This window comes from Asterias amurensis, chromosome 1 (assembly GCF_032118995.1).
Source record: "Asterias amurensis chromosome 1, ASM3211899v1".
Lineage (NCBI taxonomy): Eukaryota > Metazoa > Echinodermata > Asteroidea > Forcipulatida > Asteriidae > Asterias > Asterias amurensis.
Genome location: NC_092648.1, coordinates 35,286,129 through 35,839,688, shown reverse-complemented (window position 1 = coordinate 35,839,688; position 553,560 = coordinate 35,286,129). Strand labels below are relative to the sequence as shown.

At 38.8% G+C, this 553,560-nt stretch overlaps 20 protein-coding genes and 1 long non-coding RNA gene across 31 annotated transcripts in view; 13 read left to right on the top strand and 8 right to left on the bottom strand.

Annotated features, from left to right (window-relative positions):
• Positions 1–28,361, top strand: part of LOC139938391 (lysosomal proton-coupled steroid conjugate and bile acid symporter SLC46A3-like) — a 33,366-nt gene extending 5,005 nt beyond the window's left edge. Inside the window, exons 1-9 of one of the 2 annotated variants that reach the window (XM_071933872.1) lie at positions 9,152–9,459; positions 11,472–12,308; positions 13,087–13,260; positions 19,815–19,951; positions 21,375–21,492; positions 22,007–22,090; positions 22,837–22,993; positions 23,592–23,647; positions 24,457–28,361. In XM_071933872.1, coding sequence (XP_071789973.1) covers positions 11,486–12,308; positions 13,087–13,260; positions 19,815–19,951; positions 21,375–21,492; positions 22,007–22,090; positions 22,837–22,993; positions 23,592–23,647; positions 24,457–24,509 — 1,602 coding nt within the window. In that variant the 5' untranslated portion in view covers positions 9,152–9,459; positions 11,472–11,485 and the 3' untranslated portion in view covers positions 24,510–28,361. Of the gene's footprint in view, positions 1–9,151; positions 9,460–11,471; positions 12,309–13,086; positions 13,261–19,814; positions 19,952–21,374; positions 21,493–22,006; positions 22,091–22,836; positions 22,994–23,591; positions 23,648–24,456 lie in introns of those variants that run through there. The other variant, XM_071933883.1, reaches the window with a different exon arrangement.
• Positions 28,362–28,468: 107 nt separating this feature from the next.
• Positions 28,469–42,583, bottom strand: LOC139938382 (DNA replication licensing factor mcm5-like). Its single transcript, XM_071933858.1, has 16 exons — positions 42,302–42,583; positions 41,362–41,488; positions 40,726–40,854; positions 40,012–40,184; positions 38,994–39,149; positions 37,966–38,050; positions 37,473–37,680; positions 36,926–37,086; positions 36,127–36,195; positions 35,069–35,302; positions 34,268–34,351; positions 32,542–32,663; positions 31,444–31,572; positions 30,370–30,512; positions 29,583–29,710; positions 28,469–28,748 (listed from the first exon to the last, which is right to left on the bottom strand). The coding sequence occupies exons 1-16, from the start codon at positions 42,451–42,453 to the stop codon at positions 28,647–28,649; spliced, it is 2,202 nt and encodes a 733-aa protein (XP_071789959.1). The 5' UTR covers positions 42,454–42,583; the 3' UTR covers positions 28,469–28,646.
• Positions 42,584–42,746: 163 nt separating this feature from the next.
• LOC139938374 (glia maturation factor beta-like) lies at positions 42,747–51,930 on the top strand. The gene is made up of 6 exons (XM_071933845.1): positions 42,747–42,905; positions 44,474–44,570; positions 45,874–45,917; positions 46,307–46,439; positions 47,868–47,941; positions 49,666–51,930. The coding sequence occupies exons 1-6, from the start codon at positions 42,903–42,905 to the stop codon at positions 49,735–49,737; spliced, it is 423 nt and encodes a 140-aa protein (XP_071789946.1). The 5' UTR covers positions 42,747–42,902; the 3' UTR covers positions 49,738–51,930.
• A 497-nt stretch (positions 51,931–52,427) lies between these two features.
• On the bottom strand, positions 52,428–70,008 carry LOC139938353 (uncharacterized). 3 transcript variants are annotated; one of them, XM_071933834.1, is made up of 3 exons: positions 68,781–70,008; positions 59,680–60,060; positions 52,428–59,295 (listed from the first exon to the last, which is right to left on the bottom strand). In XM_071933834.1, the coding sequence occupies exons 2-3, from the start codon at positions 59,996–59,998 to the stop codon at positions 58,034–58,036; spliced, it is 1,581 nt and encodes a 526-aa protein (XP_071789935.1). In that variant the 5' UTR covers positions 59,999–60,060; positions 68,781–70,008; the 3' UTR covers positions 52,428–58,033. The 3 variants fall into 3 exon arrangements, with proteins under 3 accessions (XP_071789935.1, XP_071789919.1, XP_071789926.1); XM_071933818.1 differs by lacking the exon at positions 68,781–70,008 and adding an exon at positions 66,242–66,313; XM_071933825.1 differs by lacking the exon at positions 68,781–70,008 and adding an exon at positions 66,178–66,218.
• Positions 70,009–112,492: 42,484 nt separating this feature from the next.
• Positions 112,493–133,801, top strand: LOC139938321 (E3 ubiquitin-protein ligase MIB1-like). The gene is made up of 15 exons (XM_071933760.1): positions 112,493–112,612; positions 117,190–117,288; positions 117,963–118,134; positions 118,647–118,753; positions 118,958–119,155; positions 119,674–119,795; positions 120,266–120,419; positions 121,331–121,494; positions 122,489–122,640; positions 123,376–123,538; positions 123,962–124,116; positions 125,377–125,503; positions 126,308–126,514; positions 128,514–128,710; positions 129,319–133,801. The coding sequence occupies exons 1-15, from the start codon at positions 112,507–112,509 to the stop codon at positions 129,365–129,367; spliced, it is 2,172 nt and encodes a 723-aa protein (XP_071789861.1). The 5' UTR covers positions 112,493–112,506; the 3' UTR covers positions 129,368–133,801.
• Positions 132,304–170,282, bottom strand: LOC139938332 (uncharacterized). The gene is made up of 2 exons (XR_011786122.1): positions 169,556–170,282; positions 132,304–133,824 (listed from the first exon to the last, which is right to left on the bottom strand). It is a non-coding gene; the product is annotated as an uncharacterized lncRNA (long non-coding RNA).
• LOC139938326 (E3 ubiquitin-protein ligase MIB2-like) lies at positions 147,557–169,562 on the top strand. Its single transcript, XM_071933774.1, has 16 exons — positions 147,557–147,659; positions 151,125–151,243; positions 154,146–154,244; positions 154,953–155,124; positions 155,658–155,764; positions 156,044–156,235; positions 156,661–156,782; positions 157,260–157,413; positions 158,345–158,508; positions 159,087–159,238; positions 159,974–160,136; positions 160,641–160,795; positions 162,085–162,211; positions 163,011–163,217; positions 164,559–164,755; positions 165,364–169,562. Exons 2-16 carry the CDS (start codon positions 151,138–151,140, stop codon positions 165,410–165,412), a joined length of 2,166 nt encoding a protein of 721 aa, XP_071789875.1. The 5' UTR covers positions 147,557–147,659; positions 151,125–151,137; the 3' UTR covers positions 165,413–169,562.
• Positions 170,283–175,433: 5,151 nt separating the features above from the next.
• On the top strand, positions 175,434–196,268 carry LOC139944716 (ankyrin repeat domain-containing protein 55-like). Its single transcript, XM_071941820.1, has 11 exons — positions 175,434–175,470; positions 175,639–175,739; positions 181,677–181,828; positions 182,126–182,288; positions 183,208–183,359; positions 183,583–183,745; positions 187,601–187,755; positions 188,483–188,609; positions 190,261–190,446; positions 193,300–193,442; positions 195,783–196,268. The coding sequence occupies exons 1-11, from the start codon at positions 175,434–175,436 to the stop codon at positions 195,802–195,804; spliced, it is 1,401 nt and encodes a 466-aa protein (XP_071797921.1). The 3' UTR covers positions 195,805–196,268.
• A 7,492-nt stretch (positions 196,269–203,760) lies between these two features.
• LOC139938315 (spermatogenesis-associated protein 7-like) lies at positions 203,761–217,125 on the top strand. The gene is made up of 10 exons (XM_071933753.1): positions 203,761–204,330; positions 205,246–205,317; positions 206,600–206,689; positions 207,123–207,170; positions 207,814–207,959; positions 209,270–209,724; positions 211,047–211,226; positions 212,897–212,953; positions 213,111–213,246; positions 213,789–217,125. The coding sequence occupies exons 1-10, from the start codon at positions 204,306–204,308 to the stop codon at positions 213,900–213,902; spliced, it is 1,323 nt and encodes a 440-aa protein (XP_071789854.1). The 5' UTR covers positions 203,761–204,305; the 3' UTR covers positions 213,903–217,125.
• Positions 217,126–221,046: 3,921 nt separating this feature from the next.
• Positions 221,047–243,163, top strand: LOC139938301 (amino acid transporter heavy chain SLC3A1-like). The gene is made up of 11 exons (XM_071933727.1): positions 221,047–221,385; positions 228,808–229,038; positions 231,837–232,016; positions 232,840–232,967; positions 234,071–234,196; positions 235,087–235,224; positions 235,949–236,067; positions 237,091–237,325; positions 238,427–238,609; positions 239,473–239,616; positions 240,954–243,163. The coding sequence occupies exons 1-11, from the start codon at positions 221,208–221,210 to the stop codon at positions 241,353–241,355; spliced, it is 2,064 nt and encodes a 687-aa protein (XP_071789828.1). The 5' UTR covers positions 221,047–221,207; the 3' UTR covers positions 241,356–243,163.
• A 1,227-nt stretch (positions 243,164–244,390) lies between these two features.
• On the top strand, positions 244,391–248,227 carry LOC139938306 (probable maltase). The gene has a single exon (XM_071933741.1). It carries the CDS (start codon positions 244,545–244,547, stop codon positions 246,417–246,419), a length of 1,875 nt encoding a protein of 624 aa, XP_071789842.1. The 5' UTR covers positions 244,391–244,544; the 3' UTR covers positions 246,420–248,227.
• A 135-nt stretch (positions 248,228–248,362) lies between these two features.
• Positions 248,363–286,932, bottom strand: LOC139938293 (apoptosis-resistant E3 ubiquitin protein ligase 1-like). Its single transcript, XM_071933714.1, has 19 exons — positions 286,811–286,932; positions 284,283–284,441; positions 271,379–271,592; positions 270,301–270,515; positions 268,937–269,157; positions 267,063–267,291; positions 266,096–266,283; positions 264,767–264,941; positions 263,576–263,784; positions 261,032–261,173; positions 259,618–259,739; positions 258,864–258,939; positions 258,591–258,700; positions 257,685–257,867; positions 256,855–256,980; positions 255,713–255,842; positions 254,800–254,945; positions 253,811–253,986; positions 248,363–252,397 (listed from the first exon to the last, which is right to left on the bottom strand). Exons 2-19 carry the CDS (start codon positions 284,437–284,439, stop codon positions 252,295–252,297), a joined length of 2,922 nt encoding a protein of 973 aa, XP_071789815.1. The 5' UTR covers positions 284,440–284,441; positions 286,811–286,932; the 3' UTR covers positions 248,363–252,294.
• Positions 286,933–287,197: 265 nt separating this feature from the next.
• On the top strand, positions 287,198–295,611 carry LOC139938283 (rRNA-processing protein FCF1 homolog). The gene is made up of 6 exons (XM_071933702.1): positions 287,198–287,270; positions 287,380–287,447; positions 288,724–288,953; positions 290,093–290,253; positions 291,794–291,888; positions 293,700–295,611. Exons 1-6 carry the CDS (start codon positions 287,268–287,270, stop codon positions 293,746–293,748), a joined length of 606 nt encoding a protein of 201 aa, XP_071789803.1. The 5' UTR covers positions 287,198–287,267; the 3' UTR covers positions 293,749–295,611.
• Positions 295,612–295,827: 216 nt separating this feature from the next.
• On the bottom strand, positions 295,828–306,818 carry LOC139938257 (uncharacterized). 2 transcript variants are annotated; one of them, XM_071933680.1, is made up of 7 exons: positions 306,747–306,818; positions 304,950–305,490; positions 303,511–303,824; positions 302,605–302,781; positions 300,154–300,360; positions 299,698–299,799; positions 295,828–298,759 (listed from the first exon to the last, which is right to left on the bottom strand). In XM_071933680.1, exons 2-7 carry the CDS (start codon positions 305,488–305,490, stop codon positions 298,610–298,612), a joined length of 1,491 nt encoding a protein of 496 aa, XP_071789781.1. In that variant the 5' UTR covers positions 306,747–306,818; the 3' UTR covers positions 295,828–298,609. The 2 variants fall into 2 exon arrangements, with proteins under 2 accessions (XP_071789781.1, XP_071789774.1); XM_071933673.1 differs by lacking the exon at positions 306,747–306,818 and adding an exon at positions 306,334–306,450.
• A 21-nt stretch (positions 306,819–306,839) lies between these two features.
• Positions 306,840–315,398, top strand: LOC139938274 (uncharacterized). Its single transcript, XM_071933690.1, has 5 exons — positions 306,840–306,978; positions 307,786–307,995; positions 309,604–309,852; positions 310,636–310,822; positions 312,740–315,398. Exons 1-5 carry the CDS (start codon positions 306,940–306,942, stop codon positions 313,129–313,131), a joined length of 1,077 nt encoding a protein of 358 aa, XP_071789791.1. The 5' UTR covers positions 306,840–306,939; the 3' UTR covers positions 313,132–315,398.
• A 1,236-nt stretch (positions 315,399–316,634) lies between these two features.
• LOC139938219 (uncharacterized) lies at positions 316,635–342,812 on the bottom strand. Of its 2 annotated transcripts, none has more exons than XM_071933629.1 (3): positions 342,666–342,812; positions 333,840–334,017; positions 316,635–331,941 (listed from the first exon to the last, which is right to left on the bottom strand). In XM_071933629.1, exons 1-3 carry the CDS (start codon positions 342,699–342,701, stop codon positions 330,260–330,262), a joined length of 1,896 nt encoding a protein of 631 aa, XP_071789730.1. In that variant the 5' UTR covers positions 342,702–342,812; the 3' UTR covers positions 316,635–330,259. The 2 variants fall into 2 exon arrangements, with proteins under 2 accessions (XP_071789730.1, XP_071789738.1); XM_071933637.1 differs by lacking the exon at positions 342,666–342,812 and adding an exon at positions 342,507–342,587.
• A 2,832-nt stretch (positions 342,813–345,644) lies between these two features.
• Positions 345,645–368,917, bottom strand: LOC139941215 (uncharacterized). Of its 4 annotated transcripts, none has more exons than XM_071937678.1 (12): positions 368,704–368,917; positions 354,889–355,470; positions 354,399–354,627; positions 353,669–353,796; positions 352,734–352,841; positions 352,249–352,477; positions 351,450–351,688; positions 350,565–350,793; positions 350,004–350,131; positions 348,291–348,440; positions 347,253–347,481; positions 345,645–346,449 (listed from the first exon to the last, which is right to left on the bottom strand). In XM_071937678.1, exons 2-12 carry the CDS (start codon positions 355,461–355,463, stop codon positions 346,318–346,320), a joined length of 2,376 nt encoding a protein of 791 aa, XP_071793779.1. In that variant the 5' UTR covers positions 355,464–355,470; positions 368,704–368,917; the 3' UTR covers positions 345,645–346,317. The 4 variants fall into 4 exon arrangements, with proteins under 4 accessions (XP_071793779.1, XP_071793787.1, XP_071793796.1 ...); XM_071937686.1 differs by lacking the exon at positions 368,704–368,917 and adding an exon at positions 368,464–368,557; XM_071937695.1 differs by lacking the exon at positions 368,704–368,917 and adding an exon at positions 367,468–367,527.
• A 7,470-nt stretch (positions 368,918–376,387) lies between these two features.
• LOC139944627 (uncharacterized) lies at positions 376,388–389,669 on the bottom strand. Its single transcript, XM_071941719.1, has 8 exons — positions 389,582–389,669; positions 386,711–387,061; positions 385,617–385,982; positions 384,650–385,000; positions 383,841–384,218; positions 382,723–383,058; positions 379,968–382,144; positions 376,388–376,664 (listed from the first exon to the last, which is right to left on the bottom strand). Exons 1-8 carry the CDS (start codon positions 389,667–389,669, stop codon positions 376,398–376,400), a joined length of 4,314 nt encoding a protein of 1,437 aa, XP_071797820.1. The 3' UTR covers positions 376,388–376,397.
• Positions 389,670–404,928: 15,259 nt separating this feature from the next.
• Positions 404,929–421,591, top strand: LOC139944535 (uncharacterized). Its single transcript, XM_071941614.1, has 9 exons — positions 404,929–404,974; positions 411,765–412,115; positions 412,908–413,276; positions 413,836–413,976; positions 414,521–414,910; positions 416,882–417,217; positions 418,333–419,561; positions 420,018–420,485; positions 420,640–421,591. Exons 1-9 carry the CDS (start codon positions 404,929–404,931, stop codon positions 420,901–420,903), a joined length of 3,594 nt encoding a protein of 1,197 aa, XP_071797715.1. The 3' UTR covers positions 420,904–421,591.
• Positions 421,592–429,723: 8,132 nt separating this feature from the next.
• LOC139938236 (E3 ubiquitin-protein ligase UBR2-like) lies at positions 429,724–481,154 on the top strand. Of its 3 annotated transcripts, none has more exons than XM_071933662.1 (48): positions 429,724–429,834; positions 431,039–431,304; positions 432,500–432,578; positions 436,388–436,495; positions 437,007–437,137; positions 439,038–439,098; positions 439,716–439,793; positions 440,448–440,634; positions 441,395–441,499; positions 441,815–441,903; positions 443,161–443,259; positions 444,167–444,248; positions 445,100–445,178; positions 445,760–445,859; positions 447,375–447,503; positions 448,481–448,565; positions 449,366–449,452; positions 449,780–449,841; positions 450,626–450,736; positions 451,420–451,485; positions 452,044–452,151; positions 452,863–453,057; positions 454,302–454,354; positions 455,675–455,780; positions 456,682–456,730; positions 457,902–458,056; positions 459,197–459,287; positions 460,219–460,307; positions 461,009–461,271; positions 462,216–462,392; positions 462,956–463,002; positions 463,639–463,732; positions 464,320–464,490; positions 465,232–465,443; positions 466,903–467,041; positions 467,318–467,378; positions 467,637–467,724; positions 469,268–469,323; positions 469,503–469,599; positions 470,584–470,648; positions 471,489–471,651; positions 472,215–472,308; positions 473,542–473,675; positions 474,688–474,859; positions 475,828–475,905; positions 476,836–477,012; positions 477,949–478,050; positions 478,376–481,154. In XM_071933662.1, exons 1-48 carry the CDS (start codon positions 429,739–429,741, stop codon positions 478,515–478,517), a joined length of 5,478 nt encoding a protein of 1,825 aa, XP_071789763.1. In that variant the 5' UTR covers positions 429,724–429,738; the 3' UTR covers positions 478,518–481,154. The 3 variants fall into 3 exon arrangements, with proteins under 3 accessions (XP_071789763.1, XP_071789755.1, XP_071789748.1); XM_071933654.1 differs by having other exon boundaries at positions 436,388–436,501; positions 457,905–458,056; XM_071933647.1 differs by having other exon boundaries at positions 436,388–436,501.
• A 4,116-nt stretch (positions 481,155–485,270) lies between these two features.
• Positions 485,271–491,149, top strand: LOC139944457 (uncharacterized). The gene is made up of 2 exons (XM_071941513.1): positions 485,271–485,356; positions 490,547–491,149. Exon 2 carries the CDS (start codon positions 490,580–490,582, stop codon positions 491,147–491,149), a length of 570 nt encoding a protein of 189 aa, XP_071797614.1. The 5' UTR covers positions 485,271–485,356; positions 490,547–490,579.
• Positions 491,150–553,560: the final 62,411 nt, after the last annotated feature.

Below are 553,560 nucleotides of genomic sequence, written 5' to 3'. Positions count from 1 at the left end.
TAGTGGAATTTGAATTACGCGCGCCTTCAACGGAGTCTGCATGTGTATACACAACCCGTAATGCCCACAGCCACGCAGTGCTGTTTTGTCGTAGAGCATGGATACAATGTAGGCCTACATGAACTACACGCACACACACCCACACACCCACAATACAATAGTAGCATTCACATACATGAATGGCGATACTATCTGGTTTCTACGCGTAATGAATGGAGGTCAACACAAACGCGCGCTTTTACGACCAGAAGGCAAAATTCAACTGGCATTATGTTTGTGCAAAAGTTTGAGCAGGATAACTGATCTTCAAACTGATATTCAAATTTTGCGAATATGATATATAGTTCTTGAGATATGAGCTTTTGAAAATTTGAACTTCCTGTTTCAACCGGAAGTAAAAGTCACATGAGGTCACGTTGTGCACGACTTTTGTAGGTAATTACAAGACCTTTTATATGCACCAAATATCTTGTGTGTGGCATTTGTAGTTCTCAAGATATGAACTCTCCAATTTTTAGCGTTTTTTTGAACGTAATGACGTCATCAATGACGTCATCATTCCAAAAATGTTGCTGTTTCGTCTACTCATTAAGATCAATATATATGGTAAGTTTCAGGTTCATACAAGCTTAGTTTTTGCGAAAATCGCGCGAGAACGTTCGAGGAGAAGAACACGCAGAAAAAAAAAAAAAAAAAAAAAAAACAGAACAATAACAATAGTTGTTCGGCTGGTGGCCGAACACCTAACTAGAAATTGAGAGTTTGTGTACAAACTCAGGGTGTTCGGGTGAATGGTCAAATGAGGTCACGTTGTGTACAACATTTGTAGAACATTACAAGAGGTTTCATGTAGTGAAAGAATCTTGTACGTAGCGTTTGTGGTTCTCAAGATATGAATTTTTCAATTATTTACCGTTTATTTAACGTAATGACGTCATCAATGACGTCATCATTCCAAAAAAGTTGCGGGTTCATCTACTCATGAAGGTTCATGTTTATGATAAGTTTCAAGTTCATAGTAGTTTAACATTTTGTTCAAAATCGCACGAAGAAAGATGAGGCGAATCCCAGCGTAGTGGAATTTGAATTACGCGCGCCTTCAACGGAGTCTGCATGTGTATACACAACCCGTAATGCCCACAGCCACGCAGTGCTGTTTTGTCGTAGAGCATGGATACAATGTAGGCCTACATGAACTACACGCACACACACCCACACACCCACAATACAATAGTAGCATTCACATACATGAATGGCGATACTATCTGGTTTCTACGCGTAATGAATGGAGGTCAACACAAACGCGCGCTTTTACGACCAGAAGGCAAAATTCAACTGGCATTATGTTTGTGCAAAAGTTGGAGCAGGATAACTGATCTTCAAACTGATATTCAAATTTTGCGAATATGATATATAGTTCTTGAGATATGAACTTTTGAAATTTTGAACTTCCGGTTTCAACCGGAAGTAAAAGTCACATGAGGTCACGTTGTGCACGACTTTTGTAGCTAATTACAAGACCTTTTATATGCACCAAATATCTTGTGTGTGGCATTTGTAGTTCTCAAGATATGAACTCTCCAATTTTTAGCGTTTTTTTGAACGTAATGACGTCATCAATGACGTCATCATTCCAAAAATGTTGCTGTTTCGTCTACTCATTAAGATCAATATATGTGGTAAGTTTCAGGTTCATACAAGCTTTAGTTTTTGCGAAAATCGCGCGAGAACGTTCGAGGAGAAGAACACGCAGAAACTAGAAATTGAGAGTTTGTGTACAAACTCAGGGTGTTCGGGTGAATGGTCAAATGAGGTCACGTTGTGTACAACATTTGTAGAACATTACAAGAGGTTTCATGTAGTGAAAGAATCTTGTACGTAGCGTTTGTGGTTCTCAAGATATGAATTTTTCAATTATTTACCGTTTATTTAACGTAATGACGTCATCAATGACGTCATCATTCCAAAAAAGTTGCGGGTTCATCTACTCATGAAGGTTCATGTTTATGATAAGTTTCAAGTTCATAGTAGTTTAACATTTTGTTCAAAATCGCACGAAGAAAGATGAGGCGAATCCCAGCGTAGTGGAATTTGAATTACGCGCGCCTTCAACGGAGTCTGCATGTGTATACACAACCCGTAATGCCCACAGCCACGCAGTGCTGTTTTGTCGTAGAGCATGGATACAATGTAGGCCTACATGAACTACACGCACACACACCCACACACCCACAATACAATAGTAGCATTCACATACATGAATGGCGATACTATCTGGTTTCTACGCGTAATGAATGGAGGTCAACACAAACGCGCGCTTTTACGACCAGAAGGCAAAATTCAACTGGCATTATGTTTGTGCAAAAGTTTGAGCAGGATAACTGATCTTCAAACTGATATTCAAATTTTGCGAATATGATATATAGTTCTTGAGATATGAACTTTTGAAATTTTGAACTTCCTGTTTCAACCGGAAGTAAAAGTCACATGAGGTCACGTTGTGCACGACTTTTGTAGCTAATTACAAGACCTTTTATATGCACCAAATATCTTGTGTGTGGCATTTGTAGTTCTCAAGATATGAACTCTCCAATTTTTAGCGTTTTTTTGAACGTAATGACGTCATCAATGACGTCATCATTCCAAAAATGTTGCTGTTTCGTCTACTCATTTAGATCAATATATATGGTAAGTTTCAGGTTCATACAAGCTTTAGTTTTTGCGAAAATCGCGCGAGAACGTTCGAGGAGAAGAACACGCAGAAAAAAAAAAAAAAAAAAAAAAAAAAAAAAAAAAAAAAAAAACAGAACAATAACAATAGTTGTTCGGCTGGTGGCCGAACACCTAAAAAAAAAAAAACTAGAACTTGAGAGTTTGTGTACAAACTCAGGGTGTTCGGGTGAATGGTCAAATGAGGTCACGTTGTGTACAACATTTGTAGAACATTACAAGAGGTTTCATGTAGTGAAAGAATCTTGTACGTAGCGTTTGTGGTTCTCAAGATATGAATTTTTCAATTATTTACCGTTTATTTAACGTAATGACGTCATCAATGACGTCATCATTCCAAAAAAGTTGCGGGTTCATCTACTCATGAAGGTTCATGTTTATGATAAGTTTCAAGTTCATAGTAGTTTAACATTTTGTTCAAAATCGCACGAAGAAAGATGAGGCGAATCCCAGCGTAGTGGAATTTGAATTACGCGCGCCTTCAACGGAGTCTGCATGTGTATACACAACCCGTAATGCCCACAGCCACGCAGTGCTGTTTTGTCGTAGAGCATGGATACAATGTAGGCCTACATGAACTACACGCACACACACCCACACACCCACAATACAATAGTAGCATTCACATAAATGAATGGCGATACTATCTGGTTTCTACGCGTAATGAATGGAGGTCAACACAAACGCGCGCTTTTACGACCAGAAGGCAAAATTCAACTGGCATTATGTTTGTGCAAAAGTTTGAGCAGGATAACTGATCTTCAAACTGATATTCAAATTTTGCGAATATGATATATAGTTCTTGAGATATGAACTTTTGAAATTTTGAACTTCCGGTTTCAACCGGAAGTAAAAGTCACATGAGGTCACGTTGTGCACGACTTTTGTAGCTAATTACAAGACCTTTTATATGCACCAAATATCTTGTGTGTGGCATCTGTAGTTCTCAAGATATGAACTCTCCAATTTTTAGCGTTTTTTTGAACGTAATGACGTCATCAATGACGTCATCATTCCAAAAATGTTGCTGTTTCGTCTACTCATTAAGATCAATATATATGGTAAGTTTCAGGTTCATACAAGCTTTAGTTTTTGCGAAAATCGCGCGAGAACGTTCGAGGAGAAGAACACGCAGAAAAAAAAAAAAAAAAAAAAAAAAAAAAAACAGAACAATAACAATAGTTGTTCGGCTGGTGGCCGAACACCTAAAAAAAAAAAACAGAACAATAACAATAGTTGTTCGGCTGGTGGCCGAACACCTAATAACAAACCTGTGAAAATTTGAGCTCAATCGATGAAAGAAAAAAAAACACCCTTGTCACATGAAGTTGTGTGCTATCTGATGCTTGATTTCGAGACCTCAAATTCTAAACTTGAGGTCTCGAAGTCAAACTCGTAGAAAATTACTTTTTTTCTCGAAAACTACGTCACTTCAGAGAGAGCTGTTTCTCACAATGTTTTATACCATCAACCTCTCCCCTTTACTCGTAATCAAGAAAGGTTTTATGATGATAATTATTTTGAGTAATTACCAATAGTGTCCACTGCCTTTACCTACTACCATGGGCGGAAGGTAGAAAATCCGCCTAGACTACTACTTTTTAACGTATAGGATCATTATTAACTGCACTGCCACGGAGTGAGTTCTTAAGAGTCAGTTCAGGTATATATAATTGACATACTTGCTCACGGTCAAAAAATGATTTTTTTTTTTTACTTTGTAGGTGGAAGGGCCTTGGGGTGCAAGTAAACAAAATTGCATTTTCAATTCCATATATAGCCCGTTGCCATGGTTACGGCTCATTTTGTTTTTTGCCATTTTAGGTTGATTTTGGGGTCTGAAAAACTGGTTTATAGCTCATTTTTACAACTCCACCCCACCAAAATGCAAAATTATTTCAAAAAACCTTTATATCACTGCAAAGTATCATCCTTGGCCTTTCTTCAGAAAAAAAATTATTACTTTAAATATCACCTTTGTGCTATATTTGCATCGTTTATTACAGTATGTTTTTAGAACTAGCAAAATCGCCATTTTTACCCTATTTTTGGACTCCAAAATGTCAACTTGCCAGGGGTCTCAGAAAATTTTCCTTTCCGTGTGGTTAGGGCAAACATTGGTCTTTATATACCTGGTGAGAAAAATTTGGGCAATTGTATCCTGTTGTGACAGTACTGCCTCAAGACTAGACTTTTTTCACCAAAACGTGAACAAATGCTTTTTAAGGGTCTTTTCAAACAATATTGACATACGTGTCCACGGTGAAACAAAAGGAATATTTTTCTTATACTTTGTGGATGGTAGGGACTTGGGTTCCAAATAAACAAAATTTACATTTCAAATCATTATACAATACGTTGCCATGGTAACAGTTCATTTGTTTTTAGGCCACTTTAGGCCGATTTGGGAGTCTGAAAAACTGTTTTTTAGTTAATATTTACAACTCCACCCCACCAAAAAAAAAAAATATTTCATAAAACCTTTTACATCACTACAAAGTATCATCCTTGAATTTACTTGAGTCAAAAAATGATTGCTATAAATTTCACCCTTGTGCTATTTTCAGAACGTGCATTAGAGTATGTTTTTCGAACTTGCAAAATCAACTTTTTTACCATATTTTTTGCCCTCAAAATTTCATTTTTTCAGGGGTCTCAGAATATTTTCCTTTCGGTTTTGATTAGGGCCAAAATTGATCTTTTTATTTCTGGTAAGAAAAACTTGGGCAAATGTATCCTGATGTAACAGTACTCAAAAATATACTTTTTTTCTCAAAACAGAAAAATGCATTTTGAATTGTTTTTTCTGCATATTGAATTTATAACATTAAAAAGTAATAATTCTATCAATCTTGCAGCTCTTCCTAAGCACTCTGTAGGCTTAGTGGATTACCCAACATTGATCAGGAACTATTGATGACATAAAATTTAGAATTTGGCGGCCCAGCCCCAATCATATTTCTTGACATTCCATAAAACAATGTTTTGTGAATAGCGCCTCTTTTTTGAAAGTGTTCCCTTTCGGTTATTATTGGGGCGATTATTGGTGTTTTCATGTCTTCTGGGGAGAAACACTTGGGTTTATTGTATCCTGTTGTGACACTACCTGCCTCAAGTATAGTAATTTTTTTTTAAAAACAATGCATGCTTGTAAAAATCTGGCACTGTTTCCATGCCCTTTGAGTATTGAGCACAAAGTTTTTATTTAAACATAATGGTATCCAACCAAGCCATAACCAATGCTTTGCCACTGAGAGTTCTTGATTTGGCTACTTTACCTATTGTACAGGTATGATTCCCATTGCAAGCAGAGTGCGATGAGCATTCTTTACAACAGGGCCTACTCTCCTTGGTCCCTGCCTGCTACCAAATGTAAAACTTTTCATAGAGATAGAGATCATGAACAATATAGTTTCTGTGCTGCAGATGGTTTGGAGCATCCAATCATGTCCAACACAAATGTGGGAAATTAAAAAGCCTTCGCTTAAAAGTGTTGGAAAAGGTTTGCCAAGATCTTATTAAAAACAATGATACTAATGATTTGCAAGATGAACGTAAGAGATCATTTAAAAGGAACACGTGGCCTGGGATCGGTCAAGTTGGTCTTTGAAATGCGTTTGTAACCGTTTGTTATAAAATGCATACGTTAGAAAGATGTTTTTGGGTGACACTTGTGTGGATCATTGTTTTCTACTTTTAAAATATCTTTCTAATCATATGCATTTTGTAATAAATGGTTACAAACGCTTTTCAAAGACCAACTCGACCGATCCAAGGCAACGTGTTCCTTTAATGAAACAACATTGAAAGAAGTTGTAAATACTTGCACCTGCTCAACCTAAATTAGTAAGATGCAATTGCAGTAACAAAAGTTTATTCATCCTAGTTTGATTATTTTTTCCATTCGCTATCTTACTATTTCATATTTGGTATATATCTCTGAGAACGATCAACAAAAAACATTGTCAAACATTACCTGCTGAATTGTTTATCATGTAACCAACTCTGCTATTGCTTGCAACAGTACAATTGAAAGGAACCCCGCCATGGGTGAGGGAACTGCTTACAGAAGGCTTAAGCAGGTGAATGGCCATTTAGATACTTTGGAGACAGTATTTCCCCCTGCGCACTTTTAGAGCTTCTTTGTTCTGATGGGGATGAAAATGTTTAGTGTGGTAGCAGGCAGGGGACCAAGGAGACTGTTATAAGGCCATGTATAGACAACTTGTAAAGAATGCTCATCGCACTACTTCTCTTCTTGCAATGTGAATCATACCTGGGCCCAATTTCATGGCTCTGCTTACCGCCGAATTCTGCGCTTACAATTGCGATTCCCCGCTTGCGTGCAAGCGCCAAATTTCTGCGCTAGCCTTGTAAGCGTAAAATGCCTAGTAACTTGAAGTATGCACGCGCAGAAGGCAAAATTCGCCGCTAACCCGTGAAATACGTTTGCCGTAAGCACATGCTTACGGTAAGCAGAGCCATAAAATTGGGCCCTGGACAACTAGGTAAAGAAGTCATAACGAAACAAGAACTCTCAGTGGCAAAGCATGGTTGTGGCTAAAAAAAAAACACGTTGTACTTGTTACTTTAAAGAGCATGGAAACAGGGTTTAACGATCATGCACGTTTTTGTGTTTTATCAATTCAAACTAAGTGATATCTTCAAAATGCATTTTTCTTGTTTTCGGAAAAATTACCAAGTTTGATGCAGAAGTGTCACAACACCAAAGTGTTTTGCCTCAGCAGACATGCAAACCATAACGATAGCCCAATCACAACCAAAAGGGAAATATTCTGAGAACCAATAAAAATTAAGACAGCACAAACTTTCTTGATGTGCAAGGGGATTTAAAAAATAAGACTTTCTAAAAAGAGGCGCTGTTCACAAAACTTTGTTTTATGCAATGTCAAGAAATATGATTGGGGCAGGGCCAATGTGGGGCAAATTCTAAGATTTAGGTCATCAACAAGTCCTGATCAATGTTGGGTAATGCACTAAGCCTACAGAGTGCTTATATGAAAAGCCGCCACCAGATTGATGGAATTATTACTTCTTTCTGTTATAAATTCAAAATGAAGCAAATATTTCAAAATGCATTTCTCCATGTTTTTGGGGAAAAGGGTCTACTTTTGAGACAGCACTGTTACATCAGGATACAGTTGCCCAAGTTTTTCTTACCAGAAATAAAAAGACAAATTTTGGCCCTATTCAAAACCGAAAGGAAAATATTCTCCTGAAAAAAAATGAAATTTTGAGGGCAAAAAATATGGTAAAAATGTTGATTTTGCAAGTTCTAAAAACATACGCTAATGCACCTTCTAAAAATAGCACAAAGGTGAAATTTATAGCAATCATTTGTCTCAAGTAAAGCCAAGGATGATAATTTGTAGTGATGGCAAAGGTTTTATGAAATGTTTTTGTTTTTTGGTGGGGTGGAGTTGTAAATATTAACAAAAAAAACCCAGTTTTTCAGACCCCCAAATCGGCCTAAAGTGGCCTAAACACAAAGGAAAATTTTCTGAGACCCCTGGCAAGTTGACATTTTGGGGTCCAAAAATAGGGTAAAAATGGCGATTTTGCAAGTTCTAAAAACATACTGTAATAAACGATGCAAAAATGGCACAAGGGTGATATTTAAAGCAATAATTTTTTTTCTCAAGGAAGATACTTTGTAGTGACATACAAGGTTTTTTGAAATAATTTTGCATTTTGTTGGGGTGGACTTGTAAGTATGAGCTAAAATCCAGTTTTTCAGACCCCACAATCGGCCTAAAATGGCCAAAAAACTAAATGAGCCGTACCCATGGCAACGGGCTATATATGGAATTGAAAATGCAATTTTGTTTACTTGCACCCCAAGGCCCTTCCACCCACAAAGTATAAAAAAAAAAAATCATTTTTTGACCGTGAGCAAATATGTCAACTATTCACCTGAACTGACTCTTAAGTGTCGACTATAGCCTGCTCTCTGGTCATCGTCACGAGACTGATAACGTACTTTTTAATTATATGCATCTTGTGCACAACATGCTATTGGGTGCAGCAATATAACGTTATCATGGTGAGACCCTCTTTACTTTTTCTCCATTTACCCCAAAATCGTTGTATCCAAACCGAGGATGGAAATGAAAACATAATAGTCTGGTTTCTTTCTTGTGCAGCGAGTGTTAGCATTTATTGATGCTATTGGATGCAGGGAACAAAACCAAGATGGTGAAAGATTCGCTTTTTTTGTGTGTAGAGGATGGATCAACAACCTTCGTGGTTGAATACACACCTGAGAAGGTATGCCCATTATGAAGGCCTTCTTTATCGTGTAAAAGACCCACATTGATGGTCTTAGAGTAGAGCGTCCAGATTTTATTATTAAGCCTCAAAAGCTATTGGAATAACAAAAGGGTAACACGGGTCTCCAGCCCGTCCCGACTCGACAGTGACATGTTCTGCTCTCTGGCCTCGGTACATGTATAACGATACACACTGTAAACTTGTCATCTTTAATGCTATAGCAAAGATCGTATAGCACAGCAAGGTGTAGTGTAGACAACTGGCGACCACCGACCCAACGTTGCATCAAAAGAGTTGCTGACTGAACGGTAGTGTGCGGTGAATAATTCCACATTTCAGGCGGAGTTGATTGACTGTGTTTTCTGACTGCACCCACGATCTCAGGCTGCTTGGTCGTCTGCTATTCCGATATTTATTTGCTGGTCTTTTGCAAACTCGGTAGAATATCTTTGATTTATCTTGAATGTGTTTGTTATAAAGTTATCAATGACCAAACGAGTACGGTAAGATGTTTTTGGTTGGTTTTAAAGACAGTGGACACTATTGGTAATTGTCAAAGACTAGTCTTCTTACTTGCTGTACCTCAACATATACATGAGATAACAAACCTGTGAAAATTTCGGCTCAATCGGTCATCGAAGTTGCGAGATAATAATGAACGAAAAAACACCCTTGTCACACGAAGTTGTATGCTTTCCGATGCTTGACTTCGAGACCTCAAGTTCTAAATCTGAGGTCTCGAAATCAAATTCGTGGAAAATTACTTCTTTCTCGAAATTTACATTACTTCAGAAAAAGCCGTTTCTCACAATGTTTTCTACTATCAATCTCTCCCCATTACGTTATCAAGTAAGTTTTTATGCAAACAAATATTTTGAGTAATTACCAATAGTGTCCATGCCTTTAATGAGCTGTTCAATCACTACATCAACGTCAATAGCTCAACAAAGAGAGACATTGATCAAAGAGAGATACTTTGTTTTTAATTGTTATGAGACTGATTTATGTAGCACCATGGGTTAAAGGTGCTGCGGCACACTCAGAAGCCAATATCAGACACTTCCGGCAACCCCCCTGTACTTATTGATAAGGGTGACTGCTCTGAATTCCGACACCCCTATGTGCCGACACCCCTATGTTCAGACAACTCAACCTATATTCCGACACCCCTATGTTCCAACACCCCTATATTCTGACACACCTATGTTCCGACACCACTATGTTCCGACAACCCAAACACCCCTATGTTCCGACACCTCTGTATTCCGACACCCCTCTGTTCCGACAACCTGCACCAACATTTTGTGTGTTTTGTTGCCAGCTTACTCGGGGAGCCATACCTGAATTTTGAAACCATACAACAAATGAAACACATGCAACAAATTCATGTGTGATTCGATTAACTACTATGTGATTACTTCACTTAAAAAAAATAGTACAAATTCGACTCATGAATGTCCAAACTTAGGCCTATTCCCCGCCGAAATTTGCCGGGAAACCTGTAACACTAGTTGTGTTTTTGTTATTGTTCAACATAGTAATATTGTGCGAAAATAACTTATGCGAAATTAACTTGTCGGAACATAGGGGTGTCGGGACATAGGGGTGTCGGAATATAGGGGTGTCGGAACATAGGGGTGTCGGAATATAGGTTCAGTTGTCGGAACATAGCCTATTAGGGGGTGTCGGAACATAGGGGTGTCGGAATATAGGTTCAGTTGTCGGAACATAGGGGTGTCGGTACATAGGGGTGTCGGAACATAGGGGTGTCGGAACATAGCGGTGTCGGAACATAGGGGTGTCAGAACATAGGGGTGTCGGAAGGTTTTCGGCTGCATTGCAAGATGTTCTGAACCAACGGCTTTACGTCGCTTTCGAAGGACGCAGCAATAATGGTTAAAGGAACACGTTGCCTTGGATCGGACGAGTTGGTCAAAACAAAAGCGTTTGTAACCGTTTTTTATAAAATGCATATGGTTGGAAAGATGTTTTGAAAGTAGAATACAATGATCCACACAAGTTTGCCTCGAAATTGCGTGGTGTTCCTTCTACTGTGCGAACTAACATGGTCGGCCATTTATGGGAGTCAAAATTTTGACCCCCATAAATGGCCGACGTGTTAGTCGACGAAGTAAAAGGAAAACCACGCAATTTCGAGGCATGTTTGTGTGGATCATTGTATTCTACTTTTACAACATCTTTCTACCCATATGCATTTTATAAAAAACGGTTACAAACGCTTTTCAAAGACCAACTCGACCGATCCAAGGCAACGTGTTCCTTTAAGTGTGTTGCTTAGAACCCACATTCTGCTGATCAGAAACACATGAGCTGGAGTCCGATGATCTTAACCGCTCAGCTACGACACGCAGATATCGGTGCGATGAGTGTGTATTAATCATAACTGTACATTATTTTGTATCTCTCTTTTTGGCTCATCTTTTCCTCAGATTTTCAACCAACCATGAAATTCACGGACTCTATGAAGACTCTCTACGAGATTCTGAGGCATGTGAGTGTCGAACCAATAATGTTCATCATCTCGATGACGACGTTCATGCGGCAGCCAACCAACCAACTCCTCGTCTTACACAAAGTATGTCTCCTCAATTACAACGCCACGACATGCAATCACAATATGACTGTCGACGTTGAGAATGATATCCAAGCCGACACAGCTTACTGGAACTTCTACTTGAAGATGGCACTCTTAATACCCGGGGCGGTTGTGTCCTCCCTTTACGGCCCGCTCAGTGACAAACTCGGGCGTCGAGTATTCTTAATCATCCCGTCCGTTGGAAACATCTTCGGGGCGGTTGCGTTAATAATCCAGTCAGAGATAACCCTGATGCCTCTGGAGTATCTACTTGCGACTGAACTTATTGTTGGACTATCGGGAAATGTCGTGACAACGTATGTGGTAGCCAAGAGCTACCTGTGCGACATAACCGACCGAACCAACCGGACTAAGCGACTGGGAGTGATCAAGTCCATGTCATATTTCGGCGGGCCTGTGGGTGCTTTCTTGTCTGGTATTCTGATTGATAGAGAAGGCTTCGCTTCTGTTTATTATATCATAGCTGGTATCCATGTTTTCATTGTTATCTATGTAGCTGTCTGGCTTCAAGAGAGTCAAGGTGAGGATCACCACGAGAAAGGGGGTGATTTAGAGTTAGAGGACGGGGTGGGGGAACACAGCGAGCAGGAAGACCACCACAAGGATGGGGCAGAAAAGGAGGGAGACGAAACGACGGATGACGCATCAACACGGAAGGAAAACAAGACAGGTAAAATGTCAATGAATTCAGTTCATTTTTTGTTCAATTCAAACTCACATTTATTTCCATACTTTCTTGAAGAAAACAAACTTGAACAATGCAAATGCAAGAAATTGATATAAACAATAACAAATTGTCGTAAGTGTGAAAGATAGCAGACAACAAAGGATGGAGGCATCTTGTAGAAGTCGAGGCTCGTAGTGAGGTGCCTTACAATGACAAACAAAACAAGCAACAAACTCTATAGTAAACGGACAGACATGTTTGAAAAACACAAGCAAACGACCATATTAAATGACAAAAAAAAAATACCCAACACATTGTTCAGAAACAGTTTGAGAATAAGCTATGTTAAATATTGTGAGAAAGCAGCTCTTTTATATGCGCCTTTAAAGGCACTGGACACTATTGGTAATTGTCAAAGATCAGTCTTCTCTCTAAGTGTATCTCAACATATGCACAAAATAACAAACCTGTGAAAATTTGAGCTCAATTGGTCGTCGAAGTTGCGAGATAATAATGAAAGAAAAAACACCCTTGTCACACGAAGTTGTGTGCTTTCCAATGCTTGATTTCGAGACCTCAAATTCTAAATCTGAGGTCTCGAAATCAAATTCGTGGAAAATTACTTCTTTCTCGAAAACGACATCACTTCAGAGGGAAACGTTTCTCACAATGTTTTATTTCATCAACCTCTTACCACTACTCGTTACCAAGTAAGGTTTTATGCTAATAATTATTTTGAGTAATTATCAATAGTGTCCAGTGCCTTTAAATCGACCAACAGATGAAGATAACGCCATGTGTAGACTCTGTGGCGGCACTCGTCAGGGTCTTACTGAAGTGTTCAAGGGGATAGAGAACATGCTGTTCGTGTGCTTCCGAGAGAGAGTCGGCTTCAGACGGAAACACCTTGTCATTGTCCAGCTCATCGGTATTATTCATAATATTGGATCCACAGGTAGGTTATAAAACTTCATAAAATAGTTTCTCAATTTTGCATTCAATTCAGTGAAACAGTTATTTCTTTCCGTGCTCACAGTAAGAAAATACAGTAAAATTAGGCCACCATTAATAAACGTACAATACAAAGCAAAGAGTAAACGTGACCAAGATACTGACAAAATGTAACAATGTAAGAAGTGACTAATAATAGAAACCGACAAAATGTAACAAGGTAAGAAGTGACTAATAATAGAAACTGACAAAATGTAACAATGTAAGAAGTGACTAATAAAAGAAACTGACGAAATGTAACAATGTAAGAAGTGACTAATAATACAAACTGACAAAATGTAACAATGTAAGAAGTGACTAATAATAGAAACCGACAAAATGTAACAAGGTAAGAAGTGACTAATAATAGAAACTGACAAAATGTAACAATGTAAGAAGTGACTAATAAAAGAAACTGACGAAATGTAACAATGTAAGAAGTGACTAATAATACAAACTGACAAAGTGTAACAATGTAAAAAGTGACTAAGAAATTGAAATAGTTTTGTTTTAATGGACGACTCTACAGAATGTTTCTGTTTTTTACTTAATGGCAAAATTGTCAAAGTGTAATATGATAGATAGCTTGGTGTTTTAATAAAGATGACAACAAAGGAAATGAGCAGGTAACCATTGAAAGAGGCATTTGCCTTCAGATTGTGCACTTTGGGCTATAGAAAGTGTGCACGTTGGGCCTTAAAAAGCGCTGTTATGTAAAGAATATTGGTAGGAAAGAAATGTTAAAGGTATGTACTGATTCACATAAATATACCACAAAATTGTGTTTTGTGTGTAATTTCATGACAGAACACAGTCCGCTATTTTGTAGAACCAAATTTTGGACTCCACAAAAACCACGTTATGTGTCTCTGCTGGTTGTTTCTCCAGAGTCAAATTATGGGTAAAAAAATAAAATAATTATTTTTTTTTATCTCTGAAGCAAAGTAAACATCTAGTATATAAATAAATATAGTAAACTCGCGGGTACAACCTTGTGTAAATCTCTTGTGTGTCAGTGTTGGCTCTAAAAGAGCCGGTGTGGTCCCTGCAAAATGTTTTCTCGAAGATTTGGAACTTATTTCAGAGACAGAAAATAAGCCCAGAATCCGATTGCACGACATGGGATGTGGGACATGGGATATTTATGTGCTAAGTGCTTGGGTGCAACTCTGCCCCTCAAAAATAAAAGATAAAACACCATCGTTGAGACCTGACCTTGGATATATGGATTGGCTCAGTTTAGGACATCAATGAATATGACTCCCCAGGTCTTAACATTAAATGGAGAAATTTAATCATTATCTTGAGGTGTCGGGGTTGGTTATAACTTTGAAAGTGGGGGCCGGTTAACTTCACACAAGTCATTTGATAAGTTGAGTAAAATACAGTTGTTTGTGCATTATGTTATTTCTTTTTAGCGTGCAGTGCTGAGAAATGATTTTAAAACATAAACATAGGCCTAATCTATGATTTGAAGCATTGCATGGTCAGGTATCCATTTAAGGTCCAAATGGCATAAGCCAATTTTCAGGCATGTGGCAACTATCCGTGAAAAAAAAGAGGAAAAGTGAAACCAAGCAAGAAATAAAAAAGAGAAAAAGATCATATTCATATACTTTTGTCCACAGAAAGTGAAGAAAAAAAGAGGAAAATCAAAACAAACTAGATATAGTGTTTGTAGAAACAAACACTAGGTGTTCGGCTATCGTTGGGTCAGTGTTTGAATCAATGAAAAAAGTGTTGTTAATAGCTCGTCAAATTGCAAAGAAATCAAAACAAAACAGTTTTCTCGATATGTAATCATTTTATGGTAAAGCATCAAAAAGTGTACATTTCAACCTTAAAGCCTTTAAATAATGCCTTTCCAAAGCATTTTACAGGCACTTCCGGTTTAAAAGGTCAAAAGGTCAAGAGAAGGTCACCAACATACCCATGTTTGTGAAGTACGTGAGGCCCTTTCACATGATGTATAGATAAAATAAAATTGAAGAGGATGCCTGAATTGACTAATACAATCGGAGTTGGACGAGGTGTAGACTTGATTCAAGTCTTAGATTGTGGTTATTCTTCTGATCCCAGGCACAAAAAACGCCCCCACATTATTAGCGATCACGTGGGCCCTAACTCGCAATCTCAATTTGCAACGTGTGCATACGAGCTCCAGGAGTGCCATCCGACATATCGAGTTACCGACATACGTTATCTCATCAATCCGACTTATTTCGTGGAATCAGTTACTTACCGACATATTATTTTGCTAAGTCGACTTATTCAAAACAATCAGTTGACTTAACAACATAATTTGTATCACCAAGTCGACTTAGATAAAGTGGTAAGTCGACTTACTGACATAATTTATCTCACCAAGTCGACTAACAGTAACTAATTAAGAAGTTTAATTATACACAACCTGCACACGTTGCAACGTGTGTGTATTGAGATTGCGAGTTAGGGCCCACGTGATCGCTAATAATGTGGGGGCGTTTTTCGTGCCTGGGATGCAGAAGAATAACCACAATCTAAGACTTGAATCAAGTCTACACCTCGTCCAACGCCGATTGCATTAGTCAATCCGGGCATCCTCTTCAATTTTATTTTATGTAACAAGCAAAATTATTAATTTACTGATTTTATTTAAAAAAGATTAATGGCTGTTAGCAAACTGCGTCCAACTAACATTACATGGTGTACATGTACTTGCAAAATAGTGTTACTGGCCTCCCGTTTTGACCCTACTAAATAGCTACGTGAGAAGAATGAGACAATAAATCATGAATTCAGTTCAAAAAGATAAAAGTTTGTTTTCGTCATATTATTCATCAAACTATAAGCTTTTACATAGTTAAAATCTTCACAACAAAATGTATGTATGGAAGGTACCAGACAGCACGTCACGGACCCGAGTTGAAAAGTGACAATACCAAAGTGCAACCATCAGCCGTGAAGTTACATTATATATGATGGTTATTGTCAAAAGGATAAAAGTTTGTTTTCGTCATATTATTCATCAAACTATAAGCCTTTACTTAATTAAAATCTTCACAACAAAATGTATGTATGGAAGGTACCAGACAGCACGTCACGGAGCCGAGTTGAAAAGTGACAATACCAAAAGTGCAACCATCAGCCGTGAAGTTACATTATATATGCTGGTTATTGTCAAAAGGATAAAAAGGTTGTTGTCGCCACAACCAACCCCCTTATATTCAACGAACCATGTGAATCTATTCAAACAAGCGAAACCTTCTAAAGAATATCCATGCATAGATTTGTCAGGTGCATAAAATTATGTCCAGCCAACACTGTGATTTATGTGTGTGTACTAGTTTCCTCACTCCCCAACCAAAGTGACTACAATACGTCTCTATTGAATAACAATGGTATATTTCGACATGGTTTTTATTTTCAGCTTTTCCATAGATCCTGTTTTTTATGACTCCCAAAAATGGCCGACCGTGTTAGTTCGCAAAGTAAAAGGAAAACCACACAATTTCCAGGCAAATTTGTGTGGATCATTTTACAACATCTTTCCAACCATTATGTATTTTATAACAAACGGTTACAGACGCTTTTTATAGACCAACTCGTCCGATCAAAGGCAACGTGTTCCTTTAACGCATATAATGTTATTTACATAAAATAAGAAAATACTGGAACCCAAAACCGGGCTAAGCATATACTAATTATGTATCTTTTGGAACCTCCGTAACATCTCCTGCCCTAGTGGTGCCAGATCCAAGGCGTCAAACATGACTTAAAGCCATTGGACCCTTTCGGTTAACAGTATTGCCCAAGGCCCACACTTCGTGTATCACAACTTCTATAACAAACCTGTGAAAATTTAGGCTCAATCGGTCATCGGAGTCGGGAGAAAATAACGGGAAAACCCAACCTCGTATCCGCGCGTTTCGCCGTGTCATGACATGTGTTTAAAATAAATCCGTAATTCTTTTGACCCAGAGGTGCTCGGTCCAAGTTGTCAAACATAATGATAATGAAGTAAATTTAATCACAAAAATGGAACCCCCACACCGGGGCGAAATCCTTCTCTTTTCGATAAGTACACTGGGTTTATTTTATATGCGTTTATAACACATGGGACCAACGGCTTTACGTCCCATCCGAAGGACTAAGCAATGGTTAAGTGACATCATCTTTTGACCCAGAGATGCTCGGTCCAAGTTGTCAAACATAATGATAATAAAGTAAATTTAATCACAAACAAAGGAACCCCCATGAGCGGGCTAAGCACGGGCTAATCATACTAATATTTTGTAACCGTTGGAACCTACTTTATATCTTTGCCTGGTCAAACATCATTTAAAGGGGCATTACAGTATTACATTTAGTTTTAGCCCGCAAACGTAAAGTTAAAAAGCAATACAAAGACTAGGAAATAGAGTGCTCTCATAGTGGTGCACAAGGTTTGATACACACACATCTCAACGCATGTTCAGGCTGTTAAGTCAACTTCTTAGTTTCTGTAAGTCGACTTGGTGAGATAAATTATGTCAGTTAGTTGACTGATCATTTTATCTAAGTCGACTTGGTGAGAAACCGAACAAAATCAAAGAGTTGTTCGGGCTGTTGCCCGAACACCTAAAAAAAAAAAAACCGAACAAAATCAAAGAGTTGTTCGGGCTGTTGCCCGAACACCTACAAAAAAAACAGAAAACGAACAAAATCAAAGAGTTGTTCGGGCTGTTGCCCGAACACCTAAAAAAAAAAGAACAAAATCAAAGAGTTGTTCGGGCTGTTGCCCGAACACCTAAAAAAAAAACCCGAACAAAATCAAAGAGTTGTTCGGGCTATTGCCCGAACACCTTAAAAACCGAACAAAATCAAAGAGTTGTATTGTTTGTGTGTATTACGTAAGCTTGTTCACTCCAGTGAACACCACTGGTGGTGGGTGAACAATGGACGAAGACCAACATTTAGGAAACAATGCTCGTTCCTTCGATAGCGGCATCATAGGTCGGGAGCGAAAGTGGCAGCAGATAAGTGACTGTTTCTTGACTTTAAGTAAATTTATACAAGTTAGTGATAGAAACAGACTATCAGATGATGTTGTAGCCGACTTTCTCGGTCTACAAAAAAACACCAAAGGTGAAGATGAAGTGACCTACCCGCGTACAAGCCTGTAGTTTCAGATTTGCTTTTAATAAACAAATTTAAGCTACCTTTATGATCAACAATTTCAGTTTAATATCCTGTTATTTTATGATGATATTGGAAAAAGTATCTTTGCAATCTTAAATTTTAGGGACTTTACTCACTTACCATGTTTGTGTATGACAAATTAAGCATTTTGAATTAAAAAAAAAAAACCAAAAAACAAAAATACTGGTTAAAATGAAATTGATTTATCTGACTTTAAGACCTGCTTAAATTACTGTTGTAGTTCTATAATTATTTTTTAACATCTCAGCTAAATAATAGTTTAATAATGTAGCTGTTCACTTGTGGAAAGTGTTAACGATCATTTTGCAATACATGTGTAGCTCTATTAACCTGTGTTAAAAACCATTAAAAACAAAATAATATGGTCCATGGCGTCATTGACTTCATTTACTTTATTCCCTAACTCTTTTATGCACAATGGGTGAATAGATGTACCCATCGCGCCATTCGTGCAAAATAATGGAGCGATTTAACAATAGCATGACGTCACAGGTGTGGGTTAAATCAATATAAACCACAAGGGAAACTGACTGGGACAATTTTGGGGGTTGAACAAAGAATTGAATAGAGTCGGATTCGAACCAACGACCTCCGGATTAACAGGTTGTATTTTAATATCGCACACTTATCTGGGCCCAATTTCATAGAGCTGGTTAAACAGCATATCAGTTGTCTGGTAAGCATAATATTTGTTTTTTTTCTTTTCTTTTTTCTATTTCTTTGTACGCAAGTCGCCAGACACACAAGGCCTGTAGAAGGCCACTTCAAGGTGTGATGGGCTACAATCAAAAAATTTGTTCAGGGGCAGTTGCCACCTAAGTTGGTGCTGACAGTTGGTTACCCCTTTTTCAGTCTATATGAATTTAGGCTTGGGTTTATCCATCGGAAGCCTAGACTTGTTATGCTTAAAGGAACACGTTGCCATGGATCGGACGAGTTGGTCGATTAAAAGCGTTTGAAACCGTTGATACTTTGGTGAGAAAGATGTTTTAAAAGTAAAATATAATGATCCACACAAGTATCACTCAAAATTGCACGGTTTCCTTTTACGTCGCGAGCTATCAGGGTCGGACATTTATGGGAATAAATAGCCGACCGTGTTAGTCGACGAGGTAAATGGATAACCTTTTCGAGACATATTTGTGTAGATCATTATATTTTACTTTTAAACCATCTTTCTAACCATATGCATTTCACAACAAACGGTTACAGAATGCTTTTCAAAGACCAACTCGTCCGATCCAAAGCAACGTGTTCCTTTAAGCAGCTCTATGAAAATGTGCCCTGGAGGTCAACTCTTCTTGACCCCGATATCATTTATTTCTTCGTTAATCACAGCCGAGAGCGATTTGACTGTACTTTACACCAAGCATTCACCGTTGAATTGGTCAGCCACAACAATAGGATTCTTCTTCACGCTGAGAACTGTTCTGAAGGCGTTGACCCTCTCCCTTGGACTGCCCTTATTCTTTAAGGTAAACGGTTTGTGTGACCCATTCCGTCTATTGCATTTACAAGGTCATGTACCTCAGCCCAACGATGCCAAACGATGGAATCGTTTTCATTACTAGGCTCTATTCCATAGAGCTACTAAAGCACAAAAAGCTAGCTAGGCACATCAAAACTATGCTAACTAGAATAAATAAACCAGCCAAAAAGCCATCTCGCATGTACAATTTGTGATTGATACTCTGTTCAGTTGAGCAGGAAATTGTTAAGCAATATTTTCTGCTTAAAGGAACACGTTGCCTGGGATCGGACGAGTTGGTCCATGAAAAGCGTTTGAAACCGTTTGTTATGAAATGCATATGGTTAGAAAGATGTTTTAAAAGTAGAATATAATGATCCACACAAGTATCACTCAAAATTGCACGGTTTTCATTTTACGTCGCGAACAAACACGGTCGGCCATTTATGGGAGTCAAAGTTTTGACTCCCATAAATGGCCGACCGTGTTTGTCGACGAGGTAAAACGAAAACCACGCAATTTCGATGCATATTTGTGTAGACCATTGTATTCTACTTTTACAACATCTTTCTAACCATAACGATTTTATAACAAACGGTTTAAAAGACCAACTCGACCGATCCAAGGCAACGTGTTCCTTTAAGCAGCTCTATGGAATTGGCCCCTGGGCATATCCACAATCCAAAAATTGTTCTTCGTCGTAGTGTTTCAGAATATTCCACTTCATCCCAAATCATCTGTCCCATGTTACCTCAGTGCACTAAAACAATGTGTATCACTGTGAGACTTTTAAGAACTTCTGTACAACTACTAACTTTTCAAAGGCAGTGGAAACTATTTGTAATTACTCAAAAATAATTATTAGCATAAAACCTCACTTGGTGACGAATAATGGGGAGAGGTTGGTATAAAACATTTTGAGAAACAGCTCTCTCTGAAGTGCCATAGTTTTCGAGAAAGAAGTAATTTCCCACAAATCTGATTTCGAGACCTCAGATCAAGAACTTGAGATCTCGAAATCAAGCATTGTTTAAAGCACACAACTTCGTGTGACAATGGAATTTTTTCCTTTCATTTTTAACTCGCAACTTTGACAACCAATTTGAGCTCAGATTTCCACAGGTTTGTTATTTTATGCATAGATACACCAACTTTGAAGGCTAGTCTCTAGCAATTACCAATGGTGTCCAGTGTCTTTAAATATTCTACACCGATGCAATGGCAGGCCTACATCAATGTGCCGTTTTTGCGGTAGGTCTGCCCATATGGTATCTCTTTAACGGGCCTGCCTATCAGAGATTAGGGTATCTGCTATAATTCGGGTTCAAATCCATCCGAGTATACATTCTTTTGCAGGACTATATAGAAAACCACTGATTGTACAGCTTATCACGACAAGTATCACAATATAGTTTTTCATATTTTCACAGCTTACCAAGCATCATTCACTGCGGATGGATCTGAGCCTGGCCTCCTTTGGAATAATATCAACAACCTCGGCTCTGGTCATGATATCATTTGCAGAGACTACTACAGTTATGATGATAGGTATGTAGGAAGAATGGAAAACACCTCAGCCGATCAGCTTTAGGTGGAACCCACTCCCTTGTTTTGAAAACCCACGAAGAAGTTTTTCCAAAAACAAACTTCTCTAACTATTCCGTTGGGAAATGTAGATACACAGTCAAAATAATCTGTGAAACGTTTATTTCAAAAGTTGGTTGCGGTTTTTTCCAAGCAGAGGAAATAATCCATCATTGGAATACACACAGCAGAAACGTTTCTCAGTTTAACATTATTTTGATAACCCTCGCTCTTAAACCACTTTTCTTTGAAGGGTTTTGTTTCTCAAAATGGTATACATTATCAACAGCAGTGCATCTTATCAAGAAGTTGTTATGGTCATTAATTTCTTGAAGTAATTACCAAAGGTTTACCCCAAATTTAATTCATATTTCTTAGTGTAATTGCATCCTTAGCCATTAATAATGACCGTTCGAAACCTATTATTCACGCAAGTTGTTGTGTGATTTACGATTGATTTTCTCCTTTTTCCCATCAGCGCCTTTTGTCGGCATGTTTGTTGGCTTTCCAAGCCTCATTCTAAATGCTATAAAATCAAAGCTTGTCGAGCCTTACGAATACGGTAAGTATTTCAGTTTTACCTCACATTTTGAAAAGTAACGGTGATCTTTGACAGCGCTTTAGGCATCACATACAAATTATAGTGGTTCCGAGAACGTGACAACCCGGCGTCTCTTATACTACAAGTGCTTAATGATGAATAAGGGTACAGACTATTATCAATTTCAGCCTCGGTTTTAGTATTACATTAGGTTGCGCCCCCTCAGAACTTTTAAATTTTGGGGATTGAAGAAATATTTTAAGCCTCTTTGTACACCTTGCTTTGCCCCGGACAAGCTTGTATTCTGGATGCTAGTGGTGCATTCTTAGGCCAATTAGAGGCATAATTGATAGACGAAACAGAACATTGAGCAGTAGAATTTGGGCCTTTTGAATTCCAGCATCATCAAGGGAGGATCTTAGACAACACTTTTAGGGGGGTCAATCTGTCAAAGATGGAGCAACCGCCCCTCCCTGTTTACGGGCCTGCTTACTTCGTGGATGAATAGCCTTGAAGTCATTCCAGGGGCTCACCCGGGTCAGCCCCAAGTGCCCTGCTTGTGGAACGGGTCACTTGGGGCTGGCCCGAGGTGCATGGCGTCGTTCGTTCGTTTAGCTCTTGTCAGGGGCTCACCGGAATGAGCCCCGCGGGGTCGACTCAGGGAAGCTAATCGAACGCACCCATTACTGAGTAGAGATCAGTGGCTAGTACCCGTCTTTTTTTACTGGAATGATAAAAATAATATCTTGCCTCCGATTTATCAACAGGAGCTCTGTTCGCGTTCACCGCTCTTATACAAACACTGACCTCAACGGCAGGATCGGCCATGTTTAGCAGTATCTACGCAGCCTCGCTAGCAACCTGGCCGGGACTTGCCTTCATGGTTACAGCTTTAATTTACGTGGTGTCGCTCGGCTTAATTTCGTGAGTGGAAATAATGGTTTATTGACCTGCAAGTTTCCTTCTGGGTGAACATCATCAATTATTCTGAATTCTAAATCTGAGGTCTCGAAATCAAATCCGTGGAAAATTACTTCTTTCTCGAAAACTATGTCACTTCAGAGGGAGCCGTTTCTCACAATGTTTTATGCCATCAACCTCTCCCTATTACTCGTTACCAAGTAAGGTTTTATGCTAATAATTATTTTGAGTATTTACCAATAGTGTCCACTGCCTTTAAGCCAGGAGAAAAAAAATACACTTTATGATACTGCAGGGGGAGCTCACTAAGAAGCAAAGCTTATAAGCGTGAGTCCCAAGCATTTTGAGTGCTTATTAAACAAACCAAAATATGACTGCATTGTCATAGTTGTTTTGGAACAGCGACTGCATTCAATCCACTTAACTTTAATTGTGTCACTATCAGTCCTAACAGCCTCACACATTGGTTTTCGGAAGACAACGTTTACCGACGCAATTTTCATGACATTTATGTTAATTAAACTACCTGTGAACAATTAGGTAACAGAAAACAGCAGTTTGAATGTTTGATTTTAACATCGCTCTTTTATTTTTTTAAAAGATACCTCTGGTTCGATATGAAGAAAGCAGCAGAGGATGACCAGAGATATCAAAGTGGTAGGTTTCATTATTTAAAATTAAACAATAACAAAAAAACATTTGCTTTAATGTACCCAGAGGTTCTTAAGGCGATGACACAGAATTGAAATAAAACACTTTAACAATGTATTGACTTTGTAATTCTAGTAGTGATTTACATTCTAGTAGAAAATGGGAATTTGCTCGTGGTCTTCTCCTCAACTCTTTACTCACTCCAGTGGTACCGCTGCCACCACATCCCGTATTTCCATTACTGCTGCTTTGAGTTCGGTGGTATCAATTTGTCAGATGTTGTCTACTCAGCGCATCTTCGGTCTAAAAAACCTTTTAGAGATAACTCAATGGTAAACACAATAACCATTGCAAGGAGATTCTTCCATAAGTGGGACGTGTTACCAAAATCTTCTTTACCGTAATTCTTACATAATGCTAGCAGGACATCTCAACCAGGGTAATCTTCCGATAATGATAATTATGTGCCTCTCACAAGTAAGACCACAGCTGGGAGCTACTCTAGGTCGACCAAAAAAATAAACTTTGGTTTCAAACAGCCGAACTTAGCATAGCATTTACATTGGCTCGGCTCATGACAAGATCGACGTCTGAAACTAAGACGCTCCAGAGGCGTTCCGAACGACTGGAATAGTTGGTCTTTCGAATTCCAGCGCGCCCAGTCGCACCTGTTTCAGGCGTCGAACTTAAGATTTCAAGTATCTAATTCAGAATTTGGTTCGGTGCAACTGTCTGAAACGGGTGGTGCCCAACGCATGGCATGTTCTCAATACAATGTTTCAAACCCCACTTCTCTTTTCTTTTGTTTATCACAGATGATGGAAGCGGGTATGAGAAAGTAGACACTACAGACGAGGAGTCCGATTGAGAAACTGGACAACTTATTCCTCCGTGGCGAAGCCAACCCTCCGAAAACATCCACATTGCCGTCTGGTAACTTTTATCACAACGGATTGCTCTTCCTGATTGCTTACAGCTCTGTAACAAATATTAGCCAAACTTCTTCACACGTTTTTCATGTCCTTGCCTTTCAGGTCCAGAGCGCAGCACTTTTCCAACAAACGGAAGTAAAGAATGAGCTTGAGCTTGACGAATGTGAACATTCCTAAAAACAAAATGGCTTGCCGGTGTCAGATGCAATTGTGTCCGCCATGCAATACTGTCCGCTTCGGACACTTTTGCACATGCAATCGTGTCCGGGGTTATGCAAAAACCGTCTGGCGGACATGTACATGTATGTGCACGCGTAAAGCGAGCGTGCATGCGCTGAACCTGATGCAGTATGAATATTCACGTATTTTATTACAGCGAATGCCCAACGGCCGAACATTTCCCATGTCATTCATGACATCTTTTTATAGCTCCATGATGACGCGCAATTGTAAACAAAATGGCGAACGTGTTCCGTCGATCAAGGGCGTTTAATTTACTGCAAGGACGGTTTTGCACGGGGCGGACACAACTGCATATGCAAATGTGTCCGGTCGGAAACAACTGCATTGTGCAGCAGCGTCCAGGCGGACACAATTGCATATGCAAAACCGTCCGGCGGACACTATTGCATATGCAATAATGTCCTCCGGAAAGTATTGCATAGAGGACATAATTGCATGCGACACCGGTCCGGGTTCCCCCTTATTCTTGATCCGAAACATCTCAGTGTCAGAAACTTACTATGCGCACCACCAAAACTACCCAAGTACAAGTTTTTGACAAAGAGTGGGCTAATTCCTTCTCCATTTTGGAGTTGCTAATATATACTTTCCATGTAAATTTGAGAAGTCCCGAGAAACCACATGCCTGGTATACCAGTAAATTGATTGTTTATTTATACTCTTTAACAGGTAAAAAAGTCAGTTTAATTCACTAATTTGTTCACTAAAAGTAGGACGGGTCAGCACTTACGCAAGCACTGTCCAATTATGTTGTTCTGTATCGGTCAATAGGCCTACATGTTTATAAATGAAAATATGTTAATTTCGATGGTTGGAGATTATTTTTGGTTTGTTTATTGTAGTGAGGTTAATTTTACATCCAGCAGTTTGTGTCTACATTGTTAATCTCGGATGCCCGTGAAACGAAAACAAAATGGGTCAACACATACGATTTTGTGAAAGTTATGTTTTGTAGTTTATACGAGACGGCCACTCGTTCGTTCTTGCTTGATTAAATTGTTTAAAGCCATTGGACACTTTCTGAACAGAACACAAATTTAAAGTTCACAGATTTACAAATAACTTACAGGGTTTACAGCAGGTAATGGTGAAAGACTTCCCTTTAAATATTGATAAAACATTTAAAAACAACTATCAATTCTCGATAATTATCGAGAATAACGGATTTATTTTAAACACATGTCATGACACGGCGAAACGTGCACAAGGGTGGGTTTTCCCGTTATTCTCTCCCGACTCCGATAACCGATTGAGCATAAATTTTCACAGGTTTGTTATTGTATATATAAGTTGTGATACACGAAGTCTGGGCCTTTGGACAATACTGTGTACTGAAGTTATGCGATGATTTAACACACAGAAAGCTCAGAGAAAAAGGGTTCAAACTTTGTAACATTTTCTTTCTTTTATTTCAATCAGTACATTTTACAAAACACTGATTTATGACACAGTAAGTATGCTGCAGTTATGAATACAACTTACAGCTTCAAAACAAACAAGATTAATCCCGTTTTATAGCAAACACAAATAAATATTTATATCTCTTAATATTTTCTTGTTCTTTCATTCAATTTCATTTAAAGGCAGTGGACACTATTGGTAATTACTCAAAATAATTGTGAGCATAAAAACTAACTAGGTAATGAGCAATAGAGAGCTGTTAATAGTACAACACAATGTGAGAAACGCCTCCCTCTGAAGTAACGTAGTTATAGAGAAAGAAGTAATTTTCCACGAATTTAATTTCGAGACATCATAATTAGATTTTGAGGTCCCGAAATCAATCATCTGAAAGCACACAACTTCGTGTGACAAGGGTGCTTTTTTATCCATTATTATCTCGCAACTTCGCTGACCAATTGAGTTAAACTTTTCACAGGTTTATTTTGTGTATCTGTTGAGATACACCAAGTGAGAAGACTGGTCTTTGACAATTACCAAAAGCGTCCATCAATGTATTTAATTACTCTGTATCTTTTACAAAATGCGTTTGAAATAAAGTCCCAGTTCAAAGGTCAAAAAACATGCTGAATTTGTTCACTTTGTCTTTCATGGATTTCAAACAGAGGTGGTCTTTATTGTTAATAATATTTACAAAAACAAAATGGAATTCGTCAATAAAGCAAGACTGACAATTCAATTGTATACTTTAATAAGACACTAGGTGACAACAGACTTAAAACCGGGTAAACAACATATAGTCTTGGAAGAGCCCGATTGCTCAGTGTGATGTAAACAGTATAAGTTATCACACGAGCGACAGTGGAAAACGAAAATATATAACGCTTCTGCGTCGTCCCTTATCCAACAAAGAAGATAACATATTTATCTTCAAGCAAACTTGGCGCAAGACATAACACACAAGACGCAGGTAGTGATATGCAATATAGGTTTGTATCACCATTCCATTCTGCAAATCTGACTTGAGGATTAGCGCAAACTTGAAGATAATGGAAAATGACTGGCTATTTCTCAACCTCTCACAATGTCACCCATTGGTCGGAAGTTACTGCAGGATACTTTAATAAAACCATTATCTTCAAGCAACTTTGAATCCTCAATTCTGATTGGTACTGTCAAGCACTGATATTGATCTGCACATTGTGCACAAAAACTCCTTTTTTCTGTCTTTTATTTGCTGTTTGTTCCCAAATTCAAAAACAACTCAAGTCCAGCACAAATTAAGAATATTCAAATCTTAACTTTTAAATTTTAATTCTCATATTTTTAGATTCTCAACACCACTACAAAATGTAAAATCTTGTAAAATTTAAAATTCTTCTCTTTTTGGCCAATTCCAGTCTTTCAAGAAGTTTGGAAGACAAGTTTCCTGATGTTTGGAAAATCCAGACATGCCTGACGAATTTGAAGCAAGAGGGGCTGTATAGAATATTCTCAGATGATGTCACTGTTTTATCACTTGCCATGCTGGATGTTTAGGCATGTTTGTCAAGTTTGGTTAACATTGTTAAGGACTTTAACAAACTACGCCTGAACATATGCCAGAACACCCGAAGTCACACTTTGAAGCTTGTGAATTATGCCAAATACCAGCCTTGATGCGGATGTTCGGATCCGTACAAATGTATACCTTTGACCTCGCATCCATTTGACATGAAGATTCGCAGTCAAATCCTACATACTTGTATACATATAAAACACAGTCATTGAAAACTTACATCACTGCAAGTTTATCTAATGAAATCATTGCCACCAAGAAATCATTGGGCTCAGAAGACCAGTGCTCCTTAGTATACTGAACATGTGCTACAAAACATACCAATGGATGGCACACTACAGTCATATCGTGCATGTGTTAAAGGAACACGTTGCCTTGGATCGGTCGAGTTGGTCTTTGAAAAGCGTTTGTAACTGTTTTGTATAAATTACATATGGGTAGAAAGATGTTGTAAAAGTAGAATACAATGACCCACACAAACATGCCTCGAAATTGCACGGTTTTCCTTTTACCTCGTCGACTAACACGGTCGGCCATTTATGGGAGTCAAATTTTTGACTCCCATAAATGGCCGACCGTGTTAGTTCGCGCAGTAAAAGGAAAACCACGCAATTTCGAGGCAAACTTGTGTGAATAATTGTATTCTACTTTTAAAACATCTTTCCAACCATATGCATTTTATAAAAAACGGTTATAAACGCTCAGTTATAGACCAACTCGTCCGATCCAAGGCAACGTGTTCCTTTAAGTTCTGTAGCACCGCAGACCTCCCTGCAATGCTAAAGAAACGTGACGTCAGTGAGAATGTTCTTTAGTGACTAGTACAAGTCTAGGCGTGGTGACTTTCTAACATGATGGAAGATGAAAATCTTTACTTGAGTCGGTAAAGCATCTTGCGTTGCATACGGTACTGGATCTCGCCTCTGCGCATCATCATATTAAGTACCTTGTGGATTGCACGCTCAGGGTATTTCTGCATTGGAAACAAAAAGATAATCAGTTTTAGTGTATAAATCTGGTCATGTTCCCTATGTATGCTAGTACTCGGGAATAATAATTCAAATTATTCCAAAAGGGGAACAGATCATATTCTCATTCAAATATTTAAATAGCGGAGTAAAAATAAAATAGCCCCATGCTCAATTTACCATATAAATATTTGGATTTCCTTGTTGCTTACTTTAGTTATTGTTGTAAACTCTAGACAGTTTGGCCTATAGTTATTTGTAATAAAATACTTATCACTTGAAAATGTTACAACACCTGTTTGAGCCCTTGCATAATGCGTAGTGCACTTATCCTTTGGCTACACTGTCCCCCTTTTGGGTGTCAAAAATCATTGCGGTACCCGCTGCCATCACATAGGGTTTGAACTGCCACCTGTAACCTGGCTAGCTCGAAAGTCTAGTGGCAAGACATCTGCTCTAGCAGTGCAAAGGTCATGGGTTCCAATCCTACCCGAGTGAGTTTTCAATGATTATAGACGATGTTACCTCTGTTTACATTCAAACCGGCCTCTAGTGACAAAACACTGTCCAAGTCATGTTTGCCGGGCAAAAACACGCGTAGTCATGGTAAGATTAGGTGTACTTTCTAGCTAGCTGCTAAAACACAAAGGTTTTGCCCGGCGACATGCGCGTAATTCATGTATGGTTTTCGAGAGACGTCAGAGGTCACATCGTCTTTATCCATGACAGGGTAAAACCAAATTATAGTCTTCTTCATTACATTGTGCAGGAGCCGGATATGTCTAAGTCAAGATAAGTTTGGTCACATCGATTGTTACAGCTTTCTATTGAACACTAACCTGGCGTAAGAAGTCCTGGATAATGCAATGTTCCGAGACCTGTGATCCAATGGCAAAGCGTCGTTTCATCTGCTTATCAATTCGGTTGAGTTCTTCTTGATCTTCCTGGGTTGCAAAGCCTTCCACCCCTACAAAGAAATCCATGAGGTATTTCAATTAACCACAGAACATCAATCAGTCCCATACTACAATAAGGTCAATATTTGCTGATAAAAGAAAAACAGGGCGTCCATATTGTAAGCACAACTGCTATTAAGACATAACAAAATTCTGTTCATATTTAAAGAACCTGCACCCGATTTTCACAAAATGCTAGGATGGGTTCAATGCGTCCTAATGTCTCGGGATACGGAACTTATCTCGTTATAAGTCCTAAGATTAATTAATTAATCGACGACTGGTCTATCTTAAGTTTCAATCTTATAATCACAGACCTTTCAGATTAAAGATGAACATTTTTGGTACCACCAATCCAGTACTTCATCTTAAAGTCGTAGTAAATCATGGGCGATATGTCATTTTCCCATGCTGGACCCACACTGGAATGATTTACTTCTTCAAATCTGCAACATTTCTAGTCTCGATACTTTCAAGATCAAGTTAAAAACCACATTGTTTAATGTCGCCTAGATGTGTAATTGGTCTACTTGTCTTATTTTCCTTGCTGTGTGTGGTTTCCGCTCTTGTGCGCCTTGAGCACCTCATTTTGGTGGATTTTGGCGCCCTATAAATATTCTTTGTTATTATTATTATTTATGAAGTCCAAGATTACATGAAGGGTTCCTACCTGACAGACCGCCTGTTTTTGCCGCATCCAGAGTGGACACCTGAAAGAGACGCAAGGCTTCATCAACGTGACCCTCCGTAGCAAACGGTTTCAACTGCATCTTAGCAAGAGACTCTGTGATACGGATGATGGCCTCAAGTTGCCTACAGGAGAATATTTTTAAGCATTAAAAACACTGGACAACTTTAGAAATTGTCAAAGACCAGTCTTCTCGCTTGATGTACCTCAACATATGCACAAAATAACAAACCTGTGAAAATTTAAACCCAATTGGTTGTCGAAGTTGCAAAATAATAATGGAACAAAAAACACCCTTGTGACACAAAGTTGTGCGCCTTCAGACGCTTGATTTCAGAATCAAAATCTAATTCTGATTGATTAAATTCTGAGATCTCACAAGTCAAATTCGTGGAAAATTGCTTCTTTCTCAAAAACTACGTTACTTCAGAGGGAGTCGTTTCTCACAATGTTTTATATTATCAACAGCTCTCCATTGCTTGTTACCAAGTAAGTAATTACCAATAGTGTCCTGTGCCTTTAACACATAATAATTTTGATAACAATATGGTTTATTTGACATCGTCACTGTGGTCAAGTGGTTCGACTGTATGACTTGCAAACACAAGGTTTTGGGTTCAAAGCCTATCAAGCTTACCACTGATTTCACAGTGACTATAATAAGTATTGCCGTCTAGTAAACAAATCACAATATCTTGATTTGTGAAATTCATAATTAAAGACATTAAACCAATGTTTGTACAAGAGAGATCTGCTTTAGCCATCTTGGTGTATATCCCCCTTGACGAGCAGATTATCTAAACAACAACAATAAGGAAGGAACCAATTTCACAAAGCTTGTAAGCAGAAGTTTCAGTATTTTGCTTTTATCAAATACCTACTGCTTACCCTCAAGAAAGCAAAAGCCACATTCAGTACCCAGAAGTAAAACAGCGTCGGAACAATGAAAATACATTGTAAATGTGTGCACCACTGTCGTATCGTCTTGATTATTTTACAAAATACACTTAAAAGTTTATGAGACTATTGCCCTAGACCATATGAAAAGATGGTTACCTGACTGTGATGGGAATACTGGTTTTCCTGTCGGTCTCCCTCTCGTGTTCTCTTGCTCCGCTGCGCATCAACACGTACCGATTCTTCAGCTTCTCTGCAGATGCCTCCGAGATGCGAGGCCCACACTTACTGCAAGGTAAACAATGGGAAAAACTTAGGAAAATTGTATCAATATTTATTAAAACCATGTGCGTTTAAAACTAGCAGGGTCAAGGTAGTGCGATAAATTGTCAAGCCAAAGGTGAGGTCAGTTAATACTTAACTACAGACCTGCAGGCATTTAAAAACCTTAATACCTTGTAAAAGCTTTAAACCTACCCAATTACATTGGTTTTAAATTTGCGCACTCCACGCAAATATCTGATACCACTCTCTTCTGACACATGGTCACCAGTCTATGTTGAGACATATTACATAAACATGGCCATGTGACCTCCTATTGGCCAATCAGAACGGATAAACTGTCCCTGGTGTTTATTAATGGCTGTTCAAATGAGCTTTACCCCAAAAAAACAATTGATAATGTAACCACTAATCAAAAAAAAAAAAAAAAAATTAAAATAGTGCTCGTTAGCCTTTTTTCCCACTGGTTAACCCCCACATATATTATGCACACTCTTCAGTTAAAGACACTGGACCTGGACACTATTGGTAATTGTCAAAGGCCAGTCTCTTCACTTGGTGTATCTCAATATATGCATGAAAAACAAACCTGTGAAAATTGGAGTTCAATTGATCGTTGCGAGATAATAATGAAAGAAAAAACCACCCTTGTGACACAAAGTTATGTGCTTTCAGATGCTTGATTTTGACACCTCAAAATTTAATTCTGAGGTCTCGAAATCTAAGTCTCGAAAACTACATTACTTCACCAGTGTCTCACAATATGTTGTACTATGAACAGCTCCCCATTGCTTGCTATCCAAGTAAGGTTTTATGCCAATAATTATTTTGAGTAATTACCAATAGTTTCCACTGCCTTTAAGCATGCCCACTCGTCATTACCAGAAATAAATAATAATGATAATAATAATTGTTAAAGAGTTTCTATGATTCGCTTCCTTGTTGGACTTTGACATTGCCCAACTGGTTTCTTACTTTCTGGCGTAGGAAATGAACTTTTTGATGAAGTTGAGGGAGAGTTCGCCCTCTTGTGTTGGGCCTTGCTGGTTCATTCCTTGAGCCATCATGTGAACGTTCATCACATGCTTAGCAAGCCTCTGTGAAAGAAAAGGAATTTCATTAAGAATGCTTTTAAAATAATGGCGTCATATTAACACCTTGTATAACACGCAGCGCTCTCACATTATGCGCCAATCCAGTCTGCCTATTTGAGAATTAAAAAAAAACATAGGAATCAACTTCCAAAATGGCCGAAATGTTAGATATATATGCATTGTGCGAAGGTGCGTTCTGCGTAGTGTTTTGCGCAATGGTCAAGCTAAGATTTGGAAACAAATTGAAACAAGGCTGCACATCTCGTTCGCTAGAACATTTGTTTTGCATTGTGTAAGGGATCAATAGGTAAATCATGCATATCAAAACCTAACCACAAGTGGATTTATTTTAGAGTTAACAAATAACAGTCTGATTGGAGAAATTACTCTACACCTTTAGGTCAATAACCACATTGGATTAAACTTTCCTTTCAAAGTCGAGCCGTGAATAATAAAATGTCAATAATAATTTACTTAATTACATGGCACATATTCCATAAAATATTCAAGACCTCATAACAAAATAATAAGCAATAACAGCAAAAAAGACAAATTTTTGGGGGGCCAAATTATTAAAACAAACAAACAAACAAACAAACAAACAAACAAACAAACAAACAAACAAACAAACAAACAAACAAACAAACAAACAAACAAACAAACAAACAAACAAACAAACAAACAAACAAACAAACAAACAAACAAACAAACAAACAAACAAACAAACAAACAAACAAACAAACAAACAAACAAACAAACAAACAAACAAACAAACAAACAAACAAACAAACAAACAAACAAACAAACAAACAAACAAACAAACAAACAAACAAACAAACAAACAAACAAACAAACAAACAAACAAACAAACAAACAAACAAACAAACAAACAAACAAACAAACAAACAAACAAACAAACAAACAAACAAACAAACAAACAAACAAACAAACAAACAAACAAACAAACAAACAAACAAACAAACAAACAAACAAACAAACAAACAAACAAACAAACAAACAAACAAACAAACAAACAAACAAACAAACAAACAAACAAACAAACAAACAAACAAACAAACAAACAAACAAACAAAGTAAGCACAAATAAATGGTAAAAAAAGATAGAAAATACCATACAATTCATAAATTGATAACACAAGTAAAAAAATTAACTAGACAGTACAAACCATTAATAAAATGTAGGAGAGTAAAAATAATAGCAAAAAACATAGTTAGAAAAAGCATGTTAAAACGATAAGTCTTCAGAACCGATTTAAAAAACTTCAAGACTATCAGCGTACCTAATGTTAAAGTAAAACGTTGCCTTGGATCGGACGAGTTGGTCTATTAAAAGCGTATGAAACCATTGTTTATGAAATGCATATGGTTAGAAAGATGTTTTAAAAGTAGAATATAATGATCCACACAAGTATCACCCGAAATTGCACGGTTTTCCTTTTACGTCGCGAACTATCATGGTCGGCCATTTATGGGAGTCAAAATTTGGTAAAAGTATGTTCCAGAATTGCGGTTCACTATTCTGAAAGGCTAAATCCCAATTGCCAAAGAATATGGATTCTGCAAGACTCCATTGATAATTTTCTTACCATATCTTTAGCTTCATCATGTTCATCTTTGACGATGAAGATCATATCAAAACGAGACAGGATGGTTGGCATGAAGTCAATATTCTGAAAGGATGATCAGAAAAAAGGTTTACAGAAATTAAAAACTCATTCAAGAGAAAGAACTCATTATACATATATTTTTTTTAAATGCAGAGTTTAAAATCATTGCTAAATCGATTATCCAAACTTAATGTATGTTGAAATCATATTATTCAAACTTTTGGTTTTTCTTGGCACACTCCAGTCTCAAGCCTGGAAACAAAGATCAAGAATTCTCTATTCTCTATAAGATACTAAGCAGACATAATATGTTAACTCCTTATACTCCGGATAATTGTTATTTTTCGAACAGTTTAAAATAACTCAGTGAAACACAAAACAGTTTTACTGAAATTTAAAGACACTGGACACCTTTAGTAATTGTCAAAGACCAGTCTTCTCACTTGGTGTATCTCAACATATGCATAAAATAACAAACCTGTGAAAACTTGAACTCAATTGGTCGTCATAGTTGCGAGATAATAATGGAAGAAAAAACACCCTTGTCAAAGGAAGTTGTGTGCTTTCAGATGATAAATTTTGGGACCACAAAATCTAATTCTGAGGTCTCCAAATCAAACTCAAACATAGTGGAAAATTTAGTGGATAATTACTTCTTTCTCAAAAACTACATTACTTTACCAAGTAAGTTTTTATGCTAACAATTATTTTGAATAATTACCAATAGTGTCCAAGGCCTTTAATCAGCTTTTTACAGAAAGACACAAACACAAAACTCACATCATCTCCCTTGGTATCGTCCCATCGTCCAAACACGGAGTTAGCGGCTGCAAGGACCGACGCTCGCGAGTTGAGCGTTGTCGTAATTCCAGCCTTAGCGATAGAAATGGTCTGCTGCTCCATGGCTTCGTGGATAGCGACTCGATCATCCTCTCGCATTTTATCAAATTCATCGATGCAAACCACTCCACCGTCAGCCAGAACCATAGCGCCACCCTCCATCACAAAGCTCCGCTGTAAATGAGAATTGGAGTAAATAGTTCAGTTATCTGTTTATTTGGTTTAAGTAACAATTTTCTTTGCATAACATAACCAACTTATATATTGCGTTAAATAATAACAATGATACACATCATTTATCAGACACTTAATAGAATATTTCTAAGTGCATATTCAGTTTTTGCCTGCAAAGTTCGTGGGACTTCATGTTGACAATTTACCTGCCATTTTCATACCTTTTTTAAAATGAAATTTGAGATGATTAACTTGGTTTTTACCCAGACGCCAATGTGTGCGAAGCACTGTATACTCAGTTCCCCCCCCCCCCCCCCAGTTTTGTGAAAAAATCCACAAACATTATTACTCGGGGGGGAATAGAGCCTTCTCGAACAGATGTCTGACCAAGCCACCAAGATTCCCCGATAGCAAGAGACAATTCGATTCCTTCATTTTAGCAGCGGGTGTAAGCCTGCAATTCCGTTCACATGTTGGAACATATGGGTGCTTTCAGGTACCTACAAAAAACTAGAACCATTGCAAGAATTCCTAACAAGACACTTTATTGTGTTTCCTGACATAAACTTTTCACGCTGTAGTGTAGTCCTTTTAAGTCGCGTGCCACTTTAAGCTTTGCGCATGGGCTGTTGAGTTGTTGTAACCAGTTGTTGAGTTCAGTTGCGAGTAAGAGTTAGTTCTAGCCATGGAGCAATGAAGTTGACAACAAATATTAGAAACGTACATCAATACTTGTGTCAGTCATTTTAGAGGTTAGGACATAACACACACACAAAAACTCATTCTGCAAAAATACACATTGGTCTAGACCAATGAACACTTACAGTGGCTGGGTCTTTGATGACTGAGGCCGTCAGACCTGCCGCACTGCTCCCTTTTCCAGAAGTATAAACCTAACAAAAAAAGACAAACAACACTTATAAAATTGAAACCGTTCCAGTACCTTCAAGAATTATTTTGTCATTTTCAGTCACTGTGGTTAAGTTGAGGTGACTTTTAGCTACCAGCAAAATGCCTTATGATAATTGTTTCTTGTGACCGTACCCTGATGATTTTTGCTGAACGGCACTAGACACTATTGGTACTTACTCAAATTAATTGTTTAAATAAAAACTTACTTAGGAACGAGCAATGGAGAGCAGTTAGTATAAAACATTGTGAGAAATGGCTCCCTCTGAAGTAACCTAGTTTTTGAGAAAGAGGTAGTTTCTCACTCAAATAATAAAAGACTACAGCTGAAGCCTTTTATTGTGCATTGGAAAGCACACAAAGATAAGCAACAAGTGTGTTTTTTCTTTCATTACTCTCTTGCAAATGCGACGACCAACTGATCCCAAATTTTCAATTTTTTTATTTTATTTTACATGTTGGGATTCTCAAAGTGAAGATACTGGCCGCGATAATTACCAAACGTGTCCAGGGGTGGATTTCACAAAGAGTTAAGACTAGTCTTATCATGAGTTAAGACGAGTTACTCATTCTAACTTAGGACTAGCCATACGTTTTTTATATCTCCTAGTTACATGTAGGACTAGTCCCAACTCTTTGAGGAAATCGACCCCAGGGCCTCTAAGCCATTCCATTTACTGTAGAACTAATCACTTCAAGGAATTCCAAACTTACCCCGATCGGGGAAACCTTCTCGACAAACTTGAGAAGTTGACTCTTAGCTGTACCAGGATCACCAAGAAGAAGCAGATTGATGTCTCCACGACGAGTCAGACCATCTGGAAGACGCTTACGTGACCCACCAATAAGAAGACACGCTATGGCTTTCTTAATGTCTGGTAAAAAACAAAAGCATATTTTGCAATAATAACCAAGAAAAGGAAAGAGTATTAGGCTCGATTCATACTTCCTGCGAATGCAATACAAATTTTGACGTCACAAATTCTCAACAAACAACTCGCATAAGTTGAAATGTGCTCAACTCCTGCGAAACATTCGCTGCCAAAACAGCCATGTGGTGTTAAAATTCGCTTTGCATTCGCAACAAGTTTGAACCGGGCTTAACTCTTTATTATTCAGGGGAAGAAATCTGAAGAAGAGGCAAGTTCGAAAAAAGGACATTTGATCAATGCTTGTCCTTAAAGCCTTAGCAATAGTGAAAGTCTTAACGTTACTTAAATACCTAGTTTTTATTATTATTATCAGTTACGCATAAACTCACCAATGCTGCCATAGATAGAGGGCGCTATACTCTTGGCCAGCATTTCATAGACGTTTGGATTGGCCGCAAGACGGCGGAGTTCTTCTTCCTCAGATTGTGTGATGGGTACCCCAGAGCTGCGGCCGGGACCCTCAGTGTCTATCTCAAATCCCACCACTCTGATGTAAGGATTACGGATTCCAACTGCAACTTTGTCTGAACGAGATTTCTGCAAAAAGGAAAATGTTAAAATTAAAAATAACAAATACAGTAGGCCTATTTGTTGTTTAATTTTTTATTTTTTTTTACAAACATTAGATAAACTGACAGTCTAAATTTCTTATGTCATAAACATTACCGTTGGCTGATTTGCTATTAAGTGGTTTTTGGGGTGGCATCACATCCCAGCATGGGCAATTTTTTTTAGTTTGGTTTCAGCTGGGAATACTTTTTCCAATAGCCTCTAAAAACAACAAGAAAATATTGCATGTCCAGGAGAAGACGAAAAGTTTACCTTTCCGAGTGGTGCCATTTTCTTAATTGCATAAACACCAATGATGGTTACACGGTTACCAGGGACAACACGCTCACATAGGTATCTGCAGAAGACCAAGACATTAAAAATTAGTACTAGTAAGTTCCTAGTAGTAGCATAAGAAATCCTTAAAATACACAGTAAACCTCAACAAACTTGAAGCCTAAACAAACTCTAGCCTGGAATTCAATTTTTCATAAGAAAAAAGTACACATTGAACACCCCAGATAGAGCTGAACTTTGGTGAAGAGAATAAAGTTGGAAAGGTGATTATTAAAGGAACATTACAGAATTGGTAAGAAACAAAAATCGTGCAGATCACAGATTTACATAAAACTTACATGGTCGACAAATGATGATGATTTCATCCCTTGAAATGTCTGTCTGAAATGTTATATTTGATGAGAAATAAATAATCTAACTTCGCGTTAGGAGTTTATCGCTCAGTGAGCGTTTGCAAATTAAAAATGGCCTTGCCCTCTACTAAAGACAAAATTCCAGGATTGGCGAATCTATTTTTTCCACTGTAAAATGGATGAAAGTGTGGGTTCTGAACAGAGTTGTCAACCTTAGCCCGCTGGTTCTTTTTAGAACACTACTCCAATGAGATTTACACATGGTGCTTGCGCAAACCTCATCTGGTTATGAACCTTGTTTCCAAGAGGTGTGTCCATGTACATTCTTTGAATATTCTGGCAGGCAAGATACTACACTGGTCCTTTGGGAAAGTTGACATTTTGTGTCATAAATTCCACATAAAACCGAGAGAGATGAAAGTAAAAGCTGGACAAGTTTTGAGATGTGCCCCCCTTTCATCATATAAATAGTTGATATGAATTAGACAGTGCAATCTCCATAAAGTATAAGATTTTATGTTTTCTTCCATTGAGCTGTGTATAAATCATGCCTGCAGGAGGTCCAGGCTCTGCGGCTCTTTTGTAAACATGTGATGTCACAGGTCACATTGTCTATACTATGCAACGTTTTTAATCTTACTGATATTTTACCTGTCACAGTATATCTGCATATGTCTAGGTAGCTCTCCGTTAGGAACATCTTCAGGGCATTCCTGTAGCTTTAATGTCTGGTAATCGACACATCTACACTTGTCTGGCACAATAAAGTACGGATCCAGAGGGCATGATGGACGGCCAGCCTGGTCGCTGCAAAAAAAAACATAAACATAAATTTATAAGGTAAACCTTTTAACAATATCAAATCTTATCTTCAAGTACGTGCTAATCCACCAATCAGAATTGCAGAATAGAGTGGTGATAAAAACCTATTGCACGGCTAATATCACTACCTACGTCATGTGTGTTCTATGTTACGCACCAAGTTCGCTCGTGGAAATATGGAAAATATAGCATGTCTGCGTCCCAGAAGCGCTATAATTTTCCATATTCCACTTGCGCTTGTGTTATAACTTATAATAATATGGTCACTGTGGGATCATGGTTTTTGTTTCCAGGGAGAGCACAAAGTAGCATTGTTTAGGGCGAGGTGGAAGAGGTGTAGGGGTTGTTAGCAAAGATTATGGAGTGCCGAAGGTATGTGGCATGTACACTAGACGCCATTTCAGCAAGCAATTCTTTTGATGAAACAATAGATCATGGGCATGATATGTATCAAAACATTTGCTAGCAGAAATGGCGCCTTCAACTTGTCTATGGTTGCTAGAAGTATCTGAACATGTATCTGAACATGAAGGTAGTGGTGGGAAAATTCTCTCTAGGGGCTAAGATAAAAAATACCAAAATGTATGTATCCTTTTGGTAGGTGGTAGTCATTGGGGATGTTGAAGTATTTGAAAACCGGTAATCTCCTTTTAGTTATGCAGGCTAAATACCAGAGGACCCAGTCAACATTTTTCATTACTAATAAACACAACTACATTTAAACCAAAGGCTGCACTAGATTTTTCCTGGCTTCAAATATAAAACTCTGACAATTTTGGAAGGAAACAACTAAAACCAAAACCTGAAAACCCCCCAGTCAATTAGTAACTCTATACCACAGACTTACGTGTTGCATTTGCGGGGCATGGTGTAACCCTCAAGACCTGGCTTGACGGACAGGTTGGGCACGTAGTTTCGACAGCCTCGACACTGGATGGTGATCTTTGTCGCCTTTGCTCGGATGGCCGAAGCCGCGATGACAATACCAGGTATCTTTATCAGCTTAGATACCTGGTCGGACTGCTCAGAGGTATTAGAAAGATAGACAATCATTTATTATATTATTGATACAAGTGTTCCTAAACCAATCACAATTCCAGTAAGCAGTTTATAACTACTTCACACACACAGCATAGATGATTCTTCATCGAGCCCCCCCCCCCCAAAAAAAAAAACAAACCAAAAACCAAATTGTCAAAAAAAAAAAGATGAACGGGCTCATTTGATTTTTCAGTTTTCAAAAGCGCAGAACAAAAACCAAAATGGGAAAGATCAGCTGAAAAGTTACACACCCACATAATGCAGATTTGTATGCCAATCACAGGCATGAAATTACCCTCCCATTGACTTTAAGATTTTGCGAAATGAAAATGGCCTTCCCCTCTTACAGATAAAATTTTAGGCCTGCAATCAACCGAGTACATTAGGCAGATATAAAGTTTAGCATGTCAATCCAGAATTGTTTTCAATTTGGCAAGTCTTTTTTTAATTTTGAACAACTGCACACAGATTGCTACGAGGATGTCTGTCCTGAAAGCTGACTGTTGAACTTCATTCTTACCTTTAAATGACGAATGGATATTGGATTTGCCTCCGAGTTGAGCATGATCTGAATGTCTTCAAGATCTTCTTCACCCTCTGGGCGTGGTCTGGTCACCTCATCGGCCATCTCCTTCGCTGCATCTTCAAACTAGAGGGAATAAAGAACAAGACTGCAAGTTCACAACAGACTGCTTGTTTAGGTCAAAGTAACAAAAGCATGATGGAGCTTCTCAAAACGGAAGGAATGCTCTTACTATCTCGCTCGAGGAAACAAATGGCACATCTGTGATTCACACCCTGCTGATCAGAAAACAACAGAGCTGTGTTACTTCAGAGTCAGAGGGAGCCGTTTCTCACAATGCTACATACTATGGATGAATGTTTTTAAAGAAATTTTACTCCTGTTGTTAAAATTCCATATTTTCCTATTTTTAATTAGTTCATATTTCCATGTTCAGCGCCCTAGAGCATGCCTACATGATACGGGTGCTATATAAGTTTTGGTATTATTATTATTATCATCAACAGCTCTCTTTTGCTCGATACCAAGCAAGTTTTTATGCTTACAATTATTTTGAGTTAAATTTACTCGAAATAATTGTACCAATAGTGTGGATTAATGTTGAGACAGGCAGGTGTTAATTCACCAACTTACAAAGGGGAGGAACTCCGCAGGTTGTTTCTTTAGCTTATCTGCAAGGTCTTCATCAAAGCTTGCCAGATCATCTAAGCAGACATCCAACCAGTACTGTCCAAGATTGTAATGACGTTTAAGCTCATCCCTTCAAGAAAACAAGACCAAAATTAATAGTGAGCCCATGTGAATTTTTAAGGACAACAGAAAATTTAGTTCGAGCTAGGCAATTTTAGCACATAGGTGCTATTACTAATTAAACCAAATACAAACATACAAACATGCAACTTTATTACAATTTTTTTTCTTCACATTTTCTGCTGCACAATTAAAAAACAAAAAGAGACCAGTTCCATTTACTCAAAGACAGTTGTTTTAAACTCAAACAAACATGACAAAGCAAACTGCAAGCTTTTATTTTTTGTTTGCTGAAAAATTTCTTAGGAAAAGCCCTAGAATTTGGATAAAGTTAATGTCAGTTTTTAAAGTTTTAAGTAAAACCGTATGACGTATCCTCTTATTCATAATCCTGCCACCACTTTTTCACTCATTCTGACAAAAAGGAATATCTCGTTTAGTTAAGTTAGCTTAGTTAAATACTATTAAATATATCATAACGAATGAAAAAGTGGTGGCAGGATACGGAAACCTTTCCATAATAAATTAAGAAATTTTAAATAAAAATATAGATTTTTTTTTGTTAATTTATATTTATAAATATAATTATAATTTAATTAATCAAAAAGAAAAAGCACAGATTAAAAATAGGGGAATAGAAACAAGAAGCACCCATTCTTAATCAATGCTTTATGATCATGTGGCATGGTAAAGTTTTGTTTTCTGACTGAGTGATAAAACCTAGCCCAGATTAAAATAGCGCTTAAAAAAAAATCATATCTCGCCTTTGTTCAGCACAACACAAAGTCAATACACAAGTTACACGCGACGCTCGAAACCATACCTGTATTTGTATGTAAAGTTTGCATCGTGATATTTCCTCAGAAAATCCTTGAATCTGCGCTGGACGGCAGCACGATTGACTCCATCGCCTTGTGGATCTTCAGACCCAAAATTATCCGAGAAAAAGATTCCTTGGCTGTCGAAACCTGACATTTTGGAGAGATGGTTTTGGTACTTCAATTTTTAAATACCTTACTGTCCGTGTTTAAAGACCACTTTAGCACTGTGTTATGATTGCGGGTATTTTCCCGGGAAAACTCTTCACGTGTCAAAATCAGCGCGAAAATGGAGAAAGCGCGCCCTCTCTGTCCGGTGTCACTTCTTGGCAGGCAGTGCTCCTAGTTAATGCAGTCAATATTGGGTACTATTTACGCCTGGGTGTAAGACTTGTTCTATAAATAGACCAAAACAACAAACATCACTTCCGGTTTTGTGACATGCCTGCAAGTCAAAGGAAGGAAAGGTCAAACGTCTAATGGAAACGCCTCCAGCAGTGTTAGGTTTCCGTATTGAAGAATTCAGTTCAGATAAAACGTCAACTGAACCGTGTAAATCTCTACGGGTCGTGACTTTCAAAATCAAGGGTACATTAATCTGAAGAAATGGTAAGTAAAGAAAGTGAGAAGCGAGCTGTCGTTCACACAATCGCAGTTTTTGAGTTTTTAATTCCAATTATGCATGATGAGGAGGGATCAGGGATGGAAGAAACAAGTTGTAAAAATTGTATCCTTCCTCTATCTATATTTTTATATGGCTATGCTCAAGTTAAACATGGGTTGGAATTTTGTGAGGCATAGATGTTTAAGTTAAACTTTAACAATGATGTTTGTTTGTGTTTTGTTAGTTGCGATAACGTAACCCTCCTGCCGACTGTGGAGCCGGAGGCTACGCCATCGGCAGGAGGGTTACGTTATCGCAACTAGTGTTTTTTCATTTCATACAAACGTTGTGCACTAGATTTACAGTTCAATACAAAATACAATTAGTAAAAACAATCCACGATCATATTCTTATTTGCAATAACGTAACCCTCCTCCAAACGGCGGGAGAGGGGAACGTAACCCTCATCCCGATGGCGGGAGGGGGGTTACGTTATTGCAATAATGATCATCTGAGTAAATTCAGAGGATATATATTGTTTTTTATGAATGACAAAGTGTTTTATAAGAATAAGATAGTGCCCGTATACAGTGGATAACTAGCCCAGGGGATAACTTTCCGCATGGCGCCACCACTTTTTCACTAATTTTTAGAAAAAGGGATATATCAATCAGGTAAATAAGTTCCTATATTATTTCATATCAAATGAAAAAGTGGTGGCGCCATACAGAAACTTTTCCAGCCCAGGTTGGACTCCTCTGCGTTGCATCAGTGCAGTGGCTATGGACCTTTTCGCAAATACCCATTGTGCGAGTGCTTACTTGATGAGGTGCATGCTGGTCTAGCTAGCGATCATCAAACTTGAACGCTAAAAAATAGCTAAACCAGCATGCACCTCATTCCACTAAGTGTACGAAGTTTTGCAATAAGGTATAGGCCTAATGGTGGCACTGACGTCCTACCAGGGCTAATGGAGTAATGCCGGTGGAAAGCCGCACTGGCTAAGTTTGATTTAAGCAGGTGTCCTTCTTGATATACTAAAGTACATGCTTCAGTGGCCGCATAAATAACCAATATTTTCAATCGTTGTTTTAAGGGAAATCAAATCAAAAATTAATTAATGGTGCAAGTCTCACAAAACAGTCACTGTGTAAATGTCTAATCAGTGCCGGTGGCACAATACACTGCCTGACTTACCTTTGCTTTAGTATGAATTCAAGAGAATTGTGCGAATCATTTTATAGAAGCTAAAACTCTCTTCTAGTAGAGTTAAGGTAGAGAGTTTTATTTCTCATAAAATGGTTTACACATTTCCCTTAGCAGGGCTACAGTACTTCTGGTATGGGGGCAAGGCAGAAAAGTTTAGCCAGGGTTCCATTTCACAAAGACAGTCCTTACACTAATTCTAAAGAGTTACTAAAAACTTGAGGCTAGTCCTTACTGAACTCAAGATAAGATTAGTCCTAACTCTTTGTGAAATCCATCCCAGGTTACCTCCACTTCTTGCCAAGAGAGGAGTGGTCGATCATTAACATTAATACAATGAAATGTTTTGATTTTTATTTACTTTCAGGCTCAGGCAATCCAGGTGTGTGAGATAGATGAAGAGCTGAAGGCTCAACTGAAGAAGTTCAGATTCAGAAAAGACAAGAATATCTCAGCAATTGTCTGTAAGTCACATTGTTTGGCCTAAGTATTTAAATTTGTGGTTTTACCCATATACACCGATGTGTGTTAGCACTGTGTACACAGTACTTTCCTGAGCTCTGTGAAAAAAACCCACAGGCATATTACTAGGAACAGCAAAACAAAATAGAGCAGATTTGATATTGCTACAGTGGCTCATGAAGGGGCACCCTGCACCCAAATTCACGCTAGGATTAGTCCTATCTCGAGTTAGGACGAGTAACCCATCCTAAGTTTGGATTAATCTTAACCTTTACATGTTATAGTGCAAGGCTGTGACTCTTCCTAAGTCTTAATATTAATCCTATAAGTTGGGAGTAACCCATCCTAAGTTTGGATTAATCTTAACCTTTACATGTTATAGTGCAAGGCTGTGACTCTTCCTAAGTCTTAATATTAATCCTATAAGTTGGGAAGAGGTTGGTGAAATCGACGGCTGGACTTGGATGTTGGAATCAACTTAATGTTGAATTGTACAGATTTGCTCATAATGTAGAAATATCAGGCCTTGCCCTCTGCCCGCAGATTTGGATAATTGTCAAATAGATCAGTTTCTCACTTGTTGGTGTATTCCAACATCATTGGGCTCAATTGGTCGTCAAACTTGAAACAAAATAATGAAAGAAAGAAAACACCCCTGTTGCATAGAATTGGGCATTTTCAGATGCTTGAGAGGCTTTACCCCTGAAGCCTTTCTCAGATTCAAACTTTGTTTTGAAAAATTTAAAAGGGTGTCGCTTCTAACAATGTTTTATAATATCAACAGCTCTTCATGGTTTTTACCAAGTGAATTTTTAAAGGCAGTGGACACTATTGGTAATTACTCAAATTAATTGTTAGCATAAAAACTTACTTGGTAACAAGCAATGGAGAGCTGTTGATAGTATGAAACATTGTGAGAAACGGCTCCCTCTGAAGTAGCGTAGTTATCGAGAAAGAAGTAATTTTCCACTAAAATATTTGAATTTGATTTCGAGACCTCAGAATTAGACTTTGAGGTCCTGAAAGCACACAACTTCGTGTGACAACGGTGTTTGTTATTCGATTAGGCTACTGTCTCGCAACTTTGACGACCAATTGAGTTTTCACAGGTTTGTTATTTTGTGCATATGTCGAGATACACCAAGTGATAAGACTGGTCTATGACAATTACCAAAGGTGTCCAGTGTCTTTGAGGTCATTCATTTTTGAAAAATTTATAAAAGTTACCCTCCCTTAAACAACAGGCAACACCTCTATTGTGATGTAGTTGATTTACGTTTGGCTTCTGGTTTGTTTTATTTGCAGGTAAAATTAAAGAGACAACGGTAATAATTGATGAGCAATATGAAGTAAGTATTATTAATATTATTATAAAGTGGCTTTCGTAAAGCTACCTACATTTATTTTTTAGAAATTGCTTTTGATTTAAAATTTTCTATTTGGTTTTCTCCTGAAAATTTTAACTTTTTGCACTGTGAAGTTTGAGACAGTAATCAACAGAGCGTTTTCTTGCACCTTTAAATGTAGCAAGACCTCACAATTTGCATTTGTTGACGGAATCATTTTGAACTGATGTTATTTAATTTATGTTTTTTTCCCATATGTTGGAGGTGACCAAACCACTGCAGTCAGCGTTTTCTTATGATGCTTGAGAGTGGAAGCTGTTTAGTCGTTTCCATTTAATGCGTAGGATCTATAACATTTTGGCTATTTTTGATTTTTTGTTTTCCTCTGTAAGGATATTTCCCTTGAGGATCTCCAGGAAGAGGTTCCGTCCACTCAGGCTCGATTTATCTTCTTAAGTTACTGTTTAAACCACAGCGATGGTAGAATTTCATATCCACTGTGCTTCATCTACTTACATCCTAGAGGTAATTACAGTCAATTCGTTCTTTTCATTTGGGAGGACTGTTTTTTCTGAAAGAATCTGTGAAGTAGGTTGTCATTGTCAGGCCAGATGTTTCTTGGTCTCAAAGATTTGTGGTTAAAAAGTACAACAGTCTGGAACTGCTGGATATCTCAAAATTTTAGACCTATTTATATATCCGATTTTGCCTAATATAAAAACAAAGATTTTAATTTAAAGTGGTGCTGATTTTTTGTCACTCAGAGAGCTCTTTAAAGCCATTGGACACTTTCGGTACAGAATTTTTTTTAAAGTTCACAGATTTACAAATAACTTAGGGTTTACAGAAGGTAATGGTGAAAGACTTCTCTTGAAATATTATTCCATGAAATGCTTTACTTTTTGAGAAAACATTAAAACAATATCAATTCTCGATAACGAGAATTACGGATTTATTTTAAACACATGTCATGACACGGTGAAACGTGCGGAGGAAACAAGGGTGGGTTTTCCCGTTATTTTCTCCCGACTCCGATGACCGATTGAGCCTAAATTTTCACAGGTTTGTTATTTTATATAGAAGTTGTGATACACGAAGTGTGAGCCTTGGACCATACTGTGTACCGAAAGTGTCCAATGGTTTTAAAGGCAGTGGACACTATTGGTAAATGTCAACCTTCACAGTTGGTGTATCTCAACATATGCATAAAATAACTAACCTGTGAAAATTTGAGCTCAATAGGTCATCAAAGTTGCGAGATAATAATGAAAGAAGAATACACCCTTTTCACACAAAGTTGTGTGCGTGTAGATGGTTGATTCGAGACCTCAAGTTCTAAATATGAGGTCTCGAAATCAAATTCGTGGAAAATTACTTCTTTCTCGAAAACTATGGCACTTCAGAGGGAGCTGATTATCACAATGTTTTATACCATCAACCTCTCCCCATTACTCGTCACCAAGAAAGGTTTTATGCTCAAATTATTTTGAGTAATTACCAATAGTGTCCACTGTCTTTATGCTTAGATAGTCGGAAGTGGATTGTCATAAACATTAAAAGTGGTATAAGTTCACTAAACCTAAACTCTGGTGTTGTCAGCAGCAGACTTTGGTATGGGTGTGAATAATCCCAGTCATGACAGTTGTGCCCTTGAGCAAGGCTCTTAATTGTTTCGTAAAAAAGTTGGGAAGGTAGTGCATTCTGCTCTACCAGGCAGGCTCCAAGTGGATGATACCCAAGCCTACATCCTTAGGAACTGTGAAGGGGGTAACCCTGTTTCAGCATGCCAGTGCTGGCAGTTGATTTGGGTCGATGGCCCAAATCAGTTAAGTGTGTCCTCACCTTGAAATGGCAATCCAGCCTTGTTATGTAAACAGATCCCTCATTTAAAACAAAATACTTTGGTAGATTTTGATGCTTCAACAAATGAATGTTTTTTTTTTTTTAATTTAGGCACCAAACCTGAACAGGGTATGAAATACTCTGGAACGAAACTTCATCTTCAAAAGGAGTCTGGTGTCACAAAGGTAAGTACACATTGAAGAATAACAATAACAAATCAGATGTGCAAAAGATTGGATACGCATAATACATTTTAGAATGCATACAATAGAAGATGTGGAATGCTAGACTGTCGTACTTAGGTTGTATATACATTTAACGACCGATAACAAAAGAGGACAACAGGGTTCTTGGTTTGGTAAAGGTCCCAAGTTGGAATGTGGTATACATAACCAATGCGAGCTATTCCCAAAAAGTTAAAAGAGGGGCAATAGAAGGTTCCAGATTGCAGGTGTTAACACTTGAGCATGTCTACTCGTTGAAACTGAGGATTTAAAGGCACTATTGGTAATTACTCAAAATAATTATCATCATAAAACCTTTCTTGATTACGAGTAACGGGGAGAGGTTGATAGTATAAAACATTGTGAGAAACAGCTCCCTCTGAAGTGACGTAGTTTTCGAGAAAGAAGTAATTTTCCGCGAATTTGATTTTGAGACCTCAAGTTTACAATTTGAGGTCTCGAAATCAAGCGTCAGAAAGCACAAAACTTTGTGTGAATGGGTGTTTTTTTCTGTCATTTATATCGCACAACTTCGACGACCGATTGAGCTCAAATTTTCACAGGTTTTTTATTTTATGCATGAAGACTAGTCTTTGACAATTACCAACAGTCTGATAGTGTCCACTGGCTTTTAACAAAAGGGATCCGGGTGTTTGACAGAGAGTGGACTTCCTCGCATTACTTTTGTGTACAAAACCAATGGGGAGATCACTAAAAACAAACAAACAAACAAACAGTGGGTGAATAAAGAGAAGTCCTCATTAGCAGGATTCACAAACCTGTGTGTCTGTATGAGCTTCAGTAGTTTTGGCTGGGTTTCTAGGTTTCTTCCTATGTTTCCAGTTATTTTCCAAAAGTAATATTTTATTCCATTCTCACCTAAAGCATGATTGATTTCAGATATTATCGATTGCAGCCCTGCCTGGAAGAGTAGTCTTTCTGCCCCTAGGTTTGGAACAGTCATCAGTGGAAATGCAAAGTTAACATTTTTCTTGAGTTGAGGCTTGCTGTAGCTTTGTGTGAAAATCTTGTTTGAGTAGTCACTGGTAGTGTTGGTTCTGAAATCAACCGGTGGCAACTCAACATTTCAATCAGTATGCTTCGATCATCTTCAGGAGATGTGCTCATCAGAGCATACTGTTTAAAATGTTGAGTTAGAACCCACACTACTTAAAGATGCCAGGTCAGATTTTTGGCCCCAAACATTAAAAAGTATATTTTTTGCCCCAAACATTAAAAAATATTTTTTTTTGAGTGAATGGTATTTCAAAGAGTTTCACCCGCTCTAACGAAAACAAGTTTAACTTTTACTTTTAATGGACAGGAACCATGAACAAAATGTAAAACGTTTCTTATAAAACACATAAGAATTGGTCACGTGATATATTGTCGGGATCCCGACAAAAACTAATTTTGAGCACTTTATTTCACTGCTACTAATGATTGGCGGACTTTTTCAAGCAATGGCTCAAATGAAAGCTTGTAACTTTCTCGACCCAAATCAAAATACCTATTGAGTTTTAAATCCAAGTTTTTGGGTCAAATCGGCCAAAAATCTGACATAGCATCTTTAAAAGAGATTTTGACTTGGTGCTACCGCAAACCTCACCTTATTCTACTCCTACCATGCAAAGTTTGAAATCCTACGTAACGTTTTACATTTGTCTTTTTTATTTGATTTGCAGTGCTTTGATCTGACAAACGTGGAAGACTTAACGAAGGAGTGGCTTGAAGGGAAACTCAGTTTCTTCGGTTAGCTGACTACCTTGACTTACCGGGTTGCTCTTCAGTGCCAAGGGTTATAATGTAAGCCTTCACTGCCTCAAACCAGTTTGTACTTATGAGACGATTTGGGGTAGTAGTAAGATTGGGCCTAAGTTGGTGCTGTTTATCACAGCGTTCTGTGCTTCTGATCACTGTTTCGCTCTTAAGGTTAGTGCTGGATTTCTAGCTGTGTAAAGCTAGAACAACTACCTTAGTGCACTACTCATAATAAATCTGTTATTACGCCAAGCAGTGTCATGTAAATGGGTTAGATTCAGTTTGAAAACTTCAGTATTTGGAGTACCAGTGATAGAAGCATTGCTGCTGTACCCATTTTTGGTTGGTATCCAGGTCATACATAACCAGGCAGTTACAAATCATCCGATAACTATGATGGGTGTGCTTTTCACATTATTTTTTATTGTTTCACAATTGCTAGCTAGTAATGTACAATGTACATTAACACAAGGAAAGAGCCCAGGACTGAAATAAAGACTCTTGCTCAAGTGAATATGGATAAGGAACTATGTTACAGTGTGGGGTGGGGGGGGGGGAGTGACTCTGAAAGAAGAGGTTGGGGGGGTTCAGGGTGAAACTTGTAACAAAGTGTGCAGGATTTATTTAGCTCAGACATTCTACGTAGCTCATGGAGCTGCTTAAGAAAACAATCTTGCTTGACATTTCTGTGCTAAGCAAAAGTTAGCAGGATACCAGTAAAAGATCACCCTTTGATATGTTAGTTTGGCTGGTAACCCTTAGTCTGGTAAGCATAATTTTGTTGTGCTTAGCTTACTTTCTGTGCGTAAGCAGCTCTTTTGAATTGGGCCCTGGTTTCTATCTCATGATGCTATGCTAATTTTAAAGATGCTATGTCAGATTTTTGGCCCCAAACATTAAAAAATTGATTTTTTTTTGAGTGAATGGTATTTCAAAGAGTATCACCCGCTCTCTAACAAAAAAAATTTAACTTTTACTTTTAATGGTCAGGAACCATGACAAAAATTTAAAACGTTTCTTTTAAAACACATAAGAATTGGTCATCTAAAAGATTGTCGCACTTAATTTCACTGCTACTAATAATTGGCTGACTTTTTCGAGCAATGGCTCAAATGAAAGCTTGTAACTTTCTCGACCCCCATCAAAATACCTATCGAATTTTAAATCAAAATTTTGGGGTCAAATCGGCCAAAAATCTGACATAGCATCTTTAAGCATTGTTAATCAGAGACTCACATGCTCAACCCTTGCTTGGGTTTGGTTGACGCTCCGTCATTTAGGCTATTTGGAAAACGTGCGCTTTCAATACAAGGCTTCAAACATGTGGATTGAGCTCAAGCAAGAGCCCAAACTAAAGCCAAAGTCTAAGCCCAAAGTCTAAGCCCAAAGTCTAAGTCCAAAGTCTAAGCCCAAGCTTATTCAAAGGTGTCAAAAAAGGGCTTAAGAAAATAGGGGGTACAAATTGCAAACCATCATACTCATAGGGCAGTTTAATTGAATCGGCACAAAATAATAGGCGTCAACTTTTTTTTCTCTCGCAGAAGAACTTAGCTGATATTTCTTCCATTTCATAATTATTTAATTTTTATCTTTCAATTTATATTTGATATATTTCATTTTAAAATATATTTAAAATACTTTGCAAGTTTCTAACGTAGTATTAATCAAAATTGTCAAATTTATGATGAATTTTTAAAGATTGGGGATGATTATTTTGGAAAAACTGTGTCAAAGCGTCTGAATATATTTTAAACATTAGTAAAAAAGGACCCCCTTTGAAGTAACCTATTGAGTTAAAAAGAAAAAATTCACAGGCTCGTCATTTTATGCATATGTTGGGATACACCAAGCGAGGATTCTGGTTTTTGACAATTACCAAAAGTATCCAGGGGTCGATTTCACAAAGAGTTAGAACTAGTCCTTACTCGAGATAAGACTAGTCGTCTTTGTGAAATCCACCCCATGCCTTTAAAGGAATACCACATGAATTAAAGTCAGTATAACATGAATGATACATGTGGGGAAGGGAAGTTTGCTCTTATTAATACCAATGGTAAATGTTGTTTTGTCAGCATTTCATAATAATGCCATTTTTAGTAAATGTAACATTTTTTCAAGGCTAAAATAAGTAATAAAATTTTGTATTGGAAATATAGAGAATAGCATTCTTTGATGGTTTGTGTGAATTTCATGTTCTTTGTTAAAGGAACACGTTGCCTTGGGTCGGACGAGTTGGTCTATAAAAAGTGTTTGTAACCGTTTGTTTTAAAATGCATATTATTGGAAAGATGTTTTAAAAGTAGAATACAATGATCCACACAAATTTGCCTCGAAATTGTGTGGTTTTCCTTTTACTTTGCGAGTCAAAAATATGACTCCCATAAATGGCCGACCGTGTTAGTCGACGAGGTAAAAGGAAAACCGTGCAATTTCGAGGCACGTTTGTGTCGAGCATTGTATTCTACTTTTACAACATCTTTCTAACCATGTATTTTATAACGATACAAACGTTTTCAAAGACCAACTCGACCAATCCAAGGCAACGTCTCCTTTTAAGTATCAAGAAGTTTATCGACAACTCATGCTTTTAGATCTCTTTACAAATATGGTAACTTTTGTTCAAGGAGACAGTGAAATCCATGACACTTCTTATGACATCACACCCGAGGACATCTCAAGGCAATTGTTTTTCGTTGTGTAGAAGACCCATTTGTTCGCATAGCACCACAGATGCTGTGGCACAATCTGCAGTTAGAGCTATAGCTCCATGGTTAACCATACCAGAAAACACCTTCTCCGAGTGTAGGCTTCTTTTACATGCATCAACACACAAGACATCCGGCTTAACGTCCCATCCGAAGGACAAAGCAATAATGTTTAAGTATCTTGCTTAAATACAAAAGTATCAAGACGTGACTCGAATCAACGATCAGAAACACGATCATTACAAACTACTCATTATAAACAGCACATACACAGGTTTTGAGTTGTGGGTACAGATAGGTCAAGAAAAGAATACTTTATTGAACAACATTGATAGAAGTTTCACATTTTGTTATTTCTTTATTAATAGTAATTTACAGTGAGGCGGTGGTGTTAGCAAAAATGAGTGAGGCAATTACTAAGTAGCCATCTTGCATATAAACAGCGTTGTGGAATAACACACAGCCAAAACATAACTACAAACATGACAAAGGGTATGCATACAACTGTATGCCTGATTAATATACACTTGGTAGAAAGTTCACTTATGGGTGAAGGTGGTGAGACCGTGCACCCTGTCTTTACAATGAAGTGTGTTCATAACTTCTACATGGTATCACATACATGTAAGTAGGATTTGAAACTTTGCAAGCTTGGAATAAACCTAAATACTATTGTTTGTGGTAACATCATGTCACCTTGTTCAAGTGGTTAGACTGCAGGACTTGCAATTACATAGTTGTAGGTTCGAATCCGACCAATCTAACCGATGATTTAACAATTGACTAGAACAAGTCTAGTCACTGGATTACAGTTTAATTTTGCAATTCCTGATCTTAGACATTAAATCAATGTTTGTATCAGAAAGATTGGCTGTTGCTAGCTGGGTGTTAATAAACCCCATGTGGGAGTTTGCCGAGTTCCTTTGATGGGAAAATCATCCAAAGAAACAAAGGACACCCCTAAACACCCCAACCACCAAACAAGTTGGAATAACCCCTCCAATGAATTGTGGTTTGAGTACCTGCTAAGCTGATGAGCATGCTCAGATTGTCATCAAGGCTCAAAATACTGCGTAGCAAATTTCATAGCAAAGATTGAGTTGGGCACCAGTTGCAACAATGTAAACTTAATAGAATTGCTGCTGGTAACTAGTTTCTGTTTTTTTTCTGTGCTGAGAATTTGTTTTCGATGGAGTTTGGTGCTGCATACTGCTCACATTCTTTGGGAGCATCTGCTCACTGAAGCATTACGGCGGGAAACAAGAACACAATCGCAAACACTCCACAAAGCTGAATTCAAAGAGTTGTGCCCGATACAGAGTTCTCTAGTACCACATCAGATAACCCCTTAGGGTTTACACCCGTGCTAAAACATATTTCACCAATATTTGTACATGTGCGATTATTTTTAAAAATCAATACAAGTTTAGCAGGCAGTGGTTTGGATACATAAAAGTGACCAGGTGACAGATGATAAATGTACATATTTTAAAAATTATATAATAAAAAAATTATATAATTTTAAAAATTATAGATATATTTTGGTGTTTATAAAAATTATAAATTACTACAAATTGACTTATTTACATAATTGTTAAGGAATGCTGTTATTAACTGGCATGTGTTTTTGTTTGTTAATAATGTTTATTATTTACAATTAATATAAGAGTATACAATGGTGCTACATTTGGCATATACATGTAGCCGGGTTCTACATTTGGCATATTAATTATACATTTAATTGGCGTAACTTTTAAGCCCATAAAATATAATTTAAGCAGTATTAGTTTGGACACATTGGTTTGTTTCAACCAAATCTAAAGGTTGGTTTTTCATACAAAGCTTTACATGTTGGTAAAATTACTTGCCAAAAGTACCCTATCAATGCCAATACATATCACATTGAATAAATTCACATATCTTCTGCTGTGCAGGAAGTACAGCGTTTTTTAAAGTAAAAATTGTCAGTGCCATTTACATTAACCATTTCATATAGCGTCAGTTTTTACAAGCTCAACCATGCAGTTTGGGAAAAGTCAATGGGACACTCTTGTCTCGTTGGGCCATATCTCGTTGGGCCCCCATGCCCCTTTTCAATGTTGCCTCTCATTGCATGCAGGGGCGTCAATCCGTCCTGAAAGGGTGTCTTCTGCGTTCCAGTCAACATTGAGCAGGGAGACGGGGGAGAGAATGTTTATTGTCGGGGGAAGTGGACAGGGAATGGTTATTGTAATGTTTCAAATGGGTGGCCCAAGCATTTTGGCCGGGATTGTTTGTCCAGTTTCATAGCCAAGAAATTTGATGCTTGCGGTGCCCCGAGTGTAAAGCACACTGCTGCGGGCCATAAGCACAGAATTCTGCAGTAAGAAGAGCCATGAAATAGAACCCTGGTTTTTGTGCGATAGGGTTGTACCTCAAACCATTTTTCTAAATGCTCCCACCCAATCTACCCTCCAAGCTTTACTGTTAGTTGCAATAATACGTGTGATCCCTGGCTACCAGCAGTTTAACAGTTGTATGGCTTCTGACTGGCACCCTGAACAAAGATATTGTCAAAATAGGGACACCACCAACATAGGGCTAGATAGCTCACTTGGTAGAGTGCCGGCACGTTAATCCGGAGGTCGTTGTTCGAATCCCACTCTAGTCAATTCTTTGTTCCACCCTAAAAATCATTTGAAAATTTACCCAGTCAGTTTTCCCCTATGGTTTATTTTGATACTTTAAAAAATTGTGAACTCTGAGATAAAATTACTCTGGTCCCATTGTTAGATGGAAATACAAACCAATTACCACATCATATTTATCATACTATTATACAGTGTTATATAAAACAAAATGCTTTTGGTGTGGCGTTTTTTTTTTTCACAATTTGCAAGTGTTCTCCACACTCCATAAAATTAGAGTAAAAAGCAAAACTTATTGCAGAGCATTTTTAAAAGATTATATAAAAACATTGCATAATTATTTGTTTTATCAGACACAATTTTTTTTAACGTCTGTTTCAGCTTGAAAGATAGGTGCATTGATGCAGTTTTTACAAATTATTGACATTTTTAAAACCATGACTTTACATATATCCACATGAATAAAGTCGCATATGCACACTTGGCCAAGTTTGACATTCATTCTGATAATACCCACTTGGGCCCAATTTCAGAGTTGCTTAAAGGCAGTGGACACTATTGGTAATTACTCAAAATAATTATTAGCATAAACCTTTTCTTCTTGGTGACGAGTAATGGGGAGAGGTTGATAGTATAAAACACTGTGAGAAACAGCTCCCTCTGAAGTGCCATAGTTTTCGAGAAAGAAGTAATTTTCCACGAATTTGATTTCGAGACCTCATGTTTAGAACTTGAGGTCTCGAAATCAACCATCTACAACGCACACAACTTTGTGTGACAAGGGTGTTTTTTTTCTTTCATTATTATCTCGCAAATTCGATGACCGAATTCATTCAAATTTTCACAGGTTTGTTATGTTATGCATATTTTGAGATACACCAACTGTGAAGGCCAGTCTTTGACAATTACCAATAGTGTCCACTGCCTTTAAAACATACAGTTTTACCTTAAATTGTTCTGCTACATGTTAAGCAAAAATGTGCAGAATACTGCTCAAAGATTGCAACAGTACATGTTACATACATGATACTTAAACTGGTAACTGTTTTCTGGTGAGCATGTGTTTTGCTTAGCTTCTTTGTGTGCTTAAGCAGCTCTATGAAATTGGGCCCTGGCATTTTTTTACTTTACTGAATCTAAATGTATTAACCAGTACATATTGTGTAACATACACTTTGTGTATACATGTAGGCCTAAATAACATGGAACGATACAGTCCAGCAGTTTTGTATAGCAAATTATTGAACAAGTTTTGAACACACTGAATGATAATTAACGAGTAACAATATTGATATATTTTGTGCAGGATTTGCTATGCAATACAAAAGTAAATTTTGCATCTCAAAATTTGTCTCACTCAAAGTCTTGATAGAATTTGTGAATGTATCTTCAAGGATTGATGCGATGAACTTTGGATTTTTAATGGCAGAGTAAACTCACTAATAATTGATTTGCCGTTCATTTCCAGCATATATTGATAATTCATCCATTTTTACTTTGCACTGAAAGACATTGAAGTAGATTATAATGTTACTTTTAATAAGCTCGAGGTGCTGATGGATTTTGAATGTCAAAATTAGAAAAAGTATTTTCGAAACAAAAATCAATACTACTTTGTTGTGAATTTAAATACCATCAGCCCAAACCTATTAAAAATTAAAAATTAATAAACCTGAATGAAAGGAATATCTCACTGTGCATTTTCAAATGCCAAAATACAAAATAGAATTACAAAAATATTAATTTTACAAATTTGCTTTCATACAAAATTACAAATTTGCTTGCATTTAGGTTTGTGCATATAATTATTCATCAGTGATTGTCAAAACAAAATTAACTGTGTGTATTTTTGGCAATTCAAATTGATACAAAAACAATTTGGCTTCCAATTCTTTTGGAGATCGTTTTTTGCATTTTTTGTTTTAGTTTTAGTAAAATGTCACCACTGTACACAAGCATTAGGACAGTTTGTAAAAGTCTTGTTCATTATGTACATGTAAATATATTACATTTTTTTCACCAAATCAAGTTAGAATTTTAATTTTATAAGAATTTTTGTTTTTATTATTGAAGACAGTTTATGAGATGTTTAGTAATTAAGCGCCTTTTCTAAATATATCTACACCTTCAATTCTGCGTACCTGTTACTGTGTATAGTTTAAAATATTTGGAAAATATCATTTCATGTACCATTTGTGACTGGCATCCTGCTCACTTTTGCTTAGCAGGAATAGCTAAGCAACATTCTCTGCTTAAGCAGACTCTATGAAATCTATGAAATGCTTATGGGGCATAACATTAAGCGCCTTTAAAGGGCGTGGTAAGCGCAGAATTCCAAATTTAAATAGTACCCATACTATTGATCAAAGAAGTACTCTCCTCAAGTAATACTCATCATTCTGTTCAAGATGCACTCAATTTCAACTACATTGTATAATGCTGAACTGTAAATGCCAATCTCAATTTTGAAAATTTGTCTCCACACCTTGTCTTCTTTTAGCCACTCTCATTTCTCACACTCCTCCATATCCATACTCTGTATTGAAATACATAACTCAATAATTGATTCTACTCACCTTCAATGTTCAAAAAGTACTACATGTATTCTTCAATCAAAGAAAAGTACTACGTACAGTACTCATCCTGGAACTCACAAGAAACACTTGTGAAACACTTTAAATACTCATTACAATTAATTTTCACCACACAAATGAGTTGTAAGATGAGTTGTGAATCGAGTTCTGATTCTATTAGTTTAAAATACTGTGACCCTCTTAGTCTGATTTCATGATACAGAGCTGTAGGGTTAGGAAACTCATTTGACTTTACCACCATGTCTGAACTACACTATACACCCCAACAGATGCTATGACGATCTCAACATGTACAGACCACATACAGCCACAACATTTTAGACTGTGCCCCGAATGTCCATGATCAGACAGGCCTAACAAATGTCCTCACACGGTACTCTCCATGTCAATGGTACTCTGAGAAGAGGCGGCATGTATTCCGGAATCTTCGGCAGTAAAACTGCTGGAGGCGCTGATCAGTGGTCTCTTGGGCGGTGTGCTCTTGGGGGAACTCGCTGCCTTGGAATCGGCAAAGTAATCCCTCTGTAAAGGTGAATCACATTTCAGAGAATTCATCTCGGGTTTAGCATCTTCGATACTTGGGCTCGAGTTCGGTTGGTGATCATGTCCTCGCCGGGTGAGTGGGAGACTCAAGCTCCTTGAGTGTCTGGTGTTCTGCATGTTGCGACGAGACCGTGGACCCGATTCGACAGCTCCATCTGAATCCGGGGTGAGGGTTGCGTTGTGTCGAGCGATAACACTCTGGAATATGAATGGAACTTCTTCTTCATCGTCAGGGTCTAAGAAGTCACCCGATGGTGAGATGACCATACTCCGAGAAGCTGTCACATTGCTGTCATCATCTAGCCACTGGTCCATGAAAGACTCTTCTTCATGTTCGTCAGAATCAATGTCATTCCCGTCGCTTTCATCATCCCCCGATACACCACAAGAATCTGACTGCAGTGCATCATCCAGTGGAAGCTTCACCATCCCTTGGCCTGTCTCTCGCTGTATCCCAGTGGCAATTGCAGCTGCTGCTACTGCCGATGAGACAACCACCGTCTCGAGAGGATCCCCGCCTCCATTAAGCATCTCAGCTTGCTCCTCCATCATCTGCAACCAAGGTTTCCGCCTCCTCCTCAACATCTTTACAAACGTCTTGCTCACGCTGTAGCGTTTCCTCTTTGTCTGCAGCCCCTGGAACACAATAGCCATGATGCCAAGCCCGAGGATCAAGTACATGGACGTCCCGATCTTGTAGACCCATACCAGGACCTTACTTTCAAAGTTTTTCTGTGTCGCGACGTAATCACCAAACCCAATGGTGCTTAAAGAAATAAAACAGTAATAATGTGACGTGCTGAAATCCCATCCCTCCAAATATGAGAACACACCGGCTGGTAACAGGATGACTAAGAAATAGGCAGGTACGATCAGAAGGATGATGATTACTGCTTTACGGACTTTGTCTTGGTGGATGACGTTCAGGAGGTTGGAGTTAATACGGATCCCAACGTTCGTCAGATGCTTCTTCCATTTAGAGCTGATCTCTGAGAGTAGAACAGCAATGAGGGGAATGCCAAGGTAGGCGTACACGATGCAGAAATTCTGGCCGGAGGGAGTGGCTGGAGATAGATGCCCGTAACCTGAATAAAGGAAATATAAGGTTTAACGTACAGTTTGGATGCATTGTGATAAACATGTCAGATACTACGGAGTTGTCCGCCACCAGTTCCATTCAGAATGAACCCTACATGTGTACTTAAAAGAATGTACACACGGTGCTACGCCAAACCTCACCTGACAGATACACAATGTCGCTCTTTACTTTTTGGGTGAACTATTTTCTCAAAGAAAACAGTATTGTACCCTTGCACAAACGTCACACAAGGATGCTGTTTGCCGTGATGGGATTTTGGGAGCCAACTAGTAAATGTATAAATGCTGTGTGGCCCAAATTGTGCATTACACTGTATAACAAAAGGTGAAATTGAAGCAAAAAATGATTTATCATACAGCATAACACTTACCAATGGTAGTTATAATTGTTGTTGAGAAGAAGAATGCATTGGCCAGATCCCAACGAGTGGTTGGAGCAGAGTTGTTGTCCGGCTTTTTGGTTGGATCCACTCCGATGGAAGCCGCATACCAAACCTCCTCCAGGACAGCGTTGAACTCAGACACATTCAACGATGGGTTGCTTTCCACGAACGTCGCGAGATGGTTGTAAAGATCCAACTTGATTTTTGTTTCGTGAGCGGACTCTATGGCCGAGAAGATCAATGCTCCGAGGAAGAGGTAAAGGAAAGTAAAGACGAACAGAATGATGACTCTCCGACCAGAACCCATGATTGACCGGACATCATGTTGCTGCTACATCGCCCTCCAAACATAGGGGAGTGCCTTTAAACCTGCAGATTGGTGTGGAAAGTAAATACAGTTAAGCTGCGTGTACATGTTGCTCATCCATTATTGGTAATATTGGCAAAAGATCTTCTAAGTTTGTGGCTACCATACTGCTTAATACACAGCCATCCAAAACCAAACCATCTACATGGTATCAACAGCTGTACTTGACTGCCAAATAAAGGAAGTGGTAGATGGGCATTTTGTGGAGGTGTGTTTGCATTGTGCAGATGATCAGTACCTATACACACCATAGAGCAAGCACACACATAGCACAATCCAAATAATTTCATGACCAGTATTTGTGCAAATATCAGAAAGTCCAACTTCTGCAATGTCAAAGATTGGAGGAGACACTTGTACGCGTGTACATGTGCTACATGAACAATAATTGTTTTGTATTGTTTTATGTTTTATTCCAAACTGGAACATAATAGTTTCATTCAATAAGTACATAAAAACACAATGTACTTTGGACAAGTTGGAAGATACACGTACACCAACTGGTACACACATCATCTTGACTGCAAGGTTTAACCTCTTGGTAATTTCCACAGACCTGTGACATTGCATTTAAAGGCAGTGGACACTATTGGTAATTACTCAAAATAATTATTAGCATAAAACCTTACTTTGTAACAAGTAATGGGGAGAGGTTGATGGTAAAAAACATTCTGAGAAACGACTCCCTCTGAAGGGGAGTAGTTTTCGAGAAAGTAATTTTCCATGAATTTGATTTCGAGACCTCAGATTTAGAACTTGAGGTCTCGAAATCAACCATCTAAACGCACACAACTTCGTGTGACAAGGGTGTTTTTTTTCTTTCATTATTATCTCGCAAGTTCCATGACCGATTGAGCTAAAATTTTCACAGGTTTATTATTTTATGCATATGTTGAGATACACCAAGTGAGAAGACTGGTCTTTGACAATTACCAATAGTGTCCACTGCCTTTAATCACTACCACGACTACTACTATTACTGAATATTATTAAAAGTGGGTTAACTTTTGGAACTGATTATATTTCAACACATCATTTGATAAGTAGGGATCTGGGTCTGGATTCTGGTATAGACATGATGGTGGCACGGAGGCTTAAGTGGAAATTGATTGGAACAGTGTGTTTGCTTGATACAGTGAGTTTTACAGGAACACAGTTGAGTTACATTTGATGCTGCAGCAAACAGGCATGTACATGTACCATATTGATTTATACTTTGATCTGAGTTGAACACAGTATGAAATGTATTGAATAAATGAATGCACTAAACATTGACAAATTATCCAATATTTATCATTATTGTTTATATCAGGCTTCCAGCATGTCCAGAGGCAAAAATATATCAGCGTATTGAATGCTTTCGTATAAAAAGTACCCGGATTACAGCAATATTGTGTCAGTAAAAGTTCCTGGATAAAGCATTGCTTCATCCGGGGATTCTGACAAGTTTCGCTGGATCCCCTATAGTCAAGAGCGTGCGCTCGGTTTCCGATGAGGATTTTGAAGAACTTTTGAAGAACAAAAACGCAGAAAACACCTTGAAGGCTACAAAACAAGCGGTACACATTCTGAGAGCTTACCTGACGGAAAAAAAAGTCTTCCAACGAATTTTGAAACTTGGATGTTGTATCAGAAAAAACATAATAAAAATGAATTTGAAAATCTCAGGTGAGCCAAAATAGTGTTGCTTTGATCAAGTCCTCAGCCTGATATAAATAATAATAATATTAAATATTGCACTCGTCTTCGACTTGTGCAATATTGTCATTGCTCGCGCAATATATTCTTGTATCTCCCTCAAAGCCATCCAATATTACATAATTGTTATCATTGTTATCAAATCAAGTCAAATCAAGTCAAATCAAGTCAAGTCAATTCAAGCCAATTCAAGAACAAGTATCAAATAGAGAAAATCAGTATAGGCCCTCATGTACCAATCGACAAAATTAAAAGATAGAATTTGATGACACTTTCAGAGCACCATCATTTAAGTTTCTCATTCCAAGACACTTAGCGAAGTAAACAAATTAAAACAATGGAGTTCATTTTTTTTTTTACCAGGAATAGACAAGAGACACTAACCCTATGCAATAAATATTTTAAATCCGTTTTGTATAAACTGTATTTGTCGTGCCTGTTATTTAGGGTACACATAGGCAGGTGTACAATTTATTCATGAAATGTTTGCCACACTACCAGACTACTTAATGATTTTCCAGACAAATCCACGCAAAACCCGCTGAGTTGTGACAAATTAGCTCAAGCTAAATTGCTAAATGGAAGATGTATGCCTATAATGACCTTCATCATGTCATTGCCAAGTACACCATCTTTGCATGTCATCAGACAGCAGCAATAGTGAACACTCAATCTCTTTGCAAATCCTACCCACTCAGAATCTTCCACGAAATCAACTGCCTGTTTTTTCTTCTTCACGATTTGATGGATTTGGCAATGTGCCCTAAAACATGTAAAATAGCATGCAACCGTCTCTTTTTGCAAAGAGAAGTAGGTTTGTGGCATTGAGTTATATACAAGTAATATTTATTTATAATAATAATAATATTTATTAGTACTAGAAGGCACACTGGCCTACATAATACGCTGCCCGACATGCGCACATGTGGCCATTTTGTAAGTTGCGAAACAGCATCGCATAGCTTGTGTATACGCGGTCCGGTGTGCGGCCATTTTGTGAGTTGACAAAACAGCATCGCATTATCAACACACACTCCAACGTGTACTTCATGTTCAACGCGCGTACACAGATTTTACAAAATGGTGTGCGTGTCTCCTTGTGGTCCCGTTGCTTGTGTACTAGCAGCATCACTAGTGCACTTCACACTCTAGGGTTTGTGGTGATGTACAATCTTGTTGGTGATTTGGTGTGGCTCTCAGAGCTCAAAATTAACACTGGGACTGCACGCTCAGGGGGTACCGGTCAACTCGGTCCGAGGTCAACTCAGTCCGAAGCCAACTCGGCCTTGTTTTGTTCCAGGCTGAAAAATTAATTTTATATATTTTTCAGACAGTCATAAAGTCAAAGACTTGTCTGCCTCAATATTTTACACATATCGATCAATTTTCGGTAGAAAGTTGAGGACAGGACTCAAACCTTTGTGTATTTCATAAAGTGGTGGATTAGAACATAGAGTAAGGACAGAGGTTTACTCTATGATTACATGGATTAGAACAAGCCCTGTAACTGCACATGTAGGGTCCTGTCCCGCCCCTCCCCTAACATACATGTAATAAACAGTGTGCCTTGAAATAAAGAGGGGGGGGGGACAACAACAACTGACAAATCTTTGTTTTCTAGAATCAATAGAACCAAGAACATCCTTTTCACTCATAATGAGTGCCTCTTGTTTGCTTGTAATTGTAATAAATGACTAAAAACAAGGTCAGGCCTGATACTTCACAGAGGCATTGAGAAGGCGATTGCCTCCATGCCCCCTGGTCATTGCCTTGGTGCCCTTGAAATGCTCTGCAGTACATGTAGAAATGTATAATTTCCTGTAAGGTGCCCTTTACCAAAGAGAGCCCTGATGCCCCTGCCCTTTCAAAAATGAAGCATACAGGCCTATTAGGTACCATGCCTGGAATTACACAGAGGCAACAGAGGCAATATCCGCTGTTGCCCTGGTCTTGGCCTTGGTGCTCCTTCAAAAGTCACACATAGACTTGTAGCAATGATGATTTAGTAATGGAAGTGCAGTGCCAAAAGTTGCAATTAGTAAAAAAAGGCCTCAAGCCAGTACAGAGAATAAATTCCATGCCCGGGGTAGGGCCTACAAGCAACCTACTACATGTATGGAGTGAAATAGTTGGCATGACCTTATCAATCAATTGTGACTTCCTTTACTTATCAAGGAAATGTTCCGGTTGGTGCAACTATTTACCATGTTTACATGGAAATACATAGCATTGGCTTAGTGTGTGACGCAGTACAATTTGATTTTTTTCCTGTTCTATTGCAAGCCAATACTCTCATTGATCAATAATAAAATTCTCTTTAATTCTATAAAAGTGTCTTGGGTTGGAGTGGATGTAAACTTCCTTTCTTGTGTGAATGCTGTTACGGGTGTGACCGGCCTTCCTTCCTACGTCTTGAATTATCAAAAAAATAGTTTAAAGGCAGTGGACACTATTGGTAATTTACTCAAATTAATTATTATCTTCAAGTACGCGCTAATCCTCCAATCAGATTGGCAGAATGGAGTGGTGATAAAAACCTATATTGCACGGCTAATATCACTACCATGCTCCCTTCGGCCTCGTTGGATATGGGACGCAGAAGCGCTATATTTTTCCGTATTCCACTCGCGCTTGTGTGATAACTTATATTGTCATAAAACCTCACTTGGTAACGAGTAATGGGGAGAGGTAAGCTTGGGCAATATTGATTTATTTTATTCACGATATATCGCCGACAATATACCGCGATCGATATAATCGCGATTAATGAAATTTGACATCATCAGTCTTCAAACTCCAAGTGAAAGTTGTAGAAGAGACAGTCATAGCATAAGAGAGGTGTTCTAATGACCTATTCTTCTGGTTTTACTCCAAACCTATGGGGTGCAAGCTAGCAAATACATCGCAATATTTAATCGATATTGCAATATATCGATTAAAACCAAATCCATCCGATATCGAAATCGTTTCCAAATTAATATCGCGATATTCGATAATATCGCCCAAGCTTAGGGAGAGGTTGATAGTATAAAACATTGTGAGAAACAGCTCCCTCTGAAGTGACGTAATTTTCAAGAAAGCAGTAATTTTCCACAAATTTCATTTTGAATTTGAGGTATCGAAATCAAGCATTTAAAAGCACACATCTTCATGTGACAAGGGTGTTTTTTTCTTTCATAGTTATCTCACAACTCCCACACCCAATCAAGCTCAAATTTTCACAGGTTTGTTATTTTATGCATGTACGTATAATATGTTGAGATACACCAAGTGAGAAGACCAGTATTCCAGTAAGCACTTTCTGTACCTTATACTTATAGCATTTTTAATTTGGCTAGACAAGAGTAGTGTGGGCTACATACAACCATGGAGCCATAAAAAGGACTTTTTATAGCTCAATTAATAATATGCATTCATAAATACCCCAGATAGTTTCTCTACTCCTATTGGTGGAGAGGACATCACTTGGGGGTGTTTAAAAAAATTTAAACGGACGACAAGACCAACTGGAGCTGTTTATAACTGGCTCTGGCTTCTGCGTGTCGGGCACGAACGTACGCCAATTTATCACACCCAACGCCCAATTCATAGCTATTTTAAGTAACAGCGCGTAATCTATTTCTAAGCATGCGCGCGTACACACAACTTACACACATCAAACAGATTCTTCACAAAGTTTTAAAAAAAATACTACAATTGTCAAAGACTAAGTGTTGATAATAAAATAAAAAAAATTAATTACGTTTTTAAACAAAAGGGCATTTATGAATGGGAATAAAAGAGTAGTGACTCGTTCTTTTTAAACGTCCTTTTAAAACCTTGCTTTTTTGCAGGATCGTTGCCGTTTGAAAAAGACCCTCGCCACGGCAACAACCCTGCCGGTTTTAACCGGCCGTTAAAGAACTCGTCGCTTCCCTTTAATTCCCTTAGTACAACTACCACCATAGGCTGGGGAAAAAAATGGAGCCGACTAAATTAAAAATCACGACCACCTGTCCACACAGAGAACAGATGGTTATTCAATAGATCGTTGGCAGTTCGTTGGACGTTGTAGACATCTATCACTTCAGTCAGACAGAGCCGGTTATTTTTGCTCAGAGTCAGACTCAGACAGACAAATCCAGTGACATGTATTGTGTAGACTAGACTAGTGTTATTATTATTGTTATTATTTATTCGGCCAGTGTCAAAAACAAATACATACAAGTAAAACAAAGGATAATAAGACTTCAAAAAAGGTAACTTAAATACAGGGTAACTAGAGTAGAGGAGCGGGATTAGAGTTAGACTCCTATTTAGACAACAATCCATTCTCAGACGGCCAGGATAAACAAAAGCGTACTACTACTACGACTGTAGGACTGTAGGGAAGGAAAGGACAAAAGCAAATACCTCACCTCAAGCCGAATAAATTGACTTACCATAGATTATATAAAGTGAAAAGTGGACTTGACATTCACAGATTTATACCAGTTTGACACTTACCGATTCGATGTGGTCATTTTTATCAGCTGATGAAGCTGTGAATGTGACTATGTTGGGCGCGATCGGTCAATCTGCGCGATCAACCGATCGCGCAGCGCTATTGAAAGATCAACGCGATCGGTCAATCTGCGCGATCAACCGATCGCGCTGCGCTATCGACCGATCACGCTGCGCTATTGAAATATCTATTGGTCGCGCAGCAAACGGTCGATCGCGCAACAATCGGTCGATCGCGCAGCAATCGGCCGATCGCGCAACAATCGGCCGATCGCGCAACATTCGGCAACGAGCATGCGCGATCAACCGATCGTGCTGGAATGGCTCGGCGCGATCGGCCGATTGTGCAGGAATGGTTTTGCGCGATCGACCGATTGTGCAGGAATTGTTTGGCGCAATCGGCCGATTGTGCAGGAATTGTTAGGCGCGATGTTCAGGGGCCGAATTCACAAAGATGTAAGATTGATTGTAACTGCAAATCAATCGTAGTTGCTAACTAAAGTGTGACGTTACAATATAAATCACTATGGTGATACTGGAAATTTGTCTTGCAATGAATTGTATTGCTTTGAGAAATCGCCTCCAGGAATGGTTTACCATTGAAGGGCGGTTTACCTGCACGATCGGTCGATCGCGCAAAACTTTTCCAGCACGATAGGTAGATCGCGCAAAGCCTTTCCTGCGCGATCGGCTGATAACGGGAAAAAATACTCGTAGCGCGATCGTTCAATCGCGCAAAGATGTTCATTGCGCGATCGACCGATTGATGCGCGATCGACCGATTGCTGCGCGACTTAATTGATTTTTCAATAGCGCTGCGCGATCGGTTGATCGCGCAGATTGACCGATCGCGCCCAACAACTGTTCAGTACAGGTAGGTAGACCGTAGAGGTAGGTTAGTAGTAGGTATACAGGTGGTAGGCTTGGTTGCACGTTGCACACGCTCCCACACTTCACGAGCGCCAGACTGTATAGCGCCCTCAACATTGACATTGGTGGTAATTATTACTCAAGAGGAGCATAAAACCTTACTTTGTAAAGAGTAATGGGGAGAGGTTAATAATAGTATACAAATATTGTGAAAAACGGTTCCCTCTGAAGTGACGTAGTTTTCGAGAAAAAAGTATTTTTCCGCGAACTTGATTTCGAGACCTCAGATTTAAATTTGGAGGTCTCGAAATCAAGCAAAGCACACTTCGTGTGACCAAGATGCAACAAGGGTGTTTAATTCTTTCACTCGCAACTTTGATGACCGATTGAGCTCAAGTTTTCACAGGTTTGTTATTTTATGCATATGTTGAGATACAGCAAGTGAGAAGGCTGGTCTTGGACATATTACCAATAGTGTCCAGAGTCTTAAAGAAAAAAGAAAAAAAAATGATTAGATGAGAACACTGGAGGTCACATTTTGTGTTGTATGTGACATTCGGCTTTCTTTAAAGTTTTTTCTTCTTCTAACGGTGCATGGGAACACATTGTGTGTCCATATTTCGAACAACAAACCACTGATTCCCTGTTTTTTTTAAACTATACATCATGAAAGAATCAATTTGCAACCACTGGAAACCAACGATGAAAAGAGTGCCCAGCTTATTGAAAACAAGATCTGCAAAGAATGACTCAATCAGCATTTGTGTGTTGTTACTGTTGTTCATTAAAGTCAAGGGGAAATAGATTTGTTTTTTCTTTCAAACATAAATAAGAGTAACATGCTTACGAACAATAAAACAATTTTTATAGGTTTGTCACGATTTATATGTTTAAAAAATATATAAAGTTGTTTGGGGGGGCTGACTCCGCCTACCCCTTTTGTGACGTCAATCAAGGCAGACTTTGCCTGCAATGCGTAAGTAAACACACGTGCAAAGTAAATGTACGTCCAAGTCGTGAGTTGGTACATTTCAAAAAGTGTTTTTCTGCATTCAGCAGCAATACACCTGGTCGGCATTGCCGGAAACCAAAAAAACTTTTTTTTTTGAAACGTACAAACTCACGACTTGGTCCGTACATGTACTTTGCAATTGTGTTTACTCTACGCATTACATGCAAAGTCTGCCTCGATTGACGTCTCGAACAGCGCCCTCTCGGGTCGGGGTCTACTCTTAAATTTTTTAATAACATAAGAACTGATTTTTTAAAACGTTAGGGTTTTAACATTCCACTCATCAAAACACATAATCATATTAGTAACAACTGTCACATGCACGGTACAAATTGGAGACGGCGGAGACCTTTAGATGAGCTTTCCCCATTTATTTTCACTCAGTGTATAACATTACACAGGTGAAACTATAAATTAATAACAAATACATAATAGCTAATAAATGACACAAAATTGCACATTATTAAACAAAGGGAAGGGAGACAAAGGCGAACCATATCAGTCTAATAAAACAACTTTAAATGCAGAACGAGATACAGCAATAGAACAAGCAACGACCGAGGGCTGATATTAAAGTGAAACTTGAATATAAGACACTACAAAGACGAATCCGGCGTTAAATTACAAGGGTGAAATAACTAATACATTTAATAAACTTACATCATTGCCGGGAGAAACTCAGAAACTAGGTCCGTGCACATGGTAAATGTTCTGCAGTATTTTTGGGCGTTCACTGGCATTCTGGTATAAAAATTACATAAACCGGCAATAAATATACAGGAAACAACGGGGGCATTCAGGGGTAATCTGACTGATACAAACGTTACGTAAACCAACAATAAACATCGGGGGATTTATAGGAAATAATTCCAAGCAATATAATAAATACAGGCTGAAGCAGCAGGAAAATGAATTATACGCCAAATTAACTCAAGAGACTATAGATAAGCCGTAAAAAAGGGGGACCGATTGAGTTGGCTCAAACGGCGATAAATAATTAATAAGGGAAATGAGAAAACGGCAACTTGCTGAATATGCCGAACAGGAAAATGCTTACGTAAGGGAAGTTTAGACTGCGAAGGTTAAAATAAGGGTATTTATACATAAGGGAAATAAATGCTAGAAATAACAGTTGTAAACAGAATAAGTTTACTTACGGGAGATGGCTACGGAAAATTACATGTCTGAGAAGAACTGAAACAAACTCGAACAGAACACAACGGAATCAGGAACAGAAATGACTTGGAAATACAGGCACCCAGGTGTATACAAAAATAGGGGCTGCCACACCTTAAACGAAATTCCTTAGACGAAATTCCTTGGATGCCCGCAGGCGATTGGCCGTGGTTACTGAACTTTGACTTTATGCAAACGAGGATAAACTGATAAACGTAGGAGAAACGTATAAATTACAAACAACAATATAAACACATCGCCGGTGGAAGATGATAACAACAGCTTTATTTTGAAAAAATGCCACTTCCAGGTGATTTTAGTTTAAGCTGTGTCTTTGTAACAACAAGTGTCTAGGCCTACTATTGTGGCAGTGCGTCTGACCACTTTGGCGATCGTCACGATTCACTTGATGTGATTCGTATTTATTTTTATTTTACTTGTACACCAACATGTCCATTGTCGTAGTTCCAATAGGATTTGTTTGTCCTTCTTAGATCGAGTATAAAAGGAAATCCATAAGAAAATTATCAGGAAATTTTTCGAGGATTGCAATTTCGATGGTACCTACTGGTCGTACTATAATACGCACTGGACACCTCTGGTAATTCTCACTTGGTATCACAAACCTTTATGCACAAAATAACATACCTGTGAAATTTGAACTCAATATTGGTTGTCGAAGTTGCGAGATAATAATGGAAGAAAAACACCCTTGTCACACGAAGTTTTGTGTGCTTCCAGATCTCAATAGGTCTGAAATCGAATACAAAAAAAGAATCCTTTAGAAATCAAATAGTCTTAATAGGAGTCGTTTCACAATGTTCTATTGAACAGCTCTTCATTGCTTGCATAGCCCGAAATGCTCACAATTATTTTGAGTAACTACCAATAGAGTCCAGTGACATTTAATTCAAAGCACGACGCAGTGTTAGAGTGACTGCAAAATTAAAGGAAAGTCTGTTCTGTTTAAACCAACATGTGAGTCTTCCCTTGTCTGTTGATTGAGCTGTTCTATTTCTTCATTAATCAACCTGTCATTATTAAGGGTTTCGGTTGAGCGGTCCGTATGCTTTATGCTTTGGGCCAATTATACGAACATGCCCTCTGGCCGAACAATAACGAAATGGCAAAAAGTAATAACATATTACTTTGCGCAATTAAGTTTCAGTGCACAATATTGATCATTTTGATTAACGTCCACTTATCCTTGGTGACTTTACGGACAATTTAAGTAATGACGGGAATTATAGAGGGATGGAAAGACAAAATAAATATTGACTACCCTCAGAAAAGAACACACTGTCAAGTTTTCTGGCCCGTTGTTGCGATGATTGACTATCGAGTTACCGCTGCGGCTGATGGGCTGATTTGGGAGACAACAAGTCGATGGCTATTATACCTTTTATCACATTTCACGCAATATTATTAAGAGCACGTTTATTTTGAAACCTCAAAGAAAAGTGACGCCTTAAGCACAAGCCTTGTTGCAACCAGTTTAAACGACGTCACTGCAACCAACAACTGGTGGAGTTTGAAATATTGCCACACATAGATGTTGTCGAAATTTTGACTATCTCACCGCGTGGGACCAAACGACTTGTCCACAAGTCTAAGGAAAATCATATTCTTCAAAACTGACGAAAACCATTCGTAGACGTTAAAACCCTGCACTATGTCGACCTGTTCTCATGTCCACATATTTTCGTGTTTAATGTTCTTAAAGGAACACGTTGCCTTGGATCGGTCGAGTTGGTCTTTGAAAAGCGTTTGTAACCGTTTTTACAAAATAAATATGGGTAGAAAGATGTTGTAAAAGTAAAATACAATGATCCACACAAACATGCCTCGAAATTGCGTGGTTTTCCAAAATTCTTCCTTTTACCTCGTCGACTAACACGTCGGCCATTTATGGGGGTCAAAATTTTGACCCCCATAAATGGCCGACCATGTTAGTTCGCACAGTAGAAGGAAAACCACGCAATTCCGAGCCAAACTTGTGTGGATCATTGTATTCTACTTTTAAAACATCTTTCCAACCATATGCATTTTATAAAAAACGGTTACAAACGCTTTTGTTTTGACCAACTCGTCCGATCCAAGGCAACGTGTTCCTTTAACCTATTACATTAGTGTCGCTTTAGCACCCACCCAGTGTCTCCATTGCTTATATATAATGTGAAATCACAAGGTTTCTCCTGGAAGACGATCCTGATCGAAACGTCGAGTTGAAACCAACGGTTTATTTCAGAACCACCCAACTCATTTAGAGATAGTCATTTACCGCAAACCATTATCGTATTTCCATTATGCAAAGTTTCAAATTCTACTTTGGTGTCAACCTTGAAGCGATTTATGATATACAACCCCACCTGGTGAAAACTAACGATAACTCTTTCAAAATCTTGAAAAAAATTCTGCAATGTCGTTTGTACGGATCCACTGCAAAATCGGGGTAATAATATTTTTTTCTTTCTCTTCTACCATGTTGATTTTGAAACTTTGCATTGTGGAAGTATAAGCCGTGGGGTTCTCAGTAAGACCCGGTGGATATGTATTTTTTTTTTCATTTTTTTTTTTAGTACTGAGGTGTGTTGAAAAGAACCGGTGGTACATGTTGCAACATCAACTCATTTCACTTAGATACCAAGAGAGTCAAATAAGCACCACCCCCAACCCCGTTTTTGAGGTTGACGTTCCAAAAGGAAAAAAAGACAGGGTAGAACCATGGAGGGAGGAATTTTAACAAAGCATCAGCGAAACTGTTGGATGGGTCTACGACTGATTCATGTATCAAGTTTTGCTTTGTGTATTACACAGTAATCTTGCTGGTTCACCGATTGGGTAGTAATTTTATGAAGAAACTTCAAAGAGCAATCGGCAACGATAATTTTATAGCCAATCACTCCACAATAACAAACATGAGCGTAGACTTGTGGACAAGTCGTTAACGGTCTGTTGCGATGACCAGTCGAGTCGTGGTTGTTCAGGTTTCTGCGATCGAATACTAGTCTCGCGAGATCTGCTCTCGCCGCGAAGCTGCCAGCACAGCGCGAGAGTAGTTTGAAATCTCGCGGGGGCAGCAGTTTCGTGAGAATAGCGCTAGTGCTAGGGGAATCGCAAGAAGAGGGAGTCAGAACGCTATTCCTGCGACAGACATTAATTAACAACTTGTGCACAAGTCTAACATGATCAGCGCAGTCAGCACTGCCCTCCGAGGAATTTTACAGAGTATTCTCGTCGTTATAAACGACTGTCATTCGGTTTCCTTCAGTTATAACCATTCTTGCAGAGGAGTGGTAGAAACTAACAACTGTTCAATATGCTGTGCATTGGCGTCTTGGTTACGCTGATAGCAGTAAGCGGTAAGTTTGTACATAAAATGGCAGTTTCAAATTAAATATGTAGTGTTTTCTGCGGTAGACAAAATGGGGTGGTTTTGGATAGGGCTAATTGTATCTGATTGGGGGTGAAGGTTTATATAGTTGGGTAAAGATGTGACACCTCAAAAAGTGGTTCGGGCGTAAACAAGAGGGACTACGTTTCCATGTCATTCCGTATTAACCATGATTGTATGTAGTCACATCGCCTCAACTAGTTCTTCATTGATTAAAGAGGGGCGGTTTTTTTTTAAACAATAAATAAAAAGTACTTTCAAATCTCGACCCAGTTTAATACTGTGCGCTATAATTTTTTATTACTTTTTTTCCCGAAAATTTCCATCGGTCGTTAGCCGAGAATGACAATTTCGGATAGAGGGAGTGCAGCGTGCAAGTAACTGGGTCTAGTCCAAATCGGTTTGTTTTAGGTTGCGGTTATAGCAATTAAAAGTAACGGTGATTTTGGGTTTTCAAAATGATGTTTTGTTTGATTTGGATATAGGATTGTCCGACCTAGAAAAAAAACCCTTGCTATAAAATGTTGTTCATGTTTTAAAACTTACAATCAGATGAGTGACACCAAGCCAAACATGTTAACTTAAATCACACAAACTTTTAAATCGCCGATGTTCTTCTACCATCTCTCGTATGCCACGCCCCCATTCTGGGTCCGTGGACTAAACCGGTTTTTACCCTCAACATTATCTTATTTTGTTACGATGAAGCTATTGGTTCTAATGCTATCGTAAATGTGAACTGAAGAACTTCTTGTATTCATTGTTAGAGTATCTTAGATAGCTCGGTGTGGATTTTACTGGCACTGGAAACTGTTGGTAATTGCTCAAAATATTTTTAGTATAACAACTTACTTGCCTATGCGCAAAGGTGAGCTGTAGATATTTTAAAACATTGTGAGAAATGGCTCCCACTGAATTAACGAAGTTTTTGAGAAAGAGATAACTTCTTTCTAAAATTTTAAACTTTAGGCCAGAAGCCTTTTTAGGCATCTGAAAGCAAACATTGTGCATTGGAGAATTATTATGCTATAGCGAATGTGCTTGCGAACGGAAATGTATAACGATCGCTCAAACTTCGCAACATTCGCCTGGCTCCACTGACTTGGATCCACACTCTAAATATCGGACCGGGTGACACCTCGACTCACACGGTACCCGGCGGACAACCCACAATTCCGACGGACAACCCACAACTCCGACGGACAACCCACAACTCCGACGGCCCTATTCTCACAAGTCAGACGGAGGCTGTCCTCTATGGAATATCATACACACGGCGAATAAGGCTAGCGAACATGTTATCAAAAGGAAACACTTGACATTCGCTCAAACTTCGCAACATTTCCCGTGTCTTCGTAAACGTTGGTAACAAATTCGGATCGTTCACAATATATTCCCCCACCTCCTTACGAAGATCGCTCAATTTATGCGACTACACTTTAGCGAATAATTATGAATATTTGAAATTCTTGGGAATATGAATATTTGAAATTCGCGATGAATTCACCCAAAAGTTGCGATTTGATGGTGAATGTTCCAGGTCGTCCTTAAACCCCTCCCTGCCAATATCGCACGCATAATAGGCACGCTTTACCAATAGTACCAATGGCTTACCAATGCTTACGAAAATCGGTGGCGAATAACCTGCATACATTGCAGTTGGTTGCATCCATGTAAATAATATTGACATGCATTGACATGCAATTTTATTGCCTCGTGTGACAAGGCCCTAAGGTTTAAATTTCGACGGTCACGGTATTGTCAAAAAAGACTAGTTTTAAAAGTTTGACTTTTAGTAAACTATAGACGATGTGACTTCTGACGTCACTCGAAAACCATAACATGATTCGCGCGCATACTGCCGGGAAAAACCTTTGTGTTTTGGAAGCCAGCTAGTTAACATGACTACGCGTCTTTTTGCCCGTCAAAACATGACGTTTACAGTGTTTTGTTAAAGCCTTTGGACACTTTCGGTAAACAGGATTGTCCAAGACCCACACTTCGTGTATCACAACATATATATAAAACAACAAACCTGTGAAAATTTAGGCTCAATTGGTCATCGGAGTCGGGAGAAAATAACGGGAAAACCACCCTTGTTTCCGCACGTTTCGCCGTGTCATGACATGTAAATTCGTAATTCTCGATATAGAGAATTGATAATAGTTTTTAAGTTTTCTCAAAAAGTAAAGCATTTCATGGAATAATATTTCAAGAGAAGTCTTTCACCATTACCTTCTGTAAACCCTGTAAGTTATTTGTAAATCTGTGAGCTTTTAATTTTGTTTCTGTTCCGAAAGTGTCCAATGGCTTTAACAGGGTGCGGTTTGAATGTAGACATAGGTCACATCGTCTATACAAAGGGAGACCTTTGTAAATGCAGTTAATATTTTTACGAAGTATAGACGGAATTTTCCCCAGTTCTGAAACAGGTCGACAAATGGCTATAGACGTTTATCGTGGTGCGGCTATCTTGATGTTCCTCCCATTAAACCCAAACCGAGGCTGGAAGAAGAATTAGTCCGGTTCCTTTTTGTGCAATGAATATTAGCATCCATTACTGTCGTTGTATGGTATTTCTAGTTCTATTTGGATACCATGACGCCCTAAACGGATTTGTTTGCCAACTCTGCATTTCAAAACATTCATTTTTCTCTTGAGAATAGGTTGCCCTATTTTCTTTGCGCATTAATTACCATTTCCCACGTGCCATCAGGGTTGCTGTTCTTTTCTGTTGCAAAAAGACCCAGAGTAAAAACTTTTTTAACGCACACGGTTACCCGTCCAAATCAGTCACTATTATTAAAAGCACCATTAACCAAACCTTCCCGTAACCTATGATCGAACTTTAAAAAAAAACCACTTTTAAAAATTAGGAATTAATTAATGAAGCCCATTTCCCGCAAAATACCATATAAACACTAGGGCAGTTTGTATTATACCATAATTGTATCAACTTGAAGCCTGCCTATCCCCATAAAGGTCTTCAACATTTCACATCACACAAACTAAATTAAATTCTAGAACTGAGTCAGTTTGGTTAAATCGTTGTTTAATGTTAGCCTATGTTTGTTCCACAAAATAGTTTTTGGTTTGCTTTTTGCGCACATCCTTAATCATAGGTAGACTTTTTATTACACAGACTAAAACTATAACAACAAATAAATGTTGAGTTAATCTTTTGCAGACCTGTATTTGACAAATTCAAGCACTTTTTGATTGACACGGTGATTGTTTATTAATACATAAACAACAATGAGACAACTCAACTGCTATATCAGTGTTTTCAAACTGTTTTTTCTTTCTTTATTAAATGGACACGGGCAAATTTAGTGAAGGCCTTTAGCCATGGTGATCGTGGCTGTTCCCATGAGTCGTTTATAGGTAATTACATTTAATGTCCAAATGCATTTCAAGTCTAAATGCATTATGTTGAGATACACCAACTGAGAAGGCTAGTCTTTGACAATTACCAATAGTGTCCAGTGTCTTTAAATCCCACTTCTAAGATAATACGACTGCAAGCATAATTTTAAGGAATTTTAAGGAACACGTTGCCTTGGATCGGTCGAGTTGGTCTTTGAAAAGAGTTTGTAACCGATTGTTATAGAATGCATATGATTAGAAAGATATGTTAAAAGTAGAATATAATGATCCACACAAGTATCACTCGAAATTGCGTGGTTTTCCTTTTACCTCGTCGACAAACACGTCGGCCATTTATGGGAGTCAAATTTTTGACTCCCGTAAATGGCCGACCGTATTAGTTCGCAAAGTAAAAAGAAAACCACGAAATTTCGAGACAAATTTGTGTGGATCATTGTACTCTACTTTTACAACATCTTTCTAACCATATGCATTTTGTAACAAACGGTTACGAACGCTTTTCAAAGACCAACTCGACCGATCCAAGGTAACGTGTTCCTTTAAAGTTGTTGGAGACTAGTGCAAGGTCGTGCACCCGCTGGATTTTTTGTTTCACTACATAGACTGGTCCGCTGTGTTAAAGGGAATTCAAAATTTGTTGTGGTATTCGACAGACTCAAGCATTTTTTATCCATCATTGACACAGCGATTGTTAGTGAAAGATAATAACTGTTACACCAGTTGTTTTCAAACTGTTGTTCATAAAATGGACAGGAAAAACGTGTGCCTATCCGTACAAGTTGTGGCTGCACTTTGGGACATCGGATGAATGGTACAAGCTGGTAATATGTTTCTAATCTTCAATACCCGACATACTTCAAGCAACACTTTAAAGAAAACACTTTATTTTGACTGAGTAAGCTGTGTCTGGGTAACCAGTGCATTACAACGGAATGCTAGCAATTAACTAACACAATAAGTACCATCATGTCAGTCAGGCATTGCTCATGTTTGTCATTATTGCAATTTGTCTGGTTTCATCTGTAAATAGCTCTCGTATACACAAATTGTCCCAATACTGAGTCGGATCAATGTCGTTTGATCAACGTCACGACTTCTTTGCTGTTCAATTACTGTCACGACTTTTAGGGCGCTTCATGGCTATAATTATCGTCCATTGTGACCTTAAAGGAACATCGAATAGTGCAATTTAATGTGAAATATTTTATCACGAATGCAATATCGTGATATTAATCGCAAATGAGCTCAGACCGATATGCGAATATATTTGAGATTGTGACTTTTATTGCCTATACTTTGTCGCATACCTTTAAACACAATATTGTTCATGATCTGGGATGTTTTTGGCGTGTTAAACATCCCCAAAATGTACATTGACTAATTTGTCGTAGAATTATGCCATTAGATGTTTTGGATGTTGTTTAACCGATCGACATTGTGATTCCATTGAGCGAATGCATGCTCTACGTAATATTTTGTCGAAACCGACAATCCACGTTTCTCTGTGGCCACGCCAGACAGCAAAAAATGTTAAGTGGTGGTTATGATAATTGCCTTTACATCGAATGCAATACTTAAAGCCATTGGACCCTTTCGGTACAGAAAAAAAAAATAAAAGTTCACAGATTTACAAATAACTTACAGGGTTTACAGAAGGTAGTGGTGAAATACTTCTCTTGAAATATTATTCCATGAAATGCTTTACTTTTTGAGAAAACAGTAAAACAAAATCAATTCTCGTTAACGAGAATTACGGATTTATTTTAAACACATGTCATGACACGGCGAAACGCGCGGATACAAGGGTGGGTTTTCCCGTTATTTTCTCCCGACTCCGATGACCGATTGAGCCTAAATTTTCACAGGTTTGTTATTTGATATAGAAGTTGTGATACACGAAGTGTGGGCCTTGGACAATACTGTTTACCGAAAGGGTCCAATGGCTTTAAATCAATATCTAATCAAGCTCCAACTTATCTTTGTAACCTAATCCACACCATCATAATCAGTCTTTGGATAGTTTTATAACATCGAAAAAGGGTGACAAATGAACATCAAAGAAGGATGATAAATTACCTTTTGACTTTGCCTTCTCCATTTTACCACAGATATTTCCCAATTTCAGTCAAGTTGAGTGTGTCCCTTTCACCACTTTGTAATTTAAAGCCATTGTCCAAAGGCCCACACTTCGAGTATCACAACTTATATGTAAAATAACAAACTTGTGAAAATTGAGGCTAAATCGGTCTTTGGAGTCGGGAGAAAATAACGGGAAAACTCACCCTTGTTTCCGCACGTTTCGCCGTGTCATGACATGTAAATCCGTAATTCTCGATATCGATAATTGATAATTGTTTGAATGTTTTCTCAATAAAGTAAAGCGGTTCATGGAATAATTTTTCAAGAGAAGTCTTTCACCATTACCTTCTGTAAACCCTGTAAGTTATATGTAAATCTGTGAACTTTTTGGGTTTTTTTCTGTTCCGAAAGTGTCCAATGGCTTTAAAGGATTTGGGTACCTTTTGTAACACAAAACACAATGTCCACAGATTTACATTAAACTTACACCGGTTGAAGATAATAACATATGTGACCCTTGGAATAAGTACGGGCATGCAACGGCAAGTCTGATCATATAGTGGCTCTTTAGTTTTATTGAGATCTGTAAACGGTGAATCTGTTGGGTGAAGACACGCAAAGACGTCAGTTAAGGTCTTCGGCCCAAAACAGAATGCTCTTACAAAATATACAATAATAATTACATAAACTAAACTTTAAAAGAATAAACAATGAAACGATAAAACAATACTCGCGGTTCGCGCCAAAATTAAGGACGCGACCGCCATCTTGGATTTAAGGCAAATTAACGGTGAAATGCAATATAAACAGGTTATTTCCAATCCCAGAAGCAATGATAAAATAAACTAAAGGATCTCCAAAATGTTACATTCAGTAACACTGCTAAGATTATTAGGAAAGGCTCTAGAGGTAATAAATATATCTAAACACCGCAAATCAATAAATAGCTAGCGTGATGTTGCAAAAGCAACCAGATATCCACTAAAGTCAACAACATTCTATAAACAAATTGAGACTTGAGGATAGTGCTTATTACACACTATTTAATCTAAGTAGTAATTAGGAAAACATTTAAATGCAAAATATAACAAGATCTTTACCTGTTGGGTGAAGACACGCAAAGACGTCAGTTAAGGTCTTCGGCCCAAAACAGAATGATCTTGAACCGGAAAGCAGCCCGCAGAGGGCGCTAGCCATGCAAGTAAAGCAAATGATTACGTAACATAAAAATAAACGTGGGGGGGGGGGGTCGCATCGCACCCGTGACATTATTCCCCCTGGAGAAAAATGTCGTCCTCGGCATGCAACTAACATAACTTATGTTACATATTTACACAATGGAAATATTACAACTTATGAAAACAAAATGGTGGCAAATGTCTTCCATACCATCCAACCTTTAAACAAAACTCTGGTGTTCCAAGCATTTATTTAGAACAACAAAAAGGTAAGTATTCTATAACTAAGGAGCAGAACACCAGTAATTTAAATACATCTCTAAATGGTTCCTTCAAAAAAGACTCTGTCATTTTGGTAGACAAAACTTAATGCAGAAGTTAATTACATTACAACTTCAATATCTTGACACATTGAAAGTAACAATTATAACGAAATGAACATAACTCAAAGAGATTTTTTGTTTCTTTCTCTCTATAACAGTATTATTTAAATAATACTTCGTTATCTTCATTGAGTTACAATCAATAATAATACAGTGTATATACAATTTGGGGGGGTTATTAGATGGAACTGTGTTCTTGCAGAAGGAGACGCAGACAAGCTTTTCTTCTTGTCTTAGCCATAGTAGGCTCTTTCCACTTGTCGAACAGTCGTCGTCCATTGCATATCTTTTCTTGGCGTGATGTATCTCGTGCTTGCAGTTGTTTGGTTTGACCTATGAAGTCATAGGTAAACCTTGTGGGCGGCTGTCTGTTTCTGATAGGTCTAGGGCTCGGTGGCGAAAGATATACCGTACTTTCAGTGTCGTTCGACTCATCTGTAACATCAATAGTTTGGGTTTCCAGTAACTCAGGGGTAAGTTGCGGTGGTGCGACAGGAGGGGAAACTTCAACGACATTGCTTGGCTCAAGATCTATGATTGGTGTGAGGACAGGAGGTGATAGTGACGGAGATAGTGAAGGAGACATTGACGAAGATTCAGTTTCTACTGGGATGAAGTCTATGTCTATCTCTTCGTCGCTAGTTTCACTATGATCCATGATAGTTGGAACTTTCTCACTCTCCTGATGTTCGTCTGACTCTAACTGGGTTTCCTGATGTGGTTCATCGGCTGTTGTGTTGTTCTCTTCTAGTGGGAGAAACATGCATGGAGTCAGCATGTTTCTGTGCACAGTTCTTTCTCTACCGTCACCGAGGGAGCGGAGGCTGTACACAGGTAGATCTTTGTGCTTTGAAATCACAATATAGGGCTGTGATTCCCATCTATCGGCTAATTTGCATGTGCCAATGAGGTTCTTGTTTTGGATGAGGACTCTGTCACCTAGACGTAGAGGAGCGATGGAGGAACCTCTGTCATACAGGCGTTTCTGTTTCGACTGCGCTTGTTTGACGTAGTCGCTGGCCCTTGTGTATGATTTCTGTAGTCTTTCTCTCAGCTGCTCTACATAGTCCGCATAGTTTGAAGTAGACTCTCTCTGAGTGGAATTGAGTCCAAACATCAAGTCGACTGGTAGATTTGGGTGTCTACCAAACATCAGGTAGAACGGAGCATAACCGGTGGAGTCGTGACGTGTGGAGTTGTATGCGTGTGTCATTATTTCGACGTATTGCTTCCAGTCTTTCTTCTGATTTTCTTCTAATGTCCCAAGCATGTTAAGGAGCGTATGGTTAAAACGCTCTGTGACGCCATTTCCTTGAGGGTGATACGGGGTAGTTCGGCTCTTTTTGATGCCACAGATCTTGCATAATTCTCGGATGAGGTGGCTTTCAAAGTTGCGACCCTGATCAGCATGTAGTCGTACAGGAAATCCGTAGTGCTGTATTATCTTTTCCCAGAGTGTCTTAGCAACTGTGCCTGCCTTCTGATCGCGAGATGGAAACGCCTGGGCATACTTGGTGAAATGATCTGTGATTACCAAAATGTTTTCATAGCCACCTTTGCTTCTTTCCAGCTTGAGGTAATCGATGCAGAGTAATTCCATAGGCTCAGTTGTGGTGATGCTGACCAAAGGTACACGCGTTTTTGTAGACGGAGTTTTTCTTAGGCAGCATCGCTTGCATTGTTCACACCAAGTTTTGATGTCACTTGCCATCTTGGACCAAAAGAAGCGGGTTCTTGCGATGTCGAGCGTTCTTTCGTAGCCCAAGTGACCGAAATCATTGTGGAGTGATGTCATTACTGTGTGTCGAAATTGTTCAGGGAGAACAAGCTGTTCGGCTGTTGATCCGTCATGGGTCTTTCTGAGACGATAGAGTACGCCGTTTTTCATGTGAAGCTTTTCCCATTGTCTTAGGTACATGAGGCATCCGAGCTTTTCACAACTCCTCTCTGCTCTGGTTGGTTTTCTTCCTTTCTCTAGATAGTGTATGACTCTGGATATGTCCGTGTCACTTCTCTGAGCGGATATGATGTCTTTCTCTTGTAGTCTCGGCAACTCATTTGATGGGAGTGACGTGTGACTCTGTGTCATGACATCGCATCTTGCAATTGGAGGTTCGATGAAGGGAGTTGTTTCGGGTGGGTGACTGTTGCAGATAGCTTGCACGATGTGGGGAGGAATTGTGATTGCATCCTTTTGGAATGACAAGAGACTTCTTGAAGTATCAGCTTGCGATTTGCGAGAGGGTGCATCAGCCGCTCCGTTGTTCTTTCCGGGCTTGTATTTAACAGTGAAATTGAACTGAGATAGTGCCGCAATCCATCTTTGGCCTGTCGCATCTAGTTTGGCAGATGTAGTGACATAAAGGAGAGGATTGTTGTCTGTCAGCACGGTACATTGGTTGCCCAGAAGATAGTCTCGTAGCTTGTCAGTAATCGCCCACTTCATGGCTAGGAATTCTAACTTATGTGCTGCGTAGCGAGATTCGGCGGGGTTGAGTCCTCTGCTTGCGTAAGCGATGACTCTCTCTGTTCCATTTTGGACTTGGCTGAGGACAGCTCCGAGCCCTACTCCTGATGCATCGGTCTGGAGTATAAACGGGAGTGAATAGTCGGCGTAGGCGAGGATCGGTGGAGATGTCAAGTACTGCTTTAACATGTCCATCGCGTTCTGACACTCTTCTGTCCAGATGAAAGGTGGGGTTACAGATGGAGAGGTGTTTTTGGTATTCTTCTTCTTTCGTCTTGGGTCACCAGCAGTGAGCTTGTAGAGAGGTGAGACAACGTGTGAGTATCCTTTAATAAATCTTCTATAGTAGCCAGTGAAGCCGAGGAAGCGTTGTAGTTCCTTGCGATTAGTGGGGGTTGGCCAGTGCTCTACTTGTTGCGTCTTCTCTGGATCAGTACTAATGCCTTTGTTCGAAACGATGTGTCCGAGGTATCTAACTTCTTCTTGGAGGAGGTTACACTTGGACGGCTTCAGTTTCAGACCGTGTTGCCTCAAACAGGAGAACACTTTAGAGAGGCGGTCGAGATGGTCTTCGAAGTTGGCAGAGAATATGATGATGTCATCGAGGTAGAGGAGACATGTGACGTAGTTTTGCTCTCCGAGACAAGTCATCATCAGACGTTGGAATGTAGCTGGGGCATTTGCTAAGCCGAAGGGCATCCGATTACATTCAAATAGTCCCATGGGGGTAGTGAACGCTGTCTTAGGTATGTCTTCGTCTTCCATTTGAACCTGCCAGTAGCCTGATGTGAGATCTAGAGTGGTGAAGAGTTGAGCATTTCCAAGAGCGTCCAGTGCTTCATCGATGCGAGGGAGAGGATATGCATCACGTACAGTTTTGCTGTTCAGGCGACGATAGTCAATACATATCCGCAGTGAACCATCCTTCTTATGGGCTATCACTATCGGTGAGGCGAATGGACTGTTACTTCTGCGGATGACACCTGCTTCTTCCATGGCCTTGAGATGATCTTTGACAGCTTGGTATTGTGAAGGAGGAATTCGGCGGTGAGGAAGTCGAAAGGGTTGATTGTCTATGAGTGGGATGGAGTGCTTCATCGTCGACGTACATCCAAAGTCCAGGGGACTGGATGAGAATACGTCAGAGTAATTCTGAAGGAGACTCTCTAGCTGCTGCTTTTGTGACTCGCTGTCTAACTTCGCTTTGGATAGGTCAACAAGTGGTGTATGTTTAACATCTCCTGGACTTTCATGGACTTGGCTCAGCTGATAAGAAGGAGAAACATCTTCGTCTTCCTGTCTAGCTTGTAACGTTTCGTAGTCTTCATTGAGTGGTAGATCATCAATGCGCTGGATGTATGCTAGCTGTGCGAGTTTGCAGTTGCGTTTGATGGTTGTGGGCTTGGCGGAGATGTTGCAAAGTCTCACGGGTACTTGGCAGTTAGATTCAACATCTGTGACCAGGTTGCTAACTTTTAAAGATGAAGAGCTTCGAGGAAAGTTTTCAACTACTGCAGTGTACGGACCTTTGCCAGGGGGTGCCTGACAAATGATGTCTACTTCTTGGCCTGCTGGTATCACTCGGGGGTATCGGCCGATGTACCTAGCGTAGCCGATGGTACCGTCGCTGTGGCTACCAGGTTCTGAAGCAGAAATACTGTTGAAGGCTGCATACCATGCAGAGCTCTTCGGAGGCAGGAACTTATTACTCTTTGTCACTTGATGGTCTCTCTTCACTGCTCTGATGACATTAGTACCAATGAGGACTGGAACGTTTCTACGGTAACTGTCTGCTTGTACAACAAATGTAGGAACATCCTTGTAGACGACGTCCATTATAGTGATGGTTAAAGGGATGACACCTCGGTGAGGAACGCTGTGCCCACTAGCACTTTCGATGGAGACTTCTGAAGGAGAAATTTCCATGTTCTGGAGCTCAGGGTTTTGCCTCAAGATGTCTTCCGTTATCGACGTGATCTGGGAGCCAGAGTCTATTAGGGCAGTGTAGTTCAAACCATTAACGTTGACGACGTCTTCGTTTGTTGGACCAATCAATTGCTGGTGATGGAGAGGTATGTTACCACCGTGGCATATTGAAGACAGACGTGGTGCAGTGTTTGAAGGAGAACTTACTACTGGGCTCGCTGATTCCCGGCCTCTGACGGCTTGCCCATTGGCCGTGGGCCGTTGGAGTTTAAAGGGGCACTTCTGCATCCTTTGGCAATATGACCTTCATTGCCGCATCTGTGGCAGTAGAACACTCGTTGACCAGAGGCATGTTGGTCTGTTCTTGGTTGCTGAGGTCCACGTGGAGTTTGATGAGAGATATGATCTACCCTCAGAGCTAGTTGATGGACAGTGGCGAGAAGTTCTTGTAACACATCATGATCGGTAGTTGGTTTGGGGCTCTTGACATCTGGCACTTTCGGTGAGGATTGCTGATATGGAGGACGAATCTGCTGCAATTGTTGAGCTTGAAGCTTGGTTCCTGTCTTTGCAGCTGCTGCAATCCTAGACTCTCGTTCCAGTTGACGAAGTTCAATTTGAAGTTCCCGAAACGTCATATCTCTGGGCTTCATCGGTGCGAGTCTCTGTGTAACTTTCTCGTCTTTGACGCCTCTCATAAATTGTTGCGTCAGCATACTGTTTCTATTAGGAAAAGGGCGACTTAGGGTTGACTTTTCCTCTATGGTTCTCAGCGTTGCCTCTAGTTCGACGGCGTAGATGCTCGGTAGTTCGGTGGGATGTTTCACACGCTCATAGAAGCTGGCTAATGGATCACCAGTCAGGAATACATCTCCGAACTGTGCTTTGAGTTCTGCAAAGGCGTGGCTTGGGGTCTGATGTGTTGGATGGAGATTGAGTACAAGTTTTCTTGCAGCGCCACCAAGATACCTCACGATGGTAGAAAACTGGATTTCTTCAGGCATCGAAGTAGTTTCGATGAGATAATTCACGTCTCGGACCCAATCTTCAATGGCGATTGTTGCACCTTGGTCACGCCCTGTAAACATAGGTACACTTTTCACTTGATGTGATGGAAGTAAACGGTGATGAGATGAAAGCGTAGTGGAGTTGCGGTCAGGTAGGTGGTGATTCTGAGGTGTGAGAACTGGATAGTCGGTTGAAGAAGAACCTTGTCTCGGCACTTGGCTAGACCTCAAGGGATAGTCATTTGAAGAAGACCCTTGCCTCGGTAATGTGGTAGACATCATCGGGGTTGACCGTTGTGCATGAGTACCTGGAACTGATTGATGCAGTGAGCCTCGGGATAGTCTTCGCTCGATGTTTCCCAGTTGCGAAAGCATGCGATCGGTTGTTTGCTGGATGTCGCCTAGTTCTTCTTGGAAGGGAGAGGTATGTTGAGGTCTGTTCGGAAGAGTTCGACGAGATGATCTGTGACCAAATGCTGCTGTGGACGATGGGAATTCTTCCTCGTCAGACATGCTTCCAAGAACACAGTCCAAAGATAAAATACAGAGTGACAAAGTATGCAAAAGAACACAATTCAAAAGTATCAAAAATGGTCATCAATGCAATACCTTCACAAAATGTAAAATGGCTGTCAGAAAAAATGATAATATCAATCCAACTGAAGCAATCATGAAATGCAATCAATGTAACCAATGCAAAAACAAATCAGCAATAGCAAAATATAATCTTTGAATGCAAATTGGAACACATCAATATTCAGAAGAAGAAAAAATTCTGTACACAATTGAAGTACCAGAAACAATGGAATTTTCGTGCGACAATTCTGAAGGAAATGACTTCAATTATCTCTACCCAATTGAGGTAATAAAGAGAAACTTTCACACAGCTGGACAATCAAAATGTCAGAATTTAGCATCGCCAAAGGCAAACAACAATGTATGGATTAAAGTTCTTTTCAGCTGAATGAGAACTTTAAGTACCTACTCCCATTAAGTGGACACCTGTCTAAATGCCAGACAAGATTAATGACTCCTAACAATACCAACAATACCAAATCCGAATCCAAAATACAATTGAGACTTGATTCAATCAAATTCCAATAATGTCAATGTTCATAATGGGAATTGTTCATCAGCTGCTTGTCTGGTGGTAACAACCGAACGCACTCTTAATCGGCACAGTGGAAGAGTACAAAGGAGGTCTTTAGTCCGTGTGACAATGCTATTGTGTTTATTGTCCTGATGATGGTGCTTTCCCGATCGTATGAGTTTAAACAACTATGAGTTTGTCCAAAATGGAGGCGATCGAATTCTTTACGAGAGTTCGTGAAATCTGCAAATATTGGCAAAATGTTCAAGAAGACCGCGATAAACTTGTTCTTGATGTTGGCGAAAATGTTCAACAGTTCCGATCGTGAAGAAAAAACATCCGGCACTCAGGGGCGTTGACGAGGCTGGATAAGGTTGCTCAATCACGGGTGATCCAAGTCCGATGGTAAGGGAACGGCGGTCCGAAATTCTTCACGTCTGGAGTGTTGAGGGTCTCTCCGATCCGCGGGGCAGGGTTCAGTGGGGAAGGCCGCTCTGCCCGCTGGAACCCGGCTGTCCTGGCTGGGGATGCCTTCAACGTCTTGATGGGGTAATCTGTACCGGTCACAAGACTGACGGGTATAAAAAAATGTACTCTGACGATCAAGTGATGCTTGATGCCGTCGTCGATATGCCCGTACCCGGATTCTCCACCAAATGTGACCCTTGGAATAAGTACGGGCATGCAACGGCAAGTCTGATCATATAGTGGCTCTTTAGTTTTATTGAGATCTGTAAACGGTGAATCTGTTGGGTGAAGACACGCAAAGACGTCAGTTAAGGTCTTCGGCCCAAAACAGAATGCTCTTACAAAATATACAATAATAATTACATAAACTAAACTTTAAAAGAATAAACAATGAAACGATAAAACAATACTCGCGGTTCGCGCCAAAATTAAGGACGCGACCGCCATCTTGGATTTAAGGCAAATTAACGGTGAAATGCAATATAAACAGGTTATTTCCAATCCCAGAAGCAATGATAAAATAAACTAAAGGATCTCCAAAATGTTACATTCAGTAACACTGCTAAGATTATTAGGAAAGGCTCTAGAGGTAATAAATATATCTAAACACCGCAAATCAATAAATAGCTAGCGTGATGTTGCAAAAGCAACCAGATATCCACTAAAGTCAACAACATTCTATAAACAAATTGAGACTTGAGGATAGTGCTTATTACACACTATTTAATCTAAGTAGTAATTAGGAAAACATTTAAATGCAAAATATAACAAGATCTTTACCTGTTGGGTGAAGACACGCAAAGACGTCAGTTAAGGTCTTCGGCCCAAAACAGAATGATCTTGAACCGGAAAGCAGCCCGCAGAGGGCGCTAGCCATGCAAGTAAAGCAAATGATTACGTAACATAAAAATAAACGTGGGGGGGGGGGTCGCATCGCACCCGTGACACATATAAAGCGTACCTTAAAAAATTATTTGCTGAGGTGCTGTAGTTTTTGAGAAATGAGTGAAACAATGTAATGAAAAAACGTTTTTACGTGCTAAAATAATTTTCGTCTAATGATCACCGAGACGAAAATTATTTTCATGACATGGATTTACTCATTTCTCAAAAACTACAGCACCTCAGCAAGTTATGTTTTCAGGGAAGCTTTCTATACTATCATTATCTTCAAACTCTGTGGTGTAAATTTGTGGACAATGTGTTTTTTGTCCTACACCAAGTACATAGCCCCTTTAAGCACGACGGTCCTTCCATCAAAGAAAATTAATACCCAACATTTACTTTCGCCCATGCAGCTTACGACATTGACTGGGATGTGAGATTAGAAGGTGGACCAAGTACGAACGAGGGGAGGCTAGAGATCCGCCCACCGGGAAGGGAGTGGGGCACCGTATGCCAGGCACCCGGCAACAGCACGGACTCTCCTGCTTATTCGCCCTGTAATCTCCCTGAGTTCCTCGACCCCTGCTACCGACTGGGTTACGTGGGTACATACTCCTTTGGACCGGCAGGAGAGCGATACGGGAAGGTGAATGGTCCCATTTGGTCTAAGGGGATACAATGTCCGAATAGCACGATGAACTCTACACAGTGTTGGATGAGTGAATGGTCACTACAACAGAAAAGTTGCGATCATAGCTCCGACTTGGCTGTACTTTGCATTACAGGTGAGGAACAATAGATTACACGATGCAAACTTCTTGTCACGATCTCGAGGACTTCTAAAAATGCAACAATGAATGAAGATTCCAATTACTTCAATTACATTGCGTGTCATACATTTTGACTTAACAGCAGGTGACCTACTAGCCTGACACCCCCAGATGTCACGCACGAAAAGAACAAAAAACAGCGAGCGGCAAAGCTTCGCGGCATCGCTGCTCATGCTGGTCTTGTTTCGTGCGTGATCTGGGGTCATGCTACATCTGGGGTGCCACGTGCGCCTTTTTTTGGGCGCATTCGATTAGCTTCATCACGTGAGCCTTCTCGTCGTGACGTCAGTGCACCTCGGGTCAGCCCCAAGTGACCCTATCCACAAGCATGGCACTCGGGCTGGCCCGAGATGCACTGACGTCACCACGAGAAGGCTCACGTGATGATGCGTCTGTTTTTTTGCCAGGTGGGGCGTGGGTAAACATCTGCACACGTTCGTACTGGAAAACAAAATAGGCGACTTTTCCAGGACGAACGTTGGGTAATTATGTGTCCACGTTCGTCCTGGAAAAAATAAAATACGCCACATCGGGGTCGACCCAGGGAAGCTAATCTAGTGACCGACAAACCTCATTGAACGTCAACTGCATGCTGTGTGAAGCCTAAGTATGCCAAAATGTAATTGAAGTTTGGGATCTTCATCCAGTGCATGTGTCTGTTTTATTTTCCCGTCTTTGCAGAAAGCGTTCGACTGTCAGGAGGCTGCACTGCTCGGGAAGGAAGGGTGGAGGTGAGCCTCGGTGCCGCCGGATGGGCAATACTAACAAATCAATGCCCCGGACATATCTCAAGAGCCGGGGCGGATTTGGTTTGTAAACATCTGGGATATCCTATGGCTATAGGGACTGGAAACCCGTGTAAGATCAACGAGCCAGACGACGAGCTCCCTGAAGTGAAGGCTAGTCATGATTGTTCATCTAAGGACAACATTACGCTCCTGGAGTATCTCCGAAGTACCTTACGTTGCGAGAATCAGGTTAATGAGATTAGCTCTGAAAGTGAGCGGGACTGGGAGTTGGTCTGTGCCCTCGGTACGTTTTGTTTTTGTTTTTGAGAAAAAAACTTCAAAATGGGGTTAATCATCAAGTTACAGAACGATCCACGCTTTATTAGCTATAATAAGCACACGCTTACATTGTGCTTGTCGGAGTACATCCGACAACGTACTTCGCATCCGCGGAAAATGGTGCGATTCAAAATATAGGGCGCCACCAAGAGTTTTCGTAGGAGAAGTAACTTTTTGATTACAGTCGTCAAAATTGTTTTGGGTGAAAGTTCAGGTATAGGTCAAACTATAAATGGTTGCCTCGAAAGACTACGTTTTGTTATAAAGATTATAAGCCATTGATATGTGTTTTTCATTCTTTTGTATCATTTGAAAGAGTTGACATGTCGTGTACCTAAAGAAGAACCTATATTTTCAAAACCGGGAAAAGGGCGTAGACAATCTGTAACTTTAAGTTTCAAGACAATTGGGCGCAAAAGTCTGGTCGGTTTACTGCCATTCATCGGTCATAACAGGACGATTAAATGCAGAAAAACAGCTGCAATGCCATATTTTTTTCGTCATGACCCATTCTATCGTATGGCTTTTTGATGCTACTGACACAAAGTATGCGTGGGCGAAGAAGGCTATTGAACGTTACGCTCTGCTTCCGGGAACATGACAAACTGTCACGATGGACAGATTCTAAAAAGCATTGAATATCTACTAAACAAACCTTGGTTTTGCATTATTTTATTTCCAGATAATGATGTCATTGCTACCAATGTGAAGATAACTGATTTGTTTGATTTTCGTCTTATCAACGGCTCTTCGCATTTAGTCGGTATTCTGGAACTAAGACACAACGAGTCGAGCTGGGCACCAGCCTGCTTCTATGATAAAAGTAGCGTTAGAGTTGGAGATATACCGGAAATCATCTGCCATGATCTTGGACACAATTGCGCTTATAAATGGCAACTAGTTCACCCGAAGGAAAGCCAGGGTCTTGAGTATGTCTTCCGCGAAGGAACTGATGGATGGCTTGGGGTGGAGAATCGCTGTCTCAGGCATGGTGGATTTAACCTTCACATCAAATGCAGTATAGGTAAGAAACAAACGTAATTATCAAGAGATCAGTGTATGAACGATATGCTCTAACAGTTTCGGCTTAACCAAAGACGTGGTCGTAGAGACGGAGACTGGCACCTGAACCAGAGACCAGACTACCCTCAGGAGGAGGTTCATACTGCGACTAGTTTTTAAAGGCAGTGGACACTATTGGTAATTACTCAAAATAATTATTAGCATAAAACTTTACTTAGTAATGAGTAATGGGGAGAGGTTGGTGGTATAAAACATTGTGAGAAACGGCTCCCTCTGAAGTGACGTAGTTTTCTAGAAAGAAGTATTTTTCCCACGAATTTGATTTCGAGACCTCAAGTTTAGAGTTTGAGGTCTCGAAATCAACCGTCTAAAAGCACACAACTTCGTGTGACAAGGGTGTTTTTCTTTCATTATTATCTCGCAACTTCGACGACCGATTGAGCTCAAATTTTCACAGGTTGGTTATTTTATGTATATGTTGAGATACACAAAGTGAGAAGACTGGTCTTTGACAATTACCAATAGTGTCCAGTGTCTTTAACCATGAAACGTCTTTTGAAACAATGCAATTTTTACTGACTTGCGTTCAAGTGAGTGAGATTTGTGTCAAATCAGATTTGCAAGCTCATGGTTTGTTTTTGCTTGGGAATCTTGTTTGGCAATTATTTTATTTAAAAGATGTTTACTTTTCATTGGGTATACAAAGAGTATTATTAATTTGAGTTTTTTTACGCCGATGAGTGTAAAGCACGACATCTGCTTACCAGCAGATGTCTTGACTCCGTGGCACGTCGGATAAAAACTAATTGGAAATAGTAATTACATTTAGATGCAAACAATTATTTTTAATTAATTTGTCTGTGTTTTTTTGGCAGATATAACACTGAATAATGTAACAGTACACATCCTACCGGATCAGACTTGCCAAGGCCGTTGTGGCGACCTACCAACTCACAAACAATGCGGTTGTGATTTCATGTGCCACATCTTCAAGGATTGTTGCTTTGACATTGACATCTGCGTATTCCCAACAGCACCCGAATTGGAATCTCACCCATTTCCGAATGAATACTACGAGTGTTTATCGGTGGATTCTCAACTCGGTAACAATGAGTTGGTGAGTATCTGTCCTGATAGCTGGTCCAATGACACGATGAGGAACCAATGCGAATCTCCACCTTATTCACAACCAGTTCTGTATCTACCGCTGGATATACCCTTCAAGAACATCATGTGTGCCTACTGTCATGGGGTCGAACAGTTCTCAAAGATATCACCCAAAGAAGACCAGGGTTTCAACGCTACCACTACTCTTCAGCCTTATTATGAAACCATGTTGATCCCTTTAGGAAGTCAAGGAACCCGACCATGTGTCAATGACCTCATAAATACATGTCTGAATAAAACACACGACTTGCAACAATCCTGTCAAGGCTATAAAGCAAAGTATTCTCGATATAAAAACCCACATTGCGCACTGTGTAATGGCGTCGACTTAGACAGCATTAATGTATGTCTTGATTTGGGGGCTGGTAACGTAATTCCGCCGTATGGTGAGTCGAGTTCAGATCAATACACCTCAATAAGCCAAACTCTGATCGCTGGAGTTTCTGATGAAATTACACGTGAGTATCACACCATAAGCCTAGATGATGAGATAAACTGTTGGAGAAGGCGATCCGTTTTAGAAGTTACAATGTTGAACTCGAAATATGAGAGCGAGAATGATCTTTCTGTTTCGGATTCCATAAAGTGTCTTATTTATGCAGTCGCTTATTCAAATCTGAACCTAGCTCTGCACTTTTCGTCTTCACTGCGGTCGTTGCTGGATTCAGAACCTCAAGTTAAGAGGTCAGGGGTCACGGCTTCCATTTCAAGCCCGACGCTTTCAGAGATAGGCGACTTTGCCGGGACGCTAGATAATGTTTTACGCGTTAAAGGTGACATCACACAAACCGACTGGGGATTCCAATGCGGCCTCGCAAAGGTATCACTCATCCATGAATGTTTACAACAACCAACCAATGATAACACGAGCAACACCAAGAAAGAATGTATCGATACCGAAGAAGGAGCCTCGATAACAATGAATATTAGTGGAGAGCTATTTGTCTACGTCATTGATGACGACACACTCTTAACCCCTGTTAACATTACCACGACCATAGCATACGATGTTCACGCAGACAATGTTCGGAAAAGAAAGTTCATGCGGTTTTGTGGTGAGCGAAATATTACCGTAACTTGCAAAACCTTGACAGATTTCAAGAGCATGTATCGGTACTCTACATATATCGAGAGCCCAGAAACAAACGCCACATTACCCAATGGGGAGACGATAGTTTGTTTTTCAAAGGCCGAGTTGGATCTTTTCTCCAGCCCCGAACAGATAGTGAACCTCGTGTGTTTCAGTCTCTCCTTAGCCGGGCTCTCAGCAACTTTGATCACATATTCTGTATTCTCTATTTTGAGAAACGCTCAAGGCTTGGCTGTCATGAGTCTGTCTTTTGCCATCTTGATTGCCCAATTATCCTCAATTCTTTCCCAGGTTGTCGCCAACCTTTCGATTCGAGGTCTTTGTACGGCTGTTGCTCTCATAACGCATTATTTCTGGTTGTCGGCATTTGCGTGGATGGCGGCCATATCGTGGGATTTCATGCGCACTTTCTCGAGAATGTCGTCAGCCAAGACGACCAGCCTCCGGAAGTTCCGTCGCCTGTCTTTGGTTGCCTGGTGCTCACCGCTGCTGGTGATCATTCCTCATCTTATCTTGCATTTCTGCGAGTGCACTGGGCTTAATTTCAGCTACGGCAGTGAGGTTTCCTGCTGGATTGCAAGCAGGGAGGCGATCTTCATCATGTTCTGTGCACCAGTCATACTCTGTGTTTGCTTCAATGTAGTTTGTTTTGGCTGGACCGTCAGGTGTATCCGATCGTCACAGAGAACCTCTGCTCTGGTGAAGAAAAATGCCTCAAGCGTCAAAGAAGCTAGGCTTGAGCTTGTGATTTATGTCAAGGTATGTATAAATACTAGGCCATCCAACTTATTTTCACCTATTTAGGAAAGGGAGGTGGGAAATTTTCTGGTAGAAAAACCAATTGAACCCTAAAAATGTCCATGCCTTAAACTCTGCATGCCTGATTTTGTCATGTGGAGACGAGAAGGGGTTTGATACGCCAAGAAAACACAGAGTTGGGAACCCAAGGGTTATAAAATGACACAAAAACTGATTCGAGGTAGGGTTCGAACCAGGGTAAAGCAAAATGTAGGAAAAGATGATGTAGCCTCATGTTAAGCAATGATTTGTTGATCATCTATGCTCTGAAATTATGCTCACCACATGACTTAAAATAAACTTAAATGCTGACCACGGTGTGGCAAATGGCAAGAAGGATGTGGTATTATGCAACAGCATTTGTAAGACCATGGGACGCAGTGGTGACGAATCATGGTTATGGTGTGTTCAACTATAACAAGATAAACACAGACAAATTTGTACGGATTTTGTGTCATAATGATTTATAACAACAGACTGTCTCATAAATTTACCAAGATGAATTTTTGAAAGAATGGACTTCCAGTTCTTCACATTCTACTTTATTTTATTACAGATTTCAAGCTTGATGGGGTTTGCCTGGATCATTGGTTTCGTTGCTATGGCTACCAATTTCGTCGTCATTTGGTACCTCTTTACGATCTGCAGTTCATTCCAGGGCGTCTTTATCTTCTTGTCGTTCGCTTTCACTGGCCGAGTGAGGGCGCTGTGGTCAGCACTGTGGCAAAAGAAACAAAAAGTTCATCTCCCTATCCAGAAGTCCTCTACTGAAGAAAGCCGACTTAAGTACTCACAAACAAAAATATAGATAAACAAAAAGTCACCTACGCACACACGGCACATAGTGGACAGGGATCTGGACTGGGTTTTTCGGTCAATTATTAATTTTTTTTTTTTTAAAGTGTTGAAATAATTATGGCCTTTTCAGGAAAAATAGAGTGGAATAGTCGTTCCTTGCCTTTTTAAGGTAATTGTCATGGATCAATAGGTTGTCGAAATATGAAACAAAAAATCGACATAATGTATGCCATCAGAGCCTATACTCCTACCTCTAACTACCCATTATGTGATTCAAAGAACTGATGTGTTATCTAGTAAATATACCGAAAAGCAACCAAGAAGAATTCAAGAAGAATGACAACCTTGTGGATGAGGAATAATGGTAAACCAAACATAATGTGGGAGTCTTTCCCCAACCCCTGTGTACATATTAGGTCTCAATCACGGTGTTTCGACCCTTTATAAATGTAAAGAGAGACGGAAAGGTGAGAGACGGTCCTCTACTTAAAGCCATTGGACCCTTTCGGTAAACAGTATTGTCCAAGGCCCACACTTCGTGTATCACAACTTCTATATCAAATAACAAACCTGTGAAAATTTGGGCTTAATCGGTCATCAGAGTCGGGAGAAAATAACGGGAAAACCCACCCTTGTATCCGCGCGTTTCGCCGTGTCATGACATGTGTTTAAAATAAATCCGTAATTCTCGTTAACGAGAATCGATATTGTTTTACTGTTTTCTCAAAAAGTAAAGCATTTCATGGAATAATATTTCAAGAGAAGTATTTCACCACTACCTTCTGTAAACCCTGTAAGTAATTTGTAAATCTGTGAACTTTTTTTTTTTTTTTTCTGTACCGAAAGGGTCCAATGGCTTTAAAGGCAGTGGACACTATTGGTAATTACTCAAAATAATTATTGGCATAAAACCTTTCTTGGTGAAGAGTAATGGGGAGAGGTTGATGGTATAAAACATTGTGAGAAACGGCTCCCTCTGAAGTGCCATAGTTTTCGAGAAAGAAGTAATTTTCAACGAATTTGATTTCGAGACCTCAGATTTAGAACTTGAGGTCTCGAAATCAACCATCTAAACGCACACAACTTCGTGTGACAATAGTGTTTTTTTCTTTCATTATTATCTCGCAAGTTTGACGACCGATTGAGCTTAAATTTTCACAGGTTTCTTATTTTATGCATATGTTGAGATACATCAACTGGGAAGGCTAGACTTTGACAATTACCAATAGTGTCCAGGGCCTTTAATAAAGGACGAGCATTCGCCAAAATACATTTCAATAATAATACAGTCAATAAGCCAATGACGTTTATATGAAAATCTCTTCTATATAGGTTTTAATACTTCCAACCCATAGAAAACATACAAAAAGTTATAACACTACAGTATACACTACATGTAGCCTACACAATACAGTGCACGAAGTTCACAAAAAGGTCAGCACACAGAGGCTAACGGACGCACGTGTGTGACAGTGCTGCCTGGCATACACACATGGTTTTACAAATAAAACGATCCAAATAGAGAGCTACAAAATCACAATAATTTGGGCATTAATGAGGGTAAAAACACAAAATAATACTCACAAATATCTCTACAACTCTATTGATCCCATATAAATAGTTTTTTGGAGCATGGCCAGTGCCATGCTCCCTATAAAAATAGAGAGAATCACAGACCGAACAAATTAGTTGCTCTTCCAAGTCGGAGCTATAGAAAAAGAGGGTGATTGTCACGTGACAAAATCAAAAGTTAACTTTGAACAAGTCCAACAATGAGGGCGCACTTTGGATTCCTACATAAATATAATTAATTTTGAGGTTTCGTCACACAAAAAAACCCCCCAAAAACAGAGTATTTCAGTACACATTTCGACAACAAGCATGAACAACACCATCAAAAGAAAAACAAACAACAACGGCGGTAGCTCGGTTCACATAAAGCTAGAAACGTTTCCTTCACCCATTCAATTAATCACTTTTGACGTCCTATAGACCCTATCATGCTGCCTCCATCTTAGTCATGTTCCTCTTATCGAATAACACTAATGCATGCTTATAATCATTATGAAAAATAGGAGCCAGACTATTTAATTCTTCCAGCCTCGGTTTTGTAACATTGATATAAATCGGAGAAATTCAAGATGGCCGCACCGTGATCAAGTTCTGTAGCCGTCTTTCAAGACTGTATTCTCTTTACCCCCATTCGAGTACCCAATCTCTGACCTGCCTAATAATAATGTTGATTGTCTCTGGTCCCCGAGTGACACTCCCTTCTCACCTTTCGCACAGACCCACCCACAGTTCAACCACATAAAACAAAGCCAGGGGACGATTTCACAAAGAGATAGGACTAGTCCTAACTTAGGAATAGTCTTAGGGGATACGAAAAACGTACAGCTAGTCCTAAGTTAGGACTAGTAACGCGTCCTAACTAGAGACTTAAGACTTTAACTAACATAAGACTAGTCTTAACTCTTTCCTATAAGTGGTTCTATGTTGCAGTACCCGATCTTTTGGACTAGTCGATTTACCCGGTACCAAGTCATTCGCCATGCTGTATTTTTATACAAGTAATTTGCTTAAATCTTTTCATATTTTAATCTTCTTTCCATTTCATTTCAGTTTTTAGGTAGTTATTTGTTGTTTTTAAGTGATGTGATACATTAAGCAAGATCAATATAATGCATGGATCATGAATAGGATAGTTGTTAAATCATAACTATTGTAAACATATACATGGTTAATAGCATGCATTCAGCACAAATTGGTATTTGGTGTGTACGTCAATGGTAAGAATCAGATTTGCACATAACTTAGGCCTAGGTCTACATGGTATAAAGATCGTCAAAGTGGAAAGCTTCCATCGATTAATAGTTTTGATTGAAATGCCATAGTTTAAGGAAATGAATCAAACAACTAACTGTCTTTATCCTGCACGATTAAATTCGAGGTTTGATTTTTTGTTTTTAACACATAAGGGGTTTCTCGCTGCTTTCTCATGACTCTGACAACCGCTGTAGCCAAAACTTTCAGAAGTTTGTTATTTACAGTATGTTGGGTCACATCAAGTGTGAATACTAGTCTTTGACAATAATACTTACCAATGATGAACACACCTTTTAAGTGGCTCCCGATTATTAGATATCAACAAAAGTGTATGTCGACAAATGTGAATCGCAAAAGATTATCTTGAGGTAGCTTTGGAAATTCAAATTTCCATTGTGTCCGTTTGTTTCATTTGTGATCGATGCGACCTGCCAGCAGAGATGCGGTTTCCAACTGCTGTCTCCTAACTTAAACAGACGGAGTTGAGGTTCTTAGTGATGGAAATCCTGTGACTGTTTCTCTGCTGTTTTCTCAACAAGTAGCATTCGGCGAGTTGGTTTGTTAAAAAAACGTTTGAAACCGTTTGTTATAAAATTCATATGGATAGACAGATGTTTTAAAAGTAGAAAATACACCCAAGTAGGCCCTGAAATAGCAACGTTTTTCTTTTACTATGTGAACTGACACTGTCAGCCCTTTTGTGGAGTAAAAAAATCGACTTCACAAGTTTGCGCTTTTGTCAGACCAACTCGCCTTTAACTGCGATATTTGGCGCTAAATCAGTACGTTCAAATGTTTTAAATCTATTCATGGGTATAAGAAAGGTACTGTATAAGCACGCCTACCCATCCAGTTAGCACATTGCACATGTAAATTATCCTCTTTTTTTTATTAAAATTGCTTGAACAAAAAAGCGGTTAACGTTTAGGACAAGTTGATCCTATTTATGTGCATTTCGATCATATGAAGTCTCAAAATTCCTTTCCAAGTGAACCATTATTGTACATTTTCGATCTAAGTATTTTTAGAAAAACCTAAGGCAGAAGGATAAATCAACCCTTTCGATGTATTGGGTTTTCCAATTGGAATGAGTTTAATAACTTTGAAAAGGTAGTATAGGCCTACCAGGTGTGGAGCGACCGTAAAGAGGCTGGTAACTGTTGGGTTATTCTTTGTTTTTGCCAAAATCGCGATCATGACACCTATTTACTCGATTTTCTGTAGTCCTAAAAACAAATTAGTGCACATAAAAAAATAAAGTTAGATCCTTTGACAAATTTAAGCCTACAATGCATTATCATTTAAATTAATAATGGTTAATTTTTTTTATTATTGTTCTAGTATGGAGCCTTTATAAAGTTTTCCTCGTCTGCTTATGGTGTGAAACCAATTTCAATAAAAATACGAGTTGACGCAAATCATAAATGATGGCAAAGACAGGATTGAGTCTCTTTCAATTAAGCTTACAAAAATATTCTTACATTCCTTTATTTTGTTCTCAACTGACTGCCAGCCAATCAGGTTCAACCTTGCCCAGGTCAAAGGTCACGACGATGACGTAGGAACCAAGACTAACGTCACAACGCTCAATCATTCTTTGTCATCCTCCAGAATATATCAAGATTTATGACTTGTCCTTGTAAAATAATACGAACAAACTTAAACATTCCCTATTGACAATTGCACTGACACTAGGGGCACGATAACGATCCCACTTGTATCTTCTATAAACCGTGATTCTAACTCTCCCGCGTTTTTCCCCACACTCCCCAGTCCAAAAAAAAAAAAAAAAAAAAAAAAAAACCTTGGGGGTAACGTGAACTTCCTGATGGGTGGCAGGAGATTCTGTCCCCCGGATAGTCGGTCCTTGCCAATAATGGCAGACTGTGTACAAACTTCTCCTGATGGCGCCCTCTTTTGACATTTTCCTCCAGCCCATGTTAATTTCCCATTTGGGGGACCAAATCTCCGGCGGACAGAAGTCCCTGGACACCAACAGTTCAACGGCAATATGGTCTGGCTCCCTGCCTTCGCTTCAAGAAACCATTTCAACTTCCATGAAAAGCGGATATTTTGTGTCACATGCTGGTACCACAATGGACATTAATTTGCTGCTGTGAGATACTTTTGGGAGGATTCGCTCGGCCCCAGCGGCCAGTCTATCCAGGACCGCTGGGATGGGCTAATCGCTTGATCAGATTCTTGTTCAGGAAGTACGTCATGTATACAGTGCATAGAAATACAGCATGGGTGTGACTGTGATGCATGATGGGACTGCGCATTATTAAAACGAGCGTGCATGATGCGTTTGCCCATCCCAGCGCCTTTGGTTAAAGCAAGGCGCTGGGGACGAGCGAATTGGGAGGAGGGCTACCTACGAAAACGATGGCCCTCTACTGGTGAGAATTAAACGTGCCCTATTTTATGGGCTAGCAATTTTGGCGTAATCCCCCCATACAACAGTTTCGTTCTGTTTGCAGTGCACCAGAAACTTGGCAAAAATGCATTTAACATTAAATTACGCAAAATCTTAAAGGACATCAGTTGTTAAAGGCACTGGGCACTATTGGAAATTACTCAAAACAATGCATCTGAAAGCACACAAAGTTGTGCAACAGGGGTGTTTTTTCTTTCATTATGACCAACTGAGCCCAGTTTTCACAGGTTTGTTGTGTGCATTTATTGGGATACACCAAGAGAATACTGGTCTTTGACAATTACCAAAGGTGTCCAGCGCATTTAAAGGCTGTGGACACTATTGGTAATTGTCAAAGACCAGTCTTTTCACTTGGCGTACCTCAATATATGCATAAAATAACAAACCTGTGACAATTTGAACTCAATCAGTCGTCGAAGTTGCGAGATAATAATGAAAGAAAAAAACACCCTTGTCACACAAAGTTGTGTGCTTTCAGATGCTTGATTTTGAGACCTCAAATTCTAAACCTGAGGTCTCGAAATCAAACTCGTGGAAAATAACTTCTTTCTCGAAAACTACTCCACTTCAGAGGGAGCCGTTTCTCACAACGATTAATACTACCAAGTAAAGGTTTTGTGCTAATAAATATTTTAAGTAATTACCAATAGTGTCCACTGCCTTTAAGGACTTCTAAAGATAACCTATTATAAGGGTGCACGTGTACACAGATTGGAACACAACTTACACGGTAAAGTTGTTCATGGTGGAAAACCTCCCATAATATGCCCACTTTTTTTTGTCTCTTCAGATGACCAATTAAGCTTTAACTTTCACAGGTTGGTTATTTTATGTGTGTTGGGTCACATCAAGTGTGGTCTTTGACAATAATTATTTATCAATGTGACACATGTGCTTCAATATAAAACATATAAGGTGGGGAAATTAAATTATTTAACAGAATGAACAAAGAATGAATCTTGTCCGTTGTCATAATATAGACCATGTGACCTTTGTTACATTAAGTGTGACCTTGCACATTCTTTGGCTAGTCTGGCAGGCAAGGAACTGCACTGGTCATATGGGGAAGTCGACATTTTGTGGCATAATTTCCACATAAATCCAAGAGTTATGAAAATATAAAAGCTGGACAATTTTGAGATGTGCCCCCTTTCATCATATCAACAGTTGATAAGAATTGGTCAGTGCAATCTCTATAAAATATAAGATTTTATGTTTTCTCCCATTAGGCTGTGTACAAATCGTGCCTACAGGAAATCCAGGCTTGGTGGCTCTTTTGTAAACATGTGATGTCACAGGTCACATCGACTATAAAGAGACTCATCATAATAGTTGTTCAGCAAAGATTTTTACTTTGTTTACATTTTGGTCTCGTCGGCGTTCGGACTTTGTAACGACATCAATACATTATCACTACCACAATCACATCTCGTTCGGCTACAAACACCAAATATTCAAGAAATTTAACAAATTCTAAAAATGAATTTCGGGAAAGGTACAAATTGATAACATTGGTAAGAGAATATGTTAACAACATTTGTCAGTAAAGGTTTAGCCAAACACTAAACTGAGAAAATATCATGAATGTAATCACATTGAGTAAACATACATTTTAAAGCCATTGGACACTTTCGGTAAACAGTATTGTCCAAAGGCCCACACTTCGTGTATCACAACTTATATTAAAAATAACAAACCTGTGAAAATTTAGGCTCAATCGGTCATCGGAGTCGGGAGAAAATAACGGGAAAACCCACTCTTTTTTTCCGCACGTTTCGCCGTGTCATGACATGTTTTTAAAACAAATCCGTAATTCTCGCTATCGAAATTGATAATTGTTTCAATGTTTTCTCAAAAGGTAAAGCATTTCACGGAATAATATTTCAAGAGAAGTCTTGAAGTCCTATAAACCCTGTAAGGTTTTTTGTAAATCCTGCGAATATTTTGTTCTGTTCCGAAAGTGTATAATGGCTTTAAAGCAAGTATAGAAGGTCATGACACATATAGTAAATTTTTAGCGGTATGCGGTATGAGGAAACCTCGCTAGCTTGTGTTTGTAGAAAAAAAGGAACATCAAAAGAAAAATCGATAGTCATTAGTAGGTCTACGCATTTGTTATCCATCTAGATGTTTATAGATCATTATTAATTCTCCTTTCACAGTTGACTTGTCGAAGCTAATGAGGATGAAATAATTTAGCTCTTACCCAACAAACGCTTAAAGTAAACACAAAGGAAACTGTATTAAATTCATCATTCACGATGATATTGTCGACAACTAACGCTTTCGCATTAATCATTATGAGCATTGAGCCAGATAAAAGCCTTGAAAAGCTAGCGTGTCCATTTTATCCTACATATTAAAATTACCGTAACCGTTTAACGAGAGGCATATTTTGTTGTTCACATGAGAACTTGTACTTTTATAGCAATAATATTACCGAAAGGGTAAAATTGCGCATAAATATTAAGCCATGGCTATCTTTGAAAATTTGAACTACGATTCCAGTAATTTACTGCAATAATCTTGAAAAATTGGTTTTCAGCAAACTCGTGCGGTGCAGGGACTAGAGGTTTATCAGTTAACTTTGGGGAAAAAAGGGAAATTTCCCTTCGCAATCCCGACACATTATGTATATAGTGCTAATAGCTACTCTGGCAAACAGTGCGATTTTGAACTTTGTGGCACATCACGTACGTGATTGTATTTTCAGCTTGGCTGCAGATGTTCAATTTACATCGGGGATAAAGAATATTAATTTTGGTTTGTCCAATACACCGAACTGTTAGCACTGTATTTACTCAGTACCTTCCCGATACTCCTGTGAAGAAAAAAATATCACAGGCATATTACTCGGGTGGGATTCGAACCCACGACCCTTGATTTTCTAGAGCAGTGTCTTTACCAACTATAGAGCACCGAGATTGCCCGCAGCTGGAGCCGGTTCGAACCCTTTGTTTTGGCAGCGATATATAATAGATGTTAAATTTGCATCGGGGATAAAGAATAAAGAAAAATATCACAGGCATTATTATTACTCACACATTACAGACTTGTTTACAAACTGCCTCTAGCTACCTGGCAATCTTGGTAGTCTAGTTGGTTAAACCAAATTTAAAATTGACTGCAGAGTTATAACGGTTGTTCCCGAGGATTGTGCTTATTTGAGAAGGGTTGCAAAGGGGGTTGGGGGGGGGGGGGAGATTTTTGCTTCTCATTGTTAGAGCTGTGGCACTAGTATGGGTCAATACTGTCATTTTAATATCTTACCCTATTTGTGTCAATTCTGTGTTTCATGCTTTTATAATTTAATTAACGATAATATTTATTTTTTTTTGCTTTCATTTTCTCTGTTTATAAACAGTCAGCGGGGTCTGGGATGACACTTTGCTTTGATTTTTGTTTCTGCCTTACTCTGGACGGCCCCACCCAACAAAGAATTTTGTCAGAAAATTTAAAAAATAAATTGTGTATTTATTCTAATCTAATAACTTAAAGGAACACGTTGCCTTGGATCGGACGAGTTGGTCTATAAAAAAGCGTTTGTAACCGTTTGTTATTAAATGTATATGGTTGGAAAGATGTGTTAAAAGTAGAATACAATGATCCACACAAGTTTGCCTCGAAATTGCGTGGTTTTCCTTTTACTGTGCGAACTAACACGATCGGCCATTTATGGGAGTCAAAAATTTGACTCCCATAAATGGCCGACTGTGTTAGTCGACGAGGTAAAAGGAAAACCGTGCATTTTCGAGGCATGTTTGTGTGGATCATTGTATTCTACTTTTACAGCATCTTTTTACACATATGCATTTTATAACAAACGCTTTTCAAAGACCAAAAGATCCAAGGCAACGTGTTCCTTTAAGTGCACTACTAAGTATCTTAGCACACTGAACACACTGACAATCAAAAGCTAAACGTTAAAAAGATGATAACCAAGCCTACATCCGTATGGACTGCAAAGGGGGTATAAACCCTGTTTGAGCCCCAGGTGTAGGTGGCAACGGTCCCTGGAAAAAGTTGACTTGTAGCCCACACCTTGAAGTGGCCTTCAGGCCTTGTGTGTGTGTGTCAACTTGCATAAACAACATTTTAAAAATAATGCATCAAAATGGACTTTGGAGGACACTCACGCACTAGGTTCTACGAATCACACAGTTGTTTAAATTGGTCCCTCTAGGTTTGGTGTGAATCTGTGGACATTTAAAAAAAGTACCTTGTGTATATCGTTTGTGTAATTGCTTTTTACTTGCCATCGTTTGTTTAAATTTGTACTGCAATTTTAGAGTGTTTAATGTATAGTATATAAATGTGTACTTTTTATGAGCTAGGTCTGGGAGGGCACATCTTTTTTGATGACAGTTTTTTTTTACTTATGCCCCTTCCCTGGACGGCCTGGGCTTGTATTACTGTTGTTGGTTTTTTGTCTGAAGAATTAAAATAAATGATAAATAAATAAGTAAATGAACTCAGATAACAAGGTCATCTGGTGTCCCCAACTAAGTCCTGTGTTCGGCCGCACAACTTTGTGACGTACTGCATGACAATTCAAATCAAAACATCAGATTTTTATAGCTTGATCCACAAGGATTTGATTGGCTTTTACCCTGTGATGTTTCATTGGTAAGACCGGTTTTTTTCTATATCATTTTTATCTAATTATACTTTTTTAATACTGGCACTAGAACGCAAAATGAGTCGAAATCAAAAGCTCACACCTTCGAGTACTTGGCAATAGTTAAAAGTAGGGTCATATATTGTTTTGTGCAAACGTAACGCTGATTTGTGTGCCAAATTATCAATAAAGACTTTAAGGTCACTTTTGAAATTCAGCTGAATTCCTTTACAATCAACTTGTTGAGAAAACAGGAAGAAACTGTCACTGTATTTTCATCAAGAATGTACCCAAATCCATCCCGTTGTGTAACAACGTTGATATCATCTGCACCTCTCTGCCCGCATTATTTGTAAACGGATGCGGAATTTGTGGAGGCTCCAAAAGTCGCCTTTATGCCATCTTTGAAAATCCAAACCTTTCGACATAATTTGTACTGATTTCTAACCCAATAGGGCATTTCGGAAGGTATAAAGGCCTATCTATAACAAGTGGGATTCGGATAAACGATTTATGTTGGGGTCCTTTACCAAAGTATAACCCTATCTTTAGAGTGTAACTTATCACTGTTGGAATTATGTATTCGGTATTGATTTATGTGCTGAGGCATGCGTGTGTGTGATTGGTGGTAGTGGGGGGGGGGGGGGGGGGGCGTAGAGATTGAATTTGGAAGTTTTGATGCTGAATGGACTTCCTTTATTCCTTTACAATTCATGGTTACGGTTTGCAAAGCATCTGAGAGAAACTGTGACTGTGTGATTGGTAATCATTAGCTATACAATTTGAAGCAGTTTTGAAGTCCCTGAAAGTTGGCATTATCCACAATTCCCCTCAAAGGCACTGGGCACTTTTAGTACAAATATTAGCATAATATACGGACTTACTTACAAGCAACGGAGAGCTGTTGGTATTATACAATAATAAAATATTGTGCGAAACGACTCCCTCTGAACTAACTTAATGGTTTTTGAGAAAGAGGTATTAATTTTTCACTCATTGTTTTTCATAAGAATAAGACTTCAGCCTGAAGTATTTTTCATGCATCTGAAAGCAAACACATTAATGTGCATCAGGGGAGTTTGTCTGTCACTATTTTCTTGTATTGACAAAATGATTTTGCAGATATGTTATTTGCATAATGTTTTAGATACACATAGTGAGAATACTGGTATTTGACAAGTATCAAACATGTCCAGTGCCTTTAAACGTTAAGACCTATTGTCATACCCACAATCATGTTTACCACCCACATTGCACAATTCACTGTGAAAAAAAAGATGGAAATCCCCGCAAAAGCCAGTTGACTAAAAAACCATTGTAAGCCTGTCCTATTTTTGGCTAACAGGTTTTGAACTTTGTATTGTATACGTGATCAACATAGTTTGGCATTCACGTTCAAAACGTGGGAATTCGTTTTCATCGCATTTGACATAATATACTTCCCCAGTGCATAGGAAAATCGTGTCTTACAAAAAGTACAAAACAGAAACCAATTCAAAATAAATAATATAATCAGCAGACTGATTGGAGACAAGCTTTTGCCTAATAATCTGTCATTAATTTGCAAACACGTTTACATGTTTTCCCAATTTGAGTAGACAAACTTCTCGGAATTGTCCTCTTCCAGCAAACAACTTGAAACGTTACCGTTCCATTCATATAGATAACCCCCTCATTTATCGCAGATATTGAAGATAACCCATCGTAACAAACACGTAATTTGGGTGCTATATTTGACTTGACATTGATTTCAAAACATCATAGGCTTATTGTTTCCAACATCATTCGGGCATCATAATCTCATATCCAAAATATTAGCTGAGTGCTGCTGAACAAACTGCAACTGAATGTTGTTTACACCACGGTTTGGTAATGAGGATCCTTCCCTTTGTAGTCTCATTCAGAATATTCCGCCTTCAACGTAATAAATATACAACACACAGCAGATTCAGAAAGTCATGCCCTCTGATTCACTTTTATCCTCCTGAAAGAACTGCACTTGCTCCCGGTTTGACAAATAACTGTTTTTAAACTTAGGCTAACTGTTCACAATTCTTTACAAACGGTTGCTCCAATTTATATTTCTGATAATGTATGCCAATCTAATATAAATTTTAAAAAGTTATTTAAAAAACAAATCCGGATGATGATGCATTTGACCGTAGTGCAACTCACTGGTGTATCCCGTCAACGACAACTATCAACCTAGAACTTTTCTTTAAACTCATCTTAAACCTAGCTTACAACTCATCTTAAAAACTCTTCTTAACACTTAAATTTCCTTCTTAAAACTTATCTTAAAACTGATTTTAAAACTCATCTTGAAACTTATCTTAAAACTCATTTTAAAACTCATCTTAAAATTTATCTTAAACCCAGCCCTTAAAACTCACATGAAAACTCATTTTAAAACTCATCTCAAAACTATTTCTTATATCAAGTGTCTGTTAAGATGCTGTGTACATTTTGTTATTCCATTGTTTATTTGTAGTTTCATCGAAATGTATTTGTTGTTAAGTTGCTTGTATCCAAGTTTATCATTAGTCTTCTAATGTAGGGTAGATATTATGTGCGCTTTCCACAAATTTCTATAATTAACAATAACGATTTGTGAAAATTCCATTTTCATTTATCAATTCAGTGGTATTGTGCAATCGCGGGTTCTACTTTTTAGAAAGGTGAAAACCGTTTAAAAAACCCAGAAAAAAACATGTCCATTGATCACGTTGAAATGTTCTCTTTTTCAGTATAGGTTTTACGAATACTTGCAATTTTGATCAATTTGGTTTGTTAAAAAAAAATACCCTGGCCCTGGCATTTAATCACTGTCATTGCAAATAATAGTCCTGCTATTTCATGTTAGGATTAGAAATACAAAATGCAGGCATATGGCTGTCTTCACGCGTTGCTATAAACAAACATGATTGTGTCGCGACGTAAGCAACACCTGACCAATAGCAGAAGCCATTGTTAATTATTGGTAACCTCTCCTTTTTAATAAATTAATGACGCAGCATAATAAGTAGTGCAAGGTGCCGTGACTTATCAATACAAAAAGCCGTTGTTAATTGTTGTTTGTTAACTCCCCTTTTGAATAAATTAATGACGCAGTATATAAGGTGCCATGACATCAGCACCAACTGTCCAATAGTAAAATCCGTTGTTAAAATAGTTTGGGTACTTCCCTACGTGAATAAATTATCAACGCAGCATAATATTTAAGCCGGGTGCAATTTGGGGCGCACCTTGGTGTTTCCGTCGCGGAGTTCTGGACCACAGCTTGTTTATGGGAGCTGAGTTCCTAAATATATTCTGCTTGGCGAATCTGGTACTGTATTTGGTAAGCAAATATTTGTATATATTAAATACAGACAGAGAGAGTAGATCAAAATAAACTTTTTTTAATAATAAACGTTTAGCTATCAAAGAAGTAAAGGCAGTGGACACCATTGGTTATTACTCAAAAAAAGTATCAGCTCAAAACCTTACTTGGTATTCGAGTAATGGGGAGAAGTTGGTAGTAAAAAACATTGTGCGAAACGGCTCCCTCTGAAGTGGCGTAGTTTCCGAGAAAGAAGTAAATTTCCACGAATTGATTTCGAGACCTCAGATTTAGAGCTTGAGGTCTCGAAGTCAAGCAGCTGAAAGCACACAACTCCGTGTGACAAGGGTGTTTTTTCTTTCATTGTTATCTCCCAGCTTCGACGACCAATTGAGCTCAAATTTTCACAGGTTTGTTATTTATGCATATGTTGTGATACAGCAAGTGGGAGGACTGGTCTTTGACAATTACCAGTAGTGTCCACTGTCTTTAATAAACCAGCCTTGTCTCAAATCGTCATAGAACTTGTATCACATTCATTAGATATTTTGCTATGAAAAATTACCTTTTTTTCTCTCACGATGCCGTGAAACCCAATGTAATTGCTTTAGTGAGGTGGATTAAGGAAAAAATCGTGACACGGCGGACAAAAGCACCATTTTTTCACCAAAGTATCAGTTTGACCCACAGATTTCAAAAAAGTCATGCTCCAAAAAATCTGAGAATGGCATCACCTTGAATTACGTCATTATGACGTCATAACCTCTTTTTATGTAATAAAGCATAGGAAAATGCCATGCAATGGGATTTCTACTTGCCAAAATTATGTTTCTAAAGGTCAAGGAATTCAATTAGGGTGATATTAGTTTGTAAAAAATAATATCCTTTATGGTAAGTATAATGATGTAATCATGACGTCATCATCATCAACACTACACAAATAACACAAAATTTGAAAACAAAATAAATGCCGTGTGGTTTCGCTAAAATGCTAATCTTTTTGTATTCATATGGTATAATTACCGTGGCACTGATCTATAAGATACCGTGATGTCATTATGTTACCATAAACAATACTATCCACCAACCAAAACAAAACACAATGAAACACAATGATTCTGACCGAATATAGGTTATAGGGGAGATTCATTATGTTGAATAGCGCATATGGGGGAACTACACAGGAAAGGTTGCAAAAAAGTCTCACGGAGGGTCAAAAATGAAACTGTTTGTATTAATAGTAGTAGGCATCCGTCAATCCTTGAGAACCACGGAGTTGTGCCGTTGGGTGTCGGCTAGGGAATAGCGTATGGTGTGGCTGTAGAGTCCAATGCGGGAATGAAAGTCTCTACCGCAGTAACTGCAGGTGAAATATGAAGCTGTTCTAACTGCTTGAGGCTGGGCCTTCCTCGGGAGTCGTCCCTCATCTGCTCGTTGCGACAGGTCTTCCTCGAACTTGAATATACCTCTCTGCACCTCCTCCTTCCGGGCGCATCGGTCTGCAGTGGCTGCTTCCCAGGTGGTTGTATTGGTGGCAAGTGACTTGAGGTCTTTGTAGCTCAGCTTTGGTCTTCCGAACGCCTCTTCCCTGATGCCAACTCTCCATACAGGAGGTCTTTTGGGATACGTCCGTCCTCCACATGGTGACATGACCCAACGAAGCTATGCGTCTCTACTTGAGGATGGTAAACATGGAGACTTGCCGCTCTATCAAGCAATGTGTTATTGGCATGTGGTCTCTCAAGGAGATGCAGAGGATGCGTCTCAGGCGTTGCATGTGGAAGGCGTACGGGGCTCACTGCCGTAGAGGAGCGTTTTCACCAAACAAGCCTTGTAGGTCTGGACTTTGTTATGCTCTGAAAGCTTTTTGTTGCATCATACTCTCTTTGTAAGCGTGGAGAGTGTTGTGGCAGCCTTTCCTTTACAGCTGTTGAGTTCTACTTCAAGCGAGAGATTGTCGGAGATGGTTGAGACATGATACACAAACTCATCGACAGCCTCAAGCTCATGGTTGGCGATGCTGGTAGACAGTGGTTCATCAACATCCTGGTCCCTTACCTGCGTTTTTTATGGTAAGTCCAAAGTCTTTGCAAGCTGCAGAACATCGATCCATAAACTGCTGCAGGTCATCTGGTGTGTGTGTGTAGTGATGGCTGTGTCACCTACAAACAGGAAATCTCTAAGGCATCTCGTTCGGACTCTGGTCTTTGCTCCGAGTCTTGGAAGGTCGAAGGGGATTCCATCCTAGTTCATACGAAGGTAGATGCCCACTGTGGCTGACCCAAGAGCATGCTTGGGTAGAACTGAGAAGAAAATGCCAAAAATTATTGGAGCCAGACACAGCCCTGCTGTACACTGTTGCAGAGGTCGAAGGGTTCAGATGTTGAGCCACTGAAACTATGGACCCCTTAAAGTTCTCTTGAAAGGACTTATCGATGCGAAGCAGGGCAGGAGGGCAACCAATCTTGGCCAATATCTAAATAAGGCTGTCTCTGCTCACGAGGTCAAAGTCCTTGGTGAGGTCTATAGGGCGATGTAGGGTGGCTTTCCCTACTCCCTACACTTTTCTTGCAAGTCTGATGGAGAATATCATGTCAATGGTCGACAGTTTGGCTTGAAACCACACTGAGACTCTAGGTAGACTCTTTCAACAATAATTCAATGTCTCTTTAGGATAACTCAAGCAAAGAGATTCCCAACAATGCTAAAAAAGAGATGGTGCGATAGTTGTTGCAATCGCTCCTGTCACCTTTGTTTTTGTAGATAGTGGCAATGTTGGCGTCTCTCATGTCTGGTGGCACTGTACCTTATGTGCAGCACTGGCAAACTATCTCATGCAAATCCTTGATGAGGATTCCTTTTACGCACTTGAGGACTTCGGGGATGCCATCTTTTCCTGAAGCTTTTCCCGGGGGGAGTGTATCTATGGCTTTGCCAAATTCTTCTAGTTTTGGTTCACTATGTCCAGTTCGTCCATGATACACAGACAATCTTTGTTGTTCAGAACTTCTGTGTTGACAACGTTCTCTCTGCGTACAGCTCTGAGTAGTGCTCCACCAATCGATCCATCTACTTCACAGGGTCCTTAGGACTTTACTGATAACTGACTTCAGACGAGCGGTCATCTTCAGGTGGCCTTCTTTATTCCCTCGTACATACCTCTTACATTTTTTGTGGCAGCAGAGGTCTGGATCTGAGAGCAAAGTTGGGCCCAGTAGTCAATTAGCGCATCGCCTTGCGGTTTGCTGGACTCGGTTTCACGTGGTCCGTGGTGCCTGCAAGTTTCTCACAGAAGGTGAGTGTTTGTATGCTGAGAGAGCGCGTCTCTTATTTTCTATGAGAGTTGGTATCTCCTCAGCATGAGCCTCGAACCAATCGGGTGACTTGATTAGCCTCTTGCCGAACTAGTGGCATTTTAGACAGCATCCCTGAGGTGTTCACATCTTCCGCTGACATCGAAATTGGGTACTCTTGGCAAGACTTTGAAAATCTTTTTGGACCTGGACAAACGCTTCCACCATCTCTGGGTTGTGAGTCTTGTTCGTGTCAATGCGAGGCTGCCCTGCTTTCTTGGATCTGTGAACTCTCCTTGGTTGAAGCTTTACTTTGCTACACACAATGGAGTGGTCTGTATCACAGTCTGCGCTTTGGTAGCTGCGGGTTATCTTGACGCTGCCCAGGTCCCTACGTCTCGTGAGCACGAGGTCAAGTTGGTGCCAAAACTTTGATCTATAGGGTGTCTCCAGGACACCTTGTATTTGGGGCTTTGTGTTGAAGAAAGTGTTAGGGATGCAGAGATTGTTGTGCAGCAGAACTCAAGAAGACGCTGATCGTTGACATTAATAACTTTCCGATGCGAAACTGTCCCATACAGGAAGACAAGGATTTTTGATCGGCACCAACTCTGGCGTTCAGATCCCCGAGGATGAAGATTGGATCTTGTTCTTGGACTTCGCTGATAGTGGAGCTTAGATCGTTGTACAATTTGTCTTCAGCTTCCGACCAGTTAGCTAGAACATGTTCCGGTTTCAGTGAGTGATAGAAATCTGGATACCATTCGTTTAATCTAACAATAGCAGTCAAGACATTATTGGCACCACCAGACGCAATCCAGATGCATGGTATTTATACTTGTGTTTTTTGATCTCCAAAACTATCAGTGGTTTGGTCATCGTGGGACATTTTTGACACCAGATACCCCCCAAAACAGTTTACAAAGTTGTATGTGGCGATTGCATTGTCTCAAACTGAAACAAAACCATTTCAATCCAAAATCAAGTTTTAATTTCAAATGTTACTAACATTGGTTTGCTAGCCATCAGAACCATGAGCTGGAAAACAAACATATTAAAATATTTTAATACAAACCACTGATTTGTCCTTAGTGATGATGACGTATTTTATACTATTAGATGCTAAAGAAATAAAAATTTAAAACAAAAATCATAAAACTGTTTGTTTCAGCGAAACAAGAACATTGCCATTCGATTCCTTGGCCTCTGCTACATATAATTCGCAACTAAAATCACTTGCATCGGCATTACATAACTAAAGTTACGCTGTTTTAAGGAAATGGCTGCCATTTTTAATATATTACGTCATAATTAGGTCAAGGTCATTGCAATTTTTTTGAGCATCAACATAGTCACCATAAAGGATATTAATTTGTTACAAACTAATACCACCCTCATTAAATTCCTTGGCCTCAGGAACATAATTTTGGCATTTAGAAATCCAACCATGGTATTTGCGTTTGTTTTATTACATTAAAAGACGTAATGACGTCATAATGACGTAATTCAAGGTCATCCCATGCTCAGATTTTTTGGAGCATGACTTTTTTGAAATCTACGGGTCAAACTGATGCTTTGGTGAAAATTTGGTGCTTTTGTCCGCCGTGTCACGATCTTCGTGTTTTTTGTCCTTAATCCACCTCACTACTTGCGAAACTGTTCAGCGAAGACTGAGAGATGTTGAAGGGGTTGCGAGTTGTTCGAGGCCCGGACTGGCAATGGGACGACCAGGACGGAGGCAGAGGTTGCGTGGGCACAGTCATCCCAACACCTGAGAAAAAAAGTGAGTACTAGACGTAAATATTATAATCAATTCAGAAACAAGGATTTTATTTTATATTTTACCTTGTACCTGATGTGCTATTAGTGAAAACATTGAAATTATTCCGTAGCATATTATAATTGTTAATTTTACCAGTTAAAGTATTCATATTTGTATTTATTTACACACAATTCTTTCTATTTGGGCCGTGTATAAATTATTACCACTAGGCCTATACATGCACAAATTCACATTTACAAATTAAAAAATTCCCGACCAAGGGTGTAACTCTGTTCTACACTGTGTTGCCACACATTGGACGCCAATGGGACAAACAAAAATCACAAAAAATGGTCCCTCTTAAACCCGGAAGTAAAGGTCAACACAAGTCATGGTCAACCAAGGGTAATTAAGGGTGAAGTTTAAAATCAGTTTTATAGTCGGTATCCAAATGAAGATCAGCAGTTGCTATATGTTTTAGGCCACTTCAAGTCAAAATAAGGGCACATCAAAGGTGAAAGATTGACTAAAGGTATGCAGTGATTAATTAACTCAGAACAACACGGAAGATCTTTAATTATTATAGTGTTCAAAAACACATAACTATGCCTAATATTTAATTTAGTATGCAGCCAAGCTGCTTTCACGTTGCAATTCGGCTTGATTAAAAATTAGTTCTAGCATTGTTGCAGTCAAGTCTGCACCCTGTATATCGCCACTATTAAAATTATCACGTTGCCAACACGTTGTATTTTGGTATTGTAATCACTGTAGTATTCAAGTTGTTACAGCTATAGTTATCTCAACGTTTTAACTACAACATAATATTAGGTAAATATAATAATAATAAGACTTTTAATGCGCACATATCCACCCTGCTGGGTGTTCAAGGCGCAGTAAACTAAAACAAAACAAAACAAAAACACAACACAAAGAAAAACAGACACAACAAATTAGTCATTGAAAACCTGTGACATAAAATAAGTTTTGAGAAGAGACTTGAATTTTGCGGTACAAAGACAAGATCGAAGATTAAGTGGTAGAGAGTTCCAGATGCGTGGCGCGGCTACAGAAAAAGACCTGTCACCCCATGAGTGTCGAGACATGGGTTCAATGAGGAGAAGCATGGAACTTGATCGAAGATTCCTTGATGGAGTGTAAACTTGAAGCAGTTCAGAAATATAGTGGGGAGCCTTGCCATTTAGAGCTTTGTGGACAATGAGCATCAGCTTGAAGATGATTCGTTGAGAGATAGGGAGCCAGTGTAGTTGTTTCAGAATGGGGGTGATAGAACAGGATTTTCTAGACAGTGTCACAATGCGGGACGCAGTATTTTGGAGCCGTTGAAGTCGGGAAATCTGGTTGTTAGGAAGACTGTAGAGAAGAGCATTGCCGTTGTCAAGACGAGAAGTAACAAATGCGTGAATGACCTTTACAGTGGCACTTTTGTCCAAGTACTTGCGAATCTTACCTATATTCCTGATGTGATATGATGATAAACGAACAATGTTGTTGATGTGTGGCTGAAGTGTCATCGATGAATCAAAAATAACCCCTAAGTTCCGAGCTTTCAGCGAGGGAGCTATCCGAGCATCACCGATGGAGATGTATGGCACTGAAACCTTAGTTAACTGTTGACGTGACCCAAATAAAAGGAACTCTGTCTTATCATCATTTAACTTCAGGAAGTTTTGTTGTGTCCAACGTCGAATCTCTTGGATGCATTTCTCAAGTCTTGCAATAGATGCATTGGCGTTTTCTTGAGAAGATTTAAACGTGATGTATAGCTGAGTGTCGTCTGCGTACACATGGTAACTCAGATTAAATTTGAGGATGATGTCACGAATCGGTAAAGTGTACAGCGTAAACCACTGTGGGCCGAGTACCGACCCCTGTGGCACAGAGTAGTTCAAAACAACAGGGTCGGATATTGCAGTGCCAATACATACATGCTGAGTTCTGTTGTGGAGATACGATTTGCACCATGCTAGGGCTGTGTCCTCTATGCCAAGGTGATTCTGGAGCCGAGAGAGAAGGATGTTATGATCAACAGTGTCAAAAGCAGCACTCAAGTCTAGCAGGACTAGTGCTGTAAGGTTACCATTGTCCATAGAAGAGAGAATATCGTTGCTCACACGGACTAGTGCAGCCTCGGTACCATGGAAAGGCTTGTATGCCGACTGGAACACGTCGGACAGGTTGAAAGTATGAATGTGATCAGAAATACGTGATGACACTACTCGTTCGATGACTTTTCCAAGATATTTTAAGTTTGCAACCGGTCTGTAGTTTTTGAATATCTCCTTGTCCAGGTTTGGTTTCTTGATGAGCGGCCTGATGTAGGAAACTTTGAGGCTATCGGGGAAACAACCGGAACTGAGAGATTCGTTTACAAGCTTAGTGATGTAGGGTACAAATATATCAATGTTTTGCTTTATCATGGATGTTGATACTGGATCCAGCTCACAGGATTTTGAAGGAGATTTCATAATAACCCTTTGAATCTCAGCAACAGTGGTAGGCTCAAACACAGATAGTCTACACTCTGGTTGAAGATGTGGCAATGTCTGCGGCACGTTGTAAGGGACTGATGAAAATGATGAGCGGATGTCTGAAATCTTGGTGACAAAGAATTTCTGGAACTCATTTGCTAGTGACTACGTTGTTCATTATTTTGAAGTTTTTTTCTCCAGAGTCTTTGTTTTAACATTCAAGTTGTGAAAAGGTATTTTACTTTGACTATGTTTTCACCATCACATTGAATAGTTCAAGTAGCTTGTTAGGACGGATTCTATTAAGGGAATCAATGTGTGGTGAAGAGGTTTTAAACTAGTGGTTTAAACCCGCCGAGGCCTGGTTCTTGATAATTTTACCGATACGAATTATCAAGAACCAGGCCTCGGCGGGTTTTATTTTACTGATACGAATTATCAAGAACCAGGCCTCGGCGGGTTTAAACCACTAGTTTAAAAGTGATTCAAAATACCTTTACCTTCATAAGGCAAAAAAAAAAACATGTACATTTAAGAAAGAAATTCTGCTAGCTTTGCCCCTCGCCGATCGTGCACGATTTATGCGTTATTTTCTATCCATGTTTACGGGCCAATTTAAAGTGGAACTAACATCTTGTTTCTGCCTCTCATAACGGCTAATCGCGCGCGACTATGTTGGGAACCAGACTAAAATAATTCTGCCGCAGACGACATTTACTCACTGATCTCCGTGCATTCACTCAACTTTTCGGGCTCTTTCATTATGAATAAGTTTATTGTTTTGTTCAGAAACGATCGATTTAAATAAAAATTTGTTTACAATTCGTCTCAAATATAACCCTAACCATTACACACTACCCTAAATTTCACCAAGCTTCAGAAACTTCCAACTTTCGGGGATAAATGCAGCTTGCTTGGTTAAAATACAAAGGTTGTAACGTCGGAAATCCAAATTGTATACTCATTGTGCTGATTCAGGGGCCACACATATGCCAACTGTGTTTAAACACTTCTGGCTGTGGTTATATCAGCCGAAACATCCCCACGTGCTGTCCTCTCAACCAATCAAAATGAAGAAACTGTCCCAGGTATTTATGAGTGTCATTTATTAGCATTTAACAGCTTGAATTATTGGTATATTTGTTGTTGTAATCACAGACTCACAATTTTATTATCTATATCGGTTTTCATCAATACAAAAGAAACCATCGAGGAACGTAACATTTTGCCATCACATGGACAATGTGTGCAATATTAATATGAAAAGTACTATTCAATACTTGCATGTTGTGTCCAACAGCAGTGCAAGGTGTGATGCGAGCAGATTTAAACGGAAAATTATTAAGATCTTTGTTACAAAAAACAAAAAAAAAAATTCTGAATCACTTCGCCTAAAGTCTTATAATGTTCAATCTTGCAGCTTATGGCACATCAACATTTTATTAGAAAACATGACCCCAATTTGAACTTTCTTCCGGTCCAAAGAGGAAATTCAATTTAGAAAAAGGGGGAAAAGATATTTTTTTTTGAAACAGTTTTGTTTGGGTGCTGGTAAGAGTTAGGTTCCTATACATGACCCCAATTTGAACTTTCTTCCGGTCCAAAGAGGAAATTCAATTTAGCAAAAAAGGGGGAAAAGATACAATTTTTAAAACAGTTTTTTAGGGTGCTGGTAAGAGTTAGGTTCCTATACATGACCCCAATTTGAACTTTTTTCCGGTCCAAAGAGAAAATTGAACTAATAAAAAGGGGGAAAAAGATACAATTTTTGAAACAGTTTTTTGGGGTGCTGGTAAGAGTTAGGTTCCTATATATGACCCCAATTTGAACTTTCTTCCGGTCCAAAGAGAAAATTGAATTTGGAAATAAGGGGAAAAAATTTAAAAAAATATTTTATTTTTTAATTTTTTTGGGGGGGGGTGCTGGTAAGAATTAGGTTCCAACACGAAATGATTTATTTTAAATAATGGTCAAAGTCAAGGTTAGATTCAGGATTAGGGTACCAGTTTTTTCAACATTTTTCCAATTACTAAATGGTGCATACGAGACGAAAATACATGACACTTGCAAGAATAACATTTTGGTACTGATTTTGAACGTTTTCAGGTAGTAATGCGGTAGTGTGCTGGGATTCGGGTGTTAAGGCTACATATCGTGTTTCTGATGGAAGTTTTGATCTACGGATCTACGACAATGGACCACTGGGTAAAGTCACGCTTCTTCTTTTTTTGAAACCGTAACATGCCAGCAGTGACACGGAGCCTGGGTACAGCCCTGCTTTCGTTTTTTACCGTAAAATGCGAGAGTACGGAGCAACAAAATTCACTCGAAATATTAATTCACTCCCTCGAAATATTACTTCAAAGGAATGAAGTATTTCATCTTTTTGGCATACATTTTCATTTTTTTTATATTTTTTTATATTATATTAATTGTCCCTTTAGGTGCTCCGTACCAGTGAACACTGAAACGTGAAACTCTAGTTGCGGAATAAAATTATTAAGATTCGAAAAAAAAAACTTTCTTGAAAAAGTGACCTACCATTACGTAAAAACTCGACACTTTAAGCTTTGCAAAACTTCTTGTCACTAGACACTAAGCCCGGTTCATACTTCCCTCAAATGCGATAAGAATGTCGACGTCACAACTTCAATTCAATTCAAACTCACATTTCAAATAACGAATAATTCGCACTAGTTGAAAATTGTGCTTAACTCCCAAGAGACATTCTCAGCGAAAACAGTCCGGTTACGTCAACATTTTGTGTGGCATTTGCCATCGCAGGCAGGAAGTATGAACCTGGCTTATGCCGTTCGCCATTTTTCAAAAGGAACTTTCCAGCAGTTTTATGAAACCATTCTTGGTAATCCTTAAAACAGGTGTGAAGCACTCTAATGTAACCTGCGATTGTTGTGGCCTAGATGGTATACTCGGGATCCGCTGGAAATGCCGCCAGTGTGGCGATTACGACTTGTGCCATAGCTGTTACCATGGTGATAAACACAACTTACAGCATCCATTCTCCAGGATCGACACCGAGAATACAACGGGGTAAAGGTTTATAAACAAATGAGGGCACCCTTTAAAAAGAGTTGAGTCATCGCCGGGTGTTGAAAAACGTTTTGGCAATCTATCCGGTGTCGTTGTATTGGTCCTGTCCGTGTCACAAGGGATGTTGTCCCCCAAATTGCGGGTGCGTTCGTTTAGCTTCCCTGGGTCTACCCGGCGGTGCTCACTCGGGTGAGCCCCTGACAAGAGCTAAACGAACGACCACTCACCGCTCTCGTAGTGACGTCGTTTACCTGGTGCCAGCCCCCAAGTGACCCACTCCACAAGCAGGGCACTGGGGGCTGATTTGGGTAAGCCCCTGGAATGACGTCAAAAGCTATTCGAACGCACCTGGGCATGACCCAGGAAAGCTAAACGAACGCACCCTGTGTATAGACGTAAAGTTTGACAGCGCCCTCTTTTGATTCAACTTCCTACAGAAACTGTATGTGATGGGGGAAACATATAGGCCTACCCCAAACTTGAAAACTATATTAATTTATGTTTTCATTTAGCGTTGATGTTCCCTGTCGAGCAGGGGCTACGAAGTGGAGAGCTTTGGGTCTTTTCCCTGGAGCCCGAGCGATCAGAGGACCCGATTGGACATGGGGTAATCAAGACGGTAAGAAATTACATACAGATTTCTTACTTTTTACTCTCACAAAATGTTCGTGTTGTTTTTACAGAAATATTGTTCTTAAAAGATTATTATTTTGTGCATGTCTGTAATGTTTTATTTTAAATATTGTGTTTGTTTTGCTTATTAAATTGTTTGTTTTTGTTCTTTTCGTTGAAACTGAAATTTATAAATAATTGTTTTTTTCAGGAGGGGCGGGGTCTGTCGGTAAGGTCACTGACTTCCACTGTACTGCCGCCGGCGGCTCATATCGTTCTTGGGTCAAAGTCACATGGCCCAACGGTAAGAAAGACGTCTACCGATGTGGCGACGCCGGCAAGATGGAGTTGAAGTACAAAGAGAAAGAGACGAATGGAGACTTCTACAAAGATCACCTTCCAGTCTTTGGTAAATACATAGGCACTCAAACCAAACACTGCAATACTATAGCGTCCTTCAAACCTCAAAACAGGCTTATGGAGTCTCACCATCAACAGATCAAGCGTTATTGGTAATGCAAACAAAAACAAAACTCAATTTTCCTCGAAACTTTGAGCTGCCTTTTGAAAAATAAAATGTTAAAGATTGTCAATGTTATTTTCTCTGCGGGCGAAATGAACCATTTGAATATTGCCCTCTCCTTGGCAAACTCTTATACCCCAAAACATCCGGCAAGTATAATATTAAAACCTACTAATGGATATTGTTTCTTATATTACAAGTGAATGACATTGCAGTGAAATGAAAACGACTGTGTAACCTGTCACGTGCAAGGGAAACTAACAAATACAATTTCTTTTTGATTCGAATAAAAAATGCACACAGAATAATGTAGTTTTACAAGTGATTATTTTACCTATACCAGTTTGAATTTTCTAAGAAGAACATGAGGTAAGAATTATTTACTTTTAACCCCCTCAAAATAGACGGCACTAAAATACGCCCGTATGTGAATTCTGGCGACAAGGTCCGTTTGGTTAACATGGAAACTTCAAAATTGAAGGAACTACAACTCACGAGATGTGGATGGGACGACGATATAATAAAAGTACGTTTCTTTCTAAAAAACACTTCTTAGAAAATTTATATTTATTATGATAGTCTAGTGGTTAGACTGATGAGGACTTGCAATCACACGTTTATTGGCTCGAATCCTACCAAGCTTACTGCTGGTTTCAGAATGACTACAAAATAAGTATTGTTGTCTTGTTACTGAATCACAATTTTCTGGATTTTGTTGGTGCAATTCATAATCATAAACGTTAAACCAATGTTTGTATGAGAGAGAGTGGCTATTTCCAGCTTGGTGTTTATGTCCCCTTGTAAAGGTTTGCCGAGATGGGAAGGTGTTTGCATAAACAAACAAACTAAACAAATAATGCAGTGAAAAACAAAACCGATTCGTCGATCCCATGACATCAGAAAGTGTAGGTCTCCAACTAGTTTCCCGTTGATTTTTTTGCGTGTGTTTTATAAGCAGGAGAATTAACAATTGCCGCGTACTATCACTGTTTTAAGGTCAAAGGTGAGGTCGGTGAGGTCATTATGGTTGACCACGATGGTGACGTCAAAGTCAAATTTGATAACTCTACTTTCTTCGTGAATCCTCTGTGTTTGATGTTGGAGAAGAAGAGTGCATCTGTTGAAGGGGTTTCTTTACACGAGCTTGGAGGTTAGATTATAACTTTTTTCAAAAACAGGCAATCAATGAGAAACTTTATAACGCTGGGTGGCGCCAGACTTAGACCTGGTAGGTCTACTGCAACCAAGTGTCACTAAAATTGTCTCAGTCATGTATGGGAGATGAACTCGAACACTTTCAAAAGGGGAAAAGGAAATTGCAGAAACTAGGTTTCGGGCTGGGGTGAGGGGACTTTTGGTCCTACATAGGTGAGGGTAGGAGGGGCAGACACAATGGTTAGTCTGAGCCGAGATAATGTCTGAAAATAACAGAGACGTGGTTTCCACACAAATATACCTCTGCTCACTGATGAACCTTGGTCCAATTAAGTGATTTTATTTAAAGGCCCTTGAGATGTCGCAATGTTGTTGTTGTAATTAGTTCCATTCTTCTTTAATTTGCCTTACCTGTTGTTATTTGAAGGCACGGGACACCTTTACTGTCAAAGACCAGTATGCTCACTTGGTGTATCCCAACATAATTATGCATGAAAAAAAAATTGGGCTCAATCGGTCATCGAAGTTGCGAGAAAATAATGAAAGAAAAAACACACGTGTTTCACAAATTTGTGTGCTTTTAGATACATAAAAAATTGCTTCAGCTGAAGTATTTTATTATTTGGATGAGAAGTTACCTCTTTCTAAAAAACAATGTTACCCCATGAGGGAGCTGTACTCACAATTGTTACTATACTATCATCAGCTCCCAATTTGTTCGTTTTTATGCTAACAATTGTTTCAAGTAATTACCAATAGTACGGCCAGTGCCCTTAACCTTAACAAGACAGTGGGTCTATTCTGCTCTGGAAAGGGTACATCGTGGGGTTGCCGATGTTCAAAGTATTTAAAATTACCCTTTTGGGAGCTTACCTCTCATACAAAAATCTCTGGTTTCTGTTTAAGGTCTAGGAGATTTGATGGCTTTGATGCTCAAAAGTCAACTTTCGTCGGCTCTGCATGGATTGATGGAAGGTCAAAGTTCACCAAGGGGTATGTCCCTCTTCAACGCGGCAGTAGAGGGCGATGTCGGAAAAGTGCGGGAAATCATCAACGACAACGCCGCTGCGGTACTCGTTTTTAATTTTATCTCTTTATGGGTTTTAAAATGTTGTATAGACTTCGGTAAAATCGACCCAGTTATGTATTTGACTGGTCCCATGTCTTTGTCCGTTCAACAAAGACGGGAACTGGTTTAAAGGCAGTGGACACTATTGGTAATTACTCAAAATAATTATCATCATAAGACCTTTGTTGATTAAGAGTAATGTGGAGAGGTTGATGGTATAAAACATTGTGAGAAACAGCTCCCTCTGAAGTGACGTAGTTTTCGAGAAAGAAGTAATTTTCCACGAATTTGAATTCGAGACCTCAAGTTAAGAATTTGAGGTCTAGAAATCAAGCATCAGAAAGCACACAACTTCGTGTGACAAGGGTGTTTTTTCTTTTAGTTCATTATTATCTCGCAAATTCGACGACCGATTGAGCTCAAATTTTCACAGGTTTGTAATTTTATGCATAATGTTGAGATACACCAAGTAAGAAGACTGGTCTTTGACAATTACCAATATTGTCCAATGTCTTTAACATACCCCAATGATTTCATCAGATACAGTGATTTCATTGGATAATGTGCAGTGACGTAAGCTTTCTATGTATTTTGATTGGTCAGCGTGATGTTTGTCTGCTGCACTTTCGGTCGTCTGCTTGCATGCTAGCGTGCATAGCATCTGTACATCAGTTTTGCCAAAAGGAGGTTGGAAAACTATATATGGAAAGCCATCAATGAAAACAGATGGCCACAGTTTGTTGCAATGTCACACAGCTGTCCAAAACAAGTGTTGAATTTGCTGAAGACAAAGCAACCAATCATGGGAGATATTTTGTTGAATTGAAAGTTTGCCAAATTTGTCATTTCGTCCAGAACTTCTGTTCACACGATTGGATGATTTGCTACAAACATTCGGCGGCCATGCAAATACAGGGTTGGCAACTACACAGAAATGTCGACATATTTTGTCGGAACCTAAAACATCCTCAAATGGTGGAGTTTCTTGCTTTCAGGTAAAGTTCAAGAATGACAAGGGACAGACCCCATTAATGGCGGCTGCTAACAAGGGACACCTCGATGTCGTCAGAGCCTTGGTGCAGCACAATGCTCCACTTGATGTAAAGGACGACGAGGGCGACGCGGCACTCACTTTTGCGGTGATTGGGTGAGACACTATTATAAATATTCTCCTCATAATGTACTGAACATACTTCACGCATTCCAGTAAGGTTTTATTTACAACTAGAAACCACGACAGAGATATAAGTATTAACAAAATATCCATTGATTAAACAAATTAAAAACATATTTTTACTGATAACATACGGACGACTTTGGCTTTGGATTCGGTTTCAGGCTCAATTCTCAGGTCTAAACCCCTGAGCGCATACGCAAAGCACGCGCAATTCCCAAAACAACTGCGAGCGCCAAGCTAGCTTGAGCCGAATCAGGGCCTAATTTCATAACGCTGCTTAGCGGCCGAATTTGTGCTTACTGTACGATTTCCATTTCATAGCGCTGCTAACCGTAAGCACACGAAAAGGCATGCTAACCTTCCGGTGCCTACCGCACGAAAAGATATGACGTCACGATGCAAATCTACGGCAAATGCGCAATATGGCCGCCCAATACTTCTGCTAACCTGTGAAATACGCTTGCACCTTTGAAAATTTTTGTGCTACAGTAAGCACGGAAATTTGCTTACCGTTAATTGTAAGCAGCGCTATGAAATTGGGCCGTGTAGCCGAATCCGTGGTTTCGTAAAGAGAGTCCCTTACAAGATGACGCCCACATCAAGTGGCAGCCTGGTTCAAATGGTTTTTGCTTGAATCCTTCAAAAAATAGCAATAAATAGAAATACAAATTAGGTATGACAATTTTAAGTATTCTGTACTAACAGAGACAACCCGAGCATTGTGGAGTTTCTTTTGGATCAAGGCAGCAACATCAACACATCAAATAAGAAAGGGGTGACTCCTCTCCACGTGGCAACAGGCAGAGGTTACTCGTCATGCGCAGAAAAGATTCTGACGCACAAGTCGGGATGTAACGTCAACTGCAAAGTAAGTCATGCATTTACAAAATGTATTGTATCCATTGGAGCGCAGCCTTTAGAGTACTGTTTTATTGTGGCCAATGCAAGAATGGTGTGTCGTAACTCAACATGAGCCTTTATTTTTCTCCGACTGCATGATCATCTAGGTCATGCAGTTACATCGAACCTGTTGAAGTCAATAGGTTTTTCCACTCATAGATGGTGTAATTACATTGAACCACTGAACACCCATCCATAAGATGACATGCTATTACATTGACTACATTGAAGCCACCAGATGACATATATTTCCACTCACTTGATAGATTCTCATGCTCACAATGAACTTGTTGAAGCCTGGCCACATGGTTGCCTGGTGACATGTTTACACTCGTTGGATGTGTTGAAGCACTGGGTGACATGTTTCCATTCTCCAATCATTTCTTTGCAGACAGAAGAAGGCCACACCCCAGTGTTCTTTGCCATTGAAAAGAACGAGTCTCGCAACATTCAACTTATGGTTCAACATGCACGTGTCGATCTCAAAATGGCGGATGCTAAAGGTTTCAACAGTTTGCATTTCGCAGCCATGAAAAACAGCAGATAGTAAGTTTTATCGAGCCTCAAAAATGAATCACTAGCCAAATTGCATTTTATATTCTACCTCTGCATCTGCCCGCATCATTTTTTCTTCTTCATATTAAAACAACCATAATGTTATTTGACAGCACGGTATTCTCGGGTGCAATCCACGTCCCAGCAACACTGGGGAAATCTGTCCCCGGAGATTATGTCCCCCAACCCGCGGGAAGTTATTAGGTCGACCCCTGTCTGCCCTGGTGCGTTCAATAGCTTTGACAGGGCTCACCCGGGTCAGCCCCCAGTGTCCTGCTTGTGGAGTGGGTCACTTGGGGTGACCTGAGGTGCATGCCGTCTCCACGAGAGGGCGAGTGTGATCGTTCTATTAGCTCGTGTCAGGGGCTCACCCGAGTGAGCACCGCGGGGTCGACCAAGGGAAGCTAAATGAATACACCCAATGTGTGCTGAAGGAGGATGATTCAACAGAGGGCGCTATCAGAAGAAGTTTGAACATAGTTTGCTTAAATAATGACGTCTTCTACAGCGCCGGTATCCACAAAAAGTGCTCATGGTGCTTGCTTCAATAAAAAAAGTTCCCTATCGGTTGTCCTCCAGCGGTGCAAAGATCAAGATCTGGGGGGGGGGGGGGGCACAGAATCTCCTGGACACCGGCAACCCATCATGGCTTGTGTACCGTTAAAACTCTGGTGTTTCTGATCAGGGCTCGAATCCCCAGCTGTGACACTTGTGTCCTTAAGCAAGACACCTAACCATTGCTTCGTCCTTCGGATGGGAAGTAAAGCCGTTGGTCCCATGTGTTGTGTAACGCATGTAAAAGAACCCAGTGCACTTATCAAAAAGAGAAGGGGTTCGCCCGGTGTTCCTGGCTGTGGCTGCTGTATGCGCCGTAGCACCTTGTAAACCCTTAGGAGGTGATTCTCAGTTGGATTTAGAATTCATCACTGCAATAATCTTTCTGAAAGTTTGTATATACATTTACAATGTACTGAGCGCCTTGAGTACCTTGTTTCGTAGACACGTGCACTATATAAGACTTCGATATTATTATTAAATTATCACTGATTTCGAGGCAATGTGTTACACAACTATGAATTTGTAAACTACAGCAAGCGTCCATATCTAGGCAGCTTGATTTATTTGTTATGACTTCACTCGGTTTCCCAAGATGCACTGTGGTATATTTTCAACATGGCGCCTATATATGGCCATTTCAACCTCAGAATTGGTCGTTTAAATTACACATGTTTCACTATTTTACTATTCCAGTGCCGTTGAGAGGATTTTGCAGAAAGCACCAGATATGATCAACATGCAGAAATCTGATGGCTTCACTGCACTGCACCTCGCTGCTTTGAACGACCACCCAGAAATTGTGTTAAGCCTTGTTAAACGGGTGAGGGCGCCGTCTCTGAATATTAATGTTATTTGGATACGCGGCTTTTTTTTTTTTAAGTGGTAACAAGTGGTAAAAATTGCCACTTTTGTCGTGATTTTCAAAGGGGAAATATTTGTATACATTAATCTATTAAAAAAGGGAATCCGCGAAAACAACAAATTAATCAGGAGTTTTGTTGAGGATGGCAATTTGTTACTGCAGAACAAAACAATTCCGGGGGGGGGGGGGGGGGGACACATGACGCTACTCCAAAAGGCGCCCCTTTTTTGAATTCCAATCGCCACATTTTGTGTATACCAAAACCGTTTGCCGCAATAGTTTCTTTGCCCATTTTAGAATCGTTTTCCCCCAAATTACTTTCAACTCTGAGTTTTTGGTTGCCGTAGTGAAAATTTTCTGCCAGGAGATGTAGAATATTATGATGAGTATTATTTAATATAAAGACACTGGACACTTTTGGTAGTTGTCAAAGACCAGTCTTCTCACTTGGTGTATCTCAACATTATGCACAAAATAACAAACCTGTGAACATTTGAGCTCAATTGGTCGTCGAAGTTGCGAGATGATGATGCAAGAAAAAAACACCCTTGTCCCGCGATATTGTGTGCTTTCAGATGCTTGATTTCGTGAGGTCTCGAAATCAAATTCAAATATTTTAGTGGAAAATTACTTCTTTCTCGAAAACTACATTACTTCAGAGGGAGCCGTTTCTCACGTAATTTTTTATGCTTACAATTATTTTGAGTAATTACCAATAGTATCCAGTGCTTTTAAGCTGTTACTCATTATTATTTGTTCAAGGTAAACTGCCAGAAAGATCTCAAAAACGTGTCTGGGTGCACGGCACTGCATCTAGCAAGTGCAGAATGTCACAACAAATGCATTGAAGCTCTGGTGAATAATGGCGCTAATGTGAACGCAAAGGACAAAGATGGCGATACCAGCCTCCATATTGTCATGATAAAAGCCTCCATGAAAGACATCCTTGGAGTTACTCCAATGGGAAAGGTAATTTATTTATCAAAATCTAAATTAATGTCTTTTTATACAACCAGGTTGTTTACATTCGTTCGTTGGCCAAATTGTGTAAACCCCTCAAGCATGAGCGAGTCAGATGTCAAATCAAATCACGGATCTGACCCCCACTTAGATAATGTGGAATGGTCTTTTATAGGATATCAATGATTTTAAGCCTCCACAGTGCAAGGCACTGTGGAGAAATTAATGACATGTGACAATATCAAGGGGCTCTTTCCCTACCAGAGGGTTATCGTAGACACTGTCACACTCTGGTGGTGATGGGTAAGCATAACATAGGAAGTGTGGCCTTAAAGGTCCACAAAGCTAAACAACTTTTGGAACTGCACCCCCCATCTTATCCAGTCTAAGGACGTCCAACTCGACTCAAGCAGGGAAAACAACAAAATACAATAAAAAACGACCACTCCTAACTAAACGGCTGGTTTGAAACAAGATAATCAAATTATAGAAGTTTTTCAGCTCCATAAGTTATTAGTGTGTCACAAACGGGTACGAAACCTTAAACTAACATTCATGTAGGCCTACTGAACACAATAGGTTCCTCGCTGCTATAGAAACATTAATAGTTTGGGAGGCTAGTCATCCTAAAGGCTTTATCGCAGCTAAGAGCTGAGTTGCGAAGGACGCGGCTACAATGTGTTTGAGAAGCAGGCATGCAAGTTCGCCTTTGGCAGCCAGCCACATCAACCCATTATGACCACGGAGCACAGCCAAGATCGAAAGTGTTTGATTTTTCCTGAGGGAGGAAAACCGGATGGTCTGGGAAATCCTTGTGGCACAGCAGAGAACAAACTAGCCTTGCTCAAGGCAGTCGAATTATTCACTCCGAAAAAAGACCGCCGCTGTATAAAAACCCACCCGTATTCACTGTGCGTAACATCGCACGACACGATGCCCCCGTACACTATCCGCATGCGGAGGCCGTCAGGCCGACAGCCTTGTAGGGTCTGTGTTGAAGCCACTGACCTCATTACTATAATAAGCGAACAGTTCCCACACTCTAAAAACTAAAGAGTTGAATCCAACACTTGCATTAGTTCGGTGAGTGACTATACTTTGAAAGTGTTGGATCCAGCGTTTTGTATGTTAAATCTAGCATTTTAAATGTTTGATCCAACGCAAAAAGGGTTAATTCAACAATTTAAGTGTTACTTCAACCTTTTTCCTTTGAATTGTTGGATCAGGTTGACGTAACACTTAAATTGTTGAATTAACCCTTTTTGCGTTGGATCAAAAATTTAAAATGCTAGATTTAACATACAAAACGCTGGATCCAACACTTTCAAAGTGTAGTCACTCACCGAACTAATGCAAGTGTTGGATTGAACTCTTTAGTTTTTAGAGTGCACGGTCAGCTCATTACCATAATGCCCGCGAAAGACGAGACATGATAGGGTCCAAAGGTCGTGATAAGGGAAGTGCGTGATTGGACGTCAAATGAATAATTCATTTGCCTCACATCCTGTGTTCATGGCTGCATACTAGCATATCCGAGAGCCCCCCAATTTTTTCCACTAGTGGAATTTTTTCAATACAACACTTAAACCCGGAAGATACAGACCCGACAAGGCTGTCGGCCTGACGGCCTCCGCATGCGGTTAGTGGTACGGGTGCGATGACTTGTGTGAACAGTATTCGTACGACGTGACAGTGTGTATACGGGTGGTTCATGCGGTATGATTGCACACACCACGAACAGGGTATACGGGTGGGTTTACAGCGGCGTCTTTTCGGAGCGAATAATGCGACTGCCTTGAGCAAGGCTAAGAACAAACGCACAACTCTGCTCCAATATGGTCCTAGCCGGGTATTGAGCCAGGATGAACTTAATATGAGAGGCGAGCGCTGTACGCACAAGCCAAATATGCCAACCAAACATTGTACAAAGAAGAAATAGAAAGCTTAACCAAATAGAGCAATAAGAAATATAGTTACTGATATATTTAATGACTCGTTTTCTTCTCAGTTGATGGAACTTATCAATGCAGCTCAAAGTGGAGGCGATCCGAATGATGAAAAGGTAAACCTCGTTGCCATCGCTGTTTATTTCATCAAAAATGACGCAGACATCTACATCAAGAACAACAAGGGACAGAATGTACTTGACGTCGTTGTTAATCCCTCCATTGAGAAACTCCTGAAGGAGACTTTCCAGAAGAAAAGGTGAGCCCTCCGACGTGTAGGAGATAGTGAGACACTACACTGCTGTATAGCAGCGATAGCCTTTTAGAAGTAAGGTGGACACTGTAATACTGCACTGTTTGGATTGGTTGTGTACAGACAAACTTTACCCAAAACCAACTAGTGCATCAGCGATGTGTCCACTTAGCCCGGTGTCGCATGCAATTATGTCATGTATTATATGCAATACTATTCGGAGGACATTATTGCATTTTGCAAAAGTGTCCGGAGCGGACAGTATTGCATGGCGGACACAATTGCATCTGACAGCGGTATCTGGCGTTCTACATGATCCTCGAAAGCGAACATACTGATTATTTTACTTAGTCTGCTGCCACATTGATTATTGCATCATCTAGACTGGTGCAATACAGATGAATACAATCTTAGTCACTGTATTGGACCGACCAATGTATTCCGGTTCAAACAAACTTTACATTCGTGCACGCCTGATATGCTAACTGTTATATCGACATTGCCGAGCTTACCCGACCCCATTTAGCTATAGTTCAAAATTATTTCACTATTAAGTTAAATCTGTAAAGCGAAACACTGCCAACTGACAACTGTTTTTATTTCTGTTATTCCAGAGCGGCAAGGCCAACTTCCGGAAAAAATGTCAGCTGTAAGGTCAGCTAGACTTGGTTCAAGACGGTGCATCATCTGATTCGCGTCACTTATAGTCAGCGTGAGCCCAATAATGAACATCATAAAAATTGACTTTGTTTTGCATGTGTTATAGGCCCTACTAAGTTTTGAAAGATTCTTTATTGGTTGAAATTTCCAGGTTGGTTTTGTACTAGGTGTACTTGTTTGATAAAGACACATTGCTGCCTTAGATTGGGCGCTTTGGGATATAAAACGCCTTTTAATTATGGTTGGAAAGACGTTTTATAAGTACAATTACGATCCACACAAAAAGCTCGAAATTGTGTGGTTTTCCTTTTACTTCGTACACTCACAGAATCCCAAACTAGTCGATGTGTCCCTTTAATCCTCTGTCAGCTATAACTTCTTCGGAAGTATTCCTTTTCTGACGTCCAGTAGAGGAACAAATAAAAGTATTTTAGCAGCCAACAAATAAGTGGTTTGATTGGGTTATATATGTAGCTGACAAGGGTGTGACAAACAATACATGCTTTAGTATGTGCTCTGGGAAACCAAAATGATTTTATGGAAACTATTAAGTCACAAACAGTCTACCCGCAGGTCACTAATCTCCTTTGTGATTTATCTGCAGAATATGCATCGTTTTATCGTGCGTGACCTCTATGTGAATAATTATTAATCGTTATGTGGCAGCAAGCTGTTTTTCGTTGGTATGGTAAAAGCGCCTGTGAGCTGAATGAGGATCAGGGGTGGATTTCACAAAGAGTTAGGACTAGTCTTATCTCGAGTTAGGACCAGTTACTCGTCCTAACTTAGGACTATCCATGCAATTTGTATGTCTCGTAGGACTAGTCGAACCCTGCTCATTCATCCCATGGTATAGACGGGCTCTTTTGTTATTTACTAACGCTGCCTTTGTGGTCGGGGCACCATACCAACGAAAAACAGCATGCTGCCATATTAGTCGATGATGTCATCGTCAGCTAATCACCGTGCAGGAAAACCATTCTGTCTAATAGTTGACTTTTTCGTAATGTGAGATTTGGATTAACGGTGGAAATCGCTGTATCCTGACTGGACTAGGTACGATCTGGTCTCGCTTTTAACATTTTCGGGAAGAATATGAAATAATCTATCCATATATACTAATTGGGAACTGTTGCTGATATTTATAACGGGAAAATTCGCCGTGTTTTTGTGACTTGTTTTCTTCCTTTTTGAAGCCATTTTTTACGTACAAATTTCTCTTTTTAACATTTGAGTTGCAACAATTTTTTTTCAGACAAAACGACAGACATGCTCTTCATTTCAATGTACTTCTACATTATTTCTGTCAATACTTGTCAGTAAAGGCCGAAAAAGACTGAATTTCAGAAGCCCTTTGGACTAATTATATATTCATACCGAGGTCACGCATGAAAAATCACGCCAACTCATGCAGATAAATCACAAAGGAAACTTATTATATCGAGCGACCTGCGGGTAGACTGCAAATTGGGTATAATAAATTATAACTTTAAGAAGAATGATATGTCGTGTGGCATTGCGGTTAATACTTAGTTACGATATTGAGAAGTCTTGGTGCAAAATGCCTACAACGTTGTAGTGCATTTATAAAGGAGTTTAAAATTTTGAAATAAAATTATTTGTATATATAAAAAAAATTGCTCACAAAAAGCAAATTTGTTAGAAGGACGATTGACCTATATAGTATGCAAAAAATATTGCTAAAATGTTGTTTATGACAATACTTTGACGTTGTGTGAGCGGAGTTTGCTTTGTTGCAACAAAGCGTCTATACAAATTGGAGCTCACACGTATGCCGTGAAATGAGTGATGACGTAACGGAGCTTTTCGTAAATCTTTCAGAAATGCACCGCATAAGGGTATTCGAGTTGAATGATTTTGGAAACAAATAAAATCTATTATACTCATATGATTCGTTTTCCTTGTTGATTGAAAATATTTTCAATGAAAGCAAGCAAAGATCACGACTTGCCATTTCCGTTCAAGTAGGTATCTAGCATGAAACGCTACCTAAGCGAACACATAACTTATAATATGACGTATAAAGTAAGCTGCTCTGAAGTTGCCTTGGTAAAGTAACTGGCCCTAAACTCCCATTCGGTGGCTCTGATGAATGACAGACGATCTGCCCAGTGCACATTGCATGCATTGTCCGCTTTACACCGTCGATTGCGCAATTACAATGTTTGGTATTATTCTAATAAAGGGCAAACTAGGCCCCATAATGCGGGCTTTTTTTAATTATTTAACATGTGGTTAACCTACACGTTAGGAGCAATTAGAGAAAATGGCTGAGAGGAGTACATCGCAGGGGTTGTGCCATGACTAAAGAAAAAAAAATCATTTACTTCTGACTTATCACTTTTGTGATTTGAAAATACATTTTGAAAAAATGCAGTCGATTTATGCAGATTTTTTGTATTATTACCAGCCAAGTAATAATTATGACAGGAAATTACAAACCCATAATTCGTTTGATGATATTATTATCAAGGGATGTTTATACCTTGCCAGGGAAGTGGATGTAAACTGTTATTACATTTGCTTATTCAATTTCATTTATTTTTGACTGCAGTTTTTTTTATATTTGTTTGTGCTAACAAAACAGTTGGTGGCAGTGTAAGCACTTTATGTAAAAAAAACACAAAAAAAACCATAAAAACCTGTGTAGAAGTTTGAGATCGATCGGTCATCTGGGTCACGAAAAAAGAGTGAAAAGCCGATGTCAACATGTTTGTTTTAAGTTCCATACTTTCCTGATGTCCTTCCAATCTGGAATTGACACATTGGTTCTCATAAAGTTCTATGTTTCATGCAGAGGGGAGCAGGTATCACAAACGTGACATTCTCCCATTCTTTTTCTCCAAACATTTTCCCAAAATTGACTTTACAATGTAAATATTTCTTGAAAAATCTATGTCACACCATCTATACTCTAATCTAACATTAGAGTATAGTTTCTGAACAATAAAATAATTTGTTGAGTAATTGTTTTTAACGATTTGTATGTTTCAGAACAATAAATAAAGTTGTGTGGGGGTGATTCCGCCTACCCCTTTTGTGACGTCAATCAAGGCAGACTTTGCCTCGATCGAACATCGAACACACGTACGTGCAAGTACATTCAAGTCCTAGTCGTGAGTTTGTAAGTTTCGAAAAAGTTTTTTTCTTGCATTTTTCCCGGCAATGTGGATGCAGCAAAACAACTAAAGATGGGGGTCAGTTTGCAAGTCTTTTCCAGCGCTGTGCAGCAAACACTTCGAGCCGTCGCGCTTCGAGAATCCGGAATACACTACACATTTTGACATGAAGAGAAAAGTTCTTTTCTAAAACATGACGGCATCCCAACAATTTTTCCAGCTAGTGGGGAAGTCGAAAAAGGTACCTGAAAGACGTAACGAACCTAAAGGAGCATTTGCCTAACGTGAAAAAAATCAGGTATTGTTTCAACTTTTGGGGGAATGTTTTTAGCTTGCGCCAAGCGTCACTATCTTGTGTTGGCACTGCATGCGATTCATCGCGCCTCGATTGACGTCACGAACAGCGCCCTCTCGGGTCGGGCTTATTTTCAAATTATTTTGTAAATAACATGGAAACTAATTTTTTTATTCCACTCATCAAACACATATTTTAGTGACAAAAGCTTTATTTTGACAAAATACCACTTCCAGGTGACTTTAAATAATTGTCATACTTTTTGGTCTTTTGTTACGAAACTATTGCTTTTATAGACAAATCCAGGCGTGCACCGGGCGCACAGGTGTTGAGCACCGCTCGCCATTTGCTGCCGTGTCTTCAGTGCATAGTTGTGTTATTTTTTTCATCAGAGGGCGCTACCAATTTTGTTTCGTCGGATTGGTCTATATAAGCAAACACTATGACCACATTACTGAACAATTCAAGCAAGAAAAACATTTTCTTCAAAGGCTAAGTTTGAAAGATTTTATCACTTTCAAGTTTGGTTTCACAGTTAACCAACTTTAAATCACTTTTGTTTCTACATATACCTAAAATGCCAATGAATGCCAGTTGAAGTTACATTCTGGCTAATTGTCACGTGGACAATGTGCGCCGGGCAGATTGCAAGTTCCCAGCGTCCTAATCTGATAGCCATTGAAAAGGAGTTTATGGCTGGTCACTACTCGACAACGTCAGTGCAACTTACGTTATACGTCATATTATAGGTCATCATTACGGTCGCTTAGGTAACGCCAGTATTTATACGTCATATTATAAGTCAAATAACGTTCCTAGGTAACGCCAGTGTTTAGTCAAGCGGACTATGCATGCAATGTGGCGGGGCAGATCGTTTGTCAATCGTCTTATAATCCCAGGACCAGTGATGAATGGGAGTTTGGGCTGGTTACTTATCAAGGCAATTTCAGTGCAACTTTTTTACGTTATACGTCATAATTATTATAAGTCATACGTTCGCTTAGGTAGCGTTTCATGCTAGATACCTAGTATGTCTTAAGGTGTATACATCTCTAACAATAGATTTTTTTTTTTAACAAGAACACAAACCCCGTTTGTATGCAATATCTTTAATAGATAATTGATAACAATAAATCAACATAAAATTTCGTAATGATAAAGACAGGAAGCGAACCTCTCAACGCTATAAGAAGGGTATGAATTGTTGGTAAACGTTTTAAATATAGCTTTAGATGGATGTCTGATGTAACGAGTTTGATATTCTGCATTATTTGTGTTACACTATGTATGACTGTATTGTCATTTTAGTCTATGAGAGTGGAATTAAAAAAAATATTTTCTGATATTTTGTTAGGGTGTGGGGAACCAATTAAGAAAAAGGCAAGACAAAGGTCTACATATTAGTTTAAAATGTATTACAAATGTTGTTAGTGAACTAATGACCAATTGTTGCATGCATTTTCTCATACTCTATACTCAGCTCTTGGCAGAATTTATTTGGTAATTTGTATCATTAATGTTATTTTGTTCGGGGCACCACACAAAAGAGTGCACCGGGTTTGGTTTTCAATTTGCACTTCCATAACTAAAACCGTAGTTTCCGTTTGCATTTCTCTTTTATACAAGCCCCTTTTCAGTGCTTTTCTTCCCGCCTTTTTTTTCTGCATGTATAAAGATATCATCTAACGTAAACATGTGAACAAATACATTTTCTGTGTATAATGGTAAAATGGTTAAACAAAATAAATAATAAAAGTTATCGAATTAAAGTTTATGGAATTGAACATTTTATTCTGGTAATGTCCAGATTGCAAATAGGGTGTGTGTGTGTGGGTAGGTATCACATTCAAACCGGGAACCTACGGTTGCTAACACAAAGGAATACAATGGGACCACGGTTGCTAACACAAAGGAATACAATGGGGTCCACGGTTGCTATCACAAAGATTCCATACAATTACAGGTGTTTACCAGTTGCTCATAAAATTATTCGGTACCTTCTGGGGACCAATGAAAAAACAAAAAAGGGAAAATAAAAGGACTTCATAGTGAAATTCTAAAGACCGGGGTGCTCCACAAGAAATGTTGTGTACAAAGCCTACGGGAAAATCAGAAGATGTCTCCACAGGGATGCATTTGAGAATGTGAGTGTGTGTGTGTGTGTGTGGGGGTGTCTCCTATTGGAAATCGAATAAAACATCATCGACAAAGTAGAATGTTAGGGATTGTCTTTTTTTAACAAAACAAGGTGACTGTTTGAGTGAGAAGAAGGCTTTCTGCTTCTTCTCAACACCAAATAGTAGTTTACTCGTTCAGATGTGTTTTCATTGTGGGGCAGATATAAACCTATCGGTCTACATGGAAGGTGGCAACCAGTCGGCGTATTTCATGAGAAAAACATCTGGGCTTAACAAGAACATTTGAAGATTTTCAAAATGGCTGCCATTGCATATGATTTCAAAAGACAAAATACGCAACAGTGTGCTTGTAAGGATGTATTGTTTAAGTAAAGCGTTTGTATCAACATGTTATGGTGTTCTATAAAGGACACTTTGCTCACACGTACGAGGGGTTGCTCACACGTACGAGGGACCTCTCCACAGGCACGAGAAAACAGAAAAGTGTCCTTTATAGAACACCATAACATGTACACATTGTGACAATATGTATTTTTGTCATGAGTGTGTGTTTGTAATAATAAATCCGTAGCAAGATGCAACGAAGCATATCAAATGGTACACTGGGAGGAGTTTGTTAGACTTCAAACCATCCAATCCGACTGGAACAACCCACTCAAGTTTGTTGCACTTTGCCGATGAGCTTTAATTATGTGGGTGTCTTTCTCTGAAGAAAAAAATCAGTATACCGTTGCATTCAATAGCAATATATTTACATTGGATTTAATGTTTCAAGTTAAAAAATGACTCGTTCACTTGTTTAAAATTACAAACGAAAGTGTGAAAAAGATGTACATTTGAAGATTAACTTGATCAGTTGATCTGTTGTATAGTTTGAGTGACTAGGGTCTACTGGATCTGACATCAACACTCATTTCCATATATGCAAAATAATGTAACAAAACTCTTTGTAACAAAAATTTGTGGGATTGTTTTACTTAATTGTTTAATTATGTAAAATAGGCTAATTAGCATAATGTTACATTGCATCCTTTATTACACAGTCACTCCGTTTACTCATATTGTATTGTTACCAATATAATTAAATCAATGAAACAATTCTGAGGCTGGAAGCAAACTGTGGTCTCCTGAACTTTTTAAGGGTTTGGGGGACTGACGAAACATTATTTTATAGTTCAGGGAAATTTACCAACAAAAACAAGTGCGAAGTTTTAAAAAAGATGTTCACAAAAAACTATCACAAACTCTGAACACTATTTTTATCGAATAAGAAAAATAATTCGCCACCTCAATAATACCGTATGAAGTATTTTTTGATTGGCAGTTATGAAATATAATACATCTCCCCTGTGATGGGATGGCGCTGTTTTCTCATGTCTGCATGCCAAGTACATATGTTGGTTAAATCAAGCAATGTAGATGGTTGCCATGCAGGGCTACCTGTGAAGGGACATCACGAATCACAACAATGTTAAATCACGACAAATCGTAAAACATCGCAACTAATAATTATTATTTTGTCATGTTCCTTCATGGCTACCATAACTCATAGTTTGTAACTATTGAACAGGCAAACCGTCTAATAATTTTAATAAAGATTCTGACCAGACGATATATGTACGCACAATTGCGGGGAGAGATTTCCGCCTGAAATAAATCCGTGTGGTAGACAATTATCATTATACTAAGTTCTTATTTTATTCATCAAAATCAAAATATGAAATATGATAACACTGACACTCATTGACATTGGACTCAGATACTTGAAATCGAAGCCATGATTACAGCGTTCATATTAAAACTAAATGATATACACCTACTCTAAAATAACACAATAGTAGGCCTATAATAGCAATTCAGCTATATGGGTTTCAGTGCAAAATGTACTATTATTTATTTATCGGTATATGTAATTACAATTTAGCTTTGAGTTTCAGTGTACAATTTATTTATGTATTTGTTTATTTATTTATCTGTTTCGTGTATTTATAACTTCTCACTCCTACTCATTCCTATTTCCGAACCCCTCCCAAACATGTCCTCTGCCGAACCAAACCTCATCCGCCAACCCTCATCCGCCAACCCTCATCCGCCAACCCCCTGCCAACCCCCTACCAAACCCCCCTCTGCCCAACCTCTCCATCCTTGAACTTCTTTTTTGAGTTGGTTTTTTCCCTTCTCAGTACCAAGTTCAGTTTATTTGTTGTGGCATCGTGTGGGTGTTCGTGTTGATTGCCAGTGTTACAATATTTTGTGTTACTTTATTGTAAGTTAATGTATTTTGGTGGGTATTTCTTTCCAACTTTTATTTGTATTACTATGCCTGTCCTTGGTGGTTTTCCGCTGCTGGTGATGATGAAATAATATCAAGAAGTTTTGCAAAATGCATATCATGGATGAACAATAATTTTGCCCGCAAGCTATTTTTAAATGAGAAGGGACAACCTTCGGCGAGAGTTGTTCGTTCAAGACTCATATTGAACTTCTTTATGAGAAGGGGAATATACAGTAACATTATGATGTCGTTGTCAGGCTCTACGTACCAACAATGGCAAATCTAATGATCATCTTCATTACATGGGATTAGACTATTTCAACTTAAACCCGCGCTTTGGATACCGACTAACTTATAGAAAAACAATATGGTTGAGGGTTCACCAAGAAAACATATAAGTAAGGGAAATTTGAAGGTTCCCATCTGATTTACTAATCATGAACTCAGCTAAACCCATGGAGTAGGAGGCTATTTATTATACTGGTATACTATGCTGTTTATTCAATCGACTTGATGGTTAGGTTATCCTCATCTAAAAGCACGCATCCAGATGTGACCATGACACCAACTCTTATATGCTTTGTGATCTTACTTGGTTATAATTTGGAGCGGTAACATAATGAAAATCTTGTTGGGTTTTGAAACTACAGTATTAACCCATTACTTCCTTTATGCGTCGAATAAATCTCCTTTTGGAAAAGTGTTTGAATCTGAGAAGTATCAAACAGATGTGCTCGTATATTACGGTGCTCTATAAGTGTCACCCAACTAACAGGTTTGGGATAAGTTACTGCAGGATTATGACATCATCATAAGATGACGACATATTTCCGAAGACACTTTATTTGTGGATGTCTACATCATGTCATCTTCTCAAGATAATTTCTCTCACATGCCTAGAGGGGGCCACTGGGCTTCTCGGGAAGATGCCATCCTACTTTGAGGGTGCCATCCCCCGATATTATATCTGGAAGAGTGAATACGCTATCTTTCTTTCGGGATGTCGTTTTGCTGAGTGAGAAGACGAGATTCTGCTTCCAACATCTTAACATCCCCACTCGGAAGACGACATCCTATTTAAAGGATGACGACATACTGAGAACGCTTTTACTGGGAAGACAACATCCAAGTATCAGGATTTCATTTTAAAACGTTTCTGGTATATCAGGATCTCAACGAGTCGAATGCTTGCCCAAGCAACATATACACCTCGACAAGAAAAAGTTACCAACTCGACAATCCTTCTTTCAAACCAACTCGACTACACTGCTTACCAACTCGACATAACTACTAACCAACTCGACATTACTATACAACCAACTCGACAACACTCTAATAAACGCGACAACACTCTAACCAACTCGACAGCACTACAAACAAACTCGACTAATACCAACTCGACAAACTCTAAATCCCTGACTGTGATTTCGAAACTCCTGCAAAAGGCATGGCCTTGAACCCAAAGTACACAAAGTATTGGTTTTTTGAGGTGTTCACGTTCACAAGCCTATAAGACAAGAATGAAGCATCACAATGCCTGGTTGTGGGCGACTTAATGACCCGTGGTTGCTATAGAGATGTTCTTGGTTGTATATTTGTGGTTAAAAAAAAATCAACAATAATTCCTTTTGAATAGAGGGATAAAAACTATACAGAAAACTCTGGAGCGTAACTTACAGGTACCAAAGGGTTGGCCTATTCATGCTGCACCCAGTATACAGGCAAGGCAAAATGGTGCCGTGATTTGTGTAATACGCTTTTGGAGGACAACTCGACTTTCAGAGACCACGAAGGTCATAAATTTACTTGTCTGTTATTCCCACACGATTCTGTAATTAAATTTGGACCAGATTTTACTCAAGAGTTTAAATACACAAAAATTATACCTTTAGAACACTTATGAAAGTTTTTCCTAATATTTTGAAGCATTTTTTAATGATCAACGGGCGAGTAAAAAAAACCGAAGAACATGCTTGCTTGAAACTTGACCAACAATTTTGCACCTTGTGTGAAAGGACAATGTTTGGACTGTGAGGTCCCTTTTAAAATCTTCTCAAACATTGATAAATTGTGTTGGAGGTTTTGACTAAGGACGTGCGTGAAATCATCGTGTGAAGACAAAAACCTAGTTAAAGCCACGTGGGCCATGTTTTAATTGTTGGGCAGATAGGGGAAACTTTTAGGGGAAGTATGTCTATGCACAGCTATGATTTGCAAATATATTTCTGCAAAAATGAATTGTATTCAAATACACGCATGTTTCCCAAATCCCTACTAATGTTTTGTTTATTAGTTGTCTGATAGCATTCATCCATAATGTTATTTTTAGTACACAGGTGTTATAGCTGATCCAATCATTCTTGGGGAAAAAGGGAAATTTCCCTTCGCAATCCCGACTTATTATTTATATAGTGTCAATAGCTACTCTGGCAAACAGTGCGATTTTGGCACACGTACTAACTGGCTGATTGTATTTTCAGCTTGGCTGCAGATGTTCAATTTACATCGGGGATAAAGAAAATTAATTTTGGTTTGTCCAATACACCGATGTGTGTTAGCACTGTATTTACTCGGTACCTTCCCGATTCCTGTGAAGAAAAAAAAATATCACAGGCATATTACTCGGGTGGGATTCGAACCCACGACCCTTGATTTTCTAGAGCAGTGTTTTTACCAACTATAGAGCACCGAGATTGCCCGCAGCTGGAGCCGGTTCGAACCCTTTGTTTTGGCAGCGATATATAATAGATGTTAAATTTGCATCGGGGATAAAGAATAAAGAAAAATATCACAGGCATAACTATTACTCACACATTACAGGCTTGTTTACAAACTGTCTCTAGCTACCTGGCAATCTCGGTAGTCTAGTTGGTTAAACCAAATTTAAAATTGACTGCAGAGTTATAACGGTTGTTCCCGAGGATTGTGCTTACTTGAGAAGGGTTGCAAAGGGGTTTAGGAGGGGACATTTTTGCTTCTCATTGTTAGAGCTGTGGCACTAGTATGGGTCAATACTGTCATTTTAATATCTTACCCTATTTGTGTCAATTCTGTGTTTCATGCTTTTATAATTTAATGAACGATAATATTTATTTTTTTTGCTTTCATTTTCTCTGTTTATAAACAGTCAGCGGGGTCTGGGATGACACTTTGCTTTGATTTTTGTTTCTGCCTTACTCTGGACGGCCCCACCCAACAAAGAATTTTGTCAGAAAATTTAAAAAATAAATTGTGTATTTATTCTAATCTAATAACTTAAGTGCACTACTAAGTATCTTAGCACACTGAACACACTGACAATCAAAAGCTAAACGTTAAAAAGATGATAACCAAGCCTACGTCCGTATGGACTGCAAAGGTGGTATTAACCCTGTTTGAGCCCCAGGTGTAGGTGGCAACGGTCCCTGGAAAAAGTTGACTTGTAGCCCACACCTTGAAGTGGCCTTCAGGCCTTGTGTGTGTGTGTGTCAACTTGCATAAACAACATTTTAAAAATAATGCATCAAAATGGACTTTGGAGGACACTCACGCACTAGGTTCTACGAATCACACAGTTGTTTAAATTGGTCCCTCTAGGTTTGGTGTGAATCTGTGGACATTTAAAAAAAGTACCTTGTGTATATCGTTTGTGTAATTGCTTTTTACTTGCCATCGTTTGTTTAAATTTTTACTGCAATTTTAGAGTGTTTAATGTATAGTATATAAATGTGTACTTTTTATGAGCTAGGTCTGGGAGGGCACATCTTTTTTGATGACAGTTTTTTTTACTTATGCCCCTTCCCTGGACGGCCTGTGCTTGTTTTACTGTTGCTGGTTTTTTGTCTGAAGAATTAAAATAAATGATAAATAAATAAGTAAATGAACTCAGATAACAAGGTCATCTGGTGTCCCCAACTAAGTCCTGTGTTCGGCTGCACAACTTTGTGACGTACTGCATGAAAATTCAAATCAAAACATCAGATTTTTATAGCTTGATCCACAAGGATTTGATTGGCTTTTACCCTGTGATGTTTCATTGGTAAGACCGGTTTTTTTCTATATCATTTTTATCGAATCATACTTTTTTAATACTGGCACTAGAACGCAAAATGAGTCGAAATCAAAAGCTCACACCTTCGAGTACTTGGCAATAGTTAAAAGTAGGGTCATATATTGTTTGGTCATATATTGTTTTGTGCAAACGTAACGCTGATTTGTGTGCCAAATTATCAATAAAGATACAGAAAAGGTCACTTTTGAAATTCAGCTGAATTCCTTTACAATCAACTTGTTGAGAAAACAGGAAGAAACTGTCACTGTATTTTCATCAAGAATGTACCCAAATCCATCCCGTTGTGTAACAACGTTGATATCATCTGCACCTCTCTGCCCGCATTATTTGTAAACGGATGCGGAATTTGTGGAGGCTCCAAAAGTCGCCTTTATGCCATCTTTGAAAATTCAAACCTTTTGACATAATTTGTACTGATTTCTAACCCAATAGGGCATTTCGGAAGGTATAAAGGCCTATCTATAACAAGTGGGATTCGGATAAACGATTCATGTTGGGGTCCTTTACCAAAGTATAACCCTATCTTTAGAGTGTAACTTATCACTGTTGGAATTATGTATTCGGTATTGACTTATGTGGTGAGGCATGCGTGTGTGTGGATGGTGGTAGTGGGTGGGGGGGGGGGGGGGGGGCGTAGAGATTGAATTTGGAAGTTTTGATGCTGAATGGACTTCCTTTATTCCTTTACAATTCATGGTTACGGTTTGCAAAGCATCTGAGAGAAACTGTGACTGTGTGATTGGTAATTATTAGCTATACAATTTGAAGCAGTTTTGAAGTCCCTGAAAGTTGGCATTATCCACAATTCCCCTCAAAGGCACTGGGCACTTTTAGTACAAATATTAGCATAATATACGGACTTACTTACAAGCAACGGAGAGCTGTTGGTATTATACAATAATAAAATATTGTGCGAAACGTCTCCCTCGGAACTAACTTAATGGTTTTTGAGAAAGAGGTATTAATTTTTCACTCATTGTTTTTCATAAGAATAAGACTTCAGCCTGAAGTATTTTTCATGCATCTGAAAGCGAACACATTAATGTGCATCGGGGAGTATTTCTGTCACTATTTTCTTGTAACTTTGACAAAATGATTTTGCAGATGTGTTGTTTGCATAATGTTTTAGATACACATAGTGAGAATACTGGTATTTGACAATTACCAAACATGTCCATGCCTTTAAACGTTAAGACATATTGTCATACCCACAATCAGGTTTACCACCCACATTGCACAATTCACTGTGAACAAAAAGACGGAAATCCCCGCAAAAGCCAATTGACTAAAAAAACATTGTAAGCCTGTCCTATTTTTGGCTAACAGGTTTTGAACTTTGTATTGTATACGTGATCAACATAGTTTGGCATTCACGTTCAAAACGTGGGAATTCGTTTTCATCGCATTTGACATAATATACTTCCCCAGTGCATAGGAAAATCGTGTCTTACAAAAAGTACAAAACAGAAACCAATTCAAAATAAATAATATAATCAGCAGACTGACTGGAGACAAGCTTTTGCCTAATAATCTGTCGTTAATTTGCAAACACGTTTACATGTTTTCCCAATTTGAGTAGACAAACTTCTCGGAATTGTCCTCTTCCAGCAAACAACTTGAAACGTTACCGTTCCATTCATATAGATAACCCCCTCATTTATCGCAGATATTGAAGATAACCCATCGTAACAAACACGTAATTTGGGTGCTATTATTTGACTTGACATTGATTTCAAAGCATCATAGGCTTATTGTTTCCAACATCATTCGGACATCATAATCTCATATCCAAAATATTAGCTGAGTGCTGCTGAACAAACTGCACCATATGTTGTTCACACCACGGTTTGGTAATGAGGATCCTTCCCTTTGTAGTCTCATTCAGAATATTCCGCCTTCAACGTAATAAATATACAACACACAGCAGCTTCAGAAAGTCATGCCCTCTGATTCACTTTTATCCTCCTGAAAGAACTGCACTGCTCCCGGTTTGACAAATAACTGTTTTTAAACTTAGGCTAACTGTTCACAATTCTTTACAAACGGTTGCTCCAATTTATATTTCTGATAATGTATGCCAATCTAATACAAATTTTAAAAAGTTATTTAAAAAACAAATCCGGATGATGATGCATTTGACCGTAGTGCAACTCACTGGTGTATCCCGTCAACGACAACTATCAACCTAGAACTTTTCTTTAAACTCATCTTAAACCTAGCTTACAACTCATCTTAAAAACTCTTCTTAACACTTAAATTTCCTTCTTAAAACTTATCTTAAAACTGATTTTAAAACTCATCTTGAAACTTATCTTAAAACTCATTTTAAAACTCATCTTAAAATTTATCTTAAACCTCAGCCCTAAACTCACATGAAAACTCATTTTAAAACTCATCTCAAAACTATTTCTTAATTCCATTTTCATTTATCAATTCTAATTGACATCAGGTTTTTCCCGGCTTGGGGTGGGGAGTGGTATTGTGCAATCGCGGGTTCTACTTTTTAGAAAGGTAAAAACCGTTTAAAAAAAAACCAGAAAAAACATGTCCATTGATAACGTTGAAATGTTCTCTTTTTCAGTATAGGTTTTACGAATACTTGCAATTTTGATCAATTTGGTTTGTTAAAAAAAAAATACCCTGGCCCTGGCATTTAATCATTGTCATTGCAAATAATAGTCCTGCTATTTCATGTTAGGATTAGAAATACAAAATGCAGGCATATGGCTGTCTTCACGCGTTGCTATAAACAAACATGATTGTGTCGCGACATAAGCAACACCTGACCAATAGCAGAAGCCGTTGTTAATTATTGGTAACCTCCCCTTTTTAATAAATTAATGACGCAGCATAAGTAGTGCAAGGTGCCGTGACGTATCAATACCAAAAGCCGTTGTTAATTGTTGTTTGTTAACTCCCCTTTTGAATAAATTAATGACGCAGTATATAAGGTGCCATGACATCAGCACCAACTGTCCAATAGTAAAATCCGTTGTTAAAATAGTTTGGGTACTTAAGTCCCCACGTGAATAAATTATCAACGCAGCATAATATTTAAGCCGGGTGCAGTTTGGGGCGCACCTTGATGTTTCCGTCGCGGAGTTCTGGACCACAGCTTGTTTATGGGAGCTGAGTTCCTAAATATATTCTGCTTGGCGAATCTGGTACTGTATTTGGTAAGCAAATATTTGTAGATATTAAATACAGACAGAGAGAGTAGATCAAATTAAACGTTTTTAATAATAAACGTTTAGCTATCAAATAAGTAAAGGCAGTGGACACCATTGGTTATTACTCAACAAAAGTATCAGCACAAAACCTTATGGTAACGAGTAATGGGTAGAAGCTGGTAGTATAAAACATTGTGCGAAACGGCTCCCTCTGAAGTGGCGTAGTTTCCGAGAAAGAAGTAAATTTCCACGAATTGATTTCGAGACCTCAGATTTAGAGCTTGAGGTTTCGAAGTCAAGCATCTGAAAGCACACAGCTCCGTGTGACAAGGGTGTTTTTTCTTTCATTATTATCTCCCAACTTCGACGACCAATTGTGCTCAAATTTTTACAGATTTAAACCTCAGCCCTAAACTCACATGAAAACCTATTTGAAAACTCATCTCAAAGCTATTTCTGATATCATCAAGTGTCTGTTAAAGCCATTGGACCCTTTCGGTACAGAAAATAATAATAATAATAATACTACTACTACTACTACTACTACTACTACTACTACTACTACTACTACTAATAATAATAATAATAATAATAATAATAATAATAATAATAATAATAATAATAATAATAATAATAATAATAATAATAATAATAATAATAATAATAATAATAATAATAATAATAATAATAATAATAATAATAATAATAATAATAATAATAATAATAATAATAATAATAATAATAATAATAATAATAATAATAATAATAATAATAATAATAATAATAATAATAATAATAATAATAATAATCATAATCATAATCATAATCATAATCATAATAATAATAATAATAATAATAATAATAATAATAATAATAATAATAATAATAATAATAATAATAATAATAATAATAATAATAATAATAATAATAATAATAATAATAATAATAATAATAATAATAATAATAATAATAATAATAATAATAATAATAATAATAATAATAATAATAATAATAATAATAATAATAATAATAATAATAATAATAATAATAATAATAATAATAATAATAATAATAATAATAATAATAATAATAATAATAATAATAATAATAATCATAATCATAATCATAATCATAATCATAATAATAATCATAATAATAATAATAATAATAATAATAATAATAATAATCATAATAATAATAATAATAATAATAATAATAATAATAATAATAATAATAATAATAATAATAATAATAATAATAATAATAATAATAATAATAATAATAATAATAATAATAATAATAATAATAATAATAATAATAATAATAATAATAATAATAATAATAATAATAATAATAATAATAATAATAATAATAATAATAATAATAATAATAATAATAATAATAATAATAATAATAATAATAATAATAATAATAATAATAATAATAATAATAATAATAATAATAATAATAATAATAATAATAATAATAATAATAATAATAATAATAATAATAGTAATAGTAATAGTAATAGTAATAGTAATAGTAATAGTAATAGTAATAGTAATAGTAATAGTAATAGTAATAGTAATAGTAATAGTAATAGTAATAGTAATAGTAATAGTAATAGTAATAGTAATAGTAATAGTAATAGTAATAGTAATAGTAATAGTAATAGTAATAGTAATAGTAATAGTAATAGTAATAGTAATAGTAATAGTAATAGTAATAGTAATAGTAATAGTAATAGTAATAGTAATAGTAATAGTAATAGTAATAGTAATAGTAATAGTAATAGTAATAATAATAATAATAATAATAATAATAATAATAATAATAATAATAATAATAATAATAATAATAATAACTTTCGATTTATATAGCGCCTAATAATTAACACTTAATTCTCTAAGCCCTTTACAAAGAAGTACACTTTTATTATTTTTTCTCTATTTCAGAAAAAAAAAGTTCACAGATTTACAAATAATTTACAGGGTTTACAGAAGGTAATGGTTAAAGACTTCTCTTTAAATATTGGTTCATGAAATGCTTTACTTTTTGAGAAAACGGTAAAACAATATAAATTCTCGTGAGCGAGAATTACGGATTTGTTATAAACACATGTCATGTACGGCGAAACGCGCGAAAACTGGAGTAGGTTTTCCCGTCATTTTCTCCCTACAATACTCCGATGATCGATTGAGCCTAAATTTCCATTTTTTTATATAATTTGTGATACACGAAGTGTGGGACTTGGACAATACTGTTTACCGAAATTGTATAATGGCTTTAAGATGCTGTTTACATTTTGTTATTCCATTGTTTATTTGTAGTTTCATCGAAATGTATTTGTTGTTAAGTTGCTTGTATCCAATTTTATCATTAGTCTTCTAATTTAGGGTAGATATTATGTGCGCTTTCCACAAATTTCTATAATTAACAGTAAAGATTTGTGAAAATTCCACTTTCATATGTCAATTCTAATTGACATCAGGTTTTTCCCGGCTTGGGGTGGGGAGTGGTATTGTGCAATCGCGGGTTCTACTTTTTTAGAAAGGTAAAAACCGTTTAAAAAAAAAAAAAAAAAAAACCAAAACATGTCCATTGATAACGTTGAAATGTTCTCTTTTTCAGTATAGGTTTTATTACTACTTGCAATTTGGATCAATTTGGTTTGTTAAAAAAAAAATACCCTGGCCCTGGGGTATAATCATTGTCATTGCAAATAATAGTCCTGCTATTTCATGTTAGGATGAGAAATACAAAATGCAGGCATATGGCTGTCTTCACGCGTTGCTATAAACAAACATGATTGTGTCGCGACGTAAGCAACACCTGACCAATAGCAGAAGCCGTTGTTAATTATTGGTAACCTCCCCTTTTTAATAAATTAATGACGCAGCATAAGTAGTGCAAGGTGCCGTGACGTATCAATACCAAAAGCCGTTGTTAATTGTTGTTTGTTAACTCCCCTTTTGAATAAATTAATGACGCAGTATATAAGGTGCCATGACATCAGCACCAACTGTCCAATAGTAAAATCCGTTGTTAAAATAGTTTGGGTACTTAAGTCCCCACGTGAATAAATTATCAACGCAGCATAATATTTAAGCCGGGTGCAGTTTGGGGCGCACCTTGATGTTTCCGTCGCGGAGTTCTGGACCACAGCTTGTTTATGGGAGCTGAGTTCCTAAATATATTCTGCTTGGCGAATCTGGTACTGTATTTGGTAAGCAAATATTTGTAGATATTAAATACAGACAGAGAGAGTAGATCAAATTAAACGTTTTTAATAATAAACGTTTAGCTATCAAATAAGTAAAGGCAGTGGACACCATTGGTTATTACTCAACAAAAGTATCAGCACAAAACCTTATGGTAACGAGTAATGGGTAGAAGCTGGTAGTATAAAACATTGTGCGAAACGGCTCCCTCTGAAGTGGCGTAGTTTCCGAGAAAGAAGTAAATTTCCACGAATTGATTTCGAGACCTCAGATTTAGAGCTTGAGGTTTCGAAGTCAAGCATCTGAAAGCACACAACTCCGTGTGACAAGGGTGTTTTTTCTTTCATTATTATCTCCCAACTTCGACGACCAATTGAGCTCAAATTTTTACAGATTTAAACCTCAGCCCTAAACTCACATGAAAACCCATTTGAAAACTCATCTCAAAGCTATTTCTGATATCATCAAGTGTCTGTTAAAGCCATTGGACCCTTTCGGTACAGAAAATAATAATAATAATAATAATAATAATAATAATAATAATAATAATAATAATAATAATAATAATAATAATAATAATAATAATAATAATAATAATAATAATAATAATAATAATAATAATAATAATAATAATAATAATAATAATAATAATAATAATAATAATAATAATAATAATAATAATAATAATAATAATAATAATAATAATAATAATAATAATAATAATAATAATAATAATAATAATAATAATAATAATAATAATAATAATAATAATAATAATAATAATAATAATAATAATAATAATAATAATAATAATAATAATAATAATAATAATAATAATAATAATAATAATAATAATAATAATAATAATAATAATAATAATAATAATAATAATAATAATAATAATAATAATAATAATAATAATAATAATAATAATAATAATAATAATAATAATAATAATAATAATAATAATAATAATAATAATAATAATAATAATAATAATAATAATAATAATAATAATAATAACTTTCGATTTATATAGCGCCTAATAATTAACGATTAATTCTCTAAGCCCTTTACAAAGAAGTACACTGTTATTATTTTTTCACTATTTCAGGAAAAAAAAGTTCACAGATTTACAAATAATTTACAGGGTTTACAGAAGGTAATGGTGAAAGACTTCTCTTTAAATATTGGTCCATGAAATGCTTTACTTTTTGAGAAAACGGTAAAACAATATAAATTCTCGTGAGCGAGAATTACGGATTTGTTATAAACACATGTCATGTACGGCGAAACGCGCGAAAACTGGAGTAGGTTTTCCCGTCATTTTCTCCCTATAATACTCCGATGATCGATTGAGCCTAAATTTCCATTTTTTTATATAAGTTGTGATACACGAAGTGTGGGACTTGGACAATACTGTTTACCGAAATTGTATAATGGCTTTAAGATGCTGTTTACATTTTGTTATTCCATTGTTTATTTGTAGTTTCATCGAAATGTATTTGTTGTTAAGTTGCTTGTATCCAATTTTATCATTAGTCTTCTAATTTAGGGTAGATATTATGTGCGCTTTCCACAAATTTCTATAATTAACAGTAAAGATTTGTGAAAATTCCACTTTCATATGTCAATTCTAATTGACATCAGGTTTTTCCCGGCTTGGGGTGGGGAGTGGTATTGTGCAATCGCGGGTTCTACTTTTTTAGAAAGGTGAAAACCGTTTAAAAAAAAACAGAAAAAAAAAACCAAAACATGTCCATTGATCACGTTGAAATGTTCTCTTTTTCAGTATAGGTTTTATTACTACTTGCAATTTGGATCAATTTGGTTTGTTAAAAAAAAAATACCCTGGCCCTGGGGTATAATCATTGTCATTGCAAATAATAGTCCTGCTATTTCATGTTAGGCAGAGAAATACAAAATGCAGGCATATGGCTGTCTTCACGCGTTGCTATAAACAAACATGATTGTGTCGCGACGTACGCAACACCTGACCAATAGCAGAAGCCGTTGTTAATTATTGGTAACCTCCCCTTTTAAATAAATTAATGACGCAGCATAATAAGTAGCGCAAGGTGCCGTGACTTATCAATACAAAAAGCCGTTGTTGATTGTTGTTTGTTAACTCCCCTTTTGAATGACGCAGTGTATAAGGTGCCATGACATCAGCACCAACTGTCCAATAGTAAAATCCGTTGTTAAAATAGTTTGGGTACGTCCCACGTGAATAAATTATCAACGCAGTATAATATTTAAGCCGGTGTGGCGGTTTCAACTTTCCGCTGTGTTCAGTTTTCCGAATTACCAAATACGGTAGCATTTCGTCATGCAATGCCTGCACACAGCAAGCGAAAGTAGTCCATTTTTAGTGCCGTATTGAGTTATCCGTTACCCTCCAGTAGCTGTCATGGCGGCGTCCGCGAGTCGAGTGCAACTAGCGGCAAACGCGTGGATCGTATGAGTTGTTTTTTATGCAAGCAGAGTGTGACCTGCCCTAAGTTGTACCCATGAAAACATGTAAAGATGGGGCGAGATTATGTGACTACACAGAAAAGAATCGGAATATAAACAATTTGGGGTCACTGCTGAGAGAACTACAGTACTCGCCAGGGTACTCGCGGCGGTATCTGACAGGTCACCCGGAAAACTGAACACGCCGGAAAGCTAAAACCGTTCAAACAACGTGATGATATGTCCGACTACGTCACCCGGAACACTGAACACGGCGGAAGACTGAAACCGCCACACCGGGTGCAATTTGGGGTGCACCTTGGTGTTTCCGTCGCGGAGTTCTGGACCACAGCTTGTTAATGGGAGCTGAGCTCCTAAATATATTCTGCTTGGCGAATCTGGTACTGTATTAACTAGCAAATTTTGGTAAGCAAATATTTGTAGATATTAAATACAGACAGAGAGAGTAGATCAAAATAAACGTTTTAATAATAAACGTTTAGCTATCAAAGAAGTAAAGGCAGTGGACACCATTGGTTATTACTCAAAAAAAGTATCAGCACAAAACCTTACTTGGTATTCGAGTAATGGGGGAGAAGTTGGTAGTATAAAACATTGTGTGAAACGGCTCCCTCGAAAGTGGCGTAGTTTCCGAGAAAGAAGTAAATTTCCACGAATTGATTTCGAGACCTCAGATTTAGAGCTTGAGGTCTCGAAGTCAAGCAGCTCCGTGTGACAAGGGTGTTTTTCTTTCATTATTATCTCCCAACTTTGACGAACAATTGAGCTCAAATGTTCACAGGTTTGTTATTTATGCATATGTTGTGATACAGCAAGTGGGAGGACTGGTCTTTGACAATTACGAATAGTGTCCACTGTCTTTAATAAACCAGCCTTGTCTCAAATCGTCATTGAACTTGTATTACATTCATTAGATATTTTGCTATGAAAAATTACCCTTTTTTTCTCTCACGATGCCGTAAAATCCAATGTTACTTGCTTGCGAAACTGTTCAGCAAAGACTGAGAGATGTTGAAGGGGTTGCGAGTTGTTCGAGGCCCGGACTGGAAATGGGACGACCAGGACGGAGGCAGAGGTTGCGTGGGCACAGTCATCCCAACACCTGAGAAAAAAAGTGAGTACTAGACGTAAATATTATAATCAATTCAGAAACAAGGATTTTATTTTATACTTTACCTTGTACCTGATGTGCTATTAGTGAAAACATTGAAATTATTTCGTAGCATATTTTATTGTAAATTTTTTCTAGTTAAAGTATTCATATTTGTATTTATTTACACATAATTCTTTCTATTTGGGCCGTGTATAAATTACTACCACTAGGCCTACATGCAAAAATTCATATTTACAGCATAACAAATTCCCGACCAAGGGTGTAACTCTGTTCTACTGTGTTGCCAAACATTGGACGCCAATGGGGCAAAACAAAATGCACACAAAATATTGGTCCCTCTTTGACCCGGAAGTAAAGGTCAACACAAGTCATGGTCAACCAAGGGTAAAAAATTACTTCAAAAGCCACTTCAAGTCAAAATAAGGGCACATCAAAGGTGAAAGGTTGACTAAAGGTATGCAGTGATTAATTAACTCAGAACAACACGGAAGAGCTTTAATTATTATAGTGTTCAAAAACACATAACTATGCCTAATATTTAATTTAGTATGCAGCCAAGCTGCTTTCACGTTGCAATTCGGCTTGATTAAAAATTAGTTCTAGCATTGTTGCAGTCAAGTCTGCACCCTGTATATCGCCACTATTAAAATTATCACGTTGCCAACACGTTGTATTTTGGTATTGTAATCACTGTAGTATTCAAGTTGTTACAGCTATAGTTATCTCAACATAATGTTAGCTACAACATAATATTATGTAGTGACTACGTTGTTCATTATTTTGAAGTTTTTGTCCCCAGAGTCTTTGTTTTAACGTTCAAGTTGTGAAAAGGTATTTTAGTTTGACTATGTTTTCACCATCCCATTAAATAGTTCAAGTAGCTTATTAGGACGGAATCTATTAAGGGAATCAATGTGTGGTGAAGAGGTTTTAAACTAGTGGTTTAAACCCGCCGAGGCCAGGGGTGGATTTCACAAAGGTAGTCCTAACTTAGGACTAGTCCTAGGCAATGCGAAGAGATAGGACCAGTCCTAAGCTAGGACCAGTGACTCATCCTAACTTAGGACTGGTCCTATCTCTTAGCATTGCCTAGCACTAGTCCTAGGTTAGGACTACCTTTGTGAAATCCACCACTGGTTCTTGATAATTTTACCGATACGAATTATCAAGAACCAGGTCTCGGCGGGTTTAATTTTACTGATACGAATTTTATCAAGAACCAGGCCTCGGCGGGTTAAAACCACTAGTTTAAAACTGAAAACACTTCGATTCCCATTCATAAATACCTTTACCTTCATAAGGAAAAAAAACATGTAAATTTAAGAACGAAATTCTGCTAGCTTTGCCCCTCGCCGATCGTGCACGATTCATGCGTTATTTTCCAATTTAAAGTGGAACTAACATCTTTATTCTGCCTCTCATAACGGCTAATCGCGCGCTACTATGTTGGGAACCAGACTAAATGATTCTGCCGCAGACGACATTTTGGCCGTGTCCGAAACGGCGACTTCGGCTACAGCTACGGCTAGATCGCGCGCGTCTGCTATTCTTCAACACTGGTAGACGCGCTGATCTAGACGTAGCTGTAGCCGAAGTCGTCGTTTCGGACACGGCCTCACTCACTGATCTCCGTGCATTCACTCAACTTTGCGGGCTCTTTCACTATGAATAAGTTTATTGTTTTGTTCAAGAACGATTTTAAATAAAAAATTGTTTACAAATCGTCTCAAATATAACCATAACCATAACACACTACCCTAAATTTCGCAAAGCTTCAGAACCCTCAAACTTTCGAGGATAAATTCAGCTTACTTTGTTAAAATACAAGGAGATGAACAAGGTTATAACGTCAGAAATCCAAATTGTATACTCCTTAATGCTGATTCAGGGGCCACACATATGCTAGCTGTGTTTTAACACTTCTGGCTGTGGTTATATCACCCGAAACACCCCCTCGTGCTGTCCTCTCAACCAATCAAATGAAGAAACTATCCCAGGTATTTATGAATGTCATTTATTAGCATTTAACAGCTTGAATTATTGATATACTTGTTGTTGTAATCACAGACTCCGCACAATTTTATTATCTATATCGGTTTTCATCAATACAAAAGAAACCATCGATGAACGTTGCCATCACATGGATAATGTGTGCAATATTAATATGAAAAGTACTATTGAATAATTGCATGTTGTGTCCAACAGCAGTGCAAGGTGTGATGCGAGCAGATTTAAACGGAAAATTATTAAGACCTTTGTTACAAAAAAAAAAAAATAATAATAATTCTGAACCACTTCGCCTAAAGTCTTATAATGTTCAATCTTGCAGCTTATGGCACATCAACATTTTATTAGAAAACATGACCCCAATTTGAACTTTCTTCCGGTCCAAAGAGGAAATTCAATTTAGAAAAAAGGGGGAAAAATACAATTTTTGAAACAGTTATTTAGGGTGCTGGTAAGAGTTAGGTTCATACATGACCCCAATTTGAACTTTCTTTCGGTCCTAAGAGGAAATTCAATTTAATAAAAAAAGGGGAAAAATACAATTTTTGAAACAGTTATTTGGGGGTGCTGGTAAGAGTAAGGTTCCTACATGACCCCAATTTGAACTTTCTTTCGGTCCTAAGAGGAAATTCAATTTAATAAAAAAAGGGGAAAAAATTCAATTTTTGAAACAGTCTTTTTTGGGGGTGCTGGTAAGAATTAGGTTCCAACACGACATGATTCATTTTAAATAATGGTCAAAGTCAAGGTTAGATTCAGGATTTAATCCTGAATCTAACCCTAATAGGTACCAGTTTTTTTCAACATTTTTCCAATTACTAAATGGTGCATACGAGACGAAAATACATGACACTTGCAAGAATAACATTTTGGGACCGATTTTGAACGTTTTCAGGTAGTAATGCGGTAGTGTGCTGGGATTCGGGTTTTAAGGCTACATATCGTGTTTCTGATGGAAGTTTTGATCTACGGATCTACGACAATGGACCAATGGGTAAAGTCACGCTTCTTTTTTTTGAAACCGTAACATGCCAGCAGTGACACGGAGCCTGGGTACAGCCATGCTTTTGTTTTTTACCGTAAAATGCTAGAGTACGGAGCAACTTAAGGGGCAGGTAATCAAAAATACTGAAAAGGTAAAAAAAATTCACTCGAAATATTAATTCACTCCCTCGAAATATTACTTCAAAGGAATGAAGTATTTCATCTTTTTGGCATACATTTTCATTTTTTTATTTTTTTTTTAATTATATTAATTGTCCCTTTAGGTGCTCCGTACCAGTGAACACTGAAACGTGAAACCTCTAGTTGCGGAATAAAATTATTAAGATTTGAAAAAAAAAAATCTTTCTTGAAAAAGTGACCTACCATTACGTAAAAACTCGACACTTTAAGCTTTGCAAAACTTATTGTCACTAGACACTAAGCCCGGTTCATACTTCCCTCACATGCGATAAGAATGTCGACGTCACAACTTCAATTAATTTCAATCTCACATTTCAAATAACGAATAATTCGCACTAGTTGAAAATTGTGCTCAACTCCCGAGAGACATTCTCAGCGAAAACAGTCCGGTTACGTCAACATTTTGTGTGGCATTTGCCATCGCAGGAAGTATGAACCTGGCTTATGCCGTTCGCCATTTTTCAAAAGGAACTTTCCAGCAGTTTTATGAAACCATTCTTGGTAATCCTTAAAACAGGTGTGAAGCACTCTAATGTAACCTGCGATTGTTGTGGCCAAGATGGTATACTCGGGATCCGCTGGAAATGCCGCCAGTGTGGCGATTACGACTTGTGCCATAGCTGTTACCATGGTGATAAACACAACTTACAGCATCCATTCTCCAGGATCGACACCGAGAATACAACGGGGTAAAGGTTTATAAACAAATGAGGGCACCCTTTAAAAAGAGTTGAGTCATCGCCGGGTGTTGAAAAACGTTTTGGCAATCTATCCGGTGTCGTTGTATTGGTCCTGTCTGTGTCACAAGGGATGTTGTCCCCCAGTGATGCTGTCCTCAATACCACAAATTGTGGGTGCGTTCGTTTAGCTTCCCTGGGTCTACCCGGCGGTGCTCACTCGGGTGAGCCCCTGACAAGAGCTAAACGAACGACCACTCACCGCTCTCGTAGTGACGTCGTTTACCTGGTGCCAGCCCCCAAGTGACCCACTCCACAAGCAGGGCACTGGGGGCTGATTTGGGTAAGCCCCTGGAATGACGTCAAAAGCTATTCGAACGCACCGGGGCATGACCCAGGGAAGCTAAACGAACGCACCCTGTGTATAGACGTAAAGTTTGACAGCGCCCTCTTGATTCAACTTCCTACAGAAACTGTATGTGATGGGGGAAACATATAGGCCTACCCCAAACTTGACAACTATATTAATTTATGTTTTCATTTAGCGTTGATGTTCCCTGTCGAGCAGGGGCTACGAAGTGGAGAGCTTTGGGTCTTTTCCCTGGAGCCCGAGTGATCAGAGGACCCGATTGGACATGGGGTGATCAAGACGGTAAAATATTACATACAGATTTCTTACTTTTTACTCTCACAAAATGTTCGTGTTGTTTTTACAGAAATGTTGTTCTTTTAAAGATTATTATTTTGTGCATGTCTGTGATGTTTTATTTCAAATATTGTGTTTGTTTTGCTTATTAGACTGTTTGTTTTTGTTATTTTCGTTGAAACTGAAATTTATAATTAATTGTTTTTATTTGTTGTTTATTTTATTGAACGGTCGTTTGTGTTGTTAAAATTGACTTTTTTGAAGTTTATTCATTTATTTTTTCAGGAGGGGCGGGGTCTGTCGGTAAGGTCACAGACTTTGATTCTACTGACGGCTCGTATCGTTCTTGGGTCAAGGTCACATGGCCCAACGGTAAGAATAACGTCTACCGATGTGGCGACGCCGGCAAGATGGAGTTGAAGTACAAAGAGAAAGAGACGAATGGAGACTTCTACAAAGATCACCTTCCAGTCTTTGGTAAATACATAGGCACTCAAATCAAACACTGCAATACTATAGCGTCCTTCAAACCTCAAAACAGAATGATGGAGTCTCACCATCAACAGATCAAGCGCTATTGGTAATGTAAACAAAACCTTTGAGCTGACTTTTGAAAAATAAAATGTTATTTTTTCTGCGGGCGAAATGAACCATTTGAATATTGCCCTCTCCTTGGCAAAGTTTTATACCCCAAAACATCCGGCAAGTATAATATTAAAACCTATTAATGGGTATTATTTCTTACATTACAAGTGAATGACATTGCAGTGAAATGAAAACAGTGTGTGTAACCTGTCACGTGCAAGGGAAACTAACAAATACAATTTCTTTTTAATTCGAATAAAAAATGCACACAGAATAATGTAGTTTTACAAGTGATTATTTTAACCCCCTCAAAATAGACGGCACTAAAATACGCCCCTATGTGGATTCTGGCGACAAGGTCCGTTTGGTTAACATGGAAACTTCAAAATTGAAGGAACTACAACTCACGAGATGTGGATGGGACGACGATATAATAAAAGTACGTTTCTTTCTAAAAACACTTTTTAGAAAATTTATATTTATTATGATAGTCTAGTGGTTAGACTGATGAGGACTTGCAATCACACGTGTATTGGCTCGAATCCTACCAAGCTTACTGCTGGTTTCACAATGACTACAAAATAAGTATTGTTGTCTTGTTACTGAATCACAATTTTCTGGATTTTGTTGATGCAATTCATAATCATAAACGTTAAACCAATGTTTGTATGAGAGAGAGTGGCTATTTCCAGCTTGGTGTTTATGTCCCCTTGTAAAGGTTTGCCGAGTTCCCTTGATGGGAAGGTGTTTGCATAAACAAACAAACTAAACAAATAATGCAGTGAAAAACAAAACCGATTCGTCGATCCCATGACATCAGAAAGTGAAGGTCTCCAACTAGTTTCCCGTTGATTTTTTTGCGTGTGTTTTATAAGCAGGAGAATTAACAATTGCCGCGTACTATCACTGTTTTAAGGTCAAAGGTGAGGTCGGTGAGGTCATTATGGTTGACCACGATGGTGACGTCAAAGTCAAATTTGATAACTCTACTTTCTTCGTGAATCCTCTGTGTTTGATGCTGGAGGAGAAGAATGCATCTGATGAAGGGGTTTCTTTACACGAGCTTGGAGGTTAGGTTTGAACTTTTTTCAAAAACAGGCAATCAACGGGAAACTTTATAACGCTGGGTGGCGCCAGACTTACCGAACAAATTTCCATTGTTTACGTAGTTCTGATCGTGCGTAAAAGTTCGACCAATTGTCACTAAAAGTGTCTCAGTCATGTAAAGGCATATGGGAGATGACCTTGAACACTTCCAAAAGGGGAAAAGGAAATTGCAGAAACTAGGTTTCGGGCTGGGGTGAGGGGACTTTTGGTCCTCCATAGGTGAGGGTAGGAGGGGCAGACACAATGGTTAGTCTGAGCCGAGATAATGTCTGAAAATAACAGAGACGTGGTTTCCACTCAAAAATACCTCTGCTCACTGAACCTTGGTCCAATTAAGTGATTTTATTTAAAGGCCCTTGAGATGTCGCAATGTTGTTGTTGTAATTAGTTCCATTCTTCTTTAATTTGCCTTACCTGGTGTTATTTGAAGGCACGGGACACCTTTACTGTCAAAGACCAGTATGCTCACTTGGTGTATCCCAACATAATTATGCATGAAAAACAAACCTGTGGAATATTGGGCTCAATAAGTGATTTTAAAAACACGTGTTTCACAAATTTGTGTGCTTTTAGATACATAAAAAATTGCTTCAGCTGAAGTATTTTTTATTTAGGTGAGAAATTACCTCTTTCTAAAAAAAAAATGTTACCCCAGAGGGAGCTGTACTCACAATTGTTACTATACTATCATCAGCTTCCAATTTATCGTTTTTATGCTAACAATTGTTTCAAGTAATTAACCAATAGTACGGCCAGTGCCCTAAACCTCAACAAGACAGTGGGTCTATTCTGCTCTGGAAACGGTATACCGTGGGGTTGCCGATGTTCAAAGTATTTAAAATTACCCTTTTGAGAGCATACCTCTCATACAAAAATCTCTGGTTTCTGTTTAAGGTCTAGGAGATTTGATGGCTTTGATGCTCAAAAGTCAACTTTCGTCGGCTCTGCATGGATTGATGGAAGGTCAAAGTTCACCAAGGGGCATGTCCCTCTTCAGCGCGGCAGTAGAGGGCGATGTCGGAAAAGTGCGGGAAATCATCAACGACAACGCCGCTGCGGTACTCGTTTTTAATTTTAACTCTTTATGGGTTTTAAAATGTTGTGTAGACTTGGGTAAAGTCGACTCAGTTATGTCCGTTCAACAAACACAGGCACTGGTTTGACATACCCCAATGATTTCATCAGTTACAGTGATTTCATTGGATAATGTGCAGTGACGTAAGCTTTCTATGTGTTTTGATTGGTCAGCGTGATGTTTGTCTGCTGCACTTTCGGTCGTCTGCTTGCATGCTAGCGTGCATAACGTCTGTACATCAGTTTTGACAAAAGGAGGTTGGAAAACTTTTATGGAAAGCCATCAATGAAAACAGATGGCCACAGTTTGTTGCAATGTCACACAACTGTCCAAAACAAGCGTTGAATTTGTTTAAGACAAAGCAACCAATCATGGGAGATATTGTGTTGAACTGAAAGTTTGCAAATAATGTCATTTCGTTCCGAACTTCTGTTCACACAATTGGATGATTTGCTATAAACATTCGGCGGCCATGCAAATACAGAGTTGGCAACTACACAGAAATATCGACATTTGTCGGAACCTCAAACATCCTCAAATGGTGGAGTTTCTTGCTTTCAGGTAAAGTTCAAGAATGACAAGGGACAGACCCCATTAATGGCGGCTGCTAACAAGGGACACCTCGATGTCGTCAGAGCCTTGGTGCAGCACAATGCTCCACTTGATGTAAAGGACGACGAGGGTGACACGGCACTCACTTTCGCGGTGATTGGGTGAGACACTATTATAAATATTCTCCTCATAATGTACTGAACATACTTCACGCATTCCAGTAAGGTTTTCTTTACAACTAGAAACCACGACAGAGATATAAGTATTAACAAAATATCCATTGATTAAACAAATTAAAAACATATTTTTACTGATAACACACGGACGACTTTGGCTTCGGATTCGGTTTCAGGCTCAATTCTCAGGTCTGAACCCCTGAGCGCATACGCAAAGCACGCGCAATTCCCAAAACAACTGCGAGCGCCAAGCTAGCTTGAGCCGAATCAAGACCTAATTTCATAGCGCTGCTAAGCGGCCGATTTTGTGCTTACTGTACGATTTCCATTTCATAGCGCTGCTAACCGTAAGCACACGAAAAGGCATGCTAACCTTCCGGTGCCTACCGCACGAAAAGATATGACGTCACGATGCAAATCCACGGCAAACGCGCAATATGACCGCCCAATACTTCTGCTAACCTGTGAAATACGCTTGCACCTTTGCAAATTGTTGTGCTACAGTAAGCACGGAAATTTGCTTATCGTTAATTATAAGCAGCGCTATGAAATTGGGCCGTGTAGCCGAATCCGTGGTTTCGTAAAGAGAGTCCCTTACAAGATGACGCCCACATCAAATGGCAGCCTGGTTCAAATGGTTTTTGCTTGAATTCTTAAAAAAAAAGTAATAAATAGAAATACAAATTAGGTATGACAATTTTAATTATTCTGTACTAACAGAGACAACCCGAGCATTGTGGAGTTTCTTTTGGATCAAGGCAGCAACATCAACACATCAGATAAGAAAGGGGTGACTCCTCTCCACGCGGCAACAGGCAGAAGTTACTCGTCATGCGCAGAAAAGATTCTGACGCACAAGTCGGGATGTAACGTCAACTGCAGAGTAAGTCATGCATTTACAATGTATGTATCGATTGGAGCGCAGCCTTTATGGTACTGCTTTATTGTGGCCAATGGAAGAATGGTATAAATATGTCGCAACTCAAAATGAGCCTTTATTTTTCTCCGATTGCATGATCATCTAGGTCACGCAGCAGCAGTTTTACATCGAACTTGTCGAAGTCACTTGGTTTTTCTACTCATAGATGGTCATGCAGTTAAATTGAACACATATTGCAACTACAAGATGGCATGTTTTCTCTCACTTGATAGACTGTCATGCTCGAACTTGTTGAAGCCTGGCCACCAGGTGACATGTTTCCACACAAAGATGATCGTTCTATATTACAATGAAGTCACACATATTTTCACTCACTTGATACAAGCTCACATAGGACTTGTTGAATCCGGGTTTCATGTTTCCACTCATTGGAACAATAATGCAATAACATGCTTTGTTGGAGTACTGGGCGACAATTGTTTCCATTCACCAATCCTTTCTTTGCAGACAGAAGAAGGCCACACCCCATTGTTCTTTGCCATTGAAAAGAACGAGTCTCGCAACATTCAACTTATGGTTCAACATCCACGTGTCGATCTCAAAATGGCGGATGCTAAAGGTTTCAACAGTTTGCATTTCGCAGCCATGAAAAACAGCAGATAGTAAGTTTTATCGAGCCTCATAAATGAATCACTAGCCAAATTGCATTTTATATTCTACCTCTGCATCTGCCCGCATCATTTGTTCTTCTTCATATTAAAACAACCATAATGTTATTTGACAGCACGGTATTCTCTGGGTGCAATCCGCGTCCCAGCTGGGGAAATCTGTCCCCGGAGAGTGTCCCCCAACCCGCGGGAAGTTATTGGGTGCGTTTTCGTTTAGCTTCCCTGGGTCGACCCCGGTCTGCCCCGGTACGTTCGAATAGCTTTGACGGGGCTCACCCGGGTCAGCCCCCAGTGTCCTGCTTGTGGATTGGGTCACTTGGGGGTGACCTGAGGTGCATGCCGTCTCCACGAGAGGGCGAGTGTGATCGTTCTATTAGCTCGTGTCAGGGGCTCACCCGAGTGAGCACCGCGGGGTCGACCAAGGGAAGCTAAATGAATACACCCAGTGTGTGCTGAAGGAGGATGATTCAACAGAGGGCGCTATCAGAAGAAGTTTGAACATAGTTTGCCTTAATAATGACGTATACTATAGCGCCGGTATCCACAAAAAGTGCTCATGGTGCTTGCTTCAATAAAAAAAGTTCCCTATCGGTTGTCCTCCAGCGGTGCAAAGATCAAGATCTGGGGGGGGGGGGGGGAGGGGGCACAGAATCTCCTGGACACCGGCAACCCATCATGGCTTGTGTACCGTTAAAACTCTGGTGTTTCTGATCAGTGGGCTCGAATCCCCAGCCGTGACACTTATGTCCTTAAGCAAGACACCTAACCATTGCTTCGTCCTTCGGATGGGAAGTAAAGCCGTTGGTCCCATGTGTTGTGTAACGCATGTAAAAGAACCCAGTGCACTTATCAAAAAGAGAAGGGGTTCGCCCGGTGTTCCTGGCTGTGGCTGCTGTATGCGCCGTAGCACCTTGTAAACCCTTATGAGGTGATTCATAGTTGGATTTAGAATTCATCACTGCAATAATCTTTCTGAAAGTTTGTATATACATTTACAATGTACTGAGCGCCTTGAGTACCTTGTTTCGTAGACACGTGCACTATATAAGACTTCGATATTATTATTAAATTATCACTGATTTCGAGGCAATGTGTTACACAACTATGAATTTGTAAACTACAGCAAGCGTCCATATCTAGGCAGCTTGATTTATTTGTTATGACTTCACTCGGTTTCCCAAGATGCACTGTGGTATATTTTCAACATGGCGCCTATATATGGCCATTTCAACCTCAGAATCGGTCGTTTAAATTACACATGTTTCACTATTTTACTATTCCAGTGCCGTTGAGAGGATTTTGCAGAAAGCACCAGATATGATCAACATGCAGAAATCTGATGGCTTCACTGCACTGCACCTCGCTGCTTTGAACGACCACCCAGAAATTGTGTTAAGCCTTGTTAAACGGGTGAGGGCGCCGTCTCTGAATATTAATGTTATTTGGATACGCGGCTTTTTTAAAAAGTGGTAACAAGTGGTAAAAATTTCCACTTTTGTCGTGATTTTCAAAGGGGAAATATTTTTATACATTAATTTTTTTAAAAAGGGAATCCTCGAAAACAACAAATTAATCAGGAGTTTTGTTGAGGATGGCAATTTGTTACTGCAGAACGAAACAATTCCGGGGGGGGGGGGGGGGACACATGACGCTACTCCAAAAGGCGCCCCTTTTTTGAATTCCAATCGCCACATTTTGTGTATACCAAAACCGTTTGCCGCAATAGTTTCTTTGCCCATTTTAGAATCGTTTTCCCCCAAATTATTTTCAACTCTGAGTTTTTGGTTGCCGTAGTGAAAATTTTCTGCCAGGAGATGTAGAATATTATGATGAGTATTATTTAATATAAAGACACTGGACACTTTTGGTAGTTGTCAAAGACCAGTCTTCTCACTTGGTGTATCTCAACATTATGCACAAAATAACAAACCTGTGAACATTTGAGCTCAATTGGTCGTCGAAGTTGCGAGATGATGATGGAAGAAAAAAACACCCTTGTCCCGCGATATTGTGTGCTTTCAGATGCTTGATTTCGTGAGGTCTCGAAATCAAATTCAAATATTTTAGTGGAAAATTACTTCTTTCTCGAAAACTACATTACTTCAGAGGGAGCCGTTTCTCACGTAATTGTTTATGCTTACAGTTATTTTGAGTAATTACCAATAGTATCCAGTGCCTTTAAGCCGTTACTCATTATTATTTTTTCAAGGTAAACTGCCAGAAAGATCTCAAAAACGTGTCTGGGTGCACGGCACTGCATCTAGCAACTGCAAAATGTCACAACAAATGCATTGAAGCTCTGGTGAATAATGGCGCTAATGTGAACGCAAAGGACAGCGATGGCGATACCAGCCTCCATATTGTCATGATAAAAGCCTCCATGAAAGACATTCTTGGAGTTACTCCAATGGGAAAGGTAATTTATTTATCAAAATCTAAATTAATGTCTTTTTATACAACCAGGTTATTTACATTCGTTCGTTGGCCAAATTGTGTAAACCCATCAAGCATGAGCGAGTCAGATTTCAAATCAAATCACGGATCTGACCCCCACTTAGATAATGTGGAATGGTCTTTTATAGGATATCAATGATTTTAAGCCTCCACAGTGCAAGGCACTGTGGAGAAATTAATGACATGTGACAATATCAAGGGGCTCTTTCCCTACCAGAGGGTTATCGTAGACACTGTCACACTCTGGTGGTGGTGGGTAAGCATAACATAGGAAGTGTGGCCTTAAAGGTCCACAAAGCTAAACAACTTTTGGAACTGCACCCCCATCTTATCCAGTCTAAGGACGTCCAACTCGACTCAAGCAGGGAAAACAACAAAATACAATAAAAAACGACCACTCCTAACTAAACGGCTGGTTTGAAACAAGATTATAGAAGTTTTTATAATTATAGAAGTTTTTCAGCTCCATAAGTTATTAGTGTGTCACTTCAACCTTTTTCCTTTGAATTGTTGGATCAGGTTGACGTAACACTTAAATTGTTGAATTAACCCTTTTTGCGTTGGATCAAAAATTTAAAATGCTAGATTTAACATACAAAACGCTGGATCAAACACTTTCAAAGTGTAGTCACTCACCGAACTAATGCAAGTGTTGGATTGAACTCTTTAGTTTTTAGAGTGCACGGTCAGCTCATTACCATAATGCCCGCGAAAGACGAGACATGATAGGGTCCAAAGGTCGTGATAAGGGAAGTGCGTGATTGGACGTCAAAATGAATAATTCATTTGCCTCACATCCTGTGTTCATGGCTGCCTACTAGCATATCCGAGAGCCCCCCCAATTTTTTCCACTAGTGGAATTTTTTCAATACAACACTTAAACCCGGAAGATACAGACCCGACAAGGCTGTCGGCCTGACGGCCTCCGCATGCGGTTAGTGGTACGGGTGCGATGACTTGTGTGAACAGTATTCGTACGACGTGACAGTGTGTATACGGGTGGGTCATGCGGTATGATTGCACACACCACGAACAGGGTATACGGGTGGGTTTACAGCGGCGTCTTTTCGGAGCGAATAATGCGACTGCCTTGAGCAAGGCTAAGAACAAACGCACAACTCTGTTCCAATATGGTCCTAGCCGGGTATTGAGCCAGGATGAACTTAATATGAGAGGCGAGCGCTGTACGCACAAGCCAAATATGCCAACCAAACATTGTACAAAGAAGAAATAGAAAGCTTAACCAAATAGAGCAATAAGAAATATAGTTACTGATATATTTAATGACTCGTTTTCTTCTCAGTTGATGGAACTTATCAATGCAGCTCAAAGTGGAGGCGATCCGAATGATGAAAAGGTAAACCTCGTTGCCATCGCTGTTTATTTCATCAAAAATGACGCAGACATCTACATCAAGAACAACAAGGGACAGAATGTACTTGACGTCGTTGTTAATCCCTCCATTGAGAAACTCCTGAAGGAGACTTTCCAGAAGAAAAGGTGAGCCCTCCGACGTGTAGGAGATAGTGAGACACTACACTGCTGTATAGCAGCGATAGCCTTTTAGAAGTAAGGTGGACACTGTAATACTGCACTGTTTGGATTGGTTGTGTACAGACAAACTTTACCCAAAACCAACTAGTGCATCAGCGATGTGTCCACTTAGCCCGGTGTCGCATGCAATTATGTCATGTATTATACGCAATACTATTCGGAGGACATTATTGCATTTTGCAAAAGTGTCCGGAGCGGACAGTATTGCATGGCGGACACAATTGCATCTGACAGCGGTATCTGGCGTTCTACATGATCCTCGAAAGCGAACATACTGATTATTTTACTTAGTCTGCTGCCACATTGATTATTGCATCATCTAGACTGGTGCAATACAGATGAATACAATCTTAGTCACTGTAATGGACCGACCAATGTATTCCGGTTCAAACAAACTTTACATTCGTGCACGCCTGATATGCTAACTGTTATATCGACATTGCCGAGCTTACCCGACCCCATTTAGCTATAGTTCAAAATTATTTCACTATTAAGTTAAATCTGTAAAGCGAAACACTGCCAACTGACAACTGTTTTTATTTCTGTTATTCCAGAGCGGCAAGGCCAACTTCCGGAAAAAATGTCAGCTGTAAGGTCAGCTAGACTTGGTTCAAGACGGTGCATCATCTGATTCGCGTCACTTATAGTCAGCGTGAGCCCAATAATGAACATCATAAAAATTGACTTTGTTTTGCATGTGTTATAGGCCCTACTGAATTTTGAAAGATTCTTATTGGTTGAAATTTCCAGGTTGGTTTTGTACTAGGTGTACTTGTTTGATAAAGACACATTGCTGCCTTAGATTGGGCGCTTTGGGATATAAAACGCCTTTTAATTATGGTTGGAAAGACGTTTTATAAGTACAATTACGATCCACACAAAAAGCTCGAAATTGTGTGGTTTTCCTTTTACTTCGTACACTCACAGAATCCCAAACTAGTCGATGTGTCCCTTTAATCCTCTGTCAGCTATAACTTCTTCGGAAGTATTCCTTTTCTGACGTCCAGTAGAGGAACAAATAAAAGTATTTTAGCAGCCAACAAATAAGTGGTTTGATTGGGTTATATATGTAGCTGACAAGGGTATGACAAACAATACATGCTTTAGTATGTGCTCTGGGAAACCAAAATGATTTTATGGAAACTATTAAGTCACAAACAGTCTACCCGCAGGTCACTAATCTCCTTTGTGATTTATCTGCAGAATATGCATCGTTTTATCGTGCGTGACCTCTATGTGAATAATTATTAATCGTTATGTGGCAGCAAGCTGTTTTTCGTTGGTATGGTAAAAGCGCCTGTGAGCTGGATGAGGATCAGGGGTGGATTTCACAAAGAGTTAGGACTAGTCTTATCTCGAGTTAGGACCAGTTACTCGTCCTAACTTAGGACTATCCATGCAATTTGTATATCTCGTAGGACTAGTCGACCCCTGCTCATTCATCCCATGGTATAGACGGGCTCTTTTGTTATTTACTAACGCTGCCTTTGTGGTCGGGATACCATACCAACGAAAAACAGCATGCTGCCATATTAGTCGATGATGTCATCGTCAGCCAATCACCGTGCAGGAAAACCATTCTGTCTAATAGTTGACTTTTTCGTAATGTGGGATTTGGATAAACGGTGGAAATCGCTGTATCCTGACTGGACTAGGTACGATCTGGTCTCGCTTTTAATATTTTCGGGAAGAATATGAAATAATCTATCCATATATACTAATTGGGAACCGTTGCTGATATTTATTACGGGAAAATTCGCCGTGTTTTTGTGACTTGTTTTCTTCCTTTTTGAAGAAATTTATTTACGTACAAATTTCTCTTTTTAAAATTTGAGTTGCAACAATTTTTTTTCAGACAAAACGACAGACATGCTCTTCATTTCAATGTACTTCTACATTGTTTTTGTCAATACTTTTCAGATAAGGTCGAAAAAGACTGAATTTCAGAAGCCCTTTGGACTAATTATATATTCATACCGAGGTCACGCATGAAAAATCACGCCAACTCGTGCAGAAAAATCAAAAAGGAAACTTATTATATCGAGTGACCTGCGGGTAGACTGCAAATTGGGTATAATAAATTATAACTTTAAGAAGAATGATAAGTCGCGTGGCATTGTGGTTAATACTGAGTTACCATATTGAGAAGTCTTGGTGCAAAATGCCTACAACGTTGTAGTGCATTTATAAAGGAGTTTAAAATTTTGAAAAAAAATTATTTGTATATATAAAAAGAATTGCTCACAAAAAGCAAATTTGTTAAAAGGACGATCGACCTATATAGTATGCAAAAAATATTGCTAAAATGTTGTTTTTGACAATACTTTGACGTTGTGTGAGCGGAGTTTGCTTTGTTGCAACAAAGCGTCTACACAAATTGGAGCGCACACGTATGACGTGAAATGAGTGATGACGTAACGGAGCTTTTCGTAAATCTTTCAGAAATGCACCGCATAAGGGTATTCGAGTTGAATGATTTTGGAAACAAATAAAATCTATTATACTCATATGACTCGATTTCCTTGTTGATTGAAAATATTTTCAATGAAAGCAAGCAAAGATCACGACTTGCCATTTCCGTTCAAGTAGGTATCTAGCATGAAACGCTACCTAAGCGAACACATAACTTATAATATGACGTATAAAGTAAGCTGCTCTGAAGTTGCCTTGGTAAAGTAACTGGCCACAAACTCCCATTCAGTGGCTCTGATAAATGACAGACGATCATGCATTGTCCGCTTTACACCGGCGATTACACAATTACAATGTTTGGTATTATTCTACTAAAGGGCAAACTAGGCCCCATGATGCGGGCTTTTTTTTTTAATTATTTAACATGTGGTTAACCTAAACGTTAGGAGCAATTAGAGAAAATGGCTGAGAGGAGTACATCGCAGGGGTTGTGCCATGACTAAAGAAAACAAAATCATTTACTTCATCTGACTAATCACTTTTGTGATTTGAAAATACATTTTGAAAAAATGCAGTCGATTTATGCAGATTTTTTGTATTATTACCAGCCAAGTAATAATTATGACAGGAAATTACAAACCCATAATTCGTTTGATGATATTATTATCAAGGGATGTTTATACCTTGCCAGGGAAGTGGATGTAAACTGTTATTACATTTGCTTATTCAATTTCATTTATTTTTGACTGCAGTTTTTTTTTATATTTGTTTGTGCTAACAAAACAGTTGGTGGCAGTGTAAGCACTTTATGTAAAAAAACAAACAAAAAAAACCATAAAAACCTGTGTAGAAGTTTGAGATCGATCGGTCATCTGGGTCACGAGAAAAGAGTGAAAAGCCGATGTCAACATGTTTGTTTTAAGTTCCATACTTTCCTGATGTCCTTCCAATCTGGAATTGACACATTGGTTCTCATAAAGTTCTATGTTTCATGCAGAGGGGAGCAGGTATCACAAACGTGACATTCTCCCATTTTTTTTCTCCAAACATTTTCCCAAAATTGACTTTACAATGTAAATATTTCTTGAAAAATCTATGTCACACCATCTAAGAGTAAAATGAAACTTCAAACTGAAGTGAAATTACATGAACAAAATATGTTGTTGTAATCTAAAGCTTTATTGTTCAGTGTTAAAGTCACCTGGATTTTTTTTTTCTTTTTTTTTTTTTCAAACATTAGAGTATAGTTTCTGAACAATAAAATAATTTGTTGAGTAATTGTTTTTAACGATTTGTATGTTTCAGAACAATAAATAAAGTTGTGTGGGGGTGATTCCGCCTACCCCTTTTGTGACGTCAATCAAGGCAGACTTTGCCTCGATCGAACATCGAACACACGTACGTGCAAGTACATTCAAGTCCTAGTCGTGAGTTTGTAAGTTTCGAAAAAGTTTTTTTCTTGCATTTTTCCGACAATGTGGATGCAGCAAAACAACTAAAGATGGGGGTCAGTTGCATGCGATTCATCGCGCCTCGATTGACGTCACGAACAGCGCCCTCTCGGGTCGGGTTTATTTTCAAATTATTTTGTAAATAACATGGAAACAAATTTTTTTATTCCACTCATCAAACACATATTTTAGTGACAAAAGCTTTATTTTGACAAAATACCACTTCCAGGTGACTTTAAATAATTGTCAGAGTTTTTGGTCTTTGTTACGAAACTATTGCTTCTATAGACAAATCCAGGCGCGCACCGGGCGCACAGGTGTTGAGCACCGCTCGCCATTTGCTGCCGTGTCTTCAGTGCATTGTTGTGTTATTTTTTTCATCAGAGGGCGCTACCAATTTTGTTTCGTCGGATTGGTCTATAAGCAAACACTATGACCACTACTGAACAATTCAAGCAAGAAAAACATTTTCTTCAAAGGCTAAGTTTGAAAGATTTTACCACTTTCAAGTTTGGTTTCACAGTTAACCATTTTTAACTTACTTTTGTTTCTACATATACCTAAATGCCAATGAATGCCAGTTGAAGTTACATTCTGGCTAATTGTCAAGTGGACAATGTGCGCCGGGCAGATTGCAAGTTCCCAGCGTCCTTATCTGATAGCCATTGAAAAGGAGTTTATGGCTGGTCACTACTCGACAACGTCAGTGCAACTTACGTTATACGTCATATTACAGGCCATCATAACGGTCGCTTGGGTAACGCCAGTATTTATACGTCATATTATAAGTCAAATAACGTTCCTAGGTAACGCCAGTGTTTAGTCAAGCGGACTATGCATGCAATGTCTAACGTTCGCTTAGGTAGCGTTTCATGCTAGATACCTAGTATGTCTTTAAGGTGTATACATCTCTAACAATAAGATTTTTTTTTTTACAAGAACACAAACCCCGTATGTATGCAATATCTTTAATAGTCAGTTGATAACAATAAATCAACATAAAATTTCTTAATGATATAAAGACAGGAAAGCGACCCTCTCAATGCTATAAGAAGGGTATGAATTGTTGGTAAACGTTTTAAATATAGCTTTACATGGATGTCTGATGTAACGAGTTTGATATTCTGCATTATTTTTGTTACACTATGTATGACTGTACTGTCATTTTAGTCTATGAGAGTGGAATTAAAAAAAATATTTTCTGATATTTTGTTAGGGTGTGGGGAACCAATTAAGAAAAAGGGAAGACAAAGGTCTACATATTACTTTAAAATGTATTACAAATGTTGTTAGTAAACTAATTGACCAATTATTGCATGCATTTTCTCATACTCTATACTCAGCTCTTGGCAGAATTTATTTCGTAATTTGTATCATTAATGTTATTTTGTTCGGGGCACACAAAAGAGTGCACTGGGTTTGGTTTTCAATGTGCACTTCCATAACTAAAACCGTAGTTTCCGTTTGCATTTCTCTTTTATACAAGCCCTTTTCAGTGCTTTTCTTCCCGCCTTTTTTTTCTGCATGTATAAAGATTTCATCTAACGTAAATATGTGAACAAATACATTTTCTGTGTATAATGGTAAAATGGTTAAACAAAATAAATAATAAAAGTTATCGATGTAAAGTTTATGGAATTGAACATTTTATTCTGGTAATGTCCAGATTGCAAATAGGGTGTGTGTGTGGGTAGGTATCCACATTCAAACCGGGAACCTATAACAAAAGGTACAATGGGTCCACGGTTGCTAACACAAAGGAATACAATGGGGTCCACGGTTGCTATCACAAAGATTCCATACAATTACAGGTGTTTACCAGTTGCTCATAAAATTATTCGGTACCTTCTGGGGACAAATGAAAAAACAAAAAAGGGAAAATAAAAGGACTCCATAGTGAAATTCTAAAGACCGGGGTGCTCCACAAGAAATGTTGTGTACAAAGCCTATGGGAAAATCAGAAGATGTCTCCACAGGGATGCATTTGAGAATGTGTGTGTGTGTGTGTGTGTGGGGGTGGGGGTGGGGGGGCGGGGCGGGGGGGGATATCACTCCTCCATAGCGTATAAATCTGTCTCGGTAATGTGCACACGCTCAGAACTACGTATAATTGACAGTTTACCTGCTGCCACCTTCTATTGGAAATCGAGTAAAACACCATCGACAAAGTGGAATGTTAGGGATTGTCTTTTTTTAACAAAACAAGGTGACTGTTTGAGTGAGAAGAAGGCTTTCTGCTTCTTCTCAACACCAAATAGTAGTTTACTCGTTTAGATGTGTTTTCATTGTGGGGCAGATATAAACCTATCGGTCTACATGGAAGGTGGCACCCAGTCGGCGTATTTCATGAGAAAAACATCTGGGCTTAACAAGAACATTTGAGGATTTTCAAAATGGCTGCCATTGCATATGATTTCAAAAGACAAATATGCAACACACCTTTTTTGTATTTTGATACCAAATTTGCATATATGTGATGAGAAAAAACATGGTTATATATGACATATTTTTACCTAAAAGGTGGTATTTTACCCTAAAAATGTCAGATTTTAGTGGTTTCTGCCCTGACCACATGGTAAGTCCGATCGGGCTAAAAATTGCTGTGCATTCATTGCTCATAAGGACCTACAAGCACAGCAAGTTTTATCAAAATCTGAAGACATGAGGTAAAAAAGTGCGTTGGTCTGACATGGAATGACCCTTTAGCAAATATGTCTTGCTCTTGACAGACTTTCCGCTTGCACATCATCAAAGGCAAAACCTCATCAACCACCCGCAAATATATTTAATACCTACGTTTTTTTTATCTGACACAACTTGTATGAGGCTCTGAGATACTTTCAAACTTGTTTGGAGTATTTTTCAATGGGGGTTTGCAGTGGTGAATGTTGGACCAAGACTAGCCATCCACCTGCCCCCCTAATGAAAACATCTAGAGGGGTCTACTCCACTGTCTGACACTAGCATGTTTGTTTACACACCATGTCTGATCTAATCAGTGTTTGAAAAAAAAGGGAACTTCCCTTCGCAATCCCGTAGACTGCAATAAACAAAAACTATTTATCAGTCTAGTATTGGCAAAAACAAGACGATTGTGAACTTTGTTGCATACGTGACCAATGGTTGATCATTAATTTGTAGAGTTATATTTTTTTTCAAATGGGTTTTAAAACCCTTTTTGTTGTTCTATTTATTTACAACTTATTTTACCAGTGTAGCCAAGCTGATATCCATTTATAAAATCGTTTCAATTTATTTGTATTATCTCATCACAAGTCTTTTAGACAATCCGGGCCCAATTTCATGGCTCTGCTTACCGCCGAATTATGCGCTTACAACACGATTCTCCACTTACGTACACACGCGCTGAATTTCTGCTGTAGCCTTTTACTCGTCAAATATGCCTAGTAACGTGGAGTACGCACGCGCAGAAGCCAAATTTCGTCGTTAACCCGTGAAATACGCTTGCCGTTCCTTGCTTTAGTAAGCACCGATTCTGTGCTTACGGTAAGCAGATGTTTTTTAAGATTTACACATATAATTGTTTAGTTTCTACTCTAATTGAAGTCCTAGTGTATCCCAGAGGTGATGGAAGGTTGGATTATTGTTGGAATGTTTGTCAGGGTAGGGTCCGTTATACTTACCTGTTGGCCCTGTAAATTATTATTCATTCATTCACTCATTTGTTTTTTAATTCCAACTTGGAACACAGCCCTTAACCAACATTTTAAACCTGAATTATTTTAATATACATTGGCAGGAGAAAAGGACGAATTTGGCAACACACTTAATAATAGATTCATCTGTAGAACTCATAAGTTAAGCATTTGTTCACTAAGAGCACTGTATAATGGACAATTGAGTAAAAAATGGATCTCAGTATCAACCTCCAAATTACAATGAGTGCAAATTCGCTGTTCATATTCGATTCCTACATACCTTCCAATTTCTATAAAAAGCTTGTGTGCAGAACATCTAAACCGGGAAAGGTGAGTTCGATGTAAGGATTTATTTACGGGACGTAGATACAACTCAAGCTCAAAGTAAATTATTATTATTAAATGTTTCTATGACCTAACACTAATCATGTTAATGATTGTTCAACCTCCTCAATATACCAGTTAAATCAACGTAGGTCACACAAGTCAATAAAGTCATCTGGGGTCTCAAATCAAGTCATGCGATTGGCTGCTATTTTGGGACACAACACGTGGTAACGCCAATCAAACCAGTAGATTTTTCGTTGGGTGACACAAGTGTTCCTACACGATTGGCTTATTCTCTTTGATGTTTCATTGCTATGGTAATTGTCATAGCACTTTTTGACAGACTCTTTTCATTGGGTGCTATAAATAAAACAATATGACGTCAACAGCAACTACGCAGTCGCACTGACTGTTGCTTCAATAAAGGTGTTCTGTTGGTGGCGTTATAAGCGGGTGTCGTATAATGCTGACTTCTTCTCTGTAAATAAATTAATGGCGCAGAATATTTTAGTTCGGCTTTGGGCCACATCTCTGCATTTCTACGAAACCAACGCCGAACTCCGCACCAAAGCTCAACTTGGCTGATTCCTAAAACACAATTGGCTCTGCGGACATTTTTGAGGTTTGTTTACTGTTGCATTTGCATTGGTCATTTATTTTTAACAAGAAACAGCGAACCAAAGGTTTTGTACAAACTGTCCATTGAAGATATAGCCTAGCATTGTATCTAACTTAACTTGTTTTCATTATGATAGTTATAGTGTTTTTTTATTGTTTTTTTGCAGATTTTTTTCTGAAGTTGTAAAGACCTGCTTGCACAAACACTTTCTTTCATTCTTTCTAAATTAGTCTGCGAATAAAGAGCGATGTCGGGAGATTATGTAAAACGTGAGTATTACTAGACGTAGGCCTAAATTAAAACAAATTCATAATTCGTAAATGTTACAATCATTCGCACAAATACGCCTCGAAAATGTGATGTTTTGCTTTACACTGTCCGCCGTTTTTTGGTATTTCTTTTGACCGTGTTCACTCACAAGGTAAAAGGGGAACCACAAAAATCACCCAATCCATCGCAATGTGCCCCTTCAATACGAGTTTTGCTTGTTTCTGTATGGTTACAAAAAGTTTTAAATAAAGTACTGAGGCGTCAATCAGGGGGGGGGGGAGAGGCATGTCCCCCAACTTTTCAATACAAAATGTCCCACATGTTTTGGCCACATTTTATTATGAAGCTCATGGCCATCAACCCTTGGGCCGACGGGGACACGTCCCTGCACTTTATAATAACCAATATCATAGCAAAATAGTGAACAAAATGGCTTACGATAGGCCTTACCCCAAATTCCAACTTCTGAGGGAGGCAATTAACCCCCCTCAGACTCTGCATATCACAGCATTGTACTGCATCATTTGTGTTACTTTGAAATTATTTCAGATGAATTGAAAGGGTCAAAAGATGTCTCTGAAAAGGCCTAGATTGCACCAGAGAGCATCTACGACCTAACCAAAATTCAGGGGACCTAAAGCGGGCCCCGGAACCCACGACGTGAATGATATGACTAACGATGTCCCCCCCGCTCCCCCCACCATCTTTTAAGACGGATTGAGAGCCATGAGATATCTAAAAGCTTGCGTTTTCAGGTGGTTGCCAGTGGTGCGCGGGGATTTGGGGACACCAGCTGAAGACCGTGTTTCTTGTAGATTCTTTGATTTACGGATCTATGTTAATGTTCCCACCTTAAAGCCATTGGACCCTTTCGGTACAGAATACAAAAAGTTCACAGATTTACAAATAACTTACAGGGTTTACAGAAGGTAGTGGTGAAATACTTCTCTTGAAATATTATTCCATGAAATGCGTTACTTTTTGAGAAAACAGTAAAAAGATATCAATTCTCGTTAACGAGAATTACGGATTTATTTTAAACACATGTCATGACACGGCGAAACGCGCGGATACAAGGGTGGGGTTTTCCCGTTATTTTCTCCCGACTCCGATGACCGATTAAGCCCAAATTTTCACAGGTTTGTTATTTGATATAGACGTTGTGATACACGAAGTGTGGGCCTTGGACAATACTGTTTACCGAAAGGGTCCAATGGCTTTAACTTTCAATTATCATCAACTAAAATATTACGCTATACAAAATATCACTTATACTGTGTAATTTTAAAAGCGTTTGAGTGCAATCTCCTTTTAATTATGTTTATATAACTATATTTTTATCGTTGGCAGGCCGGTCTGGTTTTTCACATCTCAGAATGTTTTTATACTTTTGTATAACCTTGGCAGCCCCTTTCCAACTAGTAACCACTGTGTATGTCTAAAATTAAAAGAAATAAACAAATAAACAACACCAGGTAAATGGTATTAATTACATGTGCTGGAAGCTTAGTTACTGGGGAGAGGTTGATAGTATACAAAATTTCGAGAAAGAAGTAATTTTCCACGAATTTGAGTTCGAGACCTCCGATTTAGAATTTGAGGTCTCGAAATCGAACATCTGAAAGAACGGACTTCGTGTGACAAGGGTGTTTCTTCTTTCATTATTATCTCGCAACTTCGACGACCAGTTTAGCTCAAATTTTCACAGGTTTGTTGTTTGATGCATATGTTGAGATACGCCAAGTTAGAATAATGGTCTTTGACAATTACCAATAGTGTCCAGTGTCTTTAAGCAAGTTAATAAAATAAGGAATTGGACTACTTTGAAAACGATTGGTTCTGACACGGATCTGTGAGATGTGTGTTGCATAACGAAGGCATCTGCCATGACTCGCCAACCTGGATGGAGGCAGGAGATCACTGGTACGGTCTGATTTAGACAAACCCTCCGCAAATCCACGGCAGTGCTTATTCTAATTTTCTAGAGAGAGACAGAGTATTTATTTTTTCTTGCATGTTGCCCTAACGTTCTGGAACGATACATAAGGTTGATGCTATGCTATCTCTCTCACTTTTGATTTTGAAATATAGGTGGATCGATGAACAGGTACAACCTCGCCGAGGCTGCCTTTCGGGGCGACACAAACAGAGTGCAGGAAATAATGGAAGAAATTAGAGACAACTTTGAATCGGTAAACAAAAATTGAAAGTTTAAAGTTGATAGAGGATTTTATGTAGCTGTTCTATTATTCAATTTTCTAAAGAATCACGTTGTGGGAACCCAGTTTAAAGCCATTGGACACTTTCGGTACAGAATTATTTTTTTAAGTTCACAGATTTACAACAGTAGGGTTTACAGAGGGTAATGGTGAAAGACTTCTCTTGAAATGTTATTTCATGAAATGCTTTACTTTTTGAGAAAACATTAAAACAATATAAATTCTCAATATCGATAATTACGGATTTATTTTAAACACATGTCATGACATGACGCGGCGAAACGTGCGGAAACAAGGGTGGGTTTTCCCGTTATTTTCTCCCGACTCCGATGACCGATTGAGCCTAAATTTTCACAGGTTTGTTATTTTATATAGAAGTTGTGATACACGAAGTGTGGGCCTTGGACAATACTGTTTGCCGAAAGTGTCCAATGGCTGTAACAAAGAAAAACGTTATGGGGACTTTTGTTCCATTGTTTATAAGTCCCCACAACTCTGGTTATGTCTACTCGTACATTCTAAAAAAATCATCCTTCTGGAGCATTATTTTGTTCATTCCTTTGTCCATGCACTTAACGTTTCCCATATACTTTTACACTTGTTTTTCTTGTGGAACACCTGTCTTCAGAATTCCCCCTATTGAGACCTTTTGTTCTAATTTTGTTTAAATTCACTTGATCTCCAGAAGGTACCGAATACCCCCCCACACACACACACACACACCCACCCCCACACACTCACACAACCTACGAATCGGGTTTTGTGGTCCTGCTATTTTATTTCTCTCACTTTTCTAAAGAATTACTTTGTGGGTAAAAGTTCAGCAAAATTGTACCTTGCCTTGTAGGGTCCATTGTTCAATCCCATTGTGTAAGAGTCTTTCCGTAAGCAAACATAGTCACCTGCAATCGGAGACATCATTGTCCCTAATTGTTTGGACCTTTCGGCTATACAGACCCCATTTGTTTTGTGCAAACTTTCCAAATTGAGGTCTTCTCCCATCAACCGGGACCGTAACCCTCTTTTGCTTTAAGTCCTCGGTTAGAATGTTTTTTTTTAACCGCCCATGCGCACACACGTCTATTATTACTTTTCCCTCAAAACACGGAAATGCTCAAAATGCACCACGAGAGTGTCATCGTAGACAGTTCCAATTACAGTATTGTATGAGTAGCCAACCCATTGATTCTCTTAAAAGTTGGGCTATTTGGGCTACAAAATAGACTAAGATATACGGTCTTCCAGGGCCCAATAACAATTTCATGGCTCTGCTTACCGCCGCTTACGATTGCGATTCCCCGCTTACGTGCAAGCGCCGAATTTCTGCGCTAGCCTTGTAAGCGTAGAATGCCTAGTAACGTCAAGTACGCACATGCAGAAGCCTAAATTCGCCGCTAACCCGTGAAATACGCTTGCCGTAAGCACAGAATTCCCTGCTTCCGTAAGCGCCGATTCTGTGCTTACGGTAAGCATAGCCATGAAATTGGGCCCTGGAATGAAGTAGAACAGTCCATTAAAACAAATCACCAAATTCAGCCGTTTTTGAGCGTTTTTGAACAAAAACTAAGGTCGCATGATAGTTAGAACCATAAAGTGGTTCGAATAATCACGTGACCTTTCGAGGTAGTTTTACTTCCAGTCGTAGAAAAGCTATTTCGTTGAACCAAATTTAAATATTTTTGTTTACAATTATTCATGAGTATATGAAAAAAAGACTATGTATTTAGATTATGGATACAAATCGTAATTAGTGGTAAAACATCGAACGTAAGATTAGGATTCAGAGAGTCCGTGTAACGGAATCTTGTTGATGGGCCCATGCTGTGTCTCTGGGGGCTGGATGTGTAAACCCGGGCGCTGGATGAACTCCCAGCTTGCGGGTCTCGCAGTGAGCTTGGGAGGAGTTGGGAGCCAGACATCAAAGTACATGTTTGTCATAGTGAGTTTGTCAGTCGTTACACCTCTTGTCGAATCCATTATTTCTTATGATCGCAACGTTCCATAATGCTCTGTTTCGTTTCATGGCCCCCTAATATTTCTTTTTGTTAGGAGTTTTCAGGTAATTAAAAAAGATTGGTATCGTTAAAACGTAGGAATACCGCATTTTGTTATTATTATTATTTTCCAGTTTCGCGCGGGTCCCGTTTGTGGTTCTTTCTGGTTTCCAAAGACGTACCACTTTGTGCCCCTTCCTCCTGTCCCCGTCCCAAGTCTAACCCGTGCCTCCTTCCCATCATCCCGCCCGTGAATTGTTCTTCGCACTTTTTGCCGGCCCATAACTTTCACCGTTCCGCGCGGGTCCCGCTAGTGGTTCTCTGTTTCGTGTATTTTTCTTCTTTGTCCAGTTTATTTTTTCCCTGTCCAATATCAATATTAGTCCCTTTTTCTTTTTCCCCTTTCCGTATTATTTCCCAAGCCCTTTTAATTAATTGTTCCCTTCATTATTTGTCCCCCCCCCCCTTGCAACAGACGTACCACGCTGCATGCCCTTTCCTTCTCCCTGTCCCACAACGTGCTCTAAAAAAAAAAACACCAGCCTTCGTCATGTCGTCGTGCCTTGATCCCTTGACTGTGACATCACAAAGGACGCGTGCCCGCAATCCCAAAGTTACTACACGCTCGCGCTTTGAATGTGACGTCACAAACAACACATGCCCCCAACCCACGGGTACCCCGAAATATACCCCAGGACGCATCATTTTAACAGGGTGCGGGCATCACTCGACGTGAAAACAACATGGCGGCGCCCGCAACAACAATGGCGGCGCACATGCGATTTAAGCGCTATTATAGGGTGCGTTCGATTAGCTTCCCTGGGTCTACCCCGCGGTGCTCACTCGGGCGAGCCCATGACAAGAGCTAAACGATCACTCACCGCTCTCATGCACATGGGGACAGCCCCCAGGTGACCCACTCCGCAAGCAGGGCACTGGTGGCTGACCCGGGTGAGCCCCTGGAATGACGTCAAAGCTATTTGAACGCACCGGGGGCAGGGCGGGTTCGACCCAGGGAAGCTAAACGAACGAGGGTGCGTTCGTTTAGCTAGCTTCCCTGGGTCGACCCCGTTGTGTGGTGTTTTTTTCTAGGACGGACGTGTGCAGATAATTACCCACGTTCGTCCTGGAAAAAAACCCGCCACACACCGGGGTCGACCCAGGTAAGCTTAACGAACGTACCCATTGTATAGATGTATTTCACGTGCAATGTACACACACAATGGCGAGGACGATTGACCTAGCTTTTCGCAACGTTACTGGTGTTTTTACACACGGAATAATAAAATAAGTTGAAAGGATAACGAGATTGAGTTAGGTCAAGAGGATATACATATGGTCATTTCTAACGTACAATTTGATAGATTTTAATCACTTTTTGAACATTAAATGAGGGTGAATGAAAGTTTACTCAAGTTTATTATTTTCCCCTGCGTTACGCGTTGTGGGCTCCGCCATATACTCTCATTGATTGGCTAAGCCCTGCACGTGCCCAAATACGCAGCGCCCTCATCGGATGGTCCAGTTCACAAATTTCTGGTAATTGTGAAACCAGACTGCTTGGGTCGGCAGTGAAGGATGAGTACATGACAGAATACCTTTCCAGAGACGGAGAGTAGAGCTAACAGTAGCAAGCATAAAACAATGCCAATGCATGGGATCGTGGGGACGGGAGGCACGGAGGCGTGGGTTAGACATGGGACGGGGTAGGGAAGGGGCACACGGTTGGACAGGGAGTTGGGGAAAACAAATGAACGGGGCTGGTGAGCGGGAAAATGAAAAGGGACTTGAAAACGATACAAGACAGAAATAATAAACTGAACGGGAACAAAATCAACGTAACGGGATATAAACGGGACTGGGAAAGAACCACTATCGGGAGCCGCTGGAAACTGGAAAATATCGATGGGATCGACAAGTAATTCCGAAACGGAAAAAGACGGACAAGTATACCATTTCACAAAGCACGAAGATTCGTCTTAATTTTGGATAGGTGGTTTGCCACAGTGATTTGTATTGTAACCCTGCCCAGCCACTGTAACCCTCCCATGTACACAACGCTACACTTGCAGCCTTTTATACGTATAGCTTTCTAGCGGGGTTGCCGCGCGAAGCGCGGCATCCCGCTAGTTGTACAGTAGATATCGTCGTACACACACAGAGACATGTCGGGATAAGCGCGTTGCTAAAATACAAAAATTGACTGCTTCGAGTGCTATGGTTAAAACTATGACTCCCGAGGTGATCCCCGGAGCGTTCTATTTTCCGAGGGAAAATGGAACGCTCCGGGGATCACCGATGAAGTCATAGTTTAAACCATTGCACGAGTAAAAGAAGCCAATATTTGTTTTATAACACCCCAAACATTTCTAAATACTGTACAGACTTTACAGTTACAGACCTGAATGCTATAATCCACGGACGTAAAAAATTGCTTCAAAAAGAAAGAAAACAAGTCACAAAAACACGGCGAAATTTTCCGTTATGAATATCAGCAGCAGTCCTCAATTAGTATATATGGATGGATTATTAAACCACTAGTTGAAAACCGATTCAACACACTTTGATTCCCATCCATAAATACCTTTTCGGTCAAAAAACATCAACAATTATGGTCAAAAAGTAAAATGAATGCAAACATTATAGATTTTCAATGATTTATTTCAACACAACACCCCTCTAGCTATGAAATGGTAAGGCCATAGAGCTATGGGTGCATTCGATTAGCTTCCCTGGGTCGACCCCGATGTGGCGTATTTTTTGTTTTTCCAGGACGAACGTGGGCACACAATTACCCCACGTTCGTTCTGGAAAAGTCGCCTGTTTTGTTTTCTAGTTCGAACGTGTGCAGATGTTTACCCACGCTCCACCTGGAAAAAAAACCAGACTCATCATCACGTGAGCCTTCTCGTCGTGACGTCAGTGCACCTCGGGTCAGCCCCAAGTGACCCCAAGGGGCTCTTGGGGCTGGCCCGAGGTGCACTGACGTCACCACGAGAAGGCTCACGTGATGATGTGTCTGGGGGTTTTTCCAGGTTCGAGGACGAACGTGGGGTAATTGTGTGCCCACGTTCGTCCTGGAAAAAAATAAAATACGCCACATCGGGGTCGACCCAGGGAAGCTAAACGAATGCACCCATTATATATAGCTCTATGGGTAAGGCCCAGTCAATGCCCTCGGGTAAACAACTCCTTATAAGGGAATGCTGTGCGCGTCGCGCGTATCGCTTGATGTGGCACACTGTCTCGGCCGTTGCTCTCGACCAAGAAATGAAGAAACTTTCCTATAAGCACAGGTGCAAACTCGCGTGTCACGCCCATGTTTTCAACACTTTTTATTGGCCATAAACAAAGGTTTATACACACCCACGTGACGCGCTCTCCACCAATAGAAATAGCGAAACTGTCTGAGGTATTTATGAATGTTAGTTTATGAGTTGAACAAGCCTGCATGAGTGAACAATCTTGTGTGTGTTCGAATAAAGTAGAGTTAAAGGCAGTGGACACTATTGGGAGGGGGGGGGGGGCGTGCGCACTCCACGCCTCCTGGATCCGCGCCTGATTCTGCACGCAAGAGTCGAGATTGGTAGAAGTCATATCTAAGTCGGGCATAACACAATCAGATCATTGCGGAAAACAAACAATTTCAGATGGAAGAAAAAGATAACCATCAACCATGCCTTATAAATCTTAAAGAAAACAACCAAAAATCACATTCTGCACACTCGGGGGACTTAGAGACCGATACTTGCTCAGACCAATGACGTCATATACCCCACATTGTGGCTATTGCAACCACCATCTTTGATGGTTCTATTATACAACTTTAATGGATCTCAACATTAGCAATTCAGAGAGGATTCGTAGAGGAATTTGTCATCCAAATCCTCATTATGATACATTTCCTTGTTTCCAGGTGGAGATGAAGACCTACAATGGAATGACACCATTAATGGCAGCTGCTTTTAAGGGACACCTAGATATCGTCAATATCTTGGTGCTGCACAATACTGCACTTGAGTCTCGGGACCGCGACGGCGACACAGCACTAGCTTATGCCGTGCATGGGTAAGACAGTTGAAGGCACTAAAGATTATTTGCATTCATTAAATTTTGTTTAAAATAGAACACAAGACAGACACATAATGTGAATAAAAATCGCCATTTGGGTTTTTAAAACATTGTTCCATTTTACACTGATCACGTAAAAATAGACCTAGAGTCAAATTGTTTGTTTGACTCATTCAATCATTTAAAGAATAAATAATTATACATAGAAATAAAGTCCCTTATCATAAATTAAATCAATTACACTCAAGTGACTTACCAGAAATTATACCCAAGATAATTATTCTGTATTACCAGAAACCAACCGAAGATTGTGTGGTATCTTTTGGATAAAGGCAGCGACATCAATACATCAAATAAAAAAGGGATGACTCCCATCAACATTGCAACATGCGAAGATCACTGGTCATGCGCAGAAAGTATCGTGACGCACAGGTTGGGATGTAACGTCAATTGCAGAGTAAGCCAATATTTTGTTGAAATGTACTGTAGGCCTATTCATTTGAGTATATAGCCATACTTATATGCGATTCGATTGTAGAAAATAAAGATTGACATGTTTCTATGCAAAATCAGCCTTTTATTTCTCTAACTGGATAGCTACAGATGGTCAATTACATCAAACTAGAAGACAGTGTGACATGTTTCCACTCACTATAATATGCAATAATGTGACATTTTGCCATTCATGAGAAGTGGGTTCGATCAGCCACTCGTGTCTGCCCGGTGTCAGCCACCAGCTCACGAGCGGGTCTCTGGAGCACGCCCAGTAATGACGTAGTTTCCAGTTGCGTATACCAAGATGCGGGGACCAGTTAATTTTAGGAGCCCCAAAACCAAACGGATGACCCTTTTCGAATACACGGCTTCGGCTCCAGATTCGGTTCAGGCTAGTTTTGCCCGCGGTTGTTTGACAATTTGCACGTGCTTTTCGTACGTGCCCAGGGCTTCAGACGAGAAAACGGAACCTGAAGCCGAATCCAAAGCCGAAGCCGTGGTTTTGAAAAGGGCCTATGGCACATGGCTTCTTCAAGCCTCTGTATTTTTTACCTAGAATGCTCATCAGAATGTTCAGTCACGTGATTTGATCATCCTGAATTGTGAAATGAAAAAGTGTTAGATGAAACTTTTTTGGTGGGTAAATTTTTCTTCAAGCCTCTGTATTTTTTACACAGAATGCTCAACAGAATGTTCAGTCACGTGATTTGATTATCGTGAATTGTGAATTAAAAAAGTGTTTTAAGGAACTTTTTCGGTGGGTAAATGTTTGTATATGGCACCAACATTATGACATATTTCTCAACATTAGCAATTCGGAGAGGATTCGTAGAGGAATTTGTCATCCAAATCCTCATTATGATACATTTCCTTGTTTCCAGGTGGAGATGAAGAACTACAATGGAAAGACACCATTAATGGCAGCTGCTTTTAAGGGACACCTAGATATCGTCAGGAGGTTGGTGCTGCACAAAACTGAACTTGAGTCTCGGGACCGCAACGGCGACACAGCACTAGCTTATGCCGTGTATGGGTAAGACAGTTGAAGGCACTAAAGATTATTTGCATTCATTAAATTTTGTTTAAAATAGAACACAAGACAGACACATAATGTGAAATTGTTTGTTTGACTCATTCAATCATTTAAAGAATAAATAATTATACATAGAAATAAAGTCCCTTGTCATAAATTAAATCAATGACACTCAAGTGACTTACCAGAAATTATACCCAAGATAATTATTCTGTATTACCAGAAACCAACCGAAGATTGTGGGGCTTCTTTTGGATGAAGGCAGCGACATCAATACATCAAATGAAAAAGGGATGACTCCCATCCACATTGCAACATGCGAAGGTCACTGGTCATGTGCAGAAAAGATCCTGACGCTCACGTCGGGATGTAACGTCAATTGCAGAGTAAGCCAAGATTTTGTTGAAATGTACTGTAGGCCTATTCATTTGAGTATATAGCCATACTTATATGCGATTCCATTGTAGAAAATAAAGAATGACATGTTTCTATGCAAAATCAGCCTTTTATTTCTCTAACTGGATAGCTACAGATGGTCAGTTACATCAAACTATTAGAAGACAATGTGACATGTTTCCACTCACTATAATATGCAATAATGTGACATTTTGCCATTCATGAGAAGTGGGTTCGATCAGCCACTCGTGTCTGCCCGGTGTCAGCCACCAGCTCACGAGCGGGTCTCTGGAGCACGCCCAGTAATAACGTAGTTTCCAGTTGCGTATACCAAGATGCGGGGACCAGTTAATTTTAGGAGCCCCAAAACCAAACGGATGACCCTTTTCGAATACACGGCTTCGGCTCCAGATTCGGTTCAGGCTAGCTTTGCCCGCGGTTGTTTGACAATTTGCACGTGCTTTTCGTACGTGCCCAGGGCTTCAGACGAGAAAACGGAACCTGAAGCCGAATCCAAAGCCGAAGCCGTGGTTTTGAAAAGGGCCTATGGCACATGGCTTCTTCAAGCCTCTGTATTTTTTACCTAGAATGCTCATCAGAATGTTCAGTCACGTGATTTGATCATCCTGAATTGTGAATTGAAAAAGTGTTAGATGAAACTTTTTCGGTGGGTAAATTTGTCTTCAAGCCTCTGTATTTTTTACCCAGAATGCTCAACAGAATGTTCAGTCACGTGATTTGATTATCGTGAATTGTGAATTAAAAAAGTGTTTTAAGGAACTTTTTCGGTGGGTAAATTTTTGTATATGGCACCAACATTATGACATATTTTTGTACCTTGTAGAAATGCCTAAAATACCAAAACTTTTTGCATTTACAATTGCAACTAACCAGTGGAGTCTTAAAGGCAGTGGACACTATTGGTAACTACTCAAAATATTTATTAGCATAAAACCTTTCTTGGGGACGAGTAATGGGGAGAGGTTGAAGGTATAAAACATTGTGAGAAACGGCTCCCTCTGAAGTGCCATAGTTTTTGAGAAAGAAGTAATTTTCCACAAATTTGATTTAGAACTTGAGGTCTCGAAATCAACCATCTAAACGCACACAACTTCGAGTGACAGGGGTATTTTTTTTCTTTCATTATTATCTCGCAAGTTCGATGACCGATTGAGCTCAAATTTTCACATGTTTGCTATTTTATGCATATTATGTTGAGATACACCAACTGTGAAGGCTAGTCTTTGACAATTACCAATAGTGTCCACTGCCTTTAACACGTTGCTAAGTTTTGGTCAAAGGAGAGGAGACTCTTTGCTTGGCAAGTCAAACCACAGTTGTATCTAGGGACTGCTTACATCGCGCGCAGTGCAGAGAGGTAACATATTTGCATCGATTTCAGGGAAATTTTTTGAATACAGGACGTCCCATACGGTTTAATTAGTGTGACTTTTTGCATTGCATTGAATATTTGCATTTGATATAATTATTAAAACCTGTATAGGGGTCATTCCATGTCAGACCAACGCACTTTTTTACCTCATGTCTTCCGATTTTGATAAAAATTGCTGTGCTTATAGGTCCAAATGAGCAATGAATGCACACCAATTTTCAGCCCGATCGGACTTTCCATGTGGTCAGGGCAGAAACCACTAAAATCTGACATTTTTAGGGTAAAATACCACCTTTTTGGTAAAAATATGTCATAACCATGTCAATTTTTATCACATATATGCAAATGTGGTATCAAATTGATGAGAATTGCATGCTCAAATCAATTTGTTTGTTTGATTTGTTTAGATTTTTTGTTTTACAATCTTCGAAAGAAATTTTTGGGGAAGATATGGCCCACCCCCAAAAAATAATAAATCCTGGGTGTGTCACTGCTGATAGTTTAAATTCTGATTCTGGCTAAACCACATCAGCCCTCAACAAGAAACAAATCGCAAACCATGAACACTTTAAGTAACTTTAGAAACAGAAGAGTGTGGTATGTTGGTGGATTTATTATGTAAAGTATATAAATTGACTAGTTTGTAACCTAACAACTGTACAAAAATAGTCATAAAATTGTAAATTTTGAAGAGCCCAGTTGTTTTTTGGTTGATTGTGATAGAGGAAAATATGTTCTATCAAGTGATTTTTCTTTTGTTGATTTTTGGAATGATGCATTGTTTCAAAAATTGGGTCAAAGGTCACGATAACATATTAAAGATCATAGTGACTTGTACAAAAATAGTCATAAACTTGTAAATTATGAGGAGCCCAACTGTTTCTTAGTGGATTCTGATAGATGAAGACATGCTCTATCAAGTGATTTTTATTTCGTTGATTTTTGGAATGATACATTATTTCAAAAACGGGGTCAAAGGTCACGATAACATATTAAAGATTAGAGTCACATACATTTAAGAAAATTTATTTTTGATAAAAGAATTGATTTCGAGCATGCAATTTTCATCAATTTGATACCAAATTTGCATATATGTGATAAAAATTGACATGGTTATGACATATTTTTACCAAAAAGGTGGTATTTTACCCTAAAAAGGTCAGATTTTAGTGGTTTCTGCCCTGACCACATGGTAAGTCCGATCGGGCTGAAAATTGCTGTGCATTCATTGCTCATTTGGACCTACAAGCACAGCAATTTTTATCAAAATCGGAAGACATGAGGTAAAAAAGTGCGTTGGTCTGACATGGAATGACCCATAGGAGAAGTTTGTTTCATATATATCTTAGACGTCATTGATTGCATGTATTTATCATTCATAAGTGCCTGGGACAGTTTCTCCATTTTGATTGGTTGAGAGGACATCACGTGGGGGTGTTTAAACGGATGATATAACTACAGCCAGAAGTGTTTAAACACAGTTAGCCTACGTGTGGCCCCTGAATCAGCATAAGGAGTATACACTCTAAAAACTAAAGAGTTGAATCCAACACTTGCATGAGTTCGGTGAGTGACTACACTTTGAAAGTGTTGGATATGGCATTTTATATGTTAAATCCAGCATTTTAAAGTATTCGGTCAACAATTTAAGTGCCAGATTAACGTTTAAAAAGCTGATCCAACAATTCAAATGTTTTTTTTTTATAGAAATGTTGAAATAACACTGAAAATTAATTGTTGAATTAACCCTTTTTGCGTTGGATCAAAAATTAAAAATGCTAGATCTAACAAACAAAACGCTGGATCCAACACTTTCAAAGTGTAGTCACTCACCGAACTCATGCAAGTGTTGGATTCAACTCTTTAGTTTTTAGAGTGTACAACTTGGATTTCTGACGTCCTCGTTCATCACTATGTATTTTAACCAAGCAAGCTGATTTTTTTGAGAGTTTAAGAGTTCTAAAGCTTGGTGAAATTTAAGGTAGTATGTTATGGCTATATTTAAGACTATTTTTAAACAAATGTTTGTTAAAGTCTGTTCTTGAACAAAACAAAAACAATTATTCCTGGTGAAAGAGCCCGAAAAGTTAAGCGAATGCACTGAAGTGAATGTCGTCTGCGGCAGAACAATTTAGTCTGGTTCCCAACATATTCGTGCGCGATTAGCTGTTATGAGAGGCAGAAACAAGATGTTAGTTTCATAAATTGGCCCATTAACATGGATAGAAAATAATCCCACAAATCGCGTGCGAGTTAGTGACGATGGGCGGAAAGGGGCAAAGTTAGCACTGTCGCAGAATTTCGTTCTCAAAAACATTATGAAGATGAATGGGAATCAAAGTTTGTTGAATCAGTTTTAAACTAGGCCTTCCCGTGTCTCTACGTTATGTTGAAGCCGCTTGAGGTGATTTGATCCTGCTTTTTTCAAAGTTGGTTCATTCTTTGCTGACAGGCAGACGATAGACACACCCCATTGTTCTATGCCATTAAAAAGAACGAGCCTCGCTTCATTAAATGTTTGGTTCAACATCCAGACGTTGATATCGAAATGGCGGATGCAAGAGGTTTCAACAGTTTACATCACGCAGTGATGGAAAAAAGCCAATCGTAAGTTTTATCCTCAGTTTAAATTTATGGCAAAAATGACTCCCCTAACGCCCTCCCATAAACACTTCGGGTTCTTAAAGGCAATGGACACTATTGGTAGTTACTCAAAATAATTATTGGCATAAACCCTTACTTTGTAACGAGTAATGGGGAGAGAATGACGGTATAAAACATTGTGAGAAACGGCTCCTTCTGAAGTGCCATAGTTTTCGAGAAAGAAGTAATTTTCCACAAGTTTGATTTCGAGACCTCAAGTTTAGAATTTGAGGTCACGAAATCAACCATCTGAACGCACACAACTTCGTGTGACAAGCGTGGTTTTTTTCTTTCATTACTATCTCGCAACTTCGATGACCGATTGAGCTCAAATTTTCACATGTGTTTTTTTTTTATGCATTTGTGTTGAGAAACTCCAACTGTGAAGGCTAGTCTATGACAATTACCAATAGTGTCCACTGTCTTTAACAGGCATCTTCGTGGTCAGGAGCATTCTTTTGTTCTTACCTCTGTCCCTGACATGCTTTAAATTCACTTATAGTTATCCCCCTCTGAGGTGTAATGGTCCAATCTAGGGTATCAAGGAATTTAACTCCCTAGGGCATTGCACTTTAAAAAAAACAGTGAAATAAATCAAAATGCCATGATTAAGTGTTACCGTGGCACCACCGCACTGAGGTTTTTTAATCTTTTTTTATTTTACATTTTTCCCTTCAACTTTCAAATGCAGTACCGTTGGGTTGATTTTGCACAGAGCACCACATATGCTCAACATCCAGACAGTTAACGGTTTCACTGCACTGCACTTTGCTGCTTACAACGACATGCTAGATATTGTGTCAACCCTTGCTAAACAGGTGAGGGCGCCCTCTTAAAATGAATGTGATGCGTATGCTACCCCTAAGAATTCTGCATTACATACTCTGTTATATACGATGCACACACTGCCAAACACCGCGTTTACACTAGACCCTCCTACAAGGATCCAAGGAGGACCAGATCCCGAAAGCGAGATCAAGCATTTTTGTGCCACGTTCACACTTGAGTATGATCTCACATTGATCTCGCATAGTTAAACGGAAGTTCAGTTCAGCTGACGTCAAAGGTTACTGGGCGACGTCATTGATTGTGCACGCGCATGTTCCCTGAAATAACCGGAACTCAACGAAAATTCTGACAATAACTTCCCTATGTTATAACTACGGTGGCTGATTTCCACCAACAAATAAACACTTTTTCAGTCCTATTTTACGGCGTTATAACGCCCTATTAGGGCGTAATAACACCCTATACGGCATTATAACGCCCTAAATTACGGGCGTTAACGCCCTAATTGAGAAATAGGGCGTTATAACGCCCTAATTTTACGACGTTATAACGTCCTATAAGGGCATAATAACGCCCTATAGGGTGTTATAACGCCTTAAATTACGGCGTTATAACGCCCTATTTCTCAATAAGGGCGCTATAACGCCCTAATTTACGGCCGTAATTTAGGGCGTTATTATGCCCTAATAGGGCGTTATAACGCCCTAAATTACGGCGTAATAATGCCCTAATTGAGAAATAGGGCGTTATAACGTCGTAATTTAGGGCGTTATAACGCCCTATTAGAGCGTTATTACGCCCTAGTAGGGCGTTGTAACGCCGTAAAACTAGGGCGATATAATGCCCTATTTTTCAATTAGGGCGTTATAACGCCGTAATTTAGGGCGTTATAACGCCGTATAGGGCGTTATTACGCCCTAATTAGGGTGTTATAACATCCCACTGAAAAGGTGTTTATTTGTTGGCGGAGATCAGCCACCGTATATAACTGTATAAAAAATAAATTGAAAAATAATTTGTTTGAATGCTAAAAAATATGCTTACGTTAGATGATGACAAAAAAGGTTGGTACTGAAAATTGCTACTCTGCAAAGCATGTGAGTTGTGCAATCGCTGTGATGTTGGTTACCAGTGTCATACAAATTATGGGGTCGGGGACCAGTTCACGATAGAGTGCAAATGCACAATGTATACAATCCCCATGTACATTACACCATGGAGGAAGATTACACAGCTTTGGCCGGATGTAAGCAGCTTGCAGCACCTGATCTCGATCTGCGTTCATGCTTGTTTTTTTGATCGCTTTTGAGGGATCTGATTTCCCTTTGATCTCGCAATAAAGGGAGGTAAAAAAGGAGGATCTGATCCTGATCCTGATTGCGTTCACACTAGCCGGTGCTGACCTCCCTTTGATCGCACTTTCGAGATAAGATCCTCCTTTGATCCTCCTAGCAGGATCAAGTGTGAACACGGTGAAAAACTCAACACTTGTCTCAACGCAGAAACTAGTTACCGGGGACCTGACGCTATACTTTTTTTTAAAAGCGCCCGTTTTTACAACAATTTTCTCCCTGAATTTCAGCTCTAATCTGTTGGTTGCCGTAGTTAAGAATCCTCGACGACGTCGCCGGGAGATCAACAATAAGTATTTACTTTACTTTATTTATTTTTTATCCGAAGGTAAACTGCAAGAGAGATCTCAAAACCGTGGCTGGGGACACGGCACTGCATCTAGCAAGTTCAAAATGTCACATCACGTGCATTAAAGCTCTGATCAAGTATGGTGCCAATGTGAACGCACAGGACGTAGCTGGTCAAACCAGCCTCCACCTTGTCATGATGCAAGCCACCATGCAAGATGGCCCAGTGAGTTAAATATTATCTAGGGTTTACTCCTTCAATGAAAAATGTAATGAAAATTGTTATATCAGCCTAAATTCTGATACAGGCATTTAAGTGAAATAAATAGGTTAGTTTTAACCGACCAGGTACTTGTTGATGGTCACATCCTGTATTGCTTTACTGTTACAATGTGGTAAGTTGAAAACGGAGGAAGTGTGTTCAGTTTGACGGCCCATTCTTGGGTTCTGGAGATTGGAGTGAGAGTGATGTGTTGTATCGGTAGGGTTTCATTATATTTGTTAGCTCCTTGTCAGCTTCATATATACCAGCTGCAGCATTGAGGCAGGCCCAATGAAGTCAAGTGAGAAGCTGAATGTTCAAAATTGTCCCACAATTCGACGATATAGGTCCTAGATTGACAACAACTACGTTTTCTAACTCCAAGGAAAATAGATAATTCTCACAATGACCTAGTCTAGTTAAGGAGTGAATAGCAATCTTCTTTGGAAGACATGTCGAAGACTCATGCAGAGCTGCAGGATGTGTTTCAGAATCTTCCATTTTACATTGTGCTGCAACTGTCATGGCCAATGGAAAATATCGCTCAGTCTGGCTGGTTATTACTTAGCCCGGGAAGGGACAGTGGTAAGAAAAAAAATATGCAGGGGCTAATTCGTTCGCATGGATTAGTAATCCGTTCAAACGAATTAATAATCCGTTCGCACGGTTTAGTAATCCGTTCGAACGAATTAATAATCCGTTCGCACGGTTTAGTAATCCGTTCGCACGGTTTAGTAATCCGTTCGAACGAATTAGCAATCCGTTTGAACGAATTAGTAATCCGTTCGCACGGTTTAATAATCCGTTCGAACGAAATAGTAATCCGTTCGAACTAATTAGCAATCCGTTTGAACGAATTAGTAATCCGTTCGAACGAATTAGTAATCCGTTCGCACGGTTCAACTAAGGCATGAAATGGCGCTGCACGCATGCGCAAGCGATCCCCTCACAACAACACTTCAAGATGGCGGAGAGCAGCGACGCAAGTAAACCTGGCGTATCTGATGATGACCGTGTTGGTAAGTTTTTCAATCTTGACCAACATGGTCATCATCAGAGTCAGAACTTGTGTCGCGGCCCTCCACCATCTTGAAGCAAAGTGTTGTTGTGAGGGGATCGCTTACGCATGCGTGCAGCGCCATTTCATGCCTTGGCTAAACCGTGCAAACGGATTACTAATTCGTTCGAACGGATTGCTAATTCGTTTGAACGGATTATGAATCCGTGCGAACGGTTTACTATTTCGTTCGAACGGATTACTAAACCGTTTGAACGGATTATTAAATCGTTCGAACGGATTACAAAACCGTGCGAACGAATTAGCCCCTGCATATTTTTTCTTCCACTGTCCCCTCTCGGGCTCCGTAGGTTATAGATGTAGCTGGGTACGACATAACATGACCAAGCTCTAGAATCTGACATTGATGGGAGATTGAATTGGACTGTTGCGGTCTTGACAACTATGACAGCACCTAATTCATTCATTCATTCATTCATAATTGGTTTATTATTTTAAAAAGAAATTCCCATGGCGACCGGAGGTCGAATTACAGGAGAATATACAGAGATTAAAAAATAAAAACATTATTTAAGAAATAATTGATTAAGGAAAGACAAATATAATGATTGATGGATCAGAGTGGAAGACATACAAACTGCTTATTGGTTATACAAAATGCATGTTTTACCACAATACACAATACAGAAAGAGCATTATGAACAAATGTTGACTATTTTCTAAAAATTTGACTAGTTTTGGTAGTCATTTGCTGGCCGTCTGTATGTTGATGCAAGGTTAAGCAAAATAAAGTGTAAGAGGGTTAAACAAACATTAACCTATTCATTTCACTATGTACCACAATTTTGGGCTGATATACAATTTTTCGTAACTTTTACCACTTTGGCGGCCATAAAAGCATAATAGCAAAAATTGGATACCAGAAATGGAAGCGGGATGGTAAAAAAATATACAACAAACATTTTAAATCATGTGTTTGTTCTGTTATTTGGCTGACATGACATTTTCAAATTTTTATTAATTTTGGCGCCCATCTTAACGCCTTCTTGGATATAATATCAAAGTCTTATATAGCGCACGAATCTACAAAACAAGGTACTCAAGGCGCTGAGTAAACTTTCAGAAAGATAGGTTATTACAGTGATGAATTCTGAGACCCAATTATTTAGCACCTAATAAGGATTTGTTTGCAAGGTGCTACGGTCTATACAGCAGCCACAGCCAGAAACACCGGGGCGCGAGCCCCTTCTCTTTTCGATTAGTGCACTGGGTTATTTTACAACACCGTTGGGACCAACAGTATCAAATGTCCTCCATGTCTTTGACCATCGTTATCATGAAATTCAAGTATTATTGCACTGTGTAAGACCAAAGCCAGTGTCCCGCGTAATGGCATCAATATCTATAGTAAGGGTGCGGGTGACACGTCCCCCACTTTTTGAGGGGACACAATATAAATTGTTATACCTCTGTGTAAATTGTGAAGTTTGATTGGTCGAGAACCAATCACGTGCCGTGCAACAAATACGCATGTTACATGGCTCGACGGGCCGGGTAACATGAAAAGTGATGTACACCGGTGTACATCACCTTGATCGTTCCCAGCGTTGGTCGATTTCGCGCTACGAAACAACCGTGTACGAAACAACCGCGGGTTCGAGGGAGTTGTTTCTTGTTCGTCTGCTTATTAAACAATGAATAGTCCGTCGTAATAATGTTTGAAGATGACAACAGAACTTCGAGAAAAGGAGAATTATAGTTTACTGATAGATTTATATTTTGTTTGTCTCGTTGAAAAGATATACCTCGTCGACATCGCACTTTATTTCATCGAAAATCACGCTGAAATCTACATTAGGAACAACGATGGAAAGGATGTACTTGATGTCACTGCTAATTTAACCACTCGGAAGACACTGAGAAAGGCTTACCGGAAGAAAAAGTGAGTTCGACATGTTTAGAGATAGAGACACTGTAGTAGATAGCTGACATTCTAGCTAGCTTACTTCGCTGCTAAATATTCACATTGGGGTTCGCTTGACAAAACGACTTGGCTAAAAAGTACCTTGCGTTCACACAAAGCATGGTCGCAATAATAGTCCGCGCATAGTGTTTCGGCTTCTGATAGTTTTCTCTGTCACTGTAGTGGCTATGCTGATGAACAGATAAGAAAGAAACAATAGGGCAATTTTCAAAAAGAGCTTAAAGGCATTGGACACTATTGGCAATTACTCAAAATAATTGTTAATATAAAAACTTACTTGGTAACGAGTAATTGAGAGCCGTTGATAGTATAAAACATTGTGAGAAACGGCTCCCTCTGATCTGAAGTATAGTTTTCAAGAAAGAAGTAATTTTCCACGAATTTGATTTCGAGACCGCATAATATTAGCTTTTATAGGAACACGTTGCCTTGGATCGGTCGAGTTGGTCTTTGAAAAGCGTTCTGTAACCATTTGTTGCAAAATGCATGAGGGTAGAAATATGTTGTACTACTGCAACAAGTAGAATACAATGATCTACACAAATATGCCTCGAAATTGCGTGTTTTTTTTTTTTTACAGCGCGACTAACATGGGAGTCAAATTTTTGACTCCCATAATGGCCGATCGTGTTAGTTCGCGACGTAAATGGAAAACCGTACAATTTTGACTGATACTTGTGTGGATCATTATATTCTACTTTTAAAACATCTTTCGAACCATTTGCATTTCATAACAAACAGTTTCAAACGCTTGTTAAAGACCAACTCGTCCGATCCAAGGCAACGTGTTCCTTTAAGGTCTCGAAATCAAGCATCTGAAAGCACACAACTTCGTGTGACAAGGGTGTTTTTTCTTTCATTATTATCTCGCGACTTCGACAATCAAGATTGAGCTCAAATTTTCACAGGTTTGTTGTTGTATGCATATTTTGAGATACACCAAGTGAGAAGACTGGTCTTTGACATATTATTTTACCAATAGTGTCTAGGTCTTTAAATTGATCTTTTAACTGGAAATCAATCGTAGGTAAGCAAAGTGTGATGTCACAGTACAAATTACTGACAACTCATTTTTGGGATTGTTCTTTAGTGCTTTGTAAAATTGAGCCCAGGAATGACGCATTAAACTATTATTTACTACATCAGATACACACAATGCGTTTTGCAATTAGTAACCAGCAGGCCGGTATCTGGCGTTATTCACGAGCCTCTAACGTGTGACGTCATAAAAAAATATGCTCTGGCTACTTAACATTAATTTGCGGGGTTCACCCGGGTCAGCCCTAATTTTTTGGAGTTGTTCATTTGTGGCTGACAAAGGTGCATGACGTCACGACGAAAATTTTTTCCAATGGCTACCATTTTGTTTGTTATTTAAAGGAACACGTTGCCTTGGATCGGACGAGTTGGTCAAAACAAAAGCGTTTGTAACCGTTTTTTATATAATGCATATGGTTGGAAAGACGTTTTAAAAGTAGAATACAATGATCCACACAAGTTTGCCTCGAAATTGCATGGTTTTCCTTCTACTGTGCGAACCAACACGGTCGGCCATTTATGGGAGTCAAAATTTTGACCCCCATAAATGGCCGACGTGTTAGTCGACGAGGTAAAAGGAAAACCACGCAATTTTGAGGCATGTTTGTGTGGATCATTGTATTCTACTTTTACAACATCTTTCTACCCATATGCATTTTATGAAAAACGGTTACAAACGCTTTACAAAAACCAACTCGACCGATCCAAGGCAACGTGTTCCTTTAATTCAGCGGGACATTTTTCACATGGTTTGACACTTATTTTCACACCTTTTCAGTGACTTTGTGGGCAGTTGTATTATTTTATTTGAAGACATGTACTTTTGTGTTACTGCAGGTTTTTTATATGAAAATAATTTCGTGAATCCACGAACAGTTTTGGACGAATGCACGCACAGAAAGTAGTTCCGGTCGGCTGTCCCAAAATGCATTGTGTAAATTAATAATGGAGGAAATTGGCGTTCGATTAGCTTATGTCCAAAGGCCGAGCACACCGGGGTCAACCCGGACAAGCTAAGCAAAACCAAAAACACCCACTGATTTTTTTGAACTTTACTTTGGTCTGCTGCCACCTAGAGTCTCAAAGCTCCAAACGATCATTTATCATCTGCACCGCAGGACGACATGAATTATTAATGACGTCAACAGGCAGACTGTGCAAGTCTCGCGCGGAAAACGCATGCGTGAATATCTATTCAACATTTCACTGTTTCCAAAAATCTTAACTGACAACTTTTTCTCTTGTTTTCCCCCTTACTAGTAAAGCTTGTAAGATTTTGTAGTCTACATTAACGATTTACCAACCAACCTATCAAACAACGTGAGGCTATTTGCTGACGACTGCATACTTTATCGAGAAGTCAACGGTAAGCAAGATACCGAATCTCTCCAAAAAGACATCAACAGCCTTAAAGATTGGGAGTCTAGCTGGCAAATGGGATTCAATACAACAAAATGTTTCGTCATGAGAGTTACACACAAAAGAAAACCTATCTTAAACCAGTACACCATGGGCGACCACATCCTCCAAGAAGTGAAAAGCCACCCCTACCTTGGTGTGGAACTCTCATCTGACATGTCCTGGAATAAACACATCAACCAAATCTCATCTAAAGCAAATAGAACTCTGGGCCTACTCAGGAGAAACCTGTCTTGCTGTGATAGGGCAACTAAGTCCACAGCGTATTCTGCTCTGGTTCGTCCACTCGTGGAATATTGCCACACAATGTGGGATCCGCACCATCAATCCAACTAAAGCCCTTTTCACACTACAGAGCCATTTCCCGGGAAATAAACTCCCGGGAAAATCCCGGGAGTTTTTAACCCCACCGCCACCCTAGCAACCGTTCTCACTATCCCAATTTAGTAACTCCCGGGAGAACTATTTCCCAGGAATATGCACGGTCGTTTCACACTTACGATCAAACCCCAGGAAATGTGATAAACAGGTCAGCCCATGCGGAAGTTACAATGTTTGTGGACGGAAGTCCATTCCCACAATGCCACGCGGCCGGCTGCAAAATCCTTGCCACATGCGACCCAAAATGGCTGCACTTTATGTATTTGCGTGTTGTTATACCAATACATGTATATTGTGTGATTACGGCGGAGAAGAAGTCTTGCAGTTCGGGGAAGACGTCCCTGGCGTCTTGTCAGGAGAAGATGATTGCTGTGACAGTGTTTTAAAGACATGCGGTATAACAATCGGATGGAATTTGTCGTGCGATTGACGGGTTTCATGGCACTTGCTGGAAGTATTTATTGGTCAAAGGTCAATCTGGTCTACCATGAAGAGCGGCCACTGGTGGGAGCAAGTTGCTATTAGAAAAAGCGAAAGGGAGCTTTCCATCTGCGACAGCTTTTTTTTCTTTTGAGAACTGTAATTGAATGGACTTTTGTGTCCGTGTTTTACCCAGAGGTTTTGTGTTGGCGTTCATCTCAATTTTTGCCTGTTCACACTATAGTTATTTCCCGGGAAATTCCCGGGAACTTTTGGTTGATCTGTTCACACTACAAAAATACTCCCGGGAATTTCCCGGGAAATGACGTTTTCCCAGGAAATAATTTACCCTGCTCAGGGGCAGGGTTACGGGAATCAACCCTGGGGTAAGGCCTAGAAATTTTCTGAATGGCATTTTCGAAGGATTGCATAATAATGTCCATGATGTTAGGGCCAAGATAGTTAAAGGTTTTATAGAAAATACCGCATAGTCGATTTTGCACAATCTGACAATAGCAGTAGAAAGAAAAAGAAGCATTCTTCCCCTCCAACATCAACAGTGCTGTTTTCCCATCTTGCAAAGAAAGAACACGGAATAGGCTTTAGCCCTATATTGGCTATCATTTTTTCATGGCTTCATAAAGACTTTTAAATGTATGTTTCTTCACACAAAAAATGTTTTTGCAGGAGAACACTTATGCAATAGAAAATATTTAGGCCTTGAAAAACAAAACTATTATCATACCGACCTATAGTCTTTTTTCCCAAGGTTTTCAGTTTTTATCTGCAATGGGCAGGGGTCCGTTAATATCCAGCTTTACGCAGGCAGAAAACTTTTCCGTTTCTTGTAAAGGCCTATATGCCCATCTAGCTGTTTTTGGACTGCATCGTCGGCCAAAAATGCAACTAGTTTCAACATTTTATCATCACTCCATCGGTCACTTCTACCCATCGTAAGAAATTGAGCAACAGATTGAACTAAAATATTTACTGTCAGGTGGTAGACAGCAATTTTGATCGAAGAACTCAAATCTGACTCTGGACAACAAAAGTCCATCAACGGCCAAGTATACATGCATTAAGAAATACCATACACACATGGCGTGTGTACGAGAAGGAAGCTTGTTTACGCCAACTATTTATTCTATTCCTATTCCATTCACGTGGTCAATTTTTGTAATTCATATATTTATTTTTAAATTACAGATGTAATTCATTTTTATTTTCGTACCTAAACGTAAATACTTTCAGAAGAAGAAAACAAAAAAGGGCTATTGTTACCACGCGAATTATTTGGCGCGCTATTTTTGACGTCTGTGACCTTTCGAGATTAATGACGTCTCAACACAGTAGAAGCAAAAGGTGGGGTAAGTTAAACCCGCTTTCGTTCTCACTAGCTGCTTTTCCCGGGAAAAACGTTTTCCCCGGGGTTAACTCCTTTAACCCTACCCCTTAACTGGGTAAATTATTTCCCGGGAAAATGTTATTTCCCGGGAAATGTTTTGTAGTGTGAACAGATCGACTAACATTTCCCGGGAATTTCCCGGGAAATACCTGTAGTGTGAAAAGGGCTTATAGACACCATTGAAAAGGTCCAAAGACGTGCTGCAAGATTTGTTTCCAACGACTTCAGCCGCCAATCCAGCGTTACCGAAATGCTTACTCAACTGGAGTGGGATACCCTTGAATCCAGACGTACTAGAGCTCGTTTTCAACTCATTTACAAGGAAACCCATGGCCTCATACCTAGCAACATCACTCATTATCGCATCAGCACCAACCAACCAAGACCAGAAACACGCCTGAGTAGTGGAAAATTCATGTATAACAAATCTCTGCAAGTAAGAACTGTTACCAAAAGTCACTGTACCCTAAAACACTTCCTGCCTGGAACTTACTACCCGAGTCGATCCGCGGTGCACCAACTCTGGATAAATTCAAGGATCTCCTACTTAAAATTGAGTTGGCTGATCTATAACAAAAATTAGTGTATACCGCCTCCTTGCATCGCGCGTTCTGTACGGGATAGCCACAACAGGCGTTTGTACAGTAACTGACAGATGCAGATGCAGATGCAGAAGATCGGCTAGACTTGGTTCAAGACGGCCAATCCATTGATTCTCGTTGCTTCTCGTTATGATTAGCAGTTCCGACTTAAAGGAACACGTTGCCTTGGATCGGACGAGTTGGTCTATAAAAAGCGTATGAAACCGTTTGTTATGAAATGCATATGGTTGGAAAGATGTTTTAAAAGTAGAATATAATGATCCACACAAGTATCACTCAAAATTGCACGGTTTTCCTTTTACGTCGCGAACTAACACGGTCGGCCATTTATGGTAGTCAAAAACTTGACTCCCATAAATGGCCGACCGTGTTTGTCGACGAGGTAAAAGGAAAACCACGCGATTTCAAGGCATATTTGTGAAGGTCATTGTATTCTACTTTTACAACATCTTTCTAACCATATCGATTTTATAACAAACGGTAACAGAACGCTTTTCAAAGACTAACTCGACCGATCCAAGGCAACGTGTTCCTTTAACTGTTGAAACAGGTATTGGTGGTTTGTTTTGTTTCTTTTAGATCTTAATTGTTTTATTCTACATTTGTTTCCGCCTGAAATTTCTTTGGTCCTAATATCCTAATGTGTAATGTGAAAAAATCATATCCTGCTTTTAATATTGCTACCTGTATTTAATGCCTATGGATATTTCAATCTTTCCTACCACGAGACAAAACTAGTCTCAACTCTGCGGAATCCACCCCTGTTCAGTTTTAGAGTCAGTATCAGAACAAAGTTTAGCTTTAGGTTCCGGCATATTTATAAAAAAATAATTTTAGAAGTCGGAATAACGGCATGTCAATAAATTGTGAAGGGTCTTATCACATCCAAGGAAGGTCAGACCCACTTTAAAGGGACACACCGGCCGAATTGGGCTATTTGGGCTACAAAATAGACTAAGATATGACTTCAACGGTCTTCCAGGAATGAAGAAGAATAGTCCTTAAAAAAAATCATCAAATTTAGCCGTTTTTGAGCATTTTAAGACAAAAACGCAGGTCTCGTGATTGTTCTAACCAAAAAGTGGTACAAACAATCACGTGACCTTCCGGGCGTGTTTTACTTTCAGACGTCTAAAAGTAACATACTTAACCAATTTTTTTTTTTTTTTTTTTTTTACAAAATTATTTACGAATAATTGACGAAAAAGATCATGTATTCAAATTATCGCTTCAAAATGTAAATAATGGTGAAAAGTCTAACGTAAGATTCACACTCGAAGAGTCCGTGTAATGGAATCTTGTTATATGGCCGCTTTGTTTTTTTAAGTCATTTTTTGCTAAAAACGTAACATTTTGATGATTGTTTTTACAGCAACCATCTATAAAAACATTATTTATGATTCTACACCACTAAATTGCGTGTGTCCCTTTAAAGCTTCGAGCGCTTAATCGTTGCAAAAGTACACAGAAAAACTTTGTTTACCAACACTTTATTTCTAGTTTTATCTAACATAAGTGGAAAACTTAAATTAATTATAAAACTGTTTTTGTATAATAATGTTGTTGTTTTCTATTAACTTCTCCAGTATTTTGTGACAATTCTGCTGATCGCGATTTGTCAATTATAATAAATGATGAAAAAAAACACACGCATAATAAGCTGGAGATACATTTCGCACTAGGCTACTGGCATCCCACTGCTTTAAACTTAGAAACATAGTTTATATCCTTCAAGTTCAACTGAAAGACATTTTAACTAGATCTGCTAGATGAAACAATATCGTTTGGAATTATTGACATTTATTCATCTTGAATTTTGATAGTGCATTGACGTTAGCCGATTTTGTAGTGACTATTAATTTTTTCAAATTTTGTTTATTAATTTTGTATATTACTATTAATTTGTGTATGTTCTTATGGGTTTTTTGTTTAGTGTAAAATCTTTTTACCCTGACTGTTTGTATTTTTTTTAAGTAATGTTAAGTAGGATTTGAAACTTTGCATGGTGGAGATAAGATTAAGATATAGATATAGATGTAGATATATATGTTGTCCCTTTTTTATAACACAGGACCATAATGTAATACAGCTCTTGTGCTGATTGTTGTAGTCTGTAAAAGATCTTTAAAGGCAGTGGACACTATTGGTAATAACTCAAAATAATTAATAGCAAAAAAACTTACTTGGTGACGAGTAATGGGGAGAGGTTGATGATATAAAACATTGTGAGAAACGGCTCCCTCTGAAATGACATAGTTTTTGAGAAAGAAGTAATTTTCCACGAATTCGATTTTGAGACCTCAAATTTAGAATTTAAGGTCTCGAAATCAACCATCTAAACGCACACAACTTTGTGTGACAAGGCTGTTTTTTCTTTCATTATTATCTTGCAACTTCGTTGAACAATTGAGCTCAAATTTTTACAGGTTTGTTATTTTATTCCCGTGTTGAGATACACTAAGTGAGAAGATTGGTCTTTGACAATTACCAATAGTGTCCAATGTCTTTAAATAAATAAATAAATAATTATTAACAATATTACATTGTCATCAGAAGGTTAAAACTGCAAGACAGTTATTATATAAAAAACTTCAGAAGTTAAGCAGACAACAAAATAAGCAATATAGTTGGAAAATAACCAGTATTTTTTTTTTTTAAAGAACAAAAAAAAGGGAAATAATTATACACAATACACATACATGTAAATTTGTCTGCCTCGAATCTGTAAACATTTAATTAAATGGGGTCGAAACGTCAGGCCATTAACCCTTTTTTCTTTTTGCATTTTGTTGTTTGCATCTATGGTAGGCTATAAATGGAAAAAAATGGGAAAAAAATAAATAAAAATATGCATAGGCCTATGGTCCTTTTGGTAGTAGTTAGCAACATCTAAGTATGTTTTCTCAATGAAACTTTAGAAGACTGTAATGTAAAAAAAAACGTCATGAGCAAAAAGTTGGCGAAAAGTGGAAATTTTGCAAGATACCTCGAAAAACCATGCTTCGACCCCACGGTATCAAGTACTGTTACGTACCGTGCAGTATATTATCGTGAATTCAGAGCGGGCCGGTGCTTGCGTAAAGAGCCTTGAACAAAATTAACGAATCGTGAGTATATAGCGCCGTGCCAAAAATGATTATGAGACCAAACTTATAAAATATACTTCTTATAAACTTGTGTGTGTTTCTGTTGAAAAGAAACTTTATTGCCAACATTTTTGATGACTGGTGATAGTACAACTACATGTTTTGATTTCAGAGTAGCTGCGTATCTGTGGGTAGTGCATCACCCTCAGACGATGAACGGAAGTCATGTGATCGATTGTCTTGCTCAAAAACATGTCCATTGCACTATGCACGCTTTTTAGTACATTGAAAAATATAACTTTGATTAACTTTAAATAATAGGCCACAGACAAAATCTTTTGTGAATGAAGAATTGTTGGTTTCTTAGAAATAAATTGTTGTTATGTGAGTCGAATCTATTAGTGTACTTTATTTCTCTTAAACTTAAAGCAGTGGGGTGGATTTCACAAAGAGTTAAGACTAGTCTTAGGCCGTGTCCGAATAGACTGTGCAAGTCTCGCGAGAATTTGAACTTCCGGGACCATTGTGGTCCCAACCTAATGGAGTTTTACGTTGGGGAGATTTTGTTCTGTCAATAATTTTAGTTTAACATAAGTTATGACTCTAAAAAGTGAATATGTTCTTGGGAATGTAAAAATAAGTGATTAAAAACAGAAAAGTAAAATCAATTCAACAAATTAACGAAGAAAACTAAAGAAAAAAACTTGACCTCCAGTTTCCGGTTTACTCTAAACAATTAAGAATATTACCCAATTGACGTTCCTATTATCGCTGAACCTATGTGATGATCGCACCAATTGGACGTGATTCACAAACGGGGTTTGTTAGAAAAACCATCCAGGTCGATGTCGAACAGCGATCCTCGTCCTGATAAATGTATAATATTTACGTTAATTTAAACAAAACAATTATTATGTACACGAATTAAAATAATAATTATACAAAAAGTACGTTAAAAATAATAATCTTTAAGAATTTTTTAACAAATAACAATTTCAATACAATTTGGTTTTGTACAAAAATATACTTTTTTTCGAATTAAGTTCTCGTTTTCGCTACGTGCGAGACTTGCACAGTCTATTGGCGACTTCGGCTACAGCTACGGCTAGGGCGCACGCGTCTGCTATTTTTCAACACTGACATACGCGCTGATCTAGCCGTAGCTGTAGCCAAAGTCGCCAATTCGGACACGGCCCTATCTCGAGTTAGGACGAGTTACTAGTCCTAACTTAGGACTAGCTGTACATTTTTGATATCTCTTAGGACTATTCCCCAGTTAGAACTAGTCCTAACTAGCTCTTTGTCGAAATCGACCCCTGGACACATTAATTTGTCAAAGACCAGTCTTCTCACTTGGTGTATCTCAACAATAATTTTGCACACAAAACCTGAGAATATTTGAACTCAATTGGTCGTCGAGAAGTTGCGGTAAAGGCTAATAACTGAAGAAAAGACACCCTTGTCACTCGAAGTTGTGTGCTTTCAGTGCTTGATTTCGGGACCTCGAAATCTAATTCTGAGGTCTCTAAATCAAATTTAAATATTTTATGACAAATTACTTCTTTCTCAAAAACTACGTTACTTCAGAGTGAGCAGTTTCTCACTATGTTTTATAATATCAACAGCTCTCCGTAAAGTAAGTTTTCATGCTTACAATTATTTTGAGTAATTACCAAACGTGTCCAGTGTGTCTCAGAAAAATCTGTCCCCCCGCCCCCCCCCCAATATCATCATCGGCCGGAGGAGATTGACTCACAAGAGGGCGCTGTTATTTATTTAGATGTGTGTCAACAGAGGGCGCTGGCGTAGTTATTCAGCGTAGTGTAACGCAATAAGTGATTGGCCTTATATTTCACCGATAACGACGAACGACGAATCAACTTCATCGTTATATTTTTTCTGTCAACCTCACGATTGTGTACGGATTCTTTGGCAACGATAAAAATGGCGATCCCAAAAAGTGACGAGCGTTGAATTTTGACAACCAATTTCACTGCGAAAAACTGTATTCTGCACATCGGTTATTCTGTGACATTGGGTTCCACTTTATCTTTTCGTGTTGGTCGTGGCTATGACTCCCAGAAGGTTGAAAATAGTCCTAATTTTGAGTGGAAAAAAAGTAAATGTAAACAAGAAGTAAAAGTTGACTGAGGTCCGAGTCCGACCGAGCCTGCTGAGACGAGAAAATTAATTACGATCTCTGACTAATCTGTGTCGCATTCCTCCTAAAGCCTAGGTGTCATGAAACGTAACTTACATTAATTGACAGCTTGGCACAGCTTCCATTACTTATTCAATGGGATGGCTATCATCACTACTTGGGCTGCCCGTCATCGATGTCTGTGAGAAACAAAACGAGACGAACCGTTCGCGGTGTTATTGAGTTGTTTGAAATGTTTGAACTTGACTCCTTGACTTGACTTCTTGAGTTTGAATTGTTGAAGTCGAAGCTCATCTGAATCTGATCACGATGTCTGCAAATACCAACAAGAGAGGTTTGTAAATTGTATCATAAACAAATACAACATTTGTAATTAAGAATTCTGACTTTGAAGTTTAAATTTTAATTTTGAAATAGAAGGTTGATCGATTTTATTAATCAATAATCGATCAACTTTCTATTTTTATTAAATTACTACTAACTGCATGTGAGGGTCGCACTAAACACCGACAACTCACGACCCCTCACGACAACTCACGACAACAATTTTTAAATGCACTTTAACAGAAATCGGTCATACATGTACTAACTATCATGACTGATAATGTCAAAATTTAAAATCAAAGTTACTGGGTCTAGTCAAGGTGCGACTGCAATGGTGAGAACATGTTGTTGAGTATCTGCTGTTGTTTTGCCTGGACACCGTGTACTACTGTTGAATGATAATCAAACTTGTTTCTGATAGAGATTGCTGAAACACGCCCCGTGACATCGATGCCTACATGTATAGTAAAATTGTCCTGACTCAGTTTTTCAATAAAATTTCCAAAAGCCTAGATGGCCTACAATCTCGGCTATATCTCGTTTGGGCCCCCCTGCCCTAGCCCACCTTGTTGAGCTGTTAATGGCTCCGCTTTTAACATCGGTCTCATCACTGTCACCATTAATGGTGATGAGACCGATGTTAAAAGCGGAGCCATTAACAGCTCAACAAGGTGGGCTACCCCTGCCCCCTTTCAATGTTGGTTCCAATTGCCGATCGTCTTCTGAGTTACAGTCAACATTGAGTGCACAGGAAGTGCACAGGGAACTGTTATATAAAGTTAGGAATGGGTGGCCTAAGCATATTGGCCGGGATTGTAGATTTATCAAAGGGTACTCTTGAATTGAAAAATCATTTAGATTTCAAAATTGTTGTGGCAAAATAATACTCCTGAAGTATAAAAATGCAAATTTTGATCTCTTACAGTGTATAGTTTACCCCAGCCAAGCAACAATTTGCAAGGTCCCATCAAAGGACATGTGTCCCTGAAGAGCAGTCGTAAGTATTACACGCTCTCATTTGTGTTTTAAAACATATTAATTTAACCTTCTGATTTGATGTCATATCGCAGCCATCTTAGAAGTAAAATGGTGATGAGACAAACTGTTGTGTAACAAGCAGTGCACAAGTTTGTAATGAGATAAGAACCGCCTAAACATGTCTTCAATACTTGTCTTATTTATTTTCAGCTTAAAACTGTTCTGCCATCTTGCCGCTTCTATTACGAATTTGTTGTGTCATGTATGATGTTCATCTGTCCTTTTTGTCTGTCTGTCTGTCCTGTCTGTCTGGTTGTCTTGTTTTCTTGTCTGTCTAGCTGTTTTTTACAAGCTTATGCTTACCAAAAACAGCCCTGTACTTTATTTATTTATTCATGTTTACTCTTACTTAAAGAAATGTTTTGCTTTGCTCCGTAATACATGTAACTGTTGTTATTCTTTTATGAGAGTATGGAAATAAATGTATCCTTGAATTGAACATCACAAGCTGGACGGCCATCTCAAAGTGAGGACTTTACTGACTTAACTGATTTGGGATGTTGACCCAAATCAACTGCCACAACAAGGGGCAAGTTGCCAGCTACTTCTTGGGCTGAAACAGGGTTACCCCCTTCACAGTCCGTAAGGATCATAAAGCTATATATATTGACTAGAGCGCTAACTTGCTCTGCGTTTTGAAGCCACCCTGATGTGTTGCGTGGCTACAGAACAATTTTAATTTTAAGAGAACACACATTGCCGCAATTTGTTAACATTCGGCGTGTGTGCTTACCTACGCGACTGCCCTTTCGCGTACGTCTGCGCTACGATAACCGTAAATATACGCGCCTTTTAAACATGACGCACATGACGCTCGCAGTTTGTACGCTGATCAGCAGATTGTACTTTCACATTTGCTGCATTTTTTGGTTCGATGACACATACAAAAGAACAAATGCACTATCATGCAAATAGCCGTACAATTGCCGTACAAAAAATCAAGCTTTTGTATTGGTTTGTACATAAACATGGATGCGCCCACACGTCTTCAAAACCTTAGTGAGTGTATAATGAGGTGTTGGCGCACTAGTCGATATGAGCTCTATGGTAAAGATACATGTATAGGCAAGGGTATCATCCACTAGGAGCCTGGCTGGTAGAGCAGAATGCATTACCTTCCCAACTTTATATGAAGCAATAATATGGTTTTAATACTCAAGGCAGGAAGGGCATGTAAGTGTGAACACCAGGACTCGAACCCACACCTCATATAAGCTTATTGGTAACGTTTTTTCCTATAGCCTTTGCATCCACTTGTACCAGACTCAGTTCGCAGCATCTCGTTCAAGATCAAATGAATGTTCATTACAAGAACCTGAACAAAGCAAAATGTAAGTATTCAGGGGTGTAGACACCACAGTCGAACTGTTTGTTATAATAATAATAAAAGTGACTCTTACATGTATATATAGAGACAGGGGATAGTACCCTTATCTTGGTTTTCCAATTGCCTGCCACTGAAGAATTTCTTTTCCTGTAGGTTAAAAGGTACTACCTTGTTATGATTTTTTCAAAAAAATCTCAGTGCAACAAGTCATTACTGGCTTTTGGCCAGCAGACAAGTGTTAAGGGAGAATGCTGCTGCTGTTTGCATGCAGCCGGTTTGCACAACATAATTTGTACTTCAGTATTCTGAGCCAGCAAGGCGGTGCGAGTTACAGTACAGGTAGGATTTCATGTACCATAATTGGTCAAAGAAGTTAAACCTACATGTGGTGTTTTTCAACATTTATTTGATGACTTTTAATTTGTATATCTTTGCAGCTCGTATCGATTCAGGTCAACCGAGGTCAATGACAACAAGTGTGAAAAGTAAGAAGATGCCACTTTTTTAATGAATGTTTTTATGTGTCTGGGAATACACTTTTCATGTTGACCTGATGAATAAATAAATCTAATCTAATCTATGTTGACTCAAAACCTTCCAGCAGCAGACATTGTTCTGTGAAACTGAGTCACACGGCTAAACAGAGCATACAACAAGCTTCAGTTTTACGTACATTATCTTACACACTCCTGTCATTTTAGGTTCTGTAGTTGTGACCTTTTGAAACCGAATTATGTCTGTTATCAGGCTATGGAGAAATTAATAGTAAAAAAACACCAAATGTTATAAAGGAAATGAAACAAAAGTGTAAGAAAAAAATGTTTTTATTCATCGTTATTGATAAACAGAATATGAACTTTATGAAATTATAGACCTTTAAAAGCAAGAAACCGAACACCACAGAAATTTACTAAAACTTTTTTGATCACCCTCAACACTCAACAGCGCCTTGATTTTGGCGCTTTATAAATTTCCTCTGATTGATTGATTTAACAGCTTGTTACTTGAAAGTGGGCTGTGCGACAAGCAACTCATTTTCGTAGAGCTCGTCATATTTTGTTTAATTTTTTTTATCAACTTACTGCTGTAGCCACACCTTATGCTTCATGTTTCTCCTGATATTTACAGAGCGTGACCAGCTGAGGCGAGATGCCATGATCAAATCTCAGAAGGAATCTTCACCATCTAGGCCTAGTTCTAGAGCTAGTTCTAGAGCAACTCCTCGACCCGACTCGGCAAGACAGGGATCACCTAGTAGGCAAGCCATGGATAAGGTATGATTGTCTCTCATATTAATTTTGGTTTTTACCCATACACCGATGTGTGTTAGCACTGTATACTCAATATTTTTCCGAGTCCTGTGAAAAAATATCACAGGCATGTTACTCGGGTGGGATTCGAACCCACGACCCTTGCAATTCTAGAGCAGTGTCTAACCAACTAGACTACCAAGGTTGCCCGGCAGCTAGAGGCAGTTCGAATCCTATGTTTTTTCACAGGACTCGGGAAAGTACTGAGTATACAGTGCTAACACACATCGGTGTATGGGTAAAAACCAAAATTAATATTCTTTATCCCTGATGCAAATTTAACATCGATTATATTGTCTCTTATGCTCGATCATTTATCCTTGAGATATTCAGCTTAACCGTCAGGGGTTAACCTTTCATCTTTTTAAGTGAGCAGGACTAGTCCATCTTTTCTCTGGTCCTTATTCATAAATGCTTGTTATTGCCCTAATGATCTCCTACAATGTTTGATATCTTCCTGGTATGCAATAAACAATTCTGATTATTGAGTCTCAAAACAGGATCCTTAAAGAAGCATTAACAATTATTAAATTCAGTTATTTGAGGCCTTAAAAAAATGGATGAAATATACTGTGTGTTAAAGGCAGTGGACACTATTGGTATATAGGATTTGAGGCATTGCATGGTGAGGTGTCAATGGTAGAGTTTGTTCTTAGAGAACTGTCTTGCTTTATTCTACTGTCGCTGGGTAGATCTGTTCGGTTGTTTGGGAGACTTCTCATTCCTGAAAAGATGTTACACTATGACTATTGGTACTTACCCAAAATAATTATTAGCATAAAACCTTATTTGATAACGAGTAATGGGGAGCTGTTGATAGTATACGCTGTGAGAAATGGCTCCCTCTGAAATAACGTAGTTTTCTTGAAATCGAGCATCTGAAAGCACACAACTTCGTGTGACAAGGGTGTTTTTTCTTGCATTGTTATTTCACAACCTCGATGACCGGTTGAGCTCAAATTTTCACAGGTTTGTTAATTTATGTATAATGTTGAGATACAGCAAGTGAGAAGTCTGGTCTTTGACAATTACCAATAGTGTCCACTGTCTTTAAAGTAACATAAGTGTGAGCGAGTATAGCTGTTTCTCCCACTAATTTTTGGTCTTAAATTTTATTCAAGGCGGCATTGAAAGGGTTTAACATGTTTAAGTTGACTTTTTTAAATGTGCAGACACCCTGAAGAGGCTCCTGTACGTGTAAGTTTGTCTTAAGAATCTGGTTGGTAGTGGTTCGTTATGATAAAGATGTGGTTCATTCTTTCCGACTCCCACAGAGTTTCACATCGGAAGAACTGAATCACCTTGCAACCAATGGACACTTATCGCCAAGCCCATATAGTCAACGTATTGGCGCGACACGCTCAGCTCTCGATTATCGATCCCAACCAGATGGTTTCAGAACTCAATCCAGGCTCAGCGAGAATACCAAATCACTCCGTTTTAAAGATACGGAAGGACCAAGGCTCACTGAGAGTAGCAGGTTACGCTCGTCAAGGCTCGACCAGACCAAACCTGCATCGGGGGATATACTAGATAAGATGCCGGACCGGTTCTCATCGCCCGGTAGACCGCACACACCAAGGACTCTCAATACAACGGTCCAATCGAGGCTCGCACAGTCCAAGAACTATAACAAGCCCAAGAAACCAGTTGCAAAATCACGAAGACAGAATGAACATGAAAATAACGACGTCGAGTATGAAGAAACTCTGCAAAACTATGAAAATGGGTAATTATTCATTAGACTTAAACTATAAGAAGCAGAGATAAGGGTTATTTCTAGTGCTTATATAAAAACCCAGTGCACTTATTGTTAAGAGGAGGTGTTCGCCTCCATGTTCCTGGTCTGATTGGCTGCATATTGTGCCTCGGCACCTTGTAAACCGTTACATGGTGCTATAAAGGAATAGGTGTGTTAAAGGGAAGGTACACGTTTGGTAATTGTCAAAGACCAGTCTTCTCACTTGGTGTATCCCATCATAACCATAAAATAACAAGCCTGTGAAAATTTGGGCTCAATTGGTCATCGAAGTTGCGAGGAAATGATGAAAGAAAAACACCCTTGTTGGACAAATTTGTGTGCTTTCAAATAAGAATAAAAGACTTCATATCTTAGTGAGAAATTACCTCTTTCTCAAAAACTAAGTCACTTCAAAGGGAGTCATTTCCCACAATGTTTTATACTATCAACAGCTCTCCGATGCTTGTTACCAAGTCAGTTTTTAAGGTTATGCTTGTTTTTAGTAACTGCCAAACGTGTACCTTCCCTTTAACGTAGTTCCACATACTTTGCAAGAAAAATACTGAGTGCTTTGATACTGGTTGGCAAACTAGGTAACATAGGGGGCTAATGGTTATGTGTCACTTATGTTTGTTGGCATTTGCTAACCAATAACGTCGGTATTATATATACTTGCAAGTACTTAGTAATTTCATGGGAAGGGCTTATTGCTTCACTCGGATTGACACTCAGGAGATTTTGGTGGGTTTGGGGCAACTGGGTGGGGGCAACCGGGGGACGGAAATGTTCATAAATTCACACAATTTCAAATCAGTGCTTTTACCAATGGACTTCTCTTTTCAAGCTGCTTCTTTCTGTCTATAAATGCTCCCAGGGTCTTGCTCCAAATTATCTTTTCCCGTTATACCCCTGGCAGAGAAGGTCTGTGGTCCTCCTCTAATAAATCCCTTCTCTGTGAGTGCTGGCCTACTCAATCTGCCGGCTCAAGTCTTTTTCTCTGGCTGGACCAAAGGAACGGAACAAATTACCTAAGTTCTCCAGGGACTCTTCTTCAACTGCAATCTTTAAGAAAACTGCCTTTTCAGTCGGCCTCGTCATTAATCCTTGTATTATTAATTCTTTCTTTCTTTATTTTTTATTTTGTATTTCTTGTCTCTTTGTAATTTTCTGTTATTGTAAAAATACCTACATTATTACTATTATTATTATTATTATTATTATTATTATTATTATTATTATTATTATTATTATTATTATTATTATTATTATTATTATTATTATTATTATTATTATTATTATTATGTCATTAGGCTGGAGGAAGATGGTGATCCTGAATCCTATAAACGTAAGGCAGATCATATGATGTGGCTGGAGGACCAGACTAGACGAGTAGAATCTCTCCATCTAGAGGATCTTAGAGATGGTGATGATGACCTGGGTCAAACAGGAGACATCAATTTAACGAGGTCACATCAGAGACCATTCTACAGGTACGTCTGCCTTTTCTATTATTATTATTGTTTTTTACGCAAGTCGCCTTCGAACAAGGCCTGAATGCCACTTCAAGGTGTGGGCTACATTCAGCTATCCAGGGGCTGTTGCCACCTACTCCTGGGGCTGGAGTAGAGTTACCCCCTTTCAGTCCATTTACGGATGTAGGCATGGGTATCATCCATCAGAAGACTGGCTGGTAGAGCAGAAAGCACTACCTCCCCAACTTTACGAAGTAATCATAATTAAGTGTCTTGCTCAAGGACCCAAGTGTCACGAACTGGACTCAAACCCAAGCTCAGCTGATCAAACACCAGATCTTGAATCGGGTGCTCTTAACCGCTTAGCCATGACATTACACGACGCGCAACAAGGCCATATTACTTCTTATTTAGCCTTCAAGAAAGACTCTGCTCGAGTCGAAACGTCACAGCATTAACTTTTGTTTGCATTACTCTGGTTCCTTTTGGTTGGTAAGCAGCTTGTTATTTTCTCACTTCTCATTTTGATTCTGGTCTCGTACACAAAAATCAAGTCCTATTGTATATATCTCCATTTATAAGGGAATAAAAGGGTAGCAACGAGTTCTGTCACGGCCGTTTAAAGGCAGTGGACACTACTGGTAATTACTCCAAAAAATTACTGGCAAAAAACCTTTCTTGGTGAAGAGTAATGGGGAGAGGTTGATAGTATAAAACATTGTGAAAAACGGCTCCCTCTGAAGTGCCATAGTTTTTGAGAAAGAAGTAATTTTCCACGAATTTGATTTTGAGACCTCAGATTTAGAACTTGAGGTCTCAAAATCAACCATCTAAACGCACATAACTTTGTGTGGCAATGGTTATTTTTCTATCATTATCTCGCAACCTTGATGACCTATTGAGCTCAAATTTTCACAGGTTTGTTATTTTATGCATATATGTTGAGATACACTAGCCTGCTAGCTGTGAAGGCTAGTCTTTGACAATTACCAATAGTGTCCACTGCCTTTAAAACAGGCACTGACCCTGCAAGGTTTTAACTGGCCGTTAAGGAACGAGTCACTACTCTTTTATTCCCATTCATAAATAGCTTTTTGGTTAAAGGCGTAATAAAGTAAGCAACTCTGTAAAACTTATCCGTTTCAGCGTGCTTGAGCTCTATATGTACATGTACGATGTCCGTGTGTTGCATTGTTATGACTGAGACACCTATTTCCGACAGTTTCCGGTTCCATTCGTGCACGTGTAGTCTTGGTGCAACACGTTCTCGTTTTCCTTTCACACACAGCGCGGCCAACTCACCAACAGCGCCCGCATCACCCGTAACAAGAAACGTCTTGCACCAAGACGAGCACGGAGTATCCGCTCACAACCAGTTATAAACACTGGTCATTTTCAAAGGTTTAAACACCCCCATACGACGCGCTCTCCACCAATAGGAATAGCGAAACTGTCGGTGAGGTATTTATGAATGTAGAATTAAAACAATCAAAAGGTTGTAAAAACCAGTGGTAAACTTCGCCCTTAAAGGATCCAATGAAAATATTTTTTTTACAAATGCTTGCCTTTCTATGATTCAATAGGAATCTACATCGCTTCTTGAGAAAGAAAGTGTTGTAAATATTTCAGAGTTAAATGTTTTAATCATGATTATTGGTTGCTCCCTCATGTTTTTGTTTCTTTTTCAGCACCGGAAATCTGTCCAACCGACCCACCTCAAGAATAACTAAAAGAATGAAAGATGAGTAAGTTAGATTTGATCTTGAATACTACATGTAGTTGTCAATCATCCTTTCTCAGTCATTTAAATCAAACATTTTCGTTTTAATCCTCTAAATAGCATTGTTCCCTCTGTTTGTGGTCTAAAATTGATTAATGTTTTTCGTTTTTGTTTTACTTCAGGGAAGAGGAGCTACTTTATTTAGAGTTTGTAACAGACGTAACGAACGATGTCTTGAACCGAGGCATATTTACCAACACTGTATTGAAGCAAGTGTTTGACTCGCACATCAATCGCAATAAAGACAGGCTGGATGTGGTATGTTTATGTGTTCAAGTTTTTGGGACAATTGATTTCTACAAATAGTACATTTTGCTATGAGCCTTGATGATATTTTCCCTGTGGCTGTATTCAATGGTTTTATTCTGCTCCTCTAACAACCTGCTCCTGAACGTTCCATGTTTGGGGCACTCCTAGGGTAATCAATGCTTTTTACATGCCGGGTCATCTCTTTGGAACAGCAGCAGCATCCCTCTTCAAATCAGACAAGTAGATACTAATATTTGTTAATTTGAAACACATCAAAATCTGCTTCGGATATCATAGCTTCAGTCTTTGGTTATCTTTATGTATAGAAGAGTTCTTCTTTTTGCACCAGGGGTTTCATTCTAAAAATACATGGCACACTAATAATAGCAATAGTAGTGACGTCTTATAATAGTGATACTCAAGGCGCTTAAACATACAGTATTTTCCTGCAAGGTGTGTGGGACCACATTTTAATTACGAGACCTTCTCCTTTTGCATAGCACACAATACGCTGCACTAGAAATGTTCAATATTATTTATTATTTATTCAGGGCCGAATGCAACATCTTATGGCACAGCTCCAGGAAGATCTTTTCATCCCACAAAGCGATGATGAGGATGAAGAAGCTGGAGACCTTAACAAGACCTCAGGAACCACATCGTGACCTTAGTAACGACATCATGAACTCATGACGGACATCAAGACCTCAGGAACCACATCGTGACCTTAGTAACGACATCATGAACTCTTGAAGGACATTGTGACCTGAGGGACATCATGACCGTACTTATGCAATTTCTTTTCTTAGTCCAACCTCATTCCTGTAATCTCGCAGTAGTTACGTCACCTTTCCAGGGATTAGGGAGTTTTTGTTTCGACGACGGATGGTTCTGGGACGGTTATGATGACATTTGGCGTCATCTGCGTATGCGTCGGCTTTGAGGATGGTCGTCCCTCAATTTCTGCGACAGTACCTGGAATGAATCTTTGTTGTACTGAAAACGACAACATTTGGCTGAAAAACCGTCGCAGGACCATCTGTCGTCGAAAACGAAAACTCCCTATTGATGAGGAGAGGGGACATAACGGTTTGCTGTTCATGGGAGTGAGGTTGTGTTTAGTCTTATCCATCTCAGTGCTGGCCGACTGGAACCGTTGAGGGCCCAATTTCATGGTTCTGCTCACCGTTAGCAAAGAATCGGTTGGGATTTGAGTTACATAAACATTCCAGAATAGTGCCTTCTCAGTCAATATATAGTCACCTAGAGTTTAGTTTTTTAGGGTGGCATGGTGGGGGAAGCTTGCATCTGAGCTCCGCCTCGGTTTTCGCTGGGGCATAGGTTAGAGTTTAACCCTTGCCTCTTTAGTATTCCACTGCCTTATATCATCCAGGATCGAAATAAATGTTGTTAAAGGCACTGGACACTATTGGTAATTACTCAAAATAATTGTTAGCATAAAAACTTGCTGGGTAATGAGCAATAGAGAGCTGTTGATAGTATAGAACATTGTGAGAAACGGCTCCCTCTGAAATGACTTATTTGTTGAGAAAGAAGTTATTTCTCTCTAAAAAAATTGAATTGATTTCAATCAAGCACCTTAAACCACACAACTTGTGCGAATAGAGGTGGTTTTTCTTCCATTATTCTCTTCGACTACCAATTGAGCTCAAATTTTGACAGGTTTGTTATATTATGCATATGTTGAGATACACACACAAGGAGAAGCCTGGTCCTTGACAATATTACCAATAGTGTCCAGTGTTTTTAAGATGTTTGATACAAATATCAGGTGTGTGATTTCTCAGAAGCTTCCACAGCATGGAGTAAGTAATGCATTGTAGCTCACATTGTCTCCAAACCATAGTTTTGTATTTCTCATGATGCACAAAGTCTGTAAACTATGCTGGGCCCAATTTCATAGCGCTGCTTAGCAGCCAATTTTGTGCTTGCTGTGCAATTCTATTTCATAGCGCTGCCAACCGTAACCACACAAAGAGGCATGCTTACCTTCCGGTGCTTACAGCACGAAAATAAATGATGTCAGAATGCAAATTCATGGTTAATGCGCAATATGGCCGCCCAATTTTTCTGCTAACCTGTGAAATACGCTTGCACCTTAGCAAATTTTTCTGCTACAGTAAGCACGAAAATTTGCTTACCGTTAACCAATGCTATGAAATTTGGCCCTGGTACGTAACATTTGAGAGGTTCTGGGTCTATAATAAGGAGGGGGAGGGGGCCCAACCCTCAAGCGATTTTCAGGATTCTTGATTCTTTAAATGTCATCCTTGAAATATATGTAACTTGTGTGTTTAAAGTTTAAACTTTTTGAAGTAAAGTGCCTTTGGTCACACTGAGTGTAGTGATGCTGTTGGAGATGTTTTACAACTTTACAAGTAATAAGTAATATAGAAAGTGAGAAACAAATTATGCAGTGTACCTGGGACATTTAGATCTCACAAGCTTGGAATCATAAGGGGTAGTCCCCTGTCACACAACCTTTGTTTCAGTCAGTCGGTTCACTCTATCATCACCAATTACGCCTCACAAATTTATACAATATGTATGTTTGTAACAGAATATGTACAATTTTAAACATGCAACTAGTTGTTCACAGCAACAATCATGGGTACACTTGTTTTTCTTTTCCATTTTATGAAAAACATTTTAAAACCAATGATGTAGCAGAGTGTCAATGTCATACATTTGCTGTGTCAATGATGAACAAAATTTGCTTGTGTTTGTCGAGTACAAGATCTTCAAGGAGTTACTCAATACTTTTATCTGTTGTTCATTTGGTGTCTTTGGAACAAAAATTGTACCCTTGATTGTGGCTGTGCACACAGTTCTTAGTAGACTTGTGGACAAGTCAGCAATTGTCTGTCGCGGTGAAAATGTGAGATAGTTGAGTTGTGGTGGTGCTCTCGCGGAACTGCTGGTTGCCGACTTCTACTCCCCATAAACCATAGTCTTGAGAGCTGTAGGTCTCGTGGGGCCAGCAGTCTCACGAGAATACCGCAGGAATAGAGTCGGAACGCTATCACCGCCACCAGACATTTGACTACTTGTCAACAAGTCTAGGTTCTTAGCTGATTATGTGTGCATTCCACTAGGGTATGCAATTGGATGGGGTGTTGTATTGCTTGAATAATGTATGTATTTTATGGTATTTTTGTGTGTGTTGGTAAGTCCAACCATAGGGGAAGACTTTCTACACGGTCCAACCAATGTACCTTGTATACCACAGTGCCATAAATGTGATTCCAAATTGATCGTCTGGTTTACAGACTTCAGTTAGTGGTTTTAAGATTCATTAAAAATAAAATGAATACCCACAAAATGAAGCACTCTGAATGTTACAGAAAAACCTCTGTTTTGTAACATGGCTTTAAGGGAGATAATTCTGCAAAGGCTTCTTCTAATCTTGTTTTTCTGCTGTTGCTGTAAGTTTTATCGAGGATTTTTTTGTTAGGGGTTGGGATGGGGGTTGTCACAAAGTTAAACGTTTTCAGAAATATATTCAATGATATAAATTATATGCAAAAGATAGTTCGGTTTTATTGAGGATTTTTTTGTTGGGGGAGGGGATGTGACAAAATCAAGAATTTTCAAAAATATATTCAACGATATAAATTATATGCAAAAGATGTTTCATATTGTTGCCATGCCTTGTACAGTGAATTCACACCACATTGAAGTTACAACAGATTTTGCAAATTGTTTTTTTAATTTTGTATACATGTACTTTAAAATAGGCAATAACTGACTGTGTGTGTGTGTCTAAGTTAATTAAGTTTAAAAACGCCTACTGCTGGTAGAGGTCTGCCTGTCATATTGTAATCGATATAGTTTTGATATGCGTTTTAAATAATCAATATAAAATATTGCAAAGAGTACACCGTTTTTATTATCATTTTTAATTTGTTAATGCTTTGCTGTCAGAATAAGAGACTGCTTGATTTTGAAAAATGGAAAGAGTCACTTAAAATAAGTTGTTTTTAAAATATAAGAATTTAATATATGTTAAATTGGCATCGGGAATGAGGACTATTAACTTTTGTTTTACCCTTATACCGTAAGGGTAAAACCAAAATTGATAGTACAAGAAGCTATTGTGAATTTGTCGGCATAATACTTTGTAACTGTTATATAAGCAAAATGCACTTGTGATTTTGATCAATAAATGCAACTGATCGCGGTTAACACAATCACTAAAATATAAGATCTTCATGTGTCCAATTTCTGTTGATGTCACTTATTGGTCTTCAGAAGGGAGTCCGTCTGCTACAGCGGGCATCGGCAGAAGCACAACTGAAGGAACTAATTCCCGCTGACATTGCGGACGCCATCTTGTTTATGGAAGGGTTTTCTTGCCCTTTATCAGTAGGTCGAAGAGATCCTTCTCCCATGAACACAGGTTGATCGTTCGATTACCCGTTTTATTTGCCTCCGTTTTCTTCTTCATTTGTACTTTCATGTTGGCAACCTTCTATATTTGTTTGTTATCCATGTTTATCCCTGTGTTTGTAGCAATTGTTGCCTTGGTATCCTGAAGTGCCTTCCATTTCTTTTCCTTGATATTCAGAAGTTGAGATTTTGTCCAATAACACAGGGTGTTTTTGGATGATTTTGATCAAAACTGCACTCACTTGATCACATTTGACAACAGTGGAAGATGACGACGATGCCTGGAATTCAGCTCTCATTGCGCTATACATTTTGTGTGATGGTTAGGTTGTCACCTCCGCTCAAGATATTGTACAACTCTTGTTCCAGGAAACCAGGACATGTTTGCTCTTTCCCATCTGTCTAGCATCCGTTTTCCTTTTCACCTGTGACTTCATATTGGCAACCTTCTTTGAGATTTGCTTTTCATTCATACATCTCCCTGTATTGGCAGCAATGGTTTGTCTTGCTTCTTCAAGTGCATTTGACTTCTTGGCTTTGGCACCTGGTAGCTGGCTCATCGATGAGGATAGAGTAATATCTTATAATGGAAACTAGCAAGTCATTGAGCGTTAGTTCATTCACATCATCAGCCTCCCCATCATTGCCAATGCGTCCATCAAGATATTCAGTCCCGCGACATCCATGTTAGTCGTCTGCACAAGTCGTACACTGTATCCGTGTTGTAAGCCTAGGCTACACTTGCACATGGCAAGACAATTTTTGTAAGCGTGTGTTTCCTTCCTTTAAGTTGAATTGAAGTGGAAACTGCCACTTGTATTTAAATTACTCGCTCTTGTTGAATATTCTTGTTGTTATACAGTCCTTATATCCCGCTATTGTTCTATCCTCTGACCATTTACTTATCCGATCAAGTAAAAGGTTATTTATAGAGATTTAATCAATTGCATGCCGAGCCTGATCTTTTATTTATTGACCGTTTGCTAATGCTCGACCTTTTACTTGATAAGCAATACGGCCCTCTGTGCACAGCCATGCTGGAAATTGTGCGGGAAAAGCAACCTGCATTTTAAGCTTATGTTAAAAGGTTTCACATTTACGCATGCCGCGTCGCACAAGCGCTTTATTAAGAACCTACAAGCAATGCCTGGGCTAGCTTGAAGAAAAGCAATTAAATATGATTTTTTTTTTAATAGTGCCTTTTACTTGATTAGAAATTGCTAGTTTTTATATATACGGCCCTCTGTGCAGCAATGTTGGAAATTGTGTGGGAAAAGCAAACCTGCTTCAATTATTTTTTCAATAAAATGTTTTTACAGTATGCGTGCCTCATCGAACATGAATGGCACTTTATTAAGAACCCACAAGCAATTGCTGGCTAGCATTTTAGAAAAGGCATTTATTGTAGATAGGATAGGATTTGAAACTTTGCATGTGGAAATACAACATGGAAAGATTTGCTATAACACCAAAAGCAATCAGTCAAAGCAAAAGGTTCTTTTTACATGTTTGTAAGCAGTTGATTTTGCGTCAGCTTCTTCATGTGCTTATATGAAGCAATTGCTATTTTTTATGAATTCGGCCAAATTATTGTCACGTATAATACACGAAATGCGGCCACCATGCACGATAGCAATAATGTGTGACCTTGTTAAGGATAGAAACCAACAATTACTTCAATCATTTCTGGACATTTTCTTGCATTACTTCATTTGGGGGTATTTGGGTCACTCACTCCAAGTGTCTGTGTGTCTGCTGAACCCTTATTGAACTGGATCCATGGACCGCAAAACCTGCATGACATAGCTGAATAATCTGGAATCCTGCAGTGATTGGACGGAAACATTTTAGGGTCTTATAGGTCTGTTTTTGGTGTTAAATTCCTACAGGCAACTATCAGGAAAAAAGCTATCGACTCCCATGTATACATATAGTTTGCATTAATATTTGCCTATACACTTTCTGTTATATCTAAGGATTTTGTGCAATACTCTTGAATTATTGTATTTTAATGTATTTTCTAGATTTTATAAATGTAATTAATACTACGTAATTGTAAACTTTTCTTATGACGCGTTTTTCTTGTACTTTGTTCATTTTGTTTTGGTCTGGGTCGTCTTTCGCTTTTTGGGTATCCTCAGGCTTGTTCTCTGTAGTCCTATTTTTAGTGTTATGTACTGTCTGCCTGGAAACATATAAGTAGGTAAATATAATAAATAAACAAGACAAAGTAGGCATAAAAAACACAAAATTAATTCAACCTAAAAGCTACTGACTATAGAACAACCTCTCGAGCCCCATATGCCTATTTCAATTACCCGAATAAACTTAACATATACATGCCACATAATAACGATCTTAACGTTCCTTTTTAGGACTCATATACCTTGGATGCAATTTATTTGGTTGTCAATAGTTTCTCTTGTGCATGGATGGTTTGTTCATTGAAAAGTTTGAAACCTTGCTCGGTTAGGCCCTATATAGCCGGTTCATGTGTCCGTTATAGCCGGTTTTATGTTTGTTATTTGCGTAGTTCTGCTCGATACTGATGGGCACAGGGCAAAAACATATTCCTTCAACATGTATAGCAAAGGACTGGTCCTAATGCCTGTTGGAGGAGGTGTTATTATTTTCAGGAAGAAGTAAACTTGCGGGTACAACCATGTCTAAATAGTTTGAGTGGTGGCTCTGAGAAGAGCCAGTTTGGTGACGTTTCGAACAGTATAGTCTGCTCGTCTTCAGGAGGTTATTATTTTTCGTTGGAAAATGCGTTTAAACCAAGCTAGAAGAGTTGCGACTCAAAAGGCATAAGGTTTAAATTACCTTTAAAAGCGCGAGCAATTCTGGTTGGCTCATATATTTTGCGGTCACGTTCGGCACAGCATTCCCCTCTCCCGTGTGGATGTGGAGCGGGCATATGAGAAAGAGAAAGAAAGAGTTTGGCCTTCAACAGACCATGGAGGTGAATGGAATATCTCATGACATGACGTTCAATCAAAGTCAAGCTGTTTGCCTGGCATCTAGACGAGATGCCCTACTGTTTTAATCCGGATGTTGCCTCCATAGGATTTGAAATGGTATCATGTTTTTCAACCATTAGTAGAATCCATATTTTTTTTGTTACAAAGATTTACTAATGTGGGTTAGCCGCCCCCCCCCCCCCCCCCATTGGAACACGATATAAAAAAAAACTGTTGACTAAAACCGCTTCTGTGACAAACACCGGCCTTGGAGAAAGAATTGAGCTGTGTCATGCATGAGAGCACAAAAAAACTTTGAGCGTGTATACAAATAAGGCCTATTTGCTCATATGTTAATATTTAACAAAGGGCTGTATGATGAATTGCACGATATCTGGAAGGCTTATTTCAATGCATACGTTATTTATAGCCTGAACACTAGCGTCTAAAGTTCACTTTTTGGTAACCGCGCCATAACTAGGTCGCTACACAGTTTACAGTTAACGCCATTTACATGTTAAGCTTGCTACCGAACGTCGCAGTCGAAATTTATACCGATTTGTTTTCAAAAAAAAGTTTCCTAAATTTTGAGAGGCGAAAATGGACAACAAAGGCTTCGATGACATCGAGATGCAGCCGCCGGGGAATTCGACGGATTTGCCGGCGAATGGGGACTACGAAATTGTGGAGAAGTCTTCAATGAAAGGCATGGACGAGAATGAAATCAGTAAGAAGCCATTGGAGGAATACATCGAGCCGCATGATGGGCCATATGCAGGTAAACAAATAGTATACGCCCCCAAGATAGTTCAGCTGTGAATTGTACACTGCAAAACCAGGGTGTTAAAGTTGACACCGCGAGTGTCGTCACACAAATATTAAAACCACGGTGTTAGAACAACACCAATGTCACGTTGACAATAAAATAATCTTACCAAAAAATCATTTAGGAGTGGCCTGACGTTTCGACCCTAAAAGAGAGCATTTTTTCACGATACCTGCAAGAACTTTTTGCATAAACTTTCTATAATTATGGTACTCGAAAAACCTATTTTATCCGCCCCATTAAGCCACTAATAAACATCAACATATCAACATTTATTTTACAGACATCACGCAACCAATTGAAACGGTTTAGGCCTATTCAGTTCTGTCCTTGCTCTACCACTATAAAGCCAGGCTGTTTGTAAAAGAAAATCCAGTTTGAAGACAAGAAAGAAACGTATTCGCTTTTGTTGTGTGTGTGCCTTTCTGTCCAGTGTACATGTACATTTTGCGGTTGCCAAATATTATCTTAGGACTGTTTTGCCACTTTCTGGTTTGGGTACAGTCTACTACGTCCTCAACTTGTCACAGCGTAAAAACTCACAACAAATCTTCAAAACTGGTCTCTGCTCCGGTGTTCGCGGGAATACATTTTGTTGGCAGTTCTATAGACACTTGAATCAACAGGGTGATATTCCAAAATATCTCTAAACGAGATATACCCCTAGTTTTCGTGTAAATAATGGTGGTACTCGGGTAATCGAAGGTAATCTCTAAACACGCGATTTAGTAGGTGGAGTTATCTCAAGGCTAGTTTTTATAATCTGCTTACCTAAATTCAAGAAAGCTGTTTTGCGTAAATTAATTTCCCACGCATTAGTCTGTAGGAAAATCCACACAAGCAGCAATGGACATCGATCAGCCAGTATTTGGAGATTTTGTTCACTAAATAAAAACATCTATTGGGATCGACCCCTGGGTTAAAGATTTTTGAAAATTGTCATTCTGTATTATTGTGAAAGTTCTCAGTCTATCTCTAAGGGTGTGATACATACTAAAATAAATTAGTTGAGAAGCCAACAACGAGCATAGGAAGCCATGGGACGCTGAATGCCCGAGATACCAAATGAAATTCCGCAAGATTATTCAAGTTGGGATCTGAGTCAGTTGTTTGGATTTGAGTCACGTCAGTTGTTTGGATTTGAGTCACCCGTCTTTTGAATTTAATATTAATTAAACGACAAAAACAACTGGAACCAACTTCGTAAAACAAATTGGCCGAACATATCCATGCAAAGCAAAACATGTGTAGGGTACAACAACAACCTTATAAGGCCTATAGCTGGTATCTCATTGTTATGTACTTATTGAAGTGTTTTGTGCTAACAAAGGCATTACAAAATTGTCACTGTTCCATAAGTTTTTTACGCGATATGTATAATTATTAACTTTGGTAATATGGCGTGTTTTAGCACTTTGACAACAAATACACACTAGCAATGGACTCTGGTATGTTTTATCGTGACAGTGTTTGAGCCTGTGTTTGTCCACATAAGCTATGGTTAGTTCTAGAATTGAACCTATCAAAATTAGGCACTGATTGTTTGGGAGTAGTTTGGGGGGGGGGGGGGGGGGCTTGATACCCGTAAACGTGTGAGGAATAGGCAAGATACGACCGTTTAACCGTTATAGTGTCTAGTAATTAGGCAGGTGAATAAGCTCGCTGAGACCACACGTTGATCGTTATAGTGTTCAGACTTAGGTTTGTCCACACATCACTAAGTTAATGGTTATTTCGAGAGCCTATCATTATCACGCATCACTGTGTGTTTGGGGATGGAGTAGGCTTGGCTGGCTCGTATTAAGTGCGGGAGGAAGAGGCGAGAAATAACAAATTGTTCAACCGTATAAGAAGTGTCTAATCAGCCAGGAGAATAAACTCACTGGGACCGTAGTTCGGTGATACAGGACCGAACCTATAAAAATCACGCACGGAGAGTTTGGGAGTCTTGGAGTAAGCTTGGCGTGGGGGGAAGAGGCGACATGTCTAACCGTAACGAGGGTCTAATCAGGTAGGAGAATAAACTCGATGAGACCGGGGAGGAATGAACTCAAAACACACCACAGACGCCTACTACTTGAAGAGTTGATAGAAGCATCCGTCTGGAATAGTCCTCCCCGTGTAACCTTTTCCCTGCTCCTTTGGTTCAACTGTTTATTGTGGATCAATCGTCCTGCACCGTACACCTCGGTGTCGTTCATTGCCAGCTGACTGACGTCATGAGGCGATGCTGTTAAGCTTTGCAGGTTTGGACATTGATCTAGTGCGATTACATGGATCTAGATTCATCGTGACGACAGAGCGGCTGGGTTTCAACATTTATAATTCAACATCAAAATGAATCCATTAATCCTTTACGTGGTCTTATTTTATGTAATCCATTCAGACAAAAGTTTTCCAGTCGTTTTAAAGTAGTACATTAATAAAGAAGACATTAATAATTGCATTAAAAAGAGCGACCAAATCGCAGGCAATTTGATGTCTGTACTTAAAGGAAAGTTAAACGTTATGGTAATCAACCTTAAAATTAATTGCAATTAAAACTGACTTCGTTGAAAGTACATAGTTTTTGATTGGTATAAAGCATGACTTCGAAATTGTGTGTATAAAAAAATATTCACCAATCTGAATCTGAGAAACGTTACTGTCAGATACGATTCTCAGATGGTGTATTCCAATCACGGATTATTCTTCTTGGATATAAACGCTCAGGATTTTTGGTATCTCGTAATATAATCGCTACCACCTTTTGAAATGACATTTTCACAGGTTAGTTTGATTGTTTATACATCTACATATTGGGTTGAAACAATCAAACGGCTCCACAAACCAAATTTCGGTTTACTTTCCTTTAAAACCACTGCACACTTTCGGTACAGAATTTGTTTTCTTCAAGTTCACAGATTTAGAAATAATTTACAGGGTTTACAGAAGGTAATGGTGAAAGACTTCTCTTGAAATATTCAATGAAATGCTTTACTTTTTGAGAAAACATTAAAACAGTATCAAGTCTCGACATCGAGAATTACGGATTTATTTTAAACACATGTCATGACACGGCGAAACGTGCGGAAACAAGGGTGGGTTTTCCTGTTATTTTCTCCCAACTCCGATGACCGATTGAGCCTAAATTTTCACAGGTTTGTTATTTTATACATAAGTTGTGATACACGAAGTGTTGGCCTTGGACAATACTGTTTACCGAAAGGGTCCAATGGCTTTAAATGATGTTGGTTGTTTGAGTACTGCGTTGTGGTTTATTTACTGCTTTAACTAGTTCAAATAACACATTGCCAAAACCTTTGACATAAATGTACAACAGAGAGTATGAGCCTGAGCCGTAAACATGTATTTGGGCTGCAGGCCTAAACTCTTGAACACCGTTGAGACTTGAGACTGAAACTAATATTCGGACGAAAACAAGAAGGGGGAAAAACACGACTGCCATTTTTCTGAATCAATACACACGATGTGCCTATATGGCCGGATTGTCGTCATTGCGATAATTATTCCCATGCTGAGAGAATCTAACATCGATTGTCGATAGAGGGAAGGTATAAGAAAATACATTCCGTGTACGAGAGAACCATTAGGGAATTCCTTCTATCTGTCTACCCTCACCATTGAGAGGAAAACACACCTCCAGCCTCCCTGATGGATGAAGTATGCCTCAAGTGTCGTTGCAGAGAAGAGAAATTCTGCACGTGAGATCAATTCATGGTTTGAATTCTGTCTTGGGGAGCCTGTCCAAGAAAAACAAGCGATCTGTAAGGTCTGGGGGGCTGGAGGGAATTCTGAGGAGGAGAGCGGTATTTGTGCGTGGGCTTGTTACCAGTAGATGTTCATTTATCAGAGCAGAAGCTGCTTGATCTTTGCAGGGGAAGGAGCAGACTAAAAGTCACATCATGTTGGAAATTGAATACCATCCACAAGAACACACAGTGCCGCCATGGACCGGTATGTCTATACTAAGTATTCACTGCATTCGTAAATTATTGTTTTGTGCAAATGTGTGAGAATTCAGGGTAAAATGAGTCGATTTAAGTGTTTACTTAAATTTCTTTTTGAATACATAAGTGCATGTGCATTGAAACATATTTATTGTTGTTCTCGATTCGACCGCGGACCTTTTGGTTGAGCGTATTGTAAATGTTATAGTTTGTCTCAATGCAAATGCATGTCTTTTAGGACCATTGCCTACAAGCCCTGCTCCTAAAATGGATCCCTCCGAGGTATCCTATTTATTTTCATGTTGATATTTCTTTGCTGTAGAGTATTCTTTAAACTGATCTCTCTTAAAGACAATTGACACTATTGGTAATTGTCAAAGATCAGTCTTCTCACCTGGTGTATCTAAACATTATGCATAAAATTAATAACAAACCTGTGAAATTTTGAGCTCAATTGGTCGTCGAAGTTGCGAGATATGAATGAAATAAAAAACACCCTAAGTCACACGAAGTTGTGTGCTTTCAGATGCTTGATTTCGAGACCTCAAATTCTAAACTTGAGGTCTCAAAATCAAATTCGTGGAAAATTACTTCTTTCTCGAAAACTACGTCACTTCAGAGGGAGCCGTTTCTCACAATGTTTTATACCATCAACCTCTCCCATTACTCGTTACCAAGTGAGGTTTTATGCTAATAATTATTTTGAGTATCTACCAATAGTGTCCACTGCCTTTAAAAGATGATGTCTGTTATTTTTTTATATTGTAAAAATAAATGAATCCTGAACCTTGATTTGTGTACAATTTACAAAATTCTATTGTAATTCCATTAGCTGTTATCTTTGTTTTTAATATTTATTTAAAGTAACGTTTTTGAGGGAGGGTGTGTTTTTGGAGAAGAATTTGTTTAAAGATTGATGTTCGATATGGTGTCAGTCGCGTCAAGAGCACGGATATTGTTTCAAAATGACCAGACTCCTTTGCATTATTATTACTCTTAGTATATAATTTTTTTTTTCAATTTATCTATTCATGGCATTGAAACCACGTGACTGTCTGAAGATCTATGACGGGAAGAGCGAAACCAAATTATTATAACAATTTACCTCGAGCTTTCTGCTGCAGCTATCGTGGCATTTGCAAGTAGTGTTTAATGCAACATCAATTGATGATTCATTATGCAGCATCCACGTTGCTATTTTGAGACTAATAACATGACACTTTGTGCTTGAAAATAGTCTGTCATTATTGGAGACTGGAGAAAAAAACAATGTGTACAGTGGAGCTATGTTGAGTGCTTTTGGTATAATATTTCGAGTAGGCCTGGTTAGGCTATTGTGAGGACATGACTTCAATCAATGCACAGAACAGATTGAGGTTGTGTGACTTTTAAGAGCTGCGGTGATAAAAAGGCCTAGTGTTATTTAAATATCTATATATTTCCCAATTCTTTCTGTTTGTGAGTGGATAGGTAAATGAGTCAGGCTTCAACTGAAATTAACCCTAAGAGATGAATAGGTTCGTCATGCTTCAGGACTTACCATTGTGTTGACCCTCACTCTGTGTGGTGAAAAGACCCCCAAAACGGATAATAAATACGCTAGATAACTTATATTTTGAATAAAAGGTATTTTATACACGAGCTACCGCAGGCTACTTCGTTTTGCTTAATTAATTTTGCAAACTATACTGCATGAAGGTATGGACATCTTTTGTATCACGCAGGGGTTTGACGAAATGGACACGTTGCCTTGGGTTGGGCGATTTTGATTATAAAAGCCATTTGAATGCGATGAAATAATAAAGTTGGAAAGATGTTTAAAAAATATAATTCAATGAATGACACAAAATATGACTCGAAATGCTAGGTGATTTTTGCATTTACTTTGTGAAGTTACACGGTTCGCCAATTTTGTGATTTTTTTTGTAAAACGGTTTACCAAGGCCTTGTTTAGCTTTCAAAGTAAAATGAAAATCAAGCAAATTAGAAGCATGGTTTTGTGAATCATTGTACATGTGTTCTACTTATCAACCATCTTCCCAACCATTGTACACTTCATAACCAATGTTTTTTATATCCATAATCGCTCAATCAATCCAACTTGTTAACATTTCATTGTTGCGTGTCAGAAGTTTTTATTTCTTTTCGAGATGCGACATTACAGTCAACCCTCGTTATAAAGAGGTCTTGCTTATTAAAGAGTATATTCTGAAATCAAAGCAATCGTTAGAAAGAGTACAATACGAAGAGGTTCTGCTTGTAAAGACTACATTAATCTCCCAAAAGTCCAAATCCTCGCTATATATAAATAACGTTTTGAAACTTTTTCAAACCACAATTATTATTTCAATGCTTCGTCCTTCGGATGGGACGTAAAGCAGAGGGCCCGTGAGTTGTTAAATACACGAACCCAGTGCACTTTCGCACTGCCACGGTGTTTCTGCCGGCAATGGCTGCTGAATGCGCCGCAGCATCGTGTATAATAAATATGCGCTTCGTACATGGGTCTCATATAATTTCGAAATCAGCTCTGCTTATCCTGTTGAAAAACATATGAACACTTTAATACGGCGCTGGGGATGTGATAAGGCACCATAAAAACCGATCTTCATCCTTTATTGCTATCATTATAACGAGTACAGTCTAGAATGTTATAGGCCTATTTATGCTTTGTTTATTTTGCCGTCCACTTGTAACAAGTTTTTAAAGATGTAATTTGGCCAGTCCCAACAATCTCGTTTTAACGAAAGCGAACAGTGGTGAAAAACGTCAGTTCATACATTTACACAAACTTGGCCGAAGTCTAAAAATGCGAGTTGAGTGTCCATGTAGGACCAGCTCCTTTTGACCGACGCAAATCGGTATTTCAGGTGTCCATTCAAAGGGGTATGTGCCTTCGGATTCGGCACTCTAGGCGTTAAAAAAAGACAATTTGTTGTGAAGGAATATGTTTGAAAAACAGTAATCTAAACGTAGAACAATGATGCACCATCTTTTCGACTGCACAAAGCGGACCAGGTTCCACTCATTGTATTTCGAGATGCAAAATTGTAACTTGAAAGGCTACTCACTAAAAGTACAATATACTGCAAGTGTTTTTATTACTGCATTATCAGGAGCAAAACACAAGAGCAAAATGTTACGAGATATAAAGGCATGAGCCTCAGTAAAGTTGTTGAGGTATGTGCATGAACTATGCAGGCATGTGATACTTGGAGGCAACGGATGCGATTGCCTCCATGTCCCTTGGTCATTGCCTTGGTGCCCTTGAAATGCTTTAGAATAGAAATTAACATTTTCCTCATACAGGGTGCCCTTTACCAATAAGAAGATCATGCCTTGGTGCCCTTGCCCTTTCGAAAACGAGGCATACAGGCCTGAAAATCCGTCTCTTTTCACGACAAATCTCTTTTCTTTTCCACAGGTATGGGCAAAGAGGAACTCCTTCGCTACTCCCGGGGTGCCTCATGGCAAATCGCCCGTTGGTCTCTGCTGTTGTTGCTCCTGGCTGGTTGGTGTGCCATGCTTGGTATGTCCATCTACATCATTGTTGTGACACCCCGTTGCTTGCCATGGTGGCAGACCAGCGTCATCTACCAGATCTACCCCCGCTCATTTAAGGATAGCGACGGCGATGGTATTGGCGATCTTAAAGGTAAGACGGAGGGTCAACCTGTAAAAATAGTGGGACTAAATCTGAGGAAACAATTTTGTTGAAACAATGTTTTTATGTAGCCTATTAACAACTCGTGAGGTGCAGGTGAGAATGCGCATGCTTAATTATACATCGTGGTTTGAAGAAAAAAAAGAGACAAAAGATATGACAACATTTTAAGCAAAGTCTAATACGAAATTGAACATTTTTTTCGAATTCTGAACGGTAATATCAGAGGTCTGCCCTTAAAGCGTTTAAGTTTATGAAAGTAGCAGAACAAGAGCAAATAGACGACCTTACTCAAAAGCAAAGTGCTTTAAATGTCACTCTTACAGCTTTCGATGTAGAAAGGATTTTGATCATTACACTGAGAAGTAAATAAGATATCAGTTTTTATGCATCTTTTTATGAATCTGAGAAGCGTTGAGTGTATTCCCGTCAGGGATTATTCTTCATCCATGGACATTATTTGCTCTTGATTTCCGCCGATATTAAATTTTCGCGTGTTTTGAGGTTTATACTTTTTATGTAGGATTTAAACAATCGACCGGTTCCCAAAACCAGACATATATACGTTGTCGGGTCGGCCTACCGAGTTACACTTCTGCGGCAACCTGCCGACACAGAGCGAAATGTGACCAGCTTGCATCTCATTATAACTCTTTCCACGATCTCACTGACTCGTCGCCATGCAGTCCATGCTTGAACATGTGACTGAGAGTAATTGTACCACAGTCTGCCAGAACAGAACACTTACTCAAGTTTCAATTGAGAACCCTCTCATCTTTCCAAATAGTGAATGACAATTGCTGCAATGTATACTTTTCATGAGGGCTTGCTTTCCTCTAATTGTTTTTTGTTTGTTTGCTCGAAAGAACTTCTTTCCCCAACACAATTCAGCAACTAAGCCCGAGTCAAAAACATGTAATACAAACCTAATTGTTGGTTTTTGTTTAAAATGTTTTCAAATTATCCTGAATACAGTTGATTAGATTGTGTTTTGGAAAATAGTGGTGGTTGCTGATTGAGTTGAAGATTATGTTAACTGCTTCTATAGTCTTCAATAGGGCAACAAAAGAATACTATTATTGCTGGGTAGATTACGTTCTTATGTTGTAGTGTGTTCAACCTTCCACCCAGGTAGTACTTAAAAGGCAGGACAGTTCTTTCCATAACTGAGATGTCTCCCGAATTCAGAAAAATCTACTCCGCGGTAGTAGAAAATAAAGCAAGGCAAGTTCTCATAAATTAGAAAGTAATCTACCAGCAAGTAGATTACACATATATTGGTTACCGCAAACCAAATATTGAAAATCCCATAAAAGATTACGGTGAGCCAGCGGTACAATTTGAAACTATGCATGGTGGGAGTCATTACTCAGGAGTGCGTTTTGACGACCCAACCAGATCTTGGTTATCGGTTGAGCGTTTTCGCGTGTTCGGTTGAGCGCGGTGACGATGCTGTTCAGACCAACCGGCACCGACTTGTTGAGTTGGTTGGGCTTTGGTTGGGCTTTGGTTGGGGTCCCCGGCGCACCCCAGGTGAGGTTTGCGGTGGCACCGTGTGTAAATCTCATATTGTGTTGGTGACAACTCAACGTTTCGATTATGTATTTTCTAGTTGTCAACAACCGGTCTTTTCAGAACCAACATTATATATTCAATAGAGATTTATGGTGCTGCTGCAAACACCGCCAGATGGTAGGCCTATATGATTTGAAATATCCCCAAACAAATAACACACAAACACCCAAACAGACAAACAAAAACCCATACTCAATTCACGAGCAAACAAATTGTAGGGTATAACATAAGCGGAAGGTTGGTTATTCATACACCACGTTCCTATTTATGTCTCTGGCAAGTATTGACATTTTTTGAAAATAAAGTTTTTATGTTTTTGTGTTGGTTATTTTGTTCTCTTTTCATTGAATTCGACATGATAGCCAGAGCTCTGCTACAGGAGTTCAAATGATCATGAAACAAAAAAATTATCGCTGTAAAAACAAAACAAACAAAACAACTGTTGTAGTCTAGTTTGGAAACAAAAATCTGAGAAAACATAATAACCCTTTTTGTGTGCAATGCATTGACAAACCGAGCGAGGAAGCTTGTTACGTGAATTCACTGTGTTGTTAGAGTAGAATCAGTCGGCCGTGCTGGGTATAATGATTTGTCTTTCATTTTTGTCTTTCATAAGAACAACTTCATTAACAATTCTTTTTTATAAAAAAAAACCGCACTATTATTTCATTAAAAAAAAAAATATATTTTAGTGAACACGCTTTCAATTTGTTCTTTTGAAATCCGTAAAAAAAAAAATTAAAATTAATTGGTAACATTTTTTAGATAATATTTTCCTTATTTTTAAAAACTTTTTTTACTTTTTAAAAATGTTTTATTTTTATTTATTTAATTATTTGTTTGATAACTTATGTATGGTATTTATAAAATATAATTATATAATGAGGTGTGAAGTCAGTGATCCAATTGTTTTTTGCTATCCTTTGGTGCATGTATGTTCTTCCATTATATACTTCATTCAAAGATATATATCCACAAACAATTTCAAAATAGGTAAAAACTACTTCTCTCAAAATAGCACATTGTTTACTTCCTAAGCAACTATACACTTCCATCATCCACAATCAAGTGATAGCATATAAAATATAAATTTGAAACATTGACCTTTATATGGCCATTATGCACCCAGCTGGAATAAGATGAACTTATGACATTCGTGCTTATTAATAGTCCAGAATCAAAACACTGTCTCGTTCAATTTGTCTGAATGGCAGGAATCACTGATAACGTTGCCTACTTGAAGGATCTTGGTGTGGGTGCTGTGCTTCTTAACTCCATCTACCAGTCTCCTCAGGTCGATCTTGGCTACGATGTGTCTGACTTTGAGAAGGTTGACCCAATCTTCGGGACAACGACTGATTTTGAGAATCTTGTGGAGGCTCTACATGGGGAAGGTTTGTATTTAAAAAAATTATATTTCAAGGTTTGAGCCAATTGCCCTTTCACCTCATATTATTTTGATAAAATTTATCCCAATTCATAACAAGCATCTCTTTGCAAGGAGACAGCGTAATTTTTTCAAAAGTAATTTTTTTTGTCCATCAGTTTATCATCAGTCTAAGTTTTAAACCAATAGCAAATAATTTTAGGTGTAAAAACAAAAACAATTTTTCTAACAAAAGCCCTTTTTTTCCCATTAACAATCATCAAACAAAGTCAAATGTCGTCATGCAAGTTTTTGGTGTTAAAGCAAACCTGTTATAGACAAACAAGCTTTGAAATGTCAATTTGAAGCCAATAGGTTGTGAGGGGGGGGGGGGTATTAACAAAAGTTTAAACGATGGTGCATGTTTTTGTCCAAAACATCTCCCCTAGAAACTTTAATACGTTTCTTTGAAAACCTTGAATCAACTCGTAGTCATAAAACATCATGCCAACATTAAAGGGGTGCTATATTCAGTAACCAATGCCATCATCAAAAAGGTCAACAAGTTATTTTAAAATGTCTTTTAAAAATAGCCTCTGCATGATTGGGTGCTTTGTGCTGCAAAAAGCGATTATATGGTGAAATGAATATGGTTAGAAAGACAGTTGAAAAGTAGGAATGACGTACACCAAAAGGCAATGTTTTTCCTTCTTCACGTTGTGGTCTGCCATTTTGTGGAATCCATTAAATTTTGTTTTTTAACTGTTTGTTTCTTACAAGGGGGGATATTAAAATGATTGTAAGACACCTTTTAAATAATTTCTCTCCCTCATTGTCTCCTATACCTTTAGACATCAAGCTCATTTTGGACTTCATCCCAAATCAATCCAGCAATATTCATGAGTTTTTCAACAAAAGCATGGCTGGAGATTCCGATTATCTCAACTGGTACACGTGGGCAGATGAAAAGAACAACTGGGTAAATCTACTATCATAATCTTTTAAAAAGGCACTGGACACCTTTGGTAATTGTCAAAGACCAGTATTTTCACTTGGTGTGTCTCAACATATGCATACAATAATAAACCTGTAAACAAATTGACCCAATTGGTCATTGAAGTTGCAAGAGAATAACGAAGGAAAAACACCCTCGTTGCATTGTATGTGTGCTTTCAGATGCATAAGGTTTTCAGCTGAAGTCTTTCATTATTTGAATTAGAAATTACCTCAAATTAAACAACCTTACTTCAGAGGAAGCCGTTTCTCACAATGTTTTACTATCAACAGCTCTTCATTGCTCGTTACTGTCCAGTAAGTTTTGATGCTAACATTTTATTTGAGTAATTACTAGGCGTGTCCAGTGTCTTTAAGTATTCTACGATTAGTGGCAATGTGTCCCCAACACTGCTCTAAGCTCACATACTGGATCATTATCTCCTGTCCACCCAACCTGGAACCATTTCTCCCTGAAAAAGGGCCCTCGTTTACCAAACCACGGGTTATCAGGCTTCTGTTTGAAACCCCCGTACAGAAAGCGAAAGTTTTTAAGTTATACCTGCCATAAAATCCAAAGCTGGAGCCGAAACTTGAGCCAATAGCCATAGCCCAGAGCCCATAGCCAAAGCCACAGCTCAAACTTGAGCCCAAGATGTGGTTTCGAAAAGGGCCAGCCGTATTTATAGCCCCCCCCCCCCCCACCATTAATAATATTCCCAGTTCCAGCAACCAACCTTACTCGAAGTGAACAGAATTTGAGTAATTGCCCAGACTGCTACTGCTACTCAATGTAGGCAATGGTTGACTTCGATTTCGACGCTCATTTTTTTTCAAACTTATAAACCTCGGCATTAATTTGAAATTTGTTTAAAAAAGTGGCCATTCAAAACAAGTTTTCCATTTTATGGACAATACATTGAATTGAATTTAATTTAACTGAAATTTAAAAATCTTTGGAATTTCTATACACCTTTTATACAAAATTTACTTTTCCCTTTAAGTTAAACTATTTTCAATTTAACCCTGCTTTTGAGATTTGTCACATTTTTATTGGCAGTAACAATTGTATTTTAATTGACCCGATAGCTGAGTACATACAGTGGGGAAGCATGGGAACTGAACAGCAACCGTGCACAGTTTTATCTCCACCAATACTCCAAAGAGCAGCCCGATTTCAATCTGAGGAACAATGCTGTAGTTCAGTATTTAACGGTAAGCTTTATCTATTTGTACAATTTCACTATTTTTTTATCTTGAAGATTGTGTATATTGTTTCTTGTTTTGTATGCCTCATTATGCTGCATGGTTAGATAATGTCTTCTGTTTATTCTTCTAATTTGTACAACACACAGATACCCTTTTTATGCGCTTCTTAAACGTTTGGTATTATTATTGTTTAATTATCTAAAAATTTACAATAATAACAGTAATGGGATACAAATTTTGATTTTGATTTTAACCCAACATGACGTGTGATAAGCAAAACAAAAGTTATTGCAGCTTACTGTAAACATGTAGGATTTGAAAAACGACCCAGCAATTCTAGAGCAGCAGATGCGGTGGTACCACTCAATGTCTTACATATTTTGCCTTGTAGTGAGTGAGACATCTACTCTAGAATGATGGTGGGTTCGAAACCAACCAAAGTAGTGCATCAGTGGAGGTTTTTAAAAAACACTCAGGAAAGCACCGAGTACACTATTCTTATCACATATAGGTGTTTTTGGGGTGCCCAGTATCCAAAAACCACATATTTGAATTGTGGACATTATTTTTGTTTTGGTTCTACCTGCAACATTCTTGAAAAAGTACAATTTTTGGAACTGATAAGGGGGGATGATTCTCCTAGAACTGTTAGGTTCATTCCGATATCGTCTCTAGTTCTGATACAAGCCACCCATAGCACCATTTGTCTACAGGAGACGATCCGTCTGGGTATACTGATCAAAACACGAGTTCAAACCAACGGTTCTTTTTAGAACCAACCTCCAACTCAATTTAGAGATTATCAGTACATGGTGTTATAACCGCAAAACCTTGACTATCATACTTTCACCATGCAAAGTTTCAAATCCTACTTATCACTCTTTGTTCTTCTTCAGGATGTTCTGGACAAATGGTTTGTGTTGGGAGTTGACGGCTTCAGCATCACTGGGGTGAAGTATATGTTTGAGACGGATACTTTCTCTAGTAATGATCAGCCAGCACCGGGCTATGTTGATGACGGACTTGGGGCTCCTGTTAGTATATTATGACTCTTTTTCTTTTCCTCAACGCTGTAATAGCTCAGCCAAGCAGTATGTTGGACTGGGCCCAATTTCATAGAGTTGCTTAAGCAAAAAAAAAAACGAGCTCAGCACAACAAAATGACGCTTAGCAGAAACAGGTAAGCAGTGTAATACAACTTCACATGTACAAAATGTGACTGGTATCCTGCTTAGTTTTGCTAAGCAAGAAATTGGCAATTGCTAGGCATAATCCTCTGACTAAGCAGCTCTACGAAATTGGTCCCTGCATGCTTCTAACTTTGAAACTTATTTGAACATTTGCACTCATCAAACCCTGTCTGCTGGTGATAGTTTGTTCATGTGGCACTGTCGTAGCTGCCAACTTGCAATGAGGGAGACAAAATTTCTACAATAGGGAAACCTTTTAAAATTACATTCAAAATAATAGGGACAAAGTTTGCATAATCAGGGAGAGATTTTGAAATGTGTTCATCAGAGCATAGAACGATTTGTTTATAATTTAGGGATTGTTTTTTTGCAGAATCAGGTAGAAGTGGCAGCTTTGCTTGTTTTGCAAGGATAGAATACATACCATTCTATCATTTTTAAAGAAAACTTCAGTGTTATTTACTCATCTCAAGCCCTAATTTTCTTTAAATGCCGAACAATTGTCAGCAAAGCATCATAACTTCTCACCGTCTTTAACACTGTGCTTGTTCATATTGATATCCTACAGAAACAGTACAACAGCCTACTTCATGACAAGTCTTCAGAGTTTAACGGTTTGCAACACAAACTACTCAAAGAATGGCGAGATGGAAAATTCAATCAGTTTTCCACGGCCGGCACTTACAGGTACTTATTCTGGACTTGAACTTCTTATTATTGCATTTTGGTGACTAGATAGCCATGAGTAGTTCACAGATAGGGTATATGGAAAACGCTGCTTGAGTTTTGGCTTGGGCTTGACCTTACCAGTTGAAAAAAAAACTTCTGTATGCGACTTCAAACAGGCGGACGTTGCCACAACCACAAGCATAATAATTTATGGTTTCGTAAAAGAACAGAGAATCAAAGAGACTAAGATTGAAAGCTTTATAACCAAGACTGAGGACTAAACATCTGTAAAATAGACTGAAACCAAGATCCGAAAAAGCTAATCCTGAGTTCTGACTGTGCTTGACTGAGAGACCTTATAATGGGACCCAAAGGTCTCAAGATATGGATTTGAATAAATAAGAAACTCGAAATGGCAATTAGGCTACTAATACTATACACCATATAACATATATATATATTTTTTAAACAACAGTTTTTTTTTAGGACTTGCAATGTTTACATTGATACCATAAATTTCTATCAGATAATCTCCTTAATCAAGGGTATTGGCTATCATTGGTGAGTGTAGATGGCAGGCCTTGAGAAAGAATTTGAAAACAATTGACGCATTGTTGGCTTATACCTTGATAGCAAGAAATTGATGGTGAAAACAAAACACACAACAATGTTAAAGACACTGGGCAACTTTGGTAATTGTGAAAGAGCAGTCTTCTCACTTGGTGTATCTCAACATATGCATAAAATAACAAGCCTTTGAAAATTTTGTCTAAATTGGTCATTGAAGTTGCCAGAAAATGCTGAAAGAAAAAACACCCTTGTTTTACAAATTAATGTGCTTTCAGAAGTAATAAAATGCTTCTGGCCAGAAGTATTTATTATTTTAAAGAGAAATTACCTCTTTCTCAAAAACTGGATAACTTCAGAGGGAGTCGTTTCTCACAATGTTTTATACTATCATGATCAACAAAGTAAGTTTTTATCTTAATTTAATGCCTTCAAGAATATTTATCAATTGGGATTGCCCTTATTGATCCATAGAGTTATGCTGAGTGATTCTGACAGCAACTCAACATACGCCAGGACTTACTACGGCAGCGAGGAGGAACCTGAAGTTGATCTTCCCATGAACTTTAACCTTTTGAAACTAGGGGATACAAATGGTGGTTGGTCACCAAGCACCATTGGAACGGGATACACCACTGGTATTGAAGTCTATGAACTGGTCAAAGACTGGATGGACAATCTTCCCTCTGGAAAGTGGCCAACATTTATGGTAAGCATTTATGGTTTCCCAAAAAGAAAAATGGACTTGGAAGAGTAAGCAATCATGGGCTCCCTTGGACATGGAGCTTGTGGGATTAATACGAGTTGATGGGAATGCTCCACCAAACACAGAGTAAGGTCAGGGGTCGATTTCACAAAGAGTTAGGACTAGTCCTAACTTATGACTAGTCCTACGAGATATACAAATTGCATGGATAGTCCTAAGTTAGGGCGAGTAACTGGTCCTAACTCGAGATAAGACTAGTCCTAACTCTTTGTGAAATCCACCCCAGGTCCTTCGTTTATACAAATGTTTCTTAAAGGAACACATTGCCTTGGATCGGTCGAGTTGGTCTTTGAAAAGCGTTTGCAACTGTTTGTTATAAAATGCATATGGTTTGAAAGATGTTTTAAAAGTAGGAGAATACAATGATCCACACACATTTGCCTCGAAAATGCGTGGTTTTCTTTTTACTTTCCGAACTGACATGGTCAGCCATTTATGGGAGTCAAAAAATTGACCCCAAATGGCCGACCGTGTTTGTCGACGAGGTAAAAGGAAAACTACGCGATTTCGAGTGACACTTGTGTGGATCATTACATTCTACTTTTAAAACATCTTTCTAATCATATGCATTTTGTAACAAACGGTAACAAACGCTTTTCAAAGACCAACTCCACCGATCCAAGGCAACTTGTTCCTTTAATTGCATGCTCAGAAACACAAAACCAGAGATAACAATCATTACTCATGTAGGCCTAACTATAGGTCTGACTGTATAAAGCTATTAAGCAAACTTGATGCTTAGAACAGAAAAGGGGTAAACCATAAGTGTAATTCAAAAACATTTGACGGCACCATGCATGTTCAGAATAGATTTGAATACTGTGGCGCCCTTTTCTGGGCTTAGGAGGTACATTTAAATAATGGCATGTCCACCTTTTAATAAAAGAGCATGAAAAATACAGCATTATTCTTTAACCAGACAGTCTTAAAAAAGTCTCAATTCAGATAAAGTCTGAAATGTCTCACACCTGTGTGCTTCACAGTCTTAACACAGGGCCAACTAACTAACGATGGCAACAAACATTTTGTATTGATTTATTTTAGCTTGGCCACCATGGAGTTCATCGTATTGCAAGTCGGTTGGGAGAAGGGTATGCTCGTGCTGCCAACATGTTGCTACTGACACTGCCAGGAACTCCAATCGTGTATTATGGAGACGAGATTGGGATGACTGATGTGGAAATAACAGAAGCACAACTCATGGATGTTAAAGCACTGAATGATATAGTAAGTATAAACGACAATGGTTATTAACCAACTATATAGGAGCATCTTGCCTTGGATCGGACGAGTTGGTCTCTGAAAAGTGTATGGAACCGTTTGTTATGAAATGCATATGGTTAGATAGATATTTTTAAAGTAGAATATAATGATCCACACAAGTATCACTCGAAATTGCGTGATTTTCCTTTTACCTTGTCGACAAACACAGAATGGCTGTGTTAGTTCGTAAAGTAAAATGAAAACCCCGCAATATCGATGCAAATTTGTGTGGATCATTGTATTCTACTTTAAAACCATCTTTCTAGCCATATGCATTTTATAAAAAATGGTTACAAACACTTGTAAAAGACCAACTCGAACCAATCAATCCAAGGCAACGTGTTCCTGTAATCAGCCAGACAAAGACTGTGCAAGTATTCGAACTTCCAGTTATTGAGTTTTACAGCGATTCTTTTTCTTCAAGTACTTTAGTTTAATCTTGTAAAATTAAAACTTAAGCTTTGAAATAGAAGTAAAATAAAAACAACAAATAAGACTAAAGATAATGTAATGGTTGCAAAAAATTAGACGTGGTTAGAAAATGGGTTCCCTAAAAAAATAGCCATCCTCGATGTTTATTTCAACAAGTCATTTGTACTGTATACCACTTGAAAAAATAATGTTTGTGAAAAAAATTGCAATAATCAATAATTTTATTGTATCCGCAAAAAATAAAGTTCAAAGATAAGTCCGTTCAAGTGGTTTGGAAAGAGTGAACAAAAATTAATGTAACAGCTCAAGTGTTCAAACTTAACTTCATACCTTGAAGGATACTAGCGACCTTTTTCATTTCTAATTTGATCGTTCTTCTCGTCTGAATTCCACAGCCTAGATGGCAAACCAAGACTCGTGACCGTCAGCGCTCCCCGATGCAATGGACAAACAAATCTTACTCCGGCTTCACCGAATCTGAGACTGGATCCTGGCTGCCACTTCCACCTCAGTCAAAGTTCACTGATATCAATGTTCAGGTCAGTCAACAGTCATATATGGGGAGTCTGTTTTCAGACCAATGCCTGTGATTCCAGAATAATATCTTAAAACATCCCCAAAATGATTTCATGTGGAATTAAGTATAGGATTTGAATCTTTGCATGTTTGAATATAATTAGGTGAGGTTTGTGGTAGCAGCATGTGGAAATCTCTTCTGAGAAGTGTTTGTTCTGAAAAGAACCGGTGGTTGACAAGTCAAAAAAGATTTTCACATGGTGCAACCGCAGACCTCAACTGATTATCCTCCAACCATGCAAAGTTTCAAATCCTACTTAAAGGCAAATGGACACTATTATTAATTGTCAAAGACTAGCCTTCACAGCTGGTGTATCTCAACATATGCATAAAATAACAAACCTGTGAAAAATTGAGCTCAATCGGTCATCAAAGTTGCGAGATAATATTGATAGAAAAATAACCCTTGTCACACGAAGTTGTGTGCGTTTAGATGGTTGATTTCGAGACCTCAAGTTCTAAAATCAAATTCGTGGAAAATTACTTCTTTCTCGAAAACTATGGCACTTCAGGGGGAGCCGTTTCTCACAATGTTTTATACCATCAATCTCTCCCCATTACTCGTCACCAAGAACGGTTTTATGCCAATAATTATTTTGAGTAATTACCAATAGTGTCCACTGCCTTTAAGCGCTCATAGAATTCTGTCAGCTATGTACTGCACTATACAAGACTCCTGTTACTGTCAAGATGGATAATTGCTCCTATTACAATTCGTTATGACACACCAAATGAATAATTACGAACAAGTTGTCATCAATGCAATCAGACTGGAAATGATATACCATTCTATTAAGAACCCCCCTAAAATGTCCCTGCTTGGATTTCAAAGGGGGGGGGGCATATGAGCAAACATTCCTAGATGGGGAGAGAATTAGTAGAACATAGGAAGAGCACTTATAGCTAGACTCCCTCTTGTCAGTTATCCATACAGCAATATGATTTGAGGGTCAAAATGAACAAACATTTACTAGAGTTGGACTCGAACCAACGACCTCGGGATTAATGTCCCAGCGCTCTACCAACTGATCTGTCTAGCCCTACGCGGTCTCCCTTTTTGTCAATACCTTTGTTCGAGGTGACAAAAAGAAAAATCTAACAGGATCATAATTTGTTTTTGCCCTGATGCCGATGTTTATTAAGCCGGGTATGCGCTGTACTTTCCTGAGTATATACAGTAATTAATACACAATGATGTAAGGGCAAAAACAAATTATATTCCTTCCCGATACAAACATTTAAAATCTATTTCTAAGATCCTCAATGATTAAATCTGAATCAATTTTATTTCTGTTGGCAGACTTTAGCCAGTGATAAGAACTCCATTTTAAGCATGTTTAAAGCCATGACCCAACTACGAGCTGACAACAGACCCCTACGTCAAGGTAAAGTGGCCAAGTTTGTGCACAACACGCTCAATATCGTCTCCTACATCCGAGAGGTGGAAAAAGAACGTGAACGATTCTTCGTCGCCATCAACTTCGGCCAGGACATGAGTTTCGAGAACGACTTCTATGACAAAGGACAAGGCGAGCTACCAATAGAGGGCACTATACTCGTGTCCACAGACATGAGGCGTAACGGAGAGCGCATTCAGTTGAATAAGGTCGCTCTGGATGCAGGAGAAGGGATCGTAGTTTTGTTAGATGAAATTGTGGAAGTAGATGAGTATCACTGGTTTCAGTATTTCAAACCGACTTAAAAACACAAATTGTCCCGTCAGAAAGTATAGTCAGTAGAAACCAGTCCATCACCCTGAACCCAAAAGGAACACTACAATGTAAACCTAAGAAAATCATCATTCAAAGAAACTTGAGATAATTCTTCAGCATTTTGAAAGGATTTGATCTCAACAAGTTCTTGTTAAAAAAAATGATAAGATATGTAAAGCAGTTCTTGCATTTCTTAATTTCTTGAATAACTTCAAGTCATGGCAACATTTGCACCAGCTACTATCCCTGATACAAAGGTTACATCATTTAAAAGAATAATAAACAATGATAAACAAAAATATTCATGTGAGAGTATTATAGGATTATCATATATATAACACTGCAATTGAATGATTAATTTTTTTAAGAACTAAATTTAGGCATAAGACTGGAGCAACACCAGGCAATTTTTAAAACAACAAGTTCTTGCAAATCATCAAGTTATTACCAGCATCATGCTCTTTATAACTAAAGTTGGCTGTAATGATTTTGCTTATTGACACTACTTTGACTCGGCTGGCTGGTGGCTCTGGTCTATCAACCGACAATGATCTGATCTTAAAAAGACAATCTCATCCTACTGACGTTGAAGTTACAAGTTATTCATGTTATTACTATCAATATACCCTGGTGTGTAGTTTTAGATATCCTTTTTTAATATGATTTTTCCAAGGTGAATTACAATTTTGTTTTAAATAAGTATGTTTATGGACTAAAGACATGTGTGTAACTTTCTAATAATAAACCAAAATACTGCGAAACTGCTTGGAAAAGAAAACATCTTCTTTACATCACAGACATAAGAGTAAATATATCTCATGGTTATGATGATTGTTTATGCATTGAAAGACACTTTTGCTCTATTGTTTAAAGAGATACATTGTATTACTCTCTCATTATTCAAGGAAAGATCAAGTATTAAAATGTTGACTTAACGAGTTGACACCTTTGTATTAAAACTACTTCACTAACCAGTATTGTAATGACCAGGGCTCAATTTCATGAAACTGTTTATCAGGTTATACTGCTCATATGATATTTCTTAGCTAAGCAAAAAATAATAGTGCACCAGTTGCATTAATAATAACAACAATATCAAAGTCTTATATAGCGCACGTATGTATCTACCAAACAAGGTACTCGAGGCGCTGAGTATATACGAACTTTCAGAGGGATAGGTTATTGCAGTGATGAATTCTGAGACCCACTTATTTAGCACCTTCTTAGTGCTACGGCGCATACAGCAGCCACAGCCTGGAACACCGGGGTGAACCCCTTATCTTCTCGATAAGTGCACTGGGTTCTTTTATATCATGCGTTACACAACACACGGCTTTACGTCCCATTCGAAGGACGAACCAATGGTTAAGTGTCTTGCTTAAGAACATTATTGTGAACTTTTGCTGGAAACAAGTTTCTGTTAAGCAAGACTTGTATATGCTTAGCAAGTTTTTTATGCTTACATGCTTTATGAAATTGTGCCCAGTTTATTGGCAAACAAACCAAGAGGCAAACCATGTTTTACAGGCTGAATCTGCACCAGTATTAGCTGTTTAAACGCACTTTTCTTAAGACGAGGCGATCACCAAGATGTTTTGAAAGTTAGTTGGAGATTTTGAGATAAAAGCAAAAGTTATTTACTTTTCAATTTCTGTATTTAATAAAGCACCGTATATGCAATTATATTGACAAGAATAATAGCAATATGGTATTAATACATTCCACAGTGGTGATATTTCGAGTTGGATAACTCACTCTTTTAAAAAATAAAACCTTTAACTGAAGCATGCAAAAAGAATCATGAGTTTTGTTTGTTTGTTTTATAGGGTGTCAAACCATTTATACCTAAACACGGGTGGGTTCATTATTACTGATGAAAAATTGTCTGAAAGTAGAATCTGAATTTTTGAAGGTATGTTGAAACTTGCATTTGCCAAAGTTTGTTAACCCTTGGAGTTATAGATTTAAATGAGCTTCTGTGATAAGTGTTCTCGGCAATCATAAAAAAGAAGTGGGTCAACGAAAAACAATTCTTTTATCTGTGAAAAGATAACCAGGCACATATGGAAAAGTCATATTTGTAAAAAAAAAAAAAACAGATAATAGCTAGGGTAATAGTTAAAAAAGCAGGGGGTTGATTTCACAAAGAGTTAGGACTAGTCCTAACTCAGGACTAGTCTTAGGAGATATGAAAAACGTATACGGCTAGTCCCAAGTTAGGTCTAGTAATGAGTCCTAACTAGAGATAAGACTAGTCTTTGTGAAATCCACCCCACGACAGTTCTTTACAGAACTGAGAAGTCTCCCGAACCCACGAACATCTACTCCGCGGCAGTAGAATAAGTAGATACACACATGGTGTTACCGCAAACCAAATATATACAGATAATAGCTACAAAAGACAAATCAAGCTGACCCATACAAACTCAAGTAAATAAGATAGTGCATGAAAGATAGACTTAAAATTAATAAGACCACATCCCTTTGACGAAAAAACAATTCTATATAGCACCTGGATGAAATGAAATTGCCTCGAAAGGGTGTGGTAGGAAAGGGGCAGGGAGTAGTAGAAATTGTACATAACCATTTACACTCCTGACACACCTCTGTTTGGACATCCTCGGTGTATTTGCTTAGTCCTAACAGTAAGTCATACACCTATCACTAACCCAAGCGAACAAATCAGTGGGTTTTTTTTCTCAGAAGATAGAGTTGTCGCAACAAGGGTTGTCTGAATATTGGCATGATAGAGCAGTCACCACATAACAGGTACACAAAAACGCTAAAAAGTTCAACTTGGCAAACACTGTTATGATTGATGAGAAAAAGTAGACTAATTGTGATTTAACTTTGTACAAAACCTTGCCCTATGGTCCAGAAGTCACCTCATTAATCAAACCCACCTGAAATAATCATAATGTCAACATTCAGTAGACTCTTCATCTATAACACCTAAACAGTTCTGGGTTTGAAGTTATTATAAATGCTGAATAATGCTGATTACTGTATCAATCAATAACTCGCCTTCTAGCTGGAGTGGTACATGTAACTGTTGAGCAGGCGTTTTGGCTGAGAAATCTACACGAATCAGTAGGCTTACTATAGAAAGCTTTTTTAGTGAGATTTAGTGATTTTTCCCACTTGTAACTTCAACTGACACTTGAAGACGTCAGGCAATCATGCATTTTGGTGTCATTTTAGTGTGTTTGCTTATCACTGTGGTAGCACAACCCACCATGGCTGCCAAGTTTACCTGGCGTGAATGGTGGAAGAACACAATAGTGTATCAGATATACCCACGATCCTTCCAGGATTCCGATGGTGATGGCGTGGGTGATCTGAAAGGTATAACGTCTCGATTGAAGTACTTCAACCAAATAGGAGTCGACACAATCTGGTTGAGTCCGGTCTATACATCTCCCATGGCTGATTTTGGATACGACGTGGCTGACTTTAAGGACATTGATCCAATATTTGGAACTATTGCAGATTTTGATGATCTGATTGACACGGCTCATAACCTGGGACTGAAACTGATGATGGATTTCGTTCCGAATCACTCCAGCGAGGAGCATGAGTGGTTCCTCCAAAGCAAGGAGAATAATGACACAAACAATCCGTACCGAGATTACTACGTGTGGAAAGACCCCAAGATAGGTTGCAATGATCCACCAGAGAAATGTGTCCCAAACAACTGGGTAAGTGTCTTTGGTGGTTCGGTGTGGGAGTGGGAACCGAAGAGGAAGCAATTCTACCTTCATCAGTTCTTAAAGGAGCAACCTGATCTTAATTATAACAATCCTGAAGTGCATCGCGAGATGAAGGAAGTTATTAAGTTCTGGTTTGAGAAGGGCGTTGATGGTCTGCGTGTCGATGCAATCAGGCACATGTACGAAGATCAAGACATGGAGGATGAGCCTATCAATCCGGAGTACACCCCAGTCCCAGGAGAGCGCCCTCAATATGACAGTTTGATCCATACCAAGACAGCTGACCTTCCTGAGCTTCATGATGTCATCAAAGACTGGCGAGGTATCTTTGAAGATTTTAGCTCCGAGCCAAACTACAGGTTCATGGTAACTGAGTCCTACGACACTCACAGAGCCCTGTTACCGTACTATGGGACTCCAAACCAACCTGAAGCTGATTATCCCTTCAACTTCGGCCTGACTGAACTGACAAACGAAAGCTTATCTGGAAAAGAGATTCATAATAAAGTACAGGATTGGATGAAAGATCTCCCTGGTGGTAAATGGCCAAACTGGGTGATTGGGAACCATGATACAGCTCGCATTACAGAGCGCTTAGGAATAAAGTATGCACGGGCCATGAACATCCTTAACTTGCTCCTTCCTGGTACTCCTACAACCTACTATGGGGAAGAGATTGCAATGGAGGGCATATGGGTTCCTTATAATGAAACACAAGACCCCTATGCGATCAATAATCCTAACCATTGGGAGGAATACACGAGGGACCCTGAACGCTCCCCGATGCAGTGGGACGACACGCCCCACGCTGGTTTCAGCACGACCAACGGTAAAACCTGGCTACCTGTCAACGACAACTACCTTACAGGAGTCAACGTTGCTGACCAGATCACAAACCAAAAATCCTCGTTGGCGCTTTTCAAAACACTCGCCAATCTCAGGAAGACAGAATCCTCCTTTCAGACAAATCATCTCAAGTATGCCATCGTCAACGAGCAAATATTTTCCTTCTTTCGCTTGTCTGGTGACTCTACCCTTCTCTCGTTCTTGGTGATTGTTAACACTGGTGACTCTCCGTCGACTGATGATTACCAAACAGCTTTAATGAATGATGATTTTGTTGTTCCTGGCTTTGGTGTTGTTGAGGTGAGCAGTGGCATGGACAGGAATGGGGACTCTGTGGAACTCAACAAGATTTCTGTGGCATCAGGGGAGGCCCTCGTTGTCAAGGTACAGGTTAGCTTCGGGAATAAAGCCTCAGTTACAATGCCGTGTATCATTGTAATTGCCATCATGGCAATGATGGGTGTCATCCTCCAAGACTTTTTTCCATTACAAATATAAAGTAATTTTTTAAAAGCAGCTTTTTTTCCCACAAGTTGAGGGATATACTTTACAGATTAAGCCTGGTTCATACATGCGATTGCGATACAAATTTGTATCTGGCACAAACAAGAAATTCAGAATTCGAAAAGATTTGGCTGAGCGGCCTAGATGGATAGTTGAATTCAATTTTGTCACTTAGATGGTATTTGGGCTAGAATACTGGCCTTGCCTTTTGCTCCTCTTATTTCTTTTCAAAACACAACTTTTGCTTTCCTTTGGATGTGACGTTATAACCCATGAGTAGGTTTTATGTACTAGGATATAGGTAAAATATAATGATAAATTATCCTGTAAAATATGACAATTACAATACTCCACTTAATCCTTCTTTATATTTTCAATTCACATTTATTACAAATTGAACATCACATCAAAAAGTACAAAGTTACTTAAGTTTCTCAGAAATGTAGGATATCTAATTGACAGAAACGTTGATAAGAAAGATTAAAAACAGAGAGGTTCCAAGGGGTTATTGGGCAAGATTTGAGAAATGCCATGGAAAAAATTGTTTAAAATAGTGTACCCCTTCTCCTACCCTGACTTCATTGTGTTCTGAGAATCACAGGAATTCTGTAGCGGATTTTAGGAGAGGAAGGAGAATTCTGTGAAAAGAGTGTTTAAAGGGTCTATGTACTTTTTGTAGAATGAAAAACACAATGTCTACAGATTTACACTAAACTTACACAGTTTGAAGATAATGATAGTAGAAAGCTTCCCTGAAAATATTATTAAATATATTAGTTGCTGAGGAGCTGTATTTCTTGAGAAATGAGTACAACAATGTCATGAAAATAATTTTTGTCTCACTGATCACGAGACGAAAATTATTTTAGCTTTTAAGAACGTATTTTCATGACATTGTTTTACTTATTTCTCAAAAACTACAGCTATTCAGCAACTAATATTTTAAGGGAAGCTTTGTATTATCATTATCTTCAAACTGTGTAAGTTTGATGTAAATCTGTGGACATTGTGTGTTGTGTTAGAGAAAGTACCCCAAATCCTTTAAGTATGGGAACATTGGGGAGAGGGGACAGACACCCTCTGTCACACAATGGGCAAGGAATACTTTTCTATGTTATATTGAAGTTGTTTGATTGAATTTCGGCTGTTTGAACCAACAAAATTATGCAGCATGCAGGCTGAGGTGTACATAACCTTCATGGGTAATCAACTTGGGTAATCAACTAATAAACTTAATCACATAATGTATCAACTCATATAAAGTTTGAGTTATTGATGCACAAAGGTCAACGAACAATGCCATTTATGACAAAACTGTTAGATTCCAACTCTTATTTCCTTGATGACAAAATGAAGAGTGGAAGTATTTTGGAGGTTTGATATGGTTGCGAGAAAGAGTAAGGGGCCACTGAAAGTAGTACCTCTTGTTTAAATGGGAATGAAAACCTTAAAAAATGTTTTATTTTTAAATTGAGTTTGAAAAATAATTTGTTTGGTGTTTTTAAAGCTGTAAATATGTCAGCCTTGCCTTTGAGATTATATTAACAAGTAATCATAAGTTGTTTTCTTTTAAAGCCATTATACACTTTCGGTAAACAGTAACGTCCAAGTCCCACACTTGACGTATCACAACTTATATATAAAATAACAATCCTGTGGAAATTTAGGCTCAATCGGACATCGGAGTCGGGAGAAAATAACGGGAAAACCCACTCCTGTTTTCGCGCGTTTCGCCGTGTCATGACATGTGTTTATAACAAATCCGTAATTCTCGCTAACGAGAACTTATATTGTTTTACCGTTTTCTCAAAAAGTAAAGCATTTCATGGACTAATATTTCAAGAGAAGTCTTTCACCATTACCTTCTGTAAACCCTGTAAATTATTTGTAAATCTGTGAACTTTTTTTTTTTTTCTGTACCGAAAGGGTCCAATGGCTTTAAGTTTAACAGCACTAATTACAATGTGTTTTGACTAATACAGAAAAAAAACAATGTTAATCTTTAAACTCTGTGTTTATCTTCTAATTGAAAGCTTATAGGTGATGCTTTGCTTTATCTCATTAAAATAGAAATGAAACATGTATTTGCTTCAAGTCATCATTATTATTTTGTCAAATTTGGTGCATGTTAAAGTAAAATTACCATAAATGAAGATAACACTATGATTAGAATTTACGTGGGCAAGATTCTAGGGCCCTAAGAATGCGACAATACGATGGCATGACTTACAAAATCTACATTACACAACAATTCCTTCAAAAAACAAGAATGGATTTATAATCACATCGAGTTTTATCATAAAAAATAAACACTAAAGTCCATTTTAAATTGCACTTCAACACAAAATGTTTTTATGTTTGTAATTGCAAAAAAAGTACATTAAAACTAGAACTACACTCATATATGTGCAGTACCAGAAGTTAATCTTTAAACAAATGGTGGGTCTGCAATCTCACTACCAAGTCTAATGATAACAGGGGGAGTCAAACGCACTGGAAACCTTTGGTAGTTGTCAAAGACCACCTCTATCTCAAAAACTATGTCACTTCAGACTTCAATGTTTTATACTATCAACAGCTCTCAATTGCATGTTAACAAGTAAATTTTTATGCTTACCACTTTTTTGAGTAATTACCAATAGTTTCCAGTGCCTTTACAAATATTTTTTTCCTGTATTTTTTTGTAGTCAATTGATTCCAACCCTTCTTATTACAATTAACCAGCATGTAATCACCCTGGCTAGATTTCATGTTAGGTGGGCACCTTTCAGATGCTTGTCTTCTTGTTCATATCAGGCTTATTTTGATTGCAGCAATTGAAATAAGCAATGGTAAAAAATTATTGGAGAGAGATTGCGATGGAGATACACAAGTGGACACTATTAGTAATTACTCAAAATAATTATTAGCATAAAACCTTATTTGGTACTAAGTGATGGGGAGAGGTTGATAGTATAAAACATTGTGAGAAACAGCTCCCTCTGAAGTAACATAGTTTTTGAGAAAGAAGTAATTTTCCACATATTTGATTTTGAGACCTCAGAATTAGATTTTAAGGTCTCGAAATCAAGCATATGAAAGCACACATAGTTTTCGAGAAAGAAGTAATTTTCATATTAAGAGAGGTGTATTGTTGAAATCTTGGCTGTTCCATTTCACCTCCTGATTACATTCTTCTATATTTTACTCTTTGTATGCATCGAACAGTTGTATAAATCTTACAACATACTATAGGCCTACACAGGAACAATGGTTGAAACTATTGATTTACATACACTTAAAAGGGTTTGTGTTACCTTTTCAAAATGTCCACAGATTTACATAAAACTTACAGGGTTTGAAGATAATGATAGTGGAAGGCTTCCCTTCAAATAATTATTACTTACCGAGGTGCTGTAGTTTTTGAGAAATGAAGTAAAACTATGTCATGAAAATACATTTGTAAACATGGTAAATGATTAAAATAATTTTCGTCTCATGAGACGAAAACTATTTTCATGACATAGTTTTACTCATTTCCCCAAAACTACAGCACCTCATCATGTAATATTTTCAGGGAAGCTTTCTACTATCATTATCTTCAAACTGTGTAAATTTGGTGTAAATCTGTGGACATTGTGTTTTTTGTCCTACAAAAGTTACATAGACCCTTTAACATCAATGAGAATGCAGCAGGCACATCCTATAAATTAATATCAATAATAATGATTACTATGAAAATCAAATGAGGTAAATTGAAGCTTATACAAATAATCACTATCCCTAATTCAAACGCCATTTGACCCCTTGCGCCAACTTCATTTTGCTTTGATGCAACAATGAACGGTACAAACAAAAAGTCAGTATCTTATCACGCCAAATATTTTGTTTTCCAAAATAGAAGGGTGGGTCTAAAAAAAATGCTTTGAATACGCTCTTCAAAAATCTGCTGATCACTGCGGAAGTGGTTTGTATGGTTAACTTATTCGATGGACAAAATGTAAAACTTGTGTCTACCATATCTACTCAAGTTCATAGAAAGGCAACAAAAACATGATTATAACTTTCTGTAAAAAAAATCAAAGGACGGTGGTAAAACGACAAATTTTTGTGGCTTACATTTTTAGGCAAACTGTATAAAGAAAACCGTATTGTATGAAAATTGGTCCGCTGTGGAAATGTAACAATAAATTACTACTATCTAGAACTAGCATGTACAGCGTACATGTACATCTATGCCTCACTTGACTATTAAAGTCCCAATACATACATTTCAATCTAATTTGCCATTTGAATCAAAACGTACAAATGACAGTCAATAGTGGATTATCAAGTTTAAAAATATATCTATATTTATCAATTTGCTAATACTTGTCATGAAATAAACTTCATGTTTCCATTATTCATGTGACCACATTATATTTGTAAATAACAACAATGAATACCATCATAACAGTCCTAAAGACTACATCAAACCGACAATTAATTATCTGCGATAGAAAATATCGCCAACAACTCATAGCATAAAATGCAAGACCAAAACGAATATTTCAATGTAGGCAAAAATTAATACAAAACATAATAAATATAAATTGCACCTTTGAATAAATCTGTTAAAAAAATTGTTGTGATAACTAGACTAGCTATAATTTTACTCTTTAAATCAATCAAAATAAAACTACATAATCATACTTTTCTACTAGTCTGAAGCATGTTTAGTTGATTAATACCCTGTCTCTATAAAGTGGTATGTGAAGAATATCATAGGCACATTGTTTTGTTTATTTCATGCAAATCAGTATACATGTAGGCGTGGCCATGAAGACAACCAAAGGAGGTAAAAAAGGGCAACTGCCTCCGTGCCCCCGGTCATCATTGCCTTGATGCCCTTTGTAATGTTCCGGTACAAAGTTAACTTTCCCTCACAGAGGTGTCCTTCATTACCTAAAAACTAGCTTGCCCTCTCAACAACAAAACTGGGCTTATCGTGGTATCTTAGAACATTGTGACGACTGCTTGTTCAGAGTTGTCAGAATTGTTTGCTTGTCCCATTTAGTTCATGTAACTTTTTCAAACATGCACTTCATGTACATACAATCCTCTTTATTCATAAGCACATATGAATCTGCAGAGATGTTCGTGTACATACATTTTCATTCATGTACAATGTAGAACTGCCATTATGAACTGCAAAAAATACAAAAATCCACAGGGTGTGTACAATCGAGACACCATTAAAACCGTTTGTACCGAACCACAATTTAAGGAGTACAATTCAGTCACTCTACAGTGCACCAACTTTCTCCTAGCATTGTAACAATGCTTTCAAGTACATTTCTTTGGTGCAGGCTACTTTGGCGATTATTTTACTTTTAGCTTACATGTGCAACCTGTTTAAAATTACATTGCAAAGTCCACACAAAGAATAAAAGATAATAAAGACGATTCTAAGAAGTAGCTATAAATAGTAAACAGAAGATAAATCTGTTGGATAAAACTAACAAAATTGGCAGGGTTAAATCTCTATCGGCAATCTGATCACCATCAACAAAGCCTACTACAATAATTTGCAATCTCCGTCAAAATAAGGCACAAAACATTTCACAAAAAAACAAAAAAACATGACTAATACTGATTTCAAACCCATCGTCTGTAGAATGTCACAAAATACATGAAACACGGATATTATTATCCAAACCAAATCACGGAATACCTGCATAAGGGACTTCCCCTTTTTTAACAACCCAATGGGTTGGAGTTTAATGCTGCAGCATATATCCATGGGCCCTCTGGAACAAATTTCAGGTTCGGCAAAACTTGGGCAACTGGAATTTAAAAAAAGGTTTACCTTGAGGTACCACATGTTGAATTCTCCTTTGGAGTTGATGCTTCAAAGTAAGCCGAAACCCTCGCCACCCTCGTTGATGGCTAGCACGAGAGCCTTCTGAAGATGTTCAATACTATCGTATGTTGGCAGGCAAAGTTGGTTGAAACTGGGCAAAATATAAACAGAAAAAAATATTTGCACTCTTCAAGGCCTATGTTTGAAATTCAACTGTCATTAACACTTGGAAGATCATCTGGGTTTTTTAAATTTTTTATTTTTATTATGTGTTTAAAGGGAAGGTACACGTTAGGTAATTACTCAAAATAAATATTAACTTAAAAACTGACTTGGTAACGAGCATTGGAGAGCTGTTGATAGTATAAAACATTGTGATAAACGGCTCCCTCTGAAGTAGCATAGTAGATTTTGAGAAAGAGGTAATTTCTCACTAAAATAATAAAAGACTTCTAGCTAGAAGTCTTTTATTCCTATATGAAAGCACACAAAATCGTCCAACAAGGGTGTTTTTTCTCTCATCATTTTCTCGCAATTTTGATGCCCAACTTAGCTCAAATGCTCATGTTGAGTGAGAAGACTGGTCTTTCACAATTACCAAACGTGTACCTTCCCATTAAAGGCACTGAACAGTTTTGGTAATTACTCAATATAATTGTTAACATAAAAACTTACTTGGTAACGAGCAACGGAGAGCTACAATTGATAGTATACAACATCGTTTCTTTCATTATTCTCTTGAACTTCGTTGACCAACTGAGTCCAAATTTTCACAGATAAGTTATTTTATAAATGCATAATATGTTGGGATTTATCAAGTGAGAATACTAGCCTTTGACAATTACCAAACATGTCCAGTGCCTTTAAGTTCTTCAAACAATGCTAAAAGCCACTCTTGGCTAGGGGCTACAACATGTACAAAAACAACATAACTTGGGAGCTGAAGGTAGGAATTTATCTTCCTCTTATGTTGTTTTCTTGTATTAAAGACAATGGACACTATTGGTAACTGTCAAAGACCAGTCTTCTCCATTGGCGCATCTCAACATATGCATAAAGTAACAAACCTCTGAAAGTTTGAGCTTGATTGGTCGTCAGAGTTGCGAGATAATAATGAAAGAAAAAACACCCTTGTCACACGAAGTTGTGTGCTTTCAGAAGCTTGATTTCGAGACCTCAAATTCTAAACTTGAGGTCTCGAAATCAAATTCGTGGGAAATTACTTCTTTCTCGAAAACTACGTCACTTCAGAGGGAGCCGTTTCTCACAATGTTTTATACTATCAACCTCTCCCCATTACTCGTCACTAAGAAAGGTTTTATGCTAATAATTATTTTGAGTAATTACCATTAGTGTCCACTGCCTTTAATAGCCAAATAAATAATCATTATAACAACAATAATGGAAAAACAGAATTTCGTGAAAAATACTGTCTCTGAGAATAGAAAGGTGCTATAAAAAATCAGTCGATTCATGCCGATCTCATGTGTCCACGTCCTGCAGCCTCACGCCACAAGTGGTCGATAGATGCTTGTTATTATTGCAATTTGAAAGGCTGACTCACCATGTGTGTGCGGTGGGTAAGGTGCCATGAGTAGGGGCAGCAATAACCTGAAACTTAGGGCTGAGTTCACCGAAACCTCCTGTAGGTAACTGGGAACAACCGGTGGTAAACTGAAGAAGTCTGGCCATCTCCTCCTGAGTGAAGCTATTCACCACAGTCCAGAACCAATCCAACATCTGAGATGATTAACAGATGAATTATATTAATTTTGGGTTTTTACCCATACACAATGTGTGTTAGCACTGTATACCCAATACTTTCCAGAGTCCTGTGAAAAAATATCACAGGCATGTTACTCGGGTGGGATTCGAACCCACGACCCTTGCAATTCTAGAGCAGTATCTTACCAACTAGGCTACCGAGGTTGCCCGGTAGCTAGAGGCAGTTCGAATCCTATGCTTTGGCAGCAGGTACCGCGACGTTATAAGAGATGTTAAACTTGCATCGGGGATATCCCGATATCCCCGATGCAAAATGATTATCTCTTAGATGAATTATAATTGAGACCAAAGGACTGGCGGTTAGGTTGTTGTAAAGTGGTAAACACAACCGGCTGATAGTCATGAATGTATCTTTCTGATGTATAGTGACCACAACCAGTTTATTAGTCAAATGAAATATACAATTACACACTCAAAATAAATGAACGCATTTAAAAAGTGCATTCTTCACATCGAAAAGGATGAAATATGACCATTTTAAACTACATGTACTATGTTTCACAGTTTTCAGAAGCCAAAAAGGCTAGTTGTGAAGTGGTGCTTACTATCCTGTAGCATTTTTGAACTAGACAATGAATGCCAGGCTTGTGTCAAGGTTGAGCCCTGACTGATCTACACATCCCGAAAGAAAATCAAGCAAATGGCACCGTCTTTTGCCAGAAGGTTTTGATCTTTTTCACTGCTGTAATTGTCAGAAATAGGAAGGTTTTGATTCGTTTTGCGGTCTGTACTCTGGACAACACAAAGAAGTCATAGTGTTCATCTCACCTGAGCAAATTGTTCTCCTTCTCCGGATGGAATGTAATATCTCTGCATGTCCGTTACGCTGAAAGCACAGGTTCCACACATGAGTAACTCTAACTCATTCTCATCAAACATACTCAAGAGCTGGTCAGGTATGAGGTCATTCAGGCCTGGGGGAGAGGGGAGAAGAAATGATATCAGGCACAATACTGACCCTCTAAAAACGTAGGCCATTAGGGTTCTCCCTGCACATTTCGGCCAATTCATACACAAAAACAGACAATATTGGTAATTGTCAAAGACCAGTCGTCTCACTTGGTGTATCTCAACATATGCATAAACAACAAACCTGTGAAAATTTGAGCTCAATTGGCCCTCAAAGTTTGGAGATAATAATGAAAGAAAAAACACCCTTGCCACAAGAAGTAGTGTGCTTTCAGATGCTTGATTTCGAGACCTCAAGTTCAAAATCTGAGGTCTCGAAATCAAATTCGTGGAAAATTACTTCTTTCTCGAAAACGTCACTTCAGAGGGAGCCGTTTCTCACAATGTTTTATACTATCAACAGCTCCCCATTACTTGTTACCAAGTAAGGTTTTATGCTAATAATTATTTTGAGTAATTACCAATAGTGTCAACTGCCTTTAGTAGATGTGTGAGAAAGTGGCCAGGTGTTTACAAGTAGATAATGAAATAAATTGAGACTACTGATATTGAAAAACAGGTCTACAAAGCAAAGTAAGCATTATAACAATTTAAAATAGTAAATATAACTGTTGCACAGAAAAAAGAAACAGACACAAAAATTACTCCTATTGGCACTTCACAATGATATGAGGCCAAACTACCAGCATACCAGCAGGATACAGCATTGTTGAATTATTGTTTCCATTTCTTTTGAGTCCAAGCTTTTAACAAATGGAATATTGACACATACCTTTGAGGAATGCTTCTATTTCATCTTGAACACTGTTAGCCAATCGGTGTTGGGCTAGCTTGTCTAGATACTCTATCTTGTTTTCATTGGTCACTGCAATGGTGGTCCCTCCTGGGATTAACTCAATCACCTGATCGACAACGATAACAACAACAACAACAAATTTAACAACGAAGAAGAACAATGTCACAATGTGATTTTACAGGTGATTTATATTATCTATGTTCCCCGTCACTTTGGAATGTAAAAGGAGTAATGTAAATTCCAGTTGGAAGTATTTGTCACAATGTGAATTAAGTGGTGATTTACGTTATCTAATGTTCCCTGGAACTTTGAAATGTAAGGGAATGAAATTTCCAGTAGTTGTAGGCTACCCATTGAAATCAACAAGGTCTCCAACAAAATCAACATCAGAAGTGTTTTTCTTGATTATAACATTTGTAATTCTTGTCTGTTGTTTTGTTGTATTGCAAACCATTTTTGAGTAAAATTAATTCAATTTCAATGTGCAATTATCAATGTGTTTCAAACAAATGTAACAAATATAGTTTAAAGGCAGTGGACACTATTGGTAATTAGTCAAAATAATTATTAGCATAAAGCCTTTATTGGTAACGAGTAAAGGGGAGAGGTTATTGTGAGAAATAGCTCCCTCTGAAGTGACGTAGTTTTTCGAGAAAGAAGTAATTTTCCACGAATTTGGTTTCGAGACCTCAGATTTATAATTTGAGGTCACGAAATCAACCGTCTAAATGCACACAACATCGTGTGAGAAGGGTGTTTTTTCTGTCATTATTATCTCGCAACTTCGACGACCAAATGAGCTCAAATGTTCACAGGCTTATTATTTTATGCATATGTTGAGATACACCAAGTGAGAAGACTGGTCTTTGACAATTACCAATAGTGTCCAGTGTCTTTAAGCATTACATACAGACTACAAATAGAGATAGAAACATCATGGTTACAAATTTAAGATATGTAGACTGTTAATGTTTATTACCAACATGCACAGGAAAATGTGAAGCAAAGTGCTTTTAAGATTTTACCTGACACACAAAGACTTAGACTGGACAAGGACGGCACATATTATAAAAGAAAATATCAAACAATGTCTTTTGCAAAATCAACTGTGACTTTACCTGAGAGAGTTGTCCCCCGGAACTGTATACATCTTCAGAAAATGTCAGCTCCATGTCATCCACGTCACTCTCCAAAATATAGCGCACTTTAGACGTGAAGAAATCAGGATCGTCTGCCTCAAAATACTAAAAAGAAAAAGAGAATTGGTCAAAGAGGATGATGTAGTTGAGTATATTTTTGACCTTTTTAAACACCAGACTATTTCTGTATGGAATTTTCAAAAAAAGCAAAGTCCAGCATTATATAGATGATAAATAATCACAAACATGTACATGTAGCTCCCACTGAGATTCCTTCACACAATCCTCAAATTATTCAAATTCACAATGAAAAATATTCATCACAAAAACCAACAACAAATATTTCCAAAGTCACTTAATAAATTATTACAATTGCAATTCAGATGCAAGGAAAGACAATCTAAAATAAATCAAATACAAGTTAAGACTATTTTATAGTTAAACAGGTTGTCAATAAAAAATCACAATATAAAAATCAGCCTCAAACTTTTCAGATTAGAAGTGAAAAAAATAAAATTCAATCATAAAAACACATAGATAAACATTTCATTAATATCTCAGTTCTTAAACTGCAATGCAGAGGCAGGAAGACAATCCATAGCTTTCCACAAGACTCAAAGTATTCAGATATAATCATGATAATAGGGACAAATTTTTAAACATAAAAATTTAAAAAAAGTTTCACAAAAATCTCAGTTAATAAATTGTTACAATTGCAATGCAGTGAAAAGGATGACAATCCAACAAATAAAGATACACATTCAAACTATTATGTAAACATTTATGGAAACAAAACCCCTGAAACTCACCTTGTGTGTTACTCTGAGTCCGATGAGTTGAGCCAGGAATGAGCGAGAGAACCTGGCTTTAACCAGCTGCCTGGTGGTGCTACCAAGCGAAGACTCGTACAGACATTTCCCAACCATTTTACCAGCGAATTCATAGAACTTGGATTTACACAAATGGGCTGGTCTGTCTGGGTTTGGATGTACCTGGTGAAAAGAAAGAGCCAAATCGGTTACAAAAAGCAGTCTTTAACTTTGTATGTTGCAAGTAAAAATTACTGGTATTATTATAATGTAGAGTGTCATGGCCGAGTGGTTAAGAGCATCGAATTCAAGTTCTGGTGCGTTTTCACCGGAGTGTGGGTTCGAATCCCGGTCGTGACACTTGTGTCCTTGAGCAAGATACTTTACTATAATTGCTTCTCTTCACCCAGGGGAATAAATGGGTACCTGCGAGGGTAGAGGTTGATATTGTGAATGAAAAAGCCTTTGGAGCAATATAAACTGTTGCCCAGGTTGTATACTCCCAAGGGAGCTGAGAAACATTAAAAAAAAAGGGATGTTATTGGCCCTATGACCAGGGCACTTATGTAAAGCGCTTAGAGAATTAAGTGTTAGTTATTAGGCGCTATATAAATCGAAAGTTATTTATTATATTTATTACAATGATTTTTGAGGTTATTATAATACAATAATAATATACTGTATCCCCTTGATTGGCTGGCTGCCATTCCTCTAGCATGTCTAGTTGTATCGTAAACTTGGGTGTGATCACTGGCTACACAGCAGTTAATGTTTGTATTGCTTCTGAACAGCACCCCAAACCAAAATATTGACAAAATAGGGAGACTGTCACAATAGGGTTTAGAGAGCTCAGTTGGTGGAGAGCCGGCACGTTAATCTGGAGGTCGTCAGGTCGTTGAAACTCACCAGCCCCTGATTATTGTCCCGAAATCTTCTGAAGAATTTATTCTCGGGGGCAAAAAGTGACGTGCAGACAAGCTCCGTCCACTCCCTAGCAAGTCCTCCCCAGTCCTGACCTGCAAACAAAAATCAAACAATGAGAACAAAATTGTAAAGATTTTGAAAATGCACTTAGAAACTAGATGAAGACACTCTTCCTGAACTGTTGGTATAGGCCTAACCATCTATTTTTAACAGTGGCACATGTTACTGGATTCACAATGAGTCTATTTTGCTTACCTTCCTCTCCCATAAAAGTGATTTCAAACTTCTTACACCAGTCCGATGTCGCAAAAGACTTTGTTGCTTTCATTGACTGCAAAGGGGAAAAAAACAACACAAATTATATAATATTATTATAATGTTTCCACTGTTGTGTTATCATCACTCTACATCTAAGTCATCTTTGTTAATATGTGATGTCTACAGATTATGGTAATATAGTAATAATAGTAATATTTAGGGAATAACAGTGCGAGTACCCGGTCTTCACTGTGTGGTAATGACCGGGCTGGTGGCTGGCGCTGTTAACGGACCGAGCCGGAGGTGAGGTCTGTTAACAGTGGCAGCCACCAACTAACTGGGATATAAATAAGCGTGCGATACAGTGCAACGCGCAAGGTTTACACAGTGTATGCTGATTTAGTGGCCACTTATTTTCCAAAGCCGGTCTTTATACCACCGTTAACACTCTCACACGTGACCGGGTTTTGACCAATCAGAGACTTGAAACCGTCCAAGGTATTTACTAATTACAATTAAAAACGAAAATTGCACATTCAGGAACGTTTTATGAGAGGACAGCAAAAGAAAGCAGATATGCGATTCAGGACTTCATGACGCAGGTTGACTGCATTGTAAAAACAGGAGGTTCTCAAACCATAGACACTAGGGTTGGTCCAATCACTATTTCTATGGTCAGTTGGTGTATTATAGAGTCTAATTGATATGCCAGACAAGTAACAAACTTGTGAATTTCAAATTTGAGACTTACACTTTCCAGCAGGCTATGCCGGTCGATATTCAGCGTCACAACTGACTGGGATTTCCTGGGTCGTAAAACCACCACCTCTCGATAGAAACATCGCTGCTTGTCCTGGAATGTCTCTGAGCCACCTTTAGACAGAGAGAAAGAGATGAAAAGAAATAAATAAGACAAGAATACCCTGATGAGTTTTCCCACTTCCGATATTACATAACAATTGAAACTCAACTTATCTCAAAGTATATCACTGATTACACACATCGTTGAAGGGGGAAAACAAAATAATATTTTCTTTATCCACAGTGTCATTTTTACATCATTGTGGGACCCGCTACTAAATATAGGATTTGAAATGCCTCTAGTGTCTAGCTACCAGGCAGTCTTGCTTGGTGGTCGGTCTAGTCAGTAAGACATCTGCTATAGAATTATAATAATTTGGGGGGGGGAGGGGGGGGGGCTAATCATCCTTACTCGCAGCTAAGAGCTGAGTTGCGAAGGACGCGGCTACAACGTGTTCGAGAAGCAGGCACGCAAAGGCACATTTAGCTGCCAGCCACATCAACCCATTATGACCACGGAGCACAGCCAAGAACGAAAGTGTTTGATTTTTCCCGTTGACAATTCAATTCACATATATGGCCCTGGCCGGGAATCGAACCGGGGTCACCTTGGTGAGAGGCGAGCGCTTTACGCACAAGCCAACCGTGCCACCCTTTCAAAGGTTGAGGTTTTGAATGTGTCACAGAATTTGGGAAAGCACTGAGTATATAGTGCTTACACACTTCCGTGTAAGGGTCAAACCAAATAACATTTGTCTAATCTCAGGAAGTTTATGAATGTACATGAAGTAAAGGCATAGGGGTTAAAGAATTTAATTTGGTTTTACCTAACACTGATGCCTAATATAAGCAAGGTTCACTGAGTGCTCTCATAACTTATGTGCGCATACCCAATATTGTACAAATATTGAGTGGCTCAGAGTGGAATGGGAGGAATTCCACGAATTAAAGCCACTCAATATTTGTTTTATATAACTGACATATAGATCCTTGTCATTTGATGTAATTTAAAAGTATAACATTATGAAAAATCACACAACTTACTGACAACCAAAAATCATATAGCGCCGCGTAGCGGCAACAATGCACAAATCAGATCACAACGCTGTACTGCTCAAAAACATTGGGAACAAGGATGATCCTAACTGTTGAATGGGAAATGCTATTCCCCATGGGCGAATAGGTCTTTTTGATCGCCGGTGCGGATGGGAGTAATAGTGAATGGCATGTGAAGTAAGTTCCACCAATCAAATGACAAGGATCTGTATGTCAGTTATGTAAATGTCACTAAACAACCACTAGTTAACCATTGGCCCTTGCGCCATTTCTCAACTCTGGCTGTTGCATGTATTGACTGAACATACCAATATTTGTGAGAAGAAATTTAGTAAAAGTAGCAGCCATGACGTCTCTGTACTTGGAGGACAGCTGCATTGATGGCTGGCTCCCATCTTCAATGGTAAACACCGGCACTTCATGGTCCTGCTGCTCTCCGTTGAAATTAAACTGTAGTCAGAGAAATCAGAAGAGTCCAGATTAGTAGTACAAAGAGCATGTGCAGCTGATGCATTTTTCAGTAACATTTATTTCAATGCTGTAATTCATTACAAAAAGCACATAATGTTGAAATTACCCAGGTAACACAGTAGCTTGAGATAATAAATATATTTGGTGTACAATGAATCAATAATAATTGGTAGAATGACAACATTTAGGAGTAAGGTGAAGCAGAACGCTTTTGTACCATAACCTATGGACAAACAAACATAAGACCACGGAACCATGACAGGACAAAGGACAAAGGAAGCAGACAAGACTAGTGCTGGGCGAGTAGTGAAATTTTGATATTCGGATACCGCTGGCCAACTATCCGAAATTAACCGGATATTCGAATAGTTTTTTTTTCGCCGCTAGAAGGCGCTATTAAAAAAAAAAAAAAAAAAAAAAAGTTGCCACTAGAGGCGCGATTCGTTTGTGAATGAGATCGTATGGGCGGATTGATATTAGTGTCACTCGGTTCATTCATAAAAATAACCGGATCTAATTTAAAGATGGCGATTTGCTTTTTCTTTTGATCGTGATTGACTCTACGTGAAGGAAAACTTTCGTAATCTTTGAACAAATTACGTCAGAAATGTCATTGTTTAACTCTTCACGGAGGTGAGCATAGTTAAATACTTAGTTTATGCTGTTTTATGCTGTCTTAATAGAAGTTTCATAAGGATTCAGACAAAACATTCCTATCAGTTGTCGCCCGACGTCCGCGGATATTCGGATATTAAAAGAATATCCGGTTACTTGGTTGTAATTACAGAACTATCCGGTTTATAAATAGGTGTTCGCGCCCTATGCGGATATCCGGTTAAGAAAAAAAAGGCATTCGCGGTTACGGATAGAAAAACCTATTCGCCATTAACCGGATATTCGAATAATTCGCCCAGGCCTAGACAAGACAGTATGAGACAAGGCCAACACATCTTACAACACCTCATTAGACTATGAATACGAGCCAAGGAACTGAGCTCTTAGGTTTTCAACAAACACAGACAGAGTGGTGTATTTATTGGTGAATTTATGCAGATGCTCTGAAACCGAAACCTAATCAACCTTTTTGAGGTATGGCGGGCGTGATAGGAGTGTATATAAACTGTATGGTTTGGGTGTTAACACATAATTTTACCCAAACAATTTTGTGTTATTTAAGCATTGTGTCCGCCATTTCTCAAAAAGGCCTAAGGAAGGTGCAGTATTTTAGGAAGATAACTAATTTAAAATGGCTCACAGTAAATTAAGAGTATAATAATAGTAGTTGATTCTTTTAATACTAAAATCTGTCAACCAGTGACGTTCATGGTGCTCCAACATTCAGTGTTTTTCCTGCAAGGTACATGTATGTGGTGTAGCTTTTTAAAAAGAATTGTATGACACCTATTCCTTTATACACTACCTTTTAAAGACAGTGGACACTTTTGGTAATTGTCAAAGACTAGTCTTCTCACTTGGTGTATCTTAACATAGGCATAAAATAACAAACCTGTGAAAATTTGAGCTCAATTGGTCGCCGAAGTTGCGAGATAATAATGAAAGAAAAAAACACCCTTGTCACACGAAGTTTTGTGCGTTTAGATGGTTGATTTTGAGACCCTAAAATTCTAATGTTTTATACCATCAACCTCTCCCCATTACTCGTCACCATGAAAGGTTTTATGCTGATAACTATTTTGAGTATTTACCAATAGTGTCCACTGCCTTTAATGGTTTACAAGGTGTTGTGGCGTAATATGCAGCCAATCAAACCAGGAACCATGGGGCATACCACACAGGACCTACAGCAATAACGGTGAAGTTCCACAAGTTCCAAAAACATAACTCAAACCCACACTCTGCCAACCAGAAACACCAGAGCTTGCTGTCGCTCTTAAACGCTCAGCCACAATATGTCACATGGATGCAAATGCTCTAAATTGTTTAAAGACAGTGGACACTATTGGTAATTACTCAAAATAACTGTTAGCATAAAACCTTACTTGGTAATGAGTAATGGGGAGAGGTTGATAGTATGAAACATTGTGAGAAACGGCTACCTCTGAAGTGACGCAGTTTTCGAGAAAGAAGTAATTTTCCTCAAATTTTATTTTGTGACCTCAAAATCTAATTCTGATGTCTCGAAATCAAGCGTCTGAAAGCACACAATTTGTGTGACAAGGGTGTTTTTTCTTCCATTATTATCTCGCAACTTCGACGACGAACCGAGTTAACATTTCACAGGTTTGTTATTTTATGTATATGTTAACGCCAAGCGTGAAGACTGGTCTTTGTCAATCACCAATAGTGGCCAGTATCTTTAACATTGACTTTTCTTAATAGCAATCTTGTGATTTTGGCCCACATGATCGAGGATGACTTACTTTCGTTGCCGGGCAAACTCTGAATGTCTGAAGCCTTCTTGGGATGATGCGCAAATAGAACTCTTTGACAGTCAGTTGTTTCGGTGAGATGTAGCAGTAAACTTTCTTGGGCCGTCTCTGTCTGGTGTTGTTGTGTGCAAGAAGCGACGCCTCATACCCCTCTGAGCTCTTCTTGTCAACGTTTTTATTTACTTTTTCTGCGTCGCTTTCTGTTGCAAAAAAAAAAAAAAAAAATCTTTTACCCGGGAGAATTTTACTTTAGGTCAAAACTCAGAAAAAAACCCACAACAAATCTTTGTAACTTTTAATTGGTGAAGGGCAAAACAAAATTATAATTATTCATTCATAAGTCATAAAAGTCTCCAACTTAAGATACAACAGCCAAATTGTCTAACTTCAAAAACAAAATCCCTGTTGAAGGCAGTGGACACTATTGGTAATTGTCAAAGGCTAGCCTTCACAGTTGTGTATCTCATTATATGCATAAAATAACTAACCTGTGAAAATTTGAGCTCAATCGGTCATCATAATAAGAGATAATAATGAAAGAAAAAAACACCCTTGTCACACGAAGTTGTGTGTGTTTAGATGGTTGATTTCGAGACCTTGAGTGTTCTAAACCTGAGGTCTCGAAATCAAATTCGTGGAAAATTACTTCTTTCCCAAAAACTATGGCACTTCAGAGGGAGCCGTTTCTCACAATGTTTTATACTATCAACCTCTCCCCATAATTCGTCACCAAGAAAAGTTTTATGCTAATAATTATTTTGAGTAACTACCAATAGTGTCCACTGCCTTTAAAACACAAAATGTACAATATGTGCCTGGTATCCTGCTCATGTTTGCCAAGTGTTATGTTTGTGCTTAACAGATATATAATCACAAGAGACCTTTCCATTGTTGATAACACTGCTCTGGTTGGCATGGACGGCCGATTGTTGGCAAAACATTTAAACTTGTTAACAAATTTGTGACCAAATTCATTATTTTCTCTAAACTTTCAAAGAAATGAAATACCTCCCATCATTGGTTGATTTGTTTAAAACAAATACAACACTATTTGTTAATAGTTGTGACATAGTTTAACACTGTGGGCATCTTATTTGTTGCATTTATGGCTTTCCAGAGTTTTCCAACCTTGATTAGCAAGAAATCGAGATGTGACATCGTGATAAAAATGTCTATACTCACCACAGAGAACTAGAATATTGAACTCTCCATTACTGATTTTCTGTTGTTTATAAGTAGCTATTGCTCTGTAGCATCCAGTGGACTCCATCCGAACACGCAGTGCCAGCTGCTTGCTGTCCGTACACGGTTTGACCTCGTAGTGAGGTTTGAAATCATCAAAGCTTTCACTGCCGGTCTGTAGTGGAATTAGAACAATAGGTATTCCTGGATAGTGTGTATATAATAGTTGTTTCTTTATGTATCGATATATTTTTATGCCAGTGTAAAGTCTTATAAAACTAAACTAAAACCATAGAGTTATATATAAGAACTAGAGGGTGCACTGGTGATGCTGCTTGCACAAAGGCGACGGGAACGCAAGATGACAAGCGCGCCATTCTGTACGCGCACTGAATATGAAAAACACGTTTGAGTTTTTTTAATTGAACGCTCACGCGATGCTGTTTGTTCAACTTACAAAATGGCCGCACAAACACACGCTGTGAGATGGCTGTTTTGTCAACTTAGAAAATGGCCGCCTGCGTGCATGCCGGGGCGCATATATAGGCCAGTGCGCCCTCTAGTTCTTATGTATAACTCTATGACTAAAACTAATTTGATGGACATGAAGATTAGAATATTTAACATTAAAACTTGAGGCTTTAAAAACCCATTTGCCAATCACGTTTAGATTTGTACGACCATTACATAGGTTTAAAGGCACTGGACACTAATGGTAATTTCTCAAAATAACTGTTAGCATAAAAACTTACTTGGTAACAAGCAATGGAGAGCTGTTGATAGTATAAAACATTGTGAGAAATGGCTCCCTCTGAAGTAACGTAGTTTTCGAGAAAGAAGTTATTTTCCACTTAAATATTTGACTTTGATTTCGAGACCTCAGAATTAGATTTTGAGGTCCCAAAATCAAGCATCTGAAAGCACACAACTTCGTGTGACGAGGATTTCTTTCTTTCATTATTATCCCCCAACTTCGAACAACCGATCAAGTTTTTTTGTGCATTTGTTGAGATAGACCAAGTGAGAAGACTGGTCTTTGACAATTACCAAAGGTGTCCAGTGTCTTTAATGATAATGTATAAAACTCAATAACACATGGTTTGGACCAACTAGGCCCTGGAAGTTCAAAAACATGGTCGGATTGGGGTAGCGATATCTTTTCTCACCTTCCACCTCTAGGGACCCTGGTTAAAACCACTATGGGGATTGGGTTACCAGTTTGTACCTTTTGGGTTTTCCCAAAAAATAATTATTCTCAACCAAAACAAATTAAATTAAATGAAAGACTTACACAATGCCAATTTTTCTCAGATTCATTTAAAAACTAACCTTAGTGACCGTGAGACTGTAGTCCTCGGTAAGGCATTCATTGACCTTCTGCTGACCCTCAGAGTAGACGAAACAGGCATTACCAAAATTATCTCTAGGTTCAATAAACATGGGGCAGAACTGATGCTTAGTTACCACCATCGTGGAACTGTGTCGAACAAACGCTGATTTAGAAGGATCCACTGGCCCTGCAAGATGGTAGAAAAGATGTTTTATTTTATTTTTTTGAGAATTGTTTAGTTTTGAAAAGAGAGATAATCCAACATCACAAAGCCGGATGGCCACTTCAAGGTGAGGGCTAATTTTAACTGAATTGGGCTGTCAATCCAGATCGACTGCCACCAGGGGCATGTTGCCAACTATTCCTGGGCCTGAGACTGTGTTATCCCCTTCACTGTTGTAAGGATGTAGGCATCGGTATCATCCACTGGGAGCCTGGCTGATAGAGCAGAATGCACTACCTTCCCAGTTATGAAGCAATTATGGTCAAGTGCCTTGCTCAAGGGTACAAGTGTCATGACCGGGTGCTGCTGACAACACCAGTCATTGCCGGTAGTATAAAGAGAGTCTTATGAAATGTGGACATTGCCTGTGGAACACACATTCCAAGACCAGAATCATATCTTTGTTTTTGCAAAAAGTGACTACACAAACTCATCTCTATTCCATAAGCATACAAGCATATGGACCAGTCTGTTAGACTGCCAGAATGTTCACAATGCTCAATGCACATGCTCCTTTATATAGGATTTGTCCTGCAATTTGGCACAATGTCAGGTTTCATCAGAACGTTCTGGTGCTCACTCCAATGAATTGGCGAAAGCACCTACTGTAGAATATGCCACACTAAGGCACATGTGTATCCCTTTGGCAGTAAAATAGATTGGGGAATGCACCCAGAATGTGCCAAGCTTTTGAGACACTTCCTAATAGATTCACTCAACATGATGTTCAAAATTAACATTACCTGGCAGAAACATCTTCCTGTAGGGACTTCCCCTGATATTCATCTGACCCAGCCGTACCGTTATGGTGTATAAGCCAGCTCGGCGTACTGTGAACGATGCCTTGACTTCATTTGTTTTTCCGTACTCCAGTGAGGAGCTGATTCTCTGCTGACTTGCTGTAATCTCGACGATCACTGGTAAACTGTTATCACGGCTGATGATGTATGGTCTTCTGTTCCTCTGGAAAAACTACAAACAGGGAACCAATGAGATCAGTTAATGCCCAGAGTCAACAATGAAGGTTTGATTTGAATTGAAATAAACTTATTCAGATAAAATACAGCAAGAACATGGCAATATATGTTTAAAAATACGGTTTAAACAAAAAAATAAACCAAAATAGAAAAACGGAAGAATTTTTTTCAAAGGATAGCCCAAAAAAGCAAATAACGTACAGCATTGTACAGTTGGCACCAAAGAACACGCATTGAAGCATAGCATTCCCATAGCAAAACTATTAAGCCACTGAAGCAGTTCTAGCCGCTAATTCAAACATAGCATACAATGTATAATCCAGCTCAATATGTTATTGAGAAAATGATACTCTTGTTAGGGTAGACATGTACATGTACATGTAACCTGTGACCGCACATGCTTACAAGAACCATAGCCTGGACTTCCTGCAGGCACAAGTGCACATCTGTACACAGCTCAATGGAGGAAAAAAATCAAATCTTGCACTTTACTGCTCTTTAAGTTATTTTTTATCAACTTTGGATGTTTTAATTTGGCAAGTATAATAATAATAACTTGGGAGGCTAATCATCCTTACTCACAGCTAAGAGCTGAATTGCAAAGGTCGCAGCTACAACACGTTTGAGAAGCAGGCATGCAGGGCACATTTGGCTGCCAGCCACATCAACCCATTTTGACCACGGAGCACAGCCAAGATTGAAAGTGTCTGATTTTTCCCGAGGGAGGAAAACCGGATGGTCTGGAAAACCTTTGTGGCACAGCAGAGAGCAACACACAACTCAACCCACATATGGCACTGGCCGGGAATCGAACCGGGTCACCATGGTGAGAGGGGAGCTCTTTACGTACAAGCCAACCATGCCACCCACAAATGGGAGCCCCAAAAACCATATGACCCAGTTAAGTGTCTTGTCTGCCAGGAAATGGCATGGAATGTACCACTCTTTCAAGGTGACGGGATCTCACAATAGGTTGGAAAATGTGCAACATCTAGAAAGAAGGATAATGAGTCTTGTTTTTCTGAAAATATCATTCAATGATTAAACTAAGAAATCTGGCTCATGGATTAACAAATTTCTGAGATTCTGGGCTAACAAGATTCATGGGTGACCAGCATGACCAGAGGCACAAATCCGCCTTACATCCGTCAACACAAAACCAACACATTTGAAAACAGGTTGAAATCAATACTGTTCATGCACACTAGTCTCCCTTCATTATTCTGTACACCCAGGGCATTTGGGGGGGTTGGAGGAATGACAATGTTATTAGTTAGATTTTCCCTGGGCATCCAGGTGGGGGTTGCCCATTTAGAAAACAGTCAATCCTTATTAATGTATATTTGGTTCACGGTAACACCATGTACATCTTCTTGCTGTGTAGATAATGTTCTTTTGAGAACTTCTCATGCTTTATATTCACTACTGCTGATGAGAATTTTGGAATTTGGGAGAATCCTCTATTTCCGGGAGTATATATTTGGAATTCGGGAGAGAAGTCTCAAAATGAACATAATCTATCCAGCAAGTACATCATTTACACATGGTGTTACCAAAAACCAAGTACCGGTATACATTGATACATGTACCTCACCATGCAATGCCTCAAATCCCATACAAATCTGATTAGTATGGATTACCTTGATCATGAAGCTCATCGTTTCTCCCACAACGGCCGGTTCCACCCATCCCCATTCCACCTTGCAGCAATTCACATCAAGCAGACTACCAGTGATGTAATTAAGAATGGACGAGGGTCTCTCGTTACCCGTCTGCTGAGGGGTGCCCCGGGCTAGCTGATAGTTACCCCACACCCAGAAACACAGTAGCCCAAGCGGCATGGTCAGGATTAGCAAGCGATCTGATCAATTAGGATCAAAGGGAGATTAGATGAGATTAAGTGAAATGATGCGTGGAATTACATTGAACTGTAGAAACCCAGAGCTGAATAACCGGGGCCCAATTTCATAAGCAAAAAATTCATATAAGCAGAACATTTTGAAAACATAAGAAATAAGCAGAAATCACCAAGAAGAGGGAATATGTAGGGACACACTGAAACAGAAAGGCAGAATTAATCAATAACGTATTGTACAATCATGGGTACACATTGTTTTCGAGACCATTTAACAAATAACAGTTTGTAATGTAGCCGTTATATCAATGTTATTCATTAACAATTAACAAACGCTGTGACAATGATGAGCAAAAAATGAGTTTGTTGAATATAAGATCTGCAAAGAATAACTTGGTAATTGTATGTTGTTCATTCAGTGTCTTTGTACATGTTGTAACAAAAGTGTACATGTACAGCTAATCAAACATTTGGCCACTTTTCATGTATGCTTTTTAACCGTGCAATATTTTGTTTCCTTTATCTGTTTAAAGGGAAGGTACACTATTGGTAATGTAATTGTCAAAGACCAGTGTTCTCACTTGGTGTATCTCAACATATGCATACAATAACAGAGCTCAATTGGTCATAGGAGTTGGGAGAAAATGATGAAAGAAAAAACACCCTTGTTGGACGAACACCCTTGTGTGCTTTCAGATAGGAATAAAAGACTTAGTGAGAAATTACCTCTATTTTATAATCTATGCTACTTTAGAGGGAGCCGTTTCTCACAATGTTTTATGCTATCAACAGCTCTCCAATGCTTATAAATTACCAAGTCAGTTTTTAAGTTGTTTTGGGTAATTACCAAACGTGTACCTTCCCTTTAAGACAGATTACTTCATTTTGCAGACATGAACATAATGTACTTCCAAGAAAATAAAAATGCAACTTTGTATCATTTACATGTAATACAACAAGGTCTATCCGACAGCTTAAAATTTGTCCCCATTTGCTGCTGCTTTTCCTCAGCAGTTATTGACTCACAAATTTAAACAGGTCAGTAGAACGATGTCTCATTATTAAGACCTACCACACGTATCCACCTTGAAAAATACAACAATAACCAATTATGCAATTTCTCTATAATCTTCATTGGCCTCAACTTACCAAAGATGAACAGCTCTTTTATCTTCTGCAGGCTGAAGTAGGTTGAATTTAACATAATTCGTTCCCAATTATCATCGCTTGCGAGTTCCATGATGCCTGTCTTCAATAGGTAGGCTTCAAACGTCGGTGTCTTCAAGAACTTGTTTAATTTCTCAATCTGTTCGCTATCATATTCAGCAAGCTGTTTTACACTTCGGTATCCAAAATTTACGTTTCTTTAAAAGAGGAAGAGAGAATAATAATTGAACTTTATATTCAGGGGTGAGAGTCATTACTAACGAAAAAGTCTGAAACTTGGATACAAATTCAAAGGTATGTTGAAATGTTCGCATTTCTACTGTTTTGGTAACCCCTGGGGTTATAGATTCCAAGGAGCTTTTGGAGACAGTATCCAAAGCACAAGAAAAGTAGACAAATGAGCAGAATTTCTTTATTTGTGGAAACAAATATTGTCTGATTTTCTTTATCAGGCCGACATAAAAAGACTGAATTCAGCCAAAAGACTGAACAATCTCATCCCTGTATTTTACTTTATTGGTGAAAAAAGGTGCAATGAAATCCCTGAACAAAGATATTGACAAAATAGGGATACTGCCAACATAGGGCTAGATAGCTCAGTTGGCAAATGGCTGGTAGGCTGCTGGCATGTTAAACTGGAGGTCATTGTGTCATACATGTATGTGATAGTAAATTTTTCTGTATGTTAAACCCCAAATCATTAGAAATTAATTTTAAGACACCACTTTTGCTTTTTACTTTGAACATTTGCTAAAAAAAATACCCTCCAGAATACTTCCGCTTAGCAGAAATCAGGGCAGGAAAAAAACAGCAAAATGTGATGAATTTAAGACCAGATGGCTGTAACAATACGGTGCATGGTTGTTTGTCTAGATGCACCATTGAATTTATTAACAATGATTAAAGGGGCACGGTCGGCATGATCAAAGCAGGCTTGTCGCTGAACAAGGAATTACAACTACTTACCCAGTTACTGTTCGCGCGCCCTTCCTCAGTAAACATAGCACAGATAAAATGCATGGTGCAAGAGAAACACAACACTGCTGTTCAAACTTTGTACCTTTGCTCCTGCCATTCCTCCTGATCCAACCATCTTTGTATGCCGTCATGGTGATGTTGTAATTGCTTCGTCTCCAACCAGTGTCTCAGAAGGAGCGATGAGGCAACCTCCTCCGAGACTTTGTGGATTTTAGCCTTCTCCTCAGGGGCGACCTTCTTGAATGCTTCGTGTTCTAACAGACCGGGAGCAGAAAATTGCTCCAAATAATGTATTCCTGGCAAAGAAGGATTAAATGAAAACAATTATTACAGGTTACAGGCAGTGGACATATTGGTAATTACTCATAATAATTATTAGCATAAAACCTTAATTGGTAACGAGTAATGGAGAGAGGTTGATGGTATAAAACATTGTGAGAAACAGTTCCCTCTGAAGTGACGTAATTTCGAGAATGAAGTAATTTTCCACGAATTTGAGTTTGAGACCTCAGATTTAGAATTTGAGGTCTTGAAATCAAGCATCGGAAAGCACACAACTTCATGTGACAAGGGTGTTTTTTTCTTTCATTATTATCTCGCAACTTCGATGACCGATTGAGCTCAAATTTTCACAGGTTTGTTATTTTATGCATAATTATGTTGAGATACACCAAGTGAGAAGACTGGTCTTTGACAATTACCAATAGTGTCCAGAGTCTTTAAGACATTGCAGCTGATATTGCATACATCTATTCAAATTAGTGAAAATGAAACTGGGTAATATGATAAAGAGATGGTAAACTATTGGATTTCAGAGATGTGTGATCCTTCAATTTCCACATTACATGTAGTCGACTTTTCTCAATAGTGTCACCTTGAACACTGCTATTTGACACTTGACAGCTGAGTCAATATCACGTTGTACTTTAAATCAACACTCTTTTGGGAAAACTTACGAATCTAAAAACACAGAAAAGTATACAATTGTTATTGTAAAATTATATTACATGTTCAACTGATAATAATTTCTGATTTCGGTTGAACAAAGAAACGTTGACTTGAGCAGAATTTGAATGGATGTTGTTATTTGAACCAACAGCTGCTTTAACAGGGCTTGAATTTTACAGTGGACTACAGGCCTGAAGCCAGTGGTTTTAGGGTCTGATATACATTGACTATTGACTAGAGCGTTAATTGCTCTGCGTTTTGAAGCCACATGTTGCGCAGACATGTTTGATGAGTTGCGTGACGACGGAACGATTTTAATTTTAATAGAACACACATTGCCGCGATTTGTTTACATTCGGCGTGTGTGCTTATGCCACTGCCCATTCGTGTACGTCCGCGCTACGAAAACCAAAAGTTCGACTTGATTGTAGTAAAAAAAACATGACACACATGACGCTCGCAGTTTGTACGCTCATTAGCAGATTGTGCGTTTACATTTGCTGCATTTTTTGGTTCGATGACACATAGAAAAGAACTAACGCACTATCATGCAAGTAGCCGTACAATTGCCGTACAAAAATTCAAGCTTTTGTATTGGTTTGTACATAAACATGGATGGGCCCAAACGGCTTCAAAACCTTAGTGCTTGTATAACGTGGTGTTATTAGCGCTCTAGTCAATATATATTACATGTTTTATATAGCTCTATGGGTCTGTCCAATACACCAGGCTTCTGTTTTCCCTTGTCTTGTCCTTCAAAAGTTAAACACTAACAAAACATTCAGCGAAAATGTTGCAACTTTAAAACACTTGTAGAAATCTTGCAGAAAAATAAAAGCCGTTTTCATTTGCGTTTCATTAATCCAAAAAACGTTTTGAGCTACATGTACACCATGGCATATATAAGGTCTAAATGGATTTTATCCCAAATTCAAGCCTTTAGGGTTAATCAAATTGAAACAACATGGCAATTTATGACATGATATTTGTTGATGGTCCATTGTTTCCAAAAAAAGATATAGACCGTATTGAATAATCTCTTTTTGCTATGAAAAGTCGCCATCTTGTAGGGCAGACCGTATGCGCGTCCACACGCGTACATCATCCAAGCACGCAGCACTCAACATTCTCGGTTTGATTTCTACGGCACATGCACGCACACACACCAGCACACGCACAGACGCCATCTTGTAGGTCAGATATTTGAGCCGCGAGAGGTCATATTCAATACGGCCTATTTCATTTATAAAAAAATTGCATTTTAGAATAATGCTTCTGCTTTGAATCAGCCATTTTTTTAAAACCGCAATTACAAATTAAAGAAACATTTTTCCTAAAAGATGACAAAACACAAACAAAACTAGACATTAAGTGTTTGTGAACAAACACGAAGCTGTTCCGTGTTGTTTTGCTTGGATTATGTGCTTCATTGCCCAAGGAATATATAACTGAAAAAGGTTTCAAAAAAGTTGTGTAGCTCTTGTTATAAAGTCTTACTTCCCGGTTGACCCGTAAGTAAAGGTCAACATGGGCCCACAGCTACCAAAGATTAATCTGCAATGCCAAGGAGTCTATAAAATCGGTTGTGTATATCTTGATATATAGTCCCACTTCAGGTTGACCCAGAAGTAGAGGTCAACTTGGGGTCACAGTTTTCCAAAGCTAATATTTATTGCCTTAGAGTCTATAACTGAAGTTTGAACATTAGCTTTGTACTTTTTTAGATATGGGCTCACTTCCGGTTGACCCGGAAGTAAAGGTCAACATGGGGTCAAAGTTGTTTCAAACTAATCTTGAATGCCCAAGGAGTCTATAACTGAACAAAAATTGATAATCTGTTGTATAGTTCTTGAGATATGGTCCCACTTCCGGTTGACCAAGAAGTATGGGTCAACTTGAGGTCACGGTTTTTTAAAGTTAATATTTTATGCCTAAGGAGTTTATAACTGAAAATATTTTGAAAATCTGCTGTATAGTTCTTGAGATATGGTGACACTTCCGGTTGACGTGGAAGTAGAGGTCAACTTGAGGTCACAGTTTTTTCAAATTAATCTCCAACCCCCAAGGAGTCTTTAAGAACAAACAGTTGAAAAGTCGGCCGTGAAGTTCTTGAGATATGATGCTGCAAAGATTTCCTAATTAATATGCAAATGAGGGTCACTGGTGGTTAATTAATAAATAATCTTAATATGTTTTATGATAGGAATTAAGCTAAACATCCTAACGCTTCCATTTGATATTATTTTACGTGTTTAAAAACACATATTAATTTGTAAGATACTCCTTTATTTTCCTACTCCTGCCGATAGGGGGCGCTCTTATGAGACATTTCAATTGCACGATTTCTGCACTGTAATGTCTGTATCTGACTCTGTATTTGTATGTGTACGTCGCAGAGACCAAAACTGTCATAAAATGTCAAGCTATAATTTCCCCTATAGAACACGGCCCAGTTTTATGGCTCTGTCTGCTTCAACCAAACTCTGCCCATTTATTATACAACCACCATTCTCCGCTTACTTTGCAGGCGCTGAAATATCTGTGCAATTAGTTCAAAGCAAAGATTACATATGATAAGTTTCACCGCGTACAAGCAAAAATATCCCTGCTAAGCTGTGAAATATGCTTTATGTAAGCGATAATATCCGCGCTTCTGATGTGTCAATTCTTTGCTTACGCAGTGAAGCAGAGTCAAATTGGACCAGTTTCACAAGATTTCCCCTCATGTACTAACAATCTTTTTTGACTTTACATGTTTGAAGTGTAGGCCTTACCAAACCTACTCACAGGGCAAAATGACATGGTTCTTATGACCACCAAAGTCTGCGCTTACGATCACCATTTTCCGCTTACTGTGATGTGCAAGCTTGGAAAATAATGTGCGAGCTTGGAAGCACACAAACAAAAGAAATCCCTGCTATAAGCAGTCTATTTCGCTTGACGTAAGCGTAGAAATCAATGCTTCAGCAGATTACTGAATCTTTTTTCATTAAGCAAGTTCCCATCATGACTCGACTAGTCGAAATAAAATACAGATTCTCAAGATTTGTGCCGCTATGTGCCGCAAAGGCAATATTAATTATGTTGCGAATGGGTGACTAGTGAATTTTACTACTCAACTAGTCGCACCTCAAACCTGACTACGACACTTGTCGAGATAAAATACGGATTCTCAAGATTTGTACCGCTATGTGCCGCAAGGGCAATATTAATTATGTTGCGAATGGGTGTGACTAGTGAAATTTACTACTCGACTAGTCGCACCTCAAACCTAACTACGACACTTGTCGAGATAAAGTACGGATTCTCAAGATTTGTGCCGCTATGCCGCAAGGGCAATATAAATTATGTTGCGAATAGTAGTAGGCAACACAACTGGTTCACCAATATAGTCGGGACAAATTTTTAATTATGTTGCGAATGGATGTGACTAGTGAAATTTACTACTCGACTAGTCGCACTTCAAAACTAACTATGACACTTGTCGAGATAGAGTAAGGATTCTCAAGATTTGTGCCGCTATGCCGCAAGGGCAATATTAGTTATGTTGCGAATAGTAGTAACCAAAACAACTGGTTCACCAAACAGGTAGTCGGGACAAATTTTGCAGTCGATGTGTGGACACGATTATAACGGAGTAGAGAAAAACAGTAGTCGCGACTCAAATAATAATTTGTAGTCGCGAGTTTAACACTAAAGCACACTAGTCGCCCCTGCGTACTTTTGTCTCAAGTAAAGCACGGTTTTTCCTGCGAACGCAAATCAAATTTTTAAGTCACTGTTTTCGCAGTGAAAGTTTCGCAGGAGTTGAGCACAATTAGTCAACTGTAGCAAATTTTTTGATGCGAATTGTGACGTGAAGAACACATTCCATGCTAAGCTGTAAAATACGCTTAGCGTAAGCACAGTTCCCTGATTACGTAAGCGCTGCGATTCTTTCCTTTAAAAGCCATTGGCCCAGGACCAAACTACATAATAGCTTTTTACACAAAAAGCAGCTTAACCCATGCCTCATGTTCAAGTTGTGAATCCAGGTGTTCTGCTCAATTTCTGCAATTTTGTAAAGCAAAATGTTTTGCCTGTTTATTATAAGCAGCTCTATAAAACTGAGCCACTCAACCACCAGAGAAACGATCAGCATAATAAAATCTCTGCTTTTGTATTCCTGTCAAAGAGTTTTTGTTTGTCGATCATGGTCTAATTTCCGAAAGTAACGCGAAACACTGGAATTAGTTTAGGCAATTGGTCCTCGGCGCAAACAAGGTGACTTTACCCGTAAATCATTCTAAATCCCGGGCGGTCTATTTTCGTCGTCTACGCTCGTCGCCTGAAACGAGCCCGGTGTCATGACAAAAACTGTCCGCTGGCAATAAGTGTCCGCTCATTAGCTTATTGTGTTCTGATTGGTCAAGCGTCCACGACGTCACATTGCTTACGGAAGCTTGCTAAATAGTGTCCGCGGTTAGCGTGCATCATCATAGCGTGCCTTTTTAACCTTTTAGTTTTAGTTTTATTTATTATTTTTTTGTATCGCTTTCCTGCTTGTGTTTGAATATAATATTCGTATTATTTATGATCATTTGGCACTTTCACAATTCGTACTTTTAACCTGCACTTTTTAATTACTTATTAAGTAAAATAGTAAATACTAACCATGACATACTTTTGACGGTCTTGTCTTTACTTGAACGTTGTATTTTATTGTAAATAATTCGTAAGAACATTTTAGCACTTTCACAATTCGTACTTTTTAAACCTGCACTGTTTCCACGATAAGATACTAATCTTGACATACTTTTGAGTGTTCTGTTCGTCTATTTTTTTGGCTTTTATTTACTTTTAATATAAATCAGCACTGTGCAGCACGGCGCCCGGACACTTTTTGTTGGGCGGACACTATTTGTCACGTAATACATGTCAAATAGTGTCCAGGGTCTACTGCGCATGCTCAGCGGACACTTATTGCAAAGATTATTTTTCTTGAGACGGCTGAGAAGCTTCCATGTCAGTCAGCCACTTCTGTTGAAGTTCTACCAAGCGGTGATCGAGAGTGATCGTTTGGTGGGGCAATGCAACAGCCGATGACCGGAAGCGTATCAGCCGGATCGTTCGCACCGCTAGTAAAATCATAGGTTGCCAACTTCCATCACTTGATGAACTGTATCTCTCTCGAGTTAAAAAACGAGCCCTCTCTGTAGTAGATGACCAGTTTCACCCAGCACATTCCCTCTTTCAGCCCATGCGGTCTAAGAATCGTTTCCGTTCAATTAAATCTGGATCCAACCGTACTTTGCAGAGTTTTTATCCAACAGCTGTTCGTGTTCTAAATGACAGGTTTATCATGAATGTCTATTTCTGATTTTAATTATATCGTACTATTTTTATCTTTCGTATTTCGCCTGTATATTGTAATACTTTTCAGAGTTGTTTATATTATATTTCCATGTATTTTTGTAAATGGTTAATTTTTAGTGTAATTTGTATATAACATAATATTTTTAGACACGCAAAACCTTGTCTTTACTTGAACGCTTTCTTCGTTGTATTTTATTATACATGTCTTGTATTTACTTGAATGCTTTCTTCGTTGTATTTTATTGTAAATAATTCGTAAGAACATTTTAGCACTTTCACAATTCGTACTTTTTAAACCTGCACTGTTTCCATGATAAGATACTAATCTTGACATACTTTTGAGTGTTCTGTTCGTCTATTTTTTTGGCTTGTATTTACTTTTAATATAAATCAGCACTGTGCAGCACGGTGCCCGGACACTTTTTGTTGGGCGGACACTATTGGTCACGTAATACATGTCAAATAGTGTCCAGGGTCTACTGCGCATGCTCAGCGGACACTTATTGCAAAGATTATTTTTCTTGAGACGGCTGAGAAGCTTCCATGTCAGTCAGCCACTTCTGTTGAAGTTCTACCGAGCGGTGATTGAGAGTGTCTTGACACAATCAATGATTGTTTGGTGGGGCAATGCAACAGCCGATGACCGGAAGCGTATCAGCCGGATCGTTCGCACCGCTAGTAAAATCATAGGTCACAACTTCCATCACTTGATGAACTGTATCTCTCTCGAGTTAAAAAACGAGCCCTCTCTATAGTAGATGACCAGTTTCACCCAGCACATTCCCTCTTTCAGCCCATGCGGTCTAAGAATCGTTTCCGTTCAATTAAACCTGGATCCAACCGTACTTTGCAGAGTTTTTACCCCACAGCTGTTTGTGTTCTAAATGACAGGTTTTAATCATGAATGTCTATTTCTGATTTTAATTATATCGTACTATTTTTATCTTTCGTATTTCGCCTGTATATTGTAATACTTTTCAGAGTTGTTTATATTATATTTCCATCTTGTAAATGGTTAATTTTTAGTGTAATTTGTATATAACATAATATTTTTAGACACGCAAAACCTAGCTTGTCTTTACTTGAACGCTTTCTTCGTTGTATTTTATTGTAAATAATTCGTAAGAACATTTTAGCACTTTCACAATTCGTACTTTTTAAACCTGCACGTTTTCATGATAAGATACTAATCTTGACATATATGTACTTTTGAGTGTTCTGTTCGTCTATTTTTTTGGCTTGTATTTACTTTTAATATAAATCAGCACTGTGCAGCACGGCGCCCAGACACTTTTTGTTGGGCGGACACTATTTGTCACGTAATACATGCCAAATAGTGTCCAGGGTCTACTGCGCATGCTCAGCGGACACTTATTGCCAGCGGACAGTTTTTGTCATGACACCGGTCAACTCGGTCCCAAATCAACTCGGTCCCAGTCATACGTTGACAGTTTTTTCACTAATTTCTCAAAAACTACAACACCACAGCAAGTAATATGTTAAGGGAAGCTTTCAACTATCATTATCTGCAAACTGTTTAAGTTTAGTGTAAATCTGTGGACACGATGGTGTGTCGTCGTCGTCAAAAACCCCTATTCAATTACGCACGTTCGTTTGAACGAAATCCCTAAACCTTCGTACTTTGTCGCGTGCAAAGTATATGGGCCCCGAACTCGGTTAGATTGTTATGGGTGCTGAACGATGGTAGGAAAACAGAATGAGCTGATGAGTAGACTCCCTCTCAAGAAGTCACAACTCATGATAGTTACATACTGCATGGCATTTACCATAGAGAATGTTTAACAATAACATGGAAGTGACTGCATCCAGTTATATTCAAACGCGTAGACTCATCTCAAGAAGTCACAACTCATGATAGGTACATACTGTATGGCATCCAGTTATATTCAAATGAAGATTACGTGGTTAATTAATTAAGATTTTTATTTTTTTTACATTTAGAGTAAAGCTTATGTTCTAAGCTACAATTTGGTATAATAAACTCACTCTTTCGTATTATGGTTTGGGAAATTAGGCTTAAAGAAAAAAACGTGTACAAATGCTATGGGTTTTAGGCAGAAACAAAGAATAATAATAATAATAAAAATAATAAAAATCTCGACGAAAACAATAGCTGTTCCGACTGGATCGGAACAGCTAATAAAAATCTCGACGAAAACAATAGCTGTTCCGACTGGATCGGAACAGCTAATAAAAATCTCGACAGAAACAATACCTGTTCCGACGGTAGGTCGGAACAGCTAATAAATTATCAACATTATAGGTGCAATTGTTGTTCTGTTGTTGTTCTATCTCATTGTTTGTTTTTGTGTCGGTCACTAGCTGTGTATTTTTTTTAGCTTAGTTTAGTAAAAATTGTGTTTTTTTACAGTGTTTTGAGATTGTTTCATTAAGACGCTATTCCTATTAAAAATAAAAATATAACCTTGTCTTTTTTTTCTGACTTGATGGTTGCACCTCAGTGCAGATGGATGAATTACATGATCTATAGGCATATCTGCACATGACCAGTTCTGTACTGTATTTGTTTGAATCGCCTGCGGCGCACATACAACTCGTTAATCAACCGATGAATATCAAAATGTATACGGATTCCAGTACTTGTAAGAGTGTGACTAATCAGCATGGCATGCAAGATTGATAATTGCAGTCCTGTTCTATGTTTATAAATTATTGCGCATACCATGAAGGTCATTTAAATACAAGTTTACCATGGGCACTTTGATCACAGATGCATGGATGGCATTCTAAGTGCTTTGTTGTTTGTATGCATTAGTGAGTATAATGTACACACTCGCTGCCTCCACCATAAATATTACATCATGTACACTACACTCAGTCGTCACTCACAGTAGAATGTATTGATGAATCCTTAGATCAACATGATCAAGGGCAGTTTTTGTTGTGCAAACCAAAAATCAATTGCAGCCCTGACTGTTGGTGTTTTTAATAGGTATTTTTTTACATTGTGCTGGGATTCTGCATTGAAGACCATGATTCATGAAGACCAACGACCAAAGGCCAATTCTATAGACATGATAGAGCTGCTTTTAAGCAGAAAATATTGCTTGTAACAATTTTCTGCTTTGGAAGCAGACATGTTCAGGATACGTGTACCAGTCACAAATTGTACATGTATGTGACTTAATAATCTAATATCATACCTCATTCTACATTACGTGTATTGCTTTTTTTAATTTTGACATAAATGTACATTATTGCATATAGGGGAATCAATGTGTGGTAAAGAGGTTTTCAACTAGTGGTTTAAACCCAACGAGGCCTGGTTCTTGATAAATGTTTTTGTCAAAAACCATCAAAACTTTTTGGTCAAAAAGTAAAATAAATGCAAAAGTTATAATTGTTCAATGATTTCTTTCAACACAACACCGCTCCAGCTATGAAATTGTAAGGCCCTCGGAAAAACAACTCTCCTTGAATGCTGAGCACGTCGCGCGTATTGCATGATGTGGCAAAACTGTCCCGGCCGTTGCTCTCGCCCAACAGGAATGAAGAAACTGTCTTATAAGCACAGTGCAAGCTCGCGTGTCACACCTGTGTTTCAACACTTTTTACTGGTCATTAACAAAGGTTTATACACACCCACATGACGCGCTCTCCACCAATAGGAATAGCGAACTGTCTGAGATATTTATGAATTATTGTTAATGTTTGACAGCATTGAATAAATAAATGTTACTGTAACATGTAATTGTTTGGCTGGTAACCTTATTCTGGTAAGCATACGTACACTGTTGTTGTGCTAAGCTAAAAGCCATTGGACACTTTCGGTAAACAGTATTGTCCAAGGCCCACACTTCGTGTATCACAACTTCTATATAAAACAACAAACCTGTGAAAATCGGTCATCGAAGTCGGGAGAAAGTAACGGGAAAACCAACCCTTGTTTCCGCACGTTTCCTCGTGTCATGACATGTGTTCAAAATAAATTCATGATTCTCGCTATCGAGAATTTATATTGTTTTAATGTTTTCTCAAAAAGTAAAGCATTTCATGGAATAATATTTCAAGATAAGTCTTTCATCATTACCTTCTGTAAACCCTGTAACGTATTTGTAAATCTGTGAACCTTTTTTTTTTTTTTTTTATTGTACCGAAAGTGTATAATGGCTTTAACATTTAAGCAGTTTTATGACATTGGGCCCAGACCATTGACCCAATTCACGATGGTAGAATAAATCCTGGACATGCCACTGTGCTAATACCAGAATACCACGCAGTGATCGAGCATTTTTAAAGCAATGTGCCCACATTTAGCTCATCATATCTTTGCAATTTGAATCAACAAGAGGCAGACTGTACAGACAGAAAGTAAATGACAGCAGCTGCATGTGTGACGTTCGTGCAAGGGGGGGGGGGACACCTACATGTTTGGGGTTTGATTTAAATTAAGGCAGATTTTAAAGTAAATGAATTTGAAAAAAAAATTATAATGGGACCTACACAATCCAATCCAATGATGAGAACATGTATTTTGGAGGGCAGTATACATTTGTAAATGAGCATTATTTAGCAAAAGAGACATTTTTACATTCTCAACAACATTAGGCCTGATGAAAACACGTTTGTTGTTCAGGCATGACAGATAACGAGATATTGCCCATGTGGGACTAATTAATAGTAATAATAATAATAATAATAGTGGCCTCTTAATAGCGCTCAGGTCTGTCACGCAGTGACGCTCATGGCACTTCAACATTATTACCCCGGTCACTGGGCCTTAAATCATTAATAAAATTAATAAAAGCTTGGCCTAATAAGCAATTTGGGAGTCATCAGGCTTATTTCGATTGAATCAACAAAATATTTTTGACGCTGATTTGTAGGGGTTTTATGGCCAGAATAGATAAAGATATACAAGTTGACCAATTAAGTGTCAATTTCATAGCTTGCAATTGTTGTGCGATCTGAGCAGAACCTGACCTGTGGTGTATTGTCATGATCAAACTTGCCTAAAAGATTGCAGAAATGATATTTGGTTCTTAAAGGCACTGGACACCTTTGGTAATTGTCAAAGACCAGTACTCTCACTTGTTACAACACACAGACACAACATGTTTTATTTACATGTAATAACAAATTTGTGAAAACTTTGCCTCAATTGGTCATCAAAGTTGCAAGAGAATAATGAAAGAAAAAACACCCTTGTTGCACAATTAGTATGCTTTCAGATACAAAATAAGAGGCTTCAGGCCTGAAAATCTGTTACTATTTGAGAGATAAATAACTACTTTCTCAAAAAGTACGTTACTTCACTGGGAGCCGTTGCCCACAATGTATTATACTATCAACAGCTCTCCATTGCTCGTTACCAAGTATGTTTTTATGCTAACTTACCAATAGTGTCCACTGCCTTTAACAACAAAGTGTAATGAATTTATTGAATACAAGGGCTGACCTCTAGATACGTCAATTAAGCTTTTTACTGATTTGTTGAGGGAAAAAGAAATGGAAATCAGAGTAATGTATACTTGTAGGAACAATATCAAGCCTGCTTAAAGAGTGTGGGGGGGAGACTCTCAACCCCAACCTGCAAAGGTTCCAGGCCTTATATATGTTGGGCGCGATCGGTCAATCTGCGCGATCAACCGATCGCGCTGCGCCATTGAAAGATCAATTAAGTCGCACAGCAATCGGTCGATCGCGCAACAATCGGTCGATCGCGCATCAATCGGTCGATCGCGCAATCAACATCTTTGCTCGATTGAACGATCCCGCTACGAGTATTTTTTCCCGTTATCAGCCGATTTGGGTTTGCGCAATCGACCGATCGTGCAGGAAAAGTTTTGCGCGATCAACCGATCGTGCAGGAAAAATTTTGCGCGATCTACCGATCGTGCAGGAATGGGTTTGCGCGATCGACCGATAGTGCAGGAATGGTTTCGCGTGTTCGACCGATCGTGCAGGTAAACCATTCCTGGGGGCGATTTCTCAAAGCAATAAAATTCATTGCAAGACAAATTTCCAGTATCACCATAGTGATTTATATTGTAACGTCACACTTTAGTTAGCAACTACGATTGATTTGCAGTTACAACCAATCTTACATCTTTGTGAATTCGGCCGATCGCGCCAAACAACTTACCTGCACAATCGGCCGATCGCGCCAAACAATTCCTGCACATTCGGCCGATCGCGCAAAACCATTCCTGCACAAACGGCCGATCGCGCAAAAACATTCCTGCACAATCGGCCGATCGTGCAAAACCGTTCCTGCACAATCGGCCGATCGCGCCGAGCCATTCCAGCACGATCGGTTGATCGCGCATGTTCGTTGCCAAATGTTGCGGGATCGACCGATTGTTGCGTGATCGGGCGATTGTTGCGCGATCTACCGATTGTTGCGCGATCGACCGATTGCTGAGCGACCAATAGATATTTCAGTAGCGCAGCGCGATCGGCAGATTGACCGATCGCGCCCAACATACATAGAGGCAATGAAGACAATTGCCTCCATGCCCCCTGGACATTGCCTTGGTGCCCTTGAAATGCTCCAGTAGAAATTTACAATTTCCCCAGTCATAGGGTGTCCTTTACCAAGGAGAAAATGCCTTGGTGCCCTTGCCCTTTCAAAAACGAGCATACAGATTATGTACAGGCCTGAGGTTGAAATGGAAGGATGCTTGAGTACCAGTACATACCTGCATTGGAGAAGGCGGTCCCAAATTGCTCTAGGTTATTTGCTTTGATGAATTTCATAAACTCGCTCTGTTTTTGCCAATGGATTCCAGCCAGGCAGATGAAGACCAAGAACAAGATCAAGAGAATGAATGACCACAGACTGGTCTGTTTGGCCATCACTGTCAAAATAAAACAAAATCACATTTTATGTTAGAATTCAGTAGTTCAGTAGGTCTGCAGATCTTCTTCAATTCCATAAAGCACATTCCACCATATTGGTCATTTTTATAGAGCTGCTAAGCAGAAAATATTTAACTTTTTTGCTCAGCAAAATTTCTCAGGATATACCAGTCACAAATTGCACTTGTGACACAATGGTACATGGTAGTTTGGCTGGTTATCCTGGTAAGCAGAATTTTGTTATTCTTAATTATGTTGTGAAATTTGGCCCTGGCATGTTAACGGTATTGGTCCAAAGGTCCACACTTCGTGTAGAGAAGCCTGAAAGATGTTATGAGCAAGGCGTTTCAAGAAGGCAAGAAACCAAGCTTCCGTAATGGCCAACTTTACATCAATGGCCAAAAATATACTCCCAAGTCATAAATTCCCCAGTCGGACTGATCAACCTACTTCTGTTGTAACCAACCGGTGGTAATCAAACGTTAATTTTCAACCATTGGAGCAGTGCTGTTCGTTTTAGACAGTGTCAGTAAGAAATTGTAATGTCTTTGTATTTCCCGTTGCCCTCTCTTATGTTCAACTTTTGCATTTATAATTTAGTATCTGTGTTTGTAAACTGTTTTGTACCTCGTTATTTCTTGTATCGTGTTTTTCCTGTCGGTCAGCATTTTTATGAGTTTATTTTCCTTGTGCACACAAATGATCTAAAGGGAAATAGATTATTGTAATGAATATCGAAGACGAAAATGATGATGACATTCCATTTTATTTATCTGATAATACTCAATATTATTCCATAGAGCAATTTCCAAAGCTGGCTGATGATGGCTGTATTTCCTTACTGCATGTTAACATTAGAAGTCTTCAAAAAAATATAGATAAACTTAAAATTGTTTTAAATTCAATCAACCATAATTTTTCTTTTATTGCACTTTCTGAAACCTGGCTTAAATCATCCCCCCACAGTTACTTTTTTTTGCCTGGGTATGAGCTCATCGTGAACAACAGACAAGGCACAAAGGCTGGAGGTGGAGTTGCCCTCTATATTTCGAATAAACTAAATATTACTGTTAGGGAAGATTTGAATATTTCAGACATGAAGGACCCATGCTTTGGAACATGCTTAAGGAACGACTTAAAGCCTCCAAAAGTGTATTTATTTTTAAACGTGTCTTTAAAACTGACATACTGAATTCTTATTGTTGATGAGTGTTTTACAAATGTAATTGTATGCTTTGAACCGTGCTACTGCGGACCGGGGACGGGTGGTCTCCCGCATGGGATTCCTGTGTATATTTGTTATCACCCATAGTCACACTTGTTTAAATCCCCCGCTATGGGATCATTTGTTTCGGTCGATACTGTATTTGCTGACCGGCAAGACTGCTGTGTGTGTTTTGTCTTAAGTCCAGTCCTCTGTTTGTGTCTGTTTTTTTGTTTTGTTTCAGTGTTTACTAATTATTCTTTGTAAACATGCATATGCATTGAGACCTGCTGTTATATTTTGTTCATTGGTGGCTCGACTCGACCACGGACCTCTACGGTTCACTTGATATTATTTATAATCTCAATGCATATGCATGTCATTAGGGACCATTGCCTACAAGCTTTGCTTCTTAAATGGATCCCTCCGCAGTGTCAACATTGTTATGCATCTATTTCTTTAAACCTATGTTGTTAAACAATTATTTTTCATTGTTGTAATAATTTCTTGTGACTGCTGTTTGATATTGTTTTTTTTTGTTTTTTTGTCTTTTGATACTGTGGAAATAAAATGAACCTTGAACCTTGAACCTTGTATCACAACTTTAAATATAAAATAATTAAACCTGTGAAAATTTTGGGTCAATCAGTCATCGCAGTCGGTAGAAAATAACAGGAAAACTCACCCTTGTTTCCGCACGTTTTGCTGTGTAATGACATGTGTTTAAAATAAATCCGTAACTCTCGACATCGAGAATTGATGATTGTTTTAATGTTTTCTCTGCGTTCAACAAGATCAAACATTGTCAAAACGTGGAAAGGAACTGATCACTCCATTCATTGATTGGGAGTTCAGCCAATGAGTAAGAATTTGTGGACTGATGCCTGTCCACTGAATTGAACACAAAACAGCACCCATCTCACATTGTGATCCATGGAGGATTCTACATGCTCATTCAATCAGTAGGGAAGGATGGTCAGTCGTTTCTGAACTAACCTCCATCCATCATCATTATCAACCATCAAACAAACGTTCCCATCAAACAAACATATCTTTCATTCCGAACACATGTAAAGTTCCCAATTAAACGACTAAAACCACTAATATAATAAATACTCGTTTGTATGAACACAATAATTTTACATAATTATATGAGCTACAAACCTGCAATCTATGGGGAGCTCGAGATGTCAACATTTCTCGAAGATGAAAAATTTGTCAAATATAAAATCTCTATATCGACTCCGAGTAATTGAAAACGCAGCCTTCAAATATTAGTGTCGAATTTGCACCGTATTTGTGTACATTGTTTTTAACTCGGAAGGCTTTGTTTTGTGAATGTCAGATATCTAAGTTGATAAATATTGCTTTTGCTTTGCAACATTAAATCTCAAGGGGTGTCAGACTTAAGTGATAGCGACTGTGATAGAGGAAGGGACGGAGAAATAATATTCGATACTCACCAGATCGTTTTGGTGACAACATTGCACATGGAGTCGACAGCTGAAGTAGTCAGGTGCCTTTTTACAAAAGCGTGTAAACTTGTTTTGATAAGTCTAAATAGAATTCTTAATGTAAGGCAGTACAGTTTTTTTTGCAGTGGTCGGTCCACGAGAAGAAAATGGTGAGTGGAATTCTTTATTATTATTGTCTAGTTTATTTTAGTGTTATTGTCTAGTGTAATTGAAAACTAAATGTTTGGACTAATCATCCCTCATTATTTTGATTTACAGGGGAAGGATACGAGAATCAAGAAGTATGCTGCTATGAAACGAATGATTTCGTTGCGGGATACAAGAATGTGAGTACAACGTGGTTTTCATTGGTCATGTGGTCAACTCGACTCTCACGCTGTGATCTGTGTTGCCCATTAAGAACCCCTTGACCGACGAGACAGTCAAAGGTCGAGTTGGTCAATTAAACATTACGAACAAAACACAGGAATGTTAAAATTGTAAATAGAAATTACGGAATTACAATCGTACATAAATTAAAGGGATTTCTTAATCTAGAATAAATCATATATTATTATTACTTTATTAATAATATTTTTATTAGGCCAAAATTCAAAAAACAACAAAAAACACTTGATCGTCCCCGCCTGCATCCTTTTTTGGGGCCGCATCCGCCTAGGAGCTTTTCCCGAATCTAACGTGATGCTGTCGAACACTTGTAACCGTCTGTTTCATAAAACAATATTTAGTTATTTTTAATTTTAGTGAAAGTGAATGCCTACCATACCAGCAAATCCTTTTAGTGTTTAATAATTAAAGTGATTAAACTTTAATGTTGTATTTTTATTGGATAACTTTCCGTATGACATGGTCACCTGTGATGGTGGCAACACATTACACTTTTTCACACATTTTTACAAAAAGGGATATCTCATTCTCATTGAGGTAAATTACATACTGTTATTATTTCGTGTCGAATGAAAAAGTGGTGGCGCCATACCAAAACTTTTCCTTTTTGTCATTCATCATTACTAAATGATTGTAAAAAATAAGTTGCGATAACGTAACCCTCCTGCCGACATTGTAACACGATTCATTTTTAAGTTTAGAGTTAAAGTTTTTGTAATTTATTTAATTTCTTATTATTTTATTAAAAAGACATGTATTTCAAATTTTAAGGAAAACCCAAAAAATATTCTAGACCCAGTTACTACTAGGGCGCTATACTCCTTTTTATTATTGATTTGTCATTATCAACTGATAATAAAAACAAATGAGAAGAAAAAAAGGAGTACGGCGCCTCAGTTACTGGGTCTACTAAAGTTCTATCATCTGGAAGGTGGGACGGAAAAAGAGCGTTCTCTAGTTCTGCTCCTCATGCAGCCCTTTCTCCCTTCCTTAATCAGTTTGTTTTACGGCACACTAGTACAGTTCAGACCTCACCATCCAGGATCCAGTCCACTCCCTCTTTCCTCCATGCCTGAGACCAAAACTTCAACACAAGGCTTTACAAATGAGACCAACCTATCAGTCACAAATTCTTATTTTTTGAACTTTCCTAATGATCAACAATAACTTAATTTCAATTAAAGGTTATGTTTATTTTTCCTCTCTTTGTTCCAGACAAGAAAAGGACAGGAAAAAGAAGAAGCCACCACCCAAATGGAAACAAGATGAAGTTGCTAAAATCAAGGAACGTGAGGTCCCACAGTACTCCTCAGCACTCTTCTTCAAATACAACACACAGCTTGGACCACCCTACTATGTCCTTGTCGATACAAACTTTGTGAATTTCTCAATCAAGAACAAAATCGACTTGGTACAGGGGATGATGGATTGTCTCTATGCTAAATGTAAGTAATTGTAATTGCAATAAGTGTGAACCCCTTCATCGTCTTGATGGTTGCAGGTCTGAAGGCAAAGATGAACTATGTTATAAAGTTTGGCAAATTTGTTTGGACCCTTTTCCACACCTTAAAGGCACTGGACAATATTGGTAATTACGTGATTATTAAAAACATTAGCCTGCATAAAAAGTTACTTGGTTACAAGTATTGGGGAGCTGTTGATTGTATAAAAACATTGTGAGAAACGGCTCCCTCTGAAGTAACATAGTTTTTGAGAAAGAGATAATTTCTCACCTAAATAATAAAAGACTTCAGGCCTGAAGCCTTTTATTATCTGAAAGCACACACAGTTGTGCATCAAGGGTTTGAGAGAGTGAGATTACTGGTCTTTGACATTTACCAAATATGTCAAGTGCCTTTAAAGCATCTAGAAATCTGATTCAGTTAAAATGTTGAAAACAAAATGGCAACAAAATATGCAAAATTTCAGCACATGGTCCATTGTAGCTCTTAGGTTTTAGGGATGTCATCAAAAACTTTGGTCAATTTCAAACCTTTGGTCGGAACTTGGTTTGTTAAAGGCGTGGACACTATTGGTAATTACTCAAAATAATTATTAGCATAAAACCTTTCTTGGTGACAGGTAATGGGGAGAGGTTGATGGTATAAAACATTGTGAGAAACGGCTCCCTCTCAAGTGCCATAGTTTTCGAGAAAGAAGTAATTTTCCATGAATTTGATTTTGAGACCTCAGATTCAGAACTTGAGGTCTCAAAATCAAGCATCTAAATGCACGCATCTTTGTGTGACAAGGGTGCTTTTTTATTTCATTATTATCTCGCAAGTTCGATGACCGATTGAGCTCAAATTTTCACAGGTTTGTTATTTTATGCATATTACGTGTATGTTGAGATACACCCACTTGTGAAGGTTAGTCTTTGACAATTACCAATAGTGTCCACTGCCTTTAATTTTCTGTAGTGGCAACCTTTTATCAATGATTTACCTTAGAAGGAAAACAATGGCAGAAAAGTGTGGCATAGTATAATTAGAGATTCTGAGGCATCTTGGAGTATGCACCTAAAGGAAGGTTGTTTATTGGAGTGATTGTTTGGTATTTACACTTTGTCCTTTTGTCTGCGAAGGTATTCCATGCATAACTGACTGTGTGCTGGCTGAAATAGAGAAACTTGGGCGTAAATACAACGTTGCTCTGCGAACAGTGAAAGACTCAAGGTTTGAACGTCTTCCCTGCATGCATCAGGGAACCTATGCTGATGACTGCCTTGTACAGCGTGTGATGCAGGTACTGTCAACTTGAGTTATAAAGAGCACCGTTAATAAGAAGTTCTGCTTTTTAATTAAGAGTTTTTTAAAATCCTGAATCTCGATTTCTTGTTTTCTTTGTTTATAACAATGTTTCTACACGTAAATAAGACTTGAAGGTGTGCATGGTGGATGGAAAATAGACGAGAGAAAATGTGCGGTGACACCATGTAGATAAAATCTCTTTTAAGTGATGGTGGTTTTCTTGAGAAGAACCAGAGGGCTCGACGTTCCAAAGAGTGTACTCTGTCCGTCGTTAGGAGAGTCATTTGGTTCTTCTCAGAAGAGATTTATCTACATAGTGTCACAGCAAATAATTTCTTATATCTTACAATGTTCCTGTTATATACATGTACATGTATAGAGGCAGTTTGACCAGTCCCAGCGATCTTGTTAAAGCGAGAGTCAACTGTACATAAAAACCATCAACAGTATGGTGCCGTTTGGTATGGCTATTGGGTAGAGGTCATTATTTGGATTACCGGGATACGAATGTCACATTCCTGAATTTGAAATTAGCCAAAACGGGACATAACCTTTGGTAGAGAGTTTCACACACACACACAAGAGAGGGTAAAATCAAACGCAATATCAACAAATTCATTTATACAAGAGAGCAATATAAACAAAACACAATCTGCTTAAAAGTTAACATCATGAAGGCTCCACCCATTATGTTTGTTTGGGGTGCGGTACGTGGGGTGTCGGCACCAGGCCCACTGAACACCATTTATAAAAATGAAGTCTACGATCTTTACGGGCCAATTGGCCATAAAAACCAAAATCTTGTTACCCTGTAATGCAAACTTAACTTTGTATAACTAGTTATTTCTCTCAATCAATTCACTTCGTGACAATGAACTGATTTGATTACTGTGCTTAAAAATTGGGCTTGAATAAAGAAAGGGCAATATTTGATTGTGTTGTGAGAGAAGAAAGTTCAAGATTTCATTTGGTTTATTTGCTTGTGGAAAAAGAAAAGGCAGGATTTTGTTGGGTTGTGGAAGGATTTTGTTTGCAAAATCCATATCAAGGTTAATTAATTTTGATATTTCAAATGTATTTATTTTTTGTTTTTGGTATGCAAGTCGCCTGACACACAAGGCCTGAAGGCCACTTCAAGGTGTGGGCTACAATTATTTTTTTCCAGAGGCCATTGCCACCTACTTCTAGGGCTGAAACAAGGTTACCCCTTTTACAGTCCATAGGAATGTAGGCTTGAGTATCATCAATTCGAAGCATGGCCGGTAGAGCAGAAAGCACTAACTCCCCAATTTTATGTAGCAAGTGTCACGACCGGGATTCGAACCCATACCTTGCTGATCAAACACCAGTGCTTGAATCCGGTGCTCTTAACCGCTCGGCCATGACACTGCCACAAAAAAATATGAAAAACTTAACAAATATTGAATACCGATCATCTGCTTTTGTAATACTTACGTCTGGTCTTGTTGACTTTATGGTGCAACTGAGTATGTTTTGTTGGATCGTTTACTCATCTTAGTGACTTTTCTTTTCAGCACAAATGTTACATTGTTGCAACTTGTGATCGTGATCTCAAGCGGAGAATACGCAAAGTACCCGGAGTGCCCATCATGTTCCTCTCCCATCGAAGGTAAGAGATCTTGAAGAGATGTTTGATATTTTGTAAGATTTACCCTTGAAATCCAGGAGGTGCTTTTTATCTGTATCCTTTGCCTCCATTGACCCTAGCTTAACCACCCACTTGTAAATTTTATATACTCTTTGGTTTATTTCATAAAAACATTACAAAGGAATGAACAGTACGTATGACAACCGATATGGTTGAATTGCACTGGAACATGTACAGTATAAAAAATTCCTTAAAAAAAGCAAAATATTAAATAGTTAAATGGTAACATCCAACTACAGATTTGCTTGATTTTGTTGTTGTTTTGGGTTTTTTTTTTTTTTGGGGGGGGGGGGTTCTATGCAATTATCACAAGGTTCTTCCCAGGGTTTTTCCAAAGCTGGGAGGCCTTTTTGGCCCAAATTTTGATGTTTTGCCCAAGCAAGCTGAGTTGAAAGAAAGTCTTTGGAATGTTTTTGACTTGGTGTTTATCTTGGTTTAAAAAGCTCTACTGTGCAAGCTGCAGCATTCTATATATTTTTCTTGTGATGCTCTTGGTGGAAATCTTTATTTTCTTTTGTGTATCACCACAGTTTTGCACACAATTTGAGCATTATTAGCACAATACTCTACCATTGTTTGTGCATATTGAGAACCCTGCATCAACCTGGTGTAATTGTCTCAATATTAACGTCACAAAAATTGACTACTCGTTCTGGTACTTCACAAGCATGCTTATGATCTTTGTCGTATAATTTCCTTTGTCTCTCTACAATAGGCATTTAAAAATAAATGTAATACTAGTACAAACATGACAAAGAACAAACTTTGAGAATTGCATTGTCAGTGTCTTTTCCGGAGTTTATTATAAACATTGTTTTTAATATAATATTTCTGGTGGCAAGTCTTGTGTTAAGTTACTTTACATGCCCAAGTTGCACGTACATGAGTGAAAGTGGGACTGCTAAAAATGCTACTACAATTCAGTACGTAAAAAAACAACTAAACGGACGATAACGGTTTAACCTCTAGGGCTATTTACATGCATTCATATCATGAATTAACACAGACCAACACAGTTTCCACTGTTGTGAACTCATAAAACTTTGACATCACTTTTTCACTGTGTATCATAATCAACTAGTCAGAATTTGGTTGTTCCTTTTTCATTAGGACGAGTTAAAATTATATTGACCCACTTGTGGCTCTTCATGGCTCAATTTTGGGGTGAAAAGCCATAAGACCACAGGGCTTGTCACTTGTAGCTCAAAATATTAACTGTTCTAAAATTGTTTTTCCAAAGATTCTTTTTTTAGAAGATTTATTTCATTTGTCTTCATGATTTTAAGTCTACTTCCTATAAGCTAAAGTAGTATTCCAGTCTACTTTCTATACCATCCGCCCTGGTAATAGTTTAAAAGCAGGACAGTTCTTTTCAGAACTGAGAAGTCTCCAGAACCTCCGATTATCTACTCCGCGGCAGTAGAATAAAGCAAGACAGTTCTCTAAGAACAAACTCTACCTGGCAAGTAGATACACACATTGTGTTACCGCAAACCATATACATTGATACCTCACCATGCAATGCCTCAAATCCTATATACCTCATTACTCAATAGTTTTGAGATGTATTTCATCAGGAGTCACCATTTGAACATAAATTTTGCTTAACAGGTATTACATAGTGAGGTGTTTCATTCATTAATATTCAATTCAAAAACACAAGACAGTCGGACTTGTCTGGTCATAACTTCACTAGACTGACACTAAATCTAGTGGCCCCGGGTCCAGTATATTTAATTTAATCTATTTTTTCCCTTATCTTCTCTCCACAGATATACCATTGAGAGGATGCCAGATGCCTTTGGAGCACCAAAGGTTTGAGTTGTTCCAGAGAACTTTTAGGATAATTTATTACAAAAAGTAAAAAAAAAAAAAAAAAATCCCTGTGCATTACAGAGTTGAAATGTTTCCCAGTACGGCAGTTCACACACATGATACTCAACAGGGGTCTTATTTTAAACAGAACTTTATGAATACATGTACGACTATGTACATAGTTTCCCTTGTGGTTTATGTTGACTATAAGTACAGTTAACATGTCTGCATTGACAGAAGTGTCGAACACCATCAATTTCATAAAACCTGTAAGCACAACAACTTGCTAAGTCTTGCTAAGCAGAAATAGGTTACCAGCAAAAATCACATGTGTTCATTGGGTAACCGGTGTCCCACTCAATATTTGCTAAGCAAAGAAGTTTGTGGAGCAGTTTTTCTGCTTAGCAGCTTTATGAAGTTGTGCCCTGGTTGTGGACCTTGTCTAACAAACAAGAGTTACAAAAATGGCTACCTTGTGGAGAAAGCATTAGCTATAAGTAGTTGAGATAAATTTGCTTCATTTGTGTTTTTGAATTAAATTAAGTGGCAGATCCTTCATGCTCTACTGGGCAGTGGCGGTTTCAATTTCATGGCACGACTTACACCAGTTTTCGGTGTTTACTGCTCTTACATTGTGTAGATACACAAACTTTTTCAGTGTAGAATTGTGCAGTAAGCAGTGCCATGTAATGGGAACAAGATTGCTAACAAATGCTTTGCATTTATCTTGTAAAGCCAGTGGACACTATTGGTAATTGTCAAAGACCAGTCTTCTTGCTTGCTGTATCTCAACATATGCATAAAATAACAAACCTGTGAAAACTTGAGCTCGATTGGTCATTGGAGTTGCGAGATAACTATGAAAGAAAAAATCACCCTTGTCACACGAAGTTGTGTGCTTTCAGATGCTTGATTTCGAGACCTCAAATTCTAAACTTGAGGTCTCGAAATCAAATCCGAGGAAAATTACTTCTTTCTCGAAAACTACTCCACTTCAGAGGGAGCAGTTTCTCCCAATGTTTTATACTATCAACCTCTCCCAATTACTCTTTACAAAGTAAGGTTTTATGCTAATAATTATTTTGAGTAATCACCAATAGTGTCCACTGCCTTTAAACAAAACTAGAATAAATACATGATGTTTGGATGATTTGGCTCGATTAACTGACCATTTTAACAAAGAAAAACTTACATTTCTTCACATAAAACTTATTTTTCAAGTAAAAAATGTAAAGTTTACAGTAACATAAAACAGTTCCAGTTCTTGATGCATGTTTAAACACAGAATTCAATATTTTGCTGTACACTTGGTTGATGTCGTTACTAGTGTATGGTTCTATGCTCATGAAAATAGCTATAATTGTGAGGTCCAACAATTTCAAATCAAACAATATCATGGTTAATTTCTGATTACAAAAAGTATCATAGTTGGCTATTGAAATTGTACATCAATATAGTGTTAATATTTACAAGAAATCTATGTACACAAACAAAGACAGAGATCTGCATTTTCTTCATTGATTGACAAGACTTATAGTTAGTTTGTAATGCCACTTAATATTTACAAATGATTAAAACAAAGCACTGGTAAAACTTGCTGCTTTAGTTAATGCTGCAGGGCAGGACTTCCAAACTTTCAATGTTAGCATGGACAAGGGCATAGGTTTGTACTAAACTTGCCTTTGGCCATGTTGTCATTGGCACAATATACTCAGTTAATTATTATTTACACTTTGTTAAAGGTATAAGTTGACTGTAAAGTTGTAAAGTGTTCAGACATTGTCAGACTAAAATAAAATGTCATGGATAAGACATACACAAATTGTGCATAAGACTCAAGTTATGTTTCCAAGTCAACAGTATGTGGGTTCAAATCCCTATTGATCAGTTTGTCTGCTTGAGCATGAGAGTTTACAATCGTTTCTCATTAGCCATAAGCACACAAGTATATTTGTGATATCGCAATGCACCTATTTTAGTTGCCTTTCTGTATACTCGACAAGAATCAAGATAAGGGATGCCTTCGCCTATTGAACAGAGGTAGTTGTTGTGTGAGGCTCTGTAATACTTAGTTTAACAAAACAAAAATTAATACTTTACTATAATTACTCTTCTAGAATATATGTTCACAGAACAAGTTAGATCTAAATGCAGATTAAACACTTCAATGAATTTTATGCACCTCACTTTCAGAACAACACCTCTACTACTTGGTTGACCTGGTTAATTCATTAGTTTAAAATATTAATTTAACCAAAACAGTCTTTCACAATTTTTTTTATAATGGGTGCCTTCGATTTCTCTGGTTCGACCCCGATCTGCCCCCGGTACGTTTGAATAGCTTTGACGTCATTCCAGGGGCTCACCCTGCTTGTGGAACGGGTCACTTGGGGCTGGCCCGAGGTGCATGACGTCACCACGAGAGGGTGAGTGCTCATTTGATTAGCTCTTGTCAGGGTCTCACCCGAATGAGCACCGCAGGGTCGACACAGGGTAGCTAATCAAACGCCCAGTGAAGCAACTGTTCAACAATGGAGGCCATTGCCTTAATTCCAGGCCTGCATATAATTTGTGTCAACACGCAGATCCTAGAGTTCCAACCGGACCCCATCCAAATGAATTAATGAATGATTCTGTATCAAATCAAAAACCCAAAGTTCAGTGCAAATATAGACTACAGTTGTACAGAGTCCAATGCAAAAATTCAATAAAATATTCAAAATACCTGATGCAAATATGTTAAACAAAACAACAATAGCACATTTTTTTCCAGCACAAGGAATATAACACATGAACAGTTTGATAATTTTCCTTTTCAAATCTGCCAATAAAATAAATAACCCAAGGACACTGACAAACACTGTGTGTTGTTGGGCGCCCATTGTACATTGTTTTATACTGCTCAATGCGCTGGGCAGCAGTAACAGTTGGTGTACAGCTCAAAGAAATTTGGCAGATCATCAAAATGGTAACAGTCAGCTGATTACAGTACAAAGCACATGCAAACAATCTACACAGCACGTCATGGCTATTATAATGAAACATCCAAGTAGATCCTTGTCATTTGATTGGAGGACTGTACATGTAGGTCACATGGCAGAGGTCTCCCTAAGCTGCGTTGGATGACACAAAGTGGAGTGATAGAAGTATAGGAGAGCTGAGAATACAGCGACTGCAAAGAGAACAGGTGATGGCGGCAACCTCAGGAGTGCCCCCATTACAATCTGAGGAGGCAGTGGCGGCCACAGACTCCTCCAGTCTATGCCAAATGATAATGAGGTCACACGGCATTCATTAAATAAACCATTACATGGCATACATAGGAAACCATGCAATTTGGTACTATTCACCATGCAATTCCGTCCCATCCGTTTATAAGCCAACCAACAAGCAGTACACAGCAGTACAAAACACCCTCGTGGTGGATGTAAGAATAAAATCTTGCAGTTTGTTTATTTGTATAGCTTCATCTTTCCATCAACATGATCAATTGACAAGGATCTACTTGGATGTGATGCAAGACAAACAATAAAAATTTTTTTGCATTGATGGAATGTACATATTATACCATTCAACTCAGCTCTGCCTCCTTAAATTTTATACAAATAATAAATGTTTATGAGTGCACGGTGAGAATATTTTCATGAGTTTAAAGATGAAATGTTCAATTCATTGAGCTTCGCCTCATTGAAAGCTATACACATATTATTGGATGTTTATGTTTGGAATAGAAGAAGTATTTTATGAGTTGAAATATGGAATGTTTCATTCAAAAAGGTGAAGCAGAGTTGAATGAACATAATTTCAATCTTTGATAATTCGAGTTGAACCTTCCATCTACAAATCAAATGACAAGGACGTACTTGTGTGCTGTGTAAAAAAATATTACACTTTTCAATATATTCACCATTGCACTCATAAATATTCATATTTGTTAATCAAATACCCACAAAGCAACACTATTCTGTGCTATACATACTTCTCTTATCAACGGACTGTGCAAGTCTCACAAGTATTTGAACCTTATTGAGTTTTACTTGTGTGTAATTGTTTCTCCAAGTACTTTAAGTAGTTTAACATTGGCTATGACTATAAAAATAATTCACATTTTTGGGAAAATAAAATTTAGGCGTGAAATATCTGGAAGTAAAACACATTTAACAAATCAACAAAGAAAAACCTGAGATTAAGGCCAGATCCGAATTGCCGGCTACCGCTACGGCTGTTGCTAAGAGTGTTACCTATACTTGATGACATGGAAATCTAGCCGAGCTGTAGCCATATAGCCGCTAATTCGGACACAGCCTAAGACTTGACCTCCGTGTCCAATTACTTGTAAACAACGAAGGATTTTGGCCAACTGACATTCTTGTTATCAATACACCCATGTAAAGCCCAGTTCATACTTCCTGCGAATGTGAATGCGATGCGAATTTGACGTGAATTTGACGCCACAACTCAGTTTTCGCTGCGATATTCGCAACAGAGTTGAGCACAACTCAACAGCTGAAAATTATTCGTAGCAAATGACGTCAACATTCGTATCGCATTCGCATTCACAGGAAGTATGAACAGGGCTTTATGGTCTCACAAATTAGGGTGTGATTGGCAGTTGGCACATAGGGTTTCTAAAAATATCAGCTTCCTCGTCCCAAGCCTTAACTTTGTTTCAATAATAATCATAGCAAACTAATTCTTTTATAAGAAATTGAAAATGATTTGATAGAAAAAAATATAGTCTTTGTTTGAGTTGTTATTTTGTTTTCAATATGTGGGAGCCTTGCACAGTCTATAGTAAAAACTTAATTAACACTTTGTTCATAATGGCATAATACAGTAACATAAATTTGACCCAACTCGTCTTGACCTATGACATCTGACCTGGTGTGACCTCAAGCTCTTTGTAGCCAGTGCTGCTATCCATTTCCCGTTTGAACACAACGCCAGGCAGTTGTCCAATCACAATCTCAGCAGTAGTAAACACCTTCATGTTACCCATAACATGCCCACCAATCACCTAGAAAAACAATACAAAACATAATTAGCCATGCAGAATGATAGGCAGAGTGTACAGATCGAGACAACCAGTAATGCTCCACTGGTTTTTTCAGGCATGTAACTGCTCAGCTGGGCCCAATTTGATAAAGCCTGTAAGCACAAAAACTTGCTAAGCTTAACAAAAATAACAGAAACATCTTAATAGCCAAAACTACCTTAAAGGCAGTGGACACTATTGGTAATTACTCAAAATAATTACTGGCATAAAACCTTACTTTGTAACGAGTAATGGGGAGAGGTTGGTGGTATAAAACATTGTGAGAAACAGCTCCCTCTGAAGTGACCTAGTTTTGGAGAAAGGAGTAATTTTCCACAAATTTGATTTAGAAGTTGAGGTCTTGAAATCAACCATCTAAACGCACACAACTTCGTGCAACAAGGGTTTTTTCTTTCATAGTTATCTTGCAACTCCGACGACCGATCGAGCTCAAATTTTCACAGCTTTGTTATTTTATGCATATATGTTGAGATACACCAAGATAGAAGACTGGTTTTTGACAAATACCAATAGTGTACACTGTCTTTAAGTTTACATTGTTGTGGCTAGTGCCAACTCAATTTTTGCTTAGACACAAAACAAAATCCCAATGAATTCAAATGAGACCTTCATACTGTAAAAATATTACCATACATGTATGCTGCCCGGACTTTGCTAATATTGTTTAGTTTTTCACACAATATGTTCTTGTTTTGTTTTATAACACTTCAAAATGTCAACTCAGGATGTGACCTTTACTTTGACCTTTTTGTTTGAGTAGTACATGTAGGTCAGATCAGATCTTTTAGCCATTTGCGGCCGCTGCGACTGTTTTAGTACAAGCTGCTTCTTACTGCTATGGTCTCTTAAAAAAAAATATAAAAAAATATTGGAGTTAGTTTGGAGTTAGTTTAGATTACCTTTCCTTCATTGTCTGACAGAGAAGCATGTAGATGCATACCACTCTTTGCTAAGGTCCCCACTAGGGAAACAATCTCATGGTTAGTGGCCAACTTCTTGATCTGGAAAACAGAAACAAGTATCAAATAATATTAATAAGGAACAGTTTCATGAACTTTCCACTTGAAACCACTTGCAATTACTTGAAACGTGGTATCCAGCTTTCTCCTTTCACAGCGGTCTGCTGGCCAAATGCCACTTTAAAACACATGAGGACCAGTCAAAATTCACTCCAAGTTGTCCGCTTGGCTAAAAAGCCGGCCTAATTCATTAGAAATATGGGCTAGTGATAAAGCTGACAGACTAAGGAAACGACAACCTAACTGGTCCTTCTAGGCCCAGTACGTCACAAAATAACAACTCGTTAACCATTTATCCTTGTGTGAACTTGACCACTGAAAGGAGTCAATACTGACCGTTTTAGAATCGGCCATTCTCAACTCTGCGCATTTGACGCTGCCGACACATGATACGATACAAGCCGCCAGGATGGATTTATCGTCCATCAACTTCTTCAGGCAATCTGTGATGTCATCTCCTGGATGCAACCGTAGAACTAAACATTTCATTGAGGAGGGGCAGGAAGAGATGCTAGATGCCCTGTTGCTAAGTCGGACATTATCCTACAACAATAAGAAAGGGACAATTTTATAAGATCTTTTGAATTGTTGAGTTTCAACTTGGAATATGAAGTTGGTAAAGTGAAACATAACAAAGGATATTTTTGCAAATGTGGTGAATATTTTTTTTTATGAGGATTGAAACAAAAAAGTAATATTAATATCAGTGATTTTGATGATGATAAAAAGTACACATTACATTACAGTATAATGTGATGCAAGTCTGTTACTCATTCATTTTTCATTCATTCATTTTCAATCATTTTTATTAAAAAACCAACTGGCAGCACGAAGCCGAATAATGTGGCATTCCAGATAAAATCTTGATAAAAATTGCACAGATAAAATACACAAAAATTGCACCACCACGGGGTGAAGTGTTAACACGACTTTGAATTAAATTAAGAAGCATGCAACTTCAGTTTGTTAAAATAAGCGGAAAGTTCCAGGCACAGAATTACTTTTCACTGTGTTTTTCAATTATCAAGGGCACAAATGAAAAACAGCTGACCAGCATCGAGGAAATCAAACTAAGTTGATACACTGAATTAGCTACAAAAGTAAGATTAGAAATAATGAGCTTAAAAACAAATGAAAATGAATCACACGGCTAAAATTAACACAGACAATTTTTCTTGTAGTGTTTCTCCCAAATACAGTTCCCTTGCATTGGCCGCCATCGCTGAGACAAAAGTCGAGGCCAAAAAGTGGACGTGTGCACGCATCACCCACAACTCTCAGCCAATGAAAAGTCTTCATTGACCTCAGTGAGGGTGCTGTTTGGGTGTGTGCCCTCACATGCAAGGGGTACATATATATGCCTGCTCATACTATAAATGGGACAAGATAAACTGTACTTAGGATGTGCCAAACTTAGACTTGGACCTGTTCCTGTCTTTGCCTGCCAAGCAAAACTACCCCTTAAAGCCATTGGACCCTTTCGGTAAACAGTGTTGTCCAAGGCCCACACTTTTTGTAACACAACTTCTATATCAAATAAAAAACCTGTGAAAATTTAGGCTCAATCGGTCATCGGAGTCGGGAGAAAACAACCGAAAAACCCACCCTTGTTTCCGCGCGTTTCGCCGTGTCATGACATGTGTTTAAAATAAATCCGTAATTCTCGTTAACGAGAATTTACATTGTTTTGCTGTTTTCTCAAAAAGTAAAGCATTTCATGGAATAATATTTCAAGAGAAGTCTTTCACCATTGCCTTCTGTAAACCCTGTAAGTTATTTGTAAATTTGTGAACTTTTTTTTTCTTTTTCTGAACCAAAAGGGTCCAATGGCTTTAAAGACACTGGACACTATTGGTAATTGTCAAAGACTAGCCTTTACAGTTGGTGTATCTCAACATATGCATAAAATAACAAACCTGTGAAAACTTGAGCTCAATCGGTCGTCGAAGTTGCGAGATAATAATGAAAGAAAAACACACCCTTGTCACAGGAAGTTGTGTGCTTTCAGATGCTTGATTTCAAGACCTAAACTTCTAAATGTGAGGTTTTGAAATCAAATTCGTGGAAAATTATTTCTTTCTCAAAAAAATACATTACTTCAGAGGGAGCCGTTTCTCACAATGTATTATACTATAAACCTCTCCCCATTACTCATTACCAAGAAAGGTTTTATGCTAATAATTATTTTGAGTAATTACCAAACGTGTCCACTGCCTTTAATCTCCAAGATGCTTTTAAAGCAGCATCCAGCAACAGAGTTCCGCATCCTCCCAAATACCATCAGAGCATACTGATTGAAACATTGAGTTGTCAACCACCTGTTCTTTTCAGAACCAACACTCCTCAAAAGAGACTTACACATGGTGCTACTGCAAATCTCAAAACTTGGACTTGGTTACAATCTCCAAGACAATCTTGATTGACTCACACTGGATCCTCTGGACTCTCCTGATGATGACTAGAGCAAGCTAGTCAAAACGTGAGACCAATTCAAAAACTGACTCCGCGGTAGTACAGTTAATTACAATCCTATAAACTAAAGTAGTAGTCTCATCCAATTTTCTATACCTTCCGTCCGGGTAGTAGTTAAAAAGCAAGACAGTTCTTTTCAGAACTGAGAAGTCTACCGAACATCCGATAAATCTACTCCGCGGTAGTAGAATAAAGCAAGACAGTTCTCTAAGAACAAACTCTACCTGGCAAGTAGATACAGTTTTTTACACACATGGTGTTACCGCAAACCAAATATATAACCTCAAGGACCTTCTTCTACGCTTGTGAACATACCTGGCATTCCATATTTCCTTCCGCATCTTGTACTGCTTTACTGGAAGATGGTCGTGTGCGTCCAGCAGAAGATTGGGTGTGGTTTGAGTAGAATTGTCCCATGGATTGAGATATTTTGACTGGGTACACGGTTTCCTGAGAGGGCTGGCGGTCCTTGCCATTAATTGTCATGAACATCTGGAAATAAAAATGTCATACATGTAGAAGGAAAACACTGTTTGTGGGGGGGGGGCAAACAAAGAAACTACTCGATTAACATTTATATGACAAATAATGAGAGAATTCAATAAGTCATTTGCGAGTTAGAATAAAAAAAGTCTGAATTGCTCAGTCATAAGTTACCCCTTACATTTTAATTCCTCATCAGACTATAGATTGCTATGTCAAATGGTTCGGGGCAAGCTTTTGTGTTGCAACCTCCAGATGAGCAAACACTGGTACCATTTCACCATACACTACACATTCATCCAGAAATCTGTATGGAAGTTCCTCGTCTCTTACTTAACTTTGCAAAAGCTTGCCCCATATCATGTAACAAAGCAACTGTCTCTACAGTCTGAGGAATTAAAATTGAAGTGGTTACTTGTTATCAAGCCTGAATTTTACCAGACAATCTTCAAATCTAACACGCAATTGGCTTTTTCAAACAGTAACCCTGTCTTCAAGTTTTTAAGGAAAAAGTGAAAATCACAGCAATGTTTTCAGGAGTTGTACATGCTTTAATAATTTTTGTCTTCATTGAGATGAACAATATTTTTGTAAAATTATTTGTACTCATTTGTCTAAAACTACAGCACCTCAGCAAGTAATATTTTCAGGGAGGCTTTTTACACCGTTTAAGTTTTCTGTAAATATGTGTACTTTTGTGTTTTTTTGTCGCACAAAAAGTACCCAACTTTAACTCACTTCAAGAAGGCGAATCTCATGTTCTTTGCTTTGTTTCTCCCTGCGCTCCTCCGCTGCAAACTGTTGCTCCAGGAACGATCGATTCAGGTCCATAACCGTCTCTTTTATTCTCTCCATACTCTCGTGTCCGACTTGCTGCAAGGCCTCTACCATAGACTCCATTTTGTGTCTACCTGTTGGTGTGTAGCCTTCTGGCTGGGTAGCGTATACAAAGCCGTCATGGTCACTGAATTCGTTGGGTTCTTCACTGAGGTCTTCATGGGAATGTCTTGGCTCGTAATCTCGTGGGTCGTTGTCGCTCATGTTTGAGGCATCTATAAAGAAATATTCCACAAACGGTTGGTCAGTTCAAACAAGCAAATAGTACAAACTTTTACACTGGTTTTGAGAAGAGATTAAAGCTTTGTTCATTTCGTTCCTCTCGTCTTCAAGAAATAATTTAGTTCATCCTTAGTATTCCAGTACATTTTGTTGTGTACTTGAAAGAAGGATGTATTGAAAGGTTACCGGAGCAGAGGTGTAAGCAATATTTGTGCAAAATTAAAATTGTGTTTCAACATGTTCAAGTGTGAAAGTTTGATTGATTTTCTGCCATTCATTAGTCATCATAGGAAGTATAAGTTCTTATTTTGTGCCTGGAAAAAGCGGTGTAAAAGCCTTGTGCCCTTATTCCAGGCACACGATTTGCAAGTTAGCTGACCAACCACTCAAACCATTGAACAGCATGGGTTTGGGTACTCATTTATTGTAACAACTCAACATAGAATTTATGTGTATGGCAATCTCCAAGTTACATGTCGAACAATCTCACTTTATATAATACAGATGGGCCTGGAGGTCGCAGGGGGCTTGGGGCTTTGCTCCTCTTCTGATGCTACTTGGATGATTGCTCTTTGATCGGCCGATTGTTTCCCCGGCTGGGCACTGGGGACAGCTCATTCTTTGTTGTTGCCCTTAAATTGAGGTGCTGTGTGGTATCAGGGACCTTTAAGCAACCTTTAAACGCCAACTCAAAACTCTTTTATTTCCCAGCTTATGATGTTTGTAAACCAATAAATTCAATGTTCTTGCATTTTTTGTGGTTACTAAAAGAGTAACTGTATTTTTTAATATCAAAGTCTTTCAAACTGATTTGTTTTTCTAAGGATATTTTTACTGACACTTATACTATTCTCTGAACTGTTCTGGTTTTGACTTACATGTAGTAGTAGAATACAGATTGTTGTATCATTTCATGATAAGAAAATAGATTACCAAACAAAAGGACCAATTGTATAATTGCAAAAAATAGTTAATGGCCAGACTATTCAATCATGGTGAGTCTTTCTTTCAATGTTTTTAGCCTTCAAGAAAGACTCTAAGAAGGTTTGAAACGTCAGACCATTGACTAACTTTTGCATTTTATGATGATGTTTATACCAACAGCCTAGAGACATTACCCAAAACGCAGTTGTCATACATCTCCGCTGATTCATCCGTTTCTTTTAACTCAGTAGACATACTAGGTGGTGCTTCCTGGGACTCAAACTCACGAGGGTTGTTCAAGAAATCCTGACCCCACACTTTGTCCAGCTCTTTGTAAAAAATACTAGACTGTCTTGTGATGGACTTGCTACAGCGCCCACTTCTCAGCTTCAGCTCCCTAAAACCCTTTCTGAGATTCTTTGTCTTGTTCCGACACTGAGCTGGTGTTCGGTGCACCCCGTAGACCCTAAGTCGCCGACAGATCTCATCATAGACTGTGTTGTTCCGGAAAAGCCCTCGAAGCTGTCGCTGGATGCTCGAGTCTGCCCAGACAGAGATAAGATGTCGAGTGTCGGCCTCAGACCAAGTCTCACCACGCCCAGTGTCTTCATTGGGCTTTACTTCTATTGGTATGACTGGGATATTGTTGGCATCACCGCTGGATGAGGCCGCCATTTGTAACTGAAAGGCTGTCTTGGCTTCTACTGGCATTACTGGAGTTGTGTTGCAATCCATCTACAGTATGTAAATCAAAATATTAAATAATATTATTATTAATTTCACCTACTAGGCCTATCATATTAATGTATTATGGAAATTGTGCAGAAGGAAGATACAGGGTACAGTTTAGCACAATAAAATTTGACAATTTACATTAATTACAATATTTGAAGACACCTTACCGATTCGAGCCCACATAGAAAGTAAATTAATAAATAAAAATATGAAATCAGCATTGTGCACAAATGTTTAAAATTGGCTCGAACGATTTTTAAAGGATTCGGGTACTTTTTCAAAATGTCACACAGATTTACATTAAACTTACAGGGTTTAAGATACTGATGATTGATAGTGGAAAACTTCCCTTAAATAATACTAACTGAAGTTGATTGTTGCGCGATCCACCGATTGTTGCGCGATCGACTAATTGCTGCGCGACCAATAGATCTTTCAATAGCGCCGAGGCAATCGATTGACCGTCCAACTTATTACTTAGGCCTATAGTATTACACCATGTACACTTACAAAAAATCATGAACAAGGAACACTCATTAATTGTTAAGTTAATTAAGGTTAAAATTTGAAATTAGATACCTATTTCATATTGAATGAAAAAGTGGTGGCGCCATACCAAAACTTTTCCCTAATGAAACACAAAAAGCATATAAATGTGATTGAAATTGTCACTTCTTCAGAGTCTAAACAGTACAGTGACAGTCAGTCCTTCATCCCCCACACCACATACACACAGACACACACAATAAAAAAAATAGGTCAATGTTTTCATGGTTTTGTCAGACGAAACATGTTGGTAATTTACCAACAAAATAAAACAGAAAATATATTTGTGAAACTTACATCTGAACAAGCTGTTGTGACTATTTTTGAACGAATTTTCGGTCAGTTTTAATGGTAAAAGCTCAGCACAAAACAACAGGGAATGTGGGAAGCTTTTTACACAAAATCCACTTTTCGTGTACATTTTATAAAATGTTATGTAGCGCCCTCAAGTATTTTTTTGAAAGGATGGATTTAAAGGCTGTAGGTCATGTCCCTGCAGTCTATTGCTGTATTTTCTACACCAAATAATTTTTTTTTAATGGGTACCAATCTAAAATTAAATACCCTAAATCACATTGAACAAAGGTTCTTGTGATTTTGGGACTGTCCTTTATTCTCAATGGATTTCTGTTTCTACCTCCTCAGTTGAAGTACAAGAAAACTACTTTCAGGGGAACACGGACAAATAAAGGAAAATACCTGAAACCTACCGTCAAACTGCTGGAGAGTAGCTGGTTCTCCCGGATGCCTTTACTGCTCGTACTCACCTTACTTGAGCTGTAGTAAACTTTTACCAGTCCTCTCGAAGTTTCCAGAAATTATTTATCTACTGTGTGAGATTGACAACATTTTTATCTGAAGAATTTTGTCTTGTCATTTAATTCCAATAATCCATGCAGAATTATGGATGAAAGCGACACTGATTGTCTACTTGGTCATGTTGTAAGTAGTTGTTTTTTATTTACTGACTGTTTTTGTGTTATTAATATTTATACATTACCATTATTAATAGCCTATAAATATATAAAAAGTGTAAATAATCATGATAATTATTATTGGATAACTTTCGGTATGTATGGCGCTACTCCTAGAACTATTTCGGTTTCGTCCGGCTATCGTCTCCCATAATTAGGGACTGGAACTGCTTGAAGACGGACTCTGCACTCTCACCCTCATGTAGTCAGTAATCTTGCTGGCCAGTTTTTACTTGCACCATGTTACATACATTTTGCACCTGATTGGCTTACGGTTCCATTGCCCATGGTTTCACGCGTGCGCCCAGCCACTGTGCGGTAATCTTCAAATTTTCTGAAGCAGCACTTTATTAAAGGAAGAAGAAGAAGAAGATTGCCGGACAAAACCGAAATAGTTCTAGCTGAGTAGTATGGCACCACCACTTTTTCACTAATTTTTGACAAAAAGGGATATCTCATTGACTTGAGGTATTTATTAGAAAGATACTAGGGCCTATATTTTATTTCATATCGAATGAAAAAGTGAGGAGGTCAAATTATCAAGAACCAGGCCTCGTTGGGATTAAACCACTAGTTGAAAACCTCTTCACCACACATTTATTCCCTTGTAATACACCCCCCCCCCCTCCCAAAAAAAACCCCCCAAAAACCACAATAACTTCTTCAACAATTGTGCACAAAGTAAAATACTCACCTGTACAATCACCAAGTAGGCCCTACATTTCCTGCAATTAAATTGGTTTGTCTTTTATTTCTTTTCCTTTATGAAATACAGCAACATCTTATTGACTCCGAGTTAACAAAGATGAGCGCAGAGAGCATGAGAAAAGCATCTTCAAGATGCTATGGCGAAGGGAGTCAGCAATCCAGCTCCGAGAGGGAAGTGGGACATGTAGGAAAAACGAATCTTGTACAGCTGCCCGACCTAATATTACGACAGATCTTTCGCTGTGTTTCCTACTCGTACATCAGTGAATTGAGATTGGTAAGTTGTAAGTTGATAAACAGGCATCAATCATGTAGGCCTACCGTACAAGTTTTTATTTAATTTTGTTTTCCTGATTAGCCTCTAGGTCAGCCCTTGTAATCAATCAAAGTATCCGACTGGTACATAATTGCTTAGCTGAGGGTCAATTATCATGCCTAGTATTTGGTTCTTTAAAGGCAGGGTACTTTTGTTAATTACTCTGTAGTACATTTATACTCTACCATGTCTACAATTAAATTTATCTTCCAGTAAGTCTAATCCACCAATCAGATGCTCGAACTGGAGGGTGGTATAATAAGCTATAACCTACTCCCAGTTTTTGTATTGTACACTGTGTATTGTGAGTGTCAATGCGTCACGCTTCACATACATGACATACGGAAACTGCAAAAATTGCACTCTAAACTTTGCGCATAACGTTTTGAAAATTTAAACTTTGCGCGTTGCACGTGAGACTGGAAGATAAATTTGTTATGACACGTGCGCTCGTGGAATACAGAAAAATATAGCGCGTCTGCATCCCATATCCAACTCTGCCTGTGGCCTCGTTGAATATGGGACGCAGAAGCGCTATATTTTTCCGTATTCTCGCGCTTGAACTTGAACTTAAAATATTCCTGTGCTTCCACTTCGTTCGGCTGGCCAATCCCTTTTGACTCAAACTACTTTTTACACAAAACTAATGGTAAAAGAGCCTTCATCTTCATTGCACCTTTGTAAAAAAATTTAAGTTCATATTCGCCAAGTTGACTCTCTTCTAATTTTCAAGGACCTTTAATAATGCTCAATTGTTTGAATCTACATGTATTTTTGTAACAAATTGTTTAAGGGATATTGTTTCATTGTTTTACATTGTATGTTTTGTGATGGACGTAGAGGCTATACTGCATTATGCATTGTGCATTAATATTGTGTTTATACTTAAAGGTTTGCCCGAGCCAAATTGTTCCCTAGGGGTGTCGTGGCTGAGCAGATAAGAGCACTGAACTCAAGCTCCAGTGTTTCCAGCAGAGTGTGGGTTCGAATCCAAGTCGTGACACTTGAGTCCTTGAGCAAGACAATTAACTGTAATTGTTCTCTCCACCGAGGGGTAAATGGGTACCTGTGAGGGTAGAGGTTGATATTGTGATTGATTAGCTTAGTGTGCTACATACCTGTATTTGGCAGCACAGTATACTCCCAGGGAGCTGAGATGGTTTAAGGAATTAAATTAAATGGCCCAGTGACCAGCCCCCGATTTCACGAAACTCATCGCAAGTTGCGACGCATCGTAGGGTTTGTGATGCGTCGCAGACCTATAAGACACTACGCGGCTGCGACGAGTTCGCAACTTACGACGTGTAACCGGTCGCAACTCGCCCTTGCGACGCGTCGCAGCGCTTGGTGAAATCGGGGGCTGGGGTACTAATGTTGGAAGCGCTTTGGGTGTATAAAGCGCTTTATAAAAACTGACTATGATTATTACTCCCTTGTATTGTGTTCACCAGAGGTGGTTTTAGTAATGACTTATGCTCAATAAAAAAGGGTTAATTGAATAAGTTTCATTCTCATTTAGGTTAATACCCTGTTGCTTGCTACTATTTCATATCCCCTTGAACTGCGTAGGTCTGTAGACATTTCAACCGGGTATGTCAAGACATGCTCAACCATGGGAGTAGACAACTTGAACGTTATCATTCTAAATGCTTCAAGAATCTGAAGTCTCAACTGCCGAAGCGGGAGTCTGAGCGGAGAGAGCACCCTCTGGCCAGACGCTGTGAAATTCTGTCGGCTGTAGAGACTCGACTCTCTCTTCTGTCCATGACATACAGCAAGTACATTGACCTGCAACTGTGTTGTTTTATCCCAGGAAAGGTAAGGTTTGGTTTGGGCAGGATTTTGAATTTGAAGTTAAACACGTTTAGGTTATCTAGTTTGATGGACTTTATCCAGATATAGAAGCAGGGGACATGGGGAGGGCTCAGAGGCAAAGTCACAACACTACCATGGGATGTCATGGAAGAGCGGATAAGAGTTGAGCTGTTTCTGTTCAGCAGAGTGTGGGTTCGAGTCCCGGTTGTGACACTTGTGCTCTTTAAAAGCAAGACACTTTACCATTATTGCTGTGTCCTTTGGATGGGGGTATAAAACCATTGGCCCTGTTGTTGTGGAATACACATAAAAAGAACCCAGTGCACATATCAAAAAGAGAACTACCCTGTACTGCTAGAGAGCTAGCAGTACCTTGTAAACCACTACATGTTGCCATGTACAGGAATTAGTTTCATACTTCAAAAACATAGCTCCACAAAACCTTGCAGGAAAGTATTGAAGTATTGCTTTTGAAGTGACTTGATTATCACTGAGTGACATATGAGCGCTAAAGAACTTCTTAAGAAACCACTATTGTGATTATTATATTCTTTTCCAAACTGAAGAACTCACAAGACGGACTGGGGACTAAAACCCCAAAATATACACTGACTCAGGCGTTCCAATCTAAATCTAAGTTCAAAGACTATGACGTGGCGTGCCATAGGAGAGAGAGATATTGAAGGATTGAGGTCACCTCAAGGCAAAAAGGCCTGGGGAGCAGTTAAAATTCAAACATGTGAAACTGAGGTAAAAATTACCACAAGTTTTCCCCTTTATTTTAAGGTTATTGATGAGGCATTCACAGTACTTTATCACGTCCAACACACCAAGACTCTGCAACCGATGTCCGAACTCCTCAGGGAGCTAAGAGATATCTCGTCAATGGCCATTGAACATTTTGATGAGGAGATTGTACCCACCCTTAAAAAGAAACGATCGCTTCAAGTGCCACCCTGTTTCTCAAGTGATGGTAAGTTTAATGTTTGTGGCGTGTCATGGCCGAGCGGTTGAGAGCACCGGATTCAAGCTCTGGTGTTTGATCTAATCAGCAGAGTGTGACACTTGCTACGTTAAATTGGGGAGCTAGTGCTTTCTGCTCTACCGGCCAGGCTTTGGACTGATGATACCCAAGCCTACATCCGTATGGACTGTAAAAGGGGTAACCCTGTTTCAGCCCTAGGAGTAGGTGGCAGCAGCCTCTGGAAAAAAAAAAAAAACAGAGCCCACACCTTGAAGTGGCCTTCAGGCCTTGTGTGTCTGGCGACTTGCATAAAAAGAAATAAGAAAAAAAGAAAGAAAAAAACCCAGGTTGTATTGTTTAAATTTATAAACTGGTCTCTCCTGTGTAATTCCAGCCCTGCATGTACAGGTGTATGCAGTAATTAGTTAGAGCCATCTCCCAAGGCAAGTCCCAGAGATGGCCTTCCCAACCACTATGAGTCTCCTTAGGTTCTCTGTTGCTTGCTAGATGTCCTGCTGCTGTTACAGATGGTATGTCAGCCTCTTCGCCGAAATGCTTGATATCGTCAAGCCACCCTTTTTTTTCAGGTCAATCGCTGGGTCTGCTTCTTGCAATGTGTCACTGCCCATTTTGTTAACATCACCAAAATACTTGAGTTTTGTTTTCAAAATGATAGATAGAAGATCTCTGTAGTTGCAAAGTTGCTGACCCTTCTGGCAAACCCAACTATCTTTCTCAAGCCTGTCTTCTCAAACATGAACACCTTTAGTCTCTGCTCGTCTACTTTCTTCAGTGTCCATGTCTCCACTAAGCTTGGGCGGTTCCAGAAATTTGGGGCTCGGTTCCGGTTCCGAAAAAAAGCTCGGTTCTGAGACATACCCGGTTCCAATTCAATATAAAACATAAGCCGCCTGTCCCGAGCTCACACACACAATTGAGCCGATCTATTTTAACTGAAAATAACCAAGTTAATCAGACATCGGTTCCGAGCTCACACACACACAATTGGAGCCGAACTATTTTTAAAGAAACTACCAGAATACCCACCCCAATGATCAGACATCGTGCCACCGAGCACCTATTTTCCCTGCATTTAATCAAGTCTTTGATTTAGCCGGCAGTACGATCGTTGTGTAGCAGTATGTCCGTAGTGTAGTACATCAGTAGTGCAGTACATCCGTAGTGCATGCAGTGTGTCGTCTCTGATACAAGTGTACTATGCCTGTACATGCCTGTACATACATACATACATACATACATACATACATACATACATACATACATACATACATACAGCACTGTGTGTTTTGTGCATGGGGCAAGCTTTTATGAATATGGATATATCGGCAGCCAATCACAACGTGCTGTCTTTACATGTACATGTATATGCATGACATGTACATGCATACATGTGGTGGTTGTAGAAGATGCCTATGTGTGTGCACTGTGTATGCAGCCGGCCACATGTGATAGTTGATACATGTACTCATGTCGGCTTGAAGCCTTTGCACACTGTATCTGCGGTCACCGCTTTCAACACCAAGCCTTAATTTCTAGAGCCGGTTCGTCGCAGGATCGGCTCCACAGAGCCTTTTATAATTGGGACTCGGTCTTTTAAAATCAGAACCGACAAAAGCGGGTACCCGGTTCCACAGAAGAGTGGAACCGCAAGTCCGGTTTTCAATTTGGAACCGGGTAGAACCGGGTAACCGAAGGGACTGCCCAAGCTTAGTCTCCACTCCGTTGGGCTTCAGAGCCTGCATTCAGGTTATATTTGTTGTGTAGCTTCCAATTGATAGCTTGTACTCTCAGTGTATTCTGTCATTTTTATGGCATGGCATACACTACAGGATTGAGTGGGACAATTCAAGGTTAATGAATTTAGACGTAGACCTTCAACAAAATGGTTTTTTTTCTTTGTTCCAGTTCTTCCAACAAACACCATCTTCAAACAGATGATGGAACTGAAGTCTGGCCTGAAGAAGCGCGACTCATTCATTGCTTCAGTTAACAGGAAGGTGAGCACCTGCCTCGCCCACCGTAAGCTCATCTCAGAGCAGGGCCAGAAGATCCTGCAACAGGAGCAAGTTATTATGGAACTTAGAAACACGATCGCCGAGCAGGGCCACAGTATTACCGGTCAAGAGCGGCGGTTGGCTCTATTTGAAGAGAAGCTGAACCGATATACCATGACCTTTGACCTACCACGGGAGTTGACCGTAGGTAGTTGTACTGGGAAACGAAAATCTGTAACAGAGGACGTCAATGAAGAAGAGCCTCGGGATGAAGGCGCATCCAAAAAAGCCAGGAACATATGATGATGGTATTTTTGCTAATACATACATGTATAGGGTTGCACTCATCTATTGTTGTACATACATTACATGTAGTTACCAAAGATTGAATGGATGTATGATATATATTTGGTTTGCGGTAACACCATGTGTGTATCTATTTGCCAGATAGATTTTGTTCTTTTGTGAACTTGTCTTGCTTTATATTCTACTACCGCGAATCAGATTTTTCGGAGTTAAGGAGACTTCTCAGTTCTAAAAAGAACTGTCCTACTACCTGTGCGAAAGGTCGAAAATCAGCCGGGACTACTACTTCAGCTTTAGTAAATTGAGCAGACTTCTTGTTATAAACTTCACTACCGCGGAGTTAGTTCTTGATTGGTTTCAATGTTTAGCTTGCTGTAGTCATCATCAGGAGTTGTAAGATGTAACTGTGATGACTAAGCTACGTAATGGTCCCTGTCTTGACTTTGGTTGCCTGTTCTGTATTGGAAGCCAGAACGGTTTCAGGAATAACTGTGGCCAGACAGAGAGTGGTAAAACACTGATACAGCACCCTTTGATTGCTTTGAGATTTTATTGTTGATCATGTCTACACCAATCCCACCAAGAGCGATTTAAAATATTTATATTTAAAGTATATTTAAAGGTATGGTTATACTTTGGTAGTGACCCTGGAAACAAGTAAGCTTTCTTTTGGATAAAAATTAAACATTTTTTGTCCGAGAGCCTGTTTTAATTCTGCAATGAAAAGGTGACTTTTGTAGGATCAAGTTTCTGTGGTGTTCAATTGTGAATACTGTGCAGGAGATGTGGTTGGTATTCGCTGTCACCTGGCTTTGTTAACGCGCACATAAATTTGCTTGACTGTTTACGAAACACTTTTGTTTATGCATGGTTTTCTACTACATGTGTATTTAGGCCATGTTCTTCGGAGACTTGAGGTGCCTCTCGCTACCTCTCGCTACCTTCTTAAATCCACAAAACCAGCCATCTGAACCCTTTCGACAGGGTGGAAAACCTCAATGCCATTGGCCTACAACACGATCGAGCTGTTGAAGCTGCCCAGGATCGGCCTGGATGGCACAGACGAATTTCTGACATCGGACAAACCTGTGGTCACAACATCTCAAACCGAGTTCGGCCCGAGTAGCGTCAACTTTATTTAGGGGGGGGGGGGGGGGGCCTACTGGTTTATGAAAAGGGGCCCTGGTCCTCAAATGCATGACATTCCGTTACAGTAAGTTAAATCGGTGAAGCATTGAGGGAGTGGTTATGAAATTTGTTATTGTGTGGTTAAAAATACTGCGTGTTTATTGAACTTTTCCAAGCAATGCCACAGTTAACTTACAAGTTTTTCACAGGACTCGGGGAAAGTACGTACTGAGTAGGCCCTGTACAGTGCTAACACAAATCGGTGTGTGGGTAAAAACCAAAAAATTATACTTTATCCCCGATGCAAATTTAACATGTTTTATAACTTACAAGTATTACAATGAATCTCGTCTTGAGGAAATGACTTCATTCAAATGCCATCTTGTATTAAAAAAAAATGAAGGTTTTAAAGGCATTGGACACTATTGGTAATTACTCAAAATACTGTAGTTGTTAGACTAAAAACTTACTTGGTAACGAGCCATTGATAGTACAAAACAGCTGTTGATAGTACAAAACATTGTAAGAAACTGCTCCCTCTGAAGTAACATAGTTTTTGAGAAAGAGGTCATTTCTCACTCAAACGATATAATAAAAGACTTCAGCCGAAGCCTTTTATTATGCATCTGAAAGGAAACAAAATAACGCAACAAAAGTATTTTTTCTTTCATTATTCTCTTGCAACTTCGATGACCATTTGAGCCAAAGTTTTCACAGGTTTGTTATTGTATGCATTTTAATATGTTGGGATACACCAAGTGAGAATACTTATCATTTACAATTACCAAACGTGTCCAGTGCTTTTAAAGAAAGGTATAAGTTTGGATTCAGGTCTTTTATTACCATCAATTCAAGTCAAGTATGGTGTAGTCTGGAGTGCTAGAGATAAATTCTCAACTCATAGGGTCAGTGAAGATGTTTTCAACATTGTATCATGAATAAATAGTTTATTATGAACTTTATTAAATTACTTAATTCTGATAGCAACCTTCAACAAAGTCTGAGTATATTTGTCGTTTGTTGCTTGAAATGTGGCATGGGCTCCAATTCCATAAAGCTGTTAAGTAGAAGAGTGGTTTTGCTCTACAACTTTCTTTGCTACTGTAAGCAAAAATTGAGTGGGACACCAATCAGACGATCACTGTAAACTTAATGTACTTTTGGCTGGTAACCCTTTTTTGTTAAGCAATACTTACATGTATCTAAGCTTGGTAAGTTTTTGTGCTTACACGTACAAGCTTTATGAAATCTGCCCTGTGTCTTCATAGTGATCACATGCATTCTTTTAGGAATTTTCTGGGGGGGGGGATACTTCTTGGTAAGAGGAAAAGTGTGTATTTTTAGAGGGGAAGCAAGTCCTATGCCAGGTATTGGTATAATATTTTGTTAAAGGGAAGGTACATATGTACACTGTTTGTAATTGTCAAAGACTGGTGTTCTCACTTGTATCTCAACATATGCATAAAATAACAAACGTGAAAATTTGAACTCGGTGGTCATCGGAGTTGAAAGAAAAACACCCCTTGTAGGACGAATTTGTGTGCTTTCAGATAGGAATAAAAGACTTCTAGCTAGAAGTCTTTTATTAATCTAGTGAGAAATCACCTCTTTCTCAAAAACTACGTTACTTCAGAGGGAGTCGTTTCCCACCATGCCCACAATGTTTTATACTACAACAGCTCTCCAACATGTCCAATGCTCATTACCAAGTCAATTTTTAAGTTAATATTTGTTTTGAGTAATTACCAAACGTGTATCTTCCCTTTAAAGGGAGGTTATACCTAAATGGTAATTACTCCACAAATTAATTACCATAAAAACTTCCTTGGTATAAATAGCACAGGAGAGCTATTGATAAGAAATCAAGGTAGGTGAATGGTGAAGAGCAAGAGGTAATTTCTTGTAAAATTTGAATCTTAGAAAGGCTTCTTAAAAAAATCTGAAAGCACACAATTCTATGCAAAGGCGATTGTTTCTTTCAGTTTTTTCTGGCAACTCTAATGACCACTTGAGCAAAAAAAATTCACAGGTTTGTTATGTTATACATTACACCAATGGATTAACCAAGTGAGGATACTGGTCTTTGACAATTACCAAAAGTATGTTTAAAGGCAAATCACGTATTCCTAATGTAATGGTTAAGGGAATTAAATTTTCAGTTCAGTCAAAAACACTTTAACAAAACATGAGAGATCACCTAACATCACAAGGCTACTTCAAGATGAGGACTTAACTTAACTGAGTTGGGCTACTGACCCAAGCAGGCCTGTATGCTTCACTGTCCTCAGGAAATTTCTTTTGGACCAGGGGGGCGTGGAGGCAATTGCCTCCATGAAGTATCAGGCCTGCCCAAGTCGACTGTCACCATCAGGGGCATGTTTCCACCTACCCTACTCCTGTGGCTGAAACAGGGTTACCCGTCGTAGTCTGTAAGGATGTAGGTATGATGGGTATGATCCACTAGGAGCCTGCCGTCGATTTCACAAACTCTTCCTAACTTAAGACTAATCTTAGGACTTAGGACGAGTCTCAACCCTGCACTGTAGCATGCAGACCTTAAGATTAATCCTAAGTTGGGACGAGTTACTCGTCCTAACTCGAGATAAGACGAGGCCCAACTCTCTGTGAAATCGACCCCTGGCTGGTAGAGCAGACTGCACTACCTTCCCAACTTGTTACAATCCCTGCTCAAGTGTCAAGACCAGGTTTCAAACGCACACTGACAACACCAGAGCTTGGGTCCATTTAACTAGACTGCCCAGCCACAACACCGCGGTTATCAATATACAAACAAGGAGGAAACATCATTTGGTTATTACATAAAACTCTGTTTTAATTTCATCATATTCTATTTCGTCTTTAATGCACATAATCTTGTATTCTTACTGTCACAATGGACACATGTGTTTTACTGCTTCCTACATTAATAATTATGTTAACACAGCTGGCCAATAAATAAACATATATATTATACAATCTTGTGATTTTTAAATTTTTACACAAACAATAAAATTTTGTCAAGTTACTGACCACACTATACTATGTGGTCTCAACCTATTAGCCATTCATAACAATGAACCCTATCACAAAATTGCCAGCACAGAAAGGTCAAATGTTTTTTATTATTTTGAATGATGGACACTCGGCAACATGAGTTTTTCCTAATGTGTACTTCATCAACTTATAAGGGGGGTAAAAATCATTGGCTGGTTTTCCCCGAACGAATTATCCGCTAAAATTATTAATGCGACTTAAAAGTGCACTCGCAAGAGTTGCAGTTGAATCAGAAAGCCACAGCCACAACAAAACTTTACTGAATTTCATCATTTTATATTTAAAATAAAAATTCACAATTTTCTCAATATTTTGTTTTAATATGAACTTATTATCAAGCATTAAGATTTTGAATACTTTTTCTGTATTTTTGTATCTTTTAAATCGTTCAGCAATTAAACAAACTATATTCCATCTTAACTCATGTCCTATCAAACCCATGAGATGTAAGGAAATTATTCTCGGTTTTTTTTTGATGAGAAATTTCCAGGAATGAAAATTGTCTGACTTTCATCTGAATTCAGACTTGTTTAAGACTGCTTGGTGACAAAAACAATGTTATATTCTTTAGATCATACTTTTTCATCTGCTTTGCTTCTCTAGTGCTGAGAATTCTGTTCCCAGAAGCTTCTAAGACATGTTAGAATCTTTAACTCCAGGGGTTATCAAAACGTGGAAATGACATCACTGCAACATACATGAATCCTAGTTTCAGACTTTTGTTGTCAGACATGACTCTCAACCCTGCATTTTGCCGTGTTGTAATTAACGGCTTCAGCAGTGGCTGTGGCTAGAACACAAACAGTTCTTTTTCTTGCAGCCAACATGCATAGTTGTAGCCAAAGTCCCTTGGGTCTTACATGGCTTCAGTATCCAGGATTTCAATTCGATATTTGGGGGGAAAGGTTAAAACGAAAGCAAGAAAATTATGCATTTTGGCATATTTGATGTTTTCCCCAACTCATTCTTTCTCGATGCCTCTTGGCACAAATGGCTTCAAACAATTGAAATATTTGTATCTGCAAATGATAGAACTTCCTGCCATATACAGTACACATTCTAATTTGGTATATTTTCCCTATCAATTATCATTTAGCACTTGTATCATTCATATATAATGTAAATGTCTTGAATGAAATTTTTGTGGACAAAAACAATAACTTCCTGCTTGAATTATGTTGGTAAATACTTTATAACATTAAAAAGGTAAAAGAACCAACCTGTAAACTTAACTTGGAAAACAATGAGAACAAGTATTAGAATATGAAATTGATTGAAATTGTTAGAGTCAAAGAAAAGAGAAACCATTTCTTGATTCTCAGTGCACAAATGGAATAATAGGTTTTACCGTCATCTTAATACAAGATCTAAAGAAACAGTACATTGGTTGGCTGGTTGGTTGGTAACAACCAAGTACTAGCAATCTCCTTTTGTGAAAAATGTTTATTCCAAAAGGATGAACCAGGCCTCAGAGATGTCTTGACATTTCAAAGTAGTGCTCAGTTCATCTCAAAATCTTAAAGGTGCAGTCATTTTCTTGTGCCCCGGTTTAGACATGTTAGAAGTGTACATGTTTTTTTCTATAAAAAAACACTTGTTGCTTTTCTGAAGGTGTATTTTTACACCATACTTATGGAACGTACTAGTGTTCAGGTACCTTGCCACTAGATTTTAAAACTCCACATGAAACATACTCAGAAAGTTGCATCATGATAAACTCTCACACATTTCTGGAGAAAAGTTTTTGTTTTTTTAACTGGCAAATATTTTGTTCAGGAGCTCATTGTATGAATGCTTAACTCATTGAAAAACCACTTTTGTCAATTAAAATTCTGAGACAAAAAGTCTCTTGAAATATTACACCAAACATTGTTGGTGACAGAAAAAAATTATAAGCACATCATAATTATAAACTCTTTCAAAGCACAAATCATGATGCGCTGAAACACTACAAATAGTTCTGTACATTCAAATCTACTTGGTGGTATTTTCACAACATAAACATTTCAGACCAACTTAATCACGACAATACAAGGGGAGCTGAATTCTGCGCCCATCCTAAATATTTAACAAAAAAAGAAATAACTTTATCACAAAATGAGGTCTTTTTCACACTGGCCATCATTTTTCTTAACTTTTCACACAATTTCTTTTGGCTTATGCAGACCGTCCCCCCACAGATTCAAACAATGTTTTACAAACTTTTTGTTCCAGGAAACAAAATGCAGCACTTTAATGAGTCCAAATATTTGAGTATGCAAGAGACTTGCAAAGTCTATTCCCCCAAGTTTGCTGATGATTTAAACATGATAGAAAAATACACATCCATAATATTCACACGTTATCAAACACGATGTGCCTTAATTTGAATTTGTATGTGGAATCGTGATTTCTGTCAAGTATCATCAGATGATGGCAACCCTTGTATAAAGAATAATCAATGCCACAGTCAAATGAGTATGACATCGGCACCAGACTAAAGCCTCATTTTGAACGGTGTGGAACTGTATGTAAGAAAAATCCAAGATGGCGTGTGTGTGGAAAAGACCCCAACTGCATTCAGTAAACGTGCTCTTGCATTACAGAGCAAGAGAAAAAAGACACGTTACAAGCAGCTTTAAAATCTCTTCTGAACAAAATCGGGCATTACACGTTCGACTGTTATCTAAGAAGGCAAAAATTGCCATGGCAACCCTTACATCAAAAACTGTTACAATATTAAATTTAATGCACCACATAGTCTGTCCTGTACATGTTCATATTAGAAAGAGCCATTACAAAATTGGGATAGTTTCATTTGCTAACTCAAAGAAGTGATGTTTTCCAAAACTTTTTAAAGTTGAGTTTTGATTGACTGCTTGTAACTTTCCAATGCTGAACTGCAAGTCCTTTACATTTTGTTGGTTGTGAGACACAATACACAAGACCCCCGAGGATTCCACCATTAAGATATTCCGAACTACTGGATTTCAGACTTCTTCTCAGGATGGTTGGTATTATTTTTATACAAGAATCAGATTCAACAGCGATTTTTCTGAAAATCTCAGAATTGCAGTCAGAAATATTTCATGCGATAATAGGTACCCAAATAACTTTCTGAAAACCAAATGAGACGTTCAGATTATAAATTGTCTTTGTTAGACAAGAATAATTTCCTTTTCTTATATTCAATGAATGAGAAAATGATTGTTATTTTAAAATAAAGCTTCAGATAGTTACCAATACAATTACTTCAAATATCTTTCAATGCATTTGGTTTTATTTCAGCGATTCTAATTCTTTGAGATTTCAAAGTGAACCCAAGCCTTTAATATGGATTGTAACGTAGATGGAAATAAATACGTCAGTAGTTCATGAAAGAAAAAACTTCTTGGAACTACCTCAGTCCCCAGGGATGTGTAAGTCTTACAGTATGTTTTTACACACAGTCAATATTGCATATGATTTTGGATGAGGGCTGAAGCGGATTTATAACGGCTTCTCCAGGGTGTTTTTTTGTGTCTTTTATGCAGAGCTGACATTTAAATTTCTTAATATTCTGAGTTTCTTATTCATACCACATACAAACAGTTCTCCCTTGCCTTCCACACTCCTTGGCAAGGTTGTTTTAAAGTGCTATTCACACGGCAACCATTTAACTGGGGTCCCTCACTTTATTTTAGCATGGTTGTAAAATGTACCAATGTAGACAAGATTTTACAAGGGAACTTGGACCATAGAAACCTTTGTTGTCCTTTCACAAGAGGTACATTTTGTAAACTGTTACAGCCATGCTACAGTTTAGCAAGGGATCCTTGCTAAATTACTCTTACAAGTGTGAACGGGGCTTAAGACACACTTGCTCCGGAGTAGAAGGGTAAGAGATTAAAAGAGTGATTTTGATCTGGCTCTTTTCAATATGAACATAATTGCTACACGGACGCTTTGGTTCTGCTGTAAATTAAAAACACATCAATATCAACTTCACCAAACCCTAACGGTGCATAATTATCTACAGTTTACATACCTAAATTTACATATGACCAAGCCATGTGTTTTTTAAATTGAATCTTCTGTATAATACCGAGTCCTAAAATACTCATTTCTTCTTCTGTATATAATGATAATTGTATAAAACGTTAGATACCTGTACGGTAATTCATATCATAGAACAACATATTTCTGCAGCACTTATCACTGAGTTTATTAATTAAAAAGCAGGTTTAATTTATCACCCTGTGTAGACTTCATGTGACAAAATACTGCTAAATATAAAAGCTCTGATAAATGTTTTAAAATTGTATGGGCACTTAAATAACACCATTACCAATGCTGACAACATATGTACACAATATACAAGTGGGCCCCGATTCGACAAAAACGAGTGTAAAGGTTGCAAGAAACAAAAATTGTGCTGAAGATGAGTTTAATACGAATGCTGTCTGGTACCTGACTTCATTAGCCAATATTTGGTGTTCACTTTTGAAATCCTTGGACAGTTTCACATGGTTTGAAATCACTATGTTGGTCACATGACATGACTCAGTGCAAAACCCAATGCTCAACCAATGAATACAGAGCATGCGAGTCTGAAATGTTGCCAGTGCAGTGATAATGTCATATTGACTCCTTGCACCAGTGTCTCACCACATGGCTACTGCTACATTGTACCTTGCTCGCCAGGGTCCATTTTCATAGAGCTGCTAAGCACACAAATTAATGCTTAGCATGAAATATCTTCCTTGATAAAAACAGGATTACCAACAACTTGTTACAGGTATTCAGCTGATGTTTGCTAATCCTGAAAATCATGTGGATATTTGGTTGGTAATCCTGTTTTTATCAAGACAGAAATTTCATGCAGAGCAAATTTCTATGCTTAGCAGCTCTATGAAACTGGACCCTGTATGAAAGTCAACTAACGAGTGTGCGAAGGTTGTCGCCTAAAATGGTTACTGCCTGTACAACACATGGGGTCATTGACTCCCGAAATGGCCCAACTAAGATTACTGTGATGTTGATAAAGTAAGGTTATAAAAAGCTTGTCCAAACCAACTGATACAGTGATGCTGTCTGTGGGCTTTAACAATTTAGCACCAATTGTTTTACCAAACAAGTCAGGGTACCAGACAAACCAATTAACTCTTCACTCTCATTTTGTCGAAACAGGCTACAAACCATTTCTGATCATGAGGTACATTTATACATACATCAACATACCAATATTCTTAACACTAGCAAGGTGATTCACATTTCATTTGTTAGCGTGCATTATCGTAGACCACAATACCTTTCAAGAACACCATCAAGAATTGATTTAACGGGAACAAAAAAAGTGACAGGTAAATACACAAAGAATAAAATTCTTCTCTAAAACCTGACAGATAATCCTAAAATAATTATTTCACCATCATATAGAATCACCCTTGTCATCATTTTTGGAAACAATTCGTAATAAAAGCGTCACTGAAATAAAAATGCAGATTTTAAATTTCAAAAAGCACACATCAATTTTACCCATTTTTTACTGTCATGAGATTTGAGTAAAAACCTGAAATAATTTCCCCTCAACAATTGCTCTCAAATCAAAACAAAACTTCAAGAGTTCATTTTGTTAGCCTTGTGAAATTGATATAAATGTATTTTTCTAAAATGTCAAGGCAACAGTCTGATAGGTGTTCATGGCCTACCATCGGCCAGAAGGACAAAGACCTCAACAAGTTGTTGGTGTGACTGTAGCAATGTAATTTTGTCTTTTTGGAGATGAATAAAGTTTCTTATGTCTTATCTCTTTTGTCTTAAACTCTGAAGTGAAGCTCGGCCTGAACTAACCTTTTGCTTCTACCCTTTAATTGCATGGTTATAATAAATAACTATCAGCACATCAATTTTATTATCACATTAAATTCATCAGGGGAAACACTGATTGGAGGTCCCAACTAAAGTGAGACTGGTGAATCTTCAAAAAATTCTATTAAAGGGAGTGGACACTATTGGTAATTACTCAAAATAGTTATTACCATAAAACCTTTCTTTATTACGAGTACTGGGGAGAGGTTGATAGTAACACACATTGTGAGAAACAGCTCCCTCTGAAGTAACGTTGTTTTCGAGAAAGAAGTAATTTTCCACCAATTTGATTGCGAGACCTCAGATTTAGAATTTGAGGTCTCGAAATCAAGCATCTGAAAGCACACAACTTCGTGTAACAAGGGTGTTTTTTGCTTTTATTATTATCTGGCAACTTCGACGACCGATTGAGCTAAAATTTTCACAGGTTTGTTATTTTATACATATGTCGAGATACACCAACTGTGAAAACTAGTCTTTGACAATTACCAATAGTGTCCACTGTCTTTAACGTGCATTAATGTTATCAATTACCACCTCTGGATTGGTACCAGTGACCAGTAATCTTAAGACGAGCTTCCATTATTGCCCCAGGTGACTTACACTACAACGACTTATCTGGCTTAGACATGGTCATTTATTGGCTAACTCATTTTAGGATCTGGTCCGAGGTGGATTTCACAAAGACTTAGGACTAGTCTTATCTAGAATTAGGAAGAGTGAATCAACCTTTCTTAAGAGTAGCCTTAAGTTTTTAATATCTCCTTTGACTAGTCCTAGGTTAGGACTAGTCCTAACTCTTCATGAAATCGACCCCAGTACTCTTACTTTAGTTCAGGGTCCAGACTCAATGGGTTGGAGTTGAACTTTGAATTGGCATTTACTCTAACAATAGACCTTTATCACAGTGCAGCCATCTTGAATTTCTCTCATTGATACCAATGTTACCAAACAGAGGCTGGAAGGACAAAATAGTCTGGTTCCTTACTGCAAGGTGATTATTAGCATGCATTGTTGTTTTTCGATACGAGGAACATGACCAAGGTGGAGGCATCATGATAAAGGTCTATACTAGACTCAGACAGTTGCTGGTCTTTTCACATGGGTGTCTGTATAACTTGGATACAAGTTTTTAAATAAAACCAACTTACTTGTTTTTTTTTAATACAAGAATATACTGTGTGGCATCAAATCTGAATTATTGTTAGAATAATAATAATTAATAATAATGAATTCTTGCTAAGGATGATGAGATGATTGAGTTGAGTTAAGGTAAGTTTATTTCTAGAAACTATACGGCTCCTGGGAGTAAGATAAATGGACACTGTATATAATTTATGAGATGGGTTATCAGCTTATTGCACACAATGTACCTATTGACCCAGGCACCATACATGGCCACTGTCTGCCACACCCCCAACTTAAAGCATCAAATTGCATGTATAAAATGAAAACGCATAAATGCAGGGAATTGGGTCATTATCCAGTGTAATATTCTTGAAGTATACTTCACATTTCTCAACTATAATAAAAACAATTCTGGCATTGGGTAAATTGCAAAGGTTTTTTTTGCGTAATATAAGAATAGAATTCAAAATATCTAATAAATTACTTTTAACTTGTCAAATTTAGTTTTTAGTCTATATTAGGCTAACATGATTGTTAATCAGCCAATCTGAGTCCAAATTATTATTATGTGTCCACACAACTTCAAAACGAAGGGCAGGTTACTGCTCCGATCGATGTATAAATAGCTCTATGATTGACATTTAATAGGTAGATCTATACTAATTAGTATTAAATTATTCAGTTCTTGAACATCCCTAAAAAAAAAAATTAAACAAAATTGTGATGTAAAGATTAACAATCACAATGTCAGCTTAAGGTTATCATTTATTTGCAACTTTTGATGATCAATGGGGCTGTATTTTTTTTTTTTAAATTGATGTATTTTTATCTATTGTACTAAAATTTGTAAATATTTGTGTACTATGTCATGCCTAAATAAAGTATTATCTTGATATTAATTTATTTCCATTTGACATGCTTGACTGTTTCTGGTGCACTTATATGTTGGTTTAGCTTTCGAGAAAGACTCTGATAGGGTTAAAACATCAGGCTATGACCATGTTTTACATTCATACCATAGATCCTTTTGATTGGTATGCAATTTGCGCTAGCTAATTAATTTTGTTTTCCATCTTTAAACACAACACAGTGTGTTATGCCCCCTGCATACATCCAAACATGTGTTTTTTATGTTCGATTGGTTCTCGACAGCATTGAGAGCTACTCACTGGAAACCTATTGACAAATAACTAAAATTTAAAACATTAATTTTATTTAATAGGCCTAAATGTTAAATTTGCAATAGGGATAAAGAATAGGTATAAAGAATATTCGTTTTGGTTTTGCCCATACACACTGATGTGTGTTAGCACTGTATACTCAGTACTTTCCAGAGTTCTGTGAAAAAAATCAAAGGCATATTACTTGGGTGGGATTCAAACCCATGACCTTCGAATGTTATTTTTGATTCACTAACCATCTGCTGTGGCATTCTGTCATTTTATAATTTGTGTTAACTTGATATGAATTCCTCTTTGGGGGAAACTCATTCAAATAGAAACAATTTAGGAGGAAGTTTGTAAACTGTTTAAAAAAGGACATTTTTAGTTTCATTTTAAATTGACACATGATTTTTTTCTGGAAGGGGGAAAACCCTCTTTAAGAGCTTTAAATGAAGCTTATATTTCATGGTGTCGTTGATTGCGACACGCCCATCAGGAAATGAATTATATTTTAAAGAGAATGTTCAATACAAGAAAAACAAATATGAAGGAAAAACAAATATGAAGGAGAAGACACAACATTTGGGTTCAGGTCCAGTATTTGTCCAATGCTTAAACAGTGACAATGGAGGCAATTGCCTGCTATCTCTAGTGATTGCCTCAGTGCCCTTTGAAATGTTCAAGTGCATATTTCTTGTTTCCCTCATTGAGGTGCCCTTTACTATGAAAAAACAGCCCTGCCCTAAGAAAAACAAAGTATGAGTAAATGAACTAAGTTGTTGCAAACTGCTTACCAACTAAAATTACCTATAAACGCAAAAACTTGTTAATGGCCTGACTATGACCCTAGCAGAGTCTTTCTCAAAGAGTACTACAACCACAAAGTATCACTGAGAATAAAATAGGAAAATGCTGTGAATTAATGAGAATCTTGTCTTGTCTTTAAAAACTTCTTACAACAGTCAAATTCTCCTTAGAAATATGAGTTGAATTATTAGAGAAAGGTATTCTTGGCAGTTCTGTACATAGTAACACCACCTCTCCCCAGTTTTATTTTTTTCCTAAGTTTCTTTGAATCACCATAAAGTGTTTTCCAAAGGGCCAAGTAGAGGATACAACGAGATTGTCGCGTAGAGGATGTCCTTAGCAAAACCTTTAGCAACAGTCATGGCTGATGCTGTGGCTGTCTACTTGCTCCAGGCCAACTCAATGATCAACCATAAATTAATTTTCTTTTCAGATCATCTAAAATGTGCAGATTTGTTTAAGATGACTTTTTGTTACAGCTGTCATACATTCCCTTTAAGACATAATTTGGGGTTTTGTTTCCACAAATTCTTACACAAGGAAGCCTTCAAAATATTTAGTTACTTGGAACAAATCTTGTGGGCAAATAAACACTCAAAATTTACGAGGAATTTGTATTTTTAAAAGTTGAGTTCCTAGTTTCTCAGACCACTTTCAAATTATGTTGCTACGCCCCAACATTTTGCATTCCAACCACAGACTATGTTTGATGGATCTTTTCATAATTCAAACTTGCATCGGGATAAAGAATATTCATTGGTTTTTACCCATACACCGATGTGTGTTAGCACTGTATACTCAGTACTTTCCCCGAGTCCTGTGAAAACAAAAATATCACAGGCATGTTACTCGGGTGGGATTCGAACCCAAGACCCTTGCAATTCTAGAGCAGTGTCTTACCAACTAGACTACCGAGGTAGCCCGGTAGCTAGGGGCAGTTCGAATCATATGTTTTGGCAGCGGGTACCGCCCGAGTAACATGCCTGTGATATTTTTTCACAGGACTCGGGAAAGTACTGAGTATACAGTACTAACACACATCGGTGCATCAGTACCAATTGATATAATTCAAACTGTTCATCAACCCAATGTTTTTAGATGGATAACACTTCTTAGTTTCAAAGTTCAGGGCATAAAAACTGATATATTTTTCCATAACAACGCTACTTCGAAGTGAAATGTTTCTCAAAATGCTTTATCAGGGGTCGAAATTGCCGCTAGCCCGGGACTACCAGATATACAGCCGGGCTACTGATTTTTCCAGTTTGATAGCCCGACGGGCTAGTGGAAAAATAATGCAAAAATCATTATCACAAACAATAAAGAACTATGTTATTGATGTATTGTAAAGTTTGAGCCATGACGCGAGACATAATGTGTCTTTCAGGCTACCAAAATCTAATCAGGGCTACTAAAAATTATTGGTTACTAGCCCTGCTGACTACCATGGAAATACACTTAATTTCGACCCCTGTTTATACAAATTAAAAGCAGCTGTTCTTCTAACAAAGTTTGTATTGCCATTAATTTTAAGAGAGATTACCAAGCATACAAAACTAAGAGCCCTTTAAGTTCAACAGTCAAGCTTCGTTATAACAAGAGATTGTCCAACAGGGCGAGTTAATGAGGTTTTCTTGAAAACTTGATGAACTGAATAGATATATTCCTAAAGAAAATTCCAGGTTGTTGAATCCCTTTAACAGCTACTGGTTAACCACACACAGACACGACTCTTGTAATCAGTGACTTCCTTAATGTGGGGATGTATTTTTCAGTATTTTTCCACTAGATGACAAATTTGGAGCGTTTTTTTCCCTGGAGGAAGGGGCGGTATATTCCCACAATGGTAATAAGGCATATCAAAGTTGGCTTGAAATCTCATCTAGACAGTTCCTTAGACGAGATGTAAGCTGAAGATAACATTTATTTCTTTTAGGTTGTGTGTTTCCAGACATTGTCATTTCGGAGAAAAATGTTTGGATGCAATTGTAACTTTGGAAAAAGAGGAAACACATTTTTTTGTATACTGTAGATTTGTTTCTTTTTTTTGTTTCAGTTCAGTTTGGCACAAGAACATTACACCCGGGGTGTGAAAAAACACCCAATCTTGTGAGAGGTTGAAGTCAACTTCTGACTTCATGGACTGTGTGATCTGTGTGGACTTATGATCTGTGTCCTTGTTTGTTTGAAAGAGTCTGCGCAACAGTGGTATAAACCCACATGGTTTAACGATAGTCAGGGTAGAAAATTTCCCTTGAAATTAAACACATTTGCTTGAAATGCCATACTTTTTGAGAAATAAGTAATACAGTTAGTTTGGATATGATGTTTAAAAACTTAATTGAAACCAGGCAAGTTTCAGAGATTGGTTGATAGAGTTTATTTTGACAACTAGAAGATTGGATTTAGTTCATTGATGTACTGTCGCATTTAACAGCTAAGGTTTCTTCATTAAACACCAAGTACATAGACTCATTGGTAATAAGATCTTTTCATGAGACGTCACAAGCGCAAATATAGAGTCCTCAGTGAGGTCAACGAAGACCTGCTATTAAGGTCGGCAATGGCAGCCAACTGAGGTCTGCAATGGCAGCCAACGCAAGGGGTCTTTTGTCATAGATATGAATCAACACTTACAGTGACCTAATAATAATAATAATAATAGTTTGTATAAAGAGCGTTTACAATCCTGATCAATGCGCTTTACATTCATGCCGTGGTCATTGGGCCAATATCATTCCTGAAATCTTTCTCATGTCCCTGGGGAGCTGCTGTGGCACTCCAAATGCTGCAAACGCAAAATCAACCCCTACCCTCACAGGTACCCATTTATACCCCTGGGTGAAGAGAAGCAATTATAGTGAAGTGTCTTGCTCAATGACACAAGTGTCATGACCGGGATTCAAACCCACACCCTGATGACTAAACCACCAGACCTTGAATCCGACTTTCTAAACCGCTCGGCCATGACACCCTACACACACAAAGCAACAAACCTGGCAAAAAAGTTAAACTCATTGATCATCAGAGTCATGAAGAAATAGTAAAATGTTTTTAAATAAATTTGTGTTGTTTTCAAACATCAGATTCCCGACTAGTGAGATCAAACCTGATTTATGTTACTCATTTCTCCCAAACTAAATAATTTCAAGCAAAAATATTTCAAGGGAAGTTTTCCATTATGACCAACTTCATACCATGTAAGCTGTGTGCAAATTGTGAACATTAACCCTTTTCAAAATCGCCAACGTTGTCTTTTTATAAATGATGTAACCTTCAAGTACACATCAGATACCTGAGTATTTAAAGAAGTTGTTAGACAGTTTTTGAGCTTTTTATGTAGAAGTGAAAAGAGAGTCTAAAATGCTGTATGGGTTGCCTTTAATGAAAGGTGGTATTCCCCACAGACATCAGTTTAGAAAAAACTGACTGAGAGGTGTTACATGTGATCAACGTATATCACTTGGGATCAATGCGTAGTTACTGTCCATGAGGAAGTGAGCCAACGTAGTCATGATTTGTGGAATCGGGAAAAATGAAGTGTTTAAACTCCACAGATGTAATGCATAAAAATATATGTAAACCCTGAAAATGACACAGCAGTTGTTGTTGGTGCTATTTACAGGAGAGTTGGGGGAAAAAAATGGGTTTTATAACTCTCCTGTAAGTTTTTTAAACACTCTCTATGCGGAAGTGGCTTTTTGTGACGAAAACCAAAATATAAAAATAGTCAAGTCTATGAATAGAGTTGCTCTTGGCTTTTGTGAACTTTTCTGTGTACTGAAGTTTTACAAGAGATGTTTATCAATTTATTTAACATAAAACAACCACACGCCAAAAGATTTCCAAAATTTAAGGATGAGTTTTTTCAGAATTTGTAATTAATTTCATACTTTTAAATGTTTAAAACTTGAATGTATCTTTGCTTAGCTAATAATAATAATAATAATAAATATGTTATAGGACATAATAAGGTTTTGGTGATTTTATCTTTAAAATAAATAAAAACAAAAAGGTTAATATTGTTTCCCTCTGTTAGTCGGGGCCTTGCTATGCAAACCCCTAGCTATATGAGAAGTAAACTCATATCTATCTTGGCACTGGAAGGCGCAGATATTACACTGAAGGGGGTTCCGCAAGTCGTGACACCCCATGTGGATGGCATACATGATGTTATCGGGGAAGATGATGTGGCAGAACTCACAGCGCCACACATCGTCTTGGGTGCTGTTATCCCTACAGATGACCGGTAACGGTTGGCTACCCCAAACACCTGCCATCAGCTCAGAGGACGGCTGCGATTCAAGACTGGATGACCCTGTGTGACTCAGACACCGGAGCTTATGCGGGGAGTCCTCCTGCCGACCGTGCAGACCGCTTATCATTAATAACGGCGTGCCTTGGGGGCTGGGGGTGCGGCTCGACCGTTGCGGGGACACAGCCGTCGCTTTGGGGAGTAGGAATCCTGGCGACTCAAAGCTTGAGCTCTTTGCCGATTCGTAGGACTCGTAGGATTTCGGCGCTGATCCAGATGTAGAACGGCTCTCTCGAAGTGGAGAACGCCTCGTTGCTGTTTCTTTGCCATTCTGATGTAAAGATATTATATTGGAAATAACGGGGTAGTTGGGGCCCCTACCGTGGGACATGCACTGCTTCTGGTTTGGACTGTTATCATCCTGGGATGGGGAGTGCTCGAAGCTCTCCCCACGCCTCAGATGATTTGGCGAGACAGTTATTGTGGGTACTTTAACTAAGGAGATGGGTACAGTTCCTGTGCTGGTTACTTCAGTAGAGACGCTCGGCATACTAACTAATCCAGAAGGAGGCAGCGACCGTGCCGATTGCACTGATTCAAAGCTTGTTTCTCTCTCCAGGGAAGAAGCACTTTCCATGGAGCTTGCAGAAGCTGACGACCCTCCCATCTGTAGCCGCCGCTGGACATGTATCTGTGGGACACGTACAGAAGCTGTGATCATGTCCCTATGGCGCTGGGTTTGCAGGTGGCCTGAGTAATCATCGGCGTTGGCACATTCATACTTGCAGGTTGGACACGTGAAGGAGCTGGATTCAGACGTGGGAGGGCAAGACACAGTGGCGTGTTTTATCTTCTTGTGGTTCTCGTAGGCCAGTAGAGATGGGAAGCCGTAATCGCACTGCTCGCAACGGTGGACAGACTGGTGGCTTTTCAGATGGGTCAGGACCCTCTTTTGACTCGGGAATGAATTTCCACAGATCGGGCACTTGTAAACATAGTGCTTGCTTTGGCCCGGATCGTGTCGCGTCCTCATGTGGAGCTGCAGATGGTCCTTCCGAGAAGACCTGTACTCACAAAAGGGGCACTGAAACGGCCGGTGGCCACTGTGTAAATTCATGTGCCTTCGTAGACTCTGCTTTTTTGAAAAGCTGCGCTTACAAAGACGACATATAAAATCCCTGAAGTCTCTGTCCTGACCTGCTTCTTCGTTGCCGGCGAATTCAGTCTCGGTGCTGCTTGTGAAGCCGTAACCAGACCCCGCTGAGTCCTCTCTCTGAACTTGCGAGGCATACGCAAGATGACGTTCAGGTTGCATGGGGCTGTCACCCTGTGTCTGAATGTTGAGCGATCCATCGTGACATCCGAGGCTGATGTCACCCTGGTCATCACTCATGGGGGGTGACTCGTCACCGTTGACACCCAATTCATCGTCCCGCTCTGCATCTGGATGTAAGTACATAAATGTGTTAATGCATTGATCATTAGCGGGAAGTTTGACATAATCCTAAATAGGTGAACCTAATTTGAGGGCTCATCACACACCATCCTAACATTTTACATGCAGAACTTAAAATAATCAGAGCATACTGATTGAAACATTGAGTTGTCAACCATTGGTTCTTTTAAGATCCTCAGGCCTGGAATTTCGTCTTTAAATAAAAGGGCAAGGCCACTTTCGTTTTGCAAAGGGCACTTCCATTGAAAATCTTTAAAGTCTATGGGAACATTTTGAAGGGGCACCAAGGCCAAGACCAGGGCAACGAAGACAATGGCCTCTGTGGCCTGGGTGTTATTCCATGCCTGAATCCATCACTACTCATAAGATAATCACACATGGTGCTACCCCAAATCTCACCTAATTATGCAAACAAAATTCTAATATTAGAAAAGCAACAAGTGCTGAGGCAAGTGCATTCTTACAAGTCTTATTACAAGTCTTATTATTATTATTATTATTATTATTATTATTCTGTACCAACGACACGGTGTTCTGCTGCATGTACTTCCCTGACATTCATGAAATCATATTGTTGAACTGCTCATTGGCATACAGTGTACGTGGTCTCATTGCTTACATGTAATTCGGTTCATTCCTTTGTAATGTGCTGCATAGATACCTGCAATAGCCTTCTTTACCGACTTCCGGACACTCAAATTGCCAGATTGCACCGCATACAAAATTCAGCGGCCAGACTTGTCACCAGAACTCGCACTCGGGAATCCATCACACCCATTCTTAAGGATCTACATTGGCTACCAATACGGGCTAGAATCGATTTTAAAGTTTTGGTTCTGACTTATCAATGTATCCATGGTATTGCCCCTGTTTATCTTCAAAGCTTAGTTCAGGAGTACAAAACAACCAGAAATCTGCGATCTATCAAAACCAAGTCATAGGCCTATGGTTTCCGCTCTTTCCAATATGCAGTAGTTCAGTTATGGAACAGTCTTCCAGAGGTTGTTAAACAGGCCGAGACATCAGAACAATTCAAAACCCGGTTAAAAACATATATCTGTTTACTTTGTACAATAATTGTTGATTTCCTTTTACAGCGCATAGGGACCTCACGGTAATATGCACTATTTTTTTTATAAGAATTGGTTTTACTATTATTACTATTATTATTATTCTAAAGCCATTATTGGTCAATTCCTCGGGGACATACATGAGCATACATATATACGTAGTCAAAGACACTAATCACAAAAAAATACACGTGATGATCATGTACGTGTACAACATGTACAAGGCATTAAAACTTAGGAAAATGACCTTTATAAGTGAGTCCTTCTTACTATCACCAATCACTATGTTCTCCTTCAACAATGGTCCACTGGCATTTGGCCAGTGGACCATTGTTGATCAGTGAGAATTCAATCAAAGTGATCTGGGTGACTACATTGAAGTTCAGTGCTGGAAAGCATCCCTATTTCAGTGAAAAATCTTGTGGACTAGTAAAATGACGAGCCAACTGGTCTTGCTGGCCAGTCACTGAAGAAAAAAAAGGTCAAATCTTGATTAAACCTACATTATTAATATGTCCATTGTTACAGCGTTTGTCAAACTTTGGATCCATACGTTAAATTTCAAGAGTATCAGGGTATATTTTTCAAACAATTTTGTTTTATTTATTGTAAATATTTCGTTTTTTAAACCAATTTTTTATGTCTCAATTTTTTAATTGTGTAATTTGTTTTCTTTTAAAATTGTGTATTCTCTGTATGTTTTCCTGCCATTCGACCATTTTTCCTGTAATTCGAACCCTTGGTCACCATGGGAATATTTATTTTTATTTTAAATAAACCATTAATTGAAAAAAAAAAAAAAAAAAAATCATTACCTCTGTCGCTGTCCTCCGGGTCACTAATCACAGTTGTCTCTTCGGGCGGACAGGACGTAGTAGACGCTGCCTTGCTGATCTCCGAAGGTTGCCTTGATGGAGCGCCCTCTGTTGGTTCTTTCTTCACAAGGACTGTGGTACTGTCTTCAGGGGTAGAGGGATCACCATCTGTTTGCATCTTTCAAGAAAAACAAGGGTCTGATAGGTTTAATGGCATACTATTATAATAATAATAATAATCGGTATTTATATCGCGTTTATACACCCGAAGGACATCTCAAAGCCCTTAAACATACTGTACAGTATTTCCTGCAATATATGTGTGGGCCTAAGTATGAGTTGTGAGATCTGTGTATTTACATTCTACTACTGCATCGGTTTTAATATGAATAGGAATTCGAATAGATCTCGGCTATTTGCACAGAATAGAAGTTCTCAAAAGATGCTGTCTCCCTAATTTAAGTGCAATAAAGATCAAAATAATTAATGAGGAAAACTTATAAAGTGCGCAAATCCAGTGTAACAAGGACAAAAGTAAACTAAAATATCAAATACAAGGGTAGGTGAAAACATACACAAATTTAAGTTTTCAGGTGTTTCTTATGCTTGATTAATAATACCTCAGACAGTTTCGCTATTCCTATTGTTGGAGAGCGCGTCGCGTGCGGGTGTTTAAACGGTTGATAATGACCAGCTGAAGCTGTTTATAACCGGTTGTTTTCGGATACATTTAGATGCATACTACGCGCTAGTCTTGGTGCAAGACGTTTCTCATTACGGGCGGTGCGGGTGCCATAGGTGAGTTGGCCGCGCTGTTTGTGAAAGGAAAACGAGACGTCTTGCACCAAGACTACATGTACATGTAATATGCACACGAATGCATATCCGAAAACTGTTTCAGTCATAAAAATGCAACACACGTACAGAGCTCGAGGACGTATTTGTTGCACAGCACCTGATTGGTTCTCGACCAATCAAACTTCACAATTTGTTACCGAGGTACAACAACACTTGATGTTAAAGGCCCTAAAGATGATAAGAATGACGTTTGTCCCAATAAATAGGGAGGCGTGGCACTTGAAGAATTTAAGAATGTCTAAATTTAAGCTTGATTAGAGATTGTATTTCTACCAATTAAGAGTCATGAATGTCGGGATAGACACGGTGCACCTATGTAGATGGTGACAATTTGAAGTAATCAAAGTTAGAATCAAACAACTGTCTTAATTTAAGAGCTTGATTAGAGATTTTATGTCTGTCATTGTCTGTCATGAAAGCTGGGATATATGGATGGGGGCCAGTTTGACAGCTCCATGAAGGAGTTGGTTTGTCACTCAGGCCAAGCATGGTGCCTCCATGGGCCAAGGATCTGTCAGTGACAGTCCGACACTTCTGGGAAGAGACTGCTTTTATGGGGGGGGGGACTTCGTTGTGGGTAAGGCTACAATGGATTGATTAACCGACAGAAACGACTCCATCAGCCATTCAGAAAATACTCTAGGCAAATTCAGGCCTTGAGCAAGAAACACAGTTTAGAACTGCTGGGTGATAACTGGGGTCAAGGTACCAGACCTACAGCCGGTGGGTTGCCATTAGATTAGAGGATTAACATGGAAAGAGATTGTAATTATAATCAACAATTGTATGCACTTCATCAAAGAGTATGTTTAGAACCAGATGTTCATTGCCTTTAGCATGTTTAGTGCATATATCCAGATATTCCAAGGCCTGTTGTTAGAAAACTGTCTCAATACAATTAGCATTTTAGAAGAGTCCTAATAATGTGAATGGAGATGATTCAAGCATTAATATATTAGGCGGAATAATTAGTAAGTGGCGAACATGAAGCAGCCAATGCTGACAGTGCATTATCACTAGTGTAGCAGTACAGACACATAGGGGGGCCTACACATTATGTACAGGTACAATACCTCTACCATGTGCTGTGTACACACACGACGTGTCATTCAATGTGAACAACCGCAAAGCTCAAAATGTGTGCGCGAGTGTTGGGCTCAGAGTCAGAGTAGCACCAGTGGTTGACTAGAGCGGGATTTGAACCAATGACCTCAGGATTAACTTACTGGCGCTTTTCCACCGAGGAGCTCAGCCCAAAATCATTTGAAATTTAACCCATTAGTTTCCCTTTACGGGCCTATTAATTGATCTGAAATATGAAATAGCAGCCTTTCCGAGTTGTATCGTAAACTCAGATGTGATCCCCTTCTGACTGGCTTCTGACCGTTACCCCGGACAAGGATTTTAACAAAATAGGGAGACTGCCACTAGAGGGCTAGATACATGTAGCTCAGTTGCTAGAGCACCGGCACGTTAATCCATCCGTAGTTGGTTCAAATCTTGTTAAAGTCAAATTTCTTTGTTCAATCCCCAGGTAATTATTGCTTTAATAGTAAACTGAAATAACAATTGTTTTGACAATGGTACTAGTACTCTAAAATGTGCATTTATAACCATTGGTAAACAATTCACAGGCAAATATCAGTGTACAAAATAGTCACACTTAAGGGTGCAACTGCAATTTGTTCATTGTTTTCCCACTGCCCACTAGTCAAAGCTGTACTGTATTATGAAGAGCACGTACCACTGATAAACTGATGTCTGCATGATTTACATCAATGTCAGACTGTTTGAACATTAAAACCTGCTTAAATATGTAAATTACAACATTTTAAAAACAACTCAGCAACCTTTTGAAACTGAACAATGTACGTATATAATGGTTGCACAACTGAACTCAGAACTGCACATCATTTGCAATGTTTGCTTTGTGTACTTGCATTCACAATGTATTGCCTTGATTTTAGAACGGCATTCTCAGGCCTGGATGCTTCATTTTTTAAAGGGCAAAGACGTTAGGACAAGGTAAAGGGCAGTACCCTAAGAGGAAATTGTAAATTTCTAATGAGCATTTCAAGGGCACCATGGCAATGACCAGGGGGCATGGAGGCAATTACCTTTGTTGCCTCCACAAAGTATCAGGCTTGCATTTCTGCATGACATGATAAATTCAAAACTACTGTAGTGAATATTGAATATTGAGTGTTCAAACAATAGCAGGCTTTGATTTAACCCTGGCACCCACAGCAATCATGGCAATTGCCGCATTGCCCTGTGCTTTTGCTGCGATGTCCTTCGTAAATACAAATTTATATTCTCCTCATAGAGTCACGTCCCTTACCAGATGAAAATAATGCTGTGCTCGTTCAATTCAACAGCAAAGTTTGAGCCCTGCATACATTGTACATGTAAAATGATTTGAAGACTGAAGAGTAAACGATCATGCACAATTTCATGTAGCACAAAAAGTTAACACAAAAAACATCGAGCAAAACAAAATATTGTAATTTATAAGAGCCAAGTATGGCATTTAAGGTTCATAATGTTATGCTGATTATTGGCAAAATTATTAAGAAAGCTCATACAGGTTACATGTCATCACGTGAAACTCGTGTCTGTTTGTTGAGAATACAGCAAAAAACGTCATGTAGTGAGATGACAGGGGGTATCCACCGCATCTCTGCCAGCAACCACGACGACGGAACACTAACCCTCAGAAATCTGAGAAAGGATTCATTTATGCATGAATCATTTCTCCGATTCTATGTGTTTATTTACTTCTAATCAAAGTTCAGACAAAATAATTTTCACAGGATGCTAGAACCTACCATGTACATGTAAAAAGTAAGCTTCTGGGATAAATAAAAAAAAATATAATTTTTTTCTAGGAATAATTACTTAAATTCACTGTACATGTACAGTCAGCAGGTGTTTAAAAGAAAATTGCTCAATCAGGCCTGACACTCAACAGAGGCACTGGAGCCGATTGCCTCCATGCCCCCTGGTCATTGCCTTGAGTACCCTTACAGTCGAAATTTACTATACATGTACATGTGTAGGTGCGCTTCACCAAGAAGAATATGCCTTGGTGCCCTTGCCCTTTCAAAAACGAAGCATAAAAGCCTGCTCAATACACCCATACATGTACATGTACATGAACATAATGCATTAATCAGAACACTTTGAACAAACATGCAGTTCATCCTAAAGAGTACAGGTAGAGTGAGTAGTAAGTAGGGATGGAGCCTTGGGGTTCAAATTCAATCCTTTTAAAAAATGAAATACACGTGCCTACATCATGTACATGTAGCACTTTAAAGCACTTGTGTGATAATGTACACACGGTCAAACCCACTCACTAACTGCGGCTAAACGAAACAAAAGAATAACACTTTTACTGGAAAAAGAAAACCAAACCCTGGCACGGTTTGTGTTCCTTTTCTTTCTTACTTAGTTTCTATGAGCAGGCGTTGTGTGGGCGTGAACTGCTCACTGACATTGGACCTAGGGGGTGGGGGGGGGGGCGCTAAGAAGTAAACCTGTTTCAGTACAGGGTAGTATCGAACTAGAAAGCTTTATATAAATGGAGATTTAAATTAAATGCTATGCCATTCATTTTGAATGCCATCCTGTATCCAACAGGTGACATCATGATACATAACCTTTCATTCATGACTTACATTAGAGTCACTGTATCGTCGAAGATGTGCATAAAGATCGGGAGTTTTTAGGTGTTAAAATGCGTTTTGTAACGCCAAATATGTAATTCACACAACATATTTAAAGATAAAAATCGGGAGTTTTTAGGTGTTAAAATGCGTTTTGTAACGCCAAACATGTAATTCACAAAAGCCATTATACACTTTCGGAACAGGAAAAAAAATTAAAAAGATATCGAGATATAACGGATTCATTTTAAACACATGTCATGACATGGCGAAATGTGCGGAAACAAGGGTGGGTTTTCCCGTTATTTTCTCCCGACTCCGACATGTCCGTGACCAATTGAGCCTAAATTTTCACAGGTTTGTTATTTCATATAAGTTGTGATACACGAATTGTGGGCCTTGGACAATACTGTTTACCGAAAGGGTCCAATGGCTTTAAGAGGTCGTAACAGTTTCTTTCTGCATTCATCATCACAATGAACAAGGCTGGCTCTTTATTTTTAATTTGTTTTCTAAACCAATTCACTCGACATTTAACTGTCTAATTCCCCTCTCTAAAATTGTAGATCACAAGATACACTATAGATCTACATGTAGCGGGTTTATGGTGGAAAGAGACGGATAATTGGCAATTGACGACAAAACTTTAATGACCTTTCTTATGTTAAGACTCTGTACATGATCTTCACAATTAGGTTTACACATTAGATGTGGGGGCTAAACAACATTTCGGCAAAGCTACATTTAAAAAGGGTCTCTTTGGGTATAAAAGGTCAATTATGGCAAACAAATTACCATAATGTCAGACAAATCTTTTAACAAGGGGTTTTACATAGTATGCCATACATTTTCCATTTCTGAAAAGAATCTATTTCAAAATATTGAGTTTTGTGTGGGAAAATTATGGCATTTAAAGGAAAAATGTCATTAAGAGGCACTGGATACAATTGGTAATTACTCAATTGGTAACAAGCATTGGAGAGACGTTGACATTTGAATATTTGAATTTGATTTTGAGACCTCAGGATTTGAGGACCCGGAATCAAGCACTGAAAGCACCCAACTTTAGTGACGAGGGTGTTTTTTCTTACATTACTCGTAACTTTGACGACCAATTGAGTTAAAATCTTCACAGGTACATGTACGTTAGTTTGTGCATGATGAGATACACAAAGTGAGAAGACTGGTGTTTGACAATTACCAAAGGTGTCCATTGTTTTCAAATATTATCCATGGCTTCTCTCTGTGAACTGCAGCCCTTGTGGTTACTAGTCAGCAGCTACTATGAGTAGAGTAGCCATCCACCATCATTTGATGCTATTGTCATAAATTTAATTGCCAATGCAATAGACTGTACTGAATAACCCCTTTTGCTATGAAAGTCGCCATCTTGTAAGGCAAACCGTATCTGGTCCAAACGCGAACATCAATGAAGCACGCAGCAAGCAACATTCCCCATTTGAATTCTAGAGCACTATGCATGCACACGCGCACACAGGCCATGTTGTAGATCCTATATTTGAACGGTGACGTCAATATTCAATACGGTCTGTTCAGAGATTAGTCCTACTGAAATACAACATGACTGATGAAGGGAAAAGGTTTAGATGATAGAGGTCATAGCTACGTATGTAAGTACCAACACTTTACATGATACATCAATTGGGAAATCAGATATTAAATGTTGGGAAAACTGCAATCTGCTCTAACCAGGGCCCAATTTCATAGAGCTGCTTAAGCAAAAATTTTTGCTTAAGCAAAAAATTCATTGCTTAGTAAAATCAGATTACCAGCCAAGACTCCACTCAATTGTAATGCTAAGTAAACAACAGCTAAATACTAGTCATAAGCAATGTATATGGCATGACATTTTGGCCAGTAACATGTGTAAAATAAGCGTGCTATTTTCGTGCTTAAGCAAATTTTTTGCTTAAGCAGCTCTATGAAATTGGCCCCAGCCAAGGTGGATGATACCGATGCCTACAAGTACGGACTGTGAAGGGGGTAACAAGTACATAGGTGGCAGCGTGTCCCTGGTGACAGTTGACTTGAGTGGACAGCCCAAATCAGAAAAGCGCAGCCCTCACCTTGATATATGGCATTCAAGGCAATTTTATCCATACAAAAAATTGAAAAATAGTTTTAAAAAATTAATTAATAACAAAATCAGTCGACTTAATTCACCCAATTCACCTGACCTCATTATCACAATAACCTTGCTTGCGCTATTTTGGCAGTCAACATGGATCATGCGACGTTTACACACTACCACAACATGTAAACAACTTCCAAAATGGTGAGGGTAGCAAAAGTGCCAAGGGAGTTGGCATGCCCATCTAAATAAAATTTATGTAAAAAAAACATTAAAAAAAAACGGTTTATTAGTATTTCTTAGAAATCTGTGAACCGGAAAATTAATCCGCGTTTTTCAGCTTTAGAGTTTGCATTCCTGTTTTTTTGCTGCATTAAATAGTTTGATACTCACGAAAATCTTATTCTTCTATGATAAATCATGTCAGCTTCTTTGGGTCACGGACGGATGGGAGATTTAACCGAGTCGTCGCGTCCGCACTTGGACTTTATGGCTCGGTTAAACTGACCTGGTCAATCTTCCTGGGCACCTTTGGCTCAGTTAAACTACCCATTCGGGTCGGATTATTTACCTGGGAGGAAAACTTCCTGAGCTGTTTGTATTGGACTTAAAATGGGTAAGTTACCCATTGGCTCGGTTAGCTTACCCAAATAAAGTCCAATGCGAACAGGGCTATAGTAGGGCCAAAACATAGTCAGCACACAAATTTTCAGCACTTTACTAGTACCGCTATCAAATTATGAGCTCTAAAAGTTAACAAACGCATGATGGCGCGCATTCGAGACATAGTGTGGGGGGGAGGGGGGGGGGGCAGAGCAAATTTCTTGAGGCGTTACGCAGAACTCACACACAATGGACAAGGTTGCCAGCTAGGCATTTATACGCCTCATGATGTCAGTATTCTTACCCAAAATGAGGCTATGGGCGCACGTTCCCATCACTTGCAGTGGCTGCGCCCATCACCTCATTTTGGATTGTGAAGTACCTCATACATGCATAAATATTAAGAAAGGCGTATTCCCCTTAGGGGAATTTTGCAGAGTTCCCTTGTTGGAAAGATCATACGAACAAACAAACAGGAGCAAAGAAAAAAACATAGACAAACAAACAGTGTAGTTTTCATACACACCAGCATGGTTTGTTTGACTCAATTTGTACAGACTAGGCTCTATAATTATAAAAGTTAAAGGAACACGTTGCCTTGGATCGGACGAGTTGGTCAAAACAAAAGCGTTTTTAACCGTTTTTTATATAATGCATATGGTTGAAAAGATGTTTTAAAAGTAGCATACAATGATCCACACAAGTTTGCCTCGAAATTGCGTGGTTTTCCTTCTACTGTGCGAACTATCACCGTCGGCCATTTATGGGAGTCAAAATTTTGACCCCCATAAATGGCCGACGTGTTAGTCGACGAGGTAAAAGGAAAACCACGCAATTTCGAGGCATGTTTGTGTGGATCATTGTATTCTACTTTTACAACATCTTTCTACCCATATGCATTTTATAAAAAACGGTTACAAACGTTTTTCAAAGACCAACTCGACCGATCCAAGGCAACGTGTTCCTTTAAAAATACAAGACAATGAAACCAAAATAAACAATATCCATGGTCATGATATAAATGCTCAATATTCAATGCACTACGAAGACTCGGACAAGCACATTTACTTATTTTTAGCCAGAAATACTATCATCATCTTTCTTTGCAGAATACTCCTCTGGAGTATACTCGCACATGAATTCCTTGATATTATTTGTGCTAATCAAACACTATTTGTTAGGTCATTACATTTAAGCATAGAGGTAAGTTTGTCCATCAACACCAGGAGGATTGATGGTTACAATTATTGCAACTAAGTACAGCACAGAGACAGAGCAGAGTGAAGTAGTCTCGCCCCTCACAAATCACAACAAAACATGTTAGTGTGTAGTGTAAGTCGTAACTTACTCCAAACAAAAGCAAAGAAATATTGTAAGTAATTCTCTATTAAAAAGGGGATAACAAAACAACACTTGTAATAAACTTAAAAAGAATATGCCTAATACTTTTAACCATCCTTTGCATCATAATGCCCGTAAACGTTTGCTTCCAGTTTGTTTAAAATTCACAAAACAAGAGTGTGAGAGCGAGAGAAACAAATGTACGTAGTTAATGATGCATGCAAGCGCAGCACACAGAAAAAAAAAACACAGTTTCAATTTTACCTTGCAGACAGACACGTTTGGAGATCCAATCCTCATTCACCTTAATGTTCCATGGCGGTAGAAACTACGTCTAATTAGGCCACACACCTACCCTCTAAATCGACTAAAAACCGCCAGTAACAAAGCGGACATCTGCAGTCTGGACGTCCGAATCAGTCGCCATATTTTTTGCTTTATATCGAAATGTCAAAGGCAAATGTGTCTGTTTTGGGTCAATCTAAATATATAGCGCCCTCAATTTTGTTTTTAAGCATGGGACATAATATTGGGCGGAACTGCTGCACTCGTCTGCCACAAAATGTATCCACGCCCTCTTCCAGCCCTCCAGAAAGGGGGATGGGGTTAGGGCTTCTCCAACAATTATTTTAAAGAGGATGCCAGCAATCGAAATACTTCAGTGATCAAAGAGGAGTTAACTAATGTTCTTTCCAAAACGGTGCATCAAGAGTGGAATCACAAATCCCATGTCAGAAGGTTTATAGGCCTAATATCACCCAACGTGCGCTTGATATCCGTGGGGTGTAGTCTTTGGGTATTTTAGCCCAACTACGTGAAGTCCTGCTTCCGTCCCGTACATCAATCGACTTTCTTACGTGTATACAAAATTATTGTGCTGCCATTTAGTTCGAAAACAATAACTTTATGTCAGACCACTAGTTTGTGTTGACAGGTGTTTATTTGTAAACAGTTATTAACATATTTCATCTCGACACTATTTTCTAGAGGGTGGCAACAGAAAAAAACTCATGCAACAGAAGTGTTACAATAGTGCGGCTGGTGTCTCTAAAAAAATAACCTGCGCCAAATAACCCCCTCTCTCGACGAGCTGCCGGTGTTTGTTGAATAAATCAAAACGGACGCACAGTGAGTCAACTGATTCCGAAGGAGTACAACCAATTGTTTTTATTTTGTAAAAACATTTTACATTGGATCAACGATATAGGCTACAAAACTTATAGATATTGATTATAAAATTGTCATATTAATATAAACGACACTTTAGCTCGTAACATAATTATTATACAGTTTAAAATCATTGTCAACTTCTAAAGTATTTGTTTTAAGAAACACCAATGAAAAACTTGTAAAAACGTGCAGACATTACAAAGTACCATTCAATTTGTGTCAAACTTTCTTTACATGATCCAAAATTTAACTCTATACAAAACATTAAGTTTGGAGACTAATAGTTTAAAATGTAAAGGTCGTGGCACACGTGGCACTTTACAATCGACAAGTTCTGAAACACTCCAAAAAAGAAAACTCACATTTCATTTAAAGTACTCATGTGTCTTATGCAATTTGTACGCAGGTAAGTCAGTTGTCACCAAATTGCCGGTAGAATTGCCTGTTGAGAATTGTGACAAGCCCTTATGATTATGGAGTTTCTTGAGGTGATGTAAAAAATTCAGGAGGAGTGCATGCTGGCTCTGACAAAAAATACGTTTCGACCAGTCCACTCTGCCTGTCTTCAGCCAGGAGAATGCTGAACTGATACAGGCATCTTAGACTGCACTTCTTTAGAACTTTTTTTTGTAAGGGTTGGCTCAATAAAAAATGTAAACTTTGGCCCAATTTCGCAGAGATGCTTACAAAAGCAGTTAAGCACAACAAAATAATTAGAAATAATATAAAATGGTTATTGAAAAATATTGTTGAAATTGAACGTTATTAAAAAGTATTTAGTCTAAAACAGTATAAATGCAACAGCAAACAACGGTATACATTTTTATGTGACAGAATTAGGCATATACTTGCCTATAGAAAACGATATCAAATAGCATTGCTGTAATAGTACATCAAAACTGTATTTTCTATACCTTATGTGAAACCTAAAAAGTTAATTAATTTTATTACAGGAAACATTAAAACAGTAATACATTTTTTATGTAAAAGTGACATTTAGAAATTTTTAGTAAAACGAATAATATTTCTGGAAAATTGTTATTATTATATTATCCGTTCTTAACGGAAGGACATACAAAATCATTACTCTTATTATATATATAAATACTGGTATAAAACAATTGAACATAATTATTATAATTATTATATTATAATACTCATTTACAAGTTTATTGTGCAGAATTTAGATGACATGTTTTTTAGCATGTGTTGTGTGATCATACATAAAATTACATCCCTGTTAACATTTGTTGTGTTAAAAAAAAGCTTAAAATAATATGCACATTTTCACATACACATTGTCCTTTATTTGGTCGAAACAACTGATTATTCAGAGGGAAGTATTATTTCACACAAAAATACTGTTATATGTTTTGTTTATTATCTAACAACTCGTGCTTTTCAACAATCAACAATGTAAGCTAAGAATGCTGGGATCCACGAGTTAAGACTGACCCGAACCCTCGAGTTGGAACTTACCGGAACCCCGTTTAATGTCACAAAGCCGGAACAGACTGCATCCTAAATGCATCCAGATCATACTCCGACTACAAAACTCGTTCCCAAACTCATTTTTGATCCGGATTAACTTTCAATGTCAAAGTACGTCCGGTTATACTAACTCCGAAATTGTCCTGACCCAGTTGGACTCAGAGATCATGGTCAATAACCTTCAAATATTTACAGTTTATTATAAAGATATAGTGTTGTAATTTCAAGAAGAGTGTGCACATTCGGGTGCATTTTGTTTTCGAATGTCAGATTTATAAAACGGTGGGATGAGTTCACTTCATGCACCGAACACTGAGGTGTCCATGGCAGAAATTAAAGGAACACGTTGCCTTGGATCGGTCGAGTTGGTCTTTGAAAAGCGTCCTGGCACCGCTTGTTATAAAATCGATATGGTTAGAAAGATGTTGTAAAAGTAGAATACAATGATCTACACAAATATGCCTCGAAATTGCGTGGTTTTCCTTTTACCTCGTCGACAAACACGGTCGGCCATTTATGGGAGTCAAAACTTTGACTCCCATAAATGACCGACCGTGTTAGTTCGCGAAATAAAAGGAAAACCGTGCAATTTTGAGTGATACTTGTGTGGATCATTATATTCTACTTTTAAAACATCTTTCTAACCATATGCATTTCATAAGAAACGGTTTCAAAACGCTTTTCATAGACCAACTCGTCCGATCCAAGGCAACGTGTTCCTTTAAGTTCACACTTCCCGTGTAATCATTATCCAAACGTTAAACTGGCCCCTATTCAGCACAGATTAATTACACACGTCAAGAATGAAATCACAAATTAAACAAGTGGACCACTTTCACTAAACTCACCCATGAAATCTTCCCAGAATGTATCGTTTAACATGGGTGTGACCCATAATGGTCAGCTAATGGTTGCATGGCTTATGACTGACACCCATTGACAAAAGGGCGCCCGCAAACAAAGGGCTAGATAGCTCAGTTGGTAGAGCGCCTGGCATGTTAAACCAAAGGTCTTTGGTTCAATAAATACCCATACCTTTGTGTACTATTCAGAGGTAGACGTTTGGCCTGAACAAACTTCACTTTGACTCAACAGAAAATGCAAACATAACGGTTGACATAATATACAAACGAAAGTTTAAAAGGTAAATCATTAAAATGTTGTATACACATTAATTATTTTACGTCCAATAGTGTTCATGAGTGTACCGTCGAAGAGGAGCTCCCTGTACCTCGGAATGAGCATGTGACCTTATTCACTCCAACTGATTGGCCATTAATGAGCTCACTACTTTCAAGACAGACAACCAAGCCTCTTTAACCTCAGAGGTGAAGACATCCTTCGGGAGACTGGTCGTCAAGGCGAAGATCAATGCTTCAACAGCGGGCTGCATAATAACATAAACAAGAAAAGAAATTAATACACGAATTGATTGGTCTTTTTAACGAAATGTAACAGAGCTCAAATTTACAAAGGTTGGCTAAGATTGATCATAGGCCCTTTTCGAATCCACGGCTTCGCGGCTCCAGATTCGGTTCAGGCTTACTTGGCCCCGCGGTTGTTTCGACAAAAAATTGCGTTTGTTTGCACACAGTACGTGCTCATGGCTTCAGACGAGAGGACGGAGCCTGAAGCCGAATCCAAAGCCGAAGCCGTGGATTCGAAAAGGTCCCAAGTGAAAGTGAATGAGCAGGCTATGTGTCAAGGGTTTATATGGCTGGTTCAAGACAACATGTGGATTGGACGAATAATTGCAGCATAGAACAGGCAAGAGAAAGAGAGGACAGCACAAGGGAAGATGGAGAGATGATGACATCACGGGATGGGCACGGTTTACATGGACGAGAGAGGCTAGAGAGAGAGAGTGAGTGAGGCAAGTGGGAGTTTTATGAGGAGGGCTTTGCCCAACATAGGAAGGCGAACTAAATGATAATGACGATGAACACCAGATTAAACTACGATTAATAGAGGTGTCAATGTTAGCCATTGTGCGGCCAGACTGTTTAGCTCCTTCAGGGACTGCGCGGCAGGACAACTGTCAAAAAAATTGCAATCACACAGATAGTAATGTGGGAAGCTGTTTGGAGGACAGCTCCACACTCACAGGCTGGACTTATAATCAAGCCAATCAAGAACATGAAAGTGGAAAGTGCGGTGCCATGTCAGTTCCTATGTTATTGTCATCTTCACCTTGAAGTGTTCGGGCTTAGCGCCGTACATCCGATGCCTGCTTCCAAGTTCTTCTAAGATGGTCACCACCACTCCCAGCTCATCTAGCCCGCTGACTGCAGCCCCAATGGTCTCCATGACGTTCTGGCCGTGTGCCCTCAAGTCCGGGTTACGTTTCAGCATCTGAGGCGGTAGTGGAGACTTCCCGAACGGGAAGAGAGTTCTTATTGACGGGTTCTGATCTAAAAGCCTGTGATGTAACAAGCAGACCAACAGAAAAAAAATGAATCAATTAAAAATAAGACATCAACGATCAGGTACAGAGTACCAATCTAAAAACGCAGATCTATTTTTAATGCGTGTGTGCGGCACCGTAATGTAGCCCGAGCCTTTTAGGGCATGTTTGGGGCTACACTTAGGTCCGGGCTACATTTAGGGCTCGGGCTACATTATGGTGCCGCACATGCGTGCAACATGGCGTTGGAGTGGTTAACGGTAAATGGGAAAGAGTTTGGTGTTGGTTCCGTCGTTTTCCGGACCCTCGCATTTACGGATCTGTACATTAGACTCCCGCACCAAAGACCCACCACAACCCCAATGTCTCTTTCAACTCTTCCGGCACTGACTTGGTCCCAATTTTATGGCTCTGCTTATGCAGATTGCTTAAAAAAGTATTTTCGCTGGAGTTCTCTGGTTAGCACAGTTTTGTTGTGCTTTAAAAACTTGTTTGTGCTGAGATGCTCTATTAAATTGAGCCCAACGTGAGTTGCATATTTTCGGCGGTAGAGTTTTTGTCATATTAAAGTTTAAGAAGGGTAATGTTAGATGAGTGTTTTTTTTCCATAGCGTCGTTGCCATCATTTCGTGTTTATTGAAAATAATGAAAGCTGAAGGGACAAGGCTTTTGTTTTGATTCGATTGTATTTGTGGAAGAATGACACGCCAGCTTTGAAAAGTGACGTATCACAATAGTACGGAGCTCTGCAAGTGCCATGATATGCCCCCGTGGACCCCGTTATAAATTGTTGAAGCCTATAGATATAAAAACTGATGACCAACCTGACGAAGAATACCGCACCAATATTAATGAGGTCCTTTTGTACAATCTTCCAGCACCCCTGGACGAGTTTCTTGTCTCGGGTGGATATCGGGCCCTCTTCGTTCGCATTCAAGTCCTTCTCGTTTGGTTCAATCTTGCCAAAATCATTTCTAAATCGAGAAATCAAAGAAGCGTGTTAGGCAAACTTGTGGGCTTTTTGGCTTGTCGTGGCGGTCGAGCGGTATAGTTCATCGGACCCAAACTTTGGTGTTGTTAGCAGCAGAGTCTAGGTTAGATGTATCCTGCCATGACAATTTTATAAGTGCCCTGGAGCAATTTATTTCTGAATCCTAGTCAACTCGACTCGGAAGTTTGTGAGGTTATACCCCACCACGTGGCGGGCCACTACATCAAAACTGCCACTGCCGTAATGATTTTCAATGAGTTTTTTTCCTAATCGATTAAAGGCAGTGGACACTATTGGTATTAACTCGAAGTAACTATTAGCATAAAACCTTTCTTAGTGACTAGTAATGGGGAGAGGTTGGTGTTATAAAACATTGTGAGAAACGGCTCCCTCTGAAGTGCCATAGTTTTCGAGAAAGGAGTAATTTTCCACGAATTTGATTTCGAGACCTCAGATTTAGAACTTGAGGTCTCGAAATCAACCATCTAAACGCATACAACTTCGTGTGACAAGGGTTATTTTTATCTTGCAACTTCGATGACCGATTGAGCTCAAATTTTCAAAGGTTTGTTATTTTATGCATGTGTTGAGATACACCAACTGTGAAGGCTAGTCTTTGACAATTACCAATAGTGTCCATTGCCTTAAAAAAAGGGGAATCCTTAAGAAAAACATAAATATGGATTTGTGTTGAGGATGGCAGTTGTATACTACGGACAAAATCATTACGGCTGGGCCTGTAAGAGCAATGACCGTACATCTTCCGCGTGGTGGGAGAGGCCCATCAGCTAAGCAGTAAGCAACTTAGCCAGACTCCACTGATCAACCATGCCAAGAACAGACCATAAATACTACTAAATTCGCGGGTGCACAACCATGTATAAATCTCTTTTGACGGAGTGTTGGCTCTGATGAAAAGAGACGGTTTGGTCTCGACCTTTCGAACAGTAGGCTCTGCTCGTCTTCACCCATGCAAACATCACTCAACCATTACATGCAGACATTTTGTACCATACTCTTTGTCCTCAGAGGTCAATCTATTTATGACTTTGATTGATGATGTTATGATTTGTTGAGGTTTTTTTGTAGTTTAGTGAACCATTAAGTGAAGACCCGATGAAACAGACCGCGAAAATATTGACACCTAAACTAATGGATTACTTTGACTGATTATTGAAAAGAGAAATATATATAGGTCTATCACTCGGTAGGTTATCATTTTGGTCCATGGGGAATGAATACAATAAAAATGACCGTTTTCTTTGGTTAATCCTGCACTTGATTGATGACTTACAGAATGAAATTGGTGATTGGTAAGGAAGGGCTAAAAGGGCAAGTTAAGTTTAATGACGCATCCATTGTCCAATAGATCGAGTCCCTTAAAATATGACGTCATTGTAAACAACAACGATTAACTCATAACACACCGCACATTATTTCGTTTTGTTATAAAGTCAAAATATCAAATTCAATTCGGTTTTAGGAATGCTTTGTGTAAAAAAGGGTTAGACAATACCATCTTGAGAATGTGAGATGGAATTCTTACCCCATTTTACTGGACATAGTTTCTTGCATGACCGTCAGGGTGTGTCCAAAGGCGCCCTGTACTTCTGAATTGAATACATTCGGCGCTAGTCCGTTCCGGAGGGAGTACATGAACGCCTCAGAAAGTGCCTGAACCAAGAAAAGACAACAACATAACTATTTTCATATAACTCCCAACCATTCGAAAACTAAACTACACTCTAGGAGATCCCGGTCAGAATTGACCCTTAATCCTGTTTTCAGGAGGTCTGACCCTTTCCTAGGTCAAGTCAACCCGGAAAATGTTTTTAAAAACAGGTTTGAGATGTTGAGTCAGTTCGACCCGATTTTGTGTTATTTTGACTCAGATTTCGGGTCAAAGTGAACCAATTCTGACCCGGACTCCAATGATCTGAATATGACCTTGAATCCGAGTCAAGACTGGCAGTTTGGTCAACAAAAATATACTTTTTATTTGTGTTAATGAGGACAATGACCTCGTCATTAGGTCAAGTGAAATATTCATAGATGTAGTGTCGTTAAGGAAAACAAAAGGAGGTAGAAAAAATCAAATATAATTTACCGAAAAGTGTTCTGGTTTCGCGCCGTACATGGAGTGACGTTCACCGAGGTCCATCAAGAAGGCAACGATGAGTTCAAGATCTTGCAGACCCTCCACGGCGGTCCCAATAGTCTCCATCACCCTCAGACCGTGGGCTTTCAGGTCCGGATTATTCTGCAGTTGCTTCGGGGTGAGGTTCAGCTTGCCAAACGGAAACAACTTAGCGATGGACGGATTTTTATCCAGAAGTCTTTGGTGTTTTAAAAAGAAGAAGAGAAATGGGTGTTTAGAAGAGAGTTTAACCACACGTAAATCAATATTAACTATACAAAGAAACTGTGAGAATATTACTCAAACACTGGTATTAAACCATACGAGCAATTTCTGAGCAATTTTGTTAAAAGGCACTGGACACTTTTGGTAATTGTCAACGACCAGTCTTAAAAATAAAATAACAAACCTGTAAATTCTTTTGACTCATTTGGTCATCAAAGTTGCGAGAGTAGGCCTAGTAGAAGAAAAATCACCCTTGTCGCACAAGTTGCGTGCTTTCAGATGCCTTGAATTTGAGACCTCGGCTGAGGTCTCTAATTAAATTCAAATATTTGAGTTATGAAAAAGCTTCTTTCTCAGTTATGAAAGAACTTCTTTCTCAAAAACTATACGTTACTTCAGATGGAGCAATTAATACTAACAATGTTTTATATTATCAACAGCTCTCCAAGTAAGTTTATATGGTAGCATTTATTTTGAGTAATTACCAACAGTGTCCGATGACTTTTAAATAAAAATGACAAATTCTGCTTTTGTTAATCTTAACCATAAACATTACAACCACAAGCTGAGAGTGCTGTACTTATTAAAACCGAGATTAAACTTATAGATTAGTCTAAATTCATACCTTACCTGACAAACAGCTCCACACCGAAGGAAGACAAATCTCTTTTCACATGTTTCCAGCAATCCTGGACCAATCGAATATCCTTCTTTGACAAAGACCCATCATCGACGGATTGCCCCATTTTACTGGACATAGTTTCTTGAATGACCGTCAGGGTGTGTCCGAAGGCGCCCTGTACTTCTGAATCGAATACATTCGGCGCTAGTCCGTTCCGGAGGGAGTACATGAACGCCTCAGAAAGTGCCTGAACCAAGAACATGCAACAAGAATTACTTTGTCATCTAACTCTTGAACATTCTAAAAAATGAAACCCACACTCTAAAAAATTGACCCGGATTCCGGGTTCCAAGGGTTTGACTCATTTTGGAGTCAGATTAACACGGAGAGTAGTTTTAAATTCGGTTTAAAAATCGGCATCTTCGAGATGCTACGTCAGCTTGACACATTTTGTGCCATTTGGACGCAGGTTTCGGGTCATACTGACACAGGAATGTATTGAGCCCCACCCACGTGGCCAAGATCTGGGTCAAATCGGATCCGATTTTTTTAAGAGCGGGTCGACTCGACTGATCTGAGTATGACCTGAAATCCGAGTCAAGATCTGGGTCAAATCTGGGTCAAATTTAGCCAACGCATGTGAAGGTTCCTTCGTATCTCTTTCTCGTTTAATGAGAACGATGACGTCATCCTCAGGTGAAATATTCATAGATTTGGCGTATGTAGCAATTCAATGTCATCGGGGCACTTTCAGAAACCACTTATGGAAAGAAAAAGCAAGGCAAATAAAGAGAGAATCAAGTTTACCGAAAAGTGTTCTGGTTTCGCGCCGTACATCGAGTGACGTTCACCGAGGTCCATCAAGATGGCAACGATGAGTTCAAGATCTTGCAGACCCTCCACGGCGGTCCCAATGGTCTCCATCACCCTCAGACCGTGGGCTTTCAGGTCGGGATTATTCTGCAGTTGCTTCGGGGTGAGGTTCAGCTTGCCAAACGGAAACAATTTTGCGATGGACGGATTTTTATCCAGGAGTCTTCGGTGTTAGAAAAGGGGGAACATGTGTTTTTAAACCACGTAACCCATGAAATCGGAACTTTATAAATGAATGGTGAGAACTATACTCAAACACTGGCCAATGGTAAACAGTTTCTGAGCTCCAACAATGCTTTACAAATTGTTTAATTTTGATTTGTGAATTTTACATCCAAACTGATGCTACCACAAGCTGAGAGTGTTGTATTATAAATATCGATATTAAACTTATAGATGTGTTTAAATTCTAAGCTTACCTGACAAACAGCCCCACGCCGAAGGAAGCTAAATTTTTGTTCACATGCTTCCAGCAATCCTGGACCAATCGAATATCCTTCTTAGACAAAGGCCCATCATCGTCAGTACTTTTAGGGTAAAACAAAATCAACCAGAGAATGATTTATTCTACTAAAATGTAGTTTTTTCTAATCCTTGTTCAGTTTTTCTTCTCTGAATGGGAACGTTTGATACTAAATCACAGTACCCTTATGGGCGATTCCATGGTTAGTCGCATTACACTTTTTAGTGTCATTTCTTGATCTTGGTGCTAGTAGTTCTATGTGAGATATTATTTCCACTAAGTTTATAGACTGATTTGTACTTGACACCCAAGGCTTTTAAGTGATGATATTAAAAATGTTGTGGGCGTTGTACTCTGGATGTTATAGCTTTGTAAAAAGCGGTTAGTCGCATTACACAAAAAGGACATGATAAAAAATACGCTTGTCTCAATTCAAAAGTTTCCTCAAACTAAAAAACTTGCAAAGGTTTTACTACATTTAGCACACATCTCTTATACATTAGTATCCAACAGGATACTTATAAATAGTCAGCAACTTGAACTTTTAGGTTTACGTGGCAAAACCATGGTTAGTCGCATTACGGTTAGTCGCATTACACGTTTCCACTCAATTTAGCCACGCCTACGTGGAGCCCAAGCTGAGTTCTTATTTGGCAAAATTGGGTTCATTCCTTGTCAACAACTAAAAATAAATTGGTTTCGTATGTTAGCTATAACTTCTAAGGGAAAGAAAGTTGTGACAAAAACTTGATTTTTTGGTGTCATGTCCATGTTTGCTTGGAATTGCCCTTATGATTGGTTTTACAAACTTACTTCGTTAAAAACATTCGATAGCAAGAAGTTTTTTGAGTTAGACAATACCATTTTGAGAATGTCAAATGGAATTCTTACCCCATTTTACTGGACATAGTTTCTTGAATGACCGTCAGGGTGTGTCCGAAGGCGCCCTGTACGTCTGAATTGAATACATTCGGCGCTAGTCCGTTCCGGAGGGAGTACATGAACGCCTCAGAAAGTGCCTGAACCAAGAAAAGACAAGAAAAAGACAAGGACCGTTTTCATTTAGCTCTTGACCATTCCAAACTTTAACCTACATCTCAAAGATTCCGCTTCAGATTTGACCCGGATTCCAGTGGGTCTGACTCATGTTGGGTTTGGGGGAAAACACGGAGACTAGTTTTTAAATGGTATCTTATCTAGAATGCTGCGTCGGTTTTACCAATTTTGTGTAATTTTGAAGCAGAATCCGGGTAATACTGACCAAGAATGGGTCAAGCCCCACGTGGCCCCTAATCGGGCAATTTTTGACCGGAATGTTTTAGAGGTAAGCGACCTTTTCGAGTATTCGGGTCAAGATGACTTCAATGTAATAAGTGTGGCCTGAATTCCGAGTCAAGAGGTGGAATCTGGGTCGACACCTGGGTCAAAGATACCAAACGTATGAAGCTCCCTTTTGTCTTTTTTTCTTCTTCAGTTAGAAAGATGACCTTATCCTTTTCAAGTGAAATATTCATAGCTTTGACACAGCAGCAATTCACTGCCATCAGTGCTCTAATTTAAGAAACTTACTAATGAAAGAACAAAGCTAGGGAAATTAATGAAGAGCAGATTCAAAATTTACCGAAAAGTGTTCTGGTTTCGCGCCGTACATCGAGTGACGTTCACCGAGGTCCATCAAGTTGGCAACGATTAGTTCAAGATCTTGCAGACCCTCCACGGCGGTCCCAATGGTCTCCATCACCCTCAGACCATGGGCTTTCAGGTCGGGATTATTCTGCAATTGCTTCGGGGTGAGGTTCAGCTTGCCAAACGGAAACAACTTAGCGATGGACGGATTTTTATCAAGGAGCCTTTGGTTTTTTAGAAAGGGGAAGAAAAATGTGTTTTTAGTTGAATGCTCTATCAGACCTATAGCGATTACACCTTCTTGAAACTGTGAGAATGTTACTTAAATACTGGCCAACATATCAACCATTTCCGAGCTGCTTCAGCAAAAGATACTGCTTCACAATTTGTTAGTTTCTGCTTTTGTAGTTCTTAATCCAAAATAATTAATGTAGCAACAGGCAGAAAGTGCTGTGTTTATAAATACAGATCAATTCTAAACTTACCTGACAAACAGTCCCACGCCGAAGGAATCCAAATCTCTTTGCACGTGTTTCCAGCAATCCTGGACCAACCGAATATCTTTCTTTGACAAAGGCCCTGTATCGACGGAATTCCCCTCTTCTCGAGAGCTCTGATTCGCTACCACCTTCCCTGGTGTTACTTTCCTGCTCCTGCTGGACCCTCTACGGACCAATCCTCCTGGTTTATCTTGAAGGGTTAAAGCTTGCTCAATGTACAGGGAGACATGGGAATGGTTGAGGGCCACAGTACGGTGCATATCAAAGAGCAGAGCTTCATCTACCGGTGGGTCAGCAACTCGCTGCTCCCTGGTCGATCTCTTCTGCTTGATCCTACTGCTGAGTCGCCTTAGAATGAAGCCACCACCTTCAGTTTGTATACCGATGTCCATAGTGACTTTCTTGGAGACTGCAGAGCCGTTCTGTACCCGGGACCCATGCTGCGGTGCGCCCGTGTTCTGTTGTTGCCTCCTCTGATTGGAACCATTTCGGACTGGCTGCTTGACCGAGGCCCTGGTTTGCTGTTTAGGAGGTTCAGTGGAGCTCTCAACACAACCCATCTTTGCTCTGCAAGTGTAAAAATAGAACGAAACCTTTTATTACTTACTTCCCACTCTTAAAACAGTACTCGAAACCAAGCAGCAAATGCTCAGTTCATAAAGTCATCAAATGTCTCTTTAAATACCGCGCTCAATTCGCTTTGCCATTCCCAGCGATCGGATTCCATCTGGCTGCGGGCGAAATCGGAATCCTTTTATGTGACGGGGCAACAATACAGTTCAGCGGCGACCGTGGCTTTCATTGTCGCTTGGTCCGTTCATCCGAGCGCCCTTTATATATTTTTATTCTTAATAGCAGTCATTATGATACATAGCTATTATTTGCCTTAAAGGCCCTGGGGTGGGTTTCACAAAGAGTTAGGACTAGTCTTATCTTGAGTTAGGACTAGTTAGTAGTCCTAACTTAGGACTAGCTGTATGTTTTTGTTATCTCTTAGGACTAGTCCTAAGTTAGGACTAGTCCTAACTCTTTGTGAAATCGACCCCTGGACACCTTTGGTTATTGTCAAAGACCAGCATTCTCACTTGGCGTATCCCAACATATGCATAAACGTAACAAACATGTGGAGATTTTGGCTGAACTGGTCATCAACTTTGCAAGAAAATAATGCAACAAAAATACCCTTGTTTTATCATTTTTGTGTGCTTTTCGATATATAAATAAAAGGCTTTTAATAGCTAGTATTTTGTTATTTGAGTGCGAGTCTTTCTCAAAAACTACGTTATTTCAGCGGGAGCCGTTTTTCACAGTATTGGTTGTACTATCAACAGCTCGCTATTGCTCGTTACCAGGTAAGTATTTATGCTAACACTTATTTTGAGTAATTACCGAAAGTGTCCCGTGCCTTTAATGTTTACATGGGTGGGAAACTTACAAGTTGTCCCGTCTTCGAATGGAATGCAACCTTGATGTTTTGTTTAGGATGTATTCGGACAATACTGTATTTCCATCAATGATTTGAGGATTTGGTTGCAAAAGCCTTCTAAACATAAATATAAACTTGTCGACCTAGATCCGCTATGACCCAAGGTTTTTTTTTTTCCAATCCGTATTATTGAATGACTAGTGGAAAGAGATGGTAACTTTTCAAATTTTAAATGTCATCGCAGTAAAACTGAAGTTTTCTTTATGTTGTGATGATAATTTTTGACAGAAGAATAACAAAACCGCTGTGAAACTCGGTTATTTTGTTTATGAACAATATTTGTAAGTCAACTTGCCTTGCAGTGTGTAAAACTAAAGTTTGAGTCACTCTTACAATTTTGCATATCCAAACAATAATTTAACATTAAACTAATACTTGAGACTTCATGAGTAAAATGCAGTTTTTTTAATAAAGCCAAGTTAATCTTTATGCATTCACACTTTATAGCACATAATCCACTGTTCGTCTTTTATTGAATAGACAACAACATCAATTCGAACTGTCAGAATATATAATTGCTTTTGTTTCAATGTTTTTGCCTTGATGCATTTTTAAACAAATACTTTGTTGTGCAATATCAAAATATTTATAGATAAATTGCTATTGTTTGCAGAGGTCTGCAACATCCTTCAATAACAGGTTTTATACTTTTCCTTGAAATTCCTTGACAACCCCTGGTCAACTTGTTCATCTAAGGCTAAAAAAAAACTCTTCAACTGTTATATAACCAGAAACCTTATCAGCAGACCCCCCCCCCCCCCCCCCACCAGCCGGTTATAATAGGGACTTTTCGTTTTCGGCGACGGATGGTTCTGTAATCAGCTAAACGTTGTCGCTTTCAGCACAACGAAGATTCATCCCAAGTACTGTCCTAGAAATTAGGACGACCGTCCTCAAAGCCGACGCATGCGCAGATGACGCCAAATGTCATCTTTACCGTCGCAGAACCACCCGTCGTCGAAAACGAAAAGTCCCTATTACCCCGTTCACACACCACTGCGACCTAATCTTCACTTACTCGGGACTCACAATGTCCCAGGTTTTTCATTCACAATTCCTTATGCTTCATCGCGTCATGCGTCAAAGATGCATGCTATTGATAGCATCGACTTACTGACGTCATAACCTGCGTCATAGGCGATGATAAAAAGAGCAGAGTTTAGGTCAAATTATTGTCTACATGGCAACAGGTTGACATTACGGACTCGGTATTTTAATATCATTTGTTATTGCAAGTTCAAGTGAAATATCTCAACAGCAGATACAAAGGCACGATGTCGTTTTAGGAAAGAGCAATTCTACGGTGCTTTATCTCAACGATTATTTGAAGCAACGATTATTTTGGGACATTTCACTGAGTAGTGCCGCAAATCCTTTAAAAACAGAGGCACAATATCTAGTTTTATTTAAATTTATATTGTATTCATTACTATTACTATTATATTTTTTTTTGTTTTTTGGGGGCCTGCTGTTTAAGTAAATGTGCAAAGCAAAACATTACAAAGAAGTAAACATTAATAAATAACATTACGTATTAACAGTTTTTTTTAAACTAGGCCTTCAACAATTTGGAATGAACAATTCGCCAAATGGGCCTAGGCCTAGCCTATAGAAGGCAACAAACCGTGAAAAATACAAAATATAAATGACAAACTTCTTCTGATAATAATAAAGGTTTTGACGAAATATTGCCAACTATTTGTTATATGGATATTCAACTATAAATCAGGCATCCATATTTTCCCCGTTTGTTTTGATGGCTGGCTGTGTTTTGTCAAAAGTGAAAGATCTATAAGCAAATAATATTCTCAATGCCATTGAGCCATACTGACATGTTAAACAGTGGGTGGGCTTTTGTTATAGGGTTCGCTAGTTTGTCAAAGGCCTCGTTGTGCACAATGGGAAACAGAATTACTGACAGGGATGTCTCATAGAGTACCTCAAATCTTCTTACACTTTTTCCATATCCTGAGTGTGGATTATTTCTAGGCAGGGTTTTAATGCCAATGACCAGTATGGGGCCTATCCTCATTTTTTTGGTGTATCCAAAGATCTGCTTAAAATAACAAACCTGTGAACACTTGGGTGGAATTGGTCATCGATGTTGCAAGAAAAAAGAAAGAAAAAAAAACACCCTCGTTGCATAGAATCATAGGGGTAGTAAATAATTTATGCAAACATAGTTCCGACATTCATTAATGCATCGTGTGCTGTCAGTTGCCTGGCAAGTAATTCTTATATTAATATAAAATACATAACATTATCTTAAAATACATTTTTTTTAAAGTGAAATACATTTCTCTAACAATGTTTTATTAAGTCAACAGGTCTCTGGTACTCTTTACTACGAGGGAGGGGGGGGGGGGGGGGGTTGGGTAATTACCAAAAGTGTGTAATTCCTTTAAAACAACTAGCGTGAGCTGCATGGCATTAATTCAGAATGAGTTTTCCTTTACGAACGTTCTGCTTTTAAAACTCAAGTAGGCCTGCTTACTAGTTTTAACAAACAAGTTTGGTGGATTGACCCAGACTTTCAAGTCCGCTTTCAAGGGCAGGCACAAATTAGTGTGAAATATAAATCGCATAGGACCCCATGTTCAAGTCCAACACAATAGATGTTGATTTAAACTGATTTACAAATGCATTTACCCTGGAGGTTTTTTCTTCGAGCCAGGCACTTCACGTCCATCCTCTGGGGCCAGCCAGTGCCCCGGTGACTCGGGCACGACGTGTTTACAGAAGACTCCATCAAAAGCTCGCTTTATACCCGGTGATATTTTCATATGCAGATGACCGGATGAAAGGATTTTTTATTTTGTATCGTGGAGGCTACTGGCATTTCACTTTCTAACTGAACTGACTCAGCAAAATCGATTCAATTGATACGGAAAGGGCAACTCGAGCGAGCCGGATGACTTTACGATAATTATAAGAATCTTCCAAATTTCTGACCTTTTATTTCGCGCCAAAAAGTGACTTTCAATAAAGTCAAACAGGTGTGTTCCCGCAGTGGGAGTTCGAGAAGGTTGAACCATCTTCATACATCCGTATCATATTTTTCTTTCATGATTTACTGAGAAAACACCTCAGCTAAAAAGTCGTCTCGGGTTGATTATTTTGCTGATATTTCTATCCTGGAAATCTGCCGGTTTTAGGTTTCAGAACAGCTCTTTTGTTTCATAATGTTTGTAAGGACTTCACGGGCATTGGTAGTAATTCGAGACTATACGCTGCCGATGATATTTCCATTTCTAAACCAATTAAAAGATTTAATTTCAGATTTTTAAAAATACATGTATATGTATTTACCTGCTCGGGTCATCAGCGAGCCATGCTCTTTTGATTTGTTATTTTCGATGGGACTTTTATCTGACAGTTGCCATGTTTTGTTTTTATCTTTTCGCTGCGGCTACGTGCGGGTCAAACCGAGGGCGTAAGGAAAACAGACTGGCTATTAGAGCACTTGGGCTTTGTGTTTTATTGATCATTGATTTGACGTGTCACGATTGAGACATGTTGTTTGTGACTAAGCTTGTGACTAAGCTAAGGACAAACCCTAAAGTAAAGATCAGTGTTCTCACTTGGTGATCTCAATATATACATGAACTTACTAATCTGTGAACATTGGAGCTCAATTGGTCGTCGAAAATGCGAGAGGTTAAAGAAAAAAAAAAACGCCTTTGCTCACACAATGGGCTTTCAGATACTTGATTGAAGACCTCAGCTGAGGTTTCGAATTCAATTCAAAAAAATTTAGTGCGAAATTACTTCTTTCTCAAAACTACGGTACACAGAGGGAGCCGTTTCTCACAATGTTTTCAACAGCCGTCAATTGCTCGTTACCAAGTATTTGTTTATGCTAACAATTATTTTGAGTAATTACCAGTGCCTTTAAGACGTGCTGCTTATTTTCCAAATAAATTTTCACGATACGGTCACGGTGAACCATTTCCAGTGGCTGGAGCCCCCAGCCAACCCTCGCTCAGAGCCAAAAGAAAACAAATGTTTCGATACATTAAATAGCTCCAATAACAACATTTTGGTTATGCCATTGGTTTTTTCCACAACCAATGTGTTCAATTTTCTTCATTCAAATCGTGTAATATGCTGCGGATATAAAACATTCATGTATTCAATCGAATATTTAGTTGTTGCATTTTACTCTTTTCGTACAATTTCGAAAAGGTATATTAAAGTAAAGCCAATGTACTTTTTAGGAGAACATTCCATTGGAGATTGCCAATCGTCAAAAGTCACGTACAGAAATGTGAACCTTTATTCGGAAATTGTTTATAAAATGATTGAGTGCATAACTGGAGGTTCTTAAAAAGAAAAGCGAGGTTTTTAAAAAAAAAATGCCATTCACTCATAAACACATTTGTTTACGTAAAATACGTACAAATGACATCTAGAGCTGAAATCAACAACAAAGACATTTCCCAAACCCAAATCCGATTACGTTGGATTGTGCAAAAATGACCATGGTGATTCGGAAGGGAATTTATTTGCAACAATGGCCCCGGGCAAAATCCGTATCAAAAGATATCATGACGGGGAAAAAAAACACCTGTTTACGATGCACCTTTATGGGGTGAGAGATTCGGTCTAGCGACTGAGCTGCAATCAAAATGCAAAGTTGTTTCCATTAGTATCCATGAACAGTCACTAGTCACTACATAGCAACATGGGAAATAGACCCAATGGAGTTGCGTACGTAATGCCCATTCTACGTCAGAACAATTCGAAGTGTCGTCATCGTTCCTTTTGGTAAAAGAAAACGATAACGTCAGTCGACTGTCTAAACTTCCGAAAAAATGCACATAACTGATGATGGAATTAAGAGGTTCCCATATAAATTTAGATAGGGGGAGGGGTGATGAACTTGTTAATAATTCCTAAAAAGCTATACACTGGACTACTTGTGAATTTGTAAATATCATAGATGATAGTTAATGGTGTAGACCTATGACAAGAGACTTGCATTAATATGGTCGCGGGTTCGACTCCCCTCCAAAAGGTGTCCTCATAATAAGCTCAGCTTTACAACCAAATCAGTGAGTATACAAACACCTTGACAATATTGATGACCGGGACCGGGATGCATTTGTTTAGAGACACTTGACACTATTGGTAATTTTCAACGACCAGGTTCTCACTTGCTGTATCTCAACAAATGCATGAAATAACAAACCTATGAAAATTTAAGCTCAATCGGTCATCGAGGTTGCGAAATAGCAATGAAAAAAGACATCCTTGTCACACGAAGTTGTATGCTTTCAGATGCTTGATTTCGAGGCATCAAACTCTAAACTTGAGGTCTCGAAATCAAATTCGTGGAAAATTACTTCTTTCCCGAAAACTACGTCAATAGGGAGCCGTTTCTCACAATGTGTTATACCATCAACCTCTCCCCATTACTCGTTACCAAGTAAGGTTTTATGCTAATAATTATTTTGAGTAATTACCAATAGTATCCACTGCCTTTAACTTACCATGTAAGTTACGGTGTAACATAGTACCCCACCGTATTTTTCTCGGTGATTTGAGAAATGTTCATCTCACCAAGCCCTATATGATGATGTAAACAATTAAGGCCGTTTTTAATTGTAAAAATTATTACAAAACTTTAAAAACTTATGTATTTTGACATTAAACAGATTGTGACACACTGTTACCAAGGTGATCAATGGTGGCGCTGTACAGTGTGTAATATTTTGGATTTTTTTTGTGATTCTATATTGTTTTGGATGTTTTGGCCTAAACTATTTGAGCTTAGCATATCAAAAATATTGTTTTTATTGACACAAACAATGTTTGATTTTTTTAACGTTTTCCCATTGAAGCTGCTGTATATATTTCCACCCATCCTTTAGGCCCGATTGGTGGTTGCATGTTCTTTTGGGGTTTGGGCCGTGAGCATAAAATGCCAAACATAGTTATTTGTTATTATATAGTTCAAATAGTTTGTCAAATGCAACATTGAAGCGAAATTCAAACTTGGGACAAGAGTTAATGATTGTAGAAACCCGTTTGCCAATCACGCCCAAATAATTGCATTCGACCAATGTTTAAAAGTATAAACTGGAAAAGAAAGTAGAGTCTTATTCTCCGATTTCTTTTTTAAGTTTTATTTGTATAAATAAACAAAGACCAATATAACCTAATCTGTCTTATGTGACATTTCTTATCAAAACATTGGATGACAGAAAAACAAACACTGGTCTTCATTTGGATTTGAACCCAAGACGTCTGACACTCCGGGCAGATGCTCTACCAACCGAGTTATGAGGCGCAGCGGTTTACTCCCTTAGGTTTCCCCGAAGAACCACATTTAACTCTCGGTGTTGCTTGGATGCGCAACTAGGCAAAGTATGAAACAAATATTGAAAGAGGAACTCACTTTTTCATTAGTAATTTTTCTTCTTTTTTGTCTTTCCCCAGAAGACGGTAAGAGAATACTGATTGAAACGTCGAGTTGAAACCAACAGTTCTTTTCAGAACCACCTCAACTCATTTAGAGATTATCATAACTTGGTGTTACCAAAAACCTTTACTATATCAAATTTCAACCATGCAAAGGTTCAAATCCTACTTGACTTTCATTTTGCTTTCTTGTGCAAGCTTCGATGAAACCAGGCCTGGATGAAAGTGGTTTTGTTTTTCTGACCGGAATCACCTTTTTGTCACAAATTATTCCGGATATTAGTCAATCAAATAATAAATTCTGTTGATATTTTCATAGTAATTTACATTAAAGGTAAGATATTATTGATTGTGAAAGCCCCAGTGGCTCAGAGCGCCACCCGAAAACCCACTTAGGAATTCCCTGTTTTCCGGATACAATTTGTCAGGTAAACACGGAAACGAAAAGCTATTATTAATAAAGAACATTATTCAGTAACAATCTTTTGAAAATTTGTGGAGAAGATTACGGTTTTGTGTACACTAGCTCTAGCCACAATGGGATAATGGCAAGTATTTCATTTCAAGTAATTTGGCATGCCCAATGCAATCCAACTCTTTAGTGCATTTACGTATCCTCCACTACGGGTGTCTGGTTACACAAAGCTAAAGACACTCGCTTTGAAAAGTCAGTGAGGATTTACGGAAGTAACGGGTGCTTCAGTTTTGCGAAAGTAAAAAAGGGACTCGGATGGGTTTCCAATTTATTGGTCAGAATTGTTTAGATTTGTGCAATTGTTTTCTAAGTTAATGTTTAGGGAATTGATTTAAGGTTTGAAATGACCGTTTGTCGAGAGAACTGACAGATAGTGATACTAACAAGGAGTTAGCCATTTCGAGAGTTACACTTCAATGTGTAGTATAATGATTTGCTAATAAACGAGTGAGACTTCTCAGAACACTTGTGTTTATGTTTTTTTTTGTTTTTTTTTGTTTTTTCATTCAAGACAATCCCGGAACAAACCCCATACCATGGGATGGGGGGGGGGGGGGGGGTTACAGCAATAACAACAAAAACTCAAATTTAACCAAGGAGAGGTTAGCACAATTTTTTTTTAAATCGTCTTGGAGAATGTACTTTGCATCACAATCTATAATGGTTTTATCATGATAACTCATAAGGAAGATAAATAAATGTGTCCTTCTCAGATTGGTTACTGAAATCTGTGTAACTTTGGACAAATTCGCCGCTGGTTATGGCCTGACCGTTGCAAAGGCTTCTCCAACGTTGTGGCTGTCGTTAAATTTCACTGCGACTTTAAAGGTCAACGTGTCACCGCGCACCCATACACTATCCAAAATAGGAATCTAGTTGTTTACACACTGTTCTAGCATTGCAAAGGGCGTAGGTTCGAATCCCACCGCGTAATAATGACTGTATGTTTTTCCACAGAGCTCAGGAAAGTACCGACTATGCTATATTATTATGTTGATTTGGTTTGGTTTGATTTGATTTGATTTGATTTGATTTGATATGCAGTGCTGACACATCGGTGATATGGGTAAAACCACAATTAATTTCTTCATTTAATGCAAATTTTCCAGCTATGATCTAGGATTTGCCAAAGTAGGATTGCCTCAAATCGCATAATGCAGAAACAGTCTGATGACGGGCCTAATTTTTGGGTTGATTTTTAGGATAAATTCAGAAGTTTACAAATACAACAACTATTTTTAAATGATAACAAAATACACTATAACATTTTTAAAATAGCATTCCAGTTAAAATTGTACAAAACACGCTATCGTTAAATTGAGTCTCATAAAATTAAGCAAGTCAGTTTTTATGGGATTTCCAATCTAAAAAAATATCTGAAATGGCTGTTGCTTATCATAAGAAAGTTGGCTATTGGAATATTCTGTTTGCATTGAGTTATGGAGATCAAAGTCGTCCAGGGTTTGCTGTACTTTCCTGTGTCACAAAACTTCTACCAATCATGTCACCACGGCTACACAGTGAAAAGCCTCAACTTGTGTCATAGAAAACTGGAGACCTTAAAGACAGTGGACACTATTGGTAGTTACTCAGAATAATTATTAGCATAAAACCTCACTTGGTAACGAGTAATGGGGAGAGGTTGATAGTATAAAACACTGTGAGAACGGCTCCCTCTGAAGTGATGTAGTTTCGAGAAAGAAGTAATTTGACACGAAATCAAGCATTTGAAAGCACACAACTTCGAGTGACAAGGGTGTTTTTTGCTTTCATAGTTATCTCGCAACTCCGACGACCAATCGAGCTCAAATGTTCACAAAATTGTTATGTTATGCATATGCTGAGATACACCAAGTGAGAAGACCGGTCTTTGTCAATTATACCAATAGTGTCCAGTGTCTTTAATCGGCATTCCATGTCTACACATGAAATGAAGGTCACCTTGAAATCAATTTCGGAAAGGGGTTGCATTTTTAATATTCGTTTTACGTTCTGGCATGTATATGCTTTTCTTTATACGGATTGAACAGGAAATTGTCTGGTATCCTTTTTTCCGATGAACCTCATGAAACTACATAAAGGAATATTAAACAAAAGAGCAGCACCGTAACGTAAATCTAGTTGCTTCCCGTAAACTTTTTTGAGATATGGCGGACACAGTGTTACAACACTACAAGGTTTGGGTAAAATTGTGCGTATACACCCAAACCAAACAGTGTCACTCCTATCACGTCCGCCATACCTCAAAAAGGCTTAAAGTTTTTACACGATCGACAGCATACATTCACGATCGGGTCACAGCTTAAACAGGGTGTGTCGTTGATTTCCGCTCAGAAGCCTATATTTTTTTTCTGTTTAAGTTGGAAGTAAACACTCCAAACAGGTCAGCAACTAAGGTGAATTAGGTTGATGAAAAGGCATCCTAAACCTCTTGCAGATCGGTATTGAAAGGTGACTTGACAAATAAGCTGTTCAGAAATGTAAATTAGGCTGTCAATGGAGACAATAGCATACACTTTTCCCTCTTTACAATATTATTGCTTTGTCACTGGTGGACCCCACAAATTCATATTGCCGTTGACATATGGCTTGAACACCGCATATGAGAACAGATGATTGAAAGTAAGATAATCTAAGGATTGTGCAGGAATTGGAATCCATAGTTGGATCGAATACACAACGTCAAAAGCTTTTATAGTTTTATGGTAAACATCTATGTGGTTTAAATCCATCGAACGGTTCTTAAAAAACTTTAAAAACGGAGGTAGCCTTTGCCCTTAAATGAACATTACAGAATTGGTAAGAAATAAACTCGTCTAAAGATCACATAATTATTTAGATAAAAACTAAACTGTCTAATGATGATGATGATGGTAGAAATCATCCCTTGAAATATTTCTGTTTGAAATGTCATATTTGATGAGTGCCTTTAAGATAAAGAGAATGTATTTTTAACGTGACCGTTTGGTCCTTAATTTTGTTTGGACTAATATTGGTCTAACTCATGTGTTACTTGTCATTTATTATTAGTTTATTTACTTATGCACTGATTGATTCGTTGATTTCTTTTAGAGATAGGGGTTTCTTTGAAAAATATTTTCTCAACGTTGATTGTCTTTAAGATGAAAACAGTCCTCCCGGAGTTTGGTACTGAAATTTACAATTTAGTGAACTTTAAAATTGAAACAAACAGTCCAACATATTTAACAAGTATTCAGCGCCCCCATGTCTGTAAAAGATAAAAAACCTCTGAAATCAGATACATATTAAAGACAGTGGACACAATTGGTAAATGTCAAAGACAGGTCTTCTTACTTAATAGTGTATCTCAACAAATGCATAAAATAACAATCCTGTGAAAATTTGAGCTCAATCGGTCATCGAAATTGCGAGATAATAATGAAAGGAAAAAACACCCTTGTCACACGAAGTTGTGTACTTTATAGATCGATGCTCGATTTCGAGACCTCATCTATATCCGAGGTCTCGAAATCAAAATCCGTGGAAAATGACTTCTTTCTCGAAAACTACGTCACTTCAGAGGGAGCCGTTTCTCACATTGTTTTATACCATTAACCTCTCCCCATTACTCGTTACCAAGTAAGGTTTTGTGCTAATAATTATTTTGAGTAATTACCAATAGTGTCCCCTGCCTTTAAAGCCATTGGACCCTTTCGGTTCAGAAAAAAAAAAAAAAAAAGTTCACAGATTTACAAATAACTTACAGGGTTTACAGAAGGCAACGGTGAAAGACTTCTCTTGAAATATTATTCCATGAAATGCTTTACTTTTTGGGAAAACAGCAAAACAATATATATTCTCGTTAACGAGAATTACGGATTTATTTTAAACACATGTCATGACACGGCGAAACGCGCGGAAACAAGGGTGGGTTTTTCCGTTGTTTTCTCCCGACTCCGATGACCGATTGAGCCTAAATTTTCACAGGTTTGTTATTTGATATAGAAGTTGTGGTACACAAAGTGTGGGCCTTGGACAACACTGTTTTACCGAAAGGGTCCAATGGCTTTAATGTGTTTGTTCAAATAATTTTGAATTAGACGATTATTTTAAAGAGCAGTAAAAGAGAACTTGTATTGACAATAAACATTCCACAAATAGCGCTCATAGTCCTTGCCATAAAATAAAGCCATTGATCAATGTCAGTAGCAACACTTACTATTATCATTGGTCCTTTGTTGCTGTTGCAGGTTAGTGATTTTGCAACCCGTGCTTTTGCTGCCGTACAATTTCTTGAACTTTATTGTTGAGTGCACTTAAAAAGAAATTTGAATTGGGTAGTCACTATTATCGTTGGTCGAAACTATAATCTGTAATCAGGCTGAACGGTTATCGGAAGTGTATTTTCTTTGACTCAATGTTATCAAGTTTCTGCCATATTGGTAAAATGGCTGTCACTTGCATTCATAACATAGTGAACCAAAGGTAAACCGCCATGGAAATGTTACAAACTTTTGCAGTGGTTACTTATCCAGTTTAAAAGCAGTGGACACTAATTGGTAATTACTCAAAATAATTATTGGCATAAAACCTTTCTTAGTGACGAGTAATGGGGAGAGGTTGATAGTATAAAACATTGTGAGAAACGGCTCCCCTTGAAGTGCCATAGTTTTCGAGAAAGATGTAATTTTCCACGAATTTGATTTCGAGACCTCAGTTTTAGAACTTGAGGTCTCGAAATCAACCATCTAAACGCACACAACTTCGTGTGACAAGGGTTATTTTTCTTTCATTATTATCTCGCAACTTCGATGACCGATTGCGCTAAAATTTTCACATGTTTGATATTTTATGCATATGTTGAGATATACCAACTGTGAAGGCTAGTCTTTGACAATTACCAATAGTGTCCACTGCCTTTAATCAAACAACCTACGACAGTAGATATGCCATAATTGTGGATATGCCATAATTGAGAGAATATGCTAATTTTCTTTAAATTAATGATATATAAAAACATAGTGACCGATAACACAAGAAGTTGGGCAATCATTGGCAAACATGCGTCTTATAATGACAGACTCAAATTTGTCATGGGTAAAGAACAATAAATTATAACACAACTAAAACTACAAATTCATTCACTATAGAAAACAAACAGCTTTGAGGGGCATCAGTGCCAAGCTCAAATTGGTATAATTAGAGTCGAGCTTACCTGTGTTCAAGCACCTCCTACCAAGCATGTAGTATAGGGTTTGGTCGAAGCTCGGAATGAACTATAAACATAGGGCGTACGTTTTAGTTATCACCTCACCTAACTCCCAATATGAATTATAATGCGTGGAATGCTTTTCACATCGGCTTTAAAGTTCAGCCACAAGAAGTTCACGCACTGCGGGTGGCAAGTTTATCAACCAGGTATATTAAGCCCCTTGTTATGTCTGCAAATCCTTACCTGTTTAGGAAGTCTCCAAATCACCAGCAAGGTAAATTTCGCCTGTGGGTTATTTCTCTGTCCTTTCTCTCTGGTTATATATGGACATACTGCAGGACTCCGGAATAGCTGGTTTTACAGTGCGTGTGAGTGTTGTGTCGGTATGTCGTGGTCCCTCGGTCAATTGTGAGTTTTTGGAAGAGGAAAGAAAAACATAATAATAGACCCTCGGAGTTCGCACCCTGATGGCCAACAATGGAAGCAAATTCTGCATGCTTGAATAAATTCTCATCAAGGCCAATTTTATGCCTGCGGGATTGTATTTGACTTGCTCTTGAGAATTAGTTTTACCGAAAAAAAAATCTGTGTTGGGTCTGTCTTTACAATAATAGCTGACCAAACCTGACCTGCAAATACAGTGAACTTGACAACGCAAATAGTGAACTTGTAGAACAAGTACATTATTTCTCGTGTTGTGGAACAAGTTCGGAGATTTTATCTGCATTATGAAGGGTTTGCTTTCGAGGTGGGTGGGGATGGGAAGGGTGAGTGTTGTCCTTCTAGCAAGGAGGGGAGAAAGATGTAGTATTGTGGAATGAGGCATGTTTTGACGACTCCCCAGTGGTCGTTACCTTAAACCGGGCGCTTTGGGCTTTAAAAGCGTTTGTTATGAAATTGATGTGGTTGTAAGAACGTTTTAAAAGTTGACCCATGATGATTCACACGGCTGTATCCCTCAAAATTGTGTGGTTTGCCTTTTATTGCGAGAGGCTAACACGGTCCGCCATTTTGTGAAGTCAACAATTTTGTTAGCAATTCTGGGGTCGATTTCACAAAGAGTTAGGACTAGTCCTAACTTAGGACTAGTCCTAGGAGATATACAAATTGCATGGATAGTCCTAAGTTAGGACGAGTAACTGGTCCTAACTCGAGATAAGACTAGTCCTAACTCTTTGTGAAATCCACCCCTGTTGAACAAAAACCACACAGACTTATTTAAATATCCATTGCTTAACAACGGACCCAAAGTGCAGCTGACAAAAATTACCTCGGACCAACAAAAATACAGATTTAAAAAAATGGAAAGCTTGAATACGTCACCGCAAATTTTATCCCCAATCAATCATTGTATCCATCACGCAATGAAATCACTGAAAACCAATACCAGCCTAAACGAATGCACCCTTTGAAATACGCGAAATGTAGCCAAGTCTGCTACCACCTAGCGTTCGAAAGTCTCCCTTTGAGCGAGCTCAGAAGACTGGGAAAAGACAGGTCCCCGCCGCCAGGGGCCAATTTCATAGAGCTGCTTAACCAAAAATTTGCTTCATCACGAAGATAGCTCGCTTATTTTACACATGTTACTGGCCAAAATTTCATGTCATCTACATTGCTTGTGACTGACATTTAGCTGTTGTTTACTTAGCTTAACAATTGAGTGGAGTCTTGGCCGGTAATCTGATTTTACTAAGCAAGGATTTTTTCGCTTAAGCAAAATTTTGTGCTTAAGCAGCTCTATGAAATTGGGCCCTGATCCAGTGATTACATTGGATACAATGATATCATTGGATACGTGCAGTGAACAGAGCTTTCCATGCCAAAACAGTACATGCAGTACTGCCGCCCCGCCTGTCGTCGCGTACGTATCTCTATGGGTGCGTTCGATTAGCTTCCCTAGGTCGACCCCGGTGTGCTCATCCACGTAGCGTATTTTATTTTTTCCAGGACGAACGTGGGCACTGATAATTACCTCACGTTCGTCCTGGAAAAGTCGCATATTCTTTTCAGGACGAACGCCACCTAGAAAAAAAATACACATGACGTCAGTGCACCTCGGGTCAGCCCCAAGTGTGGATAGGGTCACTTGGGGCTGTGGATAGGGTCACTTGGGCTGACCCGAGGTGCACTGACGTCACCTAGAGAAGGGTCACGTGATGATGCGTATTTTTTTCCCAGGTGGAACGTGGGTTAATATCTGCACACGTTCGTCCTGAAAAAGGGGCGACTTTTCCAGGACGAACGTGGGGTAATTATCAGTGCCCACGTTCGTCCTGAAAAAAATAAAATACGCCACCTGGATGAGCACACTGGGGTCGACCCAGGGAAGCTAATCGAACGCACCCTGTGTGAAATGCGGGAGGTCAAAGGTCAAACTACACGCCGGTTTTTGATGCAGGCGGTCTCTGGCGCTATTCATGAACCTCGAAGATAGACGTCAGACGTTCAGGCTAAGATCAGTAGTACTACTATGTCCACTGACTCGGCATTCCGAACATCATCGACCGGATACGATCAATCACGATGCTTGGTTCGATTGACTATGAACCAAAGTCTACTGAAACATTTTGTTGTCAATGACTGTATTTAACACCATCACAAACTGCACGTCTTGAAAACTTTGAGTTCGTTTGAATTAAAATGGTTTATTGACATGCAGATTCGAAACAAAACAACCCGAGGGGCGGTATATTTTACATAGATAAATATTGATAACATACATACAGTTAGCACTATAAGGTACAAGAAATAACTTAAATAAATATTAATATTATGTAGTTTATATTTAAAAAGACACTCAAAAATACAGAGAATTTTATGAGATAAACTGTTTATACATTACTTATCATTTTACGCAAAAGAAAAACTCAATAAACTTGAGTATTTAATTCCACAATATTATTCGTATGCAAAAATTATACCATGTCGATATTAACTTCTTTTTTTTCTCTCACAAAAAGCTTCCACACAATTTTACTTGTAGTGAACATTTCTTAAACACATGCGCGGAACCCTGTAAATAGAGTTAAAGGTAATTATCAATGTTAAGGCAGTGCAGTGTGGACTGACCTTGGTCCAATTTGATAAAACCTCCCTGTAAGCACAAACACTTGCTAAGCACAACAAACTTTTGCTCATAATACGTTACAAGCCATAATTTCATACAAATTACCATTGCTACAACTGGTATCCCAAGTCATTTCTTTAATTAAAGGCCCTGTCACACCTTGACATTTTAGTCAGTGTATGCCGACGTATGCAAATTTCTCAAACGTTGGTATACGCTGAACGTCGATTGATATTTTCACATTTTAGCGTATACAAAGCGTATTCATAACGAATTGGACGTATGCATACCATAGTAACTTACATAGAACGTTTCCATAACGAATGCTTAGCGTGTTGCCAGCGTTCACAACTTATGTCATACGATAGTCTAACTACTGCACAGCGTGCGGCAGCGTATTGCCGACGATCACATGCAGTGCCTACAAAAGAGGGTGTCTCTCAACGATTGAAAAACTAACGGCACTTTAAATCGTAGAATCACCCTGCAAACCCAATATGTATATACCGATTCCCATAAACGCTGCCATTGCGACATTATACGGTAGCTGTAAGTTAGAAACACGTGCAGTAAGTTCTGTGGTCGTCCGGAACACGGCAAGTACCTTTGACATAGGTTCAAAGCCCGTAACTCAGGTTAGAATTTAATAAGTTTTGGGTTCGCGGGACATTAATTATCTCGACATATGTCGACTTTAGAGTAACTTACAAGTGACGTCACGTGTGAACGTGTGTCAACGATTGTATAACTTACTAACAACCTATGCGGAACTTATGAACAACACGCTGGCATACGTCGAGAATTGTTGTGCATGCAAACCATTTCTCGACGACCTCTCCTTACAACGACGATCATCAGCGTGTTTCAGCGTGCTCCTAACTTAAACAAAACTTACCCAAAACTTATTCGACGTATACGCCACTGTATTCGCCAAAATTGTCATACGTCGTATTAGATATGGGTAATTTTTGTATAAGTTAGAAACACGCTGATATACGTCGTTGCAAGGCGAGGTCGTCGAGAAATTGTGTGCATGCACAAACATTCTCGACGTATGCCAGCGTGTGGCTCATAAGTTCCGCATGAGTTGTAGGTAAGTTATACGATCGGTGGCACACGTTCACACGCGTATACTTTGTATCTCAAAATTGAAAAGTCCCTCGATTGTTCAGCATATGCAAACGTTTTAGAGAAATGTGTGCATATGTCGGCATAGAATGACTGAATCGTCAAGGTGTGACAGGGCCTTATTAAATAGGGCACTAATAATTGGTCCCGTGTGTTGTCTAACGCACGTAAAAGAACCCATGCACTTATCAAAAAGCGGGTTCTCCCCGTTGTTCCTGTCTGAATTGGCAGCATAATGTTACGCCACAGCAACTTCTAAATCATTACATGGTGCCATGTGAAATGAGTAGATCTCATAATTCAAACTTAGTCCCATACCTTGCATAAAATACTGTTTGTTTAAGCACTATGAGACGCCTTCGGGTGTATAAAGTGCTATACATATGTTAACAAGACTCTAAACACAGTACCAACGAATGCTCTCTACTACAAGTTATTCAGCTCTATTGCATTACATGTACAAACTTTACCAATCTAACACACACACTATTAAACACTTTGCATACAACTGTAAATATAAACACAACAAACTTGAACCATGGATAAAGTACATCGATCAGCCAACCTCGAGATTAGTCGGCGTCTCAGGGAATTTCGCCCGCATGGGATTCTGTGTCCCCCATTATGGAAACTAAACACGAGCTGTGTAGGGCGGGTGATTCAACAGAGGGCGCTAGACCTAGTTTGAACATAGTTCGCCATAGTGGGGGGGGGGGGGGGGGGGCGGGGGGCGGGGGGACACATATTATGCTCCGGGTGGGGGGGGGGGGGCTGATTCACCTGAGTGCCAAACCGGACCTCATAACACAGCGACAGTTACTTTGTTAATTAGTCTATATTTTTAATATTTACAAATTGATAGAAATATACTTGTTCATACTAAAATATACTTTTATAGACCGTGGGATGATCATCAAAAAGGGCTCTAGTTTTCGAGTTTTGTGGTCTACCCTCTGCAACTACCTGAATTTTTCCCCAGATGTTCTAATGGTAGTCCTGAATAACATGTGAAAGTCGTCAAGGGCAAAACTTGCACAGTAATGAGTTATTTTAATTAGAAAATAATTATAGAAAAATAGCGCCCTCTATTGGTCAAAACTGGAGAACTATGCACAAACTCTATGGGCAAATCACCAAGTGCACAAACGAATGGGGAAAATATACTGGCTTATTTATTTTGCTTTCATTTACAGGTTTTCAAGCTCTTTTCTCCCAGATTAATTATTTAACATCCCTGGACATCAATCATTTCCCCAATTGAGTTATTTCAATTGTTTCAAATTAATGTCACTAACAAACTTTCTGGGCCTCATTTTGGTCATTTACTAAGTTTTCAGAGCTTAGACAGGCCTTAATTAAATTGTAATCGATTGAATGAATGAACTTGACAAAAAAAGGATATTGTTGACATTAAGATTTTTTTAATTTCTTCTCTTCATATCATAATGACACATTTCTAGTACAATACTCATTGTTATCATGATGAATTATGTTACTTTCTTGAAAAGACCCTTTTAAATTCCCCCACGCAATTCAATTTAAAACAATAATTAATCCGTTTATGTGCCGTTTAACCTATGCCTGGCGTATCCCCAAAAAGTCTTGACGTATTCTCACGTATCCACATGTAACATACATAACTTCATTTTAAGTTAGTGATACGCTATCAATTCATTAGTCATACGCTTTGTATACGTTCAGTACGCTATGGATGCGATTCTGGGAAGTTGGGTACTCATGAACTAGTTTCTGTAGGCCTATACGCCGGCATACGTTAAGGCGATACACCATGGTGTGACAGGGCCGTTAACAATTTCAAAGATATAAAGATTTTACAAAATTGAATGAAAATAATATAAATCTAGTTCCCAAACTGTCTTTCTGGTACCACAGTAACTGATGGGTTAATTCAATTCTCAAATAAATTGTTCCACATTTATTTTAAGGTTTATATTTTGGTAAGCCAAAAGCTTACTTTTTACACATTGTACTTGTGCAGAATTCTCTTCTTATTTTTTCTACTTTTCTATTGAAAATGATGATTCAGACAACATTTTGTTTAAATTAGTTATCATCAGAATAAACATCCCCGTCCGAGTCCTTTGAAGCCACTCCGCAACTGGCACAAAAGCATAAGTCTGTGCAGGGGAAATTGATTTGTTGACAGGAACATCTGCTGTGTGATATTTTCCTTTACATACTTTCTTCTTCAATCTGCATGATACACTGTTCGGGGAGCACGTTCAGCTGAGGCGTTTCAGAATCACCAGTGTCAGAGCGTAGCAACCTTTTGATCGTGGTTCACCTTCAGTTGTCTCGTTGCTAATGGCATCACTATTCTCGCGTTCTGCAAGCGAATTATAAAAGCATACTCAATGACTGAACAGACAGTACACAAAATAAAAACAATTTGTAGGAAAAGCAAACATGTACAGTTTTGGTGAAGGTAGATCAACTCATTGTTCCTTAATTGTAGTACACATCCAATCCAAAGTTTATTTAGGCAGTATGAATTTCTCATATCCAAGTGGCATGCCCTCATACCCTAGTCAACTTGTGCCCAACTACTAAAGGTCAATCCATACAAAACGTATGATAAAGAGCACTGGAAAGCTTTTGATATAAAGAGAACATTTTTACCCAATACTTTGAACTTTTCATTATCTTGTAGCAAATTCTTGCAAAAATTTACACAGATTTTATATATAGATTTTTTTATTTAATAGGGATACTGGTCCTGTTCACAAATACCAACAGTTAACCATATATTCATTTGAGTTTTTTCTCTCGTTTTCCTGAAAACAAAAGAAAAAAAGGTTAGAAGGTTACGCACAGTATTTCTTCTGGTGGACGAGAGTAATGAACAAGTTATTTTTTTTTACCTTCAATTTTTGTTCTTCTTTAGCTTTCTCAGATTAGTTTCTGCATTTCTTTGTTTCTCCTACTACCTGCACGTTTCATATATTTGAGAGATCGGAGCATTTCATTTTGTTTAACTTCATGACTTGACAAAAAAAAAAAAAAAAAAATGATTAACTGCTTTGCTTCGAATTGAAGCACAACTTACTCTGGAAAGAAATGTTGCCTAAATACCTTCAACTTCCACTAGTACATCCACGGTACTCCAACCAGCAGCTGCCGCTGTGCTTTCTGGTGAAATTGGATCGGAAGGTCTTGTCTTTTGTAGGTCGCTGTCATGTCATCATCCATGGCGTCCAAGCATACACATTTTCACATGTCATGATGATCATGATGTTTTTCCTAACCACTGCTGGGCCAACGAACTCCTGCCAGCGATAACTATTTTCCCGAACTAGCTCGGATTAAATTTATGTTGTTTTCATGTAACATAAAACGAGCCGATCTTCGCAACTTTCTTCCCTTCACACAGGACGAAGTTTTGTTGCACGTTCAGCCATTATTTTATTCTCGCTGTATTATTGTGCTTCATTTCGCGAATAATCCATACTGTGCAAGTTTTGTGCTTGACGACTCTTTTTGGGTGGTAAGTTGAATTTTCTTCAAATTTTGAGACCAAATGTAAGTAGTTGTGTAGGGTAGAGCACTGAAAAGCAGAATTTGGAGCATCATCCCACGGTCTACCTGTCAAGACTTACATAAAGCCTTATGTTCAAATTTAACAATAACAAATTGTAATCTCATTTCTCACTCTCCTCCCTCTAGTGAATTATGGTCATTTTGTCACTCCATTCTCCATTTTGGTCACAAATTAATCATCCGTCTACATCTTTGTTTCTGTGATCTTCAATCTACTGTCGATAGAGGGCCTCTGGTTCGACCCTGTAGGGGAGGGCAGGTCTTGCTCTCGAGAGCGACTACGGAGCTTCGCGAGCCACATCGCCCTCACTCGGCCAGTAAATGCGAACGAACAAAAGATGAAGACACCCTGGAGAGAACTAAAGATCGCAAAGAGGTACCAAAGGATGACGACATCAGTAGCCATGGCGACGAAACCAATGATCCAGGCAAACCCCATCAAGCTTGAGATCTAGCATAAAAATAAAAATGGAATGGGAAGTATTTCCATAGAGACCACAACTGTTGAAAGAAATAGTTCCGCCCCCAAGTTCGAGCAGTTTGTTTTCGTAATCCTGTCATTTAGCAAAACAATTTGTATAATTTTGTCGTAATGATGAAAACACAATCCAGAGGTGAAATGAACATCTTATTGGGGCATCATTAAAGGAACACGTTGCCTTGGATCGGACGAGTTGGTGTATAAAAAGCGTTTGAAACCGTTTGTTATGAAATGTATATGGTAAGAAAGATGTTTTAAAAGTAGAATATAATGATCCACACAAGTATCACTCAAAATTGCACGGTTTTCTTTTTACGTCGCGAACTATCACGGTCGGCCATTTATGGGAGTCAAAATTTTGACTCCCATAAATGGCCGACCGTGATATACAACGAGGTAAAAAGAAAACCACGCAATTTCGAGGCATATTTGTGTAGATCATTGTATTCTACTTTTACATCATCTCTCTAACATATGCATTTTATAACAAACGGTCACAAAACGCTTTTCAAAGACCAACTCGACCAATCCAAGGCAACGTGTTCCTTTAAAGGTTTTATTAATAGGGGTCGTCTCCGTAACAATGGAACAATGAATTCAAATCCCCAATAGTGCCAAAATAACGAGGAACAACGTGAACCTTGTTGACTATAGTCCTTCTTATCAGTGGAATCTAAATCAATTCCTTCCTCAAATCAGTGTTCGGTCGGTATTTCGTCACTCTCTTAAAGACACTGGATAATATTGGTAATTGTCAAAGACCAGTCTTTTCACTTGCTGTATCTCAACATATGCATAAAATAACAAACCTCTGAAAATTCGAGCTCAATCGGTCATCGAAGTTGCGAGATAATAATGAAAGAAAAACACAATTGTCACACGAAGTTTTGTGCTTTCAGATGCTTGATTTCGAGACCTCAAATTCTAAATCTGAGGTCTCGAAATCAAATTCGTGGAAAATTACCTCTTTTTTGAAAATTTTTCCACTACAGAGGGAGCCGTTTCTCGCAATGTTTTTTTACTATCAACCTCTCCCCATTGCTTGTTACCAAGTAAGGTTTTATGCTAATAATTATTTTGAGTAATTACCAATAGTGTCCACTGCCTTTAATGCTACTCTCACACTGGGGAGAAAATGCTAGCGAATGTGCTTACGAGCGGAAATATTTAACAATCGCTCAAACTTCGTAATAATTCGCCGTGTCTTTATAAGCGTTGGTAACAATTTCGGATTGTTTACAAATTATTCCCTAACCTCTTTACGAAGATTTGTCAATTGAGAAACTGGTTTCTAAATTTCAGCGAATGTAGCGAAGACGGTCATTCGCCGTCGATTTTCGTAAGCATTGGTAACATTGGTAAAGCGTGCGTAAGCGTTGGCAACGTTCGTAAAGGCATTGGCAAACGCTGGTAAGCATTCATAATATTGTATTCGTAATATATTGGTAAGGAGATGGCCGACCGAGGACGATCGAGGGATGAAACCGAGATAAAAATATTCACTATCCAAACGCCATTTTGGACGAATTCACCGCAAAGTTTTGTGCGAACTATGCCTTCTTGAAACGGTTGTCAAATTTTTCCTTGCAGGTCAGTATGTAACACTTGATTGATTTATCGTTTAATTCCAAAAGGGACAAACCTCATAATACCTGATTTTCAGGTATTGTTTCAACTTTGAGGGCATGTTTTTAGCTTGCGCCAAGCGTCACTATGTTGTGCATGTTGGCACTGCATGCGATTCCTCGCGCCTCGATTGACGCAACGAACAGCGCCCCCTCGGGTCGGGCTTTTTTGTAAACAGCATGGAAACTTTTTTTGTAAACCTTAGTTGATTGTTTATTCATATAACACTCATCAAAACACATAATTTTAGTGAGCAAAAGCTTTGTTTTGACAAAATACCACTTCCAGATGACTTTAAAGATAAAGATAGTAGAAAGCTTCCTTAAAATATTACTTGCTGCATGTGATGTGGTTTTTGAAAGTCAGTTAAACAATTTCACGAAAATGATCATGTCATGGCCAAAAACTTGACATACAAGACAACAAAAACCCTTTATCGTCATTATCATCATTTTGCTAAACTCCTCCGTATTTATATACTCAAATATTGTTGTTACCCTTTCCAGGGTTTATGAGATTTGTCCTTTTTGGAATTAAACGACAAATCAATCAATTTATTGTTACATACTCTCCTGCAAGGAAAAAATTGACAACTCTTTCAAGAAGGCATAGTTCGCACAAAACTTTGCGGTGCACGCACTGTATAGCAGTTGGCGGTGTGTCGGGAGATTATGTGAGTCCCCCCCCCCCCCCCCCCCCCCCCCGGAGACTCTGTCGCCTCATTTGGTAAATTGTGTAAAACTTCTTCTGATAGCGCCCTCTTTTGAATCCTCCTCTTCCATCCGATTTTAATAGCGAGCTTTCGACTTTCGGCACGGAGCACACAGGACGGGACAGAGCATAACACAGTAGTCTGTATGCTCACGCTCGAGTGCTCCCGTAAGGACCGCATGGTGATATAGAATTGATTCAAGTCCCTGTCTCGTGAGAATCCTTTTATTTTCAGTCCCATCGCCTAAACATCAGACAACTTTTGCGAGGTTAGCATTCCCCAACCTAGCCCCCCTGTGCCTGGCCATTATCGGAACCACAATAGCTATATTTTGAAATTGGATATGATTTTTAGGATCTCTCGCACGAGAACGGGGCTTGAATCAAGTCTATCACAAGGCTCCCACACCATACAACGTGTACAAACGACACCACGCCGTTGTCATACAGACCGGACGTTGTTTCACCAATATAGCGTTCCCAATCTCTACACGACGGACACTACTTCAGTTTGGCGCATGCGTCGATCGACTTTCCTGCTCCCTTACACTGATTTCTATTATGTACAATCAGTAATCCCTTTTAGCGTATTTTTCCCCCCAGGAAAGATGGTACGTGTTGTACATGTACCTTCTTTCTTACATGGGCGCAACCAACCAAGCGTGTCTAGAATGCCCTCTCTATACACGTGTACTTGTATTGCATCTCCATGCGAACTCCATGCGTTAACATGTAGCGTACTCCGTCTTTCGAGTGGGACAGTAAGGCCATGGAGTTTTCTTCCATAACGCACACGTTGTTTTTATCTTCCCTGGGAAAGAAAGAAACACGCCTTGATTTTTTTACCGTCCTGTGTCCCTACCGTGGTCTTGCGAAAGCTCGCTAATTTCCCATGGGGGACAGAATCTTCGGCAGCGCCTGGTTTTCTATACATACCTTGATATAAATTGCAAGCTCAATCCAAGCTTCTTTGAAGCTTGAAGTTTTTTTCTTGACCATGGACGAGGCTCTTTGTGACGAACGGATACACCTGACGGTCCAGCCAAAACAAACTACATTGAAGCAGACACAGAGTATGACTGGTGCACAGAACATGATGAAGATCGCCTCCCTGCTTGCAATCCAGCAGGAAACCTCACTGCCGTAGCTGAAATTAAGCCCAGTGCACTCGCAGAAATGCAAGATAAGATGAGGAATGATCACCAGCAGCGGTGAGCACCAGGCAACCAAAGACAGGCGACGGAACTTCCGGAGGCTGGTCGTCTTGGCTGAAGACATGCTCGAGAAAGTGCGCATAAAATCCCACGATATGGCCGCCATCCACGCAAATGCCGACAACCAGAAATAATGTGCGATGACGGCAACAGCAGTGCAAAGACCTCGAACTGAAAGATTGACAACAACTTGGGAAATAATTGACGATAGTTGGGCAATAAAGATGGCAAAGGACAGACTCATGACAGCCAAGCCTTGAGCGTTTCTCAGAACAGAGAATACAGAATATGTGATCAAAGTTGCTGAGAGCCCGGCTAAGGAGAGACTGAAACACACGAGGTTCACTATCTCCTCGGTAATGGAGAAAAGATCCATCTGGGCCTTTGAAAAACAAACTATCGTCTCCCCATTGGGTAATGTGGCGTTTGTTTCTGGGCTCTCGATATATGTAGAGTACCAATACATGCTCTTGAAATCTGTCAAGGTTTTGCAAGATAAGGTAATATTTCGCTCTCCGCAAAACCGGATGAACTTTCTTTTCCCTACATTGTTTGAGACAACATCGTATGCTATAGTCGTGGTAATGTTAACAGGGGATAAGAGTGTGTCGTCATCAATGACGTATACAAATAGCTCTCCACTAATATTCATTGATATCGAGGCTCCTTCTTCGGTATCAATACATTCATTCTTGGTGTTGCTCGTGTTATCATTGGTTGGTTGTTTTGAACATTCATGGATCAGTGATACCTTTGCGAGGCCGCATTGGAATCCCCAGTCGGTTTGTGTGACCTCACCTTTAACGCGTAAAACATTATCTAGCGTCCCGGCAAAGTCGTCTATCTCCGAAAGCGTCCGGCTTACGATGGAAGCCGTGACCCCTGACCTCTCCACTTGAGGTTCTGAATTTAGTAACGACCGCAGTGAAGACGAAAAGTGCAGAGCTAGGTTCAGATTTGAATAAGCGACTGCATATACAATACACTTTAAGGAATCCAAACCAGAAAGACCATTCTCGCTCTCATGTTTCGAATTCAACCCTGTAACTTCTAAAACGGATTGTTCTCGCAAACAGTTAGTCTCATCATTTTTCTCAACAAGGCTTATTGCGTTATCAAGTACAAGTTCTGTATGAATTCCGTTGAGTAGATCTTTGCTAATGAAGACTTCAGTTTCAAGTTCAGTGTCTTCTGTATATATAATAGGTAACTCAGGGATCGCCAAATGCAGTTGGCATACATAAATAAAGTCGACGCCATTGCACAGTGCGCAATGTGGGTTTTTATATCGAGAATACTGTGCTTTATAGCCTTGACATGATTGTTGCAGGTCGTGTGTTTCATTCAGACATGTATTGACGTCATCTACACACGGTCGAGTCATGTTAAAACCATGACTCCCTAAAGGAACTAACATTGTTTCATAATAAGACTGAACAGTAATGGTTGCGTTGGTACCCTCGTCTTCTTTGGGTGATATCTTTGAGAACTGTTCGACCCCATGACAGTAGGCACACATGATGTTCTTGAAGGGTATATCCAGCGGTAGATACAGAACTGGTTGTGTATAAGGTGGAGATTCGCATTGGTACCTCACCGTGTCATTGGACCAGCTATCAGGACAGATACTCACCAACTCATAGCTACCGCGTTGAGAATCCATCGATAAACACTCGTAGTATTCTGAGCTGTGCAATAAAGTCACCAAGTTCGGAAACGGGTGAGATTCGAAATCGGGTGCTGTTTGGAATACGCAGATGTCAATGTCAAAGCAACAATCCTTGAAGATGTGGCACATGAAATCACAACCGCATTGTTTGTGAGTTGGTAGGTCGCCACAACGGCCTTGGCAAGTCTGATCCGGTAGGATGTGTACTGTTACATTATTCAGTGTTATTTCTGCCAAAAAAAAGACAAATTAAAAATAATTATTTGCATCCAAATGTAATTTATATTTCCATTTAGTTACAATGCGACGTGTCACGGAGTCAAGACATCTGCTGATAACAGATCTGCTCTAGAATCTCAAAGGTCGTGGGTGCAAATCCTAACCGAATTTTGTTGTCGATTTGTTCACAGGACTCGGGAATAAAATACCGAGCATACAGTGCTTTACACTCATCGGCGTACAAAAAAAATACTCTTAATATACCCGATGCAACGTAAACATCTTTTAAATAAAATCTTGCCAAACAAGATTCCAAAGCAAAAACAAACCACGAGCTTGCAAATCTGATTTTACACAAATCTTTCACTCACTTGAACGTAAGTAAGTGAAAATTACATTGTTTCAAAAGACGTTTCATGGTTAAAAACCGGGCGCAATTTGAAGCTCCTCTTGAGGGTAGTCTGGTCTCTGGGTAAGGTGCCAGTCTCCGTCTCTACGACCACATCTTTAGTTTAGACGAAACTGTTAGAGCATATGTTCATACACTGATCCCTCGATAATTACGTTATTTAAATTAAGTTATAATTACCTATACTGCATTCGATGTGAAGGTTAAATCCACCATGCCTGAGACAGCGATTTTCCACCCCAAGCCATCCATTAGTTCCTTCATGGAAGACATACTCAAGACCCTGGCTTTCCTTCGGTTGAACTAGTTGCCATTTATAAGCGCAATTGTGACCAAGATCATTGCAGACGTTTTGCGCTGTAACTCTCACGCTACTTTCATCATAAAAGCAGGCTGGTGCCCAGTTCGACTCGTTGTGTCTCAATTCCAGGATACCAATTAAATCCGAAAGGCCGTTGACAAGACGAATGTCAAACAAATCATTCAAGTTCACGTTGTTAGCAATGACCTCATCATCTAAAAATAAAATAAACACGACACGAAAGGTTTGTTTAGTAGATAATTGATGTCACTCTCATGGCAGTTCATCATGTGTCCTTGATATCCTAGAATGAGAATTTGATAGAGAAAAGAAATAAATAAGTCACAGACTTTAGCTGGGAAGAGGCATAAATTACGATATAATAAAAATTGTCGGGATCTGCACCGAAAATGATTTTGAATATTCACTAAAAGATGTGTCGGGTAAAAAATATTAACCATTTCAAGAATGTGCGTAGTTAAGAGTTACCAAGCACTTGTAAGTTACAAAAGTACCCAGCTACAAAAGAAAAACGTTTTACATGCTAACATAATTTTTGTCTATAGAGACAAACAAATAATTCCGTTATCTTTTTTTGAACTTCAAGTACAGCAGCTCAGCAAGTTCAAACTTTGCAGTTTACTCTAAATCTGCGGACATTGTGTTGTGTGTCCTATAAAAAGTACACAGGCCCGTGTACACAAGTTTGTTTTACGTTTTACTTGAACTGTTTCAAATTATGGGGAATGTCAAGTTTTTCTCGACGATCCACCGTGAAAGAAGGCCTGGTCCGAGGTGAACGCTTGGTGGCGCACTGTAATAAGAACTGAATTTCCGAGGATGCCTGGTACGTAAAAACTCAGCCGAGCAAGAAATGTAAAAATAACTACTAAAGTGTAAATCTTTCTGAACATATCAGTACTCAATTTCGGCTTAGATGAGAAGCACCATTATTAAGTTGTACGCATCACGACTTGGCTCTCTCTAGACAAATTACCGTAAGCACAGGCTAACTCCCAAACACTTTCACTGGGGCTGTCAGTTTCCCAGTCCCGGTTCCATTTGCTCTCGTAGTCGTACTGATCGACTGGATTCTCGCAACGTAACACGGTACTTCCAAGATACTCAAGAAGCGTACTGTAGTCAGACGAGTAACAATCATGACTAGGGAGCTCATCGTCTAGCTCGTTGATCTTACACGGGTTTCCAGTCCCCATAGCCATAGGATATCCCAGTTGTTTACAAACCAAATCCGCCATGGCTCTTGAGATATGTACGGAGCATAGATGTTTTAGTCTTGCCCATCCGGCGGCACCAAGGCTCACCTCTACCATTCCCTCCCGAGCAGTGCAGCCTCCTGTCAGTCGAACGGTTTCTGCATTGTGGGAGAAACACAGAATAAAACATTGTTGCAATGTTGACCCAATTTATCTAACGTCATCACCACAATAATGTTTAGGAATAAATTGTATTACCTGGAACCGATTTACTAACAAAAGCCGATGTAAGGTTATGGTTTGTGAATGTTTTCCCGCTACATTTTGCGTACTTCTTTTTGTGAAACACCATTTATTTTGAAACGTCTTGAGGAGTTAAGTGTGTTAATTACTTTTATAAGGGTAAGTGCAATCGAGAACATGAACGGTTTTAAATAACAGTTCAATTAATCTTTATTAGATCCCCAAAAGGGTAAATTTAGTGCTCGTGTACACAGTTAAAACGTTGACACATTAAAAACATAAAAATAGTGCTATGGGGCTTTTTACATATACAAGAAAAGGAAACTAACAAGTGATAAAAAAATACCTGTTATGCATTCGATGTAAAGATTGAATCCACCATGCCTGAAACAGCGATTGTCCACCCCAAGCCATGACACGTTTCCACGAGTATCTTCCAGGAAAATATGCTCCAGACCCTGGTTTTCCTTCGGTTCAACAAATTGCCATTTATAAGCGCAATTGTGACCAAGATCATGGCAAATGTTTTCCGGTATTTCTCGAACTTTCTCGCTACTTTTGTCATAAAAGCAGGCTGGTGCCCAGCTCGACTCGTTGCGTCTCAATTCAAGGATACCAACTAAATGTGAAGAGCCGTTGATAAGACGAATGTCAAACAAACCATTCAACTTAACGTTGGTGGCAATGACTTCATCATCTGGAAGTAAAACAAAATTATGCGCATTTAAAGTTGTGTTTAGTAGTCGGGCAATATTCAGTGTTATTAAAATCGTGACTTCTTGCATGTGCCCGACTGGTGTAAGACTCTGCCACCTTCTTCCATGTACTCAAATACGTCATTCTATGAAACTTACATTCTGCATGGGCATGAAAAAATTATAATGTCAAATTTAGTACTACTTAATCAGGTTTATGGAACACGTGAACCATGCGTTCAACTCTTACAAACAGTAAAAGTGAAGCTTGGCCGTTTTACACAACGCGGTTTTGATTTATTACGATTTACTTTAAAATGGCGATTGCTCCGCGGGCAGCGCTTGGTGGCGCACTATATAATGCATCAAAAACAGACCTTTTCGCAAAATTTATTCGGTTCACACGTGTTAGGCGTGAAATAAGCTGCTTGCTGGTCTGGCTTGCGATCAGCTAGACACCTCATTGCACCTCATTCAACAGTTAGCGCCTTCGCAATGGGTATTTCCGAAAGGTGTATTTCCGAAAGGTATGTTTCCGCGGGGGCTTATAAATATTGGTGTCCTTGCTGTAAAGCACTTAAGCTTGGCTATTTTTAAATAAAAGATGTTTAGGCCTACCAAAAGCACAAGCTAACTCCCAATCATTGTCACTGGATTCGTCCATGTCCCTGCCAGAGCCGTACTCATCGACCTGTTGCTCGCAATGTAACAGAGTACCTCGGAGAAACTCCAGGAGTGTATCGCTTGCAGTGAAACAATTTTTAGTCTTCACTTCAGGGAGCTCATTGTCTGGCTCGTTGATCTTACACGGGTTTCCAGTCCCTATAGCCATAGGATATCCCAGATGTTTACAAACCAAATCAGCCCCGGCTCTTGAGATATGTCCGGAGCACGAATGTTTTAGTCTTGCCCATCCAGCGGCACCGAGGCTCACCTCCACCCTTCCCTCCCGAGCAGTGCAGCCTCCTGTCAGTCGAATGGTTTCTGCATTGCGGGGAAAACAAAAATAGAAGAACAGTGATGCTTAGGGCGCTGTAATTCCTGCACGGCACGTGGGACTACGTTATGAGATTTACTCCTTTTACATAGCACCATGTAATGGTTTACAAGGTGATATGGTGCATACAACAGCCAGAGCCAGAACCACCGGGGCGACCCCTGCTCTTTCCGAAAGTACATCGGCCCTTTTGCGTGAGTTACGCAACACACGGGGAAAACGGCTAATACGTCCCATCCGAAGGACCAAGCTATATAGTTCAGTGTCATGCTTTAGGATACAAGTGTCACAACTTGTTCTGGAACCCACACTCTGCTGATCAAAAACGCCAGAGGTTGAATTCGGTGCCCTTAACCGCTCGGGCACGACACCAATCCCTTACAATCATTTCCATCCTAGTAAGGTGTTGTAGCTGAGCGGTTGAGAGCATCGAATTCAAGTTCTGGTTGCTAGTCATCGAAATGGTCTGGTCATCGGAATGTGGGTTCGAATCCCTGTCGTGATAAGTGTGTCCTTCAGCAAGATGCTTTATCAAATTGCTTCTCTTCACCCATAATGGGTACCTGTGCTCTTTAACGTTGTTTTCATCTAAAACCTGTTTACTCTGACTGTACGTATATTCTCTTCTCAATTTAAAGGACAGGGCCATAATGTAAAGTAGCCGTTGGGCTGATATGTGTATCCTGTATATCAAGATCTTTTTCAGGGGCCTCACCTGTAATGCACAGTAAAGCCCAGTCGGAGCTATGATCGCAGCTCATCTGTTGAAATGACCAATCTCTCATCCAACACTGTCTAGCAGTCATCATATAGTTCATACATTGTACCCCCATGGACCAAATGGGACCATTCACCTTCCCGTACTGCTCTCCTGCCGCTCCGAAAGAGTAGGTACCTACGTACCCCAGTCGGTAGCACATGTCTTGGTTCTCTGGTAGATCACAGATATTGTTGCTGGTTGCCTGGCACACGGTGCCCCACTCCCCTCCCGGTGGACGGATCTCTAGCCTCCCCTCGTTCATACGTGGTCCGCCTTCCAACCTCACATCCCAGTCAACGTCGTAACCTGGAAGTTGAAAGTTGGGTTATTCTCTTTATAGACTTTCTTCTTAATTTTGTTTCTCATTTCCTCTTTAGTTTTTGATCCATGACATATCAAGACAAATGAACCGTGAATAATCTAAGAGCAAACTTGATTGGCCTCTCACAAAAAGGCAATCAACATCAGTCCCCATCTGCCTTCTAGCTAATTGAATGCTCTGATGTCAACACGTCATACGTCGTGCTGGTCGCATTCTCCAAAGCCGGCATACAGAACAAAGCCAGTACAGGGACTGCGTTCGGAAGAAATTCAAGCAAACTCCTGTTTGGTTTACATTCTTTGCATTTGGATTAAGGGGTTATCAAATGCAAAATTTCCTACAACTACTACATATCCCAATAACAGCCAGGATTAACCGCACTGAAGTACGAAAGAAATACGGAGTAGGTGGCATAAAAAGTACATTCATAAATACCTAAAACAGTTTCGCTATTCCTATTGGTGGAGAGCGCGTCACGTGGGTGTGTATAAACCTTTGTTTATGACAAGTAAAAAGTGTTGAAACATGGGCATGACACGCGAGCTTGCACCTGTTCTTATAAGACAGTTTCTTCATTCCTATTGGTCGAGAGCAACGGCTAAAACAGCTGTGCCACATCACGCGATACGCGCGCCGCGCACAGCAATCCCTTATAAGGAGTTGTGTACCCGAGGAGGGCGGCGGAGGGCTTTACCATTTCATAGCTGGAGGGGTATTGTGTGTATTATAATTTTTGCATTTATTTTACTTTTTGATCAAAAAGTGTTGATGTTTTTTACCGAAAAGGTGTTTATGAATGGGAATCAAAGTGTGTTGAATCGGTTTTCAACTAGTGGTTTTAACCCGCCAAGGCCTGGTTCTTGATAATTTACCTCGACTTCGTCTCGTTAAAATTATCAAGAACCAGGCCTCTTCACCACACCTCTTCACCTCTTCACCACACATTGACTCCCTTGTTAAATAAAACAAGCTAAATGAAGATGGGCGTGGCAACACTGCCCAATGAAATGACAATAGATGGGCATAAGTAATAATGGATGGGCAACGTCAGACAGGGAAAGGGAACATAGGTAGACATAGGAGAAGATTAAGAGATGACAATATTGTATATCCAGGTACAACATTGACCAGAACTGCAAAAAGTAGAAGTAATTGGAATTAGTAAGTAGGGCTACATCTTACATTGGATGAATACATGGGTGTCATTGCGGAGTGGATAAGAGCATCAAACTCGAGAGTGTGGGTTGTGTCCCTGGGCAAGAAACAAGTATGACTGCTTCTCTCCACCGAGGGATAAATCGGGCAGAGATGGTTCTTGTGATTGATTTAGCTCAGTGCGCTACATATCTGGCAACGCTGGATGTATACAATTTCACATGGAGCTGAGATGGTTTAAAGGCACTGAACGCCTTTGGTAATTGTCACAGACCAGTCTTCTCACTTGGTGTATTTCAACATTTGCATAAAATAGCAAATCAGTAAAAATTTGAACTCAATTGGTCGTCGAAGTTGCGAGAGAATAATGGATGAAAATACCATTGACGCACAGTTGTGTGCTTTCAGATGCTTGATTTCGAGACCTCAACTGAGGTCTCGAAGTGAGAAACTGGCTCTGTCTCAAAAACTACGTTACTTCAGAAGGAGACGTTTCACACAATGTTTTATACTATCAACAGCTCTCCATTTCTCGTTGCCAAGTAAGTTTGTATGCTAACAATTATTTTGAGTAATTACCAATAGTGTCCACAGTGCCTTTAAGGGGTGAATTTATGGCCCAGTGACCAGGGGTACTAAGGAAGCGATTTGAGACGTACTGCGGGTGTAAAGTATTATATAAAATAACCCTTCTGGGAAAAAGTCTCGCACTAATGAAAAGTGTAAAAATCCTCTTTAGCTCGAGAACAATCTATTAGGAGCAGTTTATTAGGAAGTATGAAATTTGAGCAGCCCGGCTCCCCGCTAATCAGACCAAAGTCGCGAGAGTAGTAGTCTCATCGGTGACAGCAGTCTCGCGAGAACATCGCCAGTGTTGCGAGGAAAGAGTCTGAATGCTACCAGTACCATGGCGCAATATTTTAAAAACGACTTGTTCACAAGTCTACAGCGATCGCTAAATCTGCTGCTTTATTTGGTATACAGAAGTAGTAATGTCTGAATCACGCGTACCTAATTCTCAAAAAAATCACGTGTGTACCTAATTGTCCGTGCGCAATTTTGGCGCGCACGTATTTTTTGGCGCGGTGCGCAAATTTTTGGCGCGTACCTATTTTTTTCGTGAGTTTCGATCCGTATCGGTGTGTACACACATAGCCTGGATATGTAAGTGTTGTGTGTGTTTGATGTTGAAGATGATGTTGAAAGAAAGAAAGAAAATAGTAATTTACTCACGTTAGTATCTCTAAAGGGCAAACCGTTATTGTTTGTACTCACATGGAGGGGCGGGAGTGATTTGTAAATTCACGGAGCGGCGACAAAATTCCACGCAGCACAAACGAAGTCTATACGTTTCGTTTGTACTTTCATGAAGTGAAAACACAGCGGGTTGATGAGTACGTTGACAAGACGTCGAGAAAGTAGAACAGAGATGAACATCTTGAAGTGTTTTGAACTAACTTGTATTGTGTAGATCCCAATGGCGAAACAAAGCTTGTCCAGACGTTAGCGCTAGTGCATAGAGAAATGGCTAGTGGTACGTATAATCTCAGTCAACCAGCTGGATGGAGGGGTTAAAGTCTAAGTCCAACTGTGTTGTTGTCACCCGGCATTGTTTGCTGATTGTTTTATCTCTGACCTCGAGGGACCAAACTTGTCCGAACGACTATATACGACATCACGTACCACTAGCGAACTTTAGGGTCACTGAGTACAAGGGTACTCTGTGTATTATTATTAGCTGTTCCGATGCATTCGGAACAGCTATTGTTTTCGTCGAGTTTTTCAAAACGTTTTAGAAACGTTGTTCTTGGTTTCCGCCAAAACGCCATAGGTTTAACGCACGATTTTTGTTTATTCGTAATCTTAGAAACGGTAGAAATGACAGACTTGAGTCATATATGGAATCGAAGCTTAGTACGTGACTTAATCACTAAACTTCGTGTTGTTTAATTTCTTAATCAATTAGCTGAGTTATAATGACATGAATATTTAATTAGGCAATCTTGTTAACACCATATCTCCCAAAATAAACGTCCGATTTTCAAATTGTTTTCAGATTTTGATTCTCTGGGTATTGAAGTTGTGCCAAATGAAGTATTTTTTTATGTCACGTCATTTTGAAATTATTTGTCATAATTTAATACACTTATTATATAATGAATAAAATCACTCAATCTGTTTTGATGGATCGATTGGGGCCGCGGTTTACCGCGGGTGCTATTACCCAGGTGATCTGAGTTCGAATCCCTCCGGGAATTTCGACGAAATAAATATTATAATGCATACATTTTACTTTTCTTTTACAAAAAGAAATATGTACCTACATTTAAACAATCAATACAACATGTTCTTATTTTTCAAATTTTTGGCTCATGAGATGCTTCTTTCCTGGAAAATAAAACATCTGATTTTGTCCTCGCGCAGCACGATCTTTAATGGGTGTACGCACTATGGAAGGGAAGTTCTACGTACATGTACGTGGTTCTTCGATTTACGTACAACCACTTTGTCGCTAATAAATAGCGCTATTTTTGCATTTTTTTCGCTCTATGTATGTTGTCAATCAACACAAAGTGCCAGCCTTTTCTTTCTAAACCTTATCACTGAAGACAAACCTATGTGAAACATACAAACTTGTTTCTTTACTTATTTGGCTTCGATCAAAGGCATCATGTACGAGATAAAGTGGACCGTGCATGGACGAATACACCTGCCTGAGATTTGGAAGTTTACACGGCATACACATTTTATAAATGACCATCGAAATGGTAGGCCTACTATCAATGCATGTAAAGACTGTAAGTGTCTTGTGGTGAATCATAAAGATGTAGTGTTAAGTGTATACTTGCAATTTTAACGCCTGGGATTTGGAATGATTTACGGGTGAAGTAACCTTGTTCGCACCGGGGACCTTGCAGTTGCCTAAACTAATTCCAGTATTTCGCTTTACTTTCGGAAATTAGACCATGACAAACAAAAACTCTTGACAGGAATACAAAATCAGAGATTTTATTATGCTGGTCGACGTTTCTCTGGTGCTCTGGTGGTTGAGTGGCTCAATGTTATAGAGCTGCTTATAATATATAGGCAAAATATTTTGCTTTATAAAACTGCAGAAATTGAGCAGAATACCTGGATTCACAACTTGCAGTTTGTACATGAGGAATGGTACTTGCTGTGTTTAGCTGCTTTTTGTGTTTAGTTTGGTCTGGTCCTGGGCCAATGGCTTTAAAAGGAATGAGTCGCAGCGCTTATGTAATCAGGGAATTGTGCTTACGCTAAAGCGTATTTAACATCTGGGCACACAGGGAATGTGTTCTTGATGAGCGTGACAATTCGCAACAAAAAAATCTGCTGCAATTACTATTGTGCTAAACTTCTGCGTAACATTCACTGCAAAAAACAGTGACTTAAAAATTTGGTTTGCTTTCGCAGGATAACCGTGCTTTTCTTGTGCAAAAGTAGGCCAGGGCGACCAGTGTGGTTTAGTGTTTAAGTCGCGACTACAAATTAGTATTAGAGTCGCGACTACTGTTTTTTCCCCACTCCGTTAAAATTGTGCCTGCACGTTGACTCCAAAAAAAGTCCCGAATTACCTGTTTGGTGAAACAGTTGTCCTGCTTACTACTAATCGCAACATGTGTCGCTTGCGGCACATTGCGGCACAAATCTTGAGAATCCGTAATTTATCTCAACAAGTGTCGTAGTTGGGTTTGAGGTGCGACTAGTCGAGTAGTAAATTTTACTAGTCACCTAGGCCTATCATGATGGGAACTTGCATAATGAAAAATCCTGTGGGAATGGGCCCAATGTCATGCTCTGCTCTGGAAGCAAAGAATCAGTGCTTAGCAGAAGCAGTGAATTCTGCGCTTACGTCAAGCAAAATAGACTGCTTAGCAGGGATTTCTTTCGTTTGTGCTTCCAATCTCGCACTTTATATTCTGCGCTTGCACAGTAAGCGGAATATGGTGAACGTAACTGTAGAGTTTGGTGCCGTTAAAAGTTCAGTGAAATCCACTCGTTCTAGATCAAACATCAAACCACCTACAAAATACAAGGATTTTATCCTTAATTGGTTTGTCACATGTCAATGGACTCTAAAAGTACTGCATTGAATTCAAGAAACCAACAAATCAAACAATCCTGAGTCAAATATTAGGTTTTCTTTACATTTATTCATCTTGTTAGTCAAACTTTTGAGGTAACATTTCAACTGAACAATTAACTAGGAAAAGGAGATACTGATATAGAAAGACCACTCATCTTACATACCGCCCTCTATTGACCAGTAATTTGTTTTTTGTTTCAGCCTATTCTTCTAAACCATAACGAGTTAAATCATTTATCAAGCTTTGAACCTAAGCTTAGTTCCTAATGAAATTTTGTTTTTAAATTCTTAATTCATCAACCACGTGACCCTCATTTGCATATTTAATTGGAAATCTTTGAAACACCAGATCTAAAGAAGTAAAGGGCCGATTTTTAACTTGTTTGTAGTTTAAGACTCCTTAGGGATAGGAGAAAAATTTGGAAAAACCGTGACCTTAATTTGACCTCTACTTCCGGGTTAACCGGAAGTGGGACCATATTTCAAGAACTACACAACCGATGTCAATCTTTTTTCAGTTATAGACTCCTTGGGCATAATAGTGACTTTGAAAATCGTGACGGGAAGTGGGGACCATATCTCAAGAACTACTAAACATTTTTAAAAACATTTTTCAGAGTATAAATCCTTGGTCATCGATGAAGCACATAATCAAAGCGAAACCACACGGCACAGCTTTGTGTTTGTTCACAAACACCTAATGTCTAGTTATTATTATTATCATAATTTATTCGGCCATTTCATAAAGAACAATAACAATACAAGTAATTGCAAATAAGATTATAGTAAAAGGAAAACAAAATAAAAATTATGTTGAACAGAACTACATAGGCATACATGCTAAATAATGACAACTAAAGCACTGGTCCTGAATGATGATGACTGACATAAGGTTTGGCTACAACAAGAAACATGTGAAGAATAGCTGAGAGAGTAGGGTAGATTGGGAAAGGAATTGCTTGTATTGCTTATAGCTGTGTATTGCTTATTTTGTATGGTGTTTTGAATTATATTTGTATCGACCAGTTAGTGATGGAATCAGCTTTTTTAATGACCTTACTTACAAGCGGATAGTGGTAAATGCAAACGGGTGTCGTCGCTATCTGGAGTTGCTAAGGTTTATCTAATATGCGAGGCAGGTGGACACTAATCGTAGAAGGCTGTGAGCAACATTCTTTTCAGTGATAGGGGTGATTAACCCAAACAGTGCGCTGAAACATCATAATTATTATCTTTGATATGGGTGATTAAGGCAAAGAACAATTAAAGAGTAGACTTGTTTTTGATTGCCTTTTATCCAGCTTGCGTCCATTCAAGGGCGCAGTGTTATTACATTTTAAGGCAAACTTCTCTCTCTCTCCTAAGGTCGGAGAGAGGTTAATGATAGTTTAGCCAAAAGTTGTTTTTCATACGACTCTTCGGCTGGTTTTTCTTGCACCTGTACCATGTCTTGATTTTGACTCACACTCACAACTTTTTCTTTCGTTTTGTTTAAAATGTACTACGACGATATCGATGTGTTCGAAGCGTTGGTTAAGGAGGGTTCCACCTCAGTCGAGGACCTGGAACTTTTCCGAGTAGAAATGAACAAGAACCCATACCTGCTGGATTGGCACGGTATGGAGCTTGGTCAAGAGTTTCTTTCACATAATAACAACACGACACCTTTTCAAGGCAGCGGACATTATTGGTAATTAATAAAATAATTAATAGCATAAAACCTTTGTTTTGGGTAACGAGTAATAGAGAGAGATTGGTAGCATAAACCATTGTGAGAAACGGGAAAGCAGTTATTTTCCTCGAATTTGATTTCGAGACCTCAGACTTAGAATTTGAGGTCTCGAAATCAAGCATACTGAAAAACACACAACTTCGTGTGACAAGGGTGTTTTTCTTTCATTATTATCTTCCTTGCGACTTCTCAGACCAATTGAGCTCTTTGACAAACACCAATGGTGTTGAGTATCTTTAATAAATTATAAATTGTTAAACCCAAAAAATGTTCCGTCCCAACAGGTCTATAACTGAAGTGGGAATAATTAAACATTCCTTGTGTTTCACCCGCACATCTAATTAAATTTACATCACGTTCATAGCATCAATGGTCTAGAACAAATTTAAAAAATAACATCCTCCATGAATTGACACCGGATGATGCTCCAAAGGTGTTTCAAATTCCTGGATCATAACCGAAATTTAACGGCCGTTTTATATTCTGACCGCATTCCTCCCCAGACTAATTCAAAATAATTGATAGAAGAAAAAAAAATACTTCGTAACGAGCACTGGAGAGCTATTGATAGTATAAAATATTGTGACAAACGGCTCCTTTTGAAGTTAACGTAGTTTTGAGGAAAGAGGTAATTTCTCACTCAAATATTAAAATACTTCAGGTCTGCAGCCTATTAATGTGCATTTGAAAGGTAACACAAATTTTGAAACAACAAAGGGTGTTGTTTTCTTTCATTGTCCTTGCAACTTTGATGATTAATTGAGTCCAAATGTTCACAGATTTGTTATTTTTATGCAAATTTATGTTAAGGAATACACAAAGTAAGAATACTGTTTTTTGACAATCAATAACTGAAGTTGTCCAGTGGTCTTTAGATGGTTCAAATACATGAGTCTTTATACACAAACTGCCCATTACGTTTTCCCGGCGCGTTTTCGTATGTTCCAGGCTGCTTTTGGGGGCAGAACGACAGCCTTGTTTTTCTTTTTATTTATCTGCCAAATTGGCTTTAAAAGTTTAAGCAATGACTCTTTGGTGATAAAAAAACACACACAATATTTGTTTGGTTTTTGCGCCTATGAGCAACTTTTGTGTTTGATACCGGTGCATTAAAAATATTCATATTATTCTATGCCCTTTTCTCGATGCCATGATCGCAATTTAGGATAAAGGGATATTTAAAATAAATAAAAGGAGGGGATCATAATGAGAAAGACGTTGGACCAACGTCTATTTCATTATTTCATACTGGTCAGCCTATATTCTTCCCTTGTCTATACTCATAGCACAGAGAGCAAAAGATACACTTTGGTGCACTTTTTCACACCAAAGAGTCGTTGTTTAAAGTGTTCAAGCCCTTTTTGCACAAGAGATAATAATAAAACAAGGCTGTCGTCCTAACCTCAAAAGAAGCCCGCATGCCTATACTATTCTGTCATTTGTTGCTTTCAATTTATTTCATTTAGAGAACAAAAGATGGCTGATATAACCAGTGCCACAAACTGTTATCATTATTTTCTTAAAAAGTCATCCGAATTTTGACAAATAATTGAACAGGCGACACAACCATGCCTGTCGCACAGAAGTATTATGTCACTGACTTAAAATGAAGGCATGACACCTGTCAGGTTTTGATTTAAAGCTCAGGCTATCTCAGTACATTAATGCTTTAATTATAATTGGGGGGGGGGGGGGGGGGGCTAATCGTCCTTACTCGAAGGACGCGCGGCTACAACGTATTCGAGAAGCAGGCATGCAAGGGCGCATTCAGCTGCCAGCCACATCAACCCATTATGGCCACGGAGCACAGCCAAGATCGAAAGTGTTTGATTTTTTCCTGAGGAGGAAAAAACCGGATAGTCTGGGAAAACCCTCGTGGCACAGCAGAGAACCAAAGCTTAACTCAACTCACATATGGCCCCGACCGGGAATCGAACGGGGTCACATTGGGTGAGAGGCGAGCGCTTTACGCACAAGCCAACCGTGCCACCTTACTTTAAGCAACAAAAATAAAATGCACATTATGGAACACCATACACACAATTATGAGTATGGATCTCTTTTGATAAAACTTGTGGAAATTCTTAATAACTTTTTGATGTCTCTGAATGTTTGTCTTCCCCTTCAAGCTATCCCTGGTACTTGATATTCGTCAAAGATCTTATATCGCATCAGACTCGATCGGAATGCAACCCTGTCAGCTATATTGACAGTCTCAGAGAAGGTATACATGGTGATTCAAGATTGAGTTAACTGAGATCGATGGTAAAAAAAACTGATAGCCAAGACCCCAGTGAAGCACATTAAACAAGCGTTATTTACTGCATGCTTGTCTCAAAAATGAATGAACAGAAACAAATTGATCATTTTTGAGAGAAGCTATGCCTAAATTTACTGAAAGCACTCATGTTAGGTGGCCATGCTTGACTGAATCTTAACACTGTTATTAAGTAGCAAAAATTAATTCCGTGGACAGCTTGCAAAATAGACCTTTAGTCTAATATTTTCTTTCATTCCCTTTTTCTATAATAATCTGGAGAGAGTGCTTGTATTTGCTTTACTGAACTTGTAAAGTGTCATTTGTTGGTTGCTTTTGAAAGACATCACCAATCCCAGTCAACTTCTTTTTGACTCGCCTTTATCAGGTCCAACACTAAACGGGAAGGAGTTTTAGGGATTGGTTTTGAAACAAGACAAAAAAGGCTGAGCTTTGTTTGTTTGATTTATACGAAGCTTGTCTTACCAAAGAAAAACACATGGCGAAGCCATCGGGTACATGCCTGCATATTTGTTAAGAGCATTTTCTAAAATCAACACTTTTGTGAGTTTCTTCGCGTCGTTATGAATGGACCATCAATTATTAATTATAGGCTTTATCTTTTGAATTACAAGCGAAATATTCTCAGAACACAGCTGGCCCAGTGAGCTCGCATCTGGTTGACCGTTGCTTTCTGGGTTTTGTCAAAATTCCACTAAAAGTCCATTCATACTTAAGGTAGAATTGTATAAGGAGTTCTAAGAAATTGGTTGACTGAAAAACATACGATGGCTCGCCTGAGAAATTAAACGCAATCTTAAAGCTGTTATAGGCAATATCAAAGACTTTACTAAAAGAGGTAGAGCTTTAAAGGTACACGTTGCCTCGAGTTGGTCATTGAAAAGCGTTTGTAACCGTTTGTTATAAAATGCATATGTGTAGAAAAGATGTTGTAAAAGTAGAATACAATGATCTGCACAAACATGCCTCTAAATTGCATGGTTTTCTTTTTACCTCGTCGACTAACACGGTCGGCCATTTATGGGAGTCAAAATTTTGACTCCCATAACTGGCCGACCGTGTTAGTTCGCACAGTAAAATGAAAACCACGCAATTTTGAGGCAAACTTGTGTGGATAATTATATTCTACTTTTAAGACATCTTTCCAACCATGTGCATTTTATAACAAACGGTTACAAACGCTTTTTATAGACTAACTCGTCCGATCCAAGGCAACGTGTTCATTTAAACCAGCTGTTTCTTTACCCCCACCCCCCCCCAAAAAAAAGGACCGTCTTTTCAATAATTTCAATCAAGTATTTGAGTAAATCCTTTAATGTTTACCCTTCCATGTTGTCTTAGCAATTGCATTTGTTCTGAATTTCTTCTTAGCTTAGACTACGCTTTAATTTTGGTTATTCGATTGTACATTGTATATTATTTTCTGCATTTAGCGCCATAAGCAATTTTGGGTGGATTCGTGCGCTTTATAAGTTTTCATTATTAACAATATTGTTATAAACAATCTAAGTTCAACACTATTGACTTTCTGCTGGCGCAGACCGAAGAGGTAACTCACTCCATCAGGCCATCAAATTATAGCATAGACAGCCCGAGCACGGCCTAACCAACTAATTAAAAAAAAAACACTGTTACAATGTCATATATCATTGTTGGTATACTACTGTCCGAGTTTGTACACTACGTCATAAATCCAAATGGGCTTATTGGCATGTATATGGTTACAATAACAATTGCGAGGTGATGAACCATTTGCCTCAAATTACAGGTTATTATTATTATTATTATTATTACTGTTGCTGTTGCTGTTGCTGTTGCTGTTGCTGTTGCTGTTGCTGTTGCTGTTGCTGTTGCTGTTGCTGTTGCTGTTGCTGTTGCTGTTGCTGTTGCTGTTGCTGTTGCTGTTGCTGTTGCTGTTGCTGTTGCTGTTGCTGTTGCTGTTGCTGTTGCTGTTGCTGTTGCTGTTGCTGTTGCTGTTGCTGTTGCTGTTGCTGTTGCTGTTGCTGTTGCTGTTGCTGTTGCTGTTGCTGTTGCTGTTGCTGTTGCTGTTGCTGTTGCTGTTGCTGTTGCTGTTGCTGTTGCTGTTGCTGTTGCTGTTGCTGTTGCTGTTGCTGTTGCTGTTGCTGTTGCTGTTGCTGTTGCTGTTGCTGTTGCTGTTGCTGTTGCTGTTGCTGTTGCTGTTGCTGTTGCTGTTGCTGTTGCTGTTGCTGTTGCTGTTGCTGTTGCTGTTGCTGTTGCTGTTGCTGTTGCTGTTGCTGTTGCTGTTGCTGTTGCTGTTGCTGTTGCTGTTGCTGTTGCTGTTGCTGTTGCTGTTGCTGTTGCTGTTGCTGTTGCTGTTGCTGTTGCTGTTGCTGTTGCTGTTGCTGTTGCTGTTGCTGTTGCTGTTGCTGTTGCTGTTGCTGTTGCTGTTGCTGTTGCTGTTGCTGTTGCTGTTGCTGTTGCTGTTGCTGTTGCTGTTGCTGTTGCTGTTGCTGTTGCTGTTGCTGTTGCTGTTGCTGTTGCTGTTGCTGTTGCTGTTGCTGTTGCTGTTGCTGTTGCTGTTGCTGTTGCTGTTGCTGTTGCTGTTGCTGTTGCTGTTGCTGTTGCTGTTGCTGTTGCTGTTGCTGTTGCTGTTGCTGTTGCTGTTGCTGTTGCTGTTGCTGTTGCTGTTGCTGTTGCTGTTGCTGTTGCTGTTGCTGTTGCTGTTGCTGTTGCTGTTGCTGTTGCTGTTGCTGTTGCTGTTGCTGTTGCTGTTGCTGTTGCTGTTGCTGTTGCTGTTGCTGTTGCTGTTGCTGTTGCTGTTGCTGTTGCTGTTGCTGTTGCTGTTGCTGTTGCTGTTGCTGTTGCTGTTGCTGTTGCTGTTGCTGTTGCTGTTGCTGTTGCTGTTGCTGTTGCTGTTGCTGTTGCTGTTGCTGTTGCTGTTGCTGTTGCTGTTGCTGTTGCTGTTGCTGTTGCTGTTGCTGTTGCTGTTGCTGTTGCTGTTGCTGTTGCTGTTGCTGTTGCTGTTGCTGTTGCTGTTGCTGTTGCTGTTGCTGTTGCTGTTGCTGTTGCTGTTGCTGTTGCTGTTGCTGTTGCTGTTGCTGTTGCTGTTGCTGTTGCTGTTGCTGTTGCTGTTGCTGTTGCTGTTGCTGTTGCTGTTGCTGTTGCTGTTGCTGTTGCTGTTGCTGTTGCTGTTGCTGTTGCTGTTGCTGTTGCTGTTGCTGTTGCTGTTGCTGTTGCTGTTGCTGTTGCTGTTGCTGTTGCTGTTGCTGTTGCTGTTGCTGTTGCTGTTGCTGTTGCTGTTGCTGTTGCTGTTGCTGTTGCTGTTGCTGTTGCTGTTGCTGTTGCTGTTGCTGTTGCTGTTGCTGTTGCTGTTGCTGTTGCTGTTGCTGTTGCTGTTGCTGTTGCTGTTGCTGTTGCTGTTGCTGCTGTTGCTGTTGCTGTTGCTGTTGCTGTTGCTGTTGCTGTTGCTGTTGCTGTTGCTGTTGCTGTTGCTGTTGCTGTTGCTGTTGCTGTTGCTGTTGCTGTTGCTGTTGCTGTTGCTGTTGCTGTTGCTGTTGCTGTTGCTGTTGCTGTTGCTGTTGCTGTTGCTGTTGCTGTTGCTGTTGCTGTTGCTGTTGCTGTTGCTGTTGCTGTTGCTGTTGCTGTTGCTGTTGCTGTTGCTGTTGCTGTTGCTGTTGCTGTTGCTGTTGCTGTTGCTGTTGCTGTTGCTGTTGCTGTTGCTGTTGCTGTTGCTGTTGCTGTTGCTGTTGCTGTTGCTGTTGCTGTTGCTGTTGCTGTTGCTGTTGTTGTTGTTGTTGTTGTTGTTGTTGTTGTTGTTGTTGTTGTTGTTGTTGTTGTTGTTGTTGTTGTTGTTGTTGTTGTTGTTGTTGTTGTTGTTGTTGTTATTATTATTATTATTACTTATTCGGCCAGTGTCAAAAACAAATACATACAAGTAAAACAAGGATTATAAGACTTCAAAAAAGGTAACTTAAATACAGGGTAACTAGAGGAGCGGGATTAGACAAAAGGGTACCGGACAGGTACGGGATGTGGAGGAAGGAAGAGGAAGGGACAACAATCGATTCTAAGACGGCCAGGATAAACAAAAGCGTACTACTACACTATGACTCAAAAGCCTGCTTATCCAATCCTCGAATAGAGTGTAAATAAAAAAATCACTATGATAAACACTTAGATACTATAAATAAACAAATATAAATATATACTTTGAGTAAAACTATTAAAAAATTTGAAGCACTAGATAGATATTTGATAGACTAAGAGCTGCTAAAAACTCGACAACAATTGAAGCTATTTAAACAAGTTATTTAAAAAGAAAAACAGAATAGATAAATAATAAATACTTACATTAATACATGAATGAATGAATAGATAGATAGATAGATAGATAGATAGGTAGATAAAGAAATAAATAAAGGAAGGGAGGAAGGAGGGAGGGAGGGAATAGAAGCCTATGAACTAACATTGCCTACTATCTGCAATCATTTCCAGATATCCGTTATTTGTACGTCACATTTTTTATAAACAGCTGCTATCTTGGGTAAAATTGGTTGAACGAGAATGACATTTGAACGTGTTTGTAATGGTTAATGTATCGGTTAAATATTGATATTTTTTACATTCTGAGTTTTCGTAATCATCAATACAAAAGAATACGCGGTTTCGAAAAACGAGCCCCACTTGACAGCATGCTTCAAAATGCCAATACCTTGACGTCATTTGTGGAGTAAATTGAGTGAAACGCAACATGGCGGACTATAAACTCGTCGTTATATTCCATAAAACCAATTTCTACCCGCTTGCTGGCTTCTACCAACCCGTTATACGGGCCCTTTATAAACCAACTGATCGGTCGAAACTATAAACCTTACTAATGATATAACCAAACAAACCCATCTCCAGTCATCTAGAAATCCTAACTAAAGCAACTAACAGCTACCCTAGTTAAAGTCACCTGGAAGCGGTATTTTGTCAAAATAAATTTTCGTCACTATTAAACTAACTAAACTATAAACTAAGGTTTAAAAAAATTAGTTTCCATTTTATTCACAAATTTAAAAGTAGGCCAGACCCAAAAGGGCGCTGTTCGTGACGTCAATCGAGGCGCAATATTATAAATGAAAATGTGTAGTCTGGCCTCGTACACTACGTATGTATGGCTGCTGTGCGGGCAGTTCACTCGGATTACCCAGCACGGTGACTCTCATGCAGTGTCAACACAAGATAGTGACGCTTGGCGCAAGCTTAAAACATGTCCTCAAAGTTGTTTCACGTAAGGCAAATGCTCCTGTAGGTTCGTAACGCCTTTCAGGTACCGTTACGACTTCCCACTAGCTGAAAAAAATCTTGGGGAGGCGTCATGTTTTAGAAATTATCTTCATGTCAAAATGTGTGGCGTATTTCGGATTCTCGAAGCACGCTGGCTCGAATGCTGCTGCACAGCGCTGGAAAAGACGTCGGGCCGGACCACTTTTCAAACTGACCCCATCTTTAGTTGTTTTGCTGCATCCAGCAGTAATACACTTGGTCGACATGGCCGGGAAAATGCAAGAAAAAAACTTTTTTCGAAACGTACAAACTCACAACTAGGACTTGCATGACTTGTACGTACGTGTGTGTGTTCGATGTTCGATCGAGGCAAAGTCTGCCTCGATTGACGTCACAAAAGGGGTAGGCGGAGTCACCCCAACAACTTTATCAAATTTGTAAACATTATATGTGGAAAAAAATTACTCAAAGAAATATTTTGTTCATAAACCTATACTCCAATGTTGAAAAATATAATTTATGTATATATATGGTTCAAATCCCGCGCTAGTCAATTTTTCTTTGTTCAATCCTAAAATCATTTAAAAATGTACCCAGTCAGTTTCCCTTGTGGTTTATTATTTGATATCTGATATAAAAAGTCGCATCCCCTTAAGGTGATCCCCTGTCTGCCGCTTCCCAGGTTGTATCGTTACCCGGGTGTGATCCCTGGCTACACGGCAGTTTGCGGTTTAATGGCTTCTGACAGGCACCCCCGAACAAAGATATTGACAAAATTGGGAGACCATCAACAGTAGGGCTAGATAGCTCAGTTGGTAGAGCGCCGTCACGTTAAACCGGAGGTCGTTGGTTCAAATCCCGCTCTAGTCAATTTTTCTCTGTTCAATCCTAAAATCATTTAAAAATGTACCCAGTCAGTTTCCCTTGTGGTTTATTATTTGATATCTGAAATAAAAAGTCGCATCCCCTTAAGGTGATCCCCTGTCTGCCGCTTCCCAGGTTGTATCGTTACCCGGGTGTGATCCCTGGCTACAAGGAAGTTTGCGGTTTAATGGCTTCTAACAGGCACCCCCCGAACAAAGATATTGACAAAATTGGGAGACCATCAACATAGGGCTAGATAGCTCAGTTGGTAGAGCGCCGGCGCGTTAAACCGGAGGTCGTTGGTTCAAATCCCGCTCTAGTCAATGTTTCTTTGTTCAATCCTAAAATCATTTACAAATGTACCCAGTCAGTTTCCCTTGTGGTTTATTATTTGATATATATATATGTATATATTTCCAGGTGACTTAAAAAAAACAACCAAACCAAGAAACCTCAGCCAAACTACAAACCCTTAATTACAAATCAAAACTGCAACACCTTTTTAACCAAACCAACTCACCTCTACACAACAACTAAACCCCAATACCAAACTATAAAAGCAATCCTACCAGATCTATCAAACTAGAAACCCTTAACCTAAACATCATAATTTTATGTTCTTAACTAAGAAACCCTCAACCTAAACAGACCATCGAGTCATCTCTGTCCTTACTCTTTCTAATAGAAAATGACAATGCAAACTTACCTCTTACCGCCAGCAGCATTAATACCATGATACCGATGCACAGCATGTTGAACATCTTTTTGTTTTACCAATCTCTGCCAAACATAATTTTAAGTGAAGTACATTAGAGTAGACAGTCATTTATAACGCCGAGAGCTCTCGAGATTATAGCTCATCAGAGGACTGCTTTTAGCGCTGATGTGTTTGTTATTAGAGGAGATATTGGTTATCCTTGCAGTATACTGCTCTTTGAAGTTCACTTGCATAAAACTAGTACCAGTGAACCAGCCATTCTAACACCCAATCACCGACCTTGAAGTTGTACATGAATCAGTCGTTGGCTGAACGATCAGTTTTCATAAATAATTCTTTTCTTTTTCGGGGCCTTGAAACCTGTACGGATATCTGGAAATGCCATCGAACTTGTTGAGATCATGATCTTATCGCAGGATTAAGACATCGTTTAAAACACATTATTTAATACATGACACCATCAAAACTGTATAACAGGAAAGACACCATGCTCTCCTAAACAAATCATCATCACCATAATTCTCTGTGGTCCATCAAGGGGCAAGTAAAAACGCCCAAACCAAACGATTTGTTGCAGACTGCCACAGCTGCTGTACCGGTGAGTCATGGTCCACTTTTAGCTGGCGCAACTTGGTGTTGTGGTCGCCCTCTGGGTCTCTTCCAGGCTGGGCAAAAACGGAGTCCCTCTCGAGCGTTGACGCTCAGCTTGAGGGCGGCATGTGCTGGAGTGTTTCTGGAAGTCGACACAGAAATTAGTTTAAAAGACAGATTATAAAATAGCAATCCAAAGGAATCAAGATGATTTTGAACAAAATGACTTCAAAAATTATTTTGAAATGTGCGCTTTGGCACACTTTTAAACTCTCAATAAATGTCAAGATTTTAATGGCAATTGAAAGATCAAATTTAAATTTCTGGCTAGATACAACTTGAGGGGAACTTGTTGCGTACTTGAACCTGAAACATCAGACGTCACACTTCTCGGCCAATACCCGTTCATAATCACCGTACACTATATGCAGACGACCGAACAATCAAAACACATAAGCCTTATAAAGATATCGTCTTCCCGCATCACTTTATCTCAGGAAGTCGAAAACATGAAAATTGGATGTCAACTTTCCAAGAAAATCAATTTAGGATGACAGCATAATTAGAAAGTGTATGTCGTCTTCCTTTTATAAATGTCGTGGGTTACGGATTGTTGCAAATATATTGAATTATCACTATCTTCTTTTAGCATGACACCATTCTAAGATAAATTGAAGACGACATCATTCACTTAGGATGTGACTGAGAGAGAATGTCGTCCTCTCGGGAAAACAAATATTGGGAAGACGACATGCCAGTTTCATCTTTGAAGATGTCTTGTCTCCTGCGATATTTAAGCTCATGATCTCAAAAAGTTCGACGGCTGCTTTCCAGAGCTCCGTAAAAGTTGAAAGGCCCCCCCCCCCAAAAAAAAAGGAAAAATTATTTCATGACAAATGGTCGGTGAGCCTACGACTGATTTATGTACATCTTCCATTGGGAGTATAGAGTTGCTGGTTCACTGGTACTAATTTTATGCAATTGAACTTCAAAGAGCAGTATACTGCAAGAATAACCAATCACTCCACTAATAACAAAAACACATCAGCGCTAAAAGCAGTCCCTGAAGAGCTATACTGAGAACTCTCCTTGTTATAAATGACTGCTTAGTCTAAATTTACTTCACTTAAAATTACGTTTTGCAGAGAGTGGTTAAAAAAAAACATGTTCAATATGCCGTGCATCGGTATCATGAGTCTAATGCTGCTGGCAGTAAGAGGTAAGTTGCATAATTTTTATAACAAATGTAGTTCTTATAGATCGATATACTTGGTGTTTTCTGCAGGACCTTGATGATACACGATTGGTGGGATGGTTTGTAGAGAGTTGGTTTGGAACGGTTGGAAGTTGGGTAGATGATGGTTTGTTTGGTGGTTTGTTTAGGTTGGGGGTTTCTTAGTTGAGAACATAGGATGTCTAGGTTGAGGGTTTTTAGTTTGATAGAAGCGGATTGCTTTCGTAGTTTGGTTAGGGTTTGGTTTCGTTGGTGTGTAGAGGTGAGTTGGTTTTGTTAAAAGGGTTTTGTAGTTTTGGTAGAAGCAGATTGGTTTGGTTAAGGGTTTGTAGTTTGGCTGAGGTTTCTTGGTTTGGTTAGTTTTTCTTTATATAGGGTAGAGTTTGGTAGAAGGGTTGGTAGAAACGTGGTTTTAGTGACTGTAACGGGTTTAATTCGCCATGTTGCGTTCCACTCAATTTACTCCACAAATGACGTCAAAGTATTGGCTTTTTGAAGCATGCTGTCAATGGCAGAAGTGAAGCTCGTTTTTCGAAACCGTGAGGTTAAGGCGTATTCTTTTGTGATGATCACGACAAACTCAGAAGTGTAAAAAATATCAATATTTAACTGATAAAGAAACCATGACAAACACGTTCAACTGGCATTTTCGTTCAACCAATTTCACCCAAGATAGCAGCTGTTTATAAAACAATGTAGGCCTACATTATGGATATTTGGAAATGTTTGCAGTTGGCAGTGTTAGCTCATAGGCCTCTACCTGTAATTTGAGGCAAATGGTTCATTCGCCTCGTTATTGTTGTTGTACCCATATACATGTCATTAGGCCCATTTGGATTTATGACGTAGAGTACAAACTCAGACAAGTTAGTATACCAACAATGATTTATGACATTCAGTGTGCTTTACTTGTTTATAGTTGTGTATTTTGATAAGGCCGTGCACTACGTTAGTTACGCTAGTCGTTGATGGTCTGTGCATGGAGGGAGTCCTATGTCTGTGCCATCAGAAAAAAATGTCGGTAGATTGCCTACAACAAAAGTATTTATGATAATTCTGAAAACTTATATAAAGCACACGAATCCGCCAAAGTGCTCATGGCGCTGAACACAAACAATAACATATACATGTACAATAATCAAAATTCAAGCGATAAGCCTGAGCTAAGAAGAAATCCAGGACGTGGCAGAGAAATACAATACAAATGCAAATGCTAAGAAAACATGGAAGGGTAAAAAATCAAAGCCTTTACTCACATACTTGACTGAAAAGATGTGACTTTGGCTTGTTTCAAATTTGGTTAAATAAACAGATGGTTTTAAAGCTATCTCAATGGCGTCTTTGAGATTGCCTATAGCGTCTTTAGATTGCCATTAATGTCTAAGACGAGCCATCGCATGTTTCCAGTCAACCAACTTCTAAGAACTCCTTTTAATGGACATTTTGTGGAATTTTGACAAAATCCAGAAAGCAACGGTCAACCAGATGCAAGCTCACTGGACCATATCAGTGTTCTGAGAATATCTCGCATGCAACCCAGAAAATAAAGCCTCTAATTAATCATTCAATTAGTCAATTCTCAATGACGCGAAGCGTTTGGGAGAGCGTGACCATTATTGCATTTGGATCAAAATTAAAATGTCCTGCTTGGTTTACGATCAACCTACTTCAAATATGTCAATGTCTGTTTGTACCAGTAGATATTATCAAAACTGTTGATTTTAGAATAGCTCCAACAAATATGCAGGCAATGTACTCGATGGCTTCGCCATGTGTTTTTCTTGGTAAGACAAGCTTCGTATAAGTCAAACAAACAAAGGTCATCCAAAAGTTGCTCATGGCGCGAAACTGGGAAAATGTTGTGTTTTTTATCACCAATGAGTAGTTGCTTAAACTTTAAAGGCAAGGTACACGTTTGGTAATTACTCAAAACAAATATTAACGTAAAAACTGACTTTGTAACAAGCATTGGAGAGCTGTTGATGGTATAAAACATTGTGAGAAACGGCTCAGTCTGAAGTAGAATAGATTTTGAGAGAGAGGTAATTTCTCACTAAAATAATATAAAGACTTCTAGCTAGAAGTCTCTTATTCCTACCTGAACGCACAGAAATTCGTCCAATTTGTCATCATTTTCGCGCAAATCCGATGACCAATTGAGCTCAAATTTTCACAGGCTTGTTATTTTATGCTTATGTTGGGATACACCAAGTGAGAAGACTGGTCTTTGACAATTACCAAAGGTGTACCTTCCCTTTTGGCAGATAAAATAATAATAATAAAACAAGGATGTCGCTCTGCCCCGAAAGCAGTCTGGAACATACGAAAACGCGGGGAAACGGAATGGGCAGTTTGTGTATACTAATCAAGGCCCTCCAACCGGCCGCGACCGGTGTCGTATGCAATTATGGCCTCTATGCATTGCATATGCAATAATGTCCGCCGGACGGTTTTGCATATGCAATCGTGTCCGCCCGGAAGCTGCTGCATAATGCAATTGTGTCCGCCTGGATACATTTGTATATACAGTTGTGTCCACCCCCGTGCAAAAACCGTCCTTGCAGTAAATTAAACGCCCTTGGTTGACGGAATACGTTCGCCATTTTTTTACAAGCTAAGTGCATGTCATGAATGACATGGGAAATTTTCGGCCGTTGGGTATTCGCTGCAATCATGAAATACGTGAATATTCATGTTGCATAATACGTAGGTTCAGTGCATGCACGCTCGCTTACGCGCGCACAACATGTACAGTCATGTACATGTCCAACGGACGGTTTTTGCATAGCAAAAGTGTCCGGAGCGGACAGTATTGCAAGGCGGACACAGTTGCATCTGACACCGGCATAATCTGAGTCCCCGCTGAATTCCGTCAGCGCACCCAATACATAACACACAGGGTGCATATACGTGTACAGCGTAAGTACACGTACATGTACCATGTACGATGTACATTAACTATGTACCATGTACATACTATACTTTGTATGTGAGTGCTTTCAAGAGCATTGCGTACGAGGTTGAAAGACACGACCGTGCTCACGACTTTGCTATACTGTTCTCGCTGTACAACTACAATGTACTGAACATAATTGTATACGTTGTTCGTGGATGCACTGCATGCAGTTGTTGTTGAATCGTGCCGCACCGGGCCGGGGCACACTACGCCAACAGCCTTGAATCAAGGCTATGTGTATACAGACTCGTGTGTTTGAACCAACTTTTATAAAAGGCACTGGACATGGTTATTGATTGTCAAACACCAGTATTCTCACACGATGTATCCCTCCCAACATTTGCATAAAAATAACAAATCTGTGAACATTAATTGGACTCAATTGAACATCAAATTTGCAAGAAGCAATGGAAGAAAAACAACACCCTTGTTCCACCATAAATTTGAAATAGGTCTTAAGTATTTTAATATTTGAGTGAGAAATTTACTCTTTTTCAAGAACTATCCGTAACATCAGAAGGAGCCGTTTATCACAAAGTTAAACACTACTCCAGTGCTCGTTACAAAGGAATGATCAATTATTATGAATTAGTCAGGTGAGGAATTCGGTCAGAATTTAAGACGGCTATTCAAAGGTCGGTTTATGATCCAGGAATTTGGAACATCTTTGGAGCATCATCCGGTGTCAATTATTCATGGATGACATTATTTCAATTTGTTCTAGACCATTGATGTTATGAAACGTGATGTAAATTTAATTAGACGTGCGGTTGAAAGACAAGGAATGTTTATTCCCACTTGGGTTATATATCTGTTGGGGCGAAACATTTTGGGGGTTAACAAAGACACTCGCCACTATTGGTGTTTGTCACAGACCAGTCTTTCCACTTGGTGTATTTCAACATATGCATAAAATAACAAACCGTGAAAATTTGAGCTCAATTGGTCTGAGAAGTCGCAAGATAATATTGGAAAAAAAAACAAAAAAAAAACACCCTTGTCACACGAAGTTGTGTGCTTTCAGATGCTTGATTTCGAAACTTCAAATTTTAATTCTGAGGTCTCTAAATCAAATTCGAGGAAAATTACTGCTTTCTCGAAATCTACGATACTTTAGAGGAAGCCGTATCTCAAAATGTTTTATACTATCAATCTCTCTCCATTACTCGTTACAAAACAACAATGTCCACTGCCTTTAATAAAAGGTGTCCATTCTATCCGCAGGACACTGAAATTCCTTTCCTTTTATCTGCAAATTATTCACCGTTTTTCGTGCGTGACCTCTGTGTGAATATTTAATTAGTCAAAAGGGCTTCTGGAATTCGGTCATTTTCGGCCTTTTCTGAAAGTCAAATAATGTACCAGTAAATTGAATCGAAGAGCATATAATTATGTCGTTATTTATGAAAAAAAATCGGTGCAGCTCAAATTTTAAAAAGAGAAAATTGTACGTTGACCCTCATTCACACGCTGGCTTGGCGGTTGGGGCACCATACCCACGAAAAAAAGCTGTCACATCAATGGATGATGTCATCGTCAGCCAATCACCGTGCAAGAAAACCACCCTGTTTAATGGTTGATTTTTTCGTAACGTGGGTTTTGGACTACCGGTGGAAATCGCTATATCCTGACTGGACTAGCTACGATCCGGTCTCGCTTTTAATATTCCCGGGAAGAATATGAAATAATCTATCCATATACTAATTGGGGAATGTTGCCGACATTTATAACGGGAAAAATTGCCGTGTTTTTGTGACTTGGTTTCTTTCTTTTTGAAGCCATTTTTTACGTACAATTTTATCTTTTTAAAATTTGAGTTGCACCGATTTTTTCATACAAAACGACAGATATGCTCTTCATTTCAATTGACTGCTACATAATTTGTGTCAATACTTTTCAGATAAGGCCGAAAAAGACTGAATTTCAGAAGCCCTATGGACTAATTATATATTCAAACCGAGGTCACCCATGAAAAACACACAAAATGCTGCCGATAAAACCCGGCAATTATGCTTGTTAACTGTTTCGTGTTGTCTTGTGCATATCTGACAGTAAGGTTGAAAGTGTAGTTTGTAAGCTACATAAAGTAAAAGTGTTTTCATTCAAGCTAAGGAAGTTGTCTTTCGAAGTTCCGTATACCAAATAAGCAGCAGATTTAGCGATCGCTGTAGACTTGTGAACAAGTCGTTCTAAAAATAAAAACATTGTGCCATGGTATGGTAGCAATCAGACTCTTTCCTCGCAACACTGGCGATGTTCTCGCGAGACTGCTGTCACCCATGCGACTACTGCTCTCGCGACTATGGTCTGATTAGCGGGGAGCCAGCAGCATCGCAGCTCAAACTTCCTACTTCCTAATAAACTGCCCCTAATAGATTGTTCTCGAGCTAATGAGCCTTTTAATACTCTTGATTAGTGCGAGCCTTTTTCTCAGAATATTTTTTTTTTACAACCTCATTCAACATCATCATTTAATAATGGAAATAATCGCTCTGGGTATTATATAGTGCTTTACGTCTGCAGGGCGTCTCAAAGCACTTCCATTAGTACCCGTCACTGGGCCATAAATACATTCATTAAAGGCACTGTGTACACTATTGGTAAATACTCAAAATAATTGTTAGCATAAAATCTTACTTGGTAACGAGCAACGGAGAGCTGTAATACAAAACATTGTGTGAAACGGTTCCCTCTGAAGTAGATAGTTTTTGAGAAAGAAGTAATTTCTGACTCAAATATTTGAAATGATTTTGAGACCTCATCAAGCATCTGAAAGCACACAACTTGTGCGTCAATGGTGTTGTTTTTTCTGTCATTATTCTTTCACAACTTCGACGACCAATTGAGCTCAAATTTTCTCATATTTTATGCATATGTTGAGATACACAAAGTGACAAGACTGGTCTTTGACAATTACCAAAGAGGTTCAGTGCCTTTAAACCATCTCAGCTCCATGTGGATTATACATCCAGCTTTGCCAGATAATTATGTAGCGCACTGAGCTAAATCAATCACAAGAACCATCTCCACGCTGGTACAGCTACCCATTTATCCCTCAGTGGAGAGAAGCAGTCACTTGTGTCTTGCTCAGGGACACAACCCACACCCTGCTTAATAACAGAACAACAGAGCGTGAGTTTGATGCTCTTATCCACTCCGCAATGACACCCATGTATTCATCCAATGTAAGATGTAGCCCTCCTAATCCCATTACTTCTATTTGTTGCAGTTCTGGTCCATGTTGTTCCTGGATATGTCATCTCTCCATCTTCTCCTATGTCTACCCATGTTCCCTTTCCCTGTCTGTGGTTGCCAATCCATTATTACTTATGTCCATCTATTGTCATTTCTTTGGGCAGTGTTCCAATGTAAGATGTAGCCCTCCTAATCCCATTACTTCTATTTTTGCAGTTCTGGTCCATGTTGTTCCTGGATATGTCATCTCTCCATCTTTTCATATGTCTACCCATGTTCCCTTTCCCTGATAACCCCCTTTATCAAAATGCAAAAGATGTAAACCAAACAGAAGTTTGCTTGAATTTCTTGCGAACGCAGTCCCTGTGCTGGCTTTATTCTGTATGTCGGCTTTGGAGAATGCGACCAGCACGTATGACGTGTTGACATCAGAGCATTCAATTAGCTAGAAGGCAGATGGGGACTGATGTTGATTGCCTTTTTGTGAGAGGTCAATCAAGTTTGCTCGTCGATTATTCACGGTTCATTTTGTCGTGATGTTTCATGGATCAAAAACTAAATGGGAAATGAGAAATAAAATAAAGAAGAAAGTCTAAAGAGAATAACCCAACTTTCAACTTCCAGGTTACGACGTTGACTGGGATGTGAGGTTGGAAGGCGGACCAAGTATGAACGAGGGGAGGCTAGAGATCCGCCCACCGGGAGGGGAGTGGGGCACCGTATGCCAGGCAACCAGCAACAATATCTGTGATCTACCAGAGAACCAAGACATGTGCTACCGACTGGGGTACGTAGGTACCTACTCCTTCGGAGCGGCAGGAGAGCAGTACGGGGAGGTGAATGGTCCCATTTGGTCCATGGGGGTACAATGTATGAACTATATGATGACTGCTAGACAGTGTTGGATGAGAGATTGGTCATTTCAACAGATGAGCTGCGATCATAGCTCCGACTGGGCTTTACTGTGCATTACAGGTGAGGCCCATGAACAACCTTCATTTATTTATTTCAATATATTGATATACAGGATACATATATCAACATTTATATAAGCCTAATGGCTCTTTTACATTATGGCCCTGTCCTTTAAATTGAGAAGAGGGGAAAACATTTATCAAAAATATACGTATAGTCAGAGTAAACAGATTTTACAGATTTTAGATGAAAACACGTAAAAGAGCACAGGACCCATTATCCCATAGGTGAAGAGAAGCAATTATAATAAAGCATTTAGCTGAAGGACACACTTGTCACGACAGGGATTCGAACCCACATTCCGATGACCAGACCATTTCGATGACTAGCAACCAGAACTTGAATTCGATGCTCTTAACCGCTCAGCTACAACACCCTAGAATGGAAATGATTGCAAAGGAATTGGAAGTGTCGTGCCTGAGCGGTTAAGGGCACCGAATTCAACCTCTGGTGTATTCGATCAGCAGAGTGTGGGTTCCAGTACAAGTTGTGACACTTGTATCGTAAAACAAGACACTGAACTATAGCTTGGTCCTTCGGATGGGACGTAAAGCCGTTTGTCCCGCGTGTTGTGTAACGCAGATACACTTATCGAAAAGAGGAGGGGTTCGCCCCGGTGTTTCTGGCTGGATTGGCAGCATATTGCGCCAAAGCACCGTGTAAACCATTACATGGTGCTATGTATTAAACAGGGTAGATCTCATAAACGGAGTCCCACATGCCTTGCAGGAATTACTGTATATTTAAAGCTCCCTAAACATCACTGTTCTTCTATTTCCCCCCGCAATGCAGAAACCGTTCGACTGTCAGGAGGCTGCACTGCTCGGGAGGGAAGGGTAGAGGTGAGCCTTGGTGCCGCCGGATGGGCAAGACTAAAACATTCATGCTCCGGACATATCCCAAGAGCCGGGGCTGATTTGGTTTGTAAACATCTGGGATATCCTATGGCTATAGGGACTGGAAACCCGTGTAAGATCACTGAGCCACCAGACGATGAGCTCCCTGAAGTGAAGACTAAAAATTGTTTCTCTAACAGCGATACACTCCTGGAGTATCTTCGAAGCACTCTGTTACATTGCGAGCAACAGATTGACGAGTACGGCTCTGGCAGTGACATGGACGAATCCAGTGACAGTGATTGGGAGTTAGCCTGTGCTTATGGTAGGCCTAATAGCCTAGATTGAGTGCTCTACAGCAAGTACATCATTATTTTACGTATTATATAGCCCCGCAGAAATATACCTGTACGGAAATACCCATTTCGAAGGCGCTAACTGTTGAATGAGGTGCATGCTGGTCTGGCTGGCGAACCGAATAAATTTTGCGGAAAGGTCTGTTTTTGATGTATTATAGTGCGCCACCAAGCGCTGCCCTCGGAGCAATCGCCATTTTAAAGTAAATCGTCGAAAATCAAAATAGCGTTGTGTAAACCAAGCTGCACGTTGTTTTACTGTTTGTAAACAACACTATAAGGGTTGAACGCATGGTTACCATGTTCCTTCATCCTGATTGAGTATGTACTAGACCTAAATTTGACATTATTTGTTCATTCCCATGCAGAGTGTAACCTCGTATAATGACGTATTTGAGTACCTGGAAGAAGGTGGCAGAGTCTTACACCAGTCGGGCACATGCAAGAAGTCACGATTTTAATGACACTGATTATTTTCTACACTACCAAACACAACTTCAAATGCGCATTTTTTTGTTTTACTTCCAGATGATGAAGTCATTGCCACCAACGTAAAGTTGAATGATTTGTTTGACATTCGTCTTATCAACGGCTCTTCACATTTAATTGGTATCCTGGAATTGAGACACAACGAGTCGAGCTGGGCACCAGCCTGCTTTTATGATAAAAGTAACGTGGAAGTTGGGAAAATTCCGGAAAACATTTGCCATGATCTTGGTCACAATTGCGCTTATAAATGGCAATTTGTTGAACCCAATGAAAACCAGGGTCTGGAGCATATATACTGGGAAGATACTCATGGAAACGTGTCATGGCTTGGGGTGGAAAATCGCTGTTTCAGGCATGGTGGATTCAACCTTTACATCGAATGCATAACAGGTATTTTTCTTATCACCTTTTAGTTGTTTTTCTTGTAGTTGTAATTGGCCCTAGAACTGTTTTTAAGGTTTTTAATGTGTCAATGTTTTCACTGTGTGACACAAGCACTTTGTTCACCCTTTTTGTGATCTATAAAGGACTAATTGAATTTAATTTAATTGAACTGAGTTGAGAAGCAATACTAATTAATACCTTTCTTGTTCTCGATTGCACTTACCTACGAAATGTAATTTCTACACAAAGATACTGTGGTGATGACGTTACATAAATTGGGTTAATATGGCAACATTGTTTTATAATAGATGTTAAATGTTGCGTTTTCTCCACAATACAGAAACCGTTCGACTGTCAGGAGGCTGCACTGCTCGGGAGGGAAGGGTAGAGGTGAGCCTTGGTGCCGCCGGATGGGCAAGACTAAAACATCCATGCTCCGGATTTATCTCAAGAGCCGGGGCTGATTTGGTTTGTAAACAACTGGGATATCCTATGGCTATAGGGACTGGAAACCCGTGTAAGATCAACGAGCCAGACGATGAGCTCCCTGAAATGGAGACAAGTCATGATTGTTACTCGTCTGACTACAGTACGCTTCTTGAGTATCTTAAAAGTACCGTGCTACGTTGCGAGAATCCAGTCGATAGGTATGACCCCGAGAGCCAACGGAACCGGGAGTTGGAAACTGAAAATCCCAGTGACAGTGCTTGGGAGTTAGCCTGTGCTTACGGTAGGTCTGTACATAATTAAATTTTCTAAAGAGACAGCCAAGTCGTGGTGCGTCTAACTTAATTTTGCTCCTAACCTGAGCCGAAATTGAGTATTGGTGTAGTTCAGAAAGATCTACGCTTCAGTAATTATTTTTCCATTTCTTGCTTGTCTTAGGACATCCGTGAAAATTCGATTCATTATATAGAGCGCCACCAAGCGTTCGCCTCGGAGCAGTCCCTCTTTTACACGGTGGATCGTGGAGAACAACTTAAAATTTCCCGTAATTTGGATAGTTCAACTAAAAGTTAAACAAACTTGTGTTGAAGACACTGAACACTATCTGTCAAACACCAGTCTTCTCACTTGGCGTATCTCCACAAATGCATAAATAACAAACCTGTGAAAATTTGAGCTTGATTGGTCGTCGGAGTTGCCAGATAACTATGAAAAAACACCCTTGTCAAACGAAGTTGTGTGCTTTCAGATGCTTGATTTCGAAACCTCAAATTCTGAACTTGAGGTATCGAATCAGATTCGTGGAAATTTACTTCTTTCTCGAAACTTCGTTACTTCAGAGGGAGCCGTTTCTCACAATGTTTTTTACTCTCAACAGCTCTCCATTACTTGTAACCAAGTAAGTTTTTATGCTAAAAATTATTTTGAGGAATTACCAATAGTGTCCACTGCATTTAAAGGGCTGGGTACTTTTCGTAGAACACAAAACACAATGTCCACAGATTAGCATTAAAGGCAGTGGACACTGTTGGTAATTAATCAATATAAATATTAGCATAAAACCTTACTTGGTAACGAGTAATGGGGAGAGTTATAAAAAAAATTATGAGAAACGGTTACCTCTGAAGTGACGTACTTTTCGAGAAAGAAGTAATTTTCCACGAATTTTATTTCGAGACCTCAGAATTAGATTTGAAGGTCTCGAAATCAAGCATCTGAAAGCACACAACTTCGTGTGACAAGGGTTTTTTTTTTTCATAGTTGTCTCGCAACTTCGAAGACGAAGTGAGCTCAAATTTGCACAGGTTTATTAATTTATATGTTGAGATACACCTGGAGTGCGTTTTGGCGGCGGTAACCAAAAACTGTTTCGGTTGTTGGTCGTTTGTTCTGCTGTTCAGACTGAACAATAACCGAATTGCGAGCTCAGTTAGTTCTGACGTCAGAAACAATTATTGGTCACAGCCTCCAAAACACACCCCAAGTGAGAAGACTGGGCCCAGTTTCGGCTCTGTTTACCGAAAGCACAGAATCGGCACTTACGGAAGCAGTGAATTGTGTGCTAAATGCAAGCGTATGTCACGGGTTAGCGGCGAATTTTGGCTTCTGCGCGTGCGTACTCCACGTTACTAGGCATTCTATACGCTTACAAGGCTAGCGCACAGAAATTCGGCGCTTGCACGTAAGCGGGGAATCGTGATCGTAAGCGCAGAATTCGGCGGTAACATTTTAAGAGCCATGAAATTGGGCCCGGGTCTTTGACAATTACCGATAGTGTCCAGTGTATTTAAACTCACACAGTTTAAAAATAATGACGTTTTTTTTTAGAAAGCTTCCCTGAAAAATTTACTTGCTGAGGTGCTGTAGTATTATTTTGAGAAATTATTAAAAAAGTGAAGAACTAAGTAGTTTTCTCTCCTTATTAACGTTACTTAAATGCTTGGTTACCATAACTACGAAAATCCTTTAAATGGTCAACGTATTTTTCTACCCGACACAAAGACATCTTTAGTAAAATATTGAAAAACATTTTCGGTGCAGTTCCAAATACAATTTTTGTATCTGAATTGTATGCCTTCGCCCAGCTATTGTCTCTGATTATTTGTGTTCTTACCCGGTAATACATTTATTTCTGTATGTGTTTCTTTTCTATTCATTTCTCATTATCGTATATCAAAGATACGTGGCTAACTGTCCTTAAACTGGAATATATACTAAATATTGATCTTTTAATTTGCATATATTTTAATTTTAGAAGATGAAGTCATTGCTACCAATGTGACCTTTAATGATGTGTTTGACATTCGTCTGATCAACGGCTCTTCGGATTTGGTTGGTATCCTGGAATTGAGACACAACGAGTCGAGCTGGGCACCAGCCTGCTTTTATGATGAAAGTAGCGTGAGAGTTATACCGGAAAACGTCTGCCATGATCTTGGTCACAATTGCGCTTATAAATGGCAACTAGTTCAACCGAAGGAAAGCCAGGGTCTTGAGTACGTTTTCCGCAAAAGAACTAATGGATGGCTTGGGGTGGAGAATCGCTGTCTCAGGCATGGTGGATTTAACCTTCACATCGAATGCAGTATAGGTAAGAAACAAGTAACGGATTTTGTTTTCGTACTTCTGTATAAGTTAAGTTATGCTTTCACACTTCCCGCTACACTTAAGACTTGGTCTAAATTAGATTGAGACTGGCGCCTCGACGAATTTTCACAGACTGAAAGTGTCACGAGGTCAGAGACCAGACTGCCCTTTAGCAAAGCGCAATATACAATTTACACTGGTTTGTTTATTACTCAAAATAAACTCTCTTTAAAGCCATTGGACACTTTCGGAACAGAACAAAATCACAGATTTACTTCGTGTATCACAATTATAAACAAAATAACAAACCTGTGAAAATTTAGGCTCAATCGGTCATCGGAGTCGGGAGAAAATAACGGGAAAACCCACCCTTGTTTACGCACGTTTCGCCGTGTCATGACATTGTTTAAAATAAATCCGTAATTCTTGATATCGAGAATTGATAATTGTTTTAATGTTTTCACAAAAAGTAAAGCATTTCATGGAATAATATTTCAAGAGAAGTCGTTCACCATTACCTTCTGTAAACCTTGTAGGTTATTTGTTAATCTGTGAACATTTGTTTGTTCTGTTCCTAAAGTGTCCAATGGCTTTAAGTAACGTATTACATATGATTAAAAACGAGTATTTTAGGAGGTAATTTCTAACTGAAATATTTGAACCTTGAGAAAGACTTCAGACCTGAAGCATTTTACAGGCATTTGAAAGTGGACAAATTTGTGCAACAAGGATGTTTTTCTTTCATTCTTTCATTATTTTCTTGCAACTGCGATGACCAATTGAGCCTAAATTTTCACACAGACCTTTAAAGCAATGAGGAAACTTGTCTTTAAATCATAAAACGTCTTTTGAAACAATGTAATCATATCTTATTAGAACCTTGAACTAAATGAACGTTTTTCTTACAGACATGACAAGCGCACGGTTTCTTTCGAAACATTCTTTTCAAACACATTGTTATTTTTGCCATAGAATCTCATTTTACCCGGTGAATATTGTTAAACATACCTTTTTAACACCTCAACCTTGTTGTGACACGCTGGGTAAAAACTTATTGGAAACAGTTATTACATTTTTTAGTTTTCTTTGTGTTTTTTTTATGTTTTTTTTTTTTTGCAGATATAACACTGAATAATGTAACAGTACACATCCTACCGGATCAGACTTGCCAAGGCCGTTGTGGCGACTTACCAACTCACAAACAATGCGGTTGTGATTTCATGTGCCATATCTTCAAGGATTGTTGCTTTGACATTGACATCTGCGTATTCCCAACAGCACCCGAATTCGAATCTCACCCGTTTCCGAACTTGGTGACTTTATTGCACAGCTCAGAATACTACGAGTGTTTATCGGTGGGTTCTCAATTCGGTAGCTATGAGTTGGTGAGTATCTGTCCTGATAGCTGGTCCAATGACACGATGAGGAACCAATGCGAATCTCCACCTTATTCACAACCAGTTCTGTATCTACCGCTGGATATACCCTTCAAGAACATCATGTGTGCCTACTGTCATGGGGTCGAACAGTTCTCAAAGATATCACAAAAACAAGACCAGGGTATCAACGCTACCATTACTGCTCAGCCTTATTATGAAATCATATTATTGAGTCAAGGAAACCGACCATGTGTCAATGACGTCATTAATACATGTCTTAATGAAACTCACGACCTGCAACCATCATGTCAAGGCTATAAAGCACAGTATTTACAATATAAAAACCCACATTGCGCAATGTGTAATGGTGTCGACTTAGACAGTATTAGTCTGTGCCGATCGACGCAAGAGGACCGGAACTTTCTAGTAGAAACAGACGGAATAGTTCAAGAACCTGAAAATCCGATCCTTATTAGCAAAACTCTGCTCGATGGAGTGCCTGATGACTTTGCATTTGAATACCACTCCATAAGCGTAGATGTTGAAAACAAATGCTGGCAAGTGCAATCCGTTTTAAAAGTTACAAAACATGAGAGCGAGAATGATTTTTCTGGATTGGATTCCATAAAGTGCCTTATTTATGCAGTCGCTTATTCAAATCTGAACCTAGCTCTGCACTTTTCGTCTCCCCTGCGGTCGTTACTAGATTCAGAACCTCAAGTGGAGAGGTCAGGGGCCACGGCTTCAATTTCAAGCCCGACGCTTTCAGAGATAGGCGACTTTGCCGGAACGCTAGATAAGGTTTTACGCGTGAAAGGTGACGTCACACAAACCGACTGGGGATTCCAATGTGGCCTCGCAAAGGTATCACTGATCCATGAATGTTCAAAACAACCAACCAATGATACCACGAGCAACACCAAGAATGAATGTATTGATACCGAAGAAGGAGCCTCGATATCAATGAATGTGAGTGGAGAGCTATTTGTCTACGTCATTGATGACGACACACTCTTATCCCCTGTTAACATTACCACGACTATAGCATACGATGTACACACCGAAACTGTTGGCAAAAGAAAGTTCATCCGGTTTTGTGGAGAGCGAAATAATAGTTTAACTTGCAAAACCTTGACAGATTTTAAGAATATGTATCGGTACTCTACATATATCGAGAGCCCAGAAACAAACGCAACATTACCCAATGGGGAGACGATAGTTTGTTTTTCAAAGGCCCAGTTGGATCTTTTCTCCAGCCCCGAGCAGATAGTGAACCTCGTGTGTTTCAGTCTCTCCTTAGCCGGGCTCTCAGCTACCTTGATCACCTATTCTGTATTCTCTGTTCTGAGAAACGCTCAAGGCTTGGCTGTCATGAGTCTGTCTTTTGCCATCTTGATTGCCCAATTATCCTCAATTCTTTCCCAGGTTGTTGCCAACCTTTCGATTCGAGGTCTTTGTACGGCTGTTGCTCTCATAACGCATTATTTCTGGTTGTCGGCATTTGCGTGGATGGCGGGCATATCGTGGGATTTTATGCGCACTTTCTCAAGCATGTCGTCCGCCAAGACGACCAGCCTCCGGAAGTTCCGTCGCCTGTCTTTGGTTGCCTGGTGCTCACCGCTGCTGGTGATCATTCCTCATCTTATCTTGCATTTCTGCGAGTGCACTGGGCTTAATTTCAGCTACGGCAGTGAGGTTTCCTGCTGGATTGCAAGCAGGGAGGCGATCTTCATCATGTTCTGTGTACCAGTCATACTCTGTGTCTGCTTCAATGTAGTTTGTTTTGGCTGGACCGTCAGGTGTATCCGCTCGTCAAAGAGGGCCTCCTACATGGTCAAGAAACAAACTTCAAGCATCAAAGAAGCTTGGATGGAGCTTGCGATTTATGTCAAGGTAAGTGTAGACAGAATTGTACGCGCAGGTGCTGTCAAGATTACGAAAACAAATTAACTGTGTGAACTTTTCAGAAATCGAAACGCTCATTATGAATTAGATGTGTCCTTTGTGGAATAAACTTCACTACATTCTAATTTTACTTTTATTCTAGATTTCAAGCTTGATGGGGTTTTCCTGGATCATTGGTTTCGTCGCCATGGCTACCAATGTCGTCATCTTTTGGTACCTCTTTGCGATCATTAGTTCTCTCCAGGGTGTCTTCATCTTCTGTTCGTTCGCATTTACTGGCCGAGTGAGGGCGCTGTGGCTCGCGAAGCTACGCAATCGTTCTCACAAAGAGTTACCCTCCTCCACCAAATCGAGCGAGAGGCCCTTTATTGACAGCCGAGTAAAGACCACCGAAACAAAGATTTAGAAACTATCATGATTTGTAACCTAATTGAGAATGGAATACCGATCTGGACGAAATGTGCATGAGGGAGAGACTGACAAAATGTGTTTAAATGTTAAAATTAAACTTGGGGCTTTTTCTAAGCTTTGCCTGGAGCTAGCTTCATCTCCGCTCCGAGGTCCATTTGATGTTGGAACGTCAGTGCAAAAAGTACACTGCAAAGTCAATCATGTATTATACTGTTCGTTTTGCCTTCCGGTTCAAAAGTTCGCAAGCCGAAAATAATAGATGTTGTTTTTCAATATGTCTCATCAACAGAGGGCGCACTAACTAAGCCTTCTACAGAGAGATGCACAGGGAGCTATCATAGGGTGCGTTTCGATTAGCTTCCCTGGGTCGACCCCGGTCTGCCCCCGGTACGTTCAAATAGCTTTGACGTCATTCCAGGGTCAGCCCCCAGTGCCCTGCTTATGGAGTGGGTCACTTGGGGTGACCCGAGGTGCACGACGTCACCACGAGAGGGCGAGTGTGATCGTTCGATTAGCTCATTGCAGGGGCTCACCCGAATGAGCACCGCAGGGTCGACCAGGGAGCTAATCGAACGCATAAACTGCTCTTAAACGCGCCAAGGGTTGTTGGATCTCTATAGTATAAGCTCCCGTTGTTTCAATCGTACCATTCTAAGCAGTTACACACTGTTGTGTAAATAAAGCAGAGGGTTTAATAGATGTTGGATTTGCATCGGGGCTAGGAATAATAGTTTCGGTCGTACTCTTACACTGATACTCTGATACTTTCCTGAGTTCTGTGGAAAAAAAATCACATGCATATTACTCAGGTGGCCTCGAACCCGCGACCTTTGCAAATCTGGAGCAGTATCTTACAAACCAGACAACCGAGATTACCCAGTAGCTATAGAGGCAGTCCGAATCCTATATTTTAGCAGCAGGTATCTCACCTTTTTCTAACACAAAACACAATGTCCACAGACTTCCATTAAACTTACACAGTTTGATAATGATAGTACAAAGCTTCCCTTAAAATATAAGTTGCTGAGGTGCTGCAGTTTTTGAGAAAATAAGTAAAACAATGTCATGAAACATAATACTTTTTTAAACGCTAAAATAATTTTCGTCTCATGATCAGTGACACGAAAATTATTTTCATGACATTGTTTTACTCATTTCTCAAAAACTGCAGCTCCTCAGCAACTAATATTTTCAGGGAAGCTTTCTACTATCATTATCTTCAAATTTGTGTAAGTTTAGTGTAAATCTGTAGACATTGTGTCTTTCGTTCTACCACAAGCACATGTACATAGACCCTTTAACACCGAGTTTTCGAAAAAATAGTAGTCTGTGGTTATACAAGCCAAGTTTTGACTTATGTATCACCGCCTCATCTAACACTGATATCAAAAGTGGGTAACTGCTTTGTTGAAACACAATAATTTTTAGGCAAACTTGTTTCGCTAACATCCTCAAAAAGTTTATTCATGAAGAACGAGTATAGTTCTATAAAGTTGTGAATATTACATGAATACTTATTTAAAGTCACCTGAAAATATAAAAAAAAAAAATCAATTAGAGTATATGTTTCTGAACAATAACATAATTTTTTTAGTAATTATTTTAACGATTTATATGTTTTAAAAAAAAAAGTTGTGTGGGGGTGACTCCGCCTATCCCTTTTGTGACATCAATCGAGGCAAACTTTGCCTCGATCGAACATCGAACACACGTACGTGCAAGTACATTCAAGTCCTAGTCGTGAGTTTGTACGTTTTTTCTTGCATTTTCCCGGCAATGTTGACCAGGTGTCGTGCTGGATGCAGCAAAAACAACTAAAGATGGGGTCAGTTTGCAAGTCTTTTCCAACGCTGTGCAGCAAACACTTCGAGCCGTCGTGCTTCGAGAATCCGGAATACACTACACAATCATTTTGACATGAAGGGAAAAGTTCTTTTCTAAAACATGACGCCATCCCAACAATCTTTCCAGCTAGTGGGGAAGTCGAAAAAGGTACCTGAAAGACGTAACGAACCCAAAGGAGCATTTGCCTAACTTGAAAAAAATCAGTTATTGTTTTTAGCTTGCGCCAAGCGTCACTATCTTGTGTTGGCACTGCATGCGATTAATCGCGCCTCGATTGACGTCACGAACAGCGCCCTCTTGGGTTGGGCTTATTTTCAAAAAAAAAATTGTAAATAACATGGAAACTGTTTTTTTTTAAACTTTAGTTAATTGTTTATTCATATTCGACTCATCAAAACACATTATTTTAGTGACAAAAGTTTTACTTTGACAAAATACCACTTCCAGGTGACTTTAAGAGCCGTCGCTGTGGTGTGAGCCGTCCGCTGTGGCACGAGAATCTGCCCCCCCCCCCCCGGCAAACAACATATATGTACTAAGCAGTTCTTATAGCGCCCTTTTTTAAATCATCTTCCTCCAGCCTATGTTGATTTTCAAAAATGGGGGCAGAATCCCATGCGGGCGGGTTTCCCTGCCGGCCTTATCTCGAGGTTGGCTGATGTGAACTAGCTATATAAGAAGGTTCAATTCGTGGTTATGGTTATATTTACAGCTAATAGGTGTATACCAAGCTTTTAATAGTGTGTTAGATTAGTAACGTTTGTACAAGTTATGCTATGTAATGTAATGTAATGTAATTTAATGTAATGTTATGTTATGTAATGTAATGTAAAGTAATGTAGTAATGTCAAGAACTGAATAACTTAAGATGGCATTCCTCTCGGTGGTGTGTATATAGAGCTATAATAACAGTAATCACAGTTGTCGGTATTATATAGCAGTTTAAGTACCCAAAGGGCGTCTCAAAGCGCTTAAACATACGCAAAGTAGGCTATGGGACTAAGTTTGAATTATGAGATCTACTCCTTTAACGTAGCACCATGTAATGGTTTTGCAATATGCTGCCAATCCAGCCAGGAACAACGAGACGAACCCCTTCTCTTTTGCGTTACACAACACACAGGACCAACTACTTATACAGTGCAGTGCCCTGTTGTAAAGGCCCTGTCTGCCCTGTTGTTAAGGCCCTGTCTGTCCTGTTGTAAAGGCCCTGTCACACCTTTACGTTTTAGTGAGCGTATGCCGACGTACGAAAATTCTCTAAAACGTGTGCATATACGCTGAACTTTTGATGGATATTTCAATTTTGAGCGTATACAAAGCATATTCGTAACGAGTTGGACGTACATGCATACGGTGTTAGTAACTCACATAGAACGTTTCCATAACGAATGTTTAGCGTGTTAAGTGGGATTTGTTTAGCGTGTTGCCGGGTTTCACACTGTCCTACGATAGTGTAACTACTGCAAAGCACGCGGCAGCGTATTGAAGATCACATGTAGTAGCCTACGAAAGAGGGTGCCTCTCGACGATTGAAATAATAACTGCACTTGACATCGTAGTATCATCCTGCGAACCCAATTACCGATTCACATAAACGCTGCCATTACGCCATTATACCAGGGCGGATCCAGGATTTTCAAAACGGGGGGGGGGTTCGTGATTTTTTATTTTTTTATTTTTTCAGAATGAACGACCGCGCGCCATCCCAAGTAGTGTAGGCAGAATATTTTGTCTGTACTTGAAATTGTATGAAATTGTCACTGTCGTAGTGCTTTGAATGGGAAAGTTGTTTCTTCAATGCATGAGCAGGGCAAAATTTCATGGCTCTGCTTTACCGTAAGCAAAGAACTTGGCGCTTAAGAGGCTTGCCCATTTCACACACTTTCTAAACCATGGTCGTTTAGCGTGAAATCACATTCCCGTCATATAATCACAAATTTTTGTCGTGTGAATTAATGAATCCTTGCGATGAAACCAAAATTCGCAACCCTGTTTAGAATCGCCGAGTGAATCGACACGTACACCGCGTTTACACTTGATCCTCATACAAAGAACCAAGGAGGACCAGATCCCGAAAGCGAGATCAAGCATTTTTGTGCTGCGTTCACACTTGTGTATGATCTCACATTGATCTCGCATAGTTCAACGGAAGTTCACTTCATCTGACAGAAAAGTTTACTGTGTGAGGTCATTGATTGTGCGCGCATGTTCCCTAAAATAACCGGAACTCGACGTACATTCAGAAACCAAACTGACCAAACTGATAATAACTTTACTATGTTATAACTGTATAAAAACTACATTGAAAAATAATTTGTTTGAATCCTAACAAGTTTATGCTTACGTTAACTGATGAACGAAAAACGATACTGAAAATTCTGGAGGACGCAAAGCATGTGAGTTATGCAGTCGCTGTGATGTTGGTTACCAGCAAAGATTATAGAGCGCCGAAGGCGCAAAATGGGGTACTGAAGCCAGTCTGGTGGCCATTCTATTGGATGCGTTCGTTTAGCTTCCCTGGGTCGACCCCTCGTGTGTGCTTTTATTTTAGAGTACGCTGCATCCATAGCAGTGCAATGATCTGGAAAGGGTGCAAAAGCGCACCTTTAAAATTATTCTGTGATAAAGTGTAGATTCGTAGATAGAATGAACGAGCCGAAAGCGAGTACATTGTACTCACGAATCTACACTTTATAGGGTCTATTCTTTACGAGTCTACTTACTTTCATCAATAGAGTGACGTCACAGATAGTTTAATGTCAATGCCATGCGCTATACTGAGACGCTCTGCAATAATTATTGTTCAACATTGAAACACTGCAGTGCCGGACGGTCGTAACTTGTGCCAATCTTTTGTAAAAACTCTCCCTTCTTCAAATAGTTAAATAAGAATATCTGGATTGAAAACAATCATGAATTAAGAGGTGCGTTTCTACAAATCCATAAAAAGTGTAACATACAATTTTCCCGTTGTAGATAGTTATAATTTGTTGTAGTTGTTGTGGTGCATTGTGTGAAGCGTTTTATTTTCCTTAAATTATTTTACTGCGCCTCATCAGGTTTGCTAGGCTGATAATTTGAACGACTATTACCAATAACTCAACTTAAAGAGATCTGCTCGCCATTATTTGGGGCAGTCGGGTCTTGGGCGTTGTGCCGTCGAAATCTATCGGCTCTCGCGGTTTAATTTATTTCAGTAGCAATGTAGTACCTGTTATTTTAATAATAAAGTATTCTAGACCATTACATTTATGGTGTCGCTCTTCAGTTTTTTATGTCTGTTTAACATCACAAAAAAATTCTCAATTAAACGAAATGTAATAGAATGAAATTGAAGTTTAATTTTGATTCTACTTACGTGAGATTGCACCTGCCACCGGTATTTCGTTTCCACACTTGAGAGAGTTCTTTGTTAAAAGGAGTCCTCTCCCTATATAAGTGAGGCCCAAGGTCCACACCCTAGAGCATTTTTGTAGACAATACAAAATTAATGAGCTTTTCATTTCATTTCAGATACATTTGTTTCATGTCAACATCAATCAATACATTGTAAAAACATTGTTCAGAAAACATATAATAACTTGTACCAAGGAAAACTTAATCCAGTTAATGAACAATAAAAAGAAAATGTAGTTCATTGGGAGGGAGTGTCAAAATATTAGTATTTGTAATGACAATAGTCAACCTAAAGAGGGAGGGAGCGTAAGTCCTTCAGTGTTAGTGGTTACTGAGTAGAATCAAAATTAAACTTCAATTTCATTCTATTACATTTCGTTTAACTGAGAAATTCTACCACTAGCACAGTACTTCGGCCTTAACGTGAGATGTTTGGAGCCACCGCAAAAAAGTCAAAGAACAAATTACAACGTAACGTACCGTGTTAATGACACATGTTCAGTGAAACATTCCGAGCTGATCGTCCGTTTCAAAATAAAACATTAATTTCTCTGAAAAGTGTTATGATCTTTGAAAAAATTGTGGGGTTAAGTTTCCACTCCAGATCATCCCAAAATAGTTAGGATGCCGTGTCTGCCAGAATGTTTTGCACACCAGGGAGGTGTGGACTGGACAGCCAAATTGCCCGTGCCATACACCATAGCCAAATCTCCCTAGCTAAGGAATGTAACATGATTCGGATCCCGAGCCACCAAAGTGTTTTAGGAAAGCAACCACCGTGATTTTCTTCTGAGAAGAATGATTGCAATGCTAATGAGCAATTCGCAAGCCTTTAATTCAAGTCAATTGATATGATGAGTGGCTTCACATTTGACCACCTGCCGCCTGTTGTGCGGCCGTTGAAATGTGCACCCAGGCCCAAGCTGGAAGCATAAGTTTCTAGTACGTAATTAGGCTCATGTCTATGCATGGGAGCAAAAGTTATTGGCAGTTCATTTATCCACCAATTTAAATCACAAATACCTCCTTTGGTAATGCTCATTTTTGCTTCCAAATCGTCATTATGTTCTCTGATAATGCACGCCAGGTTCTTTTGGTTTTCTGTTGTTCTTCTAAACAATGGCATGCTGGCCCATCGGTACCGCTAGTTCACGCGAACGCACCCATGTGAAATGACAGAGGTCAGAGGTCAAACTACACGCCAGTTTTGCAACTTTTTGGAGCCCAGTCCCTGGCGTTATTCACGAGCCTCGAAGAATGACGTCAGACGTTATTCACGAGCCTCGAAGAATGACGTCAGATGTTATTCACGAGCCTCGAAGAATGACGTCAGACGTTATTCACGAGCCTCGAAGAATGACGTCGGACGTTTAGGTTAGGGACAGACACGGCCACTGGATCGGGTCACATGAACTGCAAGATCTCAAGTGAGGGCGCAAGTCACAATAAAGCGCACATCCTGTCCACGGACATTAGATCCCAAAAAGGGTAATTCAAATGCTCACATACAGTTAAAAAATATTACATATTAAATACATTAAAAACATAAAGAACCTTCCCTTATGTCTGTGCTGACAGTCTGACTCGAATGACTCGATATACCGTGCAGGCCCAACACTGAATTGAGCCCAGCACCGAATTTCTCCTCGGCACCGAATTAAATTCGCAAACGACCGTCACTGCAGGTCGACACCATCAGGGATTCATCATAACACAAAGACGGTTCTTGCAACATGTCTAGGTGTAACAAACGTTGTGTCACCTTAAAGTTATGATATTTTAATATTTTCTTCGTATATCTGTTTGATACATCCCTGACCAAACCTCCTGAGCAGAACAAATAATCAGAAAGCACTAATTATTAGCTCATCCCAATTAATTAAAGATTGTCTCAATTTAGCACGTGTATACAGCATCAATTTACAAAGTGCGCAACATATAAGTTTTAGTCAAGTTTGTGTCACCTTTGTATGAAATTTTAATATTTTTCTTCACAACTCTGTTCTGACAATCTTCAATCAGTTTTGCTGAGCTAATTAGTGCACTCAGGAGATGTGGTCAGTGCTGGATGTATCAAACAGATTAACTAGGGTGGGATTGTGAGCCGCTATACACGCGCTGATTTGAGACAATCTTTAATTAGTTGGGCTCAGCTAATTAGTGCACTATGAATATTTTTCCGCGTAGGTTGTCATGGATGTATCAAACACATATATGAAGGAAAATATTAAAATTTCATAAGTTAAGGGAACACGTTGCCTTGAATCGGACGAGTTGGTCTATAAAAAAGCGTTTGTAACCGTTTGTCATAAAGTGCATATGGTTGGAAAGATAATTTCAAAGTAGAATACAATGATCCACACAAGTTTGCCTCGAAATTACGTGGTTTTCCTTTTACTGTGCGAACTAACACGGTCGGCCATTTATGTGAGTCAAAAAATTGACTCCCATAAATGGCCGACCGTGTTAGTCGACGAGGTAAAAGGAAAACCGTGCAATTTCGAGGCATGTTTGTGTGGATCCTTGTTTTTTACTTTTACAGCATCTTTCTACCAATAATATGCATATTATAACAAACGCTCTTCAAAGACCAACTCGACCGATCCAAGGCAACGTGTTCCTTTAAAGGTGATACAAATTTCGTCAAAGTTAGGCATGATTACATTAGGTGGCCATGCATACGCACGCTAATTTGAGACGCACGCTAATTTAATCTTTAATCAGTTAGGCTGACCTTATGAGTGCACTATGAATGGTTTCCCGCTCAGGAGATAAAGTCAAGGATGTTTCAAACAGATATATGAAGAAAAATATTAAAAATTCAGTAGAAAAGGGGACACAAAATTAATTTCGTCAAAGTAAGGAATACGCTTGAACATTCTGGCTGTACACGCGCTAATTTGTATGTATAACCGCCTTTAATATTGGGCCGAGCTAAAATGAGTTGTCTTAGAATATTTTCCGCCCAGAAGATATGGTCAGGGATGTAACAAACATATAAATGAAGGAAAATATTAAAATTTCATATTTTAAATGTGACACAAATTTCGTCAAAGTTAGGTATGTTACCCGCACTTTGTACATTCTGGTTTTACACGCGCTAATTTTGAAAACAATCTTTATTAGTTGGGCTGCAGGGCTGAGCTAATTAGTGGTCAGGGATGTAACAATCAGATATATGAAGAAAAATATATGAAGAAAAAAGTTTCATAACTTAAAGTTGACACAAACTTCGCAAAAGTTGGGTATCTTACCCGCACGTTGTATATTGTGTAGACACGCGCTTATAGTTTGAGCCAATCTTTATGATTAGCGGCTACACTAATGAGTGCAATATGAATGTTTTTCCGCTCATCAGGAGATAAATAGTCAAACAGATATGCGAAGGAAAATAGTAAAATTTAATAACTTAAAGGTGATACAACCTTTTGCCACACATGTTGCAAGAATCGTCTTTGTGTCATGATGTATATCCCTGATGGTGTCGACTTGCAGTGACGGTCGTTTACGGAATTTTTAAAATTCGGTGCTGAGGACAAATTCCGTGCTTGGTTGAAAAAAATACGTACGTAATAAAGAAAAAAAGATGGCCGGCCATCAGGGCCCAGATGATGTAACTGTAACTGAAAGGAATAGAGCGACGATGGAAGGATTGCTCAATCAGCCAATGATTCTGGCACAGGTAAATTACACTTAGTTAAAAAAGGAGTGCCAATGAAAACCATTGTGCTATTTTAAGAGAGTTTAAATGGTTTACCGGCTTTGCCAAACAAACGTTTGACATGAAATAATGGCCGTTTTTATCGATACGTTTCCGGACTCTTCTTTAAAAACAATTATAAGAAGACTAATTATTACCTAATTTGAAGTTGGTTAAATACAAGTGACGGACAAAATGTGAATTTTTCGGAATTTACTAACGATTTTTACGTTTCCATTTTTTAAGGGAATTGGATGTTCAACATATTACCGTTTAGATTTCTACCTCCAAGGATGGATGAATGATGAGGGAAACAGTCATGGTTTTTGAATTGCATTGTAAATTTTGTATAAAATGTTCTGAACTGAACAGTTCAAAAGAGTTTCATCTCAGCATGATTAAAAAAGCCTGATAAAAATACAGACAGTGAGTAAATTGCAGAGCTTCTGCCACCAGTGGAGCTTGCACAGTCTCTTGGTTTAATAACAGGAATCAAAGTTGGGGGTCGAAAACATACATGTATGAGGGTCGATAATATATGACCCTACGATATCTGTTGCCCAGGTCTTGGCCTTTGTTATTGGTTTTGGTTTTCCATTTTGGCAAAGATTCATTTAGCATTTTTTCCAGCAAATTTAGTACATGATGAGTCATGACTAGTATACATGTAGCTAGATGTATTTTAAGCTGAGACCTTTTCGCAAAACCCCATTGCACAAGTGCTTGCTGTTGAATGAGGTTCGTTCTGCTACTGTATCATCTCCAAGTGGAGGCAATACGGGAAAGAATCTCATATAGCGCTACATGATAGTACAGAACATTTAATAGAGCGCCGGTATCCGCCTCAGCAAGGCGCTCATGGCACTTGAGGAGAGAAAGACAAATTAGGACTGAGGATTGTGTGAGTATGCTCGTTTGAACAGGTGAGATTTTAAGTTTGTCTTGACTGTTGTGATGGATGGAGATGAGTTGACAGTCAGGGGGAGTTGGTTCCACACCCGGGCTGATGCTACAGAAAATGACCTATTGCCCCAAAGAGTGGAAGTTCTGGGCTGATGAAGCATAATGAGCTCATTAGAACGCATGTGGAGTAGCGACCAGCCAGACGCCAGTGGTTTTAGCACTGGGCGTTTTATTATATACATGTAAACAGCTCATTGCACTCATCGTTCTTTTTTCCTTTTAGGAATGGCAAAAGTGCACCACTAAAGTTGAACTCAAGCAGGCCCTCTACGATTTCTGGAGAGAAAACGTGCCGTTGGCCTACACCTCGAACGAGCTCAGCGTACCAGAGGAAGACCAGCTTTGTCATGACAAACTTCTGGATCCTCTGGAATGGTTCATCTGTAATGGAGATCCTAAGATAGTTATTCAACAGCTGAAGAAGACTGACAGTCCTCCGCAGCTATGTGGTCGAGTCTTCAAGATGGGAGAACCCACGTACTCTTGCAGGTCAGAACCCAGTATGACTATAAAGGGACACGTTGCCTTGGATTGGTCGAGTTGGTCTATAAAAAGTGTTTGAAACATTTTGTTATAAAATGCATTGGTTAGAATATGATGATCCACACAAATGTATGCCTAAAAATTGGGTGGTTTTCCTTTTATTTTGCGAACTAACACAGTCGGCCGTTGTGTGGTAGTCAAAAATGGTACTCCACAAAATGGTGTGTCGTGTTAGTAGACGTATAAGGAAAACCGTGCAATTTGGAGGCACTTCACTTCTGTATTTTCACAAATTGTTCGTGCACACTCACCCACAGTGTTTTCGAGGGAAACTTTTTGAGTATTCGATTTCCTAAAAAAATATCATTGCCAAAATAAACCAAGAGTAAAATGTTGGCTACATGTATCAGTAAGTTTTAGTAATGTTAGTTTTGCTGGTATTCTAATTCCAGACCTTTGCATTGCTAGAGTAAGTGTCTTGTCACTTGACCACCAAACTATCCTGTAGCCCTGTGGCTAGAGGCAGTCCAAATCCTACTCTATGATTTGCTACTCAAGTATTCAGAATATTTTGCTTTGCAAATTTGCTTGACCATTTTGGAGGTGTTATGTTCTTATTCCACCAACACCAATGTGAGATATGCAAGAACATCATTTTGTATTTATATTCAATTAGTATGCCTTTTGGGTAAATAATGTTACTATACCCCCAGAGCTAACCATGTAAACGCATTAATGTGTGTTTAGCACTGTTCAGGTTCACGTATTTGCTCGCGTAACGTTAGAGGAACACGTTGCCTTGGATCGGACGAGTTGGTCTTTGAAAAGCGTTTGTAACCGTTTTTAATCAAATGCATATGGCATGTATGGGTAGAAAGATGTTGTAAAAGTAGAATACAATGATCCACACAAATACGCCTCGAAATTGCGCGGTTTTCCTTTTACCTTGTCGACTAACACGGTCGGCCATTTATGGGAGTCAAAGTTCCCAAAGTAAAAGAAAAACCACGCAAGTTCGAGGCAAATTTGTGTGGATCACTGTATTCTACTTCTCAACCATATGCATTTTATAACTAAACAGTTGTAAACGCTTTTTATAGACCAACTCGTCCAATCCAAGGCAACGTGTTCCTTTAAGCTAAACCTCGCTAATAAAAATATAGATAGTTAGTTTATAATTCCTGTCTGGTTTGTATTGAAGGGACTGTGCAATGGATCCAACCTGTGTGCTGTGCATAGAGTGTTTCCAAAAGAGTAACCACAAATCTCATAGATATCGGGTAAGTGGCAAACAGCAGAATTACATTATAAAACAAGGTGTTCGGCTTCCGGGAGTACAAAGATACAACCCTGGTGGACCATTAACAAAAGAAAAAACATGAAATTAGGTCTTTTCAAGGCATTTTACATGCACTTCCGGTTTAGACAGGTCAAAAGGTCAAGAGAAGGTCACCAACATTTCCATTTTTGTGAAGTACATAAAACCCTTTGATATGATGTGTAGATTGTCAAAATAGCTTTTGTGGTTGAGGAAATAGGAACTGATGAATAACGACGACTGGAGAAGAGACTAACTAACCGGAAGGGACATGTTTTTTAAAAACGCCTTGAAAACAGACTCCGTACGTAAAGCCCTTTAATATGATGTATAGATTGTCAAAATAGCTTTTGTGGTTGAGGACATAAGGAACTTATGAATAATGATGACTGGAGAAGAGACTAACTAACCGGAAGGGAAATGTTTGTTGAAAATGTCTTGAAAACAGACTAATTACGAAGCTATTTATATAAAAAAATAGTAAGTAAAAAGAAGAGAGAAAATTTTTTTTTTTAAATGGCCATAAGCGGGTCTCCCATCCAAGTACTGACCAGGCCCGATGTTACTTAACTTCAGTGATCAGACAGGATCCATAGTAATCAACTTAGTATGGTCGTAGTCAAAACAAGACATGTATTTTTGACGAAAGTATACCAAGAATTTGATTTAAACCAGAAGACAAGGTAAAAATGGGGTCATGTCTGCGAGGCGTTTACAGAGTTTTTAACAACCATTCCGATCATGTATCGATTGTAAGAATCCATCAAATGGATCAAAAGTTATGATTTTTTTAAATAATAAACTTTGAATTTTTATAACTCAAGAATGGATGAAGTCATCATGACGTAACCAACACAGTATTCCACTCCTAATGCATGTTTAACTATGTGCGAAGTTTCAAGTTCAAACGAGTTTTGAAAGTGTGCTTTTGTTCGAGGACAAGGGACGAAGAGAAGAAGAAGATGAAGAAGTAAAAAAAAACATTAAAAAAGCCGAACAACAACAAAAGGTGTTCGGAGCTACAGTATGCTCTGCTCCGAACACCTAATAATAATAAGACTTGTAATGCGCACGTATCCACCCTGCTGGGTGTTCATAGGCCTTTATCTATAACAGGCCTGATACTTCACGGAGGCAACAAAGGAGAATGCCTACATGCCCCCTGTTCATTGCCAAGGTGCGAATAAGTGGCCCCTAAACCAGTGTGCATAAGTAGTTTGCGCTTTGTACTGCATCGCATGCTTATTCATTATAGTTTCATTGCAACTTCGCACACATTGCGTACTTGCTGAAATGGTATAAATTTTGAATGTAACAGGTGCGCGCGTATAAACTCATAATGTCCATAATGGTCTTGCTTACAGCGACATGCTACATGGACGCACAAAGAATAGCTATCGTCCAATCATTTGCCTCCTTTGACCCAAGTGAGGGCGCTTAACAGACCACTATTTTAAAGAGTCACTGGTCTCAAAGTATTTGTAATGTGGTTGACGCACGAAAGAGATGGGAACCATCAAAATCTAAAAAATGGCCCCTGAACATGTCTGGAAGTATCGCCGAGAGAAAGGTCACAAAATGTTGACAAGTTTAGCCATTCATTTCGTTAAAAAGGTATTTATTAATCCGGCTCGGTCCGTTAACAGCGACAGCCACCACTGTCATAACCACGCAGTGAAGACCGGGTTCTCGCCCTGTTATTCCCTCATTATATGTCACTCGCAATGATCTCAAACTGCACATTCACTAACTAAACCATGTATAAAACAGTCTCGCCTAAACACAAAATGTCAGCAAAAATGTTTTGCCTCAAAAACCATTCAACTTTAAAATACAAATCCACGGAATGGAGGAATGGGACCTTACTTCAAAATTCTAACATTTCCAGTTTGACAAAAGGGAAAACTTAACTTTTCCAGGAGGTTGCTATTTAAAAAGTTTGGAAGGTAAAGTGAGTTCTGCTCTACCAGCTAGGCCCAGTCTCCTGGCGGATAATGTCCATGGCTATCCATGCCTTACGAACTGTCAAGGGGGTTACTCTGTTTCAGTCAGGCCTAAGATTAGGTGGCAACATGCCCCTGGTGACAGTGGATTTGGGCTGATACATGTAGCTCAAATCAGCTTATGTAGCCCTCACCTTGAAGTGGCTGTCCTTGGCCTTGTTCTGTAAAGCAAACTCTCTCTGCCAACAATGTTACACACCAATAGTTACACTGTTGACAGCTGATTTAGGTCGGTAGTCTAAATAGTTTAGTAAAGCCCTCACCTTGCAAATTTAGAACCATGTTACACACCAATAGTTACACTGTTGACAGCTGATTTGGATCGATAGCCTAAATCAGTTTAGTAGAGCCCTCACCTTGAAGTGGCTGTCTGTGGCCTTGTGATGTCAGGCGATCTCTCTACTCTATAACAAAAATAACAAATTTAGAACCATGTTACACACCAATAGTTACACTGTTGACAGCTGATTTGGGTCGGGATTCTATATGAGTTTAGTAAAAGCCTCACCTTGAAGTGGCTCTCTGTGGCCTTGTGATGTCAGGCGATCTCTCTCTCTATAACAAAAATAACAAATTTAGAACCATGTTACACACCAATAGTTACACTGTTGACAGCTGATTTTGGTCGGGATTCTATATGAGTTTAGTAAAAGCCTCACCTTGAAGTGGCTCTCTGTGGCCTTGTGATGTCAGGCGATCTCTCTCTCTATAACAAAAATAACAAATTTAGAACCATGTTACACACCAATAGTTACACTGTTGACAGCTGATTTGGGTCGGGATTCTATATGAGTTTAGTAAAAGCCTCACCTTGAAGTGGCTCTCTGTGGCCTTGTGATGTCAGGCGATCTCTCTCTCTATAACAAAAATAACAAATTTAGAACCATGTTACACACCAATAGTTACACTGTTGACAGCTGATTTGGGTCGGGATTCTATATGAGTTTAGTAAAAGCCTCACCTTGAAGTGGCTCTCTGTGGCCTTGTGATGTCAGGCGATCTCTCTACTCTATAACAAAAATAACAAATTTAGAACCATGTTACACACCAATAGTTACACTGTTGACAGCTGATTTGGGTCGGGATTCTATATGAGTTTAGTAAAAGCCTCACCTTGAAGTGGCTCTCTGTGGCCTTGTGATGTCAGGCGATCTCTCTCTCTATAACAAAAATAACAAATTTAGAACCATGTTACACACCAATAGTTACACTGTTGACAGCTGATTTGGGTCGGGATTCTATATGAGTTTAGTAAAAGCCTCACCTTGAAGTGGCTCTCTGTGGCCTTGTGATGTCAGGCGATCTCTCTCTCTATAACAAAAATAACAAATTTAGAACCATGTTGCACACCAATAGTTACACTGTTGACAGCTGATTTGGGTCGGTAGTCTAAATGAGTTTGGTAAAACCCTCACCTTGAAGTGGCTGTCTGTGGCCTTGTGATCAGCACTGCTTGTGATGTCAGGCGATCTCTCTCTAACAAAATGAGCAATATATTTGTTCGGTTTGCGGTAACACCGTGTGTGTATCTACTTGCCAGGTAGAGAACTGTCTTGCTTAAATCTACTACCGCGGAGTAGATTGTTTGGTTGTTTAGGAGACTTCTCAGTTTTGAAAAGAACTGTCCTGCTTATTAACTAATGTATTACCTGGGGGATGGTATAGAAATAGGCTGGGACTACTACTCTAGCTTATAGGATCGTAATTAATAAGGAATGTTACACACCAGTATGTTGTCAATTTTATGATATGTTTTCTTTTGGCTTAGATGAATACATCTGGAGGAGGTGGTTACTGCGACTGTGGAGATATTGAAGCTTGGAAGAGTGACCCTTACTGCAGCCTTCACCAGCCAAACCCAGAGAAACCTTCTCAGGTACATGTATGTAGCACATTACCAGAACCTTCCATCAAATTACTTGGACCTCCTTTCAATTGACCAGATACGAATTAAAAACATTATTTAAAATTATAATAATTTTTTTGGTTTTTACCCATATACACCGATGTGTGTAGCACTGTATACTCAGTACTTATACTGAGTATACAGTGCTACACACATCGGTGTACATGTATATGGGTAAAAACCAAAAATTAGTATTCTTTATCCCCGATGCAAATTTAACATCTATTAAATTATTAAAAATTGTAGGGAAAAAGGATTTTGAAATATTAACCCTGTGTCACACTATTGGACTGTAGCCCCTCATTTTATGAAATGACCCGTTGTTCAAGAAATTGCTCAAAATTGTACTATACCTAATCTAACTCAGTGTTCCATCTTCACAGCACCTTGATCTACATGTAGCATCTAGGATTTGTGCGTTGTATAAGAACCTATTATTATTATTATTCCTAATTTGTGTTACCCTCTCGTCCCCCTACAGGACCCCCTGGATCACATTCCACTAGACATGCAATCCTATGCATCAGCACTCTTCTGTATTCTGCTGCATTATTGTTGTGACACTCTCCAACAGGAGGACCCTGAAGTGCCCATCGAGGAACTCCGTTCCAAGTAAATCAAGTTTTTCTTGCAGATTACATATTAGTGCTTTAATAATAGTTGGTTTTGATTTATTGTTTCATTTTTTCATTTATTAATTTTACAGGTAAAAAATAAGCTTGGGCGATATCGATTTATTTTATGTACGATATATCGCCAACAATATATCGCGATACTCGATATAATCGCGATTAATTAAATTTGACATCATCAGTCTTCAAACTCCCAGTGAAAGTTGTAGAAGAGACAGTCATAGCATACGAGAGGTGTTCTAATGACCTATTCGTCTGGTTTTACTACAAACCTATGGGGTGCAAGATGTCTCAGCTAGGAAATACATCGCGATATTGCAATACTTGATCGATATCTCAATATATCGCGATATATCGATATTTCGATTAAAACCAAATCGATCCGATATAGAAATCTTTTCCAAATTAATTACGCGATATTCGATAATATCGTGGTATTGCCAAAGCTTAGGTAAAAATGCAAACGTGTGCTTTATACACCCGAAGGGTGTCTCAAAGCACTTCCACATTGTTGCACCTGGTCACTGGGCCTTAAATCATTCCTTAAATCATCTCAGCTTCCTGGGGCCTTTCTCAAACCACGGCTTGGGCTCCGGCTCAGGCTTAGGCTCTGCGTGCTGTGTACGCAGCTTGCATTAAACCTGCATTTTGGAGCGGCGCGTATTGCACGGATATCAGCACGCGGAGCCTGAGCCGGAGCCCAAGTCGTGGTTTGAGAGAGGTTCCTGGGGAGTATACAACCCGTGCTGCCAAATAAGTAGCGCACTCAGCTAATCAATCACAAGAACCATTTCTGACCTATCAGTAACCAATTTACCCCAGGGTGGAGAGAACTTCCTACACCAGAGCTTTGAGTTTGGTGCTTTTATCCGCGCGGCCACGACACCCCATAAAAATTAAAAACATTATCTGTTTAATATATATTTGGTTCTCAAATTGGTCTCAACGTTTCGACTAGCTTGGTCTAGTCATTGTCAGGAGACTGACTCCGCGGTAGTACAGTTAATTATGATCCTATATGTAAGCTAAAGTAGTTGTCCTAGCGCGGGTAATAGTTTTATAGCAGGACAGTTCTTTTCAGAACTGAGACGTCTCCTGAACCCCCGAACATCTACTCCGCCGTAGTAGAATAAAGCAAGACAGTTCTCTAAGAACAAACTCTACCTGGCAAGTAGCAAGTAGATACACACATGGTGTTACCGCAAAACAAATATATATTGATACCTCACCATGCAATGCCTCAAATTCTAATATACATTATCTGTTTCTTTTGCATTTTTAAACTTAAATGTTTCAAAAAAGAGTTTAAAACATTTATTTAGTGTTTTTATGGTTTTGTTCCACAATATACATGCCTGCAAGAAACCTCCACCCCCTGCAAACAAAGACATCCTTGTTATTTCAACTATTGCCACAAAAGTATTAAATAAACTGAAACTCTGCTGGACTCCCTGATTCATTGAGCAGTCTTGCTCTTTACATCAAACAAGCTGCCACCATCTCACATTTCAGGAATTTCTTCTCAAAACATTCCAGTTGGTGTCACCTACATGTACTGCGAAAATTACTGCTAAGTAATGCGATTTGGAAAAATGTTCACCCAAAAGCATTTGAATCTGAGAAATGAGTCTAAGAAACAATTCATGCACGAATCGTTTCTTAGACTTCTGGGGGGTGGTGTCCGTTTGCAAATGTGGATGGTTTTGATATCTTGTGGATATACTGTGATAGTCTGGGGTTTTTTCAACAACTTCGCCTATAAATCTGCATCACGACCTGTTGACACACACCATTCTTTGACCCTTGTTACAGGTTACACGTCGTAACAGGTTTTTGTTTTAAAGTGTTTCTGTTTCTCTTATTGTGTGATATCTTTACAGGTCAATGGGAGATACATACTGCACTATGCTCTTCAATGATGAAATACACACCTATGAACAGGTACATTTTATTCTGGTTTAAAAAAAGAAAGAAAACATTTTATCGAGCAAACCATTGCATATTCACAAATTGACAAACTATTCACATATTTTATATAAGTGTCTATCATCATGCATGGTTTTGTAATGCGTTGTGTACAGTCCAAGCAATGCACTAAGCTTTTACTGTATGTAACAGCGCCAGGAGCGTCACAGGGTGACGGACATGTGCGCTATATAAGAAGCCACAATTATTATTATTATTATTATTTACACATAACACAGTACACAATGATGGTTCATGTAACTATGTGCGTTGCTTAGCATGCACTCTTACATGTACTCATTGTGCACAGCTTTATGTGCAATGCATGACAGACATGTAGATTTCCAGGCTAAGGGTCCAACAAAGTGGATATATTTTCTATCCACGATAGAATTACTAGGTCAATTAAACTCTAATGGCTGTTTAGTTTGCTACACGTATGATGGCCTCCTACACCACACACCCTAACCAGCCTCATGATGTGCAGTTCACCTAAACCCTTTCCCATCCATCAAAATCCAGCTACAAATTCCAAGTTTTTAGGAATGTTCTCTTCCAACAAACCATTGATTTATCAACCTTTAATATTTTAGGTGATTGACACTCTGAAGAAGGCAGTTGGATGTACAGCTAAGGAAGCAGTAGAGTTTGCAACAATAGTGGATCGAGAGGTATGTTTTACAAACACAGTTCAGTGGAAATCAAAACCCGATTTATAGCAGAAGCTTTGATCTTTATCGTCTTTAAGCTTTGACATTATCACTATTTTTCTAAGCGGGCTTGCCTTGAAAACAAAGCATCTTATTTGCTCAAGATGTCAAAGCTCTGTTTTTACTTCACGCGACAGTGTATGTGAAGCGAATTGTGGTATGCAATCAAGGAAAAGTTGCTTCGCTTTCGCATTTTGTGTTCAGTATCAAGCAGGCTTTACTAATAAGTTCACAGTTCACTTGTGGTGAGCTTTACGATCAGTTGTAAGAAACAATTCAAAGAACAGCTTGGATCCTTCCCGCCCAAACGTACATCCCTTTAGCCATGCATAAGCTCAACCACCACTAGTAGTCCAGCATTCTCCTGAAGACGAGCAGAGTATACTGTTCGAAATGTCAAGACCAAACCGGCTCTTTTCAGAGCCAACACTCCCTCCAAAGAGATTTAAAACATGGTTGTACCCTCAAGTTTACTATTCATAGTGTATATTTATAGTTCTTCTTATTCTCCACACCATGCAAAGCTTCAAACACCATTTAAATTCAGAGAATGGTTTATGAGAGAGCAATCATTGTGATTAAATATTGTTTCCTTTTTTACCCTCCAATCCAAAGGGACGAAGCACTGTGCGCAATGGCCCCTACAAAGATTGTGAGCGTGCACGGACGATCATCAAACGCAATACATCCCACCATGACGCCAAACCGTTGAAGGTTCACGTCATGCATACCACTGTTGTAGCACACCAGACCTATGCACTCAGGTTACTCAGCTGGCTGTCAGAAGTGGCTACTTATGCAGGTAAAACTCATTAAAGCCATTATACACTTTCGGCACAGAAAGAAAAAATAAAAGTTCACAGATTTACAAATCACTTACAGGGTTTACAGAAGGTAATGGTGGAAGACTTCTCTTGAAATATTATTCCATGAAATGCTTTACTTTTCGAGAAAACATGAAAACAATTATCAATTCTCGTTGTCGAGAATTACGGATTTATTTTAATCACATGTAATGACATGGCGAAATGTGCGGAAACAAGGGTGGGTTTTCCTCGTTATTTTCTCCCGACTCCGATGACCGATTGAGCCTAAATTTTCACAGGTTTGTTATTTTTTATATCAGTTGTGATGCACGAAGTGTGGGCCTTTGGACAATACTATTTACCGAAAGTGTCCAATGGCTTTAAGTGAAAGGGATGCAGAATGGTCTGTAGAACGCTTTGTAGAAGGGCATGCTCCCCTCCAAAAAAAGAAAAAATAGAATAGAATAAATAAACATGTGAAAATACTGAGGCAGTTTTTTTTTCATGTCTTCTCAGCAACTAGACACTGTAATCGGATGAAACCTCCGTGTGTGACTTTTATTGTATTTTTCTTAACCAATAAATAAGCTTTATGTTGACAAAATGACCTGACTTTTGGCAAAAATCTTCTTTTTTTTAATCCATAAAAGTCGGCTCCTGTTAGTTGTATGGTCAGATCCTTGGGTGGAACAATGAAAGGGCAAGAGATGAGATACAATTATAATATTGACCAATGCCATTTTGAATTCATTTAAGATGGATTACGTCAGCTACTTTGTCAGGAGCTAATGAAGACATTTCATGGATCTGAAGACACTATTCTTGAACAATTAATGCTGCAAGACACAAAACTATGGAAAGGTAAGAGACTAGACTACAATCACAGCCACATCTCGTTGAACCCCGCAACAAAAAGCCCTTCTATTCCTCCCCCCCCCCTGTTTTTATTCTTTCTTCCTTTCTTGTTACGCTTTACTCTGCAAGCATTGATTGTTCATTATGCGTGCACATTTTAAACATTTTTAAATCCTCCTTTTTTTATGTTGTCTTCTTTAAAACACTATTTTGTCATGCTAGCAAAATTTCAGACATGCAGAATGTCCAGGCTCTGTGGCTGCTGTTAGTAAACAATGTTATCTAATGACTAGTATTGATTTGTTGATTGTTTATTTCCAGTGGCAAGAATCCAGTGGCATAAAGTGTTTATGTGCACTCTCCTCATGGACATGGAGTACAAGAAGCAGTTTGCTATTATGTTCACCAAGGTAAGGGGGAGTTATTTCAAGTGTTGACCCAATGGACCCTTCCCATGAAATATGCTAATTACATTCACGCATGCGTACAGACCCCGTTGGTTGGCAAACGCCATAGAGTTGTGCACTAAGCAGACGCGCAATCGCGTCTGCGTCACACACCTATTAGCCGTGTACAAAACAGCGCGATGTTCCCTCATTTTGCCAACCAAAACGTTAGTGCACACGCGCTACATGCAATTTACATATTTCATGGGAAGGGTCTATTCACCTGACGTCATCATCAGAATAATCTTGGATGCGCAATTTGGTGGGCAATGTCACTGTGTGTTATGCAGTGAACTGTGCATTTTAGGCGATCAGCGTTTACACGTAAACTAAAACACCCACCAAAATGGTGAGTGTGGCACAGTCGCCGCGTGTGACGTGCGTGCAAGGGGTCAATACATCTTGTGTGTGCAATGGCAACAGCCAGTTACAGTCCTCATTTTTAATGGCACTGGACAGTTGGTAATTGTCAAAGACAAGTATTTTCACCTATCTAACTTCCTTCAAGTACAGTTCCTCTTAGAAGTTTGGAGACTTCCGAGTAATGTCGTACTATGTGCGGTGCAAAGGGTGTGGGTACGCGTAAGTAGTGACGAACTGGGTGATGAAGGGGGTGCGAGTAAAATCCCAACATGTAATACATGTGTGTACAGTAACAAATCTGTGAAAAGTTTTACTCAATTGGTCATTGAAGTTGCAAGAAAATAATGAAAGAAAAAACACCCTTGTTGCTCAATATTGTGTGCTTTCAGATGCCTAAAAAAAGGCTTCACGTCTAAAGTCTTTAATTAGATTCAAATATTTTAGTGAGAAATTACCTCTTTTTCAAAAACTACATTACATCAGAGGGAGCCTTTTCTCACAGTGTTTTATACTACCAAAAGCACTCCATTGCTCATTACCAAGTTTGTGTTTACGCTCACAATTATTTTGAGTATTACCAATAGTGTCCAGTGCCTTTAAGTGTACCCCTGACGCTAAACATGAGACTACACCAGTCAAGGTAAAGTCATGTATTTGCATTTTGCTAACCTCTGCTCGCGCAACGAAGTGCAGCTTATGGAGGGCACGGCATGTTGTGTCAGAAGAAGACATTCAGAACCACACGGATTGAAACATCCAGCAAAATAACGCTCTTTTCAGAGCCACCACCATTCAATTATGAATTTGTTTTTACTGTGGTTCCCTTGCTTTACGGTTGAAATACTCTTCCATCCACAGCATTACAGCCAGATTCTTCATGATTTTGCCGAAGATGACCACGACCATGCCGTATCAGTCACATCGCTATCTGTTCAGATATACACTGTCCCTACTGTGGTAAGCTCAACAATCTCATCTGGGACCAGTTTCATAGAGTTGCTTTTAGAAGCAGCAGAAATTGCTTACCAAACTTCCTTCTGCTTAGCAGAAATAAGCAGGACACCAGTCACAGTTTGTACACGTGACATGGTGATTTGGATGGTAACCTTAATCTGGTTAGCGTAGTTTTGCTGTGCTTAGCTGCTGTTTGAGTATAAGCAGCTCTATGAAGTTGGGCCCTGATATTGACAATGAAGTGAGATGGCTTTTGGACAACCTGGAAACTGTCGATTGCCAAAGTCACCAAAATAAGACCTTGAAAAAATTAGCCAGTTTGCTAATTGCTTTTCAACTAAAATGAACTGTGGTATAAATGCAAACAACTGTTAATGGCCTCATTGTTCGACCATGAGAAAAACTCTGACATGTTTGAAACAGGAGTGCCCTTAGCATCTTTACGTGTATTAAAATCTTGTGAAACATTGGGACCAATCTAAGCTTTCTTTTGATCTTGGCTAAAGCAGGATGTCTTGTCTCCTTGCTGAGAATTCTTGGAATAGGTAGGGTAAGAGGTGTCTGTCTCCAAAAGATCAAAACATTACCTATGCCAGCAGAGATAGACCTGTAATAAGTAGCTTTAAGTTCTCTGTTGGCACGACAGACTTATCCTCATAGTCTGGTTTGGGCACTGGCCTGTTGACCAGTCTTTTTTCGTTATCTTTCTTTGCATTATAACATGTGTTATGTGCTTTTAATCGTGTGTATGTAAGGGGCAAATACAATTTTTTACAATTATTATTATTATTAATTTTTATTTGATGATCTTAGCCAGTGATATTGCGTTTACTCCTTGAAAAAGTTTAACATTTTGTAAATTGGAGAGGAAAGTGAATGTGTAATTTGTCCATTTGTTGTCCCTTTGCAGTCGAGGATGTTGATAACTGAACACAACCTTCTTGCTGTCATCCTGAAGACTTTTGTAAATTACACACAAAAATATATAGAAGGTAAGTTACACATAGACAAAGAGGATAGTCAAAGTAATTATTTTGATTTTGTTTTTGTTTGTTGAGAGCTTTTCAAACATATAAAGTATGTTAAGTTAACAACAGCTAATTACCAGTCACAATCAATGTATATGGCATAACATTTTGGCCAGTAACATGTGTAAAATAAGCGAGCTGTTTTCGTGCTTAAGCAAAATTTTTGCTTAAGCAGCTCTATGAAATTGGCCCCAGGTCACTGGGCCTTAAATCATTCCTTAACCATCTGAACTCCCTGGAAAGTGTACAGCCTGTGCGACAATTATATGCGCTACTCGGCTAAACCATTCACAAGAACCATCTCTGCCTTCACAGGTACCCATCCACCCCTGGGTGGAGAGTAGCAATTATAGTACTTTTGAGAGTACCTTTCATAGGTTTCTGAATCAAACATAGTCCATCTTGGGTATTCCATGTGCTTCTATTTGTAGCAGTCGATCTTTGGACTAGCAGTGCCTCCAGTCGCTCCTAACTGTTTCAGACATCAAACTTTTCATGTACTTCATGAAATAATTTGGTTCAGCAGGCCTCTAGAAAGCCTGTCTGAAGTGAGTGTAAGTCTCACCTTACTCAGGTCAGGGCACAATTTCATACAGGTGCTTCAGCACAAAACGTAAGCACAAAAAGATATTGCTTACCAAAATAAGGTTTACCAGCCAAACTACCATGTACAACTTGTGATTGGTTTGCTGCTCATTTCCTGTTTGCATAAAATTGTTCTATGGAACCGAAGACAGATCTTGTGTCTTTCACTGTTATTGCTTTGTGTAAAGATGACATTGTAACTTAATATTATTTTTTTCCTTTCACTGCAGCAAATAAAGGCAAGTTTCACTTCCTTCGGATGAATGTGAACGGGCTTAGACGCTTTCAATATGTCTTAATTGATCTCAGGTATGATCTTATTTCATAGATGTTAAATTTGCATCGGGGATAAAGAAAATTAATTTTGGTTTTACCCTTAATAATAATATAATAATATCAAAGTTTATATAGCGCACGTATCTACCAACAAGGTACTCAAGGCGCTTAGTTTATACATTTATACAGAAGTTATTATCAAAGTTATGAATTCTGGACCCAAATATGTAGCACCATATAAGGGTTTACAAGGTGCTAAGGTGCATTCAGCAGCCACTGCCTTACACCCATGTGTGTTAGCACTGTATTCTCAGTATTTTTCTAAAAATACAAATGGTTCTATAATGTTTCCTATCCATTTCTCCTGAAGACGAGCAGAGTATATTGTTCGAAACTTCGAGACCCAACTGGCTCTTTTCAGAGCCAACACTCACCCTAAGAGATTTACACATGGTTGTACCCACAATTTTACTATTTATTTAAAGTTTTCTTCTTATTTCTCCACACCATGCAAAGCTTCAAACAATACTTCCTATCCGTCCTGTTATGATTGCTAATTTTGCTGTTAGGTCTGTAATAACAAATCTATACAAAAATCCTTTCCAATTCTTCAGGTATATATTGTCCAATAAGCCAGATGAATGGAGCTCTGCTGTCCGTGAGCGAGTTATGGAAGGAATTGTTCATCTTCTGGATCTCCTGAGTGCAATGCATGTAAGTACAACTTAAGGCACTCTGGCTTTTATTACAAAGCGTCCCCTCATGGTGTACTGTTGCCATATTTGGGCTGGAGCTTCTGCCTGCCTTTTATCCTTACTAGATCGAATGCAGAAGCGCATTGTTAACCTGGTTGGAGAAGAGTTAGGATCTACACTACAACCCCTTTCTCACCGAGGGTCTGTAGCCAGCCTCTGTTTGTTTTACAGATATTTCCATGGTAAATGTTCCACCAGTCTATCCAACTTTGTTCCTCCTGTCAAGGTGTTCGAATATGAGACCAGGCTTTCTGCTTGTTCTCATCCTTATACTGTGGCTGTGCAGAGATGTAGAACAAAGAGCTACTCAAGTAGCTTTTTCCCTCGTACTTCATCTCTTTGGAACTCCTTGCCTAGTGCATTTTTCCCTTCATCCTATGATCTGCCATCTTTTAAGAGGAATATCAATTCCTACCTGCAGCTCCACTGAGTTACTACATTTCTATCTTTTCTTACTTGTAGTCCTACACCTAGAGTGGCTTTTAGCCTTGTTTTGGGCGAACTTGCATAATTTTTTTTTTTTAAACGTGTCTTGGACGAGTGGATAAGAGCACCAGACTGAAGCTCTTCAGTCGGGTGTAGGATTCGAGTTCCAGTCATGACACTTGTCTCCATAAGCAAGTCTTTTAGCCATTATTGTTGCGTCCGTCGGATGTGACGTTAAGCTGTTGGTCCACCCTAGCCAATGCACTCAGGAATCCAGCACACCCATTCCAAAGGATTTGCATGGGTTACCAATATAACAGATTTGGTTTTCACTTGTCGGTGTATCCGTTGCATTGCTCCTATTTATCTTCAACGCTTACAATGTAGATCAGGAGTATCAAACAGCTAGAAATCTGCAATCATCACATAAATTCCTTCTGGCCCCAGTTATGAAAACCAAGTGGTATGGTTCCTGCTTTTGCCAACACGCAGCAGTTCAGTTATAGAAACAGTCATCCAGAGGTTGTTAAACAGGCAGAAACATCGGAACAACTCAAAACCTGCATGAAAACATATCTGTTTGTTTTTGGTTTGCGGTAACACCATATCTGTATTTATCTGTATCTGTATCTGTATCAGGTAAAAAAAATCTACCTGGCAAGTAGATACACACATGGTGTTATTGCAAACCAAATATATATTGATACCTCAGATGCTTGATTTCGAGACCTCAAATTCTAAACATGAGGTCTCGAAATCAAATTCGTGGAAATTTACTTCTTTCTCAAAAACTACGTCACTTCAGAGGGAGCTGTTTCTCACAATGATTTATACTATCAACCTTTCCCCCATTACTCGTTACCAAGTGAGGTTTTATGCTGATAATTATTTTGAGTAATTACCAATAGTGTCCAATGCCTTTAAACCACATACACATATCTGTTTACTTTGTACAACTGTTGATTTTTCCCTTCACAGTGCTTAGGGACCTCACTGTGATATGCGCTATAAAAAATACTGTTTACTATTATTCTGTTTTAAATTTCAGGGAATGGACCAAGTAGTTCGGCAGGTCGGTCAACATATTGAGATTGAGCCAGAGTGGGAGACAGCCTTCAATCTTCAGATCAAACTGGGTCCATGTCTCACTCTACTACTAGACTGGTGCTCATCAGATGTAAGACATATACCGTCTAAAGCCTTAGATTGTAAGGTCTCGAAATCAAGCATATGACATGTATGAAAGCGCACAACTTTGTGTGACAAGGGTGTTTTTCTGTCATTATTATCTCGCAACTTTGATGACCAATTGAGCTTACAATTTTCACAGGTTTGTTATTTTTGCATATGTTGAGATACACCAAGTGAGAAGACTGGTCTATGACAATTACCAAAGGTGTCCAGTGCAAGAGAGCTGTAACAGCCCCTCAAAATCTAAACCTGAGGTCTCAAAATCAAATTTGTGGAAAATTACTTCTACCCCCGAAAACTACTTTACTTCAGAGGGAGCTGTTTCTCACAATGTTTTACACTACCAAACTCTCCCCATTACTTGTTACCAAGTAAGGTTTTGTGCTAATAATTATTTTGAGTAATAACCAATTGTGTCCACTACCTTTAAGATGACACTAGTCTAAAAATATCACATGCTCCCCCAAAGAAAAAAATACGCTGTCCACCTTCAAAGGTCAAAAGTTCTTTCCACATCGCATGTACAAGTAACGGTTGGTACTTTCTTTGTATGTGGTGGGGGAAATATTGTATGTACCACGTGCCACTCGTCGCATGCGCGCAGAGATGGCAACATTCCACTCAGTTTCCAATAGTACCATTACTTGAAGGGATTTTAGAAAGGGTTTAGGTACAGAAGTTATCTGTTGGTTACAGTGGCATTTCTTAAAAGGTATGTGGTGATTAATTTTCTTTTACTTATGTAGCTTTTTCCCCCTTTTAAACAACACTACAGTTGACAAAACTTGTGTGTGCACAATTTTCCAAGTAACTTTATGAACAAACAATGATTTTAAATTTGTTTTGGGCTTTCTAATGTTTCCAACTTAAAATTTTCAAATTTGGTAATGCAAACAAAACAATTAGCTCAAATATTGGGCCTGTTGTATGTTTAATTTATAACCTTCTTTTGACCTGTTACAGCGCTCACTACTTCTGAGTGCATATCGTGCCACCATGACAGCTCTGCGGAAGTCGTTCGATCCATGCCCTGATAAAGAAATTGAAGGTACGTAGACCAAGGGGTAGACATTACATTATCACACTTCACATGCTTATAATGGAAATCACTTTAAAGTTGATATTTAGCTTTGTGTTATTATTTTTTTCCCAGTGTAAAAACTTTCTTGCGAATGCGATTGCGAAGTGAGTTTGACGTGAATTTGACGTCACAACTATCCTTTCGCAGCGATATTCGCAAGTGAGTTGAACGGAGCTGAACTGCTGCGAATATTCGTTGCGATTTTTGTGACGTCAACATTCGCTTCGCATTCGCAGGAAGTATGAACCGGGCTTTACTCAGATGACATGTATGTTTGTTGAGGAAAGTTTTCATATTTTCAAGTTCAGCTCCAAGTTGCTTTTTTGGGTGTTTTTTTTTTATGTTTTGCTCTTAAACAGTTTGATGATGCTCCTCGTCCTTTGGACACAAACTGATAATAATAATAATAAAAAAACTCTTATTCAGCACATTTTACAACAATTTATCAATGTTCTTTACATTAGGGCCCTGGTCTTTCTCAGCTCCCTGGGAAGTATACAGCCCCGGTTGATCAGGTTGGCTCAGTAGTTTTTTTCTCTGTGTGGTCCCCGGTTCGAATCCCACTCAGACCGGAGCCTTGCATGTGGATTGGGTCTTCAGTCCCTACCTGATTTCATGGGTCCCCCCCCCCCCATTAGGGTTTTCCTCCCACATGTAAAAATAAGCATTTCTTCATGTTTCCTAGTCACTCTGTTATTAGCTCTAATTGTGTTGTTGGATGTGTAGTCAAATAAAATGTTATACTCTTTTATTTTGTTTTCTTTCAGTGGCCAGTCACAAGACGCAGTGCCTTGAGTACAATGTATCTGTGAAACCAGTAACAGTTCACTGTACTCTTGTGCGCTTTTTAGCAGGTGAGGGGAATTATAGGGATGATTGAATACTTAATCCAGCATTGGGTCTGTCATAGAACCCATGATGCATTATAGTTTGGGTGTGCTTGCAGGCATGTGAGTCCTCTAGATTTATCTCGGTTTAAGGTTTTTCTCAGAATCTCCTTCAGCCTTCCAGTTTTATTGAAAGAAGTAAAGCGCTGGCCCCAAAAAGTTACATAAAACTATAACATGGATTGTTTGAAACAGTTACACCGTGTAGCTGTGTACCTAAATTCTGATGGTGACACAAGTCACTGTTCTGTTTTCATTGAGGAATTATACGACTCTCCTTTTTTGTTTTGACAGGGCTTCAGCTGGAACTTGGGAAGTACAACCTCAGCTATTTCTCAGATGGCCTACTTCCTCAAGTAAGTTTTTTACAAAACTTCATGTCCATGTTAAAGGCAGTGGACACTATTGGTAATTTCTCAAAATAATTATTAGCATAAAACCTTTCTTGGTGACGAGTAATGGGGAGAGGTTGATGGTATAAAACATTGTGAGAAGCGGCTCCCTCTGAAGTGCCATAGTTTTCGAGAAAGAAGTAATTTTCCACGAATTTGATTCCGAGACCTCAGATTTAGAACTTGAGGTCTCGAAATCAACTATCTAAACGGACACAACTACGTGTGACAAAGGTGTTTTCTTCTTTCATTATTATCTCGCAAGTTCAGTGACCGATTGAGCTCAAATTTTCACAGGCTTGTTATTTTATGCATATGTTGAGGTACACCAAACGTGAAGGCTAGTCTTTGACAACTACCAAGTGTCCACTGCCTTTAATGTACGATCAGTAAAGCTTTCAAGTTGAAACGAGTCCATTTTTGTTTTACTCTATCATAATTTCCAAGCCTATTCACACTGGTTGAGTATTGAACCGATCGCCAACTTGCAGGCCCCTTTTTACAGCGTGAACGCTTCAGACACAACATACCTTTGGAGCCTATCAACTATACTTGTTCACCAAAATGTAAATCGTATAAGGAGTAATGAAAATATGATTTTACTTGACAGAGCAGCTTACAAAACGTTTCCCCACACATTTGTTATACATGATCTCGTAAGCGATTGGTTGAATAGAACGCACCTGATATATTGTCTTCAGTTTAAAACATGCTAAAGAAACATTATTAACAATGCATCTCTCCCTAGCATCCGTTATCACCTGTTGAGCTGTTGGAAGAGCCACTACGTACCCAGGTTTTGATGGCGCAGGTTTACGCGACAATGTGGAGACGTAACGGTTACTCATTACTTAATCAGGTAAGTAACTCCTATAGAGAGTTGCAGTGGTGTGTTCAAACGCACTTTAAAGGGTGTATGTACTTTTTGTGGGACAAAAATACACAAATGTCCACAGATTTACACTTAACTTACAAAGTTTGAAGATAATGATAGTAGAAAGCTTCTCTGAAAATCGTATGTGCTGAGGTGCTGTAGTTTTTGGGAAATGAGTAAAACAATGTCATGAAAATAATTTTGGTCTCATGAGACCAAAATTATTTTAAGCATTTACAAACGTATTTTCATTACATTGTTTTACTCATTTCTCAAATACAGCACCTCTGTAAGTAATAATTTAAAGGGAAGCTTTCCACTATCATTATCTTCAAACCCTGTAAGTTTAATGTACAAACTGTAAATCTTTGAACATTTTGAAAAAATACCCAAATCCTTTAAAGAGGGCTTTTAGTTCAAATTTAGTTGTGTAATCCGCTCATTTTCCAGTCACTAGAGTCCTTATAAAAATGAGGGCAAAAATTCAAGTTTTGAACCTCAGGTGAAGTGTGAAGTGCCACTTTTTCATACCCATCAAGTGCTTTTTTTGTCAAAAACCTCTGTACATTTGTGTGCCAAATTTTCAGCTCAGTTCTGAATTTGATGTTATTCAACCAAAGTAACATTGAATTTAAAATTCATTTTAAGGTTTTTTTTTCTCTTCATAGATCTACTATTACCAGAACGTTACGTGCCAGAGAGAGATGTATGATAAAGATATTATCATGTTACAGGTAACCTTTAACCCCTCTTATTAACCTTTGACCTCATTGTTATGTTGATGAGATGAGTTGATGCTTCTTTGCCATTCTGTTTTGCCAATGAATTGGAGCAAATAGAAAAGAAATGAGGGTGTTTGCAACGGACAAGCTTTGTAATCCCCCTACAAGAGCTACAAATGATGCACAGAATTGTTCAGAGAAGTGTAGTACATTGTTCACTGGAGGAGTTTAGTGCCGTGCCAAGAATTGTCATAATTTTAAATTTGTTTTTGTTTCCAGTTGACCCAATTCACATAATGCCATCGCAACAATAACGTGCCATTGTCGGAGTCTCCTGTCCATGTTGTATTATGCTCAACCATGCTATCTATAATTTTAAAGCAGTTTGACTTCAGTGCAAAGCGTTTATCGTTGAGTGTTGCCTTTCTGGTTTATATTATCATTTCATAGCCAGGTGATTATTTCATGTTTTGACTCCATGGGAATATTAAAGTGGGCAAAATCCATGCATAGGTATATACATGATGTTTGATTTGGGTTGACTGCTCTTTTATGTTTTGATTCACACAGTCTTGCGCCTGTATGATGGACACAAATGAATTCTTGATCCGAGCCCTCGATCGTTTCAAGCTCGTTCGGTTCTTAACAACTGAATTTGAGACTAGCTCCACCCCTGAGGTAAGTTTGTTTTGTCGCTGCTTGTGCTCAATTGTGCTTTAAAGACACATTCAGATTTATCTTAAGATGTATTGTCAATGTTACCATGGTGATTTGTATTGTGACATCACACTTTGCTTAGTGATGCATATAGAAACCCATCATCAGCTTAATCTTAGCTTTTTGTGTATTTGTGACCTGGCAGACTGTGTTGCCAATAAATTTGCAACTTGTTAAGTCTTCAAACAGAGTCGGGCGCACATTTGCAATCCTTTTTAGCTTTTTGTGGGGTTTTTTGTTCAAAAAAAAAAGAAGTTATTTGGATTGAGAAAACAGGCATAAAACTTGTTAGAATTGATATTCATTTATGAGAATATATATCTAATTTTCTTAATTTTGTTGTACGGTTCCTAACTAGCATTTTAATATTGCCATTTTTCTCTTGTTTATAATGTTGATGTTATGTGAAGTAGCTTTTTATGCTGTCAAAAGACCTCTTAAACTGGCAAACTCCCCCTGGATGGACACAATAATGTTTTATCTATCTATCTAATGTACAAACATAAAATCAGTGAGACTTCTTTTTTGAGAAAATAAAATTAGCTGTTGCAAACAACTTAGAAGGCTTAAGAGGGAAAGACTCTGCTAGGTTCGAAACGTCAAGCCATTAACTATTTTTGCTTTTAGACTTATTTGTTGGAGAATTCAGACTGATGTTTTTGTTTTGAATAGGACATTCAGCTAAGAGCGCAGGGTCTGACCATCATGGAGGAGTTTCTACATCTCATGATAGTCCTAGTCAGTGAACGCTACGTCCCTGGCGTTGGGCAAGTCACTAATACTGACCGCGTACGCAGAGAGGTCTTGCACCAACTCTACATCAACCCGTTATCACACAGTGAGATTGTCAAGGCTCTGCCTAAAGATGTAAGTTGCAGATTCTTTTCGTGAGGAGTTTTTTAAGAGTATAAAGAGTGTATGTACTTTTTGTAGGACAAAAAACACAATGTCCACAGATTTACACTAAACTTACACAGTTTGAAGATAATGATAGTAGAAAGCTTCCCTGAAAATATTACGTGCTGAGATGCTGTAGTTTTTGGGAAATGAGTAAAAAAATGTCATGAAAATAATTTTTTGAGACCAAAATTATTTTAAGCATTTACAATGTATTTTCATGACATTGTTTTACTAATATCTCAAAAACTACAGCACCTCAGTAAGAAATATTTTCAGGGAAGCTTTCCACTATCTTTATCTTCAAACCCTGTAAGTTTAATGTAAATCTATGGACATTTTGAAAAATTACCCAAATCCTTTAAGTGCCATAGTTCCAATGCGAACGTAACGTAAAGGTATGGTTTCAAATCTCCCTGGTATCCTGCTAGTAAATGTGTCGTCAATCCACTGCAAGCCACACAAACTGGTTCCACTGGTTACCTGAAACCCATAGGAGTTACATGGACTTTTGTCTTTGATGTTTTATGCAAGAAAGGCTTGGCTTTTACATATAATCTTCAATGACATTGGTTCTCAGAATTGAAAGTTTATAAAGGCATTTGAATGATGAACAGGTGACTGGTTAAAGGAACACGTTGCCTTGGATCGGACGAGTTGGTCAAAACAAAAGCGTTTTTAACCGTTTTTTATATAATGCATTTGGTTGAAAAGATGTTTTAAAAGTAGCATACAATGATCCACACAAGTTTTCCTCAAAATTGCGTGGTTTTCCTTCTACTGTGCGAACTATCACCGTCGGCCATTTATGGGAGTCAAAATTTTGACCCCCATAAATGGCCGACGTGTTAGTCGACGAGGTAAAAGGAAAACCACGCAATTTCGAGGCATGTTTGTGTGGATCATTGTATTCTACTTTTACAACATCTTTCTACCCATATGCATTTTATAAAAAACGGTTACAAACGTTTTTCAAAGACCAACTCGACCGATCCCAGGCAAAGTGTTCCTTTAAGGAAAAGTTTGCGGTAACACCACATAATGAGGTGACTAGTTGTTGTCAAATTAATCACAACCATGTGCCAACATTTGAATTGGGGAAAACTTTGGGCATGCAGCAGAAACGCATGAGTTTGACGCAAGACTTACCGTCGGGATATTCTCTAATTATACCATGTGGTTATTTGTTTTTCTTTGTTTTTCTTTATTCCCAGCATTGCCATGAAACTGGTGTGGAAGAGGTCATAAATTCAGTTGCCAATTTCAAGTAAGTATTTCCATCTAATGAGTTTGATAAGATGGGTGCCGGAGGCCGGGATTGACTACTTTTCCAAGACACTTGCATACTTGACATAGTGTTCATGTACTTTTGTTTGTGTCTTCATGTTTCTTGGCGTATCGTAATGGAGCAGTAAAGCACCCTGGACGCAAGCTCTGGTGTTTCTGATTAGCATGCTGCTTTTGGTTCGATTTGCTGTCTTGACAGTTAATTGTGGATTTCGGCGCTATATAATTCTCAAATTTTCTGTTTCTTGTTATTAATTCTGAATATCTCATGAAAATGTAGATTATTTTTATGAATCTACACTTTGCTACGAATCTACACTTAAGTGTAGATTCAAAACATAATCTACAGTTGAGTGTAGATTCATTGCAAACTTTAGTAAATAGTTCAACTTGAAAATTACTTTCTTTCCAAGCTGAGAGATGTAGCAAGAAGTGCAACAAAACATAGCTGGCAATACTTTTATTTATTTTTAATATTTTTCAATTTAAAAAAAAATTCCAGTTAAGAAAAATTACTGTAGCAACGACGTTGTTGCTGTCGTTGTACTCGATAATGTTGCAAGCATTAAAGTATGCCTATTTATTTTGTGAAATAGTTATAAAATGTGACCAACCGTCGTTTGACAACATATACAAAATTAGATAGACTAACTAGTTGCTACTATTGAGACATCCAATTCATTTAAACTGTTACATAACCAATGGGGGAAACAGTTTAAGTCAGAGAATAGATTCTAAAGTGTAGATTCGTGAATACAATGTACTCTCCTTCGGCTCGTACATTCTATTCACGAATCTACACTTTCTCGTCCATTCTCCTAAACATAATCTACGATACATACAAAATGTAAAGTAATTATTTAGATCATCACTTGCTCTCTTACTTTTAGACCTTAAAGGCAGTGGACACTATTGGTAATTACTCAAAATAATTATTGCCATAAAACCTTACTTGGTTACGAGTAATGGGGAGAGGTTGATGGTACAAAACATTGTGAGAAACGGCTCCCTCTGAAGTGCCATAATTTTCCACGAATTTGGTTTCAAGACCTCAAGTTTAGAATTTGATGTCTCTAAATCAAGCATCTGAAAGCACACAACTTCGTGTGACAAGGGTGTTTTTTCGTTCATTATTGTCTTGCAACTCTGGCGACCAATTGAGCTAACATTTTCACAGGTTTATTTTTTATGCATATGTTGAGATACACCAAGTGAAAAGACTGGTCTTTGACAATTACCAATAGTCTTTAGTTTTAGAGTATGACTTTGAGGAATAATTTTAACTTATTCGATCTTAAAGGAAACCGGTTGGAACGAATGGAAAAGGATTGTACGAGATCAAACCAGAGTGTGTGCGTGAATATTCACCATTCTTCTATCACTACTCTAGAGTTGACCAATCAAAGGTGAGTTTTTCCTTCTGATTTAGGTTAGACATCATTTTAGTTCTTTGGGCCTGATACGTTTTCCAATGATTTCAATTAAATTGTTTGCCAATATTCTCATCTTTTTATAGAATTTGAGCTACGTACTTGTCATTGAGCAAATTAAGTGATTTAATGACCACTGGTCATTGAGTGAATGTTGTAGTCTAATGGCCACTCTTTAGTTAGTTGTTCTAATGCCATGGAATTGATACTTCTTGATTTCTATTTATTAAGTTTGTTTACTAACTGTTTGAATGTTTTTAAGAATTTTTTACTCCCGTTGTTGTAATTCCGTATTTTCTTATTTTTTAGATTTACTATTTTTCCATGTTCAGTGCCCTAGAGCATGTTTACATGATTAGGGCGCTATACAAGTTTTGGTATTATTATTATTAGTGGCTACAGGTCGCTGAACGCAGTTTATTCTCGATTGGCCACTCGTCACTGGATGAGTGTAGTGCTCTAGTGGCCGTTTGTGACTGAACCAACTTGGTGGTCTAGCAGTAAATATTATCTGCTTTAAATGAGTGTTGTGAGGTCCAATCTCATCACTTATTAGGTTTCAGTGTATGGTAAAACCAAATCTTATTGCTTATTATTATTATTGTTATTATTTTACATTTTAATATTTTATATGTTGCTGTACAATAGGATTGTAAAAAAAAATTTAATGTATTTTTATATACTTGACGAATAAACCATTCAATTCAATTCAATTCAATTCAATTATTTACTCAGCCATTTCAACAATACATGACAATACAAAAATACTTCCAGATGGGCTAGGAGAAACAAAAGCAAAATAATTACTGTGGTTGTTTACCCTATAGATCTTGATTACAAAGGTTTTTAATGTTTGATCTTTTTTGTTTTGTTTTAGTCTGAAGAACAACAACGCAAGAGGATGAAGCTGGACAAAGATGAATTAGGTGATTAAAAAAACCGTTGCTATTGTTTGTTCTTTCAACATAATCAGACATACTCGGCTTTGAGCTTGCAACATTTTTGTACCTTTAAAATTCTGATTGAGGCGAAATCCAAAGTTGTCTCTTGTGTTTTTACAAGAATTCGCTTGCTGTACATGTACTATTTATCTGACTGCCATGCAGTAGATTTGGAATTGGGGGGCCGATTGTTTCAAATAAGAATTTGTCATGCTGTTTATCTGCTGCCATGCAGTAGACTGGGAATCAGGGGGGCCGATTGTTTCAAATAAGAACTTGTCATGCTGTTTATCTGCTGCCATGCAGTAGACTGGGTGGTCAGGTTGGCGAAGTGGTTATCTTTCCTGACCTTCCACCTCTAGGACCCCTGTTCGAATCATGTCAGGTGCTATGTGGATTGGAATTTTTGTTCTCCCTATCTGACTGTGAGGGTTTTCTCCTGGAATAAAATTCTGGGATTTTCCTCCCACATCTAAAACTGAAATTTAACTCCTTGTGTTTTTTCTCTCAATTGGGTTCTTAGCTAGTATAGTGATTAAGATCGCTTGTCTAATAAAATGAAATTAAATAAAACGCTGACGGGGGAGACTACCAATTTCAAATAAGAACTGGTCCTACTGTTTATTTACTTCTGTGGAGTCGGTTCAGAAAACAGTGAGCCTACTTATGGATAGAGGAGTAGATAAGGAAAACTAGGGAAGTTTTCATATTTCAAAGACCAGTCTTCTCACTTAGTGTATCTCAACATATGCATAAAATAACAAACCTGTGAAAATTTGAACTCAATCGGTCTTCAAAGTTATGAGATAATAATGAAATAGAAAAAAACCTTGTCACACGAAGTTGTGTGCTTTCAGATGCTTGATTTCGAGACCTCAAATTCTAAATCTGAGGTCTCGGAATCAAAATCGTGGAAATTGACTTCTTTCTCGAAAACTACGTCACTTCAGAGGGAGCCGTTCCTCACAATGTTTTATAGCATCAACCTCTCCCCATTACAAGTTATTTAACTGCTGCAGAGTGAGTTATTAATGGTCTTAAATACCTACCAGATACAACATTAATAATAATATAGACTTGGTAGAGAGTTCCATATATGTTGATACTCCACCATTCAAGGACTCAAGTCACATAATATTTAAATTTCTCTTTTCAGAAGTTTGTCCACCTCTACCACCCCTTCCAAGCCTCAATTTCAAGAACCTGGCCCACCTTCTAGACAGTGATGTGTTTATTCACGTCGTCCGTACGGTCATCAGAAGAACTGCATCACACATACGCCAAATCTTTTCTGAACACTCTATCCATCGGGTACGTACCAACATGTTTGTATGGTTTGTTACGCATCATTAAAGGCAGTGGACACTATTGGTAATTACTCAAAATAATTATCATCATAAAACCTTTCTTGGTAACGAGTAATGGGGAGAGGTTGATAGTATAAAACATTGTGAGAAACAGCTCCCTCTGAAGTGATGTAGTTTTTGAGAAAGATGTAATTTTCCATGAATTTGATTTCGAGACCTCAAGTTTCGAAATTGAGGTCTCGAAATCAAGCATCAGAAAGCACACAACTTCGTGTGACAAGGGTGTTTTTTCTTTCATTATTTGCTCGCGAATTCGACGACCGATTGAGCTCAAATTTCCTCAGGTTTGTTATTTTATGCATATGTTCAAATACACCAACTGTGAAGATTAGTCTTTGACAATTACCAATAGTGTCCACTGTCTTTAAACCAAGGACTTAGTCTCTGATATGATTGCTACATGTGGTTCAAACAACCCAATGTTACCTATGCAAATCATATCCGCCTCAATATGTCATTAGAAACGCGAATGCATTGTTCATTTCGTCATCTGTTGCAAACTGCTAAAAGGACCTATGGTATAAATGCAAACAAGTAGTTTATGGCCTAAGTGACGTTTCGACCCTAGCAGCGTCTTTCTTTATATTATAAGTTCGGACACACAGTCCAACAATGTCTTGTTTTTGGGGTGTTTTTTTTTCAAAACTGTGTCCCCTCAGTGTTGTTATTTTCAACTACATACCTTTGATGGTCAAAAACTTGTTTCATGAAAAGTGCAGTTAATTTAAAAAAAAAAAGTAAACCAAAATCAGAAAATAATTTTGTTGTGAATAATTATCTGAATGGGCGTTGTACTTAATTGGGCAGATTGTTCTTGATTTCATGTGTATTTTTTAACTATTTGTAGGATTCTTAAACTTAGTTTATTCTTTGATTGTTCCTGATTAGGCATTGAACTGAATTGGGCAAACTGTTGATTTCAACTGTAGTTTTGCCATATTTGTAGGATTGTAAAACAAAGTAGATTCTTTTTGAGAGATTCTTTGATTATTCCTGAATGGGCATTGTCCTGAATTGGGCAGACTGTTATCGATTTCAAGTGTAGTTTTGATCCATAGTGTATTCTTTGATTGTTCCCGATCAGGCATTGTACTTAATTGGGCTGGCACTTCTGGAGGAGAAGAGACACACAAGCATGGGGGAAGACTTTCACTTCATTGATAAAGCTGCAAAAGGTTCGTGAAACATGAAAGCTGCGGCCATCCAAAAGTTTACTTCATTCACGTTGTGGTTACTTAGTTGTGGTGTACAGCCCACTGTTGGGATAGGATTATTCTATTTTTGGGAAGTGAATTTGCATGTAACACATGGGAAATTTGAATCCCAAAATATTAAATCTGTAACCATAAACTTTATCGACCAAGTACCAAACGGTGATTAACCACAAACAAATATGTGCTTAGCAGACTAAGGTAACCATCCAAAACATCATGTCACATGTACCATCATGACCATAGACTGGTACCCTGCCATGGTTGCGAAGCTGAGCATTGTTTTAAGCAATGTTTTCTGCCGAAGCAGCTATGTGAGAGTGTGCCCAGTGTAGGAGGTCTGCGGTTGTGATCAAAGATACGGAATTCGGGCTGAAATCTGCAGTGTGCATCAGACGCCATTTCAGTAAGCAACTCTTTTGAAGATCAGTGCAGACATTGACCATTGCTATCAATGATACATACATAACAAATCATTTGCTTGCTGGAACAAACATTTGCACTCTGTTTTCATGAAGTATGGAAATAAATAGCAGTTTGAATGGAATGGCACCTGTAAGTTTTTTACATTCTAACATTAGATAGAGCTCAAGTTCCCCATCTTGTGCGTTTAGTAGTCTGTAATCTTTTTTCGTGGTGGACTTGAAGGTAACAAAAGTTATAGACCCTTGTACATGTATAACGTGAAACGCTACAGGAATGTTGAGGTCACCCGCACGTTGTTACACACAAAGAACAAATATTGTCCAATGATTTGCCTCCTTTGACCCCAGTAAGGGTGTTTTGACCCAAGTGAGGGGCGCTTTTTGAGCGTGTGGTGACGCATGCAGGCGGTCTATTGGTAAGTAACCAATAAAAGTCTTTGACGGATACAATTTTGTGTTTTATTATTCAGGTGATCCAAGTCTCTTGTCAATGCTTCAGAGTCTAACAGGGAACAGTACAGCTGAACCTCATAAAGAACTTCTAGCCTGGGTCTTAAAGGTATGTTATTTCTATCCATAAATCAGGCATCCAAGAGATCAGCTGATCAGCTGATATCCTTTATTCTGGTTTCTCAGCTTTGTCTTAAGTAAATGGAAACTACGTAGAGTGTCTAGCTGTGCCCGACACTCTTCCTCTTTTTATTGATAGCAAACTGCAGTTGCATGCCTGATAAATAAGATGTATATTATGAGATTTGAGGCATTGCATGGTGAGGTATAAATATATAGTTGGTTTGGGGTAACACCGTGTGTGTCTACTTGCCAGGTAGAGTTTGTTCTTTAGAGATCTTGCTAAATATATTCTACTACTGCGGAATAGATTTCTGGGTTTCAGGAGACTTCTCAGTTCTCAAAAGAACTGTCCTACTTTTTAACTACTACCTGGGCGGAAGGTAGACAATAGGCTTGAACTACTACTTTAGCTTTGTTATTAACTTCACTCACGAGAGTTGGTCTCAACTTTATGACTAGCTTGCTCTAGTTATCATCAGAAGATGAACCAGTTGCAGGCAATCTCCAAGAAGAAAAGCTACTTACACATACATTTGAATGTTCACCAATTTTTCTTCTGAATCACAAGATATTGGTTGAATATTTACCCAAGTGCTACCACAGTTGCATGTAGCATGGAATGTTGCTTTGTGTGATAAGGCCCATATATAGGTTCATATTCATTACGGCCTCGGTTTCCATTTGCAGATTATCGCTGAACTACAACTCTCCAAAGGGAAGATGAACGCCCCTCCTCCATCCTCATCCAAAGAAGGATCCAAGGAAGATAAAGAGAAACAGGAGGCAGATCGTAAGAAGAAAGCTGATATAGCCCAGAAACGCCGATCTCATCTGATGGATCAAATGAAAGCAATGCAGAAGAGCTTCATCAGACAGAATCCAGAGTTCTTTGAGGAGACGTCAATCAGTGCCAGGGAGGAAAGACTTGCATCTTCAAGTATCGATTCAGTGTAAGACCGTGTTGCAATAATAATAATAATCAAAATTAAAAGACATTTGTAAAGTGCCTTATGCGAAAGCCTCTAAGCGCATAAAGAGAACAATGAAAAGTACAATGAGTGAAAGATAGATTACAAGTAAGCAGATTTTTAGCTTCAAGCAAATGAGTTTTTAAAGGCAGTGGACACTATTGGTAATTACTCAAAATAATTATTAGCATAAAACCTTTATCGGTGATGAGTAATGAGGACAGGTTGATGGTATAAAACATTGTTAGAAACGGCTTCCCCTGAAGTGCCATAGTTTTCAGAAAGAAGTAATTTTCCACAAATTTGATTTCGAGACCTCAGATTTAGAACTTGAGGTCTCGAAATCAACCATCTAAACGCACACAACTTCGTGTGACAAGGGCATTTTTTTCTTTCATTATTATCTCGCAACTTCGATGACCGATTGAGCTCAAATTTTCACAGGTTAGTTATTTTATGCATATGTTGAGATACACCAACTGTGAAGGCTAGTCTTCGACATGTACCAATAGTGTCCACTGCCTTTAACAAAGACTTAAAACTGTAAATAAATAGCCTGGCGAATATGCACAGAAAGACTATTCCAAAGAAATGGAGCAGCGTAAGAGAATGATCTTTGACCATAAAAAAAGGATTAAGCTCTTTTAGTTGTGGTGAGTAATGACAGTTGAGATGTTTGTAAAGTCCAAGTAGAGAAATAATGGTGAATAATTTATGATAATGATAGAAAATACAAAACAGGTTGACCAGTTCGTGGTACATCCAAATGAATTTAACATTGTTCTTTTGAGGTAATTATTTTTAATCCAATCATAAAGCATAATTTCCTGAAAAAACAGGGACTAGACATGATTAGATGTAGCCGGATAAATAAAACTTGGAACACGAAACTGATTTTATTTCTTTTCTATTATTTGCCCTTTCAGTGACATGGTCTCAATGGCAGCAGCTGAGATGCGACCATATTCGTATGTAGCACTCGGTCCGATGCAGACTCTAGCTGTACAAGAAGATGTACCCAAAGTAACATGTATATTGTGTATGGAGGAGTCCGATATCAGACTAGATGGAGAGTCCCTCGTCCTTCCAATGTTTGTACAGAGGTAAGTAAATAGAAGGATCGTATTTTGAATAACTTGTGGAATAATTGTAGCTGCTTCTTATATTGCGCATTTTACAAAAGCTTATCAATGCGCTTTACATTAGTGCCCTGGGCCCAATTTAGCGGTAAGCAAATTTTCGTGCTTACTGTAGCAGAAAAGTTGCAAGTGTAATTCACAGGTTAGCAGGAAAATTAGGCGGCTATATCTAGCGATCACCATGGAATTGCACTGTAACGTCATTTATTTTTGTGCAGTAAATACCGGAAGTTTAGCACGCCTTTTCGAGTGCTTACGGTTAGCAGTGCTATGAAATGGAAATAGTGTAGTAAGCACAAATCGCCGCTAAGCAGCTCTATGTAATTGGGCCAAATAACATCCCTGTAATCTTTCACTTTGCATTTGCATTCGCAGGAAGTATGAACCGGGCTTTACACTATCTTCTCTTTGGGATGAGTGAAACCATGTTGTATTGCAAATGATTGCAGGTAGGCTTGTCAGGGTTATTTTTCAGCCTTGCCATAGTTATCAACTCTAAGAACTCATTTCCTTCTATCTGTTTACAGGTCAACAGTTTTATCAAAAGCCAGAGATAAGGACTTTGGGGATCCTGGTAAGTCAGAATTACTATTTCTTTGAAGACTGTGTTGTAGAATAAATGACAAACTTAGTTCATGTGAGATCATTTTTAAGTGTCACTCGACCTTAGAAGAACTTTCATCTTGACAGAAGAATGACAGAATGTGAGATGTATACAGTTTGTGGTAACACACCATGTGTGTATATATCTTCTTTGGTGTGTCGTGTTGGGGTCTGAGAATGTGAGTTGCTATTTATTCTACTATTGCAGAATATAAAACAGCAACAGAACACAGTATTGAGATACACTTTTATCAAATGGCATATACTTCTGTTGTTGTTCAGTGTTCCTTTTTCCGCATGTGGTTCACTATTTAACTCTGTATTTTATTAGGCCCACTATTTTTCTGTGGTAAGGTTTAAAACATTTTTGACGTTGTACCTTTTTACTGGTGACTGTATTTTTATGTGAGCAATAAGGCCAAAGGAATTTTCCTTGCAGGGACAATAAAGTTTTATTGTATTGTGTTGTATTGTATTGTATACTTAGAGGAAGTGTACATATACATGTATACTAGTTTTATAGCGTAGATAAATGCACCGGAGGATTTTTGCGAGTAAAATAGGATCAAAAACTGAAATCCACATTTGTTATTGATGTTCTCTGCAGATGAAATAGAGCCATTGTTTGTGGATGCCCACCTGAGCTGGGGCGTACACACTGGAACCTGTGGACACATCATGCATGCAGACTGCTGGAGAGGGTAAGAGTGCAGTTGACCTTTGGTGACCTTATGACCTCTGATGACCTTATGTCCCCTGACCTACAGTCCCATTAGTGTGTAATTGCTACAGTCACCGCACTGGGTCGACAACCAAAAATTATAGAATGCCTAAGGCACAAACTCGAGTTGATATATCAAGTGTGCTCTGGAGGCCATTTTAACAGCAACTCTTTTGGTGCAACAATAGATTAGGGCAATATTGCTTGCTGAAATGGCGCCCATGCGTTGTTTCCTATGTTGTGGCGCCGGTGGTCTATAATCTTCAACGAAAACAAAACTTGCATACTAAGGTAAGCCCTATTTCGATGAGAGACTTTTGGGGACCACTAGGTGTCAGCAAACCTTGGTGTTTAGTTTCATTATTATATGTAAAGTGTGCATGCTCCGACCTACGTAAACAGTCAAATTTGTTCTGGTGTTCCAAAATTGATAGTAATGTTGGACAAGTCATCAACATGTCTTTGTGTCTTTGCAGCCGCCTTATGCTTAAAACCCTTATTTAAGAATTAGGTGCAAACTTCCAAGTGGTTTCACCAAATAATTTATAATCTGATATCTTCTTGCAGGTATTTTGAGTCCTTAGTCACCAAGGAAAAGCGGCGAACGTTTCGTTTCAATAACAACCTGAGCTATGACCTGAGTCGTCAGCAGTATCTCTGTCCACTCTGCAAGACGATAAGCAATACAGTCATCCCTCTCATCCCATCCCTACAAGGCCTGATTCCGGAAGAAGAGAGGTGAGGTAGAGTTAGTCTAGTATCATTAGTATAGAATGATCTGACTTTCCACCCTAGTAGAGTCCCTTAACTTTTTTATTTTTATTTAACTAGCCAGCAGGATGCCTTGGTCACACCAAGCGAGTTCTCGTTCTAAGAATATCGTAAAACTGGTTTGGTGTAGCTGGAATGTATAGCTTTGGCCGGAAATGTCTATAATGTGACCCTAGCTGCTTAAATTTTTGTCATGAGTTGGGTCTGTGTGTTATCGTACTCGCCACCAGCTTTTTCACTAGTTTAAAGTATAAAAAAACTTTACAAGAAAATAGTTAAATAAATAAAGCGGTCTATTTCATTCACTTACCCAAATAGCCACTACTTATGCATATTTCATAGCCGACAGGCTAATTCGCTAGAAAAATTGACAATCAGAGGGCGCCCTCTCGAGCGGTTTGGAACACAAATAAAAGTTAATAAAGAGATTTGAAATTTGCTGTGTTAACCTGCCTCTGAGCCGTGGTTAGGGGTCCAAACTATTGAAAAGTGTGCTTGCCTGCATTTTTCTTTGGAACACTGGACATGCGTAGTGACCCATTGGACTTAGAACATGCGTTAGCTGGGTGACAGGGCATATTAAAGTGGACTATTAGCCAAGCTGGACTCATTGCACGCATACAAAAGTTCACAACTTTCATTGGTTTGTTTGAGGTCAATCTTCTGTTCTGGTTGTTGATAATTTTGTCATTTCTTGTTCTCTCCCAGAGTGATGACCATCACCTCCTTCCCAGAGTGGCTCAACATCGTCAAGGGAATAGTACGCTCCGGTCCCATTCCAATACAGCAGTCTAGCCCAGAGGCAGTGGATCTGTCTACGACATCAGCAGAGGGGTCCAGCGTAGACATGGAAGAACCATGTGCAGGTTTATTACCACCAGTAGGTATCACTGGCAAATGGACTGACCCTAAACAGAGTGGTAAGTACAAAGGTTACGACCACATGGGGTGTCGTGGCCGAGCGGATAAATGCACCAAATTCAAGCTCTGGTGTTTCTGTTCAGCAGAGTGTGGGGTTGTGACACGTGTGTCCTTGAGCAAGACACTTAAACCATAAGCTTCTCTCCACCCAGGGGTAAATGGGTACCTGTGAGGGCAGAGATGGTTGATATAAAAGGTTAGCGCACAGCACAGTAACTCGAAGCACCGACTGTGTACTCCCCAGGGAGCTGAGATGGTTTAAGGCATGATTTAAGGCCCAGGGACCAGGGGTAATAATGTTGAAGCGCCGTAAGTGCTATAAGAAGCCACTATTATTGTTATTATTGTTACCAAGGAAAGCATTGCGTGATTGTGAAGAGATTGCAACCAACATTATAACTCTGAGCCCTTGAATCACAGTGACTGACTCTAACATTTAAATCACGATCGTCAATCATGATCGTCTCAAAACACAGAATTGTGGCTGATGGGTACATTCGTTAATAATAATAATAATGGAGTCTTATATAGCGCCGGTATCCGTCACAAAAAAGGCGCTCATGGTGCTCACTCATGATACAAAAGAAGAAAGAAAAAAAAACAGTTCAAAAGAAAGGAACAGAAAAATTATGATGTGAAGGTGGTGATTGTTGACCCATTTCACCTGACGTCATCAACAGAAAAATCTTGAATGCGCCATACTGGTGGGCAATTTCACTGTGCGTTTTTATATTAACTCTATGTTGCGCGTTATGCAGCGAAAGTGTGCATTTTAGGCGACGCGGCGTTAATACACGTAAACCTAACTGCCCACCAACATGGTGAGCGTGGCATTGGTCGCCGCGTGTGATACGCGTGCAAGGGGTCAATATGAAGAAGAACAATCCAAAATCTTCATCAATCCTCCGACCTTTTATTATTGTTTATTTTTTTTTAAAGCAGTAAAAAAGTCATGGCCAGAGAAGTCGAATGGAATTTGAATTACATTAATAAAATAGAAATTAAGATAAATGTATTTAATGAAAGGCACAGGTAGAGAACCTATTCTTACTCTCAAATATAAAAGAAACAAGTTAACAAAATAAAATAAATACAAGATACAAGATGCATAGAAATCACAACAACTATAAAGTGCATGAATATGTACTGACCAAAAATACCGACCAAAAGTGATAAAGAGAAACTTAATTACTTAACTTAGTTCTTTTTCAGAACTGAGAAGTCTCCCGAACCCCCGATTATCTACTCCGCGGTAGTAGAATAAAGCAAGACAGTTCTCTAAGAACAAACTCTACCTTGCAAGTATGGTGTTACCGCAAACCAAATATACATAGAAACTTAATTGTTATGCTCCATGAAAGTGTAAGTGAGGTATGGGGTAAAACATTTGTCATTCATCAAATGCTAGCCTGAAATCTCTTATATTCCTCTTATAATTTGTATTGTATTGTTTTGTAGGTTTTGAGATGTTACACGGAACCGGACTACTAGAAACACTAGGTGACGCGGCCTCACAGACTATCCAACAACTGGAGACACTTGGTGATGCTGCTTCACAGAAGCTGCATAAGTTCTATAATCTGCTTCATGGCAAAAGGTTATATATTTTAGCTGCTCTTTAAGGAACGGGAAACAGGGAAAGTTCATTTTCCGAATTTTGTTTTGGAATGTTGGTTTTATTTGTGTTTTCTGAAAACTTGTATAATGGCCAAAATTCCATAAAGCTTATATAACTGGTGCCCACTCATTTCTTGCTTAGCAAAAAAATGTGCGTAGCAGTATTTGCTGCTGTTAAAACAGCTACATGCAATTGGACCCAGTCCGGCGATTATTGAATATTATTGAACATTTTGTTGTACATGCATGTTCACAGTTTCAGCTTCTCCAAGAGTGTACAGGAGATGATTCGGATGTATTCCAAGGCGGCTTATACTGTAAGTAATACCCAGCCCCCCCCCCAGGCCCATCAGAACCGTGAGGGCTAGTCTTTTACAATTACCAATAGTGTCCACTCCCTTTAACATAAAACAGAGTTTCAATCCAGTTATTCTAGTTTATGATTTATTGTTTCTGTAACACTTAAGGTTGGTTTGGGAGTCATGCTTGATATAAAGTGGTTAACAAAAAATAAATTTTCTAATTTTCAATTCTAGTTATTGTTGTTTATGATTCTTTTTGTTTGACCTCTTAAGGTCGGTTTGGGAGTCATGCCCAATGATGAGAATGAAAGAGTACCAATCTTATCATGGAATGTTTGCGCCTACACAATACAGGCAACTGGTAGGTGTTTTAATGTCTTATTGCATGTTCTTGTTTTATTCATTGTTCAGCGCTTTGATCTTTGTTAAAGGGAAGGTTAACGTTTGGTAATTACTCAAAACAAATATTAACTTAAAAGCTGACTTGGTAACTAGCATTGGAGAGCTGTTGATAGTATAAAACATTGTGGGAAAAGACTCCCTCCTCATAGTTTTTGAGAAAGAGGTCATTTCTCACTAAAAAAATAAAAGACTTGTAGCTAGAAGTCTTTTATTCATATCTGAAAGCACACAGATTCGTCCAACAAGGGTGTTTTTTCTTTCATCATTTTCTCCCAACTCCGATGACCAATATTGAGCTCAAATTTTCACAGGTTTGTTATTTTATGCATATGTTAAGATACACCAAGTGGGAACACTGGTCTTTGACAATTACCAATAGTGTACTTTCCCTTTAAAGGCGCTGTATAAATATCTATATTAATACTATTATAATTGTTATTATAATTATTATCATTATTGGTAGTACTTCAGTTTATCTCTCCAAATGGACAGAGTTTTTGAATTGGATTTACAATGCATGTGAATAAACCAGACATTTATATAGTGCTGTTTTATTTAGGTATATTTACCAAAGTCCTCGGCTGGAGGGCCAAGTCGCGCACTGTTGCTTCCCAGCGGGGGTAGAATGCAATCGATAAATCGAGGCAAACACTCACGTTGGATTCTGGAACACGATTGGCTCGCGGCTTGGTCGCCCTCTGCAGCGGCCGAGCCACGGTCATGCGTGGATGGTTTATTACGTAACTAAGCTCACTTCAGTGCATAGTGCAGTACAACATTTACGCAACACAAAACAAAAAATATATATAAAGTCATTTGTTATTAAAAAAATATAGATTAAGACAAATGAGTCTTTAAAGTCACCTGGAAATAGAATTTTTTTTTTTTCAAACATAAGAGTATATGCTTACGAACAATAAAAAATTTTTTTTAGTAATTGTTTGTTACGATTTATATGTTAAAAAAATATATAAAGTTGTTTGGGGGGCTGACTCCGCCTACCCCTTTTGTGACGTAAATCAAGGCAGACTTTGCCTGCAATGCGTATAGTAAACACACGTGCAAAGTACATGTACGTCCAAGTCGTGAGTTGGTACATTTCAAAAAGTGTTTTTCTGCATTCAGCAGCAATACACCTGGTCGGCATTGCCGGAAAAAAACCTTTTTTTTTTTTTTTAAACGTACAAACTCACGACTTGGTCCGTACATGTACTTTGCAATTGTGTTTACTCTACGCATTACAGGCAAAGTCTGCCTCGATTGACGTCACGAACAGCGCCCTCTCGGGTCGGGGTCTACTCTTAAATCTGTAAATAACATAAGAACTGATTTTTTAAAACCTTAGTTAACTGTTTATTCACATTCCACTCATCAAAACACATATATTAGTGACAAAAGCTTTATTTTGAAAAAATACCACTTCCAGGTGACTTTAAAAGTCCCTTGAAAATCAGAAGAGAGTCAGCTTTCTTTGTAACTTTTATTCTTATTTTGTTTTGCAGAGTTGTTGCTCAGAAGTAAAGGAAAGCCACTGTTTGGAGAAATGTCTTCCAGACAGGTAAAAACAACCACAAAACCTTCTTTTTTTCGCAAATAATCAAACGTCTGATTGAAATACTATTATGTATTTGACCACCACCTCTCCCAAGAAAGATTAATGTTATTACATGGCTGCTTATAAACAAATTTTTGTTTCATATTTTATGCGAGTACGTTTTTGTCTTTTTTCATTTGTAGACTGAAGGATTGAAAGCATTGGTGCGGTTTGCGGTGGTGAACACGTTTTATCACAAGCAGAACCACGTCCAGAAACACACAGTCAGATTGCTTTCAGGTATTTACTGTTTGGTCCTTAATCGTATCAAAGACCAATTATTTCTGTACAACCCTCACCCTATGCCCATAAATAGGTGTCTACGCCAAGACATGGGTGTCTACGCCTAGACAAGGGTGTCTGCGCCTAGACATGGGTGTCTACGCCCATGGGTGTCTACACCCATACATGGGTGTCTACACCTACATGTAGACATGGGTGTCTACACCTACATGTACATGTAGACATGGGTGTCTACTCCCAGACATGTGTGTCTTCACCCAGACATGGGTGTCTACGCCTAGACAAGGGTGTCTACGCCTAGACATGGGTGTCTACTCCCAGACATGTGTGTCTTCACCCAGACATGGGTGTCTACGCCTAGACAAGGGTGTCTACGCCTAGACATGTGTGTCTACGCCCATACATGGGTGTCTACGCCCAGACATGGGTGTCTACGCCAATACCAGGGTGTCTACTCCCAGACATGGGTGTCTACTCCCAGACATGGGTGTCTACGCCAATACATAGGTGTCTACACCTAGACATGTGTGTCTCGGTGAAGTCTCGGTGAAATCACACTCGGTGAAATCTGGACTATTCCATTTCACTCCGCATCCTCTCCAAAAATGGATTAGTCCGGATTTCAACAAGTTATTATATTCTTCGACAATGCACAAATTTGTTTTATACAATCCTTGTCATATGATCGTATTATTTTCCTAGTAAAAACAAAATAGACTCGGAAGCCCGTTCAAATTCTTTTAAAAACTTCGTAACAACGAGGACGACTCTGCTTCTTATCTTGTCCTCCTTGACAAAACGATTTATTTGGAAATGATGCTTCAAAGCATCTTACAATTATTCTTTTAGAACTCGTATATATATATATATACTTTACCCAGTCAGAAAATGTTTAAAAACATAATACAAAACAAAACTGTTCTTGTTTTCTTTCGAAATATGGATAGTGTGTGAAAATGAAAACTTCCCTTCTTCTTTCAGTGTTGTCTGCTGAACACACCCACAGTGGACCCAGTATCTTAGATCTTGATTTGTTTTCTCTACTGGTAAGTTTTCTTGCGGGTGTCATTCAACTTTTCTTAAAGCCATTGGACACTTTCGGTAAACAGTATTATCCAAGGGCCACACTTCGTGTTTCACAACTTGTATATAAAATAACAAACCTGTGCAAATTTAGGCCCAAATGTCAAATGGCTTTAAGTAGTGTTTTTTTTCCTTAGTATTAAAATTGAAACAAAAATTAACATGGCTTGCATGGGATGATAGAAATATTTGTTATAAACCTCATTTGGCAACTGCGCCCAAATTTGTAAGCGATCACTTGTGACCAGCTAGGACATTATTCAAACTTTAAAATGTAAATGGCTTATTAATACTTAAATACCCTTGCAGTAAGGGCCTTTAAAGGGTCTATGTACTTTGTATAGGCAAAAAACACAATGTCCACAGATTTACATTAAACTTACACGGTTTGAATATAATGATAGTAGAAAGCCTCCCTCCAAACATTACTTGCTGAGGTGCTGTAGTTTTTGAGAAATGAGTAAGACAATGTCATGAAAAGAATTTTCATCTCAGTGATCATGAGACTAAAATTATTTTAGCATGTAAAATTGTATTTTCATGACATTGTTTTACTCAATTCTCAAGAACTACAGCACCTCAGCAACTTATATTTTAAGGTACGCTTTCTACATCTTGAAAAGCTGTAAGTTTAATGTACATAAATCTGTGGACATTGTGTTTTGTGTTACAAAAAGCACCCAAATCCTTTAAGGTGTAACTTCCTGTAAACAGGGATTTGATCAATCTTCAAATCCCACTTTAATGAAACTACTTCACTCTCATGCTAACCCAATGTTTTATTATTTTTGTTTATCCCAAAGGCAAGTATTTGCTTATCATGCGCCACCGTGCCGAAGAATGATAAAACGGCTGGACTTAAGACTACCATTACCAACTTGCCAATAGAGGGCCAGCATGCTATGAGAGCTACGTTCACTGCACACCTCATACAGATACTACTCACAGCTCAGATTCAGTCACATGGTGAGTGTTTGGGTCTTGTCACATGAGGCAACTTTTACAGGCAACTTGGAGGCAAGCAGTGCAGCATGCTACAGGATCTTTTTGGTAGCACTTGAGTAAAAAGGAGAGGAAAAAAGTGCAATCATATCTCCATTTTGATAATTTAAAGACAGTGACACTATTGGTTATTATCAAAGACCAGTCTTCTCACTTGGTGTATCTCAACATATGCATAAAATACCATTCTGTGAATATTTGAGCTCAATTGGTTGTCGGAATTGCGAAGTAACTATGAAAGAAAAAACACCCTTGTTACATGAAGTTGTGTGCTTTCAGATGCTTGATTTCGAGACCTCAAGTTCTAAATTCGCGGTCTTGAAATCAAATTCGTGGAAAGTTACTTCTTTCTCAAAAACTACGTCACTCCAGAAGGAGCCGTTTCTCCCAATGTTTTATACTATCAACAGATCCCGTTACCAAAATTACTCGTTACCAAATGAGGTTTTATGCTGATAATTGTTATGAGTAATTACCAATAGTGTCCGCTGCCTTTAATGACAAAGTTTTTGTGTTTTTGATTGAAGTTGATGAGGAGTCCTTTATGGAGCAAGATGGAGCTAGTAATCAACAAGCTGAAGCCATGCTGAGAGCATACATCGCCGTCAGGGAACTAGCAGGGTGAGTGTTAAGACTGCCACATGTCAGAGCACAATATACCTCCTCAACTTGCAGTGGCCTTGATTTTATTGTTCCAGTCACACCCATTCAAATATTTGTTTTAATGGAAAAAGCGTGTCATTCAAATATTTTGTAACCTAACATCTATTTCATTGAGAGAATATTCAGGTTTGACTTTCTATGGGATTTTTAATAAAACCTTTTTTTCAGATGCTATTGTTGCAAAAGTGGCCTTGCTCTTTTGCTGCAGTCTAATCTTTGCAAATCGTAACCGTTTTCACAAAGGGACAATTTGTCCCCTGTTGCCAAAAATGTATGTTTGGAGAAAATAGCGGTTGAAGTTCAGCTAATTTTGAAATCACTGGTTCGTAGACTTTTCGATGTTTAATCTTTGAAATTTTTACATATCAGGAAAGTAGAGATCTGTTTCCAATTATGTCTATAATGGTTTAATTAATGAGTAATTAACAAAAGTGCCTTTTCGTGAAAACTGTACAAAACGTGGTCTGTGTGCAGCGCGTCGTGTTGCTGTTCGTGAAAACGCAAAAGCCGGATCTCCTACTTTTGCGCTGTGCAAGGGGAAATTTCCACCCGTTAGAGCAATACACAAGGTGGCTTTTCAAGAAAACGAAAAAACAAGTTGTGGCCGTTTGGGGCGCGCGCATGTAAAACAATGTTGGTCACAGGTTTTGGCTCTTCGCAAAACCACAAAAAGCCGGAGCACTCGTTTTAGGCGCTGTGCCAGCCGTGTCTTTAACACACAAATAGGAAGTTGGTTTGTGAAAAGGCAAATCCAGGATCTTGAGGTTTTTGTCCTTCACGATCTTGAGGTTTTTGTCCTTCACCATCTTAGCATATCTAAGAAACTAGACGACTTTTAGGTCTATAAATTAGAGAATTGTTAGATACCGTTTAACTTATTCGAAACCACCAATAAAAATCAAAACTAGTTTTTTTTATTGATATTTTACAATGTTGTCCCTTCATGAAAACGGCAGAGTTGTGCAGAAAGGCATTGGAGAGCCCCACGTGTCCTTACTCCACACGTGCGTCGTGGGCGGAGCCTAATGGATCGGTCTATTGTTTGACTCTGAGTATTGTGGTTTTATCTGATCCCTTTACATAATTAAACCAGTAGTGCAGATCTCAGTCTAAATGAAATCCAAGCAAAATATCCGGCTGTGGGTTTTTAAGATGGCTAGGTAATTCAATTCCTTGTTCTGTCCTTCACAGCATTACTGATGACGTCAAGCCCAATGCCTGGACATTATTCAACCATGTCAGGACATCATGTCTCCCTTTCTTACGTTGTTCAGCAATCTTCTTCCGTTTCATCACTGGAGTGTCCACACCATCGGAGCTGAAAGGTAAAAAAACACTAACTACACTAAATTAAACTCATGATTGTAGTCTCAAAACCTGGTATAAGGATCCAGATCTCGTGTGGAAGCATCGTCAACTGCCACCTTCATGCAAATTAAACAGATCTCTCAGCATATCTTTTTTATTTTTGTTTTCGTATTTTCTTTTCTTCTAGTGTAAGTTTTTTATATTATTATTTTTTTAAACATACTACTGTTGAACATTCCTAGATCTCATTCTTCATCAGGTGATAAAAGCTTTGTATCATGTGCACCAAATCTACATGTATGGAATGATCTTACCCAATCAACTCTGTACACTTGACTCCTTACTGATCTTCAAACGCCAGAAGACTCATCTCTCTGAAACTTCTGATGTTTTGTCCATTGCACTTTTTGTCTCCACTCTTAATTCTTTTGTCTAAAATGTTTCCTTCAATGTGCTAAGTGCCTCAGAATAGGTAACTATGATGATGACGCACTACAAATGCCATATGATTGATTGATTGATTGATGGAATGATTCTTTTTTGGGGGGGAGGGGGTGTTGTTGCTGTTGATTGTGAGGCACTGCGATATTGTAGACTGCCATGAAAAACCATCATATCATTGGAATTAATATTGTTATAGCTAAAGATCATTGTACAAGTAAAAGAACCCAGTGCACTTATGGAAAGGACAAGGGGTCCGCCCCGGTGTTCCTGGTATGATTGGCTGCATGTTTCCTCACAGCACCTTGTAAACCAGTACATGTTGTTAAGCACCTTGTAAACCAGTACATGTTGTTAAGCACAGGTTATAAACCATTACATGTTGCCAAGCACCTTGTAAACCATTACATGTTGCTACATGAAGGAATTAGTCTCATACTTCAAAAATAAGAACTCCACAATACCTCACAGGAAAATATTGAGTGTTTAAGCGCCTTGAGCGTCACTGAGTGATGGATATGAGCGCTTTATAAGAAAGCCACGATTATTATATTAAATCAACACTATCAAATACATCTTTTGTTTTAGGACTTTGCATGGATGAGGTGGAACCTCTCTGTGGCTACCTGGCTTTGCCCTCTGACCTTTCTAGTCTGGTCTCTGATGATCAAGATTCATCTATGCAAGAATTGATCAGGGCGTGGTGTCAGCACCCAGACTTGAGGTCACAGTTGAATGACCCAGATGCAAACATTATAAGGTAATACACAATTTGTATTTGATTTGAAATAGTTTACAACCAGTTTTGTTTTTAGTTTTTATAAAGGGAGTATTTAAATACAAGTTTTTTGTTACGTAACCATTTTATCGTTTTAGAGATTTCCATTGTTACTAAAAAGGGAACCGTATTTTTAGTGAGTATCATTGTTTATATCTTTAAAGGCAGTGGACACGATTGGTAATTACTCAAAATAGTTATTAGCATAAAACCTTTTGGTAACCAGTAAGGGGGAGCTGTTGATAGTATAAAACATTGTGAGAAACCGCTCCCTCTGAGTTAAAGTAGTTTTCGAGAAAGAAGTAACTTTCCACGAATTTGATTTTGAGGTCTTGAAATCAAGCATCTGAAAGCACACAACTTTGGTAACAATAGTGTTTTTCTTTTATTATTATCTCGCAACTTGGACGACCAATTGAGGTCAAATTTTCACAGATTTGTTATTTTATGGATCTGTTGAGATACACCAAGTGAGAAGACTCGTCTTTGACAATTACATGTACCAAAAGTGTCCGGTGTCTTTTAAGGGTGGCAATGGGGTTTTAGTGTGAACTCCATAGTTTAGGTAACTTTTGTTAATGCCCCTCTTTTTTCACATATTGTGTTGAATTGGTATTTTATCATTTTTCAATAGCTTTTAGGGTACTATTACCTAAAAGAGCTCAGTATGAGAGTTTATACTTTGTCGTTTTTAATTGTTGATATATCTGGGTGTTCTTGTTCCCTTCCCCTATATATCCTTAAAAAAATACTTTATGCACAGTGTATTTTTGGCAAGTCTGCAAAATGTGCAAGCTTCTGTGGAATCTGCTTTTTAGGTGAACTGTGTCTCACTCTTTTTTGTGATCTAATTTTATATTCATGTATATATTTGGTTTGCGGTTTAATTTTGTTATGATCTTATTTTCTTGTGATTTCCTTTTCGATCTCATTGTTTTTTGTTCTTTCAGATTCCCCATTCAGATCAACCAGTTGATTGACCTCCCTGAAGACTACAGTGATCTTATGAACAATGTTTCATTATTCACGTAAGATTTATTGTTTATTATTTATCATGACCATTGTTGACTTAAAAGCAATTGGACACTTTCGGGAACAGTATTGTCCAAGGCCCACACTTCGTGTATCACAACTTCTATATAAAATAACAAACCTGTGAAAATTTAGGCTCAATCTGTCATCGGAGTCGGGAGAAAATATCGGGAAAACCCACCCTTGTTTCCGCACGTTTCGCCATGTCATGACATGGGTTTCAAATTATAAACCTCAAGGGAAAATGACTTGCGACCTCCTGTTAAAGGCAGTGGACACTATTGGTAACTGTCAAAGACTAGCCTTCACAGTTAGTGTATCTCAACATATGCATAAAATAACAAACCTGTGAAAATTTGAGCTCAATCGGTCTTCGAAGTTGCAAGATAATAATGAAAGAAAAAACACCCTTGTCACACAAATTTGTGTGCGTTTAGATGATTGATTTTGAGACCTCAAGTTCTAAACTTGAGGTCTTGAAATCAAATTCGTGGAAAATTACTTCTTTCTCGAAAACTATGTCACTTCAGAGAGCCGTTTCTCACAATGTTTTATACCATCAACCTCTCCCCAATACTCGTTACCAAGGAAGGTTTTATGCTAATAATTATTTTGAGTAATTACCAATAGTGTCCACTGCCTTTAACATGTCGCAGCTCTACCAAGTGAGCTATCTAGCCCTATGTTTGGGTTCTCCATATTTGTTCAATATCTTTGTTCAGGATGCCAGTCAGAAGCCAGACAACCGTTAGCTTCCATTTAGCCAGGGATCACACCCAAGTTTACGATACAACATGGGAAGCGGCAGCTTCACCTCAAGGGGATGTGACTTTTTCACTTCAAATATACCCCAAACTATTTTTACCAATGCGTAAGTATGTGTATGACAATCGCTATTCTGTTTTCGACCTTATTAATACCTCTAGGTGTCCAAAGGCTAGTGGAGCACAGAGTGACAGTAGAGCCCCTGCTTTGTGTCTGATCTGTGGTGCTGTAGTGTGTTCCCAAAGTTACTGCTGCCAAACTGAAATTGATGGTGAGACAGTGGGGGCGTGTACTGCTCACTCAATGACCTGCGGAGCGGGCGTTGGTCTCTACCTCAGGTGGGTGTTTAGGAACAAATGTTGTCTTGCAGACATTAAGATAAAACTTGCAGCCTTATGGTTAAATTTCTTATCCAAAAATTGTATCTGAAGTTAGTCTTTTCTATCGATTAATGTTTAGGATGCCTCCTTTTTATCATTGAAACCTTCGTTTAAATTTAATTACGAGACATGTAACCACATATCAGGATGTGTTTTGACCAGTATGCTCTGATCATCTTCAAGATCAGTGGAACGGATCAAAACATTGAGAGGTCAAACCACTGGTTCTACCCAGAACCAACACTACTCGAAGAGAGATAATCACATGGTGTAGCGAAACCTGTTGCTAGAGTGTCTACCATGTAAAGTTGCAAATACTACTCTTGATCTTTGCAAATTTTGCTGTATTGTATTCCCACTTCAGAAAACAGCCTTGTTCATGGTCAAAGCTTAGTATGTATCAATTGGTGTTTTTTATTTTAAATAGAATAATGTTTTATTGTCACTTGTAAAAAAAACAAATATTTGTACAGTGAAATCTGTTTGGTTTTGCGTGTCTAAAAATATGTTATATAAAAAATTACACGAAAAATTTACCATTTATACATTTGTTTACCTGCCATTGGTTTATTTGGGTTGGTATTGTTCATGATCCATGAGTCAAATTATGCACCATGGGAGTCTTAGGGAGTCTCATCATCACAGAAATAGAAACGTAAACATATTTGGGGGGCAAAAAGTGGTATTGGACTAACATTTTTACCCTGGTAGGCTTTCGGCAAAGGTTTTTTTTGAAAACATTTTGTTATGCCTCTACTAAGGTGAAAAACTAGAGCCAATACCACTTTTTGCATTTGTTCCACAGGTCATTTTGGTTGGTAATATCTGCTTTGTTTCTTTTCTTTTCCTGGAATAATCTTTTTTTTTGTATTACATTATTTCATTTGATTGCAGAGTGAGAGAGTGTCAGTTGCTGATGATGTCAGCCAAGAACAAAGGCTGCGTCCACCAGACTCCTTATCTTGATGAGTACGGGGAGCCAGATTTAAATCTCAGGTACAAATTATGAAAACACAACCAGAGAATGCCAATTGCATGTAGTTTTTAAAGGTTGTTTCTAGTTATAATATACTGTTAAATTTGCGGCGGGAAAAAGAATAATAATTTTGGTTTTTACCCTTACACCGATGAGTGTTAGCACTGTTTACTCAGTACTTTCCCCAGTTCTGTGAAAACAAAATCACAGGCATATTACCCAAAACCCACGATTCAAACCCACAACCTTAGAAAGTCTGGTGTCTCACCAACTAGACTAAACAACTAGGCTTGAGTTGGTCGAGTTGGGCAATATCTCACATGTGTTCCTTCTTTCTCTCTGCAGACGTGGCAACCCGCTTCATTTGAGTCACGAGCATTACAGTCATCTACATGAGACGTGGTTATCACACAGTATCCCATCACAGGTTGCCCACAGACTGGAGGCAAACATTACTCTATTGACCATTGATTGGCAAAATCTGTAATAGTCTAACTCCAAGAAAGATATGAGGCTCAGTTTGACAGCGCTGCTTGCTGACAGTTCCTTTTATGCTCAGGGTCGTAGCGATGAAGGGGTGGGGTGATAACCCCCCCCCCCCCTCCTTAGTTTATCTCAGCCGGCATTTTAAGCCTCGATTCGTAAATGAGCCCGAATGTAGGGATCATCTTGAAAGTCAGAATTGTAGGATTGTTGTAATTTGATCGGTTAAGTACGTGTATACGTTAAAGTGCATATTGACCCAATTTACCTGATGTCATTATCAGAATAATCTTGGATACGCCATTTCGGTGGTCAATTTCACTGTGAGTTATTCAGTGAAGTGCGCATTTAAGGCGACGCGGCATTTACACGTAAACCTATTGACCACCAAAATGGTGAGCGCGGCATCAGTCGCCGCGTGTGTAGGTGTGGCAAGGGGTCAATAGACCGGTTTGTAGGATGCTGTAGCTTTCCATTGAAGGTTTCAAAATTCTGACATGCATAACAGATATTCACTCAATCATGTACGTTCCTGTAGTTAGGCACAAGGTTGCTGTTTAGAAGAACTCTGTGGCGGTACACTGTATTGTAGGCGTTCTTTGGCTCCTAGAACGTGCAAGACGTTTGAGACGCTCCTGTAGAACCAGGGCATTCGTCAGATCCATTTCCAGTCAGCAAATTGACTGCCAAGCACCTTCCCAAAGCCTTCCCAGAGAAAATGTAATTGCTTTGTGCTTCTTTAAAGCTTGGTTCATACTTGATACGAGTTGTTAAAATTAGTTTTAATTTGGCTTGTTGCAATGCGCGCATAATGCATGTTTGCATCAAAAGAATTCACTTTGCATATTGTTCTTGTGTGAAGTGTGACTTTGGTCTTATCCTGTTATAAATGTGACCTAGTTCCACTGTAAGGCCAAACCAACTCCACACAAACTGTCTCCACTGATTGCCAGAAGCCCATAGGAGTGTCCATTCAACTATTTTTTTTAATGAGGTAAAAGTTTTATAAGTGGACTATGTTTTTACATATATTCTTCAAAGCCTCAAGTTATTCTGATAGTGATCTGTTTGTTGTCCAATCTGGGATGTTTTTGGGGGAGCCAAAATTACACACAAGGGTATGTCAGCTTTTGAGCCAGAAATGGAGAAAACTTTTGGCGTGCAGCATATCCTAGATTGTGACCCAATAACTTACCAAAAAGATTGCAAATGTTCTCTTTTTATTAGCATAGTGCAGTTATTTAAACTATTTATTCAAGCATGGTATCCTTAGTTAAGTAAAGTATGCATGTCCTCTTCAGTAAACTGCCTTGCTAGGCAATGTATCTTTTGTTTAACCTCTTTTCTTCAGGCGAGTGATTTCACAGTTTTTTGTACATGATTTCAGGATTTTCTTAAAAGCTTAAGCCCTCACTTTTTCTTGAAAGAGGTTAGTCAGTCACCAAATGAGAAAGTAGGGGTTGTGTATGAACCTGTAATTTTGTGTTACTGGTGATGGCACCAAAACTGAGAAACTGCATTATCCAGCGAGACTAAAGACACTTGAAAACTGACTTTGTAGTTAATAATCAACTCATGACAGACACAAGGTTCAACCCTGGATGTTAAACCTTTTTCAAACTTGATCGGTTGATCATTAGCTTAAAGCCTGGTTCATACTTCCCGCGAATACGAAGCGAATTTGACGTCACAAGCCTCCATTCGCAGCGACATGTATAGGAAGTATGAGAAGTATGAAGGGTAAACTTTTATCATAGAAACTTTTATGAAGTATTTTATAGGAACTCTTGGACAGATAATTATTTGTATACAGGTACAAACGTGGGTTGAATTTCTGCTGCCGTTTATTTGTATATTTCTTATCAACTGCTTGAAAGGATTTCTGACATGTTCAAGGGGGCAGCATTTTTTTTTACAAGTTATTAATTGAAGTGCTGTGACCTTTAAAGCAACATGTTATTTTTGTAGCTATGTAAGATCAAAGAAGAAAAGGAATGTTATTTATAACACTGTGTATTTTCACAGATGTTTACAATTGAGTTGAATTCCGTTTGATACATGAAGTATTGGCAGAAAAAAAGTTTTTATTGGTGCAGTATATAATAATAGCTAATTATATAAGAAACCTCTTCTGAAGTGAATCAGAGATAAGAATTTGTTGTGCTGAGAAATTTTTGAGAAAGTGGAACGAAGTTGCCCTTTTTAAAGGAAGAGTAAAAGCTTACCTAGGGTGATTATATTATTTTATTGTACATTGGAATGAGTATTAACGCCCAGTTCATACTTCATGTGAATGCGATACAAATTTTGACGTCACAAATTTCGCAACAACTAATTTGAATGCGAAATATTCGCACCGAAAACAGAACTGTGACATAAAATTTGCATTCATATTCAAATGAGGTATGAACAGGGCTTGAAGGGGTAGTGACTTCCGGGATCCCCATGCACCATTGAGTTGGAAATAATAAAAGGTATAACATTCATGTCTGATTTTTTTTTAAATGTTGTCATCCCATTTTCCTTTAAGATTCTGACTGGACATTCTACCTTATGTGCTGTCAAATATAGTAAAGAATTAAATAGACAAGAAGAATGAGCAACAGTTGTGCGTAATGGATGTCAGTAATAAAAAAGTTGTAAGCAGTTTTGCTTCCGAAATGTACATCAAAAGCGGAGATTTTCAGTGTATTTTGTGTTTGTCAATATTTTGCATTATATTGGTAGTTCATTTTTGCTTTTCAATCAATTGATGTGCTCGTTATTTATGGTATTATTTTTGCTGATAAGTTCATTCTCTGTTATGTTGATGAAGCGCGGAGAGATTAATCTGAAGGTCACAGGTTCAACCCCCGCTCTTGTCAATTTTTCAGCCCCCTAAATTAAAGTAACATTTTCCCAGTCAGTTTCCCTTGTGGTGCGATGACTAGAGCAAGCTAGTCGAAACGTTGAGACAAATTCAGAACTGACTCCGCGGCAGTACAGTTAATTACGATCCTATAAGCCAAAGTAGTAGTCCAGTCTATGTTCTATACCATCCGCCCTGGTAATAGTTAAAAAGCAGGACAGTTCTTTTCAGAACTGAGAAGTCTCCCGAACCTCCGATTATCTACTCCACGGCAGTAGAATAAAGCAAGACAGTTCACTTAGAACAACTCTACCTGGCAAGTAGATACACACATGGTGTTACCGCAAACCAAATATATATTGATACCTCACCATGCAATGCCTCAAATCCTATATAATTACATGTAGTTTTAATCTTGTGAGACCAACTTTTCCCCAGACTTTCTCTTGTGACTGAGCTTTAATATTTCAAGTACATGTAGGGTCACATAAAGTGGGGACACTCGTCCATAAAAATGGCCCATGCCCAGACCTACCAAGTCTCACGCATTGAAGGTTCGGGATGATGTTCTTAAGGCATTGGATACGTCTAATGCTGTATTTCCAGTGCTATTGGACTTGTCTGCTGCCTTTGACACCATCGCTCATGATATTTTACTTGACAGAATGAGGGATGACTTATAGGCGTTTCCGATACTGCACTACTATGGTTCAAATCATATCTCTCAGGTAGACTAAGTCGGGTATCTATATTCATAACCTATACTCTGATCCAGTTGATTTTGAGTATGGGCTACCCCAGGGGTCCATATTGGGTCCCTTGATGTTTGGAATTTATACCCTCCCACTTGGCAATATCATACGTCATCATAACATAGACTTTCATTTATATGCTGATGATACACAGCTATATTGTTCATTTGATCCCAGAATACAATGGCAAGTTGCCATTGAGAAAATGCAGCTGTGTATTACTAATGTTCAAAACTAGATGACTTCTAACAAGCTTAAGCGTAATGAAAATAAAACTGAGTTCATTGTGCTTGGGTACTCCCCAAAACCTTAAGAAACTGCCGAAGATATCTTTGCATATGGGTGATACATCGATTGACCCTACTGATTCTGTCAGCAATTTAGGTATACAATTTGATTCTCATAAAAATGACAATGAGCAAGCAAGTTTCTAGCCTCTGCCAATCAATAAATTTTCAGTTACGTAACTTAAGGAGAATCAAACGGTACCTGGATAAGGATACTCTCCATCATGTTGTCAGAGCTTTCGTCTTCTCTCGTATTGACTATATGGCAATCTCCTTTTATTTGGTGCAACATCATATGAATTTGACAGAGTTCAAAGATTAGAAAATAGTGCAGCTCGTTTAATATGTTCCACACCCTTGAGAGAACATTATTACCCCATCACTTAGGGAACTTCATTGGCTACCAACTAGAGAACGAATCCATTTTAAGATTGCTCTTCTCGTTTTTAAATGCTTAAACAAAACTACACCGTCATTACCACTTTACTGTCACATTACACTCCTCCACGATTTCTTCGGTCCACACTTGACATCACTCGCTTGAATGTTCCCGCGCAAACAAAATTCTAGGTCAAAAGGCTTTCAGTGTGGCTTGGCCCATGATTTGGAACAATCTCCCAACTGCCATTAGGGAATCTAATACTCTGTCTGCTTTTCGTAAAGTCCTTAAGACTCACCTTTTTCCAAGTTAATTTCTTTCTAGTGCGCTATGATCTTGATAGAATTTCGCCTTATATATTTTAATTGTTATGTTTTGTTATGTTATGTTATGTTCATCCCTTGTTTTCGAAAAGGGCTATGACAATGGCCATTGACATTGAGTTTCGCTGAATTTAACTGGAGCGTGTGATGCTTGCCAGCTTGCGGTGAGTGTGGCGAACGGTACCGCATGGTACAACTAGGTCATCATTGATTTTTAGTTACTAAAAATGTTTTGATGTAATTTAAGTTGTTATAGAATGTGCCACAACCAGAGTGTAGCTATAAAAGCTGTTTATCAGTCAGTTTCGTGAGGTCCCCAAGCACATCGCGCAAACAAGCAAACAAGCCGTACAGTGATGCGCACTCGCCGTCAAAATGTGGTCTTGCGTGCGCAACAGGTTGGGGAATGCATACAGAGCATCACCAAACAATTGGTTTTTTTGGCGTTGGCATGGGATTGGGACTTGAGTCAAGTCTAGCCAACATAGGCCTAGGATAGCTTAGTCGGTAGAGCACCGGTATGTTGTTAATCCGGAGGTCGTTGGTTTTAGTCCCACTCTAGTCAAATTTCCTTATTCAACCCTAAATCATATAAACAAATTACCATAACAAAAATTACTTTGATAGCAAGCGCTGCAGCTGTTGATACTTTATAACATTTGAAAAAGATTCCCCTCTAAGGAGCTTCAGAGGAGGATTAAACACTCAAATCCGAGAACGAAACGTTTCTGCATGAAACGTTTCTGAGATTGTGGATTATGCTTCTTGCTGAAGGTTTCCGACAACTGGCAAATACTTCCACCTTCTTGTAATGAACTTCTTTTGAATAAGAAAGTTTTGGGGTCATGCAATTAAGTGTAAATTATAAAAATTTATCCAAACCTGTGGGTTCTGTGCTTCAACTTTTGAGGAGTTAGGCTTTACGTTTGTACTATTGAGGTGAATTTTCCTGGCAGCGAGTCGGTTGGGAGACAACAACCTTGAGTTTTTTTATGGATTATTCACCAAAATTCAAAGCGGCTGGCCAATCAACAATTTAATGCATCCGGAAGTTAAGGGCTTTGGAAATATATCTGATTAGTTTTCAAGAGGAGGCTGAGAGATTTAAAAACAAAAAATAGTTTTCAACTTGTCATCGATGTTGCAAGAAAATAATGAAAGAAAAATACAAAACCTAAGGGCTTTAAACATTTAAGTGAGAAATTACTTCTTTCTCAAAAACTACGTTACTCCAGAGGGAGCCGATTATGACAATGTTTTATATCATCAATAGCTCTCCATTGCATGCTCGTTAACAAGTAAGTTTTTCAATGCTAACAATTATTTTAAGTAATAATCAATAGTGTCCACTGCCTTTAAGACAAGTATTCCTATATGTTTGCTATTCGTCATTACAGTCAACAAAGACAAAAGTGACATCTCATGCTCGTACATTTTTTTTCACTAAAGCACCGTCAATAACCGTCACCAAAGTCTGATTAGCAAAATCAAAATAGAGTTTCAAGCACCCGTGGTCAAAACAAAGTCCTTTTTTGAAACTGCGGCTTCCACTTACAAGCTCCGAAAATGGTGCGCCTTCAGTGTGGAGTTTCAAACGGGAGAATGGATTCCATGAATCCAAACCCCTTGCTTTCGAAAAGGGCTATGCCAATGGCCATTGACATTGAGTCTCTTTTGTCAAATATTCATGAATAATTGTAACAAAAAATTAGAAAATTTGGTTTAGTAATTTATTTTTAATTTATTTTTATACGGCTTGAAGTAAAACTATCTCCGACGGTCACGTGGGTTATCCAAACCAAAAAAGTGGTTCGGATAACCCACGTGACCTTCGTTTTTTGAAAAATGCGTTTAAACGGCAAAATTTGATGGTTTCTTTTAGCAACTATTCTTCTCCATTCCTGGAAGACCTTCGGAATCATGTTTAAGTGTATTTTGTAGCCTAATTAGCCCAACGAAGCCGGTTTGTCCCTTTTACGGAGCGTGTGATGCTTGCCAGCTGGCGGTGGGTGTGGTGAACGGTACCGCATGGTACAACTAGGTCATCATTGATTTTGAGCTACTAAAAATGTTTTGATGTAATTTAAGTTGTTAAAGAATGTGCCACAACCAGAGTGTGGCTATAAAAGCTGCTCATCAGTCAGTTTCCCGTGCATAACTCTTAGTCATACTGAAGCAACAAGTTCGTTTGCATGCAGTGCTTTAGACCGTTAAAAACAACAACGCATAACTGGTGCCGTGTGTATAACTTTGTGTAAGTATAGCCGCCATTTTTTCTTGTTATGAAATTTGATTTGTGCACGCTGTGGGAGGACACTATTGGTAATTACTCAAAATAATTATTAACATAAAACTTTACTTGGCAACGAGTAATGGAGAGCTGTTGATAGTATAAAACATTGTGAGAAACGGCTCCCTTTGAATGTAGAAAGAAGTAATTTACCACGAATTTGATTTCGAGACCTCAGATTTAGACTTTGAGGTCTCGAAATCAAGCATCTGAAAGCACAAAACTTCGTGTGACAAGGTTGTTTTTTTCTTTCATAGTTATCTCGTAACTTCGACGACCGATTGAGCTCCAATTTTCACAGTTTTTTTAATTTTATGCATATGTTGAGATACACCAACTGTGAAGTCTCTGACAATTACTAAGAGTCCAGTGTCTTTAAGACTATAATGTATTTGCCTCTCAATATCCACTTACGGTGCCACATCTAGGCCTATACCTCTTGTGAATAATTTATGTTATAACACACCTCTTGCTGGTTCTGCATTCGATCACGTGGGATGAACTAATAATATAGTCTAGTGCTCCCCCGCGCGTGTTTGCGGGTACTAGTTCCCGAGCGGGCACTAGTCTTTGAAAATAATGCCCGGCACAGCGCCCTCTCTTGACTTGAACCATGAACAGCAACTACAAAATGTCCTTTCTTCTCCAGATTTCTGTTCTTATTTCACATTTAAGACCGAGGTGTGTTATAAAACATATATATTGACTGGTATATTCGGTAACTATAGTGTACGTCTATCCCCTTGGGAAATCGGTCCCTCTTCTGGTCACTCAAAGTCCCTCGGGGGAATAGACGTATACTAGTTATCTCATTGCCAGTCAATATGTGTATAATAGATACCATGCACTGCAGTCATTCTGCATTGTTATATTCACCATATGTCTGCCATTAATTTAGATGCATTTTAGAGCGGTGCTCTCGCGAGATCACTGCTCTCGCGCGAACTGATGGCTCCCCGATTTTCTACTGTCCACAAGTCTACCATTTTAGATGTCAACTTGCACTCATCTTGAAAACCGTGACTCTTTACACTCACATAATGGGAATGAAGCTGTTGATGCACGTCTACTGCATCACAAGGGACTCTAGCCGCTCTAAGCAGAAAATATTTCTTGCCACATTTCCGCTTAGCAGCAACTGACCATGAGAGTAGTCACAAATGGTGCACCGAAGTTGGCTGGTTATCTTATTCTGTTAAGCATAGTGTTATTGTGCTAAGCTGGTTTTTGTTTAAAGGCACTGGACACTGCGGTAATTACTCAAAATAATTTTTAGCTTAACAAATTATCTGTTAACGATCAGAGGAGAGCTGTTGATGGTATAAAACATTGTGAGGATTAAGTTTCCACTAAAATATTTGAATTTGATTTCGAGACCAGCGGGTCTGGAAATCAAGCATCTGAAAGCACTTACTTATCTCGCAACTTCGACGATCAGTTGAGTTCAACTTTTCACAGGTTTGGTATTTTGGGAATATTATGTTGTGATACACCAAGTGAGAAGACTGGTCTTTGACAATTACCAATAGTGTCCGTTGTCTTTAAAGCAGCTTAAACGTTGGCTCAGACGAGAGGGTCGTAGGCCGACCGATGTTAGCGGACGCTCTCGAGATGAGATGGTAGCACTATGACCGAATTATGCCAGTCCATCATGTGTTTTATTCATAAACTTGGCTAATCTCAGTCCTAAACTCTCTTTGTAAATCACAGGCGGTCCTTTAAAAGCACTGGTCAAATTGCCACTTTTCGGCCGCCTAAGTAAAGTTTTACTTTCCGGTATCTGAAAGGAGAAAAGGAGATGGTCACTTTTCGGCTACCAGAGTAAAATCTACTTTTCAAGTAGCAGAAAAGTAGAGGAATAGAAAATTACATTCTCACAATACGTTTAATCTGCTTTTCTAACTATTCTGATAGCAGAAAAGCAAATTCCCCTTTTTCGTCAGCCAGCAAAGAAGATTTTCTGGTAAAAAAACCCCAGAAAAATAGAAAATGCATTTTCACAAAATGATCGATCTGATTTTCAGGTAGCAGAAAAGTAGAAAAATGCGTATAAAAAAAAAACATAAAATCTGCTTTTCGACTGTTCCGTCCAGAAAAGCAGATGGCTATAAATAGTATACCTTTTCATTGTTGATAAACAAACCGGCGCTGGTTGGTATGGCGGGCCGAATGTCTTTATAAATAGCCGATTTGTGTATGTGTGTGTATGTGTGGGTAGGTATCCACATTCAAACTGGGGACCTAATAACAAAAGGGACAATATGTCCACAGTTGCTATCACAAAGGAAATCATTGTGGTCCCCGGTTGCTATCACAAAGAGTTGAACAAAAGAGGGTCCCCGATTGCAGGTGTTTACACACTATTGTGTGTGCTGTGTGTAATAAAAGTCATAAACTTGCCTTGGCGTTCAGTGTGTTGCGTGACAAAAAAAGTAGATACGTACATCTTTATACGCACGCGATTCGGCGTATACATAAAGCTTTTTGGAGATGCACGGCGTTTTAAATTTTGCGCGTGTATTATGATAGCCAATCAAAGACACGGATCGGAGTTTCCCTCCCAGGGGTGAGAGACGTACGGAGAGCTAGCGGGTGATACGGCGCGCTGCCCATGGTAGCGAGGTTGGGGATGGGATCATGGAGAACGGAGGCAGGCTTTAGAGCACGTTGGGACGGGGAGAGGGAATAGTAGGGGGACGAGGAAACGGCAGCTTTTATTTGAAACTGTTGCTCTGGGACGGGATCATGGAGAACGGAGGCAGGCTTTAGAGCGCGTTGAGACGGGGAGAGGGAAGGGGAGGGGGACGGGGGAACGGCACCTTTTATTTAACTGTTGCTATAATAAATGGGACGGGATCATGGAGAACGGAGGCAGGCTTTAAAGCACGTGGGGCGGGGAGAGGGAAGGGGCAGGGGGACGGGGGAACTGCACCTTTTATTTGAAACTGTTGCTCTGGGACGGGATCATGGAGAACGGAGGCAGGCTTTTTAGAGCACTTCGGGCGGGGGGAGAGGGAAGGGGCAGGGGAACGGGGGAACGGCACCTTTTATTTACCTGTTGCTCTGGGACGGGGATCATGGAGAACGGAGGCAGGCTTTAGAGCACGTGTGGGGCGCACGAGGAGAGGGAAGGGGCAGGGGGACGGGGAACGGTACCAGTCACGCAGCTCGATTTTTTTAAAGACACATGCATCCGTCCCCAAACACTATAATCAGATCATCAACAGTAGACATTGTTATGCGTATCAGTAATTCAGGTTGAGTTAACTGCCAAGTTTACCTGTCTAGCGGGACCCGCAGTACAGGAATTTGTACACGGACAAAAAAAAAACATTGCAAAAACGCGTACAAGTGCGCGAACGGGGGATAATGAAAGAAGGCCGGGAACAAATTTCATTCGACTGACAAATAGTGCAAAACGGGGAAAACACTTGAAAAAAATAAATAGTGATCAGGACGGGAAAAAAATTCAGTGGCCGGCTTGGGAAATAATACGGGAAATGAAAACAGAAAAGGGACTATGATACGGGACAGGACAATAAACTGAACGTAGTACAGACAAAGACAGTTTAATTGGTATTGTGACGTCACTCTTTGCTTAGCAGTTAAGATTGATACAAAGTTAAGATCAATCTAAGTACTTTGTGAAATCGATACGGCGCGGAAACCTAGCGGAACCCGCGCATAGCGCGTGTTACCCGCTAGTGTTACTAAAACACCAAAACGTGTGAACAGATATTTTTAATCAAATTCAACACTTTCCAGAAAACGTTTAATAGATAACCTCACATGATTGATTGCTTTGTTTTGAACACATAATATAAGAGTGAACATTTTTTGTGAATTTAAGAGTGAATATTTTGGGTAACGCTGTTACAAACGTCGTATAGCTAGCTGTTCTTGCTTTGCATTTATGGCATTCCATAGTTTTCCAATCTGGGTTGGCAACATCTCGGGCTATGAGTGTTGCAATAGAAAAGTCTAAAAACGGTTGAGTGTTTCAGCTGATCTGAGCCCGATTTTATTTTCTGCTTAACGCAAAATATTGTGCGCTTACTGCACCCTATTCAGTGTACGCACTTCTATGTAAAGACACTGGACACCTTTGGTAGTTGTCAAAGACCAGTCTTCTCACTTAGTGTATGTCAACAGCATAAAATAACATCCCTGTGATAATTTGCATGTTTGAGCTCGATTGGTCGTCGAAGTTGCGAGATAATAATGGAAGAAAAAACACCATTGTCACACGAATTTGTGTGCTTTTAGATGCTTTGGTAGTAAACATAAAGTGCATCATATTGAGATTTTGTGGATTGAAAATACTTCAAAATGCGGGTATAGACCTATTATATAGACAGTTGACGAAATGTTCCGAATGCTATACGCTAAAAAGATTCTGAACTCTTTGATTGTAGGATTATCAGTAAGTAGGATTTGAAATTCTGCATGGTGGAAATACGATATAGAAAGGTTTGCAGTAACACCATGTAATGATAATCTCTAAATGAGTTGGGGTTCTGGAAAAAGAACCTGAGTCGGTTTCAACTCGACGTTTCGATTAGATGCTCGGCCGTCGATTTCACCAAACTTTTCCTAACAACTTAGGATTAATCTAAAGAGTTAGGACGGGTTCAGTTCCGTATCCTAAGACGTAGGACGCATTGAACCCATCCTAAGTTAGGACGGGTTACTCGTCCTAACTCGAGTTAGGATTAAAGGCAGTGGATACTATTGGTAACTACTCAAAACAATTATTAGCATAACACATTACTTTGTAACAAGTAATGGGGAGATGTTGATGGTATAAAACATTGTGAGAAACAGCTGCCTCTGAAGTGACGTAGTTTTCGAGAAAGAAGTAATTTTCCACGAATTCGATTTCCAGACCTCAGATATAGAATTTGAGGTCTCGAAATCAACCATCTAAACGCACACAACTTCGTGTGACAAGGGTGTTTTTTCTTTCATTATTATCTCGCAACTTCGATGACCAATTGAGCTCATTTTTTTTTACAGGGTTGTTATTTTATACATACGTTGAGATACAGCAAGTGAGAATACTGGTCGTTGGCAATTTACCAATTGCGCAAGTGTCTTTAATCCTAGCATTTCGCTCGGACCCTGATCGTCTTAATTGTCTTTTACTTTTAACAGATATCAAACTTCAGCAGAGTCTCCTCTAAAAGCATGATGATAGCGTGTAGACTTCTGATCGTAGCAGCCTTGTTGGTAGACACGGGCGTGCTCTCCTGCAGTCCTCCCTTCGGCGAGGTGGTGAAGAAGACCCTAGAGGAGCGAGCCCGCCAAGCGCAGTTGGTCGTCTACGGTACGGTACTCACAGACAAGATTGAACAACTCTACGGCCAGGAGAGCGTGTATACTCTCGAGCCAAAGTGTTGGCTAAAGCACAACTCAAATGTCAATTTCACCAGTTTCACAATTGTGGACGCATTATGGGATTGCACTGCTGTAACACTGCAAAAGGGGAATAAATACATTATCTTCCTGAAGGAGTATGGACGTGGGGAATTTCTTGTTGATGACGTGGATATGCAGCCTGGCGCCTTAAATGAACCGACCGACGAGGACTTCGGTGCCGTGTATCGTGGGATCAACGCCGGTATGGATGGGGCGCCAGACGGGATGTGTATGGAGGGCGTGGACATACCGTGTTTTGTGGGGGATGTCGATATGGAAGTGTGCAAACATGGTGTGATAAAGTCATTGTTAGAAAAATTGTCCTATAGGCCCGGGTAATTCTGTTAACTTGTTTAAAGACACTGGACACTATTGGTAATTGTCAAAGACTAGTCTTCTCACTTGGTGTGACTCAACAGTATACAATAACAAACCTGTGATAATTTGCATGTTTGAGCTCGATTGGTCGTCGAAGTTGCGAGATAATAATGAAAGAAAAAAACACACTTGTCACACGAAGTTGTGTGCTTTCAGATGCTTGATTTCGAGACCTCAAATTCTAATTTTGAGGTATCGAAATCAAGTTCGTTGAAAATTACTTCTTTCTCGAAAACTACGTTAATTCAGAGGGAGCCGTTTCTCACAATGTTTTGTACTCTCAACCTCTCCCTGGACCCCATTACTCGTTACCAAGTAAGTTTTTAGGCTGATGATTATTTTGAGTAATTACCAATGGTGTGCACTGCCTTTAACTCCTTGGCATGTTTATTTCTACTTTTGTTTTGCTTATTTCTTTATATCTGTATCTTTGTACTTCGGTACTGTTGCCCTGGTTTATTATAGCTTTCAAGGACACTAGCACCATATATAGCGCTTATAGAAACGTAGTATTAAGCGTGGTATCAATGTATTAAATACACTGGACACTTTTGGTAATTGTCAAACTTGGTGTATCTCATTATATGCATTAAATAACAAACCTGTGGAAATTTTAGCTCAATCGATCATCGAAGTTGCGAGATATTAATATAAAAAAAAAACACCCTTGTCACACGAAGTTGTGTGCTTTCAGATGCTTGATTTCGAGACCTCAAATTCTAAACCTGAGGTCTCGAAATCAAATTTGTGGAAAATTACTTCTTTCTCAAAAACTACTCCACTTCAGAGCGAGCCGTTTCTCACAATGTTTTATACCATCAACCTCTCCCCATTACTCGTCACCAAGAAAGGTTTTATGATAATAATTATTTTGAGTAATTACCAATAGTGTCCACTGCTTTTAAGCGCGGTACTATTATTTTGTTGTTATATTAATGTTAATTATTTGCCACGATGCTTTCGAAACTTGATGTACGGTATATTTGGGCTTGAACTTTACTCTGGGATCACAGTCCCGATGGAGGGCAGTGATTACGTTGGACCATAAGCTCACGACCGGAACTGGTTTTGTATAATTTCAGTGTTAGAAATTATTTTCTAGCCTTGCAACTAGGGAGAGATACCTTATACTGTCACACTTTGGCACATAATACCCAAAATTTAGTTAAAAACCTGGGCCCAATTTCATAGAGCTGTTGATGCCTGCTCTGGCAATGAGCAGGGGTGGATTTCACAAAGAGTTAAAGACATTGGGTACTATTGTCGGTAATTGTCAAAGACCATCTTCTCACTTGGTCTATCTCAACACATGCATAAAACAAACCTGTGAACATCTGAGCTCTATTGGTCGTCGAAATTGCGAGATATTAATGAAAGAAAAAACACCCCTGCCACACGAAGATTTAAATTCTGAGGTCTCGAAATCATAATTTGTAGAAATTACTTCTTTCTCGAAAACTACACTACTTCAGAGGAATCCGTTTCTCACAGTGTTTTATACTATCAATACAGCTCCCCATTACTTGTTACCAAGTAAGGTTTTATGCTTATAATTATTTTGAGTCATTACCAATAGTAGTAAGTGCAGAATTCCGCGGTAAGCAAAGTCATGAAATTGAGACATCGAATTACCAAAAGTGTCCACTGCTTTTAAGACTATATAGTCTTATCTCGAGTTACTCATCCTAACTTGGGACTTTAGCCTCATGTGTTTAATATATTTTAGGAATAGTCCTAAGTTGGACTAGTTCTAACTCTTTGTGAAATACGTGCGCCATGGTGTTTTGGCTGCATGGTATAACACTGGTAAGCATAATATTGTTGTGCTTAGCTCTTTTTCTTTTGTGGTTAAGCAGCTCTATCAAACTGGGCCCTGCTATCAATAACGCTCCTATTATGGCTGACAGGGACAAAAACAAAAACTTATTTACTAACTATTAATTATTTATCAAATTCAGTTTCAAACTTTAGGGTATAAAACTAGTATATTTTGGCCTTGACAAATTACTTCTAACTGAACATTATTATCAAAATGTATAGGTTTCTTAATCCTAGTGTTTCGTGAAATCGGCTACAGTGCCTCTATGCACAATGCTGCTCTTTACTTGTTGTCATAAAAATTGCCACTGTCGTAGTGCTTTTAACTGGGCATTTATTTTCTTCTAAATCGATTCAAAAAAGGGAATCCTTAAAAAAAAACATTCTTTTAAGATAGCAATGTTGATGTACAGAAGAAAAAATGCAAGCCATTTTGAAATATGGCGGACACCATTGAGCTATTTTTGGAAAATACATTAATTTTCTTAAATAATAATTACCCGCACGGAAACGGTGTACGTGGTGTTCGCCATCTCAGAAAAGGCTTACGGGAATGGTACATGACACTACTTTGTTGTAGTCGATTTTGTTGACATTATTTACGACCTTTTTCGAAACCACGGCATCGGCTTTGGATTCGGCTTCAGGCTCCGTCCTCGTCTGAAACCCTGGGCGCGGCTACGCAAAGCACGCGCAATGTTGTCAAAACAATCGAGGAGCCAAGCTAGCCTGTGAGGCCGAATCCAAAGCCTAATCCAGTCATTTCGAAAAGGGCCTATAATAAGTGTCAATGCACCTGAGACAATGCATCTTAATAAGCGATCGTAGAATTGGCATATCAATTAAAATATCAATTTATTTCCATTATTATGTGATGCGTCTTACAGTCATTATGTTGTAGTCTGACGATTTTTAAGTGGGTGACTCATGTTGATTCCATTGTTAGGAAGGCCCAGAACGCTTGTTCTTTCTTAGAAGAAGTTTAAAGTAAATCTGTGCACATTGTGTCTTGTGTTACAAAAAGTACCCAAATCCTTTAAAGACTCTGGACACTATTGGTAATTGTCAAAGACCAGTCTCCTCACTTGCTGTATCTCAACATATGCATAAAATAACAAACCTGAGAAAATTGGAGCTCAATCGGTCATCGAAGTTGCGAGAAAATAATGAGAAAAAAATACCCTAGTCACACGAAGTTGTGTGCTTTCACTATTAAAAGCGTAACCCGCGCCATCTTGGATTGAAAATTAGAAGGTCCAGTGGCATGGCATCCTTGTGGAAATCAACACGGTTAAGTGTGTGGAATTCAATACGTCTGTGTGGTTTCAGACGTCGGGTTGCAAGTCTACAAAACCCTGACCCAAACTCCCACTTACAAGTCATCTGATTGGAGAAAGTTTGGGCAGCGACCGTGTGTCAACCACTGGTCGATGTTGTTACCAGACTTCCAAGAAATCTTTCTGACAGGCGACTCATTGGACAGTGTTTCGCAGATGGTTCTCCGGATTGGTTCACTCTTTGCCCCTTGCCTGCCCACCCGCCATTCGATCCGCCCTTTTTGGTCGGGTTACTTTCATGTTGTACTAAGCATGGTTTTCCGGATTGGTTCATTCATTGCTGCGCAGGGTCGAAAGGGTCGAAGAGGCTGGGTGCCAGGACAAAACCAAAACAAATCTCACGAATTTGCATTGAATGATTGAAGTAACTCACAGATTGATGTTTCGCAGACGACCATGTGTCAACCACTGGTCGATGTTGTTATCAGACTACCTAGAAATCCTTCTGACAGGTGACTCATTTGTTGAAAAGATTAAATGGAGAATATTTATTTTAAAAAACATTCACTTCCAAACGGCATGAGAATTATCATGATGGACAAGGATGGGATGAAACGGAAACTTTATAATTTGCAAATATTGGGTAGGGCCGGCTATAGGTTGGAAGGTGTTTCAGGGAACTTTACAATTAATAACATTTTGGGGTTGGGGGGGCCTTACACAAAGGGCCTATAACCGCTCCTTACATTCTGGTCAGTGTATTGTGCGCGGTGTGGTGTTTGGTTTTGAGACAGGCCACATGTTGCTTGGTGAAGGAGGTCGCCGTGGGACCACTTTAGGTTGAAAGTGGGTGGCGACCAAGGACTTACAAAAATTTCCGTACAGAAATTGCACTATGGATGCAAAACGTATCTTGCTGTTTTTAAACTATGGACGTTATCTTTTGCCAGTAAACTCAAATGAGTACTTGAATACCGTTTTATAATACGGTCTGTTCATGGAGGTATAGTGTTGCAGTTTCAGAGTTTACCCAAACACGGAAGTTTGTGAAACTTATACACGTACGACAAAGGCTGTTTTGAAGCTGTAAAAAAGAACTTTGCATTTGGTCAAACTTGTTAAGCAAAGTTTCTTTTTGAATAAGTCCATTCACAAAATTGGTTAGAGCAGTGTGTCGGTCAGGTCTCAGAATGTACATTTTGCCAAATCCATTTTGTAGCCTAAGTTAGCACTCGGCCCGTTATTAACAAAAGAGACCACATGCGGCTGAATGGGGTACATTTTTAGGAGTTTGTCTATTGACCCTAACTGGACGTAACAAACCCTAAAAAAAACTTGACACGCTTTCTGAAAGTGAAATAAAGTTAGAGAAAGTTAAGGAGTGTGGGTGAATTAATCGTTTTTATTTAGTTTGTAGGATATAGGGTTCCAGAGATATGGAATGTATGGAGGTTTGTTCCTATAGAAGCGTGAACATGAACGCGGTCAGAAAATGTGTCGTTGTTCGTTAAAATTTCGCGAGACGCAATAAGCCCAAAGTGACAATAAACAAAACAATTTTTTTACGTTCACGTTAAGTGATCCCGTAACGTGCAGCCTATTGACCAGAAAGTTTACAAGACCCATTCAGATGAGAATAAACTAAAAAAGAGGCCTACGCTCTATCCGCCCCCCCGAAAAAAACCCAAGACAGTAGATAAATTAGATTTGTGGCACACAGCATGTTCCGAAAACTCGCTTTACTTTTAGTGCTGTAGCAACGCTATGTATCGTGGGGCGTGAACATGTCATTTTTGACGATGTTTTTAAAAAGGACATGCAAGCATTATGAATGTATATTGAGTGTGTGGGGAAAGTTTTGGTAGTGTAGTACAAAAGAAACTTTAGTTATTGACGGCTAACGGTCAGTTCCACCTATCAACGCTGATTTGAAAAACGTGTAGCGTTAAAGAGGCCCAAAATATTAGACACCTATAGGGGCTCACGGGGGAGCCGTACAGTTTCTCAGAGATGCCAAGTCCAGAGGGCAGCTATGTGAGATTTTTCAAAACTCAACCATACACAAGTCAAAGGACACTTCACAACCATACACAAGTCAATGGGAATTGACACAACCATAAACAAGTCAATGGGACACTTCACAACCATACACAAGTCAATGGGAAACTACACAACCATACACAAGTCAATGGGAAACTACACAACCATACACAAGTCAATGGGAAACTACACAACCATGCACAAGTCAATGGGACACTTAATACAACCATACAAATGTCAATGGGAAACTACACAACCATACACAAGTCAATGGACACTTTACAACCATACACAAGTCAATGGGAATTGACAAAACCATACACAAGTCAATGGGAAACTACACAACCATACACAAGTCAATGGGAAACTACACAACCATACACAAGTCAATGGGAAACTACACAACCATACACAAGTCAATGGGAATTGACACAACCATACACAAGTCAATGAGAAACTACACAACCATACACAAGTCAATGGAACACTTCACAACCATACACAAGTCAATGGGAAACTACACAACCATACACAAGTCAATGGGAAACTACACAACCATACACAAGTCAATGGAAAACTACACAACCAAACACAAGTCAATGGGAAACTACACAACCATACACAAGTCAATGGGAATTGACACAACCATACACAAGTCAATGAGAAACTACACAACCATACACAAGTCAATGGAACACTTCACAACCATACACAAGTCAATGGGAAACTACACAACCATACACAAGTCAATGGGAAACTACACAACCATACACAAGTCAATGGGAAACTACACAACCAAACACAAGTCAATGGGAAACTACACAACCATACACAAGTCAATAGGACACTTAATACAACCATACACATGTCAATGGGAAACTACACAACCATACACAAGTCAATGGGAAACTACACAACCATACACAAGTCAATAGGACACTTAATACAACCATACACATGTCAATGGGAAACTACACAACCATACACAAGTCAATGGACACTTTACAACCATACACAAGTCAATGGGAATTGACAAAACCATACACAAGTCAATGGGAAACTACACAACCATACACAAGTCAATGGGAAACTACACAACCATACACAAGTCAATGGGAAACTACACAACCATACACAAGTCAATGGGAATTGACACAACCATACACAAGTCAATGAGAAACTACACAACCATACACAAGTCAATGGAACACTTCACAACCATACACAAGTCAATGGGAAACTACACAACCATACACAAGTCAATGGGAAACTACAAAACCATACACAAGTCAATGGAAAACTACACAACCAAACACAAGTCAATGGGAAACTACACAACCATACACAAGTCAATGGGAATTGACACAACCATACACAAGTCAATGAGAAACTACACAACTATACACAAGTCAATGGAACACTTCACAACCATACACAAGTCAATGGGAATTGACACAACCATACACAAGTCAATGGGAAACTACACAACCATACACAAGTCAATGGGAAACTACACAACCAAACACAAGTCAATGGGAAACTACACAACCATACACAAGTCAATAGGACACTTAATACAACCATACACATGTCAATGGGAAACTACACAACCATACACAAGTCAATGGACACTTCACAACCATACAAAGTCAATGGGAATTTACACAACCATACACAAGTCAATAGGACAATTAATACAACCATACACATGTCAATGGGAAACTACCCAACCATACACAATCAATGGACACTTCACAACCATACACAAGTCAATGGGAATTTACACAACTATACACAAGTCAATGGGAAACTACACAACCATACACAAGTCAATGGGAATAGACACAACCATACACAAGTCAATGGGAAACTACACAACCATACACAAGTCAAAGGGAATTACACAACCATACACAAGTCAATGGGAAACTACACAACCATACACAAGTCAATGGGAAACTACACAACCATACACAAGTCAACGGGAGACAACACAACCATACACAAGTCAATGGGAAACTACACAACCATACACAAGTCAATGGGAATTGACACAACCATACACAAGTCAATGAGAAACTACACAACCATACACAAGTCAATGGTAATTGACACAACCATACGCAAGTCAATGGGACACTTCACAACCATACACAAGTCAATTGGAAACTACAAAACCATACACAAGTCAATGGGAAACTAAACAACCATACACAAGTCAATGGGAAACTACACAACCATACACAAATCAATGGGAAACTACACAACCATGCACAAGTCAATAGGACACTTAGTACAACCATACACATGTCAATTGGAAACTACACAACCATACACAAGTCAATGGACACTTCACAACCATACACAAGTCAATGGGAATTGACACAACCATACACAAGTCAATGGGAATTGACACAACCATACACAAGTCAATGGGACACTTCACAACCATACACAAGTCAATGGGAATTGACACAACCATACACAAGTCAATGAGAAACTACACAACCATACACAAGTCAATGGGACACTTCACAACCATACACAAGTCAATGGAAAACTACACAACCATACACAAGTCAATGAGAAACTACACAACTATACACAAGTCAATGGAACACTTCACAACCATACACAAGTCAATGGGAATTGACACAACCATACACAAGTCAATGGGAAACTACACAACCATACACAAGTCAATGGGAAACTACACAACCAAACACAAGTCAATGGGAAACTACACAACCATACACAAGTCAATAGGACACTTAATACAACCATACACATGTCAATGGGAAACTACACAACCATACACAAGTCAATGGACACTTCACAACCATACAAAGTCAATGGGAATTTACACAACCATACACAAGTCAATAGGACAATTAATACAACCATACACATGTCAATGGGAAACTACCCAACCATACACAATCAATGGACACTTCACAACCATACACAAGTCAATGGGAATTTACACAACTATACACAAGTCAATGGGAAACTACACAACCATACACAAGTCAATGGGAATAGACACAACCATACACAAGTCAATGGGAAACTACACAACCATACACAAGTCAAAGGGAATTACACAACCATACACAAGTCAATGGGAAACTACACAACCATACACAAGTCAATGGGAAACTACACAACCATACACAAGTCAACGGGAGACAACACAACCATACACAAGTCAATGGGAAACTACACAACCATAAACAAGTCAATGGGAATTGACACAACCATACACAAGTCAATGAGAAACTACACAACCATACACAAGTCAATGGGACACTTCACAACCATACACAAGTCAATGGGAAACTACACAACCATACACAAGTCAACGGGAAACTACACAACCATACACAAGTCATTGGGAAACTACACAACCATACACAAGTCAATGGGAAACTACACAACTATACACAACTCAATGGGAAACTACACAACCATACACAAGTCAATGGGAATTGGCACAACCATACAAAAGTCAATGGCAAACTACACAACAATACACTAGTCAATGGGACACTTCACAACCATACACAAGTCAATGGGAAACTACACAACCATACACAAGTCAATGGGAAACTAAACAACCATGCACAAGTCAATAGGAAACTACACAACCATACACAAGTCAATGGGAAACTACACAACCATACACAAGTCAATAGGACACTTCACAGCCATACACAAGTCAATGGGAATTTACACAACCATACACAAGTCAATGGTAATTGACACAACCATACGCAAGTCAATGGGACACTTCACAACCATACACAAGTCAATTGGAAACTACAAAACCATACACAAGTCAATGGGAAACTAAACAACCATACACAAGTCAATGGGAAACTACACAACCATACACAAATCAATGGGAAACTACACAACCATGCACAAGTCAATAGGACACTTAGTACAACCATACACATGTCAATTGGAAACTACACAACCATACACAAGTCAATGGACACTTCACAACCATACACAAGTCAATGGGAATTGACACAACCATACACAAGTCAATGGGAATTGACACAACCATACACAAGTCAATGGGACACTTCACAACCATACACAAGTCAATGGGAAACTACACAACCATACACAAGTCAATAGAAATTGACACAACCATACACAAGTCAATGAGAAACTACACAACCATACACAAGTCAATGGGACACTACACTACCATACACAAGTCAATGGGAAACTACACAACCATACCCAAGTCAATGGGAATTGACACATACACAAGTCAATGGGAAACTACGCAACCATACACAAGTCAATGGGAAACTACACAACCATACACAAGTCAATGGGAAACTACACAACCATACACAAGTCAATGGGACACTTCACAACCATACACAAGTCAATGGGAAACTACACAACCATACACAAGTCAATGGGAAACTACACAACCATACACAAGTCATTGGGAAACTACACAACCATACACAAGTCAATGGGAAACTACACAACCATACACAACTCAATGGGAAACTACACAACCATACACAAGTCAATGGGAATTAACACAACCATACACAAGTCAATGGCAAACTACACAACAATACACTAGTCAATGGGACACTTCACAACCATACACAAGTCAATGGGAAACTACACAACCATACACAAGTCAATGGAAAACTAAACAACCATACACAAGTCAATGGGAAACTACACAACCATACACAAGTCAATGGGAAACTACACAACCATACACAAGTCAATAGGACACTTCACAGCCATACACAAGTCAATGGGAATTGACACAACCATACACAAGACAATGGCAAACTACACAACCATACACAAGTCAATGGGAAACTACACAACCATACACAACTCAATGGGAAACTACACAACCATACACAAGTCAATGGGAATTGACACAACCATACACAAGTCAATGGCAAACTACACAACAATACACTAGTCAATGGGACACTTCACAACCATACACAAGTCAATGGGAAACTACACAACCATACACAAGTCATTGGGAAACTAAACAACCATACACAAGTCAATGGGAAACTACACAACCATACACAAGTCAATGGGAAACTACACAACCATACACAAGTCAATAGGACACTTCACAGCCATACACAAGTCAATGGGAATTTACACAACCATACACAAGTCAATGGTAATTGACACAACCATACGCAAGTCAATGGGACACTTCACAACCATACACAAGTCAATTGGAAACTACAAAACCATACACAAGTCAATGGGAAACTAAACAACCATACACAAGTCAATGGGAAACTACACAACCATACACAAATCAATGGGAAACTACACAACCATGCACAAGTCAATAGGACACTTAGTACAACCATACACATGTCAATTGGAAACTACACAACCATACACAAGTCAATGGACACTTCACAACCATACACAAGTCAATGGGAATTGACACAACCATACACAAGTCAATGGGACACTTCACAACCATACACAAGTCAATGGGAAACTACACAACCATACACAAGTCAATGGAAATTGACACAACCATACACAAGTCAATGAGAAACTACACAACCATACACAAGTCAATGGGAAACTACACAACCAAACACAAGTCAATGGGAAACTACACAACCATACACAAGTCAATAGGACACTTAATACAACCATACACATGTCAATGGGAAACTACACAACCATACACAAGTCAATGGGAAACTACACAACCATACACAAGTCAATAGGACACTTAATACAACCATACACATGTCAATGGGAAACTACACAACCATACACAAGTCAATGGACACTTTACAACCATACACAAGTCAATGGGAATTGACAAAACCATACACAAGTCAATGGGAAACTACACAACCATACACAAGTCAATGGGAAACTACACAACCATACACAAGTCAAAGGGAAACTACACAACCATACACAAGTCAATGGGAATTGACACAACCATACACAAGTCAATGAGAAACTACACAACCATACACAAGTCAATGGAACACTTCACAACCATACACAAGTCAATGGGAAACTACACAACCATACACAAGTCAATGGGAAACTACAAAACCATACACAAGTCAATGGAAAACTACACAACCAAACACAAGTCAATGGGAAACTACACAACCATACACAAGTCAATGGGAATTGACACAACCATACACAAGTCAATGAGAAACTACACAACTATACACAAGTCAATGGAACACTTCACAACCATACACAAGTCAATGGGAATTGACACAACCATACACAAGTCAATGGGAAACTACACAACCATACACAAGTCAATGGGAAACTACACAACCAAACACAAGTCAATGGGAAACTACACAACCATACACAAGTCAATAGGACACTTAATACAACCATACACATGTCAATGGGAAACTACACAACCATACACAAGTCAATGGACACTTCACAACCATACAAAGTCAATGGGAACTTACACAACCATACACAAGTCAATAGGACAATTAATACAACCATACACATGTCATGGGGAAACTACCCAACCATACACAATCAATGGACACTTCACAACCATACACAAGTCAATGGGAATTTACACAACTATACACAAGTCAATGGGAAACTACACAACCATACACAAGTCAATGGGAATAGACACAACCATACACAAGTCAATGGGAAACTACACAACCATACACAAGTCAAAGGGAATTACACAACCATACACAAGTCAATGGGAAACTACACAACCATACACAAGTCAATGGGAAACTACACAACCATACACAAGTCAACGGGAGACAACACAACAATACACAAGTCAATGGGAAACTACACAACCATACACAAGTCAATGGGAATTGACACAACCATACACAAGTCAATGAGAAACTACACAACCATACACAAGTCAATGGGACACTTCACAACCATACACAAGTCAATGGGAAACTACACAACCATACACAAGTCAACGGGAAACTACACAACCATACACAAGTCATTGGGAAACTACACAACCATACACAAGTCAATGGGAAACTACACAACCATACACAACTCAATGGGAAACTACACAACCATACACAAGTCAATGGGAATTGGCACAACCATACAAAAGTCAATGGCAAACTACACAACAATACACTAGTCAATGGGACACTTCACAACCATACACAAGTCAATGGGAAACTACACAACCATACACAAGTCAATGGGAAACTAAACAACCATGCACAAGTCAATAGGAAACTACACAACCATACACAAGTCAATGGGAAACTACACAACCATACACAAGTCAATAGGACACTTCACAGCCATACACAAGTCAATGGGAATTTACACAACCATACACAATGCAATGGTAATTGACACAACCATACGCAAGTCAATGGGACACTTCACAACCATACACAAGTCAATTGGAAACTACAAAACTATACACAAGTCAATGGGAAACTAAACAACCATACACAAGTCAATGGGAAACTACACAACCATACACAAATCAAAGGGAAACTACACAACCATGCACAAGTCAATAGGACACTTAGTACAACCATACACATGTCAATTGGAAACTACACAACCATACACAAGTCAATGGACACTTCACAACCATACACAAGTCAATGGGAATTGACACAACCATACACAAGTCAATGGGAATTGACACAACCATACACAAGTCAATGGGACACTTCACAACCATACACAAGTCAATGGGAAACTACACAACCATACACAAGTCAATAGAAATTGACACAACCATACACAAGTCAATGAGAAACTACACAACCATACACAAGTCAATGGGACACTACACTACCATACACAAGTCAATGGGAAACTACACAACCATACCCAAGTCAATGGGAATTGACACATACACAAGTCAATGGGAAACTACGCAACCATACACAAGTCAATGGGAAACTACACAACCATACACAAGTCAATGGGAAACTACACAACCATACACAAGTCAATGGGACACTTCACAACCATACACAAGTCAATGGGAAACTACACAACCATACACAAGTCAATGGGAAACTACACAACCATACACAAGTCATTGGGAAACTACACAACCATACACAAGTCAATGGGAAACTACACAACCATACACAACTCAATGGGAAACTACACAACCATACACAAGTCAATGGGAATTGACACAACCATACACAAGTCAATGGCAAACTACACAACAATACACTAGTCAATGGGACACTTCACAACCATACACAAGTCAATGGGAAACTACACAACCATACACAAGTCAATGGAAAACTAAACAACCATACACAAGTCAATGGGAAACTACACAACCATACACAAGTCAATGGGAAACTACACAACCATACACAAGTCAATAGGACACTTCACAGCCATACACAAGTCAATGGGAATTGACACAACCATACACAAGACAATGGCAAACTACACAACCATACACAAGTCAATGGGAAACTACACAACCATACACAACTCAATGGGAAACTACACAACCATACACAAGTCAATGGGAATTGACACAACCATACACAAGTCAATGGCAAACTACACAACAATACACTAGTCAATGGGACACTTCACAACCATACACAAGTCAATGGGAAACTACACAACCATACACAAGTCATTGGGAAACTAAACAACCATACACAAGTCAATGGGAAACTACACAACCATACACAAGTCAATGGGAAACTACACAACCATACACAAGTCAATAGGACACTTCACAGCCATACACAAGTCAATGGGAATTTACACAACCATACACAAGTCAATGGTAATTGACACAACCATACGCAAGTCAATGGGACACTTCACAACCATACACAAGTCAATTGGAAACTACAAAACCATACACAAGTCAATGGGAAACTAAACAACCATACACAAGTCAATGGGAAACTACACAACCATACACAAATCAATGGGAAACTACACAACCATGCACAAGTCAATAGGACACTTAGTACAACCATACACATGTCAATTGGAAACTACACAACCATACACAAGTCAATGGACACTTCACAACCATACACAAGTCAATGGGAATTGACACAACCATACACAAGTCAATGGGACACTTCACAACCATACACAAGTCAATGGGAAACTACACAACCATACACAAGTCAATGGAAATTGACACAACCATACACAAGTCAATGAGAAACTACACAACCATACACAAGTCAATGGGACACTACACTACCATACACAAGTCAATGGGAAACTACACAACCATACACAAGTCAATGGGAATTGACACATACACAAGTCAATGGGAAACTACACAACCATACACAAGTCAATGGGAAACTAAACAACCATACACAAGTCAATGGGAAACTACACAACCATACTCAAGTCAATGGGAAACTACACAACCATACACAAGTCAATAGGACACTTCACAGCCATACACAAGTCAATGGGAATTTACACAACCATACAAAAGTCAATGGTAATTGACACAACAATACGCAAGTCAATGGGACACTTCACAACCATAAACAAGTCAATTGGAAACTACACAACCATACACAAGTCAATGGGAAACTAAACAACCATACACAAGTCAATGGGAAACTACACAACCATACACAAGTCAATGGGAAACTACACAACCATACACAAGTCAATGGTAATTGACACAACCATACGCAAGTCAATAGGACACTTCACAACCATACACAAGTCAATTGGAAACTACAAAACCATACACAAGTCAATGGGAAACTACACAACCATACACAAGTCATTGGGAAACTAAACAACCATACACAAGTCAATGGGAAACTACACAACCATACACAAGTCAATGGGAAACTACACAACCATACACAAGTCAATAGGACACTTCACAGCCATACACAAGTCAATGGGAATTTACACAACCATACACAAGTCAATGGTAATTTACACAACCATACGCAAGTCAATGGGACACTTCACAACCATACACAAGTCAATTGGAAACTACAAAACCATACACAAGTCAATGGGAAACTAAACAACCATACACAAGTCAATGGGAAACTACACAACCATACACAAATCAATGGGAAACTACACAACCATGCACAAGTCAATAGGACACTTAGTACAACCATACACATGTCAATTGGAAACTACACAACCATACACAAGTCAATGGACACTTCACAACCATACACAAGTCAATGGGAATTGACACAACCATACACAAGTCAATGGGACACTTCACAACCATACACAAGTCAATGGGAAACTACACAACCATACACAAGTCAATGGAAATTGACACAACCATACACAAGTCAATGAGAAACTACACAACCATACACAAGTCAATGGGACACTACACTACCATACACAAGTCAATGGGAAACTACACAACCATACACAAGTCAATGGGAATTGACACATACACAAGTCAATGGGAAACTACACAACCATACACAAGTCAATGGGAAACTAAACAACCATACACAAGTCAATGGGAAACTACACAACCATACTCAAGTCAATGGGAAACTACACAACCATACACAAGTCAATAGGACACTTCACAGCCATACACAAGTCAATGGGAATTTACACAACCATACACAAGTCAATGGTAATTGACACAACAATACGCAAGTCAATGGGACACTTCACAACCATAAACAAGTCAATTGGAAACTACACAACCATACACAAGTCAATGGGAAACTAAACAACCATACACAAGTCAATGGGAAACTACACAACCATACACAAGTCAATGGGAAACTACACAACCATACACAAGTCAATAGGACACTTCACAGCCATACACAAGTCAATGGGAATTTACACAACCATACACAAGTCAATGGTAATTGACACAACCATACGCAAGTCAATAGGACACTTCACAACCATACACAAGTCAATTGGAAACTACAAAACCATACACAAGTCAATGGGAAACTAAACAACCATACACAAGTCAATGGGAAACTACACAACCATACACAAATCAATGGGAAACTACACAACCATGCACAAGTCAATAGGACACTTAGTACAACCATACACATGTCAATTGGAAACTACACAACCACACACAAGTCAATGGACACTTCACAACCATACACAAGTCATTGGGAATTGACACAACCATACACAAGTCAATGGGACACTTCACAACCATACACAAGTCAATGGGAAACTACACAACCATACACAAGTCAACGGAAATTGACACAACCATACACAAGTCAATGAGAAACTACACAACCATACACAAGTCAATGGGACACTACACTACCATACACAAGTCAATGGGAAACTACACAACCATACACAAGTCAATGGGAATTGACACATACACAAGTCAATGGGAAACTACACAACCATACACAAGTCAATGGGAAACTACACAACCATACACAAGTCATTGGGAAACTACACAACCATACACAAGTCAATGGGAAACTACACAACCATACACAACTCAATGGGAAACTACACAACCATACACAAGTCAATGGGAATTGACACAACCATACACAAGTCAATGGCAAACTACACAACAATACACTAGTCAATGGGACACTTCACAACCATACACAAGTCAATGGGAAACTACACAACCATACACAAGTCAATGGGAAACTAAACAACCATACACAAGTCAATGGGAAACTACACAACCATACACAAGTCAATGGGAAACTACACAACCATACACAAGTCAATAGGACACTTCACAGCCATACACAAGTCAATGGGAATTTACACAACCATACACAAGTCAATGGTAATTGACACAACCATACGCAAGTCAATAGGACACTTCACAACCATACACAAGTCAATTGGAAACTACACAACCATACACAAGTCAATGGGAAACTACACAACCATACACAAGTCAATGGGAATTTACACAACCATACACAAGTCAATGGTAATTGACACAACCATACGCAAGTCAATGGGACACTTCACAACCATACACAAGTCAATTGGAAACTACAAAACCATACACAAGTCAATGGGAAACTAAACAACCATACACAAGTCAATGGGAAACTACACAACCATACACAAATCAATGGGAAACTACACAACCATGCACAAGTCAATAGGACACTTAGTACAACCATACACATGTCAATTGGAAACTACACAACCATACACAAGTCAATGGACACTTCACAACCATACACAAGTCAATGGGAATTGACACAACCATACACAAGTCAATGGGACACTTCACAACCATACACAAGTCAATGGGAAACTACACAACCATACACAAGTCAATGGAAATTGACACAACCATACACAAGTCAATGAGAAACTACACAACCATACACAAGTCAATGGGACACTACACTACCATACACAAGTCAATGGGAAACTACACAACCATACACAAGTCAATGGGAATTGACACATACACAAGTCAATGGGAAACTACACAACCATACACAAGTCAATGGGAAACTACACAACCATACACAAGTCATTGGGAAACTACACAACCATACACAAGTCAATGGGAAACTACACAACCATACACAACTCAATGGGAAACTACACAACCATACACAAGTCAATGGGAATTGACACAACCATACACAAGTCAATGGAAACTACACAACAAAACACTAGTCAATGGGACACTTCACAACCATACACAAGTCAATGGGAAACTACACAACCATACACAAGTCAGTGGGAAACTAAACAACCATACACAAGTCAATGGGAAACTACACAACCATACACAAGTCAATGGGAAACTACACAACCATACACAAGTCAATAGGACACTTCACAGCCATACACAAGTCAATGGGAATTTACACAACCATACACAAGTCAATGGTAATTGACACAACCATACGCAAGTCAATAGGACACTTCACAACCATACACAAGTCAATTGGAAACTACAAAACCATACACAAGTCAATGGGAAACTAAACAACCATACACAAGTCAATGGGAAACTACACAACCATACACAAATCAATGGGAAACTACACAACCATGCACAAGTCAATAGGACACTTAGTACAACCATACACATGTCAATTGGAAACTACACAACCACACACAAGTCAATGGACACTTCACAACCATACACAAGTCAATGGGAATTGACACAACCATACACAAGTCAATGGGACACTTCACAACCATACACAAGTCAATGGGAAACTACACAACCATACACAAGTCAATGGAAATTGACACAACCATACACAAGTCAATGAGAAACTACACAACCATACACAAGTCAATGGGACACTACACTACCATACACAAGTCAATGGGAAACTACACAACCATACACAAGTCAATGGGAATTGACACATACACAAGTCAATGGGAAACTACACAACCATACACAAGTCAATGGGAAACTACACAACCATACACAAGTCATTGGGAAACTACACAACCATACACAAGTCAATGGGAAACTACACAACCATACACAACTCAATGGGAAACTACACAACCATACACAAGTCAATGGGAATTGACACAACCATACACAAGTCAATGGCAAACTACACAACAATACACTAGTCAATGGGACACTTCACAACCATACACAAGTCAATGGGAAACTACACAACCATACACAAGTCAATGGGAAACTAAACAACCATACACAAGTCAATGGGAAACTACACAACCATACACAAGTCAATGGGAAACTACACAACCATACACAAGTCAATAGGACACTTCACAGCCATACACAAGTCAATGGGAATTTACACAACCATACACAAGTCAATGGTAATTGACACAACCATACGCAAGTCAATAGGACACTTCACAACCATACACAAGTCAATTGGAAACTACACAACCATACACAAGTCAATGGGAAACTACACAACCATACACAAGTCAATGGGAAACTACACAACCATACACAAATCAATGGGAAACTACACAACCATGCACAAGTCAATAGGACACTTAGTACAACCATACACATGTCAATTGGGAAACTACACAACCATACACAAGTCAATGGACACTTCACAACCATACACAAGTCAATGGGAAACTACACAACCATACACAAGTCAATGGGACACTTCACAACCATACACAAGTCAATGGGAAACTACACAACCATACACAAATCAATGGGAAACTACACAACCATGCACAAGTCAATGGGAATTGACACATACACAAGTCAATGGGAAACTACACAACCATACACAAGTCAATGGGAAACTACACAACCATACACAAGTCAATAGGACATTTAATACAACCATACACATGTCAATGGGAAACTACACAACCATACACAAGTCAATGGAAATTGACACAACCATACACAAGTCAATGAGAAACTACACAACCATACACAAGTCAATGGGACACTACACTACCATACACAAGTCAATGGGAAACTACACAACCATACACAAGTCAATGGGAATTGACACATACACAAGTCAATGGGAAACTACACAACCATACACAAGTCAATGGGAAACTACACAACCATACACAAGTCAATAGGACATTTAATACAACCATACACATGTCAATGGGAAACTACACAACCATACACAAGTCAATTGGAATTGACACAACCATACACAAGTCAATGGGAAACTACACAACCATACACAAGTCAATAGACAAAAACACAACCATACACAAGTCAATGGGAAACTACCCAACCATACACAAGTCAATGGACACTTCACAACCATACACAAGTCAATGGGAATTTACACAACTATACACAAGTCAATGGGAAACTACACAACCATACACAAGTCAATGGGAATTGACACAACCATACACAAGTCAATGGGAAACTACACAAACATACACAAGTCAAAGGGAATTACACAACCATACACAAGTCAATGGGAAACTACACAACCATACACAAGTCAATGGGAAACTACACAACCATACACAAGTCAACGGGAGACAACACAACCATACACAAGTCAATCGGAAACTACACAACCATACACAAGTCAATGGGAAACTACACAACCATACACAAGTCAATGGGAAACTACACAACCATACACAAGTCAATGGGAAACTAAACAACCATACACAAGTCAATGGGAAACTACACAACCATACACAAGTCAATGGGAATTGACACAACCATACACAAGTCAATGGCAAACTACACAACAATACACTAGTCAATGGGACACTTCACAACCATACACAAGTCAATGGGAAACTACACAACCATACACAAGTCAATGGGAAACTAAACAACCATACACAAGTCAATGGACACTTCACAACCATACACAAGTCAATGGGAATTGACACAACCATACACAAGTCAATGGGACACTTCACAACTATACACAAGTCAATGGGAAACTACACAACCATACACAAATCAATGGAAATTGACACAACCATACACAAGTCAATGGGAAACTACACAACCATACACAAATCAATGGGAAACTACACAACCATGCACAAGTCAATAGGACACTTAGTACAACCATACACATGTCAATTGGGAAACTACACAACCATACACAAGTCAATGGACACTTCACAACCATACACAAGTCAATGGGAATTGACACAACCATACACAAGTCAATGGGACACTTCACAACCATACACAAGTCAATGGGAAACTACACAACCATACACAAATCAATGGAAATTGACACAACCATACACAAGTCAATGAGAAACTACACAACCATACACAAGTCAATGGGACACTACACTACCATACACAAGTCAATGGGAAACTACACAACCATACACAAGTCAATGGGAATTGACACATACACAAGTCAATGGGAAACTACACAACCATACACAAGTCAATGGGAAACTACACAACCATACACAAGTCAATAGGACATTTAATACAACCATACACATGTCAATGGGAAACTACACAACCATACACAAGTCAATTGGAATTGACACAACCATACACAAGTCAATGGGAAACTACACAACCATACACAAGTCAATGGACAAAAACACAACCATACACAAGTCAATGGGAAACTACACAACCACACACAAGTCAATGGGAATTGACACAACCATACACAAGTCAATGGGAAACTACACAACCATACACAAGTCAATGGGAAACTAAACAACCATACACAAGTCAATGGGAAACTACACAACCATGCACAAGTCAATAGGACACTTAGTACAACCATACACATGTCAATTGGAAACTACACAACCATACACAAGTCAATGGACACTTCACAACCATACACAAGTCAATGGGAATTGACACAACCATACACAAGTCAATGAGAAACTACACAACCATACACAAGTCAATAGGACACTTAATACAACCATACACATGTCAATGGGAACTACCCAACCATACACAAGTCAATGGACACTTCACAACCATACAAAGTCAATGGGAATTTACACAACCATACACAAGTCAATAGGACACTTAATACAACCATACACATGTCAATGGGAAACTACCCAACCATACACAAGTCAATGGACACTTCACAACCATACACAAGTCAATGGGAATTTACACAACTATACACAAGTCAATGGGAAACTACACAACCATACACAAGTCAATGGGAATTGACACAACCATACACAAGTCAATGGGAAACTACACAACCATACACAAGTCAAAGGGAATTACACAACCATACACAAGTCAATGGGAAACTACACAACCATACACAAGTCAATGGGAAACTACACAACCATACACAAGTCAATGGGAAACTACACAACCATACACAAGTCATTGGTAAACTACACAACCATACACAAGTCAATGGGAAGCTACACAAACATACACAACTCAATGGGAAACTACACAACCATACACAAGTCAATGGGAATTGGCACAACCATACACAAGTCAATGGCAAACTACACAACAATACACTAGTCAATGGGACACTTCACAACCATACACAAGTCAATGGGAAACTACACAACCATACACAAGTCAATGGGAAACTAAACAACCATACACAAGTCAATGGGAAACTACACAACCATACACAAGTCAATGGGAAACTACACAACCATACACAAGTCAATAGGACACTTCACAGCCATACACAAGTCAATGGGAATTTACACAACCATACACAAGTCAATGGTAATTGACACAACAATACGCAAGTCAATGAGACACTTCACAACCATAAACAAGTCAATTGGAAACTACACAACCATACACAAGTCAATGGGAAACTAAACAACCATACACAAGTCAATGGGAAACTACACAACCATACACAAATCAATGGGAAAATACACAACCATGCACAAGTCAATAGGACACTTAGTACAACCATACACATGTCAATTGGAAACTACACAACCATACACAAGTCAATAGACACTTCACAACCATACACAAGTCAATGGGAATTGACACAACCATACACAAGTCAATGGGAATTGACACAACCGTACACAAGTCAATGGGACACTTCACAACCATACACAAGTCAACGGGAAACTACACAACCATACACAAGTCAATGGAAATTGACACAACCATACACAAGTCAATGAGAAACTACACAACCATACACAAGTCAATGGGACACTACACTACCATACACAAGTCAATGGGAAACTACACAACCATACACAAGTCAATGGGAATTGACACATACACAAGTCAATGGGAAACTACACAACCATACACAAGTCAATGGGAAACTACACAACCATACACAAGTCAATGGGAAACTACACAACCATACACAAGTCAATGGGACACTTCACAACCATACACAAGTCAATGGGAAACTACACAACCATACACAAGTCAATGGGAAACTACACAACCATACACAAGTCATTGGGAAACTACACAACCATACACAAGTCAATGGGAAACTACACAACCATACAAAACTCAATGGGAAACTACAAAACCATACACAAGTCAATGGGAATTGACACAACCATACACAAGTCAATGAGAAACTACACAACCATACACAAGTCAATGGGACACTTCACAACCATACACAAGTCAATGGGAAACTACACAACCATACACAAGTCAATGGGAAACTACACAACCATACACAAGTCATTGGTAAACTACACAACAATACACAAGTCAATGGGAAGCTACACAACCATACACAACTCAGTGGGAAACTACACAACCATACACAACTCAATGGGAAACTACACAACCATACACAAGTCAATGGCAAACTACACAACAATACACTAGTCAATGGGACACTTCACAACCATACACAAGTCAATGGGAAACTACACAACCATACACAAGTCAATGGGAAACTAAACAACCATACACAAGTCAATGGGAAACTACACAACCATACACAAGTCAATGGGAAACTACACAACCATACACAAGTCAATAGGACACTTCACAGCCATACACAAGTCAATTGGAATTTACACAACCATACACAAGTCAATGGTAATTGACACAACCATACGCAAGTCAATGGGACACTTCACAACCATACACAAGTCAATTGGAAACTACACAACCATACACAAGTCAATGGGAAACTAAACAACCATACACAAGTCAATGGGAAACTACACAACCATACACAAGTCAATGGCAAACTACACAACAATACACTAGTCAATGGGACACTTCACAACCATACACAAGTCAATGGGAAACTACACAACCATACACAAGTCAATGGGAAACTAAACAACCATACACAAGTCAATGGGAAACTACACAACCATACACAAGTCAATGGGAAACTACACAACCATACACAAGTCAATAGGACACTTCACAGCCATACACAAGTCAATTGGAATTTACACAACCATACACAAGTCAATGGTAATTGACACAACCATACGCAAGTCAATGGGACACTTCACAACCATACACAAGTCAATTGGAAACTACACAACCATACACAAGTCAATGGGAAACTAAACAACCATACACAAGTCAATGGGAAACTACACAACCATACACAAATCAATGGGAAAATACACAACCATGCACAAGTCAATAGGACACTTAGTACAACCATACACATATCAATTGGAAACTACACAACCATACACAAGTCAATGGACACTTCACAACCATACACAAGTCAATGGGAATTGACACAACCATACACAAGTCAATGGGAATTGACACAACCATACACAAGTCAATGGGACACTTCACAACCATACACAAGTCAACGGGAAACTACACAACCATACACAAGTCAATGGAAATTGACACAACCATACACAAGTCAATGAGAAACTACACAACCATACACAAGTCAATGGGACACTACACTACCATACACAAGTCAATGGGAAACTACACAACCATACACAAGTCAATGGGAATTGACACATACACAAGTCAATGGGAAACTACACAACCATACACAAGTCAATGGGAAACTACACAACCATACACAAGTCAATGGGAAACTACACAACCATACACAAGTCAATGGGACACTTCACAACCATACACAAGTCAATGGGAAACTACACAACCATACACAAGTCAATGGGAAACTACACAACCATACACAACTCAATGGGAAACTACACAACCATACACAAGTCAATGGGAATTGACACAACCATACACAAGTCAATGGCAAACTACACAACAATACACTAGTCAATGGGACACTTCACAACCATACACAAGTCAATGGGAAACTGCACAACCATACACAAGTCAATGGGAAACTAAACAACCATACACAAGTCAATGGGAAACTACACAACCATACACAAGTCAATGGGAAACTACACAACCATACACAAGTCAATAGGACACTTCACAACCATACACAAGTCAATGGGAAACTACACAACCATACACAAGTCAATAGGACACTTAATACAACCATACACATGTCAATGGAAAACTACACAACCATACACAAGTCAATGGACACTTTACAACCATACACAAGTCAATGGGAATTGACAAAACCATACACAAGTCAATGGGAAACTACACAACCATACACAAGTCAATGGGACACTACACTACCATACACAAGTCAATGGGAAACTACACAACCATACACAAGTCAATGGGAATTGACACATACACAAGTCAATGGGAAACTACACAACCATACACAAGTCAATGGGAAACTACACAACCATACACAAGTCAATGGGAAACTACACAACCATACACAAGTCAATGGGACACTTCACAACCATACACAAGTCAATGGGAAACTACACAACCATACACAAGTCAATGGGAAACTACACAACCATACACAACTCAATGGGAAACTACACAACCATACACAAGTCAATGGGAATTGACACAACCATACACAAGTCAATGGCAAACTACACAACAATACACTAGTCAATGGGACACTTCACAACCATACACAAGTCAATGGGAAACTGCACAACCATACACAAGTCAATGGGAAACTAAACAACCATACACAAGTCAATGGGAAACTACACAACCATACACAAGTCAATGGGAAACTACACAACCATACACAAGTCAATAGGACACTTCACAGCCTTACACAAGTCAATGGGAATTTACACAACCATACACAAGTCAATGGTAATTGACACAACCATACGCAAGTCAATGGGACACTTCACAACCATACACAAGTCAATTGGAAACTACACAACCATACACAAGTCAATGGGAAACTACACAACCATACACAAGTCAATGGGAAACTACACAACCATACACAAATCAATGGGAAACTACACAACCATGCACAAGTCAATAGGACACTTAGTACAACCATACACATGTCAATTGGGAAACTACACAACCATACACAAGTCAATGGACACTTCACAACCATACACAAGTCAATGGGATATGACACAACCATACACAAGTGAATGGGACACTTCACAACCATACACAAGTCAATGGGAAACTACACAACCATACACAAATCAATGGAAATTGACACAACCATACACAAGTCAATGAGAAACTACACAACCATACACAAGTCAATGGAACACTACACAACCATACACAAGTCAATGGGAATTGACACATACACAAGTCAATGGGAAACTACACAACCATACACAAGTCAATGGAAATTGACACAACCATACACAAGTCAATGAGAAACTACACAACCATACACAAGTCAATGGAACACTACACAACCATACACAAGTCAATGGGAATTGACACATACACAAGTCAATGGGAAACTACACAACCATACACAAGTCAATGGGAAACTACACAACCATACACAAGTCAATAGGACACTTAATACAACCATACACATGTCAATGGGAAACTACACAACCATACACAAGTCAATTGGAATTGACACAACCATACACAAGTCAATGGGAAACTACACAACCATACACAAGTCAATGGACAAAAACACAACCATACACAAGTCAATGGGAAACTACACAACCATACACAAGTCAATGGGAATTGACACAACCATACACAAGTCAATGGGAAACTACACAACCATACACAAGTCAATGGGAAACTAAACAACCATACACAAGTCAATGGGAAACTACACAACCATACACAAGTCAATGGGAAACTACACAACCATACACAAGTCAATAGGACACTTCACAGCCATACACAAGTCAATGGGAATTTACACAACCATACACAAGTCAATGGTAATTGACACAACCATACGCAAGTCAATGGGACACTTCACAACCATACACAAGTCAATTGGAAACTACACAACCATACACAAGTCAATGGGAAACTACACAACCATACACAAGTCAATGGGAAACTACACAACCATACACAAATCAATGGGAAACTACACAACCATGCACAAGTCAATAGGACACTTAGTACAACCATACACATGTCAATTGGGAAACTACACAACCATACACAAGTCAATGGACACTTCACAACCATACACAAGTCAATGGGATATGACACAACCATACACAAGTGAATGGGACACTTCACAACCATACACAAGTCAATGGGAAACTACACAACCATACACAAATCAATGGAAATTGACACAACCATACACAAGTCAATGAGAAACTACACAACCATACACAAGTCAATGGAACACTACACTACCATACACAAGTCAATGGGAAACTACACAACCATACACAAGTCAATGGGAATTGACACATACACAAGTCAATGGGAAACTACACAACCATACACAAGTCAATGGGAAACTACACAACCATACACAAGTCAATAGGACACTTAATACAACCATACACATGTCAATGGGAAACTACACAACCATACACAAGTCAATTGGAATTGACACAACCATACACAAGTCAATGGGAAACTACACAACCATACACAAGTCAATGGACAAAAACACAACCATACACAAGTCAATGGGAAACTACACAACCATACACAAGTCAATGGGAATTGACACAACCATACACAAGTCAATGGGAAACTACACAACCATACACAAGTCAATGGGAAACTAAACAACCATACACAAGTCAATGGGAAACTACACAACCATACACAAGTCAATGGGAAACTACACAACCATACACAAGTCAATAGGACACTTCACAGCCATACACAAGTCAATGGGAATTTACACAACCATACACAAGTCAATGGTAATTGACACAACCATACGCAAGTCAATGGGACACTTCACAACCATACACAAGTCAATTGGAAACTACACAACCATACACAAGTCAATGGGAAACTACACAACCATACACAAGTCAATGGGAAACTACACAACCATACACAAATCAATGGGAAACTACACAACCATGCACAAGTCAATAGGACACTTAGTACAACCATACACATGTCAATTGGGAAACTACACAACCATACACAAGTCAATGGACACTTCACAACCATACAGAAGTCAATGGGAATTGACACAACCATACACAAGTCAATGGGACACTTCACAACCATACACAAGTCAATGGGAAACTACACAACCATACACAAGTCAATAGGACACTTAATACAACCATACACATGTCAATGGAAAACTACACAACCATACACAAGTCAATGGACACTTTACAACCATACACAAGTCAATGGGAATTGACAAAACCATACACAAGTCAATGGGAAACTACACAACCATACACAAGTCAATGGGAAACTACACAACCATACACAAGTCAATGGGAAACTACACAACCATACACAAGTCAATGGGAATTGACACAACCATACACAAGTCAATGAGAAACTACACAACCATACACAAGTCAATGGAACACTTCACAACCATACACAAGTCAATGGGAAACTACACAACCATACACAAGTCAATGGGAAACTACACAACCATACACAAGTCAATGGAAAACTACACAACCAAACACAAGTCAATGGGAAACTACACAACCATACACAAGTCAATGGGAATTGACACAACCATACACAAGTCAATGAGAAACTACACAACCATACACAAGTCAATGGAACACTTCACAACCATACACAAGTCAATGGGAAACTACACAACCATACACAAGTCAATGGGAAACTACACAACCATACACAAGTCAATGGGAAACTACACAACCAAACACAAGACAATGGGAAACTACACAACCATACACAAGTCAATAGGACACTTAATACAACCATACACATGTCAATGGAAAACTACACAACCATACACAAGTCAATGGACACTTCACAACCATACAAAGTTATACAATTATTATTTTCTATTTTTATTAATGATATCACCTCTGTGACTGAGCATACTAAAGTTGTTCTTTATGCCGATGACACTTCTATTTTTTATTCAAGTAAAGATATCCATCAGATTAATTTATATCTGAACCATGATCTGCAGAAAATATCTAACTGGCTCAACGACAATAGATTAAAATTGAATACTACCAAGTCTAAGAGCATGTTGATTGGTTCAGCCCAAAAACTTGCCAGATGTGAACATCCGAATCTTGATATTTTTGTGAATGATAATTGCCTGGAGCAAATCACCAGTTATAAATATCTTGGTGTTCATATTGATTGTAAATTGAAATGGACAGAACATATTGACCATGTAGCATCCTCTGTCTCCAAAAGAATAGGTATCTTAAACAGACTTAAAAATGTCTTGCCTATGCGTACCCTTAACCTTATTGTGAAAAGTCTTATATTACCTCAGTTTGATTACTGTGATATTGTTTGGAGTAATGCATCCAAAACCCTGTTACAGCGGCTTGATGTTCTTTTGAATAGAGCAGGACGGACTATTCTTAAGGTCCCATCTAGAACATCAGCTTCAGTTGTTCGTAATGAACTAGGCTGGAAAACTCTTGAAGAAAGAAGAGCCGTTCATATAAATACCATGGTTTTTAAGTGTTTATCAGGCACTGCTCCAAGTTATCTTAGCAGTGTTTTTGTTCCAGTCAGTGAATTACACCGTCACCAAACTAGGAATAGCACTGTTGGTAATGTGACCCTCCTGCCCCCTAGAACAGAAAGTGGGAGAAGAACGTTTAATTTTAGGGGTGCCCAGGCTTGGAACAACTTGCCGCATAATCTGAAATCTCTACAGCCAAAAGAACTCAATCAATTTTTAACTCAACTCAAACAGCTCAGTTTATCCCATTCTTACTGACTTTCTTAATCCCAATTTTACTGGCTTTTGTCATTACTCCATTGAGGTTCATCTGTTTGTTTGTTTTTTGTATTTGGTTGTGTGTTTTTAATGGATGTGTATTTTTCCCCCTTTAAATTTCTTCGTCCTATTTAAAATCGTTTTTTATTTTTAGTTTCAAAATGTATGTGCATGCTTGGATCTAGTGCTTTTTTAAATGAATGTGCAATGTTTTTCTGTGTAAATTTGTAATATTTTATCTTAAGTTCACTTCTGTAGTTTGTTATTAGCTGGGATCCATGGGAGATCAGTGAGTTTTTCTTACTGAATGGATTTCCCAGGATAAACAAGAAATAAATAAATAAATAAATAAACCATACAAAGTCAATGGGAATTTACACAACCATACACAAGTCAATAGGACACTTAATACAACCATACACATGTCAATGGGAAACTACCCAACCATACACAAGTCAATGGACACTTCACAACCATACACAAGTCAATGGGAATTTACACAACTATACACAAGTCAATGGGAAACTACACAACCATACACAAGTCAATGGGAATTGACACAACCATACACAAGTCAATGGGAAACTACACAACCATACACAAGTCAATGGGAATTACACAACCATACACAAGTCAATGGGAAACTACACAACCATACACAAGTCAATGGGAAACTACACAACCATACACAAGTCAACGGGAGACAACACAACCATACACAAGTCAATGGGAAACTACACAACCGTACACAAGTCAATGGGAAACTACACAACCATACACAAGTCAATGAGAAACTACACAACCATACACAAGTCAATGGGACACTTCACAACCATACACAAGTCAATGGGAAACTACACAACCATACACAAGTCAATGGAAAACTACACAACCATACACAAGTCATTGGTAAACTACACAACCATACACAAGTCAATGGGAAACTACACAACCATACACAACTCAATGGGAAACTACACAACCATACACAAGTCAATGGGAATTGACACAACCATACACAAGTCAATGGCAAACTACACAACAATACACTAGTCAATGGGACACTTCACAACCATACACAAGTCAATGGGAAACTACACAACCATACACAAGTCAATGGGAAACTAAACAACCATACACAAGTCAATGGGAAACTAAACAACCATACACAAGTCAATGGGAAACTACACAACCATACACAAGTCAATAGGACACTTCACAGCCTTACACAAGTCAATGGGAATTTACACAACCATACACAAGTCAATGGTAATGGACACAACCATACGCAAGTCAATGGGACACTTCACAACCATACACAAGTCAATTGGAAACTACACAACCATACATAAGTCAATGGGAAACTACACAACCATACACAAGTCAATGGGAAACTACACAACCATACACAAATCAATGGGAAACTACACAACCATGCACAAGTCAATAGGACACTTAGTACAACCATACACATGTCAATTGGGAAACTACACAACCATACACAAGTCAATGGACACTTCACAACCATACACAAGTCAATGGGAAACTACACAACCATACACAAATCAATGGAAATTGACACAACCATACACAAGTCAATGAGAAACTAGACAACCATACACAAGTCAATGGAACACTACACTACCATACACAAGTCAATGGGAAACTACACAACCATACACAAGTCAATGGGAATTGACACATACACAAGTCAATGGGAAACTACACAACCATACACAAGTCAATGGGAAACTACACAACCATACACAAGTCAATAGGACACTTAATACAACCATACACATGTCAATGGGAAACTACACAACCATACACAAGTCAATTGGAATTGACACAACCATACACAAGTCAATGGGAAACTACACAACCATACACAAGTCAATGGACAAAAACACAACCTTACACAAGTCAATGGGAAACTACACAACCATACACAAGTCAATGGGAATTGACACAACCATACACAAGTCAATGGGAAACTACACAACCATACACAAGTCAATGGGAAACTAAACAACCATACACAAGTCAATGGGAAACTACACAACCATACACAAGTCAATGGGAAACTACACAACCATACACAAGTCAATAGGACACTTCACAGCCATACACAAGTCAATGGGAATTTACACAACCATACACAAGTCAATGGTAATTGACACAACCATACGCAAGTCAATGGGACACTTCACAACCATACACAAGTCAATTGGAAACTACACAACCATACACAAGTCAATGGGAAACTACACAACCATACACAAGTCAATGGGAAACTACACAACCATACACAAATCAATAGGAAACTACACAACCATGCACAAGTCAATAGGACACTTAGTACAACCATACACATGTCAATTGGGAAACTACACAACCATACACAAGTCAATGGACACTTCACAACCATACACAAGTCAATGGGAATTGACACAACCATACACAAGTCAATGGGACACTTCACAACCATACACAAGTCAATGGGAAACTACACAACCATACAAAAGTCAATAGGACACTTAATACAACCATACACATGTCAATGGAAAACTACACAACCATACACAAGTCAATGGACACTTTACAACCATACACAAGTCAATGGGAATTGACAAAACCATACACGAGTCAATGGGAAACTACACAACCATACACAAGTCAATGGGAAACTACACAACCATACACAAGTCAATGGGAAACTACACAACCATACACAAGTCAATGGGAATTGACACAACCATACACAAGTCAATGGAACACTTCACAACCATACACAAGTCAATGGGAAACTACACAACCATACACAAGTCAATGGGAAACTACACAACCATACACAAGTCAATGGAAAACTACACAACCAAACACAAGTCAATGGGAAACTACACAACCATACACTAGTCAATGGGAATTGACACAACCATACACAAGTCAATGAGAAACTACACAACCATACACAAGTCAATGGAACACTTCACAACCATACACAAGTCAATGGGAAACTACACAACCATACACAAGTCTATGGGAAACTACACAACCATACACAAGTCAATGGGAAACTACACAACCAAACACAAGACAATGGGAAACTACACAACCATACACAAGTCAATAGGACACTTAATACAACCATACACATGTCAATGGGAAACTACACAACCATACACAAGTCAATGGACACTTCACAACCATACAAAGTTATACAATTATTATTTTCTATTTTTATTAATGATATCACCTCTGTGACTGAGCATACTAAAGTTGTTCTTTATGCCGATGACACTTCTATTTTTTATTCAAGTAAAGATATCCATCAGATTAATTTATATCTGAACCATGATCTGCAGAAAATATCTAACTGGCTCAACGACAATAGATTAAAATTGAATACTACCAAGTCTAAGAGCATGTTGATTGGTTCAGCCCAAAAACTTGCCAGATGTGAACATCCGAATCTTGATATTTTTGTGAATGATAATTGCCTGGAGCAAATCACCAGTTATAAATATCTTGGTGTTCATATTGATTGTAAATTGAAATGGACAGAACATATTGACCATGTAGCATCCTCTGTCTCCAAAAGAATAGGTATCTTAAACAGACTTAAAAATGTCTTGCCTATGCGTACCCTTAACCTTATTGTGAAAAGTCTTATATTACCTCAGTTTGATTACTGTGATATTGTTTGGAGTAATGCATCCAAAACCCTGTTACAGCAGCTTGATGTTCTTTTGAATAGAGCAGGACGGACTATTCTTAAGGTCCCATCTAGAACATCAGCTTCAGTTGTTCGTAATGAACTAGGCTGGAAAACTCTTGAAGAAAGAAGAGCCGTTCATATAAATACCATGGTTTTTAAGTGTTTATCAGGCACTGTTCCAAGTTATCTTAGCAGTGTTTTTGTTCCAGTCAGTGAATTACACCGTCACCAAACTAGGAATAGCACTGTTGGTAATGTGACCCTCCTGCCCCCTAGAACAGAAAGTGGGAGAAGAACGTTTAATTTTAGGGGTGCCCAGGCTTGGAACAACTTGCCGCATAATCTGAAATCTCTACAGCCAAAAGAACTCAATCAATTTTTAACTCAACTCAAACAGCTCAGTTTATCCCATTCTTACTGACTTTCTTAATCCCAATTTTACTAGCTTTTGTCATTACTCCATTGAGGTTCATCTGTTTGTTTGTTTGTTTTTGTATTTGGTTGTGTGTTTTTAATGGATGTGTATTTTTCCCCCTTTAAATTTCTTCGTCCTATTTAAAATCGTTTTTTATTTTTAGTTTCAAAATGTATGTGCATGCTTGGATCTAGTGCTTTTTTAAATGAATGTGCAATGTTTTTCTGTGTAAATTTGTAATATTTTTATCTTAAGTTCACTTCTGTAGTTTGTTATTAGCTGGGATCCATGGGAGATCAGTGAGTTTTTCTTACTGAATGGATTTCCCAGGATAAACAAGAAATAAATAAATAAATAAATAAACCATACAAAGTCAATGGGAATTTACACAACCATACACAAGTCAATAGGACACTTAATACAACCATACACATGTCAATGGGAAACTACCCAACCATACACAAGTCAATGGACACTTCACAACCATACACAAGTCAATGGGAATTTACACAACTATACACAAGTCAATGGGAAACTACACAACCATACACAAGTCAATGGGAATTGACACAACCATACACAAGTCAATGGGAAACTACACAACCATACACAAGTCAAAGGGAATTACACAACCATACACAAGTCAATGGGAAACTACACAACCATACACAAGTCAATGGGAAACTACACAACCATACACAAGTCAACGGGAGACAACACAACCATACACAAGTCAATGGGAAACTACACAACCGTACACAAGTCAATGGGAAACTACACAACCATACACAAGTCAATGAGAAACTACACAACCATACACAAGTCAATGGGACACTTCACAACCATACACAAGTCAATGGGAAACTACACAACCATACACAAGTCAATGGGAAACTACACAACCATACACAAGTCATTGGTACACTACACAACCATACACAAGTCAATGGGAAGCTACACAACCATACACAACTCAATGGGAAACTACACAACCATACACAAGTCAATGGGAATTGGCACAACCATACACAAGTCAATGGCAAACTACACAACAATACACTAGTCAATGGGACACTTCACAACCATACACAAGTCAATGGGAAACTACACAACCATACACAAGTCAATGGGAAACTAAACAACCATACACAAGTCAATGGGAAACTACACAACCATACACAAGTCAATGGGAAACTACACAACCATACACAAGTCAATAGGACACTTCACAGCCATACACAAGTCAATGGGAATTTACACAACCATACACAAGTCAATGGGAATTGACACAACCGTACACAAGTCAATGGGACACTTCACAACCATACACAAGTCAACGGGAAACTACACAACCATACACAAGTCAATGGAAATTGACACAACCATACACAAGTCAATGAGAAACTACACAACCATACACAAGTCAATGGGACACTACACAACCATACACAAATCAATGGGAAAATACACAACCATACACAAATCAATGGGAAACTACACAACCATGCACAAGTCAATGGGAAACTACACAACCATACACAAGTCATTGGTAAACTACACAACCATACACAAGTCAATGGGAAGCTACACAACCATACACAACTCAATGGGAAACTACACAACCATACACAAGTCAATGGGAATTGGCACAACCATACACAAGTCAACGGCAAACTACACAACAATACACTAGTCAATGGGACACTTCACAACCATACACAAGTCAATGGGAAACTACACAACCATACACAAGTCAATGGGAAACTAAACAACCATACACAAGTCAATGGGAAACTACACAACCATACACAAGTCAATGGGAAACTACACAACCATACACAAGTCAATAGGACACTTCACAGCCATACACAAGTCAATGGGAATTTACACAACCATACACAAGTCAATGGTAATTGACACAACCATACCCAAGTCAATGGGACACTTCACAACCATACACAAGTCAATTGGAAACTACACAACCATACACAAGTCAATGGGAAACTACACAACCATACACAAGTCAATGGGAAACTACACAACCATCAACAAATCAATGGGAAACTACACAACCATGCACAAGTCAATAGGACACTTAGTACAACCATACACATGTCAATTGGGAAACTACACAACCATACACAAGTCAATGGACACTTCACAACCATACACAAGTCAATTGGAATTGTCACAACCATACACAAGTCAATGGGACACTTCACAACCATACACAAGTCAATGGGAAACTACACAACCATACACAAATCAATGGAAATTGACACAACCATACACAAGTCAATGAGAAACTACACAACCATACACAAGTCAATGGGACACTACACTACCATACACAAGTCAATGGGAAACTACACAACCATACACAAGTCAATGGGAATTGACACATACACAAGTCAATGGGAAACTACACAACCATACACAAGTCAATGGGAAACTACACAACCATACACAAGTCAATAGGACACTTAATACAACCATACACATGTCAATGGGAAACTACACAACCATACACAAGTCAATTGGAACTGACACAACCATACACAAGTCAATGGGAAACTACACAACCATACACAAGTCAATGGACAAAAACACAACCATACACAAGTCAATGGGAAACTACACAACCATACACAAGTCAATGGGAATTGACACAACCATACACAAGTCAATGGGAAACTACACAACCATACACAAGTCAATGGGAAACTAAACAACCATACACAAGTCAATTGGAAACTACACAACCATACACAAGTCAATGGGAAACTACACAACCATACACAAGTCAATAGGACACTTCACACCCATACACAAGTCAATGGGAATTTACACAACCATACACAAGTCAATGGTAATTGACACAACCATACGCAAGTCAATGGGACACTTCACAACCATACACAAGTCAATTGGAAACTACACAACCATACACAAGTCAATGGGAAACTACACAACCATACACAAGTCAATGGGAAACTACACAACCATACACAAATCAATGGGAAACTACACAACCATGCACAAGTCAATAGGACACTTCACAACCATAAACAAGTCAATGGAAATTGACACAACCATACACAAGTCAATGGGACACTTCACAACCATACACAAGTCAATGGGAAACTACACAACCATACACAAGTCAATAGGACACTTAATACAACCATACACATGTCAATGGGAAACTACACAACCATACACAAGTCAATGGACACTTTACAACCATACACGAGTCAATGGGAATTGACAAAACCATACACAAGTCAATGGGAAACTACACAACCATACACAAGTCAATGGGAAACTACACAACCATACACAAGTCAATGGGAAACTACACAACCATACACAAGTCAATGGGAATTGACACAACCATACACAAGTCAATGAGAAACTACACAACCATACACAAGTCAATGGAACACTTCACAACCATACACAAGTCAATGGGAAACTACACAACCATACACAAGTCAATGGGAAACTACACAACCATACACAAGTCAATGGAAAACTACACAACCAAACACAAGTCAATGGGAAACTACACAACCATACACAAGTCAATGGGAATTGACACAACCATACACAAGTCAATGAGAAACTACACAACCATACACAAGTCAATGGAACACTTCACAACCATACACAAGTCAATGGGAAACTACAAAACCATACACAAGTCAATGGGAAACTACACAACCATACACAAGTCAATGGGAAACTACACAACCAAACACAAGACAATGGGAAACTACACAACCATACACAAGTCAATAGGACACTTAATACAACCATACACATGTCAATGGGAAACTACACAACCATACACAAGTCAATGGACACTTCACAACCATACAAAGTCAATGGGAATTTACACAACCATACACAAGTCAATAGGACACTTAATACAACCATAAACATGTCAATGGGAAACTACCCAACCATACACAAGTCAATGGACACTTCACAACCATACACAAGTCAATGGGAATTTACGCAACTATACACAAGTCAATGGGAAACTACACAACCATACACAAGTCAATGGGAATTGACACAACCATACACAAGTCAATGGGAAACTACACAACCATATACAAGTCAAAGGGAATTACACAACCATACACAAGTCAATGGGAAACTACACAACCATACACAAGTCAATGGGAAACTACACAACCATACACAAGTCAACGGGAGACAACACAACCATACACAAGTCAATGGGAAACTACACAACCATACACAAGTCAATGGGAAACTACACAACCATACACAAGTCAATGAGAAACTACACAACCATACACAAGTCAATGGGACACTTCACAACCATACACAAGTCAATGGGAAACTACACAACCATACACAAGTCAATGGGAAACTACACAACCATACACAAGTCATTGGTAAACTACACAACCATACACAAGTCAATGGGAAGCTACACAAACATACACAACTCAATGGGAAACTACACAACCATACACAAGTCAATGGGAATTGGCACAACCATACACAAGTCAATGGCAAACTACACAACAATACACTAGTCAATGGGACACTTCACAACCATACACAAGTCAATGGGAAACTACACAACCATACACAAGTCAATGGGAAACTAAACAACCATACACAAGTCAATGGGAAACTACACAACCATACACAAGTCAATGGGAAACTACACAACCATACACAAGTCAATAGGACACTTCACAGCCATACACAAGTCAATGGGAATTTACACAACCATACACAAGTCAATGGTAATTGACACAACAATACGCAAGTCAATGGGACACTTCACAACCATAAACAAGTCAATTGGAAACTACACAACCATACACAAGTCAATGGGAAACTAAACAACCATACACAAGTCAATGGGAAACTACACAACCATACACAAATCAATGGGAAAATACACAACCATGCACAAGTCAATAGGACACTTAGTACAACCATACACATGTCAATTGGAAACTACACAACCATACACAAGTCAATAGACACTTCACAACCATACACAAGTCAATGGGAATTGACACAACCATACACAAGTCAATGGGAATTGACACAACCGTACACAAGTCAATGGGACACTTCACAACCATACACAAGTCAACGGGAAACTACACAACCATACACAAGTCAATGGAAATTGACACAACCATACACAAGTCAATGAGAAACTACACAACCATACACAAGTCAATGGGACACTACACTACCATACACAAGTCAATGGGAAACTACACAACCATACACAAGTCAATGGGAATTGACACATACACAAGTCAATGGGAAACTACACAACCATACACAAGTCAATGGGAAACTACACAACCATACACAAGTCAATGGGAAACTACACAACCATACACAAGTCAATGGGACACTTCACAACCATACACAAGTCAATGGGAAACTACACAACAATACACAAGTCAATGGGAAACTACACAACCATACACAAGTCATTGGGAAACTACACAACCATACACAAGTCAATGGGAAACTACACAACCATACACAACTCAATGGGAAACTACAAAACCATACACAAGTCAATGGGAATTGACACAACCATACACAAGTCAATGAGAAACTACACAACCATACACAAGTCAATGGGACACTTCACAACCATACACAAGTCAATGGGAAACTACACAACCATACACAAGTCAATGGGAAACTACACAACCATACACAAGTCATTGGTAAACTACACAACCATACACAAGTCAATGGGAAGCTACACAACCATACACAACTCAATGGGAAACTACACAACCATACACAAGTCAATGGGAATTGGCACAACCATACACAAGTCAATGGCAAACTACACAACAATACACTAGTCAATGGGACACTTCACAACCATACACAAGTCAATGGGAAACTACACAACCATACACAAGTCAATGGGAAACTAAACAACCATACACAAGTCAATGGGAAACTACACAACCATACACAAGTCAATGGGAAACTACACAACCATACACAAGTCAATAGGACACTTCACAGCCATACACAAGTCAATTGGAATTTACACAACCATACACAAGTCAATGGTAATTGACACAACCATACGCAAGTCAATGGGACACTTCACAACCATACACAAGTCAATTGAAAACTACACAACCATACACAAGTCAATGGGAAACTAAACAACCATACACAAGTCAATGGGAAACTACACAACCATACACAAATCAATGGGAAAATACACAACCATGCACAAGTCAATAGGACACTTAGTACAACCATACACATATCAATTGGAAACTACACAACCATACACAAGTCAATGGACACTTCACAACCATACACAAGTCAATGGGAATTGACACAACCATACACAAGTCAATGGGAATTGACAAAACCATACACAAGTCAATGGGACACTTCACAACCATACACAAGTCAACGGGAAACTACACAACCATACACAAGTCAATGGAAATTGACACAACCATACACAAGTCAATGAGAAACTACACAACCATACACAAGTCAATGGGACACTACACTACCATACACAAGTCAATGGGAAACTACACAACCATACACAAGTCAATGGGAATTGACACATACACAAGTCAATGGGAAACTACACAACCATACACAAGTCAATGGGAAACTACACAACCATACACAAGTCAATGGGAAACTACACAACCATACACAAGTCAATGGGAAACTACACAACCATACATAAATCAATGGGAAACTACACAACCATGCACAAGTCAATAGGACACTTAGTACAACCATACACATGTCAATTGGGAAACTACACAACCATACACAAGTCAATGGACACTTCACAACCATACACAAGTCAATGGGATATGACACAACCATACACAAGTCAATGGGACACTTCACAACCATACACAAGTCAATGGGAAACTACACAACCATACACAAATCAATGGAAATTGACACAACCATACACAAGTCAATGAGAAACTACACAACCATACACAAATCAATGGAACACTACACTACCATACACAAGTCAATGGGAAACTACACAACCATACACAAGTCAATGGGAATTGACACATACACAAGTCAATGGGAAACTACACAACCATACACAAGTCAATGGGAAACTACACAACCATACACAAGTCAATAGGACACTTAATACAACCATACACATGTCAATGGGAAACTACACAACCATACACAAGTCAATTGGAATTGACACAACCATACACAAGTCAATGGGAAACTACACAACCATACACAAGTCAATGGACAAAAACACAACCATACACAAGTCAAAGGGAAACTACACAACCATACACAAGTCAATGGGAATTGACACAACCATACACAAGTCAATGGGAAACTACACAACCATACACAAGTCAATGGGAAACTAAACAACCATACACAAGTCAATGGGAAACTACACAACCATACACAAGTCAATGGGAAACTACACAACCATACACAAGTCAATAGGACACTTCACAGCCATACACAAGTCAATGGGAATTTACACAACCATACACAAGTCAATGGTAATTGACACAACCATACGCAAGTCAATGGGACACTTCACAACCATACACAAGTCAATTGGAAACTACACAACCATACACAAGTCAATGGGAAACTACACAACCATACACAAGTCAATGGGAAACTACACAACCATACACAAATCAATGGGAAACTACACAACCATGCACAAGTCAATAGGACACTTAGTACAACCATACACATGTCAATTAGGAAACTACACAACCATACACAAGTCAATGGACACTTCACAACCATACACAAGTCAATGGGAATTGACACAACCATACACAAGTCAATGGGACACTTCACAACCATACACAAGTCAATGGGAAACTACACAACCATACACAAGTCAATAGGACACTTAATACAACCATACACATGTCAATGGAAAACTACACAACCATACACAAGTCAATGGACACTTTACAACCATACACAAGTCAATGGGAATTGACAAAACCATACACAAGTCAATGGGAAACTACACAACCATACACAAGTCAATGGGAAACTACACAACCATACACAAGTCAATGGGAAACTACACAACCATACACAAGTCAATGGGAATTGACACAACCATACACAAGTCAATGAGAAACTACACAACCATACACAAGTCAATGGAACACTTCACAACCATACACAAGTCAATGGGAAACTACACAACCATACACAAGTCAATGGGAAACTACACAACCATACACAAGTCAATGGAAAACTACACAACCAAACACAAGTCAATGGGAAACTACACAACCATACACAAGTCAATGGGAATTGACACAACCATACACAAGTCAATGAGAAACTACACAACCATACACAAGTCAATGGAACACTTCACAACCATACACAAGTCAATGGGAAACTACACAACCATACACAAGTCAATGGGAAACTACACAACCATACACAAGTCAATGGGAAACTACACAACCAAACACAAGACAATGGGAAACTACACAACCATACACAAGTCAATAGGACACTTAATACAACCATACACATGTCAATGGGAAACTACACAACCATACACAAGTCAATGGACACTTCACAACCATACAAAGTTATACAATTATTATTTTCTATTTTTATTAATGATATCACCTCTGTGACTGAGCATACTAAAGTTGTTCTTTATGCCGATGACACTTCTATTTTTTATTCAAGTAAAGATATCCATCAGATTAATTTATATCTGAACCATGATCTGCAGAAAATATCTAACTGGCTCAACGACAATAGATTAAAATTGAATACTACCAAGTCTAAGAGCATGTTGATTGGTTCAGCCCAAAAACTTGCCAGATGTGAACATCCGAATCTTGATATTTTTGTGAATGATAATTGCCTGGAGCAAATCACCAGTAATAAATATCTTGGTGTTCATATTGATTGTAAATTGAAATGGGCAGAACATATTGACCATGTAGCATCCTCTGTCTCCAAAAGAATAGGTATCTTAAACAGACTTAAAAATGTCTTGCCTATGCGTACCCTTAACCTTATTGTGAAAAGTCTTATATTACCTCAGTTTGATTACTGTGATATTGTTTGGAGTAATGCATCCAAAACCCTGTTACAGCGGCTTGATGTTCTTTTGAATAGAGCAGGACGGACTATTCTTAAGGTCCCATCTAGAACATCAGCTTCAGTTGTTCGTAATGAACTAGGCTGGAAAACTCTTGAAGAAAGAAGAGCCGTTCATATAAATACCATGGTTTTTAAGTGTTTATCAGGCACTGCTCCAAGTTATCTTAGCAGTGTTTTTGTTCCAGTCAGTGAATTACACCGTCACCAAACTAGGAATAGCACTGTTGGTAATGTGACCCTCCTGCCCCCTAGAACAGAAAGTGGGAGAAGAACGTTTAATTTTAGGGGTGCCCAGGCTTGGAACAACTTGCCGCATAATCTGAAATCTCTACAGCCAAAAGAACTCAATCAATTTTTAACTCAACTCAAACAGCTCAGTTTATCCCATTCTTACTGACTTTCTTAATCCCAATTTTACTAGCTTTTGTCATTACTCCATTGAGGTTCATCTGTTTGTTTGTTTGTTTTTTGTATTTGGTTGTGTGTTTTTAATGGATGTGTATTTTTCCCCCTTTAAATTTCTTCGTCCTATTTAAAATCGTTTTTTATTTTTAGTTTCAAAATGTATGTGCATGCTTGGATCTAGTGCTTTTTTAAATGAATGTGCAATGTTTTTCTGTGTAAATTTGTAATATTTTTATCTTAAGTTCACTTCTGTAGTTTGTTATTAGCTGGGATCCATGGGAGATCAGTGAGTTTTTCTTACTGAATGGATTTCCCAGGATAAACAATAAATAAATAAATAAATAAATAAACCATACAAAGTCAATGGGAATTTACACAACCATACACAAGTCAATAGGACACTTAATACAACCATACACATGTCAATGGGAAACTACCCAACCATACACAAGTCAATGGACACTTCACAACCATACACAAGTCAATGGGAATTTACACAACTATACACAAGTCAATGGGAAACTACACAACCATACACAAGTCAATGGGAATTGACACAACCATACACAAGTCAATGGGAAACTACACAACCATACACAAGTCAAAGGGAATTACACAACCATACACAAGTCAATGGGAAACTACACAACCATACACAAGTCAATGGGAAACTACACAACCATACACAAGTCAACGGGAGACAACACAACCATACACAAGTCAATGGGAAACTACACAACCGTACACAAGTCAATGGGAAACTACACAACCATACACAAGTCAATGAAAAACTACACAACCATACACAAGTCAATGGGACACTTCACAACCATACACAAGTCAATGGGAAACTACACAACCATACACAAGTCAATGGGAAACTACACAACCATACACAAGTCATTGGTAAACTACACAACCATACACAAGTCAATGGGAAGCTACACAACCATACACAACTCAATGGGAAACTACACAACCATACACAAGTCAATGGGAATTGGCACAACCATACACAAGTCAACGGCAAACTACACAACAATACACTAGTCAATGGGACACTTCACAACCATACACAAGTCAATGGGAAACTACACAACCATACACAAGTCAATGGGAAACTACACAACCATACACTAGTCAATAGGACACTTCACAGCCATACACAAGTCAATGGGAATTTACACAACCATACACAAGTCAATGGTAATTGACACAACCATACCCAAGTCAATGGGACACTTCACAACCATACACAAGTCAATTGGAAACTACACAACCATACACAAGTCAATGGGAAACTACACAACCATACACAAGTCAATGGGAAACTACACAACCATACACAAATCAATGGGAAACTACACAACCATGCACAAGTCAATAGGACACTTAGTACAACCATACACATGTCAATTGGGAAACTACACAACCATACACAAGTCAATGGACACTTCACAACCATACACAAGTCAATGGGAATTGACACAACCATACACAAGTCAATGGGACACTTCACAACCATACACAAGTCAATGGGAAACTACACAACCATACACAAATCAATGGAAATTGACACAACCATACACAAGTCAATGAGAAACTACACAACCATACACAAGTCAATGGGACACTACACTACCATACACAAGTCAATGGGAAACTACACAACCATACACAAGTCAATGGGAATTGACACATACACAAGTCAATGGGAAACTACACAACCATACACAAGTCAATGGGAAACTACACAACCATACACAAGTCAATAGGACACTTAATACAACCATACACATGTCAATGGGAAACTACACAACCATACACAAGTCAATTGGAACTGACACAACCATACACAAGTCAATGGGAAACTACACAACCATACACAAGTCAATGGACAAAAACACAACCATACACAAGTCAATGGGAAACTACACAACCATACACAAGTCAATGGGAATTGACACAACCATACACAAGTCAATGGGAAACTACACAACCATACACAAGTCAATGGGAAACTAAACAACCATACACAAGTCAATTGGAAACTACACAACCATACACAAGTCAATGGGAAACTACACAACCATACACAAGTCAATAGGACACTTCACACCCATACACAAGTCAATGGGAATTTACACAACCATACACAAGTCAATGGTAATTGACACAACCATACGCAAGTCAATGGGACACTTCACAACCATACACAAGTCAATTGGAAACTACACAACCATACACAAGTCAATGGGAAACTACACAACCATACACAAGTCAATGGGAAACTACACAACCATACACAAATCAATGGGAAACTACACAACCATGCACAAGTCAATAGGACACTTAGTACAACCATACACATGTCAATTGGGAAACTACACAACCATACACAAGTCAATGGACACTTCACAACCATAAACAAGTCAATGGAAATTGACACTATCATACACAAGTCAATGGGACACTTCACAACCATACACAAGTCAATGGGAAACTACACAACCATACACAAGTCAATAGGACACTTAATACAACCATACACATGTCAATGGGAAACTACACAACCATACACAAGTCAATGGACACTTTACAACCATACACGAGTCAATGGGAATTGACAAAACCATACACAAGTCAATGGGAAACTACACAACCATACACAAGTCAATGGGAAACTACACAACCATACACAAGTCAATGGGAAACTACACAACCATACACAAGTCAATGGGAATTGACACAACCATACACAAGTCAATGAGAAACTACACAACCATACACAAGTCAATGGAACACTTCACAACCATACACAAGTCAATGGGAAACTACACAACCATACACAAGTCAATGGGAAACTACACAACCATACACAAGTCAATGGAAAACTACACAACCAAACACAAGTCAATGGGAAACTACACAACCATACACAAGTCAATGGGAATTGACACAACCATACACAAGTCAATGAGAAACTACACAACCATACACAAGTCAATGGAACACTTCACAACCATACACAAGTCAATGGGAAACTACAAAACCATACACAAGTCAATGGGAAACTACACAACCATACACAAGTCAATGGGAAACTACACAACCAAACACAAGACAATGGGAAACTACACAACCATACACAAGTCAATAGGACACTTAATACAACCATACACATGTCAATGGGAAACTACACAACCATACACAAGTCAATGGACACTTCACAACCATACAAAGTCAATGGGAATTTACACAACCATACACAAGTCAATAGGACACTTAATACAACCATAAACATGTCAATGGGAAACTACCCAACCATACACAAGTCAATGGACACTTCACAACCATACACAAGTCAAAGGGAATTTACGCAACTATACACAAGTCAATGGGAAACTACACAACCATACACAAGTCAATGGGAATTGACACAACCATACACAAGTCAATGGGAAACTACACAACCATACACAAGTCAAAGGGAATTACACAACCATACACAAGTCAATGGGAAACTACACAACCATACACAAGTCAATGGGAAACTACACAACCATACACAAGTCAACGGGAGACAACACAACCATACACAAGTCAATGGGAAACTACACAACCATACACAAGTCAATGGGAAACTACACAACCATACACAAGTCAATGAGAAACTACACAACCATACACAAGTCAATGGGACACTTCACAACCATACACAAGTCAATGGGAAACTACACAACCATACACAAGTCAATGGGAAACTACACAACCATACACAAGTCATTGGTAAACTACACAACCATACACAAGTCAATGGGAAGCTACACAACCATACACAACTCAATGGGAAACTACACAACCATACACAAGTCAATGGGAATTGGCACAACCATACACAAGTCAATGGCAAACTACACAACAATACACTAGTCAATGGGACACTTCACAACCATACACAAGTCAATGGGAAACTACACAACCATACACAAGTCAATTGAAAACTAAACAACCATACACAAGTCAATGGGAAACTACACAACCATACACAAGTCAATGGGAAACTACACAACCATACACAAGTCAATAGGACACTTCACAGCCATACACAAGTCAATGGGAATTTACACAACCATACACAAGTCAATGGTAATTGACACAACCATACGCAAGTCAATGGGACACTTCACAACCATACACAAGTCAATTGGAAACTACACAACCATACACAAGTCAATGGGACACTACACTACCATACACAAGTCAATGGGAAACTACACAACCATACACAAGTCAATGGGAATTGACACATACACAAGTCAATGGGAAACTACACAACCATACACAAGTCAATGGGAAACTACACAACCATACACAAGTCAATGGGAATTGACACAACCATACACAAGTCAATGGGAAACTACACAACCATACACAAGTCAATGGGAAACTAAACAACCATACACAAGTCAATGGGAAACTACACAACCATACACAAGTCAATGGGAAACTACACAACCATACACAAGTCAATAGGACACTTCACAGCCATACACAAGTCAATGGGAATTTACACAACCATACACAAGTCAATGGTAATTGACACAACCATACGCAAGTCAATGGGACACTTCACAACCATACACAAGTCAATTGGAAACTACACAACCATACACAAGTCAATGGGAAACTACACAACCATACACAAGTCAATGGGAAACTACACAACCATACACAAATCAATGGGAAACTACACAACCATGCACAAGTCAATAGGACACTTAGTACAACCATACACATGTCAATTGGGAAACTACACAACCATACACAAGTCAATGGACACTTCACAACCATACACAAGTCAATGGGAATTGACACAACCATACACAAGTCAATGGGACACTTCACAACCATACACAAGTCAATGGGAAACTACACAACCATACACAAGTCAATAGGACACTTAATACAACCATACACATGTCAATGGAAAACTACACAACCATACACAAGTCAATGGACACTTTACAACCATACACAAGTCAATAGGAATTGACAAAACCATACACAAGTCAATGGGAAACTACACAACCATACACAAGTCAATGGGAAACTACACAACCATACACAAGTCAATGGGAAAATACACAACCATACACAAGTCAATGGGAATTGACACAACCATACACAAGTCAATGAGAAACTACACAACCATACACAAGTCAATGGAACACTTCACAACCATACACAAGTCAATGGGAAACTACACAACCATACACAAGTCAATGGGAAACTACACAACCATACACAAGTCAATGGAAAACTACACAACCAAACACAAGTCAATGGGAAACTACACAACCATACACAAGTCAATGGGAATTGACACAACCATACACAAGTCAATGAGAAACTACACAACCATACACAAGTCAATGGAACACTTCACAACCATACACAAGTCAATGGGAAACTACACAACCATACACAAGTCAATGGGAAACTACACAACCATACACAAGTCAATGGGAAACTACACAACCAAACACAAGACAATGGGAAACTACACAACCATACACAAGTCAATGGGAATTGACACAACCATACACAAGTCAATGAGAAACTACACAACCATACACAAGTCAATGGAACACTTCACAACCATACACAAGTCAATGGGAAACTACACAACCATACACAAGTCAATGGGAAACTACACAACCATACACAAGTCAATGGAAAACTACACAACCAAACACAAGTCAATGGGAAACTACACAACCATACACAAGTCAATGGGAATTGACACAACCATACACAAGTCAATGAGAAACTACACAACCATACACAAGTCAATGGAACACTTCACAACCATACACAAGTCAATGGGAAACTACACAACCATACACAAGTCAATGGGAAACTACACAACCATACACAAGTCAATGGGAAACTACACAACCAAACACAAGACAATGGGAAACTACACAACCATACACAAGTCAATAGGACACTTAATACAACCATACACATGTCAATGGAAAACTACACAACCATACACAAGTCAATGGACACTTCACAACCATACAAAGTTATACAATTATTATTTTCTATTTTTATTAATGATATCACCTATGTGACTGAGCATACTAAAGTTGTTCTTTATGCCGATGACACTTCTATTTTTTATTCAAGTAAAGATATCCATCAGATTAATTTATATCTGAACCATGATCTGCAGAAAATATCTAACTGGCTCAACGACAATAGATTAAAATTGAATACTACCAAGTCTAAGAGCATGTTGATTGGTTCAGCCCAAAAACTTGCCAGATGTGAACATCCGAATCTTGATATTTTTGTGAATGATAATTGCCTGGAGCAAATCACCAGTTATAAATATCTTGGTGTTCATATTGATTGTAAATTGAAATGGACAGAACATATTGACCATGTAGCATCCTCTGTCTCCAAAAGAATAGGTATCTTAAACAGACTTAAAAATGTCTTGCCTATGCGTACCCTTAACCTTATTGTGAAAAGTCTTATATTACCTCAGTTTGATTACTGTGATATTGTTTGGAGTAATGCATCCAAAACCCTGTTACAGCGGCTTGATGTTCTTTTGAATAGAGCAGGACGGACTATTCTTAAGGTCCCATCTAGAACATCAGCTTCAGTTGTTCGTAATGAACTAGGCTGGAAAACTCTTGAAGAAAGAAGAGCCGTTCATATAAATACCATGGTTTTTAAGTGTTTATCAGGCACTGCTCCAAGTTATCTTAGCAGTGTTTTTGTTCCAGTCAGTGAATTACACCGTCACCAAACTAGGAATAGCACTGTTGGTAATGTGACCCTCCTGCCCCCTAGAACAGAAAGTGGGAGAAGAACGTTTAATTTTAGGGGTGCCCAGGCTTGGAACAACTTGCCGCATAATCTGAAATCTCTACAGCCAAAAGAACTCAATCAATTTTTAACTCAACTCAAACAGCTCAGTTTATCCCATTCTTACTGACTTTCTTAATCCCAATTTTACTGGCTTTTGTCATTACTCCATTGAGGTTCATCTGTTTGTTTGTTTTTTGTATTTGGTTGTGTGTTTTTAATGGATGTGTATTTTTCCCCCTTTAAATTTCTTCGTCCTATTTAAAATCGTTTTTTATTTTTAGTTTCAAAATGTATGTGCATGCTTGGATCTAGTGCTTTTTTAAATGAATGTGCAATGTTTTTCTGTGTAAATTTGTAATATTTTTATCTTAAGTTCACTTCTGTAGTTTGTTATTAGCTGGGATCCATGGGAGATCAGTGAGTTTTTCTTACTGAATGGATTTCCCAGGATAAACAAGAAATAAATAAATAAATAAATTGACACAACCATACACAAGTCAATGGCAAACTACACAACAATACACTAGTCAATGGGACACTTCACAACCATACACAAGTCAATGGGAAACTACACAACCATACACAAGTCAATGGGAAACTAAACAACCATACACAAGTCAAATGGAAACTAAACAACCATACACAAGTCAATGGGAAACTACACAACCATACACAAGTCAATAGGACACTTCACAGCCTTACACAAGTCAATGGGAATTTACACAACCATACACAAGTCAATGGTAATTGACACAACCATACGCAAGTCAATGGGACACTTCACAACCATACACAAGTCAATTGGAAACTACACAACCATACACAAGTCAATGGGAAACTACACAACCATACACAAGTCAATGGGAAACTACACAACCATACACAAATCAATGGGAAACTACACAACCATGCACAAGTCAATAGGACACTTAGTACAACCATACACATGTCAATTGGGAAACTACACAACCATACACAAGTCAATGGACACTTCACAACCATACACAAGTCAATGGGATATGACAAAACCATACAAAAGTCAATGGGACACTTCACAACCATACACAAGTCAATGGGAAACTACACAACCATACACAAATCAATGGAAATTGACACAACCATACACAAGTCAATGAGAAACTAGACAACCATACACAAGTCAATGGAACACTACACTACCATACACAAGTCAATGGGAAACTACACAACCATACACAAGTCAATGGGAATTGACACATACACAAGTCAATGGGAAACTACACAACCATACACAAGTCAATGGGAAACTACACAACCATACACAAGTCAATAGGACACTTAATACAACCATACACATGTCAATGGGAAACTACACAACCATACACAAGTCAATTGGAATTGACACAACCATACACAAGTCAATGGGAAACTACACAACCATACACAAGTCAATGCACAAAAACACAACCTTACACAAGTCAATGGGAAACTACACAACCATACACAAGTCAATGGGAATTGACACAACCATACACAAGTCAATGGGAAACTACACAACCATACACAAGTCAATGGGAAACTAAACAACCATACACAAGTCAATGGGAAACTACACAACCATACACAAGTCAATGGGAAACTACACAACCATACACAAGTCAATAGGACACTTCACAGCCATACACAAGTCAATGGGAATTTACACAACCTTACACAAGTCAATGGTAATTGACACAACCATACGCAAGTCAATGGGACACTTCACAACCATACACAAGTCAATTGGAAACTACACAACCATACACAAGTCAATGGGAAACTACACAACCATACACAAGTCAATGGGAAACTACACAACCATACACAAATCAATGGGAAACTACACAACCATGCACAAGTCAATAGGACACTTAGTACAACCATACACATGTCAATTGGGAAACTACACAACCATACACAAGTCAATGGACACTTCACAACCATACACAAGTCAATGGGAATTGACACAACCATACACAAGTCAATGGGACACTTCACAACCATACACAAGTCAATGGGAAACTACACAACCATACACAAGTCAATAGGACACTTAATACAACCATACACATGTCAATGGAAAACTACACAACCATACACAAGTCAATGGACACTTTACAACCATACACAAGTCAATAGGAATTGACAAAACCATACACAAGTCAATGGGAAACTACACAACCATACACAAGTCAATGGGAAACTACACAACCATACACAAGTCAATGGGAAACTACACAACCATACACAAGTCAATGGGAATTGACACAACCATACACAAGTCAATGAGAAACTACACAACCATACACAAGTCAATGGAACACTTCACAACCATACACAAGTCAATGGGAAACTACACAACCATACACAAGTCAATGGGAAACTACACAACCATACACAAGTCAATGGAAAACTACACAACCAAACACAAGTCAATGGGAAACTACACAACCATACACAAGTCAATGGGAATTGACACAACCATACACAAGTCAATGAGAAACTACACAACCATACACAAGTCAATGGAACACTTCACAACCATACACAAGTCAATGGGAAACTACACAACCATACACAAGTCAATGGGAAACTACACAACCATACACAAGTCAATGGGAAACTACACAACCAAACACAAGACAATGGGAAACTACACAACCATACACAAGTCAATAGGACACTTAATACAACCATACACATGTCAATGGGAAACTACACAACCATACACAAGTCAATGGACACTTCACAACCATACAAAGTTATACAATTATTATTTTCTATTTTTATTAATGATATCACCTCTGTGACTGAGCATACTAAAGTTGTTCTTTATGCCGATGACACTTCTATTTTTTATTCAAGTAAAGATATCCATCAGATTAATTTATATCTGAACCATGATCTGCAGAAAATATCTAACTGGCTCAACGACAATAGATTAAAATTGAATACTACCAAGTCTAAGAGCATGTTGATTGGTTCAGCCCAAAAACTTGCCAGATGTGAACATCCGAATCTTGATATTTTTGTGAATGATAATTGCCTGGAGCAAATCACCAGTAATAAATATCTTGGTGTTCATATTGATTGTAAATTGAAATGGGCAGAACATATTGACCATGTAGCATCCTCTGTCTCCAAAAGAATAGGTATCTTAAACAGACTTAAAAATGTCTTGCCTATGCGTACCCTTAACCTTATTGTGAAAAGTCTTATATTACCTCAGTTTGATTACTGTGATATTGTTTGGAGTAATGCATCCAAAACCCTGTTACAGCGGCTTGATGTTCTTTTGAATAGAGCAGGACGGACTATTCTTAAGGTCCCATCTAGAACATCAGCTTCAGTTGTTCGTAATGAACTAGGCTGGAAAACTCTTGAAGAAAGAAGAGCCGTTCATATAAATACCATGGTTTTTAAGTGTTTATCAGGCACTGCTCCAAGTTATCTTAGCAGTGTTTTTGTTCCAGTCAGTGAATTACACCGTCACCAAACTAGGAATAGCACTGTTGGTAATGTGACCCTCCTGCCCCCTAGAACAGAAAGTGGGAGAAGAACGTTTAATTTTAGGGGTGCCCAGGCTTGGAACAACTTGCCGCATAATCTGAAATCTCTACAGCCAAAAGAACTCAATCAATTTTTAACTCAACTCAAACAGCTCAGTTTATCCCATTCTTACTGACTTTCTTAATCCCAATTTTACTAGCTTTTGTCATTACTCCATTGAGGTTCATCTGTTTGTTTGTTTGTTTTTTGTATTTGGTTGTGTGTTTTTAATGGATGTGTATTTTTCCCCCTTTAAATTTCTTCGTCCTATTTAAAATCGTTTTTTATTTTTAGTTTCAAAATGTATGTGCATGCTTGGATCTAGTGCTTTTTTAAATGAATGTGCAATGTTTTTCTGTGTAAATTTGTAATATTTTTATCTTAAGTTCACTTCTGTAGTTTGTTATTAGCTGGGATCCATGGGAGATCAGTGAGTTTTTCTTACTGAATGGATTTCCCAGGATAAACAATAAATAAATAAATAAATAAATAAACCATACAAAGTCAATGGGAATTTACACAACCATACACAAGTCAATAGGACACTTAATACAACCATACACATGTCAATGGGAAACTACCCAACCATACACAAGTCAATGGACACTTCACAACCATACACAAGTCAATAGGAATTTACACAACTATACACAAGTCAATGGGAAACTACACAACCATACACAAGTCAATGGGAATTGACACAACCATACACAAGTCAATGGGAAACTACACAACCATACACAAGTCAAAGGGAATTACACAACCATACACAAGTCAATGGGAAACTACACAACCATACACAAGTCAATGGGAAACTACACAACCATACACAAGTCAACGGGAGACAACACAACCATACACAAGTCAATGGGAAACTACACAACCGTACACAAGTCAATGGGAAACTACACAACCATACACAAGTCAATGAAAAACTACACAACCATACACAAGTCAATGGGACACTTCACAACCATACACAAGTCAATGGGAAACTACACAACCATACACAAGTCAATGGGAAACTACACAACCATACACAAGTCATTGGTAAACTACACAACCATACACAAGTCAATGGGAAGCTACACAACCATACACAACTCAATGGGAAACTACACAACCATACACAAGTCAATGGGAATTGGCACAACCATACACAAGTCAACGGCAAACTACACAACAATACACTAGTCAATGGGACACTTCACAACCATACACAAGTCAATGGGAAACTACACAACCATACACAAGTCAATGGGAAACTACACAACCATACACTAGTCAATAGGACACTTCACAGCCATACACAAGTCAATGGGAATTTACACAACCATACACAAGTCAATGGTAATTGACACAACCATACCCAAGTCAATGGGACACTTCACATCCATACACAAGTCAATTGGAAACTACACAACCATACACAAGTCAATGGGAAACTACACAACCATACACAAGTCAATGGGAAACTACACAACCATACACAAATCAATGGGAAACTACACAACCATGCACAAGTCAATAGGACACTTAGTACAACCATACACATGTCAATTGGGAAACTACACAACCATACACAAGTCAATGGACACTTCACAACCATACACAAGTCAATGGGAATTGACACAACCATACACAAGTCAATGGGACACTTCACAACCATACACAAGTCAATGGGAAACTACACAACCATACACAAATCAATGGAAATTGACACAACCATACACAAGTCAATGAGAAACTACACAACCATACACAAGTCAATGGGACACTACACTACCATACACAAGTCAATGGGAAACTACACAACCATACACAAGTCAATGGGAATTGACACATACACAAGTCAATGGGAAACTACACAACCATACACAAGTCAATGGGAAACTACACAACCATACACAAGTCAATAGGACACTTAATACAACCATACACATGTCAATGGGAAACTACACAACCATACACAAGTCAATTGGAACTGACACAACCATACACAAGTCAATGGGAAACTACACAACCATACACAAGTCAATGGACAAAAACACAACCATACACAAGTCAATGGGAAACTACACAACCATACACAAGTCAATGGGAATTGACACAACCATACACAAGTCAATGGGAAACTACACAACCATACACAAGTCAATGGGAAACTAAACAACCATACACAAGTCAATTGGAAACTACACAACCATACACAAGTCAATGGGAAACTACACAACCATACACAAGTCAATAGGACACTTCACACCCATACACAAGTCAATGGGAATTTACACAACCATACACAAGTCAATGGTAATTGACACAACCATACGCAAGTCAATGGGACACTTCACAACCATACACAAGTCAATTGGAAACTACACAACCATACACAAGTCAATGGGAAACTACACAACCATACACAAGTCAATGGGAAACTACACAACCATACACAAATCAATGGGAAACTACACAACCATGCACAAGTCAATAGGACACTTAGTACAACCATACACATGTCAATTGGGAAACTACACAACCATACACAAGTCAATGGACACTTCACAACCATAAACAAGTCAATGGAAATTGACACTATCATACACAAGTCAATGGGACACTTCACAACCATACACAAGTCAATGGGAAACTACACAACCATACACAAGTCAATAGGACACTTAATACAACCATACACATGTCAATGGGAAACTACACAACCATACACAAGTCAATGGACACTTTACAACCATACACGAGTCAATGGGAATTGACAAAACCATACACAAGTCAATGGGAAACTACACAACCATACACAAGTCAATGGGAAACTACACAACCATACACAAGTCAATGGGAAACTACACAACCATACACAAGTCAATGGGAATTGACACAACCATACACAAGTCAATGAGAAACTACACAACCATGCACAAGTCAATAGGACACTTAGTACAACCATACACATGTCAATTGGGAAACTACACAACCATACACAAGTCAATGGACACTTCACAACCATAAACAAGTCAATGGAAATTGACACTATCATACACAAGTCAATGGGACACTTCACAACCATACACAAGTCAATGGGAAACTACACAACCATACACAAGTCAATAGGACACTTAATACAACCATACACATGTCAATGGGAAACTACACAACCATACACAAGTCAATGGACACTTTACAACCATACACGAGTCAATGGGAATTGACAAAACCATACACAAGTCAATGGGAAACTACACAACCATACACAAGTCAATGGGAAACTACACAACCATACACAAGTCAATGGGAAACTACACAACCATACACAAGTCAATGGAAAACTACACAACCAAACACAAGTCAATGGGAAACTACACAACCATACACAAGTCAATGGGAATTGACACAACCATACACAAGTCAATGAGAAACTACACAACCATACACAAGTCAATGGAACACTTCACAACCATACACAAGTCAATGGGAAACTACAAAACCATACACAAGTCAATGGGAAACTACACAACCATACACAAGTCAATGGGAAACTACACAACCAAACACAAGACAATGGGAAACTACACAACCATACACAAGTCAATAGGACACTTAATACAACCATACACATGTCAATGGGAAACTACACAACCATACACAAGTCAATGGACACTTCACAACCATACAAAGTCAATGGGAATTTACACAACCATACACAAGTCAATAGGACACTTAATACAACCATAAACATGTCAATGGGAAACTACCCAACCATACACAAGTCAATGGACACTTCACAACCATACACAAGTCAATGGGAATTTACGCAACTATACACAAGTCAATGGGAAACTACACAACCATACACAAGTCAATGGGAATTGACACAACCATACACAAGTCAATGGGAAACTACACAACCATACACAAGTCAAAGGGAATTACACAACCATACACAAGTCAATGGGAAACTACACAACCATACACAAGTCAATGGGAAACTACACAACCATACACAAGTCAACGGGAGACAACACAACCATACACAAGTCAATGGGAAACTACACAACCATACACAAGTCAATGGGAAACTACACAACCATACACAAGTCAATGAGAAACTACACAACCATACACAAGTCAATGGGACACTTCACAACCATACACAAGTCAATGGGAAACTACACAACCATACACAAGTCAATGGGAAACTACACAACCATACACAAGTCATTGGTAAACTACACAACCATACACAAGTCAATGGGAAGCTACACAACCATACACAACTCAATGGGAAACTACACAACCATACACAAGTCAATGGGAATTGGCACAACCATACACAAGTCAATGGCAAACTACACAACAATACACTAGTCAATGGGACACTTCACAACCATACACAAGTCAATGGGAAACTACACAACCATACACAAGTCAATTGAAAACTAAACAACCATACACAAGTCAATGGGAAACTACACAACCATACACAAGTCAATGGGAAACTACACAACCATACACAAGTCAATAGGACACTTCACAGCCATACACAAGTCAATGGGAATTTACACAACCATACACAAGTCAATGGTAATTGACACAACCATACGCAAGTCAATGGGACACTTCACAACCATACACAAGTCAATTGGAAACTACACAACCATACACAAGTCAATGGGACACTACACTACCATACACAAGTCAATGGGAAACTACACAACCATACACAAGTCAATGGGAATTGACACATACACAAGTCAATGGGAAACTACACAACCATACACAAGTCAATGGGAAACTACACAACCATACACAAGTCAATGGGAATTGACACAACCATACACAAGTCAATGGGAAACTACACAACCATACACAAGTCAATGGGAAACTAAACAACCATACACAAGTCAATGGGAATTGACACAACCATACACAAGTCAATGGGACACTTCACAACCATACACAAGTCAATGGGAAACTACACAACCATACACAAGTCAATAGGACACTTAATACAACCATACACATGTCAATGGAAAACTACACAACCATACACAAGTCAATGGACACTTTACAACCATACACAAGTCAATAGGAATTGACAAAACCATACACAAGTCAATGGGAAACTACACAACCATACACAAGTCAATGGGAAACTACACAACCATACACAAGTCAATGGGAAAATACACAACCATACACAAGTCAATGGGAATTGACACAACCATACACAAGTCAATGAGAAACTACACAACCATACACAAGTCAATGGAACACTTCACAACCATACACAAGTCAATGGGAAACTACACAACCATACACAAGTCAATGGGAAACTACACAACCATACACAAGTCAATGGAAAACTACACAACCAAACACAAGTCAATGGGAAACTACACAACCATACACAAGTCAATGGGAATTGACACAACCATACACAAGTCAATGAGAAACTACACAACCATACACAAGTCAATGGAACACTTCACAACCATACACAAGTCAATGGGAAACTACACAACCATACACAAGTCAATGGGAAACTACACAACCATACACAAGTCAATGGGAAACTACACAACCAAACACAAGACAATGGGAAACTACACAACCATACACAAGTCAATAGGACACTTAATACAACCATACACATGTCAATGGGAAACTACACAACCATACACAAGTCAATGGACACTTCACAACCATACAAAGTTATACAATTATTATTTTCTATTTTTATTAATGATATCACCTCTGTGACTGAGCATACTAAAGTTGTTCTTTATGCCGATGACACTTCTATTTTTTATTCAAGTAAAGATATCCATCAGATTAATTTATATCTGAACCATGATCTGCAGAAAATATCTAACTGGCTCAACGACAATAGATTAAAATTGAATACTACCAAGTCTAAGAGCATGTTGATTGGTTCAGCCCAAAAACTTGCCAGATGTGAACATCCGAATCTTGATATTTTTGTGAATGATAATTGCCTGGAGCAAATCACCAGTTATAAATATCTTGGTGTTCATATTGATTGTAAATTGAAATGGGCAGAACATATTGACCATGTAGCATCCTCTGTCTCCAAAAGAATAGGTATCTTAAACAGACTTAAAAATGTCTTGCCTATGCGTACCCTTAACCTTATTGTGAAAAGTCTTATATTACCTCAGTTTGATTACTGTGATATTGTTTGGAGTAATGCATCCAAAACCCTGTTACAGCGGCTTGATGTTCTTTTGAATAGAGCAGGACGGACTATTCTTAAGGTCCCATCTAGAACATCAGCTTCAGTTGTTCGTAATGAACTAGGCTGGAAAACTCTTGAAGAAAGAAGAGCCGTTCATATAAATACCATGGTTTTTAAGTGTTTATCAGGCACTGCTCCAAGTTATCTTAGCAGTGTTTTTGTTCCAGTCAGTGAATTACACCGTCACCAAACTAGGAATAGCACTGTTGGTAATGTGACCCTCCTGCCCCCTAGAACTGAAAGTGGGAGAAGAACGTTTAATTTTAGGGGTGCCCAGGCTTGGAACAACTTGCCGCATAATCTGAAATCTCTACAGCCAAAAGAACTCAATCAATTTTTAACTCAACTCAAACAGCTCAGTTTATCCCATTCTTACTGACTTTCTTAATCCCAATTTTACTAGCTTTTGTCATTACTCCATTGAGGTTCATCTGTTTGTTTGTTTGTTTTTTGTATTTGGTTGTGTGTTTTTAATGGATGTGTATTTTTCCCCCTTTAAATTTCTTCGTCCTATTTAAAATCGTTTTTTATTTTTAGTTTCAAAATGTATGTGCATGCTTGGATCTAGTGCTTTTTTAAATGAATGTGCAATGTTTTTCTGTGTAAATTTGTAATATTTTTATCTTAAGTTCACTTCTGTAGTTTGTTATTAGCTGGGATCCATGGGAGATCAGTGAGTTTTTCTTACTGAATGGATTTCCCAGGATAAACAATAAATAAATAAATAAATAAATAAATAAACCATACAAAGTCAATGGGAATTTACACAACCATACACAAGTCAATAGGACACTTAATACAACCATACACATGTCAATGGGAAACTACCCAACCATACACAAGTCAATGGACACTTCACAACCATACACAAGTCAATGGGAATTTACACAACTATACACAAGTCAATGGGAAACTACACAACCATACACAAGTCAATGGGAATTGACACAACCATACACAAGTCAATGGGAAACTACACAACCATACACAAGTCAAAGGGAATTACACAACCATACACAAGTCAATGGGAAACTACACAACCATACACAAGTCAATGGGAAACTACACAACCATACACAAGTCAACGGGAGACAACACAACCATACACAAGTCAATGGGAAACTACACAACCGTACACAAGTCAATGGGAAACTACACAACCATACACAAGTCAATGAAAAACTACACAACCATACACAAGTCAATGGGACACTTCACAACCATACACAAGTCAATGGGAAACTACACAACCATACACAAGTCAATGGGAAACTACACAACCATACACAAGTCATTGGTAAACTACACAACCATACACAAGTCAATGGGAAGCTACACAACCATACACAACTCAATGGGAAACTACACAACCATACACAAGTCAATGGGAATTGGCACAACCATACACAAGTCAACGGCAAACTACACAACAATACACTAGTCAATGGGACACTTCACAACCATACACAAGTCAATGGGAAACTACACAACCATACACAAGTCAATGGGAAACTAAACAACCATACACAAGTCAATGGGAAACTACACAACCATACACAAGTCAATGGGAAACTACACAACCATACACAAGTCAATAGGACACTTCACAGCCATACACAAGTCAATGGGAATTTACACAACCATACACAAGTCAATGGTAATTGACACAACCATACCCAAGTCAATGGGACACTTCACAACCATACACAAGTCAATTGGAAACTACACAACCATACACAAGTCAATGGGAAACTACACAACCATACACAAGTCAATGGGAAACTACACAACCATACACAAATCAATGGGAAACTACACAACCATGCACAAGTCAATAGGACACTTAGTACAACCATACACATGTCAATTGGGAAACTACACAACCATACACAAGTCAATGGACACTTCACAACCATACACAAGTCAATGGGAATTGACACAACCATACACAAGTCAATGGGACACTTCACAACCATACACAAGTCAATGGGAAACTACACAACCATACACAAATCAATGGAAATTGACACAACCATACACAAGTCAATGAGAAACTACACAACCATACACAAGTCAATGGGACACTACACTACCATACACAAGTCAATGGGAAACTACACAACCATACACAAGACAATGGGAATTGACA

Coding starts and splice junctions, on each gene's coding strand:
- LOC139938382 (XM_071933858.1), bottom strand. CDS start 42,453: ATGTCAGGTTTCGACAGCCAAGGAATCTTTTTCTCGGATAATTTTGGG. Junction 37,087..37,472: donor CTCTATCTATGGCAGCATTG/GTGAGTTTATGC, acceptor GTTTTTTACCAG/ACATTAAGAAAGCCATAGCG. Junction 31,573..32,541: donor TTCATTTCCTACGCCAGAAA/GTAAGAAACCAG, acceptor TTTACCTTGCAG/TAAGTGTGGGCCTCGCATCT.
- LOC139938374 (XM_071933845.1), top strand. Junction 44,571..45,873: donor GAATATCTCAGCAATTGTCT/GTAAGTCACATT, acceptor TTTTATTTGCAG/GTAAAATTAAAGAGACAACG. Junction 47,942..49,665: donor AGGAGTCTGGTGTCACAAAG/GTAAGTACACAT, acceptor TTTGATTTGCAG/TGCTTTGATCTGACAAACGT.
- LOC139938353 (XM_071933834.1), bottom strand. CDS start 59,998: ATGGGTTCTGGTCGGAGAGTCATCATTCTGTTCGTCTTTACTTTCCTT. Junction 59,296..59,679: donor AACAATTATAACTACCATTG/GTAAGTGTTATG, acceptor TCCTTTATTCAG/GTTACGGGCATCTATCTCCA.
- LOC139938321 (XM_071933760.1), top strand. CDS start 112,507: ATGTTGAAGGGGTTGCGAGTTGTTCGAGGCCCGGACTGGCAATGGGAC. Junction 117,289..117,962: donor CTACGACAATGGACCACTGG/GTAAAGTCACGC, acceptor TCCTTAAAACAG/GTGTGAAGCACTCTAATGTA. Junction 121,495..122,488: donor TCAACGACAACGCCGCTGCG/GTACTCGTTTTT, acceptor TCTTGCTTTCAG/GTAAAGTTCAAGAATGACAA.
- LOC139938326 (XM_071933774.1), top strand. CDS start 151,138: ATGTTGAAGGGGTTGCGAGTTGTTCGAGGCCCGGACTGGAAATGGGAC. Junction 151,244..154,145: donor CCCAACACCTGAGAAAAAAA/GTGAGTACTAGA, acceptor GAACGTTTTCAG/GTAGTAATGCGGTAGTGTGC. Junction 155,765..156,043: donor GACATGGGGTGATCAAGACG/GTAAAATATTAC, acceptor TTATTTTTTCAG/GAGGGGCGGGGTCTGTCGGT.
- LOC139944716 (XM_071941820.1), top strand. CDS start 175,434: ATGACTCGCCAACCTGGATGGAGGCAGGAGATCACTG. Junction 188,610..190,260: donor TGTCAACCCTTGCTAAACAG/GTGAGGGCGCCC, acceptor TTTTATCCGAAG/GTAAACTGCAAGAGAGATCT. Junction 193,443..195,782: donor AAGGCTTACCGGAAGAAAAA/GTGAGTTCGACA, acceptor CCCCCTTACTAG/TAAAGCTTGTAAGATTTTGT.
- LOC139938315 (XM_071933753.1), top strand. CDS start 204,306: ATGTCTGCAAATACCAACAAGAGAG. Junction 205,318..206,599: donor TGTGTCCCTGAAGAGCAGTC/GTAAGTATTACA, acceptor TTTTTCCTATAG/CCTTTGCATCCACTTGTACC. Junction 206,690..207,122: donor GAACCTGAACAAAGCAAAAT/GTAAGTATTCAG, acceptor ATATCTTTGCAG/CTCGTATCGATTCAGGTCAA.
- LOC139938301 (XM_071933727.1), top strand. CDS start 221,208: ATGGACAACAAAGGCTTCGATGACATCGAGATGCAGCCGCCGGGGAAT. Junction 238,610..239,472: donor TTAAAGCACTGAATGATATA/GTAAGTATAAAC, acceptor TGAATTCCACAG/CCTAGATGGCAAACCAAGAC. Junction 239,617..240,953: donor TCACTGATATCAATGTTCAG/GTCAGTCAACAG, acceptor TTCTGTTGGCAG/ACTTTAGCCAGTGATAAGAA.
- LOC139938306 (XM_071933741.1), top strand. CDS start 244,545: ATGCATTTTGGTGTCATTTTAGTGTGTTTGCTTATCACTGTGGTAGCA.
- LOC139938293 (XM_071933714.1), bottom strand. CDS start 284,439: ATGGCCAAACAGACCAGTCTGTGGTCATTCATTCTCTTGATCTTGTTC. Junction 269,158..270,300: donor AAAAGAGCTGTTCATCTTTG/GTAAGTTGAGGC, acceptor CTAATTGATCAG/ATCGCTTGCTAATCCTGACC. Junction 259,740..261,031: donor ATTTCTTCTCACAAATATTG/GTATGTTCAGTC, acceptor CTCTGTCTAAAG/GTGGCTCAGAGACATTCCAG.
- LOC139938283 (XM_071933702.1), top strand. Junction 287,448..288,723: donor TCGTTGCGGGATACAAGAAT/GTGAGTACAACG, acceptor TCTTTGTTCCAG/ACAAGAAAAGGACAGGAAAA. Junction 288,954..290,092: donor GGATTGTCTCTATGCTAAAT/GTAAGTAATTGT, acceptor TTGTCTGCGAAG/GTATTCCATGCATAACTGAC.
- LOC139938257 (XM_071933680.1), bottom strand. CDS start 305,490: ATGGATTGCAACACAACTCCAGTAATGCCAGTAGAAGCCAAGACAGCC. Junction 302,782..303,510: donor ATGAGATTCGCCTTCTTGAA/GTGAGTTAAAGT, acceptor TTTTATTTCCAG/ATGTTCATGACAATTAATGG. Junction 299,800..300,153: donor GAATGGCCGATTCTAAAACG/GTCAGTATTGAC, acceptor TCTGTTTTCCAG/ATCAAGAAGTTGGCCACTAA.
- LOC139938274 (XM_071933690.1), top strand. CDS start 306,940: ATGGATGAAAGCGACACTGATTGTCTACTTGGTCATGTT. Junction 306,979..307,785: donor ATTGTCTACTTGGTCATGTT/GTAAGTAGTTGT, acceptor TATGAAATACAG/CAACATCTTATTGACTCCGA. Junction 307,996..309,603: donor ACATCAGTGAATTGAGATTG/GTAAGTTGTAAG, acceptor TGAACTGCGTAG/GTCTGTAGACATTTCAACCG.
- LOC139938219 (XM_071933629.1), bottom strand. CDS start 342,701: ATGAGGATTGGATCTCCAAACGTGTCTGTCTGCAAG. Junction 334,018..342,665: donor CAAACGTGTCTGTCTGCAAG/GTAAAATTGAAA, acceptor TTTTCTTGAAAG/ATGCAAACAGATGGTGATCC. Junction 331,942..333,839: donor CCCGGAGGACAGCGACAGAG/GTAATGATTTTT, acceptor ACTTACATCCAG/ATGCAGAGCGGGACGATGAA.
- LOC139941215 (XM_071937678.1), bottom strand. CDS start 355,463: ATGGGTTGTGTTGAGAGCTCCACTGAACCTCCTAAACAGCAAACCAGG. Junction 354,628..354,888: donor GGCGTGGGACTGTTTGTCAG/GTAAGTTTAGAA, acceptor AAAAAACCAAAG/GCTCCTTGATAAAAATCCGT. Junction 351,689..352,248: donor CGAAACCAGAACACTTTTCG/GTAAACTTGATT, acceptor TTCTTGGTTCAG/GCACTTTCTGAGGCGTTCAT.
- LOC139944627 (XM_071941719.1), bottom strand. CDS start 389,669: ATGTTCATCTCTGTTCTACTTTCTCGACGTCTTGTCAACGTACTCATC. Junction 385,001..385,616: donor GGAGTTAGCTTGTGCTTTTG/GTAGGCCTAAAC, acceptor TTTTACTTCCAG/ATGATGAAGTCATTGCCACC. Junction 376,665..379,967: donor AGCTTGCAATTTATATCAAG/GTATGTATAGAA, acceptor TTTTTATGCTAG/ATCTCAAGCTTGATGGGGTT.
- LOC139944535 (XM_071941614.1), top strand. CDS start 404,929: ATGCCGTGCATCGGTATCATGAGTCTAATGCTGCTGGCAGTAAGAG. Junction 414,911..416,881: donor GGAGTTAGCCTGTGCTTACG/GTAGGTCTGTAC, acceptor TTTTAATTTTAG/AAGATGAAGTCATTGCTACC. Junction 420,486..420,639: donor AGCTTGCGATTTATGTCAAG/GTAAGTGTAGAC, acceptor CTTTTATTCTAG/ATTTCAAGCTTGATGGGGTT.
- LOC139938236 (XM_071933647.1), top strand. CDS start 429,739: ATGGCCGGCCATCAGGGCCCAGATGATGTAACTGTAACTGAAAGGAAT. Junction 441,904..443,160: donor TTGCTATTATGTTCACCAAG/GTAAGGGGGAGT, acceptor TTCCATCCACAG/CATTACAGCCAGATTCTTCA. Junction 469,600..470,583: donor CACAGTCAGATTGCTTTCAG/GTATTTACTGTT, acceptor TTCTTCTTTCAG/TGTTGTCTGCTGAACACACC.
- LOC139944457 (XM_071941513.1), top strand. CDS start 490,580: ATGATGATAGCGTGTAGACTTCTGATCGTAGCAGCCTTGTTGGTAGAC.